The sequence below is a fragment of the Ruditapes philippinarum genome, unplaced genomic scaffold (assembly GCF_026571515.1).
Source record: "Ruditapes philippinarum isolate M1 unplaced genomic scaffold, ASM2657151v2 ctg486_1_1_1_1, whole genome shotgun sequence".
In the NCBI taxonomy this organism is placed as follows: domain Eukaryota; kingdom Metazoa; phylum Mollusca; class Bivalvia; order Venerida; family Veneridae; genus Ruditapes; species Ruditapes philippinarum.
This window is the reverse complement of record NW_026860123.1, coordinates 18,130-522,196: the sequence shown is the minus strand read 5'-3', so window position 1 is coordinate 522,196 and position 504,067 is coordinate 18,130. Positions and strand designations below refer to the sequence as shown.

Genomic DNA, 504,067 nt, shown 5'->3' with positions numbered 1-504,067 from the left:
TCGCAAATCAAGCTAACTGTAATCGATTACATCTTTTGGTCTTGTTCGCACCACTAAAAAGTATTAAATAATAATTTTACAATTAGTAATTCTCTTCTCTGTCCATGTTTTTTAAATATACATTTTAGTGTAGGTTTATTGCGTTCATTGAACGCACCTTTCCTTGTTGATCTTGTTTATCATATTTTATAATATTAACAGTAGGACGTCATTTATCTATATCACATGACTTTGTGAATAAAATTTATAAATGAGACATCCAGGTCCTTTATTATGTAAAAGTAAGAATAATGCGTTAATATACCAAAGGTTTTTGTATAATAAAACACCTTGAATTGAAAAGACCATGTGAGTTTCTTCAATCATTAAGTGTCAGACAAAAACATAACAAAAATAAAAAGTATAATTAATTTCTGTTTTATAAGGTATATTTGAGTGAGGGAAAGTATACGATTCTTATTTTTGATTTAAAGAACAGAACACTATAAGTAAACATGAGATATAGCATTAAAACAGAAACACTTTGTTTAATTAACCTTTTCAAATTCACAGAATTCGTCGTTTTTCCGCAACTTCTCTAGGTATGATAAAGCGTTTGTATAATTGAGACAATATGTGTGATAGACGCTGCCGTCCTTGGAATGTTTCGAAAACTGAAATAAAAATCATTGGCCTTTTTAAGTGTACAAAATCAACACAAGTTTGTCAATTGAGGTTTTCGAAGACAGAATGTTTTATTTACTCATATAACGAAGTTACTTGTTTTGTGAACTTAAGCAGGACATGTCAATTTTTAAAATTTGTAACATTAACTATTAAATACATGGTGTACATATGTTTGTCAAACTGATTACTCTAAAAAAGTTAGTTTGATCATATGAAAAATGTTTATTTCTATTGAATTTGTCATGTCTTACCCTTTGAAATGCCTTTATTAGCACCGCTGTAGAACCAAAATCTGTAGCACTCATGTCCTTAAGTAATGATGATATAAAGTCTTTGCAAAATGTATAGCTTACCTGAAATAATAAACACACTTAGGAAATCCCTAGTACAAAACAAAAATACCAAAATCTACAGTTTCATTTAGCATCATATTTATTTTTCGATCACACAGTCCGGTTTCAAATAATGAAGAGAGAAATAGGGCAAATAAATACAGTTGTTTTATTTTTTCTATAACAAACATTTCATTCTGTAAAATAACAAATATTAAAGGTAACTTATTTTAGTGGCATGGCGGATACCTTTATAAAGAATAAAGCAAAACGTGTGAAGTCTTGATAAATGAAAAACATTACTGTCAAATTTGTCATAAACAATATGAATAATAGAAAGAAAACCCAAAACTTTAAAAGAAAGGACTTACATAGCAAAGCTCATCAAGATTGCTGAATATTTCTGAGGGTTCAGCATACATAAGAAAGCCTTCCACTTGACATTTCTTCAAGGGTTCTAGGAAACACTGAAATCATGCAAATACAAACCTAACATCATTCCCTACAAGACATATACACACGAATTGAAATTGTCTTATAGGATCAAATAACATTCTCAGACTATCAAATATTGCATAAAATGCAATCATTTATCTATAAAACAAAGTTAAGTAATGAAAAAATAATAGAAACTTAAACGTTAATCAAAATTACCGAATTTATCAAAAAACTTTAAAAGCTGTCTGGAACATAAATTTCAAAGAACGTGATAAAATACATACATGTTTAAGCACCATCAAGTGATCGATGAGAAACACACATTCACTTTTAAATAATTCCCAGACAGATTCTCGCCGTTTTCTCTCCAATTCTGATATGTTGAGTGTCTCTGTGATTGACGTTTGTTTATCTGTACTAGCAATTAGGTCTGTCCAATGAATACTCTGAATGAAAAAATTGAAACAATTAAGTTGATAAATAATGAGTTTGAAATGTTCGCAACTTGTGCAGACTTAACATCAGTACCACATTTGATAATTCCTTAAAATGTCTTGCATAAAATGACGCCGTGGCAAAGTTGTGTACTAGGCCAGTCAATATAAAGATACACCTAGAACTAATTGCAAAAGAATTTTTATCAACACCTTACGAAAGAACTTAATCTTAAGTGCTTACCATAAAAAGTCCCGAATTTTTGCATTTGCAATTAAAAAGATGAAAGCGGTTTAATGTAGCGATTTTTTCCATTTTAAAACTTGCTCCAACTACGCTACCATACCAGTAGATTTCACGCACATTGTTTGTGACGTCACGGAAAATAAGTATGGCGGCGCCCTTATTGAATCTAAAACGGCTGTCAACAACCTTCGTTTTGGAACTTCTGAACCGTTTGGGGGTAAAGTACAAGGTTTTTAATTAAAATCTAGGAAGGTTTATATATAACCAATATTTTTCAGATGTTTATATCACAAATCTTTCGACGATAACGTTTAAACAATAAAGAAATCAGCGAATAGTTCATGCTTACGTCATTGTAAAAAAATAATTCTAAAAATAAAAATACTTTGAAATTGCATGCAAAAAAATCACCTACACGCGTATAATTTAATTTTCTTCATTTGCATTTTGTTATTTATTTATTATTTATACGAAACAAAAAGAATGAATAGATAATGGTACTTCAGTTTTTGACGACATTTTGTACTACGGAAGCAAATACGGAACATAAATCTAACATTTGGTTTATTATTTTTGTTACTCTATTTTGATTTATTTTTCGCGTTTAATAAAGTTTTATCATTGTAGGAACACAAGTAAAATTCAAGATGACTGTTTAGGAATTTCTATGTGTCATTGCCAAATATAATAATGGCAAGATCATACTGCTAGCTTTTCAAATTTGTTGTAAATTGCGAGATAATAAAATTAACAAACTCATAGTCATCAAACTTTGTCTTATTTTGAATCACGACCGTTTTTTAATTAAGTCAACAATCATTAACACTTTAATAAAATAGCAATGTAATAATATTGAATTTACCAGAACACAGTTTAGCCACCGCATCATTCCTGAGGAAACTTCAAGTATTTTACCAGTACTATTGCCTTCATTTACTCAATGAACTGTAACTTCTGTACCAGAACAGATGTACAGTGCGAATTACTCATGATCAATCACAACGTAGGTGACCTACACAGTCCTGGAAACCAACCCAGGTCTGTGTAGGTCACAGTCTAACGTTCTACCAACTGAGCTAACCGTATGGCTCTAAAGATTAGATCTTCTTATGTTTATTTGTAGATCTGACGATGACCAAAACAACGTCACGCTTATCTGACATTTTAATCAGCCAATCAGTGCTCGCTTTTGCGTTGACGAAAATGGAGGATTTCTATTTTTAATCGCTGGAAACCAGACACGTGTTAACAGTTATGCGATTGACACGATTTCGAGACATTACATTTGAACAAAAATGACGATACCCTTTGACACTTTTTAGTGTCATTTAGATAAATGGCCTGGATTTAACGCCCCGATACCAAAATTGATAGAATCTAATGTTTCGCAGAAATCATATTCTAAATCTATACTTAATTATTTTTCTAAGGCAAAATCAATTTATGGGTGACGTAAATAATCCCTGTAAGTTTGCTAAAATAACCTGATCAGAAAATCCAAATCGGCAAAAAGTTGAAAATGAGTTACTGGCAATAAGATCTACATGTAAACACAATAAGATAGAAAACATCAGTCAGATTGGCGTTGGACTGTAAACCGGCCGATTCAAGCAAGGTGAAGGTCACTTTTGTTGTGTTTGATCATGAAATCTTTCTACAGTCATTTGCATTATACCACTACTCTGGCATGTACGGAGGAAAGCAAAGGCATTTAGTACATATCCTGCACAGGAATGGCGCCGTGGCTGAGCTGTGCTCTGGTGAATTCAATTTGACTTGCATGGGTAAATAAGTTAGTATACTCTTTGTATGCCATTGTTACTCAACCAAATAGAAATGAATATTGACATGTGTAAATTTAAAACTGGTACTATTTAAATGAAATCAAACATAAATTATATCTTTATTTGCATTTTTGAAAAATTGTAATCTTTAATAATTTGTATTTTTGATATTTTGTAAAGGGGTGGGGAAAAAGTAACCCCCATTTTTATAGACAGTGAATATACTTGTTATACTATTAGTGTAAGTTTATTTGAGATTGCTGAGCTAATATATTTTAAGTTTAAACTTGGCAATTTTGTTAGTATAGCAAGGATAAGGTAATCGTTAATTTATATAAACTATATATAAACACAATTAATGAACAAATGTTTTTTTCTTTTTTTCTCAAGGAAACATGGTGCATTTAAGATTAATAATATAAACCTGACGCCTAACAGCTCAGGCTATATATGCAAACAACCACTAATAAAGGGTAAAACATCTTTAATTATAAAATTGAAACGTTTCATTAACTGATTTACTATCTTCTTGTGGGGCGGGGAGTGGATAAGGTCGTTGGCTTTAAACCATAAACCTCTCACCAATGTATGTTTTAACTTTGAGCCATATAAGGGCCATATTCTTTCATGTGAGGCGACTATTCAGCTAGCTTGTTCTACCCAGGCGTCCGTTTGTGCCTGAAATAATGCACGGCGAGGTCCCTGTAGTCATCATTTCCATGGTTATCTTAAAAGGCGCCATGTTACTTTTATAATGTTGGTGAGACGGTAACCACAAACAAAATATAATTCTCGATTCAATTAATTATTTTATCAATTACTTATTACACAATCCTGCAATGCAGCCACTGTTTATCTCTTCGTGATTGTAATGGACAACTAAATTAGTTCGAATTGCTGGAGTCTATGCACATCTCTATGCACAAGCAGGTGAGGTTATCTGGTGTTGCTTTAAGTTTTAACACCCGAGGTTAGCCAACTTATCTTTCCTATTTCGGCGCACATAGCCAAATTTGTGTTTATGCGCCATAAAACCAACCAACCAAACAAAATCGAAAAGCAGTCGAACATCATCAGAGGCTCTTACCTTATAATTACATTTTTTAGTGTTAAAAACGTTCCTTTGAACCATAAAATGGATTTAATATGTTTTGTTTGATGAAATGACTGTCAAAATCTTATTTACTTTAATGATGTTGTCGGGAACTATTTCTGGAATACATTTGTTATACTTTTGTAAAATGCATTAGTGGGTGGGGTAATATTATTTTGCAGTTTAAGTAAAAAGTTACTAATCATATGATAATTGTATTATTATTCGTTGACACTATGATTTTGTTATTTATTATTTGATATTGTAATGATAATTACTTAAAACAATTTTAAAATTTACAATAAATATTGATATGTAAACTGACATCCTGATTTTGTATATTTTTCATGAAATCCAAGGTACCAAGTAATTCACGCATCATTTTCTCAGCAATGGCAGCAGCAAAAGTTCGGGACTTTTTATTGATAATTGTACATATATAGTAGTTTCAGAAAAACAAACTTTTAAAACTTTTGCAATTAGTTCTAGGTTGACCCCTAAATTAGGGTATATTGACTAGACTATACGCATCGGATTACCAATCTTATAATATTAAAAGAACTGCTAGCTTCATGGGTCAAAATTTAGTTAAAGACAAATCGTTGTTTCTTTGAGAAAGATAATTGATATACAATACTTTATATACAATACTTTATATTTTGTTCAGTAAAAGGAAAGGATTGAGTGTTTTGTATGAATCAATAGCTTATTCTAGATCAAACTTCAATACATGTCAAATGTTTTTGCCTTATAAATAGAGCATTAAAACCTTCACCATTGCTTATAATAATTTAAGACTTTCGGGAATATTTGGTTTTGTAAAACTATACCCATATAAACTTTAAAGTGTCAATTTGATTTAGTCTGTCCATGCAAAAATTGTTTTTTTATATAAATTAAATACTTTACCTTGTATGCTGCAAGATAATTGTCTTTAAATTCGGAAGCTTTTAGTTCTTTCAATACATCACTTAAATGAAGAGATTCTTTACTTCTTGTTTTCATCTGAAACAGATAAAACATATTATAAGATTGACAGGAGTACAAAAAAAAACAATATAATATTTATCTTGCAATTTACATCGATTTTGACAATGCTTTTAAAGTGCACGCTGCCTTTATTGAATACCGCTTCGCCTTGTTGATATTTGTTCTCACATTGACGAATGTATGAAGGACCGAAGCTGGTAAAAATCTCAATTTTGTACCAAGGAACTTAACAAAGAATGAGGGAATTCGTAATCAAATTTAACTTCTTACAAAGGGCGATTCAAAAGGTGAAAGCCTATCGCAGAACATGATTACAATCTTCATACTCCAATAAACGGTTAGCCTAGATGAACACTTTAGAAAAAAATGTAAAAAAATCATATATGAACGGGCAACGTGTCAGTGTGACAGATGGATACGGGAAATTCTATATGCTCCCAAATACTTGAATACTAAATCAGCGTATAAAATCAATAGCAAATAAGATTCCATTTTAAACATCCTAATTTAAGAATAATTCCGAGAAATGACCAAATTGCAGTCAGAAACAGTAATCAGTATTGATTTGAATGACTGTTTACTTAACTTCTAGATAAGTATATTCACAATTGAAGATACCGCTGATTTTACGTCTGTTGATCATCTTATAGGTTAATGAAGTGTGAACTTTTAATCAATAAAATAGCAGAGAGCTTAGCAGGATATTTTCTGTATTACTTACCAATTTCAGTAAGGAAAATGGTTGGTGTTGTTTTTTGTTATCTGAAAAATACAATACACTTAAATAACCTTTTGTTTTATTTAAAAGGAATTTAAAATAAAAATAATATAGCACTATTGTGTTTGTCATTAATCAATTAATCACTGCCGCTTGATAATGTTAGACCAAAAAAGATACATGAATCCATCATTTGCTACGAATTAATCTGCTTACAATTTGCCAAATTTGTAACTATTTCATCAAGAAATATGGAGAAATATATATCATAAAAATTATATTTTTGTTATAACATTTAATTTTAATTATCATGATCATGTATTGTTTTGTACATACGAATATAATCACTCCTGAATTTAAGACATTTCCTATAAGCTTATCTAGTTATTGTCTTGTAAGTATAGTTCGATATTGTTTGGTTTTGTAAAAATTGAAATATATAACAATTTATTTATATGAAGCTGAAGTGCGATGAATTGTTAACTCATTTTGTTTTATTTTTCTTCATTGTTTACATTCAAAGGGTCACTTCAATATGCTTCAATATGTTCTACATGAAATGACAAATAACCATCCAACTTTCATAGTGCATTCCTGTAATCCTAAGACAAACTTCTTATGAATTTACAATTAAAGCTCTGAAAGAGAATTCCTGATTTCAAACATCATTTGGTTAATCAAGCAAATGTTTTGTTTACCTTCACCGAAAGGAGGAGTTGATCCATTTCTTCCAGCATAAAAATCAGATATGGTGTTACGTTTGATGAGCTTTTTATGGTGCTCCTGAACAAGAAGATCGCCAGGATAAACATTCATTGATACATCATGCGAGCTCCGCCGCCGTCGAAGTCTTTCAGCAATGTTACTATAAGAAAAAGAAATATTCCAACAAACTTTTCATTTGAAAATATGGAAGGCCTCTCATGAAACACACAATGGCCAAAATACTTTAAACATCATCTGATTCAATGCTTAAATTGTCCTATGTGGAATGACTTGGAATCGGTTGAATTATGAAAGTTAAAACCCGAAAGTAGATATTATGATTTCATGAATTTTGTGGAAATATATAGTTGACTACTATGGGTTTTCTGGAAATATAAACAGCTAACAGCGGTTCAGCTTTAAAATTCTATTTCTATTAATTTTATTTATCTATTATTTAATATTATTTATTTATATTTTATAGTTGTTGATGTTGACAACGTGTGATTTTTTTAGCCAGGAACTGTAAGATGTAAAAAAAATAAAATGTAAACAAGAGCGATCAGTGATCACATGTGTCGCCTCATGATGGCCTATTTCATGTTGGGACAAGTTTTGTGACAGACGGACAGACAGACAGACAGTGCACAACTAGACTTGGTACTGATCATTCCTGTAAAGTTTGGATGAAATTGCACCAGTAGTTTATGAGGAGTAGTCCGGACAAGCTTTTGTGTATCTGGCAACACACAGAAAAAAACACCTTTTTATCAAAGGGCCATAACTCGGCCAAAAATCATTCAACCAAAAACCCGTGCAATATGCGCAAGGACTTGAGCTACAGATCAAACCTGTAAAGTTTCATTGAAATTGCATTAGTGGTATAAGAGAAGTAGTCCGGACAAACTTTAAAAATAAAAATTATCAAAGGGCCATAACTCTGACAAAAATCATTGAACCGGAAAATGCTGACAATATGCACAACTAGACTTGGTATTGATTATTCCTGTAAAGTTTGGATGAAATTGCACTAGTAGTTTATGAGGAGTAGTCCGGACAATTTTTGTGACGGACGGACAGACGTACAGACAGACAGACAGACGACGGAGAAGTGATCCTTATATGTCGCCACTACTCCGTAGAGGCGACACAAAAATCTATAAAAAATTATAATTATATTAAAAATTAACATCGTTTACTATCTTTTTTTAGATATTTATAACAAAAAATATAGGTCACCTGCCAGATTCGCCTTCATCACATGAATTACTTGGTGAAATATCTGGGGAAAGCTGGGTGGGCGATACGTCACCAAAATTCTATAATGATAGAACATACCAACATCAAAGATGTGTTCAAGGCATTTGTTAGTCTGTGTGTGCGTGCGAGCACATCAACTTGTGTGTACAAGTGAATGTGAATTTAGCAGGACAAAATGAGAAAGTATTTCTGCAATATTCTCGTCAAAATTAACATAATATACGTACTTATTCTTTTTCTGATGGCATTGCTAAAGGCCAAATTTGCCCTCAGAATGGAAATTATTTTTTTTAAAAACATTTCCCTCAATTTTCATATATTTTTCATATGGATAAAGAAAATGTAAGATGATTATCATGATATAAAATTTGAATTGAATATAAAATAATATATCATAAAAATAGTAACACATATAGAGAGTGACAAAGAAATTCTTTCAGACACAAACCTATAACACTGAAAGGATTAGTTAGCAAACCTTATACATGCAATTTAGTCTGGATATTGAACAAAAATGCTTCAGTTATGTGCATATGAATTACTATTTTTTCACCATTATGTCATACGTAGCATGATTAAAGTGTTTATCTGTGTCGAACAAAAATGTTTATACTGTAAGTCTATGTCTGGAGTAGTGGCTACAACATCGCATTGGTCACTTTTAGGCATTATGCAATTTCGTTACATCATACCCTATACAACGGTAGAAGATCAGTTCAGTGGCATTTACATGGTATGTTTCCGCGGGGTTTTGAACGTGTCGTCTTTTTATATTGAATAACGCTCTATATGTCTTTACATTGCCTTTGTTAATTTCATTCATATATTTATTTAAAATATTGCTTTTATATGGCAGAAGTTTTGTCCATGAACTTAAAGAAAGTAGAACTGTAGCAAAAAATCTCTTCAAGGATGATAAGCAGTAGATCGGATGAAATTAAACGGATATCAATCGGTGGTCCCTAAGAATAAGCAATGAGCAGACTATCAACGTAAGAAAAGAGGTACGGACTAATGTACTAAACACTAAAAACCTTAGAAGCACGCTTTTTTAGATCTTTTAAATGGTTGTAAAAAAGGACAACAATTCCCAACATTCAGCCTAAATTACAAGAAACATAAGACGCCGATAACTGTGTTATTAAATGAAACGTGTTAAACTAAACGCATTTTATGGAAAAAGTAAAGAGGCTGATGCTTTAAAACTATATTGGATACACTCAAGAGAGTATGTATCAATAACACTGGAAAATCTACATAGCCATTACAAATATTGATTCTCTCGAACTAGATTTTTGTCATCATATGTCATCATATGTGAAATAATGAGAATCATCAATAGGATAGAGAAAAAAGCCTATCACTATTGTGTGACATTTTCCAGTCGTTGAAATCAACTTAGGATCGGGAAAGATTAATTTCACCATAATGTTCCTGACAAAACATTCAGTCATTCACACGAGTGTCGGGTAGATATTCTTTTTACACTTATATGCTGTGTTTTCTTTTGAAAACATCAAATCTATATAAATTAAAACATACAATAATGTTTGTGTTATTAAAAGGTAATGCTAGGTTTTTAAAACAATTATGTTTTTATTCGATTAGTGTGGTGAGAAAAAAAATCAGCATTTCGTAAAAACCTCAGTCTTGATATATGTGCATATCTAAATATATATTATGTAAAAGCAAAATAAAAATATATCGATGAATTCAATTTTTTGTAAACCAAAATTTCGCTTTCAAAAAAATTTGTATTGACATGTAAAGTTTTGAATTGCCAGACTTGGAATTTAGACATGTCTATAAAAAGTTGAAGGCATTCTAATATAAAAAATACAACATTTTGTGTACCAACAGTATAAATCATGGTCAGCATGGTCAGACTTTATGAATGTACACATTCGTCTAGCCTGTTAAGATCCTTCGGGTTAAAGGTATATTATATTTGAATTTCACTTCTCTAGTAACATTTCTTTTTTCTTTTTTTTTTTGCAAAAAGCTATCAGAAAACAAATTATATCATTCACAAAAGATACTTACAATTAATTTAATTGTTGTAAGTAATCGTTTTAAATTATCTTAACCTAAGATTATAACTAAGGCTAACGTTTCCTTATTTAAGGAGACATTTATGAATTAGCAGAAGACGATAACTGTTTGTTTTGATTTACCTTTGTGTCAACGATTGCTGCTCTACGACCTCTCCTAGCAACCGGTGGGGCAATTTCATTATCGCTTTCGTCTGAGCCACTGTGTAAACTTCCGGAACTCAAACGTCGTTGAGGCTGCAATTGAAGACATAATTCTTTATCAAATTGTCAAAAACGACTGACAGTGTCTTTCTTAGTCTTTCTTTATTAGTCTATGTTTCATGACAAATCTTGATTTAGAATTGTTTAATAAGATTCATTATTTGACATAATTACGAATTTACAACAATGCCATATCAACATTTTCAAGAGTTAATAATATGGTAGCAAAATGTTTACGAGGCTGCATATGAAGATAATATACTTAGTACCAAAACGTTTTGTTCCAGACTGTTGAGACTCTATTTGAAATTATAAAGATAATCCTTAACTTAATGGTAAGTTAATTGTCTTTTATTAATATGCAGCCATTTTTGTTTCATGACGTTTTTATTTACTTTATATCCGCCTACTGTAAAAACATTAAGTAATTATCTATTTTTTCGAATGTCATGTAATTTCTTTATTTGAAGAGAATTGATGGGTATTTGGCCGTGTATAAACACGTGTTTGCAATATAACCCTCGCTGGTACAAGCTTATACCTGACCGTATAACATAACAGAAGTCTTTAAAACATATAAACTATAAACCGGTAATGCTGATTAAATATTACCTTACAAACCACTGACAAATATAGTGCACTCCAATTAAGTTTGGAAGTGTTTGTATAGTATAAGTTTTTATGCTTTGAATCTTTTTCTATGAAAATGTTCCGAAAGAAATATTCAAAGTTTGAGTCAATAGGGTATTTTTGGCAACTGGAACGTATAGAAACATCATGACAGTTGCTTAACATGACATTAAATAAGTATATTTTTTCCAATTATTTCAAGTTAATATAATACATGTATCTATATTTATACTTTATAACTAATGGTTCACAATAAACTTTCAATTAGTTCATGTTTTTTATAAACATAGAACAAATAGGGAAATAAAGGGTCCAAATGATGATAACACGATTCACAATTATCTGTTTTTCAGACTTATCAATTTGGAAAAGAACATATTGTTACTTCAACCAAAAAGCATATCATATTTTAACAAATGCAGAACACTTTTTATTGTTATGTGATATAAAAACATTTATTCTAATGTTCCTATACATCACGTCGTGTGTAATATTCAAAGTGTCATTAATCATGCACATTTTATCGCCTTTCGTCTAATAAATGATCAAATATATCCATTATGCTATGACAACAAGCTATACTGGGAGCATTGAAAAACAAGAAAAGTATGGAGCCAGAAAATGCAGAACATACATCATACGAGTAGAAAAACGGAGCTTTCATTCATGAACAAATAGAGAAAATCAGATCCCCTATAACAAGATATTTTCTGATAAAAAAGATCACACTTGATCTTTCTGAATGAATTCTAGAATAATAGATGTCATAACAAAATTCAAAATCATTTGAGGAAATAATTTTCTTGTTCTTTAGCAAGAGAATATGGAACGCCTGGACTGTCTTATGTGTAGAATGACTGATATACATGGTTAAATGTCATTCTATTGTCTCCGAGATACAATATGCTGGGTCAAAATCCCAATATATTGGGTGGAAATACAAATGCGCTCAGTTATTGAAGTGTAATGTTGTGTGCTGATTTCATTTTATTCAGTCAAGTCAATGTATTGTCGGGTGCATTAGTCGTTCTGTTCAGTTCTTAAAACAAACAGGCATGTGGTAACACAATTATGTTGAGTTAAAAAGATATGTTGTAGGGTGTGACAGTTATAATGTTCGGTTAAAATAGCATCTCATCATGGTCAACCATGAAAATAAACAGTTGAGTGGTACTATCATTTTGTTTGGCTACGGCAGTGTATTATTGGGTGATACTTTAATAATTTTCAGTTGCAATGACATGCTGTTGGGTGCTTAATTCCTTCTGTTCAGTCGTGAAATAGAACTGTTGAATAGTACTATCATTATGTTCAGTTCAGATGATATACTGTTCGGTGCAGAGGTCATTCTGTTCAGTTCAGATGATGTACTGTTCGGTGCAGATGTCATTATGTTCAGTAGAGAACACAAAATGTTGTGTGATCCGTTATTATGTTCAGTTCAGATGATATACTGTTTGGTGCAGAAGTCATTATGTTCAGTAGTGAACACAAACTGTTGTGTGATACCGTCATTATGTTCAGTTCAGATGATATACTGTTCGGTGCAGAAGTCATTATGTTCAGTTCAGATGATGTACTGTTCGGTACAGATGTCATTATGTTCAGTAGTGAACACAAACTGTTGTGTGATACCGTCATTATGTTCAGTTCAGATGATATACTGTTTGGTGCAGAAGTCATTATGTTCAGTAGTGAACACAAACTGTTGTGTGATACCGTCATTATGTTCAGTTCAGATGATATACTGTTCGGTGCAGAAGTCATTATGTTCAGTTCAGATGATGTACTGTTCGGTGCAGATGTCATTATGTTCAGTAGAGAACACAAAATTTTGTGTGATACCGTTATTATGTTCAGTTCAGATGATATACTGTTTGGTGCAGATGTCATTATGTTCAGTAGTGAACACAAACTGTTGTGTGATACCGTCATTATGTTCAGTTCAGATGATATACTGTTCGGTGCAGAGGTCATTATGTTCAGTTCAGATGATATACTGTTCGGTGCAGAGGTCATTATGTTCAGTTCAGATGATATACTGTTTGGTGCAGAAGTCATTATGTTCAGTAGTGAACACAAACTGTTGTGTGATACCGTCATTATGTTCAGTTCATATTATATCCTGTTTGGTGCAAAGGTCATTATGTTCAGTAGTGAACACAAACTGTTGTGTGATACCGTCATTATGTTCAGTTCAGGTGATATACTGTTCGGTGCAGAAGTCATTATGTTCAGTAGTGAACACAAACCGTTGTGTGATACCGTCATTATGTTCAGTTCAGATGATATCCTGTTTGGTGCAGAGGTCATTATGTTCAGTAGTGAACACAAACTGTTGTGTGATACCGTCATTATGTTCAGTTCAGATGATATACTGTTCGGTGCAGAAGTCATTATGTTCAGTAGTGAACACAAACTGTGGTGTGATACCGCCATTATGTTCAGTTCAGATGATATACTGTTCGGTGCACAAGTCATTTGACAATGCGCTGAGTGGTCATACAATTATGTTGGGTTCATTCGGATATCTTCGCGTCAAACGAGATGGCGGGCGGGAGCAACTAATTTTCATAGGTCACGTCGAGGCTAATGACCACTAAATTGCCAAAACAATTTGCTTCCCCGTAAATACCATCGGGAGCTTAAGAACGTTATTTCAATAAATTGGACAGATCGTATGGCATATTTAATACCCAATGGGTATTTTATCAAGTTAATTTATGACTATACTATACTGTTACAGTCATAATGGGCACAGTATATAAAACTTAAAATATGGGTAAGGGTAGCCTGTTCAAGTCACACAAGACCATCGTAAATAAAACTTAAAATATATGTGTTGGTAACTTTTTAGACTCACAATTAAGTGGACACATCAAACGAAATTTAAAATATGAAACATAATATACAAGTAAGGCAAACCTATTTGAGTCACACATGGCCACAGTTTATGGAACGTTAAATATAAGTATGGAAACCCCATTTGAGACACACATGACCACAGTAAATGGAACATTATATATAAGTAAGTGTAGCCTAATAAAGTCAAGCATGGCCAAAGTATAAAGAAAATTCTATATAAGTAAGTGAAACCTATTTGAGTCACACATGGCCACAAGATATTAGACATACTGTTTAACTCAGGGAAATGTATTTGAGTCTAATTTTATTAGGCTACCCTTACTTATCTTACTTATATATAATGTTCCATATACTTTAGTCATGTGTGACTCAAATAGATTTCCCTTACTTAAACATAATGTTCCATATATTTTGGCCTAGTGTGACTCAATTAGGTTTCCCTAACTTATATAGAATGTTCTTCATAATGGGGGTATGTGTGACTTTATTGCGCTACCCTTACTTATATTTAATGTTCCATATACTGTGGCCATATGTGACTTTAATAGGCTACCCTTACTTATATGCTCCATATACTGTGGCCATGTGTGACTCAAATAGGGTTCCCTTACTTGTATATGATGTTTTATATTTTAAATTTCGTTTGCTGTGTCCATTTGTGACTCTTATAGGTTACCAAACAGATACATTTTAAGTTTTATTTACGGTGGTCATGTGTGACTTTAACAGGCTACCCTTACCCATATTTTAAGTTTTATATACTGTACCTATTATGACTGTAACAGTAAAGCATAGTCATGAATTAACTAAATAAAATACCCATTGGGTATTTAAAAGTCCAATTTATGAAAATAACGTTCTTAAGCCCCCCGATGATATTTACAGGGAAGAAAATTGTTTTGGCAATTTAGTGGTCATTAGCCTCGACGTGACCTATGGAAATTAGTCGCTCCCATCTTGTTGCCCGAAAATATCCGAATGAACCCACTATTGAACATAATGACCTCTGCACCGAACAGTAAATCATTTGAACTGAACATAATGATAGTACCAAAAAAACAACTGAACATAACGACCTTTGCACCGAACAATACATTGGCTTGACTGAAGAAGATGATATCAGCACACAAGATAATGATAGTACCATTTAAGATAATGATTGTATCATTTAACAGTTCTATTTCACGCCTGAACAGAAGGAATAAAGCACCCAACAGCATATCATTGCAACTGAAAATAATAAAAGTATCACCCAAAAATACACTGCCTAAGCCAAACAAAATGATAGTACCACTCAACTGTTTATTTTCATGGTTGAACATGATGAGAAGAGCACCAAACAGCATATTATTATAACCGAACACAATAACTGCAACACCCTACAACATATCTTTTTAACTCAACATAATTGTGTTACTACATGCCTGTTTGTTTTAAGAACTGAACATAACGACTTATGCACCCGACAATTCATTGACTTGACTGAATAAAATACAGTCAGCACACAACATAGCACTTCAATAACTGAGCACATTAGGATTTCCACCCAGCATTTTGTATCTCGGACTCAACAGAAAGACATTTAACCAGGTATATCATTCATTCTTAACATAAGACAGTCCAGGCGTTCCATAAGAGAATAATTGCTTTGTTGTCATATCCGATGTTGTAAATTGACGAAAAATTTATAAGGTGTAACGCACTACCGTTGTAATAAAAAATAAATTTAAGTACATTTTTTAATGAAAAGATTTTTATTAAAAAGTTTAGCTAGCATATCTTTGTTAATTCTTGATTTCATAAAAATGTGCTTGGTATTTATATATTCATGTGTTCATAAAGGGACATCCAATGCAAGATTAAATGATAGATATGACATACCATATTTGAAATGAAGAGCTCTTTTTGATAATTCAAAATATGTTGTAAAATATAGTAAAGTGTAATTTGATAATTCTGAAAAAAGATGTACCTATTACATCCTCAGAGAAAAATATTGAAAATTATATATTTCCAGATAATTGTTTTAATTGTTTCTTTTTAAAAAATATACAAATATCATATCAAACCCTTTACGTTTACTAAATATAAATCATTAATAACATTATTGATTTTCCTTGAACTAATGTATTTACATTTACCAACCGTCATTTCGTAAACTCTCCGAACAAACAACTGTATTTTGTTATGGAAATAGGAAGATATAACCTGTAATTAATCAAAGATTCGGCATCAATTTACTCGAGCCTTGAATATAAATTACATGCACTTGTATATATATTTGTTGTGCTGTGTGTTTTTTAATTGTGTTTCCTATCGCCAGTGTTTGCATTGACAAGTACTTATTTTGTCTTTCACTTGACTTCCCTAGTTATCTTTAAAATTTAGTTTTTTATTTGATTGTACAAAATATTAATCAATTTTTTTTGTTATTGATGAATTTAGACTCAACAACGTTCATTCCGTTATAATAAATCATAAATGACAGTTCAAGATTTGTTTGACTTTGTTTCAATTCCATACTACTTGTATGTTGTTTTGAACTTTATCGTTTATCGAAAATACTAAGAATATTTTTTATTAAAAAACATGGGTAATTAGAAATATTACTGGAAAATCCAACAACATTTGATTTGACTAAAGAATATCAGATTTTTATTGTTTTGATACATTATTTACTATGTCTTGTTATTTCATACGATTTAAAGATACTTTTAAAAATCACGCAGTGCTTGTTTGTTCAATGTAACCAAAAGTCATCAGCCAAATGCTTGTTTGGAAAGGTAACAAGTTTGAAAGCATTTTATGCTAGATCATGTGCTCTGCTTTGATGTGTATAATCATTATAATCAATTAGAACAGGTTAACATGCAGCTCGTTTAAGTTTATGTTATTTATATAATTAATAAACTAATTTCATATCAATAATTGCATTAACCAGAAAGGAGAACAAAATGCATACCAAATGATATATGTATATTTCCAGAAACACAACAGTGTCAAGGGAACTTCTTTGGAAATTGATATTCCGGAGTATTTGAGAGAATTAACATTACGCTTTGTCATATTTTACGAACAGTTATTACGGGGAAATATTTCGTAGTATCAAAAGCACAAATTATTGAACTGTTTGATATATCAATTGCAGAAAATCAACACATTCATGAGTATTAGTCGAAATAATTCTCATAATCATTACTAATTATTCTGATATAGTCATAGTTTTATTTCTAGAGTGTTGTCTCATAATACATTCTTAAGTTAATAAAGGTTGTGCATGCATCTACATGTATGTGTTTAAGAAAACGTCGGAGTCTGAATCCAGAATGCAACATACAGCACCTTAACTTACAGTTGCAAATGAAATTATCTTCTCTGTCAGCTTTTATTCTGGTTAGGATCATATTAATTTGTTCACTTTGGGTTAAATTGTTACACATTGCAAAAATCTATATAAAGTAGAAACACAATGATATTTGTTGATAGAAATAAACATAGTTTCTAAGCTAAAAGACGAATTGTACTGATCTAAATTCGAGACAAAATCACTTTTTATTGGGAAATAGGCAATACAAGTCCGTCAAAATTGATTTATTGACTCAATATATCAGCAATTGATATGAATTAGAGCAAAAAATACGCACATTGTACCTTTGTACACTTTCATTTTAGTGTTTGATTTTTCTACTCAGTATTCATTAATTAGGATTTTAAAACATATTCGATGGCATAATATTGTATATAATATAGTTCAATCTTACAACCTGCTGATAAAATCTTTCTTATCTTGCATAGTAATAAACAAAATGACAATAAAACAGATAATAATTTTTAAGAAAAAAAATCAGTTCGTTAAAATATGATAGGTTATTTTTTTACCAAAAGAGCCGTATATTGTTTCCAACGTTCTTAAGGTGCTATATACATACACATCTAATTTCAATTCGACGAGCATACTAGTTAAAAGAAAAAACATAGCAAAAGAACATGGTTTCAAAATTGTTGTAGATGGTTCTTACTTTGTTTAGATTAACACCATGCAAGATAATCAATTAGACAATGGAAATGAAATATACAGAGGTTGACAGGAATCATTGTCTGAAGTTTCATATCCGAGTATTCTTTTTATAGAATGGCAAATATATCAGCAGTTCTTTACGAACAGTACAGTAAAATTCTTTTCTAAACGGAAAGTGAGATTTATAGAAGCAAATGCATTTACTTGGTCGGGACAAAAAATGGCAATTCAATCCGAATATTTGTGCATTATAATTTAGATGCCTTTAGATTCCGATTCATTTTTATATTAAGCATTAACCGACCCAATGTCAAATGAGAATGATATGAACGTTGCAGTTATTCAGGAGACGTGCGTTTGTAATGGATGGTGATTTGTTAAAACATACAATAAACTATTTACCGAGAATGTGATTCCGTTTTAACTTTACATACGTTTTCAAAAATTAAAACCTTATCTTAAAACAATGAACTTTAATAAACGACGAAGACATTAAGGAGGTATTTATGTTGACTCTGATAAATAATTAATATATAAATTCACTCTGCTCTCAAGATAAATATTGCATATCTTTATCATATCACCAGAAATGTTTGCATTTCTAGTTACTTAACGTAAGAGCTTGTATTTTGTATATTTTTCCAAGATCTTTTATAATCCCGTGCATTATTTGCCATTCAACACCAAACTGATCCAAACATGTATAATAAGGAAATAATGACGAATCATATGTTTTACATTTTTTGTGATTACTTTTACATAACTGAAAATTATCTACAATTTACAGAACGGTCATTGATTGGATAAAACATGATAAAAATAATAAGAATTTTGATAAATATTTTTCAAATCACCACCTGATGAGTATCAATGGGCTACAATAGAATAAGAGATGTTGATCTTGATATTGAAATACTACAATAATATTCAATAGTCAAATCTCAGACATCTAGTTTGAGAAAATCAGATGCGTTATTACAGAGAAAACCTTTTAAGACAACAAAGAAAAAGGAGAATTCAGTTATTGTCATGCATTATATGCAAGCTGCTAGAGAAAGAGCGTATTAATTCAGGAAACAAGGTTATATACTGACCTAAGTTGACCTTGAGAGAACTGGTACAGACTGGAAATTGATAACAAGAGTATATACTTAAGCTGTATTGCACTAAACATAATTACAAGACGGAACAACACATTCGTAAAGAGATTTGTTCATTCGATGAAAATTTTTAGCTGTATAAAAAGCTTAAGTTAGAAATGATAGATAATGCCTAATATAAATATGAGCACCTCTTTATAAAATGTACGTATAGAAATAAGATATATTTTAATATATTATAAACAATTTACAATTATACATTATTTTATTTGTTATTTTCATGTTTAACGGATGTCAGAAGTCATCTAAGATACAGACAATGAATAAGAAGAAACGTTTTGGATAAAGTTACATAATAAGTGCCTTTGAAAACCATAATAAAAAGCCTTTGCTACATATTTTCACTAAATCCAAGCACTAATTATTGACTTACAAACACGTCTTTAAAGTGACATTAATCGTTTGATCAAATCTGTTCCTAACGGCTGCCTTCTAAACTCAGTGTAATTACTTTAAAAGATATGGCTGATCGACAATATAACTGGTACCAAACATCAAAAACAATCTTATATTCCTTCTAAGACAGTTTCATGTCAATCATTTCTTTTTTATAATGAGTATGTTTTTCAGCGGTCATTATTGTCACTTTTAACTTCTTTAACTAGTGCATTATACAATAAACAATTATAATCTGTGTCATTCTGTCATGAATTGACTTGCTAATATTCAGTGAACTAAGAGTAATAGCTTGCACTTGATACCAGGAAACAATATCTACTAGGATACCGACAACAAGTAAGAAGGATGGCTTAAAAGCGCTTTAATTAAATCACATAAAAATTTGCTTTTTATAATCAAATGTGTCGGCTTTTATTTTATTGATGCAATGCTAGTTTAATGCACATATGAAAATGAAATTAAGTACAGTTTGTAAGTTTAGTGGGCGTATTTTCCCCTTTTTCTAAAGCTTTGTTTTTACCAGAAATATGTAAAATTTAAATGCCAATCACTTGATTAGATTTCTATCGATATTCATCCCTGAATGTTTACCGTGTCTACCTCAATTGTTTCATAAGTTACATTCAGTTTAAATATTTTTATATCCTATTTTTGTGCTGCTTTTACATTCTTTTAACCACTTAAAATGATCTTGCTCGTTTGAATATATGAACATATTTCGCTCAAAATTGTACCTTTTTGCTTATACGTTTTGTAAGTTAAGTCCTTTAGTTAACTTTGATAACACGGAATTTAAATTAAATAATTTTTGCAGCCTCCTTTGTTTCACATTTTTCTTTTTGTGTAGTGCTATCTGCTAAATGTTAACTGCTAAACATTACAATGTTGCAGATACCAACTGATTATATAGAACTTACTTTTTATCACAATCACCGGTTCGGGTACACTTTTATGTAATACATCCTCGGTAACCAAGGCATACCCGTTCGTGTACCCTACATTTGCACGCGTTAAATTAGTGAAATTAGTACCAATGGTTACATGATGTCGTGACATCTGTTAATGTATAAAAGATGTATGGGCAAAAGATAAAAAACATTATAATCTTACAGATACCAACTGGATTTTAACCTTAATTACCGGTTCGAATACACATACCATCATGTGAGGCATCTTCGGTAACCCATAGGCATACTTGTTCGTGTTCCCATCATTTGCATGAGCTTAGTTAGATGAATGTGTATCAATGGTTTCCGACTATGGTGTGAGGAATATATTTAGTACACGTTAGAAGGGTCTATATTTTTGCTTGTGTGTTTGTTTGTGTCAAAGTTATTCCAGCAAATTGAACATGAAACAAGGTTTACTTATTGAGTATGAAATGTTTTAACCTTTTTGTGTTGAAAAATATTTTTTATATATGACTTTCTGGTAGTTTTGTTCGGACTCCTCTTGTAACATTAATTTTTAAGCTTTCCTACGGGTTTAAAATTATGTCAAATTCAAAATGATATATGGTCTAACCTAATGTAAGCAGAAAATTTATGACCTTCTTATTTCGGGAAAGTGCATAAATAAAGCTCGACATATGCAATTTAAGGTTGTAAAAACATAAAGTTGGAAACATCTTGAAAGTTTATCCTATTTGTATCTGATGTTTGACAAACGCAACAAAAACAGAATTAAAATATTACGGTAAAACAAAACAGGAACAATATTTCTGCCTCCCAACTAAGAAAATAAAATTGCTCTGAGCACGTTTTCTTGTCGGGCATATTCAGCTTTTGCCTTATAGTGATTAATTAGAAGTAAAGAATTGTGACTTGCATCAATTCTACATCTACTCGTATATGATAAATAACAATAGATAGACTTCCAAAAAAATCCGTTTACAACATAACATTTATTTTATATTCAAAACGTTATCGTTCTGTTATATCAACAATGATCGTAAAATATTGATTCAGCTATTGTTTGGGTTTCATAACATGTGATGTTGGGTCAAACGTTCTTCATGAACGTTTTTCATATTATGTTACATTTTTATGCATTTTTTTTCAGTTTTCTGTCCTTTAAATATGGTCTCATTTGTACAACTTCCATCTTCTTAGTTACAAAGTCTGCAGTCACGTAACTATTTAACCATTTATTCTTTTTTGTGATGAATTTTATTTCAGCAAATAGTTTTAATGCAGACCAGAAGATAGAAATGACAACAAACATACTTATAAAATATCAATTTAATTAACGTCTTTACAGAACATTCAATGGATAACATAAATAACGGATTTATCATTGTAAGAAAGAGACATTATAAAAAATGCTCCTGTGGTTTCATGCAAACAATTTATATGTCACAGGCACATGACTGTATAATTGACAACAAATCATGTTGCGTATCCTTACTTTTACTTGGAAGAGGGACAATCAGTGTAATAGTTCAGGGAATTTAAAGGGATAATATGAACATAAATAGCATTATTTAAATGAACATATACAATAATGAAAGATTAAAGTAATCGAATGCGCCGCTTGTTTCAGTATGAAAAGCAAATAACAGTATTGGAAATGTATAAATGAAATTTATATTCGTAATATTAAACATAATTTTAGTTTTCAAGTTGACAAGATCACATTATTTTCTCAAAAAAAAAAACTTTATAATAATACGTTTTTATTATTTTTCTTATATTTTACAAACGTTTGTATATACTTAATAGCTAAACATATTTAATTCTTATTAGTTAGCACTTAGCACATCACATAAGTAAGGATAGCAACATTTAAATAGAACAATGAACAATAAACAAACAAATAATCAAAAACACAGTTTATCACAGATATGGGAACGTAAGCATAGACAACATCCGAAATATCCAATAGTTTTTGTTCGTATGTTCAGGTGGAAATATTGAACTTGAGGAAGGAAACACCAAGTATCATTTCTTTTATTTCGTCTATAAACATTTATTTACATTTTTGTGCATTTTCTTATTGTATTGTATTCACTTATTGTAATAAATCCATTTATTACACCCTTTGTTAATATCCATTAACTAAATATAATGAATTAATCTATAATAACAAGTTGTTATTTACAACTGTTGTTATCCTTTTTTTAGTAAATATTATATTCAAATTTCTGAATAGACTTTCTACCGTTTGGTTATGAAAATAAACATCAAATCTTTGGAAAAATATGAACACATGTGATATCTCTACATTTTGGCGCCAAAACGTTTTACAAGCACTTTGTACTCCTGTTTGCAATAGGAATGCTTAGCACATCCATTTTATCTGTTTATCACAACCTATAAAATTCAATCTTACACTTGAAAGCACAATTTTATACATTTATCAATTATAGAAAACCAGCATCGATTGACAGCGATTTTCCATGTCTCCCCCTTTTGCTACAACCGGTGGGACTAGACTCTTCATTTTCCTTTGACGCGTTGCCTTTACTGTTATTTAATGCTCTACAACGACCCTTTGCTTCTAAAATTTGCGATATCCAGCTTGCCTGTATATAATTAAGAAAATGAAAATGATTTAAGATATTTCAGAAAAGAATTCTTCTAAAACAATTATTATAATAAAATCAAATAGTTCTAATCGGTATGCGAAAAAATGATGCTACTATATATCTATGAAAATGAAATTACTCTCTAGAGCACCTAAAAGGGACCTTATTTCAAGTTACTTATTTTCTGATCATGTGCTTTACGTTGAAGATTTCGAAAGTTGAGTCACATGTTTCTTTGAAATTAATTGCCATAAAATAAAAATATTCTAAATTAGTAATTTAACAATTCAAATTCAACTGATTTAGTAATATGAGAAGAAATTTTGCTTTTTTTATCTCATAAATCATGAAATGACGAACTATATCTGGAAAACCGCTTTAGAACTTACCTTGACAGCATCAGAGGGTGCTTGTAACGTAAATACATCTATAATTTGTTGAAATCTACTTATCTGTACTATCACAAAGGCGCTTTTCAAGCCATTAGCTGTAAAATACATTTATTATTATATTATGTATTCAGATATAGAGGTATTTTAGGAAAAGAAATTTTACTTCTAGTCACTCTTGTTTGTGATAAAGATTAGTTAGTCATATATTTTTGTTGTCATTTACATTTTAATCAAACATTTAAAATTGATTAAGAACATTAAGGATTATTTTGAATGGTACCTGTAGCTTCCGGTGGCATAACGTCATGAACGCCTAGGCGATCAAGTGCTATTGGTTGTCTGTGAACTGTGTACATTTGATTGTCCGGTTGACCCGTTGTTGAATGGATGTCGGATGAAGATTGTTTCTATAAAAGCAGAAAAAACATGTGTCTATGATAATAAATTAATGTTTTCAATGTATAAAAGAAGGCTTACTTGGGCTTAAAAGAACAGCACATATATACTTTATGATTTGCAAGTGATAACTTTTTTATTTTAATTAGGTATAGATATGATTTTATTTATTAGACTTTGATATTAATTGATTAATACATGTACTATTTAGCTATAAATTCAGAAGCTATCCTGAAACTAATATGTTGTAACGCTTTAACTATTGTAATTTGTTCTTTATAACACGATACTAAGTGTTGATGTTTAAAAGTAAATAAAATAACTTACTTTTCTATTTGGTTTCTTTATTTTAGTTATGAGCAAAATGTCATCAAACAAAAACATGTAAGCATCAAATGACTTTGTTGATTCTGCAATTTCAAGGAATAAAATATTAAAATTGCATACGACACTTTTCTAAATATATTCAGTCAATGAGATTACGGACTAGGATATCCATAACTATATGTGAACAGGCTTCATCAAACAGAGCATGAAACAGTGCTAATTTTGCAGATTTCGCCGAGCATTAATATTATCTCTGGTATATCGAAATTGAAATGGCAAAGGTGGCAACAGTGGCATATTAGAATGGGAAACCTTTTATCATTACATTTGTTATTTAAAAGTTTACTGCGGTGATAGAATATTCATAACAGTCACAAGGTAAACATAATGTTTAAAATGATGAAAATGGTCATTAAGTTGTGTTAACTGTGCTTTTATGTTCACTTAACGAAGTTGTTTATCTTAATCTAAAATAAGTAGAAGTTTCTTTATAAAGTATCAAATATAAGTATTTGCCTTTTTAGAGTGTTTTAGCAAAGGAAAATATCCAAATAATATATCAAAATATCTAGAACAAAAAGCCACAAAAGGTACAAAAGTAACGATATCCATCAAAATGAACAAGATAAGATCTTAGACTTTTCTTTCAAAACACTAAAACAACTTAAAGCAATCATTAGAAAAATCATACAAAATCGTAGCTACTGAATTTAAGATTTAAAGATTAACATTAACCATGTCAAATACATTAAAACAATTGTTTACAATTTTTTACAAAAAAACATATAATGATGATATCCATCATTAGGACAAAGAAGTCATACCAGTCAATGTAATTGCACCTTCATGGAGAAGTTGTCTGGAAGGACAAGCCAAGAGCCGTTCACATGGTTGTCTGGATAACTTTGGTTTCAAATACTGGAATGATAAGTATTTCTTGACTAATGTAACTATATTAATTCAATAGAGTGTTAAACATTATATTAAACAGATTTTTCAAAGTTCAATAATGTAGAAAATCATAAGCTTATTGATATACTTTCGAATATGTTGTCGGAGGTAACCAAGTACTAAACAATGAGTTTTTAGTTGTTTTCGCAAGGAACCCATAAGAACCTTAAACCCATGTGACTTAAAGCCGTTGGATTCCTTGTCTAACAGGTACAACACGAGACCACCTTTACACGTATGCTTATGTAAAACGATTGTGACGTGTCTGTCTTTCGTTAAAATGTGCAAACGTACAATTATCGTTTGAGTTAAATCACTTATAAAACAAAGCCATTATAATAAGGACTTCTATATATCACATATATATAGATAAGACAAAAATAGTATCTCACATCTGTTAGCGTGTTAAACTCGTTTGATTAAGAGATTTGCTTGCGATGATTGGTGAATTTATATATATGTGCGGACTGTTAATTCTACTTTTATACATGATGAATTTAAAATAATATTGTTAATTAATTATTAAATCAAAAATAGTTCACGCTCTTAAGTAACGATGTTATTTAATGCTACCTCTGGGATGAAAGCTCGAGAGTCGAGATCTGTAATTGATGGCCATATCAGGTGGCGCTGTATTTCCTGAACACGCTCAAAATTCTTTAGCCATTTCATTTTCTCCTCAAGTTGCCCTGATGAATAATTGACAAATGATTAAATCTGCAACAATCTTGTTATTTCTTAAGATTGCATTTCAAAACTTATAGCTACAAGGTGACTGATGTTCTATATGTAAGAGTTAATCCAACCAAACGGTAATATAATCACAACACTTTTGAGATGAAGTACATGCTTAACACTTGAACTGCTGTTTGGTTAACTACTTTTTCAGAAAAAAATCAAGTGTATAAAGCAATTAACTGATAGAACCAAAGCTTATATAAAAGACGAAAAAACACAACTACTACTCACGTAATGACATTTCGACTTTTTCGATAGATTCCACAATTTGAGTTTTTTCTACAGGATCTTCTGTATATTTCTGTATATTGTGAAGAAGTAAAGGCAATTTTGTACAATGCTGCATTGGTCCAATCAGCAAATCAGCTAACTGTAAACGATTACATCTTTGGTCTTGTTCGCACCACTAAAAGTATTAAATTTTAGTTATACAATAACTATTTCTTTTCTTTCCCTGTTTATTGAACATACATATTTTAATTTAGTGTATTAATAGCGGGATGTTAACTGTCTTTAAATTATATCTTTGTGAATTCAATTTATAAATGAAACATCCAGGTACTTTGACAGTATGTATAACAAGGAATTAAACATTAATATACCTTACTTTTGTGTAGGATAAAATACTCTGAATTGAAAAGGCGATATGATTTTCTTAAATCATTAAAAGAGTCAGACAAAAACATATCAAAACTAGAAAGTACCATTTCTTTCTGTATTTTACGGTATATTTGAGTGAGGGAAGGTTTTTGATTCTTATTTTTGATTAACAAAAAAGAACTCCATAGAAAGAAATGAGATATAGCATGAAAACAGAAACACTTTGTTAAATTAACCTTTTCAAATTCACAGAATTCGTCGTTTTTCCGCAACTTCTCTAGGTATGATAAAGCGTTTGTATAATTGAGACAATATGTGTGATAGACGCTGCCGTCCTTGGAATGTTTCGAAAACTGAAAAAAAAACGATTTGCATTTTTAAGTGTATTATATCAACGCAAGTTTGTCATCTGAGGTTTTGGAAGATGGAATGTATTTTTATGTTCCATGAAATAAAATTACTTGTTTTGTTAACTTCAATCAGGACAATTCAATCTTTAAAAATCTTAAAAATGACGTATTAAATGCATGTTGTATGTATGTTGTCAAACAGATTACTCTAAACTTGTTAGTTTTCGATCATATAAAAACGTTTATTTCTTTTGAATATGTTATGTCTTACCCTTTGAAATGCTTTTATTAGTACTGCTGTAGAACCAAAATCCGTAGCACTCATATCCTTTAGTAATGAGGATATAAAGTCTTTACAAAATGTATAGCTTACCTGAAATAATAAACAAACATAAGAAACCCCTGATACAAAACAATTATAACAAAATCTACAATTTTATTTAGCATCATATATATTTTTGGACCACACTGATCGGTTTCAAATAATGAACAAAAGAGAAATAGGGTAAATAAATACAGTTTTTTTTCACATTATGTAAAATAACAAAATTAATATAAAAAGGGACTTATTATAATGACATGACGGATACATTTACAAAGAATATAACAAAACGTATGTGAAGTCTTCTTAAATGAAATACATTAGTCAGATTTGTCATGAACAATATGAATAATATAAAGAAAAACCAAAAGCAAGGTCTTACATAGCAAAGCTCATCAAGGTTGCTGAATATTTCTGAGGGTTCAGCATACATCAGAAATCCTTCCACTTGACATTTCTTCAAGGGTTCTAGGAAACACTGAAACCATACAAAAATTCTAACATGATTCCGTACCATGATATACACACACATATTGAAAAAAATAAAATAAATCAAATACCGTTTTCAGCTTATCAAATGTTGCATCAAAAATGCAATCATTGATCTATAACATCAGGTTACGTTATGAAACACAATACAAACTTAAAGCTTAATCAAAATTACCGAATTTATCAAAACAAACTTTTAAAGCTGTCTGGAACATTATTTTTTTCAAAGAACGTGATAAAATACCTACATGTTTTAGCACCATCAAGTGATCGATGAGAAACACACATTCACTTTTAAATAATTCCCAGACGGATTCACGCCGTTTTCTCTCCAATTCTGATATGTTGAGTGTCTCTGTGATTGACGTTTGTTTATCTGTACTGGCAATTAGGTCTGTCCAATGAATACTCTGAATGAAAAAAATTGAACAATTAAGTTAAACTTTATAAATAATGAGTTGAAATGTTCGCAACTTGTGCAGGCAATACATCAGTATCACATTTGATAATTCCTTAAAATGTTTTGCATAAAATGACGCCGTTGCAAAGTTGTTAACGCATCGGACTACCAATCTTTATAATATTAAAACAACTGCTGGCTTCATGGGTCAAAATTTATTTAAAGACAAATCGTTGTTTTTTTTCTTGAGAAAGATGATTTATATAAAATGCTTTATTTTGTTCAGTATAAGGAAGAGATGTGACTGTTTAAGTATGAATCAATATCTAATTCAAGATCAAACTTCAATACATGTCAAATATTTTCTGTCTTATAAATAGAGCATTAAAACCTTTACCATTGCTGATAATATTTTAAGACTTTCGGGAATATTTGGTTTTATAAAACTATACCCATCTAAACTTAAAAAGTGTCATTTTGATTTCGTTTGTCAATGCAAAAATAGTTGTTTTTATATAAAACAAATACTTTACCTTGTATGCTGCAAGATGATTGTCTTTAAATTCGGAGGCTTTTAGTTCTTTCAATACATCACTTAAATGAAGAGATTCTTTACTTCTTGTTTTCATCTAAAACAGATAAAACATATCATAAGATTTATAGGAGTACAAGAACAAAAATATAATATTTATCTTGCAATTTACATCGATTTTGACAAAGATATTAAAGAGAATGCTGCCTTCGTTGAATACCGCTTCGCCTTGTTGATATTTGTTCTCACATTAACGAATGTATAAAGGAGTGAAGCAGGAAAATTCTCAATACTGTATTAACCATGGAACTAAACACGGATTTGGGAATTCGTTATCAATTCTAAATTATTATAAAGGGCGATTCAAAAGGTGAAAAGCCTATCGCAGAACATGATTTAATAAAATGAGCGGTTAATCCCACTGAAGACTTTAGAAAAAATTGTTAAAAAATCATTGAATCCTTCATATTGTATTGCTACGTTAGTGTACGGACGTTCAAGATGTCAGTCTGATAGACTGATAAGGGAAATTCCACATGATGCAAAATACTTAAATGCGTCAACAATACGACAAAATCAGTGTATAAAATCAATAGCGAATACGTTTCCAATTTTAAACATCCTAATTTGAGAAAAATTCCGAGAAATGACCAAATTCAGTCAGAAACAGTCCTCAGTATTGATTTGAATGACTGTTTACTTAACCTCTAGATAAGTATAAGCACCATTGAAGATACCGCTGATTTTACGTCTGTTGATCATCTAATAGGTTAATGAAGTGTGAACTTTTAATCAATAAAATAGCAGAGAGCTTAGCTGGAGATTTTCTGTATTACTTACCAATTTCAGTAATGAAAAAGGTTGGCGTTGTTTTTTGTTATCTGGAAAATACAATACACTAAGATAACCTTTTGTTCTTTTTTAAAGGAAATTAAAATTAAAATAATATAGCACTATTGTGTTTGCCATTAATCAATTAATCACTGCCGCTTGATATTGTCAGACCAAAAAAGATACATGAATCCATCATTTGCTACGAATTAATCTGCTTACAATTTGCCATATTATTCACAAAAGATTCAAGAACTTTGGAGAGATATGTATCATAAAAAGTAACATTTGTAGTTATAATATTTAATTTTAATAGTCAACAATATACAATACTTAGTACGTAAGAAATATTATATCTCCTGAATTTAAGCCATTTTCCTATTGGCTTGTCTAGTAATTGTCTTGTAAATATTGTTTGATATTATTTGGGTTGTTGACAATTGAAATATATAAGTTATTTATGTGAAGCTGTTGAGAGTGATGGAATGTTAATTCATTTTGTTGTATTTTTGTTCATTGTTTACATTCAAAAGGTCACATAAATATGTTCCTACATGAAGTGACAAATAACCTTCCGACTTATTTAGTGCATTCCTGTAAATCTTAGAAATAACCAAGACAAACTTCTTATAATTTTACAATTAAAGCTCTGACAGAGAATTACCCATTTAAAAATAAACTATAATTTGGTTAATCATGCAAATGTTTTGTTTACCTTCACCGAAAGGAGGAGTTGATCCATTTCTTCCAGCATAAAAATCAGATATAGTGTTACGTTTTATGAGCTTTTTATGGTGCTCCTGAACTAGAAGATCGCCAGGATACACATTCATTGATACGTCATGCGAGCTGCGCCGCCGCCGAAGTCTTTCAGCTATGTTACTATTAAAAAAAGAGATATTTTAACTCATTTGAAAATATAGAAGGCCTCTCATGAAACAAACAATAGGCCAAAATACTTAAATCATCAATCTGATGCAATAATTAAATCGTATTGTGTGGAATGACTTAGAATCGGTTGAAGTATAAAAGTTTAAACCCGAAAGTAGATATTATCATTTCATGAAATTTGTGAAAATATACAGTTGACTACTATGTGTTTTCTGGAAATATAGACAGCTAACAGCAGTTCAGCTTTAAAATGCTATTTTTTTTAATTAATTGTTGAGTACTATGGGTTTTCCGGAAATATAAACAGCTAACACCGGTTCAGCTTTAAAATGCTATTTCTATTAATTTTATTAATCTATTATTTGATATTATGTATATATTTTTTCATCGTTGTTGTTGTTGACAATATGGGACTTTTTATAGCCAGGAACTACAAGATGTCGGTAAAAATAAAATGTAAAAAAATCTATAAAAAAATTATAACCATATTACAAGATTAACATCGTTTACTCTTTTTTCAGATGTTTATTGAACAAAATTAAAATATAAGTCACCTGCCAGATTCGCCTTCATCACATGAATTACTTGGTGAAACATCTGGGGAAAGCTGGGTAGGCGATACGTCACCAAAATTCTACAATGATAGAACATACCAACATCAAACATGTGTGCAAGGCATTTGTTAGTATGTGTGTGCGTGCGAGCACATGAACTTGTGTGTACATGTGGACGTGAATTTAGCAGGACAAAATGAAAAAGTATTCCAATTTTCTCGTCGGAATGAACATATTATACGTACTTATTCTTTTTCTGATGGCATTGCTAGATTGCTGGATTTGCCCTCAGAATTGATATAATTTAAAAAATAAATTTCCCTCACTTTTCATATTATTTTCATATGATAAAGAGAATGTAAGATAATTATCATGAAATAAAATTTGAATTGAATAAAAAATAATGTTTCATAAAAATAGTAAAACATATAGAAAGTGACAAAGAAATTATTTCAGAAACAAACCTATAGCATTCAAAGGATAAGTTAGCAAACTTTATACATGTAATTTAGTCTAGGTGTTAAACAAAAATGTTTCAGTTATGTACTATAAATTACTATTTTATCCATCATTATGTCATTAGTGGCAGAATTCAAGTGTTTATCTGTGTTGAATAAAAATGTTTATACTGTAAGTCTAAGATTGGAGAAGTGGTAACAACATCGCATGGGTAACTTTTAGCCATCCATCATACTCTCTACAACGGTAGAAGATCAGTTCAGTTACATATACATGTAATGTTTCCGCGCGGAGTTTTGAACGTGTCGTCTATTTATATTGAATGAACGTTATATATGTCTTTACATTGCCTTTGTTAATTTCATTCATATATATTAAATGTTGCTTTTATATGGCAGAATTTTTGTCCATTAACTTTAAAAAACTACCTTAAAGTTTATTAATAAACAGAAATTTTTGTAAATTCTTTAAGAAATCGTGTTATCATTTAATTATAGTATGACGCTGTTTGAAGAAATACCTGAGACGTAACAAAAAAGAGAAATAAGTAAGATTAGTTATTATAGCGAAAAATTTCTTCAAGGCTCGGATATATTAAAACGGATATTAATCGGTGGTTCCTAAGAATAAGCAATGAGCAGACTATCAACGTAAGAACAGAGGTGCGGACTAAGTGAATTCTTAAAACACTTAAAACCTTAGAAGCACGCCTTTTTAGTTCTTTTGAATGGTTGTAAAAAAGGACAACAATTCCCAACATTCAACCTAAATCACAAGAACCATAAGACACCAGACAACTCTGTTATTAAATGAAACGTGTAAAACTAAACGCATTCATGGAAACAGTAAGTAAAGAGACTGATGCTTTAGATCTATATTGGATACACTCAAGAGAGTATATATCAATAACATGGGGAAATCTACATATCCATTACAAATATTGATTCTCTAGATTTTTGTCATCAAATGTGAAATCATTAGAATCATCAATGGGATAGAGAAAAAAGCCTATCGCTCTTGTGTGACATTTTCCAGTCGTTGAAATCAACTTAGGATCGGGAAAGATTAATTTCAGCATAATGTTCCTGACAAAACATTCAGTCATTCAGACGAGTGATAGAGTCGGGTAGAGAGGCTTTTTACACTTATATGGTGTGCTTTCTATAAAAAATATCAAATCTATATAAATTAAAACAAACAATGTTATTTGTGTTATTTTTAGGTAACGCTAGTTTTTTAAAACGACTGTTTTTATTCGATTAGTGTTGTGAGAAAACTAATCAGCATTTCGTAAAATTCCCAGTCTTGATATATGTGCATATCTAAATATATATTACGTAAAAAGGAAAATAGAAATATATCCATGAATTCATTTTTTGTAAACCCAATTAAATAATTTGTATTGACGTGTAAAGTTCTGAATTGCCAGACTTGGAATTTAGACATGTCCATAAGAAGTTGAAGGCATTCTAATATGAAAATACAATATTTTGTGTACCAACAGTATAAATCATGGCAGCATGGTCAGACTTTATGAATGTACACATTCGTCTAGCCTGTTAAGATCCTTCGGGTTAAAGGTCAATTTTATTTGAATTTCACTTATGGTACTCATAGAAAATTATGTTGGTACGTTTGCTAAAATAAATATTTTTTTTAAGCAAAACGCTATCAGAAAACAAATTATATTATTCACAAAAGATACTTACAATTAACTTAATCGTTTTAAATTATCGTTTAAAATTATCCTAACCTAAGATAATAACTAAGGCTAAAATTTCATTATTTAAGGAGACTTTTATGAATAAGCAGGAGACGATAATTAAGACAATAATTATTTGTTTTGATTTACCTTTGTGTCAACGATTGCTGCTCTACGACCTCTCCTAGCAACCGGTGGGGCAATTTCATTATCACTTTCGTCTGAGCCACTGTGTAAACTTCCGGAACTCAAACGTCGTTGAGGCTGCAATTGAAGACATAATTCTTTATCAAATTGTCAAAAACGACTGACAGTGTCTATAGTCTTTCTTTATCAGTCTATGTTTCATGACATAACATGAAGTAATTATCTATTTTTTCAAATGTCATGTCATTTCTTTATTTGAAAAGAATTGATGGGTATTTGGCGTGTATAAACATGTGTTTGCAATAAAACCCTCGCTGGTACAAGCTTATACCTGACCGTATAACATGACAGAAGTCTTTAAAATTGATAAACTATAAACTTGTAATACTGATTAAATATTACCTTACAAACCACTGACAAATAAAGTGCACTCCAATTAAGTTTGGAAGTGTTTGTATTAGATAAGTTTTTATGCTTTCAATCTCTTTCTATGAAAATATTCCAAAAGAAATATTCATAGTTTGATTCAATAGGGTATTTTTGGCAACAGGAACGTATTAAACATTTCGACAGTTGCTTAACATGACATTAAATAAGTATATTTTATCTAATTATTTTAAGTTCATATAATACATGTATCTATATTTATACTTTATAACTAATAGTTCACAATAAACTTTTAATTAGTTCATGTTTTTTTTATAAAAATAGAACAAATAGAAATAAAGGGTCAAAATGATGATAACACGATTCACAAATATCTGTTGTTTTTTTTTTTCAGACTTAGCAATAGAACAAATAGAAATAAAGGGTCCAAATGATGATAAAACGATTCACAAATATCTGTTTTTCAGACTTATCAATTTGAAAAAGAAAACATATTGTCGCTTCAAGTAAAAAGTATATCATATTTTAACAAATGCAGCACACTTTTACTTGTTATGTGATTTGAAAACATTTATTCTGAAGTTCCTATACATCACATCGTGTGTAATATTCCAAGAAGGGAATAAGATATCACTTTCGAAGTGTCATAAATCATGCTCATTTTATCGCCTTTCGTCTAATAAATGATCAAATATATCCATTATGCTATGACAACAAACCTTACTAGGAACATTGAAAACAAGAAAAGTATAGAGCGAGAAAATGTATAACATACATCATACGAGAAGAAAAACGAAGCTTTCATTCATGTACAAATAGAGAAAATAAGATCCCCTACAACGGATATTTAAATCACATTTGATCTTTCTGAATGAACTCTCAATGATAGATGTCATAAGAAAAATCTAGACAATTTTGAGGAATTGATTTTCTGGATATTTAAGCAATGCTATTTTGTAATATCCGATGTTGTAATGTGATGAAAAATGAATAAGGTGTAATTCGAGGAATACAGTTGTAACAAAAATGTAAATTTACGTACATTTCAATGAAAAGTTTTTGATTAAAAGTTAACTGGCATATTAGTTAATTCTTTATTCATAAAAATGTGCTTGGTATTTATATATTCGTGTGCTCATAAATGGACAACCAAGGCAAGATATATGATAGATATGACAGACCATAATTGAAATGAAGAGCGCTCTTTGATAATTTAAATATGTTGTTTTTTGAAGTCAAAGTGTTATTTGATCATTCTGAAAAAAGTCGTACCTATTATCATCATCAGAGGAAAATATTGAAAATGATATATTTTTCAGTTAATTGTACTAATTTACTAATTGTTTCTTTTCAAAAATATACAAATATCATATCAAACCCTTTACATTTACTAAATATATATCATTAATAACATTATTGATTTTCCTCTACTAATGCATTTCCATTTACCCACCGTAATTTCGTAACTCTCCGAACAAACAACTGTATTTTGTTATGGAAATAGGAAGATATAACCTGTAATGAGGGACAGTAGTGAATAACCTTCCCTGAATACTCCCTATAAATAGATAGGTCCTAAGCTATTGGATTACTCGGACTTTATCGCCTATTTCTTTGTAGCAAACTAAATTAATTAGGGCTAATTATGATCGTTTGTAATATTCAGATTAGATATTGCAATAAGATGTAGAATCTGTTGACATAAATGAAACATTTTTTCCTTAAGGTTTACATATTTGTTGATGCATGTGTAAATAATTGATTAAGACATATCAACCTGTCTTATATAAAACTCAACGATAAAACCAAATGATTCAAAATATTTGGACCTACTTATATTTTGTTAACCTCGGTTTTTATCAAGGGAAGATAATCCACTACTGTCCCCCATTAATCAAAGATTCGGCATCAATTTACTCGAGCCTTGAATATATACTACTTGTATATATCTTTATGTATTTTGTTTTCGGTCGCCAGTGCTTGCGTTGACAAGTACTTATTCTGTTTTTTATTTGACTTCCTTTGTTATCTAAAAAAAATGGTTTTTATTTGCTTATACGAAATATTGATCAATTTCATTTATATTTTTCTGAATTTAGACTCCAACACCATTAAATCTAAAATGACAGATCGAGATTTGTTTGACTTTGCTTCAATTTTCAATTTTCTAGAATAAAATAAAATTGCCCAGACTACTTGAGTAGTGTTTTGAACTTTAATGTTTAAAGCAAATACTACGATATTTTTTATTAAAAGTACGTGTTATTAAAAATATTATTGGAAAATCAAACGACATTTGATTTGACAAAAAGAATCCAGATTTTTATTGTTTTGCTAAATTATTTACATTGTCTTGTTCTAACATACGATTTAAAGATACTTTAAAAATCACACAGTGAGCATTTGTTTGCTTAATGTAAACAACAATGTCATCAGCTAAACGTTTATGTAGAAAGGTAACGTGTTTACAAGCATTTTATATGCTCGAAAATGCTTTGATGTGTATAATCAATATGATCAATTAGAACAGGTTTACATGCAGCTCGTTCAGGTTTATGTAAATTATATTAAACTGATCACATATCAATAATTGGATTAACCAGAAAGGAGTACAAAGTGCATACTAAATCATATATGTGTCTTCCAATTGGGTATTACCAGAGAGTTATTGCTTAAGCACGGCATTGTCAAGGGAACTTCTTTGGCAAATTGATATTCTGGAGAACCGTATTTGAGAGAATAAACAATGCGTTTCCACGCTTATTAAGGGAGGGTATTTGAAAATAAGTACAAGTATGTATAAAACATTGTCGAACTAGTTGATTTATCACTTGTATAAAATCAAAACATGAGTATTTAAAAATCATTCTCATATTCATTGCTTGGTATTTTGCTATAGTCATAGTTTTACTTGTCAGAGCTTTATCTCATAATTAACTTCTGAGTAGATTATGGCCTTGCAACAACATTATATAATTTAGGGACTAAGGAGCCTGAAACCAAAACACAACATATAGCATGTTGACTGAAAGTTATTATCGATTGTCACTAAATAAAATCACTAGTTATTGGTTTTTATAAATAATGTAAGAAATTGTACTTATATAACATAAGCATGCATGCCGTATCTTTCCTGTTATTATCCAAGTATTATTAATTCATTTCGTAAAGATTGCAAAACAAAACAGTGTTGAATAAAATAACCACACAGTTACCGATGTGATCATCCCCTCTCTCAGTTATTATCCTGGTTAGGATCAGATAAATTTGTACACTGTTGGACAAATTACAAGAACGTTTTAATTACTATAATCAGAAACAACACAATGTTATTCGTTGATAAAAAAAGTTTCTAGATTAAAAGATCAACAATATTGATATAAATTCCCGACAAAATCAACTTTTTGTTGAAAGAAATAGGCAATACAATCCGGTTTTTTTTCGTTATTGTTTTATTGACTCATCATATCAGCAATTGATCTGAATTAGACCTTTCGCCAAATATACCTTTGTATAATTTGAGTTTAGTAATCCGTACTCATCAATAGGGAAATTTACCATATTCGAAAGCATTATATTATATTTAATTTAACCTTACATTCTGTTGATGAACATTTACTGATTTTCCATAAGAGTAGTAATTATCATAAGATGGATTATCTATTATCCCAGAAAAGAATTTATTTCAAACGTTCTACTGATGCAATTCTCATATACTGATATTATTATTTCGAAGAGCATATTTTAAAATGGGGAACAAAACCGAAGAACATGATTGCAAAAAAATGTTGTTGTTAGTCCGTTTAATCTTCAAATAAACACAACACAAGACATGCAATTAGAGAAATGGAAGTGACATAAATGTATACTGTGCATGGGAACTCAATGAAACATCATGTTGATTAGGTTAATGAAGAGACATTTGACTAGCGTGCGGATGGTTTGGGTAAAACAATAGAAAGGCATCTCTCATTAGCTCAAATGGCTACACAATATATATACATGACTTAACTGTAGTTCATTCGAAATAAGAGTTATTCTTTCTGCGTCAATATTACGGTTTCATTTTAACTTTAAATTTTTATCAAGTTAATATGAATGAAAGTTGAGAAAATTGTGGTAAACTTGCAAAAATACACTTAAACGCAAACAAAAATTGTACTGGTTAAACAGATGTTTCATTGGCATCTGAAAACAATAGGAATTACCTTATAAATAACACTAATACTTATTAAAATTCTTTAATAAGAAAATAAGATGAGAAATTTGAAATTTTCAAGTTTGTATGTAAATAATAAAATACATCACCTTTCGTTCCTTTGATAAATTTAGGGAATCGAAATATGATTGATCTACGGTATATCCTCTCTTTAATTTAAATTGCTTACGTTTGTTTGATCTCGTCAATGACATTATCACTGTATTTACTATGTTAAATCCTATTACATGTAACTACCATTATAATATTTAACACAAATCTAATACTTATTTTACAAAAACACAAAAATAAACATTTTGCAGGTTTCCATCTATGTTGATTGAAACGGCAGCTCTAGTTAGATAAACGTCTGTTAATGCTATATATTTGTCCAATTAAATTATTTTACAATATGTAATTTTCTTCAAAGTATAACATATTTAAACATTCACTTAATACCACAAAACAGTGTATAAAAATAACACCATTTTTATACTCATAACGATGGAACATAATCCATTTTATTCAAAATATTGTACACATTATATCCACATTTTATTTATAATAAATTTCTGTTTAATTTGTAACATCCAAGATTGTTGAAACATATATTCATTGTTTGCTTTGTTTGTACCATAGGCATTCACTGTTTAAACAGTAAAGTACTAACTGAAGGCAATCATGTCCTTAATGCCTATTGAACACTAGCTTCCGAAGAGACACAAAATAATTTCAAACATCCCTTCACAGAGTCTTTTTATTGGTGATCAAAGAAATGTCACAGCCTAGCTTTTTATAGGCTTAGAAAAACTTACGGCAAGTATTGATATTTTGAACGGAAAGCAATCTTTCTTTATTACATCAAAAAGCTCTTTTGGTGGATATACAAAATCCTATTAGCATTATTCGTTAAAAACAACACTTAATTGTAATGTGCTACGTCTTAGCCTCACATTACTCATGCCTTAGTTTTTGAAGTATAAATCCAACTCGAGACCCTTCCGAGAAAACTATGTAACATTATACGACATGATTTATTTATTTATTTAGATTATTTCGAATAAATATTATTCTACAATGGTTGAATTTTCTAGATACAAATTATCAAATTGTTATGACAGAATATAAATACACTGGATTAATACTGATCACATTGATAAATGAATTTTGTACAAGCCAAAGTAATATAAACAGTAATTTCCAAATCCTATACCATGAAATCAACAAACATAAAACGCATAATGTGTTTACATAACACAACACCAGCATGCTGAGTGAAAAAGTGTTAGCTTTTGTGTGAAATCTCAATGCAGAATCATGTTAACAGACCAAACAGAACCAGCTTGATTGTCATGATCAATTAATTGTTAGCTAAAACATAACAGCCTTCTGTGCTATATTGACTTAATTCTTTTAGAATGTTATGCACTATGATTATTTTACATTACGCCTTCTGAATTCCTTTAAAGTATTGAAAAATGTGTTTTAAATAACAAAAACGGAATTGAAGTTTATTAACCTGTTAATAATGTAACAATGATAGTGAAATAAAATTGTTGCTCTTAATTGTACTAAATTGATATTTGCAAATGAAAATTCACCTACAAATGTGTGACAATCAGTTTGTAGATAGCAGACAACTTTTAAGTAAAAGTTGTTTTTTTACAGATACTCATGAGAGGGCACAGCACAAAGTAAATGCAATGGACACTTATTAAAGATAGAGTTACTCATAGACTTGGGATTTTGGGGAATTTACTTCTTATGAAAATCTTAGTTGAAAAGCTGCACAAATTGTATTTTTGTTGGTTTTTTTTGTTATTTTAATTATGGTTCCAATCTAGTGAATTATTTGCCTCCAGATAAGAAAAAATATTTCAAGAAAATTAAAGATAAAAATATAGAAACGTAAAGAAATAAAATAAATTTTAAGTACTTGTACATGTACGCAGTGTAAGGGTCTATGGCTATTTTTGCTTATTTTGATCTCTTTTTGGTAATTTATGTGGATTGCAAGCACTGTTTGCAATGTGTAAATTATTTCCTTTCTTCACTTCACAAACTTTCACTTTTAAGTACATTTTTTGAATTAAAAGAAATAGCTTGAATTTGGATGCATGCTGCTTTAAATGTCTTGTAATAGACGAAATTTATGGGGTTTTTTGTTTATTGATCGTACATTATGTTTAAACATGTCATTTTAAATAAAGAAATCATACGTAAATGCCAAAATACTTTTATTCGTATGTGTAGCAATGCATTTATTATTTGCCTCATTTTGTTTCTATTTGTTGTCCCAGACATTAATGCATGTTCTATTCTTAATCCTTCCTAGAATACTGAAGCACAAGGACGCAAGCACATAATTTGGTACTAATATTACAGAGACTGATAACCCAATTTATTTTAGTATAAACTAGTTGCACTGAACCTCGGGGGAAATCTTCTTCTAATGCAAATGCTACAAGAGAGAAGCATGTTTCACCAGGGCTTTATAATAAAAAACATCTTTTTCTTCGTTTTTCGTTATACTTCACCTAATTTCTGTACTACTTTTCTATATCTTATTTACGTCTTTTCGCTCTGTTATCCCTTCTTTATAAGGGAGCTAAATCTATCAAATTATTTTTTTCAATTATTAAAGGCAAGTTGTTTTACTTTAATATGATCGTTTGTATATAAATGATGTGGCTTCTTCTTCTCAGAAATGTGTGCCTTATATATACTGACAGCATCTGTATAATCTTGGATGTTATACAAATTGATATTTCCGTGACGTGAGAACACAAAGAAAAGCATTTTCTCAGACTAATGCATCTATATCAAATATATTCTGAGTTAATTTGATTTTGAAAATTTAATGCTTGAAACAAAACACTAAAAATGGTCTTATATAAATATTTTTTGCGAGAAAAACCTGTTGCTATTATGTATAAATTGAATAAATGGAAAGTTTATTTCCCGTTTTTAGAGACAAAGATATACTCTCACAAGTATATATTAATGTTTATGTTTATGAATAGTATTAAGGGAAAAAGTAAATTCAAATATTTGAAAAATACAATTATGCAACCCAATTCCAATAACTTGATGCTTAAAGTTTTAATATACATATTTTCACACTGCAAACCAAATAATTTTAGACAGTACATTACGTTGTATTTATAAGTCCTTCTATAAAATGAATATCATGCTTTAGATAATATCATTAACCTTAAAATTAAAATTAGTTTACTTCAGTCGCTTACACTAGATAACTTTATGAGAGAGAGAGAACGTAATATAATTATGCACTTTCGGTTAATCATTACATCTTCGAAACAGTAGCATTATATTGACAACCCCATTGCTTGTCCTTAAACCAATTTTCAAACATAATTTTAATATAAGGTGACAAGTAAGTCAGCTTACTGTACGGGTTTTCGTATAAATCGGGCAGGACAGATATTGATTTTATCGTTAAATTCGCTTTAAAAATTGGAGAACATGTTTATACATTTACGTATTACAGGTAAAGAACTTTTCTTTCAAAGACGATACACATACAACTGCAGTATTTTATTTCGTGATTTTCAGTTTATCGTACACTTCACTGAATCTTCTCGTATACCATAATTATTCTGAACGTTTGAAATCATATATCTCTCCTCATATTATCAAACAAAATTACATCAGATGTTTAAGCAATCGATTACCGCACCAATTAACTATAAATAAGCTTTCTTTGACTTAAGGGTAACTTGATTTCCATGAACAATAAAAAGCGACAACAGGACATCATTATCCGGAAACACAATGTTATCTTGCAGATTATATGTAACTCATTGCCCCATATATTGTCTTTATGGAGCCCGCCGGTTGTTTATGATATAAATGAACCACATGCAGCACGTAATCAAATATTGATACTTTATTTAACATGTCAAGTTCTGTTATCACTTATCAGACCATTTATGTACACGAAACCTATCTTTGAACGATGCAATTTCAGAAAAATGTTTCAGGATGTGTACAAGCAATTTTAGCCGATTGATAGAAACGCAATTTAAGTTGTTTAATCTTGATTTCAATCACTTTGTTGTGGCATATCCCACTTGAGACATCTTCTTCATTTCCGTGTGTGTTACAAAAGAGGGTCCGCATGATCACATGCCTTGTTTGTTTGTTTGTTTGTTGGTCTGTTTGTTTGTTTGTTTGATTGATTGTTTTTTTAAAGTCCATTTGAAACACATTTGTTAATATCTCAGCGTCCGGTACGTATCACTAGTTTTCCATGGTAACTTACCTGATAATTATTAATATCTACGCAATTGACCGGCGTATGATTACACAATCAAAAAAGTAATATTTTATTCATGTTGAAACATTTAAATAGTATGATACCATTATTCATGGATTGCAATTGTAAAATATAATAAGTCATTTCAACTAGTATCTGTTTCAAATATATTGTTGCAAATTTTCATTTCACAGTTGAAAGAATTCATTTTTCTTCATTTTTAGATACTTCTGCCAATCAAAACAAATATACAAAAGCAGCATTTGCTTTCTTAGATATTTATCAGATTACGCCAAACCCATTTTCCTGACACCATTGAGCGGATCATAGCCAATTCAATTGTCGGATAATTTTCCGAGCGCCTTTTTCGTAAAAGTGATTGACAAAATGCCACATATTTCTAATTTCGCTATTTACAAAACCATTAAGTATTGACAACTTTAGCGGAAAACAGATCTTTCTTATTTCTATTATTCTGATAGCTCTTAGAAGCCTATAAATGCGATTTTTCTGTCAACAAAAAAATAATTTCTTTATACTGTCTTACTTGGAACATATGTTGTATCATACCTTTATGTATACGGATACAATTACAATAAAGGAAACTGCATATCAAATACATTTATTTTTAAAATACATTTTATGCTTACTGTATTTTATGTATGTCGGTAATCATAAAAGGCAAACAATAAACGTATTTCATGTTCAACACCTGTTAGTTAACATGTTGATAAACAGTTTAAATGACAAAGCAATAGCTACTTCCGCCTAAATATTTTTCCAATATTGGAATAACGTTGACACCGTGGTCATTTTTACTCAATTTTGTACAATTACGCCCACTCTAAACGATTACAGCTTCTCATATTTCGAAATTTACACGAATTATTAGCTTCTGCTTATACATAATTGTGAAAAAGTAAACGATTAAATCGTGTAAGATATTGATAATATTCTTCCGAACATTTGTAATGCACTTTTTATTCTATTTAACCTATTTTGTTCCATACGTTTGTAATAAGGCAAAGATGTGAAAAAAAACCATAGATTATAAACATCAAAATGGCAGTCCTTCCTATATCTGAATAAACATATGATATGAACATTGTTTAATGACGAATTTATTACTTTAAAACAGAATAAATTGTAAAAATAAATTGTAATTAAACTAAAATATAGGATTGTTACAAACAAAATAATACTGATTAACATGTATATCAATCGTCGAATTAAAGATACACATTCTTTTTTCTTCAGTATTTCACTCTAGTAAAGTTTTTAAACATTTCCATGACAAAATGAAAAACCAATCCACCGGAGTATATATAATTAATCCTAACATGACTCATTGTTAATTGACAATGTTCTAACCAGCCTTAAATACTTTAGTAAATATGTAATAAAATCAGTGCTATTACATATATGTAAGTAACAAAAAACACAAATATCAAAGAGACATCAATAATTTCGACCATTTATAACATTCACCTTAAGGAACACTTACAAACCTTAACAAAATAAAAAGATAAATATTGACAAAAATGAAAGCATCATTACAAAGATTAAACATTAGATAAATTTTAAGCATAAAAATCCAGTTTTTGCATAATTATTCAAGTGCAATTTAAGTTTCATTAAGATATGTACATGTTAAATCACGAAGCCATGACAGTTGTCAAAGCAAAAATATCATTATGTAATACGTATGCCTCTCTTTCTCTGGCTATCTCTTCAGCAATATTTCAAAATTTTATTCTCATTAGCAATTCAGAGAATACTACCGAGGAAAAAAACTAAAATAAAAAAGAGATGAGCCTAAGTTACAGTAAAGCTGTGGGTAGAAATGCCTTCACATACCATTTTTTATCATCGTGTTACCTTAATATTTTTTTTTATTTTATCGATGAGGCTTTATTTACAAGACATTTAATGTACAATAAATGTTATGATGACGTGGGAATAAAAACAAATTTCCAGACGAATGTAAATATTATAGTAGTGTTTGTATAATTATCGAAATCTTTATCGACACATTATAGGGAAATAAATGTTATTAAAGAAATATTATGCGGACGAAATGCCTTTACATTTTAAAACCAGACAATTTATACCAGACAATTTTCTTTAAAATTATTACTGCTTGTTAGATTATTGACGTCGTATAGACGTGTATTTTATTATTGAGACTAATTATGTGCTAGAATAACGAAACCAATAATATTGGATATGAAGATGTCTTCAGAAATGTTGCTCTCGCATAGAAGTAAATATAAAATAGACTGTGTTATAAGCGGGACTTTTTCGCCTATAAAGACACTGGATATTATTGATGTACATTATAAAAAAGTACTTTTTTCAATTTTATTATATCATGTACGTTAGCATGTTCCTTGCCATGTTGGTTATCGTTTCGTTAGAAATAATTCGAAAACTGACTCCTATTTAAACAATACGATATGAAAAATAACAAAACGCAATGGTCGCCCTAAAATACCTTCAATATAAATAGTAATAAAACGAAATTATAAAATTCATGCATATGGAAATGTTCGTTTATATATTTAAACTGGTAAGTAAAAAGTTTATGTTTTAACATAATTGAAATTGTCATTTTACTTTTTCCAAACATCCTTCAAACGTGCGTTTTATAATGAAAAGGTGGCAAATATTGTTAATATGATAAACTAAAAATAAAATAATGATAACAGATGACAGAGGGGTATACAATCAGTGAGAAAGATGCTACATGCAAAAGATCATAATCTGATATTTTGTCCGGTACACCTGTAAGCTTATGATAATTATCAAATTATACAGTAGTATTGTGTAGCAGGAAGTTCTATCAGCCTTTTACAAAACCGAGAATATTAAGTAAAAAAAATAATATTTGAAGTATGAGGTATAAATTGTTATTGACACCCTACCTTGCAATGATTCTTAAAAATAGCAACGATCTTATTAATGAAGGGTTTATAGTAAGCAAAAATATGTCTAATGTTAGTTCAGCAAAGCATCAAATTAAAGACGAAAACCTTCACATTTTACTTTAACTATAAAATCGCAAACAGATGAAATGACAGTATTAAATAGACTGAAATAGCCTCAGCTCAGTTGTCACTTAAGTCAGCATCAAAAAGTTGATGAGACTAAAAGACTGATCTGGTGAAAGAGTAATCACTCGGGAGCATTTATAACAACAAAATACACGATTTGATAATTCGAAAGAAATATCTAAACTTTTAAGTTAATTAAAAGACATTTCTTTTATTAACACATCTTTGTTTAAACCATATTTGTTTCGATCATTGCATATATCATTTGTTAATCGTTGTCTGAAGTTTAAAGTACTTATTACTATTGTCCAGGAAGCTTATATCAAACATATTGCCACATATACTGTCTTTATGGACACCGCCTGTTGTTTGTGAATTTTCCTTATGTAACATATTACCCAATAATAATACTTTATATCACATGCTGATTCCCGTTGCTTGACCATTTAAGTGAACGTGAACGTTTTCAAATACTTAAGACAACTTAAGAAAGTGTGTGTAACTATCCAATGTCCAATTGTATTATTTTATAGATCACGAGCTTGACATCAACTAGTTCTGTTAAGTCGAATTTTCTGGGTTTAAATGTGCTTGTTAATTTAAATCGTGGCCATTTTGTCAGCTTGAGGCACTGCATTTAATGCTGTCCAAAATGGCTTTATTTTTTTATTTGGAACATTCTTCATCCATGCGATAACCATGAAATTATGTTATACTTCTAATACTCACTTACCAATACAACATCATTATTTTCCATTTTGTTTGTTGAAACCTTCTGTTTTTGAGTTTATTCACCGGAATTATAAAAGTGTTACCACAATTTCAAAACCAATAAACAAAAGCAGCAAATAATAATCGGATTCCATCAAAACAGTTTTACAAAAAAAAATCGTTGATCGGATCATAGCTTATACATGTACAATCGAGGGAGATTTTTTCGAGTGCCTTTTTGAGGAAGTGATTGACAAAATGCCATATATTCCAATTTCACGATTTACAGAGCCATTAGGTATTGACATCAGAGGCACAGTACCGATATTTCTTGATCAATATGAATAGCACATTTAGAGTAAACCCGTTAAGCTTATAAATGATATTTTTGTCAGCACAAATATAAAAGTGACTTCTATTTAATGTATATACCACTGTTTTTTATTACTCAGTGTTTGAAATATTCTTTCCATTATTGTTGCTTTTCTGTTTATCATTTATCATCAAAGACAAAATTAATACAAATCTCCAGTATAGGTAAACTGTTAATTGCAGTTTTTAGATTCAGGTCCGCTAAATAAGGATCAAAAGAGGCATTTGATATCGTTTTCAAAAATTTCTAAACACTTTTCTGCTAAATAATATGAAATCGTATTGCTATGCACAATTGTTAGGACAAAAACGTTACTATCAAGTCTTAAAATATCCAGCAAACGATGCTTGCGCTTAGATATTATCCTTAATTGAATTTAAGTATCCCTATTGTCATTATAATTCAATTATGTATTACTGTGCCCATCTCCAATTTCTTTATTTACGATGTACAGATTCAGATCTTCGAAGTTTTCAAATATTCCAGTCAATCATAATGATTCCGTTAGTTTAAATCTGTAAGATAAATGCTATTCTGTTAATTAATTATTTTTTGTTTGTTTGGGGGTATTGTTTTGAAGCACATAACGAGAAAGTCAGAAATTAAAACAATCACAATTCCAATTCCAATTTTAATTTCAAAACGACATACATCCGTCTATATAAAGAATATCAGACATGAAATTATTGTTAATTTGAGATTGAGAATGAGGCCTTATCTTCTGCAGTATTAATTTTTTCTCAAGTTTAAATGATGAAACGGAGAAACAGAACATTTAGTAAGATCTAAACTTCTTTTTGTAACAAACGTTCGTGGAACTCCGCTAAGACAAATATTTGTTTTTCTTCGCACTTTTCTCTCTAGTAATTTTTCAAGGGTTTACGTGACCAAATGAAATAAAACGGCTGCGAAAAATAATCTCCTAGATTGTATATACTCAATACAAGAACCATTGTAATTAATGGTATAGCCAGCCAATAGCCAATTTTCTAAAAAAAAAACAATGCTATTACATATATATTATTAATCAAAACACAAACGATATAGGAATAAAACCAATAAAGATCTATATGAATAACTATATATCAGTTAGTTTTAAAGTACACTTGGATCAGGTAAAAGTGTTAAATATGCGTTGTCAACAGATAATTTCCTACTCTTAACTGCGTATGATCTTGAGATAAATTATATGATATGATCAACTCGACGTAACAAAAAAACTCTACAGCCTTCATCATCAAGTATATACATAGCAAAACAAGACATACCAAAGACCAACGTATTTTTCCACCTGTGTGGTATTAAAATCTATAAAGTATGTTATCATCTCTGTTACTAATTTTGCAAAGTCGCTAAGGAACATTCCTGTTTGATGAAAACAAAATGTGGCCAAATACAGGTAAATATAAATGATTTTCAAAATAAATCTTGACCCAAATTCTGAAAAGGGGAAACATACATTTATTGAACTTTTTCTTCTTCAAAGAATCAATTAGATAGTTTTTGAGACACAAAGGTGAGAACAAAGACCACACGGGACACCAGTTGTTAGGAGGACGTGGGAATGAAAACAGATTTCCAGACAAATGTCAGAACTGCTATAAAGTTTGTATTTTACTTGATTCTTCATAGACATATAATATGAAAATAAATGATATTAAAGAAACAATTTGTAGGCAAGACCTGTAGATTGTTAAACCAGACACTTTTCTCTAACATTGTAAATGGTTTTCGGATTATAGATATCGTGTAGACGTATATTTAACCACTGAAACTAATATAATGCAGGCATAGGGAAAACAAAATCTTTCGCTTTTTAACAAATGTTTTGCTCTCGCATTAATTAGAGAACAAAAAGTATCAGACATATTCCAGAAATTTTAAATTTTCATAAGGCCATAAAATGATGTTTGACCCTAGATATCATTTCCTTATATTAATCAGTGGTAAATAAAGTTTCATAACGATTGAAATTGAAAACATATAAATTTTCAAAAATCTAAATCATCAGTTACTCAGCAAAGGTTGAGACTAAACATCATACATTTCTTCTGAAATAGTACATAGTCAATAAATGACTGGTAGTTTTCAGATACTAATGGTCTAATTTTATCATAGTGATTGATATTGTAGAAAAAAGTGCGATGAGAAAGAAAACAATAAATATTTAAAAGTTTGTGTAGCTATTTTCAACATTCATATGCTTTTTAACTAAATAAATAATAGATCAATGATTAAGAGCATTTAAAGTCAATTCTTAAAGCTATTTTAATACATTTTCTGATTCTTACGTACATTGTATGATACAAATTCGAAATTTGTATTTATATTAAATTATGGTCTATACATTCAAATGAATTACAAATACAAACCTCGCCAAAATCAGGTTGGCTGCATGATTCCCGTCTTTGCCGTTCAGTGTAAGTAGCCAATTAGTTTTGAAACCTAATATTACAGTTTGATCATTACATATTATGTCAATTTTGGCTTGAAATAATATTTGCATTGTTTACTTACATATATTTATAGATTAGTTTTTTTCAGATGTTTATTTCATATAGTCACGTAAATACAATTCCCGGTGTAACATGACTATCATAAAAATAGAAGAAAATAAACCACTATAGACAGAAATTCTCTGAGAGTTAAATAGTGCATGTACAGTTATTGTTACTCAAAATATGTTTCTTCTTCTACAGCAATATCATGTCTGTTTACCAACGTCATTTTGTATCTGATTAAAACTTCAGTGCAGACTAAATTTGTGATTGCAATCTGTTTATCAGAACATAAAATTCATTTGTCATAACAATACGAAATATCATTATTTGCAAAGTAGTCTATCGATAATTATAATGTTAAAGTAACAGAAAATGAAATTTAAGACTTATTTAAACAAAGCAAAATGATCGCTAAATATTGCAAAACTTAAATTCTTTTAAAATAATTATGAAAAAATACAATTAATTAATCAATGCAAAATTCTCCATTGTTATGTTAGTAAGAATTAACGTCGTTAGATTATGCTAAACGTTATTTTAAATGTTCATCATGACTTCTTTCAAAAACTTCAAACCTTCCTGTTGTTTAAAATGCATCGTTCGTCAAATGAAGATTGGAAGCTAGACACAGTAATACATATTTTCATCTTGATGAAAGTGGAGAAATGGAAATAGAATAAGAAAACAAAAGATCAGAGTCTGACATTTTGTGCGTCATTTAGCCGTCGGTAAACTTGTTAGCTTATGATAATTGAGTATTAAATTATACAGTCGTATACAGTCGTATTGTGTAGCAGGAAGTTCTATCAGGCTTTTGCAAAACCGAGAGAGACTGCACTTCACGCTTTCATTATTGCAGGTATTATCAGTCATTATTATGTTTTGATGCCAATACAAAATGTTTGAATAATGATTATAAAGCAAAATGCTATAAACGGCAAAAGTCTGTTCAGTTACAAAGAAAGGAGTCGACATCTGCAAATATCTGATATAGTTTTGTTGACAGTTAAGAACATTGCAAGGGCAAAACTATTCTTTCATAAGTTTAAGGACTTTTTTTCATATATATAAGTGATCAACTAAAGTCACCTGTTCAAAACTTAATTTAATACCATCAACAGTATTTTAAATTGCTTTGCGCAACATGTAAAATGTTGTCAAATACATAAAACATAAGTATTAATGCTGATATATTTTAATTATCTTCCATTTAGGTTTATTGATTTCAGTAATATGAGTAATGAAGACTGAATACTTCTTTGGTGTACTTTTAATTATTCCTTAATAAATTACTCATCAAAGAGTTTACCTTTTAGTTTTGTTTCAGCACATATTTTTGAAAATTTCGATTGCTGTTGTAAAACGTTGAAGATTCAGCTTGAGTTTTATCACTATTAGATTCTTATTTTCTACAGCTACAATTAGATGAACAATGCTATATTTAAGAAGAGAAAATAATGATTTGGAAATACTAACATTTGTTCAACCATTATACAACATAAAAATGGTTTGCTTAAACTATAAAATCGACGATTTTCCGGCGGGGGCAGTCTAAGAGTGACATTATTTAATATCTTGCTACGCTGGGAGCATTTATGAACAACATGTAGCGTCCATAGAGACAAGATATGGGAAAATAAGTTAATTATAAACCATATAACAATATTGTGTTGCTACAATAATGGTTTTCCACTTCACTATTGTTTCTGCTTATCAAGTTTCCTCTTTAGTAATAATAAGCCTATTAATTGTAAAATGGTACGGTAATCAATTTTACTTAGAGCATCTAATGTAATTTAGTTCTATAGTACGTTTTATGAGATTCTTATAAGGCTTGGAGGCTTGCAGGATCATTACCATGTCCTAGCAGTATTTGTAATCATTCATTTAACAGTACAGCATACTTTGAGACACAATTCTTCAGGTTACGTGACAAGATAAAAAAAATGGAACAGAAAATGTAAAAACAATCGATTTATTATCATTACTTTCGATTTTATTATAATACATGTTCATGTTGTACTATGAAACAAAACAAATCCAAACCATGACAGTCATTAGAAATGATCAAAATATGTCAGCTATTATTCATGTCAGTGAATGTATGTTATTGGCATCAAATAATTGTTTAACATTATTTAAAACTCGTATGTTCCAGAATAAAGTCTGTTGAGAAAATCAGAAACTTGAGAGATGATGGAACATTTTGTTATGGAAGACACATCTTGTATATATGCGATTGAGAGTTGGATTTTGGTAACTATGATCCATGAAAATATTCAACAAAAACGTTATGAATTGTTTATCATTCACAACATTTTGCTTGTGCATCATTCTAATTTTTTTTAAATTTTAGAGTGGTTTTCGTTGGTATCTTTTTTCAATAATATATTGACATATACGTTTTCCTCAACATCTACTAGAATATAAAAAGTCACTTTAGAAATTGAAAACACTAGAAAACAATCACCATGATAAATAGAAATTCCCCTTATATATTGACATATATGCTTTTCCTCAATATCTATTAGAATATAAAAGAAAATCATATTAGAAATAGCAAACACTAGAAACAGAAAAAATCATAATTAGAAATTTTCTTGTATCAGCAATGATATATAAAATTATTTTCAAAGCTCGGTTTATCTCCGAACATTTATCAGTGATCCTTAATATTATATATTAAAAGTTGAAACTTAACTCTTTAAAAGACTTAATTTTAAATATATCTTTAATATAAATGAAAGCAAAGATACATAGTAATATTCAGAACAAAATCTTGGAATCTTGGAGTTTAAAATTAAATCAAGACAGTTGAAATTTATCTTATGCCAACAAATTTAAAAAAATGTTTTAATTCAGTTCATTCCAAAAAGAAACCAATATATATTTTCTCATCAACTTGCAAAAAAAGTCACTACTTCTTATAAACTATTAGTGCAGCTGTCATTTAAGTGTTATAAATATTTAAAGAAACAGCGCAATCATGATTATTCTGGTGTCTGATTCAATTAAAGAGCACACTTTCTGGATACCATCATGTAAACACTGAACAAACAAAACACCAGTAAACAACTGCCAAGCGCTATCATTTGATACATGGTGAATTATATGTAACAGTTGTAAATCAATTGGCTCATTCAGTTTTCATCATTCCCTGTAAGCTATATAGCATACAAACTGTTGTGCAATGACAACACTTGATATCAAAAGGATGAAATTCCATTAAATTATATATAAAACAGCACTCTGGAAGATATCAAACATGCTAAAGTAATTCAATTATATATGACTGTCTGCATATATCTCGTTAAATCTTTTTTTTTCCTTTAAGGAATGCTTCATCATGTATTGCTGCAAAGTTTTTCTTTGTTTTTTTTCTGTATTAAGTATATTCAACTCAACCAATGCCAACGATCTGTATAGACAATTACATTTGGAATATTGGACTTTTGTACATCATGAAAACCTTGTCTATGCGACATCCCATAAGAAAACTAATTACAACCTAGTATTAAAGAGAAAAATAAATTAATGAAGTCTTATTGCAGATTTCACGGAACACGTGTAAAAAGTATGTGTTGTGTGATAAATATGATGTTCATCGTAATCATTCTTGTATACAAACACTTTTGATTCTAATGAAATATATATTTCCTTAAAACATAAGGCACAGGGATAAAACAAGGTATGCGATATAAAATATGTATTATGATGCTAAACATAACTAAAAATGGAAAACGCATAACTATAATGTTACCGATTCTATAACAAAAGTATTGTAAGGTTATGGACAGAAAAAAACCTTTCAGCGTTTCTTTACGTTCGTTACAACATATTTGTTAGTTCTTTGACTCTGGCAAATATAATACAAAAGTAAGGTTATACAACGAATGAGAAAGTGGTTTTACACATAAGGCAAGTGTCAAATGTCGTTTTGTATTTTTATGCACAAACAAAAAGACAAATTTATACTTTTTACAATATCCTACATCATCAATTTGATCACTTACAAGTATGTATTTTGAATGAACCTATGACAGTAACATATCCGTTCTGTGAAATCAAAACCAAACCGTTTAAATTCAAACAAAAACGTCCAAACATTTAATAGCAGTATAACAACTACATTTGATGATGAATTTCAAAATCAATTCAGCTGCATACTTCATTACTGCAAATATTATTCAAATATGCATGCATTTAATATCATATGATGTTTTCTAAAAAAGCAAAATGATAAAGTTGTTTTACAGTACGGCATAAATTAATGAAAATATAATGTCATAAACTGCCGGGTACGTATGCAATACGTGTTGTTATGATATATTCAATAGCAAACATTTTAATTTAACTGGATACACACCATGGATGATGGATACATAAGACAGTAGAAAAATATTATTATACCAGACTCCACATAGAAACTACTATAATTAATGTTGTAGTCTGCAGATGATCTGTTCAGGATCAAAATAACGTGAAAACCGTTCTGGGATGAAATTAATGATAATATGTTGAATGTAATTTTAACAATGATGAAAATTGAAATAGTCAGTGTAAATAACCGCTTCGAATGTGAATATCTAAGATAAGCTACTTTGTTAAAGAAATATTGTTCAGCCACTTTTCTTAAAGTACTTTGGTATATTTAGAATCATGTATTTAAGATAGATATGCTACTTTGCTAAAAAATTATTTTGCATCCATTTTTTTATTTTAGTTTTTTTCAATTGCCAATTGTCGGAAATTTGAATTATCTGAATGCATAATTTTCATTAGTGTATTATAAGTATTTTATTTCTTCTACATCTGGAACTTGAATGATAGGGTGTAATGTAATTTTACCAAAAAAATCTCGATATTTGTTTTCCTCGAAACGTTTTTTTTTCTTTAAACGTGATTCAAACATTTTCGGAATGATTTTCAATTGTTGAGCAGTTTTGATATCCTTCCCTTAATTAAGAACGAGAAGAAGTAACCTTTTTAGTTTAAAATCAGTTTAAAAATTGAAATAAAACAATCATAATGTATCTATTTAATAATTGAAAAAATATGAATAAATAACGTTTCATTCTTTTGCTTGGCCAATATATTCAATATTATCACTTTATGTTGTATTGTTTTTTTAAGTTCAAGAATTAAATAAATAAAAAGTTCTTAATAATAACACGGCTTCTCATCAGCCACAAAAATGATTCAAAAAATAGTTTACCTTACGCTCTTTTGCTGGGTCAAGATAATCAAGATACGAATGATCCACTGTATGTCCCCTTTTTAGTTTCATTTGTTTTCGTCGTGTTAACGACATAATTATCTACAGACACTTTAAAACTAATTCAATCATATCTTAAACTATTAATATCTATTAAATTCCGATATCAAGACCACTAATCTCACCATTATTAATCCTCTAAAAGTCTTCTTATTCTTTATCTCCATTGTCTCTTAACTGTTTAATTGTTGCTTTTTTTCACATTTGATTTATGTCTAAACAAAAAGGACTTTTTCAGATTTTTTTTTCTCAGAAATTTGTTATTCCAACTATTTTTCGCTCAAAGATTTGTGTTATTTCAAGAATTGTCTTACTCCATCTATTCAGCAGCTGCATGAAAACATATCATATCACTAATAGAAAGTAAAAATTTCCCATAACCACAGCTATTTAAACAGCAAAGAGCAAATAATTGAAATTAAAGACGCCCGCTATTATATTCCCCCAGCACTATAAACATTCACAGTGAAACATTCCCAGTAAATGTACCGCCGATACGTTCAATATCCATCATTCCTTCTACCTTATCAATGATCATCACGTCATTCAAATCACAAACTTTTAACATAAGAAACAAAATTATTCCTTATATTTTATACCTGAAACAATTTAAGTTGGTTTATTTCGCTACACTGTGCAACAGCTACCAATCAATCCGTTTATATAACGTCACAATTCTGTTGACACTCATTTTAACATTATTTACATTTGTTTTTTAATATCTGTCTTTAATTTGTGCATTTCACTGTGTCACTTCATCATTTGTCAAAATCATGTTTTCATGCAATTTGTATAACATATTTTAATCACGAAATGGTTATGTTATTTCGTGAGCAGCAAGTGCATCTCACTGACAGCGATATATAATTTACTCAGGTGCAAACTGGAGACATCAGTTATAGTTCAGCTGGTTGTTTCATATCACGAAATATTGGTTATGTCAATTTGAAATGACAATATACAATTGTATCTGGGACTTAAATCTGTTTTATGAACATGATGGAAGTTTGCCTTTTGGTCTGTTGATTAATATAATTTAAGACACAACACATAATTTAGAAACTTGTGAAATTCTTGTAAAACTTATGAAACTTCATTTTTTTCTATTTTTTTACAACATAATCGATGAATCTATGATAGAAATCATTCTCTGACAAAAAGATTTTAAAGGCCGATAACATATTCTAGTGCAGATAAAAACTGTGAAATTTCTAATACCTTGAGAGGTTAAACATGTCAAATAAATCAAACAGTTTTGTTCTTGCAGTGTTTTTTACTGTTCTATTTCTTGATGCATTAAAAGGGAAAGAAAAAACATCTGAATTTAACACAAAGGTGTTAATGACTTGACCTAATGAGCTCCCCAGGGCAGCAACATCGAAGAGAAATCGTGAAACACAAATGACACAGAAAGGCCTTGGGAGTGTTAGGTAGATTTAAACAAGAAAATCATTGATTTCCTAGAAAACTTGCAACGAAAAAGTAAAACACAGACTGACCATTTGTTGTGGAGACGATTCATAATGATCTTTTTTAGGAAGAGAGAAAACGAGTTATTAAGTTAGTATAGTACAATGCAATAAAATTTGTGAATTAATTGTATTTTTTCTTACGTTTTACGATAAATTCATTTGCTTTAATATCTTTAAAGGAAATGATTAAACATACAAACTTTATGCCACCGGACAATTACTTTTGAACATGACTTGTTCAGCTTATGTTATATAGCCAAACAAAATACTTTAACGACATAAACACAAAATTTCTATGGATTAAATGAATGAGTTGAAGTATTTCAATAATTAAAGACAATTATTTAAGTGAAGACGCAATAAAAAAGTAACGTTATATATCTTGAACAATTTAAATGGTTATAGAACATTTTTGAATGTCAACATTGCAAAACAAGTACATCAATATCATTTTATTTACAAACTTATTTCCTGTCCGAAAAGTACAAAAGGGAATAGAGGTGAATAAAAAAATCATCTATGTTTTCAGCTGAAATAAGAAACAGAAATAATCGTTGTTTATTGGAAACAATGACTTGCCTTAAATTACAAAAAGAATTGTCTTGTGGGATCTTTCCTGTCACTGTTGATACGGTATCACATATTTTCAGCTTTACAAAATGTCATCAAGTATTGATGAGTAAGACAAAATGTTAGATGTCATCATTACTGCTGCGGATACATAGACGTTTAGCTAGCATTATTTACAACGGGCAATTTATACAGAAAAATAAATTGTAAAACACAGATGTATAAAAGCATGGGATTGACAAAATGGTTAGTTTTGTAATAAGTCAGTTATTAAGATATTTTACCAATACCAATACGTGTGTATATACATATACACATATATAAGCATTGCTTTTATATTTGTTGCTATTTATAAAATGCAATTTTTAATTATTTTCCATTCAGAAATAATCTTATTTTTGACACATTTTCAATGGACTCTAAATAGTAGGATCATTACAATTAAATTGCACATTGTAATATTGATAGTCAACTATTTGCAAAAAGGTCAATTGCAACATGATTAATTGCCAGGGATTATGATTAAATATGTCGATATAATAGAATCACGTTAATGAAATGACATAATGAATTCCAATGGGATACTGAATGATGAAAATGTTTCTGATTAAAACGGTATGAGCATGGGAATTCTCTTTAGAATACCCTGATTGATTTCCTCGGAACGCCTTTCTACGTGTACTCTAACAAATTCTCATCGAGTTTTTTTTTTCATTTTTTAATCATTATTTTTTTTATAGGCAATATAACCAAAGCATTTACTATCAAGCAAGTTGAAATGCTTCTACTTGCAAAATGCTTAAAGCCCGTATATACTTAAACAAATACAATTTTTCGTTGAGTTTTCCTAGGAAAATTGCATTTCGTTACAATATATGGGTTATAATTGACGAGTTTTTAATGAAACAAGATATGTTTGTAAAACATGTATGCCCCCTATCGGCAGCCAATTTGTCATGTGATCAGGTTATTATGCATGACTTCTGACCCAGTGAACAAGCAATTAATAAGGGTTATCTAGTATCTACTGGTCATGACTAGTCACAAGGTAATAATTATTGTGACCCCATAGGTTGTGTGCAGCAATTAAAGTTATTAAAAATCTTACCAAATAATATATACATAAATTTTATGAATCACATAGGCCTCATTAATGACAGCCAAGTTGTAATATTACATAAGACCTTCAAATGTGTATACCAAAAGCACATAAAAATATCAACCAAGGCAACCTGAGTTGTTGAGTTATTGGTCAGAAACGGTCATTAAGTACAAGGTCACTATGACATTGACCCCTTGACCCCAAAATCAATAGGGGTCATCTACTGGTCATGACCAATCATCATACCAAGTTTGAAGTTCCTAGGCCTAAGGGTTCTTTAGTTATTGATCGGAAACCGTTTTTACCTACAAGGTCAATGTGACCTTGACCTTTGACCCCTTGACCCCAAAATCAATAGGGGTCATCTGCTGGTCATGACCAATCATCATACCAAGTTTGAAGTTCCTAGGCCTAAGGGTTCTTTAGTTATTGATCGGAAACCGTTTTAACCTACAAGGTCAATGTGACCTTGACCTTTGACCCCTTGACCCAAAAATCAATAGGGGTCATCTGCTGGTCATGACCAATCATCTTACCAAGTTTGAAGTCTCTAGGCCTAAGGGTTCTTTAGTTATTGATTGGAAACCGTTTTTACCTAAAAGGTCAATGTGACCTTGACCTTTGACCCCTTGACTCCAAAATAAATAGGGGTAATCTGCTGGTCATGACTAATCACCATACCAAGTTTGAAGTTCCTAGGCTTGAGGGTTCTTTAGTTATTGATCGGAAACCGTTTTTACCTACAAGGTCAATGTGACCTTGAACTTTGACCCATTGACCCCAAAATCAATAGGGGTCATCTACTGGTCATGACCAATCACTATAATAAGTTTGAAGTTCCTAGGCCTAAGGGTTCTTTAGTTATCACTCGGAAACCATTTGGTCTACGGACCGACGGACCGACAGACCGACGGACCGACAAGTGCAAAGCAATATACCCCCTCTTCTTCGAAGTGGGGGCATAATAATGTTATACATTGTACAATTTAAATATATATGTATTATCCCTGTGATTGAAGATACAATTATCATTAACAATTGTTATTTGAAATAACGTATGGGCAATCTTATCCAAACACTAATAAAAGGGTGAAAATGATGATTTGAGTATTCCCTGTTTTTGTTGTTGTTTTTGTTGTCGTTTTTTTATATACTGAATAAAAGAGTACCGATTGGTTAACATGTTATTTTGTTATTTCATTTATCGATTATTGGCACAAAAAACATAAAGATTCTTGCATTTTGCATGTCAAACAGAAAATTGTTATGCCTATGTAAGTACAGATGAAGATATATTTGCAAATGAAAATATGATAGTTAAGCTTTCCAAATTCTAGGACACCTACTTTCCAGCATTGTACTTATTGTTAAGGTGTTTGGTCACATCGACAATGTCAGTGCCATATGTCATATCGCAACATATCAGCTTAAATGGTAGAGGAGGACGAGGATACCACCCGATGCATTACTTCATACACAAGTGGGGAGAATAGAACAGTCTATCTTTAGAAGAAGAAAAAACCACCTCGGTAGCTTCCTTACATGAATGAAGTCTCAGGCGGGATTCAAAATTAAAGCCATGACGGACATGATATTTGAAGTCAGAAACCTCCATCACTTGGTCACGCAAGTACATGTAACTTACCCTTAGTATTTTTAAAGGCAACTTTGTAACAAGGTCTTTTAGATCGGCAGCATTTTGACAAGTTTGATGCTTCCGATAATCTAAATTAGAGAAACCTATTGTAAAAGCAAACGGTAAAACATAAGGGCAACATGCAATTGTATTGACATACATGCGCGCATTGAAACAAACATGTTTTTGTATTGTCATAGTAGATCAATCCGCATAATTCATTATAACCCCAAAAAAGATTAAATTTGATAAAGCAAAGACTGTAATAAAAATGTCAAATATACCTTCCAGTTCAATATGACTACCACTCGTAGATGTCTTAAATCAGGATTAAACACGATTATTTACTTTACTTTACGAGAATATATACTTATATAAGGGTTATCACCTTAGGAATCTTAAAGAATATTTATTTAATTGTCCGTTATTTTTTGTATAAACTTTAAATATATTATCATTTATTTAGATTGTTCTTGCATGACATATAACTTGAATACTTGGGGGGAAAAAAACGCAAAATATAAAATACTTTGTCTTAGTTTACCTAATTATTAGTTCTTATAAGCCAAAAGTTTCATTCGATTTTACTTATAAGTCAATTACAGCTTGTAAAGGAAAGTACTAACAAACAAATTCAATACAAAGTAACGACAGTTAACGTTTGATGCTTGTTATCTGCTTTTGCAGTCATCTTGAAATTTAACCGCGTGCAAAATACTCATAAGCTTAGATTAAATTCTAATAACTCAGAAATTAGAACCATATCGTCCAAATATTGATCTTAAAGGAAATCAGGTTGAAATAAAAGTGCTGCAAAGATATTTATTTCCAAAAATAATATATATTACGTAATTTCAAGCTTAAATTCGGATATCGAAACAATATGTTGTCAAATTAAAGAGTTTAATAACTAGAGACCTTCTTTAATATGACAAATTAGATGTTTTCCATTTTGATATGATATTGTTTGCATTAAAAAAGCATCATTTAATTAAGTGTATATCAAAAGCAATTTTGAAATAACAGTTGTTATTTACCAAATTGAATACTCTTATTGTTGAAGAAATTGATAAGTATAACTGTTTGACTTAAATTAATATGCATTTCATTTTCATAAAATATTTACTTGAATAGTTCAATCATTGCACAAATGATTACTGTAATTGGCATTAAATAGATAAGTATTTCTATAATGATATCCTAAAATCACACGGGTTGGTGAAAGAAGAAAATATTTTGACTGAAACTGTATACCTTGTGAAATCTTAAAAACTTATAATCATTGATTTTCTAAGAACTTTCTGTTAAGCCTAACATAAATTCAAGCATTGCTGTCTTGTAATCATATTATGCCTCAAATACGATTATACACGCGAATTCAATGACCTTGAAAATCGATGAAGTTTACTGTGTCCTCGTGAATGGAAGCTTAAACAAAATTAATGCCTAATAAAATAAATAATACTGATTTTGTTAGGAAATTTCATTTTATTTAAAGTATTGCTTAAAGAATCGCGTGCATATTTCTCTTTACATGTGACGGAAATCTATTTAAATGCAATAAACATGATCTCTTTCTAATCAAATCTTTAACTTAAAATTATTGGAAATAATGCATCAACAACTGTTCCACACATAGTTAAGAAAATGTAATGAATCAAATCATTCATATGAGTTAACATACATTAAAGCATAGTAAACATAATTTAAATTGTCGAATTTTGGCACAATGTATTTCGGGAGCAACAGATAATATTTTAATCTATATAGCGGTATAAATGATAATTTTATACAATAATTATATCAAGCGAGCTAGTCTACGGAATGTCGGTGGTTGTAGTCAGGACTGGTTCCCGTTCGAAACTGAGCCTGAGGTTTTTCTCCACCAGTAAAGCTGGAAAGTTGCCATATGACTTCCATTGCGTTTGGGTGCAACGTTAGCTCAAACAAAAATATCTTAATGCATTATGTTTTTGTTGTAATACATACAGGTAACAAACAATCAAGAGCAGACATTTGATATAAACATTATTGCAAAAAAAAAGCATGAAAAGTCAACAATTATTTCAACAATATTGACAATTAAATAAAGCCTAACATTTCTAAAATGATTGAATATTTCTAAAATATGGTCATAAAAGAATTAAATTACTTAATGAAGACTCAAAACGTTTTTTCTTTTGTAAAAACAATACAGAAGACCGATATCTTGTATTTCAGGGTTTACAAGCTGTTCTTCAAAGAAATATCAACTAATATTTGAAGTTTATTGCAATTTTATTATTTTAATCCTTTAAAAACTGATGCAACAGATAATTATAGCAATATTAGAAATTCAGGAATATTTTCGACTCCAACTATGGAAATTATACAGATTACATGAATAATTTCTAGATCTACTGGTTTTATTCTTTAAAAGCCATTTCAAACTATATATGGCGCCATTTTCTGTTGTTGTTTTTTTATTTGGGATATTTTGACATTTAGTAAATTTTTCGTAATTCTGTCATTAAGGTATGTAAGAAAATATTAGCATGAGCTGCCGCTTACATGACTATTGGATGGCCGATTAAAACAGGTTAGCATTTACAGCCGCGAAAACTTCTGTACCGTAATACTCTTTGCCTACAAATGTGACATAGAAACAAACAAAAAAGTATTTTATCTTATGAGGTACACTAGTATATTCGTATGTCGCATCGACACGTCATAAGTTACATGGCAACAAGCTTAAATAGTTAGGAAAAAGGTATTTGTGCATTTATTTAAACACACGCTATCACCACACTTTTTACAACCACTATCACCTGTATGTTAGAGTTTTAGCTTACGTACATTAAAGTATCAAGACTGGATGCGAAGTGTTGAGGCTGAACAAATAAGCCAAGGACCCACTATCATTTCTAAATACAAATCACGATTTTCTACATTGTTTATTGTTCATTCAATATATTTATCAACAAATGATCAATAAATATATTTATCAACAAATGATCAATCAATATGTTTATCAACAAATGATCAATACATATTTTTATCAACAAATGAAATGCAAAACCATACTCATGCATTCATTTCAATTAAAATTCGAAGATACATGTATGCAAAATGCTTCACTTAAAACATACCAGACAAATTATGAAACTTGACGATATTAAAAGGATATCTATAGCAGATAACTATAATTGTTATAATGCATTATATTATAGCTATACGCTAGCCAGGGGCAAACTGTATCTGTCTTTGACATACGCATGCGCACTTTAAACATATGTTAAATCAATGCGCACCTGAACCATCTGGAAATAGTCTTTGGTACAGGCAAAAGGACAACTTCAACAAAAGAGTGTTCAAATCAATCTGGTAAAAACTTCATGCCGAATACAATTTACTTTAAGTCAAAAATAAATATTAGATATTTGCATAACTCATTTCATGTTCTTACATTTCAATGAGTTTTATTTGGACTGTCTGTTATTGGCAGAAAAAAGAAAGCTTTTGCGACCGTTATACAAGATAACAATTTTAATTGCCAAAAAAAGTTAATTTTGTATTGCATTACAATTGCGGAGCAATATATTTTGTATTCAGAAAGAACGAAAGAAAGAGAAAGAGTATAAGAAAGCATATAACCCTTTTTTCAGTCTATTGGAAAAACTGACTCGCCTTAAATTACAAAAGAATTGTTTTGCCGGAGTTTCCCTGTCACTGTTGATACGGTATCACATATTTTCAGCTTAACAAAATGTCATTAAGTATTGATGCGAAAGACAAAATGGTATATGTCATCATTACCGCTGCGGATACATAAACGTTTAGCTAGCATTACTTACTACGGCAACATATACCTTAGGCGTACAAACGCATCATTATTTTAGTTTGTTTCTTTGTCATGAAAATCAAAACATTTAACTTGATTTAATTATACATGTATTATCATAACATTGTGCTTGTTTTGGTCGTTTAAAAATCTGGAAGAAGGGTGTTGCCTCGGAAGCATTAGTCAAACAAAATCAGATGAGATTTGACTCGATTTATGAAATAACTTTGTGGTTCCGTTAATGCTGTAAACAAATAACAACAATATCATGTTTAATTTTAATGCGGATCAATAATCTAAATGGTAACGAATTAGAAATTGGATAACATGGTAGTTAACGCTGGGTGTTTCTTTTTTCTTCACTTTTTAGAAATCGAAGTCAGAAAAGTTGCACCATTCATCAGGTCATATTAAATCGTAATATAGTGCCGAGATTTGATTCATATTGTATTGGTTTAAAGAATATTCTCGAGTATACATTTTCTAATCATTTTACGAAGATTAATTTATTATGCAATTTTGAACTTTAAATCGCATAAAGAAACATCTATTGTGTCAACAGTATTTTGCCAGTTCAGTTCTTAAGGAATTAATTCTATTTTGCAATTTTTTTTGAAGTAGATTTTAGTGGATTTTATATTCCAGCCTAACATAAGTACAATATATAAACACAACTGTTTCACAACCGATTTAATTAACACAAATATACATAAAGGTCTAATGAATTATGTATGAAACGATAAACAGAAGTTTATTGATGAAAAGCACGAAAGGCACGTGCAAAATTGTTACACAAGATACAATTAATTAGTGTATTAGATAGATATAAACAGCAAACATATACAACGGCCTCTTAATACAAATGATAATGATTTTTTTTATATTTGTATTTGTTCCAAATAAATTTCAAGTATTAGCGAATAGAGTTTAATTCATAGTTAACGCTTCCTTACCGGTTACATAGTTTTACTCTAAATTGTTGATTAGGTGAACGTGTGTTTAACCTTTTTGCAAAGTACTTAGACGATGTGTTTCTTCAAAAATCGGTTATACCCATGGTAAAAATAATACTCACTAGAAACCGTTTTTAATATGAGAAAAAATACATCTCTATTTTTCATGATAATATTTTCACATAACAACTGAATTAACATCTAACGAGATTCGTATCACAAATGAACTTGTTATCATTTTAAGGGAAATTTCGAATTATGTACTGACTAAACAGCAAACACTGCAAACCATGCATGATCTTGTCCTGACCTAGTCGCATAGATAGCATCTTGCCACTAGCAGACATGTAGGGCAGAATTTTTTAGTGATTTAGTTTTGAAGTCAAGTCAGTCTTTCAGTTCTTATATACTATAAAAGTAACAAAACTCTTTATGAAAAATTAAGACAATATGAAGACATCGAATTCTTTGAAATAATCAGAAGGAAAGACATATTTCAAATATATCATTATACTTTATACCTTTTATCGTGTTAAACATAATTAATGATCAAACTAAATATACGTTGAATAACAATATGTGCACACCTAAGCAAAGTTTTTAATAGATTTTACTAAATGACATTCTTTTTATTCACCAATAATCTCAATCTTGAAATAATTTTAATTGGTAACTTGTCATAAAGTTAAACTTGTTTGACTACAAATACGTTGCATTTCATGTTGTTGTTGTTGTTGTTAAACTGGTCTACTTGTTGCAATAGTTCATCATTCCACGAATGATAAATTGCCATGGATTATTAGAGTAAAATATGTCGATATAATAGAATCGCGTTAATGAAATGACATAATGAATTCCCATAGGCTGGTGAAAGAAGATAATCTTTCTGATTGAAACAGTATGGCCTTGGGAATTCTCAACAACTTATACTCATTGATTTCCTAAGAACTTACTTCTATAACAAATTCTAGTCTCGCTTCCTTCCCATCATAATTATTTATATAGACAATATAATCATTCAAAGATGCACGAGAAATTGCATGTTAGTCAAAGAACATAAAGCTTTTACTATCAAGAAGTTTTATTGTTTCTTCCTGCAGCTTAAAGCTCAAAGGAGGTTTACGCTTAATAAAACAAATCCTATCGATATTTTTCTGAAAGTATCGCGTGCATATGTATCAATGAATTATCTAGTTATATCTACTAATGTGATAAACTTTTACTTTTACATGACATAACGCTTTTAAAACGAGATATATATTTTTTCTCTCTATACTTGGAGCTGTCAATAGCAAATGCTACTGAACATAAAAATAGTGTAATGACCTGTTCAACACATGTAAAAGTGCATGTGATAAATCAATTAGGATTAGTATTCGGTTACTCCTGAGTCCAAAAAACAATATCGATTGATAATTCTAATCATCGATTCCGGAAAAAACGTTGTTGTGTTTTACACATGTTTCATGTCTTAGAAATAGAATCTAATCATCATAAGAAGCGTTAAAGGCACAATATGACTCAGAAATGAATAAATATGTACATTAAAAACATTTAAAAAGGGCAAACATGAGAATTATAATTTTAGAGTATGGTAGATACTTATCACCGGAAGAAAATAGTACTGAATGTGAAATTATTTGCCATAAAAGTAGCAAAATGTTACCAAAGTTGTGTTATGATAGACTTCCGTACAAATACTAATAATATCACTATGAATATACTAATTAACAAAAGTTACATGAGCAAATTATGTTTCAGTTACCTGACCAATGAGTAACGTTTTGGAAACTAAAGCACTAACACTAAAAAAGAAACCTTTTCAGAAGAAAATTAAGCATTTCTTGATCATAATGAACCTTTAGGCAGTAATGCAGTATATTCATTTTATGTACATACATACACGTTTAATAAGATTTAATTTAAAAGTCATAATTAAGGGCAATATTTCATTCAAAGCATTTCATTTTCAAATATTAAATTTCAAGTGAAAATTAAAAAGAGTTAGTATTAAAAATCAAGAACCAATAATCATCATCATATGAACATTTTAGATTTTACATGTATGTAATTTGTAATTTTGAACTTGCATTCTGAAATGTTAACTTCTCAAGCCAAATGTTATTTCATATGTATAAATCAGTATTGAAAATCACACAAACTACATCAATTTATGGAAACTTAAAAATCACTATGATAAAAAGTTATTATTTAATGAACAATCAATAACGATTTTTCTTTTAAATTGTGAAAACAATAGTGAAACCTGATATTTTGCAGTCTTTCTTGTTTTCTATTACAAAGGACTGTTTTATATTAACTAATCATTCTTTAAAAAAAGTATCAAATATGATTAAACATGCCGGTTTTGAAGTAAATTAACATTTGATTTATTTTTTATTTTTAACACTGAAGCAACAGATAATTACAGAAATGCTCCAGGAAAATTTCGTCTGCAACTTCAGAGGCTAGACAGGTCGCCCGAATAATATCTGGCTACGGGTTAAAAACATTTTAAGTATTTTAAAGCCAAATATGATTGATGTCTCCATTTTCTGATCACGCTAATATTTGCACATAACATAACGTTTTTTTAAGGGATGTGCTTTGACACTGCTGTCTTTTCGTGGTACTGCCATAAATCTCCTATTATGTGTAAATGCATTATTTCAGCGTGAGCTGCTAACAAACTGAACATCGGATATTTTCATTTAAAATGACATTTACGAGGGGTTTTTGTATTTGCTTTTACTTTAAAATGAGCTGACAAAACTTTATTTTTACAAAGATTATTCTCTTTTTTTTACTAATATAATTATAAACAATAATGTAAAGATAATTTTCATTATTCCTTCTTTGTCAGATAAAGCACTTCTCACAAGAATAACTATCCTAAAATAAGCTCGATAGCTTCCTACTTTTAACAAATCCAGATGTTTTGACAAAATTCAGGACAAGAGCCGTGCTGGATACTTGATGTGAAGTCAGCAGCCTTAACCAATCGGCCATTGACGATCCGGTCATTTTTAAAGACAATTTATGATTTATCTAACAATTTTATTGACCTATCAATAAGTGCATCAAGAAAATAAAAAGCAATACCTTAACCATGCTTTCAGTTCAAATAAATTTGAAAAAATTGGGCACTTATGCATGTTTTTTTACAATAAATACAAATCATTATGGAGATCAGAAAAAGGGTCAGACGGCGTTGAAAGGATATCTTCATTTTTGAACAGATTATCTTAATTCATCATAATGCATTACTTGCTATCAAATTTATGCGACAGTTTACACACAAGGTATCTCAGGAACTCCTACTATGCGGATAATTATTGTCAACTTACATTTAGTTTATGTAAGAACCGGTTGTTTGAAAGCATTTTGACAAGTATAAGACTTCCGATAATCCACTCTATAAGTAGAAACCCATTATGAAAGCATATAAACGGGAGTGCATCAGGGACAAACAACATCAGTCGTTGACACACGCATGCATATTGTAAAATATCAGCTTAAATATTATCTATATTAAATGGACTTGCCCATCTTACAATCTGGGCAAAACACTTCAACATTTTAAAAAGTATATTGCTTTATAACTGCTGCAAAAAACATATTTTTATTTAAAAAAAAATACGTTTGTATGGGAAAAAATTTTGGCAGTAAAAAAGTCGTAAAAATGCACCAAGAAATCCCTTGTTTGACAAAAAAAACCCCTTTATAAAATAGCCCCGAAGAATATTTTGGGCCCGGTTTTTTTTTTTCTGGGTTACGTACAAAATTACCCCCGTGTTTTTAAAAAAAAAGACCCTTCTATGTTTTCAACTATTTTTGAGAAAACGTCCACAAGATTTTTTGGGAAACAAAAAATGTTCGTTTTTAATTTTAAATTTTATAAAAAGTTTTCCATAAGAAAATAGCTTTATAACCTTTTAAGCGAAATTTTTTAAAAACAAGAAATGAGGGCAATGCAAACAGTGGGAGACCCAAAGATCTTTTTTTTTTCTTCTTGCTTCCCGGGGGATAAATCAGTTACCGCCAGCAGGTAACCCTTTATTTTTTTTTGAGAAAGAAGACTTTGGAAAAAAGACAAAAGGAAAACTGGAAACATATTGTTCAAATCAATCACACCAATAGTAATGCTTTATTGAAGTATATGTTGCAGTTTGCACAAAAGTTATTTCGTTACTTGTATCTCAATTCGGTTTCAACCTTTGTCTGGTTCTTAAAATAATAGCTGTTTTTACTAATAACTGTTTTTCGTGTACGTCAACAGTGGTTTGATTCAATGTTGTATTAAAAGTTTGAAAACCTCTCGTATTTTCATAATTTTCTGTAAGGACGTATTTCATTTAATGATAACGGGCATTTATTTGCTGTATATAATTAGTGTATTATTTTCTAAGACTATATGTTACAAACTATTCCCATCCACTGATATATAGAAAACTTTTTTAATAAAGGTCCCTCAATCGTTATATACTTCATATTTACTCAGTTGTAATAGAAAGGGTGCACAAGGTTACAGGAGAATTCTGTATACTTACTTGAGCAAACTGTCTGCTAATTTTGATATCAATATTTGCAGAAATATATTAACTATACGATGGTTTACTTTTTATTGAAATTTAATTACAATAAGAACTTTCTTTTCGTGACATAGGCGGATAAATTATGCATTTGTTAAGATGCTGCTTTATACCCTTTATTATGTGAAACGATAAAAAATAGAATAATTCTTCGTTAATTCTAGACTGGGTTCATTTATGTCTCCGAATATTATAAGAATGATAATAAAATTATAGAATGGTAATAGAATGGAAAAGCAGTTACTCTATATTAAGATTATAATAAACCAGGCACTTTCTGGTATAATGATAAAAGGCGCATCTGGAAATGTTTTTCTTATTTATTTAGTGATGCATGTGTTAATCAATATATATACAGTATGCATAAAACAAATGAATATCCGATTAATTTTACAACAGGTACGGTCTGGAATAAATCTTATCGAATTCTGTTTTTCAGTTAAGACCTAAATGCGATTATTATGCATTCTTTTTTTACCAATTGCCATTGAACACTTTTTCAATATCGTTTATCGTTTTTGAAGTTTCAATCATGTAAAACTCATAACAGAATTATTTTATATTACATTTGAAAACCTCAAAATGATGAATTTTATATACAAATTGATAAATAATACCTTTATATAATATATTACTAAGTTAAATAACCGTAAAAATGTTTTTATTATTAACTTTTAACTTTATTTGATATAAACAAACTTCCGAATGTCATACAAATAATCATATACTTTTATATACCTTTCTTTCTTTCAAAGTAGTACGAAATGCCTCAGTAACAGTATTTGTTTTCATTCTTTAGATAAGGCAATTCTGAGTTGATTTATGGTTTTAAAGCATGTAAGATACTTATGACCAAACGAAAGTAGCACTGAATCAGAAATTATTTGTCACAATAGTAGGAAAATGTTAACAAAATAGTATTTTGACTTCCATACAAACACTAAATTACTATAACTGTGCTTTTTGTTAAAAAGGCAAAAGAAACAAAAGATGCTTCAGAAAGTCGTCATTTGAGTAACTGTTTGGAAACTTACGAGAAATCAAAAATGAAAAGCTTTTGAGAAAGTAAAATAAAACCATATCTTGGGTATAATGGGTCTTCAATTTCTATTTCTATTTTATTCGGACAACTGCCAAAAATATTCAATGCTCTCAACAACCCATTCGTTTGGGTTTTTTTAATCTGGACTTGAGAACAAAAAATCTGGATACAAAGTGATCCCTCGGAAGCATTGAGGTCTACCAATTTATAACATACGTACTTTGATAAATATAAAACAACAACCAATTATGTAATATCTTTTAAATATATCAAATTTAATTTAATTTGAAAAAAGAAACATAAGACATTAGGTCTGCTAATTAAGTTACAATCATCACATGGCTTAAATAGCAGACGATGAACAATTTCAACAGATAAATTTTGTTGATGCAGAAACAGACACAAACGATACAGAGCGAATTTACAAGCTCCCTGGTAGAATACTAATAATTCATTTAGAAAACAATACGGGCGCCATTACATTTGAAAATCTTATTAACCTCCTGACTTAAACAACAAGCCGACTCATTATACAATAAAGATGGAAGCATGTGTTTTTTCCAAAACAAGGCGTGGGTAGAAAGTTCACTGCGTAAATTAAAGAAATTAGGAAGTCTTTCTTCTCACATAAGACAAGATTACTAGAAATGTGTCGGTATACAAGTATCAAAAAACCTTTCGTTTCATCAGTACGCCCAAGTCTAGTCAATATGTATCAGAAACCTAATTGATAATATTGAATGTAAAACTGTCAAAGTAGTCTGGAAGCCAGTACAAACAGACTTTATTCGAAACATTGTCAACAATTTCATCACCATGCTCAACATGTCTTGAGTCATCATCATTTACGGCTTATTGACTCAATTGCACTTTGTTTATAAAAGAGTGGAAAGGACCTTCAATAAAAGCTTAGTTTGAAACCGTCTTAAAATAATTAGATTGAATACATTTTTTTTCGCTCTCTCGCTCTCTTTTTCTCTAATTTCCTCAACAAAGACTGCTAAAGGATTGTCATTTACATGACATTTATTGCTTGTTGAAGGTTGCAAAGGCTTTAATTAAATAAAGGAGGATTAAATTAAAGAGGCTTTGCTAATTGCTCATTTTCCTAGAAATTTTGACGGCAATAAAGTTGAAATGCGTTTCCGTTTTCCTTGAAAACATATGGCACACTTGAACTTATTATACTACCATACTATCTCACAATGAGTATGTTGATACGTTATACAATTTTCTATTGAAAATGGACTCAATTATACTGAGATATTTAGGCTAGGGACGGCTTCAGTGATTTATTTCAATTTCCTTCTTCACCAATTTGACAATGGTGATATGTTAACCATTTGTAAAATAAAGTTTAATGATAGAAATATATAAACGAGTATAACAGAAATATATATATAACTAATATAGTGTAACGCTTCGTGGTTCTCTGGGCGATGATATATTAGAACTCAATAAATAATAACTCTTCTGTGTAAAATAAATGTATTATTCCACCAAATATCAAGTATTCCATACAATTACAACAAACCAAAATAACATCTTAACTGAATGAACTCAAACACACTACTCCTAACACTGATCACAACATCTCTTTATTTAGGTAAAAGCTATTCCTCTTAGTCCAAATAATCCTTTACTTCCTATAAATCTATACAGTCCTAAAAGGTATATATGTCCAATCAAAATTCGTCACAATAGTTATTACTTGTCAATGATATCTGAAAAGTGGTAATATTTTTCTTATAGGAAACTCTTTTTGACAAATTAAAACGATATGACGATATCGTATTATTTGAAAATAAAATTGTTGAAAGAATTTTATAGGTAACTAGTCATAAAGTTAAACCTCTTTGAATACAAATATGTTGCATTTCATGCAACTTGTCAACTGGTCTAATTGTTGCAATAGTTCATCATTCCACAAATGATAAAGTGCCGCCGATTATTAGAGTGAAATATGTCGATATAATAGAATCGCGTTAATGAAATGACACAAATGAATTCCCATAGGCTGGTGAATGAAGGTAATGTTTCTGATTGAAACAGTTTGGCCTTGGGAATTCTCAACAACTTATCGTCATTGATTTCCTAAGAACAAACTAACAAATTCTCGTCTCGTATCCTTCTCATCATAATTATTTATATACACAATATAATCATTCAAAGATGCACGAGAAATTGCATGTTAGTCATAGAACACAAAGCCTTTACTATTAAGAAGTTTTATTGTTTCTTTCTGCACGAAGCTTTAAGGAGGTTTACGCTTAATAAAACAAATTCTATCGATATTTTTCCTAGGAAAATTACATTTTTACTGAAAGTAACGCGTGCATACGTATCAATACATTATCTAGTACTATCTACCAATATGATATACATTTACATAACATCACGCTTTTAAAACGAGACATATATTTTGTTATCCCTATATACAAGGAGCTGTCAAGAGCAAATGTTATTGAACATGAAAATAGCATAATGACCTATTCAACACACTTATGTAAAAGTGGATGTGATAAATCAATTAGGATAAATTACACCTCCTGTATGCATAAAACATTAAATAAAAAAATTGATAATTCTGATCATCGATTCTAGACAAAAAGTTGTTGATGTTTTTAAGATTTACACATGTTTCATGTCTTAGAAATAGAATCTAATCATCGTAAGTAGCGTTAAAGGCACATTATGCCTCAGAAATGAATAAAATTGTACATCTTTTAAACGGGCTGAGTTTGAAAACGTCTAGATAATAGTTTAGTGTATGATAGATACTTATCACTAGACGAAAGTAGTACTGATTGTGAAATTATTTGCCATAAAAGTACCAAAATGTATAAATCATTTTTGACAATCACACAAAATACATCAAACTTTGAAACATTGAAATTTTAAAAATCACAATGATAAAAAGTTATTATTTAATGACGATTTTGGTTTACAATTGTGAAAACAATACTGAAAGCTGATATTTTGCTGCCTCTGTCTTGTATTCTATAACAAAGGGCGGTTTTATACTAGATAACCGTTCTTCAAAGAAGTATCAAATATGATCAAACAAGCCGGGTTTAAAGTTAATTACGATTTGATTTATTTAATATTTTTAAAACTGAAGCAACAGATAATTACAGAAACGCTCCAGGAAAATTTCTTCTGCAACTTCAGAGGCTATATAGGTCGCCTGAATTATATCTGGTTACGGGTTAAAAGCATTTTAAAGCCAAATATAATTGATATCTCCATTTTCTGATCACGCTAAGATTTGCACATAACATAACGTTTTAAGGGATGCTTTGACACTCTGTTGGCTTTTCGTGGTACTGCCATAAATCTCCTATTATGTGTAAATGCATTATTTCAGCGTGAGCTGCTAACAAACTGAACGTAGGATATTTTCATTTAAAATGGCATTTACGAGGGTTTTTTGTATTTGTTTTTACTTTAAAAAGAGCTGACAAAACTTAGCAAAGATTATTCTCTTTTTTACAAATATATAAAAAATAATGTAAAGATAATTTTAATCATTTCTTCTTTGTCTGATGTCAAAAGATGGTAAAGCACTTCTTACAAGAATTACTATCCTAAAATAAGCTCGATAGCTTACTACTTTGTCAAACCCAGATGTTTTAACGAAATTCGAGACAAAAGCGGTGATTGGTACGTGATGTCAGCAGCCTTAACCATTCGGCCATTGACGATTCAGTCATTTTAAAAGACAATTTATGATTTCTGTCACATCATTATTGACCATCAAGAAACTAAAAGCAATACCTTAACCATGCTTTCAGTTCAAATATATTTGAAAACATAAGCACTTATGCATGTTTTTATAGTAAATACAAATCATTATGGAGATCAGAAGAAAAGTCAGACGTCGTTGAAAGGATATCTTTTATTTTAACAGATTATCTTAATCTATCATAATGCATTACATGGTATCAAATTTATGCGACAGTTTACATACAAAGTATCTCAGGAACTCCTACTATGCGGATAATTATTGTCAACTTACATTTAGTTTATGTATGAACTGGTTGTTTGAAAGCATTTTGACAAGTATAAGACTTCCGATAATCCACTCTATGAGTAGAAACCCATTATGAAAGCATATAAACGGGAGTGCATCAGGGACAAACAACATCAGTCGTTGACACACGCATGCGTATTGTAAAATATAAGCGTAAATATTATCTATATTAAATGGACTTGTCCATCTTACAATCTGGACAAAACACTTCAACATTTTTAAGTGTATGTTGCTTTATAACTGATGCAAAAACATTTTGTTCCATTTAAACAAAAATATGTTTGTATAAAATAAATATGGCAGTAAAGTGTCGTAGAAGCGAATGGCGCATGCACGAAATCATTGTTAGACAAACAAAATCCTACATTTAATAGGAGAAGAATATTTTGTTCCGGTGTTTTTTTTTCTGTTTAGTAATACGTACAATACTCATGTGTATTAAATAACAGACATTATATGTTACAACTATTTTGATAATCGTCCACAAGATTATGGATTATAGAAAACTTTTTAATAAAGGTGGCTCAATCGTTATATCACTTCATATTTACTCAGTTGTAATAGGAAGGGTGCGCTTGGTTACTGGAGAGTTCTGTAAAAATGTTGGTTTATTTGATATCAAGATTTGCAGGAATGATTGACTATATGATGGTTTACTTTTTATTGAAATTTAATAATTATCAGAAATTTCTTTTTGTGACAATAGTACAAAAATTATGCATTTGTTAAGATGTTGCATATGAAACGATTCAAACGATAAGAAATATTCTTCGTTAATTCTAGCCTTGGTTCATTTATGTCTCCCAATTTTGTAGACTGGTAATGGAATTATAATATGGTAATAGAATAAAAAAGCAGTTTATCTATATTAAGGTTATGATAAACCAGACACTTTCTCTATAATGATAAAAGGCACATCTGAAAATGTTTTTCTTATTTATTTAGTGATGCAAATGTTGATCATTATACATACAGTATGCATAGAACAAATAAATATCCGATTAATTTTACAACAGGTACGTTCTAGAATAAATATTATCGAATGTTGTTTTTCAGTTAAGACCTAAATGCGATTATTATGCATTCTGTTTTTACCAATTGCCATTGAACACTTTGTTAATTATCGTTTATCAATATTTTGAAGTTTCAATCATGTAAAACTCATAACAGAATTATTTTATATTACATTTGAAAACATCAAAATGATGTATTTATATACAAATTGATACATGATACATTTAAATAATATCTTATTAAGTTAAAAAACCTTAAATTTGTTTTATTATTTACTTTTTAGTTTATATGATATAAGCAAACTTCCCAATGTCATTCAAACAATCATATACTTTTATATACTTTTCTTTCTTTTAAAGCAGTACGAAATACCTCAGAAACAGTATTTAATTTCTTTCTTTAGAAAAGGCAATTCTGAGTTTGAAATCGTTGAAATAATGGTTTTAAAGCATGTATGATACTTATCACCTAACGAAAGAAGCGCTGAATCAGAAATTATTTTTCATAAAAGTAGGAAAATGTAAATTAAATAGTACTTTGTCTTCCATACAAAACACTTAATCACTATAACTGTGCTTTTTATTAAAAAGGCAAAAGAAGCAAAATATAGATACATTTGGCTATTGGGTAACTTTTTGGACACTATAGAGGCATCAAAATGAAAAGGTTTTGAGAAATTTAAGTAAAAGCAATTCTTTGGCATAATGGGTCTTCAATATCTAGGACAAAAATACTCAATGTTCTCAACAACCCATTAGTTCGGGGTTTTTTAATCTGGACTTGAGAAAAAGTTGAGGTCTACCAATTTAACACATACGTACTTTGCTATATATTTTAACAACAACCAAGTATCTTATATATTTTAAACATATCAAATTTAATTGAATTTGAAAAAAGAAACATCAGGTCTGCTAATTAAGTTACAATCATCACATGGCTTAAGTAGCAGACGATAAACAATTTCAACAGATAATTGTGTTGATGCAGAAACAGACACAAACGATACTGAGCGAATTTACAAGCTCCCTGGTAGAATACTTATACATTTAGAAAACAATACGGGTGCCATTACATTTGAAAATCTTATTAGCCTCCAGACTTAAACAACAAGCCGACTCATTATACAATAAAGATAGAAGCATGTGTTTTTTTTCAAAACAAGGCGTGGGAAGAAGGTTCAGTGCGTAAATTAAAGAAATAATTCTTTCTTTCCACATAAGATAGTGTTAGTTGAATTATGTCGTTAAACAAGTATCAAAAAAACCTTTTCATCTGTACTTCCAAGTCTAATCAATATGTATCAGAAACCTTATTGATAACATTGTATGCTAAAACTGTCAAAGTAGTCTGAAAGCCAGTTCAAACAGATCTTGCTCGACACATACATTGTCAATTATTTCATCACCAGGCTCAACATGTCTTGAGTCATCATTATTTACGGGTTATTGAATCAATTGCAGTTTGTTTATAAAAGAGCGGAAAGGACCTTCAATAAAAGCTTAGTTTGAAACCGTCTTGAAATAATTAGATTGAATACATTTTTTTTCGCTCTCTCGCTTTCTTTCTCTCTAATTTCCTCAACAAAGACTGCTAAAGCATTGTCACTTACATGACATGTATTGCTTGTTGAAGCTTGCAAAGTCTTTAATTAAATAAAGGAGGATTAAAGAGGTATTTTCTAGTTGTTCATTTTTCTCACAAATTTTGACGGCAAAAAAATTGAAATGCGTTTCCGTTTTCCTTGAAAACATATGGCACACTTGAAATTATTATACTACCACGCTATCTTACAATGAGTATGTTGATACGTTATACAATGAACTCAATTATACTGAGATATTTAGGCTAGGGACGGCTTCAGTGATTTATTTCAATTTCCTTCGGAATGATATGTTAACCATTTGTAAAATAAAGGTTTTTGATAGAAATATATATACGAGTATAACAGAAATATATATAACTAATATAGTTATTAATTGTCAATGATATTTAAAAGTGGTAATATTTTTCTTATAGGAAACTCTTTATGAGAAATTAAAACGATATGACGACATCGTATTATTTGTTTGTTTTATTGGGTTTAAAGTCACACCGACACAGTATACAAAGGTCATATGGCGACGTTCCAGCGTTACTGGTGGAGGAAGACCTCAGGTGCCCTTCCGTGCATTTTTTTCAGGCACGAATGGGTACCTAAGTAGAACCACCGACGTTCCGTAAGCTAGCTGTATAGCTTCCTCACATGAAGAATTCAAAGTCCCTGTCGGGATTCGAACCCACAGTGGTGCGGGGCAAGTGGTTTGAAGTCAACGACCTTAACCACTCGGCCACGGACGCCCCGCTCGGATTATTTGAAACTATGAGAAGGAAAAACATTTTATTAATATATATACTTTTTATAGGGGTTAAACATAATTAATGATCAAATTAAATATACGTTGAATAACAATATTTGCACACCTAAGCAAAGTTTTTAATAGATTTTACTAAATGACATTCTTTTTATTCACCAATAATCTCAATCTTGAAATAATTTAATTGGTAACTTGTCATAAAGTTAAACTTGTTTGACTACAAATACGTTGCATTTCATGTTGTTGTTGTTGTTGTTAAACTGGTCTACTTGTTGCAATAGTTCATCATTCCACGAATGATAAATTGCCATGGATTATTAGAGTAAAATATGTCGATATAATAGAATCGCGTTAATGAAATGACATAATGAATTCCCATAGGCTGGTGAAAGAAGATAATGTTTCTGATTGAAACAGTATGGCCTTGGGAATTCTCAACAACTTATATTCATTGATTTTCTAAGAACTTACTTGTACGTTTTCTATAACAAAGTCTCGTCTCGCATCATTCTTATCATATTTATATAAGCAGGGTAATCATTTAAAGATGCACGAGAAATTGCATGCTAGTAAAAGAACACAAAGCATTTACTATCAAGAAGTTTTATTGTTTCTCCCTGCACGAAGCTTTAAAGAGGTTTACGCTAAATAAAATAAATTCGGTCGATATTTTTCTAAGAAAATAACATTTCTTTTTTACTTATCGCGTGCATATGTATGAATACATTATCTAGTACTATCTTCCAATATGATATACATTTACATAACATAACGTTTTTAAAACGAGACATATATTTTGTTATCCCTGTATACTAGGAGCTGTCAAGAGCAAATGTTATTGAACATGAAAATAGCATAATGACCTGTTCAACACACCTATGTAAAAGTGGATGAGATAAATCAATTAGGATTAGTATTCGGTTACTCTTCCTGTATGCATAAGACACTAAATAAAAAATTGATTGATAATTCTGATCATCGATTCTAGACAAAATGTTGTTGATGTTTTTAAGATTTACACATGTTTCATGTCTTAGAAATAGAATCTAACCATCGTTAGTAGCGTTAAGGGCACACTATGCCTCAGAAATGAATAAAAAATTGTACATCTTTTAAACGGGCTGAGTTTGAAAATGTTTAGATAATGGTTTAGTGTATGATAGATACTTATCACTAGACGAAAGTAATACTGATTGTGAAATTATTTGCCATAAAAGTACTAAAAGGTATAAATCATTTTTGACAATCACACAAAATACATCAAACTTTGAAACATTGAAACTTTAAAAATCACAATGATAAAAAGTTATTATTTAATGACGATTTTGGTTTAAAATTGTGAAAACAATACTGAAAGCTGATATTTTGCTGTCTCTGACTTGTATTCTATAACAAAGGGCGGTTTTATATTAACTAACCGTTCTTCAAAAGAAGTATCAAATATGATCAAACATTCCGGATTTAAAGTTAATTACGATTTGATTTATTCAATATTTTTAAAACGGAAGCAACAGATAATTACAGAAACGTTCCAGGAAAATTTCTTCTGCAACTTCAGAGGCTAGATGGGTCGCCAAAATTATATCTGGTTACGGGTTAAAAACATTTTAAAGCCAAATATGATTGATGTCTCCATTTTCTGATCACGCTTAGATTTGCACATAACATAACGTTTTTTAAGGGATGCTTTGACACTTTGTTGGCTTTTCGTGGTACCGCCATAAATCTCCTTTTATGTGTAAAGGCATTATTTCAGCGTGAGCTGCCACCAAACTGAACATGGGATAGTTTCATTCAAAATGGCATTTACGAGGGTTTTTTTTGGTATTTGTTTTTACTTTAAAATGAGCTGACAGAACTTAGTGAAGATTATTCTCTTTTTTACCAATATATAAAGATAATTTTAATCATTTCATCTTTGTCTGATGTCAAAAGATGGTAAAGCACTTCTAACAAGAATTACTATCCTAAAATAAGCTCGATAGCTTACTACTTTGTACAAATCCAGATGTTTTGACGACATTCGAGACAAAAGCGGTGATGGGTACGTGATGTAAGCAGCCTTAACCATTCGGCCATTGACGATTCGGTCATTTTTGAAGACAATTTATGATTTCTGTGAAATCATTATTGACCTATCAATAAGTGCATCAAGAAAATAAAAGAAATACATAAACCATGCTTTCAGTTCAAATAAATTTGAAAAAATAGGCACTTATGCATGTTTTTTTTTACAGTAAAAACAAATCATTATGGAGATCAGAAAAAGAGTCAGACGGCGTTGAAAGGATGTCTTTATCTTTGAACAGATTATCTTAATCTATCATAATGCATTACATGGTATCAAATTTATGCGACAGTTTACATACAAGGTATCTCAGGAACTCCTACTATGCGGATAATTATTGTCAACTTACATTTAGTTTATGTAAGAACCGGTTGTTTGAAAGCATTTTGACAAGTATAAGACTTCCGATAATCCTCTCTACGAGTAGAAACCCATAATGAAAGCATATATTAAACGGGAGTGCATCAGAGACAAACAACATCAGTCGTTGACACACGCATGCGTATTGTAAAATATAAGCGTAAATATTATCTACATTAAATGGACTTGTCCATCTTATAACATTTTAAAGTGTATGTTGCTTTATAACTGCTGCAAAACATTTTTATTAAAAAAAGAAGAATATATTTGTATAAAATAAATATGGAAGTAAATTGTCGTAAAAGCGACTGGCACATTTACGAAATCATTGTTTGTCAAATAAAAACCTACATTAAATAGCAGAAGAATATTTTGTTCCGGTGTATTTTTTTCTGCTTACGTACAATATTCATGTGTATTAAATAACAGACATTCTATGTTACAACTATTTTGAGAATCGTCCACAAGATTATGGAAGCAAAAAATTTTACCGTTAATAAATTTCATAAAAGTATTCCATAAGATATAGCTTTATAACCTTTAAACGAAATTTCAAAACAAGAAAGAGGTGCAAACCAATGAGCTTTGTTTTCTTACTGGTATCCTGTGTATACTCAGTTGCTGCAAGCAGGCTAACGTTACATTATCATTGAGATGAAGACTTTTGAAAAAAAGGCAATTTCGAAAATGAAAACCGGAAACTAAAAGTTCAAAACAATCTAACAAATAGTAATGCTTAATACAAATATTACAAATTAGTATATGTTGTAGTCTGCACAAAATGTATTTCGAGACATTATTAATTGTGGGTCTATGAACAACACTTGTGACAAAAGTTTCAAATTTAGTGTTACTTGTATCTCAATTCGGTGTCAAGCTTTTGTCTGGTTCTTAAAATAATAACTTTTGTAACTAATATCTGTGTTTCATGTTCGTCAACAGTGATTTGATTTAATGTTGTATTAACAGTTTACCTCTTGTATTTGCATAATTGCTGTATGTACGTATTTCATTATAATTCAGGATAACGGGCATTTATTTTTTGTATACAATAAGTGGAATATTTTCTAAGTTTCTTGATGAAAACTATTTGTTAAAAACTATTCCCAACCATTGATATATAGAAAACTTTTTTAATAAAGGTGGCTCAATCGTTATATCACTTCATATTTACTCAGTTGTAATAGGAAGGGTGCGCTTGGTTACTGGAGAGGTCTGTAAAAATGTTGGCTAATTTGATATCAAGATTTGCAGAAATGTATAGACTATACGATGGTTTACATTTTATTGAAATTTAATAATTATCAGAATTTTCTTTTTGTGACAATAGTAAATAAATTATGCATTTGTTAAGATGTTGCTTTCTACCCTTTGAATGTGAAACGATTCAAACGTTAAGAACTATTCTTCGTTAATTCAAGGCTGGTTCATTTATGATGTCTCCCAATATTGTAAGAATGGTAATAAAATTATAGAATGGTAATAGAATGAAAAAGCAGTTAATCTATATTAAGGTTATAATAAACCAGACACTTTCTCTATAATGATAAAAGGCGCATCTGGAAATGTTTTTTCTTATTTATTTAGTGATGCATGTGTTAATCATTATATATACAGTATGCATAGAACAAATGAATATCCGATTAGTTTTACAACAGGTACGTTCTAGAATAAATCTTATCGAATAAATTATTCTGTTTTCAGTTAAGACCTAAATGCAATTATTATGCATTCTTTTTTTCCCAATTGCCATTGAACACTTTTTCAATATCGTTTATCGTTTTTGAAGTTTCAATCATGTAAAACTCATAACAGAATTATTTTATATTACATTTGAAAACCTCAAAATGATGAATTTAATATATACAAATTGATAAATGATAATTTTAATAATATATTATTAAGTTAAATAACCTTAAAATGTTTTTATTATTAACTTTTAAGTTTGTTTAATATAAGCAAACTTCCTAATGTCATACATATAATCATATTCTTTTATATACCTTTCTTTCTTTTAAAGCAGTACGAAATGCCTCAGAAACAGTATTTGTTTTCATTGTTTAGAAAAGGCAATTCTAAGTTTAACATCGTTGAAATAATGGCTTTGAAGCATGTATAATACTTTTCACCTACAGAAACTAGCGCTAAATCAGAAATTATTTTTCATAAAAATAGGAAAATGTTAACAAAATAGTATTATGACTTCCATACAAAATAAATCACTTGTAACTATGGTTTTTTGTTAAAAAGGCAAAACAAGCAAAATATGGTTCAGACAATTGGCATTTGATAAACTGTTTATAAACTAACGAAACATCAAAAATGAACAGCTATCGAAAAAGAAAAATAAAACCATTTATTGGGTATAATGGGTCTTCAATTTCTATTTTCTATTTTATTCGGACAACTGCCAACATATTCAATGTTCTCAACAACCCATTCGTTTGGGGTTTTTTTAATCTGGACTTGAGGTCTATCAATTTTATATATACGTACTTTGATATATATAACACAACAACCAATTATGTAATATCTTTTAAATATATCAAATTAATTCAATTTGAAAACAGAAACTTCAGACATTAGATCTGCTAATTAAGTTACAATCACTCACATGGCTTAAGTACCAGACGATAAACAATTTCAACAGATAATTGTGTTGATGCAGAAACAGACACAAACGATACTGAGTGAATTTACAAACTCCCTGGTAAAATACTAATACATTTAGAAAACAATACGGGCGTCATTACGTTTGAAAATCTTATCAACCTCCAGACATAAACAACAAGCCGACTCATTATACAATAAAGATGGAAGCATGTGCTTTTTCCAAAACAAGGCGTGGGTAGAAGGTTCAGTTCAGTTTAAAGAAATCATTCTTTCTTCGACATAAGACAATGTTACTTGAAATGTGTTGGTATGCTAATATAATAAATTAACGTTTCATGAGTACAGCTAAGTTTAGTCAATATGTTTAAAACTTATTGATAACTTTGTATGCTAAAATTGTCAAAGTAGTCTAGAAGCCAGTACAAACAGACCTTGCTCGACACATTGTCAACAATTTCATGACCGTGTTCAACATGTCTTGAGTCATCATCATTTACAGGTTATTGACTCAATAGAAGACCGGAAAGGACCTTCAATAAAAGTTTAGTTTGAACCGTCTTAAAATAATTAGATTGAATACATTTTTTTCACTCTCTAGCTCTCTTTTTCTCTAATTTCCTCAACAAAGACTGCTAAAGGATTGTCATTTACATGACATTTATTGCTTGCTGAAGGTTGCAAAGGCTTTAATCAAATAAAGAAGGATTAAAGAGGCTTTGCTAGATGTTCTCATTCCTAGTTAGTCTGAGGGCAAAAAAGCTGAATTGCGTTTCATGAAAACATATGGCACACTTGAAATTATTATATTACCATACTATCTGTTGATACATTTTACAATTTTCTATTAAAAATGGGCTCAATTATACAAGGGACGGCTTCAGTGCTTTATTTCAATTTCCTTCTTCTTCAACTTGACAACCATTTGTATAATAAAGTTTTATGATAGAAATATATATACGAGTATAACAGAATATATATATATATATAACTAATATAGTTATTATTGTCAATTATATCTGAAACAAAGTAATAATTTTCTATAGAGAAAGTAAAACGATATGACGACACAAATATGAGAAGGAAAAACATTTTACAAATATATATACTTTTTATAGGGGTCAAACATAATTGATATCAAATTAGATATATGTTGATGCATGCCTAAGCAATGTTTTTAATAGATTGTACTTAATGACATCTTTTTATCCACAAATAATCTCATTGTTTAAAGAATTTAATTGGTAACTTGTCATAAAGTTAAACTTGTTTGACTACAAATACGTTGCATTTCATGCAACTTGTCAACTTGTCTAATTTTTGCAATAGTTAATGATAAATTACTAAGAATTATTAGAGTGAAATATGTCGATAGAATAGAATCACGTTAACTTAATGAAATGACATAATGAATTCCCATAGGCTAGTGAAAGAAGATACTGTTTCTGATTGAAACAGTAAAGCCTTGGGAATTCTCAACGATTTATAGTCATTGATTTCCTTGGAACATTCTTGTACGTTTTCTATAACAAATTTTCGTCTCGCATCCTTCTCATCATATTTATATCGGCAGTATAATCATTCAAAGATGCAGGAAACATTGCATGCTAGTAAAAAAACGCAAAGCCTTTACTATCAAGAAGTTTTATTGTTTATTCCTGCACGTTGATTTAAAGAGGTTTACGCTCAATAAAATAAATTCTATCGATATTTTGCTATGAAAAATACATTTCTTTTTACGTATCGCATGCATATGTATAAATACATTATCTAGTAATATCTACCAATGTGATTTACTTTTACTTTAACATGACATAACGCTTTTAAAACGAGATATAAACTTTGATATCCCTGTATACTAGGAATTGTCAATAGCAAATTTTAGTGAACAAGAAAATAACATAATGACCTGTTAAAAATACTTATGTAAAAGTGAATATGATATTAAATCAATTAGGATTAGTATTCGGTTACTCCTCCTGTATGCATAAAATATTTAATTAAAAATTGATAAATCTGATCATCGATTCCAGACAAAATGTTGTTAGTGTTTTAAGATTTACGAATGTTTCATGTCTTAAAAATAGAATCTAACCGTCTGAAGTACCGTTGAAGGCACATCGTGCCTCAGAAATGAATAAAATTGTACATATTTTAAACGGGCTGAGTTTGAAAATGTTAAGATAATGATTAAGAGTATGATAGATGGATAGAAAGTATTACTGAATGTGAAATTTTTTGCCATTTAAGTAATAAAAGTAGCAAAATGTAATGTTGTATTAAGACTTCCATACAAAATACTAATAAAATCACTATAATTTTACTAATTGATAAAAGCTACGGAAGAAAAAGATGTTTCAGGTACGTGACTAATGAGTAATGTTTTGGAAACTATAACAGAACACTTAAAAAAGAAACCTTTTTGAGAAATAAAATAAAAAGCATTTCTTGGACATAATGAGCCTTTGAGCAGTTATGTAGTATACAGTCGAATTTCGTTCGCTCGAACTCGGAGGGTCTGTGCAAATTTGTTCGAGCGATCCGAAGTTCGAGCCAACCGAGGTTGAACTATTATTACATAGAACATAGTTTTTAAGTGTTTTCCAGCTTATATCGGTCAAATGATAAATACGTCAATATAATTGTTTTTAGTATATGTTTGTCGAATACGTCATAGTAAGAATTATTACCCCTCACTTTTCTCGTAATGCTAATTTCCCATAGGCCTCTGGGAGTTATTTTTACTGTTAATGCAAGTGTACCACGTGACTAAAAATTTTGTACTGTTACATAGGTAACAGTATTTTTTATGCGGTCACGTGGTCTATTTCCTAAACAAGAGCCACCGCCGGGCGGGGGCAACGCTCGACTTTTTACTTTTTCTAAACGCAAACATAGAAAAGTTTGAACATATATTGATGTTTCCTTTTTATAAATTTAGTTGGTCTGTCTTGTCACATTAGTTTTGTTTATATATTTTGTATATATATGAATAGAAACATTAAGCATATTTCTAAAAATAGCAACAGTACGCAATTTCTAAAAATAGCAACAATGACGCAATTTCTAAAAATAGCAACAATGACGCAATTTCTAAAAATAGAAAAAATGACGCAATTTCCAAAAATAGAAAAAAAAATGACGCAATTTCCAAAAATAGAAAAAAAATGACGCAATTTCTAAAAATAGCAACAATGACGCAATTGCTAAAAATAGAAAAAAATGACGCAATTACTAAAAATAGCAACAATGACGCAATTTCTAAAAATGACGAAATTTCTAAAAATAGAAAAAATGACGCAATTACTAAAAATAGAACAAAAATGACGCAATTTCTAAAAATAGCAACAATGACACAATTTCTAAAAATAGAAAAAATGACGCAATTTTTTAAAAATAGGAAAAAATGACGCAAATTCTAAAAATAGCAACAATGACGCAATTTCTAAAAATAGAAAAACATGGCGCAATTTCTAAAAATAGAAAAAATGGCGCAATTTCTAAAAATAGAAAAAATGACGCAATTTCTAAAAATAGAAAAACATGACACAATTTCTAAAATTAGAAAAAAATGACGCAATTTTTAAAAATAGAAAAACATGACGCAATTTCTAAAAATAGAAAAAAAAATGACGCAATTTCTAAAAATAGAAAAACATGACGCATTTTCTAAAAATAGAAACAATGACGCAATTTCTTAAAATAGAAACAATGACGCAATTTCTAAAAATAGAACAAAAATGACGAAATTTCTAAAAATAGAAAAAAATGACGCAATTTCTAAAAATAGCATCAATGACGCAATTTCTAAAAATAGAAAAAAAAATGACGCAAATTCTAAAAATAGCAACAATGTCGCAATTTCTAAAAATAGAAAAAATGACGCAATTTCTAAAAATAGAAAAACATGACGCAATTATATACATGTTTATATATATATATATATATATATATATATATATATATATATATATATATATATATATATATATATATACCTGCATATATGTATATATATACACACACACATTTATATATATATTTATATATAATGCATATACTATACATACACACACACCGATAAATGCACAATCTGAGAAAATTCAGTAATATAACCTTCAAGGTCAAGGTCATTAAAGAGCCCAAGCAAATTTGGGTTTGATAAACAACAAGGTCTGGTCCTTAAGAATGTTCTGTTATAATATGAAGTTTATCCCTTCAAAAATAGCAAAGTTACAGTCAGTTACTGCCAAAACAATGAAAATTTCAATAATTTGACCTTCAAAGGCAATGTCATTAATGAGTAAAGGTCAAGGTCTTTCGGTATATTTTTAACAGTTATCTTTGAAGATTATTATGTTCAAGTTTGAAGACAATCCATTCAAAAATAACAAAGTTACAGCCAATAATAGCCAAAAAAATGAAAATTTCAATAATTTGACCTTCAAAGTCAAGGTCACTGATGAGTGAATGTCAAGGTCTGACTGGTTATTTTTAAGGGATATCCTTGAAGATTATTATGTTCAAGTTTGAAGACAATCCATTCAAAAATAACAAAGTAACAGCCAATAACAGCATGAACAAGCAAAAATTGGACTTTTAACCTTGAAGGTCAAGGTCATTTATGGATGAAGGTCAAGGTTAGTGTGGTCTACTGAAAGGTCTTGTCCCAAGGGTTGTTGTGGCCAAGTATGAAGACAATACACCAAGAAATAAAAAAGTTATGATCCAGGTACAAGTTTTCGGACGGCAACGGCAACGGCAACGGAGACGGCAACGCCGACCTGACTATAACAATACCTCTACTTTTTTTTTCAAAAAAAAAAAAGTCGAGCTAATAAAATGAAATAAAATGGCCGTCATTTTTTTCTCGATTCATTCTTATTTTCAACGTTTAACCCCGATAGGACATCAATTTCTCCTCTGGAGTCCCTATAACACTCATAAAATTTAGTTGTTTGCACCCTGGTGTGCTTTTCGCGTATAAAATATCTTTTTGCTCAATAGTCAAAAAGTGAACATCCGTTTTCAACGGAAGTGATTGCAATGTAAATAATTATGTGTCAAACTGGAACATGCAGAAGATTTAAGCATGCAACAAAGGATTATTTAACAAATTTAATCAGTAAAACGTTACAGATATGGTGGACATAGGATATCATCGTAATTTTGTCAAAAACCATGCTAAGAATATTCTGGAAACAGAAGGATCAGATTTCACAGATCATAACCGTGTAAATGGGTTAGTGTTTTGTTTCCTAAATAAAACCTAGCTTATTGTATGTTTATGGTTTGTAGATATCATCACATGCTTAAAGAATAAAAGAAAAAGAAAACTTCTCTAGTAGGCATACAGTAAAGTACACTTAAAACTTAAAAGGTAAGAACAGTTTAGTTATTGTTACTCTTGGTTTATTTTTGTAACAATTAGATTAAGTTGACAATTTCAGATCATCTCAGTATTTTTGTTCGGGGTACGCCTCGGTTAACAGTATTTTTCTCGGGATGATATTTTTACTGTTACCCACAAACCCATGTGTTATTTATATATTATTATCCTATTGAAAACAGTATTAACGATACACTGTGTTAATCTACATTCATGCAATTGTTTTATGTACAATACACATGTTTGATGAGCTTTTAATCTAAAAGTAATAATTCAGTAAAAATTTCATTAACAGCGTTTCCAAATATTAAGTGAAAATGAACAAGAGTTAGTATGAAATATCAGCAACCAATTATTACATTTGTATTATCATCATATTGACATTTTAGATTGTATATGTATTCAATATATAATTTTGAACTTGAAATTGCATAATGAAACGTTAACGTTTCAAGTCAAATATTATTTCATAAGTATAAATCATTATTGACAATCACACACAAAATTCATTGAAACTTTAAAATAATTAAGGTAAAAAGTTATTATGCAATGAACAATCAAGGACGAGTGTTTTTAAATTGTGAAAACAATACTTAAAGCTGATATTTTTCAGTCTATCTTGTTTTTTTATAACAAAGGGCGGTTTTATATTAACTAACCATTCTCAAAAGTATCAAATATGATTAAACATGCCGGTTTAGAAGTTAATTACGATTTGATTTTTTTTTATTTTTAAAGCTGAAGCAACAGATAGTTACAGAAACGCTCCAGGAAAGGAATATTTCGTCTGCAGCTTCAGATGTTAGATGGGTTGCCGGAATAATATCTGGTTAAGGCCTAAAAGCATTTAAAAGCCAACTTTAATTGATGTCTCCATTTTCTGTTCACGCTCATATTTGCACAAAACAGAACGTTTTTCTTTATGGGATGCTTTGACATTCCATTACCTTATTGTGGTGCTGTCATAAATCACATGTTACATGAAAATGCATTATTTCAGGAAGAGTTTACACAAAAATGAACATAAAACATTTTTCTTTTTTATTCAAAATGTTAGCATTTACGAGGTGTTTTTATATTTGTTTTACAAAACTTAGCAATAACTAGAACCCTGCGAGTGGGATGTGTCGTCTTGTGAACAATATAGTTTAGAAGTAATGGCCAGGACAAAAATGAAATTAACAAAGGGCAATAACTCAAAAAATAAGAAAAAGCAGAGTTCCGGTTCTCATGCACTGCACTTCTTCTTAATGAGATCTATTATCCCATGAAGCTTCATGTCCATAACTTTTATACTTTAGGAGGAATGGCACGGACAAAAATAAAGTATGAAATTTAACAAAGGGCAGTAGCTCAAAAACTAAGAAGTGCAGAGTAACGGTTCTTGTGCACTGCACTTCTTCTTAATGAGATCTTTTTTGTTTGTTTGTTTTGGGTTTTACGTCACATCGACACAGTATAGGTCACATCGCGACGTTCCAGCTTTACTGGCGGAGGAAGACCTCAGATTCCCTTCCGTGCATTATTTCAGGCACGAACGGGCACCTGAGTAGAACCACCGACGTTCCGTAAGCTAGCTGGATAGCTTCCTCACATGAAAGAATCCAAAGTCCCTGTCGGGATTCGAGGGGCAAGTGGTTTGAAGTCAACGACCTTAACCACTCGGCCACGGCACCCCTGATATTAATGAGATCTATCATCCTATAAAGTTTCAAGTCCATAGCTGTTATACATAAGGAGAAATGGCCCGGACAAAAAAGTATGAAAATTAACAAAGGGCAAAAACTCAAAAATTAATAGGTGCAGAATACCGGTTCTTGTGCACATTATAAGAAGCATGTATACCGAGTTTGAAGTCAATCCTACTTATAATGACTGACTTATGCTTCGGACAAGCTTAAGGGGAGGCCGACGCCAACACGGATGCCGACAATGACGCCGACACCGACAAAAGTAACCCCTATATGTCGTCTTTTTTTTCAAAGCGACACAAAAATTCTATTTTTACAAATAAACGAAAGATAATGTTAAAATAATTCTTATCATTTCTTTTTTTGTCTGCTGTCACAAGTTGGTAAAGCATTTCTAAGAAAAAATACTATGTAAACTCGATAGCTTTCTACTTTAAACACACCCAGATTATAAGCAGGAATTCGGAACAACAGAGGTGCTGTGTACGTGATGTGAAGAACGCAGCTTTAACAAATAGGCCATTGATGATCCGGTTTTTTTAAAAGACATGTAATATTTTCTCTACAATTATAATTTATCCGTTAATAATTTTATGAACAAACTAAATGATATGCCTTAACCTTGTTTTCAGTTCAAACAAATTTGAAAAAAGAGAGACTAATTCATGTTTTTACAGATAATATAAACCATTATGGAGATAGGGAGAAGAGTCAGACGGCGTTGAAAGGATGTCTTTATTTTTGAACAGATTATCTTAATCTATCATAATGCATTACATGGTATCAAATTTATGAGACAGTTTACATACGAGGTATCTCAGGAACTCCTACTATGCGGATAATTATTGTCAACTTACATTTAGTTTATGTAAGAACCGGTTGTTTGAAAGCATTTTGACAAGTATAAGACTTCCGATAATCTACTCTATGAGTAGAAACCCATTATGAAAGCATATAAACGGGAATGCATCAGGGACAAACCACATCAGTCGTCGACACACGCATGCGCATTGTAACATATATTGTTGAAACTTTTTATGTAAGTATTTTTTAAGATATTGCTTTATAACCTTAAAATAAAATTTCAAAATAAGAAATGAGTCAATAGCAAACAGTGCTGATCAATGATCTTTGTTTCCTTATTGGTACCATGGACCGCTAGCAGGCTAACGTTAAATTATCATAGAGATGAAGACTATGGAAAAAAGGCAAAATGAAAACTGGCAACATAATGTTCAAAACAATCTAACAAATAGTAATGCTACATGCACATATTAAAAATTAGTATATGTTGTAGTCTGCACAAATGTATTTTCATGTTGGTGTATGAACCACACTTGTTACAAAAAATAATTTTAGAGTTATCTATGTATCTATGTATTGGTATCAAACTTTTTCCTAGTTCTTAAAATAATAAGTGTTGTATTTTTGTGTACGTCAACAGTGATGTGAGGGATGATCAAAAATAAACCGGACTGTGACCGTCAATTGAAAAATTTTCAACCTATCAATTATTGTTATATATCACACTTACTCGGAAAACAATACCTGTAAACTGGTGCTTTATCTAATCTGATAACGCAAACAGGTTGTCCGTAACAGCGAATTCAAAAACCATAGTAACGCACACCCGGCGCAGTGCGTAAATTCGCCTTGACAGTAGGCGCTTTAAGCTGCGTATATTTAACAATATGAAACATTTAGATTTCAAAATACGCCAAAACATCATAAACCATATCTTTTACGTTGTCAGTAAAAATGACTTCATTTAAACCATACTTATATTTGCAATCACAATTCAAACGTCACTTGCTAATGAAATACTCCCGTTAAAACAGTGTCGTTGGAATGTCTCGAAAATCGATCAATAAGACAAAAATGTCAAAAGAAAGATGAGAAACTGTTTAAAACGTAGAAAAAGATTATAGTTAACAAGGGAAAAGTTCCAAAAGGCCACAGCATATTTCTTATTAGCATAAAGAATTAAGTAGGGGTAATAGAGAAATAGAAAACAAGCAAGGGAGGGACAGAAAAAAGAAATTTTCAAGGACGTTGGTGACGTCAATCGCCAAGACGTTGAAAAATGACAGCCGATTGACTGCGGACATTGTCAACGATTTTCGACAGTGGCTACGGTAAGGTGCAGTCAACTCTAAGGATTTTAAAATGATAAAAGTTAATGCATTAATAACATATATTGTATTCTTGGTTTACAATTGTACCAATTATTTTCTTATTTTACGCAGTAGTTTTATGGAGAAATCGTGTCAACAATTAGACAGTCACTGTTCAAAATCGGCTAGGTGTTTTATTTATTTATAATAATGACAATTTTGTTTTGTTTTATTCTTTTATTATTTTCTTATGTATGATACATTATCATTCAGCAACATTATTTAACATTTTTGTAATACATAATAAGGTTTATTGCATGTGTGTTAGTTACAGAAGGAAAGAACGGAAGTTTGCGTCATAACAGGAGCTCTTTATCATCATCCATTATTTTACAATACAATATGATACCCACTTGTACAGAAATATATATTTATATATATAGGCAGTGGATCCGCCGCATCAACAACATGACTGTACGACGTATTTGCCTACTCCGTGAATGAGTAAAATGCTGCTCCGTTAAGACAAATTCGCTTGTGACGTCGTTAACGTCAATTTCAAAGTTTAGAAAAACTGCAAAAATCTTATCGGAAAAGTTGATGTTTGTTTGTTTGTTTTTTTTCACTTTACGCCTTTTTCAACAGTATTTCAGTCATATAGGCGGGTAGTTTCCTAACCATCGTTCCTGGAGAGTTACACCAGTACTAGACAACCTTCCTCCGCGCTAAACTACCAAAGCATCTCCCGGGGATCGAACCCACGCCAGAGAGGTAACTGGATTAGAAGTCATCGACTCTAACCCATCGACCACGGAGGCGGTATCGGAAAAGTTGACACAATAGTATTGTGTGGCAGACAGAATATAGCATTAAGAGGCCACAACGACGATAACGGAAACATTTAGACATTATTAAAATTTCAAGATCAGAAGAATATTATTTTGAAGAAACACTTGCACTCTGGTGACCCTGTACGCTTTAGAAATCACATTCAAATGAGCTTATTGCTATCACAGGAGGGCAGATATAAAGTGCTGCCTAAAATAAAGCTGGGATGTTTGGGATCATTGCTGACGAAGCCACAGTATAATAATACCGTGCGCCGCATTGCTTTACATTTTCATGCCAATAACAGCATAACTTTTTTCTTTGTTTATATTTCTTGCTGGTATTTTTTGTATCATTCAGTGGATATATTCCGATTTATTTTCTGTGTATTTTTATGTAAATTCATTTAACAGGTAAAGAATCATTTACAAAGTCCGATTAATTTTTGATCATCCCTCGTATTAACAGTTTAAAAACCTCTTGTATTAACATAATTTGCTGTATGTACGTATTTCATTATAATTCAGTATAACAACATTTATTTGTTGTATATATAAGTGGAATATTTTTCTTATATAAGTTTCTTGATGAAAACTATTTGTTACAAACTATCCCATCCACTAATATATAGAACACTTTTAATAAAGGTCGCTCAATTGTTATATTACTTCATATTTACTCAGTTGTAATAGAAAGGGTGCACAAGGTTACAGGAGAATTATGTATACTTACTTGAGCAAACTGTCGGCTAATTTTGGTATTAAGATTTGTAAAAATGTATTGACAATACAATTGTTTACTTTTTATTGAAATTTAATTCTTATCGAACTTTCTTTTCGTGACTATAACGCACAAATTATGCGTTTTTTAAGATGTTGCTTTATACCCTTTATTATGTGAAACGATTGAAAACCTAAAAAAATATTGTTCGTTGATTCAAGGCTGGATTCATTTATGTCTCCCAATATTGTAAGAATGGTAATGGAGTTATAGAATGATAATAGAATGAAAAAGATGAAAAAGCAGTTAATCTATATTAAGGTTATAATAAACAAGACACTTTCTCTATAATGATAAAAGGCACATCTGGAAATGTTTTGCTTATTTATTTAGTGATGCATGTGTTATGTCGTTTAAATAATTATATATACAGTATGCATAGAGTAAATAAATATACGATTAATTTTACAACAGGTACGTTCTAGAATAAATCTTATCGAATGCTGTTTTTCAGTTTAGAACTAAATGCTATTATTATACATTCTTTTTTCACCCATTGCCATTGGACGATTTGTTCAATATCGTTTATCGTTTTTGTCACGTAATTCTAGTGAAGTTTCGACCCTGTAAAACTTCAGTATTATTTAATATTACAATTGAAAACCATACAATGACTTCCATACAAACACTAAATCGCTATACATGTAACTGTGATTTTTATTAAAAAGGGCAAAAAAAGCAAAAGATGCTTCAGAAAGTCGTCATTTGAGTAACTGTTTGGAAACTTACGAGACATCAAAAATGAAAAGCTTTTGAAAAAGTAAAATAAAACCATTTCTTGGACATAATGGGTCTTCAATTTTTATTTCTATTTTATACGGACAACTGCCAAAAATATGCAGTGTTCTCAACAACCGATTCGTTTGGGGTTTTTTAACCTGGAGTTGAGGTCTATCAATTTTAAACATACGTACTTTGATATATATAAAACAACAACCAATTATGTAATATCTTTTAAATATCTCAAATTAAATTCAATTTGACAAATGCTAATTGAGTTATAATCATTCACATGGCTTAAGTAGCAGATGATAAACAATTTCAACAGATAATTGTGTTGATGCAGAAACAGACACAAACGATACTGAGCGAATTAACAAGCTCCCTGGTAGAATACTTATACATTTAGAAAACAATACGGACGCCATTACATTTGCAAATCTTATTAACCTCCAGACTTAAACAACAAGCCGACTCATTATACAATAAAGATGGAAGCATGTGTTTTTTTTTCCAAAACAAGGCGTGGGTAGAAAGTTCATTGCGTAAATTAATGAAATTATTCTTTCTTCGCACATAAGACAACGTTACTTGAAATGTGTTGGTATTCTTATATAACAAACTTACGTTTCATAAGTACTTCCATGTCTTGTCAGTATTTATCAGAAACCTAATTGATAACATTGCAAGCTAAAACTGTCAAAGCAGTCTGGAAGCCAGTACAAACAGATCTTGCTCGACACATTGAAAATTATTTCATCACCATGCTCAACATGTCTTGAGTCATCATCATTTACGGGTCATTGCACTTTGTTTATAAAAGAGCGGAAAGGACCTTCAATAAAAGCTTAGTTTGAAACCGTCTTAAATTAATAAGATTGAATACAATTTTTTTGGCTCTCTCGCTCTTTTTTTCTCTAATTTCCCCAACAAAGACTGCTAAAGGATTGTCATTTACATGACATTTATTGCTTGTTTAAGGTTGCAAAGGTTTTAATTAAATAAAGGAGGATTAAAGAGGCTTTGCTACGTGTTCAATTTCCTAGAAAATTTGACGGCAAAAAAGTTGAAATGCGTTTCTGTTTTTCTTGAATACATATGGCACAATTGAAATTAGTATACAACCATTATCTCCCAATGTGTGTGTTGATACGTTGTACACTTGTATTCAATTATACTTTGATAGTTTGGCTAAGAACGGCTTCGGTGTTTTATTTCAATTTTCTTCTAACGCTTATTTAAGAAGGTATAGGAAAACATTTTGTTGTTGTTTTTTTCTTTACTTGTCAACTGTGACATGTTTACCATTTATCAAATAAAATCTATGACAAAATATTTAACTGACATAGCTTTTATTTGTCAATAATTAAAAACTGGTTATATTTTATCAGCATGACAAATCTGTAACATGTTATGAAACAAAAGTTATCATAATAATCTTACTTATATTCAGGAGAAATGTAAAACAAAAAACTTGAAACTTTAGAAATGTTACCTTTCTTGGGACGGAGAGATAGTTCGAATTCCAGTTAATGGACCGTAGCATGTCTCCAGGATCTGAAAATACAAACAATATCTGATGATGTCAACCATTTCAAGGCATTCATTTTAACTCATACTTTTGTCTCCTACATATGTTTATGCATGGGAAAATGGATTTTTTTATCGTGCAACAAAATGGACATTGAATAATGGCAGCCGTTCGTGATGAAAATAATTATAAAAAAAACTGGTATCTTTAGCAAGCAGAAGATTTGGAAAGTCAATATTTGTCCGCACAAGTTTTGATGTGATTTATGATTAACAAGAGACAACCAACAAATTTCTTCTGAATTAAAACCGATTGTAGGGACGGAATTTTGGATTAAGTATTACTTATATGCAATAAGTACGTATATGCTCGGCGTGGCCGAGTGGTTAACACGTCGGACTAGTAATCTAAAAATTGCTGACCGCGTGGGTTCAAACCCTGTCAGGGGCAAGCCGTTTGTTTCCTTGAGTAAGAAACTTTACATTCATTGCTTAGTACTAGGAACGGATTCGAGAGTGTTTCAATAAGCTTATAGCTTCCAACACAATCGAACTAAAATAAATTTGTATAAACTAATAAATTAATTTCACCATGTAGAGGAGTAAGTAAACATGGTTATTTAATACATGTTCCCCATGTTTCATTTCTAACTTTGTGAAATGGTTATTGTGTAAATACACGAAATTATTTCATATTGTTCCAAATGATTGTTTATTTTTATCAACAAAAAGAACTATAGCGAATACATCTGTAAACTAGAGGGTCATGATGGTCCTGAGTCGCTCACCAGAAACAACTGATTTTAAGTGTTGGAAATTATTTTTCAAATGTACTTGCTGAAAGGCAAGTCCAGCTCTTTCGTTAAGTTCATCTCAACTTTAACATGCCCTTCTAGTAATATACTTTCACAACACTACTTGATTTTTTTTTCTTTTTCTTCATATTAAACAATAGGTCCCAATAAGATGAAACTAGATCACTCATCTAACCCATCATTTCATTATTCACTATATAAATTGAAATACTTAGCCCTAATATTTTGGAAAGACTTTGTTAGAATAATTATGTTGCAAGTCTGTACCTACGAGAGAGAGTATGTCGAATAAATGAATGCAGAATAAGTGACCACTAGAGCAGGGTTAATTTTGATGGGACAATATTTATAACTTTTGTGAATGAACACACAAAATGTGACATGCAAAACATGTTAGGTGTAAATGTTGAAGTTTACAGTTTAGGACAACATTTTTTTTTATACATCCTATTATGGTAACATAACTGTACTTCGAAAAAAGACAATAGGTCAAACAATGTAAAAAAATATCAAAAATAGGCCAGCTAATATCAAAATTCAACTCATCATCATAAATCACACCCTTGGTCCAAATTTCATGTCTTACGGCAAAAAGCAAGAAAATAGGTCAAATGATATAAAAATATCATAAGTAAGTCAGCTACTATCAAAACTCAATTTGGCACACAAAATTACACCCCTTGTCCAAATGTAAAGTCACACAACAAAAAAGTAGGTCACGTGGAATCAAAAATATCGGAAGTAGATGAAAAACGTGATAAAACACTACCTAGGAATGCTACAGACAAAATTTGGTGATCATTCATCAAAAAGCTCTGTAGAAGGAGATGTCTAAACGTTTTACTATTTTTAGCTCTAAAGACCCCTAAAAGGGGCCAATCAAATTTAAATGAGCAAAATTGATACAAGACTACCTAAGATAGCTACAGATAAATTTTGGTGATCATCCATCATTTAATTGAGTAGTAGAATATGTTTAAAGGTTTTTCTATTTTTAGCTCTGTTGACCCCTTAAAGGGACCATTTAAATGGTTTTAGTAAGTGTTCGATTTTCATTAACACTTTTTGCTTTGTTTGTCGTATCCTTTAGAGTCATTCTGAATGTAATATGGTGTTTTGGCTTTTTTATACCAAAATCACTAGTAGAATAAATCACATCACCTGCTACACAAAGGGGAAAATGGAATCTTTTTGGCTCTCTCTCTCTTAGTTAGCCTGTTCATGGAAGGCGATTCATTATGCAAAATAAGGTTTCTTATATTGTTAGCCTGATTCAAACGGTCAAACTAACAACATGAAAAGGGAGAAAGGTCTGGCATATGAGGAGGAAAAATCCGTCATTGAGATGAACGAAGCAAACACAAATAAGGCGAGGAATTTCATTAATTTCATGCAGCAATTTCTTCTATACTGTATTAACTTAACTGGCGTTAAACCGTTTGTTAATTTTATGTTGTCATGTTTCTACGTGTTTTATTTTGTTGTTTTATTTGTGTGTTTTCTTTTTTTGTCATGTTGTAGTATAACCTTGTACTCTATAATGTTTTTGTATAGCTTTTTGTTTTTGTTGTTGTTTTTAATTCGGATATTAACTTAAAGATTACACACCAAAATAAACATGGATACCCACCATCATATTTTTTTTTGTTCTCTTAAATAATGACGTAACAGTGGGAAGCTTTGTTTTTTTCATGTGACAATAATAACCTCAAATAGGTATTACATAATCTGTCAAAAATAATGGTAGAGCATTTGGTGGTAAGTATGATTTTGACAGAATAAGGCCGATATTTTTCGATTAATTACGGTTTGCATTTCAAATATGTGTAAGATTGACAACGATTTTTGCAACTATCGACAACAATTATGTGTGTTTAGAGGATTTGATTAATTATTGCATTGCTACATCAAATATTTATGAATTCACGCAGGCAAAAAAGTCAAACTATAATTCGATGGAAATTATAAACTTGAGGAATTTCCCGTTAATTATTAATGATGAGTGGAACTATCTAATGCAATGCTTCATTCGGAATAATTAAATTTGAATATTTAAATGCATACTTTAACATTTTGTATTTGATCTAACATTTGATTATTTGGTTCAGAGCATGTTTCCGGAAAATTTATAAACACGCACCTGATACCCAGGTAGAAAAAAACATTAAATGTGTTGTCCGTAACTATGTTATCCATCTGAAATGTAAAGTTTGATGCTGGGTAGAAATAGGAAATATATTTATACATATGAACGGTTTATAGCACAAATGCAAAATAACATTATTCGAATGCAAAGTATTACGTCGCACCGACACGGTTAAGATCATACGCCGAAACAGGAAAGATGATATTAGATAACCTTGGGTTTAAGCAACACCAGGGGTCAAAATCGGCACACTTGCTGGACCTAAGAGATGCACAAACTACAACCAATTTAGTCGCCTCTTATGATCACCTAGTGTAAAACGGTAGCTGCAATTTTGATGCCTAAGCCCGTAAAAGCAACCCCTCTGTGACAATGGGTAACTGTTTGACATCAGAACAGCAAATTTAACATAAGTGCCCTCATTATTTTAAAAATTTATTTCAAATAGAGGTATGACGAATCAATAAAATGAATTTACATATTTTTAAGTACACTCAGAAGGTCATTGTGCAGTTGACGATATTCCGTACAATAAAATATAAGAGTCCGTACAAGAAAATAGTAAATAAGGTCCTATTCTATAGGCCTTAAACCCTACGAAAACTATATTTCCGTAGAGTTTATAAGGAATGCTTAAATACGTGATATGACGTCTTACGTGACGGTTCGTGATGTCAGGAAAATAACTTCTCCTCTCAATTTAGTTCAGCAGATTTTCTATCTATTCTTATTCTTTGCATGTTAGAATGGAAAACAGACATCAATGTTTCCTTTGTTGAAGATCTGTTATTATAATGCATGGTTTATCGTTTAAATGCTTTGTAATTAACCGTGGTTATATAACTGCGCAGCAACTCAACTCAAACAGTGCAACATTCCACAACAACGCTCTCGAAATTAATATCTATTTCCTAATTAATGTTTCGAGTTTCTTTTCCACAAAATGTGCTTAATTTACGAATTATGCCAGTTCGAGCATAAACATTGATACTGTTAATCAGGCGCATGCACAAATACTATAGAATAACCAGCAAATCTGATCTCATTGAAGGACAAATTGTTTATTGAACCTATAGACCTTTTTTCTTTACCATGCTTTAGCACTAGTCATTAATTTATAATGGCTCTGTTTATAGAAGGAATATCTTCTGACCATATGAGCGGACTCTTTTTTGGAAGCATACCTTAGTTAACATATCTGAAATTTGTACTGTTTTTTTTTAAAGAATGAACCCGGCACACTCAGTGTCTAGCCAGATTACATGACATTGGGCGCCTTCTTTGTAAATATCAATAAATGAGAACGGTAGCTACACAAGACTAGCAGTGTATTTGTGCATGCCAATAGATTTCGATAAATTTTCAACTACTTGTTTCTTGTACTTGTTTTTGTACTTTTGTTGTTGTTGTGGTTGCTGCTGCTGCTGCTGTTGTTGTTGTTGTTTATTTTGTTTTCTTTTGTTTGTTTGTTTGTTTGTTGTTTTTGTTGTTGTTTTTTGTGGGGGGGTTATGAGGGTTGTTCTTTATGATAATGACATATGACATAATATACCAACATGATATTTATAGATGGCATGATATATACAGCAAAGGAGAATTTTTAGATCTACATGACCAAAAGCAGAAAACATTATAATTATAAATTTGTGCAACAATATTGAAAATTATTTTGCAGTTTGGACAGGATAATATTTGTAAATCTTGCATTTAAACTTAGATATGAAATAAAAGATTACAAAAAATAACAGCAAATGAAACCTGAATTGCAAAAACCATTGCTTATGAATCCGGTTTCAAGTAAAATACAAGTTCATGCTTATATAATTGCAAAACTGCATAAATATTATTTTCCTTATATAGAATCTAGTTTAACGCATTTATTACTCGTGCCATATAAGATTCTTATTGTTATAAATTGCATTTACAAGCGGCCACCCGTTGTTAAAATTAATGAAATATGGTATATCAAGCCACAATGACATGTTAGTTTTCATTTGGTTAACCATGAAAATAATGTGGTATTATTTACACACAGACAGCGCAAGGTAACATATTAAAAGTGCACCATTAAAAGACTAATGAGGAAATGTAGGCTGTTATAGGAATTAAATACTTCGGAAAAGTTTTTTTTTATAGTATTATGTGTCAGCTATATATACTTTAAATGTGCAAAGTTAATAAATACATCTGAAATGTTTCTAAATTAAACACCAAATTTCATGTTCTGCTCAAGTCGGTGCTTGTATGCGTCGACGGTATCTAGCATATAGCAATGTTGTTCGTCAACAAGCTTAAAACCAAACCAACAGTGTTTTCAATTTTGCAGTTTTTGAAAGAATTTTTAATTTTCAAATGAGAACTGATGCCGTTTCGTTGTAATGAATTTGTTCTGATCAATAACTTTCAAATAGAATAAAGCATTTTAAGGGAGATTTCACTCTTATGGTTGATAATGAAAACGAAAATATCGATATCTCTGTTTTGAATGCCACCTTTTGATGAACTAATGGAAATTAAAGGATATTCATATTACATTTTTCTACCAGTACATAAACCAATGAATGACTTAAAGAAGAAAACTTTATCATGAATGATTTCTATGTTAAATTTTTATTTACCATAGTCGTCCCTTTCGGTATTTACAACTACTTCCGGTACTTCACTCCACATTTCCGGTGACACCCTCGGCGACGGTAGAACGTTACGAAGTTGTCCGCCCGATGACGAAGCTGTGTCGGAATTGTCACGTGATAAATCGGCCGAGCTACCTCGGATTTCTTCTAGTCGCCTAAGCTGTTCTGTCGATAAACTATCCCCACCTACACTATAATTCCTGTCCGGATTTCTACAAAGAACCAAAAGTTACCTTTTAAACGAAATGTTAAAATAATACACAATTTTTAACGTTGTGATCACAACTATTTATTCCCCCTTTCGCAATTTAGAAGAACTTGTCTGACTGTTTTTCGCGTTATTCACAATCTTGTCAGATATGATTGATATCAAACGGAAGTAATATCCCATTTATATTGAATGAATCTTAAACGGTTATATCACTCTAACACGAAAAAGATTCCATTGTCGGTGAATAATTACCTCCAGACATCTGAGATGTCTTTTCAATCAGTTTGATACGGTAAAAAAATAACTTGTTGCAAAATTAACATGTTAGGGTTTATACCTTACATTGTAAAAACTACAACTTATTCAAACGTCAAAAAAAAATTCATATTAGCAAATATTTTATATAGCTTTAAAGTTTTAAAAGTTTCACAGTTCACTTATTTCGATTTAAATTTGAACTGAATAGTTTCGAGTGTATTTATTAATACCATCAGTTTACGTAATCAGTGCATATCAGTAAATGAGTATGCACTCTTTTTTATTCCGCGTCGGTAATTTGAAACGATATAGTAGTAAATCCTTTCTAATGAACTACTTTCTACAAATTAATAAATACTGTTAGACTGTTCTGGTTATCATTTCATGTTGTAATTTGCCTGCGGGATTTCGATTATTATTGACTTTCATCAACAAACTTCATCTTTCGTTGCTATGTTGACAAATACATATATTTCTAAGCACATTTATAGAGATTCAATAGGATCTGTTTTGAGTTAGATTCATCATAAATGACAAAACCGTCTGATGTTTGATGCCATTCGTGTCAAAATCATATGTGGGTTCGATTATTTTTCGTTTCCTAACATTTAAATAATAGCCTGCTTTACTTGTTTTTGGGAGGAAATATTTCGGTTAAATAGACAAAAAAGATCATTTTTATATAAATGTTTACTGTAAATACGCACGTTCAATTAATTTTGACGATGATTTGTCTGAGAGAAATGTAACAAGTCAAGTCTTTGCGGTGTTTAACGGCTATTTAACACCGGTTTGGCGTTTTGATGCATATGAATTGATTACATAGACCTTTACTTCTTCGCATTAAAACGACAAGTTGTAATAAATTCGATGAACGCCACTCTAAAGCCGATATTATTTTGATTCTAAGACAAAAAGGGAGATCACTCGCTAATCTTTAAAATAATATATTTGGCTGTTTTATTTCACGCCCTAATTTCGCTCAAATAACGAAAAAAAAATTTCATTTTCAGATTGATAGCTTACATTACTATATTTTGTCAAGTATTTTCTTATCAATTTATCAATAGTTTAAATTCATATGAGGCTTGATGTTTTAGCGTTTAAACCCCTATAAAATTTTGCGTTTTTTAAGTTATAATGAATGATGTAATATTTTTATAATGCATAAGATATCGATTGAAGATGACAAATTAAGATATAATTTTAAATTTGCAGTATTATTGTTGATGTCATGCTATTTTAGAAAATGACAATCATGAAAAGAAAAAAGATGAAAGGAACAAAAAGTATCATTAAAGTTTCTGTGTTAATGGTGCCTCTTTTTATCGGAGGAAGAGCATAAAAAAGAACAGCCACAAACATTTTGTATATACATGGTAAACATTTTTTCTTGCAATTGGTTGTGTATAGTGACAAAACCAAGAGTCAATTTAGAATAAGATTGACGTTATACGTCAAGCAGTGCCCAGTTTGACTTTTAAGTCAATTATGTTAGATCTTTTTTGGGAAAAAAAGGCGTAAGCGCTAAAATACTTTTGACGACATTCCAAAATAATGTACGATTATTCTGGAAATGACATGTAACAAAATAAATTGTTGTCTTTGCAGAGATCAACAAAATAAATAAATGGCGTTTTATATATATGTATATACAACAGAAAAGATATGTCTGTTTGATTCTGACAAATAAATCAATATTAATACTTAAATCTACAAGCAAGATATAAAAAAAAACAATTTGTCCATTAATTCCAGCGTTGTGAAATATGTAATGCATGTAACACCTATTCCATTTCTATATATTGAATAAACTAATACCAAATATATTGTCCATTCAAATACCATTACATGTGTAAACATTTGTTTATTATTGTGCTATTTCCTTTTTCTTTCATATTTTAATTCTAAAATTAAATCTAATATCCGTTTCTCATTAACACCAGTTTGTACAATCTTCGCATTTTATTGACTATCAATATTCATACGTACTTAAAAAATATTTATATATTTATCGATCAATCACTTTATGAAAAATTGTATTCACAACATATTGATCTTTGAATTAATTTAACATCCATTTTTAATATACCAGTTCAGCTCATAATGCAATATGCAAACTGATCGTTTTTCACATGTATTGATCGAAACTCAAAACATTCACTTGCTTAAGATAATTTTACATATTTCCATTAACTGTTGTTCATATATATAGATTGACTCACAAAACAAGAAACCTCCATCTGACCATTGTATTAATTTGCTTAAATGTCACGTAAAAAAACTTGTATAAAATAATTAATACACCATATATATGTGTGTTGATATCCACGACTAAACTGCGTAGATGATTCTATTTTGGTGAATAAACAAGTATGTTTACCCTGCTAGAAGACACATTTATCCTGACTTGAATTCAACGCACTGGATTTATTTATTGTTCTGATTAAAGAATAATCCGACTGGAAAATTTTGATCAAAATAAATGTGCTTTATCTAGAATAGAACTGTTCGTTCAATCACACAAATTAGAAAAGTATGACTGGAAAATATCGGCGGTAAAATCATATCAAAGACGTTATTAATTTAGTGCTCTTAACTTACTGCACGTGTATCTATGTTTCACAGCGTGTTAATTAAACGGATACCATTTATTGATCATAACAGAATAATATGCAAAGAACATAACTATTCAAAAGAGCGGAAAATTAGTACTAAGAAACACGGAATGCCAAATTACTACGGAACTGTGAACATTTCCAGAAATAATGTATTACACGCGAAGGAATGTGATATCATTTTTTTTTTATTATTTTATTCATTTATTTATTTATTTATTTATTTATTTATTGAATTTCTTTACGGCGGGGGTGTTCGTTTTATTCTTCACGAAATATAATATTTATTTTGTATCCTTATTGTCTGAAAACACACTGGTGGAAAAATAACTTCATGAGTAAAGGACTTTACGCCATTACATTCAAAAGTTATTACAAGGCAATGACCGTTTATTATATATCACATTTCATTGATGTAAATACTTATTTAAAACTCGTTTATTTTGCCCTGATTGTGACAACAGCTTAAATCTAGACAGCTAGCTTCATGGAACTGAACGCAACAGAATTATATAAATATGAGGCAACCTGGTGGTGCCCTAGATAGAAACCAGGTTAATGTACCCAGCAAGATTTCGGTGTAGTGGATCAGATACTTTAGCCGTTTTGTCATCTCTCTCATATAGTAAATTGATGCTAAATCTGCTTGTTAGTGATACATATTCTCTTATAATTGTTACACAACTGCCTCTGTTAAAATCTAATAATTAAAGCGGTTTTGTTTTAAGAAGCTCCAGTGAGGTCAAAACCCCTTAAAAATTTAAAGTTCTAACATAAGTAAGACGATGCACTTAAACAAACGAAATATGGAAAATATACTCAGAATGAAATCGACAATACACTTTTGTGATATTTTTTGTTCAATCTGTCTGAAATAAAAAAAAACATCAATATATAAGTATAATGGTGATTTATAGTATTTTCTTGAGCTATACTTATTGATGGAAATTACCTTCAAAGCACTCACCTGAAAGTTGCTTTAATCTATCCAGTTCCATCAATTTTATTTTGCATTTCATATTTGAAATAAATTTTATTTTAAAGAAAAAACAAAACAAAAAAAATCCTCTCTACCAGCCATTCACTTTCAATATGAAATCATGAGATATTATACCATATAAGAACAATCGTGTAATTAACACAGAATTGGAACTACTTTTTTCCGCGCAGTGAGTCTGCAAATGACATAAATTGGTCATGGAAAAATGTTTAAGATATCTTTTGTTATTGATGTACGATGGCATTTGAGCTGATATTCATACATCTGTCTACTAATCAGTGATGACATTCTGTATGTTATATAAGGAAACAATGAATAATTTTAATTAACTTATTTCGGAAGGTTTCTGACGTTTGAATGCAAATGCAGAGTCTATTATATATTCCTTCATATTCATACGATAATGATCTAAAGTAGTCGGGTTCCAAGTCTGATCATTTTAAGACATTATTCTATACAAATTCTAATATCAGTTGATAATCAGCATAACAAAAGCAGCATGCCTCCAGATTCGCACTTATTTTCATGAAAATTTTGAAAATGTATTTAAAAGTAAAATATTGCACAGTGAACAAAGATAGTAATTTCCACAATGCAAACGGGACTTAAAATCTACGTAAACTTCTATAAAGAGGTAAAAATATGCAAAAATAACCCCTACTGCATTAGTAAAGCTATATAACTATGTGATACAGACTGCGAAATCAGTCATTATTCACAAATAACATGTAAATCTTTACTTCAACCTGAATCTTTTTACTTTCCTTAAGATATTATTTCAATTTTCTATAGTTTAATTTTATTGAAATATTTATGTTCATCTGGTGGCATACACCTTTAACTAGTTGTTTTTAATTTTATTTTGTAAATGATTTTAATGTTTAAAGGGACTCCACCGAGGGTTTTGAACATGATGAGACTGGAAATACTTTTTTCGAGATTGCATTTGATAAAGGTTTAGACAAATGACTTGGGGTGAATTTTCAGATCATTATCTCACTCCGTGTTTCAAGAATAATTATTCTAATTGTTAAAACAAAACCCAAAATTGAAAAGCGTTTAATCGGAAGGAGAATAGCACAATTTCTTTCTGAGCGTATTTCTTAGTTCATCTTTTGCATATCTTTCTGTTTTAAGAGCCCTAGTTAATAGTTACTATATGTAAGATTTTTTACGGCTTATAGAGGTCAGCGGCGAATAAATAATATATTCTTCATGAAATGCATTTTTAATGCTAATTTTAAAAAAAAACATAATTATTATATTTGGATCAGAAAATGAATCCCACACTAATTCGATTTTCAAATAAATTCTTTGTACATGTATATTTTTTAATATTATCTTTTGCATTTTTGTCCACAGTAGTTGCTCTGTGTGAGAATTTCAAATTGTTATGGTTTTAGGCTTTTAGACTTTGGCAATTTTCCTTGAAGTTCTTATACTTTCCTTACATTTAAATATTTGAAAGATTGTTTACTGCTCTGAAAGCTACTCGCTTTGAAGAAATTGGCCTTTTAAAATGGCACGGTGCACTTGTTTATTGATTTTGGCAATTGAGATCGTTTTTCATGATGTTTTCTTGTGTTTTTGCAGATTAGCTGAAACAAAATATTTATTCATTAAGGCTAAAAATCGTTGATTCGTAAAAACATAAAAGCCGTTTTTAACTCAGCAAAAAAAGAAAATTCGTGATATTAATCCATCGAATTTGATTTAAATAAAATCAAGTAATTTTCAATTCGATTTATGTCGATTTCCTGCTACGAACGAAACAAAACAACAACCCAAAACAAGATTTCAAGAGAAAAAAACATAAAACGAAGGAATTCTCATGACAACAAATATTAATGCTAATTAAGAAGGGTATTTTTTCCATCATTTTTTGTCTTGAATTTGTTTGATGCATGCAATACAATCACGATAACAAAAAATGGATTTCAAAGACATGATCATGCATACAAAATTGAAAACACTTCCGCTAAAGGATGTCAACTAGCAAATTTGGACAACATGGTTACAAAATTTCAATGATTTCTCTTTTTTTTCAGTAAACCATGTGACCAATGGACCTTTCTTTAAATATTGTTCATAATAAATCAGTATCGTTCAATTCTGAAAATAAGACTGAGGCTGTCTTTTAATAACATACTAGGTTGTTTTTTTCTATTGTATTTAAAACATTTTTCATTCTGAATGATTTGTCAATCACCATTAAAGGAATGTAATAATAATTAAACTCAACAATGAAAGCGAAAAAAAGAAGGAAGACACTTTAATATTTGTTGATGAAAATACAATTTTTTATAAGAACAATATCAAAAATATAACAGTTACAAACCTTACTTTTTAAACAATCTATATCTTTAGTTTTTAAATTTTACATAGCTCTCTTGAGTAAAAGGTCTTCTTTGAAAAAATTTTTTGAGAAGAAATTTTTATTAAGTATAATGATTAAACTTTGAAATGTCATTTCGTCGAAAATGTGTATATTTTATGACAATAGCGACCTCGAGATAATAATGCAAAATACCACTTTACCGAGTTTGTCCTTAATCGGTCTTTGACCGTATTTCCATGTAAATGTCCAGTCTCTCTTTCTCGTAGTCTTTCTTCTCTCTTTTTTTTTCTCAAACTTATTACAATATTTCAATAGCTAGGCTTGTTAAGGACTGCCTGTCGACGACATGTGTTGTACACAAAGTCCGGTAACATTTTAAATGTTCTGAAGCTATACTTTACCATATATAACTGTTCAAATCGTTTTTGTAATTTTTGAGAAATTAACAATATGATCTATTTGCGGCTGATTTTGAAGATTTGTGTTTTACTAATTTAAAAGACAATGTTTATTGATCATGTTTACTTAACTTGTACCTCCGTTTTTTCAAGTGGTTAGGTCACTGGCTTTTAACCAGAAGCTCTTCGTCGATAAAGGTTCGAATCCCGCCTGGAACTTTGGATTCTTTCATGCTAGCTAACGGAAGTTCAGTGGTGCTAATCGGGTGCCTATTCGAGGATGACATAATGCATGGAGATGCACCTGAGGTCTTCCTCCACAAGCAATGTTAGAAAAGCGTCATGTAACTTTAAAAGAGTCCACGTGACTGATTTAAAACCCAATCAAATATAATTTTATCAATATCGTTTGTTTTTGTTGTTCCGCTTTATAAACCTTAACGTAAATGCTCATTATATAAAATTAATTGGCATCCTCTATCTACTGAGTGTCTCTCAGAAATAAATACATAACAATAAAATAAATCAGGATACAAAAATAGCTACAAAGACCATTAACGACTGTGATCATGTTAACGATCGTTGACCTCTTGAAACAGATAAACACGGGTTCGTCTGGTGAAGCAAACAAAATGAGCCGCGTCATGACAAAACCAACATAATGCGTTTGCGACCAGCATGGATCAAGACCAGCCTGCGCATCCGCGCAGTCTGGTCAGGATCCATGCTGTTCGCTATCAGTTTCTCCACTTGTTATACGGTTTGTAAGCGAACAGCATGGATCCTGATCAGACTGCGCGGATGCGCAGGCTGGTCTGGATCCATGCTGGTCGCAAACGCATTATGTTGGTTTTGTCGTGACGCGGCTCAAATGTTTTCAATAGTAACGACACTGGTGACAAATATGGGCGGAAATTGCAGGATACTTCTGTATGTTTTCTCTGTCAAATTGATTTTTGTAACTAAAGTGAGAATCGAGGTGGAAAGAAAAATGTTGACATAAAAAAACTAATTAAGGTTGTTTCTTACATTTGCCAACAACATGTTTACGACGAGAAGATAACATTTGCTTTTGCAGTTTCCTTATCGTATTAAAGGCATCAAATTTACAAAAATGGTGCTAGTTTTAGCATGCACTTTTAAGATGGTAAGAGTCATTTATTTTACTTTTCCTTTACTTTGACCTTTGCCATTTGTCTCAATTCGTTTCATAACTGAAAAAGGTAACAAAATGGTTTATAGTATTGATGAAATCTTTTATTATGACCAGGAATAAAATTTAAAAAAAAAAAACTAAAATGTAAAATTAAGATTTTTAGGACATATTTATAAATGATCTGCCTTTAAAAAGACCTAAAATGAACAAGAAAAATCAAATTCATTGGCAGAAAACAAAATTACGAGATCGACGATCCAGCACCCCCCAAAGTCCATTTGAGCCGCGTCACGACAAAACCAACATTATGGGTTTGCGGCCAGCATGGATCCGCGCAGTCTGATCAGGATCCATGCTGTTCGCTTATAAACCGTATATCAAGTAGAGAAACTGATAACGAACAGCATGGATCCTGATCAGACTGCGCGGATGCGCAGGCTGGTCTGGATCCATGCTGGTCACAAACCCATTATGTTGGTTTTGTCGTGACGCGGCTCATTTCTTGTTTGCATATCTACAGATTCATGGTAATTTTTCAAAAAATTTGAAAATATGTTTGCAACAGTGAATAAAGAACGTAATTTACACATTGCAAACGGCACTTACAAATCTACGAAAATAACCAAAATAAGGTCAAAATATGCAAAAAAGCCCTTAATGCGCAAGTCACCAGTTGAAATGTGATGATAAGAACTGCACAATCGGTCATTTATCATTTATTGCAAATAGATTGTGAATTATTACTAGAACCTTTAATATTCCTTTACTTCTCTAGGCCTAAGTACATTTTTCTAAAGTTTGAGTTTCTTGAAATATTTTTGGCTCATCTAGAGGCATGCTGCTTTGTCCTTTCTCTGCAAAGTTTAAATCAATTCTACGGAACAGTTTACGTTTATTGAAGCTGTTGTATGTCTTTAGAAAAGCAAACGTTATGTTATAAATGCATGAATGTTTTATATCTCTCGTCTTGGAATAATATATGGAAGGAGAATTTCACTTGTACAGATCAAGTTTTGTTAATTTGACATGATAAGCTTCATTTGATGAACTCGATACATGTGGTTCGCGTTATATCGTAAACACGCTTTTCGCCAAATCAGTTGCCTTTCAAATTTCTCGAGTAATCGTTGTATTTCGTTCTAAGAAATCATAGTATTGTACGATAAAATATATACATTTTATAATTTACTCCAATGTACATTTCTACTTTAATTCTTTACACGTGACCGATATAGCTGATATATTTTACTCCATTTTTTATAACTATGATAATTGATTCATATTTTTCTACATGAATATCATATCAGTGAGTAAAATACGGACTAGTCATTCGGATTCATTTGTCTTTCGCGTATATATGAAAAATTTCAGGTGTTTCGCTCGCTCCGTTTTCCAGAATAATCACTTATATTGTGAACAAAAAAGAACAGTGTTCAAACGGTTTTCACTCGAATCAGACTAAGAATTGTCGCAATAGATATTGATTTTAGATTTAATACTGAATATTTTCTTTATAGTCTTTTTTCATTCATAATCATATTTTCAGTTTTAAGTGCTACAGTATGTGAAATGTAAACGTAATGTTAAAGACTTTTGGACACTTAGGATTTAAACTTTCAGAAGGTTTAACAAGAAATGTGCAAACTTTTTTTCCCTTTTTTTTTTGAAAAAAAGAAAGCTTTGCAAAATGAAATTCGTCTTACACAGCTTGGATATCTTTAACTTATAAGGGGAAGTAAATGCAACTTTTTTCTCGCCAATAATGTATCAACAGTTGTCGTCCATGCGTTATGAATAGTTATGACCGGAGAATAATTTCACTTTATGACAGAGTTATGTAAAAAAGAACGTAGGCATCTCCGGCCGTCTTCGAGTGAAATATCTAGTGACAAATTACATTGACTAATAAAATGCAATAAAGCGAGCCGCATGAGAAGAGAATTTAGTATATTATTTGATTTGATTATCCTAGCTGTGAGTACACTGAAATTGTCCTCTAAGGTTTCATTTATATAATTGGATTTTCTCAATATAAGGGCTTAGCTGAAGAATGTGGATATGTATATTGACAGAAGAAAAGTAACGAAGGAAATGCTCCATGCTGGCTGCATTATTGTAATTGGAATGTAAGAGAAAGTTTGTCGTTTTAAGAGGAAACACAACTGGTGACTGTTTCTCCTATGGCAGGTTTTGTTTGTTTGTTCCTGCCAGGATTTTTTTTCGTATCAAAGAATATGTAAAACAGACAGCTTGTATCAAAACAAATGTTTAATTTATAAAAGTTCACTTCTTATTTTGACACCCCCATATTCAGCTCAAAAGATTGATTTGTTTGAAAGTGCAGTAAATTTGATGTTAACTTTCAAGCAAAATCGAAATAACAGTCTTTAAGTTACAGGATTTTTTTGGTATTTGAGAAATTTCCAAATTCCGCAATTACAATATACATATTACCACAAATAATGTCTTACAGGAAAGATCATTTTGGCTTATCTCGGGTGTTACAAACTTAAAGCAACACCAGGGGTCACAAGAGTATAGAGATGCATACACTCCAATTATTCGAGCCCATTTAGCCGCCTCTATCTATCACGCAAGGTTAAACGGTTTCTACTGTTATAATGCCTCAACCAGAAAAGGCAACCCCTCGGCCACAACGAACTTGAAAGGAGGCACAACGGAAAATGCGAGAAGTACACATAATTAAAAAGCAGCAAGATGTGAAAAGGAGTTTGTACACATTATGCACACATTAAAATGCTTGATTTAAATTTATAGACATACCCACTGAAAGAATTTATTACAGGTTGTATTTTCCCTTACATGTGTATATGAACAGACAAAAATTATTGATACATTTTCGTTGGCTAGGTTAAGTTATTAATAGATACATATAGGGCACAGAAGTGTTCTATTAAACTAGGAAACAGTAAAAAAATACAATACTTAACAATTTTCCAAATTATTGGTTTTCCATTGAGGTCGAAAAAGCCTTAAACATCTTAAACATGTAATTATAAATTTCTTACATAGATCAGCCGGGCATTTAAAACAAAAAGATATGCAAAAGATATTAAAAAATATACTCGGAAATAAATTGAAAATTGGGTTTTTTGTGCTATTCTTACCACAACGATTTCAACGATATGGGTGAAAAGCGTTGCAAGTTGTACTGCTTCGTACATTGTAACGATAGGTATCATTCGGTCTCATCTATCTCTTTGGTAATTAATTAAGTTATGAACACGATGTCATCTAAAGATACTTGTATGAATTATTTATATCTCAACATAAAAGTTTACAATAAATATGTCTTTTTAAACCTCTACATGCGATACGATACAAAATAAGTTTTAAAAACATATAATTATCAGAAAAGTCGAATACATTACACATCGAACAATTCAGCAATCACAGAAGAGTTATCTGTAGTGGCATTAAAAGTATTATAAAGAAAGATAACTCTTACCCGTCATATGGATTTTCTAGTATTGATTCCAAATCTGACACTGACCCTGGATCGTCTGCTAGCAAAAGTGGCATCCGCTTCCGGCTGGGAGAATTTTGCACGAATGATTCCGACATTGTTCGTCCATGCCTATAATTCAAATTTGTATCCGAACGGTACATATCCGAAGAACTGTTATATATATTACTTGAGTCCAAGCATGTCATGGAGCGCGGCCTCCGTGTTTTGAAGACATGATGTCGTTTTCGAATGTTATCACTTGACTGTCTCCGAGCAGGGTTGCCATTTCTATTATCCATACAGTTTGAATTAATATAGTTACTGCAATTTTGATTATTCGCTGCTGTATAATTACTCAATTCACTTCCGCTGCTTACACTTCCGCTACTTATACTATGTCTACATTCAGACAGGTTACACTGTGTTGAAATATCACGTTGCCATGGATACCGGGCCTCGTAACTTTCTCCAACAATATCCATATGAACAAACGGATGTAGAGACTGGTCGTTCTCAGGATGAATATTTGACTGGTTCCCATTTACTGCAGAACTCTCCTTAATCTCGTTATCATTATGACCATTTGTTGGAACAGAGAAGTCGCCTCTAGAGTCCATTAGATGGTTTTTATTCATGTCGACTGGTGTAACTAAGGGCAACACGGACGTGGAATTATATCTACGCATCATGATGTCCCTTTTCCTAATAGAAGGTGACCGTGACGATGTTATTGTCTTTTCACTACCATTCTGATGGGAATCAGTGGCGATCTTTTCAGTATAATTTCTAGATGAGGATGGTTGATTACCATACTGACTCCGGGGCCTTCGGGAATGGTCTCTTATAGGACGTCTTGGAGGCGGTGAAGGCGGGTCCTCCTCGGACGGTGTCGGTGAGGGTATGTTCTCAGACGCCGGCAGTGTTTGTGTGTTCACAGGTTTCCCCAGGTAAGGCACTTGCGAAACGTTTTCTGAAAAATACAATCATTAATACATCAATAGCATTGTATTATACGCGCAACTGGATTTTAAGAAATATTTGAAAAAAATAAATTAAATTATACACATGAGGAAAATATCTCACAAATTATTTCACAATATTTCACAATACGAGGTTAATGTCTCTAGCTACGACCAGATATTCTTGTGTTTATTCAAACGAACTCCTGTTAAAAGGTGTTAATAATCCTTCCTTAACATATGTTCATTTAAAAGCTTTAACGCGTCAATGGCATTGGATATTTTAGCCATTTTAACTTTTCTCTTATTGCTTAGACCGATTTTAGGACTTTTAGTATTTAGATTTAGAACGCGTAGTTTAACAAATTGATTCAATTTCTAATAATTCTTAGACGCAAGATTTGGTTTTCATATAAAATTTGTCTTAATGATCTTAAATAATTTTCCATATGTTATATTATGCGTAAAACAGCCGACAAGATTTACATCAAAGTATTAAATTTGGAAAGCAATTTGATTGAAATTCAATTCTTTGAAAACCTGCTCTATGTTCTGGTAAACATAGTTTACCGAAAATATACGCTTAACTGATTAACCGAGTAATAACTGTTGATCATCTTTCCGCGCTTTGACTAACAAAGAAAAAAAAACACTCTATGTCACGTTAACTTAATGGACTAAATGCCTCCTTTTTCTGGACACGTGAAATGAATTCATCCTTTAATGTTGGACTACAGAGGTTTATTCCTTAATGTGTCTATAATTTAATGACTCCTTGCATATGTTTTTGAATAACAAAACCAGATCACAGATAAATTGTTCTCCCAACGGCGCCATCACTTCAGTGAACTATTTCCAGGCTATTTATCTTATAACTAGACAAACGTCTTGTGTTTCCTTCCCTAAATGCAAGATCATGACAAATAGAACGATGAGTTCTTACGCGTGATGTTAGAAGTCACATGGTCACGTGGTCAGACACAATGCGTTATTATCTGACAACAAACATCCGGGTTCAATTTGAATTTAAGAAACAATCATGGAAAAAAAAAGCATGCATGATACCGATTCTTGTAAGTCTTGTATGATAAGCATTTACTTGAACCAGATTTTAGTAAAAAAAAAACTGCATGCACCAAATTTTACTGCGACCTCAAAACACATTGACACAAGTGCGACTGATGTTTCCTAACCCACTATCATAAACATGTATTTTAAATAACTAAACGAGCTAAATTTTATTCCTGAAATGACATTTTTTTATATATCAAATAAAAATGTTCGTGAAGTTGGCAGCCTAGCAGCCTAGCAGCCCAGCAGCCTGAAGTTGGCAGCCTAGCAGCCTGGCAGCCTAGCAGCCTAGCAGCCTGGCAGCCTAGCAGCCTAAAGAAAACTAAGAATAGTACAAACATGAAATCGTCGGATATGAATCGGAAGCACATACTTAGACCATTGCACGTCTTATTTCAGTATCGCGATCTTTATTTTTTTAAATATTGAACTTTGTTTTTTTTTTTTTATTTTGACGCTTCGAAATTTGTGAAGTTAGCAGCCTAGCAGCCTAGCAGCCTAGCAGCCTGGCAGCCTAGCAGCCTAGCAGCCTAAAGAAAACTAAGGAAAATACAAACATGTAAACCGTCGGAAATGAGTCGGTAGCACATACTTAGACTATTCCACGTCTTTTTTCAGTATCGCGAACTTTATTTTTTTTAATATTGAACTTTGTTTGTTTTTTTGGGGTTTTTTTTACACTTCGAAATTTGTGAAGTAAGCAGCCTAGCACCCTGGCAGCCTAACAGCCTAAATAAAACTTAGGACAATACAAACATGTAAAAGTCGGAAATGAGTCGGTAGCACATTCTTAGACTATTCTACGTCTTTTTTCAGTATCGCAAACTTTATTTTTTTTTCAATATTGAACTTTGTTTTTTTACTCTTCGAAATTTGTGAAGTTAGCAGCATAGCAGCCTGGTAGCCTAGCAGCCTAGCAGCCTAAAGAAAACCAAAGGATAATACAAACATGGAAACCGTCGGAAATTAGTCGGTAGCACATACTTTGACTATTCCACGCCTTTTTTCAGTATCGCGGCTATTGATCAAATGGGTATTGTTCTTAAGTTCAGATAATCTTTATGTTCATTAATGTGTTCGTTTAAACATATGCATTGTATATCTCTTTAAATTTCAACCGATTTATCTTTACAGACCTAAAATAAATATGCGTTGAACATCGTCAACTTCATTATAAACATATACATACAAAATAGCATATCATAAATAAGTCACATGACGTCGCTTATTGTCCATAGACAGCGACATTATTAGCCGCGAAAATGTTAAGATTAAGACTACTTCCTACGTTATTCGGAAACATGTTTAATCCCAAATTTCGAAGCGTCAGAATGAAAAATAAAATAAAATTCAACATTTAAAAAAACAAAGATCGCGATACTGAAATAAAACGTGGAATGGTCTAAGTATGTGCTAGCGACTCATTTCGTTTGTAATATCCTTAGTTTTCTTTAGGCTGCTAGGCTACCAGGCTGCTAGGCTGCTAACTCCACAAATTTCGAAGAGTAAAAAAAAACAAAGTTCAATATTAAAAAAAAATAAAGTTCGCGATACTGAAAAAAGACGTGGAATAGTCTAAGTATGTGCTACCGACTCATTTCCGACGGTTTACATGTTTGTATTTTCCTTAGTTTTCTTTAGGCTGCTAGGCTGCCAGGCTGCTAGGCTGCTAACTTCACAAATTTCGAAGTGTCAAAAAAAAAAACCAAAAAAAAAACAAACAAAGTTCAATATTTAAAAAAATAAAGTTCGCGATACTGAAAAAAGACGTGGAATAGTCTAAGTATGTGCTATCGACTCATTTCCGACGGTTTACATGTTTGTATTTTCCTTAGTTTTCTTTAGGCTGCCAGGCTGCTAGGCTGCTAACTTCACAAATTTCGAAGCGTCAAAATAAAAAAAAACAAACAAAGTTCAATATTTAAAAAAATAAAGATCGCGATACTGAAATAAGACGTGCAATGGTCTAAGTATGATCTTCCGTTTCATATCCGACGATTTCATGTTTGTACTATTCGATCTTAGTTTTCTTTAGGCTGTTAGGCTGCCAGGCTGCTAGGCTGCTAGGCTGCTAGGCTGCCAACTTCAGGCTGCTGGGCTGCTAGGCTGCTAGGCTGCCAACTTCACGAACATCAAATAAAATTATTTTGTTAAACAATATTTCATTATCATATGAAAATATCACGCGCATTATCACTTGAAATAAAACACGTGCGAAACTGCATTGGCCCAACATAACCTAGACAATATCGCGTAAAAATATGACAAGAAATACCGAATTTTAAAGAAAGTTTTAAAAAATTGTTACAATCATCCAATTAAGATAATTTGCGAACATACTGTACATACGGTGTCTTTTAAATATGGTTTCCATAAATCTCAAAGTGTCCATATCGCGGTCCTGCAAGTTTCTAGGATGTATCAATTCCATACAAAAACCTTATATCAAGAATAACTTGTTTACTCTAAACATTTACCACTGAATAACAAAAATGGACACAAATAAATCCAACGCGTTATTATTATTCCCATTTCTTTAGAGAGAGAGACGGATTCATATTGACTGATGTTTTCCTCATTTTTTTATAACAATTTTCCAGTAAATACTGACAACAACTTCAAGTATAAAGAAATCTGACATCTGCCGACACAATTAAATCTTTAGCTGTCATCAGAGACCGTTTCTGCTTGAAGTACAAGATAAACAGATTCCATTGACTTTCTCTACATCGTTCACTCGAACTGGGACTTCAAAATGTAAATATTAAAGACGCACTCGAGGGTTTGTTTTTATGACACATTTAAGGCTTGCCCAGAGACTTCTTCAATCTATTAAAAACATATGTGACCACGTTACTGCTGAGAATAATAAACGTGATTTATGACACACCTAGACTTATGTTTACCTTGACTTAATTAAACTGTCATCGTGCACAGGGGTTTTCCGTGAATGGTTAAAATGCTTGACAATAAATTCCGGGAATTTCACAATAAACTATTTAATAATACAAATATCATAAAAGTGTGATGATAACATAAATATTCTATGTGACATAAAATAGGCGTTATCATTAGATGTTGTCCTTGAGGTTTACATAAGTTATTATTCGTAGAAAGTAACAACACAGAACATAGTTTTTCATTTAGGATTTGATCATTTTGCTTCTCTACCGTAAGAACATATTAAATGATAGTTAAATATACAAATCTGTTTTTATAACATCACTTAAGATCGCATTCACCTGTACAACTGTAATTAGACAGTAGTTAACCCGTAATTAAGCAGTAGTTAACCTGTAATTAAGCATGCAGTAAACTTGTAATTAAGCAGTTGTTTACCTGTAATTAAGCATGCAGTAAACTTGTAATTAAGCAGTAGTTAACATGTAATTAAGCAGTAGTTAACCTGTAATTAAGCATGCAGTAAACTTTTAATTAAGCAGTTGTTAACCTGTAATTATGCATGCAGTAAACTTGTAATTAAGCAGTAGTTAACTTGTAATTAAGCAGTAGTTAACTTGTAATTGAGCAGTAGTTAACCTGTAGTTAAGCAGTAGTTAACCTGTAATTAGGCAGTAGTCAACCTGTAATTAAGCAGTAGTTAACATGTAATTAAGCATGCAGTAAAGTTGTAATTAAGCAGTAGTTAACCTGTAATTAAGCAGTAGTTAACCTGTAATTAAGCAGTAATTAACTTGTAATCGAGCAGTAGTTAACCTGTAGTTAAGCAGTAAATAACATGTAGTTGAGCAGTAGGTAACCTGTAATTAAGCAGTAGTTAACCTGTAGTTAAGCAGTAGTTAACCTGTAATTGAGCAGTAGTTAACCTATAATTAAGCAGTAGTTAACTTGTTATTGAGCAGTAGTTAACCTGTAGTTAAGCAATTACTAAGGCTATAATAAATTCAGCAACCGATCAGAATAAGTATAAAAGCAACATAACTATGATTCTAAAGAAAAACTTACCGAGTCTGTATCATAACAAAGTATTTATCCCTCGAGAATTTAATTTAAATATAAACACATAAGAAAAATTTTGCTTATCTAGGTAAAAACCATAGTGGTACAATTCCATGAACTGATTCGTATGGGTGAAATCTGAAACACACTATATACTTCTTAAACAGTACTTTAAAATAACTCTTTCACCTCTACATTTTTACAAATACCGATAAAAGTAATTATTGTCAACGTGTCATTGTAACCTTTTTTCTTTTATGGTAATTTGAGAACTATTTAGCTCTAAAAACAATAATATCCAGGTAGATCGAAAAGATATCGGGTCACGTTACACTAAGCTAAGTAACTTAGGTACATGTATCACGTAATTAGTCAATTAACATATTTTCGTTGTTTTTTGCTATACTATTAAACTCTACATGATACTGTTAAAGTGATTTTCTTCTTTTTTTATCTTTTGGCTTTGGAAACATGACTTTAAGCTAACTATTCGATAATATTTTATGTACGTGCTGATGCGTACAGAAAACATCACGTATTTGATAGACAAACAGTGTTTAGTTATTAAGAGCGAATAATTCTAATGTATATACCATTCAAATAACATAGCTTTCTTTATTTCATTTAAAATGTATAGAATCAAGCACCCGAAGCAATAACGTACGTAACGCTTTCTACGTGCTCCAGGATGGTCACATATGGTGTTTGCAATTCATAGATGATGAATAATTCTGAAAAACTAAAATACACAAATGCATGGAGTTTTCACACTGTCGTTATCGGGCAATTTTCTTATATCAACAAAAAACAGATTGTCCTACTACAACATGACAATTATAGAAAACGTTAATGGTTCTTAGCACCTCGTCCAATATAGGTTTGAGGACTGTGTTCTTGTACAATAAATATCCGTATTGTACTCAACATTTATGATCACGTCATGCATATAATATCTACAAAAATCAGGTTTCCTTATTACAACGACAAAATGGAAAATGTTAACATTTCCTTGTGTATTTTAGTTGATGCATCAGTATCACGTGATCAACATGATATACATGTATAAACTTTTATTTTAATTTTGATCATTTTATGTTTTTATGTACAAGTTTTACGTATATCGATCACTACTCTCATATCAACATTTCTTGTAAATCAAATATCAACTACTTCTGCCTTATTTATCGTCTGCTTAAATTTGCTTAAATTTGCCATGGTTCAAAAGTTCGATGCATAAGAATTTAATAGCGGGGTGTTATAAAACTGCCAGAGTTGTGATACTATTTCAATATATATTAAACATTAAATTAACTAATTATTTATCTTAAAGCCAATTCACGAGCAGGTGTGTGTTTATTTATGTGGCATGTCGTCTGCAATTACATCAGTTTATGTGGTATTTTAGAATTAATGTTATACAACACCTTAAAAACTTCGCCAAATATACAATGGTACAACAAACTGTAATGTAATATTTGCTTCTTAAGTTTCAAATAAAGATTTTGATCAAACAGAATCTATTTTAATTCTAATGCAAGACAGATATTTCACCTTGGTCAACATTCCTCACTTACATTGATTTTTGGATTTATGGGGGAATATAGGGGGCTGGGGGATGATGATAAGTGCACGACAATTTTAAGGTCATGTGACCGATATTATATTGACTGAAGCCCCTGTTCAAGATTTAATATCTTTACCTTCAATGACATTATAAAGCGAGATTAGATGGGATTTCTACATAACATATCATGTGACAAAAAAAAACAGCGTATCTTGTTACAAATACAATTTTATATCAGTACAGTTTACATAACATGTAACATATCAGCATGCTCATTGACTTTCGATAACCTTTTTTCATAAAAACTTAAGATGCACATGCATTTGAACACTTATTCTGATAATTGCGTGCGTTCATATCTAAGCAGTAACGCGATTATCGCCGGGAGGTAACGATAATATCGATATATTTATAAGTCAAGAACGGAGGTATGTTTATTTTTAACCCTACTGATAAAGATGAAAGAGTAAATTATTCGTATACAAACGTACTTTGATGTTTTGTTAATTTTTAATCAAACTATAGTATACTTTCTGTATCAATATATCAAAATATTTTTTATATATAATTACTTCATGCGAACGTAGATACTTTAATGTCTATCTCTGCTTGACAATCTATAACTTCCGGCAGCTAACTACAGAATTAAAAGCTTTATATCATGCAATATGTTTGATTTTATAAGAGTATCAAAAACTGTGAAAGTAATACGACCCTTTTTACCTATTGTATTGTACTAAAATTTTCAAATGTACAATACATTTATCTGAATATACTGCTTGACTCTAGATAATTATTATAACCGAATTTAGATACTAGTATTCGAATGTGAGACAAGCTACAGAAGATACTTTTCACATTGACTTTTCACACGAATCTTTTAATTTCTCCCTTACTACAAATAAGATATCGTCATTTTGCTGATCCAAACCTTCAATAACATTAAAGTTTTCTCTTGAGAGTATAGTGAAATATTATTTCGTTTTAGTCTTGCTTTGCGTAATAAATCAAACACCCACATGCTCATATAAATAAGTTTTCACCTGCGTACGATCAGTATTAATTCCAGACAAATTAAATTTAAAAAGGACTGTATTTTATGTAGGCAAATCGACAATTTAATGCGAAGAATTCGCCCAACTTATGTTTCATACGATAGCCGTTAAAATTTGACAAATTGTAAGCAAATCGGCAACCTAATGCGAAGAATACGCTCAAGTAATGTTTCATATGATATCCGTTATAAATTGACAAAAAAGTGCTGCAGACAATTTTTCTGAACACCTTTACAAGTTCATCATAAACACATAACTACCTTATATGACGAATCATCTGCTGAATTATTTCCATTTTGTCATATCAACTGTCCATCATAGACACTTTTTTTAGATATCGAACGTGAGACAACTTAAGCTTTGTTTAAACGGTATTTCGGTATATCCAGGTAAGTTAATAGGCATATTCGACTTAACTTGAGTTGTCGTTATGTGGCGCCCTGATTATAGCTCTTTAACCCTACCTCCCGCTTGATATATTTAAAGAATATGACCAACTTGCCATTCATGATTAATTTTCATGATTCGTTAATGATGGGGAAATTTTCAAAAAATGTACTAACTCAATAACAAACAGTGCAGACGATGGTCAGGGGACGGTATGGTCGATTGTTTAATAAATTGTATTTTATAAGAAATTATTTACGACAGGTGCTTTGCAGTTGCACGGCGCTGTTTGCGTATCGTATTCATGGATACATTATAGATGCACGTTGTTTAACTGAATAATAAATTATCTCTTATCTGTTTTTTACAACAACAAAAAATAACATTAAAATTTACTTCCTCATTATAACTAAGGGAGGTAACCAAATTGCTGAAGAACTTAAGTAAGAAATATCATATTTTATTCGTTAAAGATAGATTTAATGCGCATATGAAACTCGAAGCTATATATGGACGTATTTTGTGGGTAATTTGCAATAAATTACACGTAAACATATCTTCAATATTAAAAAACATGCGGCGGCATGCTGCCTTTGAAATAAAGTATTTATCACGAAAAAAGGAAAGAATAAATAACTTTAAAGTACGCCAGTCGTACAAAAATCAACAAACAGAAGGATGTATGCATTTAATATCATATGATTAAAGCATGTTTTATTTTCATTGAATCGGATTTCAGTAAACAGCACGCGGGTGTCTAAATGATTAACGATAATCCTTTCATTAAGATTATCATGATCATGAAAGCTTTTAATAACTATGAAACATGTAGGCGCTTAACTAAAGTCTGTACTTTTATCCTCCAAGATGCATTTATCTAGTATGTTAAACTATTTATTTCCCTGTTTGTATGGTGGCTGATTGGCGACATGTAATATTTCGCAATAAATTCGAAAACACGAAGGGAAAGAGACAAAAAAGTTGTGTCTTTGTCGGGTTTCTTATTTTTCAAAATACGACAGGACGGTAATGTCCGTATATATATATCATTTATCGTGCCTTTGCTATATTTATGTAATGACGAGGAACTGTTATGTTCAATTCAGATTGTATAATAAGATATGTTTTGTTCTGTTCTATATCTTACTGATCAACATACAAATGTTTGGGGACATAGATGTATAACTAAGATGTTACTGATACGGTCTGGCTTTTTTAAAACGTTGTATAATTGTACATATCACATATCTGTTTTGATAGAGTAAAGATAATGTATTATAATAAATGCCACTACATAAATTAATACATGATAACCACCAACAATTATATATATGTACAAAATGCGTTACATTTGTACTGCAAACATGTATTAAAAGAATTTAATCTTTACTCAGTGCAACAAAAATGTGCACTTGGTTACTTGAAAATTCTGTAAGCAAATTAGTCGCAAATTTGATATTAAAATTTGCAGAAATGTATTGACCGCACAATAACTGAATTTGTATTGAACTTTTAAAGTTTAATTAAGTGTAAATAGCGGAAGGGTGAAAAGTAAAAAATGCACACGTGTTTTTTGTTTTTTTTTAATCGTAACGTGACCATTAATCAGTATCAACGAAAGTGTTTGAACGTGTTTTATACTGCACATGGTTCTGACGTATCGCAATATGGACTTTGGTTTTTAAAAATTCAAGTATCAAAATGCAAAAAGGCAAAATTCTTTATTTTTCATCCTTACGTGTTTACACGTTATCAAAATTCTGATAATAATCAAATTTCAGTCAAATGTAAACCATCGTCTAGTCAATATGTTTCCGCAAATTTTGATACCAAGTATGCCAATCTTAATTTAAAAGAAGTATACAAAATTTCCTTGTAAGCAAAAGCACACTGAGTTTTATTTTAAATTTTGATGGTATATTCTAGAAATTACACGTTACAATTGCAAATACATGTACCACCATGAAGGAAAATAAAACGACTTGTCTGAAACTTCAATTATAAATAAAAAAAGGAAATTAATAATTATAATAACAGATACAAAGGAAGAAATATGCTACTTTATTGATAATTAAAAAGAGGAAATAAATAATTTCTTTACAGATCATTTCTTATTGGTAACACATTTTCAAGGAAATAGAAACAAAACTTACATAATGTTCCCTTCTTGATCAAAAGTCAACATACACGACAAGTGTACATGTTCACTTAATTCCTAATTCCTTTATGTCACAATATCACACAATTAACTAAGTAAATAAACTGTTAAAGTTCTGAGACATATCTACTGAATTTTCAGTTATTTCTGCTGCTTTTATATAAAATTTATGAATGATAAGGAAAACATACCCTTATTTATTGTTGTCACTCGATTTGAATTTTAAAATTCCGTAATTTATCGAAATTTATTCCAAACTACATGTACACATCTTTAAATACGTTTTTACACCTCTACACGCTTAGTTATAAAATACAGTTGTGTAATACCAATAATTTAAAAACACATCAGCAAAATAGTGGTTAAACACCGCTTACGTTTTAAAAGTTTAATATCTTTAAAACAAACCCTTAAATGTGATATGATTCGCGTTGTACAACTATACATCGAGGTTATAATGTATTTTCAAACTACGCATCATTTGATACACCATACTGATATTAGATAACAGTCCGTGGTAAATTCATCTCAAATTAATAACAGACAGTTCTGTTTTGTATCTCTGTCCATTTTATAATTGGAATCACAGAAAACAAGTGTATGTATTTAACGGGTTTTTCGATGCGTTGAATTAACAGCGAAGCTTATCATGTCCAAACATTTCCATTAGGACAAGGAACAAAATTGAACTAGTTTTACGATTTAACCAGTGCTTGTAAATTATTTTATAACACGCGAAACAAATCATTTACTACGAAAAATAGACTGTAAACCTTAAACATTCAAATGAATTTTCTAGATGAAAGAACGGTTCATTTATTTTAATGTCGATTTAAAATGCAGCGTTGGTCCGGGTAGACGAATAATTCGTACTTTGAATCGAATCAACGTCACATAGGCGCTCTGACTGCATTACTTGCTGTTTACATATCAAAATGAAATGTTGATTTTCAGTGTTCCCCGTGTTAAGGAAAATGTCAGTAGCTATCCCACGTCGCAAAGACTGCTGTATGTTAAAATTGTCATGAAGTTACACAAATAGATAATTTAGTTAATCTCATATTTGTTTAAGAAATAATCCGGTACAATTGTATCATAAAGATGAGTTCAAATTACATTTTAATATTTAAAGCTCTAATAAAACGGAAGGGAAATATTAATTTGTGTTTTTATACCAGTTTGATAGCTTCGATATCATTTATTTGTAATATAGCTTATATCCATATTTGAATTGGTGCACTCTTTCAGGGCCATTAGTGTGACAATATGTTTTAATAATTAAATCTGATATAAATTATAGAAAGTCCATAATCCATTTCTAACAATGTTATGTCAAACTTATAGTCTGAGTAGGGTTTGTTTCTAAAGAAAAGGACTAACGCCTCATCTTTTAAATTGCTTTAAATCAACGAAACAACATGTAAAATAAATCAACAGGTGAAATATGAAGTTAACATAATCAAGTCCAATAGATTGCTGCCATTGACATTTTGAAAATAAACCCTCTGGAAACTGGTTAAATGAATAGTTTACCTGTTTACATTTTTATTTTCAATATTTGAAGAATAAATTACTGTTTATAAAAACAGCACTGTAAAAGTATTACTTAAGTAAACAATCTTAAACTATCAAGCCAGACATAGATTAAGCTAATATAAATTAAACTTGTGTAAATGTTTTTAAATGTTTTAAAAGCATGCAAACATGACATGCATTGTTTACAACATCATGTTGAATTATGATACACGATTTACTGTTATATCAGAACGGTTGTGACATAAAAAGATCATTTATTGGCTAAAGAAACAAGTGAATCTGCTAAAAAAAGAAAAAACATATGGTATGGTTTCGATATAGCTTCTTAGAATTAAAAAAGGATATAAAAAAGTTCAACCAGGCAAAGGCAACCGACAAAAACCAGCCACAACAACAGGGCACCCAGAAGGACACCGAACCAAAACCGGGAGAGGACATAATGGCGGCGAAAGGAAGAGAGGGGCATGCAACAAGCATAATGATATGAACTTAAAAGGACCAATATTAGATTTAACGGGACAAGTGGTGTAACAAAATTAAAATCAAGTCAAATTTAATAAGTGAATTATAACGATAAAATAAATGTTAAAGTTGTTATAACGTCTACATCTGCGACTTTCAAGCGAATAAATATATTTTAATGATAACTTAAATTTTAAAAAAAAGTTAATTCTATAATGAACCAACAGTAATTGCTAAAAATTACCACATAACACATTATTTGTAGAATTATGTCTTAATTAATGTTTCTTATTCGTGAAAATTTCCAATTAAGCTGTAACATAACAGGGATAAAATAAATAGATGACTCAAGACTTATTATCTCTGTTCAAAATAGTTTTATAATATGTGGAGCTGAATATAACAGTTTATATTTAATGCTTTCTTAATTTTTGGAATGTATCATGTTGACACTTTTTGTGAACTGAAATGAAAATATTTTGACTTGACTTGAGTTACATGTATAACTCGTACATTTACTGCAAACGAAATGAAGCAATATTGATTCTTCATCAACCTCCTGTATATAATTCTTACTTATTTTAATTTCGATACAATAATTTGACTATAAATGTAAACATTCTCCAACATATATGAACATCTACCCCAAAATCCAATTTCTTTTAATAATAAGATGTTCAAATAATGAAAATATTGATGGTACCTTTTTTCAGATGCTCAGTTACCATGTCACTTATTATATAATATATTGATATACCATGTATTGTACACTCTTATGTTGCTAGATGTAACTAGAGTTTATAGAGTTGTGTTCTGTTCTGTTCTGATACAAATCATTTTAACGATCTATCAAACGTCAATTGTTTAAAGTAGATTAGCCTTCAATGGGCACAATTTTCATTAAGTATTTCAAATATATTATAAAAACGTTATAAATATATCATTTGGACATTCTTATAAAATATTGTTTGAATAAATAAACGTTGATAAGTGATTTAGTATGAAAAGTTATATGACGACAAAGGTATTTTTGTTTTATTTAGAACATTTTATTATCTGCTATATAATATATGTGTAATACCGGACCATGTACAACAACAACCATAAATAATTATTGCATGATTTGTTGTTATGTTTGATACTTAATACTTTGAATATTATAATTTATCATATTACAGACCTTCGATACATGTAATAGACCATATAAAATATGATATCAGTCTTATTTTGTTTATTATTAAAAACTATGTACAAATAATTACCTTTATTCGTATGCGCTATTTCCTTTTACTAGCGTAATATATCATTTTCGTTTTACGATATATTCCAATTCTTGTTTGCTTAAATTGTACAAAAGAAAACCATCACATTGTGCGACTATAAAAGCTTATTTAAATATTTTCAAAATATTACTCGTATTACGCAACTTTATATTTATATCTTATATCAGATTATGTCATGTGTAACATTTGTTCTTAAATCATTGTAACACCGATTAGTCTTTCACACAACTTAAAAGTCATTATAAACAATCACATAAATGAATTTACATACAAGTGATAGTTGCGGATGTACGCGGTTACCACAACGATTCACGCTACAAATAAATTTTAAAAACACACGTTTTCAGTAACAGCCCGTGTGAATAAATTAGCAAAATATATAGCAAAAACTGATTTAAACATACAGTTTCATATAAGAAGTAATTATACAAATGCATACCCGAAATTGAAGTATAACTTGTAAATAAATGATGCATTGACATACCTCCATGGTGATAGGAATATTAAGTACGTATCAATACCTTAAGACGAAACATTGTGTATTCATAAAAATGAATTTTAAAATGTTTGCTAATTGTTCCTTATCATTTCTAATTACCTTCGAATCACGACCTGATTTGATATTCATAAGACAACATTTTGCTTGTTTGAGAAATCTCAAAAAATGATTTTTTTATAAGATAGGTTTACTATTGAATTGAATAGAAAGAAATCAGATAATGTCGCACGAAATTACCACAAGACATGAACACATATCTGATTAAACGTTGGTAATGATAGATTAAACGAACGTGAATTGCATTCAATGCAAATGACTTTGCAACCTTTTTATAGTCTAGAAAAAAGTCATATTTTGCGTTTTGAGTGCGTGTATGCGCACGCTTTTTGTTTCTTTTTACGCTTAGTAAAATGTTCATGAAAGAACGCTTTTGAAAATAAGTTGACAATAATTAGAAGATTATAAAATCAAACCTTGAATGGCATCCAGTCTGTGAAATATCATTACTCCTTCTTTAAAATATATTTCAAACATTTATATTTTTTGCAAATATGCTTCTTTTTTTTAAAAAATCTAGAAAGCATTGAACCGTAAGATCATAAAAATATTTTCTATGTATGCACAATGAGAAACTAACTTTTTGATACAACTTAAAGTGTCTGTCTAAAAGCAAAATTACAATTTTGTTTGTCATTAATGGTATAGATCTATTAGCAACGTCAACAAATACAAATTATTCTGAAGGAACTGTCAAAAAAACGAGTATTTATTACTTTCATTAAATTTATTAAAGATTAACATGGAGATAAAATATGACTTATTTTCAAAACAGAGAATTCTGCCATGAGTACAAACCAATAAGTCACATAAAGATCTCATAAAATGCGTATTTTAACTTTTAACTTATTAAAAATGAATTTTATGCTGCAAAAACAGTGCCTACAGAAGTAAGGAATTTAGAGAGGGAAAAACAGTTGCCCAAAGATAATAAATTCAATGATAAATAATTGATTTAAATTCATTAATCATGATTTGAAAACAATTCTACGTCATCATTAAAACAAATGACGTAGCTGTCACTTGATTCCTTCACAAAAATATGTAAAACGTTTTCTCTTTTCAAACATTTGTACGACAACTCATGCAAACTACTTATTCAGGTATTTTGAAGTACTTAACATATAGTTGTAAAAAGCTACTATAAATACTCTACAATTGTAGAAATGGAACATTAACTTTATCCACCTTTCTCAAATATTTTTATTATATATAAAAACTTTATTTAAGAGATTTTGTAATATTTTTAGTGTGAATTACACCGCCCAGTCAAGTAGGAGTCAAATGTAGGTCGCCTCTAGGTTAAATGTTTTCAACAATCTGTTAAGATTTTAAATGCATTACTTTCAAGATTTTTAGACAGTGCACTCAAACTTAGAGAGAGACTTAGTTATAAAGCATGAAACAAAATAATGTACAAAATAGTTCTTCTTGCAATAATCGGTTAGGTAATATACAAAATTATGGGAAGTTTTTGTTTTCCTTTGAATAAAAGCATGCACTTCATGATGATTATTTTCTGAAAACCAGTTAGAAAAATAATCAATTTAATACAACGTTTTTACATAATTATGAATTATTCAAACCTGAAAATAATTCAGGAATATTCCAAACATGTATACATTATATAAAGCATCACATTCATGTGACATTTTCCATGAGTATTTATGAACTCTTCTGGGAAAAGTTCTGGTAAATATTCCGTTAGTTTGAGCAATAAAAATAACAATTTGTTATCAGTAAAAACACGATCTTCAAATTTAGCCTATGTTTGAACAAGCGCATCATTACTAACGAATGATGAAATATATTCATATCTTCATCCCACTATTTTAAAAGGATACTTTTACAATATATCTATTTGAATTTTAAACAAATGTCTCCTGTAATACATTTTTTCAGCATTGTAATTAACATGCATATATAATACATAGAGGATATTCAAGTTTTTTCTATAAATACATGATTTATTTTCATCGAGTGGTATGAAAATAAATATTTCAAGAGTGGCGGTAGCCACGAGTGAAATATGGTAATTTTCATGCCACAAGATGAAAATAAAACATGTATTTATAGAAAAGAACGTGAATTTTCTGTTTATTATATACATTTTTCTCTTTTTTGCGATAAAATTTGAAAGACTTTCCCTTAAATTATGTGTACTTGCAGAATTTAAAAGAAAGTAGTCCGACAAGACACCAGTGAAAATACGGAAAATATGTTTCACTGCAGTGAAAAATAAATTTTTATAGTGAAAATACAGAAAATGAAAATACGCATTTTATTTCATCAATATTTCTCAATATTTCATTTATAAGTATATAATAAATTACTTTATCACATAAGCCGCGGCGCAAGAGTGTAATAAAGCAATTTATCACACACCCGTGCCGATTTTGCGACTCCGTAAATATGGTATTGCACGGCCGTGCATATATTTTGACGTGACGTCATTAGCGTTATACAAACATAGTGTATAGGCGCGTCAATGAAACATGACTCTTATTTCACTTTAAACGGTGTTTATTTTGGGTATGTGATAAATAGAATATAAAATTCGTGTAAGTTCATTACTGAATTTATTGCACTCGTTGAATAAAATAATATTATGCTCGCCAGAGGCTCGCATAATACAATTTTATTCAACTCGTGCAATAAATTCAGTATTGAACTTACACGAATTCAATATCCTCTATGTAATAAAAACGATATTACACTAGTGTAATAACACTTTGACGTGACGTCATTTGCGCTATATAGAAACATAGCGTTAAAGCGCGCTAATGTAAGCGTTACACTATAGACGCGTCATTGAAAAATTACTTATTTTAACGGTTTACTGTTCTTATTTTATATATGTGATAAATAGAATATTATATTCGTGTAGATTCAATACTAAATTTATTGAACTCGTTGTATAAAACAATATTATGCTCGCCAGAGGCTCGCATAAATAGAGGATATTGAATGAGTGTAAGTTCAATACTGAATTTATTGCACGAGTTGAATAAAATTATATTATGCGAGCCTCTGGCGAGCATAATATTATTTTATTCAACGAGTGCAATAAATTCAGTAATGAACTAACACGAATTTAATATTCTATTTATCACATACCCAAAATAAAGACCGTTTAAAGTGAAATAAGAGTCATTTTTCATCGACGCGCCTATAGTATAACGCTAACATTTAGCGCGTCTTTACACTATGTTTGTATAACGCTAATGACGTCACGTCAAAATATATGCACGGCCGTGCAATACCATATTTACGGAGTCGCAAAATCGGCACGGGTGTGTGATAATATGATTTTATTCAACTCGTTCAATAAATTTAGTATTAAACTACACTCATCCAATATCCTCTATATAGTCATGCACTTCATTGTCATATGTTTGATGCTTTATTGTTTGTATTTAGGGCCGGCGACTTTTCGTTGCAAATTAAACGATATTGTATTGTATTGTACAAATTTTAAACTTCCAAGTAGGGAGTGAAATACTTTTGTATTTTATTATTTTTTTTATAAATCTGTGTAAATGATAAAGTGTTAATATAAACATTATTTTTGAAGAATAACAAAATTGTTAATATAAACATTATTTTTGAAGAATAACAAAATGTCAATGCCATTTATATCGACAAGTGTGCGTAGTAAAAAAAAATGAAATTTGAACAATAAAATGACATAGGAGCCATTTGAACTTCACAATTCAATATATGACTTTGAACATCTAATTTAATCAGCGTTTTAAAACATTGTTTTAATCTCTGATAGAGCAGCTCAACATTTAATTTCACACTTTGACAAATGAGCCTCATCACGACAAAAGCAACATAGTGCGTTTGCGACCAGCATGTATACAGATCAGCCTGCGCATCCGCGCAGTCTGATCTGGATCCATGCTGTTCGCTATCAGTTTCTCTACTTGTAATAGAACAGAAATTTTTTATTTTCTTACATAGATCAGCTTTGGCATTTAAAAGGAAAAATATGCAAACTTTGATTACGAAATATACTGAGCAATAAATTGAAAATTGTACCTTTTGCTATCCTCAGCCCAAATTGAATGAAAAGTGTTGCAACGCTTTTGAATTTTAGGACGAATGATTAATTTATAAGAAACGTAGTGAGCGAATGATTTGAATTTTTGCGCACAATCTATTTATATAGACCTACATCAAATAGAACATTAGCGTCGGAAACTTATTTCCTGTCCTATCATGTCCATTAAACCTCAATGAAGTCAGGCATAGTAAGCACCAAAATGATATAATTTTTATTTCTCAAAACCTTATTCATTATTTGTGTCCTCTCACAGTTTCCAAAAGTTACCTATTTGGAAATATAGCTTAATCATTTTTAATATTTTGATATTTAGTACAGTTATAGTGATAACTTATTTTGTATGAAAGTCAAAATATCACTTTGGTTACATATGTTTATTTTTATGACATATTTTACCACATTCAGTACTACTGTTAGAGGTGATAGTCATTAAATTCATTATAAAATGTATAAAACACACGATTGCTCTTTCAAAGAAAACAGATTAACTCATTTCTAAGGGTTAATGTGCTTGATTTAAAAATTTATCAAATAAGACAAAACATTTGAATATATTTTACTAGATGCAAAATACCTGCATTAAAAGGAAACTTAAAAACAAAGACATTCTCTATTAAAATAAGAAACATTTTGTTAGATTTTTTTAGTGTTTGGTTTATCAAAATCTCACTGAATATATGATAAGAAAATTATTATAATTTATGAATGTAATAAATTTTGATATCATTTTTTTTTGCTACAGAACTGCTTTAAGTGAAAAGAAGTAATCTATAAATTTTAATTAAAAATTCTTTTATTTTATGGTCATCACTCAAAAGTTTCACTTTTGAAAAGTTAAACAGGAACACATAAATAAAAAGTAACACATTGCATTTAACCCATTTACGAGAACCGACTTCAGCGACAGTTAATCAAACTTGAACATGAAAAAGTGTTTGATTCTAAGAATGATAATTTATCTAAAATGTTTAAACTTTATTATTAGCAAAGTTTGTCATTTTGTAATGCAATTATCGCATAATTCATTCTGAATGTATCATAAATAAAGCTGTACATGCATGTATGTAATGAAAGTGCTGTTAAGGATTAAGTAGGTAAAATTTATTAATATGTGAGCATTAAACATTGTTATCATTTAAATGTGATCGTCAAGAAATGTTATCATTGTAATACAACCATCAAGAATTTTGATAATTGTAATGTGATCATCAATAATTGTAATCATTCTAACGTGATCATCAAGAAATGTAATCAATCTAATGTGATTATCAGAATTGTTATCATTTTAATGTGGTTATTAAGAATTGTTTTTATCATTGTAACTCGACCATAAAGAACTGTTATCATTGAAATTCGACCATCAAGAATTGTTATCATTGTAATTCGATCATCAAGAATTGTTATCATTCAAATGTGATCGTCAAGAAATGTTATCATTGTAATGCGACCATTATAAATTGTTATCATTGTAATGCGACCATCAAGAATTTTTATAATTGTAATGCGACCATCATAAATTGTTATCATTGTAATGCGACCATCATAAATTGTTATCATTGTAATGCGACCATCATAAATTGTTATCATTGTAATGTGACCATCAAGAATTTTTATAATTGTAATGTGATCATCAAGAATTGTTATCATGATAATTTCATCCCCATGCTTTATTATCGTTTTAATGTTGTTGTTTTTTTCATATTGGGTAACAATTTTGTAAATATAAGTATCTGTTCATTTCAATAGTAAAGCTAGTAAGTTTCTCTAAATCATCAATAAAGCACGATTTAGTGAGCAAATAATCAAAGAACATTGACTTCCTATCACAAAATCATGATAAATATACGTATGAAAAGGAAGTATAAAATACATACGTTTATAGTATCTCATTGAAACTATTGTGTATTTTAATGATACATTTAAATCCATTGGCCTTTCAGTCATTTCCATTAACATAGTCTCAAATATGTTTTAGATAAACACAAAATAAATCGTCCATTTAGTACTATCATCCCATACACAAATGTTGACATTTTTGTCATTTATTTATATATTCCTTCCTTAATTAATACTGTTTTAAAACATCTACAATTTGCGTTGCAAAACGAATAATTTAGGATTTCAAAGAATAGACATAGAAATACAGGAATGGAGAATTAAAGCTTTGACTTTTAACGTATTTCATAATATGTCATCATATAGAACTAAATGCAACATGAGATATTTCTTCTAGATAAGAACAAATAATTATACTTGCCATTAGCGAAACAATATCCATAAGAGGGTAACATAATGTTGCGTGTAGAAAATCTCCGATTTATCATGTTAACGCACATAAATAAACATGGCTTTCCCTTTCTACGTGTGCGTCAACTAAAAGCTCAACATAATAGTTCTCCCCGTAATCATCCGTTATATTCTACACTGATTTATGTGGATATTTTTTCCCATTCATTGTGATCATCGTTATTTCTTTCTATCTTATACAAGCAGCAGCAATGTAATAAAATATCTTTTCTAGAATACAAGTAAATACAAATACTGATAATTTCTAGAAATTATGTAAGAATTTATATTTTCCTTTTGTCTTTATTGTCGATTTAAGTCATTTATCATTTATCTTTTAAAAACAAAACACGAAAACATTTAATTTAGATTCGTTTGAGATTTCTAAAAACGTATGGTAACAATGCACCTCCCTGAGAGGTTCCAATGACTCTAGTAAATATTCCATCAGTTGTAGCAATACAATGACACTTTGTTATCCGTAAATGCGCGATCTTCAACTTTAGCTATGTTAAAACATGCGTATGATAACTATTGATAATATATATATATATGTATTTATGTATAAAACATCTCACATTTACTTTGTTCAAAGTCTTAAAGGCGTATTTATGAATATTAAATTTTAAAGGCGTATTTATAAATATTTAATTTTATAATGTACTTGAAGGAGTATAATCTTAAAGTGAAGTATTTAATCGAAACTGATACATATTTTGATGTGCTGTTTAATATTGTAAAATGTAAAGACACCAGAAATACTATATATAAATATTTTATTAATTTCTTGTATCTGTTTATAGTAGTAGTAGACAGTATTTACGGCTAATTTAAACGCTTGTCACGGATCACTATACAGTAACAATGTTACCGCATTCATTTTTTGCTTTGTTATAATTTTATCGTAAAATATTTAATATCTTTAATAAGCAATAATATAAATATTTTACTTTGTCACAAACTTATCTGAGTTACATCTACATTTTATATAATACGACTATGCAATTCATGCATGCAACAATGTGAATCTTTTGAAATCATATGTAGGTCGGACAAAACCGCAAAGAAGCAGTCCGTAAAAATTAATTTGCTTTTTAATTCTTATTATGCCGTTTATAAATATTTATTATGTGCACTCAATGTAAGGTCAGTATGTCCATTTTCCTTTTCTTTCAGATCTGTCATTGCCAAAGGACAATTACATGGTAAATAGAGATTTTAGCAAGGTCACAAAATTGCTTCGTAAAGTTGAAGTTGATGGTTTTAATTACTATGTATATACGTAGTGTTTAGACCTACACATATAATAATAATAATAATATACAATATATTAAATGAGAAGGTATCGACTTCTGCAAATGCTAAAGCCAGTTTAAATGATATGTTATTGCCACAATATAACATTAAACCCACGTTAGTCAATAAAGTACCATACGATATTAAAAAGAAGTAACATGAGCTACTACAGTAAAACAGAAAACAGAAAAAGTAAGAAACAGCTATGTATTCTTTTCAAATAAAATGAAAGCATATAATTCATAACCTTTTGTTTTAAAATTAAAATACAATATATGAATTTATTTTCTGTAGAAAATGAGATCCATTTGTTCTGTTATTAGGATCATTTTTTTCATTTGAAAAGAAGTCATCCTTTCGGATTTTGCAATGCTTGGTCATGACCCATTTAACTACAGATGCGACGTTTATTAACTTGATCTTCTGTTTCAGCAGACTGTCCTTACTCTATCATTGTGACCAAAACTAATCACATCCTGTTTAAGCAGGTTAAGCGTTAACGCGAATTAGATGATGAATATCTTTTCTACTTTTCGGACCTAATAAAGGACCATATCCTAAAATCTAACAGTTGTCAAAATTATGGTCATTCATGGTGTAGTTTTTCATTTGTTTCGTTTATAATCTCTTACTGGTGAAACCTCTACATTTTCGGTTATGAATAAAGAGTGGTCATTTGTTATCAGATAGCATGACAGCAGGCTTTGATTTCACAGACACGTTGTCATTTATGTAAATACATGTTCATTACTGGCAGACGACAAATATATTGTATGTAGCATTCGTATTGAAATATACAAATGAGGAAGTAATATTTGTTGTTTTCGGGAACTAGGTCAAATATGTGTGAGAAAAAAGGTCATATTGTTTTATGTCGGAAGTATCACTCCTCGCGGAAATTGTTTATGAAAATGTCTAGCATTTTTCTAAAGGAGCCCGTTTTATTTGATTATCAATTATACTTAATATTACGCTCCCTTCGCAGCTTACTGAATGCACTCACGCTACTTAAGAAGTGAGCGTTGGTGAAACATTCGGCCGATGCGCAGGAGAGTAAGCAGAGGTAAGAAGTGAGCGTTAGTGAAACATTCGGCCGATGCGCAGGAGAATAACTTAATATATGTTTTCGATCAAATGGGTCCATGAACAGGCACAATCAAACCGAGTCTGCAACATTTTACAATTTTGCCGTGTTGGGCTTTCTTTAGGGATTCTGTTTTTCTCTATTTTATCCATGTAATTAATTTCTATCTTTGACATTTGTAATTTTATTAGCATTGTGCATATATACTGCATTATAATATCATGAAATATGTTTAAACAAATTACTGACTTTATTGACCACCCTTATTTAATACAAAAGATACATTCTACTTATTTTACTTTCACTTATTATCAACATGTACATATTTCGTTTTCAATGGTTTTCATTACAGTCGTTATATCGTTTTATTTCTGATTTGTGTTTGGTAAATGACTTTCAAATCGTTCATATAATAGCATCACAAAACAAACAGGAGTTTACACGTTTGACAAATATTGCGGGCTTTCAGTAGCTGTCTCTTTTGGTGAGACATTTACAAACAGCTCCTTAGTCTTGCAAATGTTTGTACATTTGGAAAAAAGTCATAGACACAAATGTTTTTGGAACAAAAGCTGTTCTGTAACTGTTAACGCAATATTTGACAAGTATTTAAGTTTATCCGTTATAGTCTTCTCCTTTTGTAAGACATGAGCAAGCTCCTATCACTTGCAAATGTTAATACATTTGGAAAAGGTCATCATATACACAGACGTTTTGGGAACTAAAGCTGTAACTCTACACGTAATAGTTGGCATAAACTATCATCACATTAACTTAATGCAATAAAATATATTTCTTTGTTGATAAGAGCAAATAATTGTACTTGCCATTAGAGTTATAATATCCGTAAGAGTGTAACATAATGTGGCGTGTAGAATGTCTCCGCTTAATCATGTCAACACACTTAAATACTGTTTTCTCTTTCTTTATATCCGTCAGCTAAAGGCTCAACAAAATAGTTCTTCTACCAATAATCAGTTAGGTAATATACAGAAGTGACAATGATAAAATCGTCATTTTTGTTTTCCTTTTATTAAATCATGAGCTTTACGATGATTTTTCTTCAGAAAAGCAATTAATTTGAAATATAGTTAACTCAATACCGTATTCACCATTATGAATTTCCTAAAAGGGTTAATCCAAATATTTATAAATTTGACTTTTCTAGCAGATAAAACATCACATTCATATGACATTTTCTATGACTATTTATAACTCTTCCGGGAGAAGTTCTAGTAAATATTCCGTCAATCTGAGTAATAAATGTGACAATTTGTTATCGGTAAAAACACGATCTTCAAATGTAGCTATGTTTTAACAAGCGCATCACAACTAACGATTGATGAAATATATTTATATCTTCATATTGTGTTCTTCTAATATCCTATCATTGTCAAACGTCTTCAAGGTGTATTCACAATTATTCACAAAATTTCAATATATACTTGAAAAAGATTAATTTTAAAATGAAGTTTTTCATCGAAACCGATACAAATATTGATGTGCTTTTAATAGTGTAAATGTAAAATGAAACCAGCAATACTATTTATAAATATTTTATTAATTTCTTCTATCTGTTTATAGTAGACGTAGACAGTATTCACGGCTAATTTAAACGCTGACCACGGATCACTTTACGTTACAAAATTACCAAATTCTTTCCTGCTTTATTGTTTTATTGTATTTGTATTGTAAAAATATTTATATCTTTAGTAAGCAAACTATACTGTGTATTATAACAAACTTATCTGAGTAACATCTACATTTTGTATAATATACGACTATGTAATCCATGCATGTTAAACTTGGAATCTTTTGAAATCATATATAATTTCGACTATAGAGTGTTTTGGGGTATGCGTTCATTGAATGCCTCCTTTCCTTGTTGATTATATACTAATTTGTATTATGAACTATTTGAATATTTATTATGTGCACTCACTGTGAGGTCAGTATGTCAATTTTCCGGTTCTTTCAAATCTGACATTGCTTAAGGACAATTTCAAATGTAATTTTAGCAAGGTCACAAAATTGCTTCGTGAAGTTTTAGATGTTAGTATTAATTATGGTGTAATTACGAAGTGTTAACACTTACGAAACGTAAAATGTATGACAATGATAGTTCTCAACTTCTTGAAATGATATAATATTGGCACAATTTGACATTAAAACCTACGCGTGTTAATAAAAATCCCTGAAATATTGAAGAAATATGAGATACTAATGTAACATTAAAAATTCATTAACTTTTTCAGTCATTTTTCAAATTAAAACGAAATATCTTATTAATGACCTTTGTCTTCAATAAAAATATAACATATGAAGTTATTTTATAAGCAACACAATAGACACTTGTTAGATAATGTTTGCTTGTTTTGCTAACAAATATGATCTCTCAAGGTATTGCAATGCTCGAAGTTTCCACAACTACGAGGGTTGGTCAATATTATATGCAATGTGGTCAATAATAAATTTACAAAAAAACAAACAAAGGAAGCCCTATTTCACCACATCAAACTGAGCGTTTACCAGCCATATTTCATATTTATAGTTACTCGTGTTAGGTATTTTAAAATGTGAATACAATTCTTTATCGGTTGACTACACGCATGATTTTGGTATCATTTGAAAGCAGATGGCATAGTAAAGTGTACACAAACACAAGAATCACGGGCTTAATTAAAAAGTATATTTCATAATGCTTTACATATTGACCCACCCTCGTCACTACAGGTGCTTAATAACATGATATTTGACAGAAAGTTATAAATCTATCAACGATAATTTAGAAGCGAATGATATTCACATTCTTTCGCATTAAATAGTTAATGGATGGTAATAAACCCGGGTGACGCTTAAACCTAGTCTAAATAGTGTGGCGGCGCGGCCGAGTGGTTTAAGCGTCGGACTAGTAATCTAAGGATTGCTGACCGCGGGGTTCAAACCCTGTCAGAGGCAAGCTGTTGTTTCCTTAAGCAAGAAACTTTACATTCATTACTTAGAACCGGTTGGTTCCAGGAACGGATTCAAGGGTGTTTCACTAAGATTACAGCTTCCAACACAATCGAACTAAAATAAATTTGTATAAGCTAACTATACCTAATAGTAAAAATCATTACTAACATGTAAATCCTATCCTGCTAATTTTTTTTAATTGATTTGTCCAGCTTTGAGTCTAGGATAAACCTATGATTATTTTTTTTTGGGATACCGATACGATAAGGATTACAAACCTAATATAGAATTATTTGGTTTACTTCTGACTTTTTCTTATAACAATACTGGAAGCCCTTGGGCCTGGGGTTACATGCTCGCTTAGCTTGTGAGGGTGCTGAATGCGAATCTGGGTCAAGGCAAGTGAATTTTATTGCATTTTAAAATGTTTTAACATTTTATTTTTTCTCAACGAATTAGTCAAGATGTGCAATGAAAAAGTATTGTTATGTTAGAAATAGACAGTAATTATAAATATGTTATTCTAATGCAAGTTAGAAACACCGTACGTATCAAACACAAACTGTTTTTTAGCACAGAAATCTTTATGTGAGACATAAACAAGCATTTCCTAGCACCAATTCCAAATCATGTATGAACATTTGAAAACATATCACATTCACAGACGTTTTCCAGGAACTATAGCTGTATTTCTAAGCATTATACCCAGCGCAATATATTTCATCATTTAAATATAAACCAAATCTTGCAAGAGGTATTTATCTTGATATTAAGAGCAAATAATTGTACTTGCCATTAGAGTAGCAGTATCTGTAAGAGTGTAACATAATGTGGCGTGTAGAATGTCTCCGCTTTATCATGTCAACACACTTAAATAATGTTTCCGCTTTCTTAATATCCGTCAGCTAAAGGCTCAACAAAATAGTTCTTCTTGCAATAATCGGTTAGGTAATATACAGAAGTATGTAAAGTATCGTGTTATTTGTGAAATCATCATTTAATTTATCTTTTACCTTTTCATAAAAGCTTGAACTTAAAGTAGATTTTTTCCTCTATAAAATGTCAATTTAATGCCACTTTACTTTAATATTATGATGAATCATTAAAACCTGTTGTAATATTAGTAGTATTAATTAAAATGTCTATATATTTCACTTTCCCATGAGATAGAATATCACGTTCATAGAGAAAAACAGAATTCCTAAAGAGTTTCATGTCGAGTTTCTATGATTTTCAGTTTCCATGATTTTTATAAGCTATTTCGTGACAAGTTGTAGTATATATTTTGTTATTTGAAGCAATAAAACGGATAAAAACACAATCTTCAAACCCAGCTATGTTATAACACGCATGACAACTATTGATTTATGAAGCATTAGATTTCACAAATATTTAATTTTAAAATATACTTGAAAGAGTCTCATTTTAAACTGAAGTATTTAATTGAAATCGATGCAAATTTTGATGTGCTTTTTAATATTGTAAAATGTAAAGAGACACCAGAAATACTAAATATAAATATTTTATTAATTTCTTGTATCTGTTTATAGTAGTAGTAGACAGTATTTACGGCTAATTTAAACGCTTGTCACGGATCACTATACAGTAACAATGTTACCAAATTCATTTTTAACTTTGTTATAATTCTATCGTAAAATATTTAATATCTTTAATAAGCAATAATATAAATATTTTGCATTATAACAAACTTATCTGAGTTACATCTACATTTTATATAATAAGACTATGCAATTCATGCATGCAACAATGTGAACCATATGTAGGTCTGCCAAAGTCACAAAGGACTAGACCGTAAAAAGAATTAGTTGGTTGTTAATTCTAATGGCATTTAAAATATTTTACTGTGAGGTCAATATGTCAATTGAGTAAACTTTTATCAGTGACATTGTAAAAGAACAAATACAAAGGTTGCTTTATACCTTAAGTCAGGTCATAAAATTGCTAAGGTAACGAAGAAGCTTTTATAGTGTAGTTATGAAACCTATAACTATACTGATGATATAACCAAAAAGCACGAGCAATCATATAATGATGATAAAATAGAACATTCAACCCACACGTGTCAATAAAGTATCATACAATATGACAATAAAGTAATATGAGACATTTAAAAAAAGGATAAAGTTGAAAATATGAGCCCTGGGAATTGTCTTTTTCTAAATGAAAACAAATATTTTATGAAGGACCTCTCAAAGGAACAAGCCATGTTACTTTTTACGGAGCGGAGAAACATTTTTGTTTGTCTTGTTAATTTGTAGTAATTCATATGAAAATGTATTTTCTGTCGCAATATCACAGTCAATATAACTGACAACTAACTACATACGCTTATTTACATTTTATTCTTTTATTTTGCAGACGTTCTTTAAAGCAGTATGCCTCCAGATTCATGTTAATTGTCATGACAAAATTGAAAATGTATATAAAAATGAAACATTGTGGGATAAAAAATGAAAATAGTTTACACATTACAAACTGCACTTACTGTCCACGATATCTACCAAAAAGATTACCGAATATGTAAAAAAAACCTGACTGCGTTCGTCACACAAAGGAATTATGGTGATAAATACTCCAAAATCAGTCAGCAATTGTACATAACATGTATATTTTTACTTTAATATTTTTACTTTTATTAAAATTTTACATTTTTTCTCAAGAATAATTTTCCTGAAATAATTTGGCTCATCTGGAGGTATGCAGTGGTAAGATCAACAGAGAAATCATTTCATGTGAAGGATGGCTTATAAATAAATAAATATAACCGCATTGTTTCGTATTTTTCATAGCGTTCTTTAAAGAAATAGATTATATCTAAAGTTTAAAAACATGTCATTGGTCATATATTTTACTGAAATAATAGCTGGCTAATTTATGGTCACGTTTGACAAAAGCCAGTTCTTCATATGAAGTCACAAAAAAACGATGCTAATACATCAAATACAACCATTCCTTATTTCTTCTACATTCTGTTTATTTATAAAGACTGGTCATTTGTAACCAGATAACATAACAGCAGGCTTTGGTTTTCACAAAAACCTTGTCATTTTTGTAGATAAGTGTTCATTACTAGCAGACGACAAATATTTTGTATCTTTCCTATCATTATATACAAATGAGTATGCGATGTATATATTTTCTTCAGAAACTAGGTCATGTATATCTGAGAAGAAACCATCACAATTGTGGCTTGACAAATAAGTATGACATACAATATTTCAGTTTTTTTAGGCTTTATGGTGTTACAAAGTAAACTCTGTTTCCTTTAGAGAAGGTTTTTATGACAAAAATCAATAAAGTAGCATTTTATTTCTTTTTATCAACTACTCGTATATACCAGTGTGATAAGTAATTAGATTATTATATTGAACACACAAAAGATTTAAACATATACTTATATTGAATTCAGCAAAAATATGACTAAAAATCATCTTATATTGTTACTTTGAATACCCATCCTTCAAATTTTAATATATTCATCATACACAAACTTTTAAATGTTTATGGGATTGTTGTAAAATTCTATTTGTACTTGGTGATCATTATTTCAATATTTCAACGTTGATGATTGTATAGTGCTCAAGCCGGTGCTAGCTGGTGTGCAAGAAATTAGATTGTCCATTTTCTCTCAAGAGCAGACTAATATTAACCGAGTTTGCAATTTTTAACTGTTTGTTTTTGTTTCAATTGCTCTCCAGAGAGTTCCTGTTCCAAAACATCATGGAACGGCATAAATATGTCTTAGAATATGTTCCATCATTATGGTTGAATAAACACATTTGTGGATGTTCCTTAATTGTAAATTACTTTATTCTTTACATATACACGTTGTATTCTGACAAGAACCAACTTCATTCAAACCATTCCTGCAACATTTTCAATTTGAACGATCTGTGTGACCTTTAGAGTTTCCTATTTTGCCTAGTTTTATGGATAAAAAATGCAATGTTTACCCAAAAATACCAAAAAGCTTTTCTAATTACCTTTGGCATCATCCTTTGATTGAATCAATTTCAAATGACACACATCTATAATAAATTGAGTTATGTTATTTGCTTGGAAATTGTCCAGCACTTCATAGCATATCATCTTTTAACAATACAATTTCATTAACAGAAAATCCTATAATGTTCCTAAAATGTCTTAATATTTAACAATACTCAATTCCTATTGAAGTAAACTTAATATTTGCATGAAGAGATATAAAAAAAATAGGATACTAGACAGAAAATTTGTTTAATCATCAACAAATTCTGCAAAGTCTTCTTGAATAAATATTTAAATAATTTTTGTGGAACAGCAAGTTTAAGTACCTTTTGGACCTTCAAACATATTGAAAGAAAAGAACGAATACGAAAGTCCTTGAAAAAGCATTATGCTTCAGAAATCCATTTTTTGTTCTAAAGAAATGTCAAACATGTGCTTGATAATGTTCTAATAAAATATTAAGAGGCATATTAGAGGTTTAATTAATAACTGAAGAAAGTTGCGCAAATGTGCAGTTATATGTCGTATAATCTAAAGTTAGCAAAATGCAAACAAATTAGTATGTTGACTTCCATTCACTATGATTATACTAACTAACTACAGAGCAAAAGAAGCAACAGATAGTTTATGTGTATGGCAAATGAGAATTTGTTTGGAAACTGTAACAAGATAGCAAAAATAAAAAGTTTTTGAGAAATAAATAGGTTGGCCTAAATGCGGCAAAATGGGTATTTTTAAGACAATTTCTATAATCATTAGCATAGAACCTCAATCTACAATTTAGGCTTTTCTTTGTGCAATTTTTAGATTGTGGCACAAAAAAGATCTATAGATGTCAAAAGCTTAAAGAATACTTGTACTTTTATGTTGACAAAATATCAATTAATACCACAGTAGACACAAATCATTATAATTGCAATTATGGGTTATTTTATATCTTTATCATATTGGTATTTAAAACATTAGTCGTTGTAAGTATACTATTTAACACGATGATGATGAACATCGAATAATGTAAGTGGAAATGTCCCCAAAGACTAACAAAACATTTTAAGCGTGGACAGTACTTCATTTAGCTTCTAGTTACTTTATATGGATATTTTAAGTCCGACATCTATAACAGTTTCAGTTTAAGTTTAACAAACCTCTCTTGTGGGTGTTCTCATTTCTGTTTATTTATCTATTTATTTATTTATATTTATTTATTTATTTATTTTTGCTTGTTGTTGTAGTTGTTTTTGTTTTTGAGGCTGCATGCATAAATTGCATTGATTAAAGTTGTATAAGTAGTCTGATAATTAAATGTACACATTTCTATATATTTTGTTGATGTTGTTCATTGACATACATATGTTTCATGAGAAAAAAGTATATTATTGCAAAATGTAATCACCGTTAATACAATGCACTTACAAAAAAGCTGCGTTTCTGTTATTATTTTTTACAAGTTCAAGTGAAATTGGCTTTCTATATGTCATCAAATGTACATCATATCCATTACAATCATAATAAAACTAACAAACGTACGTTAACCATCCAAAACAGAATTCTATCCGACAAGTAAGCAAAGCTTATAGAGGTAGTTGTATTAAAAAAATAGTTACACAAATACAATTTACACATTGCAATTTGTGAGCCTCTCATTGTCATATTCAAAAAGAAGACGACAATCAGATAAGCGCAGCATCTAAAGAAAGGACAACAACATTAAGTAGTTCAAATGTAAATATATATGTGTAGACAAAGAGGTACGTAAACAATCTAATAAACAAGATCTTATGTGATTCTAGCTGATTTATAACCATGTTTGCCTGTGTTTAAGCGTGTATACGGCGTCCGCCTCGTTGTAAGACAGTTTAACAGTCTGTATACATTGACCGCCAAGCTTTGTAACATTACAGAAGAAAATGAAACAAATTTCTTTATATATGTTTGTATTCGTAACCTTTACCACGCTAAATATCTTAACTGGACAAAATTATTTGTCAGTTTAAGAGGAAAAAAATTCGCAAACTGGCCGAATAGCGAACTGTGCAGAAACCGATAAGACGACACGGCACGATCTTGAACTGCACCAGTCGCAAAGTCAGTTGCCGCCAGTATGCAAAAGGCATTTTTTGGTTTTAAGACTTATGAATACTAAAATTTTCAAACACAAAAAACACAATTAACTTGATTATTGTAATTGCAAAACAGAAAGCAAGAAGAATATGACAAAGCTTAAGTTTAAATATTAAATTCAAAGAAGCATTGTCTTTATACACAGAAACAACAGATATACTCTTTTTTCTGGAGTCATTTAGCCTTTTAAAATGTAACACGGATGTATGTTAGCAGTTAATCGTTCAGAACCAAATCAAACATATACAAAAACAGTCCAATCAATTCCTTTTGAATTGAAGAATTTCTCGTGAACAGTCTGCTATTGATGAATGCTCTCAGGTTGGATTTAAATGATCGTCTTTTCCTTTAATAAAATAAATCAGGCGATTAGTTGCCATTGTTAGATTTTGAGATCACACAGCTTGTTTTACCGTGAGGATGGGCAATATTGACGTAACTTCTACTCTTCAGTCTTTAAATGTCTGATTTACAGGCTCATAAATAAACTTTACAGATTGTCTAATAATACAATATTAAGATTGTAGTTTACAGCTTTTGTATGTGTACAGGAAATATATATTTAATTTGAAAGGACTTGCTGGTCTGGGAAATGGATAAATGTATTGAAGTTTGAAAAGAACATAACAATAAATCTGGTGCTCATAGCATTGGACATAAATAACCAAAAAGGCATGATTGCAAAACGTATATGTAATCTTTTGCCTTGTAAAACTACTCTCACATAACTCTATGAGAACACTTGACCATACACTGTTGGCTATGTGATGTTTTATCATATCTAATCAACACATGCTTTCGGTAATAGGGATATTAAAAATGGTTATACATCAGTATCTGGCTACAATATCTACTATTCTAATGGACAGAAACTATTTAAGTAAGATTTAAGGAAAATTGTAAACAAATTAAAAGTCTTCACAGTTAATATCATAACAATGGTACATTTGACACATCATTGCTCTTACTAAAAAGCACTAAAATGATAAAAATACCTTTACATTTTCTTTAGAAATATATTTTTTGATCTAATGTTTTGTTTTCTGGAACAAACGATGGTGTAATTGAAGTGCTTAATGTAGCTGAACAAGTATTATTTATTAAAAATAGAACACTTGATTATTAGAATCGAAAGCTACATGGTGAGTGTATGAACTTACAAATTAAAGGGATACATGTGTATTGAATCCGCTCATATTTTAAAGGTAAAGGTTACTATCAGGAATTTAGTATAAATCAACAGAAAAATTAATTTGATTATGACTTGCTTTCTATTGTATAAGTTACTAATTCATATTTATTACACTAATCAATAACCGTTTAAAATATGGAGAAAGTTTAATCCCTCAGAAGCATTAATGAAAACAAAATTACATGAGAGATAATGAAAAAGTGCAACATCCCTCACCCCCCCCCCCCCCCAATCACCATATTGTGAGGTAATCAATTTTCAACACTTCAAAGTGCTAGAATCAATGATTCCGCAAGACCAGAAGAATATAACAACACTGATCTGTATATAACTGATCATCAAATTTATATATTAACGGAATCACAAACATTTAAACGTACAAAAAATGTAATGAGTTGGCCAAAGCATTATCAGTCACAGCGTAATAGATATACATAGAGTGATGCGGATTTTGTTACGAGATAAAACCCCAGAATTTCACTGGTTAGCATAAAATAATCCGCAATTGTGAAATTATTGCAAGTAAAGCATATTGACACGAAACAAACGGATTTACGCGATACAAGTGACTAACTCTGCCCTAGAATGTATGTCATTCAAGTAAATGAATATGACGATGATTTAAGTGACCCGCGTGCACTAATATCAGAGATGTGGGATGTCTGTTTCGTGAAGAGTAAGCGGTAATGTCCCAGACTGGTTTGATAGGTTTTTTTGTCATCACATTATACTCTCAAATCATGAAATGTGTTACTCTTGTCCTACATTATCAATTTTTGAGAAAGAAATATGATGTTACGTACAATTTCTCGACAGATTATTTTCTTCAGCAACAAAAAGTGGACAAATGCCACGATAACAAGTATAATAAACAACGATGTATGAAAAAGCCTTATAACAATTGCGCAAGGTGTTAAGAGTAAACAAGGGCAACATTGTCGCATAAAACGTCCATAGATGTGGGCATTATAGATATGTATATTGGAAGACAATATTCGGAAAATATCTGGATATTAAATCATCTCTAGTGGCCTTGACCTTGCAAATATTTACCTAAATTACGTGTGACACTTGTAGTCATGACAATTATCATTTGTGTCACAATTCATCGATCAATAATGAGTAAATGGTCCCCGTACACAAATTTTGACTTCTCTATGTGACATTGACTTTGGTAGCAGGGACCTAGAGTATGTGCTTAATAAGCCTCACATTAATGAACATTTGTGCCAAGTTTCATTAAAATCCCTTTATGCATGTAGAAGTTTTGCGCCGGACAAGCGTTTTACAATGACCTCTAAGTGTGACCTTGACCTTTGACCTAGATACCTGGTTCATGCACACGTCACGACTTCTCATAGTTGTTGACATTTCAATGAAGTTTCATTAAAATTCCTCCCTATATGTAGGAGATATGCTCCGGAAAAAAATGGACACCGCCCGCCCAGCCGCCCGCCCGTCCGCCCACAATTGGGGAAGCTATAATACGACCCGTTTTTATACTTTTTCATTGACAATCGTATGTATTGTTATTAAGTTTAATATGTATTTTATTCTACTCAACCACTGCTTCAAAATGCGTTTTACATAAAGTTATGGTGTTTTAGCATTTTACTCACGTTGCTTTTCTGATTTGATTTTTCATGTTAAAGTCAATATTATGCGACAATGACATTTTCAGACATTCCAAGAAAGCATCGCATGCCTTGTCAAACATTATTCGAAATGAAACGAGAATTGCTCTGCTCTAAATGTCAGAAATCTGATTACATGTCGTCAGTTTTATACATGACAAACTACAATTATATTTGTATCATTTTTTGTGTGTCTCTTAATGAATAAGACCAAACATTGGCATGTGAAAGATATTACACATGCTTCAATAAAACCGAGTTTACAGTATCCAACTTTTGTTTTTATATCATTGCGAACGATGAATTTCCTTTTTCAAGAACCTAGACAATAGTTTGTTTGACTGCTTTTTTTCAAAATTTGTGATTATATTCAAATGTCATTGTGACGATGCCAATATACTTTTTTATAGAAGGCATGTAGTTTTTCTTGTCGTTTCTATTCATTATTTTTAAAAAAAACAACATTATTTCCCGACCACGACCTCTAAAAGGATATAACTAAATAATGTGTTAAAATGTCAATAAAAACTATTTAATGCTCCGTGTTCATGTTAATACGTCGGTCACATTTTCTATGTTTTATTTTTTTTAAGGTAAAATAATCGCAATAACATTAGCCAAAACTACTACTCTGTAAGGGAATCTATGCGTTCATTAACCTTCCTTACAAACAATACCATTTCATGTTCAGTACAAAAATAATCAGTATCTTATCTAATGAGTCTCCAAACTTTAGTATAACATAAGTGACAGTTACAGATTCCCACGAGACATCATATAATTACAAACCACAGAAAATCAAAAACACTAGATCATTTCCTCCGGAAAAATATTTTCAACGTAAGACCTCAGTATTTGTTATACCTTTAGCTAGATAACTAACATTTCATCTTTATCTAGACACAGGTTGTTATATTAACATTTTATTAGCAGTGATAACCCTGCAACAAGTTTAATTTTTTATAATGAATTAATGCAATGTATCACTGACAAAGCACTTTTTTAAATAAAATTCAAATAGATAAAAATGGAAGCCCTTAAGAACGCCAAAAACGGCAAAATTGAAAATATTGCAGGCTCGGTTTCATTATGGCCAATAAAAGTTACCGTCTATGCACAAAAGCACCGGATTAAGTATAATTCAACTTTTAAACATTAAAATGGTGCAATTTTGAGTTCAGAAACATCCGAGGATGTGTTTATACGGCTTTTATCATAGAATCAATGTAACACGTTTGTGTCATTACATAAAAATTATTATGGTACCCAAGTAAAAGTATGTGTGAAACGAGAAAACAATCGGCCACAAAAGTACATTGTTTTTTGTGAGGTTTTTTAATGATGTTTCTTTATCATGAACTGTTCAAAACATGTTTAGATTAGCAAGAACTATTACACTGTAACGTCTTTAGAAACGTTTATTAAATACACTTGCAAACACTAATATTCGTACTTTTTAAACACGTGCAGTATACATCTGTATTGCTATCATATAAAAATGTACTTGTTTATATATTGCTGTCCATGACATTGTTACAATCATTGCATTTTAAAAGGCATTCCGTGACAAACAGACATTTCACATAACATTTTCTTCTTGCTTTTTCCCTTAACATCTACATAAGTGGCAAATACAGACAGTTTATTTCAATTCCTATGCATAAGTCTGCCTATAAGAGAGTACTAGTTAATTAAAGGACAGAAAGCGGCGTTTAAATCATGACAGCTGAGTACTTTTCATTGTTCATCCTACTTAGGAATTCTAGCATACTGTCGCAAGGATAAATCGTGTTCAATATAAATTTTCCTCAGATTTTAATAAGTAATACATTCTTTTACATATATGTGTATAGCAATGCACCGCAAATAAAGCACACTTGAACACGAAAAATGAAAACGTGAAAATATTACATTACGTTCTCGGTTTTTTTTATATATACAAAAGCTTAGGTTTGTAAAATGTGGAATTTTCAACATTACAAATATCGAAAAGCATTCCAATGAACCGATAGCTATATCAAATGCGAATAAATTGAAAGTAGTGAACAAATTCTACTATCATTACATAATAGTTTTACAAATTGTATCTGTTTCAAAATGAAAACAAACTCTATAACTAGGTATATTCTTTTTGCCTTTCAAATATTTTACTTCTAAAATCCAAATATTAATCAATAGAGTAAAAAACTCAGATAATAAATCAATGTATAAGTATACTTTTCTGTATCAGTTCATTTACAGTATTGATGTACTTGAAAATGGTACATTCATGTTAGTAGTATCACGTTCTCTCTTTTACGATCTGTGAACACTCATGAAGAAAGAGATACAAAAGGATGTAGCATGGGGTAAAATGGTTGTCCCATTGTTTCTAGGCACGGCATGTCTTTGTTTAAAAGTTTAATGTTTCCAATAATAAAAGAAAACAAAGAGACAGTATTGTTTTAAGTGTTGTCTATGACAACACGCAATGTCAATAATCATGTACGAATATGTATCTGTTTTTTTAATATGTTTTCTGATTTAAAACTTCCCATAGATGTAAGCAAAAAGACTAAACAAGTGAGAACAAAGATTCACATTGTAAGGCGACGTTTATAACGCAGACTCGACATAACAAAATAGAAATAAATGGAATCCGCCCACGCCTCCTGGCACCGACTGAAGTAGAGAATTCAACATTAAAACACAAAAAGGTAATTTGAATTTAGAAAATATCTGCAGATGTGTTAATACGGCGGTAATCATGGAACCTTTGTGACACTTTCGAGCCATTTCACGAAAAGCGGCGTATGATCCTAAAGTAAAAGAAAGCATGTGCCCTAAACGAGAAAACAATTGGCCACACCGGCAAGGCACCCGGTAGGGCACCTGAGGAGGGGCACATGGGTGGAAAAAAGGAGGTGAGGGATGTACCAAAAACTGTTTTAATTAACAAATCAATAAAGAAAACACGATAGGTTTGTAATAATAAATACACGTTTTAATATCTCAAAATAAATCGTGCCTGAATCTAATCACTGTATCACTTTTGATGACGGATACAAATATACGTTCATTTATGTCTCCAAATCACGTGCTTGCGGAATACAAATGTATGGGCGAATTCGTGATAAATTACACTTTATCTCGTTATAATTGTCTAAGAGCAGACTGTCTGGTCTGGCTTATAAACTAAAATGATGCACAAAATGACAAGAGAACAATTAATTATCCGAGTTCCTTTTACATCAAAAACATTCTATACACATAGTCTGTTATTATTTCTTTAAAGTTGCACAATACTAAACCATTCTATTGTTTATTGTTTTTTAAAATATAATAATTTCCTGCTTAACAATATTAAGTATATCGTTTGTCTTCCACCAAATATAGTTAAACAGATTAGCATTTTACCAGCCGGAATTCGTGTAATGGTTTGTCCAGCTTTCAAAATGGAACGGTCTATTAAAAACATAAGAGCCGCGTCATAACAAAACCAACATAATGGGTTTGCGACCAGCATGGATCCAGACCAGCCTGCGCATCCGCGCAGTCTTATCAGGATCCATGCTGTTCGCTTACAAACCCTATAACAAGTAGAGAAACTGATAGCGAACAACATGGATGCTGATCAGACTGCGCAGATGCGCAGGCTGGTCTGGATCCATGCTGGTCGCAAACGCACTTTATTGGTTTTGTCATGACACGGCTCATAAGGGTTTTCAGTATGAAATTACAAACATTGAGTTATCATTGAGCTATCAACAGTATAGTTTGACTGTATACTGGTGGGCAAGGTGTAACAATATTCCACTTTATAAAAAAAGGGCGGCAAAATAATTTAATAATTAACATAGTATTTTCTATTTGTTTACAGATTTTCATCAAATTCATAATTGTGGGACTTTGTTATTGTTTTGTTATAGAAATACAAATTTGAACCGGATGTCTAATGTTGTTGTTTTTTTTTTCTCAAATTAACGGACTCATCGTTCAAACATTGATAAAATAAAAAATTTGCAAAGCTTTCCGTTTAAGAATCATTGATAGTGTATGAACGATACGTGATCATTTTGTTACACCAACAACTCAAAATGAATAATTCATTCTGCTATTATTAAGATTAAAACATTTGATTTAATAACATTTAGTTTTAAACAAATAAACATCTTATAATGTGTTTCAAATATTTGGCAATGTTTAAATAGTTATGTAAAACGTTGACATTTGCTTTTAAAGAAACATTATGCCGCACATTATGTCTAAGAAAAGAATAAATCTGTCTTTAACATGAGTCTTATAACGGTAAAATAAAAGTCTTAGTGCTTTTAAGTTGCTTATCACTCAAAGGAAGTAGAGCTGAATGTGAAATTATTCATTGTAAAAGTAGCAAAACATAGACAAATTAGTATTTTGATTTCGATACAAAATACTGTAACATTATATTTTACTACTTGTCCAAAAGTAAAAGAGAAAAATGTGGTTCAGGTGTTCGGTCAATGGGTAACTTTTTGAAAAATATAACAATTTACCTAAAATAAAAAAAGTTTATGAGAAATAAAATGAAAGCATTTATGGGGTGGAAGAATAATGGGGTTTATCATATAATGCATGTTTGAAGTCATCAAACTAGGTCGTACAGTTAAACAAAATTAGATCTCATAACATCTTGACTTTTCGTATAATTTTGAGAACAAATTGTATCCGCATCTGGCATTTTTATCCTATAATTTTGTTGCTTTTGCTTTTAAGCGAATTCCTCTTTTCAATGGTTGATGTGCAGACATTGAGGTCAAAGCGTACGTGAACCGTCTAAATGAAAAACGTGAAGAGAGTAAACAAATTGTTTTTCTCAATATTCACGCGACAATAATGCACTCGTTTCAATTATTCTAGAGCTTTGTGCCATTTTTAATCGTCATTGTGCAACTTCAATATTTTCTGACTATTATATCCTAAAATAGAAAAAAATAAACCGACAAAATGGAATTTGCTGCAGGCTGTTTGAGTCTGTTCATTGACGGTACTGGAATGTGCAATTTACCGTCCACACCCCCTTGCACCGGCTAAAACATTTGGGGGGAAAAAGAGAGAGAAAGATGCACCGCTGCTGTATCACTAACACTGTCTTAGCGTATATACTTGGCATGCCTTAGTTTTGAAATAATAATCTGATATTTTTCATTAAAAAATTGTACTAAATTTAATTAATTAATTTTAAAACCAGTAATAATTTCGATTATTTTTGAAACTACTTTTTGATAAACAGAACAATAAAAGATGATTATAACGAAGTGCTAAGTGCAAATTGGCGTCATGAATGTGAATTAAGAGTAAACCTAACATATGCAAAGATATCAGAAATGTTAACGCTAAAGAAATACTTCAATTCACAATTTTAGTCACTAAAATTCATAAAAAAATGGAGAGTTATAGGAGTTTTTGATAAAAATAAACAACATTATAAGTTAAGAGATGTACGGAATCTTTTGCAAACAATTAAATAATTTATTTACTAATATAATACTGTTTTGTAATTGTCGTTTACTGTTCGTATTTAAATAACAGAATGAAATAAATAACATTTCAATCCCAATAATAGCACCAAAAGCAATAAAATTTTACCGCAGGTGACTGAGGTTAGATTATATTAAATCTATATCTAAAATTTTGTAAGCATTTAATAATTAAAACTGGAAAAAGGAACGTTACAAAACATAATAAGATATTAAAGTATACTCTCGGTTTAATGGAGTCTGTTCATGAGCAATGATGAAAGATGCAAAATCTCTTAAGCCCACTAGCACCGGTTGATCTCAGTAAAATAAAATATTTTGGAACAATTTTAACAGCTGCTGTCACACTGCACTTAACACATTCAGTTGGAAGTGTAAATATATGAGTAGTAGAGGTCCTTTGAGAGCGTTGCAACAGAAGCGAAAAGATAAATATATTGCTAGACTTATGTCAGATAATAAAAGGTTAAACATATCTCGTGTCCCCTTAGCACCGATTTAAGATGTATTCAATTTTCAACACTAGAAAATTTTAAAATCAAAGATCCTGGAGGACAAGAAAAACTAAGTAGCGGCATTACAAAGTAAAATGAACAATACAGTCTTTTTAAACATTCTTACGTTTCAGTTAACATCTCGTTTAAATTATAAAAAACATTACCTATGTTTAATTTTGTTTCAGTCGGTGGTACGGTCCATGAAAAGTTATATGTGATTAAACATTATTTTCCACGCACAAGTCAACATGTTCTTTTTTTATCTCCCAGCTGGGGGGGACTATACAGTTTCATTTTAGTATTCCTATTTCTACATAATTTTCAACATTTCGTATTTGAAGATCAATATACAAATGCAGCCAGTAAACATTTATCAAATCCTTAAGACAGCTAGTTATCAAAACATGTACACCAATCTGTTACGTCCTATCGGATTTGTCAAGATGATTTATTTCAATATAATATATTGGACAGGATTGATATTTTTCAATAAGGCACAAATTCACGGATGTACTTTTCTTCAAAGATATTGATTTGTTTTTTTTTTATCTCGATGTTTACGTCAATACTTAGCGAGAGACGGAGTCGTCAGATGGTGAGCAATGTGACAATAGAAATGTGTGTGTGTCAATTCCCGTATAGTACATACTGCACATTTGTAAATTGTTTGTATTTTAATGTACTCTATAGATCGCAGTATTAGATAGAACAAACGTACTAGTTATGTTTGAAAAGTACAAAAAAATACAGTACTTTAATATAAACAAACAATAATAATTCAAACATTTTATTTCACAGGGAACTGCTAAGGATGCTTAGCAAAGTTTTAAAAAGGGCTTATTAAGTCTATAAGCAAACAGATTATTTTAAAATGACCAGTTATAATTCTTTACTATCAATGATTAAATGAAATGCAAATGTTTACTCATTACATTCCCATAACTGGGTAGGGTGCATTGCCATAAAAATTTTGTTAACCGGTAACATAAACAAAAATGCACAAATGAAAATGTTGCAGACGCGGTGTGATTGCACTTGTTCATGAATGATACAGGAAAGCGCAAGCTATCGTCAACGCTCTCTGGGACCTACTAAAACAGAATTTAATATGAAACATAAGAACATTTGTTTACGTTCTTTAAAAGCAAGAAAGTAAAGCACTATAACAGAAGTATTAAGTTTATACAATATCAATTATGTACACTCGCTGCACCTGCTCTATATTAATAATGAATTTATTTAATATATAATATATTTTAATATCGTCCAAGATTCTTATTAAATATAGACAAATGGATATTTTTTTGTGATTTATGATGAAAAAGAAACATGAAGATCGCATATGACACGCTGATATAAAATTTATTTAATGTCATTTAAGCTGCAACACCAGACAGATTAAAACGGAACCTTCGCAAACAAATTAACTTTTTTGTCACATTGGTTTTTACTCCTGTCATATAAGTTAGAAACATATGGGCGTTAAAAGTTATTGATATTGCTTTGCATTTATTGCACTTTTTATGAATTTTAAGGAAAGTAAATTTTTTAATCGGACAAATCGGGAAAAATTCAATTGTATCAATCTACTGATTTTTGTCACCATTCTGAAAAGCTCTGCCACTCTATATCGAAATCTTAGCAAGTAACATAATGCCCTAGCTGTCAGAAATTTAATTATTTTCTTTTTTTAGATTACATTTTAATAAGTGACGTGCAAACTCTACAGTTAATCATTTTGTTATGGCTTAATAAATCTTATGGCCTTGGAAAAATATTCTTTAATTTATATATACAGAATTTACCATCATGTATTAAGTAGAACCGATTCCCTGTTGCTCTTGGAATTAATATCTCTAGTTTGTAAACAACTATGGTAATTATTTCACCCCATTAATTACATGGTCGTCAAAGGGAACGATATATTAACACAGGTTACCGTGACATACTTTAATACATCAGATGTTTTGCGCTTCAACATAGTAACATTACGTTACTTTAAATCGTGATAAACTTATGAAAGAAGCCTTTTTAGCTCACCTGTCACAAAGTGACAGGGTGAGCTTTTGTGATCGCTTTTCGTCCGGCGTCCGTCCGTCCGTCCGTAAACTTTTACTTTAAATGACATCTCCTCATAAACCACTAGGCCAATTTCATCCAAACTTCACAGGAATGTTCCTTTGGTGGTCACCTTTAAAAATTGTTCAAAGAATTTAATTCCATGCAGAACTCTGGTTGCCATGGCAACCGAAAGAAAAAACTTAAAATATCTTTTTTTTAAAAACCCAAAGAGCTAGAGCTTAGATATTTGGCATGAAACATCATCTAGTCAGTGTCTACCAAGTTTGTTCAAATAAAAGCCCTGGGGTCAAAATTGGCCCCGCCCCAGGGGGTCATTGATTTTCCCTATATGCATATAGTAAAACCTTAAAAAATCTTCTTTTAAAGAACCCAAAGAGCTAGAGTTAAGATATTTAGCATGAAACCTCTTCTAGTGGGTGTCTAACAAGTTTGTTCAAATTAAAGCCCTGGGGTCAAAATTGGCCCCGCCCCAGGGGGTCATTGTTTTTCCTTTTATGTATATAGTTAAAACATAAAAAATCTTCTTTTAAAAAATCTTAAAAGCTAGAGCTAAGATATTTAGCATGAAACATCTTCTAATGGGTGTCTACCATTTTTGTCAAATTAAGGGCCCTGGGGACAAAATTGGCCCGCACAGAGGATGTGGGTCATTGTTTTTCACTATATGTGTTTAGTAAAAACTTAAAGATTTTCTTAGAGCTAGAGCTTAGATATTTATCATGAAACATGCAAATGGGGATCTACCAAGTTTGTTCAAATAAAAGCCCCTGGGTTAAAATTAGCTCCGCCCGGGGGCCTATATACAGGTGAGCGATTTCAGGACCATCATGGCCCTCTTGTTTAAGAAAGTGTGTGTTTTCGTCTCAAAGAAATAGTGTAATTGTCAATAATTTAAGAATATATTCATCATAATTAGGCAGAAAAAAGGAAGAACGTTGAAGCGCAAATAATTTATCATTTTAATTTCAACAACAGTATTATTCAATGTTAATAAAAAATCATAAAGAAACTATTGAAACGGCCCAAAGGGGAAGGCAGAGCTGATGGACGCGTTATTTTTCTATTTTTATTTTTCACTTCTTGTTGATGTTTTTTTATTACCTGAATACCGACTGGTTGAGTATTTGTTTACCACTTTTCGGGGTCAATCTGAAAACACGATAATGGTAAAAAACGAATTTAAGCCTTCTCATTTGAGTAAAAATTGGACAAAGACCATATCAACTTCAAGTCTGAAAAGATTACTCAAATAATCTTTAACTTAATTGTAGTACATGTATATAGTTTTTCGGTCCCATTTGAGTGTCACCGAAATGACAACATTGTTCAATTTACTTAACAAATAGAATTATATGAAAGAAAAGAAGTTTTAAATGAAACTAATGATTCATTTTTGTTAGATATCAATGACAAAACTATAATTGTAATAATTTGATATAAAGATAAAAAAATGTACAAAATTGACTGCGTCTCAAACAGTTAAACACTTAAAATGTCCATGCCTATACCAGTTTCTTGCAGGAGGCAACAGATTCTACCCATGCGACAAGTGCAGACAAGCCGGCTCGCTTTTCAGTCAGGACAGACATTATTTATATTTTGAAATTAACTTGACCATACGCCGCTTTTCATGGAATGGCACGAAAGTGTCACATTGAAGGGTCCTTGATAACCGCCGTATGTACACATCTCCGTATGTACACATCTCCGTATGTTTATAAATTCAAAATTCCACCATTACCATGATTAAGTGTTAGATTCTACTAAAGCCGGTGCTAGGTGGCGTAAACGGTAACTTGCACTTTCTATTACCGTTCATGAACAGGCTCAATCAAACCAAAACTGCAACCTTTTAAACTTTGATGTCTTGAACTTTCTTTTTTGATTATTACCCGTTCGATACGAAACTACTGCAATAATGTATAATTTGTGAGAACACTAGTTTGTATTGCCAAGCTGTTGTAGCTAACACCTTGTTTACAATTAGTAAATAAATGGTTTGAAAAATGCTCAACAAAATCTATAATTGTTTAGGCAATTTTGATTTGAAATTTTATGAACTTTGTGTTATAAAATTAAGTTAAAGATTAACAGTAAATTGACAATTTGCACTCCATCGTTATAACAAAATAACTTTTGTTCATTTTCATAATCCTTAAATCACATGGACCCTGCTAATCAAAACTATCTTCCTGTTTGACAAGATTCTTTATAGCCATCTGTCCTCAAGCTACAAGCAATCAAATGTAGGCCAAATATCTAAGAAAATGTGATCCCTTGGAAGCATTTAACACATGAAAATTTCATGAACATTGCAGTCTTGGTTTGATTTAGTGTGTACATGAGGGAAAATAAAAATGCATCATCCCTCACGCAAAACCTGCAAGTCAAACAATACGGCTGCTATATAACCTCTTCATTTTTGGCCATTGCTTTCAATTATATTCTCATTTTAATTTTAAATTTATTTGTAGAATAAGTTGTTCATAACCGGAAAATGTACTTTCAATATTAACTCCATTTCAAATTAACGTGACATATGAATAGCTGAAATTGCCTAAGGTCATTTAATTACAAATGAAAGATTTTACCAATTACCTTCTTCATTCTGAACTTCAGGAATAGTTGGATAGCCTGATTTTTTTCTCATTTTCGCGACCATCCATTTTTGAAATATTTTTCTTCTTGCTTTGGTCATTATACTGTTACTCGTTCCATTTCTACATGTCACAGTACAACACTTTTCTTCAAAATCTGCGGTATATCCATCCACATACCGCTCTGTTTGATTTGTACAGGCTTTTGATTTTAATATACACGTTGGACAATGTTGAGAACATATGTTGTTAGAAAAATCTTTATGTTTTATAAAAGTTTTAAATAAGATACGCTTTCTGTCACTGCTTACACAACTTTTATATCGCCGACTGACACTTAAAAATGAGCTATATCCATTTCTAAAATCATTTTCATTTCTACCGACAGGTGTCCCTGTACGAGCATCATATACATTATCACCCTCTGCTGACATTTTTCTGATAAAGCAAAAAGTAAGCCAAACTTCAATTCATGACTGAGTTTTCAACTTAAATATAAAATATTTTTTCTATACTCGGTCAGTACCTGCACACTTCAACACTGTTATCAATTTTCTGTGGATAAAACAAAATAGTGATCAAAAATTTGTAATTTTCTATTTTTCCTTCACATGTTTTCTTTTTATTTTTAAGACAGAACTTACTTTTTAATTTACAAATGACACATTCATTAAATGGATTCATTAAATATCATAATTTTTAGCAACATCTAACTGCTTAAAATGCTGCTTTAACAAAAAAAATAAGACATTCCTGCGAGTATAGATTTCCATAAAAACACTTTAATTCAAGCGAGATTTTCATTTTGACAGTTCAACAACATTTTAAGATATCTTTCAACTTCTGATATCCAACACAATTATCTGAAGTACTTATTCGACAAGTGTATTGTTAAAAGCACAATATCTTTAAATCTATCTTTTATTCACAAATCTGTTTAACTCGAAACTCCGGCTTTTATAAAAGTGTCATTTTAAGATGTTAAAGTAATTTCACTATCTTATGAAATCAGTCCTGATTTGAATGGAAACGTTTTATCTATCATTGGTATGCATCAACAGTGACGTAGATGTATTATTGGCTGTATATAGATAGCAAGAAGTGGCTGCAGCAATCATTTGCAAGCCTATAATTTTTCACATGTCGTGTAGCTATTAAATAACAATCCATGTCTTCCAAATAGCTTATTTTTCCGGTATTAAATTTATATAATTATCGATGCCATTGTTTAAATTACAATCAAATGTGTGCCAATTGTTATAGTATATCAACGGAAAGAAAGAAAGAAATATACTGTGCTTTGTTTTCTTTAGTATATATTTTGATAGGGAGTGAATGCTAGGCATTGAGTAAACTGCTTCAATAAATCACTCACTTTCACATTATTTCAGTAATGAGGTCAGGCTTTTGTCATCTGAATGCTAGCACTGGTCATTTTTCATGACAGTTTTACATAAAAATTTACGTTCATTATCGTAATCAGTTCTGGATAGTTTTGTCTTTCATTTGTTTCATTTGTACGCTTTCAGATTTAGATTTTGTCTGTTTCTTTCTCCGCTATGTTATATGCAAATATCATATCAATGAAATTATGTACACGATTTATCTTGTATATATGTAGTTAATACTATTGAAAACTTTATGTAAATAAAAATCAAAAATGAAAATCTGAAATATTGTAATTTAATATTCCAACTGTTGAAGCTACCTGCCTCCAGCTTAAGCGCGGACACAGTTATATAATATCTGATTTCATATATGAAGAATTATAAAACATGTTAAACACAGGACTGAATTTTCTTTTTTATAGTCCTTTTTGTGGGTTTGTTGATGCCTTTATTCAGCTTGAATTACATTATTTGCAAACCTTTTGAAATATTTACCATATAAAACTATTTATATGTTTTCATAAAAGGTAGAAGGGATCTGCGGGTCAGTTGTTTTAGAATTCGAGTTATGTATAGAAAAGGCAATTGAATGTGCTTAAACATTAAGACATAATATGTCGCCTTGGTCGTTTTGTGTCTGTTTCTCAACATTATATTCATGAACTTAATCCAATCAAAATTCAAAGCAGTATAATGACCAATTCAACACATTTACAATAGCAAGTCCGCTGATGCTGATACAGGCTGTTAAAATATTCAAAACGTAAAGGAATCAGAAATTTTAATGCCAAAGTGTAATATGTATCAATACTGATATGAAGAACTAGCTTCGACAGGCAGATTTGAACACTATGAAATTTAAAATAAACGTCTCTCAATTGATTCCAACTTTGGCATTTCTACAAATGTACGCTATTGATTAATTTTAACAAGTGACTGTTTTTAATTCTTAAACTGGCTTTCGCCTTGCGTTTTATTTCTTATACAACCATTACATACTCAACATGTTTCCATTACGTTTATATGAAATCAGAAAAGATATCTTGTGGCTCCATTGGGGTTTATGTATATTGTTACTTATTCAGAGTAGACATCACAAAGACACGTGTTCTGAACACGTCTTTATTATGTACGCAAATCGCCACAGTCAGCTATGTCTAAAAAAACATGTGAAACTTCTTGTTTATCCCATATACAACTAAAGCACACATAATAGTTCTGATCTTAGCTTTTATATAGACTTAATTTGGTCCTTCTATACAAAATGTTTATCTTAAAACGTGAACGTGCTTAGAAAGGTAAGGAAACAGAAAGTACTCAAAAGTACATTTTTAAGTTTAAAGTGTATGAAGCAGTATATCAGCTGTATATCAGCAAATATTATTGCTTAATTTTCAAATAGGAATACTTCCAAAATGCTTGTATGAAATAAATATGTTAGTAAATTGCCTTAAAAGCGAGTGGCACATGTACGTAATCATTGCTAAACGGTTAAAACCCTACTAAAACAGCAGAATGGTCTTTTATTCCAAACATTTTATTCTGTTAACGACAATATTCATATGTATTAAATTAGAGAGACATTCTTTGTAACAAATCTTCCGAAAATCAATCATAAGATAATGGAACCAATATAAATTTACTGTAAAGTAATTCAATAAAAATATTTCATAAGATATAGCTTTATATCCTTTAAGCAAGTCTTTTCATCGGAGGCCAAATCTCCTATCATAAATTGCATGTTTTCAGCTATTTATTTAATGTTGGAAATATGTAAATATGTTTTATCGATACAATTCTTTTCAGTGTACAACTGCCTTGTGGAATTATTTTTGCTTCATTAAATGAACGACACGGCTCAGCAAAATTAAGAAGTGATCTCGTTTATGATGAAATGTATGTCATAGATTGCATGTTTCTAGCTATGTATTTAACGTTAGAAATATGTAAATATATTTCATCGGAATAATTCTTTTTAGTGTGCAACTGCCTTGTGGAACTATTTTTGCTTCTTTAAATGAACGACACGGCTCAGCAAAATTAAGATGAAATCTCGTTTATGATACAATAATAGCAAATGACAATGAATAGAAAATAACCAGATATTCAGAAAAAAACACTCGTAAATCATTTATGATATCTATTTTTATAGTGGTAAATCTGCGTCACCTGTATAGAGAACTGGAAACACATGATATTTTTGAAATTTTTGCTTTTTGACGACAGTGGATTAGTTTCTCTACTTGTAATAGAGTTGGTAAGCGAACAGCATGGATCCTGATCAGACTGCGCGGATGCGCAGCCTGGTCTGGATCCATGCTGGTCGCAAACGCACTATGTTGGTTTTGTCGTGACGCGGCTCATTTATAAATAATCAAAGATGTGACAGTGATTTCTAGTCCAATATGAAAATCGCTAATACAAATTGGAAAGTTCATGACTTCAAACGAAAGGAGTCCGATCAGAAAGGCTTAATGTCAACAGCTTGATCTTCCTAATTGAGAAAGTGGCAGAAAATATGTGTATGTCTATATCTTATCACAGTCTATGGAAATTCTTTTCAGATATATCTCTTGCTACAAAAGTCTTTGTTCTATGGTGTGAGGAGGGCAGTATTTTATAAGTGGTATAATTTTCCCTCGCCGTCTTTAAAGACAGTGATATGTCCACGATTGGATCTAGTAATTTCATTACTTAAGCTTTTAGGAAATGAATCACGGACAATATTGTCTGTTTTATAAGACATTGGATATACATTAGTATATAAATTTATATAATTAGTATTCCTATATTTATGGATAGAATTGTTTTCTTCATGCGCATGTGACACTTGTCTTGATACCCATTTTACAACACCTTTAAATGAAAATATATGACTTAAAAATTATATATATGGTCACATTGTTTAAAAAAAGCAAATGATTTTATCATTATAACAAGAAAAGACAAAACAAAACACCTGCATAAACAAGGAAGTAATCCTACATATCTACATGTTTTGCAAACATTCTTGGCTTACAACTGAATATTCGTTTTACCCGAAAGCGGTACTTTTAATTAAAACTTTTAATGTTTAAACCATACATATACACATACAATGTGGATGAAAACTACTAAGTGTGATAATTGTCAAGAAAGAAGAAAACGTGGTGCCATTTTCTTGTCAAAGTTTGGACTCTATTCAATGTAAAGTTTTGAGGGTAGAGGACAATTACCTTTAATGCATACCAAAAAAGAGACAAATTTTATACACTAAGGTGTTCGAGGCTCATAACGTGTTCCTAAACACAAGGGAAAACAGAATTAACTTCATTCCAAATTGTTAAAACTATTGATCACACGGTACGACTTTCCCAAAGACATCTTGAGAACCATGTTAATGTGTGTGTAAAACAAACAGATTGTCAATAAAATCCAATCGAGTTTCCTTTCCTTGTAATTATTTCTAAGTTTCTAAGTAAGTAAGTTTCTCAGCTTTTGAAACCGTTTTCTTGGAACAAAAGATACGATTCTAATACGAACAGTTATATTCATGGCGTTTATGATTGAACGTTGGACAACATAAAACGAACTCAATGTTTCGTCAGATAAATGCATTATTATTATTATTTACTACTATTAAGACCTAAAAATAGAAAATTTAATTTCAACTAACGGCGGGCGCACATGGTTTTATTGCTGTAAACATTTATACAAAACCGTACAGATTCAGTTAAAACCAGTTTAGATAACCAGATAACGTTTGTTGGAAATCGCATCAAAACAATAACAAGCAAAGATTCGAATCTAAAACTCGTGACATTTAAATTTAAATTATCAAACTTGTATTTTATATAACACAAAAGGTGTTTCCATTACTGTTGTCTTCACATCATATTTCTTTACATGTATTGTCACACAATGGTTTCACAAATTAATTACAATATTTGTTTTTGTATTCTTATTCTCAAAGGGTCTTTAAAAATGATGTCCAAATATGAGGATAGTTTTTATCTCATCAGGAAAGAAACAAACATATAATTTAGCGCTCGAAATATCCAATTTTATGTTTCATTAAATGCTCTGACCAGGTTACAATCAAACAAATAGATAATTAATTGTCTAGCTTAGATTGGGTAAATATTACCCCCAAACTATCTGCATATATATTGTCTCGCACAAAATTATATCGCTTATAAATCTGATTCCATTATAAAAGCAAATATATTGTGTATTGACTTGTTTTTTGTCTGTCTTTTAATATTATGAAGACATCATGATCGAATAGTAATGAAAAGGCGGCTGGAATAAAATCTTGCTGATATATGTTGAATATATAACATTAAAAAATTCGGTAAAACACTGATCGATAAAAAATAACAAAAAAATCAACTAGGAAAGGCGACGTTTACAGAACGCAGGTCCGACACAACCCAGTCACACCAGCTGGGCACCCAGAAAGAACCGAACCAAGCCGTAAGAATGTACAAGGGTGATGAAAGGAAGGGAGGGACATGCCTTTAAAGCAAATATCAATTAGATTCAATTTAACATGTCTTTATTAGTTTATAATGCTTCCGAAATGTTTGTATAAAATAAATGTTAATTAACTGCATTTATAGCGAATGGTTCATGCGCGAACCCTGCTTACAATAGTAAAATTATATTTTGTTCCGGAACATTTTATTCTATTTACGCACAATAATTATGTGTGTTGAATATCAGAGACATTCTAAGTTACAACTCTTTCGAGAAGTATGACCATAAGATTCTGGAACTATTCTGGAACTAGTATCACTTTACTATTGGTAAAATTTATAAAAAATAGTTCATAATTACAGGGAATTGCAAATTCGTTATGATAAGGCGAACTTGTAAGAAACTAAAAAACTCATCTTCTGTTATGTTATTTCAAGTCGCCATTTATACAATATTATTTTCATTTTCCCTCAGTTATTTCTCGAAATTTCTACAAGAAGCATAACTGAACGTTGCTGTAAATTTTATTTAAAATTGTCTTCGTCTTAGATTGTCTTAAATTCCAAATTATGTAAAATTACATCTTATATTCATGACTTTCCGAAAACAGTTTCGTAATTAAATACAATTATTGAAAGCTCTCCATATGTCCAGATCTATCTGAAACCAAAAATTTGTAAAAAAGGGGAAGATCCTTAAGAAGTACTGCAAACATAAAAATAGCATGAAAATTGTAGATTCGGTTTGGTTGAGTCTGTTCCTGAATGCAACATCCCTAGCACCGGGATATACGTTATACAGTATTCAACAAATCAATGTGATCTAAGTTATGCAAAAATAATTTGCTATGTGTTGGCGTTTAATGAGATTTTGCAATATAATAGGTATAGTTATAGTCTTAAGTTGCTTGTAAGTATATACATTAAATACAATAAAATTCATCGCATTTAGAAATGTTCTTAGTTGTCATCTCATCTTCTATTGAAATAACGTTATTACAAATATGTAACGGCAAAATCATGATTTCATTTCAATCCTTGAACATTGCAATTATTTCATACAAATAAAATTATTTTGTAAATAATATTCAGTTCTATAACGTCATCAACGTATATAACGAGTTCATAATAATGCTAATTGTTATTGACGACAAGTTCATAAGAAAACGCAGCAACTTTAGACATACAGAGTAAATCTTTTATGTTATTTATGCATGCCTCGGTTCTTAACGGTATGTATAAACGGCAGTGTAGTTTATAAAGTGTTTAAGACAATCAGAATTCGAGATTATTTTTTTGCATTATTATAACAAATTGAATATGTATATGCAACTAATATGTATATTGAAAACTCTTTTTTAAATGGGAGGTAAAATTGTTAATTTCGTAACAAATTCATGTTAATGAAACGTAATGCATACAAATACCAAAGGTGGTGTTTAAATTCCACTTATTACATGTAACACAATTTTATTTATGAAGAAGTTCGTCTGTGTTATTCATGTGAGTTTCACATCCGATTTTATAATCAAATAATACTTTACGCAATTTATTCTTTGGATCGGTTTGTAAAAGCATATCGGAAGAAAAATATCGTACTAGTATAAGACGAATTAATAAATGTTCATGTATAAGATTAAGTTAGAAACGTCTCTGGCACAGTGCAATACTGATTTAACTTATTCACCTCAAATATTATTAGATAAAATAACGTCATACTTTCTCATGAGGATTGATTATCGTTATTTATATACTCTTAATACTTAATTATGAGGTGATACTAATGCTTTCTTGTTGTAATGGATACAAGGCCGTGTCTTCCAGACAGACGTTTAATGATGTATCATAGCTTGCAAAAGATCGTCTGACATTTTCGTCTTTTTAAACTTTTCAAGAAGTAAAAGAGTACATTATGGGCAATGGAATTTTTCTAAAATGGAAACCAGATAGCAAATTGAATTGAAAACAAAAAGATTTGTAATATAGAAATGATAGATAAATAGTTGAACGGAAGCCATACAAATGTAAGATACTTTTTATCAGGTAATGGAATATGACGTTACATTCGAGTGTCTTTTTAGAGTAAATCGATGGTAACCAATGCTGTCCATGAACAAGCTCAACCAAACTGAACCCGCAATTTTCTTTCTTATCGCCGTTTTCAGCGCTATTCAATAGGTGGTGTTAAAATTTGAATACCGCGTGAGTCGGTGCTACGGGGCACGGGAGATATTGTACTTTTACATAATCTCTCATGGACAGACTCAATTACACAGAGTCTGCAATTCTTAAATAAAATTGCTGCTTTCATTACTTCCAAGGATCACCTTTTCCCTGGTTTCTTTCCCTTCTCACTATTGCACTGGTTACAGTTCGAATATACAATGATAAAAGGTGTGATACAATGCCTTATTGTAATTCAATTTACTGAAATTAAGCTGCTCTAGTTCTTGGCATAAAATCCTTTGCACATTTTTGTCTCACAGACAATCATTAGGAAACTTGATTAAAATGTAAATTTAAAAAGAATGAAGAAATATAATGAAATTTATAGCTTATTCCTACTTTTACAGTCACATCCGAACCGTCTTTATTAGTTTATATTTATAAAATAATTATCTCTCTGCTATTAACCCAGTTGAGTTTAAACTGAAAGAACGAATATGGAGACATGGCCGAATTTTTATGTTTTAAAGTAATCATTTATTGATCAATGAATGAAAGTAAATTTTGATACTAAAATAGCCAACCAAAATGTATTACCTTCCACTTCATGAATTGTAAGATATTGTGGGTTTCCTTTTAGTTTTCCTGCCATCCATTTCTGCAAGACTTTACGCCGAGCTTTTGTCATTAAATTATTATTACTTCCACTAGATTTATTACATCCAGTAAAACTTTCTTTAATTTTCGAAACGTTCTCATTAATAAACGGCATTGTTTTATCGGCGTCGTCTGTTCCAATTTTATGATTTTGATTATTTTTATTATAAAACGAGATATTAGTTTGTTTTATAAAATTATCAAATTTTAAATCAACATTCTGGTTGTGTACTGAACTCGATGTACGTCTTCGTTCCACACTTAATGGTGAACTATAGTCTAATATACTATCACTTTCATTTCTTTTAACACGAGCACTTGCTGTTTCATTATTCACATTTTCATTGATATCTTTAGACATTTTGAATGACATTCTCCCTGAATCATATTATTGTGTATTATACAAAAAAATAAATATTTTCATTTTGTTTTCTTATGTCATTTTCTTAGCATGAAATTAAACCAACCGCTATATTTGCTTACTTAATTATTTAAGAAAAAACACACACTTTTCATATCTAATAATCCGTATCCAATGGATTTAATATGAAACACATTAATAAAGTAATCAACAAATCCCGTGCGCCGTCAATATTGAAAGCGTGTGGCATTTTTGTATATTTTTTGTCTCTCACATTTAATTTTACCGTTATATTGGAAGAGCGACGCTCTGTGTATCCGAAAAATCAAAACCTTGCTTAGATGTAAATGAAGGTCCTGTACACTTTCCAATATTTCATAAAATATTACGGCTTGAATTGATATTGAACAGAATAAAAGTGTTGACTTTAAGCAAACAGTGGCAATAACATTTTGAGTTTTCAGTTTTATTACGTTTACATTTAGTTTTTTTATTTCCAGTTACAATCAAAATTTACCAGTGGAAACAGAACCGATGGAAATATCTCAATATTTGCATATGCATAAGACACAGTTTGCAATGATAATACAATAATTATTTTTCAACAAGCATGCGTAGCAAAAGTTCCTTAAGAAAAAACCCACTAGCTCCATAAAAAGCTTTTTCAAATAGCATCTCGGAACTGTAACATATGTAATTATTTCTCCATAAGAGGTCTTTATCATATATATCACCATGAAGAAACCAGAGGAAACCGTACTCGTGATGGAAATGGTTTTTAAGACGGGAAAATACTTTTTTACATCTGTTTCTCTAGCTAACCATATATTGAATTATATTGATTTCTTCCGCTACTAATACGTCTTTTATTATTGTCGGATACAGAACATGTATCTATATCTATATCTGGTTGTATTTTCACGGGTCTATAACTATGATATATCTACATATAAAAGAACCATTTTTCGTCATATATTGTGTGACTTTAAAGCGAACGCAAAGTGTCAAAGATCTACACACTGTTGTGGATTACGAGACAATCAGAAGATACTTGTCTATACATGCTGAAGATCTTACATACATACTTAATCTGCTGAAGAAGACATTTTTTCAAAAACATAACAAACTTTTGCAAAAGGGTGTGTTCAGAAATATGCACATCTGATTAAATCGAGGTATACATGAAATAGGTAAAATACTTTAAAAAGCGAAATAAATATAAAATTGAAATTTTGTAACATTTTTTTTACATTTAACAAAAGAACGCAAAATGCACGGATAACAGAATATTTTAACCATCTTTTATCTAAACGATTGTGTAGTATGAAACAGGAAATAGTATTTTATTATTCCCGGCAACAAACAAGAGCACTGAGACACTTATCCAAATAAAGTTGATTAATTGACAAATATAATCCTTTGTTTACATGGTTTAGTGTGTTATATTTCCGCATAGCTTAAATACAATTGAACTCTATGTATTGATAAACAAAATAAATGACATCAAGGAATCAATAATCATAACAAAATAAAGGAACTGGACAAGGACTATATCTATATAAGAAGAAAAAAGAGAAATGTCCTGGTTATTTAAATGAGTGAGACAATCGTTACAGTTATACAAAACTAAGGTTATAAATTGAAATTCAATTGTAGAAGGCAATGAAAGTTAAGAAGAAACGAATTGTTCTTACATATAATACGCTCCATCAAGACGTCTGCTATTCTGATATGTCCTAATTTGGAAATTGGATACATATATGCGTATATATAACGATGAATTCTAGAAAGACACTCGGCTATTTATCATTTTCTCTCAAATGCAGCCCTCTATCAGGAGTTGATGACAGAATTCCATGAGGACAACTTGTGATAATGATAAGTTTCTGATTCCGTACTGAATGGACCTAATTTGTCAGCAAAATAGGGCTTCTGATTTTAAAGTGCCTTCAATGCTGGAAACAAGCTGGAAGCAACACATTTCGGAAATAAATCTGAAAGGGCCTTTGATGTCATGAATTCGATTTACAGTTTGACGTTTTGCAAGTAAACAAATTGATGGCACACGTTCAAATGGCATATAGCACGTAGAAGAAATGCGACGTTTGCTTAAATTTAATTTTCATTTCATTTCATTCATTGGCAAATCGGCATAATAATGCCTTTGACCATTTACACATACTAATACACATGGTCAAGACATACAGTATACATAAAAGATACACAAATAAATACACATTTAATCTTTACATAATAAATAATCACTATAATCACTAAATATCAAACATTAACACATTTTTAACTCACAAAGATAATAAGTCTACGAAGCAGCATTATTTTCAAGGGTTAAATTTCTCAACTTATAAGCTTCCGTTAAAAACTTTGCATTTTTTACAATACTGGTGACATAATATTAATGAACTTTTGGACTGAAGGCCAAGCATTATTTGCAAAATGTCAAAATGTTTATTACAGCATTAAAAAAAATGGTACTCAGATTCAACTGATTTTGATAAACAAAGTTTACATATACGATTTTTTCTTTCAATGCCAGTATATGCAAGTATATCTACCTACTTCAATTTCGAGATTATGTGGTGATATTCTAAATATAGTATATAGCTCTCTATGCTTACTATTAGTTAAAATGTCTAAATATTTTTCATAGCAAAAATCAACTTTAAATTGTTTAAAGTATTCAAATTTAGCTACATTATGAATCTCAATTTTCCAGTTTTGGATAAACTGATCTCGTATTCTTTTTTTCAAAATACAAAAATAGTTACAGGAAGAGTCCAAATTTAACCATATATCACTGAAACCCAGAATATCAAGTAACGTTTTAATTTTATTTAACCAAGAATTTGCGTTCTGGGAATTACATTGCTCTCTAAAAAGTGTATACATAGGCATGTGTTGATTACTCATTATTTTTATCAAGTATTTCAATGCCCTCTCTTTCATTAAAACTGATAAAGGGAAACGACCCAATTCACCTAAAACTGCTAAATTTGAAGATTGTGTTCGAACCCCAAGAATATGTTTACAAAATTTTATGTGAAGTTTATCTATTTCCTTAAATTCATAAATGCCCCAAATCTCCGAGGCGTACAATAAAATAGGTAGAACCATAGAGTCAAATGAAAATTAAATGATAAGCCGCAAGATAACTATATTCGAATACTTTTGTTTTAAAATCTCATTTTAACGGGCATTGTTTACGAAGGGTAACCTGTTCATTAAAAGCGGTTTTATCAGCAACAAAGTTTTTGAAATGTTGTTTTGCTTTATTTCAGACCCAATATTTGACAAAGATATGGAAATCAAATTTGGGTACAAAAAGTATTAAACGAAGTTTTCTATGAATGCCGCGCTGTTCATGAGAAAATTGGACAGAACAAAGCCTATCAATAAATCCAATTATGAGTTCTGTCCAAGCTGTTATAGAAAAGGCCACTTATCGTTAACCTTGCCTCCAAAGTCCAATTCATTCTGTTATTGGAAAACAAAATTTCATGGCCTTGGTAGATGATCCAACAATATAAGATATTATCAAACACAAAAAATACACTATGAATTATGTGATCAAATTGTTGATAAAAATCGTCATACTTTTGTAACAGGTATATGAAAAGTAGCCCATGTCATCCCATGCTTTACAAAGGACTGATAATGCGTTTTAGTGAGTCACAAAATGAACAGAAGGGTGTACAAGGCAGGAATTATATATGCAACTGTTTGACAAAGAATAAAACATTCCAAGGTGCATCATACACTAACTAATGAGCATTCGCATGGACATAATGATGAAGAAATTCATCTGTGTGTTGAATGGTTTGTTTTTACTATTTTATTTTTTAAGGGGGGAGAGAGGAATGTTTTTATCCATATCAAATATATACAGACATGTTTTTCTTCCGCTTAAGCGAGATTTACAACACGGACGTCATGCTTATTCAATATAAAGGAAAGAATTTTTTTTTAATTTCGACTTGATTACATTTTTAATCAAATTTGCTCCACTTAACTTCCACTATTCTAGGCATATTCTTAGCAATTCCAGCAAATTACACCACATTTAATTACGCAGCCATGACTGTTTGAAACGCGATCTTCTTACTGGAAAATTCCTGGGGATTATATTTTTGTGTTTTATGTCATTGAACCAATATACAGCTCAGCTTTAAAAGCGGTTAAATTTCTTCCTTGTAAAGTTCTATAAAAGGAATTCGTACTTTGACCTTACTTATTGTCGTAAGTTTGTAACCATCGTGATAGCTTTGTTTTGGAATATTGAGGGAAATAAAAATGAGAAAAGAATGTGAAACCAGTGCAAACATGTATATGTATTTTCTATAGCACCTCGATGTTTTGTTTATGAAATAAGACCAATTAAGAGAGACATTTTTCTTACACATGACGATGGTTTTATTTGTCATAGAATGTAATTACCATAATTATGTGTAAAACGTTATTACCCTAAGGCAAAGAAGTCTTTTAAAAACATTATTGATAATATTGTATATTTGTACAGTCGACAAAGTTCCGACACAACCAAGCCGCACCAGGAAGATATCCAGTAGCTAGGGCATCAAAGCTAAAACGGGAGAAGGCAACAGGGCTGTGAAATGTGAAAGTGATGTATCAATATTTGTTACAATTAACCATCATAATAAAAAAAATAAAGGAAATACCAAAATCATAATCAACAGGCCTGATACGGTGATTTGATTGACAAGGAGGTGATGCAGATTTGGGAAGGGCTATATAAACCTAGCTTGTTGGTTATATAATCTGTCCAAGTATGTTTAACAAATGTTGTAGTCTAAATGATTTTAACCACTCAATTTAATCATATGCTTAACATTTCGATTAGATTTCTTGGTTGCGTTTTGCTAAGTGTTAAAGTGGAAGTTACATTGAACGTTCCATATAAATGTTGCCTTGAATAATTCCATTTTCAACACCTATTGTGCATGTTTCTGTTTCAAATATAAACAATTTACATAATAGACAATCTTGCACCATCATGTCTAGATGTTCTGAAAGTAATTATTGTATTACTTCCTGAACAAAACAAAGCAGAAAATCATTTAACATTTCATATCTTTACTCTTATTCTTATAGTGGTGTGAATGTCTAATTATGACAGATGGATACTTCGATGGTATAACTGAAAGTGCATTGCGTCCAAAGAGCTATATTATAAAGGATCTGGAGAAAATGTTTCGGATCTGTTTTAAATTGAAGCTTACATTCTGATAACGATTGAAGAAAACGGCAGCTCTACAATTATGATTTTATATCGGTTTGTTTTGTTTTCTTTATTCGTTATATGGGAGCATTGAAATGATTCATTTGGCAATATGTTTTTGAAACAAACGTTTAGATGAAACTAATCTAAATATGATACGGAAGTTCCAAGCCTTCTGGGTGCCCTACTTTGGTGTGTCGGGGGTGCGTCCTGTGAACGTTGCCTTTGCCTTGTTGATCTTTGTTGTCTTTTTGACATATCGAATGACAGGAACATCAGGTATCGTGTGTTTAATTTGTCATTCATTAATTCAATGTGTTAATTTTTATCATTTAAAATTACTGAATTAATAGTGTTTTTTTTAAAGTTTCCTCTATACCAAATATTTATACTAAATTAACAAGCAAGTTAATTATATTTGATTCTTATGAGAGACAAAAACCAAGTTTGCAAGAATTTTATTTCACCACATTTAAAAGCTAATGCATTATTATACGAAATTCACAAGCATATGTGTTATACAATATTCAGAAGCAACTGTAATATACTTAATTCATAAGCGAGTGTATTTAATCAAGTTCACAAAAGAATGTATTACATCAAATTCACAAACAAAAAATATACCAAAATTAACAAGTGAGTGTAGTATTTCGAGTTAACAAAGAAAAATGTTATAAATTAATTTAAACAAACTTCACTATTGGATTCATGACATCAACATCACATGCGAATATATTGCGCAAAATTAACAAACAATTTGTATACCAAATCTAAATGAACACGTAAATGTTTCAAACGAACACTACCAAATTCATACACAAATGTATCAAAGGGTGCATATACGCTCTTGTAAAGTTGAATGAATATAATGTACACTATAAACCTGCTATAATTTTTGTGTGTTTTTAATAATGAATGCAATTATTTACTTATTCGTGTATTCGTTTGTCGTATCCTTTAATCTATATACGAATAACCGGTCATATCAATCTGTTTAAATATATATTCCTTTGATCACGTTAAAGATTTAACAACTTAATGTTAAAATCTTAAATTAAATATCAAATAAAACCGCAGATAATTTTTGCCCCGGGTGGTGGTAGTAAAAATTGTATTGAACTTTTTCAAAAACATTTACCATATCGAACGTAATGTAAATTAATAATTAATTATTATAAATGTAATATATCTGAACATATAAGGGCATTCACCGTGAGTTTTATTACTTTTCATTGATTGAATTCAAACATATGTATTTTTATTTTAGCTTGTCACGATTTCGCTTTTTACAGCTTTCAGTGAAATAATGCGGAAAAAAAATTGTTTAACCAAAAGATTTTACATGTGATTTGAAGATTACAATTTTACTTAAAGCTTTACACTTATTTACATTATTGTTTCTTATATGAGATACCTTAAGTATTCTTTTTCAAGTGTACACTATTATTCAACTGTTAACGGCTGTTCATTTCAAAAGCGATAACGTGTTTTTTTTGTGTTTTTTTTCCCAAATATGAATATTACGTCTTTAAAAAAGTCTTGACAAGTGCTATTGGACTTTCATCATTTTTCAATACTATAGGATATACGTAAATAACTATGGTGTATGAGGTGTTAAAATAACTGATTAAATCTTTTTCATATTGACGATCCGTATAATTTAATGTGTACGATATATGAGTTACGTATTCTACATCGGTATTAAAATCGAATAAAAATGGTTCTGTGTACGCATGTACCAGGATCGAAAATATTGCCATGTTAATCAGTTTTGCACGATAGTCACGGGTTTTACTTCTACGTCGTACATGATAATTAGAGAGCAAGCAAAGAATATTCACTGTGAGTTCATGCAATCGTCATATAAAACGTGTAAAGACCTTTGCCTCCCTATGTTTCAATTATTTTTAACTTTCAAAAGATACAAAAAATTAAATGAATAACCAGTTGCAACAAACACAATTCGTCGGTTAAAAATACCCCCAAAAGATAACAAAAAGAAGAATCGTATCAAATAAACAATTTGTGAATCTTAAAACTATACAAGGAAATTTTAATGTGTAATTAACGAATCTAAGGCATATGAGTAACAAGACCACTTCGAAATCTAACGAGCACAATTGATATTTTACGGCTTGAAGTGTGTCTTAATCAAAGCAACTAAATTATTCCAAAATCGTTCCGGGTATTTTACCTTCATTCTGCATGTTCTGTTGATCAAATGACGTTGGTTTTTCACCTAGACTTATCGATGAAATGTCATAAAATACTTCGTCCACATCATTCCTTGCGGCGGCTTTGTCATCTATTGCTTCCCGGTTAACTTCATTTGAATCTTTACTTAGTTCCGCAGATTCTTTATTGGTGTTCACAATATCGTCATTTATTACTTGTTTGCTTTCTTCCACTATTTCTTCATCATTGCTTTTATCGGTTTTATCAGATTTTGTATCATCAGTCATTCGTATCAATTCTTTCTTCGTACGCTCATTTAGTTCGCCATCACTCAGAGAATCTTGGTCGCTAGATTCTTGACCGTGTTTTGCATCTCCCGACTCTCCCTGGATATTCTGCCGGTACCGATTTTGGCAAAAGATCTTGCTTCTAACTCTTATTGCTTTAACATTATCAAGATGTGACCTGCTACGTCTTAACAGTCTTGCTTCAAAAATTTCAAGCTTCTCATCAGTCCGACTTCGCCTTCGACCAACGTTCAACACGCTACTATACATAGCCATTTCAGATATAATCACACAGATACGTCTTCTTTTTCTGATATGTTTCTAAATTTCTTGGACTCCAAACAAGAATATCTCAATGATAATATTCACAGGTCATTATATGACTCTAAACACTTGTTTAAACAGTTTGTATCAATTTCAAAATGGATAAGTGATGAATTTCAATTGAATTTATTTCTCAATAGTCTATTTTTTCCGATCTTTTTCGCTTTTACATATTATTATGTTTATATGGCAAAATGTTTTATTACCTAGCAAAATCTCCGACTATTGTAGATAAATGACAAACCAAGGTGCACGAAATGCTCATTTATAAGTTAGCTAGTCCTCAATATTGTTTCACACTATTTTACAAACTATATACATATGAATATACTTTGTTTTGTATAACAGTTATTTTGTTATAACACAAGATTAAGTTCCTCGTACTCTTACAAATTTATAACACTATTTCCATGTGTAAACAGTTTTTACCTAATTATTTACGCATTTTACTAATCTTTCAATCGTATCTAAATAATTATCAATCCAACCATTAAACGTTTACTAAAATTAAACGTTCATATGATAATGAAAATAACAAAAATAAATCTTCTTTATTACTGAACCATTCCTTTAAACTGACTTTAAACGTAATACAAAAGCTATAAACGACAGTCGCTCACATGAAATAAACTATGATGTTTACGACTGTAAACTATCTTTATATCATGTTGCGGAAGTTATTAACAGTGCAACTGAAACTACAGGTATCTATATGGATCTGCAACATGACAAAATACAGTAAATAAGCATAAATAAGGAAAGGAAATAACTTATTCACACGTGTATGGGTTTGCACGAAAGATGAATATCAAATAAATTATTGTCCATGTCATGTCAGATACCATTGTATTCTGACAATAAGAGATGTTTTCGCTTCCCTCTAAAATACAAACGTTCAATGTACTTTCAGTTCATAAATAAATCTTCAAATGTTCCTATATTTCAACACATAGGGACATTAAAGCAAAACTTTACTTATTTTGATAATTCTACAATTAAAAGAAAACTGTAAAGAGTCGTATAAAATTGTATTTTTTATAAAAAAAATAAAAGAAATATTTTTAAATGTGGACAAAAGAAGCTGGTAATATAAGAGGAATTCAGATGTATGAAGTTGGGCCGCTTTGCCGCCAGGCCGCCAACTTCACACATCTGATGAATTCCTTATAGCAATAAAAGTTACGATCGGATATGAAGAGAAAAAAAAATGAAAGTGTTCGGTTGCAAGTTTGGTTGTGTATACATGTACAAACAACCGTAAACCACCCTTGCCTCCGGTCCCTCACCCCATCCCCATCCAACATTGAAACCAAGTCAGTGTCAGTCTCAGTTTCATGTAATGTATAAATGCATAATATATTTTTCAAAGAAGTTTATTGCTTTGTATTGAGCTTTTCCTTATATAAAATATACAAATACCTTTTAGTCTACCATCATACGCATGCTCACCAACGGCGGTGTCTGATTCAAAAACGTCATCTATTTCCGGTACGTCATCAAGCACGTCAACATATTTAACGTCACGTGCTGTAATTCTCCAATTGCACTTTTGCACACAGTTTTGACTTTTAAGAAGTTGAACAGTATCGCCTTTCTTTTCATATTTAACAGTGTTAAATCGAAAACCTTTTTTCACACAATGCCATTTCTTACAAATATGACATTTCACTATAAAATTATCATTCAACGCACTTTTGTGGCAGTCTGGGATATCTGACGTTTCAGAAATTTTCTGAAAGTATGCAGCATTTTCACGTTTTGCAAACTTCCGTCTTCTAAATCTATCTTGACGATGATCAATGTCCAAAGGAGCACTGTAGCTGCCCCACTTCATAAACATTTTCAAAATTGCATTTGTAGAATTATATTATGTTATTATGTGAATAAGCAATACTAAAACAAATGAACTGGTCACAAAAACCAAAGTACATCCATAATCAATTTGACACTTTCAGTGTTATTTCACTAACTTGTTTTCTCTAGTAAATGAATCCATATAAACAGCCTTGTTTATACAGGTTGTATTATATACAAACCTACCTCCATGACTATCACACAGCAATTATCTTATAATGGTTCATATAAATCCAATATTTTCTTGATTAATTGATTGATCTGGTGTGTACTTTGAGTGTTCCGCAGCTAATGAGTTCTTAATTAGTCCTTTCGACGCTTGTTATTAAGAATTTTGGCGCTTAATGTCATTCTCAACAACACGTGGTAGTCATCTACAACATTGAGTGTACGTATAATCACCTTTCCGTAAAAATGTGATTTAAATGATAACCATTAAACAGAACAAGCATAGCAATGTTTTTGTACTCCCGCAAAAATGTTGTTTGTTACAACTACAAAAATATTGACATACAGAGGTATAAGGTTTACAGATTCATTTTATACAAAAATATACAATGAACTTAGGTTTAAATCGAAACATTTCAGCCATTTGCTGATTGTATCTTGCATACTGCACAGATTGTTGTATTGTCACACTAGCAATTAGATAAGCTATGTTATGTCTTAATTTCATTTAAACGGCTTCCTCTTAAAAGGAATGTGTATTACATAACGGATATATTTTCCTTTATTGCCACAAATAACAATAAAAAGAAAATCTGATATTTTTACTAATCCCTTGACAATAATAGACTAGCTCGAGAATTACATGTGTCATGCAAGTTTTTTTTCTGAAACAAGGTTAACAAAAAATGAATACACTTGACGAAAATTGCAAATTTTCTTCTTATTTTTTTCAATTAAAAACAAGGTGGTCTGTTATTGTAGCGATCATATTATTCCAGCATGAAAGATTGAATATGATCATAATTTATAAATGGATTCACCTGCTGAGGTTTGAGGTTCATTAACCTGCCAATCAAAATAAATATGTTCATACAATATTTTTCCCATATGTACTCTATAGTAATCATATCGTCCTTATATTTAGGAAGATCGCAAGCACTATTTTGTTAAACGCTAAAGAAATTTAGATAAAACTTTTATTTTATATGATTCGCTCTTAAAAAATTAACACAAATACAAAACTTATTTTACATTCATAAAAGCATTGGCCATTTGATATTTTTAGAACTAAAAGACATAAAAAACAGAATTACGAGTGCATTTTGCCTTAAAAGTTACGTTAACACATATTTGAATTATCAAATGTTTAACTGGCGCATTTTGCTTAAGCCGATGCATGGGGGCGGGGGTAAACGAAGATGTACGCATTCATAGCATAGTCCTGAAATTGCCTCATAAAAGCCAAGCCTACAACTATGTCTGCGGTTTCTCAGATGTAGTGCAACTTAAATAATTGCAGATATCCTTATTATTGCAAATATTCTTAGTACTTTTCTTCATTGCAGAATATTTGCTCCTGTAATTGAGCTTGGCATCTCATGTCTTATACATTCAATACAGAGTATTTCATTATCTCGGACAAAATCAAATAGCCTTATACTCGGAACATTGTTATTCTGAAGATACTTTAGACCACGTCTAATCATTTATGTAAAACACTTATTTCTTTAAATCAATTAATAGTCTCTCATTCATTCAATTAATTGATGCACATGTAAAACGAAAATGGCAGCTCGTTCTTAATTCGCTAAAACGTTTGCTTCATTGTTCTCTTCCACAGAAAATCAATGGCAGACAAAACAATAGTTATATAAACGGCCTCTTTGTACGGATTTTCACAATTTGGTTTATTCTATGGTATTATATAAGTGTCAGACAAATGTAGTTAAGCCGTATTAGAAGCAACTAAATTGTGTTCAATTAATGAATTTCTAATAGAATTCGGTATTTACAGACTCCATCTACTACCAGTTTGACAGTTAATGTGTCTGTGATGCCAATGAATTGCAGACAGGGTTTTATATCATTGTATTGTAACACAGGCAAAGAAAGTGGTTCAAACTAAGATTGCGACAAGAATTCAAATTAACAAATTGCGATTTCCATACAAAGACACTTTTGTAATCGTTATCATTTTCTTTACTATCTTCGGAACTCTGTATATGTCTTGTAAGAAATTCCCTGGCGGGTAATTAGTGATCGACCTAAACAAAGGAACTTACGGACGCCGTGCCCTCATTGACTTTACATAAAAGAAAGAAGCAATACAATGCGGGATATCAATAAACAGCAATAAACACTTTGGAAATACCATTACCATTTGTTCTTAGTACAAGAACAACATACAAGGGAAAATAATTGGAAATAACCATATTCTTCAAATGTTTAGATATGTTTATTTGCATAAACGATTTTAACGAGTAAAAGTGGTACGGTACATACAAATATCAATTTATCAATATATCCATTTACTTTCATAAGATCTCCATGACACTGATGAGCGAATATGATAAAGTTGTTATTACAAAATTTCCAAAATACATGTATTTTATAATTAGTTTAATGTTCAGTCATTTCGACAGGATGAAAAGAGATATTTTTGTTCAATAGCAAGTAAAGATTGGATGTTTGCATCAATACATTTTTTAAATCTTTACTGAATTATCACATAATGACCTTTTCAAGATTGTAGATATTCAGCACGTACCGTGCATTAAAAAAATCAAATATTACACAAAAAAAATCACAATTCAATATCAAACTTCTGTTTCATTCACATATGTTCGGCAACACATAAACTTTCGGATAACAATCTAATTTCCTACACATGTAAGAAAAAAGCCTTATCAATAATCCGACTAGTTTCTACTTAACTTTTCCTTAAATTGCTGCTTGGCTATAATTTCTATCGATCCTAACAGAGATTAGTTATTAACAAACAAGTTTGTTAATGTATCCATGCTTTTTTAAAGTGTCCGGATATAAATCGAAATGTACTAATATGTTGAACAATCCTTAAAGCAGTATAAATATATTTATTTGACCAGTCCATCTTTGATTATATATTTGATGTTGCAATCTAAGGAGGAACACAAAATTCACAAAAAACTGTTTAATTTCAACTAGAGAATCATTTAAAAGATCATTTAAAGGAAAATTCCTTGAGAACAGTGCAGAGAAATTAAAATAGAAGAAAATCGTACGCTCTGTTTTGTTAGGTCTACTCAAACCAGATAATTATAAGTCCAAACTCTCTCACGCTCCCTAGCACCGTTTATTTTATACCAACGTTAATTTAATTAAATTGTTAAAGAATGCTTTATCTTTAACACACTACGCAATAAATGATTTTTGACCAATGAACCCACGGCTTGCCTCTAACGGGGTATGAACCCAAGAGGCCAGCAATTCTTCGATTTGTAGTCTGAAACGTTAATTAGTCGACCCGGCAACGTCGCAAATACTGGTGACGATATGTGTGTATTTGTCTGTGCGCGCGTGTATGCGTGTGCGTATTTAATTGACAAATTTAAACAAATATTTAACACCACAGAGTTGAAGCTAACTATAAAAATTTGCCTCACAGAAAATTTACATTACGTGTTGTTGTTGTTGTTGTTGTTGTTGTTTTTGTTTTACCACGCAAAGACTGTTTTTTTAATGAACGGAACCTGTAGGAAACCAGTCCAGCTGGATAGACTTTAGCTAATCAACTTTATTAAGTGAAATAATTTGTTGGGCTGAGTAGTCCATTAACTTATTAGACAAATATTTGTATTGTTCTGGTATTAACTCTGTATTTACCATCAGTGATTCAGAGATTTATATCCTGCAGTTGTCAAACTATTTTAGCATTTTTAAAACATTATACTGTTTTTCTTATCTAAATAAAAAGATCCCTATATAGCTTTTGTTACAATTGGTTGCTCAAGGGGGTCATTAAAAATATAAACCATTTTGATTAGAATTAAAATGATTGTAGATTTTATACATTAAAACGATGCAAATATTGCCTTATTAGTTAGAAATAAACATTAAATATATTAAAGTTATATTTCATTTCATGATTTCGTTTGAGATAAATTGACTTATCGCGTGTAAATGTATTTATTCATTCGTTTTTTCCTTTATTCCTTCCATCCGTCATTAATTACATTTGTTTTTTTCATTCTATCACTCGTCCGATCGATCTTCCGTTCGTCCGTCCCTTCGTTTGTTCCTCCATTCATTCATTCATTCATTCATTCATTCATTCATTCATTCATTCATTCATTCATTCATTCATTCATACATTTATTCATTTATTCATTCATTCTTGTGACGGATCAAGGTTCAAACGTCAACTTGACGACTATTTACTCCATGCATTCTTACATACATAAGACTCGGTATAATTATTACAATATTATAATACTTATATTGTAATAGAATGATGTAATAGAATACGAAAGGTGACATCACATTCAATGTCATTCTTATATATAACGTATCACATACATCACATAATCTGTCATGTTTTTCCTTTCGTTAACATAAAAATATTGTTAACAAACATAATACACCTTAAAGCTGATATATATAAGAAACATTAAATCCGTTTAAAAAAAACATTAATGTTTTATTTTTATTTACTCTTCCTAATACTTTTGCAATTGTTGTTCACTTAAGTACAAAGCCATAACTTCAGTCCAATGTTTGTTTGATGCGTGCGAAAAATGTTGAACAAACGTTATTAAACATTTTCACAAGTCATAAAATAAAGAAATTATGGATATTTTAGGTATCAAATTATTCATAATTTTCCCATGGGTCAGTTATTTGTTAAAGATGCAATTATTCCGTTGATTTCATCGAAAAATATTATGGTTGTAAAATTGTAGACGATTAAAAAAAGTCTTTGACCACAGCAGTTCGTGAACCTTTCGCTTAAAACGTAATAAAATACACAAATATTTTAACAAATAAGAGTTTTACGAAACGCCTGAGCCAGTGATACGTGAATACGTGGCCTCAAATGATCTCATTTAAATCCGAAATGCAATATTATCAGTTTGCATTTTGTATGTTTTGAGTGACTTTCATAATTAGAGCTTTCGCATTTCATAAGTCAAAGAGATCTGCTTCAAATCGAGCTTGTTCCAATGTATGAAACGATAAAAAGAGCTACAGTTCCTCTGAATGGTTGGTTACTTTAGGCGAAACTTCAAAAAGTACCCCTGTTACTTTTATGCAGCATAACTTTGAAATGTAGTCTTTATTATAATAGTTAATGTTTCACTTTGCCTCAAGTGCAACTGATATTTGTAGACTACAGTTCCAACTAGTTTGTGTAATGTTTTATATATTTATTCAGAATGGAATTAAAGAAAACACATCAAATTGTGTAACAGAAAAAAATCAAAACCTGAGCAGGTCATATTGAAAATAATATCAATAATCGAAAAAAAATGTTTCACTTTGCCTATGTCACCCCTAAACAAACTTTCACGTGTCTTTTGCTTGTGTTTTTTCTTTTTTTTGCTTTTCAAATTTTCCATAGGTGTAATGTTAACTTATAAGGTTGTTATATTTCATTGATGTAATTGTAAAAGTAAACGGCATTTCGCATTCTTTATACGATTCAATAATACGTTTATCCAGCAGAAAATCAATCTCAGTCTAAACAATGGTGATATCAACGACCTCTTTGTACACAATTATTCAATTCTAGTCTATGGTATTATATAAGTGTCAGACAAATGAAGTTTCAGCTATATTATAAGACTGTAAATTGTACTCAATTAATGAATTTCTAATAGAATTCAGTATTTACAGACTCCATCTACAACCAATGTGGACAGTCAATTAGTCTGTGAAGGCACAGAATTCTGTATTCTATACTTCATGTAATGCACTGATGCAATTGCGATAAATCTATATTTAATGAGTTTTTGCCTTATAGCAACATCATGGATAGGTTCAATGTGTTAAGATTTTCTGCGACAAAGCGCGTATGAATTTACATCAGCAACTGTAGAATTGTAATACATGAAAGACCTGAACAGCAACCTTTGCGACAACATTACCTCGGACATTGTATCTTGCATAGAAACAAGTTTCTTTATGGCATAAAATCGCAAGGAAATCTAGAACAAAGGATACGCACTACAATAACAATAGAAAAAATTGTTGTTTGTTCCATTCCTCAAGCAAGTACTTGCCCTAGCAGTCATCTGATTGTATGACAAAATATTTGTCAGAAAATAATATCCAAAATTGAGAGTATGCGTTTATTCCTCGTGTTAACTACACACATTTAAATATGCATTATTAATGAAATCGGCATCAGAAAATGAATACGTTTCATTTCGGATAATTTGAAAATAAAAAAAGGAATTTAAATATCCCAACCGTGTTTAATCAATCAAATTTTACACATACAACTCTTCCATATCAAGGTTCTCTCTTATTCGGCGATGTTCGGACTGACATGTTTGACAGAAAACACTTGTAATATTGGGATAACAATCTAATTTACTAGATAAGTGAGGGAAAACGATTTAATTATCCGACCAGTCTTTACTTAACTTCATCACGTTATTTGTTACATTGTCGTTTGGCTACATTTCCTATTGATCCGTTTGGGAAATTTGCGTTTTAAAATATTTCCTATCATTTAACTTGTGCGCTCAGCTTTTACCGATGCTATCATTGTTTTAATGTAACAAGTTCATGACAATATATTCATAAAAAAAAGAAAATATCTTATTTATTTGTCGCGATAATAGATTGCAACAGACGACAATGAACGAAAACAGTAAAGGAGAACGCATACTACATAATCATTTCTACAATACATTGAACACACCGTTCATCTCAATTATCACACAAGTTATCATTTCTGCGTAAACTTTATTTCTATGATATCTGCGAAAGGCAGCAAAACCACAGATTTAGATTTAATCCATGATACATTCAAGTTCTGAGCTCATATGTCTCTTGAAGATGAAAAAAGTAAAACATATTTCAAATGTCATACCAAGGTATGTCATTAAATTCTTAGCTTCATAATCATAAACATATAATTGAATAGTTTGAAAATTATGTCTCTAGTGATAATTCTACCGTTTGGCTTTGGAAGCATAACATGATTCTGAACCTTACTGAAGATTTACAATACCATCTTCTCAGTAAATGCAGTAAAGCGGATGTGGTTGATCTAAGAGTGTATTTCAATTACGTCTTTGAATTGAATACTTGCACTTTCAACAGATACTGAACACGTTTACCAAATACATCATTACATTATGGAGCAAAGATCACATACAATAAAGTCAATGTTTAGCTACACATACAATAAAGTCAATGTTTAGCTACATCTAAGTACAAAAAGAAGATAATAAACAATCCGGAATCCATTCTTCAACTCCGTACCAGCAAAAGTAACATTTTTCTACTACAATTGCAGTCTTACCTTTAACATCGACGTCATCAAACGGATCCTCGAGCTCACTTACATCATCTAAACTACTTGTATGCCTTAACTTCTCATTCATCCATTTATCTAACAAACGTCTGTGCGATTTATGTAGTAAATGTTTATACAATCGTTGATTATTTTCTTCATGACTTTTTATTCTGTGTAATATAGGGTTATTACGTTCAAAGCGTGCATCTTCTTTTGTCTTTTCAATGTTTTTACTTTCACCAATTGTACTAGGGTCCATTTGATCATTTTTATTGTTGTTGAACTGTTCTGATATTGTATTATCTGCGACGCTTTTATCTTTTCCATGATGTTTACTACGTTTAACAATACGTCTTGAAGGTAATACATTAAGTGGTGTGCTGTACTGACTCATATTTCTTTCTGCATTACCCACAGCAGACATACTTGCACGTCGTTCATAAACGTTAATTATTAAATCTGATTGCATTGTCTTAGGTGGAAAAGTCACGCGTCGCTTCTCCCTTTGAAACTTCCTTCCGTTATCCTTAATAAGAATTAAATCCGACATTTTTACACAGTGTTTATTATGTGCTACACTTAAAATGAATTCGCTACAATATTCACACAAACGTTTTGTACTAATCCATAATCAACTTGTATTTTTGATGCTATTTAATCCGCGATAATTACGTTACATACGTCCGCTATTCATAATGTCAAAATAACCCTCTGCTGTGTAAATGAACTAAACTCGTCAAAAACAAGGATGATTATTATCAAATAGAATGATAGTATACAAGATTAATTGTCCTTGTACAGCATAGTAATCAGATAAGTTTTGGTTTGAAATAAAATAATTTTAGAAAAGTATGTTAAAGGTGTTATCAATTGTGTCAAATGCTATCATTGAAGACACAGAAAAGCGTCGTATTTGCCTAGTCTCTTTGTACATTTTATCGCAAGATAAACTATACTATCTGCGTGTAATATTCATAATTTGAAGTAAATTCATTTGCTAAGTAAGCAAATTATCAAATACTAAGTAAGCAAATTATCAAATGTGTATACATGCAACTAAATGTGCATTTATTTTCCCATTCTAGTTTTGTAACTATTTGAAAAATGTAAAAATGTCATGTTAGTCATGAATCTATTTATTTCTCAAATAATCCAATTAATAGCATGAAAAGTCGATATTTTTTGTTGTTGTTGTTGTTGTTGTTTTTGGTATTTTTGTATAGTTGAAATTGAAAACTTTTATTTTCAATCGCAGTTTATACTCTCGAATACTCGCATGAATCACGCATTCATGAATGTATAAGTTTTGTTCGCCTTTCACTAATACACGTCACACTATGATTGCCCAATAATTGAAAAATAGTTAAGATTTTAATTTTTAACTAACACGCAATTTTGTTACGAATATTGTCAATAAAAGTCGGTTCATACGTACTTTTCAACCTACAAATTATTCCTTGACATATTTAATTATAATTATATTCAAAAATCAGTTATCATCAAAAAAAATACATTATTTTTACGATGTAAATAAATCAACATTTCACACATTTATATACTTGTAACAGAAAAAAGACAAATTAATTCATACATATCTTAAACATCTCCCGATCCGTGAACGTTAATAAAAAAAAGACGCATTTGACGGTTATTTCATATTAATCACACATTTTAACGCTGAACATAGAACGATGTTTTAATTATTTATCGTGCTATTAACGCCAAGATTGCCACAAATGTTTCAACCATTTGTCAATGATTTTATCCCTCAATTGTCACAAAATCTCACAGTCTGAAACAATACTCTTTTCTAAAAGTGACAAGTAAAACCGCTTCCAGTAAAATGCAAATATTAGCAAAAAAACAGAACTTTATTCAAAAATCACATTTGATATCACTTATTTCTATCCTTTATTTGTATCATACATATCACTCAGTTTCTCGAAGTTCAAAAAATAATATGTAAACAGCGCAATCAGTCCGTCTGTAACTTTAAAATGAAAGACTGTGTAAATTTGAAATGCGAAAGGAGGACTTAAAGCCGAAAAGTGACTTATTGGTAAATCGGTGTTCTTTACTAATTGAAGGGGAGATTAGTTAAGTCAACAGCTTAGTATTATGGAACAAAAAGTAAGGAGGATTATTGTGAATTATAATGTTTGTATTTCAGATGTTATTAATAGATATAGGTATAAATATCTTTCATATTCAGATTAACGTTAGCTGATTATAACTTGACGTGTATTTTGCATGCTCCTACAGATCTGACAGTACTGAACACTCACATTTTAGACAAAAAAATGTAACCTCTGATAATTCATAAAAAAAAATTCATATCAACAGTTGTCGAATCTCTAGCAATATCAAATATACAAACCGGCCAAGGAGATTTTATTAAATACTAGACAGTAAGAAGTATCAAATTATCTAACACTTCTCTTAGTGTTGCTAAGGAACCATTGAAAGGTAAATTTTAACATGTTGCCTATAAAATTTCATTTGCTATTATAATACATAAATGACAAAATTTTCTAAATTTCTAGACTTTTAAATCTTCAATCACATTTATTCCGTTTTGTCAATCATTTTACATAACCTACACTCTATATATAATCTAAAAACCAGCCATCAGTATTGCATTTATTTCTTTTATTTTGCATCTGATTTTTAGATTCTTTCCGGCGAATTTGATGCGATATTGTAAATTCATTTATTCATTAAATTAATGATTTTCCGAGCTCTTTTCACTCGTTAGCTTTTGATTGACTTGCAATGCCTGTTTATCGTAAAGCTAGTTTATGGTTTGATTTTGAGTGTCTCTTCTTTTCTGAGAGGATACACATAAGTCTTTAGAAACTGTTGATATGTTGATCTCATTGTGTGTGTCAATTTTTTATCTGGCAACTCTAATGACACTTGCAATTTGTTATAGAGTATCACATACAGAAAACCTTAAATATAAAATCTATTCGGGATGATTAATTTCTAATTAAAGGAATAACTACTGATTAATTGGCGGAAAACTACCGTAAAATGTCGCAAGAATGCACGTCAAAGTCAACGTGGAATTTTATTCTTTATCAAAGATAGAATGTATTATTAAAATTGTTATTATCGTAGTTGTTGTTGTTGTTGTTGTCATTGTTCCTGTTGATGTTGTTATTGTTGTTGATATTGTTGTTGCTGCTGCTGCCGCCGCAAACGTCGTCTTTGTCGTTGTTGTATAATTTACAATTTACAAGCACTTTTATTTGTCAACGTAACACCTTTGAAGATGCTACCTTTTTACATCTTTAGACGATAAAGATTTCAATAGAAAAACTGACAATCATATAAATATATATATATGATGAGATTGGAAAGATGAAATACTGCACTTTAAAATTATACAGTTAACCGGTTGCATTATGTATACTTTTTCGAAGAACAAACAAGACATGCAGTACTTTTTCATAAAAATGCCCGGTTTTCAATTTCTTAGCCTACTGCAGATAGGAAGTGATTCTTCCCAGTGCAGTGCAGACCAAAATCAGCCGCCGCATCCGTGCCACTCTGTTCGCTATTTAGACAGTACATATTTTGAAATGTTGCCTATAATATTGAATGGTTTTTGTTCAGATTAAAAGATAGACAGGTCTATTTAAGCAATGAAACATCGTTTGCCATTTCTTATTTAGACGAGGAAAACAAATAAACCGCACATGACCGAAAGTTCTCTAAACCTCAAAGTTGAATAGACATAACTCAGTCTCGTTGTATTGTATCACCCATTGAAAAGGAAAAGGTAAACGACAGTAGCTGCAAAATGATGGTAAATATTAATGAAATTTACTTTCTGTTTGCAAAGAAAATGTTAAACCGAGAGACACGTAGTATCAGACGATAAAAATGTCATAGGGGTACTGAAATATCTTTTTCTCTTTTTTAAATTATTCAACCGATAGGCAGACAAAATCTATGTAGTATCAGACGACAAACTATCTCATATGGGGTATTGAAATAGTCTGATAATTATAAGATTTGCAACAAATGCCAAAAAATGCCAGGAATTTTACGCAGAAAATACTGTTGTTGCATGAGAGTAGATACGTATACCCAATTCCTTGATAAATGTTAATCAACAAACAAATATAAAGTTTATGTACTTTACCGCGACTGATATATTTTAGAAGAATTAAAAGGCTAAGGACAGTAGTAATTAGAGCTGTTAACTTGAGAGGTTTATTATAATATTAAGGAGCTTAGACTGTATTAAAACACAGACAACATTGTCCTTATAAAGGCAACATTAGTGTATTGACGTCCATAAATCAGCGATTTAATCAGCACCTAAGTTTTACCCTTCTGCAATAAAAGACATTGCCAATGAAATTCGCTAAGAAAATAAACTTTGTTCTTAGTCTCGGTAGTTGACCGTTTGTAACTTCTGACTGGATAGTATTTGCATAACTTAGTTTACAAAAAATCCACAGACAGACAAAAACCACGCAGCTAATTTTATCCTATTTTATTTTAATCAATCACCTAATTTATTCCCGACTTTAACATTGTTTACTGATACACTTTATTAGAGTAATAAAAAAACCGCAGATAACGTTAACTAAGTCCTATACAACAGTATGTGCGTATTGGCGACCAAATTTCTAACCCATTTGAAATTAAATAGAGAGACCAAATGAATAGAAATCTTTAACTGCAAAAACATTACTAAGGAAATTATATTAAACATAATAATACATCATTCTATAGGATGCATGTATATCTTAGACAAAACATTTTATATTAAGAGAAATCGGGTCCCATCAAGGTTTCTTGCGAAACTATTTTAACAAGTAGGTCGGGCTTAACCCTCAAGTTTTGTAAGAAAAAAAATTCACCTTATACTGTAGTAAAACTAACAATGGACCACTATTAAATGTCATTTATATTATAATAAGTTTGTCTCTGTAACATGCATACGCAGAGATCTAGAGATTGCACTGTCTAATTTATCTCGTCTTTAATTGAAAATGAAAACATTTCATTATAAAATGACTTCCTAATTTTTTGTTATGAATCGACTTTTCTCAAATTTGATTGATTACGTTTACGTTTCCAACTTATTAATTATAAAATTGTGACAGGGGAACACCTTACGGTTTTACTCCTTTAAATACAAAGTTAAACGATATAAAAGGGGCAAAAGTGTTCAAATAAGATGAGCAAATTAATTCCTCTTTTTCTTTATTCTAATTATATTCTCTCAGAAAAAAAACTAGTTAATTTTAGAGACATGCCATATCAAAGAGACTTATATTAAACAAGTCTAAGAAATTTTCTAAATGTTAAAAACACATTTCGAGGACGCGTTTTTCTGTCATTAGGAATGAAAACAAATCTCCGAGATAAAAATGTATAACCAGGATACCTCTTAACAAAACAACTTTATCAGGCAAGTTTGTACGATCGCCCAAATCGAATACAATAGTATAAACAAAACAGTAATTATCTGGCCATGAGCATTTAAATTAAATATTTCCTCAATGCATAAATATCCCTGGACCGCCCACTTAGATGCCTCCAAACCTCTCATGAATCTATTTATACGCAATTAACGTATTTATTAAGATTTTATGTTTACATCTTTTCCTACGAAATATAAACATGTTTTCTCAATATGCCGTTTATAACGTCATTCTCCGTTTGATCATTCCGTTTAACATATTTAATTTAATTTTACGATTGTTTCTTCAAAGTGAAGCATGCCAATAACTGAAAGAAAAATCAAATTATGTCATAATGCTTTACGGAACGTTTGAACCGTTGTATCATGTAACGTAGAAATTACAATAAATTGAAACTGTAAATCATTTATAGAATTAATAGCGGTCGTTCGAAAGAAGTTTATTGCTTTAAGTTAATTCAAACATGCGAGAAGGTTAGTTTTGAATGCATCTTAAGAAGTCGTTTTAGCGCCTTTATTCGCAATACTATCGTTATGTTGGCAAATATTGACTTTTGTGTAAAACTTTTATGAGATGTTCCTTAATTTTTCATAATGAACATGTCTTTCTTTAGATTTGTAGCTCTCAGTTGTAACTTAAAGAGTTGTGTTCGAAGGAGCTAAAACATGCCAAGCTAACAACAATCAGTCGGGTCTGACAGCATGAATGTTCAACCTGGCTTGACTTAATACTGGTGCCCAATGTTTGCCTGTGCCGCTTGTAGCGCTCAACTATTTTAATAAGTAATAAAAACTGTAAAACACTTCATCATTCATATTGCTTCCTTTTCCCTGGGACTAACAAACCAATGTGTTTATTTTCAGAATTGTATCTAGAAATAGGAAGTTTAGAGGGAATTCAGAGAGTCGCAAGTTGGAAGAGACTGAACCTCCATTGTCATAACATTTCTTACACTGCCCTAGATCTTTATGTGACATATAGCATGTTTTGTTATGAATTACAACATAATACAACATTTATATCATACAATAGCATTTATAATAGCTCTAATCTTTCAATCTACCACACCTTTGTATTCATTACTATTGTGCAACATTAAAGCACAAAATATACAATATTTCATTCAATATTATTTGTTCACGATTAAAATATACAATTTGTACTGTGTACTATGATTTTACTAACACGCATGATTCATCTATATGCAATAAATATTTTTCTAATTAAAATAACGTCCAGACAACACGATTCATTTAATCAGAATGTGGCTAAGACATAATTAATTGACCGGTCAGTAGTATTTATTTACTACGTGATATGAAATCATGCCAAATAACACATGTCTTTGTGGTTGTCTTTCATTAACACCGTGTTAATTGAATGTATATCAATTATATGATAACTTTCATTTTGTTTCATCAACAGTGAAATACAAAAATTCGTGTATAATTCCAACTAAAGTCACAATTATCATTACATCATTCGACAGTACAATAAGGATTTAATCCAGTCCGATATAAAGAGCAATCCCTATGGTTTTTAATTCAAAACTCTAAATTTAAAATCGTATTCAAATATTGTGTAATTTTTATTATGGTTAAGTTTTCTTTAAATCCACACGCAATGTAATCAAATGCTTAGACTCATGTAAGGTATTTCCGAAAATGTTAAAGAATATGTCCGCAAGGTTATCTTTTATTAACAATATACTATTTGATTTTGTTGATAAATAAGATTATAAGTAATTTTAAAGATGGATTGAAAGAGATATCTTCCATCTCCGAGTTTGTAAACATTAAACAAATGTACATCCAATGTTAGTTTATTTAGTATAATTATTAGCATCATACAGATATTTTTCTGCCAATTACATACTATCTTTAACAGCTTCATATCCTTAAAAGTAAATCCTATACTTGAATTATAAATTACAATAACAGGATGGATGTTATTTGGATATAGGTTTTGCAAAATAAATGTCCGGAAAATGGAACCTATTAAAACACTAATACATAAGCGTCGTGTCCGAATGTTCTACAAATGTACGTTTCCCGATATTTGACCATTTCAACGTTTTAATACATATTCTATCGTTTCGAAAAGAATCACTGTTTACAATAGTACCGTTAAAGAAATCTTACCTTTTAGTTCCTTATCCTCAAATGAATTTTCGTTTGTATTAATGTCATCTAAGCTATTTCCTAATTGTTTAGTCATCCATTCGTTAAGTAACTGCATTTGTGATTTATGCAAAACATTTTTATACAATTGAGAGCAATTTCCTTTATGTGTAAACAATCCTTTTTGAACATGAGCCTTGAAATCCAGTGGGTCTTTGTGATTTACATTTTTAGCATCGCGTTTACCTACATTATGAGCACATTCTGTTTTTCTTACGTTTTCAGTTTGTTGAGATTTGTCTAACTGTTTGTATTTATTGACAACTGTTGTTTTTGTATTGTGTTTTCTGTTGTTTCTCGTGTTGTTTGTTATCATTCCGTTCGGTAATACATTAAGGGGGTCACTGTATCCACGTGGAACATTTGAATAGTCACCTAGCACGGACATGCTTGCACGACGCTCGTAAACGTTCACAATCATTTCGGATGGCACCGCCCTCGGTTGAAATGTTACAGGTACTTTTAACCGATGACAATGTCTTTTGTTAGTTCCATTATTAAATTCCCGAGACATTTTGAGTCTCAATTATGCAGAATTGAATTTATTTCCAAGTAAACATTTTATTTCAATGTAAACTAAAGTGTCACTATACAAATATTCATGTGAATACTCTGTTCGTAATTTGGATAATTTTCCATATATCACTTTCCCGGAGGAATAAGTTGGAATGAATGTTTCCTTATTACATATGTCGGTAAATAATGAACTGAAATATTCCGTGATAATTAGTGAATCGGACGTCTTCATGTAACATCGATCAATAATATGTAAGGCTGATAAAACCAATCAAAGATTGTGAGTTTAAGATTGGATTTTTATATTTCCATTCAAGCACAGCTGTTAATGGCACCATGTGGGTTAAAGAAATATCACTTTCGTAAGATAATCTTCGCCACGATATGTCAACTTTTATCAAATAGATTGCGTGAGTATAATCGCCTCTTACTTGTTGGATACAGTTAACTGTGATAATGCACTAAGAAATAATTAAACACGTCCTTAATTTCTGAATAGAGTCAGGTATTACATATTTATCTCAGGTCAATTCTTTAAGTTAATGTCCATAAAATATCATTCAATGTTAAACAGTCGTTTTACTTTTGATGTAAGCAAACGAGGGGTTGAAATTCATCCAAGATTATTGTATCCGTATCTTTATCATTGTAAAATCATTTCTTTAAATTTATATAAGAATATGCACTTAACATACTTGATAAATTTGTCATTGATAACTTTAAGACACACATAAATAATACATAAATTGTGTTCCAAACTGGCATGTCCAATTTCAGAATGCCAACATGTCAATATTTAAAGCGACAATTATTCGTTAAATGTCCAAATTATCACAGTTTATTTCAATAGCGAGAGTTCATGTCCATATATCTATATTCATTTGACAGCCAATTTTCTTTAAACAATTTTATGCTTTTGCTATTTTCATATTCTACATAGGTAATATAATAGACTAATTTTCTATCATAAATTACTTGTTTAACAATTGGGGCAAATTTGTGTAATGTGAAATTGTCAATGGAAGAATTAAAGATAATGTTAAAACTATGCGAGTGTTTACTTTGTAATTTTATAATTTGATCATTTACCACAGTAACACTAGACAATATGACGTAACTTACAATGTTATAATAAAATCAGATATAAGTAATTTATACCACTGACAACAAAACATACATTTAACAGCTGGCTTTGTACATGTATTTCTACATCATAATTTATTTCAGACGCGTATTATCTACTCATCAATGAAACGGTCTTGGAAAACAAGAACTTCTTAACACATATTGTTATCAAATATCGCCAGCTCAACAAAAGAAAAGGTTAACAAGAGCTGTCACTGAAAAGTGACTTATGCCCCCGTTAGGAAGCTTTAACATGGTGTAAAAAAATCCAAGCGGAAAAATCAAGATACTATGCACAACTAGCCAAAATAAATCCTCCCAGCGGTTTTGTTGATAAAAAACTTATTTTACTCAAAAATTTACCGTTACCGGGCCATAACTGTGCCAAAAAAAATCAAACGGAAAATCATCAGAGTATGCACAACTAGGCTTGGTGACAAACAATCCTGGAAAATTTCACTGAAATCCCCTCATCGGTTTTGGTGATGAAGCGCGGACAAGATTATCGGACGGACGGGTGGACAGTGCGATTACTATATGCCACCCTTCGGGGGGGGGGGGGGGGCATAAAAACATGTTTTAATGAAGAAGTGTCCAATTTGGACGTTGGGCTCAAGCTGTAATCAAATAACTGAAAATACATCATATATTTCAAAGTCGTATAATTATTATTCTTACAGTTAAATTATATTTGCTTTATTTCTTTTAAAATCGAGTTAACTTTTTTTCCATCAGGATTGGCAACAAAATATTTAACAAAATGTGCATACACAATGTATCAAGCTACAAAATGAGATTATTACAGATATGTCGAACAGATTCGTAAAAGTACAATATGTATATCATATCAGGTCAGTTTGCTCTCAAGTGTACCAATGTGTGTAAATAAGTATTACAATTACAATGTCTTCTAGCGGCAAATTTGATTTCCTTAATTGAGAAACTGTAACATAAGAAGAATAACATCTAGAGCAGAGCGGGTTAGGAAAAGTCAGATCTTGATTTACAGAAACTACATGACAGATCTTGTTAATTCTTCAAGACCTTGAACCAATAATATATTTCGCTTTGCTCCGTAAGCGACCGTAAATCATACACCAGCAAACCCAAAAGTAATTGAGACATTAGAAAAAGAGTAAATAGTCTTGCAGACACACACACAAAGTAATGTATGGTTTTTAACAATTCCTGGAATAAAGAAATGTTACAATTTACACGCCCCCAGCGTCGCCTGAGCAGTATTTAATAGTAATTGAAATTGGAATATAGACATATAGACAAGAAAGGTATGATAGCAATGAGGATAAGTACGGGGTTTCTGACTGTTGCTGCTATGTCGCAATTGTAATCCACTCTAGTGATTAATATATATACTAAGTAGTTAAGCAATCGCGAAATGACTAGTGGCCTAATGACCTTAAAACCGATGTCAATGCAGGAAATATCTTATAAAGAAAGTCAATCTTCCACTATCGATACTGTACCAAATGAACATATCATAACATAATCTATAAGTCGGCAATTTCTAACTACTTCAAAAGCGATTAAATAAGTCAACAGATTATATTAATCTCTTTGAATTATTATGGAATGTTTTGAAAATTTAATTTTAACATTGAGTGACAGGCTTGATTATGTCATATTCGTTCAGACCATTGGTTTTTTACATGTTTCATCCGTGAATTGTATTATCAAACTGCGAGAGAAAACGGATTCTATGATTATTATGTTATACGATAATCGTACAAATAGATATGATGAGTTGACTTTTATACAGTATGTATATAAATATAAGCTAATTGCTTAGTTGTCTATCATAACGGACAGTGTGTCTTATATTTGGACTGTTGTTAAAGAGGTGTTGTTTCTGCGAAATAGAAAAAATTTCGAACAAAAAATAAACATTAGTCTTCCCATGGTATTAATTATGTAAACATGAAATACTGTTATGATTTAATAAAGATTGTGATTATTATGATAATGATGATGATGATTATTATTATTATTATTATTATTATTATTATTATTATTATTTCAAATGTGTGTTCTTTGCATATATTTTAGTATATGACCAATTTTATTTTAATATAAGTCATTATTTACGTAGATTGAGAATGAATCTAAATAATTTTACTATTAAAAACTATAAAAATGTATGAATATAAAACAAGTGAACAGAAGAGCCGCAGTCCATGAACCGTTTGAAAATACTTCGTACATGAAAATATTTTGTACGCATTATATGATTGGCAGTGAAAGATATCCTTTAAACCACAAACGCTTTATATTGTTTTGAAAAAAAAAATCATACCTCTTGTTTTCTTCTTTCCAATTGATTTCCTTGTGTCATTTAATCGTGTTTGTAGTTTTTCATTCATCCAGTCATTAAGAACTTGTAATTTACTGTCACGTGATACATGTTTGGAATGATTTTGTTCTCTACTCCTTATACACTTTTCAAATTCTGTTGATTGGTCATGATGATTAGACAGAATTTTCAAATCAAAACCGTTAGCATTAGTATCTCCCGTTTTACTTATGTGGTTATTAAAACTTTTGTTTAAATTATACTTTCTGCATTTATTAGCCACTACACCAGACGATTTGATATTTAGCGCCGAGCTGTATTTGCACGTGTATTTTGAGGCATCGCCATAAGAAGATAGACTTGCACGACGTCCATATACCTTCATAATTATATTAGAAGGTGCAGTCTTGGGCACGGACTCGACACATCTTTGAACACACTTGCAATGTTTATCGTTCATTTTACCGACATAGAATCGTGATTTATAACACAACGTACACTTATACCCGTAATCCTAATAAGACTTTCTCTTTTTAGACTTAAACACAACGATTTATACGTTAACCCGTATTTCTAATACATTTTTGAACTTTTGACTGAAACGCAACGACGTAAGACGTATACATGTCGACATCATAGTTCTAAGCAAACAACTTCTTTGAAAACTCCACACCATTTGGATTGATTTTAAAATTCGATTTATCGTTTCTGACTTTAAAACTTTTACAATAAACATATCCATTGTAGCAGTGAAATAAATTGACTGGTTCAAAATCTTAAGATGATTAGTCCGTCTGTCGTCTGCGTAAATTTCAATCAAGCGCCAAATTAAATTTCCGAAACGTGGAATGAGGGGTGTATTTGGAACACTTCTATATAAGAATGAATGCAAAGACACGAGCATTCACACCACTTTTTTAAATGTGTTAGTAAAGTAATACCAATAGAAAACAATTGTATAATAAATAAAATATTCATTGTTTTTCCATATTATAATCATCTTAAAAATAATGAGTGAAGTACTCGAATACTTTATTATTTTCTCAATCTCTCGCATACTAGTAGACTCCTTTGGAAGTTTCACTTTCTAAGAAATTTTTGGTTGAATTCTTTTACTCACACTTAATAAGGAGGGAAAAAGGACAGGGCCGTGTTTTGGCCTTTCAACCAAGAGATGAATAGATTTACTTTCTGTTAATCGTGTTAATTGATACGTCATAATTTTTGTGTGTTATTGTTTGATTGTTCGTGTAGTTACCTTTATAATTTGTATGACCAAGATTCTTTAGCACGGCTGTTGACATTGAGTTGATCGGTAAATAAACACTTTTGTCATGTGGCACGCCGTGTGATGATTTATTTTGTATGTGTGAGCACGTGTAATAATACGATTTTGTATGTGGTTGCACCACCGTAAGCCTGTGTGGGTTTAGAATAACCTTACAATAGAACCATCGCGCGCAATAGGGAACTTATTAAGTTTTGTTATTCTGATATTATCATGGTGACGGATTTAATATGTTTCAAGCAGGCAACCTTAGCATCCTTTAGAATTATAAAGAACTTAAGCGTCACAGTGGTCATTGCTAAACGTTTGATGTCTTCTTCGTATCCCACACGATATTAGAAATTCTAAAATTTAATTTACAGCTATAAGCAACAATACCCAAGTCAAATTATATATTCTTTGTAGTGACTGGTATCGGTTCGCTGTGAATTTTTCCCACATGGCAATGAATTGAGTATGATTTGGCTTTACAAATATTAAATTATACGGGGTGCACGTATGATAGGTATAATGATACCCTCACAACGATATGAGTTCGAGCAAGTTTAATCATCCATATAACGATTGGAATTTTTGCAATACCTACTATAGATTACTGAGGAATGAGATGCGTTGACCGGCCCATCAAGTTAATCTACTGTCTCAGTTTAATTATTTTCGCGACAGAGTGTCGGAACAGGTAGAAGTCCTCAGTAATACCCAAAAGCGACAATTCAACAGAAGTGAAAATGCAACAGTGGCACAAAGCTAAAAGAAAACTACGCAAAGCAGATAGCACCACAAAGCGAAAATAGAACAGTGCAAAATCAATAGTGTGAATTGCAAGGACAGGAGATAAGGTTGAAAAGTGCAAAGGTTGCGTAATAGAGAGACTAATCAGAAACACAAACACAATCAAATCTCGCAATGCGAATGTGCATAAAATTAGTAAAGCACAACTCAACGAAAATTGGCGAGAGAACGACAATACATCAAGTGCGAACTAATTGTAGACATTAAAGTAATTTAGTCAAGACACAGATTATAAAATACACAGAGTTTTTCCATTTGAACATTTCTGTCGGGAACGGGCCGCAACTCGACAATCGGTAGGTATTCTAGGATTTTATTGAGTCTTATTCTCTCATAGGCAATAATAACAAAATGACGGCCAGCACGGGATTAAAATCGGGTACCTTCAAAACAGCAAGCACTGTTTGTGAATTATGTTGTTTTGTAACCATTGTCTCTGATTACAGCTGACTAACTAACAGTTTTTGGATACCTGTAAAGCGCACTTCGTACACGGTCAGTATCTTGGTTCAAAACCAATGAATCTTTCTAGTTGGCTTAACTTGTCATACAATACGTTTGGTGGTAGACTCGATATAATTTTAGTCTTGCCCAACAAAAAATGTTCACTTATTGTATTTTACCCCATCCGATTAATTAACCCAATTCATACATAATCTAGTAGACTTGTCACGATTATCAAACGATTTACGATTCCTACACCAAAGAAGTTCGCATGACTCAACCGGGATTTAAAAAAAGAAAAAATCACGAGAAAACCTAAAACAGTTCATGGTAGATCAAAAGTTTTGGGTGAAAGGTGAAAAGAAGTAAATTGAAAAACTTGTAATTTATAATGAAATAGATTATTGATTTATCACTATTTATATAGGTAGACAGATAGAATGCATGAAACAAGCTGTGACAAAATAACTTGTAGATCGCGCAACGAATAACTTCAAGTCGAGAGTAACGCAAATAATGATTTCAGTAATTTTGAAGATGGCCAAGTTCTTGTGTGTGCACCGCGGACATGGTGTTAATCATAAATAATTGCAATTACATCCTTATATTAGAGTTAAATATTATTTTAGGGGAAATATCAGTGTCTCAAGTGCAATCGGCATTGTACTGAAGTCATCGGTGTGATGGACGAGGGAACTCAATTTATGGTTTAATTGTGTACATTGAAACAAAATTACAGCTATTTTAATCCCTCGTTAGAGTATAATGACACTTGTCCTTCTTTTCATATTTTTGAGGCGATGTGTACTCCCATTGTTAATAATAATAGAACTGTTTGTTATCAGAAGGGCTAATGGACTAATTATAGCTACCGCACGCAGTAGGAGGACGATTTGAAATAGACCCTAAAAGGCCTGAAAACATTAACATACGCATTCGATCCCCACATAGTTCCCGACTTTTTGCAGACACTGATAGTTAATCTTGCTACCGATTCAACGTCAAATTCTTTGTTTTTTTATATGAACTATTCTCACGAATGCTTATATGACATGAGTAGACTCACTTCTTTGTTGCTTGCGATCGATAATATAGCTTCGCAGATTTTTTATTTTCATTAATACTGATATGAATTTTCAGTCGCGACGTGGTCGCAGATGAGGGAAATTTCTTTTGATAATTGACTGACAACTGTTACCGCGTCATGATAGGAGAATTCCCTATGGTTCTTAATAAGCGACCTTAGCATGGATCCGCAGCATTCTGTTCAGCAGAACCTCTAAGAATCAGGAATCCATGACTGTTACTGCTACATCATTGTTAGGGTTCATACTTTGTATATAGGGCTCTCCTTGTAGGGTAAGAACGAGCATGGATCCTCGATAATCAAAAGACTGCGCGGATGTCGTCAGGATGTGTCTGGATTCCATGCCTGGTGCGCATTTATTCAAAATCATTTTTATATCATGGTTGATCTTGTTTAATCAGATAATGTTAAGCAGATAAGATCATTAAGAGGGAAATTTTTAATTAAACCAATTGATATCTAGTTCTCATTTTTTTTTCACTAAAGACTACTTAAATTATCTGGAAGGGCTTATTACAACTAGACATGGTTTATAAACTGGACGTTTTACTATATTTTGATAAGTTATTTTGTCAATGGTCACTGGTCAGTTTTATGACCTCATCTTTGTCTTTTACACTGTCAAAGTTTGTTAAATTGTTCTTTAAAATACTACTTACATGTATTATTTTACAGTATCTTTACTAACTTACTTTCTTTACATATACATAATCAAAAGTTGCAATATTGTTAGTCACATTTTTGATAAATGTATGTCATATTTGTAATTTTGTAAGAGAACAAATTGTGTTAACTTATTGCTAGTATATTTTGATAATAATTGTGTGATGTAAATGTAACACAGGTATGAATATGTGCACTATTTATTTGATTGTAATATATTCGTTGATGCAAGTTGTTCAAAATTGGCAAAAATATCATTTTTCTAACTTTTCTTACATAGATTTTTGTGACAATTATTTTCTTCTGTTTTCACACAAAAATAGGAAAGGAAACACAATGTACCTGAATTATGTAGAGCAACTGTGATCTCTATGCTAAATCATTATGTCTTCCATACATGATCTATGTAAATTTGTTGTCAATAAAATACTGTTAGTATGTAGTATAGGAGGATTGAAATCCAGATGTTCTATATAGCTTTACTATTTTACACTACTTTACTAAAGTCAGGTATATAGCTTCGTTTACATTCATGTGAAGGCCAAATTTTGAGGTGGTAACTTAAACAATTACAGGCAGATATCATTTGTATTCTTTAATACCTTTTGTATACCCCATTTTTTCCAATTACACAAAAAACATCATTTTTGTAAATTACCGCATACACTAACCTGCATTTTCAAATTGAATCTTATGTGGCATTTTTTTTTTACCCTCCTTAAAGAATGTGTAGGCCAAGGCCTATATAACGCTACACCTTGGTACTGTTACTGGCCTAATAATATATATAGGACATTGAATGAATGCAGATTTAATGCTAAATTTATTGAACAAGTTGAATAATATTGTTTTATTCAACAAGTAAATTTAGTATTGAATCTACACATATATAATATTCTATTTAACACTTATCCAAAATAAGAAAGGTTTACAAATAATAAAAACAAGAGCACCGCTAGGCGGAACATTATATGCCCGAAAGTGTTTTTTTTTATATTAAGGATGAAGCATTTGTAAGTCATTACATAAATTAAATAAAGTATTACCTCCTTCCAATAGCAATCCTCCTATAAAGTTTGAATATTGTGGGCCAAATAGAAATTAAGTTATGCTCCGGAAACTGTTTTCAGTTTTAAAGTAATAGTGACCTTGACCTTTAACCTTGTGACCCCAAAATCAATAGGGGTATTCTACCAAATATGGACAATCATCCTATGAAGTTTGAACACTATGCTCCGGAAACCAAATTGCTATCAGACAGACGGACGGATAGACAGACAGACGGACGCCAGGGGGTATAACATAATATGCCTGAAATTCTTTCGTATGTAACGTAAATTTTGTCACATCAAAGTGTAATATTAGTGTAATATTGTAATGACTATTACACTCCTGCAGCATGGTTTGTGATAAAATATATTGCTAATAATATAGTTTATCAGAAACCCTTGCCGCTTTTACGACTCCGTAAAAATGGTATTGCACCGCCATGCATATAATTTGACGTGACATCATTTGTATTGTACAAATAGTGTTTAGAAGCGCAAAATGTTAGCGTTTTACTATAGGCATGTCAATGAAAAATGGTCCTTTTTCACATCAAACAGTCTTTATTTTTGGTATGTGATAATTCATGAAAGTTCATTACTGAATTTATTGAACTCATTAAATAAAGTAATATTATGCTCCCCAGAGCTCACATAATATAATTTCATCCAACTTGTTCAATAAATTCAGTATTAAACTTATCCTCTTTATAGTGTTAATATAATTGTTATAAATTTGTACTAATGGCATTGTTTAATTGAGCTCTTGATTCATTATACAATTATTTTGTCTTAATATGTAACAAATACATTATTTCACAGTGTTCATTGCCGAAGTGAAATTGATTTTCTCATTGTGTTCTAAAATGTATGTTTTACACAATATTAATATACATGTATGTCTTATATTGTCAATGTTGTTGATTTTTCATGTTTGGTCGGAATCCTTGACACTTTTTAGCTCACCTGTCACAAAGTGACAGGGTGAGCTTTTGTGATCGCTTTTCGTCTGGCGTCCGTCCGTCCGTAAACTTTTACTTTAAATGACATCTCCTCATAAACCACTAAGCCAATTTCATCCAAACTTAACATGAATGTTCCTTTGGTGGTCACCTTTAAAAATTGTTCAAAGAATTTAATTCCATGCAGAACTCTGGTTGCCATGGCAACCGAAAGAAAAAACTTTAAATATCTTCTTTTAAAAAACCATAAGAGCTAGAGCTAAGATATTTGGCATGAAACATCTTCTAGTGAGTGTCTACCAAGTTTGTTCAAATAAAAGCCCTGGGGTCAAAATTAGCCCCGCCCCAGGGGGTCATTGATTTTCCCTATATGCATATAGTAAAAACTTAAAAAATTCTCTTTTAAAGAACCCAAAGAGCTAGAGCTAAGATATTTAGCATGAAACATGTTCTAATGGGTGTCTACCAAGTTTGTTCAAATAAAAGCCCTGGGGTCAAAATTGGCCCCAACCCGGGGGGTCATTGATTTTCCCTATATGCATATAGTAAAAACTTAAAAAATTCTCTTTTAAAGAACTCAAAGAGCTATGGCTAAGATATTGAGCATCAAACATGTTCTAATGGGTGTCTACCAAGTTTGTTCAAATAAAAGCCCTGGGGTCAAAATTGGCCCCGTCCCAGGGGGTCATTGATTTTCCCTATATGCATATAGTAAAAACTTAAAAAATCTTCTTTTAAAGAACTCAAAGAGCTATGGCTAAGATATTGAGCATCAAACATGTTCTAATAAGTGTCTACCAAGTTTTGTTCAAATAAAAGCCCTGGGGTCAAAATTGGCCCCGCCCCGGGGGGTCATTGATTTTCCCTATATGCATATAGTAAAAACTTAAAAAATCTTCTAAAAAAGAACCCAAAGAGCTAGAGCTAAGATATTTAGCATGAAACATGTTCTAATGGGTGTCTACCAAGTTTGTTCAAATAAAAGCCCTGGGGTCAAAATTGGCCCCGCCCCGGGGGGTCATTGATTTTCCCTATATGCATATAGTAAAAACTTAAAAAATCTTCTTTTAAAGAACTCAAAGAGCTATGGCTAAGATATTGAGCATCAAACATGTTCTAATAGGTGTCTACCAAGTTTGTTCAAATAAAAGCCCTGGGGTCAAAATTGGCCCCACCCCAGGGGTTCATTTATTTTCCCTATATGCATATAGTAAAAGTTAAAAAATCTTCTTTTAAAGAACCAAAAGAGTTAGAGCTAAGATATTTAGCATAAAACATGTTCTAATAAGTGTCTACCAAGTTTGTTCAAATAAAAGCCCTGGGGTCAAAATTGGCCCCGCCCCGGGGGGTCATTGATTTTCCCTTTATGCTTATTGTAAAAACTTAAAAAATCTTCTTTTAAAGAACTCAAAGAGCTATGGCTAAGATATTTAGCATCAAACATGTTCTAATAGGTGTCTACCAAGTTTGTTCAAATAAAAGCCCTGGGGTCAAAATTGGCACCGCCCCGGGGGTCATTGATTTTCCTTATATGTGTAAAGCAAAAACTTAAAAATCTTCTTTGAAAAAACCCAAATAGCTAGAGTTAAGATATTAAGCATGAAACATCTTTTAGTGAGTGTCTACAAAGTTTGTTCAAAATAAAAGACCTGGGGTCAAAAATGGCCCTGCCCCGGGGTCATTGATTTTCTTTATATGTGTATTGCAAAAACTTAAAATCTTCTTTGAAAAAACCCAAATAGCTAGAGTTTAGATATTAAGCAAGAAACATCTTCTAGTAAGTGTCTACAATGTTTGTTCAAATAAAAGCCCTGGGGTCAAAACTGGCCCGGCCCCAGGGGTGTCATTGTTTTTAACTTTATGTGTATAGTAAAAACTTATTAGTAAAAAATCTTCTTTTAAAAAGCCCAATGAGCTAGAGCTTAGATGTTTAGCATGAAACATCTTCTTATGGGTGTCTACCAAGTTTGTGCAAATAAAAGCCCTTGGGTTAAATTGGCCCTGCAACGTTGGGGGGGTGGGGGTTTGGGGGGGGGGGTATATACAGGTGAGCGACCTCAGGGGCCATCATGGCCCTCTTGTTTTATATTTTATTGTTTATAGAAGATTCTTACATTTGTCAAGACATACACTTGGTGCTTATTACTAGAAAGTTACTAGATCTAAGTACTTCTGTGGAAAATGCATCACATTTAATATTATAACTGGCCTTTTATCTATTAGCGGCACTTTCAAGTTTTATACGATCAATGTTATTGTGATGAAGAACTTCACTTTGTTTATGCTCTTTTATGTTTAGAGAAATTTTTGATAAAATAATTTATGATTAGACTACTTATAATAATTGTAAAAAATATGAAATCCGCATTTTAATATTTATGATATATTTTGAATAATGCTTGTAGTAAACAATGTTTTTACCTGAGTAAGATCTCAAGTACATGTTCTGTACATCAGGAAATGTGATTCTGTAGTTTTGTTGTACTTAACCAATCATTGGCTCATCTAAGTCATTCATGAATATGAAATATATCTAAATACTTTAAGATATTATATTTAAAATTTTAATATTTGATGCAGTCACCATTCTTTATACTAAAATGTAAATGTAATTAAATATTTAATATTTGATGCAGTCACCTTTCTTTATACTTATATTTTAAATTTTATCCACCGATTATTGTATGAGAGGTGATCATTGAAGTAACAACTTTATATTAAATGAGACTTACATAATTGGTTTCCAGATCTTTCATCTGAGCCTAAGCAGTTCTTCTTGCTATTGAAACTCGTGTTTACGCATACCCCATGTCAATAATTTGAAGTGGCCGTCGAGATATTCCCTATTCCGTTACCTGCAGGAATGAACCTTTATCATCAGTGTAGAACCATGACAGCCTGCACCTGCATGCAGTCTTACCAGGCTCTATACTGTTAGTAGCTTATTTTTTTTTTTTTTTGAATTCTGAATACCCTGTAAACTTAAAATGGACTGTTCCAGATGCAAAGCAGTACAGTTGTAATCAACAAATATTTGTTAAAAACCTTGTATATAAAGATATAACAGAAAACTATCAAGTACTTATAAGCCAAGGACCATTAGCAGTAATCTAATGTTATTGTTAACATATGTCTCCTGATCACATATTTTGTCATAGTCAAGTGATTTGGCAGAATATTAAATCAAATAATGAGGAATGTTAGATATTTTTTTTGTTTGTTCATTTTTATAAGGGAAAAAATCCATTTTCATGCTTTAAAGCTGCATACAGATGACCCAAAATATTTCAAGAAAATCAACTTTATGAAAATTGTAAGATTTTCAGATGAATATTTTTTTTTACAGTTCAAAACTTGTTTTACATGTTTTATGGTATGACTAACAAAGTAGGGGCTATTTTTGCATATTCTGACCTAATTTTGATAACATTCATAGATTTTAAGTACAGTTTGTAATCTGTAAATTACTTTCTGATTTTATCCAAAAAAAAAATGTTTCATTAAATGTTAACATTCTTACATTTGTGTAAACCATAATATTTTTGTACAGTTTATATGTTTGTTCTATATTTATGATAATGCATATATACATATATCTTTTTATCAATAAATGTTATCAATTTAAATATATAAATGTTGTTTTTTTATGCCACTGCAGCATCTGTGATGCTGTGGCAGATAGCGATTCCCCGTTGTGTGTGTGTGTGTGTGTTTGTACGTTTGTCTGTTATATAGTGAACTTAAAAAATCTTCTTGTGAAAAACCACTAGTCCAATTTCTACCAAACTTTTGGTTCCTTGGGTAAAGGGCTTCCAAAGTTGTTCAAAGAATTCTATTCCATGCAGAAATCTTTAAGTAATTATAAGAATAAATTTCAAAAATCTTCTTGTAAAGACCCACACAGCCTAGAACTTAGATATTTTACATAAGGCTTTGTCTGGTAGACCTCTACAAAGATTTTTAAAAATTGGCCCTGCCCCAGGGGTCATTGATTTTCTCTATGTACATTTAGTAAAAACTTAAAAAGTCTTCTTGTCTGAAGGTACAAGGCTTAGAGCTTTGATATTTTGTATATATCATCTATAGGTCCTCTACCAAAGTTGTTCAAGTTTCGCCTCTAGTGTCAAAATTGGCCCTGCCCCAGCGGTGATAGGTTTTCCTTACACATATTTAGTAAAAACTTGAAAAGTCTTCTTCTCTGAATATAGTAACAAGAGGGCAATGATGGCCCTGAAGTCGCTCACCCGTATATAGGCCCCCAGAGCGGGGCCAGGGCTTTTATTTGAACAAACTTGGTAGACACCCATTAGAAGATGTTTCATGCCAAACATTTAAGGTCTAACTGGTTGAGTTTAAAAAAAAAAAAAAAAATTAAGTTTTAACTATACACATATAGTTAAAAGCAATGACACCCCTAGGGTGGGGCCAGTTTTGACCCCAGGGCTTTTATTTGAACAAACTTTGAAGACACTCACTAGAAGATGTTTCATGCTTAATATCTAAACTCTAGCTATTTGGGTTTTTTTCAAAGAAGATTTTTTTTAAAGTTTTTGCTTCACACATATAAGGAAAATCAATGACCCCCGGGGCACGGCCAATTTTGACCCCAGGGCTCTTATTTAAACAAATCTGGTAGACACCCATTAGAATGTTTCATGCTAAATATCTTAGCTCTAGCCCTTTGGGTTCTTTAAAAGAAGATTTTATAAGTTTTTACTATATGCATATAGGGAAAATCAATGACCCCCTCGGGCGGGGCCAATTTTGACCCTAGGGCTTTTATTTGAACAAACTTGGTAGACACCCATTAGAAAATGTTTCATACTAAATATCTTAGCTCTAGCTCTTTGGGTTCTTTAAAAGAAGATTTTTTAAGTTTTTACTATATGCATATAGGGGAAATCAATAACCCCCGGGGCGGGACCAATTTTGACCCCAGGGCTTTTATTTGAACGACTTGATAGACACTCACTAGAAGATGTTTCATGCCAAATATCTAAGCTCTAACTCTTTGGATGTTTTAAAAGAAGATATTTTAAGTTTTTTCTATCGGTTGCCATGGCAACCAGAGTTCTGCATTGAATTAAATTCTTTGAACAATTTTTAAAGGTGACCACTAAAGGAACATTCATGTGAAGTTTGGATGAAATTGGCTTAGTGGTTTATGAGGAGATGTCATTTAAAGTAAAAGTTTACGGACGCCGGACGAAAAGCGATCACAAAAGCTCACCCTGTCACTTTGTGACAGGTGAGCTAAAAACAGAAACTAAAAATGTTTTCTGAATAGTACAACGCTACAACTTAGATTTTTGACATAAAACTATGTCTGGTGGACTTGTTGTATCAAGATTGTATGAATTAAAAACCCTTGTCAAAATTTTGCCTAGCCCAAGGGGGACAGTGACCTACTTTCTTTGTCCTTTGATGTGCAGCTATGTAATTTGGATCACGTGCACAGTTTGAGATTTAGAATTGAATATTAATATCAGTCAACCTACACTACTATTTATGGTGGCATAGCATTTTTTTACAAATGAATCTTGCTTTTCACTTTTTATAATTGTAACCAACTGGGAGCTGTGGACTAGTAAATACGATGCCAGCACATCAACCTAGAAGTTAAGAGGTCAAGTCTTGTAGGAGACACTGCCATGTTTTTTAAACAAAACCTCTATACTGGTTAATCCAGAAGTGCCAGCCAATAATGCTTTTCACACAAATCAGACTAAAGATAACACATATATACAACTTAAATTGTTTTGGATATATTTCTTCATTATCTTTTGCACATCTTTCTGTTTTAAAGTGTCCATGCTGATATTAATTTTGTAAGAAATTCAAACTTTATCTTTTTAGGCTTTTGGACCCCAGTGGAGTTACTTTAAAATTAACTAGCCAACCAGGTACATTTTATCCATATTCACTAAAAAGAAACTGCCTGATGAGTGGCAGGGCAATTTGTTTTGGTTGGTGATTTAGTTGATACCAAATGGTATGTTCATATGTCAACATTCTTCAAACCTCTGAGCACTTGCCTATGAAAGAATGAACACCTTGGTGGAGCAACTATCCTTCTGCAACGCTGCATGATAGCTCCACAATTATCCAATACCTTATAGAATTTGAACAGACAACAACAAGGGGAAAGTTATGTGAGGATAGCTATGTAAGCCACTCTGCTACGACAAACTTGCAATTCAGACTAGTGTCGGCGGCCCAATAACAAACCATTAAATACACAACCAAGGTACATTAATTCATGTTTATTTATTGATTTTTATATATTCATAATAAAAACCCCTATCTAGTCACTTATCAGTAATTAAGTTATTTTGGCAAAAGTCATAGCTGGCTGAATTTTTCCATTTTCTTCTCTACCAGGCAATATAACAACAAACAAACTGTTACTAGGAAGTCCCATCAGGATTTTCCAGAATCGGCGATCCAGCTTCCACAAACAACTCTGAAAGAAAAATTAATATGATTATACATGTAAAACAAAACTGTTGTTAAATATATAATAATGTATAGTGAATTTGTTTTCATTTGATCTAAACGATTAACATAAACAAGGTGAAGGGATTCCAAAAATGGCAATTCATATCAAAAGACACAACAACCTTTCTATACCAAGATAAAAATTAAACAAATCAACAAAATACATGTACGATTAGTAGACCAAGAAAATAAAATTAATGCAACCTGATTAAGTCGTTATATATCTTGAAATTTTCCTTAAAAATGATGCGGTCCATTTCAGATATTTAGGTTGGTACGGGTTAATTAGAAGTTCATACTGTAATTTTTCAATGCCTAAAGTAATAACTTCTTAACCATATTGTCGTAAAACTGCATGGTCATTTTAATGGGATCTATTGAAAGCATGACGATTCAATAACAAGATTACCCTCTGGCAAACCAAACTCTTTTGAATGATTAGATCCACTTTTCAATATATATTAGATAACTAAGTAAAGAAACAAAATCTTTGAATGTTAAAAAAGAAATTTCAAATCCTTTATTTCAGATTACCAACAACAATGTCAACATTGAAGCCATCAAATAATTTATGAGCTTTATATGTATACTAATAGACCCTATCTTTGTATACTCACTTTTATCTCTTCTTCATCATCTGATTGGTCAGCACTCCTCTCTTTTGAATTGCTTGCATCTGATTGGTCATCACTCAACTGAGAAGATTCTGATTGATCATTACCTTCATTCCTTATTGTTTTGGGGGATTGTGATTTGTCAGGTTCCTGCTTTCCATTCAAATTGCTTATTTCCGATTGGTCAAGCTTTCTTTTTTCTTTCAAATAATTTTTGAAACCATATAAATGTGTAAAGCAAAATCCAACATCTCTAATTTTGTCTATTGTTTGTTTTTCACTCTCCTTATCTTTCATGCAAGTAATAATTGGTAGGTCTTTAGGATACAAATCCAAACTGCTTGGCTCATCAATTATTGCTCCTGAAATTTGAATTTACATGTCTGTATTCACAAAGGGTGAAAAACAATCATACAGGAATTAACAGTTTTGTAGTATTTCCAATTGCATAATATATTGATTACTTCACAGATAAATTTTAGTTTATTGCAGAAGTTCTTTCTACATTATTATTGTAAGTCACATACAAGCATCCTAGAAGTCTTAAATTTTTTCTTATAGAGGCTTCCATCTTCTTCATTACGTAATTTGAAAGTTTAATACTGGCATATTTTATGGTTTCTTTTTTTTACAGAAATAGAGTACATTAAATCTTAGAATAATTCTTTATCTTACCGTCTCGTCTTTGAAGTCTATTATTCCGTATTCTTATGATAAAATTCTCAATGAATTTACTGCCTTCATTTTGAAAGAACAGGCGTCTTTTCCATGTATCGGATTTGTTTTCACTTGGTGTTGTTATGGTTTTAGTCAAATTTGAACACTCGCCAGAGTCTGTTGTAGAATTACCACTTTCATTCATGTCTTTATCTTCTTGTACAGTTTCAACTGTGATATCCTTCAACTTTTTATCAGTATCTGTATCATTCAACTTTTTATTAGTATCTGTACTTTCTTCACATTTAGAATTACTATTATCATTAGTCACTTCTGTGTTTTCACTAGGTTTATCAGTGATCATTTCTACAAGTTCAGCTTTATCATCATCAACATTATCTGATGTTATTGGAGATTCAGCTACACTGTCACTTACAGAATTAGATAAATCTGGTTCAAGCATTGATATATCACCAAACTCAATATCTGAAATGTAAAGATGTGTTGAAAAATAAACAACCACCATTTTAAGAGCTTGAAACATTTATAATTAGTTATGAAGTCAGTTTCAAAATTAGTCAGTTAAGCTTTCAAGAATGGCAAAAGAAATAATGTAAATGTTGACTACAGAGCTTTATAAGTTAAATTATATTATTGAAGTCCAATGACATTTGTATTTACTTTAATGGTCATAAACCTGCTGTGACTTGTGAATTATTTCAATTATGCACATGATGCATAATGTCATATAATGAATCACATTCTTCTATTCTAACAAGGTTTTACTAGTCAAAGGTAGCAAACAACAACAAGTTTATATTAAGGAAAGTGAAGAGAGTCATTATGTCCTAAAGTTGACAATGATGACTTTTCTACAACAGCTGTCTATAAGACAGCACACTTTACAATAAGGAAAGAGGCACAACTCTGTAAGAAAGTAACTCTCTATATTCTTCGATAAGTCAAGTGAACAATGGTTTTACTATTTCTAAGCTTGAGGAGAACTAGCTCCATGGTAGCCTGAGCATCTTCTACTGAACTGTGACCTCCTGAACCTTCTTGAATCCCCTTTCTGTAAATATCACAAATTCATACAAGAGCCATGTCAACATGGCCATCCCCCGCCGAATGTGTTTGCTCATTGGAAGAATGTATATGTAGTAGAGCAGAATAATTCCATTTTAAGAGGTCTTTTGGTAATGAAAACTGATGGCTATTGTGATTACAGATTTGAAACCTATGTGAATACTGATGGCTGAAAATAACAAAGGGCAATAACTGAAAAATAATGCAGGGTAGGTTATCATTTTTGTGTGCTGCATCCCTCCTCAGTAAAATCTATCCACCTATGAAGTTTCAAGTTGATACCTCAAATACTTTTTGAGAAAAAAATTGAATTGAAAAATTAAGTATGAAAAATAACAAAGGGCAATAACTCAAAAATTATAAAAGGTACAGTTATCATTCTTGTGCAGTGCACACCTCCTGAGTGAGATCTATGCACCTATGAAGTTTCATTTTGATATCTCAAAGGCTTTTTTGAGTTATGCTCTGGACAAAAATTAATTTTGAAAAATAACAAAGGGCAATAACTCAAAAATAATGCAGGGCAGAGTTATCATTCTTTAGCACTGCACTCCTCCTCAATGAGATCCATCCACCTATGAAGTTTCAAGTTGATACCTCAAATACTTTTTGAGATAAGCTCTGGACAAAATAGCATGAAAAAAACAACAAAGGGCAATAACTCAAAAATAGTATAGGGAAGAGTTATCATTCTTGCGCACAACATTCCTCCTCAATAAGATCTATCCTTCTATGACATTTCATGTTGATATCTCAAACACTTTTTGAGTTATGCTCCACTCAGGTGAAAAATTAGGTATGAAAAATAACAAAGGGCAATAACTCAAAAATTATGAAAGGAAGAGTTATCATTCTTGTGCACTGCACACCTCCTGAGTGAGATCTATGCACCTATGAAGTTTCATGTTAATATCTCATAGGCTTTTGGAGTTATGCTCTGGACAAAAATCAATTTTGAAAAATAACAAAGGGCAATAACTCAAAAATCATGCAAGGTAGAGTTATCATTCTTGTGCACTGCACTCCTCCTCAATGAGGTCTATCCACCTATGAAGTTTCAAGTTGATAACTCAAATACTTTTAGAGATATGCTCCGGACAAAAATTTCGGACGGAAGGTCGGACGGACGGAGACTATTTCTATATCCTCCGCCGAAAATTTTCGGCGGGGGATAATAACTACAGGTACAGAATATCAAAAATGAGTGAGACAATAGAGCACTTATACATGAAATGTTTCGATATTTTCTGCTTTATATTTTACCTCCTGTATTTGTCCATAAAAAAAGAGCAAAAAGATTATTTGACTGACTTCTGTTTATTGGAGTCATGTTTTCTTCTGAATAGTTATTATTGTAATGTCATGATAGTGACATAGTAAAATATGAAATATATAGCATAATGTAAAATTGGCCTTTATACACAATGACTTATACATTATAGGCCATGAATCTGTTTCCTATAGGAAAAAACAACTCAAATGAAGAACAGGTAATTCTTTTCATGTATTCCATCATTTAAATCTATCACATTTGTTTCAAAAATAGAAAATAAAAACTTTGGAAAGCTTACTCACTGATCAGAAAACAAGAATTTATCAACAGCCTTCTCTCTTTACTAATCTTTTGAAAACATGTAGTTACATCATAGAAAATTTGAAATATATACCTGAGAAATATAGAGGAAAGTCTTTTCAATCCAGCTTTCATATTCCTGTTTCCTGTAAGGTTGTATATGACACTTGTGTCTATAATGTATGGATGAAATATCTGAAATATAAAAAGTGTTTGCCTAATGCTCTTAACAAAAAATACTACACTTACTATCATTTTCACAATGTCAACATTTAAACTATTGGACAAGTTAAATGTTCTCAAATAAGGTTTTATTTCAAAATTGAAGATGAGGGCCAAGAGCAAATTTGTACATAATTCATAACATAGAATTTGATAATGAAGAAAAATAGACTACTTTCTAAATGCAATTTCAAATTTAAAATAGAAAAAAAATCAACAAAGACAAAAATTTGCCTGAAATTTTTGATCTGAAAATAAGCTGCAATGCCTGGCCACCAACCCCTTCCATACCTTACATGACCTGAGAACTCCATAAATTTTTCTTGTAAATAATTACAAGTGTTTTGTTATTATAACATACCTTCATACTAGAGAGATCACTACAGATGGACTGTCCACACAAGATGGCGTCAGGAGGGAGAAATGCCTGTATGACTCGCTGTACATCTTGTATCCTAGTTCTTACAGGATCTAATATCTTCTTTGTTATACCACTGAATCTGTATAAACAAACAGAGGAATGATAACAATTCTTCTTGCAACCCTCTTAGATCCCTTCTGAATCAAACAAAAGCTGTCACAAAACATGCTTAATTTTTCTACTAGCTCAACAATAATATAAGATCTATGCAGGAATTTTCTTAGTTCCCATAAAGAAATAATTCAATAAAAATCCTGGCTAGATTTTTGATATTTCAGCCAGTTACCTACAATCATGATCCTGATGAATCTGCAAGCAAAGTTTATAACCTAGCATAATTATACTCACAAAGGGGAATAACTGATCAAAAACTATGTTAGTATCAGATCTATAATTTTTACAGGTGAAATTTTTAGTGAATAACCTCGAAAGAAATTACATGCGAAACATTAACTAAAACTTTTATATTCTTACAAAGGGATATAATTCATTAAAGATGTACGACAGTGTTATCAGTCATGGACAATGACCTAACATTACAATTATTATATACAATAATGTTTGAATTTTCAGAATACCTGCAATGGTTAATGGGAATTGGTATTGCATACAAAACTATATCGAAGTATTATGCCATCATTATGATGAGCAGCATAGCTTAATAATTCCTAGATAAAAATTTATTCAACAATACATTCATAAATACATTGAATTTTCTTATTATAAAATACCAGGTTCTTAAGTAAATGATAAGTACACTAAACAAGACTTAGAACTTACTGTGTAACATAATTAGTAACAGGTGCCCATGGTTTAACAAGCGTGTCATAGACAACCTGTAAGTTCTCATCTACAAATGACACTCTAGCTAGGTCCATACTGGAAGCTTTTGTTTGTACCTACAGAATAAAGAAAATCTTGTATACATTTAAAAGGAAGTAAACTTCATTTATATATACGAACCTAAATCTAAGCTTTAAATGGTAATAAAAGAAAACATACATGTAAACAAATATAAGTCATGTTTTGATAAACATTTTTGTCACAGACAAAGTTATAAACTTTCAATAAAAACATGTGCAGGAGTTTATTCATATAAAGAGGATACTAAATGAGTGTAGATTCAATACTACATTTATTTAACGAGTTTTATAAAATTATATTCTGCGAGCCTCTAGTGAGCATAATGTTTTACTCAATGAGTTCAATAAATTAAGTAATGGATCTACACAAATATAATATTCTTTTTATCACATAATCAACATAAAAACTGTATTAAGTAAATATGATTTTTTGTTATGACATGCCTATAGTGTAAAGCCAACATTTATCGTGTCTTACGCTATGTTTGTATAACGCAAATAATGTCACATTATTGCCCCCAAATTCAAAATAGTGTTTCACATATTATAACATACCATTTCACAATCCACTGCAAACAAAGGACTCTTCTCTGTAACTTGCTTGTACTCTCTTTTTGAAAACACGAAACTTTTGTACCTGTCTTAATAAAGGAACAGATATTACAATGTTTTTAAACAATAAGATTATACTAGAAATGTGTCCATAGGACACGGGTGCCCCCACCGCGCCACTGTTCTGTCAATCTTTTTACTATGTCAAGGGAAATAACTCTACAAATACTGAATAAATCCACAAGCGAAACCCCAGGTGCAAATCTCAATATGCTGAGCAACCTGCCCATAAGGTTTAATGACTATGTCAAATCCTTTTTGAGTAACTTGCGTCACAAGTTGAAAATTGCAAAAAATTTCTAAGTGAAGGGCAATAACTCTAAAAATACTAAATAAATCCAGACAAAAATAACTGTCGCACAACTGCACATGCTGATCAATATTCCTGTAAAGTTACATGACTCTAGGTCAAATACTTTTTGAGTTACGTGCGACACATGTTGAAAATTGCAAAATTTTACTAAGTCAAGGGCAATAACTCTGAAAATACTAAAAATATCCAGACGAAAATACCCAGGTGCACAACTACACATGCCGATCAACATTCCTGTAAAGTTTCATGACTCTAGGTCAAATACTTTTTGAGTTACGTGCGACACAAGTTGAAAATTGCAAAATTTTACTAAGTCAAGGGCAATAACTCTGAAAATACTAAAAATATCCAGACGAAAATACCCAGGTGCACAACTACACATGTTGATCAACATTCCTGTAAAGTTTCATGACTCTAGGTCAAATACTTTTTGAGTAACATGCGACACAAGTTGAAAATTGCAAAATTTTACTAAGTCAAGGGCAATAACTCTGAAAATACTAAAAATATCCAGACGAAAATACCCAGGTGCACAACTACACATGTTGATCAACATTCCTGTAAAGTTTCATGATTCTAGGTCAAATACTTTTTGAGTAACATGCGACACAAGTTGAAAATTGCAAAATTTTACTAAGTCAAGGGCAATAACTCTGAAAATACTAAAAATATCCAGATGAAAATACCCAGGTGCACAACTACACATGCTGATCAATATTCCTGTAAAGTTTCATGACTCTAGGTCAAATACTTTTTGAGTTACGTGCGACACAAAAGTGAACGGACGGACAGACGGAAGGACGGACGGACAAGGGTAAATCTAAATGCCCGCCACTAACGTGGGGGCACAATAAATCTAAATGTCCGACACTAACGTGGGGGCACAAAAATATCATCTTATATGTTTAACTTTTCATATCATTTTTATTTAATTAATAATTGAATCAACATATAAGGTAAATAAAAAACACTTAGAGCCTCACTTCCAATACTGTCTTTTTTAAGCTTCTCTGTGAGGATTTAAGTGTCTGTCACATATAAATATAATTACCATATAATATTGATTTTGTTTGTTTGTTTGTTTGTTTGATTGGGTTTTACGTCACACCGACACAGTATAGGTCATTTGGCAACGTTCCAGCTTTACTGGTGGAGGAAGACCTCAGGTGCCCTTCCTTGCATTATTTCAGGCATGAATCGGCACCTGAGTAGAACCAACAATGTTCCATAAGCTAGCTGGATAGCTTCCTCACATGATAGAATTCAAAGTCCCAGTTCGGATTCAAAGCCACAGCGGTGAGTGGCAAATGGTTTGAAGTCAACAACCTTAACCACTCGCCCACAGACACCCCTTCTAATATTGATATTGCCACAATAAATTAATAACTGTACGCAACAATGAAGCACACAGAGGTGTAAACCAGCAGTCCATAAATTAAAATGCTTAAAAGCACAAATAAAACCTTGGCATCTTCATAGTCCTTCAAAATATCCAAAACATCAATGTCTTCTTTAAATGACAGACTTGGGACATTTTTTCAAACCAATTATAACATTTTTAGATAAAGTGTATGAACCTATTTTCTAAAATCTAATAAATTCAATACATATACTTACTGTTTCCAGTATTGACAGGTGTAGGGATACCCTCACATATCATCTGTGCTGCGTTCAACATTAACCATCTCCGATCATAGTTATCCATCTCGTATGTAGACTCAGATTTATAGACTATCCCACAATCCTCTGTTTTTAATCTCTTATTATCAACATCAGTCTCATCATTTGATCTCTTCCTTTTCTGCCCGGGTGTTTCACTATCAAAGAATTCTAAAGGATTCTCTGCTAAAGAGTTTACAGCCTTTGCCAGATCCCATGCCTGTATACTCTCATTGGAATCTGGATTCTTAGGAATCTTTTTTTCATCATTTTTGAATGTTTTCTTCTTTTCTACAGAATAAAAAGAACCATGACTTTGAATTGTATTTGTACATAATTATGTTTTAACTACTTTAAAAGAAATATGATTGCAGGATACTGCTTTTCATATACATTACTGTTTACATAATGTTTAAAGATCATATTACTTCATGCACCATTCCCCCCTAAAAAAGGAAAATTTTTTTAGAATATTTCAATGTCAAGGTCATTTTTTGAGTGAATGTCAAGATATGTGTTGTTAAATTGAAAGTTCATCCTAAAAGATTACCATGTTCAAGTTTGAAGACAATCCATTCAAAAATAACAAAGTTAAAACCACAAAAAGCAAAAATCAGGAAAAAAGCAAAATTTAGACACTTGACTTTGAAATTCAAGGTCATTTATGAATGAAGATCAAGGTTAGTCTGGTCTACTTAAACAGCTTGTCCCAAAGATTGTTTTGGCCAAGTATGAGGGCAATATACAAAGAACTTAAAAAGTAATGATCAAGGTTAAAGTTTTTGAACAACAATGCCAAGGTGATTGTAACAATACCTCTATTTTTTTTATTTTTTAAAAGTTGAGCTTAAAATCAAAGGTAATGCATAATGTTTACCTAACAATCCTTTTTTCTTCAGCTGTGTAATACTGATAGGAACATTCATAATGTCCTCCCTAGCTGAACTTCCATATTGTAGAGGAGATATCATCTCTACATGCTGAAATAATAATACAGTAAAAACCTGGGTGCTAGAGACAACAATAACAGGTTTATGCATTATGTATACATACTATAATGTATACTAGCAGAGAAGAGCCAGGCCAGTCAGCATATCTGTGACAAGACTCAATATTATTGGCTTCCAAAAATTAATATATTTTCATTGAAATCTATTCAAGTATCAAAAATTAAGTACATATCAAAAATTAAAGCATGAGAAAGTTTATTACACAAATTTAATTAACAATTTAATATCATGGCCTGCCGGCATGGCCAAGTGGTTAATTCATCAGACTAGTAATCTAATGGTTGCTGGCCACTTGGGTTCAAACCCTGTCAGGGCAAGTTGTATCCATGAGCAAGAAACTTTACACTCTTTGCTAAGTACTGGTTAGTTCCAGGAACAGATTCCAGAGTGTTTCAATAAGCTTATAGCTTCCAACACAATCAAACTAAAATAAATTCATATAATTCAATATCATAATGAGGTCTTCAATAACAAGTTTTGTACAAATTCACAAGCATCATTTAAATTTCAAAAAGCTAAGTGTAGTTCTCAATTTTGTTCAAGTATGAAAACCCAATAACCTCATGAAGATTGTACCAGCAACCCTTCAAGTACTAAAACGATGCTCACCCTATTGGGCTAAAAGGGCGGACTAAATTACATGTTATACCCATGTTAATGCAAAATAAGTGGATGATTTTTGTGTAAATTATTATCATTATCTAATATTTACAAACCATATCAAATGCCTGAGCCAGTGTGGGTAATGACTCTGGATACTTTTTGAATTCCTCACTGCTTAATGAATCTAACACAACTGCTACAACTTTACATACTTTACCAACTCTAAGCAGACGACACCATCTGTGAATGACAAACACAAGATAATCTATATACATAATACCTAATTTGTATCACTTTACAGAATTTGATACATTTTAAAAAAACAAATTTAATGTTGTCTGCCATATACTGATATAAATTCAAGTTTTCTTATGGTTGAAACACATGAACTTGCAAAGATATAACTATACTAAGAATAAGGTAAACACCAAACTGGAACTTATAGTGCTCAGCAAAAAGATTGAAGTTCTAGGAATGTTCGTCTATTAGCAGTATAATAAGACTGGATAAGGTATTTAAGATATAAGATATTGCTTTTTCTAAGAAAAAATTTATCAGTGAAGCTGCATTACAAAGTTGTGAATAGTGACTTCAAGAAAACTCTGTTGTTTATTAAACTGAGATTATGTAGGAACAGAACAAAAGGACAGAACAAACATTTTAGGTAAACCTTAAGGCCTATGTCCTAAGTGATAATAGTTTAACCTCAGTTGGCTAGAACTACCGATCTCTCGAAAAAATTTGCACAGACCCTCCAAGTTTGAGCGTCCGAAGTTCGACTGTATATATCAATAAATATATGGTGCGAGTGTATAAATTGTGGAGAGTGTAGAACTCACTTTATATATACATTGTACAATCATTATGTAAATTAAATGCTATTTTCTATGGCAAAACATTATGAGAAAGACATAAAGCAACAATAGTTGAGCTGACTGTGGCAGAAATTGGCAAGGAAAGTATTTAGCATTGAGGATGATAAAAGTTTTTTTTTGGTTGGGTTTTACATCGCACCAACACTGTAAATGTCGTATTGCGACTTTCCAGCATTAGTGGTGAAAAAAGACCTTGCCCCTGTGTATATAATATTTCAAACACAAATGGGTACCCAAGTAGAACCACCAACATTTCATAAGGAAGCTGGATAGCTTCCTCACATGAGAGAATCCTAGGTCCTGACAGGAATCGAACCCACAGCTGTGAGGGGCAAGTAGGTTTAAGTCAACAACCTTTATGATGTTCAGAACTCAGCCATTGACGACACCCCCCCCCCCCCCCAAAGAGACTCATAAAACAAGAGCCCGGTTTGAGCCGGGTGATGCTCCCCGAATAGGTTTTGGACACAGGAAAGTACACTTCTTGTAGTTATGGAAAAAGTTCAAAATGCAAAAATCCAAAGTTAGGCAAGGAAGAGTTACTGTTCTTTGCACTGCACTTCTAATCAAAGTCATCTATCAACCTACAAAGTTTCTTGTTGATATCTCTTATGGCTTCTGAGTTATGTCTCGGACAACTTCAAAAAGTAAAAATAAACAAAGGGCAATTGCTCCAGAATTAGGCAATGCAGAGTTATGATCCTTGTGCACTGCATATCTACCCATTGAGATATATCTACCTACAAAGTTTCATGTTGATATCTCTTATAGTTTTACAGATATGTCCTGGACATGATTTTTCTAAAAGGGGAGATAATTCAAAAATGAGGCTTAACAGAGTAATGGTTCTTTTGCACTGCACTTCTACTCAATGAGATCTATCTACCTACAATGTTTCATTTTGATATCTCTTTTAGTTTTAGAGTTATGTTCTGGACAAAGTTCAAAGTGTTAAAATTAACAAAGGGCAATAACTCCAAAATTAGGACAAAAAGAGTTATTGTTCTTATGCACTGCACATCTACCCATTGAGATCTATTCACATACAAAGTTTCATGTTGATATCTCTTATAGTTTTAGAGTTATGTCCCGGACAAGATTTTTCTATCAGGGGAGATAATTCAAAAAAACAGGCAAAATAGAGTTATGGTTCTTTGACACTGCACCCCCCCCCCCTCAATGCCCTCTACCACTGTATGAAGTTTAAACAAATTATCTCCAAGGTTTTTCAAGTTATACTCCGGACAAGACAACGGACGGACGGATAGACGGATGGACAGACGGACAAGGCGCCCACTATATGCTCCCCCGAAATTTTTCAGGGAGCATAAAAATCCTAGACTTCCATACCTAGGTTTGATACTAGCATCTTTCCCTTGGAGGGCATACAAGAGGAGGTGTTGTACATCAGCCATAAAGAGTGGTGGAGGCACCTTGACCTCTCCCACTTCTGTCTGTACTGGATCATCCCGTATCAGCTCATCTAGAGTCAGGAATACCTTTGGCTTCATCTACATAGATAAACACATCTACTGAGTAAACTATGTAAAACAAAAAATGCATTTACTACAATAATACAATGTCATATTATTTTTAAAACAGCAATTACCATATAAACAAGTAATACAATTTTTGGACAAATATGATTTGCATCTCAATTACACATTATGTCATAAATGTATTTCCAGCTATAAAGCATCTATTTAGGTAGACCCAAGTTGCACCTAACTGCATTATCAAATACATAAACAAGAAGGCACTGAGGTAGTAATAATAACACCAACCTTCTGTAAGCTAGCTCAAAAGCTTCTTCACATTGGTTAAAAATAATTTTTTTTAATCATTATGACATGGAATACTGTCCCTTCATTCTATCATATATAACAAAATTACGTAATTAAAAGTTACTTCATTACATTAATTTATAACGCTGGATTATTCAATTTACAGACAAAAAGTTACCCTACAACAACTTAGTACGTACAAATTATCTAAATCAAGGGTTAATATCCATAGTGAATCATTTTACTGAATTAAACATAACTTATTCTAAATTACCATGGCTGCCTTCTGCCTTTCCCTCATCATCTTCTTATACTCAGCAAACATTTCATCAGCTAAACTTTTCTCCCCACCAGTAGATGAACTCTGTTTAACACTGTTTTGAGTATCTGATGTTGAACCTTGGTCTGGCATATCTGGTTTTTCCAGCTACAAAAATAGAGAATATTTATCATACTTATGGCTTATATTTAAACATTAGCCTACTTATTGAAGTCACAGAAATACATTGATAAATGTATTCAAATGTAATAAAATCATTAAAAATGATTTGTTGAGAACTTGTCAGATTCAATTAAATAAACTTTGAAACATCAATCTTGTATCCAGAAATATATACATGTATCTGGAATTATGCCGCAAATTCAATACTATTACATGCTCAAATAAAAACATTTTAACAATCGTACAAAGTACATGTAGCAATGATATATAGGGATCACTCCTCCATCCGGTCGGTAATTCGGCCGATTCCGTTAAGTCGTGTAACTCTCTGATTGGATTAATTTTGAATTTGATTGGTTGTTTAGCTACCTATATTTAGGTTATTTTTCTCTTGTTTGCCATTCTGTTACTTATTTTGTAGTCGTGATCATGTTTCAAGTCTTTTTTTGCCTACCCACCCTGGCCCATGTGGTTTTGCAATAAGTTTTATTGCATATTAGTACTGCATTTTGGCACGGATTTATATTACAAGGATCTAACACTCCCAGTTAACCCTATATAAATGCTTAAATAACTTGCCGCGCACCCGATATAGGTACATCGATCGATAATGTACCAGCGCAAAGTGTAAATGCCGGTTCGCAACGGATACCTATGAAAGGGTATTAACGTCAAAATTACATCTTGCTTTCTTACGTTACATCATGCTTTCTAACTTGTACATCTTGCATTCTGACTTGTACATGTATATCTTGCATTCTGACTTGTTCATCTTGAATTCTGACTTGTACATCTTGCATTTTGACTTTTACATGTTGCTTTCTTACATGCACATTATGCTTTCTGTTGTGTGCATCTTGCTTAATTGTATGTTGATGTCATTATTTAAGGATCAATTATTATTCATTGTTGATCTAGTATATTAATTCAATAACTTAAACTATTTGGGTCTATTTACTCTTCTTGAATGAAGAATGTCATAAGGTAGAATGACGCATAGCAGAAAGCCGAATGCAGCAAGCATAATACAACGCGACATCTGGTGTAATAATGTGTGACACCCAAATTATGCTAACAGGTGACGCTACAGTTATATTCTCGGTAAACTTTCGTCCGAAGTACCAAACTGACACATCGCAATTTTTCGAATTACAAGAAAGCGATACAGGTCGAGGTATTCTGGTTGAAAACGGGCAAACAGGACGTTTCGGCCCCAAACCAAATCGGCCCCATTTGAAAAATCGGCCCCTGGACGTTTCGGCCCTTTTCCGCGAGACGTTTCGGCCCCACTATAGCATATTGCTTGATTGATTAACAACAATTAATTTAATTACAATTATTTAATTAAACAATTATGACACTTTAATTCTTTAAATAATTATTGATTATCTTTTGATCTCTTGAACCATTTAAATATACGTTAATGTTTTCAAAGCTGTAACAAACAATAAAGGCAGGTTACTTACTTTATAAAACAAACCACTAAAACTTCTGGATTAAGAAAGTTACTTACAATTATTCCTTAGAAAACGTTATCTTTTGATCTTAATTAAAGTATACGTAATTTTTTTCAAGGTGTAACTAATTAACTGTTTATAGCTTTGTGCAGTAAGTAATATCAGAGAAAACTTCAAAAGATTTGAAAAATTGTAAAATTGTAAAAATGTTATTTATAAAAAGTGTCTGTTCACATTTGTTTTGTTTCAAGTAAAACTGTTCTGTACTTGTATTTTCGTATCCATCAAACTCGTCACTGTTAAATGGTTGTTGATGATAATTTAATGTCTGTCTCGTGTATTGTTTTGTGTCTTGCTTCTTAACCATTCAAATAAAATATTATCTATATATGGTGTAAATAATTGTTTATTTGTGAATTATATTTTTTCAAATAAAGTTTATGTTCTGTTCTGTTTGTATTGATTACTTTCCCTCTACTACTATTATAATCTAGTTTTTATACAAAATGATTAAATATAGATATTAATTGATTCATTTATTTATTTATTGAAATGCTATTAATATATCGGTTTAAAATACATTACTTATTCTGGGGCCGATTTGGTAAAGGGCCGAAACGTCCGGGGCCGAAACGTCTTGGGTAGTCTGGGGCCGATACGTCTTGGGGCCGAAACGTCTCGAAATCCATTATGAAAACGGAAGCCTAGACTGGTATCCTGCGCACTTATATGGGAACCATAATAGGACTGGGAGCCAGAATAAACGGAAGCTGTGAATAAAATACCAATTCACAATTTTAAAACGGAAAATGCAAAATAAAAATGAATGATTATTTTCTATTTCATGGTTAAAGTTATTCGCTTCAAGCTTTGCCTTTTTCATACTATACTGCTTTAAAAGTCATCTCGCGACTGAAAGACAATGCTGACAGTAAATTTTTTATCATGTTACATGATGTATAAATGTAACAGGTCTTTTATCATGATCATACGGGGAAGTCAAAGACCGGGCCCGCGAAGCGGGTCCGGGCTTTGGCTTGCCCGGCTATAGACTACACGTGTATATGTAAAAGAAAATCAAATAAAAAACAATTAAAAAATATATAGAATTCTATACCTATCAACGAAATTTTCAGTGTCAGTTCTAGTCGGGCACCGCCATTTACAATGTAACTCAATGATAATAGGCGGGGTATTCCGATAACGTACCAAATCTCAACTTTTCGGATGAATAATAATCGTCGAGTGTTCCGAGTGAAAACGGAAGCAGTGCGTGTAATACCGAATGACACCTTCAAAACGGAAGGAATGAAAGGAATATTTTAAATAACGACTTCCCCGTTCATAGGCTTTGCCTAATTTCATATTATATATTATTAGTTCTGGCTTCCATAACTTTATATGTCGCTTTTATTTTGACGTTGCGACAGGTCTAGCAATTCTATAAAACCTGTTCGCTGAAGTATCTTTAGCTAATATATTATTCAGTTGTGGGAATTAAATTGTGGATTGGGAAATTATTGCCTTACCTTAGTTTTCATGTAATTTTCATCTGTTTTTACTAACTGTATAAAAGCTGCTGCTTTCTTTTTCTTGGATTCTATCCTATCAAAACTTTTCTTTGACATGTTGTAAGTGAAAAGTGCAATTTTTTATTTTAATTGAGGTTTCTCACATGGTAGCTGACATGTTTGTGAGTGGACGCTTGCAACGCAATGAAATATCAGCGCGAAGTTCAATAATATCGTTTAGATGACTCAGATGAAAACAGTGTGCCAGCCGGAAACCAATAATAGAGGAACCAGCATAAATCGGCTTCGGATTACTTCTCCATTGTTCATAGAATGAAAGCGGTAGTTTTAAGGTAGCACACCACAGTAATGTAAGCCACAGCTTCGAATGGCCAGGGAGGATTTCTTGGATATAGTGAATATTCTGGATTTAAATGACTGGTTGTCTTTAAAATGCATTTTCAGCATAAAATTTGTTTTTGTGACATCTAATATGATCACTGGCAAATTCGAAAACATGGCCAGAAATCACATGCTGTTGATTATGAATGTCAAGGCCGCCATTTTTTGTAAACATTGCTTTTATACAGCATGCACGGTAAAAAGAAGTCATTTTACAGGGGGGTACAAACTTTTAGCAGTAGCAAAAAATCTACCTGGTTGAGGACTAGTTTCTTTGTGATATTTGCATGTATAGGGAGTTGCTAAAGCAGAGACGGTGTTCCTTTAGCTGTTATATTTGCAGATATTTTTTGCCAGAGGGTCGAAATGTGTTGTTTTGGGTCTCGGGCCACTGTAGACTTTGGGCTTCAACGGAATGAATTGCAAATTTTTTGACTGCCTGCCTATTGCAGATGGGATAATTTCTTTGTAGATTTGCAATCTTATGTCATATATGTTCTCAACAAAATGTGTTTTCTTTTTCCAGGTTGTGTAGTTTGGTATCAGAATTATTAGACGTATTGCTTGTAGGACATTGACGGCAGGAACTTGAAATTAACTGTGGAGTGCTACCTAAAGATTTTATTTTTTAATAATTCTTTACAGCTCAATGCGATATGAAAACAACAAAAGAACTAGCAAGGTTTGATTATTTGTTTTCACGCAAAATTTTTTAGTCACATGAAAGTAATGAACCAGTTTCATAATTATTTTATCAAATCTAATTAAGTTTTACTTTATCTACTTTTACAAGTGTTGTATAATTTTCGGACCAAGAATATTTCGGGACAGATTTATAATTATATCTTCCCTTTCTGTCAAACCCCTCGCAAGCACGTAGACAGGATTCTTTTGACCATTGTATATTTTTTAGCTCGACTATTCGATAAGAATAAGTAGAGCTATTGCAGTCACCCGAGCGTCGGCGTAACCACTTATGTTAAAGTTTTTGTAATAGTTCAAATATTTTCAAAGTCCATTGACATATGGCTTTGAAACTTTGCACACTTGTTCACCATCATGACCCCAACCTGTAGACAGGAGGAGGTAACTCTATCAAGCATCATGACTTAATACCAAATATGAGTGATATCCGCGGATATTACTATAAATACCGAATATGACCTATATTTTTCAAAGTAATTATTTTTTATAAATTTTTCTTGATACTATGTTTTATAATAATAAAATGAGTTTACATGCAAAATTTCGTTAAATTTGGTCCATAAATAAAAAAGTTATAAGTTATATTCGAATTACGTTCTATAAAAGTCATGTCCGTGGCGGACAGGAGATACCGAATATGACTTATTTTTTATAAATTGATTGTTTTTTTATGATTATTTCTCGATAAAATGTTTTATAATAATATAATTATTTTACATGCAAAATATCGTTAAATTTGGTCCATAAATAAAAAAGTTATAAGTTATATTCGTTGCGTTTTCTATAACAGTCATATCCATGAAGGACAGAAGATACCGAATATGACCTATATTTTACAAAGTAATTATTCTTTTATTTTTTTCTTAATACGATGTATTAAAATAATAAAATAAATTTACATGCAAAATTTCGTTAAATTTGGTCCATAAATAAAAAAGTTATAAGTTATATTCATTGCGTTTTCTATAAAAGGCATATCCGTTGCGGACAGAAGATACCGAATACGACTTATTTTTTATAAATTGATTATTTTATTATTTATTTTTCTTGATACGATGTTTAATAATAATAAAATGATTTTACATGCAAAATATCGTTAAATTTGGCCAATAAATAAAAAAGTTATAAGTTATATTCGAATTACGTTCTATAAAAGTCATAACCGTTGCGGACAGAAGATACCGAATACGACTTATTTTTTATAAATTGATTTTTTTCTCTCGATACTATGGTTAATAATAATATGTTGTTTTTACATGCAAAATATCGTTAAATTTGGCCAATAAATAAAAAAGTTATAAGTTATATTCGAATTACGTTCTATAAAAGTCATTTCCGTTGCGGACAGAAGATACCGAATACGACTTATTTTTTATAAATTGATTATTTTATTATTTATTTTTCTTGATACGATGTTTAATAATAATAAAATGATTTTACATGCAAAATATCGTTAAATTTGGTCAATAAATAAACAAGAGCTGTCGGTAGGACAGCAACGCTCGACTATTCTTAGTGCTTGATAGTAAAAAAATGCTTGATACAGTTACCTCCTCCTGTTTACAGGTTGGGGTCATGATGGTGAACAAGTGTGCAAAGTTTCAAAGCCATATGTCAATGGACTTTGAAAATATTTGAACTATTACAAAAACTTTAACGTAAATTCTAAGTCGAAAAAGGGGCATAATTCTGTCAAAATGCTTGATAGAGTTACCTCCTCCTGTTTACAGGTTGGGGTCATGATGTTGAACAAGTGTGCAAAGTTTCAAAGCCATATGTCAATGGACTTTGAAAATATTTGAACTATTACAAAAACTTTAACGTAAATTCTAAGTCGAAAAAGGGGCATAATTCTGTCAAAATACTTGATAGAGTTACCTCCTCCTGTCTACAGGTTGGGGTCATGATGGTGAACAAGTGTGCAAAGTTTCAAAGCCATATGTCTATGGACTTTGAAAACATTTGAACTATTACAAAAACTTTAACGTAAATTCTAAGTCGAAAAAGGGGCATAATTCTGTCAAAATGCTTGATAGAGTTACCTCCTCCTGTCTACAGGTTGGGGCCATGATGGTGAACAAGTGTGCAAAGTTTCAAAGCCATATGTCAATGGACTTTGAAAATATTTGAACTATTACAAAAACTTTAACATAAGTGGTTACGCCGACGCCGACGCTCGGGTGACTGCAATAGCTCTACTTATTCTTATCGAATAGTCGAGCTAAAAAGTTATAAGTTATATTCGTTGCGTTTTCTATAAAAGGCATATCCGTTGCGGACAGAAGATACCGAATATGACTTACATTTTATAAATTGATTGTTTTATTATTTATTTTTCTCGATATGATGGTTTTTAATAATAAAATGTTAAATGCAAAATATCGTTAATTTTTGTCAATAAATAAAAAAGTGTTATGTTATATTCGTTGCATTTTCTATGAAAGGCATATCTGTTGCGGACAGAAGATACCGAATATGACTTACATTTTATAAATTGATTGTTTTATTATTTATTTTTCTCGATATGATGGTTTTTAATAATAAAATGTTAAATGCAAAATATCGTTAATTTTTGTCAATAAATAAAAAAGTGTTATGTTATATTCGTTGCATTTTCTATGAAAGGCATATCTGTTGCGGACAGAAGATACCGAATATGACTTATATTTTATAAATTGATTGTTTTATTATTTATTTTTCTCGATATGATGGTTTATAATAATAAAATGTTAAATGCAAAATATCGTTAATTTTTGTCAATGAATAAAAAAGTGTTATGTTATATTCGTTGCGTTTTCTATGAAAGGCATATCTGTTGCGGACAGATACATATATATTTTACAAAGTAATATTTTTTTTATAACTTTTTCTTGATACGATGTTTTATAATAATAGTTTTGTATAAATAAATAATTTGGTTTGATTCAGATTGCGAAATGTAATATCCAGGCCACACCACGGGGAGGGACTCTCTCGTGGCCCAACCTAGTTTCAAAAAAAAAGAAGAGAGAGAAAGATTTTTTATATAAAAAATGATTAACCAAATTAAGGAACTCAATCATTATTCTTTAAAAAAATGAAATGAAATTTTGTCGGATCAGAATAGAAAAATCTAAGAACAATCAATTTAAAAAAATAAATAAATAAGTAGGCGTATTTAATTACTAAAGAAAATACTATCTTAATGTAAATCCCAAAAAATCATAAAACAAAATAAAAAAAAGAAGACAAACAATAAAACATACAACTAGGGTATGAACAATATAACATAAAACAAAAACTTAAAAGAATGTAAAGTTAAACATATATATCTAAACGTATTGGCACCCTTCATCAGACAGGTACAATAAAGGGACTCCACTGAGGTTTAAAAGCCTAAAAACATAGCATTTGAATTTCTTACATAAATAGCCGGGGTACTTTAAACAGAAATATGTGCAAAGATAGTTAAGAAACAAACTTTAAAATATATTGAAAATTGTATTTTATGTTTTTCTTAGCCCGATTTAAGTGAAACGATTTTAAAACCTTTTCATTTTGAGTCATTTGTTTACAGTTTGAGTAATTATTCTGGAAAAACGAATTGCAAATGAGCTGAAAGTTTGCACAAAAGATTAGTGGTCTGAACCTACATCTAATGATACATTTATGTGAAAAAATTATTTTATGTCCCATAATGTAAAAAACCGCAATGGAGTCCCTTTAAAACATACATAAACGTTGAAAACAGACATTAATAAACGATCTTGATAATATTTACAGTGACATATATCACTACAAATATATTGAAACATATACAAACAATAAATATTGACAACAGATTAATATATAAAACAATGCGCATAAGATTTAAAGGTACACATATCAATACATCTAACATTACATAAACTTGAAAACATGCATAGTTTTTACACTGGATACGGACTGGCACCGCTATTCGGACACGTGGAAATAATGTGGTTCGATCCCCGGGCAGATATAATTAAACATATACAAACAATAAATAGTGACAACAAGTTCATATATAAAACAATGGTCATAAGATTTAAAGGTACACATATAAATACATCTAACATTACATAAACTAGAAAACATGCATAGTTTTTTACACTGGAATACGGACTGGCATTGCTATTCGGACACGTGGTAATAAGGTGGTTCGATCCCCGGGCAGATATAATTAAACATATACAAACAATAAATAGTGACAACAAGTTCATAATTATATAAAACAATGGTCATAAGATGTAAAGGTACACATATCAATACATCTAACAGTACATAAACTTGAAAACATGCATAGTTTTTACACTGGATACGGACTGGCACCGCTATTCGGACACGTGGAAATAATGTGGTTCGATCCCCGGGCAGATATAATTAAACATATACAAACAATGAATAGTGACAACAAATTCATATATAAAACAATGGTCATAAGATTTAAAGGTACACATATAAATGCATCTAACATTACATAAACTTGAAAACATGCATAGTTTTTTCACTGGAATACGGACTGGCATTGCTATTCGGACACGTGGAAATAAGGTGGTTCGATCCCCGGGCAGATATAATTAAACATATACAAACAATGAATAGTCACAACAAATTCATATATAAAACAATGGTCATAAGATGTAAAGGTACACATATCAATACATCTAACAGTACATAAACTTGAAAACATGCATAGTTTTTACACTGGATACGGACTGAATTTATAAAATATAAGTCATATTTGGTATCTCCTGTCCGCCACGGATATCACTGTCTTAACCTTATTTAGCACAAAACACAAACACAGTTTTGCAATGGGCAAGGCTTACGATTGTTTATTATTTGAGCAGTGTGTACAAGTACATGTTATTGTAAAACTTCGTTTTCATACATACAAATATAATTATGATACGACAAACCGTATACATATAAAAAGATAAAAAATTTCACTTGTATATTATCGTTTTGTGAATATCCTTACAAACTATATGAACCAAGATATTTAAGTCAGGTTAAAAACCAGAGATTAAACAATCAGCCCATTATAAGGAATGTTAAAAGACTCTGGAAAACTGTTCCTATCATACCAGGGTTAGTTACAGTATATCTATATAGCTTGTTACAAATATTTTATCAACATAAATGATTGTATGACTGTTACATATATTTTTATATAAAATCTGTTTAATGTCTTATGTTTCCGAATTATCACAAATATTTACTACAAAGCCATATGCAACAACTGGCTGAAATACAATATTCGAATTTGAATAAAATTGTCCTTCACAATCGAAACCGAGCGTAGAACTGATTTCCACGAGCATTTTACCGCCTAAAACCACATGACCAATCACTGATCACGTGATATACGCATCAGTGATCCGCGCACTAGTTTATGTGCGACATAACGTTGTTACTACGTAACGCGCAGAACTTAAAATTCATACAGAGCGTGCGATATATGTCACTTACAAAGTCATATTCGGTATCTTCTTTCCGCTACGGATATGACTTTAATTTGGAATGCAACGAATATAACATGTAACATTTTTATTTATGTATCAAATTTAACCATTTTTGGCATATTATTTCATTTTATTATGAAAAAAATATCGTATGGAGATAAAAAACTTTATGATCTATAAGTCATATTCAGTATCTTCTGTCCGCAACGGATATGCCTTTCATAGAAAACGCAACGAATATAACATATAACTTTTTTATTTATTGACAAAAATTAACGATATTTTGCATTTAACATTTTATTATTATAAACCATTGTATCGAGAAAAATAAATAATAAAATAATCAATTTATTAAATATAAGTCATATTCGGTATCTTCTGTCCGCAACAGATATGCTTTCATAGAAAACGCAACGAATATAACATATAACTTTTTTATTTATTGACAAAAATTAATGATATTTTGCATTGAACATTTTATTATTATAAACCATCATATCGAGAAAAATAAATAATAAAATAATCAATTTATAAAATATAAGTCATATTCGGTATCTTCTGTCCGCAACGGATATGACTTTGATAGAAAACGCAACGAATATAACTTATAATTTTTTTATTTATTGACAAAAATTAATGATATTTTGCATTTAACATTTTATTATTATAAACCATCATATCGAGAAAAATAAATAATAAAATAATCAATTTATAAAATATAAGTCATATTCGGTATCTTCTGTCCGCAACGGTTATGACTTTTATAGAACGTTATTCGAATATAACTTATAACTTTTTTATTTATTGGCCAAATTTAACGATATTTTGCATGTAAAAACATGATATTATTATAAACCATAGTATCGAGAAAAAAAATTCAAAAAAAAAAAAATCAATTTATAAAAAATAAGTCGTATTCGGTATCTTCTGTCCGCAACGGATATGCCTTTTATAGAAAACGCAATGAATATAACTTATAACTGTTTTATTTATGGACCAAATTTAACGAAATTTTGCATGTAAATTTATTTTATTATTTTAATACATTGTATTAAGAAAAAAATATAAAAAATAATTACTTTGTAAAATATAGGTCATATTCGGTATCTTCTGTCCTTCACGGATATGACTGTTATAGAAAACGCAACGAATATAACTTATAACTTTTTTATTTATGGACCAAATTTAACGATATTTTGCATGTAAAATAATTATATTATTATAAAACATCGTATCGAGAAATAATCATAAAAAAATAATCAATTCATAAAAAATTAGTCATATTCGGTATCTCCTGTCCGCCACGGACATGACTTTTATAGAACGTAATTCGAATATAACTTATAACTTTTTCATTTATGGACCAAATTTAACGAAATTTTGCATGTAAATTCATTTTAATATTATAAAACATCGTATCAAGAAAAATTTATAAAACAATAATTACTTTGTAAAATACAGGTCATATTCGGTATTTATAGTGATATCCGCGGATATCACTCATATTTGGTATTAAGACATTTCGTTTTGACAGAATTATGCCCCTTTTTTGACTTAGAATTTATGTTAAAGTTTTTGTAATAGTTCAAATATTTTCTAAGTCCATTGACATATGGCTTTGAAACTTTGCACACTTGTTCAACATCATGACCCCAACCTGTAAACAGGAGGAGGTAACTCTATCAAGCATTTTGACAGAATTATGCCCCTTTTTTGACTTAGAATTTACGTTAAAGTTTTTGTAATAGTTCAAATATTTTCAAAGTCCATTGACATATGGCTTTGAAACTTTGCACACTTGTTCAACATCATGACCCCAACCTGTAAACAGGAGGAGGTAACTCTATCAAGCATTTTGACAGAATTATGCCCCTTTTTCGACTTAAAATTTATGTTAAAGTTTTTGTAATAGTTCAAATATTTTCAAAGTCCATTGACATATGGCTTTGAAACTTTGCACACTTGTTCACCATCATGACCCCAACCTGTAAACAGGAGGAGGTAACTGTATCAAGCATTTTTTTTACTATCAAGCACTAAGAATAGTCGAGCGTTGCTGTCCTACTGACAGCTCTTGTTTAATGTTTAGAATGCTTTATGAACACAATTGAACACGATAAAATTCGCTAATCCAGGTAATGGCCAATAATGCTTAAAGTTTAAACAGGCGGGTCAAGAACGATCAGAATGCCCGATCGGTCTTATGACATAAATTGATAAAAAATCATATTTCTAGAAAAATAAAGATAATAAAGATATTTCTTTTAAACTTTGTTTGTTTATTGAGAATAATACTTGACATGAACTGAAAGAAAAATATATTTGGCTACTGTCACTTGTGAGTATTATCTGGGACATAAGATTTAAAGGGGACATGCAACTCCCGCTTTCTTATCAGTGCCAATGTTGGTGTCCAATTGGAATCGATCGATCGATAAGCGCCGTGTTTAAATGCCATAATCACGGTACATGCCGGATTAATCGGATACATTCCGTACATGAATTTTCCGGTGATTTCGGGAGGTGGGTATTGAATGAATCAGAGACATAGATAACTATGTCTCTGAATGAATAGACCATTTTTTTTTTAAAGGTTATGGGTAAATTTACCGTTTTTTAAATACTTTTTCATTTGATCAATTTTGAAAATATGAATAATTATTTAATTTTACCTATGAAATATGGTGCTATATCAGTCAAATATATTTCATATTTTTTAAAAATAAATATGAAATATAAATATGAAAGTGGGCGGAGTCAAAACTCATATTTATTTTAAGGGACTTCTTTCGCCATTTTGTTTGAAAAATCTGATAAATACAAACAACTTTTTTGTTGAATTTTGTTTTAAAAAATATCTAGAATAAAAGAAAATGGTCTAACTAAGAAAATAAATCCGAACACCAATATCTTTAATTCAGTCATTAACGCTGTACAGACGTTTAAAAAGTTGTTTACGTGACGTCACAATCTAGCGCTAAATATCGCGTGCACAACAAGACGATACTTATATTACTGCGCGCTGTATAATTGCAGTGGCGTAGCAGGCAAGGGGGTTCAAAACCATTTTTCTTTGATAATGAAATTAAATAAAAAGGTTATTTTTTCGTTTTTCTTGAAATATGGTATATATTTCCACGAAACATGATAAAATGCCTCATATTTTCACTCGCCGTCCCGGCTCGTGAAAATATGTGGCATTTTATCATGTTTCGTGAAAATATATTCCATATTTCACTCAAACGAAAAAATATCCTCTTAATATTAAACAAATACAGAAAAGTATTGGCATGATACTATATATATATACTATTATGATAGAAAATTTACATTTTGTTATTAAAATACATTCAGAAATAACTTCAATTATATTATGTTTTTTTCTGACTTTAATTTATATTAATTATATGATATAATTATGTCAAATTTGTCAATAAACATATAAATTATTTTGTATTGGGACGGCTTATTAATTATATAATTAAAGTGTACAGCTGCTATAAACATGATATAACATTTTATAATTTCTGGTTCAATGAAATATCTGACCATTGTTTTATTAATGTTTGTTTGTATAATGGCCTTAGAAAACCTTTTGATGTTTAACATATTTTTCACATATATTTGTAATTATGTTCTTATTCAAATACAAATACAAATACAAATATCTTTATTTCTCTCAGGTCAAGACATTGACAACATGAGGTAAATAAATATTAACAAAGTTTCGAGGCTCAATAGAATGCATACAAAAAATATAAGCATATATAATACATGAAAAGGGAGAGTACCTTGGGTACTTTTAACATACAAAGCATGTGCATGTAATAAATTTACACTTGTTATATGCATTTAATTTTCATTATATAAATTTTTCAACTATATCCCTAATAAACATACATATTTTTTTATATTCAAAATTACTATGGTTGTTTATATTCATAAGTTTATCAAAAGAATAAATGTTTCGTCTAATGTAATAATTGGGTCCTAAGTATTTTTTTCTTTGACGATCAAAATATTTACATTCTAGAAGGTAGTGAAATTCATCTCCAACTGAGGAATTACATAATGTACATTTTCTCATATTAAGTTCTATCCCATGCCAAGATCCAGTTTCTACTGGTAATCTATGGTTTCTTGTTCTAAATTTAATCAGATATCTAAGTAAATTAGGATGTGTATTTGTGATATACTTTTCAAATTCGAATTTGTGTTTAAATAACTTGTAATTTTTACACTTTCCATCTTTCATCTTCATTTTTGAATAGATTGTTTTCTTACTAAACACAACAATGCCCTTTTCAAAAATGCTGTTGAATGACAGTTTTAATTATACATTATAACTCAAAAAGATAGCAACTAAGATGCAATGTTCATATATGAAATGAATACACAGGGTTGTCATTAAGAGGCGGCAGGAGGCCAAAATGCCTGTCTCAAATACATTATGGGCCGCCTCAAAATTAAGAAAACACTCTTTGTTTTGCATGATAAAGACAGAAATGACTGCCTCAAGTTCAAAACAAACCTTCTGCAAAAAATGTTAATGACAACCCTGAATACACAGATTCATATTTGCAAAGGCCACTGTGGTGAAGTTGTAAGCATACTGGTCATTAACCTACAAACCCATGGTTAGAGTTCCAGCTTCGACCCATTTGTCATTTGACATTTTTGTATGGATATATATGCATCAGACCAGTGGACAATATCTGTGATTTTTTATACTGAACCACTGACTTATTAAAATTCTTTTACTCGTTTATTAAAAGGCTAGGCAGCATGAAGGACTACCTAGTTGATAAAAAAACACTCTATCAATATATTACACATTACAATTTTTTTTTAAATATTTATTTCATCTTATGAATATTAGCTGTACAAATGTAAACATAATTGGAATACAAAATATTTCACTAACACTCGTTGCATACCAACTTTTCATTTCACGGTATAAAGCTATATAGTTGATATCTTGAAATGCAAAAACAATATTGATGATATATATCATTATTCAATAGTTACAAAATCCATTTTTTCAAAATGAGATGATATGCGCCACAAAAAAACCCACTTAATTAAATAGTAATAGAAGTGTATATTTTGTCACAGAATGTTGTTTTGTGAATTTTCATACAAATTCATGTGTGTTTAATAATTATAATGGAGAATTCTTTGTTATAACTTGAAATACCAAAACGCTATGAAAACATTGTAATTTTACTAAAAGCCTCCAGATTCATCCTAATTTTTTAGAAAATTTTGAAGTGTAAAATATTGTGAAATGAACAAAGAAATACTTGACACATTGAAATCGGCACTTATAATCTACATAAATTACCAAAAAGAAGTCAAAATGTGCATGAATGGCCCCTACTGCGTTAGTAACGCAGTATAAATACGAGGGGTGTCCCACAATTACGTGGACTTTTGCTGTAACTCAAAAACTACTGAAAATAAAAACAAACAAAATTAACATGAACAAAATGCAACTTTATTGCATAAGTACAAAACATTTCAAAGTTGTCCGGCAACTGGATCAGTGTCTGTGGGCAAGGTACACCGCCCTGTATAATAATAATAAAGCATACTATTAACTTTTGTTACGATAATAGTGTTAAAGACGACGGTGATAATGCTGACGCCGTATTATTACTATTATTATTATTATTATTATTATTTTTATTATTATGATTATCATTATTATTTTTATTATTATTATTATTATTATTTTTATTATTATTATTATTATTATTATTATTATTATTTTGGAGTTTATTTTGTACGCAAAGACAATGTGCATTCACAAGGGAAATAACCTATCATGCGCACTGCTTACTATAATAGCAGTTTGAGTTCACTTTCTTAAAAGCTGAAGCGGATAAATTGCGTTTAAAATAATAAATTGTGATTAGCTTAATTTTTAAAAATCATTTTTTTAGACACAAAATTATTGCTTACTCTTGAATAGTACTCAGCATTGCAACGCCTGTCCCGATCTATGACGTCCTTGACTTCCTAATATTGACGCCGCAGTCAACGTTGACTTTCTCCCACGACCCTTGTCGTCTTCAATATCCTCCCGGCCGTCTCGAAAACGCTTATGCCACTTGAAAACGAGTGATCGACAAACAGGAGGTCTCATTTTTGCAGTCTCCAACATTTCCTGCGTCTGTGTTGGCGTCTTCCCAAGATTAACACAAAACTTGATGATAGTCCGATGTTCCGCGTAGTCCGTGGACGTCATTTTTTGTTAAATATCCAAGAGCAACGGTTGTTAGTTGTCCGCTGGTAAACAATAATGGAAACAGCTATGACGTCAAAATTTCAATCGAACGTTCATATGACGTCACTGCATATTCTTACAACGTCGCGCCATTTTTTACGTATAAATACGCAAGATATACGAAAGTAAAGACAACTTATTAATACAAAATATTGGACTGCCCCGCCCTGCGCATACTGCGTTACTATAGCGACGTAAAATATAGAGAAGCAATGTTAGAAATTTAGAAATAATGGACATATTCATTAAGGATATGTTAAAGGTATTGTGTACAAATTTGCTAAAAAATGCATTGAAAAATAAAAAAGTTATAGCAAAAGTCCACGTTATTCTGGGACACCCCTCGTATGGTGATAAATACTGCAATATACAGTCATTAATTGCACATAAGATATAAATTATCACTTGAATCTTTGATCTGTTTACTTTTTCTTAAAGTTTTAGTATGTTTTTTTCCAAGTGTAATTTCTTTGAAATATTTTGGGTAATCTGGAGGCATGCGGCTTTGAAAAAATGTTTCATCAGATATATGAATGCACAAGTAGGTCCAACTTCATTTTCTCTGTGACACGAATACATATTTTAATCCTTCAATCTGAATCGACAAATTCATGGTATCTTTTGTGACCTTACACTCAGTATCTTGTTCATCATTACTGGTATTCTCAAGCAAAAAGAAATTTGTGAAGAAAGCATCTGATGGAAAGTTTTCAATCTTCGATAAACCTGCAATTGAGATTGAAATAATATTATACAAAAAATAAGGAAATAAAAGACTTTAAAAGTGCAAATAACAATTGACACCATGACAGGATATCCTTCATGATATCCAATGACACAGCTAAGGAATCTATAATTTTTAATAAAGATGTTGTTTTTTTTCCATTCAGATAACAAATTATGGTTTTCAAAAATTAAAAGAAACCCTACCTATTTCTAAAACATTATTTTTTCTACTTTTTAAATATCAAACGACTTAACTGCAAATTCGTCAATTTATGGTTTGGTCTCAGATTTCACCAAAAAATTGTTGAAATTTGACACAGCGTAATGAAAAATCCTACAAGATAATTGATCCAATTTTATTTTCTTGCTATAGATATGTTTATGTTTTACTAAAAAATACTAACATGGGACAAATTTAATTAACATATAACGTTCATTTACGGGACAAAAAAATGTACATCACGCTTGCATTCCGCCATTTTATTTTTCGGATTTTTGTCACAGTTAATAAAATTTGAACCTGTAAAATTTCATTTTATCTCACTAAAATTCCATAATCTTAATGTTTAACCAAAGATATTTAAAGGATCTATCAAAATATTCTGTCAGTTTTCTTGTAATTTACTTATTTAAACGAAGTTTTGCAGACAAAAATTACCCTTTCACGGCGATCAACACAAAACATCAGTTCGATTGAAATTTTTATTTTTTCAACAGACACAGTTTTACACATTAGATACTTTATACACCATGTTAAAAATACATCGGATCAATGTCATGATACTTACAGAATTATTTCATTTACTTTCTGGGGACTTCAACCCCATAAAGTAAACATACCGATCAATTTTCTTGACGAACATTTCCTCCGCCTTGAACTAAATTTGTAAAATGGCGGCGCTGATTCCCGATTGGAGGAAAACACAAAGGAGCGCTAATCGCTGTGTTTCCCGTCCCCTTATCTTATGTCCCAGGTATTATTTCCCTTTTAACACCAGGGCTTTTTTTCACAGACTGGGGAAGCAGCCCTGCCCTTAATTTTGGGGAAAATTACACAGTATATTTGCAAAAGGGGATGAAAAAACTTGATTTAAATTCAATTTTTGGGGAAAACTGCATGATTTTAAAGAATTTTTCTTTGGGGAAGCAGCCCTATAACAGATAATTTTATAAGTCCTTAACAAATATGTTACATATGCAAAGTGTAAAACAAAACAGGTTAAAAAACTTCTTTATGCTCAGATTCATTGTCCCCGGCAACACCTGTCAGCATACATTTCATTCAGTTTTCAGAGAAAAATTTAAAGTATAATGTTCAGTGTCAAAGAATTCAATGTCAAGATACAATGTACATGTATAAATGCCAGTTCTAAACAATATTTAATCCAAATTTATAGAATAAAGGTAATGGGGCAATGATCTTGAGCAAATAAGGTTGTTGGACACATTTCTATTTAATAAGAATTTAAGATTGCAGCATAATTTTTATGAACTTTAAATATTTTATTTCCAGAAAATGGGAAAAGGGGAAATAATGCTAAGAAAATAAAAGATATTAACCAAATTTATTTCATTTTGATTTGTGTCATAATTATAAAAATCAAAACAAGTTAGAAAGAAATATATTGATTATTTTATTAGAAATATGATATTTTGTCTTAAGCCCCATCAGGCATTTTCACCAGCCTGTTAAATAAATGTATCCATTATGTTTGAATTTTATAGTTTTAGTTTACAACTGGGTTTTTCAAATATTGTATTTTACAGGGCTCTTAATTGGCACAGGTATCCAAGTCTTGAATCATGAGCAAGAATTTGACTTCACAAATTATGTGTTATATAAACATGAAAAAGGGGAAAAAATTCTCACAAAAGTAACAGTAACCAAACATTATCCTTTCTGTTTATGTCATATCTTATGCTTAATAAACAAACAAAGTTTAAAAGAAGAAAAAAATATATTTTTCTTAAAATATGATTTTATATGTCATAAGCCCGATCAGGCATTTTCACCAGCCTGAAATCTGCCCACAAGTCAAGTTGGCATGCAGGACTTTTCTGTTAATCTAAATGCAAATAATGGCATGATGCATCATTCCTTTTTCTCAAACTACCACATTCATAATAAAATAATTTTGACATCCGCTGCTCTTGTAATTAATTTCAATTTCTCAAACAAAAAATATTTCAACAAAGTTGTAAGGGGGGTATACTGAAATCAGCTTGTCTGTCCGGCTGTCTGTCGGTTTTTCCTTGTCTGCCCAACAACTTAAGATTCCTTTGACCCACAGCCTTCATATTTGGCATGGAGGATGGATAGTCATGATGAGATAACCCCTATTGATTTAGAGGTCACTGGGACAAAGGTCAAGTTTACAGGGGGCCGGGCCTTGACTGAAAAAAGTTTGTCTGCCCAACAACTTAAGATTCCTTTGACCCACAGTCTTCATATTTGGCATAGAGGTTAGTCGTGATGAGTAGATGACCCCTTTTGATTTTGAGGTTGCTGGGTCAAAGCTCAAGATCACAGGGGCCTTGACTGAAAAAAGCTTGTCAGCCTTATTACTTAAGATTCCTTTGACCCACAGTCTTCATATTTGGCATTGAGGTTAGTCATGATTAGTAGTTGACACCTAATGATTTTAAGATTGCTAGGTCAAAGGTCAAGGTCACAGGGGCCTTGACTAAGAAAAGCTTGTCTGCCCAATAATTTTAGAATCCTTTGACCCAAAGTCATTAGAAGATTACTCCCATTGATTTTTGTGGTCACTGGGTCAAAGGTCAAGGTCACAAGGGCCTTGACTAAGAAAAGCTTGTTTGCCCAATAACTTACGAATCATTTGACCCACAGTCTTCATATTTGACATGGAGGTTAGTCATTATGAGAAGATGACCCCTATAGCTTTTGAGGTCACTGGGTCAAAGGTCAAGTTCACAGGGGCCAATAATTTAAGATTTATGTGACCCACAGTCTTCATATTTGGCATGGAGGTGAGTCATAATAAGTAGATGACCCCTATTAATTTTGAGGTAACTGGGTCAAAGGTTAAGGTCACAGATGCCTTAAGCTCAAACATCTTGTCTGCTCAATTGCGTAACAATGCTTTGGTCAACAGTCATATTTAGCATTGAGGTTGGTTATGACTGGTAGATGTACCCTATAGATTTTGAAGTCACTAGGTCAAAGGTCAGAAGGGCCTTGACTAAAAAAAAGCTGGTCTGCCCAATAACTTACGAATCCTTTGACCCACAGTCTTTATATTTGGCATACAGATTAGTTATAACCATTACATGACCAGTAGTGATTTTGAGGTCACTGAGTCAAAGGTCAAGGTCACAGGGGCCTTAAATAAAAAAAGTTTGTCTGCCCAATATCTTAAGAATCATTTGAGCCACAGTCTTTATATTTGGCATGGAGATTAGTCATAACCATTACATGACCAGTAGTGATTTTGAGGTCACTGGGTCAAAGGTCAAGGTCACAAGGGCCTAAAGTTCAAAAAGCTTGTCCGTTTAATTGCTTAAGAGTGCTTTAGGTAACAGTATTTATATTTGGTATTGTGGTTGGTTTTGACTAGTAGATGACCCCTATTGATTTTTAATGACTGTGTCGAAGGTCAAGGTCACAGAGGCTTTACTACAATAAGCTTGTCTACTCAAATGATTAAGAATGCCTGTCTAACGTGTTATTGATTTTGACATTTTTCACATCTAAAGCATATACATGTAATTATGTTCTCATGTATTCATCATAAAACACCCACAGGCAAAGCTGCATAAATGGGGGTATTCAAGTCATGCAGTGGCAGTTTCGGTTTTGAGGTCAGTAGGTCTAAGGTAAAGATCACTTTGATTTTTGTCACAAAAAACATGTAGAATACATAATTTAGCAATGCACTGGCTTACTATCCTCAGATTTGGCAGGGAGCTCGAGATCTAAATGACCACTGTAGATTCTGACAAAGTGGTATGCGGGGGTATTCACGCCATGACAGTGGCAGTTCTAGTTTTAAAAAGCCAAGATCAAATGACAAGACCTGGATTGGGATATACTGGTTATTATTATGGAATATTTAAGGGTAAAATAGCATAATTTGGAAATTTAAATCAGTATCTTTTACACAAAATGAATTCAATATTGTAAAAGGTGTCATTCTGGCACAAGTTCAAAATTTGCCTCATATACATAATGATGTATCAAAACCAAATATACCTTATAACCAAAGCGCATTTATTGGTCCATAATTATACACATTTTCCCCCATGTTAAGACTTTACTACTTTACAAAAATTGAGGGAAAGTTTTTAAAAAACTTATCTGTTTGTTGATACACCCTTGCATCACTTGCAATTCATCAGTTATCTTTGATTATTTGAGCCGCGTCATGACAAAACTAACATAATGGGTTTGCGACCAGCATGGATCCAGACCAGCCTGCGCATCCGCGCAGTCTGATCAGGATCCATGCTGTTCAATTACCGAGCCTATAGCAAGTAAAGAAATTGATAGCGAACAGCATGGATCCTGATCAGACTGCGCGGAAGCGCAGGCTGGTCTGGATCCATGCTGGTCGCAAACCCATTATGTTCGTTTTGTCGTGACGCGGCTCATTTGATTATTTGTACATCTAGCCAGAAGGAGGTGAGGTCAGTATGTGCCTTCTTAAGTTCTTGTTGACCAAATTTTAAAACATGTTTTTCAAAACTGGTCCTTTTAAACAACTTTGATATAATTTCAGAGAACTTGGGTTAATAAGAAAGAGGACTCTGTCAAGTTCAAGTACATCTAGACGAGGATTTAACAGTGGTTCTTTAGGTATTACATTTCTATTGGCCACTTTTATCACAATTGACCAATAAAAAGTCATATTCTTTAAACAGAATAATATTTTATGATGCAATTATGCCATTGAAATATGCATGTATAATAAATATTTATTTAACCCCTTCATTTGATCAGTGCTGGTGCCTGCAGATTCTACCCATGAGACCTGTGCTAAACCATCTTGTTTGCTATTCAGTCAGAAATCGTTATAAAATTTCCCCTAAATATCATGATGAAATTTTTTTATAGAAAAAATTTAAATGGACAAGGCCAAGGGAAACTATATGAAGTGTCTTAGGACTATTACAACAAGCTCTGTTTATGTTAGCAAATTGTCTTTTCATAAATTTGTGACAGAATGTCAGACTCAGTGGTTCTGCTCAGATGAAATAATGTATGGAGGGCACCTGTGCTCTTCATCCACCAGTCTGAGAAAAGATGGAAAGTCGCCATATGACCTATACTGTGTCAGTTTAATGTAAAACCCAACAAAAAAAGAATTTATATACAACTTAAATATTTCTTGATCCTTGTCTAAAGGTTGAATCACATACATGTAGTTATATTTGTATTGTCAATTTTAATGCATTTACCTGTTCTTTACTATTGCAGCACAGGCCTTCAAGTACCTGATTGTTATTGATTTTGAGTCAACTTGCTGGCAAGATGCAAAATTTAGAACTCAAGAAATTAGTGAGTCAATTTTATTGCTGTTATTTGCTGTATGTGGCTAGTTTTGTAAGGAAAGTGATAGATAATTTTGAAAAATGGCCTAATAAACTTACAAAATTTCAGAGGGAGTTAATTGTAATGCTCTTTTGAAATGGCGAAGATCAACATTTCTGTTGACTTTTTTAACTGTTAAACAAATTCACACATAGTTATTGAAATAATCAGTTACAGTAAGTCATGTGACTCAAGAGGCATCGCCTACTATCAAACTCCCACCTATCATCTAAAATGTTCAACTAAGCACTGTTAATGGGCATTAAATTTAGAAATTTGATAAGGCTTGAAATCATTAATTGATTAAATGTATTCAACGGAGCTATAATTCATAATGTTAAATAAATTCACTAATATAAATCAAAGCATTTTAATTGATAAAGGTTTGTTCATTTCATGATTGTTTTACTGGCTCGAAACTTATAGAAGCCCATTTATATGTTGTATTAATAGCATTTCTGCTTTCATCATTATAGAACTACAAAATCAATTGAATATTTTGTGTTTCTTTTGTTTAGTTGAGTTTCCAGCTGTGTTATTGAACACTTTTTCTGGTGAGGTTGAGAGCGAATTTCATCATTATGTTCAGCCACAGGAGCAACCAACACTCAGTGCATTCTGTACTGAACTAACTGGAATCACTCAGGTTAGGCTCAGGTTATATTTTCTTTTCTCATTTATAGGAGCTAAATTCATTGGAATTATAATTTTTACCTGACATTTTGTTGATGTTTTTAGCTCACCTGTCACAAAGTGACAGGGTGAGCTTTTGTGATCGCTTTTCGTCCGTCCTCCGTCCGTCCGTCGTCCGTAAACTTTTACTTTAAATGACATGTCCTTATAAACCACTTAGCCAATTTCATCCAAACTTCACAGGATTGTTCCTTTGGTGGTCACCTTTGAAAATTGTTCAAAGAATTTAATTCCATGCAGAACTCTGGTTGCCATGGCAACCAAAAGAAAAAACTTTAAATTTCTTCTTCTAAAAAACCCAAAGAGCTAGAGCTTAGATATTTGGCATGAAACATCTTATAGTGAGTGTCTACCAAGTTTGTTCAAATAAAAGCCCTAGGGTCAAAATTGGCCCCGCCCCAGGGGGTCATTGATTTTCCCTATATGCATATAGTAAAAACTTAAAAATCTTCTTTTAAAGAACCCAAAGAGCTAGAGCTAAGATATTTAGCATGAAACATGTTCTAATGGATGTCTACCAAGTTTGTTCAAATAAGAGCCTTTGGGTCAAAATTGGCCCCGCCCCAGGGAGGTCATTGATTTTCCCTATATGAATATAGCAAAAAACTTAAAAATCTTCTTTTAAAGAACCCAAAGAGCTAAGATATTTAGGATGAAACATGTTCTAATGGATGTCTACCAAGTTTGTTCAAATAAGAGCCCTTGGGTCAAAATTGGCCCCGCCCTAAGGGACATTGATTTTCCTTATATGTGTATAGCAAAAACTTAAAAATCTTCTTTGAAAAAAACTTGAATAGCTAGAGTTTAGATATTAAGCATGAAACATCTTCTAGTAAGTGTCTACAAAGATTGTTCAAATAAAAGCCCTGGGGTCAAAATTGGCCCTGCCCCAGGGGTGTAATTGTTTTTAAATATATGTGTAAAGAAAAAACTTAAAAAATCTTCTTTTAAAAAACCCAACGAGCTAGACCTTAGATGTTTAGCATGAAACATCTTCTAATGGGTGTCTACCAAGTTTGTTCAAATAAAAGCCCTGGAGTTTAAACTGGCCCCGCTCCGTGGGGCATATATACAGGTGAGCGACTTCAGGGCCATCATGGCCCTCTTGTTTAAATTAAAGTTTTGAACACTATATGAATTATGCTAGATCAGACCCTCAGATTATTTAAAATTTATTGTCCTAAGGAACAAATACAACCAAAAGTAGTAATTAAACCATTAGACTGTTTAAATTTGTAATTTATCTGGTATTGACAGTATTATATGTTTACTTTTGTATTTAGCTTAGTATTGCTGAGCCTCACATGTTGGTAAATCTTTGATGAAGAAATGATTTGTCATGTTACGGTTCAACAACTTTATTTCAGGAATATGATAAGCATCAACTTTTTACTTAAAATTTGAATGGAATCCAACTACTTTGTGTTAAACGATATTTCCAATGCACAAAAATATGGAATTTTCATTTAATGTCAGACTTCAAAATAGATGCAGAGCTATTATACCATTCTGTATATTCCATATACATGTACAACAGTTATGTTCTTTGATCACTCAACAAAATTATAATTAACCAGTTTTAAATATTTATTTCAGTCTCAAATTGATGAAGGAATCCCCATTAATTTGTGTTTAAAGAAGTTTGGTTACTGGCTTGACAAATTGTACAGAGAGAAGGGTGTGGTATGCCAGGGAACCAGAACAGATACAAATTCACCAATTAACACTACATGTGTGACATGGTCAGGTAGGTGATCAGTAACTTTCATTTCATCATTGCTGAGAAATGTTCACATGTTAAAAACATGCTTATTTTTCTCAATTTTCTCAAGTCTTACATAAAAGTTAATAATGATTAGAATTAAATCTGAATAGATAAATTGTCTCTCTTATATCTACAAATGACTATTTACTTAAAATAAGACAAGGTGCCTCATGCATATTTATATTCAGTACTTTAAGTGAATTTTAACATGTATAAGTTATAACATGTGACTAATGGACCATATTGCCACATACATGTACTTAACATTACAAGCTACAAAAGTTATTTCAATATTTTTATTTATCATTCACACTACTTTGTCATGAGCAAGTCCTATTATGCTATTTGAACTTTTACAAATGCACACTGTTATTTTTTTATATGTGGTGTTAAGCCCTATTATATAGTGGGAGATCATTTGTTGCAAATATTAATGATAGACAAAAAATGGCGTGTACTTAGTGAAAATATGCTATCAACCATTAAACTGCTCAATTACTTAAATGGACTTGTCCACTTTACATTTTTGGAACTGTCCAGTTATAAATTTTTAGGATATTAAGATAAAAGTTGGTAAGCCAATGTTATAAATGTACAGTCTGGCCAAGCTGGTACTTAGTGGCAAAGGCTAATCTATTTTAGTTCTATGAGGTGAAGTGTTTTAAGGTAATATATTTTGGATGTTCGGAGTTGATGATAATTCAATCATGTTTGAGTCACAAGTTTGGCATGCATGTTGGAAATAATTTTGGTATAATTTGTACTTTGAAATCATGTCATTTGTATTGTTTCACATTTTAGATTGGGATTTAGGCGTGTGTCTGCAATATGAATGCAAGAGAAAACAGCTACTTAAACCCCCTCAGCTCACGTCATGGATAGATCTGAGGGCTACATACAGGGTATATTCCTTTTGACTTTGTTTACAAAATGTACAGAGCTGTAGGAGAAAGTTATTACCCATCTATGCTATAGATTAAAACTCTGCCTGCAAGGGCCATTCATGAATTCATACATGTGTGTAACCTATCCAGCTAACTTGACCGAAAGTCTACTAGGGTGCCTACCTGTGCTTCATATTATGAATGCATAAAGGACCTCATGAGGGTTTGTGCTTAACTATAGCAGGAAAGTTTGTATTAAGGTGACAACGGAGTCAATTATCACTGAAAATACCTAAAATGAGATTTTTTGCTTAGTAGATTTATCAACCTTTTCTGAACACAATCGTGATTTAATTTTGGAAGCAGTTAGTCCAAAAAATGTGTTTTTAAACGTTTTAAAACTGTACCTGTACCATTTTTATCTGCTATTCGCGTAACCTGTCAATTATCTATAACGATCCGCCCCCTGTTGAGGCATCAATGAGGGAAATCGGTAGTTCCATATATCCGTGAATTACCGGTCCATACTGGTCCATACCACTCGTAATTCATGTATCGTACAAATACCGTACATGTTTTATTAATATCGTCTACCTTTTATTTGGCATTTTTTTATAAAATAAGAAATTGTCGGCCAATGTACGTAACATAATGTATGAAACATAAATAATTAAGCATAGCGGCAAATCGCATGACCACAGGGTTGATTAAAAATATAGTTGCTAAAATATCCATAATGTGTGAAAATAATTTGTCTGTCCCGTTAATCTGATAGATATTACATTGAGTTTATGGACTATTGTACGGATTCAAGGGCTTGCTTTACATTCAACCTCGTTTTCTAACAATGTCAAGTAAAACAACAACAAAAACAGACAACATTTTTTATGTGAACGCCTATAAGGTGTCCCTGACCAATTTCTAAACCATTTTAGATTGTTTAAGGATGATTATTTCTCTATGAATCAATAAAAAAAGATATTAATATATATTATCAGTGAATGCTTTGAATAAATTGTTTGCCAGTAAATCGAACAAAGTTCTAATAAACCTGGGACAAAGTATGGAATTTATTGTATATCCCAGTAGAAACTGGATATCTATGCCGTGCATAGATGATTTTCATGATAATAGAAGTCAAGAAGGTCAGATCATAATGATCGAGTGATACCTTTTATTTCTATTAAAATATGTGAAGCATTTATATCAATTTGGAGGAAAAAATATATAATATCCCGTTCTTATTTGTACATCTACCATGGCCTTTAAAATACCGTCAGAAGCTCAGTTTTTTGTTATTTTAATTTATATTTTAACGAAATTTCATACACGAATACACAGGCAGAGTGACACTGGTATAATATAATAATAATGCTGATGATAATAATAATAAACTTCAAAAGTGAAACAATTAAATACCCCGCTAGCGGTGCGCAAATACGTTCCATTCCCCCCCCCCACCCACCCACTGAGTGCCTCAAATTTTACCAAAAGTCACGTGACATGTGCGACCGATACCAGACGAACAGTAAATCATGTTAAGATTTGAAGAAATTTCTGTTATAAACTGATATTGATCAGCAACTTTTTAATTGGTCAGAAGTCACTGGGTCATAAAATGTTGTTAGAGTATGTAACCGCAACCTGTGACCCTCTCTGGTGCGATATTTGTGTATTATGCAATTATTTAGCGTGAAACGTAGGGGTCAGAGAGAGAACAGCCGATTTATGACACTTCCTTTGATGCGGGTCGGACTAACTTTGAATCAGCATAACTTTTTTAATAATCAAGCAATTAACATGCGGTTTAAAGCACATGAAAGGGAATTCATTTACGGAGGGAACCGTGTCAGGGATTTTTGTTTGCTCAATCAGCGACTTAATTATCTTTAATTACGTAATATGTATGGTGAAAAATGTCGCATAAATTGTTTGACGTTACGTAATATTTTTTGAGAAAAGATAGAAAAAAATTATGAGACACGGTTCCCCAGATATTATAAGTATGTTTATTTTCCAAAAGTTTGATAACAAAAAAATAAAAAATGACTTTGATATGACGATTTAAAATTTTAGGATTTTTATTAAAAATCAATCATTTACAAAGGCATTTTTTTCAAATATGTTATTTTTAGCTCGACTTTTCTATGAAAAGGGGAGCTATCCTACTCGCCCCGGCGTCGGCGTTAGCGTTGGCGTCACACCTTGGTTAAGTTTTTCGTACCACCCCACTTTATTTCAGAAGTATTACAAGTATGGCTTTGAAACTTACCATACTTGTTCACCATCATAACCTCCATCTACAGACAAGAGTACATAACTCTGTCAAGGTTTTTGACAGAATTATGGCCCTTTTTTGACTTAGAAAGTGTATTGAGCTTGGTTAAGTTTTTTGTACCACCTCACTTTATTTCAAAACCATTGGAGGTTTTGCTTTGAAACTGACCATACTTGTTTACCATCACGACCTTCATCAACAGACAAGAGGACATAACTCTGTCAAGGTTTTTGACAGAATTATGCCCCTTTTTGACTTAGAAAATACATTGAATATGGGTAAAATCCACTTATTGCCTTAACCCTTTGAGATATTGCTTTGAAACTTTTAATGCTATTTCACATCATTACCCCCATCTGTACGCAAGAGAAGGTAACTCTGTCAAGGATTTGTTTTTAAAAATTAAGGCCTTTTATCGACTTAGAATCTTGGTTAAGTTTTTTGTACCACCTCACTTTATTTCAAAACCATTGGAGGTATTGCTTTGAAACTGACCATACTTGTTTACCATCACGACCTTCATCAACAGACAAGAGGACATAACTCTGTCAAGGTTTTTGACAGAATTATGCCCCTTTTTGACTTAGAAAATACATTGAATATGGGTAAAATCCACTTATTGCCTTAACCCTTTGAGATATTGCTTTGAAACTTTTAATGCTATTTCACATCATTACCCCCATCTGTACGCAAGAGAAGGTAACTCTGTCAAGGATTTGTTTTAAAAATTAAGGCCTTTTATCGACTTAGAATCTTGGTTAAGTTTTTAGTACCAGTCCACTTTTTGACTGAACTGTTTGAGATATTAATTTGAAAGTTGGAATACTTGTTTACAATCATGATTCCCAAACATGTCCAGGAGAAGGTAATTCTGTCAAAGATTTTATTTGAATTATGGCCCTTAACTGTCAATGTTTTGTATTATAGGCAAGCACTAAAAAAGTCGAGCGCGCTGTCTTACGGACAGCTCTTGTTTATGATGATCAGCGACATTTAATGCACAAAGATTAAATAAATAACAATTATTACTAAAATAAGTTGGTTTAAATGACATTTATGTGAGTACCACGGAAAGTGTCTGTTGTCACCTTAAACAGATTTGATATGACTCTGAACCAACCAGAATTAATGTATGAATAGAATGAAATTAAGTCTTAATACATGTAAGAAAATAGTTACAAATAGTTCTAATAGCCGTAGAAAGGGACAGCTTGAGTTTCATATCAGCTAAAGAGTCCATGAATAGCAAGTTTTTAATAAGCAAGTACTGCCAAAAAAATGAAATTTTATGTGCTATATATTGTATTTGATGGAACATTTGCCAGTTTCTCCTTCCTTCTATCTGTCTTTCAGTAACACTTGATGTGTTTATACCTTTCATAGACTTTCACTTTGAGTAGGGTTTCAGGTCAAATGGTTAAAGTTGCTAAGGTCAAAAATAGATATGCCTTCATAGTCATCATAGCAAGGTCAAGTTTTTATTTTTGTAAAAAAAAGTATCATCGTTCGAGTATCCTTAGGTGTTGTGTTTGATATTGTTTTTAGTTCTATTTCTCTTTTACATTACAATTCTATTATTTGTATATTTCAGAAATTTTATGACAGGAAGCCAAATGGTTTGAACGGTGCTTTACAAGATCTTGGTATAGAGTTCCAAGGTCGAGAACATTCAGGTGAGATTATGTTTTCTGTTCTAAGCATAGCATATTTTCCTGCACCTTTTTCAGCTTTTTTAGCTCCACTTTTTGAAGAAAAAAAGTAGAGCTATTGTCATGACCCTTTTGTCAGTATTGGCATTGGTTAACCTTTTCATTAAGGTTTATTTTATATTTACCTATAAAAGCTATTTATTTCAAACTTTATATTCACATTTATTGTCATAAAAGGACGCCTTGCAACTATGCCCCCCTTTTTAGCTCGACTATTCGATAAGAATAAGTAGAGCTATTGCAGTCACCCGAGCGTCGGCGTCCGCGTAACCACTTATGTTAAAGTTTTTGTAATAGTTCAAATATTTTCAAAGTCCATTGACATATGGCTTTGAAACTTTGCACACTTGTTCAACCTCATGACCCCAACCTGTAAACAGGAGGAGGTAACTCTATCAAGCATTTTGACATAATTATGCCCCTTTTTCGACTTAGAATTTACGTTAAAGTTTTTGTAATAGTTCAAATATTTTCAAAGTCCATTGACATATGGCTTTGAAACTTTGCACACTTGTTCACCATCATTACCCCAACCTGTAAACAGGAGGAGGTAACTCTATGAAGCATTTTGACAGAATTATGCCCCTTTTTCGACTTAGAATTTACGTTAAAGTTTTTGTAATAGTTCAAATATTTTCAAAGTCCATTGACATATGGCTTTGAAACTTTGCACACTTGTTCACCATCATGACCCCAACCTGTAAACAGGAGGAGGTAACTGTAACAAGCATTTTTTTTACTATCAAGCACTAAGAATAGTCGAGCGTTGCTGTCCTACCGACAGCTCTTGTTGTGTCTGTCCATCAGTGAGAAAAGTGAACTGTGCTTTCTGCGGACAGATCTTATTATTAAAAGACTGTCTTTATTTATATCTTTATTTTGCTGTGACTTAAAACCAAAAGTTTTCTTTGTGTTTTTCCAGGTGTTGATGATGCAAGAAATACAGCAAAACTCGCGTTTAGAATGATCAAAGATGGCTGCCAGATGAAAGTTACAAAGACACTTAAGGTCAAAGTTTGACCATTATATACAATGTAGTTTGTTTAAAATGTCTAGTTAACAATATCCATCTGAAAGCTTTTGGAATGATTTTGTACAAGATAAAAGAGTACACACTCTGATGTGTTGAATGTATCAATGTTGTGCTGTTAAGGACCTGATACAAAAGTTTCCTTTTGTATTTTGTGCAGAGAAAAACATGGGGTTAATTTATTGATAAAACTACATTACTATTGTGTACATGTATGTGTTATTGAAAGATTTATGGTTCAGAGTTCAAAATAATTCAATAATTTTAGGACCATAGGGTTCAGAGGTCAAATATAAGACAAATAAACTAAAATTATACAATATTATATATACATGTACCAAATATCAAGGTGTGATATCAGGTCTATGATGTACATGTACTTCTGATGAAAATAAGTTCATATACATTTTTGTCAATAGAATTAGAAGTTACATTTTGCAGACAATGTTGAGGTTTGATATATATGATCAGTCTCTCATAAATAATATTTTTGTATAAAAAAAATCACAACCCTGCTAAGTCCAGATAAATGCAATTTAACCTTTAGATTTTTCCTTGTTAGATGTTTAAATGAATCCTGTATCTTTACTTGTGATATTTTTAAATAATGCATATTTTAAGTTTTTAGTAGCAAAAGATCTGTTAATTTTATATTTATGTGAAATATTTTAATTTTTGTTATTTTTTTTTTGTATCTACATGTATGAAATAAAATATGAAATTAATTGTAGTTCTTGTTGTTTTTTCAGACCCATGAAAGATCAGTTAGCTGTAATCCCACAATGCTACAATATGTTTCCAAGGCAACAAGAACAACTCCACCTAGAAACGCAAAAGAAAAATCAAATGGTTTAGGATCAAATACCACCACAGCTTTGGGTAAATCACCAAAAGAATCTCTTAAAACTTCAACAAATCTACCAAAAGACTCTCCCTATAAAATACCAGTAAGAACGAAGACACCAGAAAAATCTAGTTGTTTGAAAAAACAAGGTCCTGTTACATCAATAGGTAGTTGTTATGACTCAACATGTAGTGATAAGGGTAAAGCACCAAAAGAATCTCTGAAAAGTACCTCAAGTGCAAGAAATCTACCAAAAACCTCTCCCTCTAAAATACCTGTATTCAGGAAGACTCCAGAAAAGTCTAGTTGTTTTAATGAACAAGGTTCTGTTACATCAATTTGTAATTGTTATGACTTAACACATGACAAAGGTCTAGAGGATGTGAAAGCTTCTGTTCATAAGAAGAGAAAACAGTTTACACCTGTGAAAGACAAGAGTAAACTGAATACTAATTCACCAAGAAGAAAAATTCCTAGAAAATTTTCTCCCAAGAAATTTACATCTGCTGATATTTATGTTGATCCAGATGATTTTAATGATATGGAAATTAATACTCCTGGCATAGTAAAGTCTATGGAAGCAAAGAAGGGTCTCTCAGCACAGGATACTAACATTCAGATCATTAATAATGATAATACTGGGAATTTAAAGAAGGTGCCGGTAAAAGACAGTACAAAATGTTTTAAATTACCAAACCCTGTTGATAAATCTTGTGTTCAGTCTACATTTAAAACTCCTCAGTCATTCATAAAACCAAAGCCATTGATTGATTCTGTTGTATCAAAGTCAAGATCATTTGTCACTTCTACACCTGCTGGTGGAACAAATTGTAAAAGTGGATTTAACCAGTCTAAAATCATCAGCCCATTAACAAACCAGTCTGCAAGTGTGGCTGGTTTCTCAGACTGTGTTACGCCAAACACTTCCTGTCAAAGTGGGACTGGTTTCAAAACTCCTTATCAAACTGCAAGTTTTACTGGAAGCAATCACCAGTCTGGGTTTTCTATAAATAACTCAAATATGAAAGTGACTCCACCTCTTTGTAAATGTGGCCGTCGATCAAAGAGAAGAATGGTCCAATCACCTGGCCAGAACATGGGCAGATTTTTCTTTAGTTGTGCAGTAAGGAAAAGAGTGGGGTCAAAAGAAGGCTGTGATTTTTTCAAGTGGGAAACTAGTCTGAATACTCAGTCAATGTCACACAGTAGTTCCGTGATTTCAAAGCAGTTCACACCAGTTATAAGAGGTTTTCAACAAATGTCTGGGTTACCTCAGAGAAAAAGTCTTGGAGTAAGATCAATGACTACCCAGAAAGTGTACATGAGATAACTACATGTAGTATAGTTTATGTTTATTCATAGTGTGTACAATGCAGTTTTCAACATTTCCTTCAAAGTATTTTATGAAGATTAATTTACAATTTTTTAGATTTTAAATCAAATATGGGCTAGAGGCTTGTGAATAATTCTTATTAAACTTTATTCTGACTGAATAATTTAACATATGAATTTTAAGATATCTGATATCTCAAAATAATAGCATATATATTCCTGGCAAAAGGAAGTATTTATGTTTTATGTTCTGGCTTAAGTAGGTGCAACAATATATGAGTATATTTTGATTTATAAACTGCTGATATACTGGCATGCGAGCAGTTCCCGTACAAAAATCGTAGTAACTTAAAAATTATTTTTTATTATGCTCACTCACCAAAAAATTGAATGTTACACATCAATATTCGGCTCGTCACACAAATCATGGAAATTCCATTATGATCTAAACCAGAGACATAGATAACAGAGATAAGCAGCTCCTATATACTCCATTGAAATATCACTCATGCCTATAAAAAAGTGGAAAATTAGGCATTTTGTAGCAAATAAAACTTAATGGATGTACATATGATCCTTTAATATTATATACCATTTGAAAGGTAAATCTTTAATCTATGGCTGCATGTTAAAATATTGGTAACTTTCCATGCCTTTCACTTAGAAAAACATGGCAGAACATACCCACTGAGCCAGTTTTTTGTCATATGAATAGTTTTTTAACTTTCAGAAAATGTATTATTTTACTGATTTTGATATCTGGTTAATAAGTTTTACTTGCTACAAGTTTAAAGTTTAGTAGGCACGCGTGATATTTTAACTGGCTAGGAAGTAGCCTATCTCTGTTATCTATGTCTCTGTCTAAACATAGAATAACCCTTAGTTATGAGGTCTCATATGGGGTACCGAAATTATCCATTATTTTGTAGGAAGAGAAGTAGTTCCCGTACATAAAATATAACCCATTATAATTATACAATGTTGTTATATCAGACCAAGTTTTCATTTATAATTGTTGAACAGACCTTTTTCCCAGAGGTAAAATAGATGTAATTCAGGGAATAGAGAGTAGACTTAACGCTGGTATCTATTACCCGATGCCATTACCCCAAGGTATTCTCATTCAATGGCGTGCTTGTATGCATAATATTTTACGCATTAAAACCATAAAATTATTTAATATAGCAATGTAGGTCAAAATTCTGATAATTAAACAAGTTTTCATCGCATTTCCTACTTATCTGTACACATGTGGTATTAGTGGAGAACCCTTTAACACGCCTCATATGTTAGTATTTTTGCGCATGCGCGCAGGAACGGAATCCCCCAAAGTAAACAAGGTCACATTCAGACAACCCACAGGTGAAAGTGATTTAAAATGAAACTTTTTATAAGTACTGCGGAACTGACACGTAGAGTTTTTCTCGTTTATGCATCTGCTTGATTTGATATTATTTTTTGAACAATGCAAGTAAAAATCAAGCGTTTTAACGAAAAATACGGGTACTGCTTCTTTACAGGAACTGCTCGCATGCCATTATACTGCATAATTTTTTTTCAAAATAAATGTATACAATGATTATAGTGTGTTTCAAATCAGATGGGTTCAAGCACTGCAACGGCCAACCTATAAATGTACAAACCTCTATATCTTTTATAGTATGATTAGGAATTGGATAACAATTTTGAGAGCATAGTGCATTTTAATAGAATAATGCATTTTGATTACGAATGTAAACATGTGTGATTCATTGCAAAGCATTTGAATGATAAATTGTGCATTATTATACTACAATGCAAGAAAATGTCTATTCCCATTGTAACATGCTAACAAAAAAATAGAATTGATGAAAATATGCGGAACTACAGTGATCAGAGAAGTAATTTTCCTGGCATCATTTGGTTTATTGACATCATATGCGATATCATATGACATATGAGCCGCACCACGATAAAACCAACATAATGGGTTTGCGACCAGCATGGTCCATGATGGATCCAGACCAGCCTGCGCATCCACGCAGTCTGATCAGGATCCATGCTGTTTGCTATCAGTTTCTCTATTTGTTATAGGGTTTGTAAGCGAACAGCATAGATCCTCATATATGCATTCTGTTCTTATGCTGCACATATATTGTGTAATAATGCACTTGACTACCTTATCTGTTTATAAGGGGAAGGATGTGAAGAAAGGGGCATGTGAAGCGTGTTTGAATAAAGACTTAAGTGTATACACATAAACCTTCCAATCATTTTATAATAATATGTGTTATTAAATTTTAATGTTTGTAGTTTTTTCAACATTTCACATATAAACAAAAGCTTGCAAGTTGTATGTTCTATTTTCATAACAATGTTTTGCTATATGGGTTGGCTGTATTGCAATATATCACAGTACACATTTGAATGTATTGTTGCACCCCTAGTTATGTCACTAAAGTGTATCATTGTTGTAATGTTCCATGACAAAATTGATGTTGAAAGTTTTTTTTCCACAGCTTTGATATGGTACAAATTTTTCTATTATCCGAGACATGTAAATACAGGCAAATGAAAATTTCTATAAGATTTGTGGGAACTAATGCACCATGGCTAAGTAATTTTTGTATTGTATTATCTTCTATTTTAATATGTCACAAAAGTGATAGATTTTTGTTGAGGATTTCCTCTAAAATAGGTAAGAATATTTGTGTTGAGGAAGCTTTTTACAAACTATGAGGCTTACATAGCCAAGTGATATTTCCATATATGAGCCATGCCATGAAAACCAACATAGTGTGTTTGCGACCAGCATGGATCTAGACTAGCCTGCGCATCCGCTCAGTCTGATCAGGATCCATACTGTTCGCTTACAAACCCATTACAAGTAGAGAAACTGATAGCAAACAGTATGGATCCTGATCAGACTGCCCGGATGCGCAGGCTGGTCTGGATCCATGCTGGTCGCAAACCCATTATGTTGGTTTTGTCGTGACGCGGCTCATATGTCATTGATGACCATCAATCTTTTGTTTGATGCACAGCAATGATAAGATTTCTCCAGTATATAATGTAATTTAGTATATTCATTATAAATAATAGGCCACTATATAACAAAATTATGAACAGCCATTATCCTACTTCACTAGTGATCGAGAATTGTGGAGCATAAGTTAGCATGCTCTCTAGTAGCAAAATATGTGTTAAAACAGGAAACAACAATAAACTATATATTTTTCGAGGAAAAGTGGGTTATTTGAAGGCATGTTTAGGAGATTTCAGTCCCCGGCATTGTAAGAACCCACAAGTACCTATGAGTAACAGTGATCATCCAATAGTGTACAATTGTGTTAGAATGCATAGTTCTTGTGTCATACAGAAACTGGTATTTGCTAGAGTTAAGATCTTAAACAGCTGTTTTATACTTATACTACAGTAGATTTACAGAGGTCATGTCTGGTCAATAATTACATGTATGTTGCAAATGTATGTATTTTACATATTATTGCTTTATATTTATTATTAAATGTGTTCAATGATTTTTTTTGTATGTTTTGTATTGATTTAACTTGGTTGTAGCAATGCAAACAAATTGGCTCAATGAAAGCCATATGTCTTTCCAGCTTTTAACATGTGAATTCTTTACTCACTGACATTGAAATTCATATAATTGCCATTTTGTATTTAATCAAATGATTATAGTATTTTAATGTGAAATTTTGAAATAAATTTGTGCATTCAGTCTTGCTTCAAAATTATTTGCCTAACAAATTACCACAGAAAAGAAAACTGCAAATGTACAAAGCACTACAAGATTTTTATTGTAAAATGTTACAAATATCACATTTATAAAACAATGACATTATAAATATGTGCTTAAAACAACAACATTAAATCCACAAAAAAGGGAGTGTTAAAATACAACATTGTAAGATTTAACATAAATAAAAATAAAACTAAAATTGAAGAAAGACACTATTTATATCTGCATAATATTAAACAAAATTTTAAGGGACAACAACACTGGCCTTCAAATAACATTCTCTCAAACACAATACTGTATGAAAACAATTAAAATATATCAAAAGCTGTCGAACTCACTTTCATTTCTCTCTTTTTTTTCACATATAAAACAATTTACAACTGAAAGGGGAGCGGTGGTCTAGTGGTTACGGTGTCTGCCTTTCAACCCAGAGATCATGGGTTCGAGCCCTACTCTGGTCACGACCATGTTTCTTCATATGACACCAGTACTGGTTGGTTCCAGGAAGCAGACTCCAAAGTGATTAATATAAGTTGCAAGAACTCGTTTCGCAATCGAGCTTAAATAAATATGTTTAAACCAATTTAAAACTGACATTAAGATACTTTCTTTCAGAGACTTCATGTGTTTCATTATTTCTAGCTTGTCTGTTTCGAAGAAAAAAAAAGTCCAGCTGTTGTAATCGCTGTGTCATCATTGTCATACAATAACTTTAATGTAGCAAATTATTCAAATATTTTTATTTAAAGTTATCAACATGAAACTTGGAATACTTACTTATGACAAGGTGCAGTTAAGTGTCAAAAAACATAATTCTAAAAGCTATATTTCTGGAGCTATGCCCCTTTTTAACATAGAATGTTTGGTCAAAATAGGTTGCACTTAAAAGACGAGTGTCAAAACTGCATGTTGAACTCTGGTTAAATTCAAAAGACGTGTTTGCAAAAAGCTGATGGTTTAAATTGTGATAACACTCTGATATTCAAAAATAAAAGTATCTTTTATTGAAGTTTTTAAAACAAATTTTCAATAATTTGTATATATGATATTTGTACATGTAGTTGTATACAGTGAATATAGAAAACATCTTTTAATGGAATTAGAAAGTCCATATTTATCAGCACTTATTGCAAGTGAAGAAAACCTATAACAATATCACTCGAAATAAAATCTAGCCAGGAGGGTCTAACAATTTTTTCTATTCTATAATATCTGGTGACAATGTAATATATTAAATAATTAAGATATAAAAATCATTGAGTGAGATACTTCATTCAGTGGTGTACATTACAGATATTTAAGCAGTGTTGCATCTAGGTTGCGCTTTTTGTGCATATTTTTTGCAGCTTGCGCATTTTAATGAAGTCAATGCGTGCCAAGTCGCGCATCTGACTATCTTTTCAACTTAATTTAGTTAATCTTCATTGTATCTTGAAGGCTTCTGCCATGTTTGTTTTCACTCGAGGTAATGATTAAAATACGTATCATATTGTTAGGTAAAAGCATATTTTATTGTCCCCTACATTTTTTCAAATCCCCCACATTTTTCAGTTGAGTGGGGGACAATCCCCCATAATTTTGAAATTCTAGATGCAACACTGATTTAAGTTAGAAATAAAAAATCAATTTATTTTAATAAACAAAGAAATATTCATAATATTAAAACTATCTTCATAAAAATCTAAAATACATGTGATAGTTTTTTGCAACAGGAGCTGTCACTTGACCATTCTCAGTGCTTGATGGTGAAAAAAGGGCCTTAACTCTGTAAAAAAAGGTTACACAGAGATATGGGACCTCTGCCCTTCATGCAAGAATCCAAATTTAGATAATCAGAGAGAACAAGTGTGTGAAGTTTCAACCCATTCCTTGGAGATACCAATTTGCACACAAAAACTTTACTAAAGTGTGACGCCAATGTTGATGCTGACACCAACACTTGGATGAGTACAATAGGTCTCCCTTTCTTCAAAAAGTCAATATAAAAATGACCAGTTTACTTTTAGATTTTGTAGCTGTATTTTTTTCTTCTATATTTACCGGTTTCCCGCTAATGGTGCCTAAATTCTGCTTTAAAATTGGTACATGTATCTTCATAATAAGGAACTGAATAAAATAAGTTAAAGCTGCACACCTCAAGACAGGTAAAAAAACAAAACTTATATTCTAAATCATCAAATTAAAATGATTTCAACAGTAACCAGTGTCAGCACAAAATCAATACCTCAACAGCTGATAGTTTAAAATGCATCTCAACTGTATAGAAGATATACAAATTTAATCAAATATAAAACAAAAATAAACAGAAATAACAGCATTATATGCAAATATCACTAAAAAAAATAATCAGAGCTGTCACTAAGTCAGCACAAAATTTATTGAGAATATATCCATATTGGATGGCAACTATCAACGATACACCAATATACATGTAGTTATAAAAACTTATTACTTGTCTATAATTCACTTTCATATCTAAGAATCTGTTATAATGATTTCAGTAAAATACACATTCTGTTCATACAATTATGATGTACCTTGTTTATGAATGTTCATTGCATGATTTTTGTCCCACCACAATTTGTAATCGCTACTATGAAAAATGTCAAATATGTAATAATAGCATAGTTTTAGACATCCCCTTCTGGATACGTTTTGCATGAATTTCAGACAACTAATAAGTCAAACAAATGTATATCAATTACAGTAAACTTCACTTATAACGAACACGGTTATAGCGAACTTCCGGTTATAAGGAACAATTTATTTTGGCCCGAATTTTGCCCTTCTTTATTTAATAGAAATATATACGGTTATAGCGAACACGGTTATAAGGAATTATCGCTTATAAGGAACTATTTTCTTTGTCCCGATTTAGTTAAAAGTGCAGGAAATTACACCTTTATAACGAACTCCAAATATCAGCTATTCGTAAATATATCCCGCATTTTCAACATTCGTTTTCATTGGCACGGATTAAAACTCGCGGAATATTGTTGTATTTAATTCAATATATCTATAAAAATGAATTTGTATAGAAGTATGTAATAGTTTTCTATTTAGGATATTTTTAGCATGAGTTCTTGTCACAAAGATAAAACTGTATTTCCTTTTATTCTATTATTTCTTTTCTTTAATAGTTTTGCTCGAGTAAAATAATTATGATCATTTATAATCAGATTTCACAAACAAAATCAATAGAAAACTACAAAGTATGCTTGATTGAAAAGAAAAGAAATCTATATATTTTATAAGTAAAAGTCAACCTTAAAATATAATAGAAGATATTCAATATAAAAGGAAGAAAATATGGAAAATCTTGTTTATTTTTATTCATGGAAAGAAAACGAAAAGCACTGACTTAAGAAACAAAATATGATATTTTATCAGAAATTGAGAAAGGGAGTAGATCTAAAACTAAAATAACAAAGGATTTTTAAATTCCAAAATGTACGCTCTCAGGTATTGTGTCTAAAAAAGAAATAAATGACAAATTATTCCTAATCAAATGCTCTTCAAAATGGCGGACGATGTTTAACAATTAGTTCGTTATATGTAAATCTGTTCGCTATAAAAACTACTGATACAAGGAACTAATTCGCTATATGCTTACAAGGAACTCCGGATATAAGGAACAGATTTTGAATGTCCCAATGAGTTCGTTATAAGCGGAGTTTACTGTAATCATTCATGTTAGATCAGTTTCAGCTCTATTTAATACTAATAGTAGTACGACTTTAAACAAAAAATTAAAAAATCATAAAACAATAACTCTAAAAAAATTCATAAAGCAACAGTTATATTTCATTTACATAATTATAACAGCAATAAAATTACACAAAAATTCAAAAGTTTTAGGAAGAAAAGTTCCAAAGCAAGGAAGACTGCACTAAAAAAAACTCCTGTAAGTATTGCAACAGTTTTGTGAATATCCCACTTCAGATAAGCCAATCAAGATCTAAACTTCCATTTTGTGAATGGTAGGTTATCAATGAAAGAAGGTAAATGCACCTTTTTCATACATAATAATTACATCTGCAGAAGCACAAGACAAATTAATAATCTGAACCTGCAAGGCAAAGAAATTTAAGTAAGTTGGAGGGCTTTTACAAATGTTAATGCACATAAAATGTACATTAGCACTATTTTTGTTCTGAAGCGTATTTTTGATTTGGTTGTTCTGTGTTTTGTTACTTGGTTGTTTTTTGTGTTTTCTATGCATAAAGCAGTTTCCTCCTGCTTTTTGCCTCCGAGTGTTATGTCATTGATAATGAAATTGCCCAAAAGTTTTTGCAAGTCTTGTTGTCCCAATGTCCATTGACTCTAACCCTGAGGTTACGATTAGTAGTCTCCAACAAATACTTTCTACTTTTGTCAAACAAATACTTTCTACTTTTGTCAATGAAAATCTATTGTACATAAAATATTTTTAAAAAAAAGTAATTAAGAAAAGCAACTTCAGACTGAGTGACAAGCAAAAACATTCATTAGAGTGGATAAAAACATACAAATGTCACAAAATAGAGCACCACAAAAATAAGGTTGTTAAATATATATTATTAACAAGTTCCAAATCAAGCAGTTTTTTGGCCATTCTGTTAACCAAATGTACTGATATGATCCATAGCAACTATTCTGTTTTCAAATGCATAATATGTCCTTATATTAATATAATGAATTTAATTAAACAATTATTCCATAGGTGAGTAATGTGAGCATTACTCCACAACAAGTTCATAAATTCAAATCACTCCTCTCATTTTAAGTTGATATTAAACTTAGTCTTACATTTCCAAGGCAACAAAATTTACCGGAATTAGGTTTTACGACACAACAAGACAAAAATGCAACCATTTCTGTTTGACATTAAAACTGTAGACCTGGAATTCTCCCCAATAAATACAATGTGATATGGTCAAACACAAGCATACTGTCACAGAAGCAACATCACAAATTTGTTCACACGGGATCCCCATATTGCGGAATCGGTGCTGCTGCAATGGAATATTTAGGTGGAGACATTAAGACCGGATGTAAGGTGCATCTTGTGCCATCACTGTATTCTATACTACCGGCAACATTGCTATCATCAGATGAACGCAGTTGATTTTGTGGAAATATCACCATTTCATAGGCAGGAGGTGGGTCTTGGAATATTGGTCCGTTGAGCTGATCTTGAGATGGGGTATATATAACTGGAATAGAATATGATTATTTATTTACATAATTATTTGATTCATACTCGGACAAAACAACACTTGGGACAAAACAACAGTTGAATAATTCTAATATGACCATGACCTAAAAATTATCTTGACTCTAGATCAAATTACTGAATTTAGCTTAAATTGTGATAACGCAGTAATATATGAATTGTCTCTCAAAATTTTGGGAGACATACTGTTTTTGGCTTTCCTGTCAGCCCATGGAAACATAATTATGGGTACTTAATGGCTACAGGAACAAGAAGAAACTTCTTTTTCTTTGATGACATTCATTCTGTAAGCTCTTATATGGCTATGTTTTCTCTTATAGGGCTAAAAGAACAATAGGAAAAACAATAATGTAACCACATAAGTATCCAAATGTTAGTGCGGACAAACTTCTGTCGTCAGCATTTATTTTTTCCAGCTTTCACAAGTCAAACTGTTAGCGGGATTTCGATTTTGATTGCTGAGGCCCTCGGGGCTATTTTTCATGTTGCAGACTGATTATTACCGTCCGTCCCTACTCTGCCATGTATTAATCTCTTATTACTAGTAATTAACTATTTCTTAGTAAGTGATTGACTACTAATCTCACATGATTCCTGAAACAGCTGTTGGAGACAAATGACCATTGGACTCTTGAAATATCCCTAGATCAATCATCATTACAATATACGCCTCATACGAAAATGGAACATTTAGTGAAACCCTAGATTACTAATTCCATGCTCTCCCTATTCAGCTAAGGAAGCAGACTTGAATTCTTAGTCAATATGTCATTTAGAATAATAAAACAAAAGAATTAAGCATACTAACTTGAACAAGCATATGGACAAGAATTAGGTGGATGATGCCTATTCAGCTGATCTTCACCAGTTCTCATTTTCCTCGACAGTAACATCTTACCAAGGATTCCGGTACCAACCAGTATAATCAAACCACAGACTGAAACATATAATTAATTAACAATGATTGTCACTGCTTATCAGTAGATGGTGAAATTATAGTTTGATAATTTAACTGTGTTATTATGAAATATATATTTTTACAGTAGCTTGACTATATTTGAATGGAGATGAAAATGATGTACGATAAGTATAGGGAAATATTGTAGGGAATATATTCTTAACACGTTTAAAATGTAACACAATTCATGAATTTTACAGAACTATTTTCAACAAGAACCATGCAACATCATAATTTGACAAGTCATGAATGACAGCATGTTGTTAAGCAGAAGAAATGAACTGAAAATAAATCAAAAGCAGGAAATAAGTACAAAATATGTTTCTTTCGTAAATTAAATTAAAACATTTTTCACTCGTGAACATGGGTTCAGATCAATGTGTCGAAATTACTTCCTTACTTCAACTTACATTCAATAAGACCTTGAATATTATAACCCTATTTGACCTTTAACATCAAAGTGTGACCTTAACTGTATTTGACCCAAATAATATGTCCTTGAAGCTACTGATAAGAACTGTTGTAGAGAAAGATATATATTCGAATTCACAATTGTTTCTCCTAATGGAATTCATAACTTGTAATATATATCAAATATATTGTACCATACTATAAACAATCAATGAATATTGCATAATAAAATTAAACAGTCACATGTATCTAAATGATTAATTTGGTTTCATTTAAATTCTTTGTACCAATTAATATAAGCCAGAGCTTACCCATTCCCAACACACACAACATCACTGTTATAGATGTATCTCCTTTCACAGCATTCCCAATGAACACACTGCCAAGTATCAACAAAATCACACCAAGACTAGCTGCACAAACAAACCCAATCAACATCTGTCTCCATAGACGTCGCCCTCCCGGAACATTCATTTTCCCCTCATTTCTAAGTCTCTGAGCATGCTCTCTGCATGATTGAGAGTGAGCTCTTTCGGACAAGTTTGGTGAAGCCATTTCAAGTATTTTACTTTAACTTCTCTATTGGTTATTTATTTGTCCTACACATTGTGATTACCTCCTGAAATATAGAAAATATACATTCTAAAAGAAATGGAAACAATTCTGAATAGAAGAATATAATAGAAAATTATGAGATAGAGGACAGCCATGACCAATCACTTCAATGGGGGGGGGGGGGGGGGTGAAATTTTGCACTTGTGAACAGACTCGATCAAACAGTCTTCAATTTTCCTATAAGTTTATGTTGTATTCAATGCTTCCAATGGATCAGACCTTTTGGATTTTTCTTAACTGTTCATTCCAGAACAACTGCATTTTTTTTAATTTTTAAAATTTTTACCATGTACATATAAGTAAAACACATTATCGCTGGGGAGGGGGCCAATTTTGACTCCAGGGCTATAATTTGAACTATCTTAGTAGAGGTCCACAGACAATGCCTTGTGTAAAATATCTATGCTCTAGAGGCATTTTGATTCTAGAGATGAAAGTTGTTGGGGTTTTATTATTATTTTTTTTCAATTTCTATTATCCCTTTTGGTTGCCATAGCAAACAGATTTCTGCATGGAATCAAATTCTTTAAACAACTTTTGAAGCCCTTCACCCAAGGAGCAACCTATAGCTGAATCGCTATATGCGTAAAAATATATGTCCCCCATCCCATAAATAGTAGCCAATTAATACTAAATAGCCATGCAACATTATGCTCAAATATGAAACAGTGGTTGGGTCAGTCTCTAAAACACACCAAATATTTGTAATCACTTGACTATTTAACAAGTATGTCATAAGTCCTTGCTTGCCAAAATTTAAGTGTTTAAATTCAATGTAGCCACTTTTCTCCCATTGGTAATATTTTTGGTTTACATAGATTTTTTTTAATTTCAAGTTAAATTATTAGTTTTCCTTAGGTACATAATTTTGGCATTGTATATACAGAATTAATCATTGATTTTACCTTCGTAAAGTTTACCAATAAAATACAGTTGACTCTCGATAACTCGAAATCCAAGGGACTGGGCATTTTACTTCGAGAGAAACGGAATTCGAGTAACGTGGATCTGCCGCCATTACGTTGACATTCGTACATGTATATACATGTACCTGATTGAATGTGCAAAGAAGTAGGTTTGTTATTGTTGATAGCGGCAATGCTGCACTATTTAACCGTTGAAATGACTGTAAATCAATTAAATATACAAATTATAAATGAACAAAAATATATTATTCAAAATTTGATACATGGAAATTAATAGTGAAATATAAACACAAGCATTCGTGGCAATGACATAAATGCAAGTTTGTCAGTATTCATCAGTAATGCACATGCTTTTAATACGCATTCATGATAATTCATTACAATAAAAGCACAATAACATATCTATAATATATCTAACAACAATTAATCTAATGTATGAAGTAAATTGATCATCGGACGAAAACGAAAGTAGCATCTATCGTGAACCGGAAGTACATATTAATGTATGCAATATGACGGAAAATTAATTATAAAAATGTCAATTACGTTGAAAACACACATCAATACCTAGGCTGGTACAATAAAATTAATTAAATCTTAATTTACTTAACTAACTGTTAAAACCAATTAAGTCCTGAAACCGATTAAAGCCACTTTCACGACGTGCTAATTATACATGATGACCGGCAATTAAAATTACTATGAAACGTGTGAATCACGAGTGACAACATCTCAACTTGATGTCGCCGACCTTTGATCAGTCGGCTGTTTTCACACTTCGACTAATTGAGATGAAAATATGTTGGACTTTAATTGACGGGACCAAATTTTCTTTTCGACTAAACAGGGGTCTCGGTAAGTCAAAATTTGACCTAAGAGGAGTTAAAATACAAAGATAAAGTAGGAAATTTGACGGGACTTTAGAAATTCTTCGACTAACGCGGAATTTTGAGTAAAGCGATTTTGACTTATTGAGAGTCAACTGTAGTTGTTTTGATGCAGATGTATAAAATGTTAATATCTACAACTAGTCTAAAATTGGCTGGTATAATAATTTTCATCCTATCTCATCACCTCAATATGTGCATGCCTTTGAGAGGCCTGGGATATCAGCAGAAGACTTGAAGAGGTTAGTGTTGTAATAAGACTCTATTTGTAACCTTGTATTATACACATAGAGGTCAAGCTAAAGATTTCACATACGGCAAGACAGAACTAAGGCTGTCTCATATTCAGCAAACCAGCTACCAAACCTACTGCCTGAGCCACTAGTATGCAGTGACTTTATCAGGGCTAGCTTCTTTATTAAGGATACAGGTTTAATTAACTTTACATTTAGGTGCTCATTGATTGTCTCAGTGACTTACTTTCAGCTTAAAATTTATCTCTAATACTCTGGAAAATTGCATAGTGGTAAACTGTCCCCACTTTTTGCTTCATAACTTACACTTTCAGAATTTGATTAGAGCAAGTCCTGGGTTTGTACTCAATAGGGAAGCTACTTTTAGTGCTTCAACATGTGTTTGGACCCCCTTTAAGCATAGACTACAAAACACTCCATGCATATGTGATCGTTTCGATTCCGTGTAATGCACTGGTTCTCATGCGGCGGCACGAAATACCCAAATCTACCCAAATGCACCCAAATATAGCAATATTTATTTTTGTTTGTATAAAACATAGATTATAATGAGAAATAAATAAATATTTATTAAAAATAATATGATATAATATGACTTAGCCTGCTATAATTTTCATTCATTCCGTTGAAATGGACAGTTACGATGTTGTAAGAAAATAACGTTGTGACATTTGCTTATCTTAGTACTACCTGGGACATACTTATCTTATGTCCCAGGTACTACATATAGGTTCTTTATGAATGTACTTGCAATTTTAAATCAAGATATGATATTTGTTGTCTACACTTACATTTTTAAGGTGTAATTTTGTTGAAATTTCATATCATATACAAGTGTCCATGTTATTTAAAAAAAAAAGCTTTAATGGTGTACATATAGACTGTATTTTGGTTCAAAACACAATGATAGGGAAATGTATATTTGGGTATGGTTGATTATATCTTAGTGAAAATGTATATTGTATTCATGATAAAAACAGCACTTTTTTAGGATAAAACATTTATTTTTAGTATAATTGGGCAATATTTGGGTATATTTAGGCAATATTTGAGTATATTTAGGCAATATTTGGGTATATTTGGGTGTATTTGGGTATATTTGGGTATTTCGTGCTGCCCTTCTCATGCAAGTTTATTAACTGATTAATGGAAACTTTTACTGATCACGACCTTATACCCCAATGCAAGATTAAATAGAAGAAAAGTCTTTACTGTGGCTTTGACAAATCATTTTAAGGACTCAGACTAAATATCAATAATGATTCTACTCGCATGCAACTAAATTTAGAAAATTTGGCAAAAATTCGGATAATAAGCACTATCCGATTACTACCCCAATGTTACGTAAAAGTAACCTTAATTCGCAAAATTGGATATTTATAAATCAATGCTTACTTTAATCTCGTACAGTTCAAGATTATTTTCACTACAAATACATCAAGTTACCTCTAATTTATATCAGTCATGAGTAATCAACCACTAGAAAACCTACTAATTAATCGATGTTGACATTTTGGCGGGGTCAATTGGACTGGTTCTCTACAGGGTATGACTAAAATGCATAACGGAGATTTATTTGGCGCAAGGGACAATATTTTTTTAGCAAAACATGCACAACGTTTGTTCATTTGTGAAAAAAAATATCATTTAAGTAATAAAAAAGATTAATTGCGTGAAAAAAGTAAGTTTGTTTAAAATTCATCACAAATAGTTGCAATTGGATGTTCTCAACAAATGGCCGTGAAATGGACATTTTCTTACCGCAATGTATATAATTTTTCTATAAATGGAACAATGTATATGCTTACAAATACAATTTTAAATCTAAAATTAATTAAAGATATTAAATGTTGTACCATCATAAAAATTTGTTCTAAAATCCAATTAGAAAATTTTGAGCTTTAAATAATGTTTTGATAGATACATGACTTGGAAATGGACATATTCTCAGCGCAACTGAAATATTTCTGTACACAATGAATGTTTATAAATTACAATTATCAAACTAAAATTTATTATATATATTGAACATAGCATCATAATGAAAGTTTGTTTTTAAATTTAATAATGTTTTGAAGGATAATATATGCCGGCGAAATACTAGCTAGTGGACATATTCTTTGCGCAGATGAGTTTGTTTCAATTCTAATATATTTTTTAATGTTTTCAAGGATAATATATGTAGATAAGGTCAATTTACTGCCTATCTATTTACTCATCCTACATTTACAAACACAGTTGTAATCACTGTAGTGAATAACTAACTGTACATTTTCATTCATCCAGGCATAATCACATGACATCATTTTCATTCATCATTATAAGGATTATGGGTAATGTCTTGTTCTTGTTGTGAGTTACTTTGCTCAGTGAACTGTCTCTTGTTATGTTCTTGTTATGTCCTGTGTTGTTAAGTGATGTCCAATAAATATCTTGTATATTTGTTAAGTAAGAATGTGATTGGATGAGAGTGATTTCATATCATTTTATGCATGGGCAATCTACATTCCTTTTCTAAGAAAAGATTGTCAAACTTTGCATTGTAGAGTTAACTGCAGAACATTTTGAATATAATATTTGTATAAGTCAACTTTACGTTTGTTCTTTATAGAACGGATTTGATATATTATTTTATATAATAGAGGTCAGCCAGTTGCACCTGGTTTTCATATTCACATCATCAAAATAAATATTGAACACCCAGTCAGAGTTGGTCATGAATTTCACCCAAACCATACTCTACATATATACCAGCGTAATAGGCATATTCTGGGCGCAACGGAGAAATTTGGCGCAAAAGGACAGTTGCTGTTGTTGTGTGTGTGTGCGTGCGTGCGTATGTGCTCCGGCGATATCAGTGTAAACTTAATCAACGCAAAGTGATGTTTCACCTACATTGTAAGGTAGACCGCGGAACCTTTCCTCCTAGAGTCATATCAGTTTTAGGAGCCTAAGATTTAAGAAATTAGATTTTGTTTAGGTTTAAGAACGCATCAGGATAAGTTTCGGGTTATGGTTAGGGTTAGAGTTAAAAGTCAGTTGAACAAAGAACAAAATATACCTCACAGTGTTAGAAAACAAGTTTGTATGCGTGTTGCTTTTGTTGTTGTTGTTGTTGCTGTTGTATAAAGGACACAATGTATGATTATAAATCACAATTATTAAACTGAAATTAAATATAGTTATCAAAAGTAGTATCATTATAAAATTTTGTCTTAAAGTTCAATAAGTAATTTTCCGATTTTTATGTTTCTAAAGGCTTATGCCAGGGAAATGGACATATTCTCAGCACAACGGAAAATATTTTGTGTAAATAACACAATGTATATTGAAAATTACAATAATCAAACACACTTGCATTACATATATTGATTATAGTATCATTATAAAAGTTTGTTTTAAAATTCAATTAGAAAATGTAGCGGCGCTTTGTCACACTGTCGTCTTGTCGTCCTGTCGCTAGCGAAACCCGTCAAATAGCCAATCCCTCGAGCGTCAATGTGACGCCGCACGACAACGCGCCGTTTGGCGTGCATCGTTAGCGACAGGACGACAAGACGAAAGTCCAACAATGCCCCGTTTGGCGCTTTGTCGTGCTGTCGGTAGCGACAACACGACACACAAAATTGTTCCAAATCAGCAATCATAGAATGGTGGCTAATTTGGTACACAATAGCGACAACACAACCAATATCGCTATCGTCTTTCGCATTGACGTCATGTCGCTAGTGAAGCACGCCACGTCGTGCGGCTCGTTGTCGCCATGTCGCTTTTCTTAAATAATATTATACAAATAGCCAATCCTTCGATCTGAACCGAGCGACAATGTGACATCGCGGCAGCACGCCGCGCGACAACGCACCGTTTGGTGTGCTTCGTTAGCGACGGGACGACATGAGCACAGTGCGACAAAGTTTGACGCTTTATAATGCTGTCGACAGCGACAACACGACTCACAAATGTGTTCCAAGGGTTGGCAGAGGTTTAATAACAAAATACAGACAGATAATATTAGCCATATTCAACACTCCATTCAATGAGTACAAGAATTCGTAAGAGAGTTACCAACGTCCCCCGCCTTAGGGAAGATTATATGAAGCATAAAAATGTGCTATTTCAAAAGATTGAGGTATAGATCAGGACTTTTAGTCCAAAAGTTTGATCAATGATAGATCTGCAAATGCAACAATATATTTATTTAATAATAAAATAAAATAACTCCTAAGTGCCGTATGTGTCAATAAAAAGAATACACGTATAATGCAGATAATGCTTAGTACTGCGACATCAAAATTAAGCATGCTCGAAGAGGTTGGCTATGCAACATTGCAGTAAGCTACAAAATATTTCCACCAAATATTCTTTTATCTTTTTGAATAAACTGATATAACACAGGATCAAAACTAACTGCATTGTTGACAGAAACAACCACAAGTAAATAATGCACACATTATTAACCAGGTTTTCAACGAAAACCGGGTTATTGTAATGCCGGAGTCGGCCGGCGGGCGTCAACTTTTGGTTTCTGCTCAATAACTTTATGTTGCTTTGGCCCATTTACACCAAACTTGGTGTTTAGGTAGCATATATCAAGAGGCAGCTTGGTATTGCTACCCAGGTGTCTTTGATCAAGGTCAATGTCACTGTTACTAAAAAATAGAAATTCAGTTTCCGCTCAATAACTTGAGTTTGCTTTGACTTATTGACACCAAACTTGGTGTATAGATAGCTTATGTCAAGAGGCAGCTTGGGATTGCTACCCAGGTGTCTGTGATTAAGGTCAGGGTCACTGTTACTAACAATAGAAATTCAGTTTCCGCTCAATGACTTGAATTTGCTTTGGCCTATTGACACCAAACTTTGTGTATAGAAATCTTATATCAAGAGGCAGCTCAGCTCGAAAACTGGATAGTTATCATTCTTGTTTGCGGTATTTTACTTTACTGTGATATATCCTCCAGTGAAGTTTCAAATAGATTGCATTAATTATCTTATCCTTTCTGACATATTGTCCAAAAATGAACGCAAAAACTGAACAAAAGACAATTACTTCAAAGAGCTATTATTCTTGTGTTTTTTTGAGCATTCCTCCTCAATGAGATATATAGAACATATTTGTTCCAGCTATGCCGTGCCAAGATGTCCGGCCATGTGCTTCATTACGTTGCAATGTGGTTTATACCTTATCCAATACCGTTCGCAAGCACAAATAATTTCTGCAAAACAAAACAAAAATATTATATTTTCTAAATGTATAATCAATTTGTTTCTTATTTTAACGACTCGATTAAACGCGGAATTGTTTCAACAGAACCTATTTTTGTTCTTATTCTTAGGCCGATAACTGATCCTCTAAGAAGACATATTTATGACCTTGTTATGGTATAGTATGTCATAAATATTAGTATCGTATTTTAAAAATGCTGTTTCATTTCATTCTAACTGATTATATGAATATATGAACTTGAATATAAAGATACATTAAAAGAAAAAGTAATATCTTAATACAGCAATGTGTTTTCAAAATCTGTATATATTTAGGTCCGAGTGGGAGCATCTCTGAAATCGAGTCCGAGTGGGAGCATTTTCCATTTTTATCAAAAGAATTAAGAAAAACTGACTTTTAAATAGAAATATTTGAAAACAATCTAGAAAAATGTGTAAACATGACTCGGTTTATGTTCCGGTACGCAAAAAATAATTTTCAAGAAGGTTTTCATCCTTATTACAATTATCTTCCATAAAAAAATAAGGGCTCTTATTATTGAAACAATATTTCAAGTTCTTTGCTCACTTATGATTGCTTTCACAACTTTTCATTGAAATACTAATCATAATGCCTAAGGGTGATCCGAATGTTGATAATAAAGAAGAATACCAACACATTATAAATGTGCTGATTGGACTCTTGTTAATTCCCGGTGATTAGTTAACACCTTATTGACAGGTGAAATTACGTGTGAAACAACTTGACCGTGATGACAGTGTGTGCTAACATATACGGTAATCATAATATAACACATTTGAAATGCATTTGCTTTCATTGATATCATCGTGAACATTGCCATATATTGGACCAGCAGTCAAGTAAGAATTACTTTTATTCAATTAACTTGTTTTGTAAAGATCACAGGCTGCAAATACATGTACGTAGTTTAAAGCATTTTTTTTATAATTCATAAAAGATATATTTATGTACATAAAATGAACTGTGATATAGTTTTAGTCAGTCTTGATTGCACGGGAGTATACTGAAGATGTAGATACTCAAGGATAACTTGTATCACATGTCCTTCCGGCCATCCCTAACTGAATAGTCACATTCAACGTGAGGCAGTCAAAGTTTAAGCACTCTAAAGTTATCTTTTAACGTTTCAGAATTTTAGAAGAAAACTGAATAATTCACTACTATAATACAGTACCGCGGATAAAAACAGACATGCCATATGAAATTATTCAAAGTTATATACAAAAAGTTATATGTAAAATTTTGAATATAATATGATTTAAAAGTTCAACGCATACCTTTTTAACTAATTGCTAGCAATACACTAAACGAGCAATTTTAATTTGTAGCTTGTCAGAGAAATGGCATCTAACAGCACGCACAGTCGGACAGATGCACTTGGATATGAAGCTGTATTTGTCGACGAACCAGAGCGAAAATATATGTGTCCAGTTTGTCTAGTTGTGATGAAAGATGCAGTGCAAACATCGTGTGGACATAGGTTCTGTGAAATATGTATTAAGAAAGTTGCCAAGTAAGTAACGCTGGCTGAACATTTTCAATCTAATGCTTAATTAACTTTGTACAGGATTTTGTGAAAACACCACCAAATTTAGAAAGTGGACAAATGCCCTCTTATTTCGCACTAAGGTATATCTTTTCTGATATTGAAATATTTTAAAGTTTGAATCGACCAATCACTCCTTTTTTACCGACTTAGTAACGCGTAACCACGGCATAGTATCTCGTGTGCACTACTTAGTAACTCGTTGTCACGACATTGTATCTCGTGCGCACGATAAATAAAAACACTCACATGCCACCTTATATGTCTAGTTATAAGGACTGTTTCATTTTCAGACGATCTGGAATATGCAAATGTCCCGTGGATAACACCTGGTTTGACACGCAATTTGAGGTAAATATGTCTATATTAATTTTAACGCCTATATTTTAAATAATTTTTAAAAGCACATTATGAAAATAATTTACATTTATTAACTGCCCTTTTTCTTCATCGCAAATTTACGATTGTTTCAACTTCTGTCATTATGACATCATGCTACAATTTTATCATGTTTCTTTTCATTTTCATAATTCACTCTGCATGAACCATAAATAACTCACGTGCCTAAGAAAATTTTTGTAAATGCCAATCGAAATTTACCTGTAACATTTAATTTATAAAAAAGAATAGGGCAGTCTTTTTATATTTTAGGCAAATTTATATTCATTCTTAACATTTTCCAATATCAACTGTTGGTAATAGTCAATCTTTTGAAATATAGTGACAATTCACGAAAATATGTGCATAATTTCACTTTAACACTTAAATTTATATTTCCAGATGTTTCCCGACGTAGCCATTCGCAGAGAAATACTTTCTCTAAAAGTGAAATGTGATCAACATCATAAAGGCTGCAACTGGACGGGTGAATTGAGATGTCTTGATGTACGTATAATTTATCATTGTACTGGAATAACTACTATCGGTATATAGAGAGAGTGGTGGGCATGTGGATATACTTATGATAAAGAAAAAATGTTTACTTCGCGGCACGGCCGAGTTTATAACGCATCGGAGTAGAAATGGTGGCTGATTTGGTATGTTTTGTGCGCCTAGTTGGCGCTAGCGACAACACGACAAAGCGCCAAACGGCGCGTTGTCGCACTGTCGTCTTGTCATCCTGTCGCTAGCGACAACGCGTCAAAGCGCCAAACGGCGCACTGTCGTCTTGTAGTCCTGTCTCTAGCGCAGCACACCAAACGGTGCGTTTCCGTGCGTCGCGATGTCGCCCTGTCGCTTGGCTTATATGCCAATCATTCAGTTTGAACCGAGCGACAATGTGACATCGCGACAACACGCCGCACGACAACGCGCCGTTTGGCGTGCCGCGCTAGAGACGGAACCACAAGACGACAGCGCGACAACGCATCGTTTGGCGCATTTTCGTGTTGTAGCTAGCGCCAACGAGACGCACAAAACATACCAAATCAGCCACCAAAAAGTAGTAATATAATGATCACTAGCCGCATGGGTTCAAACTTTGTCAGAGGCATGTCATTGTTTCCTTGAGCAAAGAACTTTTCACTCATTGCTCAGTAAAGTGTGTCTATAAGCTTATAGCGTCCTCCACAATCGAACTTACATTGCAATTTTATCTTCAACCTATCAATGACAGATAATACATTGAAATTTAGCTTTTTGCGAAAGTTCATTTTGTTTTTATTTTCAGCTTCATGTAACTATCTGCGATTATATAGAAGTCACCTGCGAGTATGGCTGCCCCGAGGGCCAGATACGTAGAAAGGATCTGACCCACCACCTCGAGACTTGTGACCTCCGACCTGTGTGCTGCGAACACTGTAACTCTTCTACAAGTTCGGTCTATCTAACAGTAAGTTTAAATGCCATTGTAACTGTTTTTAATGAGATAACAAAAAACTTGAAGTAAGTCTGTTAAGATTTTTACATTCTCAACTTCACACGTCCAAGATAACTTTGTCAGTTTTATTATACAGTTGGCTAATTCAATGGTTTTACTATTAAAACTAATATATTAAAGTGAACACACTTTTGTTAAACTTTTTTTATAAATATTTTCAGAAACATCAACTATTGGACTGCCGAAAATTTCCAGTAACTTGTTCATTGTGTGGGAAGAGCCGAATTAATCGGGAGGACATCTCGGGTCACTTGAACGAGAAAACGGGAGACTGTCCCCGAGTCATTATACCTTGCCCATACCAGAAATATGGATGCCAGTTTGCTGTAAGTATATTTCCAAGCAATCCCATCACCAAAACGTACACACGTTTCCTACGATAATTATATATACAATTATTATTTTCCATGTGAATATGGAGTTGATTATTCCATGCACTGTCATGAATCATTAACTATCAAATGTAGTAAATGCGGCGGCTGCAACATGATTAACAGCCCAACTTGATTTGTATCCAATATTTCGTTTAAAGCTCGTCTATACGAAGTATATGGAGAGCGTCCTATTCACCCTGGCGTCTGTGTTCGCGTCTGCGTCCAGATGTCTGATTCAAGTTTTTGTTCACTAAAATATTTGTTTGCTTTTGTTTGCATTTCCAGAATAATTCTGCCCTTCAACTAAGACTTATCTAAAAAGATTTAACTATTATTTTACTCTAACTCCTTTATTTCTTTTACTTCTTTTAACTTCGAGGTGGCGTTTAAAAATTAAACTAGGTGTAAAAAACAATATTTCCAAAATTATCTCCCCCACCTCCTTGAACTTAGAACTTTCCTTTTCTTCTTTGGCTTTTTTATTTCTTCAGGAGTTTACTTCAAACTTCAAATATATGTTCCTTACCATGCAACACCTACACCATATATGATCAGCATCTATATATCCATAATAATATACATGTATCTCCATTTTAACTTGGAATTGATTTGCAAATTGTTATTTATCATTTTAACTTTTCTGTTTTTTCAATAACTTGTATTACTGTAGACTTTAGTCGAGCGCATTGTAGCCTCTGAGAGCTCTTGTTAGTAGGTGGATTTTTTTCAACCGTTTTACTTGTTTCGAATGTTTAATTTCTGCAAGGGAAGTACATGTAGTTGCATATCCACAAAAACTGTGTCTGTAACATCACTGTGATAATGAACAAATTGTTATTTTCTAAGGATTTAACTCATTACAGGACTGGAGAAGTACCTCTAGACGCTTGCAGAAATCATGATCACAAAATAGAGTGATATCAATTTTACATTTTTTATAATCATATATAAATCGGTGTTAAAAGATGAATTGGATCTTTTAAAGTTAATGCCATTGGATAGAAAGGCAATATTTTAGCATTCAATCATTCAAGCGCCTTGTCCGGTATATACCGTACGGTATTTAGGCCGTGCTCCAATCTTTTTTTTTAAAGTCTCACTCATTTTCTAAATCAACAGGGACGTAGGGAGGTTATGTCAAGCCATGGAAAAGAGGCTGCACATGTTCACATGACTTTCATGGAGCAGAAGATTGAATCTCAAGACAAACGTATTTGTAGTTTGGACAACACAGTAAAAGAATTGACTAAGTATGTACTTTAATTTATAGGTACTTCACCGTACACATCTTATCCATATCCATAATTTTATTCTTAAAAGTAAGTTGGATTTAGATGTTCAAAATATAAAGTGAATGTTAGACGTCAATGTCGGTATCATTCAATGCTTTAAACTTGTCGCAAAAATCTGTTGATACAAAAATCTGTTTATACGGACACGTCATTTGATATAAACAACTAACTTTTAAAAGTTTGATCTTTATGAGAAACTTTTCGTCAGCCGCATTTTGCCTAACATTGATATGAATTTACTATGTTATTGAATTCAATGTTGTTCATGTATTTACAGAACACTGGCAGAATTTGATTCAGTGATGGAAAAATTGAAAGAATCCCAAATGATGAGCTACAACGGTAAACAGTCGTGGAAAGTGGAGATACTGCCCGGACAAAACAAGTACCGAAGTCGTTCCTTCTACACCGGTTGCCCTGGTTACAAGCTTCATGTTTCCCTCGAGCTCAATGGACACACAGAAGCCGGTCATAGTTATGCCTCTTTATTTGTTATTCACGAGAAAGGTCAATTTGACGAGGAACTATTTTTTCCATTTTCGGCGTCGTGCGGAGTAACATTGGTTTCAACTCTCCGGACGAGAATTTACGAAACAGAAGTCACATGCACTTCCGTGCCAAAGTGCAGAACAGACGCTGAGCAGTTTCAATGCCAGCGAGGTCGTCTGCGGTTTATCAGAATGGACCAATTACTCAGTGACACATTCTGTGTAGATAATTGTCTCTATATGGAATTCAAAGCACAGGTCTTCCAGCACGGCTCATTCATTAAGTGGGGTTCGAACATGCAAACTTGAACCTGGAAGATCAAAATGATTCAGCACTTATTAATTTATTTACTTTGTTTCCTTTTTCAGTTGATCTCATATGTGTATAGTGCAATGATAAGTTGTAGGTGAAATCTCTGGTAAAATATGCTGTTTAATGTAGAGATCAAAGTATGTTTTCAAATCAATTACGCATTCAATCGGATGAATATTTATGCATAAAAAATAATTATCTTTATTATATAATTATAAATGAAATATTGAGAAATATTGATGAAACAAACGGCGTATTTTCATTTTCCGTATTTTCACTGTAAAATTTTTATTTTTCACTGCAATGACATATTTTCCGCATTTTTACAGGTAATTTGCCGGACTACTTTCTTCTTAATTCAGCCAATACACAAAATTATAGAAGTCTTAAGAATTGTAAGGTCAAAAAAGAAAAAAAAAATAATAAACAGAAAATTCAAGTTCTTTTCTATAAATGCAGGAATTATTTTAATCTTGTGATATGCAAATGACCATATTTCGCCACTCGTGAAAAATTTATTCTCACACCACTGGATGAAAATACTGTATTTATTGGGGAAAAAACTGGAATATCCTCTATTTATTTATAAATTGACAGAAAAATAACATAGAAAGAACGCACAGCAAAAGCGCTGTGTAAATGATATACCTGTGATGTGTTTCCTCACTATATTTTATGTGCATAAGAAATACCCACTGTATCCAATGTCTTATTGTACGATTGTGTTATTTACCAGGTATTTTTTATACATACATGTAGTTTTAAAAGATATAACTGAGCCGCGTCACGACAAAACCAACATAGTGCGTTTGCGATCAGCATGGATCCAGACCAGCCTGCGCGTCCGCGCAGTCTGATCAGCATCCATGCTGTTCGCTTACAAACCCTATAAAGAAGTAGAGAAACTGATAGCGAACAGCATGGATCCTGATCAGACTGCGCAGGCTGGTCTGGATCCATGCTTGTCGCAAACGCATTACGTTGGTTTTGTCGTGACGCGGCTCAAATTTGTGTTACTACTCCTCATTAACCCCCGTTACATTTGATTTGTCTATAGTGTAAATATTGTCTGGATAATCGATAGATTTTCACATTTATAATACCGTTTCGTCTTTCGTTATTTTTCTTTTCATTTGACAAAATATTTAATTGGACAGTTATTTTATAAGTATGTACTTTAGCAACTGATTGTGACTATATTGCAAAAGGAAACAACGACAGGAGCAGCAGTAACAACAGCAGCAGTAGCAATCAAGCACTGTGTTATATTAACTGTAATAATCAAATCGAATAAAATTTCGATCAGCCGAAATCTTTCAAGAAAATTAAATTTTGAAAAGAATGTACTAAGATTTTACGAAAAGTAAAAGAATTTAAGTAATAATTAACATATATGAGTGATTAATGACTGATTTTGTCAACTTATTACCATAGTTCTACTGCGTTACTAACACATTAAGGGCTATTTCTGCATATTTTAGTCTCTTTTTGGTAATTTACATGGATTGTTAGTGCCGTTTTCCAATGTGTAAATTATTTTTTTTTGTTCACGTCTGTAATACATTTTCGAAATTTTCATGAAAATTAACATTAAATTGGAGACATGCTGCTTTAAGTTGTTGTTATAATTTATAACAACAGTAATGATTTATTATCGTAACACTATTGATAGAAATAAGATAAACATTGACCTCTCGTTTTTCTTTGAAACTTACATATTGGAAAACGAGGACGACAACAAAAACAACATAATATATGCTTACATGAAACAAACAGAAGAAAATCCAAATAAACAAATATTGATAACTAAATCTGTGTAAATATGTGTGCGTGCGTCTGTGTTGAAAATAAGTGGAAGTATATAAGTAGTGTAGATGATGAATTAAACATAATGTGCATGTGTTATAATTATATGAAATAAATAGAAACAAATTACATTGTGTTTTGTCGTTTTTCTACTTAATGCTTTGTTGTATGTTTGCATCGAAAACTGTTTAGGACATCCATTGCAGAGATATATAGGTCGCTTTCATTGAAACACTTGCCATAAATATTCTATGTGTTAAAATATGTCTTTTACTCATTCTATATTAGCTCAAAGGATTTTTTAACTCGAATTTTATATTTATATAATAAGAGGGCTATGCTACTCACCACCCGGGCGAAGGCGTCAGCGTCACACAATTTGAGCCAACCGCACTATTATGTTTTAACTTCTGCGATATTGCTTTGTAACTAGTGACCATCATCTTAACATCAAGGCAAGGGTCATAACTCTGTCATGGATCAAATTTTTACACTTTTTTCAACATAGAATTACGTTAAAGTTTTTCGTGCAACCACACTTATTTAAAATACCATTAAAAGGCATTGCTTTGAAACTTTAAATACTTGTAAGTGAACATCATAACGGCTTTTCCAGGCTAGAGGACATAACTCTGTAAGGGCTTTTGACAAAATTATGCCATTTTTCGACATAGAATTTCGATTAAGTTGTTTGCAACACCCCGCTTATTTCCTAAATCCTTTCTAAGTATTGCTTTGAAACTTTAAATACCATTTAGTGACCATCAATTTCACTTCTAAAGAAGAGGAAATAAGTCTGTCATTGATTTTAACAAAATTATGCCCCTTTTCCGACCCAAATATTTTGGTTAATTACCACCCCACTTATTTCCTATATCATTTGAGGTATTGAGGTATTTACATATTTGTAAGTGACTATCTCCTTCACTTCCAGACAAGGAGACATAACTCTGTCATATATTTTTTGACAGAATTATGTCCATTTTTCGACTTAAAGTTTCGATTAAGATTTTGTAACAACCCATTAATCAATTTCCTATACCCTTTGAAGTATCGCTTTAAAAACTTTAAATACTTGTTAGTGACTGTCTTTAACTCTATCAGGCAATAGGATATCACTCTGTCATACATTGTGACCAAATAATTCCCCGACCAAGAAGTTTGATTAATTTTTTCGTACCACCCTATTTATTTCCTATACCTTTTGAGGTATTGCTTAAAATTTTACATACTTGTTAGTGACCATTATCCCCACTTAAAGGCAAGTATTATACTTAAGCATAGTGTCTCACGGTCATTCTTTCTTGGTGCTGTTTAATCTTAACAGTCACGTCTACACTGTTTTCAAACCAGTATTTTGAAAGTTTCCCCTGTAAACGGTAAATGGTTTTATCCAGATTCAATGATGAACAAGTCCATTTAAGATATTTAGTGTGGTAAGCATTATATTTGCATGCTTTAAATGAACATCACAATATCATCTTCTTTTTCAAAACATACATTGAAACTGAAATAATTTATTTAGATAATTTTTTGATAGTTATGTAAATAGCTAAACAAGATAAACTTGATATATCCTTCTATCAGATATGAATTAAAATGTTAAAAGGCTCTTTCATAATGCCTTTGATGCATTTTGTATTGTCTATAATGGTGTAATATCAGGAGTTAGTGTTTGAAACTGTCAGAATTAATTGACATTTTGTTAATTACTTATATTATGACAATATTTCTTGAAACTATCGCATAAGCTTAAATATGTGCTGTATGAAAGTCTTGATAAGGACATGTTATTTTAGATTAAAATTATTTAAATACTAGCATCGCAGAGGTTTTGACGGTACATATCGCATTGAGATAAAAATAATCTTGTGCCTCATCGACTTGTTGTAAAATGCTTAACGAATGTTTCCTCAATAGACATGATACAATATATATAAAAAAAGAAATATTTATGCAACTGGCCTGAAAAAATCGACTGTTTGATAGGGAGCATAATTGAGGTAATTTTAAAATTTATGAATAGAAATAAAACATTGTTGTAAATAAGTATATGCGCTCAGTACTGTCAATCTGATCTACACTTTGATGATAATCTTGAGAATAAGGTCAACATGTCAATCAGAACACGAATTTAAGACAGAGAAAATATTGCAACATCCTTCAAGCCAGAGAATAAGCCTTTTGTATGCATTCACTCTTAAGGATAAGGAACCGTAGTTAGCTTTACAGACAAATAAAGTTTAGAGTTTTCTCTCTTGATTTGTATTTTCTATATTCCGAAGTTTAGTATTATTTTTTGGAAAAAGTCCCATATTTCTGATTCCTATTATGTTTCCATATGTTCTTGAATTAAAATAAAATTATATATTACAAGTCAGATAATCATATATACAAAGCCGACCATTATTTGTTATATTTGCTAGTATTTATACCTTAGAAGGAACTATACTCTCAAAATGTAAATACTTATCATTCTCTGATAACAATAAGTGAATGCATACTTTTATTTAATTCCCATTTGTCTTTTTACTCTAAATTGTAACAATTTCGGACATAATAAATAAAAGAACTCATATTTTTTAGGATAACCTCTGTGTATCATTCCTATATTGATACACTGCTAAAAGACTTTTGTTAATGGCATGTCAATATTCTAAAACAAAAGTTGATGTAGATTCCATCACGAAAAATAGACATTTTAATCCATCTAAAGTATCAGACGGTGTCGACAGTGATATGTTTTGTTAAGATGTGGATTAATTCTGTAAATTGTCTCGACATTTCATTATATAACTCTTATTATAATATGAAAGAGTTAAAAAAAGACATATGAGCCGCGTCATGACAAAACCAACATAATGGGTTTGCGACCAGCATGGATCCAGACCAGACTGCGCATCCGCGCAGTCTGATCAGGATCCATGCTGTTCGCTTACAAACCCTACTACAAGTAAAGAAACTGATAGCAAACAGCATGGATCCTGATCAGACTGCGCAGATGCGCAGGCTGGTCTGAATCCATGCTGGTCGCAAACGCACTATGTTGATTTTGTCATGACATGGCTCATATATGTACAGGGGCGTAACTGAGTTATTTTGATATGTACTTCTTAACAAGGGGGGTTCGGGGGCATGCTCCTCCGAGAAAATTTTTGAGAGGAAGCGATATCCTGACATTTCGTGACTATCTAGAGGCTATATTGACAACAAAGTGATGATGATTTCAAACTCCTTTTTATTAATTTTAAAATATGTAAAATGAAAATTCTAACACTATCGGAAATTTTTCTATATAAACAAAGAAGGCCCGAAGCGTGCATTATTCTACAACAATGCACTCGCCGTTCTTTTTATCTCCCTGTGTATTTTCACATTGAGGGCGCCATTTTGTTTGAAAAATCTGATAAATAAAGACAATTTTTTGTCGAATTTTGTTGTGAAAACTATCTAGAATGAAAGAAAACGGTCTAACTAAGAAAATGAATCCGAACACCAATATCTTTAATTGAGTCGTTAACGCTGTACAGACGTTTAAAGTATTTTTTACCTGACGTCACAATGTAGCGCCAAACAGCACGTGCAAAACAATCAAATCAAGTACGCTATTTTAATGTCGCAAACGAGTTAAGTTTTACATTTATTTCACTTTTAATAATCTTTATTTCACTTGAAAAATTATAGAGTGAAATAAAATAAACAAACAAAGTTTTATCAACGTTTCCAAAATGCGTTATTCTCAAAATGTTTCTACACACGGAAGATTAAACGACAGTTTTTTTCATACCACTGTAACAGCCTTTAAAGAACGTTTCTATTGGAAACTCTGAAGCGAAAACAAATTTAACCACCAAACATAAAGTCCAACATTAGAATAATAATTATATTTTTTCTTGACGTGTTAGAATGGAAATAGATATTAATTCTTTGTGCATTATTGTATAATAATGCACGTTTTTCGTTCAAATGCTATCGGCCTTCGTGATTATATTACTACGCATTTGAACTCAAACCGTGCATTATTCTACAACAATGCACTCAGAATTGATATCTATTTCCTAAATAACGTTATATATACATAAAACTTTTTAAAGTCATAATTGATTTTTTGCAGCAAAAATTGTTATTTTGCGACCTTCAAACTGATGTTATAGCAACAAATCTCCCGTATTCAGTAAATTTTAAACTATTAACTATTAATTTTAAACGATAGACGTCTGTTTTGTTGGTATGCTCGGCTTTTACTACACTATCTTTATAAAAATTTATGAGGCCTAGACCAGACATACGCTCAGTCTCCACCGTACATACTGCTGAGATTTTAGTTCAGCTGTTGCCGTTGACACTGGCTTGACCATTAAAAGGGTCAAACAATGCCTCTAGTTTGGGTACAGAGCCTTACTTCCTTCAGAAAAGCCGTGGCCGCTGGACGGCAATTGTACAATAGTCCATCACATACATCACAACTCACACTGAGAATCTCCGACAAAGATGGATTAATTCACATTTAAATGCGAGGTTCAATGCCCAATGCTCTCTCAGGAAAACCCGTTTCTCTGCACCTTCAGAAGTAGCAACAATATACATGTATTAATATTTAATAATGATAATAGTGTGAAAATTGTGTTTTGGCTTGTTAAATACATGTTTTTCATTACATTTTATTCTCTCAAAAATACCGCGTTATATTAAACGCAAAGATATTTTAAAATCTCCGTAAATTAATTATAAATCGTTGCGTTTAACATAGATAATGTGGTGTAATATGTTACATGTATCTACATCTCTGTTTAAGTGGTAAAACGCATATTTCCTAAAGAGACAATAAATTATGATACAGTATTTCAAAAGGAAATCTGTATACAAACTGCCGCCGACGAAAAAATTCGACGAAAAATATCGTCTGTTCGTTAGGGAGCATATTTGTAATAATTTAGGAATTTATGAAATAAGATAAAACATGGTTGTAAATAGGTATATGCGTTAAGTACTAACAATCTGACCTACACTGTGATAAAAATCTGAGAAAAGGGGTAATGTGAACATGTCAATCCGAACAGCAGTCAAAGACATCTTTCTAGCGAAAAGCCTCTAATCACTACAAAGGGTAAGAAACCGTAGTTAGCTTTACAGATAAATAAGTGTAGGGATGTCTTCCTTTTCTATGTATGTATGTAATGCATACGATCTGTGAACTATTACTTTTTGAAAAAGTCCTGTATTTTCGATTTTTATTATGTTTCCACGTTTTCTTGAATTAAAGTAAAGTTACGTATTACAAGTCAGATAATTATGTATTAAGTTCTGTAACACTGCCGACTTAATATTTTATACACAAATAGACCTTCATTTTAGCTGCTTTGATCAACTATATTTGCTAGTATTTATTTATTAAAAGAACTCACATATTCACAACTTTTTTTTGTTATTCCTTTATTTCTACACTGCTAAAGAGACTTTTAATAACGGCCTGTCAATATTCTAAAGCAAAAGCTGGTGTAGTTTCTATCTCGGTAAATCCATTTAAAGTATCAGACGCAGTCGACATTGATATGTTTTGTAGAACGTGGATTAATTTTGAAAATTGTTCCGACATTTCATTATATTATTCTTATATAGAACCAGACGCAAGTGGAAGACAAATTTCAAAACTGATCCGAACAAACTGTAACGGTCTATGCAGATAGAACAATGTTGATATTAGGGCATTTTGACCATTTATTTTTGTGAAACGTTCTGTTTACGTTTATTTAAAGCCTTTTAAATTTGTATCGTCTTTCGATTATATATTTTTTAACATTAAGTAAATCACTAGGTATATGATAAATTATCAATGAATAAACAATATGTTTATAATAGGGATTGTAAAAGAAATCTTTTTTTTAACAAGTATTCTCCTTTAAAATTTACATATGTATATCATATAAATTACGCATTGAATCAAATAATCATTAATCAGTAACAGTTTGAAGATAAAAATGATAAGGTTTTGTTTGAGTTTGTAAATTTCCAATGACCTTAACTAATTTATATGTAAAGTTACACCATGTGTTATTTCCCAAGATCCATAAAAAGTATTCATTTTATCTAATCAAACCTAAAGACATGACTATTTTTGTCAAAACAAGTTTAAAAGGAAATAGAAAAAATGATTGCATTTGTTTTCTTAGTATTTTTGTTACCTTCCTGTAAAAGTGATACAGATGTATCAAAGGATTCGCTAATTGAGAGACAGACTGCAATCATTAATGAGCTATTAGGAGAGATGAAAGCCCAACAATTAAAGGATCGCAAAGACATTGTGAGAAATCGAGAAGACATCGAAAAGGAAATTCTCGAACTGAAAAAGGAAAACGAAAACCTGAAAGCTATGGTTGTTGGTAAAAACAATGACCAGCATTTGAAGGATGCAGAACGTGTAAAAGATGACAATACATCAGTAATAGGTGTTTTACACACTACCAGCAATCGAGTCAACAAAACCTGACTTCTTGGTAATCCGTAGTTCTAATTAGGTTCTGTTCGCGCCTGAGTACTCAAAACAAGAGATGTAGATAACATGCATGTTATCTATGTCTCTGAGAAAACAAATGAACGGTCATGAAGTCTTAAACAATTTTGCTGTGACTAAAACAAATCATTCAAAATAAAACCGGATCATGTAAGCATGCATTATGAAATGCGATTGGTGTATTTGCCGTATTGGTTTGTGGTTGTAGTTGAAAATGCTCTCGCTTTTATATAAGGATTAAGTCATCGACAAGCCCTTTTACCTGATGTTTTTATTACCTGTAAATATGGAAACGTATTTGCGGTATGAAGTACATATTTTGTCCCGGATTATTGATTGCGACAATATCCCAAATGATACTTACAAGGGTTGTCTCAAAAGTCTGACAAACCTTAAACACGGTTCAGTTTTTACGCTAGTACATAATAATTTACATATATAGCCTGTAAATTTACCATTTTACATAATATCAAATCATTTACAAAACTCTACTCTTGTAACATAAAGATTCTTAAAGTTAATAACATAGGTGTGAGTTCAAGGCGCATGTAAAATACATGTTATCTACATTTTGTTATGGATAGGCTTTAATAAGAAACGTATATTTTAATAAATTAATGATATGTTTGTACAACATCATGTTGACTTCTTCTGTTAATATGATTATGCCATATCCCGAGCATTTGTTTACATATAGCATGAAGGGAAACCAGTTTTTGCACCACAGAATGCGAAAATAAGAAGAAAAAGAATAGAAAAACCGATCTTCGTCTCTTATTTATGGTGGCTGATTTGGTACATTGCGCGTTGCGTTACATCGTTACCGTCTTTTCGTCTTGTCGCTAGCGACAACAGGACAAAGATCCAAACGGCAAGCTGTCGTCTTGCAGTCCTGTTTCTAGCGAAGCACGCAAACGGCGAGTTGTCGCCTTGTCGATTTGGCTTATAAGCCAATCCTTCGATTTGTACCGAGCGACAATGTGACATCGCAACAACACGTCGCACGACAACGCGCCGTTTGGCGTACATCGTTAGCGACAGGAAGACAAATCGAAAGTCTGACGATGCGCCGTTTGGCACCAACACGACGCACAAAAGCGTTCCAAATCAGCCACCATACTTAGCTTAACTTTGTTAACTTTTTTTTTTTTTAAACTTTTTTAGTTTTAAATGTTGTCTAGGCATGTAGACTTATACTTTTAATTGTAAATATGTATATTACATAGTCTTAATATTTATATATTATATTATATATATTATCTGGCATATTTATATGCCAGATATTGTTTTAAAAATGTAAATCAATAGGTCGAACAAAATTGGGAAGGAAGGCTACTGTTACCCTTAATGTTAAAAAGACTCCATATTGTAAATATCCTTACTCCCCCGCCCTGTGTTTATTTTTACTTCTTCTTTTTGTCCTGTATATAAAGCATAAAAGTGTATGTGTCCCCCCATATGGAGCATAAGCTATACGCATACACTCAAGAATGAAGTGGCCTTATATTTGTTAAAAAAGGTCACTTCATCACATTATGGGTAACAAAGATATTTCTTATAGCCATATTTTGGGAAATTTCTAATCTAGATTAGACCATTGATTTAAAATAATTGTTATTTTACAAGTTGTGTGTGTGTGTGTGTGTGTGTGTGTGTGTGTGTGTGTGTGTGTGTGTGTTTGGTTTGTTTACCCTCGCCACCGGAATGAACCATATGGGCGAGCACATACTTTTAATGACTAGCCACATTGAATTGGGGAAATGCGTTCCTGACATTGCTTTAAAAAGACTTTCTTTCTCTCATTTTAATCATAGTATATTATAATAGTTGACCTGTTATAAGAGACGGTGCTTTTTATAAACGTCTCGGCCCTTTTAACCTTAAGTAATTTAAATATGCTGTTCATTTCTTAAATACACGTCATTTTAACTTAGTATGGGAGCAATCCCATCTTATTCCTATCATGGGTTACGTACTTTTATACGAACTTGTGGTAGGAATTATGGCACACACGTAAACACATGTACCGATAAAACTATAGATAAATTAAATTAGTTCCCATATAAATAAAGCAAGTTTTAAATGAAGTATGTGCTCGCCCATATGGTTCATTCCGGTGGCGAGGGTAAACAAACCAAACACACACACACACACACACCATACTTATTTCTCACAGCTGAAGCAGTTGAAACAAAACCGGAATTTCGATTCTAGTGAGGAATTAATGTCTGCTACCCCAATTAACAGATACCAGTAACCACATGATTTATGTTTGTTATTGACTATTCATGGTTAATGGATTAATAGCCGCAGAGAGTACTTTGAGAAAGGGGCATAATGTAGGTTTAACGCTGTCTTTGACGTGAGCCATGATATTCAAAGTTGCTTTGCTATTTATTTTATCATTTTTGTCCATATGTTTCATGTAAATTTGTGACAACGTTTCAATTGTATGAGTTTAACATAATATCTTATTCGTTCCTATCTAATTTAGATTTTAAACAATCTTGACAAACAGCAATTTTATTGTGGCAAATTGTATAGACTGTGTATTAATTACTACATTATCACTAGCAAATTTATGTAAGCTCTATTCAATACAGCTTTGCAGAGAAATTGTCTTTCTTGTCAATGAACATGTCTGATTTCTTATTAATAAATATTTCTAATTTCTACGTTATCAGCTTTCACACAAGCGCCATTTCCAACTCAGAATCCAAGAAAACCTGCTTTCTCCGCTAAACTGTCTGCATATGACCACCAACTTACCGATTCCGAAACGATAAAATTCGACGTCGTGATGACAAATATTGGAGGTCACTATTCCAGCGCAACAGGTCAATTCATAGCCCCTACAGACGGAACCTACTTCTTTTTAGCTACTACTTTTTCATGTTACAACCAATATATGAAGACATTCCTCTATCGTAACGGTGAGTACCTGCTGTCAATGCAGGCTGATGGTGATGACGGACACGAAACTGGGTCAATTGGCATTGTTCTAGAGCTCAGTCAAGGAGACTACGTGTATATCATCCATAATGGAGATAACGGCAATTGCATCTATGGAGAATTTTCCAACTTTTCAGGATTTCAAATTTAGAATGAATTTAAAGAATTGTAATTATATGAAGCATTAAAAAGATAGAATTTATGTGTTTTCAAAATTCTGTGCTTTAACGTTATTACTGTCTCTTAGACGCTGTACCCTGGAACGCATTTTATGCTTGTAGCAATATGTTTTACAAAATATACCAATAATGGCAAAAGTCCATTCACTTTAAACTAAATTTTCTTGGAACTGGTTAAAAATTACCTATTTTTCACTATGCCAACTTTGGTGAATATTCGGAAAAAAACGGAAAAGAGATGACCCCTCTGTGGCAATGAAAACAAAATTATATCAAAGTTTGCAGACTTGGTTTGTTCAAGTCTATTCATAAAAGATAATGTTAAAGTGAAGCATCTCTCACCTCCCTAGCACCGGCACAGGCGGTATTCAATCTTAAACACGAAAAAAGTGATAACTTTAAAAAAAAAACATTTTTCAAACTAAAACAAGTGTTTTGGACCTAAATAGGACATTTGGTCAATATTTGAGGCCTCAAAAGGGGTGAAAAGGCGTGCAAACAGATCTATGTGAGGTAAAGGGTTAATTTATATACTATGAACGTTCATATAATATTTTGTTCCAGAACGTCTTATTATCCGCTATATTGATATATGTTATATCGAAACATGTATCTCACACTAGCCAGCAATATCCATTGTATATAATTTTTTGATTCTACTCAGCCATTAAGTTTTCCAAAACAAATGAAATTTGCCTCCTCAAAATCTTCAAATTGTGGAATTGAAAATGTTTTACAAATGCTTAAAAGTGACGAGCCCATTCCGACATCATTTGATAAAAAATACATTTCGTATGTAAAAAAACATAATTATTATTTAATTACGTAATGAATAAGTACCACATTTTGACGCAATTGATAAATGCCATCAACGATTAAACTTGAGGGATGTCGCACGTATTCATTATCCCTCATGTACAGACTCAATCATACCGAGTCTGCAATTCTCTTGTTATTTTGTTGTGATAAATGCTCTTTGTTGCAAGGTTTTTATTTTAAAAGATACACTGCAATACATTTTGTGCGTAGAATAAACAAACGTCTGCACATTTTACCTAGGTGAATGGAATGTATTTAAGATATATTTTAAGGCATTAAGTCCACTTGACACATACAAAAGAAAAAAATAAAATAAAATAGACGAATACATTTACGTAGTTCAAAACAGCATATGTGAATTATAACTCATCGAATATGTAGAATTTAACAAATAAGTACAATGCAGACAAGTAAGAACACAATTGAAGTGTATGTAAAACATAACATAAATGTTATACACCGACACAGACCAGGAATATAACTAACACACATATTTTATTTATCTATATATCATATGTTACACAAATTAATTGTGAATTTTTTCTTTAATAATAGTAAATCAGTATATGTTTAGCGTAAATTAGACTGACCGAAATAACATTTGCAATCATTTCTGTTAATATGATATGAAAGAGTAATTGATACAGGGGTTTACCTAAGGTCAGCACAATATTTTCCCTCATATTCTTATGTATATCTGTATCTACACTGACACTCACTGGCCATTTTCCATTCTAACCTGGCTTAACAGAAACACATTTTAAGAGAGTATACATGTTTGTTATAAGTTTGATTGTTCTGAATGTTTAATGCGATCAATGCGCGTTTGTTGTTTCTGGCGCTGTTGTTTCTGGCGCTGTTACTAGTATAAAGATGTCTGACAGGTTATATTCAATAAACACGGCTGTTAGATTATATATCTTTAATACAGCATAATTAATTGTTTTAGAAAAAAGAAGAAAAAAAAAATAAATAACAAAAACGAATCTATAGTCGTGTACATAGATTACATAAACGCCATTATATCATAAAACCGGCTATTTTCCCTTCTTCTGTCAATGTTTTAACGGGACCAAAACCGTTCCTCGGGACTCTGCAGACGTTTAAACACGGAAAAAAACGTGCATTAACCCTATAATATCATCCAATGAAAAGCAATGTTACAAACGTGAAATTTAAAATTCGGTAATATTTTTTTTATAAATAATGCTTTTTGGAACTTACAAAATTGATAAATCTTAAAGATCCTGTGACACAATATTTTTTTATAGTTTTGTATCATAAATATAATCAATATTATCAATTTTATAAGTGCCAAAAAGCATTATTTATAAACATATTACCGAATTTAACAGTTCATGTAAATAAGGGAGGTAATAAAAATATTTCCTAAAATGTCTAAGTCAAATTTTTCAATAAGAAATGAATGCATATATTTTAATGACTACATATAATATGGACAAATATTTGCAGTACATATTTTACATATTCTTCGATGTTATAAGCATAATTATATACATATACATAATTTCACTTAAATGTGGTTTACATGCGGTGGTTGAACCGTGCTCTGGTGAATTCAATGCGGCTTCCTGTCGTAATCCGAAGTGAAAACTACCAACACAACCACAATCTGGTTTACAACCTCAATCAAACAGGATTTACACTAAGTTTAAGTTAGCTTGTATAAAGTGAACATTTTAACAATTTAGAACTCAGGGTCACTCCCTACGGGTCACTTCGGCTTGGGTTCTTGTTTGTAATAAACACTAACATATACAAGGGAGAAAAAAATCATGAAAAAAAAATGAATGGCAGTTCATCACCCTGACGATTCACCCATTAACTGTTTCTCCCCTGACAGTTTTCCCTTAATTTAAAATATAATCAGCTATCTCTCCAAAAAGATATTTATCATTTATTTATTTTCACTTTTTTAGGTATCTTATTGTTTTTTCCCTACATGATAAGATGTGTTGGAAGTGAAGGCAACTTTTTCCCCATTGATTTACTACATTTACAAATTGTACATATATGGATGAACCAAAAATCTTTAAAGAATTTATGTACAATCATGTAGAATCAAATTAAGACTGTTGAAAGTGTAAATCTTGCAGAATGTATGATCATAAATTTATCATATGAAAAACACATGACAATTCACATGTATTTATGAAAAAACACGTGATAACCTTGAGTTTTAGATATGTTTGTTGACACTTGTTTTTCATTTGGTCCTCTTTAACATATGTTATTTTACATATGAAAAAATATGTTCTTAAACACATGTTTTTCAAAACATATGAAACACATATAGTTTACACATGGAAAACATATGGTGTACCAAACATACAACAAACATGTGGTGCATTTTTACGTGTGTATATTACCACTATTGTTTTGCATATATCTACTGTATTGAGCCGCGTCACGACAAAACCAACATAAGTGCGTTTGCGACCAGCATGGATCCAGACCAGCCTGCGCATCCGCGCAGTCTGATCAGGATCCATGCTGTTCGCTTACCGATTCTATTACAAGTAGAGAAACTGATAGCGAACAGCATGGATCCTGATCAGACTGCGCGGATGCGCAGGCTGGTCTGGATCCATGCTTGTAGCAAACGCACTCTGTTGGTTTTGTCATGGCGCGGCTCATATGTCTATTCCTTCATCACTTAAAAGGCAAATGCAATATTCATTACATATACAACAGTTGTTGCAAGAATCTACATATATATTTTTTTACATCTTGTTTGTTTAAAAAAAATAAATAAAAAGCCCAACTCTGATAATATAGTTCAATATAATTGGAAATAAAAGAAAGTAAAAGAACGAATGTCACAAACATAGACAATTTTTTATGTTTCATTTCATGACATGTACAATTTGAATTTATAAGAAGATAGTTTTGAGATTGGTATATATAGACAACAGTATGTAAGTTCTACTTCAGTATCAATAAAGAAGAGGGCCATGATGATGATATATATTTACAGCTGAATGTCAGCACGTATATGTAAATGAAAATTTATGCTATACTGATACAGTTTGACAGTTATGGCTGAATATATGGTGGTGTTCCAAACATAACATTTCACCGTGGAGAACGTGTTACTTACACATTGAATGAAAAACTTATTTGTTTCGTGGATGTTATAGTTTTTATAACTGTTTTAACACAGTGATATGTGTACAATATATTCTTTAAAAAGATTGTGATGGAAATTATATGACAATTATAATTATTTAGTGTGTATGGACATAAATGATAATTTTGGAGATATTTGACAAATATTTTATATCATCGGATCCTAAAGGTAATTCTATGTCGCATGAACTTCCTTTGTATAATGTGTTTTTATGTTTATTTTTGTATTTATTTTAGGGAACTATCTTTGAATGTAATAATACAACTTTTGATACGATACTTGAAATCACTACATTGAAATCTGCATTTCATTTATGGCATTAAACGTTCTCATTAAACAGTTTTTGATATTGTTTGAATATACTAACTTTAATCTTGATGTCATCTTAAAAATAAAATCAGAAAAATACAATAATGTTCAATTAAAAAAAGAAAGAAAAAAACCCCCCACAAAACTTAGTATTTTAGTGTTGTTTCTTTGTGACTCAAAGCCTCTTTAAATATTGCGTCTTCAATTAAGTATGGAGTGTCTACATGTTTTTAGGAAGACGAAAACGGTTTTAGATGATATCTGTTTATCTATTCGTAGATGGTTGATGTAGTGATTAAAATGTTTCAGTTTATATTAACGTACCATAAAAAATTCCAATACATAACAATAAATTACTCCGGTTATCTCTTTTATCAAAGAGACCAATTTTCACACACCATAGGAAACATCCTCATTGAATTATCGGAAACAATTTCAGCAAACAGGCGGAAACAATTTGACCGAACGTTTAACCGTGCCATTTTTAATTGACATGTCAATCAAATATCGATCATATACTTTTATATTTGACATGAAATTAGTTTTACTAAAGGTAAGAATTTAGTTTGAAATTTGAATATTTATTTTTCTATCTGTTAGAGATCAAAGTATTTGGAACTATTCATAAAGATTGCATTGTCTATATCAAGTTAATTTTGAAAACATACAATAATGTTTTAGGACTTTTCTTCTTTTTTCTAAAGGTGATAAAGTCAATCATAGAAATTAAGGAAACTGAAATGAAGGAAACTGATAATACTTAGCTACTATACCTTCGGTTTTTAGTCGGTTACGCTTCCTTCGCAGCTTACTGAATGCACTCACGCTACTTCAGAAGTGAGCGTTAGTGAAACATTCGACCGATGCGCATGAGAGTATTAGTCGGTATGAGCCAAGTCATGTACACTTTGATTGTCTTCTATGCTTTATGTTTCAATGACTATTTAAATAATCTCAAACAAATAATTATGAATGTTTTACGTACAAGTACATTGTGTGTTTCAAGGCGATTCTGTTTGACAAAAATCAACGTCGAAACACAAATTAAACAATGATCATGACAATGGTATGAGTTGTAAATAAAATAAAGGGTATAAAACTATATCTAATGTATTTGCTTTATAGAATAAAACAGCTGTGAAAATTATGATGTTTCAATTATTTTATGGTTGATTACCAAAACAATTTTCTTTTATTTTTCTATCATGGATATTGTACATGAATAGTGAAATATGTCCCGGAACAAAATATCATGCTGCTGTTTTAAGCGTTTTGCAATGTTTTAATAATGTGACATTCAGTCTTAGTGACAAATATCAATGTCTTTCTTTCATACAGGTATTGACGAATTATTTCTTTACAAAAATAGATACTTTCAGTATTGTATTCAATAACAATAAAGGCCTAAAATGCAATTGTTGCCAAAACAAAATATTTTGCATTGCAGGGTAAAGTGTGTTACATTGATTTTTAATTTATTTAGTTTCCTTTTTTACTCTTAAGTGAGCGATTTCATCCGTTTGCACTGTGTAAATCACTTTCTTTGTTCCTTTCACAATATTTTACATCTAATACATTAAATTTTTCCCGGGAAACATTTAGCATGAATAAAAAGGGCATGATGTTTAAAAAAAAAGGCTTTCAATCGCCTTTTAAAATTTTAAAACAATTTTGTAAATGAGTAAAAATATTAAAAAAGAAAATGCATGATGTTTTTTGCAATAAAAAAATCGAAAAACAAACTAAAAAATACAATATTTAAACTTTAATTTTAGCAGTATTTTTTGGGGTTTAAGGTTTTGCCCCATCTTTTTTATTGAAAATATGTCTTTAAAAAAATCCTTTTAAATTTTTTACAATCACAATTTTCCCGCCCAAATTTGGGGGATAAAAAACGGGAAAAACAAAATTTGGGGAAATACAATAATATTGGATAAGGGTTTTTTTGGGTTTTCTTAACAAATCTAAGTAGACAAATGGTATGCCGGGAGTTGTGTTTATCGTTTAAAAAAGTCCATCTGAATTATTATAAGTAAATTAATAGATACAATAAACAGTACAATATTCATTTACTCATTATTACGTTTGTAGAAAGAGAAAGTAGAAGACATTATTTCGGATTTGGTTTTAATTGTATTTCTGTGTGGATATTGATATTGATCGTGATTGTCTGACATATTTTTTCATCAGTATATTACCGAAACGGACTTTCGGCAGATATCAAACAAATACATTCGTTAGTCAATAAAAAAAAAAAAAAAAAAAAAAAAAAAAAAAAAAAAAAAAAAAAAAACAACACCCCCAAATCTAAAAAAAACAACACCCCCTCTGTTTGTTTGTATTTGTTCCCCTAAAGGTCACGGGGTTTAACTTTTTTTCAATTCGTTTTAATTTCCGAGTTTTTATTATTTTTTTTAGGGCGAAGGGGGGTTTCCGCGAAAATTTTGAAAATGCAAAATTTTTGATGTAAAAATTTTTTCCCTTTTCCTCTGTTTAAATTTTTTCCCGGGGAAAACAATATTTTGTACGTCTCTTTTCGAAAATAAAAAATTTTAAAACCGTCCACTCAAAAGAAAAATTTCATCAGAGGGATAAAAAAAATTTTTGGGAAAATTTGGGAAAAACCTTTTTGAAACGGGTAAAAAAACGGACGGGGGTTAAATATTTTTGGGTTTTGATTTTTACAGGGGTATACCCAAAAACGTTTTCCCGGGTCTATATATTTTGTATTCCCAATAATTCTTTTCAGAAAAGGGTTAAGCGTCAGAAAGGGGCCCGGTTTTAGAATGATTATTTGGAAAGATGTAAAAAAATACACGAAGAACCGGGGAAAGGGAATGCCCAACAGGTGATAAATGTTTGTATAAAAATAAAATTTTTGGGGGCTTTAAATTTAAACAAATTTTAGAAAAGTTTTTTTTTTTAAATGAATTAAAATTGAGTTTTAAGTAAGTGTTTTAACTCAGATCATATTAAAAATAAAGGCCTACATTTTTTTCCCCCCTATACCCATTTAGAATGTTTTTTAAAAACAATCGCAAAAAAAAAAAAAAAACGAAACATCAACAAACCAAAAACCCCCCAAAAAACAAAAAACTTTTATTAAATTAAGCATAACAATGCTTTTTTAAGAAAAATTTACAATTGACTTTGAAGTGAAAAATTATCAAACGTTTTAAAGGGCGGGTTTTAAAAAATTTTTGGATAAAAGCCATTAAAATTAAATTTAATATTAGAAATATGAATAATTTTGAAAAATTCAATATTTTATTTACTGTCCACATACATACACATTATCTAAGGGTCATATTTTAGGTTCGTTTCTGATTTTGTTTTAAGTTTATTTCTATCGTCTGAAATACAATATGAAATATAATTTTAAACAGTTTTTGCAAACATTTATAGGAAGAAAGTATTTGTCAAATTAATTTACATACAGTATAATTATGTCTATAACTAGGATTTTGAGCATCAGAATTTTCAACCAACTGCATCACAAATATCTACATGCATACACAATTGACATGCAGCTGTAATTTCGATTACAATTTTAGCAGACCATATGTGAGCAGCGATTTGTTGCCGGAAGTACATTAATTTGTAATAAGTTGATACGGAGCTCTACTCACTGAGACTATTGCGCGATGTATGAGCAATGAACGAGCAATGTAAGGTCAAAATAGGAATTGTCTTGACTATTTTTATGATAGACTTTGTTTGATTAACCCTTCATACTTATATCATTTATTAGCTTACTCACTAGCTCAACAATTTCGAGTTGATCCAGCTGATATTTAATATTGCACAGTAGCCTTAAGCATCTTAATACAGCTTTGAACCCAGCATCTCTTATAAATTCTCAATCCTATGAGAGTATTACTATACATTCCTAATATTAAAAGAAAATCAGTTTCCAGACGAATCAAAGTACTTCTCTAGCTCCATCATAACATCACCGGGATATCCAACGGGATAAAGTCTGGACTTTTACGCAACAAATGAATGATAATCATTATATCAGATTTGATTGGTATTTTATTTTTGCAGCTAAAGATGATGTGTGTATGGTAATTTACCTATTTGAGACAAACTATTGAAACAGTGGAACATGGCCTGGTATTCTTATACGTATATCTACTCACTCTAAGTAATAATACCTTAAAGTCAGAACAGTTTCATTTCATTTTTGTTTTTTAAGTTTATTTTTCCGTCCGGGTTTCAAATTGTATTTTAGAATAAAACTATGTACAATATAGGTTAGGAACAGTGGCACCTGACCGAGTGACAAAGGTCGGCGCACCTCACCGCTATGGGTTACATTTTCACACTTAAAAGTGAGCAAGGAAATAGTCATAAGATGTATGTATACAAAAACCCACTCAATCCTACACGGATGAAAAAAAAAACAACATATTTATAGATATGACGAAGAGCTTTAAAATAAATTTCATTTACAAATCAGAGCCACGGAGACTTTGTGCCTTATATATCTATTTACTTCTACTAATGTCCTATATTTTTCGTAATTGTTAAGAAAATGTTTGCCTATAGATCCAAATATGTTAAATATTGTTTCATAGCTTTTTTGTCGGCATCTTCAAAGGACTTATATTGATCCTGTCGCAATTTATTACCGGGACCAAAAAAAAAAAAAAAAAAAAAGAAGAAAACTTTGAATACATGTATATAATCAGAATGTATTTGTAAATGAATCTAAATGGTGATGTAATCCAGTTCGCAGTATGATATATGAAACTATGTCAATCAGGATTCACTGCAAACAAATATAAATTTGAACCTACTTCCTCAATATGAATATCTATAGTTATTGTTATCTTTAAGTTATAGGTTATACGATAAGTGGCGACAAAAGGCGAGGGTAGCTTCGGGCCTTCTACGACGTTTCACGATTTTACCCGATATTTACCGATTTGTTAGGGTCCGTAATCCTTAAGCACACCTACGGATCACGTTTTGGGACACTCCCAGGATCGTTATCATGTTCCTCAAGAACAATTTCACTGAACAAGTATCATATAAATAAAACATATCTTTATGGCATACAAACCCGACAAGTAGGCACATTATAGTTTTGTATAGGTAAACACATACATTTGCCAAATAGAAAACAAATGTTGTGAATGAGATGCCTGTCTCATTACCTGGTTGGAAATAATTCATAATTAGTCATATTTCTTTACAATATTACGAGAGAATGAATAGTTTTGTAAAATATATTAAAAATTTATTTTCTATTATATAAAGGAAATTGAGTTTTCTATACAACAAAAATGATAATTGCATTCTCTACATATCTAAGTCAAATTTTTCAATAAGAAATGAATGTATATATTTTAATGATTGTATATGATGTGTACTAATATTTGCAGTACATATTTTACACATTCTTCAAGGTTTGAAAATTGTTTTATAAGCATAATTATACACATATAAATATAATTTCATTATCTAGAACAAACAATTTGCTGTTCAAACTATATAATCTAGACTTAAAAGACATCTTAATTCAGTTTATGTCCTGGTATGGCAGTATTATTCAATCATATGACAGATTGGTAACAATCGCCTCAAAGAAAACAAAGTTTCCAGACGATTCAGGTTATTTCTCCCACTCATCAATTCTTTTTATCATCAGACCAAGGGAAATGCAATCTCACTTTATGGCATTGAATGATGTTTTCTTGATAAAGTCCTTGACCGGCATTTGTTCGTCAGTTTATAGAATTACATCTATGTACATGTTGAGATTGTGAAAATTGTCGTGCAGGACTAACTTCTCTCATGAATTAAACATTTGATTTTGAAACAATCTTTATGGATTATCCTGATGATTGTTTAAACAAACAGGCAATCAAACTTGTATCAACTTAAATGTTATAAGAATATCTAGTAAACTATTAATTAATTAATCTCTATGGTCTTCAACAACTTGAACTTGATCATGTTTGTGAAAATGAATTTAGCCTTGAATGTTTTACTGTATATTTTCCTATCACTGTCGTTTTTATAGAGTTGAAAATGAAGTTTAAAATGTTATGAACTTGGATAATGCATCACGTTGACTGGTTCGAAAAATTAGAACGTTCCGCACGGTACGACTTCTGTTTCAATAATGAACATCTTCTTTTGAAACGAAAATAAGAGAAGAAAGTGATAAACAGCTGTTATTTGGCGGAATTGTATTATTCATTACCTAGCTAATACCCTTTTTAGGGACGCAATCTTTATCACCTGAATAGTGACCATTGATTAAGGAATTGAGTTTGGAACTCTTCCACCATTGATTTATGAGATTTCAGTATGAATGTACTGAGTTTGGGGAAAAAGCGGTTAAATGTCCTGTCTGTGTTCTGGTGCCTTAACAATTCAGTATCACTGTTTGTTTACAATCTGTTGATATAATAATATCCATCGAGGTCAATAATAACAAAAGTTAACAAGTGAAAGTCCAACGCCCGGTACTATTCAGTTTGTTCATGTATGATATTTGTAACACTCCTCCAGCATCATCAGATTGGTCAGTACAATAACTATATTGTAACCAACTAGCCGCTTTTTAGAGGGAAGATTGGGGAACCAAATGTATAGTCTCGATAAACTCTTTACTTACTTACCTACTTACTCACTTACTTACTTACTTTTAAAAGTTATATCTATTTACGTATTCATCGTGGTTGTTCAAATGTCAAATTACTACTTCCTCAGTTCTATGTTTATCTTAATAGTCTATAAAATGATGACCTAAAACATTCCTAATCTGTTTCGGATCATTCCATGACATTGTTATATAACACTCTTCATAGGATAGTAGTTCAGCTTTACATTGTTAATGACAGATATATAATATATTGCAAACTCAAAAGTGCGAATAGAGAAATGAAATTCCAAATTTAGTGATAATTTGGTTGTGATAGAAATCAGCCGAAAATAGTCTAGAATCACGTGGCTGATTAAAACAGATATATTTTGCGTATAAATTACTTAAAATTCCAAAATAAAGACATTTAACTCTTGACAAAAATTTGAATAAGCATGAAAAGCTTCGTTTTCTTATACTTCAGAATCCAGAAATCCTTTGTAAAATACACATAAACAAATAAATATATTGTCTATGATATTGTCATTATGTAGGTCTAATGCTTGTAAGACACAGCATTTTGATGAGTGTCAATCCGAGGATAATTCCGCTTCTGTCAAGAAGTACTCTTGATGCAAATTCAGTTTACATATAAATCAACCTATTCTGCATTATTGAAGCATAGAAAAGTTAATGTAATACAATAAATATTTGGTATTTTATTCATAATTATATTGTCAATGAAATGTTGTTTGTATGACGCCTGCAATTGTCACAATCCTTGTTATGTCACAGACATTATGAACAAGCCAACGTTTATTAAATTTCAATCACAATAAATACAGTTTTGATTTTAAAGACTTTAATTGTCAACAAACGACTTTGTAGCAGATACAAATAATGACGTACAAAATCATACAGTATCGACATAGTAAATAAGTATTAGACATTTCAAAACATGAGGGGAGACTCTAGAAACATATTCATGGAAATTAAAGACATGGTAACATGCACCGCGTTTATGCTATAATATAGATATTAATATTCAGACAATGTGCGCAGTAATGGAAAACTGACATATTGCCTAAATAATTGACTTTTATCTTTACTGTCTGAGAAATTTCCAGTTTTAAAGACATCTTAATTCGTTTTGTGTCGTGTGATGAAGAGATATGCGAAATCAATGCTTTTAAAGAAATGCTATGTTTTGACAAAGGGACTCATCTAAGTTGCTTTTCAAATCAATTGTCTGTCTTTTATAAACAATATCTACCAGCAGAAAATAGTGGTTTCTATCTTTAAGTTTTAGTGAAGAAAAACCCGCAACTGAATGGTAATGAAGTTTTATCATTGTCGGGGTTATTTTCACATTTTTAGAAAGGAAAACATTTAAAAAGGCGTTTGTTTTTATTTGTTAATATACATAATCATGAAGTACAATAACCTCAATATGCGAAGACACTTTTAATTCACCGAGTTCTTGTTACACTTTTTACACTTACCTGAACGTATTTTCTTATCTAGTTTAATTTGCAGACACTATAAAATGGCACATCTATTTCACATTGCTAACTTTTCTTTTGTTTAAAACTTTATTAGCGCTAGAAATTATACAAATTTTGATACAGTTCATTCGAAAGTTGTTTGTTTTCTATGTGATTTTTTGTTACTCAGAATCTCCTGGCACTCTTTATAAGTAAAAGTATATTGCATTTGTCATCTTCATATTTGTCTTTATTTTCTTTAATATAATTTTACCGGCAAAAACAGAAACAAAAACAGCAAAAACAACAACAACAAAACACATTTATAAAACGTTTCTTGTTTGAGGTTCAAATAAAAACTTTTAATGGTGTTTACACTGCCTGATTGCCAGGTATGGTGTAAATAATCATAGTGTAAGATTAAATTGCCCTTTTTTATTATTAATTTGTTTTGTGCAATGGCCTTGCAGAAAATATGCAGACGACGAAAGAAGCACCAATTACCCTTAGCATTTAATCTCATGGTTCAAGACACCCTTGTGTTCAAGACATCTTTACAAATTTCAACGTATGTCGTCAAAAAGATTTGATGTACTTATGGAAATAATAAATAATTATGATATTTAACAAAATAAAACCCATGATTTTTCTTGTTTTAAAACTCATGACAAAATAAACCATGAATGAGTTACAAAGTGCAAACAAATCAAATTCTGCCAGAATTTATTCAATGAATATTCTAATTTAATATTTTATCTCTATCAAATTTTTTCTTGCTAGAATATTTAGTACACTAATTTACACAATTTGTATCTATTTCAATATTTTAACCACCCCATACACGACTTTTGAGAAAGAACATATATTTTGTATATACATGTATATTTTTATACCAGGCATGCATATATCACTACCTCATATTAATGTTTGTAATGGCAGAAACAAATAAGAATAAGGCTTAATGCTTTTTATGATAGTCACAAACATTTTGCAAAGGTACTCGTTCACATCACCTGGTTTCAAAGATATACAATCATGCAAGATCCTTTTGGCATTTTACTATGCCCAATGACATTTTATAGCTCAAATTTATAACAATATCATATTGTAATATACATGGTAGAGAAAACATTATTTTCTGTTTATTCTTGCCTTTTAAGCCCTTTACTGTATAAGAAATATTTCAACAATACCATCTTCAATATATATAAAACTGGAATATGTAAAACAATTTTTTCCAGTTGATACAGTTCGTTTAATATACAATTAAAATTTGTCATGTTTGTATCATAGTTTGGAGACTCTATTTTTGAACACGTATCAGAGTTAAATCGTACACCAATACATACATGCATAGTTCGTTAAATGGAGTTACTATTATTAGTTACCTGCACTCACAGACTGTCTAGAGCATGCTCGTTGATTGACTATTTTTTTTCTAGGATGTATTTCTTGTGATGACCAGGAAAGAGGTAACGAAAGAAAAGTTATATTTAGATGCTCGTACATTGGTTACATTTTTCTGCCTTTTGATATTGTGAAGATAGGGACCGTGTTTTTATTTTTGCCTATAATACAAAAGAGAAAGAACGTCAAAACACTCGGCAATCTGATTTATACTCGGGTGCTGCGCCCCCTCGTACAAATCAGATAGCCTCGAGTTTCGATGCTCTTTCTATTACTTAATATACAAGGTTATAATTATTTGCTTAGCAAAACATAATGTTTTACGGCTATTTGATAAAATATTGTTATTAAAAAACGTATCAGTAAAATATAATAAGTAGTGTAGTGTCTTACTTAAGGTATAATTGATACTGTGTTTGGTCTTTTTTTTTAAATAAAGAAAAACAGAATACCTTTAGAACGTCCAAAACGGCATAATTGAAAATGTAACAGGTTCGGTTTGATTGAACCTGTTCATGAACGGTACTGGAAAATGCCAGTTACCGCCCACGCCCCCTAGCACCGACTTAAGCGGAATTCAAGAATTAAACAAGAAAACGGTGAAAGTTTTTATTAAGAAACATTTCCAGATGTATGCATGAGGCTTGTAATTTACCTCTGGATATTCTTCCCATTATACAATAATTAAAAAAAGGTTTAGAATTAAAGATTAGTTTATATTTAAATGTGATGTCGCAATGTGTTTGTTGTTTGACTGAACGGCACAAGCGGCGTATCTTTTACAAGTTGTTACAACTTCAAATTACTTACAGACTAATATATCAGAGGGCTGTATAATTCTTGGCATAAAACCTCGTGTTTGTATAGACTTGGACGATATAGTATTATCTTTTCATTGGGATACCAGAACTTACACATCTATATATTAATATTATATTGATTCCTTTTGACAAGTATAGCGCCAGATAAGACAATCTTACATAGAAAGCATTTCAGGAGTACCTACATAATTGTGTGCTGTTTTATCTAGAAAAAATACATGATATAAAATATATGTCGCAAGTATTCTTTTTTAATATAATACATTGTACTAGAATATATACATTTGGGTCTGTTTGAATTAGAGAAGGATGATTTAAAGAAAAATTTTATTCGTACTGCAGTAGTTGTAATATTTTCACGGATAAGATACTTTTACACGACAGTAGTGACTTATGTTATGTAAGTCATTAGAGATAGTGATCAAGGAATTACAAAACAATGGTAAGTGCATATACATCAGTACAACTTATAGTTTGTAAGAATTCAACTAAATATTTCTGTCTTACAATACTTTAGGTTATGTGAATTTTCAACATTTGGTATTTGGGGATTGAAATTTTGAATTTATATCAATTTATGACATAATCGGACTTTAAAATAGAAGTGTTATTTAATTTAGTAATGTCTATATAATGGATCATTTCAAATTTGTTTCCACTTGTCACATAATGGAGAAGCTATAAAGCAGTTTTTTTTAATTATATCGGCTCCTTAAAATGTTATATGGATTGTTTTAACAAATTTTAGAAAATTAAAAATTATGTTTTATGCGCTATGAAGCTATCCGATTATGTGGTTCCCAAACTTAAAAGCGCTGCGCATTTTGCACACGGCAAAGCTGGGGCCACATAATCGGATAGCTTCGTTCATAGCCGTCTGGTCCATTGAATTTATCGAAAGTTTTTGTCGTTGAAAAAAAACGGCGAGAATATTGATGTTTATTTCGGCTGTTGCGTTGTTTATATTACCGTTGAAGTTTAAAATTGACCATCATCGTGAAGAATTATATCTTCTGTGTCGATGGACCAAAGGATTATGTGAAAATATTGGAAATGGATTAAAATACATGGTGATTATGACGGTAGGGGTGCGGATTTTTTCCGGCGAACATTTTTATCTTGTGTATTATTATAGATGTTGAAATATGATTTTTTTTCAAAACGGCTTATATTAAGATTTTTTGATATATATGATCAGTACATGTCCTGGGATTGACAAATATGCATTTTATTTGGATTTTAAAGGCGTTTTGAGCTCCAAACCCAAAGCGTCTGTGTCTACAAGTTATTGAGGAAAGAATGAAATCAAACAAAAATAGCTTAATAACGGTTGACATTTGAAAGATATAAACTAATGCATGAAGGTCCATCATGTAATTAATAATTACATGTACTGGCATGCGAGCAGTTCCCGTACAAAAATCGTAGTTACTTAAACATTATTTTTTATTACGCTCACTCACCAAAATTTGAATTTTACACATCAATATTCGGCTCGTCACACAAATCATGGAAATTCCATCATGTTCTAAACATAGAATAACCCTTACTTATGAGGCCTCATATGGGGTACCGAAATTATTGATTATTTTGTATGAAGAGTAGTTCCCGTACATAAAATCTAACCCATTGTAATTATACAATTTTATTATATCGGACCTATTTTTCATTTACAATTGTTGAACAGACCATTATCTAAGAAATAAATAGATGTTATTCAGGAAATAGACCGTAGACTAAACGCGGGTATCTATTACCCGGTACCGTTACCCCAACGCATTCACATGCAATAGCATGCTTGTACACATGATATTTTACGCATCAAAACCATAAAATTATTTTAAATAGTAATATTGGTCAAAATTCTGATAATTAAACAAGTTTTAATCACATTGCCTACTTATCTGTAAACAGTTGGTATTAGTGGAAAACCCTTTAACAAGCCTCACGTGTAAATATTTTTGCGCATGCGCGCAAGGACGGAATCCCCCAGAGAAAACAAGGTCACGTTTTGACGACGCACAGGTGAAAGTGATTTAAAATGAGACTTTTAATGCGTATTGCCGAACTGACACTTAGATTTTGTCTCGTTTATGTATCTGCTTGATTTGAAATGAATTTTTAAAGAATGCAAGTAAAAATCAAGCGTTTAAATGAAAAATACGGGTACTGCTTCTGTACGGGAACTGCTCGCATGCCAGTATATTGTATCGACATATAAAAAGTTTTGTTGGTACTTTACAATATATTTGAAAACAACCAATTTGCTGTTCAAACTATTCAATCTAGACTTAAAAGACATCTTAATTCAGTTTATGTCCTGGTATGGCAGTATTATTCAATCATATGACAGATTGGTATCAATCGCCTCAAAGAAAACAAAGTTTCCAGACGATTCAGGTTATTTCTCCCACTCATCAATTCTTTTTATCATCAGACCAAGGGAAATAAAGTCTAGGTTTATGACGTTGAATGATATTATTTCATATAGCTCTTGACCGGAATTTTGTTCCGTCAATTTAATGTAATGAAATGCAGGATATTTCAGAAAAATAGATCTTAACAGACAAAAACATTATGTAGTCATCGTAAATGTTTTTCATTTATAAATCACAATTTTAAGGAAACGAAAAGAAAAAGAAAAGAAAGAGGTCAACATAGATAAAACAGAAGTGTAAGATTTTTAATTATCTACATACTCAATAAAGAGAGGGTTATCAAGTTAAACACTCCGGTCATTGTTAACCCGTTGTTAAATTTGTCGGAGACCTTTCATGTTTTTGCATTACGGAGACTCCAAATTATATTTCAGAGTTTAAATACCGATATTTAACGAATTTAAATAAACAATTTTATCAAAGTGCATTTCGTAATTAAAGTTATAAGGGCTCTTCTTCGTCGTCTAATTATTTACCACGCTTAATGTCTTTAAAGTAGCATGCCAAACTTTCATTCTAGACATTACCATTCATAACAAAAAGGACCGAATCGCGAAACAGTGCAAACTCTGATTCGTGGCGACTGATCTTCGCATGCTTAGTACAAGTAATCACAAACATGCCGAAGGTTGTTAAAGACAAAATACACCTGGACTTCATAGGAGCATGATATCCCACCAGTACTGTTATTGTTAACAGTATGTAACACAAGTTTCATAGTAAATTATTTGATCTTTGTTCAGATGGTTATTATAATTTACTTTAAACGATTGCACGATTTAAAATGAAATGTACATGCATCATGAGTCCATGTAATATAATTATATTTTTTCGTGAATTCGTGGAAAACTTATCATTGTAAACTAAATCACAATATAACAAAACTCAATCATCATTTTTAGCTAGTGACATAGTTTGCATATCTTTTTTTGTTCTGTTTTACTTCTTATAAACAGGTATCTTATTTTGCAATAGAAAATGGGATTTGCTTCTATCTACATATCATATCGAACAAATCATTATACCTGCACAGAAGGCTGTATTGCAAAAATTATGTTTGCAATTTCTAACCGGAATTTACTTTCGGGAGCCTAACCGAAATAATTATAATAGATCTAAATCATGTTTTTTAAGTTAAACCTATTTTTTAAAACACATTTTGTTGGTGCCTTCTTAGCTATTTTATCACTTCTTCTGCAGTTTTATACATGTCTTTATTGTTTAGAACGTGATGGTATTTAAACGTTTCAAATCTGTCTGATACTCTTTCATGGCTTTATCATCCAACTCTTTTAGGGAATTCGATTTAGTTTGACATCATATATTTATGGAAGCTACACACAAGAAGCAAAGATAACTTTCAAGTGCATGATAAAATTTGTATTTTAATGATTTCATTGTCAAAGAAACGAAACGTTTGACTACAAACACACTGAACGCTATATGTATTACAACAATTGTTCTTAGTTGTATAAAGAGAGTGTTTGCTCAATAGCGAGCACAAATTATGCGCCACTCAGTTGTAAACTTCTTTCTCTAGAAAAGCGGCGTTTTGACTTAATGACGGAAGATTCCGCCTTGCGTTGTCACCCCGGAAACAAAGTCCTTGACCCATCCGCATTGCAAGCTGGAATGTTTCCTGAAATCATGACACTAAACGCAAATCCATTGCATTGATACAACAGTGCTTAAGACATACGGTAGGCTACCTCGCCACCACAAAAAAACTAGTAGTCCTATCGGGTAGTCCTATTACTCGGAGCAGTCATTGAGAACATAAATATCAGAACTCATATATAAGAACGTTAGCCAGAATTGAAAAGTTAACATATTGCCTCTTTAATTGACTTTTATCTTTATGGTCTAAGAAATCTCGACTTTTAAAGACATCGTAATTCGTTTTGTGTCATAGGTGATATCAATGCTTTTAAAGAAATGATATGAGCCGCGTCATGACAAAACCAACATAGTGTGTTTGCGACCAGCATTGATCCAGACCAGCCTGCGCATCCGCGCAGTCTGATCAGGATCCATGCTGTTCGCTTACAAACCATATAGAAAGTAGAGAAACTGATAGCGAACAGCATGGATCCTGATCAGACTGCGCGGATGCGCAGGCTGGTCTGGATCCATGCTGGTCGCAAACGCAATATGTTGGTTTTGTCATGACGCGGCTCATATATTTTGAAAATGAGGCCCATCTTATGTATTGTAGGTCTTTTATAATTCATATATATAAAATATATACATGTAATACAAACTGAAAACACATTTTATATATTCAAATGTTTATGGCATAATACAAAAGGTTTAATAAGTTTAAACGTTATCAAACAATGTTATAATTTAAATAAAATTTAATTTATATGATTAGATTGCGTTGGTATATGCGATTTAATATTATCCATTAAGAAAATGGGGTTTTCTGATTTTATTTGTATCCCATTAAAATCTTTGTTTAATATTAAAATCTGGACGAATACATCTACAAACAATGCACATGTACAATCAAACGAACGAACTATTATCGAACATACGACAGTGTGTGTTTTAAAATGTCATTAAAAACAACATTATAATTTCTTACTTGAAAGAGAGAATTTTCAGAAGTACAAAGACGTAGACACAGATATTATACTTCCATTTCAACTGACAATTTAGAAATTTAAAAAAAAAGAAAAAAAAAAGAAAAAAAAAACGAAGAAAAGTTGCTTATTTGTCAAGATAAAACGAAATATTTTATACTGAATATTTAAGGATGTGTTTTGTTCCTTATAAAAGGGAATAAAATATCAAGCAACTTTTCTTTTTCCGTCTTAAAACATTCATGACAACAAAACCGACGCTGCGTTGTGCAGATTCCCGGAGCCATGTTGTCTATTTATCAAATTATTGTCTCAATCATTGACATTTATCTTCATGATGTAGCCTATCTCAACGTAAAAGACATCATAATTCGTTTTGTGTCATTGCACGGCACTACTATCAAATCACATGAGAAATATGATATTGATCCTGAAAAATCATCCATTCCAATGTAATATAAACTGGAGAAAAATACCAAAGTTGTCTTACGTAATAGGTTCTAAATCAGTTGTATTAGAAACAAGCAAAGGCTGTTTTATCACATACCCCGTGCCGTTTCTACAACTCCGTTTATATGGTATAAACGGCCGTATTTTAACGTTACATTTGCCGTCTTTTGCGTTATATAAACATAGCGTTAACACGCGCAATATGTTAGCGCGTATCAATAATAAAAAAGGGTTATTTTTCACTTCAAACAGTCTTAATTTTTGGAATATGATAAACAGAATAATAAATTCGTGTAAGTTTATTACTGAATTTTCCGATGTTACCGGACACGATAAACTTGAAGATGGGACATGTTCTGTTTATTTTAAACTGTAAATGGTCGACGGACAGCAATTTCATTCACAATAAACGTTAAATCTTAATATGAATGTGAAGAGACAAAATTAAAGTTGATTGAACAAACGAAAAAATACATAAATTCTAAAGTATAATCATCAAAATGAATTTCGTATCGTAACGTCAGACGCTTTACCTCATGACGTCATCACAACACGACGTCACAATATATTTATGATGAAAAAATTATTTTAAAAGATATGTACATTGTTTACAAAGAGTTATGTCCTAGCAGTTATCATGCATATTTATAATTACAAAGGAGAGTATTTCTACTAGATATTAATTCATTTTTATCAAATATTTCCAATTTCAATCAAATTCATATACAATGATGTTTTATTTCGATGATTTATATTCCTACGCATTTGAACCCTAACCGTGCATTTATTTACAACGATGCACTCAATATTGGTATCTTTTTTCTAAACAAAAGCTTTTGAGTCAGCCATTATCTATCATATAAACCTTATTAAAACAAGAAATGCTATCGATACTTGTTTAGAAAGTTCTGCACACAACCTAGTTATCTCCCTTTTACCAACAAAAATAATATAAAAATAGCAACCAAACGACTGTTACATAGAGTGAAAATAGTCAATATACAAATATTTATCATTAAATGTTTAATGAATTCTCAATACCTTCTGATACGTTACGTTTTTAAATGTCTATTAAGAACATTTCAAAGTCGGTTTATGTTATGTTTCATGCGAAGTCACTTTCAATAAAACATATCACAAGAGTGTGGTAAATACTACGTGATATATTTAAGAGACGTATAGTGGTACTTCGTTTGTGTCATTGTTTACAATTTTGCATGGTGGTCAGGTCCTCAGGATCATTTATTGGGTGAATTTTGAAAGGAACATCAGCCCATTTTGTAATTGGCCTGGTCGTCAGAGATGTTTTGTCTTTGATGAGCAGGAATTTATACGATAGAAATGGTAGTCTGGCTCCCCTAAAAGTACCAACTACACCTATTTCATGAGGACAACCGTCATTTCCACCACCGCCAAACAATCTTCCTTCGCAAATGATTTCCTCGGCAAATCGTGGCGGGTTTCTTGGAAAGGATCTTACTCTGACCTTTGTCCAGATATCAGGCTGAATAACAACATGATGTTGGTCTTGAATTGATCGCAGATCATTGCAGTTTACCTCGAATTTACCGCACTTCTTGCATATCAATTTATAAAGGCTTGTATCGAGTTTTGGAACTTTTGCAACATTTTGTTGTTTTGCTAGCTCAGTCTGGACAATTCTTCTTTGTTCTGTGGTGATAATATCCTTGATATCTTTTTCAGACATAGAAACAATTGAATTTAATGCTTCATCCATCAACCGTCCTCGCTGAACGTTAATACTTCCTCTTATCATATCCTTTTGTTTTGACAAGACAACATGTTGACCTTCCTTTTTGCGAATTCGACCTAAAACATAAAGGATTTATATCAAATATACATATTTATTTAATTTTACCCATGAAATATGGTGCTATATCAGTCAAATATATTTCATATTTTTAAAAAATAAATATGAAATATAAATATGAAAGTGGGCGGAGTCAAAACTCATATTTATTTTATGGGACTTCTTTCGCCGTTTTGTTTGAAAAATCTGATAAATACAAAACAACTCTTTCTTGAATTTTGTTTTGAAAACTATCTAGCATGATAGAAAATGGTCTAACTAAGAAAATTAATCCGAACACCAATATCTTTAATTCAGTAATTAACGCTGTACAGACGTTTAAAGAGTTGTTTACATGACGTCACAATGTAGCGCCAAACAGCGCGTACTTACGTATAAATTATGCACGCTGTACAATTGCAGTTGGTAGCAAGCAAGGGGATTCGTTACCATTTTCTTTGATAATAAAATTAAATAAAAAGGTTAGTTTTTCGTTTTTCGTGAAATATGGTATATATTTTCACTCAACATGATAAAATGCCACATATTTTCACGAGCCGGGACGGCGAGTGAAAATATGTGGCATTTTATCATGTTTGTGAAAATATATTCCATATTTCACAAAAAACGAAAAAATATCCTCTTAATATTTCGAAAATGTTTTACAGAAAAATATATTTTTCTATTGAACCCAGATTACCAATATCAAAAGTTATTTACCTGCACTTTGACGCATCGAGATTTCGTTTCCAACATAATTGTAACCAAATACCATATCGCAATCAGGTATATCAAAACCCTCCTCTAAAATAGTTGTTGCAATTATTCCATTTATCATCCCTTTTTTGAAATCTTCAACAATCTTTTCTTGCTCATTTCTGCTTGTGCCTGAGGATACAAAATCAGAATATAATTTGCAAAATGTATTCCATTAGGTTTCGTTCACAGTAACAATGTATGCAACATCATTTTAACTCTATTTGACTGTGTATGCACAAGAAAATTTGCTGATGTTATTTTCTTTAAAAATTACAACAGATTTAAATATGTCACGTTTACACGAGGGAGGGGGAGGGGGTAATTTACATTATATGTGTGCTTAACTCCGGTTGTTTCTGGGATTTACTGGAGCAGAAATTATAACAGTTAACTACATTTGTATATAACAAGAGCTCATACCTCCAACTTCTGAAGCTGCACTTGATCCAGTAAAGCAGGAACATTTAAAATGTTTTGTTTTCAGCAGGTCTGCCAGCATTTCTGATATCTCACGTGTACCAACAAACACAATATATCTGGCATTCTCTTTCATTTCATTGCAATATTCTTGAAGTTTCTTCAGCAGCTTGTTGATAGATTTTCCTTCTAGACTTTGGTCTGTGCTCATATTGGACATGTCAGACATCAAACCTACCAGTATGTGACAAGAAACGAGCAATATAAAACTGTTATACAAAACAGTACTTGATTTCACCGATAATACATACTGTATGTGTCTCACACTTTTCATTACAAACTCAGTTGAGATTCAGCTCTTTGTAATTAAGAATATGAGTTGTTATGTTAGTCTAGTCTGATGAAAACATATTAAAAGGGGCACAAATGAAGTCACCCCCACCCCCCAAAAAAAATAAAATAAAGAAATAACATTTGAAATTCTTACATGAATCAATTTGAACTTTTATAACAGAAAACTATACAACAAATATTAAACAATACACTCAGCATCAAATCTAAAATCGATTATTTTTTCCCATTCTAGTAAAACGACTAAACGCTCTTCATTTTTTGTGGGGTTAAAGAAAATGATTATTCTAGAAAACAAACGGAAAGCGTGAATGATCTTAAACGAAAGGTAAAAAATAAACAAATTAAATGCATAATTGCTTTTAACAACAAACCATATAAAAAATAATTGTATCACAGGTCAAAACAAACAAACTTTATTCGTACCTTCCGCAAGTACACTGTATTCTATTTCTGAGGAGCTCTTTGAGCTAGCATATTTTCCCAGATTCTCGTTTTTAAACTTCCTATCCAGAGAGGTCACTGCATACTGCCCTGTCAGCTGATCGTTTATATTCAAAGCCTCCCAATATATCTGTAAAACATATCATTTAATAAACATAAACTTCCACCGTTTCTATTGTGCGTCACATGATTTAATGTGTAAAATTAAAGTTTTGTTTGTTAAGTCATTACTTAAGTGACTCAACTGTAAAACGTATCACGACAAGATATGCATTTGTTTTCAGTGTGTGTACATAAAAGTTAAGTAATGAAATACCTTTAGATAGTTTGCCCCAATCCTCACACTATGAGCTAAGTCACGTTCCCTTCCCATTAAAAGATCTGCAGCATTTGAAAGTTCCGCTATCCACGTTAAATACTGTTGGTCATTCGTATTCACTAAGTCTCTCTTTCGTAAAGCAGCTTTAAGGTTTTCATAATCGACATCTCCAGAATACTTCGTTGTATCTGTATCATTAAACATTAATAGTATAATTATAGACATATACAAATTTACAGTAATAAAAGATCACTGACTATACTAAACTTGAAATTCTACAATACACGCCGCACTGATTATAGAGCAAGCAAAGTCAAAATGAACAAAAACTAGTATAATACAAACAATTGAATGATTTCAGGAGATTTCAGGTGAATATGACTTACATCTATTAATAGACTGGATAATTTCGCTTTACGACTTATAAGCGTATGCTAACATGGGATTATATGTCAGGGTTAAATCAAAATATATTAAATATTGTACTGAACAGTGATACCCTTTTTAATTTTAACTACAGTACCTTTAATCTAAACAAAAGTAGCCAGGTTAGGATGCACTTCCGTGCAGTCTGACCAAGCTCGATACAGTTTGCTGCTTAACATTATATCCCTAAAATTGTATTATTCATTAATGCATTTCTTTGAAAACAAACATACAAACCTGTGTTGGAACAAAGAATATCCGTTGTTTTTCTCATGCATTCTGTAATACAACAATGGACTTTGTCGTGCCCTGCATCATCCGAGAGAACTATCTTATCTAGTAAATTGAAGTTAAAATTAAGTTAAAACATTAACTTTTTATTATACCTATAAGAGTTGTATTTTATATATGACTCTAAGTAAGCTTTTTATGACTTTAAAGTGAACACATTTATACCAAATCATCTTACATAATTTCCCAATTTCATGGGTATACACAGTAAAACAGAAAATTACTACATATATCTCTTTTTGTGTGTTGAATTATAGCGGTATGTACTTAAAATTCATAATATTTTATTTTTCAACTTGCCAATAACAACGTCTTTCCGAAATTTATTGTATTCTTCTTGATTCTTTACAACGGTTGATATCTTAGAGACATCTAAATTTGCCATAACTGTGAGAGCGTGTTCTTTAGCTTTTTCTACGCTGTTTGCTTTATTGGTCCCTAACGTAGCCGTGAGACCAAGAATCTACAATGAATAACAATATGAGCCGCGTCACGACAAAACCAATATAAAGGGTTTGCGACCAGCATGGATCCAGACCAGCCTGCGCATCCGCGCAGTCTGATCAGGATCCATGCTGTTCGCTTACAAACCCTATAACAAGTAGAGAAACCGATAGCGAACAACATGGATCCTGATCAGACTGCGCAGGCTGGTCTGGATCCATGCTGGTCGCAAACCAATTATGTTGGTTTTGTCGTGACGCGGCTCAAATTCCTTTTTAAATGCAATTTGTTCTGTTCTGTATTCAAGACATTATCCAAAATAAATGATTTAATGATATAAGGAAACCTTTTGCTAGATTTGCGTATGAAATCTTTACTAAAGGGAATTAAAATACGAAAACTTTAGATAACTTTTAATATTATTGCTAACTTTGAAGCTTATTCATGTTGGATACATTTCATTTTATGAGAAATGAATTTGAATAAGCTAACCAAGATATAAAGAAACACAATTATATTGCATGACACGAAGTACATTGAAAAAAGAATATAAAATTATTCGTGCTAAGAATGTAATCAGTACATCAATTCAACAATTCATTGCAAGATTAGAAGACGTTTTGGAAATAAATATAAAAACCGGGTTGCTATTATTAAAACATAAGTATGTTTTCACTCTAAATCAAATATATCAATTTGCAAAAACATGTGAACAAGAATAAGTTGTGGCCTAATTTTCACATCGTTAATAAGCTTAGCTGGCAAAACGAAAACCATGTATAAACATTCTTATATCAACTTGATGTTATGCTAAAAATTTCCAAACAAAGATTACAAGATCGACAAGGAAAGGCAGCGTTCATTGAACGCATCCCCCACAGACCCAGCAACAAGAACCAGTGGTAAGGAGCCCAGGAGGATCCCAAACAAAAACAGGACAGGGCACAAGACAGAGCACGGTCAGACTAATATCTAAAATGATACATAAGAAGAAATAATTTGTAACTGATTAGGAATTCAAAGAAAACAAATAAATGATTGAATAATGAGACATGGATAGTACCTGTGGTAGTGGTGTCTTGCCTTGACTTTTCAGTACATGATACCTCGTCATCAAACGGTTGTAATTTGTCTTTTTCTGTGTATGATGACATTCATCGAATATCAGCAGTGTGAATTTCGACATAAAGTTAGCGTCATGACGTCGGATGGTGTTTTCTATCAGAGCTGGTGTCAGAATTATAATACTATGCCCTTCAACCAACATATGTAACTGTCCGCTTTTCTCTTTCTGGCCACTCATACACAATGTTTTTTCCTGTAATTAACATACTTTGTTGTGTGCATTAAAGTTAAATTCAGCCCATTAAGTGGATTCTTTATTATTGCTTGGCTTTTTCTTGTGTTTCCGATCAAATTAATAACATTCGTGACTTACAACAATTGAGTACATACACCTACGTCAAAGCATTTGAAATCTAAATATGAAACTATAAATTGTCTTCTGGTTTCTTATGTGCTAGGTGCATGTATAAAGTCTGTTTTATTGTCGCATATAATACTAAAAATAATAATATAGTTTCTACATACAAATATCCTTTATCGATAGATGTCAGTATATGTAGAATTATATTTTAAAATTTCGGCTTTATGTTCCTTTACGTATGCTAACTGATCAATAATAATTATCGATTACATGTGTTAAGAGACAAGCTGACATAACAATTCTTCTGTTTATTAATGGTATATTTTACCTTATACTCTGGCATTACTTTATTTAAAGCTGCAAAATGTTGATTTACAAGAAATGTCTTGTCCGCCATTAAAGCAACTCTCCCTGAAATATAGTAGGTATCCTATTGATAAAAGAAAGAACATGTTACGTAGAACGCAGTTTTTTAGTATTTACTAAATGACTTGTAGTAACTGCAGTTTTTTGTTTATTTTAAATCAGATAGAAATTATATACAGTTACTAAACTGTGTTAATCTGTGAAAATCTATTTATTCATAACATAATTGTCTTTTTACTAAAATGTTATGATGATTTCTTTTTTTAAGTGCGTGGCATGATTTTACCACCTCTTTCACATACCAGTTTAGATAGTCATAAATCAATTAAAAAAGTATAACTTGAACTACTCAGTGATATATGATATACCACTTACATTAATACAACACAACACATATTTTAGCAAATATTTGTATGCGCCTATAAAATATAACAAAATATGTATGCATTTCTTTTATTAATCACTTATCAATACAAAAGACCAATAAAAGCTAGAATAGTTAAAACGGAAAACTTAAAAAATCCGGGAAAAGTGATGAAATTTTGCAGTGAGGCTCTTTATACGTTAGCAACAAAAGCAACTAGCACCGGCTAATGTAGAACACCTGTTTAATGATACCATTAAGAAAATTTTGAGCCGCGTCACGACAAAACCAACATAGTGCGTTTGCGACCAGCATGGATCCAGATCAGCCTGCGCATCCGCGCAGTCTAATCAGGATCCATGCTGTTCGCTCACCAACTATATTACAAGTAGAGAAACTGACAGCGAACAGCATGGATCCTGATCAGACTGCGCGGAAGCGCAGGCTGGTCTGGATCCATGCTGGTCGCAAACCCATTATGTTGGTTTTGTCGTGACACGGCTCAAATATACATACCTTGTGGGTTTTTATCAAGATGATTCTTAACAATGTAAAACGCAATTCTTGTTTTACCAGCTCCAGTTGCAGCATGGATGATTGTATTCTGTCCTAGAATGGCGGTTTCAGCTAGTTCTTTTTGGTATTCTCTAAGATTTAGACCTCTCTCCACAGGCACATTTCCTGTATTAAATATAATGCTTTAGCTACCAAAAGAAGTACAAATAATAAGAAAACATATTACTTAATGTGCTTCTAGAAACACATTCCATTGACTAATATCACGAATCGTTTTATTTCTTCTTTTTTTTTGATAATTATTCACATTTTTTTCTTGAATGGAAAAAGTAAACGAAGTAAAAGTAGTGCTAAATAGATAGTAATACAAATGGGGCCGGGTTGACCACAGATTAGATTGACTTGGGCCGGGTTGACTAATTTTGGGCCGGATTGACTTTGGGCCGGGTTGACTTGCACCTATTATGAATAGACAGATTTAGATAAACCTATTAAATCAAATGATACTAGTTCAGACGGTAATGTGATATGTTAGAATGTGTTTAAACTTTGATAGGTATTTTTTGTTTGTTTAAATACTGCTGTTTTAAACCAGTTTGTGTTAAACTACTTCTATCACTTTAAAGATGATCAATTACCAAATAGAGCTTGATCATAGAATGTGCTTACACTTTGATAATTTTTTTTAAATGACCTAGTTTAAATACTGCTATTTTAAACCAGTTTGTGTCAAACAACTTCTATCACCATAACGATTTTAGATTTTTAATTAAAGCTAGATCGATGGGTTATTGATCAAACTTGCTTCAAAATTAAAATCAAATATAGATCTAGTAGATAACAATATAGATGTGTGTTCTGTAACTATAAATATCTTTTTTTATTATTCATAGCAACAGCTACCGTTTTCCGAAAATACAACTCGATATTTCAATTAAATTAAATTAAAACCTGTTTTCACTATAGACTCATCATCATCTTCTTCTTCATCTGAGAGTGATGCTTTTTGGAAAACATCGGCTAGGTCATCGTCATTTTCATCCTCAGCAAGCAATGCGTCTTCATCTAAATCAGATTCACCACTTTCGGTTTCGTTGGGATAAGATCGTTTTTGTCCTTTGAAAATAAAAACTGTAATAATCAATTCTTATACTTTGTAAAAAATAAATGTTAATTGTCATCATTGTTTGAATACATTATTTACGTAAACATTGCAATATTATAAGGTTAACATATCGCTTAATGTTTAAACGGTCTTACCCTGTGTCGCCATATTTGTTAGATAAACTAGTTTCGATTTCAATTTTCCTAAAATCTATTTATAAACACTTACATATCTATTTATAGACTCTTGATTTATATTAAGAAGCGAGTATGACCTATTTATCATTATACGTTAAATCTATTAACAGTTCATCGTCGGATACCCACGATTGATAAACATGTTACATAACATGCAATCAATGTTAATGGTTCGGCCGTGGGTATCCGACGATGTTAACAGTTATGCATTAAAATATAATTTATTCTGAAATAATATAATTTATTCTGAAATGATCTTGTAACTTTCACATTTCTTTTGTTATAAACTATAAATTTTGTTATTTGCTTACATATAAATCGCGCATATAATAATATGCAGTTTTTAAGATAAAAGCATGATATCTTATTTGAGAAAGAATCGTCTATGAAGATAATTTAGTTGTTTACTTTATAAAACCACGCGCCATCAAGAAGAAAGAATAACACATACATGTGAATGAATTCAATTACCACACAACATATATTTTACCATGTTACGTTGATATTGATAGTAATATTTGTTAAAAATACTGTCATGAATTGTATGTAATGCACAGCCAATGAATCCCCACCCTTGATACATGCTGTTCGCATTTACATAATTCCTTTTGAACTTTCGTAAATGTTTAAATGTGCTGTATTCTAAGACGCATCGGATCGGTTTTTCTTCTTTTTTTTTTTAAGAAAAGATGCACATAACGCATCGTATATTTACAATTCGTTCACAAACAAGACGCGTTATCTAGAATAAAATTTATTTTGAATTGAACCAAAAACTGCCAAGCCCAGATTTAAAATTGCCTTTTTGAAACGTGACGATTGTTTTATAATCTAATTCCGTTTCTAAGGAAGTGTTCGTAGCAGACGACAAAAATAAGAAAGAACAGGGGCTGCTTCAACAATTTTATGGAATCTACTTTTCGGTAGATCATGATATAGGCTGCTTTAGAATGTTACGAGTTCATTTTTGTTTAAAAAAATAAAATAAAAAATAGTGCCGTTGTATTAAATCATCTGCAAGATAAAAGAAATGTATTTGCAGCTGTGTACGAGCGAGAACCCTTATACCAACACTTCTTAAGAAATTACACATGAAATTGGAGAAAAAATACCCTGACAAATCAACATTTATTTTTGTATTATATTAAAGATTCGTTGTATGTGGACTCTGAAAAAAAAACACACGAAAAAGTACAATATCGTTTTGATATTGATGTTTTTGAACTCAGAAAAAAACGAGGCTAGATATAATACAGTTTGCATTGGATGTTTTGGATTCGGGAAATGAAAACGAAGCTAAATTCCAAGTAATGATTTGTATTGGAACATCACGTGGTGCAAATGCTGGAAATTTATTGGTTTCTTTGTATAGGATGTGAGATAATGACAGAAATGGGTTTTCGTACAGTTTTATTTCCGTTTCGTTGATATTTTCTTTTCATTTTATCATTTTGTTTTATTACCCCTCACTTTTTTCGTAATGCTAATTTCCCATAAGCCTCTGGGAGTTTTTTTTACTGTTAATGCAAGTGTACCACGTGACTAAGAATTTTGTACTGTTACATAGGTAACAGTATTTTTTAACAGTATAAAATTTGGTCACGTGTTCTATTTTCTAAATAAAATGAAATAAAATGGCCGCAATTGTTTTCTCGATTCATTCTTATTTTCAACGTTAAACCCCGATAGGACATCAATTTCTTCTCTGGAGTAACTATGACACTGATAAAAACTTAGTTGTTTGCAACCTGGTGTGCTTTTCGTGTATAAAATATCTTTTTTTTGAATAGTCAAAAAGTGAACATCCGTTTTCAACGGAAGTAATTGCTATGTAAATAATTGTGTGTCAAAATGGAACATGCAGACGATTTAAGCATGCAACAAAGAATTATTTTACAATTTTAATCAGTGAAACGTTACATATATGGTGGACAGACATAGGATATCATCGTTATTTTGTCAAAAACCATGCTAAGAATATTCTGGAAACAGAAGGATCAGATTTCACAGATCACAACCGTGTAAATGGGTTAGTGTTTTGTTTCTAAATAAAATCTAGCTTATTGTATGTTTATGATTTGTAGATATCATCACTTGCTTAAAGAATAAAAGAAAAAGAAAACTTCTCAAGTAGGCCTAAAGTACACTTAAAACTTAAAAGGTTAGTTATTGTTACTCTTGGTTTATTTTTGTTACATAATAAGAGTTAATTGTCAATTTCAGATCATCACAGTATTTTTGTTCGGGGTAATAAAATAAATAACACATGGGTTTGTGAGTAACAGTAAAAATATCATCCCTCGTAAAAATACTGTTACCCTCTGCTACGCCTCGGGTAAGGAAGACGGACAAAACCCCACCAGTTAAAACCCCACCACTCAAAATTTTATAGAGTGGACAAAACCCCACCACTATATTTTATAGAGTGGACAAAACCCCACCACTAAATTTCACAGAGTGGACAAAACCCCACCACTTATTGGGCAATATTTGATGAATTATAATATATATAATATACACATTTTTTCACATTTTATTTTCTAATTTCAATATAACATTTGTGTAATATAAGAATGAACAATTTTATTAAAAATGCATGACATTTTTTTGTACATCTTGCATGTGCAATATGCAAAAAAGGTGTTACAAACTGTACACAAAAAACTTAATCCTAATCCCTAAAGAACAAAACAGATTATTTATTGATGTTTTGATTGCAAAAAAGGTGTTACAAACTGTAACTCCTTATTGATGAGTTGTTCACACATTATTTTGAATTTCTGATGATGCACAATTGTTTGTTTTTAACATGTTTACAAGAAAGTTTGGTCCACTCTATAAAACTGAAGTGGTGGGGTTTTGTCCACTCTGTAAAATTTAGTGGTGGGGTTTTGTCCACTCTATGAAATGTAGTGGTGGGGTTTTGTCCACTCTATAAAATTTTGAGTGGTGGGGTTTTAACTGGTGGGGTTTTGTCCTACATTCCTCGGGTAACAGTATTTTCCTCGGGATGATATTTTTACTGTTACCCACAAACCCATGTGTTATTTATGTAATGACATATCAATAGTTTATATATAAAATCCTATACATTATTTTTGAAAACGTTCAAATAATGCATGCTTTATTTGTTTCCGGATCAGATCAGTACTATATATTCGTAGAATTTGGAAGAGCATATCAATTCTAATAGTTAAATTATATAATTTTGCTCCTTTTCAAAATCAACTGAACAATAAAAATTAAGCGTAAAAAATATACAAGTAATGCTGATAAAGGTAATAAAGTTAAAAGTTTGCGTTCAATTGAACGACAACTGTATCAAAATTTCAAATTTCAAACAATACTTCAAGGATCTCCTCAATCAAATATTGAAAAAAAAAGAAGTAAATTTCAGGACATTGTTATATTGCAAGTAGTTTGTATGTGACAACATGAGTTATGTATCTGTAACAAATTAATTTTGTCCTACCATAGAAATAACTTAAGCATCGTTAAGAAGTGCACCATGAGTTAAAATTTGCATCTATTTTCAACGAAAGAAAATAGCAACTTGTTAGTGTTTGTGTCATAATTTGGTAAAGCTAACATTTATTCTTTTATCTACATTTGTTGTCATTGACTTCATATAACCTCTAATCCGATCTCAAAGTTACATTATTTAGCATGGCAGGCATACATGTACTACGCATCTTTTGATGGAGTGAATGTTGATATTGTAAACTGTTTGAGCAAATGCTAGGGACTGGGGTGTGGGGGAAAGGGTGGAGTATGGGATGAGTAAAAGCTTTTATATATCACGACTGCACATGAACAGACGTAAGCAAACTGAACGAAAGTCAGTTTGCCGTGTTTAGGGGTCCATATTTGCTGTCTTCATCTCATCTTATGCCTATCTTAGCTAGAGCAACATTGTTTATTTTTGCAGGAACCTTGACATTTTGAGCTAACAAATGTTAATTTATCACCTGCAAACTAAAGTGTAAAAAGCACTTTGATACTGACATGTCTGATTATAGAACGTCTAGACAGAGTAATTTTACTATCTGCCACTGGTAATTATTAGCTAAAACAGACAACAGAGGTGAACTTTGGCAAATTTGCGCGTTTTAACACCTCCGGTATACATCTGCCAGTTTGTGTCCGACCTATGTAGTCATACAATAACAATAAAGAATATCACGTTTTAATTATAACTTTGCATTGCTTAGATAGGATCAGAAAATAATTTTAAAAAAGCAACAACATTAAGAAAGAAATAAAAAACACAGAAAAAAAACCCAAAACAAAACATCACTAAAAAACAACAACAACAACACAAAACAAACACCCCCCTAAAGAACCACTCCCTTCCCCCCAAAAAAGAAAAAAACAAACAACAAAAAACACCGACACATGTAAGAAGTATAGATGTAAAACTGATTTTTGGTACCTTCATACAGTATAATTTAGATATATACAAGTGTAAATAGAAGTAATTGTTACATTAGGAAAATTATGTTTAATGAAAGTCATGAAGTGATATAACTCCTTTTTACGTCTATCAAATGTTTTAAGGCAAGTAGAACATGCCTGAGGAGAGAGGACTTGTATTAAATGCATTCTGACATTTATCTGAATTAATAGGAACTATGACCAAAACGTCTAGACTGTCGTCAATTATGTACTGGGGTCATGAGGTGCATGCAGATCTTGGGTTCTTTAAAAAGGATATATTCTAATGACCGGACATTGGCAATATCTATGGACAGCATTGTAACATTGCGTTTTCTCCATCGTACTATCGCGCCATAGCGACTTCATCATCGTACCATCGAGTGTTTATCATCGTGTTTTCAATATCATAACATCGTGTCATTGCGTCTACGCTACAGACTAAATAAAAATTCACGATTGTCCTAAAGGAACACCGTAGAATTTCGAAACTTTCATAGGCCATCTACAAATGAAGGTATGCTGTTCTACTCATGTGTCTGCTTGTGTGTTGAAATTAAGCACAAAGGGGCACATTGGGTCGTCCTTCACCAGTAAAATAGAGAAAACGGAATCCCTCATGAACGCCCCCCCCCCAAAAAAAAAAAACACAATAAAATAAAAACAAACAAAAAACGAAATAATTGAAAATGTTGCAGGCCCGGTTTGATTGACCAGTCGCCTTATGATCTTTTTTTGAAAAACAATCAACAACAACAACACCCCCACAAAGCAACAAAAAACAAACAAACTCATGAAACAGCAATACAACCGAGCTTGTTATTTTTAGCTGTTTGTTTGTTTCTTTTTTTTCTGTTGTAGATTTTTCTTTCATGAATTTTATTGTAAACTGAACGCCCCCTAACCTTGTTGATCTTTTTTATCATATTTCATAGATTATAGTATAGCAGCAAGGTCATAAAACAGGTTAGAAGTTATTGCTTTTTACTCGTTTGCTGTGCACACAATGATAAAAAATATATTTTCCAAATGTGATATCCCTTTGTTCAATCAAAATAATTTCTACATTACACCGCATTTCTCACAAGTTCGTATTTTTTGCTTAATCAAAGGAACAAATCTAACGGTATAAAATGTGAATTTCAAACAATTTTTTCCTGACAGATTGACAAGCAAGTATAAAAACCAATGAGGGACGCGAAATTTAATTTTCATTTAGTTTTCATTTGATTTCCATGTATTTTCCATTAATGGAATGTTTCTTAAGTATTGAACTGCGGAAGAAGTACAGAAAGGTAATTTGATTTGCATTTGATGGCATTTCCAAAATGCAAATAAGTTTGTTAAATTCACAAAACATAGAATTTATGCTACAGTACTATTAATACAGAATATACCAAGCAGATGCATCGCTAAGAATTATGTAATTATTATTAATTTATAGCAAATTTCTACATTAACAGCTAGTTTTTGAAACCATGTAATGTTACGTACCATGAAATACTTAATAAGTACGTGCTTGTCTTATACCGGTACATTTATCAGGCTAAAACGAATGTATATCAAAATCCCCTTGATCATAATCCCCTTGGTTGAAAAATGACATAGTGATCGAAATCCCCTCAACAGAAATGACCGGGTGTTCATAATCCCCTTGATGGATAGTCAAAATCCCCTTGGCAAAAATGATGGGGTGGTCAAAATCCCCTCAACTTGTGAAAAACAACCCCCTTTACTCAATATTCTTTTTCCTTTGATCTTTTGTCACTCCAGCTAAACTATTGTGTTACATAAAGAAATGTTGCAAACAGCAGTTACATTGAGTAGAGGAAAGAGTATGGAGTATACTTTAGCAATATAATACAGGTTATTTTTAAATACTCCAATGTTTTTTTCATGTTAATATAAAATATAAAACCAGACATAAAATTTCACTCTTATTTATTTTCTGACAGCACATTTTACATATGTTAGCACATTCACAGAATTTACATAGCACCGACATTATTTTATTCTGATAATCTGTCCCAGAGCACCCAAGAAGTCTTCAAGGGATTTAATGCCACTTGCGTACTGTGAGCACAAAACTTTCAGTCTCTGCTGGTGAGCTTTAGTGGCCTTCTTCACTCGTTTCTGTAGAAGTTCACCACGATTACATCTCAGAATTTCAGCTGCCACCATTTTTGCATCCTTTTCAACACATTGCACAACTGTCCAAAGTGAAGGATTTGAATGTCCAACAAGGTGCTTAAACCCATTGTTCCAAGATTCACACTGGTTATTTGTTCTATCCTGGTCAGTCATTGTGGCACTGTGCACATTCCAAATTGGTGGAGGAAATCTTGGAGAGGAGCGTCGGAACCTCATATTTCCATTAGCAGTGATAACTGCGCGAAAGGATCCATTTACATAGTTGGAGTCAAAATACTCAACCAGACACTGTAGATGATCTGGGGCCTGTTCACGTAGTAACGTCAAGCCTTCTTGCACATCGCTGCATGGAAGAAACGCCAGACCGTCAAGCTTTCCGCAGAAGGATTTCACATCATCATCATTGTTGTAGTCAGACTGAAGACCCTCTGCTTGCACTCTTCTCCAAGTAGATTGGGTTAGATGGTAAAAACATCCCTAGATGGTGTAAAAAAAAAGGTTTTAATATGCTGTTTAAATAGTCTTTTACATATTATAATACAATTAAACAAGAATATGAATGATATATATATATACATACAAAGCCTGATCATGTGTTGTATTGAATGATTCATTTTCAGCAACTTTTATCCTGATTCAACGTCAGACATGTTAAAGGCTTGTATAATTATTAACAGAAATTTAGCCTCATTTTAAGTTATTATCTGGAAAGATCTAAAGCTAGTGTGCAACAAATTTGCCTTTAAAGGTGTTTATCATTGCAAAGATTAATTGATTGTTTGTTACATATAACTATAATTGCAATGATTAATTATAATCAACTATCATTTATTTGTTTGTATTTTACAATTTTCTCAGCAATAATAACATCAATAAAGGGTGTCATTATTAACTGGCTGTGACAAACATACACCTTTTAATTGTTTGTATGCTTTTCTCTTTTTTTTCAGCAATTCTTGAAGCAGTTGGTTCTTAAATTCATTGAACTAAAAAGAAAAATAAGAAAAGAAATTTCCCAACCATTTCACATTATTTGAGGGGATTTTGACTACCCACTGAGGGGATTATGACCACCCCTTTATTTTTGACAAGGGGATTATGATAACCCTGTCATTTCTGTTGAGGGGATTTCGATCACTATGTCGTTTATCAACCAAGGGGATTATGATCAAGGGGATTTTGAGCGTCTCCCGGCTAAAACATATACATATGTAGTGGTAGTTTTTTTATAACACCTATTTGTAATTCTGTTACGAAAATAACAATGCAGGCCGACACACTTCCGCATAAAAGCTGCAAAACGGTGATAAGTAGCCGACAAACACCACTCAGACCAATATATTTCCAAATTATTTTTCCTCCTGAGAATCGCTATATTAACTATGGTTACGGTACAAATGAACTTATATCTCGATGGATTTGCAATTAAAGTGATGGTACATGTAGATTTTCAGTCTAATTTTGACAACAAGTAAAAAAAAATATGTCAATATGAATTTCACTTAAAACCCATTTCCTTAAAACAATTGAATGTCCATAAAGATCTTGTTTTCGTATGTAACCAACTGAGTATATGCTATCTAAAAGTTTAGTGATCAAAATATAGCTCAACTTTACAAATTACATTAAACATACCTTTCTTTAAACATACTATATAAACGTTTTACTGTCATACGGAAAAAATATATCCCAGAATATTATTATAAACATCCAAATGTAATCAAGTATAATGAATTGTTAAATAGTACCGACTATGCTACCTTGAAATCTTTAAGTATGTTTGTTTCATATATTTTGAAACAATAAGTTGCTTTCTTCCTATAAATAAAATTCGATAAGTATCGATAAGCTCGTAATAATCTCAAATAACTGTATATTACGAGCTTATCGATACTGTTTAGCTTTATTCTAATGTCTCCAATTTTTATAGTATGAAAACTGCTAGATATAAAGTACTAGTTGGGAGAAATTGACTTGTATAATTATTCTAAATATAACTTATTTGTGTGCATGCAAAAATGCCCGGTTTTTACACTGTTCCCCTGGTAAAAGCTATTTAGTCAAAACTTTCATAACATTAGACACGTTGTTCTTATAAACTGCTGTTTTCGAAATATTTTTTGCATGTCTAGTTCTATATAAATTGTTAAATACACCCACATATGTTATAATAATGATATTATTTGTAAATTGTCTGTTGTTACATTATATGTAATCTTGACTAAATAAAAAAAATATTGTATTGTATTGTATTGTATTGTATATTAAATTAATATTGGTTTTCTTTTTTGAATGAATTTGTATAAAAAAGTTTTAGCCCGCAACGTAGCGTCACGTTGTCCAAACTGCAATGTCTTCATTTTTAACGTTTGCATTTCATTTGTTTTATTGATAATACACTGATACAAGTATTTAAAGATCAATATAAGAATTTAATATAATGCAATGCCAATAGACATTATTATTTGAGACATTACAAGTGTTAGATTGATATATATTTAAATAGTTTAAATTATACAAAGAAAAACTTCAAAGAGAACATCAACATTTTATTGATTCAAACTCATCTTAGAGATAGAGATAAATGAAAGAAATAAAGTGCAAGTAAAATCTGAAGCAATGAAGCAATCCTGAAACACTTTAATCGTTTTGATAATGTTTGATGGGGGAAATAAACATGTACACTTGATCAGTACGACGAAAAAAACATTGATATAGTTCAAATTGAACTCATTATTAAAATACTAAGAAATATCTTTGAATATAGCAGAGTATGGTACCATTTCATCCTTAGTACTTAATAGTATCATTTCATCATTAATGAGATACGTCCGCCATGAATACCTTCAAATAGTGCAATACGTTTTCGTTAAATGAAACCCAATCCGAACATCTAAAATGGTAACCATTTTCCTGAAAAATACCCCAGAAACGTGTTAATACATGATAGAACGAACGTTTTGCTCTGTTCCCAAAAGGAAATACTATGAATGGCATTGATAATAGATTTGTAGTGATAGAAAGTGCAAGAAAGTTAGTAAGCTGGCTACAATAAATAACTACTAGTGTCTGTCTTCAGCAAGAAATGTATAACCTTTACAGGAGAACAATCTATGTCAAGGATAGTCTGTGTTCAATTGTCACATAGTCTTTAAAGCAAAAAGTTCTTCCAGAGGTGATGATAGATTGTTCAAGAGGACAACTAATAATATAAGCATTATATTTATATAACAGAACTTTTCCGGCGATTTCCTCTAAATTTCTAAGCATAATTTACATTTCAACACGAGCAACACACATTGCAAAGAATTAAATAGCTCCTATATTGGTATTAAACTAGTCATGTGATAGATACAAGAACTTATACAAAGAGGTATCTTACTTGCATTTTAAAAAATATCATTTTTATAATTTTTACTAACTAGGGTTATTTTGCAAAGAATACTGTTTAGACACGTCATGTTTACTGCATATAAGAATCAATAGTCAATTAGATAATCAAGTTTATTTATTCAGTTTTCTCTTGAACATTAACTTTTAAATATATTCGGCGAATTATTTGGATTTCATATCCAAAATAGTTAGCTAAGATAAAGATAATTTGGGATAAATATATTTCATATTAGCGCTTACTTGTATAAACTAGAAGAGAAAGAATTGTCTTTGCAATGACTTAGATAAGTCTAGAGTACAAAGTTCATTTTCCATTCCGGAAATATAGTGTTAAAGGAGAGGTGTAAAAAGCACTTTGATACTGACACATCATGATTATTGAATGTCTAGACAGAATAATCTTACTATCTGCCTGAGGTAAGTATTAGTCAAAAGAGACAAGCAATTGGCAGGAAGCTTGGCAAATTCAACGCCTTTTAACACCTTTAGGAATATAGCTGTCTATATGTGTCCGATTTATATATACATTCATAAAGGATAAATAAGCAAGTTTATTGATAATAACTTAGTTATGATTTAATTATTAGTTAATAGTTAATTATTTTCTATATCAAAATTATCTTGCTTATGAAACGTGCTTTTAAAGTATTAGCTTTTATGTCAAAACATTTCTGTGTCTGAATCTGATATTTTCTAAATTTGTTGATTATTGAATTGTTTGATGTTATCAAAATAGATTTAAAAAATTGTGCACGCTCGTTTTCATTGAGCCTGTTCATGTATGGAATTTGTTAGTGCAAGTTACCGCTAGCGTTCACGCCAAGCACCTGCCTAAGATGTAACGATCATTAATGTCTTCGTGAAAAAGGCGATCGAAAAGTGTTTTTCACATTGGAATATATTAGGATGTTTCAAATACATGTAATTTAAAATATTAAATTTAAGATTAGTATTCTGAATAAGATCGGATAATTAAAGATTTAACACTTAAAATCTGATAAATTGGATTATTTGGCTCATTGTGTCACAGAATCAATCTAACAGATTGAGATATCAAAATAGTAATGTGATTTTCCAGAATTTTTATTTTCATTTTTAAAGAGTGCCCTTGAAGGTTTAAAAATAGATTACTTACCAAGTGTTTTGGTGCAAACATATATGGCTATTGTAGCAAATGCGTACATTGATACTGCATTGCTTTTTCACCTTCTTATATATCCCCTTAGTATGTTTCGACATTATTAAGCATCCTGTGAATGTTTATACATAAATTTGATGATGGTGTTGCTTTATTTGCAAGAACAAATATGTAGTAAATGAGGTAAACCTTTTTCAAATGTTTTCCTACATTTTGCAAACGTTTTATTTCATTCATTACTGTCCATTATGCCAGATATAGTTTATTTTATACCCTGATATTTATGTTCATTTGCCATAATTATAATAAAAGAAGTCTAGACTGGCGCTATTGATTTACTACATGTACTATTGTCAACGGGTCAAAACGTTTTTCTGAGAACCAAACCAGGTTAAACCAGCCGAAATAATATTGATGCAGGCAGCAATCATTCAAACAATTGGCACCACGTTGATAAACCAAATACATTTAATATATTTTGCATTTTTAAAGTTTCATACAAATTTGTCTCTAAAACGAATCAAATAGATATTATAGTTTATAACCGATTCGATGTGTGCACAATATAAATATATTTTACTTATATATTAATATTTTGAAATGTAATCAAAATATGATTTGATTATTAACATAAATAAACTAATTTTTGAAGACGGATTTCTCTAATGCCCAAAAAATGTATTTCATTTATTTCAGCAACTTAGTAACATATTATTATACTTATATTTTTAGATTATTAATTACATTAATTTAATTTGGAAATCTCCGTACTGAAACTTTACAGACCAATCTTGATATTTCAAGTCGTTAAAGAGGACCACAAATATCTCCTTCACATCTAAATCAACCTTATCGTAGTGTGACTTTGTCATCTTGTCAGTTTCATTAAATAATATAATTGGAGAGTCATAAATAATTGCTCTTTTACTTGGTTTCTAAGAGTTCTGTACATTTTACGACAACTTATGAAACGAAAATGCTTTGACGCAGATATTATTTTACGACTTGATCTCACATTACAGGTGGACATAATTTTGGATGACTAATAAAGGGTATAAAGATATATCTGATAAAAAATTTCCAAATACTGGAAGCAAAAAAAGGTGAATTATGTTTTATCCATGTTTATGGTTGATTCTCAAAAGAATTTTAATGTAGACATTTTCTATAATTTCACACGCACGAAAACGTTGCGAAAACAGAATAAAATGTTCCGGAACAAAACATTATAACGCTAGTTTAAAACGGCAAAATTGAAATATTGCGCATGTTCATGGTCGGTACTGTCAGGTGCAAACTTCTCATAACATTTAACAAGAAACTATCGACTAACTACTTGAAAGGCTTGCGTTCTTATACTCATTTATTGAAACCATTCAAGATCCGAATGGCTTTTAAAACCCTCTTTCAACGTAAGATTATAAATAATATGGTTTTGTCTGGTTATTTTCTTTAACGAGACGTATTTATCCTGCATTAGCGTGTTATAGTCTTATTTCAGCTTTCAGATAAACACCATGCTATTAAAATATATATATTAAAGATGTCTGAAATTTAAATCTAAAAAATAACTATGTAATATTGGGTCTTATTTGTTGTTGTTGTTGTTTTGTTGTTGTTTTTGTTGCTGTATTTTGGGGGTCGATTTGTTGTTATTGTTGTTGCTTTCTTGAACATCTTTTATTATTTACTCAACCATAAGTTATTACTTGAACAAAACAGTCTAAAGGAAAGTCTAAATCCCCTTGCGCAGCAGACATGAATGTGTAATTCTTGACCTTTAACAGACAATGAACTTGATGTTATGCCTTGTACATTAAGCACATAGTCTCATGAAAGTTATTATTTGGGTCAATTTTTTTTTAAAATCTTCCATATAGTCAAAAAATTATGGAGAATATTTGACCTTGACCTTGGGGTAGCAACTTGGATGTTGGGTTCTGCACATCATGTCATAATGGTGATCATTTCTGCAAAGTTACCAACATTTTTTTTCGACGGTTTAAAAGTTATGGAGCGGACACAAATTGTACAGTTTTAATACTTGACCTTTAAGTGTGACCTTGACCTTGGGGGTAGCAACCAAATCATTGCACCGGTAAAAGTTCATAATTAAACGAACATTAAATAGACACATACAGATTAAGCATTGAACAAGTTTATTAAATTCTCAAGTTTTTATTTAGTAATTCCATTTCATACGCTTTCATCTTTATTCAATTTTGAGTTTTTCTAATTAAATTTCTTGATGCAAAACCGTTATATGCACATTTACAAAGTAATAAATAATTTTAACAATAAACTTTGGCATTGTTTTTTAAAAAAAATCTTTGAATATTGAAACCTTCTGAATGTTTTTTATTAAAACAATTCCATTAAATTGAAAAACATCGTAGAATTTAATTCTTGAATTATTGTTTAAATGTTTTAATATTATAATCTTGAATCTTTCATATCATTGTATGAGCATTTACACATTGTATGATAATATAAGTATAATATTCAACAAAGCTTGTTTATGTTTTTTAATAAAATTATAAAATGACTAATTACTTAACAATTTTGGGTGGAAAACTACTCAAACTTTAATTGCAGAACCATCGAAATTTCACACCCTCTAAGTTTATTATATATTGCTGATATAAAAAGAAGAAACTGTTTTCACCTTTATTTGTGAAAACAAATACAACTATTTCAAATTATAGGTATTGACATAGAGCTATTTATACATCTAAAACAGTTTTGATTGTTAATTCTTTAATGTAAATGCCTTATCTGTTAATGAAAAAAGAAAATAATTCCATGATAAGATTTTGATTTAACTGAGTACAAATGTTGGTTGTGACATAATGTTTGGTGTATGAAATAATTTTCTGACACATTTTAGTGTTTGGGGCTGAGACGTTACATTTATTTGTATATGAACTACTTCCTGACACAAATCAGGGTTTGGATATATTTTGATTCCTCAATTGGAGTCTCAATGTTAAGAAACTACATGTTAAAGTCGGTTAAATTCAAATAAAAATACTAGGATTGACACGTTGATCTTTAAATAAACAGCATATTTAATGGATATTGCGGCAAACATGTTGGAGTTATTTTTATTCGTGTCTAAAAATGCCGTAAAATATCGAATGATGTAAATATATATCTTGGAAGACAGCAACTTTTTTTATTATTTTGCGAAATTCAAAAATGTTACATTTGACAGGAAACACATTAACAATACATTTATTTATTTGATCAAAAATAACTGTTACTCAATCACGATAAAAGCTTGTAAGACGTCATATTTTTTAACTTTAAATAGATCGAACAGTGTCATTTCAAGAGATCATGCTTTAATGGTGAACCAACTTTGCCAAAAATTGTAATGATTTGTTTTATTTACATCTCTCGATGAATATTTGCAATAAACATATATAATCTACAATACATTCAGAAATGTTTTTAATCTAGCTTGCAGAAATGTTTTGTGGGAATAAATGCATTAAACAATGAGAGTCAATATTATGCATGTTTCCCGACGAAAAAGGTGTAACACAGATACAGACAATAGGGGAAGATTCTAATTTCTTACACTTTTACTGTCAGCTAGCAACATTCAAGTTTCACAATTTTGCTCTCAGATTTATTTTAAATCTAAAGCTGTTTCCTTTTATGAGAAATCATGAGGGGTGATTTAAAAGAATAACATTCAATCTGTCATATTCTAGTATCAATATGAAAATAGTACACATAAATCGAAATTGAGGTTTTTTTTTAACAACTTTTCCCTTCAAAAAGAATAGAATGTTCGCGCGCTTCTTCTTCTAGATATTTTAACATATATTTTGCCACAAAGTTAGTCGATCTATGCTATGTAACAATCATTAGTTATATCATTTACTCATTAAATATGTAATATAATTTAATTACGTATCAGTCTTTAAAGTATTGAGCGACATATAGAATGTTAGTACATACTAAGACAATAAAAAACAACATCTTCAACATTATTAGCGTATTTTAAGTCAAAGTCAAGTCCATAATGAAACCTTTTATCATGTAAGAAGTGTAATCCCTTAACATGTATAGGGGTTAATATGATGTATAATTAAATAAAAACGAATAAGTTATTGTTTATTAATTTTTGTAATGATTCATGAATATCTCTGAGCTCAATTCCTAAGAAGTGCAATGTATGTTTCCATGATTCTGCTAAGCGTTCTATTAAACCGCAATGATTTAATAACTGATTATAAATGAGCGTAGGGAATTACAAAACAATCAAAGAAATATTATTTTGACGTTTCAAAAAGTTTTATTCTTATTTTATTGCATCTTTATTAACGAATGTACTTTTATAACTTTTATTGACTTTTAAATTATGTTTTAAAGTGCAAAAATACCCTGTATTTTCTTTGATTATATCTTTCATGTAACGTATATCAAAGCTCTAAGATAAGCTGAGCACGCTAACATATTCACAGTTTCTTTGAAACGTTCCTATCAAAGTTTAGGATAGTGAATGGTTCATTAAAATAATATGTATTTTTTACCTTGCAAATGATTGCACTTAAGCTTGCTAAATTGTTTTATAACTTCAGAACCGATCCGCATTATTACGTTCTACAAAGTCATTTTCAAGATAACGTAGGTTTTGTATATCTATGATCTTATTAATTTAGGTTATCTGGCTCATATTAAATAATAGAATAATAATTCCCATTTGTTCTGGCGTAACTTTTGACAATAACATTACTACAAGCAAAGAACAAACACGAGAGTTTATTATGATGTTGTGGAATATAACAACGTACTTCTTAACTATCTCAAAGGTTAAGATTAAGTAATAATTTCTTATACTTAAGGTTCAAGTGTCAATGATCCTAAAAGACCGGAAACATATACCAACACTGAAATTATGAAGGAGCAAAGTTTCATATACAAGGGTGTATCTACTATCTAAAGCATTTTAAATTGTCGGTTTGAGTAGCTTAAGATATGTTGGTTTTTATGTATGTCTAACTCTTCATCTTTGTAGTTTTATGTAAAAACGCTCGATCGATTGCGTTTTAGAAATTCAAAAAAAAGTACATATAACGGACAATTTTTTAATCATAGATCGTAATATGAAGATCATTTAGGAATAGCAATTATCTTTTTGGTGTCTTTCTAATAGTATGTCAACTCTATAAACTTGCACATAACATAAATGTTTACAAGGTTTAATTTTGCAATTATACCATTGCTATAAAGTGACTAATTATATAACAACTTCGACTCAAAGTCTCTCTCGTACTCAAACTTTAATTAAAGAACTTTCGAAAATTCACACACGCGTATGCCCCAACATAATTAGCTTAATATTTCAAGAAGTTCTAAACAGGAATATTCTGTCTTTACAACCTTCATTTTGTCAAAACACAAACTTTTGGAATTATAAGGATTTACAAAAGAAATGCATATTTTTAGCAAGGTCTTGCCTATAAATCTCTCTCATAAAATGGTCTGCATTTACTCTAAGGAATTTCACTCATTGTAATATTATATTGTACCTTAATTTGTGTAACATATTTCCTTTCTTTGCCCATATATGCGTCATTATGCCTCAAATACCTCAGATTTTTGCATTCCACAAACAATATATTGTTATTCTGCGATACATTTACATAGGTCACATTGTACGAACAAATTAAAAGTTCTTAGTGAATAAAGTTTTTAGCACTCTACACACAATAATAAATCAATATATTTTTCTCGACGTAATACTTCTGAAGGTCCTAGAATTAAAAGGACATTCCCATCAACCCATAGCAATGAACAATAAGATATATGTGGGCTGAGGCCCTAATCTTTGTGTACTTTTTCTGAATAAGCGATAGTAAGATTTTAGCAGCATGAATACACAATATTTTACTAAATAGTGTCCGCCTTCTCTTCTTTCCATTGTATTATATTTTAATGCTGAAAATATGAAATTATTATAATTAAAGTAGAGCAACAAGAAGCTTTCTACAAAATAGATAAAAAAATATTCAAAAAGTCACAATTCACAATGTTGGATGAACTTTTTACTGTTTAAATATTTTACCGTTATATTTACAATGATTCGGAAATCAAATATTTAATTATTGCCAGAAAACCCTCTATTATAAAATTAGACTTAACTTGAATCTTCCTTGTTGAATTGTTACAAACAGCCTTTGCCTGTAGTTAAATTCAATTAAATTATAAAATCAAATTGTTCTGCTACTGACGACGATGTGCAATGATAAAGAAGCAACTCTTTATAATTAATCAAAAAGAAAAACAAGATAAAATTCAAATGTTTTAATTTTTACATTTCTTTTGTGCCTGTATACCAGGAAAAACTTGTTTTAAATTTGTAAACAGACGTATTTGTTTAATTTATTAAACTTACAATTGAAGGATCTAATTTAAATTTAATTATATCTGATTCATTTTTATTGCATATAATTATGAATATCGAATAAAACCATGTTTTCAAATTAAACAGTGATTAAGAATAATTGAAATTCTGTATGTAGAACAAAAAATTTATTCAATCAAACAAATGCATTACTTCACTGGATAATCCTGATATTCATAGAATATGTTAACCGTGCAATAAAATTTTAAAAACGTTCTAGATATGCACTGAAATTGCTATGTTCTACTGCTATTAAAATTTTATGGGTCACTCTATCGATATTTTTATCATTTAACGTACAGAAGGCGTAATAGCCATGATAACAACAAAAGATGTTTAGTCTGTTACACAATCAGTTTAATCTTTTATTACTTTTATTTTTTATTACTTCAGATAAGAATTATGAGAAACTGGGTAAATATTTGCCAACAAAAAAATCCATCAATATCTCTTTCTGCTTTTCTGAATATAGCAAATTCACCCGATTTAATTGAAATATAATTATAATTGAGGTTTTTGAAAATACGTATTAGATATCCTATCTTTCTCCCCCAAACAAAACAAAAACCAACTACAAAAAAAAAACAAAAAAAAAAACAAAAAACAAAAACAAACAACAAGCACATTAACTTTCAAAATAGAAAAAAAAAAGTTTTTTCAGTTATTAGATATACATGCTTTTACGTTTATAAAGGGACTGTGATCATGATAGACAAAATTATAAATCAATTTATATTAATATTCTTGATGATAGTGTGATGCATAATTTGTATGTTACTTATTGCTCAAAATCATTCAAAATCTTACTGGTAGTAGGTTTTAAAGTTTCATGCTAATGTACACTAATAAATAAACCAGAAACGTAATTTTGTCCAAGTCATTTAGAAATTATTTGATTGAAACCATAATTAAAGTTACGAAAAAAGCAGTTAGGGAAATTGTTTAAATGATTCTTACATCCAAGTCCATAAATATCTCTTTCTATGATTAGGTGCTCATACAAATCTATATTTGCACCACCTTATGATTCACTAAAATAGTTTTAAAAATGCATTAGAGAAGAACGGAATTTCTAGAAAATGCACCAAAAACAACAAAACTGAAAATGTTGCAGGCTCGATTTGATTGAGCCTGTTCATGGACGGTACTGGAAAGTGCAAATTATCGTACACGGCCCCTAGCACCGGCTTCAGCAGAATTCAACATTTAAACACGAAAATGGTGACATTTTCAGTTAAGAAACATCCGCAGATTTGTTCATATGGCGGTTATCATGAGGCTTCCAATGTGACATTTTCGTGCCATTCCATGAAAAGCAGCGTATGGTCCCCAAGTAAAAGAATGCGTGTGCCCTAAACGAGAAAACAATGGGCAGAACTAAATTAAATGGAATTTTGAAAGGGGACCAGAGGTTCTAAAGTCTGCATATCACAGATAATACGTCATCATACAAATTAAAGAGACCAGTAGAACATATATCAAATGATATTTAGGTACGAATGTGATACAAAATTTAAATTTATGCTAGTTGTTTGTACCAGCACATGACTATATCATTGTTTGTTTATCTGAAAGATTATTTATCATCAATATTTTAAAAAGAATATTAAGTAAAAAACAAACCGGTGTGTAAAATTGTGTTTGTTTCTATCCCTTATATGACATTTTTATATAAATAAAAAACAAATTGGTACCTTCAAATATCATTTTCTATAACTCCATTACCTTTTCTATTTTATGTATCTTGCAATACACACAAAAGGAACACACTGTGACAAAAAAAAACACTTTAAATATTAATTCCGCGTTCATTCAATTCTTGAATATTGTCGTCATGGGATATGGAAACCTGTTTGTACAAGGCACCAAAATAAGGTGGCAGCTGTAATAGTAAAACAATTATATATCATTATATAGGCCAAAATAAGAAACAGACTGTTTCTTGTATTCTTATAAATAGCGTTATTTCATCAATTATATTAAATACGTTTCAGGGGTTTGGTGAAGATGATTGGATGATTTTGTGAACAGAGGGATATAAGCTACCCAAAATGAGATGATGATGTTGTTTATTTTTGAACAAATAATAGTATATTACTTCTATTTCAAGTAAATGTCGGCATTATTTTCCGGATAGAGTAAAACAAAAATTGTCTATATTTTTATCTTTCCTCTCTAAAAATCAAATGAAACTGCTTTCCGATGGCAATGATGAAATAACAAAATGTAGTTTGCAAACATTAAGAAATATTGTACAGATTATTGTTTGTATTCTGTTATGTCTGCTATTTCAATTATAACAGTGTTATGTTAGTAAAATTATTTGTTCTCATTTGCCAGAGTCCCTGAAAGCTGGCGTCCAATTTATCTCATTTAACAATTTAGGACCGTAGCAATTTATTTTAATGGCATTTGCATTCAAAAATAGTGGCATGGTCTTTCTTTTTAACATTTTGAGAAATGAAGTGTTATAACGACCTGTTTCAAACAAATATTTCAGAGGTTTGGGGTAATACACTGACTCATTAAATGAATTTGCAACATTCATACTAGTCTTAAATTGAATACTTTTCTCCTTTGTGATTTTGACACAATTTGAAATTGTTATTACTACATAAACACATTTTCAACTATAATTATTAATAAAGAACAACTGAACAGAAAGTATGACTTTTACACAATTCAATGAAATATATCATTTGTATGCTATGCATCAATAAAATCACATTACTACAAGCGCCATTCCAAATATTCAAAACATTTGTTCTGCATAAGATTAGATTACTTTTAGCACTTCGTAAATTGCATTACTTTCTTCAATGCACAAAACTATGTATAAATATTCGTCTACAGTACTTGAGTGTAATTGTAGCAATTCGAAACCTTTTATGTAGAAAAAAAACTATTGTAGAACAATTTTTAATTGGGATAATGTCCGAACAAAAAATCATGTTAAAACTACTTCGATTTGTTATAACTTAAAAAAAACAGAGCGATAAAAATGAATTTAAAATATTTCATTATATATTTTAAACACTGCATGCTATGATTATAAGATATGGAAAGTTATGGATATACATTTCATTTAAAAACCATAAAATGAGATAAAACATTTATTATTGCTATTTAAGAAGTATTTTATATCTCATGAAAATGTAATTATTTGATACTGAAACAGGTGGAAAATTACCTGGCTGATATTATTTTGATGACAACTGGTCGAATGAGATTACAGAGTAATAAAGTTTAATTTTCTAAAGAATAAGAAAGTTATGTGTTGCTAACTATACTTGTTGTATATTTCACCACAATTAAAAAGTTATCATGAAGAATCAAAATTAGAAAATGAGTCAGGTTTTGACGTACCTAGATAGATATAATAAAACCAAAGGGTCTTACTTTGTATTATAATTGTCTAATGTTTTGTTGCTGGAACCTTATCCCTTTAACATATTTCTAAGCTGGGAGCTCGCAACTTGCTATGTAAATGCTTATAATGTGTTTTAATCACCAAATATATCGAACATTTTTATAATCTTGCTCTTAAAACAATAATTTGTGAAGTGAAGTGAATTTGTGAATGCGCTTTCCTACCATTGTATGCCACGCATGAAAAAAAAAACATGCTCGAGATTACATTTTGTATAATACAAACGCATTACACAGACTGTGCATGGAAATTATTAGTCACAAGCATACAGAATATATTCTGATACATTTTACTAAAATCTATTAAGTTGATTACATAGCAGTAAAACGTATAAAATATAAAAGTATATACATTTATATTCTGTACCAACAATATATGCCAGTTCAAAATTGTTGCAGATAGAAAAAAATCAACAAAAAACAACGTTTTTTTCCCATTAAATCTAGTTCTAATATCTAACAAAACTGTGCAAATTTTGACACTTCCATTGCATTCTATTCATTTGTCAACATTGTAATCAGTTTCAGAATTAAATGCGTTCTGAAGATTCAAAAATATATGGCATTGTAAAATCATATAGCCACCACAGCAATGTAGATCGAAACTGTCCGTTCTAGTATTTGTTCCTACCCAATGAGTTTGCCAATCAACAGAAACCAGACATTGTTTATTGTAGAAGAAACGTACGTTCTGTACAGATCAATAGAAATAAATAAATATTTAGTGAAATATAAATTCGATTTTCAATTGAATCACATCGTAGGGCAATTATTTTGCTTTGATGCCTCTGTTTTATTTATACATTTTAATTCAATTTGGTAAAGACGAAATAGCGTAAAAACTGATTATTCCAACAATTTACATTTAAACTAAAATAAATCGTTATCTGGATAAACACAATCAAATGAATTTTCTTCCTTCATAAGAACAACTTTGTATTATTTTCACATTGAAGTTCGGTTCCGTTTACAATTTTGTAATCAATGGTTGAGGGTTTATTTCACATCGTACAAACATAGTATAGGTCATATGGCGATTTACCAGCCCCACTGTGCGTTATTGTCAGGCATAAACGGTCACCTAAATAGAGCCACCGACGTTCCGATTGCGCGGCTCGAACCTACATCGGAAAGAGACAAGGGGTTTGAAGTCATCGACCTTAACAACTCGGCCACGGAACCGTCGGGTTTATATTTCATTGTAGCAGAGCGTAGTTATAACAATAAAGAAAATAATTCTATCTATCTAATACATAACGTGAATTTCAACAAATGAAATTTACAAACAAAAGGAATAAAGACTCCATTATTTTAGCTTCACATGTAGTCTACAGACATGTATATAATTTACAAACAAATAACCCATTTCTTTGTTATGTTGACGGTAATCATCTTTTAGTATTTTCCTTAAAGATTGTTGACATAATCTTATGAAAATACATGTATTTTTTCACAATATCAGCAACATTACACACATGTTTTTTATGTTTTTTTATATACACTCTTTTCTGAGTTGTATAATCATCTGTTTATTCAATGACTTTTCATTGCACATTGTTATGGCAATATGTGTTTCCTGCCTATTCAAATTTAGTAATTTACAAGGAAAATGAAATATTTGTTTTAAATTGACAAATTGAAAATCTAAATTCGACATACATTTCAAAACTTCTCAATTATTTTCTATAGAATTTATGATATAACAATATCTGTAAATCGGCTGTTATTTAGGTCTAAACATTAATGGATATATTTTGATATACACTGTTTGATATTGAACGCGACATCATTTCGATTTTTTTACATCATTGATATTGTGTTTTATTTCTACAACGAAAATAAATTGAAAACTTGTCTTTCATGTTCCCTGAAAATTCCATCAAAAGAACATTCAAACAACCGGCATTGTTATATCAGTTTATTGGGTTGCTTATTCGGAATACTCGGGCATTAATTTGTACAAATATTACAGAATTTCGTGTTTTCTGTATATTAAAAGGAACATCTCATGTTATTTATTTGTGCTTTTGTTGCATATATCAGACACGGTATATAAGTTGTTATTGACATAAATGATCAAACCAATGATTCCACCGCTTTTATAGTACGACACATTTGTGACATGTACGAAGATTAATAATTTTGAGAAATGACAATATAACATTGCCAAACAGTTATGAAATATGAGAATAATATTATAACAGAAACCTGAGTCAACATAATCATACAATGAAATTGAAGTTACATGTTGGGACATATAAAATAATCCGTTGATTTAACAAGACTTACGAAATATGGTAAACAAGATCAAAAAGGAAAGGCGGAGTTCAATGAACGCAACCCCAAAAAATTGAAAACACGAAATTCAATGTAAAATATCAGGGTTCAAATCAATAAAATAGAGAAAAAATGAATCCTTAAAGAAAGACCAAAACGGCAAAACTGAAAATGTTGCAGGCTGGGTTTGATTGAGCATGTTCATGGACGGTGCTGTCATGTGAAAACTACTTTTAACATTTAACAAGAAACAAGAAACTATCGACTAAATACTTGCGTACTTATTATACCCATTTAATGAAACCATTCAAGATCCGAATGGCTTTTAGAAACCTCTTTCAACCCAAACCCTGAATGTAAGATTATCAATAATATGGTTTTGACTGGTTATTTTTTTAATGAGACGTACGTATTTATCCTGCATTTTATGAAACCTTTTAGTGTGTTATAGCATTATTTCAGCTTTCATTCAAAGGTATCGATTAACAACATCCTATTAAAATAGATATATTTAAGATGTCTTTAAAGATTAAGAAATTGAAATTTAAAAAATAACTATGGCTATATTGGGATTATTTTTGTTGTTGTATTTTTGGGATAGATTTGTTGTTGTATTTTTGGGATAGATTTGTTGTATTTTTGGGATAGATTTGTTGTTGTTGTTGTTTTTGTTGTTGTTGTTCTTTTTAGAAATAAGATATCGTTTACTATCGTTTACTCAACCATACATTATTGCTGAAAAAAGAAATGTGAATATAGGTAAGATAATCTGTTAGGTTTTATTTTTTGGAATTAATCTAATGGAATTTAACAATTAGCAAAAATGATTTGTTAATATTGATGACATTATTTTTGTTTGTGTGTGTGTGTGTGTGTACGCACGTGCGTGTGGATGTGTGTGTGGTAATGATATTTGATAAAATAAAAAGATGCGTAGATGTACATTTTTTCAATTTCATGTTACAGTTTGAAATATATTGAAATATATCACCGTTACAAAAACATTTCCATGTATTACAAATTGAGCAGAGTCAAAAAGTTTTGTTTATGACAGTAAATTATTTTTGTCACATACAATGATATTGTTAAATCATAAAATGGCACTATATTAACGATTGGCCATTCGTTTCATGTATGTTACTTAGATTTGCAATAAAATGATCTAATAAATTGAAATGTGCAAATGTATAAGCTCAAATTATTAAATTTGTCCTATCTAATGTGATTAGAAATAGATATTTTTTTCATTGCTATCAATATCACTCTAATTTATTTCATAGTGCTACGTCAGATTAACGTGTATTTATAAACAAAAGAAAGAATGTATGCGTTTATTTTCAAAATCCTCCTTTGCTGCGCGCTGAAACAGATAATTTAAACTCACTTTGCTAATTTAATAACTGCTCACTACTGAACTGAGACAATACATATTACAATACAACATAAATATATATTAATAGCAAAAAGTAGTACTAGTTACAAACAACTAAATTCTTTGGAGCTCATACTCACTCTGGGTACGCCCCTTTGGACAATCAGGCGTTGTAAGCATTCAGAATAGTTCAATTAAAGGGAAATGATTAATTTTCAAAGAACTAAGAATTTAATTTTGTTTCTTAAAACTTATAACAATAAGACAATAACATTACCAATCCTTCACTTGATACATGTATTATTTGTGCATTGAGAAATAATGAATATCTTTTCACAAATCGTTGAACCACTCGTTGCAGTTTAGAAAATTTCATTTAGACTATAAAACAAATTACTTTTCGCAGCTTCAAGTGTTCTTCAATAATGGAAAGACGAATTGGAATTACATGAATTCAAATAAAATTACAGTTTGAATTTTTCATTTGATGTTTTTTATTTGATTTGCACATGTAATTCTGTCAAGACGAATTATTCAACATGGTGACTTGTGTATTTGTAAAATGAAGCATAAAAGAGAAATATAAAGGCCTTATAATTGTAATGACTTGATGAATATTTTCCAACTTTGTTGCTTTTTTTGTAGGTTATGCACATAATTACACCATTTCCCAATCTTATGCAATTGCAGTGAGTGCTTCTCCTGTTTATGATTCACGCATTTGCTAACTAACGATTATTCTTTAAATCTAAATTTTCTGAACGCTGGCTGGCGCCAAATATAACCCATTTATGAGATAAAGACAGGCAGTTATTTATTTCCTTGGCATTCAAATTAGTTTTTGAACTCGATGTTATAAACGAAACCACTACCATTTATCGTTATTCTGGTATATAAATTTACAAACGTTAAAAGTTATACGGGATAATCCCAATACGCAGCCTTATATCTAAATTTTGCAATAAAATGAATTGTTAAACATCACCATCTCATTTCCAGAGGCTAGTAAACTACTGTTTACTAAAGGCTTAGCCTAAAACATTTTATATGTCAGTATGTGTCAGATAATGACCAGAGAAGTAAGACATGTATATCAACACACATATTTTTTAAATAATTTAAATATAAAATTTCCAAAAGTGTAGAAAAATGGCATATATATTTTATTATTATTTTAAAACCATTTATTGTAAGATTTTGTTTCCTGTCATTTTAAAGTCTATTTATTAAGAACGTGTGTTAAACTTATCACGGTTTACATTACAAATAGAAATGAAATGAGATATGGCATACAAAGTGACTATGTCAAGAAATATGATACACTCAAATTATCCTTACTACTGTTTCTCTCTGCAAATTCTAATTAGCATCAGTTTTAAAATCTGGAAACAAAGTGATCAATTGGAAGCATTTATCACAACAAAATTACAAACAAATTGCAGACTCGGTTTGATTGAGTCTGTACATGAGGGATAATGAATACGTGCAACATCCCTCACGCCCCCCTAGCACCGGCTTGAGCGGTAAAAGACTGGTTTAACTCTCAGCTTTCATTTTTCCAACATCAAATAAGACATAAAACTCAAGCCTTGAACAAGTAGTTCAAAGTGATTTTGTTTAATTAATAATTTCCAAATATTGGATCAATCTATATCAAATAGTTTTAGAAACAGTCTATATAGATTAGGTTATATTAAAAGGTTCTGTCATTCATTTAATTGTGCTTTCAATGCCCAAAATACTATAACCTTGCAAGGTTTTTGTGAAATTTAAGTTAAGTTTAACACATTAAATATAAAATTTATCAAGACATGTTTTATCTTTTAATTATAAGCTGGCGCATAATGACTGATAACTTGACAACTTTGGCTGTAAAACTACTCAAACTTTAATAACAGAACCAATGATTTTGCTAGGAAATAAATGTTAATGAGAACACTTAAAAATAAATACACAGTTATTTCAAATTATAGGGGTTGACATTAAAAGATTTCTACATCTAAAACATTTTATTGCTTCTTATTTTCTGGGTGTTGTCTGAGAAAGACTCGCGCAATGATACCTGTCAGAATAGTACTATTTGTACAAGAATCCATTGCTGTAGAACAACTCTGAAAAACAAGGCTGTCAATTTATTCTTTGCAAAGTTAGTAAATTTGACTTGGAGACATAATACTGAAAAGATAATACTCATATTCCTAGTCTTTTTAACCTGATTTTACCCTTCGTCTTTACACACAAACACACATATAGCATTAAACACTCCGCCACGATATCTTCTCGACGAATCTTTCGAAACAACACTTTTATCATATAAATGACATTAAGAATTCAAAACAAATTATATTGTTCTGATTCAAACGATGTTTCATCAAGAAAGAACGACAAAGTAATCAGGAATACATGGAATTGAAATAAATTAAATTCAGCATTCACTTCTTTATGTTTTTGTCAATTTGCATGAGAAACTAGTCTGTGGAATATAGCAAAACGAGATTTCTGTGAAATGTAATGCTATCTTGAATAATAGTCGTGGGACCTTATATTGTGCATGTGGTCTAGATAAACAGTTTTAAATTTTCCATTGATGCAAATAGCGTTAACCGGAGTACTGGTAGTAGTTACCTGTATTCAAATTACTGCACTCTCTGTAGAAGACAGTTCATTTGTTTGATTCAAAGGCATTTAGGATAAAAATAGTTCTATTCTAAAATCAATCTGACTAAAAATCGGATCTTCTTATCTCTTCCATGTAGATCTGATGACGACCGTACATGTTTCGCCTTCTTTATAATTCGGATTTCCCGATATAGCTATCTTTAGCCATGCAATCAAACCGGTTTTCACAGATAAGAAGAAGAATCAAAGTACCGTTACCCATGGAAGTTTAACAAATTGTTGATTTGTGTAAGAGAAAAATGTTAGTAAGTAATTTTTAACAATTGAACTTGAAATTATAGAGTTAGTTTTTAATGGGCAAGATTGTCTGCCAGTTTATCTGTCGGGTATGTGGACAAGGTCATATTTATTCCCGAAATTGTGAAATTTACCTACTCAGTATTGGTGTTTCCAAGGGAAAAAATTAGAAACCGAATCGCTTTCAAAATAATAAAAGCTCGCCAATGATTGGTGGTTTGAAAGACCACGAGAAGGTGACTGCCTATGTGTGAATGTTAGATCCTAATGAGTATCGTAATTTAGGAGCTGATTTAATAAGATTGATTCTAAAATTAGCTTGGTTTTAAAGAATTACTTTCTTTATTTACATACATTATATGTTAAGGGGAGTGGAGTTTCTATGGTACAAACGAGTAAAACATAAGTTTACGAAGCTATTTGGTTTTTACTCGTTCGCTTTTTCCCTCTTTAAAATCAGATATCCGAATATTTTGATGCCCTTTCTAGTTAATATATTTATTGTTAGTATATAATGCTAACAATTTTTAGAGATTTATCGAGAATCTTTTATTCTATATAAATATTTGAAGTGTAAATGTTTAATGTTGAATTGTTAAGTAACAGTTAAGTTGTAAGAGGTACATAACTTAATGTTTGGATATACATCATCAGGATGATATTTCATTTTGAAATGATTTAGTTTACATGTCTTTGTAAAGATTGTTGTTGTGGTAAAAAAAATTTTTAAATTTTATTTTGTCTACAAAAACCGTTGTAAATAAATCATAATGATACATTTCGTAGCAATTATATCTTTATCGTAATGAGAACGTGTAATAGACAGTTCTGTTCCTAATTCAAAGATTTTGGTGTCTGTTTGAAAAATCCCTTTTACGATTTTTTTTATAAAAACAATGCTTTGGAATTTGAATAAAAACTTTTAAGTGACAATTTCTTCTTTTTCACATTATATTTAAAATAAAATTATTTGACTACGTATATTAATGTGTTAAACGCCTTACTTGAATATATTATCAAATTAAAGTCATTTTGTTGACAAAAATAGGTCGACATTTAACCTTCCTTTTGTTCTTTGAACCAGATTAGTATCCCAAATATTATTAAAATGAGAATGAGGAGCATGAGCAAATAGTGGCATAATATTCCTTTGAATCGAAAAATAGAATAATAGAAATTGCCAAATTGCCATAAAATAAGGAAAAACTATTTACTGTCAAATAATTTATATAGATCTTATTACTTCAGGAAATCACCACGTGAGGTTCTGTGGTAAGCCTTGCGTTGTTTTTGGAAAATTGTTATCAGCAATCTAATGTCAATACATTTTACGAAGGTGTTAGATAAGTGTCTGGAATATTTTCATAACCCTTTTTTATTAAATAATTTATTTATCTAACATTGTTTTATCTATCTACTTATTTATCTATCTATAATACGATTTCACATTAACTGTGGATTATGCATGAGTGACCTAATTGTAAGACAAGGGCCTGCTCTAAATGTCATATGGCATGTGTAGTAGGCAAGGCGTGCTAGGACAAAAACCAACAAAAAGCAATAACAGTATTACATACCATACAATAGCTTTTATTATCTGAAAAGACACATTTAATATCAATAATATCACAGTATTTCATAAACCTATGCTGTGTGTCAACACAAGTTCTGTTTATTTTATAAAGATACCTAACATTGCTGATTATCTGGTGAGAGCTGAACACAATTCAATTTTCAAATCATATCTATGACTAACTTAATCCATACAGATGATTAAACTGTTCTGAATAAAATTTTAATAATATTTTGGCTATTTTGATGTTCTTTCTCAATTGTACCATATCAAATATTGTTTGGTATAAAGCACGTTTTAACGTATTGCAGCTCTCAATACTAAATGGCATCTTTGAGTAGTGTCCACATTCTAAACTTTTATCAGACAAGTAGCTTAATCACTAAATGGTCATAAACGATAGATATTTTAACCAGATTGCATAATACATTATATTGTAAAAATTATAAAATGCCGAAAATGACACATGGTTGACAAGTATTTAAAAAAGTATTATCCAGAAAGAAATATAAATGCATGACAAATAAATGCTTAACAAGAATTTTATATTTTGTCGAGATTGTATCATTTTACCTGTCTCTAGAAATTCAAACAAAATGTCACTATATTTGATTTACAGACTAAGCATTTCTAAATTGTATATGAATGTATGTGAAATAAAATTACAGTTTGAATTTTTCATTTGTTGTTTTTTATTTGATTTGCACAAGTAATTCTGTCAAGACGAATTATTCAACATGGTGACTTGTGTATTTGTAAAATGCAGCATAAAAGAGAAATATAAAGGCTTAAATAACAATTTTAATATTATATGAACTTGCTATTCAGTGATATTTTTATTTTTAATTTCTTTTCTTTTTTATTATTTTCTTCTTTTTTAAGGGGAATTTTTTTTTTGTAATTGCTAGTAACTTTTGCACAATATAAAGAATGAAAAAGGTTCTTCAATATTTGAAATACAGGGCACTTAATCATTTTAAAACGAGTGCATAACGCATTAAATAAAACCAAAACGAAATTCACACTATTCGCACTATTTCATATCATTGTATAATTGTAATGACTTGATAAATATTTTCCAACTTTGTTGCTTTTTTTGTAGGTTATGCACATAATTACACCATTTCCCAATCTTATGCAATTGCAGTGAGCGCTTTCCCTGTTTATGATTCACGCATTTGCTAACTAACGATTATTCTTTAAATCTAAATTTTCTGAACGCTGGCGCCAAATATAACCCATTTATGAGATAAAGGCAGGCAGTTATTTATTTCCTTGGCATTCAAATTAGTTTTTGAACTCGATGTTTTAAACGAAATCACTACCATTTACAGTTATTCTGGAATATAAATTTACAAACGTTAAAAGTTTTACGGAATACTCCCAATACGCAACCTTATATCTAAATTTTGCCATAAAAGATATTGTTAAAACATCTCCATCTCATTTCCAGAAGCTAGTAAACTATTGTTTACTAAAGGCTAAGCCTAAAGCATTTTATATTTCAGTATATGTCAGATAATGATCAGAGAAGTAAGACACCAGAGAAGTAAGACAGGTATATGAACATACCTATTTATTAAATCATTTAAATAAAGAATTATCAAAAATGTAGAAAAATGGCATATATATTTTATTATTATTATAAAATCATTTAATATAAGATTTTTTCCCTTGTCGTTTTAACGCCTATTTATTAATAACGTGTCTTAAAATTATCACGGTTTACGTTATAAATAGAAATGAAATGACATATGGCATACAAGGTGACTGTGTTAAGAAATATGATACACTCAAATTATCCTTACTACTGTTTCTCTCTGCTTAGTAGTAAAACAAATTCTAATGAGCATCAGTTTAAAAGACTGGTAAAACTCTCGGGTTTCATTTTTTGAACATCAAATAAGACATAAAACTCAAGAGTGCAAAGTGATTTTGAATAATTATAAATTTCCAAATATTGGATCAATCTATTTAAAATAATATTAGAAACAGACTATATAGATTAGGTTATTAATAGGTTCTGTCATTCATTTAATTGTGCTTTAATTGTGCCAAAAATACTATAACCTTGCCAGTTTTTGTGTAATTTAAGTATAGTTTAACACATTAAGTATAACATTTACCAAGACATGTTTGATCTTTAATTATAAGTTTGCGTAAAATGACTGATTACTTGACACTTTTGGCTGTAAAACTTGTCAAACTTTAATTACAGAACCATCGACGTTTCACACCCTCTGGGCTTAATATATAATTAGTCCAATGATTTTGCGAGGAAAATTGTTTATGAGAACACTTAAAAGATAAAAACACAGTTATTTCAAATTATAGGGGTTGACATTAAAAGATTTCTACATCTAAAACTTTTCTGCTTCTTATTTTCTGGATGTTGTCTGAGAACAACTCGTGCAATAATACCTGTCAGAGTAGTACTATTTGTACAAGAATCCATAGTTGTAGAACAACTCTTAAAAATAAGGTTATAAATTTATCCTTTGCAAAGTTAGAAAATTTGACTTGGAGAAATAATCTTGATATGATTATATTCTTAGACGTGTTTTAACCTGATTTAACACTTCGTCTTTACACAAAAACAAACATTTAGCATTAAACACTCCGCCACGATATATTCTCGACGAATCTTTAGAAACAACACGTTTATCATATAAATGACATTAACAATTCTAAACAAATTATATTGTTCTGGTTCAAACGATGTACCATCCAGAAGGAACGACAAAATAATCAGGAATACATGGAATTCAAATAAAAAAATCAGCATTCACTTCTTTATGTTTTTGTCAATTTGCATGAGGAACTAGTCTGTGCAATATGAAAAAAAAACAACAAGATTTCTGTGAAATGTATTGTTATCTTGTATAATAGCCGTGGGGCCTTATATTGTGCATGTGGTCTTGATAAATTGTTTTAAATTTCACATAGATGCAAATATTTTAACCGGAGTACTAGTAGTAGTTTCCTGTGTTCAAATTACTGCATTCTCTCTGTAGAAGGCAGTTCATTTGTTTGATTCGAAAGCATTTGGATAAAAATAGTCCTATTTCAAAATTAATCTGACTAAAATTCGGATCTTCTTATCTCTTCCATGTAGATCTGATGACGACCGTATATGTTAAGCCTTCTTTATAATTCGGATTTCCCCAGATAGCTATCTTTAGCCATGCAATCAAACCGGTTTTTACAGATTAGAAGAAGTATCAAAGTACCGTTACCCATGTAAGTTTGTTTAACAAGTTGTGGATTGATGTAAGAGAAAAATGTTTGAAGTAATTTTTAACAATTGAACTTGAAATAATAGTTAGTTTTTAATGGGCAAGATTGTTTGCCAGTTTATCTGTCGGGTATATGGACAACGTTATATTTGTTCTCGTGAAAATTACCTACTCAGTATTGGTGTTTCCAAGGGATAAAATTAGAAACCGAATCGCTTTCAAAATAATAAAAGCTCGCCAATGATTGGTGGCTTGAAAGACCACGAGAAGGTGACTGCCTATGTTTGAATGTTAGATCCTAATTAGCTGATTTAATTAGATTGATTCTAAAATTAGCTTGATTTTAAAGAATTACTTTCTTTATTTACATACATTATATGTTAAGGGGAGTGGAGTTTCTATGGTACAAACGAGTAAAGCATAAGTATATGCGGCTATTTTATTTTTACTTGCTCGTTTTTTCCCTCTTTAAAATCAGATATCCGAATATTTTGACGTTCTTTCTATTAAGTATATTGATTGTTAGTACAAAATGCTAACAATTTTAGAGATTTATCGAGAATCTTTTATTCTATATAAATATTTGAAGTGTAAATGTTTAATGTTGGCTCTGGTTAAGTAACAGTGAAATTTAAAGAGGTACAGAACTTTATTTGGATATACATCATCAGGATGATATTTCATTTTGAAATGATTTAGTTTACATGTCTTTGTAAAGATTGTTGTTGTGGTACATTTCTTTTTTAATTTTATTTTGTCTACAAAAATCGTTGAAAATAAATCTTAATGATACATTTCGTAGCAATTATATCTTTATCGTAATGAGAAAGTGTAATAGACAGTTCTGTTCCTAATTCAAAGATTTTGGTGTCTGTTTGAAAAAATCCCTTTTACGATTTTTTATAAAAACAATGCTTTGGAATTTTCAAAAGCTTTTTAGTGACAATTTCTTCTTTTTCACATTCTATTTTAAATAAAAATTTTTGACTACGTATATTAATGTGTTAAACGCCTTACTTGAATATATTATTAAATTAAAGTCATTTTGTTGACAAAAATAGGTCGACATTTAACCTTCCTTTTGTTCTTTGAACCAGATTAGTATCCCAAATATTACTAAAATGAGAATGAGGAGCATGAGCATATAGTGGCAAAATATTCCTTTGAATCGAAAAATAAAGAATAATAGAAATTGCCAAATTGCCATAAAATAAGGAAAAACTATTTACTTTCAAATAATTTACTTATTACTTCAGGAAATCACCACATGAGGTTCTGTGGTTAGCCTTGCGTTGTTTTTGGAAAATTGTTATCAGCAATCTAATGTCAATACATTTTACGAAGGTGTTAGATAAGTGTCTGGAATATTTTCATAATCCTTTTTTATTAATTAATTAATTTATCTAACATTTGTTTATATATCTACTTATTTATCTATCTATTATACGATTTCACATTAACTGTGGATTATGCATGAGTGACCTAATTGTAAGACAAGGGCCTGCTCTAAATGTCATATGGCATGTGTAGTAGGCAAGACGTGCTAGGACAAAAAACAACAAAAAGCAATAACAGTATTACATACCATACAATAGCTTTTATTATCTGAAAAGACACATTTAATATCAATAATATCACAGTATTTCATAAACCTATGCTGTGTGTCAACACAAGTTCTGTTTATTTTATAAAGATACCTAACATTGCTGATTATCTGGTGAGAGCTGAACACATTTCAATTTTCAAAACATATCTATGACTAACTTAATCCATACAGATGATAAAACTGTTCTGAATAAAATTTCAATAATATTTTGGCTATTTTGATGTTCTTTCTCAGTTGTACCATATCAAATATTGTTTGGTATAAAGCACGTTTTAACGTATTGTAATGGCATCTTTGAGTAGTGTCCACATTCTAAACTTTTATCAGACAAGTAGCTAAATCACTAAATGGTCATAAACGATAGATATTTTAACCAGATTGCATAATACATATTGTAAAAATTATATAATGCCGAAAATAACACATGGTTGACAAGCATTTAATAAAAGTATTATCCAGAAAGAAATATAAATGCATGACAAATAAATGCTTAACAAGAATTTTATATTTTGTCCAGATTGTATCATTCTACCTGTCTCTAGAAATTCAAACAAAATGTCACTGTATTTGATTTACAGACTAAGCATTTCTAAATTGTATATGAATGTATGTGAAATAGACTTAAATAATTATTCGATATATAATAGATATGTGACAAAAAACAAACAAACAAAAACACACTTACAAAAAAGCAAAATAAAGATGTTTAATCTGTGCACATTAATATGTCTAAAAAAGAAGTGCAATATATGCTTTTATGGGTTTCTAAGAGTACTATAAAACCACAATGGTTTCATTTTTCCTTTCATTATGAGTCTGTGGAATTACCAAACATTATTCCAAGATATCACTTTAATCGGTCGCTTTGAAATTCTTTTGACATTACACGTTTCCAAATCTTTATTCCTCCTTAACTATCGTTTGTACTTATGTAACTTTATGGACTCTTCAATTAAATATGTTTATAATGTGCAAACTTGAGCAAATGTTCTTTGTGTTTCTTTGATTAAATGTTATTTAAAGCTCTAAGATGAGTTGAATACAATAAAACTTGTCTTTGGAACGTTCCTTTATAATTTAGTATATTGCGTGAGTAATGAAAATTACATCTTCTATCTCGCAAGATATTACCGTGCAGGAATTTCAGTATTTTATGTTACCGGATATTTCCGCATTACTACGAATAACATTTTAAACATAATATTGATTAACGTCGCTTGTCATAGGCCGGCCTTTATTCACATATTACTACAATACTTTTTAGTATAAACAATAAATCAACTATGAATTAAAAAATCGTACTTTTAGACTGTCTTATTGGTTTACAAAATGTTACTTGAAAATTTCGATAAGAAATATTTTACAATAAATGTCATTCAAAATCATACTTGTCCTTCAGTTGTGTATTCATTTTTTTATTAAAATATTTTCAAAGATCTTTTAATAAGAAAAAAAATATAAATATATTTTTATAATTGCACTAAGTCTTGTGTATATAAAATATGAACCCAATTGTTGAAATAGATAGGCGGAACAATTTTGCTCATTTTGCTAATGAATATACGAAACAAATTTTCAACATGTTTGTAGGTACATAAGGAATGCGTTTTTTTACACGTGTAAGATACATCATTGACCTGACATTACACAGTTGTTATTAACGCTAACGTGTTACACAGACTGTGAATAGAACAATTCAGCCGCAAGTATACAGAAAAAGTCTGATACATTATTCTAACACTAAGTGACATTATTCATATATTTTCATTGTCAAGTTGAGCTGAATTGATTTTATATTTCAAACGATTGACTGTTTAAATGATGTTTGACCAATAGATTATATTGGAGAATGTTTAGGATAAAATTTAAAACCTGCCTAAAATATAAAAGGACTGCACCACTCTTTTTATAAATTGAACGTTACAGGTAAATTCTATCCGGTGGTTATTTATTTGTTGATGCAGACTAAATTTAATTTATTAAATTAAAATGAATTATGTCAAAATGAATAAGTCTAAAAAAATTCAATTTAATTTATTACTTTCCGGTTAATATATTTAGGATTTGTAATATAACAATATCTGTACATCAGCTGTTATATAGGTCTTTACGGAAATGAATAGATTTTTATATACACTGTTTGATAATGAACGCGGCATCATTTCGATTGTTTACATCATTCATATTTCTACAACGGAAATAAATTGAAAACCTGTCTTTCATGTTTCATGACAATTTCCATCAAAAGAACATTCAAACAACCGGCATCGTTATATCAGTTTATTGGGTTGCTTATTCGGAATACTCGGGCAATAATTTGTACAAATATTACAGAACAAGTCATGTTATTTATTTGTGCTTTTGTTGCATATATCAGACACGGTAGATAAGTTGTTATTGTGATGAATGATCAAACCAATGATTCAACCGCTTTTATAGTACGAAACATTTGTGACATGTATGAAGAATATTTATTTAAATTTGAGAAATGACAATATAACATTGACAAACAGAAATGAAATATGAGAATAATATAATAACAGAAACCTGAGTCAACATAATCATACAATGAAATTGAAGTTACATATTGGGACATGTAAAATAATCTGATGATTTAACAAGACTTACGAAATATGGTAAACAAGATCAACAAGGAAAGGTGGTGTTCAATGAACGCAACCCCAAAACTTGAAAACACGAACGTAAAATATCAGGGTTCAAATCAATAAGATAGAGAAAAAATGAACCCTTAAAGAAAGACCAAAACGGCAAAACTGAAAATGTTGCAGGCTGAGTTTGATTGAGTGTGTTCATGGACCGTGCTGTCAAGTGAAAACTACTTATAGCATTTAACAAGAAACAAGAAACTATCGACTAAGTACTTGAAAGACTTGCGTTCTTATACCCATTAAATGGAACCTACCAAGATCCGAATGGCTTTTAGAAACCTCTTTCAACCCAAACCCTGAATGTAAGATTATAAATAATATGGTTTTGTCTGGTTACTTTCTTTAACGAGACGTATTTATCCTTCATTTTATGAAACCTGTTAGTGTGTTATTATATAATAGTATTATTTTAGCTTTCATTCAAAGGTATCGATTAACAACATGCTATTAAAGATGTCTTCAAAGATTAAGAAATTGAAATGGAATTATGGTAAAATGAAAATTTATTTTGACTTTCACCTGTTTATTGACTATAATATACTATATACCCTTTTATGGATATAATGTCATATAAATACTCGGACGCATATAATGTCTAATCTTTGATATATCACCGTTTGGTTGGTTGTATTACGAAATTTAGTCCAAAGAGTTTTGTTTTGGGTTAACTTATCAAAAAGTATAACCAGAAATCAAAATGAAGAATCCTTAACGTTTATGGTAACACTATTGTTTATCTATGAGAGTAAATCAATAAAAAGGTAACTACACAAAACAGCATTTTGTTATATAAAACAATATTAATTGATTCCCCTTATGCTAAATCTAATATTGTCTTTTACTGAATTTTTACACTTCACACCTGGTCATAGATTGTAAATAACACTATATTGTGATCCTACAAAGTTTCCTACATTCTTTAGCATCACAAACCAATTGTTTGATAGATGCTCCATTCCTTTATATAGAATATTTGTTGAATATACCCATGTACAAAGCGCTCTATCAAATTAATTCAAAAAATATTTTGCTCGTAAAACAATCTAAAAGCTTGTTTGTCAGTTGTATTTCTTGTTCCCGCTTAGCCGACCTTTCAGAGGGTGAAGGATTACTCACTTTATTTTACGTTGCAAGAACAATGTTGTGTACGCTACAAAGAAAACTAATCTCAGTCAATTTGACAACTGACGTCATAAATAGCCGTTTAAATAAATTCCTTATGATATATATTTGAAATGTAACATTTTAAACGTAAAGTTCAAACTCTCATATGTGTACTTTAAACAACGCCCAAGACGGAATGTTTAAGTGTTACTGGCATGTTCATGCGCGGTAGTGAAAAGTGCTAACTACTATCAACGTATGCCCACAATTGTTAAGTTGTTAACTGTGGTCAAAAAAATATTTGAGACTCAGAGAATAGAAGAACATGTATTAGGTCTTTTAATGAGTGGTAATTGAATGTGGAATATCTCTCACGTTCGATTGTAACGACATTATGTATTATCTCATCTTTAGCGGTCACATTTTTGCCTCAATTTTCATCAAACTTTTTCAGGATGCTTGTCTAGGTAATTGCTCGGATGAATTCGAACGAATGGGTCATCTCGGATGAAAAAAAAACAAGATTACAGGAGCTAAAAATACAAAAATCTTGTTAACACTCTAGTGGCTACTTTTTTGGTCCAAATATCCTGGAAATTGGTGTAAAAGTTTGTTTTGATGATAACTGCTCACTACTTAACCGAGACATTTACTTTACAACACAATAAAAACAGATTTTAAATGCAAAAGGTAGTATTGGTTACAAACAACTAAATTCTTTAGAGCTCATACTCACTCTATGGGTATGGTCCTTTGGAAAAGCAAGCGTTGTCTGCATTCAGAATCGTTCCATGAAAAGGGAAATGATTATTTTTCAAAGTACTAAGGATTGTGTTTTTGAAACTTAACACAATAACATGACCAATCCTTCCACTTGATACATGTATTATTTGTGCACTATGAAACAATAAATATCTCTTCACAAACCGTTGAACCACTCGTTGCATTCTAGGAAATTTCATTTAGAATATAAAACAAATTACTTTTCGCAGCTCCAAGCGTTCTTCAATAATGGAGGGATGAAGCTTTTATCAAAATTACATGAATTCAAATAAAATTAGAGTTTGAATTTTTCATTTGTTGTTGTTTTTTTTATTTGATTTCATGCGTCATTCTGTCAAGACGAATTTGTTTAAAATTCACATGGCGACAAGTGCATTCCTAAAATTCAGGACAGCAGGGAGATATAAAGGTTAAATTAACAATTCAATTTCCTATTGTACGAAACTTGCTTTTGATGCATAATCGCACTATTTCTTTTCATCGGAATAATTGTACAATGACTTTTAACTAATGATGAAGATTTCAAATAATATACTTCTTTACACATATCTAGAAATTATCCATTTTTGTTTGTCTTTTTTTTGCTCAGGTTATGCACATAGTTACAGCATTGGCCAATCTTATGCAATTGTTGTTAGAGCAAACCCTGTTTGTGATATAGACATTCTCGAACGATTATTCTTTAAATCGAAATTTCTGAACGCTGGGGCCAAAAATAACCCATTGATGAGATAAAGGCTCTATTTTTTCATTTTACATTGGAACGAACATTAAATAAGACAAAGATTGAACTATGAAAACAAGGAAGGATTGCATTTAATGACTGCACCCCCTAGTACGACCCAGGAACTACCGGCAAAGCAAAGAGCCCAGCAGGGCGCCAAATAAAGCCTCGAACAAGTAGTTTAATCTGTTGATTTTGTATAATTACCAATTTCGAAATATTTATTTCAGCCAGAAACTAAATTGAAACTAATAATATAAGAAATAGTCTATAGTGTCAGTCATTTGAGTTGTTCTTTCAAAACCCATGATATTATAACCTTGTCAGTTTTTGTGTAATTAAAGTATAATTTTACACATTAAATATCACATTTACTAAGACATGTTTGTTCTTTTAATTATAAGTTTGCACAAAATGACTGATTACTTGACAACTTTGGCTGTGAAACTACTCAAACTTTAATTACAGAACCATCGAATGTTCACACCCTCTCGGCTTAATATATTATTAGTCCAATGTTTCTGCTAGGAAAAAATTGTTTATGACCTTAATTCAAGAACACTTTAAAGACAAATGCACAGTAATTTCAAATTATAGGGGTTGACATAAAAAAAAAATCAACGTCTAAAACTGTTCTGCTTTTTATTTCCTAAGAGTTTTCTGCGAACAACTCGTGCAATAACACCTGTCATAATAGCACATTCTTGTAATATTCCATGTTGCAGAACAACTTGAAAACCAAGGCTATCTATTTGTCCTATGTAAAGTTAGTAAAATTGTGCTACCTTTCAACAAGGATAGATATTACACATATTATTATACTCTTAGACGTGCTTTAACATGACACAATTCTTCGTCTTTACACACATATATTTAACATTTAACACTCCGCCACGATATTTTCTCGACGAACTTTTAGAAACAACCACTTTAATCATATAAATGACCTTTAGAATTCAAAACAAATAATATTGTGCTGATTTTAACGATGTTCCATCACGCAGGAACGACAAAGTAATCAGAAATACATGGAATTCAAATGAAATTAAATTCAGCATTCACTTTTTAATGTTTTTGTCAACTTGCATGAGGAACTAGACTGCGCAATATTACAAAACGAAATTTCTGTGAAATGTAATGTATAAAAGCCGTGAGACCATAAATTGAAAATGTGGTCAATATAGATTTTATACCCATGATACATAGAGCATTTATCGAACTGCTGCATTAGTGTTGAAAAGATAGCTTATGTTTTTATCAAAGGCTTTTATATGTTCACTATTAATATCTAGCTTGTTAATTAAATAACCAAATTCTTTTTTAATTGTTTTTAATTTTTGTTATTTTGTCCCTTTTTGGGGTATGAGGGATGTGGCTATGGTGCAAAAGGGAAAGAGCATCAACACACTTGGCTTTTTTTAATTATACTCGGCTGCTATGTCCTATGTCCCTCATTAAATCAGATATTGTAACGTAATTATCGATTATACATGTATTTATAGCAACTATATAAAGCTAACAATTTTAGAAATTTCTCGAAAATCTTTGAATTCATATAAATGTTCAATGTTTGAATGTTAAATGTCGGCTTTTGGTAAGTAATAGTTAGGTTTAAAAGGTATTAAAATATATTTATATTAATATGATCAATATTATATTTCTTTGCATACATGTTTTGTTAAGATTATTTATGTTGTAAGTTTTTTTATTCTAGTATTTCTATAAAAACCGTTATAAAATAAAAATGATACATTCCGTATCTAAATTGTAATGAGAACACGTAATATACAGTTTTGTTCCTAATTCAAAGTTTGTTGATGTCGGTTTCACAAATCCCATTTTACATGCTTTGGACTTTGCAAACAGTATTTGAGTGAGAAATTCTTCTTGCTGATTTTATCAGTTACCCGAAAATAGTGCTTAGCCTATAATAAATACATGTACATACATTTTTCCATTTAATGAATGTCAATAATTAATACGGGAGAGGGGGGTCGATTAATGTCCTGAAAATCTTCATAACCCTTTACTACATCAATGCTTGAATTTTTTTTTGCACAGTAATTGCCCCTTAATGGTCAAGTTTTGAATGAATTATGCTTGTTCGCGCTTCATCTCCAAACAGCTTGGGGATTTCAGTGAAACTTTACAGGATTGTTTGTCACCACGCCTAGTTGTGCATAGTATCTTGATTGTCGGCTTGAATTGTTTTTGGCACAGTTATTGCCCACTAATGGTCAATGTTTTAGTAAAATGAGCTTTTCCGCGCTTCATCTCCAAAACCGCTGGGGGATTCATCGAAACTTCACATGATTTTCATTGTTAGCTTGAATTGTTTTGGCATAGTTATGACCCCTTAATTGTTGTTTTTTAGTATAATAAGCTTGTCCGCGCTTCATCATCGAAAGCGTTGGGGGATTCACAGGATTGTTAGTCACAAAGCCTAGTTGTGCATAGTATCTTGATTTTTAGTAAATTAACTTTGTCCATCTTTAATCTTCAAAACCACTTGTCTAGTTGTGCATTGTGCCATGACTTTGTGCATGATTATTTCGCACATTTATGGGCCCTTAATGATTTTAGTAAAATATGTTCAGACTATTGCTCCTACATTTCAGTTAAATTTTAGGAATAATATTTATCAAAGGCGGTCGGGGTAATATATTACCTGTATTTTGGCATATATTTTGGATTTTATGTCAAGGCTTCCTGTCAGGGGCATAAGTCACTTTTCAGTGACAGCTTTTTTATTTATTTATTTATTTATCTATTATATGATGTCACATGAACTGTGGATTATGCACGAGTGGACCTGCTCTAAATGTCATATGGCATGTGTAGCAGTCAAGACGTGATAGGACAAACAAACCAATAACAATATGACATACCACACAATAGTCTTTGTATCATAGTTTGGGGACCTTTCTGTTGAAAATGTGTAGAGTTAAATCGTATACATATACATGCACAGTGCGTTAACTGGAGTGCAGGTATTAGTTACCAGAGCTGCATCAGTACTAAGGGTGTAGTACTTAAGTACCAGTCCCCAGTACTTGCCAAGTTATGTAGTACCATTACCAGTACAAGTACTAGATTTTAACTTGGTACTGCAGTACCAGTACTTTTTTGGGGGAAGTTATTAAGTATCATTTTCAATAAATATATAGTGTCAAACAAAATAATTGCAAACATTATTCAACAAAGAAATAAAATAATTTACTTTCAGGTTAATATTACATTTTTACAACTTTAATGATTGAACATACTTAATACAAAAAATATTTACATCATATATTCATGTCATATCTTATGTTTAGTAACCAGTCAACTGTAATACCATGCAATCATCTTTCATTAAAAAACACAAAAGTCTTTTGTCGCCTTTCACACCTTCACACCTTTGTTCAATTAATCCCAAGGGAAGTAACAACTGTTCATGGTGTTAACAATATCACTTGAAATAGGATTATTTAGAATAGAAACAATTGATTAGTGTTTATTTTGCTCTTTTTTACTAGTAAATACAAAGTAATAGAAGATTGTTATAAAGTTATTTTAAGGTAAAGAGTTATTAAGTCTGTTTATCTCAATTTAATTTTTACTTCAAATGTTACTCTTTGGTACTTCTTTTTATGATGAATACCATGTTACCATTTGAAGGAACATTGCAGCAAATTATCTATAGATTCGATAACTACTTTTTCACAAAAATAAAATAATACATGGAATTTACAGCTTTATTTTATGAGAAAAATTGAGGACATTTTTATCAAAATCAAAGTACTGCCTAGTAATGCAGTAGCAGTACCACTTTTTAAGACAGTAATGCAGTACCAGTACCAGTAGTAGCAACATTTTGTAAGAGTAATTCAGTATCAGTACCAGTACTTGCAACATTGTTGCAGTACGTACTGCAGTACCAGTACCAGTAATGCAGCTCTGTTAGTTACCCGCACTCCAGAGCATGCCATTTTTGCTGGGGTTTACTAATTGTGACGGCAGAGAAAGGGAAAGCGACAAAGATATCATATTTAGATGCTCGTTCATTGGTTACTCACTTCCGGGGTTTTCATATTGTTACAACAGGGAACGTGCTTTTATGTTTGACTATCTTGAATTAAATTAGAAAAAAACATGCTTTTGTTCTATAAAAATGTCACTTGGAACCTTTTCGCTTTGAACATAAAAATCAAAATATAAGAAATCTTAAGTGCGAAACAGTTCAAAGTTACATTTGATTAAATATCTTGTTTGTCAAGTCTATCCTAGAATTTTTATTATCATTGACATGTTTCTTATACATTTCTATGTGTAAAATCAAAATGTTGTGGAATTTTGCTATTTTACAAACATTTGAGACAGTTTTTTGCTTCTCCTGTTAAATTTTGGAAAATGCATTTAAACCTTTTCGCTTTCACCCCTCGATATATATGTCTGAATGGAAGTGCAATATATGCTTTAATGGGTTTTCCAAGAGAACTATAAAACCACAATGGTTTTATTTTTACCATCATAATGAGTCTCGGGAATTGCGACGCAGCATTGCATGATATCACTTAAATCGGTAGTTTTGAATTTCTTTTGAAATTACACGTTTCCAAAACTTTATGCCTTCTGAATTATCTATTGTACTTATGTAACTTTATTGACTCTTCAATTATACTTTTATAATGTGCAAACTTGAGCTAATGTTCTTGTATTTCTTTGATTTCATCTTTACGTAATGATTTAAAGCTATTTGATGAGTTGAATACAATGAAGTTTTAAAATTGTCTTTGAATCGATCATATATAATTTAGGATTTTGTATTACTTACGAAAATCATAGATATAACCGTGCAGGATATTCAGCATTTTATAAATACATTGTGTATTATAAAATTGTACTTCTAGACTGCCTAAATACAAAATATATTTTACAATAAATTTCAGTCAAATTATGTTTGTCCTTCTATTATAATTTCAGTTATTTATCTATTTACTTTTTTGATTCAAATATTTAATTTAAATTAAAAGATTTTTAACTGGTAACAAAATATTTCCAAACAATGACAGACCAATTGCACGTGTGTATCTAAAATGTGGACAGCATTGTGTGTTTAAAATAGATAGTTTTAGATATGTTGGATAAACAATTTTTTGTTTGTTTTACTTACATAGTTGTATCTACAATCTGAATACTATAAATATACACAAAAAATATATCGAATATACGAAAACGAAAAGGCATTCAGCATATTGTTACAATATGTAAACTTTAAGCATAAGATATGCACAGTGGAAAAAAGTACAAAACATAAATGTCACAAGAGATTTGTTTTACAAACATGTTTTATAAGCTTAAATAATCCTTATCACCGTGCATATCCACTGATATACTTCATACCCTATACAATTTTTATAAACATGTATAATTTGATATACTATAACAAATGATAATCGTTTTCGATCCTTGACATATGTACATATTACAATATTTACGAAGTCTTCGTTCCCTTGGAATAATATACCAAACTAGAAATTTTGAGAGGACACGCAATACTTAGAAAAAATAAATGCTATTCTTCTTAAATCATTGTAAGGAATGCAATATTTGAAACTCAATACTTTAGATTGTACGATTTCCCATCTACTTCTGTTCTTATCTTTAAGTGTTTTAATTAATAGAAATTTGATATAATAAGCTCCAGGAATAAGTGAATCCCACCTTAATTAATTTGAAATGCGGAATTTGGATGTTTTTTTTAAAAAATACAATATTGGTAGCAACGCATTAAAAGTTATATATCTCGTTACTATGTTGGACATACATTTGCTTTCTATTATTTTCTTTCTAGGTATTACCTTTGTATAATCCTTGAATCAAAATATAGAAACACATTTGCATTATTGTTTAGTTTAAGGAAACAAACGAAGATTTGAGAAGAATTTGTTTTCGTAGAATAATTTCAGTACATGCATTTCGTTAAGTTTGTAAAATTAATTACTGCGTTCTACTTCACATAACAATGCACAAGGACAACTCTTTAATCAGAAAAAGTAAAGTACAGAGATTATTAATTTTCGCATATATCTTTAATTTTACGCCTGAATGTCAGAACAATACTTCCTCTTCCAAACAGACGCGTTTGTTTAATTAATCTAAATAGAGAAAATCAAAATCTCTAAAGAACGTCCAGAGGGGCAAAAATGAAAATGTTGCAGACTCGGTTTGATTGAGCCTATGGACCGTTGTGGTAACTGCAAGCTACCGTCAACTCCTCCTAGCACCGTTTAGCAGAAATCAACATTTAAACATGAAAATGGTGAAATTTTGAATATAAGGATGTAATAATACGGCGGTTTTCATGGTATATGACACTTTCGTGCCATATCATAAAATGCGTCGTATGGTCCTAAGGTAAAGGAAAGCGTATTCACTAAACGAAAAACCACCAAACCAAAAACTGAAGAATCTAAGAAAAGTGTATTTTTTTTAATTCATGTATATTACATATGTTTTACAAATTGAAGAAATGAAAAATAACGCGATACAATAGCTTTAAATATAAGGTAAAATTATTTTCATTCTCTTAAGTAACTTTAATTATTTGTTACTAGCTATAAACATATATAAAATGATGCTAAGGAAAAGTACTTTTACAAAAAACACCAACAAAATAAGTCAACTATTTTTATATTAGAATATATGAAAAAAATATCATCGCGATCGTCTTTCCTTTTACACAAGAACAAAAAGATATAGACCTTGCAATACAAAATGCCATGAATATATTTTAAAACAATAAATTCATTGAATATATAGATATCTCCATCAGTTAAATATGATACTCTTAGGTACACTGAAATATAAATCATTGATATTTGAAATAGTATCATGGAATTGTGTTCCGTTTAAAGTGTGTATTTAAGAATTACAATTACTCGTACTATTCGAGAGAACAATTCTAGGATTTCAATGAGACCAGGAATTAACGTAATTATAAATTTAATGTTTATTCATTTGACAAAGGACATTTTGTGTCTTACAATAAAATAGAGAAAAGAACGCCTAACACGGCAAAATTGAAAATGTTGCAAATGAAGGTCAATTTGATTGAGCCTGTTCATGGACGGTACTGTCAAGAGCAAACTACCGTCCACGCCCTCTAGCACCGGCTTAAGCAGAATTCAACATTTAAAATGAACTGGTAAAATTTTGAATTTTGAAACATCCGCACATGTGTTCATACGGCGGTTATCATGGAACCTTCAATGTGATGTAGATTCATCTTATTTATAATGTCCTCGTCAATATACAGTTATGGGAGCTTTGACTGTATACTAACAAATCAGTTCAATATATATCTAGACTCTTGATGACAAAATTGATATCTCCTTACAATAATGTGTCATAATTTAAATATAAAAAGACATTTAAATTCACTTATATTACCTTCTTTCGATAAGGTGTTAATCTAGATTATATATAACATTTATCCAAATAGCATTTAGACTATTTTATGAATCGATTAAGACAGTACCTAACTAATTTAATTAAAATTATATAAAAACTGTTTTAAAATTATACCTGATATATGATTTTAAACTTCGAAATTTGAGGAAATTTGATTTATAATTATTTCTGAACTCAATTACTGCATTGCTTTCTTGAATTGTTTTTGACCTCAAAATTCTCTGAGGGCAAGTGACAAATTTAATTCATGGATAAATTTCAGTCAGGACAACAACAATGTGTGGTGTGTTGTTTTTAGTTGTTATTTTTATTGCTATTGTTATTATCTTTTGTTAGTTTGATGTTGTTATTTCGTTTTGTTTCGATTTTTTTAAGATTGCAATTCTGTGAGATTAACTTTTCCGTATTGCACAACAAAAAATTAAAATGTGTATGTTTGTATTTGTTTGCCAAACCCTCTGAACTTTAAAATACAGTATATTCTCATTTCCTTATACCGGAGATAGATGTAGACACAGGACTGTCGCATACAGGTTCAATTAAGCCGAGAACGTGTTACATAATTCATGGTTACGACGCATTGTCGCGTCCATAAGACTACTTTATATATTCAAATACGAGACATGATTATTTCAACATAAGATATACACTGTTCAAACATTTATTCAGTACAAAGTTTAGAGAATTGCAAAGACAGTTGCTTGTCGTTTCTTAATTACTCCTTTCTCTTGATTTATCAAAAGCTTTTGCTTTGCCGTATTCTTTTTTTCCAAGTACAATTTCCATACAGAAAATTGTAATTGTTCAATTTGTAACCACACTGATATTATTTTATTGATTTAAGAACTGAGTCAAAACCTCTTTTTTAAGAAAGGAAATTTAAATTTTTAATTTCTTCTCCTAGGTACTTGAATTTCCTTCATTAAAGCAAGAAATAAAATTTAAAGAAAACGGATACTACATAGTGTACATCTAACAAAAACTTTAAACCATGTGATTGAGGCAAAGGCATTTAAAAGACAATATTTCATATCTTATTTATATAGTTTATTACATAAAGTGCAATAGAACTATAGCAATTAATCTACAAAGAAATATCAGCATAATATAAAACTGTAAACATAACCTCAAAAGTATGACTGTATGTAGGACATTTGTTGAAACATTTATATGTCCTTTTGAGGGTATGTACAGTATCATTGATAAAATGTTAAGACGGTTTAGCCTTACTTTAGGGATTCATATTTTCTCTATTTTATTGATTTGAATTTTCTGCTTTTCTACAATCGTGTTTTCAATTTCTCGTAAGTCAACGTGTTTTCAATTTCTCGTAAGTCTTGTTAAATCATCGGCTTATTTTAGTCTCGACATGTAATTTCAATTTCATTGTATGAGTATGTTTACTCAGGTTTCTGCCATAATATTATTCTCATATCTCATATCTGTTTGACAATGTTATATTGTCATTTCTCAAAATTAATATTCTTCATACATGTCACAAATGTTTCGTACTTTAAAAGCGGTTGAATCATTTGTTTGATCATTTATTTTATCACAATAACAACTTATATACCTTGTCTGATATATGCAACAAAAGCACAAATAAATAACATGAGATGTTCCTTTTAATATACAGAAAACACGGAATTCTGTAATATTTGTACAAATTATTGCCCGAGTATTCCGAATAAGCAACCCAATAAACTGATATCACGATGCCGTTCTTTTGATGGAATTTGTCAGGACACATGAAAGAAAAGTTTTCAATTTATTTCCGTTGTAGAAATAAAAAAAATATCAATGATGTAAATAATCAAAATGATGCCACGTTAAATATCAAACAGTGCATATAAAAATCTATACATTTCTATTAAGACCTTGAAAGCAGCTGATGTACATATATTGTTATATTACAACTCCTTTATGTATTTACTGGGGAATCATTATAATAGTGACGAATTGGATAAGTCATGTTTAGGATTATATAGTAAGAAACAATCAAATAGTAAAATATATTCAAACGACAGATTACAAATTTTCTATAGAAGATAAATGAGTTAAGCTTGAAAAGTATGTCGAATTAAAATTGTCAACATGTCAATTTAAAACAAATGTTTCATTAGAAATTTGATATAATAAGCTCCAGGAATAAGTGAATCTCACCTTAATTAATTTGAAATGCGGCATTTGGATGTTTTTTTTAAAAATACAATATTGGTAGCAACGCATTAAAAGTTATATATCTCGTTACTATGTTGGACATACATTTGCTTTCTATTATTTTCTTTCTAGGTATTACCTTTGTATAATCCTTGAATCAAAATATAGAAACACATTTGCATTATTGTTTAGTTTAAGGGAACAAACGAAGATTTGAGAAGAATTTGTTTTCGTAGAATAATTTCAGTACATGCATTTCGTTAAGTTTGTAAAATTAATTACTGCGTTCTACTTCACATAACAATGCACAAGGACAACTCTTTAATCAGAAAAAGTAAAGAACAGAGGTTATTAATTTTCGCATATATCTTTAATTTTACGCCTGAATGTCAGAAAAATACTTCCTCTTCCAAAAAGACGCGTTTGTTTAATTAATCTAAATAGAGAAAATCAAAATCTCTAAAGAACGTCCAGAGGGGCAAAATTGAAAATGTTGCAGACTCGGTTTGATTGAGCCTGTTTATGGACCGTTGTGGTAACTGCAAGCTACCGTCAACGCCTCCTAGCACCGTTTAGCAGAAATCAACATTTAAACATGAAAATGGTGAAATTTTGAATATAAGGATGTAATAATACGGCGGTTTTCATGGTATATGACACTTTCGTGCCATATCATAAAATGCGTCGTATGGTCCTAAGGTAAAGGAAAGCGTATTCACTAAACGAAAAACCACCAAACCAAAAACTGAAGAATCTAAGAAAAGTGTATTTTTTTTAATTCATGTCTATTACATATGTTTTACAAATTGAAGAAATGAAAAATAACGCGATACAATAGCTTTAAATATAAGGTAAAATTATTTTCATTCTCTTAAGTAACTTTAATTATGTGTTACTAGCTATAAACATATATAAAATGATGCTTAGGAAAAGTACTTTTACAAAAAACACCAACAAAATAAGTCAACTATTTTTATATAAGAATATATGAAAAAAATATCATCGCGATCGTCATTCTTTTTACACAAGAACAAAAAGATATAGACCTTGCAATACAAAATGCCATGATTATATTTTAAAACAACAAATTCATTGAATGTATAGATATCTCCATCAGTAAAATATGATAATCTTAGGTACACTGAAATATATATCATTGATATTTGAAATAGTATCATGGAATTGTGTTCCGTTTAAAGTGTGTATTTAAGAATTACAATTACTCGTACTATTCGAGAGAACAATTCTAGGATTTCAATGAGACCAGGAATTAACGTAATTATAAACTTAATGTTTTTTCATTTGACAAAGGACATTTTGTGTCTTACAATAAAATAGAGAAAAGAACGCCTAACACGGCAAAATTGAAAATGTTGCAAATGAAGCTCAATTTGATTGAGCCTGTTCATGGACGGTACTGTCAAGAGCAAACTACCGTCCACGCCCTCTAGCACCGGCTTAAGCAGAATTCAACATTTAAAATGAACTGGTAAAATTTTGAATTTTGAAACATCCGCACATGTGTTCATACGGCGGTTATCATGGAACCTTCAATGTGATGTAGATTTATCTTATTTATAATGCCCTCGTCAATATACAGTTATGGCAGCTTTGACTGTATACTAACAAATCAGTTCAATATATATCTAGACTCTTGATGACAAAATTGATATTTCCTTTCAATAATGTGTCATAATTTAAATATAAAAAGACATTTAAATTCACTTATATTACCTTCTTTCGATAAGGTGTTAATCTAGATTATATATAACATTTATCCAAATAGCATTAAGACTATTTTATGAATCGATTAAGACAGTACCTAACTAATTTAATTAAAATTATATAAAAACTGTTTTAAAATTATACCTGATATATGATTTTAAACTTCGAAATTTGAGGAAATTTGATTTATAATTATTTCTGAACTCAATTACTGCATTGCTTTCTTGAATTGTTTTTTGACCTCAAAATTCTCTGAGGGCAAGTGACAAATTTAATTCATGGATAAATTTCAGTCAGGACAACAACAATGTGTGGTGTGTTGTTTTTTAGTTGTTATTTTTATTGCTATTGTATTATCTTTTGTTAGTTTGATGTTGTTTATTTCGTTTTGTTTCGAATTTTTAAGATTGCAATTCTGTGAGATTAACTTTTCCGTATTGCACAACAAAAAATTAAAATGTGTATGTTTGTATTTGTTTGCCAAACCCTCTGAATTTTAAAATACAGTGTATTCTCATTTCCTTATACCGGAGATAGATGTAGACACAGGACTGTCGCATACAGGTTCAATTAAGCCGAGAACGTGTTACATAATTCATGGTTACGACGCATTGTCGCGTCCATAAGACTACTTTATATATTCAAATACGAGACATGATTATTTCAACATAAGATATACACTGTTCAAACATTTATTCAGTACAATTTTTAGAGAATTGCAAAGACAGTTGCTTGTCGTTTCTTAATTACTCCTTCTCTTTATTTATCAAAAGCTCTTGCTTTGCCGTATTCTTTTTTCAAGTACAACTTTCAGACACTAAATTGTAAGACACAAGAACGATAGATTCTTTGACTTGATGTTCAATTTTAAGCCACACACTGATATTATTTTATTGATTTAAGAAATGAGTCAACACTTCTTTAAGGATAGAAATTGAAATATTTAATTTATTCTCCGAGATATTAGAATTTCCTTCATTAAGGCAAGGTATAAAATTTAAAGAAAATGGATACTTCATATTGTACATCTAAAAAAACTTTAAACCATGTGATTGAGGCAAAGGCATTATAAAGACAATATTTCTTATCTTATTTATATAGTTTATTACCTAAAGTGCAATAGAACTATAGCAATTAATCTATAAGAAATATCAGCACAATATATAAAACTGTAAACATAACCTCGTAAATTATATAAAGCTATGTCTCTGCAGTCTGCAGTTTCTAAAATTTTATTTGAAAATTTATAAAGAATAAGTCCGAAATGACTGTATGTAGGACATTTGTTGAAACACTTATATGTCCTTTTGAGGGTATGTAAAGTATCATTGATAAACTGTTAAAACGGCTTGGCCTTCCTTTAGGGATTCATATATTCTCTATTTTATTGATTTGAATTCTGCTATTCCACATTCGTGTTTTCAATTTCTCGTTAGTCACCATGTTTTCAATTTCTCGTAAGTCTTGTTACATCATCGGATTATTTTACATGTCTCAACAAGTAATTTCAATTTCATAATAGTATTCTCATATTTCTTATCTGTTTGGTAATGTTATATTGTCATTTCTCAAAGTTAATATCTTCATAAATGTCACAAATGTGTCGTACTATAAAAGCGGTTGAATCATTTGTTTGATCATTTATTTTATCACAATAACAACTTATATACCTTGTCTGATATATGCAACAAAAGCACAAATAAATAACATGAGATGTTCCTTTTAATAAACAGAAAACACGGAATTCTGTAATATTTGTACAAATTATTGCCCGAGTATTCCGAATAAGCAACCCAATAAACTGATATCACGATGCCGTTCTTTTGATGGAATTTGTCAGGACACATGAAAGAAAAGTTTTCAATTTATTTCCGTTGTAGAAATAAACCAAAATATCAATGATGTAAATAATCGAAATGATGCCACGTTAAATATCAAACAGTGCATATAAAAATCTATACATTTTTGTAAAGACCATGAAAACAACTGATGTACATATATTATTATATATCATAAATCCTTAATGTATTTACTGGGGAATCATTATAATTGTAACGAATTGGATAAGTTATGTTTAGTTTTATATTTTAAGAAACAATCAAATAGTGAAATATATTCGGACGACAGATTATAGATTTTCTATAGAAATGAGTTCAGCTTGAAAAGCATGTCGAATTAAAATTGTCAACATGTCAACTTAAAACAAATGTTTCATTTTCCTTGTAAAAAAAACTAAATTTGGACAGGCAGGAAAATACATTTTAACATAACAATGTGCAATGAAAAGTTATTGAAAAAACAGATGATAATACAATCTCAGAAAAGAGCATATGTAAAAAACAACATCTTTTAAAAAAATAATAAAACAATGAAAATAAATAAATAAAAAAGGATTACGTCAACATAAAAAAGAAAGGAGATATTTGTTTGTAACTAAAATACAAGTACAGGTATGTCAAGAATGAAAGAAGTACAGTACAGGTGAAGCTAAAATAATGCAGTCTTTATTCCTTTTGTTTATAAATTTCATTTGTTGAAATACCCAGATATAAGTATTTACTTTATTTTTATAATTCCGCTCTGAAACAAACAATGAAGTATTAACCGGGGGGTCCGTGGCCGAGTTGTTAAGGTCGATCACTTCAAACCCCTTGTCTCTTTCCGATGTAGGTTGGAGCCGCGCAATCGGAACGTCGGTGGCTGTACTCAGGTGCCCGTTTATGCCTTAAAATGACGCACAAAGAGGCACTTTAAGTAAAGCTAGAAATCGCCATATGACTTATACCATATTGGTGCGATGTAAAAAACATTTATAAATGAATAAGAATAAAATAAACCCACAACCATTGATAAAAAAAATTGTAAACGAAACCGAAATTAAATGTGAGAAGAATACAAAGCAGTTCTTATGAAGGTAGAAAATTCATTTGATTGTGTTAATCCAGATAATGATTTATTTTAGTTCAACAGGAAATTGTTGTAGTAATCGGTTATTTCCGCTGTTTTGTTATTACCAAATTGATTTTAAAATGCATAAATAAAACAGACGCATCAAAGGAAAATAAGTGCCCTACGATGTAATCTAATTGAGAATCGAATTTATATTTCACTAAATATTTATTTATTTCCATTGATCTGTACAGAACGTGCGTTTCTTCTACAATAAACAATGTCTGGTTTCTGTTTATTAACTCATTGAGTAGGAGCCAATTGATACAAAATATAAAACGAACACTAGTACGAACCGTTTCGATCTACATTGCTGTGATGACTATTTGATTTTACAATGCCATATATTTTTGAATCTTTAGAACGCATTTTATTCTGAAACAGATTACAATATAGACAAATGAATAGAATGCAAAGGAAACGTCAAAATTCACACAGTGTTTTGGAGATTCTAGAACTTTGGATTTAATGGGGGAAAAAACATTTGCCGTTTTTTTTGTTGTTTTTTTTTTGTTGTTTTTGGTTTCTTTGCCACATAATGTTGATACAGAATATGAATGTAGACTGTAATATATTTTAAAGGCTTCACTGCTAAGTGATCAACTTAATAAAATGTATCTGACGTTGTTCTGTATGCTTATGGCTGATTTGTGTTATATGCACAGACTGTATAATGTTAATAAGAACTGTGCAATCTCGAGCCTAGGGTGTATTTTACGCATGACATAAAATTATAAGAAGCACATTCCTTATGTATATATACAAACTGGTCTGAGATTATTTCAGAATTACATTCTATGCGTCTAAAAGTCATTACACAAATTAGAATTGTTAGAGCAAGATAAAAATATTGTATTTAATGCAGTAATTAAGTTATTAAGATATTTGTTCCTTTGTTTTCTCTATAAACTCGTTTGTATATATTTTAATTTTATTATGTTTTAAATGAAACAAATAAGAACTCATCTCTAAACATGATCTGCTTTGTTCACATTGAAAACAGTAACTTATCTTGACAAGTCACATGACATTAATGGTAATAATGAAAGAACACCACTTACTGCTTTTTATTGAACGTGTCCTTATTGTTGTCTTCTAAAAAGTGCGTATATTTATTACATTCAAATGTTCATCGTTAGAGACAATTTCAAAAGCAAACATGTTGTTTCTGTATGTATATTCCTAAAATCTGCATGATAAGAATAAGGCAATAACATTATATCAGATATGTAAAAAACTGTAATTGCTCATTTCAATTAAATCCTTCAGACAAACACTTTCCGTACAATCTAAGATATTCGATTACTTTTTTTTGCTTTCAAAGTTGTTGCATCTATAAAAGGAAAGTGTACAATAGCAATAAAATTTACATAAAAAAACGTAGGATTCAAAGGATTTGAATATAAAAAAGAATACTCATAGATAACAGATTTTATGCTAGACATCATTATTAGATATAAGATATTTGGTATTGAAATAAAACCGATATGAAACGTCTATATAAATCATTATGCCAGACGTTAAAACCTTGAGAAGCGACTTATTATCTATCTGATTTAAAAGCAATTAACCTATTAGAAATGTTTACATATTTGCAGGGTAATACTATAATTTTTGTTTCTTTTGTTCAAAATGAATCAATTGTTGTAGGTAAATGTTATTTTTAAAACTAATTAATCATACCGAACAGTAGGTTAGGAAACTACCTGCCTATATGACTGAAATACTGTTGGGTAAAGGCGTAAAATGAAACAAAGAAACAAAACAAAGCAATTTACTTAAAGTAGACATAAAGAGTGTTAGGCCTAGAATAGTTTGCCGCTGATGCTAGACATATCACGATGGAATTTAATGTCCTCAGTCGATAGGCGTTTCTGTAAAGAGGTCAATGTCACAAGAAAAAAATAACGTAATGCCAACAACTTTATCAGATGATAAAAACACATTATAAGAATTAACATAGCAAGTTGCGAGCTCCCACCTAAGAAATATGTTTCGAGAAAAGTAGACATGTAAAAGTGAAGGGGTTACGTTACAGAAACACAACATTAATGCAAAGGTTTATTATTATCTATCTAGGTACGTCAATACGTGACTCATTTTCTAATTTTGTTTCATCATGATAACATTTCAGTTGTGGTGAAAAATACAAAGAGGATATTTGTTTAGTTCAGTGTAAGATCTGAATATATTTCACCGAGTGAGCACAAAAAGGTATATTTCACGAGTGGCGCAGCCACGAGTGAAATATGAACTTTTGGTGTTCACAAGGTGAAATATATTTCGATCTTACACTAAACTAAACAAATTTTCTTTTTATTATATGCAAAGAAACGTTTTAAAAAGACATTTAACCTAATACTGAATGAAAAGCGCGCCAAATAATAATACAACGTGACGTCATTTACGACGTCACGTCATTAAGTTGGTACCTAGTTCTGTGCACGCTGGTATTTCACTGAAACAACGTAAGGGGCTTAAATTCAAAACTGTGAAATTATCAAAGTGGTAATTTCACTGTTTCAAACAGTGAAATTACCAGTTTTATATCACTGATATATTTCTATAAACCAACGAAAAGCATGTAATAAAAAAGTATAATTAGCAACACATGACTTTCTTTTTCTTTAGAAAATTAAACTTTATTACTCTGTTATCTCTTTCGACCAGTTGTCATCAAAATAATATCAGCCAGGTATTTCCCCACCTGTTCCAGTATCAAATAATTACATTTACATGAGATATAAAATACCACTTAAATGTTTTATCTCATTTAATGGTTTTGAAATGAAATGTATATCCATAAAATTGTATCTTTGAATCATAGAATTCATATAATATAAAATTAGATATTGTATATGCATCTGGATTGGTCTGGGTTTTTTAAGTTATAACAAATCGAAGTAGTTTTACGTTGCTATTCTTTATTGACATAACTCAATTAGAAGTGTTATATTATACATGTAGTTTTTTTACATAAACTGTTTTGAATCGCTACAATTACACTGAAGTATTGTAAACGAATGTTCACATATAATTTTCCGCATTGAAGAAAGTAATGCAATTATTGAAGTGCCAAAAGTATTTTAATCTTATGGAGAACAACCGCAATGGCGTTTGTAGTAATATGGTTTTATTGATGCAAAGCATACAAATATATTATGTTTCATTGAATTTTGCAAAAGCCATAATTTCTGTGTAGTTGTGCCAAAAGTTTAAGATAATGTTTTAACATGGAGCATCTTTAAGCGTCATATGTTCAATATTCATTCTTTGTATTCGATGTCTTGAAAAGGTTTTTTCCAGCCTTTACATGTTGAATTATACTTTTCACACTGTCACTGGTGAAGCTATTAAATATAAATATGCCATTCATTTCATTAGTCAGTGTATTACCCCAAACCTTAGAAATGTTTTATTAAAACGAGTCTAAAGTAAAAACACATCATTTCTCAAAATAATAAAAAGAAACATCCTGCCACTACAGCAAAATATAAAATCACGTTGTATAAGATGAATTCAATATTGAAATAGATCTACTTTAACAGACGTTCAGTAAAATGCAACTGACAAAACAGAGCTGAATGAAATGCATACACGTTAAAATCTGTAATCATGAAAATATTCGATCTCACGAAAATGTTATGCAGAAGCCAATGAAATAAATTGCTACGGTCCTAAATTTTTAAATGAGATAAATTGGACGCCATCTTTCAGGGACTCTGGCAAATGAGAACAAACAATTTAACTAACATAACACTGTTATAATTTAATGCAGAAATGACAAATTGCAAACATTAATCTGTAAAACATTTCTTAATTTATGCGTATTCTACATACTACATTTCGTTATTTCATCATTGTTATTGTAAAACAGTTTCTAGGAAAAAAGAAAAATAATGACAATAATTTAGGTATAATTGATTTACTCTTTTCGGAAATAAATGTGGACACGTACTTGATATAAAAGTAATATACTATTATTATACATTTTGTTAAAAAAATAAACAACATCATCATCTCATTTTGAGTAGCTTATATCCCTCTGTTTACAAAATCAACCAATTATCTTCACCAAGCCTTTGAAATGTATTTAACATAATTGATGAAATAATGTTATTTATAAAATAACAAGAAACTACAAAACTAAATTATAAGTAGTCTTTTCTTATTTGGCCTATATATCATTATTGGTTGTAAGATAAATGTGAAATATAATGGTTTTACTATTACAAGTGCCATCTGGTTTTGTGTCTTGTACAAACAGGTTTCCATATCTCATGACGAACATATCTATAAATTTCATGCGTTAACAAAATGAAAGCGGAATATACTTTTGAAAGTCATAGTGCGTTCCCTTTGTCTGTATTGCAAGAAACATATAACAATAAAAGGAATAATGACAAAATGATATTTGAAGGTAGAAATTTGCTTTTTATTTATATAAAAAATTCATATAAGGAAAAGAAATAACACAATTTTACACACCGGTTTATTTTTCACTTAATACTCTAATCGATTTAATTACCTGTACAATTTTAATAATAGTACAACCAAGTGTATAGCAATTTCAATGCATATCTAGAACGTTTTTAAAATTTGCATAGCACGGTTAACATGTTCTGTGAATTTCAGGATTATTCAATGTAGTAATGCATTTGTTTGATTGAATAAATTTGTGTTCTACATATAAAATTTGAATTATTCTTCTTACTGTTTAATTTGAAAACATAGATTAGATCCTTCAATTGTAAGTTTAAAACGTCTGTTTAAAAATGTCAAAAGAAGTGCTTCCTGACAAACAGGCACAAAAGAAATGTTAAAATTTATACATTTGAATTTTATCTTGTTTTTCTTTCTGATTAAAGAGTTGCTCCTTTATCATTGCACATCGTCGTCTGTAGCAGAACAATTTGATTTTATAATTAAATTGAATTTAACTGCAGGCAAAGGCTGCTTGTAACAATTCAACAAGGAAGATTCAAGTCAAATCTATTTTTTGAAATAGAGGGTTTTCAGGCAATAATTAGACGCCGCGTGCAGCGGGGCGTCTAGTAGATATGCATTCGCCTAATCAGCAATGGGGAAAAGTGTAGACTTGATTTTGTGTATTTTTTGTTTGTTTTAACAAAATCACACTGTTGTCAAATTTTCTAATAAAAAAAGCTTTTCTGATGTACAACATGTCACATTAAAATTAACGTTTAACTGAAGTGATAGTGCCTTGTTTGAATATCATATTCTTTTCATCATTACCTAATTTTATTTACCTAATGAATAACGTACCAATGATCCAGTCTATAGTCGATTGTTCTAAAACTTAACAGTTGAGGGAGGTAACGACTGAGGCAGTGTCACTCACTTTATTTGCTCCGCCTTTGTTGAAGTACGACTCCGCCTTAAATTGTCACCAAATTTAATATGATGCTTATTCTATATGCTAGCATTTAGTCTTCGTTGACGGAGATAAGGAAACCAGAACAACTATGCCCAATGTCACTTCCCTGCAACATTAGGACGAATCATTAAATTGCAAGTTACAAAGCCTAAACCACGCCTACTATTAGAGAGGCGGTTCTCTCTTTAGCTCAATCAGACCCGTGAGGCAAATATGCAAACTTGTGTTTAATCAAGTAGTTTAATATTTAAGAAATAAGAAACATAACGTAACTAAGAATTTATTATATTTAACAATTTATTCATAACTATTATTTGATATTATAGACATATTTTGTTATTTGTTAAATAACAGAACAGTTCGTCCTCAAAATCATTCGAACATTTTGCAATTCGCACCAATATTTAAGTGGACAAATTCTCGGGGCAACGAAGATATTTTTATCCCTGTCTTTGTCTTGAATTTATTTTAAGTATACCAATCATTTCAATTTTACTCGTTATCCAATTTATTTTGCTTACAAGACCTTTCATTTTTTGTCGCAACAGACAAACATTTCAGAATTTCAGACAAGGCATTGCTTTGGGAATTTATGCATTCGGTTATACTTTTTCACAAAAATATGCAACGTAATTATTAAACAACGAGCACATACCAAGAACATGGAGGAAAAATTGACTAGTGCTTCGGATATTTAACTGTAATAGAGAACGATTTTCAAGGCTGATTTTGTACATTACCTGTGACTGTTCACATCATTTGGCGGCGTCTTTGATGTGCAGCATCAACATTTAACTTGTTCAATATCTGATTTCTGAATCATTTATAATATAACGTAAAATATTAAAATATTAATTCAGTAAAGGTTCATCCAACATTATGAATTGTGTGTTGTTTTTTTCAAATATTCTTGATCTATTTTGTAGAAAGCGTATTGTTGGTCAACTTTTAATACAATTATTTCATATTTTAGCATATAATTATTATATAATACACAGTAGAGAAAGTGGACACTATTTCGTATAATATTGTGTATTTATAGTGCCAAAATCTTACTATCGCTTATTAAGAAAAGAAATACAAGGCCCTCACAGTCTCAGCCAACATATATTTTATTGTTAATTGCTATGTGTTGATAGGGAGGTCCTTTCCATGTTAGGACCTTAAGTAGTATTGCGTCGAGAAAAATGTATTGATTTAACAATAAGAGTTTTTGTGTAGTGTGCTTAATACTTCATCCATTGAGAACTTCAAATTTGTTCGTAAAATATGACCTATGTAAATGTAGTAAGCTGTCACGCATTGCAGAAACACAATACATTGTTTATGGAAACATTGATATCATGCAGAAATCTGAGGTATTTTAGGGCTTACTGACACGTACATAGACGTAGAAAGTATACATAATATACAATGTAAAGTACAATTTTACAATAACTACAACTGAGCATGTGAAAATCCTTATGGTAAATACAGTGGGTCGTTTATGGATTTATTTGCAAGACCTTACTAAAAAAAGGCATTTTCCTTTGTAAATCCTTATAGTTCGAAGAGTTTGTGTTTTGACAAAATAAAGGTTATAAAGACAGAAATTTCCTGTTTAGAACTTCCTGAAATATTAAGCTTATTATGTTGGGACATACGCGTGTGCGAATTTTCGAAAGTTCTTAATTAAAGTTTGAGTACAAGAGAGACTTTCAGTCGAAGTTGTTATATAATTAGTCACTTTACAGCAATAGTATAATTGCAAAATTAAACCTTGTAAAATTTATATTATGTGCAAGTTTATAGAGTTGGTTTACAATAAGAAAGACGGCAACAAGATAATTGCTATGCCTAAATGATCTTCATATTACGCGCTATGATTTTAATATTTGTCCTTTATATGTACTTTATTTTTGAATGTCTAAAATCCTATTGATCGAGCGTGATAAAACTACGTAAATAAAGAGTTAGACATACATAAAACCAACATATCTTAAACTATTTATTTCTAAACAACAATTTAAAATGCTTTAAGATAGTAGATACACCCTTGTTTATGAAACATTGCTCCGTACTTCATTTAAGTGTTGGTATATGTTTCCATTGACAATTATACCTTAAGTGCTAAAAATTAATACCGCTTCAGCTTAACTTTTGAGATAGTTAAGGAGTGCGTTGTTACATTGCATACCATCAGTTTGAACTCTCGTTTTTGTTTTTTTGTTTGTAGTAATAATGTTATTGTTAAAAGTTACGTCGGAACAAATGGGTATTATTATACTATTTAATTTAATATGAACCTGATAACCTAAATTAAAAAGATCATAAATATACAAAATCTTCCTAATCTTGAAAATAGCTTTGTAGAACGTGGTAATGCAAATTGGTTCGGAAGTTATTAAACTATTAAACAGGCTGGAGTGCTATCATTTGCAAGGTAGAAAAATATATATCATTTTGATAAAACACTCACTATCCTAAAATTTTATAGGAACGTGCCAAAGAAACTGTGAAAATGTTAGCGTGCTCAGCTCATCTTAGAGCTTTGATATACGTAACATGAAAGATAAAATCAAAGGAAACAGGATATTTTTGCACTTTAAAACATACTATTTAAAAGTCAATGAAAGTTATAAAAGTGCATACTGTAATTAAGATGCAATAAAATAAGAATAACATTTTTGGAAACGTCAAAATAATTTCTTTGAATGTTTTGTAATTCACCACGCTCATTTCTAATAAGTATTTAAATCATTGCGGTTTAATAGAACGCTTAGAAGAACTATGAAAACATACATTGCACTTCTTAGGAATTGAGCTAAGAGATACTCATTAATCATTACAAAGATTAATCAACAATAATTTGCATGTTTTTATTTTAATTAGACATCATTTTAAGCGCCTTTTACATGCCAAGGGATTACACTTATTACCAGATGAAAGGTCATAAAAGGGGCTAGACTTAATATACGCAAATAATGTTAAATATGTTCTTTAATTGACGCAGTATGTACTAACATGCTATATGTCGCTCAATACCTTAACATTAATACATATATTACATATGTAATGAGTAAATGATCCCAATAATGATTGCTACATAGCATAGATCGACTAACTTTGTGGCAAAATATATGTTAAAATATCTAAAAGAAGAAGCGCGAACTATCTATTTTTTTGAAAAGTTGTTTAGCAAAACCCCACACATTTTACTTTATACCTGTTATATGTACTACCTTTATTTTAATATTGAAACCAAAATATGACAGATTGAATGAATGTTATTGTTTCAAATCATCCATCATCATTTCTCATAAAAGGAAACAGCTTCAGAATAAGAATAAATCTAAGATCAAAATTGTGAAACTTGAATATGACTAGCTATGAAATTATGTTTTCTAAAGATGTAAATGATAATTTGTAAGCGATATTTTTGTACATATTAATAGTTTCTTATGGAATCTTCAGTTATTGTCTGTAACTGTGTTACACCTGTTTCGGTGCAGTTTTCTTAATATCCAGGCTATCACTGTTGCAAAATATGCGGATTATTGACTGCCATTTTTAAATGCATTTATTCCCACAAAACATTTCTGCAAGCTTAAAAACATTTCTGAATGTATTGTATCTTATATATGTTCATCGAGTGATGTAAAGAATAATCAAAGCAGTACAATTTATGGCGAAGTTGCTTCACCGTTAAAGCATGGTCTTTTGATATGACACTGTTCGATCTATTTAAAGTTTAAAAAGTATGACGACTTGTAAACAAGCTTTTTTCGTAATTTAGTAGCAGTTATTTGGATCAAATAATGTATTATGCGTTTCTTGTCAAATGTTTCTTGTCATTGTGTTTCGCAAAGTAATAAAAGGTTGCTGTCTTCCAAGATATATATTTTACATCTTTCTATATTTTACTGCATATTTAGAATCAAATTAAAATAATTCCCACATGTTTGCCTCAATATCTATTGAATATGTTGTTTACTTACAGATCAACGTGTCTTTTGTGGTATTTCTATTTGAATTTAACCGACTTTAACGTGTAGTTTCTCAACGTTCAGACACCAACTGAGAAATCAAAATATATCCAAACACTGACTGGTGTCAAGAATTAGTTCATACACCAAAACTCGTAATGTCACATCCAACATTTGTACTCAATTAAATGAATATTTTAACAAGGAAATATTTTCTGTATTAACAGATTAAGCACCGTCTAGTTGATATGTTGTTATTTTCAGGGTGATATTATCACGTCATTACACATTTGTGAAGTAATGATACAATGTGAAATTTCTATGCTTTATATCCTGATCTGTGTATTTCTTTAGTTTAAACAACTTAAATGTATATGTTTAGTTTAATTAATTAGGATATTGTAATCATTTTATTTACGTCTTAAAGGGATATCTAGGACCAACATAGAAAATATATTAGGTATTGTCGATTCATGTGAAAACAAGGTTATGTGACTGATTTAAAATATCTGTATCATGAATTATTAATAGTTATTTACCTTGTATTGCTATAAGCCAAAATATCATTATATAAGTTAATAAGTAATTCATAATGTTTGTTATAGGATGTAGCCCCATAGGATAACTTTGGAATTAACAACCAAAACTGTTTAAGATGCAGAAATAGTTCTATGTCAGCACCTATAATTTGAAATAGCTGTATTTGTTTTCACAAATAAAGGTAATTAAAAGTTTCTTCTCTAATAAAAACAGTGTATATCATAAACTTAGAGGGTGTGAAATTTTGATTGTTCTGCAATTAAAGTTCGAGTAGTTTTCCACCCAAAATTGTTAAGTAATTAGTCATGAAAACATAAACAGGCTTTGGTGAATAGTAATGTATCATCATACAATGTGTAAATGTTGATACAATAATATGAAGGATCCAAGATTATAATATTAAAGCATTAAAACGATAATTCATTTTCAATTTAATTGAGTTGTTACAGTGAAATAAATCATTCAGAAGGTATCCATATTCAACGAAGAATTTTAAAAACAATATCAAGTTTAATTGTTAAAAAAATGTTTTTAAATTTGTGAATGTGCAAATAACGGTTTTGCATCAATATATAATTTTTATATCATAAGATGAAGGCGTGTATAAATTAAATTACTAAAGAAAACAAACTAAAGACTTTAATAAACTTGTTAAAGGCTTAATCTGTATGTCTCTATTTAATGTTCGTTATATATAAACTAATACCGGCGAATGATATATCACGCCCTTTGTAATTAAAGTCAAACTCATAATGTTCCTATTTTAAAACCATAATTATCATATTAATACAAAAAATCATAACTTCGTTAAATTTAATTTGAAATCGAGAGGATATTCTAAGAAAGCATAGCAAAATGGCAACAAACATTAGCTAACAATATTCTTGATAATCATGTAAATGAAGACCTTTGAAACATATGAGAGGTATCATGCAATATGTTTCCAGTATGTGATCCGTGATTCGTGTAGCTTTCTACGATATCACTCATCTGGTAGGATGGCGACGATCTTCTTCGATGAATTCTTAACTGACGTCATTTATGCCGGAGTAATTATTTCTTTCATCATTGAAATATTTAAACCATCTAATTAATCTTATTTCTCCATTATCTCGTTACAGGCATTTTTGACAAAATTGCAGAATCACCTAAACAGATGCAAGACCTTATCGCTGCTCGAGTTTCTTACTGTTCCGCTAGGCCCATGTCTTGCACAAGAATTGTAGTTAATAACGAATTTGCTTTCCTAAAATTAAGTTAGTTATTTATGGAACAAAACAACATGAATACGTCAAACTATTTTTGTTGGTGATGGTATTACATCATAAGCAGGCGATATTTCGCTGGTATATTTTACAATTGTGATTGTTTGTTCTAACAAAACAACCCTGGTATCTAGATGATGAGTTTAGACTCGAGTTTGTATTGTTGGATAATGTCCAAAATAAAACTTATATTTGTAGATATATGTGTGAAGGTAAATGTTAATTGTGTCATCTTGCTTATGTACAAGCCAAAATATTTATTTCAATAGTTTAGAAATCAATGTTGCAATGTTGCAACTAAAATCGCTCAGCGGAATGTTTTTTCTGTTTTCTTTTAGAAAAAATAACTAATTCAAAAGAAACGAATAACTGCATTCCTTGATCTAATAAATGGGTTATATTTGGCGCCAGCATTCAGGAAGTTTAGATTAAAAGAAATAATCATGTGCTGGTAAACGCGTGAACCACAAACACGACAATTGTGTATGAGGCAATGATATAACTATACACATAATGTACGAATTTTAAAATAAACGGACACGATATTTTTATTAGCTCGGATCACCCTTTTTTCCGTTCAAATGTCATGTGTATTTATTCCGATGTCTAAGACATTGGTTGATTATGACAAAGCATTGAGGTAAAACATTAAAAGTAGCTTTTGATTTTATGCAATTAATTATGTACCTATTTCAAAAAAAATCAAATTTAAGTTGTTAAGACAACTTTTTCTACTTTGTTTGGTGGAAAAAAGAGAGAAACATAATTCTTAAAGACAGTCCAAAGTGGCAAAATTGAAAATATTGAAGGCTCGATTCAATTGAGCATGATCATTGACAGTACTCAAAAGTGCAAGCACACTCGGCAAGAAATGTGGTTGATAAAATTTACAGTGATATTTCTTTTGACAAGAAGTAAGTAATACATTCCGTATATAAATAAAATGCTCTTTTAACACTTTTTATATAATTATATGCTTTATTTAATGAATACAGAAGTCACCATGGGAATGCCAAACAAATTCTTCCTGGCAGAAATGTCTCTTGTGGGAAAAAATGAATGAAAAATGCAAACTGTAATTTAATTTGAATTCCTCGTAATTCTAATTAATCGTTGTTCCGTAATTATTGAAGAATGTTTGAAGTAGCACAATATTATTTGTTTTGCATTCTACATGAAATTTGCTAAAGTGCATTTAAAGTTATTAAAGTGCATTGAAAGACCCTAACAATTCTTAAGAACCAATAATATTTATAAATGCAAACAAAAAAACCCCGTCAAAATTAATGAAAGGATTGATCATATGATGTAGTAAGAGGATTCTAAGCATTTTCTCAATATAATGGCCTTTAAATTTTATCTTGTTTAATTGATCAATCTTAAACGCTGAAAGTTTCATACGTTATATAACATACATGTACAAATGTAATTTGAGTCTTAATTCAGAACATGTCAGTGTTTTTTCTTTATAATAACAGGCATTGACCCTACAAATGGAAAACCAAACAGGAGCATTTAAAAAGAGGTTATTGCATTTGGGGTTATTGTTTATGTTCCTGTTTCATAAATATGCAGGAAATAAAAAGTAATCTTTAGTCTTTAAAACTCACACATAGCTATTTTGGCGGCTGGTACAAAAACAATTCTTAATCATTACACTTCCAACTTTTAGACGTAACACCTTAAATCTCTAGACCACCATATCTTTCTGACAGATTGCCCACCTGTTATCTTATGTTTACACACAATACTTGTCAAACATATCACTGGTTGAAAGTCCCTTTAGGTACAGTATTATTGCGAATACGTACCTGAATTGAAAATATAACAAAATCACATACAGACTATATTAAACAGTCATTCTAAATCACACCAGTTTCACACAATTATTTGTAGATTAATTATGTCTACGTAAGTATAAGCACATAATTTACAAATCCGCCTTCATTTGTTCCAGACCACTAAATTCAAAAACAAATTTTAAATCTGAATAAATCAAATACTCTTATTTATTCAAAACGACTTAGAAACTTCCGAAATAACAGTGATATTGAATGTTAAAAAAGAATGCATTTTCTCGATGACATGTAAAGAAAATTTGAGCCGTGTCATGACAAAACCAACATAGTGGGTTTGCAACCAGCATGGATCCAGACCAGCCTGCGCATCCGCGCAGTCTGATCAGGATCCATGCTGTTCGCTATCAGTTTCTCTATTTGTTATAGGGTTTGTGAGCGAACAGCATGTATCCTGATCAGACTGCGCGATGCACTATGTTGGTTTTGTCGTGACGAGGCTCAAAATTGTTCTATTTATAGACATTGTAACAGATATCGGGAGTATCTAGATTATTGTCAAGCATGTTAAATAAGTAAAAACTGACGTGATTTATTCAACAAGAAGCAATGAAGGGTCTTGCTTTATGATTTCCCAGAAGACTATTTTAAGTTTAACTTATGGAAAAGAGACAGTTTTCAAATTTTTGCCTTGCTATAAAACTATCTATATCTGTCATTTTATAAGACTTAGTGTTGATTTAGTAAAATTGGGTTCATTGACGATTTTGCTCAGTCTAAAACTGTTTGTATTCCTTGAATCCTAGCTTTAAAGAGCTAATCACTTTGACGAGAATATTTGTGCTTAATTTAACGTCAATGTTACTTTTTATGCTCCGTGAATAATTGCATGATTACTTTTGTTCACATCTAAAGACTTATCATTAAAAGTCGCAGAGGCGAATATTCATGTTATAAAAATAACAATTAAAAACTAGCTGAAACATTAATCTGGCTTTCTGAACACACAACGTATTTCAATATACCTTCTCCCGATTGAAAATACAATTTAAAAACCAAGTAAGTTACATGACATATTTTTTCCTTAATGGGTATTTCACTGTTTTGTTGTTAATGTTCTTCACCATGAATATATTGACATTGAACCGAATTTCAACGTTTTTATTTAACATGTATTTATATATTTAACATCATCAAAATTTTAGAACGCTCATTTAAAGCATACCAAATCACGGTTTTCAAAGATAGATTATGTATATACTTAGGCATTTGGTAATTTAAATTTTATAATTACACAAAATAATCTTATCATTCAATATCTTCTATATATAACACTTTAAACTTCAAGCAATAATGTAAAAATATGTTTAAGTTTGTATAAATCTATTTAATAGCTTTCAAATATAACGTTAGAAAAATAATCGATTGCATCAAATCCGTGTATAAAATGTTGACTGTTGTACGATATCATCTATAATGATTTTTCAACTAAGGTTTCAAAATAGGATAGAAAATATGATTTCTTAAAGGGATATTCAGGCAAAATAATGACAAAAATATTAAAATGATCTTATGTATTCAAATCACGCTAAAATGACATTTCTTGAAGTTTCAGCATGAATTTCCGTTCAAATTCTATATATTTTGGGTTTGAAGCGTAAATATATCTTTATATGTTGAACAATATTTAGGCCCCAATAGAATCACCAAATAGTTTTAAAACAAGTCAGGTGACTTGAACAAACCCTTGAAGTTACAATAACAGATATTGTGGATATTGCATGATTGAAACAAGTCTAAGTCATTCATTTGACATGTTCTTTAACGTTTCCAGAGTTCACTTTGACAACTATTGTGAAATCCTAGCGCTCTAACCTGACCCACGCGGGTCAAGTTAGGAAACCACCATTTTATTCTTTATATGGAGAAAAGTTTTGTTCCTTTGACTGTCTAATATATTCATTTTGAGGGCATTTACAGAATAATGCATGAAAACTTCAAAACTAAGAAATGAAAATTTTGCCTGTGTCTCCCTTTAAAGGAAATAACTAGACAAAAACCTTATAATTGCAAACCTCAAAACCAATGTTAGGTTTTAAAGTGATATTTAAAAGCCATTCATATTTTATATGGTTTTATTTAATGGGAATTAGTTGGATTGATACTCAAGTAATCAGTCAATATGTAAAGTTGTTTTGAAATACATTGATATTTTCCAAAAAATAAAACATGTTCTATAATTCTACATCCATGTGTGTTCAGGCAATATGAATTATTCATATTTTTAGTTAAAAGCACACTATTCGCCAAAATGATTATTTTAATTTCTCAAAAGTTTATGAAATTAATATTATTATTATTATTTGTTGTGTTAGTTTCAAAATATTTCGCGCTAGACCAATACATAAACCATATTTTGCTTCTGTTACTTTCTTTCAATTAGTATAGTTAAAGTGATTTAGTATTTTTATTTATATATTCTACTTTGAATAAAAAGTCTCCCCATACATTAAAGCAAAGATGTTATATTTCTGATCCTTGAAGATCGTTCAGCACGACATTTTTGTTTCGTATACGTGTTATGTGGTATTCTTAGTTTCTTCTATTTGGCATTTTAATACTTGGGTGGTTCCAGTATTCCTACTTGAATACTGTATAATCACCCGTAGGATATTTTGCCTGCTATTTAAATTTGTCTTTTAACGCCTTTTCTTTGATATGGAGGCTTCATAACCTCAGATCTACTTTCGAAATTCCATTTTATTTAGTTCCGCACACTGTTTTCTCGTTTAGGGCATTACTTTACTTGGGAACCATACGCCGCTTTTTATGGTATGGCACTACTGTGCTACATTGAAGGTTCCATGATATCCGCCGTATGAACACACCTGCGGATGTTTCCAAAATCTAAATTTCACCATTTTCGTGTTTAAATGTTGAATTCTGCTTAAGCCGATGTAAGGGGGCATGGACGGTTACTTCCACTTCCCAGTACCGTCCATGAACATGCTCAATCAAACCAAGCCTGCAACATTTTCAATTTTGCCGTGTTGGACTTTCTTTAGGGATTTTGCTTCTCTCTATTTTGTCTACTACATTTTTACAATTTGCTTTTTATAACAAATAGCGCAATGATTTTTATGTAATAGCCTTTCTAAAGAAAGAAAAGAAAAAAAATATTCGTTTCAGAAACATAATTTGCCTTAAGTGTTATAACATATCTGAACATGAAACTTCATTTCTATCAAATCATTATTTTTATTCTACTTTAATATATGATTTCAGATTTTTTTTGTCTAACAAATGTTACATTGTCATTTTTATGCAAATAAATATTCCCCATACATATCACAAGTGTTTCGTACCATAAATATGGTTGAATCATGGCTTTGTATATTTATCACCATTATAACTTACCTATCATGCCTGATATATGTAATAAAAGCACACATAAATAACATGAAACTCCTTTTTAATGTATCTGCGACACGAAATTTTGTAATATTAATATAGATTAATGTGCGAGTATGCGGGATAAAATACGGGATAAATAGATATCACGATGCCGGATATTTGAATGTTTATTTGATGGACTTTGTCATGAAACATGTATTATTGAGAAAGTGGACCTTCGTGCATTTCTGTTTCAAATATCCATGGGCAAACATATATTGATAATCATATTGCAAAAAAAACGGTAAATAAAAAGTGTGTAGATGATTTCACAAGTAAAGTTACTTGATCAATGCTGGATGTTTTTGTAATTCTTCTCTCGAAAATGCCTTCATCAGAAGTAAGTCGCACAGTACGTTAAGAAATAAAGAATCATTTGTCAAAGCATCATTAAAGTGATGCATTGGACGATTAATATTCAGTTTTATCAAATAAAAAGTTACTGTTTGAAGTTTTTTTTTCGTCCAAACAAATGCATAATAAATCAGAAGAATATTTTCTTTTCTCTCGATCAATGATTTGGTAAAGAATCGCTAATTAGAGTCATTCATTTTACATTGCACAGTATTAAATTATTTTAGGACATCAAGAAAACAACACTGACATCATTCGGTGATATATGATTTAGAATATTGAAATGTGAACTTTCAAAAGATTTGATCAATTTCAAAACAAAACTATAATAAACATTGAAAGTACAAGTATGCTGGTTATAAATCCAGTCAGGTCAATGATTATTTGCAAAATGCGTCAAAGTTGTATTAATCGTAGAAGAACATGAACAGCAGTCATTCAAAAGTATTTTCACAGAATTGATTTCCTGAAAATTATAGATGTTTGAAAAATGCATGTATCAATAACATATCGCTTTTTTCATGCAACTTAAAGTGATGTCGTGCCTACCCAAGAGTAAAAAGTCAGAGTTCATGTTAAATTAATATGAATATAAATTTTATTCACCTGAATTGTATACAAACCTATGGCCCACATAAATATCTATAAGTATCTTGCTGAAATTATCGATCATGTTCAATTTATAAACAGAGTGCGCAGTCTTTTTATATCTTAGATTTTTTTTATTTTATCCTAAACGTTTGTAGTTATCAATTATTTTTCAATCGCCACAAAAATAGTCAATATTTTGAAATAAACAACTACTTTATTTTAGCTTGACAGTGGAATATTGAGCATAATGTGACTTTAACAATGTATGTAACGTGTTTCTTATATTTTGTGTAGCAAGTTTATTCTTATTCTATAATGCTATCTAAAAATTGCATCATAAAATTGGGCCTTTTAAGTATTGACGCTCGTTCGCTTCTATTGTTCATTTAACGGCTGCAGTAAAACACTGTTATTACAAATTCAACGATTCTATTTATTTCATTGCATTTTAAGTGCTTGTAGTTAAAATAATCTATTTATAAACAGAAAGTGATAAAATTGCGCATTGTTGATGCTAGAGTTAAAAAACAAACAAAAAAAAAAAACCTTCGGAAATGAGATATTTACATGTTATAAAATAGAACATTGTACGTTTTAGTTTTGTTGAAATATTAAACAGATATAGGTAAAATAATTTGTAAACACTTTGAGCTATAGTATAACATTGTATCGTTCGTTTATATATTTATGTATAATATTTTTTTGCTATTTATATAAAAAAAAAATATGCATGCCGACCTATAAGAAACTTATTTAACAATTCAAGACAAAATGTGCAGTGCTGTGATGGCATATACAAAGTCTAAATAAGCATGTCATTGATGCCAGACATATTAGATATGACAAATACAGTTGATATTCTAACTGCAACAATGCCAAGAATGCAAAACTTTGATTAGACATTATTTACGCATTATAGGTTATATCTATAATTGCATTGGCGGTTCACAACTATGCTTTACAGAACGGAAATGTCCATTCAGGAACATACTTATGTCAGGATGATTAGACAAGGTGTGTCCTTAAATCTATGTAAGAAAACGCAAACATATGTATGTATTTTAGGGATATGTATACAGGAGATTTAGAGAAATACATCTCTACTAAAACAAATTGATTTAAAACAAGTCCGTATAGGTTTATAATATTACGAACCAAGAATACAGTTAAAACAATAAAAAATATAATAAGGATTATAATATGTTGGTTTTGTTAAAACTGTTTTGGAAAGTCAATGCATGACACATTTTCTGTTTTTGTTTCTCTAGATTTATCGAAATGAAGTCTTGTTTTGACAGAATATCTATAAAACTGGGTAAGATTACATATTAGTGGTGTTCAAGGTACAATATTGTGTAATAGTATGATATCGGAGAAAAATACCATTTTATTCTTGAGGTTCCTGTTACAATGACAATCGTTAGATGTATCAATGACTTTTGTGTAAATGTACTCTTCAAACAAAGCTTTCATTATAAGATCAGCGAAGTACGAGTGTGTTAAAGAAAGCTTGACAATTAAAAACACACTATTATAAATATAAAATAACTTATTTAACTATCCTCGAGGAAGACAGGTGTATTTTCTTCTATCTGATACATTATACTTTGTATTTTTGTGTAATAAAAGCAACATGACATTTAAAACAATTTTTAGTAGACCTAAATTTGGGAATAAGAGAATAAACACTTTTTATAACGATTATGTACACAAATCTTGGAAACTGGATATCCCTAGAAAGCATTGAAAAAATATACTACAAATGACGTCTCAGTTTGATGAAGTCTGTCTATGAGATATAATGTAAAAATGCAGCGTCTTTAGTTTTGCTGGAATATTTATGTTTCTACAAGACCAAATAAAATATAAACCTATAATAAAATTTATATTCTGTTGTAATGATCTGATGTAATTATTTTCAATATTCAATATCTTACATCAGCAGTATTTTAATTTTAATGCTTTGTAATCAAAAACATTCATGACCGTTCTATCTATTGTTCCAACTGACTTTAGTTCAAAAATGTTTTTATTTATATGCAGTTTCCCATCTGTTTCCATCATCAATCTCGTGTTTCAAATAATGACAGTTTTATGAGGCATGAAATAACAATTAAACAGACTAAAAAAATGTTTAATCTAATTTGATGATTTTGAAATGAATTTTATTTCCATACATTCGTTATCGTATAGTAATAGCAGAGCAGTGTTTTAAAGCGATATCAAGTACATGAAATCCGAACAAGTCTTTAAATAAGAAAAAGCTTTACATATAACAATAAATTTAAGTATTATCATTGCTATGTTAACATGGGCTTTATTTCAGTTTAAACTGTTATACAATACATTTTGTACAGCTACTTTCATAACACTTAAGTATGGCAGCCTTAAGTTCACGGATTAAAGTTATACATTTTGAAAAGTAAATTGTAGCTGCAGTGCAAGAAGTAAAGACAACTAATGAAGCCGTGTCTTTTTTATTGCAAAACTAGAAGTACAAAAAACTGCTTTGTTTACGCATTTGTCGCAATATCATTGACTTTTGAAATCGTAACACATTTACTTTGGTAAATCGGCAAACTGTTAATCAGTCTGGTAAATTGACTGTTTATAAAAATAATTTAAAACATTTAGCTGCTTGACATTCATAAGTAGTATTTACAAAATTAAATTTTGTGCGCGGCTAAGCCGCGCTTGGCCAATTTAATTTTGTAAATACGTTCTAATAAACTTTACCCTATACGAGAGAAAAACAAAATACATTGTATCAAAATTCGTCATGTAAATGTTCATTCTTTATCACTTAAAACTTATAACTATGCTTTTCAAAGCTACATTTCTATTGTTTCTATAAATATTTGAAATACTTGAAAATGTACCCATTACAGACCAATTCACTTTAATTTTCATATCAATTTTTAAAAGGATAACTAAATAAATGGTTTACCAGGTGGGGAACAGGTGGAAACAGAGATATTTGTAAGAAACTAGCTTAGTACGAAAGAACTATGATATTATATAGCTATTTTGAAATTAAAGGAACTCTATTGAATTAATTTTTGACAACATTTTAAATACTATAGCGGCGTTGTTGACTTTGTATAATTTTCCTTTTTATGGATATATCTCTCTTTTTTGGATTCGAACCAATTACTTACGTAAGTTTACAAAGACAAGTTTACACTCTTTATGAAAATGCTACTGGTTGATTTTCTACTAAGTCTTTTATCAAATCTAGTTTATAAGTGCTTGGAGCGCTCATTAGATATACCTGCAATGCATTTAAACTAAATAAACTATTTACAATTTAGAGGATTCAGGCGGACAAAGGGATACAAAACAAAGTTGTAGTTATGTCTTTGCACAGAAAATCAATAACCTCAGCTGATACAAATAACTTCAATTTTAGCAGCACTTCTAATATCTTAACTGACACATTAATAAAGATAAGTTTTCACTTGAAACAAGTAAATTAATCTAATTCCTTCATAAATTTCAAAGCGAAAATAAATGTTTACTTTGATTTTTGAAAAAAACTAATGTTATTTCATCAGTTAAAGAAATGAAATTGAATAAGATATTTTCAAGAATCCATGATAATATCTTTTATTTTAAACATTTACACCGGAATATCTAAAACATCGCAAAGAGCATTATTCAAGAGGAAATGCGAGGTTTAAGGAAATTCCTCAACGTATATATCTTCCTTTCCGATATGGACCAGTTACAGGTTTTTTCTCTCTTCGATCGAAACTCTTGATAATACTATTTATCGTTCCCCACGATATATGGGAAAAAGAAACTAACAAATACAAAACAAAACAATAACAATAAAACAACAATAGAAGACACAACACAACACATTCCGCTACATTTCTCAATTCTAGTAAATATAACATCAAATCTCTGATACTTTGATTTGACATACATCGAGTGTTTGTGGGTAAGATTAATGGATGTAACATCAACAAATGCCTAGGTCCAACCAGACATATGGCTTTATAAGATACATTCAACATTCATCAAATATTTAACGCCATGCATTTAATCATGGAAATGATCTTTGATATGACCAGACTTTACACGCAATATTAACATATTAATTGTAATTAAGATATTTTAAATAGATGACCTTGAACTTCTCATATCGATTTCATAATTTTAGAATCCAACTAAATCTTTTTTAGAAATTTTGATTAACAAAAAAATTGCTAGCTTATAGAGTATAAATTGTTAAATACCGTTCGCGTCAGAATGGCTCCACGTTGCGAAGACGTTAAGACATATAGACATATTTATGTAAAGTCTCATTTTGCTGCTGGTCAGATTTACATGTTCAAAAATTTGTATGTCATATCGAATTAATTATGGAAATAATTCATCAAAAGGAAACTAACAAAGTTTCGTGAGACTTATGCTATAATAAATAAACTTTACTTACCTTTCACAATTATAATAGAGAAAAACAAAATCCTTAAAGGAATCTCATTAAACATGATGCAGACTCGGTTTAATTGAGCCTGGAATCTACCTTCGACGCCCCCTCCCCCTAGCAACGGCTTAAGCAAAATTAAACATTTAACATTGCCTTTAAAATAAGTTCTTATTGGGAAACCAGAAGAGATTAAAATTAGGATTTATACAAGACTGTATGAAAATGAATAATTGAGAATAATTCTCTTTTCAGTAATAATTAGATAGTTATTAAACACAGTAAATATAGTAAAAACAAATATATATAAAATGATATGATTTTAAATATGTATGCTATAAAACTACGTTACTATGTTTACTTGTTTATCATTCTTATTAAAAATAACTTATGAAAAATTATTTTAGCAGCATTTTTCTAATTCGTTTTATTTTTATACATGATTTTCAAAAAGTATATCATTTATGTTAGTTTCAAATTTATACACAATGTGAAATTGCTGATTATTGACAACTTTCCTTTCACAAAACGTATAACGACATACAAATTTGAGCTTTTTTACATTTTGATCTAACATCCCATAAAGTACTACATAACATTGATTAGCAATAATCTCATCGCTTGACATAACATATTCTATCATGACATTTTCAAATAAAAAGCACATTAAACTTGTTCGTACAAAACATCAATCAGGCGACTATCTGACGCATGCAGTCTGTGATGCAAAACTTTCAAAAAGTAGAGGTTATCTAAAGCAAAAACACAAACAAACATAACCTTAAAAACCAAGCAAACAAAGAAAAACAATATCCGATATTATGAAATAAAATAGAGTAAAGCAGAATCCCTAAAGAAAGCCCAACACAACAAAATTGAAAATGTTGCAGGCTCGGTTTGATTGAGCCTGTTCATGGACGGTACTGGAAAGTGCAAGTTACCGTCCATACCCCCTAGCACAAGCAGAATTCAACATTTAACACGAAATGGTGAAATTTTGAATTTAGAGACATCCGCAGATGTGTTCATACGGCGGTTGTCATGGAACCTTCAATGTGACACAGTAGTGCAATTCCATGAAAAGCCTAATCAATATAAGTGGTGTTTATTATGCGATTATCAATTTTATTTTATTATAAAATACTTTGTGTATATCAAATCTTGTTTTGTTGACAAGAATGCATGTGAAATTCTATTTTGACATCAACAATTGGATGTTCATTAACACAACTTACGGTATAATTAGATTGTAAAGCTGTCATTTTCTCAATTGTGATTACATGTAATCATGCCTGTAGAAAGTATAAAAAGTAAGAGAAGATTGTAGCAAATATTTATCAACAGTGCTCTGATTCAATTCATCTTATGAGATTAAAACAAAACACTTTGCCATAAACGATACTTTTAAAAGCAGTAAAGCTGATAACCACATGCTTGTTGCCAACCATCTAGTTTGTTCACTGGATATTGTCCAGCAACAGTTGAGATTTGTTTGATGTCGGCACAAATGTGCACGATCCTTCAAAGCGTGGAATACATTTAAAGCAATTTATTAGCGCTCCTCTTTGATCTGTCCAGGAAGATACGTCATATTATCAGTCGATTCCTTAATGCGTTTGTTAAATAACATTGACTTCCATGACGCTTGGAATTGTGTTCTCTCTTGATCAACTTCACCATCAAACATTCAAACATCCAATGTCGTTAGCATCTTTGTTTATATAAGATAGATATAGTCATATTTCGATATAAAATTCTTAAAGGTTCTACGCGAAAAGAAACGGCATATAAATCGTGTCAGTCAAACAAACAGTCAACTAATTTTTTTTCTCAGTCAATCTAAAATGTACTTTATTATTTTGATACACCGTTCGAATATCATAACTGATACACTATCAATTAGTAACAATTCTTCCGTTATTTCAAAAAAGAAAGAAAATATGAGACGTGTTTATTCTAAGACTGTGTCGTGTGCAATGGAAATACTTGAGGCTGAAGTCCTTGACGGAAGACTTTTAACAGCATTACATTAGCGCTTATGTATGTAGCCTTATATAACCATATAATTTGAATAATGACAGAATTGCAAAATTGTTTTTATCATCATCGCAAGCGTATTACAATCTTCATTATGAATCATGATACTTGAAACTTAGCATTCTATGTGTACATATAAAAACAGCGCGAGATAAAATAGAAATGCGCATATATGCATTAATAAATTGAAATCGTGCCTGGGTAAGCTTAACGACGTGTCAAATATATTAACGAGGGATTTGATAAAGCCTGTCCATAGGCCGTTCCGCCACAATGTCGATCTGATAAATGTTGCTCAAACAAAGAGATTGCTACAGCCTAGATATAATCTACTGACAAATGCTTTCAGATCAATAGAATGTAAAAATGGAAGTATGTTATCATCATTGTAGCGAAGTGTTACATTATTTGCACATTTTCCATGAGCATTGCGCATTGTGTGATTTATGTGAACGTATTTGCACATCAATGTTAACAGATTAAAAAAATGAAAGATTATAAAAAAAAAAATCTTGCTCAAAACTGATCAATCCAATTCATGAAAATTGCGAGTTAAGTTAACAGTTCTTTTAAAATTCACAATTGCATCACTCCATTATATATTGGCTGTCGTAAGTGGTATTTTATATAAAAAAACATCTTATTTTAAATCTTTTTTATTTTCATGATTTTCTTCCAATTTGCATAATGCGGTGTATGTTTCAAGTACAATTGCATTTCGGATCTCACATTTCGTTCTAAGATATATCAATTATAATATGATACCAGCATAAACATTTTGATAATCTAAACGGAAAGGAATAGATCGACAGTTTCAGTTCAGTTAATGAGAGATTTTGATACTTACATGTATATTAGATGTGTTGGGGAAATGTAGCTATGCAACTTAAAAGTTTGCGTCTGTATATTAAAATGATATCATTGGCATATCACATAAGTTCAAATGTTTGTTCATGAATGAATGTATTTCAAGTGATGCGATATACCGTGAGATATACTGATTTATTTGATCCTGTAATGTTTCATTCAGCACGAATTGGAGAGATAAAAGTGTGTACTTCAGGAATAAAGCTTTTAGATTCTTCCGACACGCATTAAGCTCATTTTGTAATATTTATTATGATAAAATATTATCTACCTGAGTGTATTAATCTACATCTGACTGTATTCTTTTGTTGTTTTATAAATGCTATTTCCCGAAAACACAAAAGCACAAAGACAAAAACATGAATGTACGATGACAGAAACGCTAAAAGAACCATGGAATACCTTTTTATTCTTATCATTTTTTATCATGTAACAATGAAAATTTTTAAAGCAGACCTCAATAAACAAAACTTTATAGTTAGAGAAAATATATTCAGAATAATAATAATAAAATTTATAAATATATATATTATGCTGTTGGCTATCGTAACACAAATCACTGTCCAGTGATATGTATTTTTGTTTAAGGGTTTAAACAAGAGTTGAACAAATGATATGAATTTCCTTATAAAAGCTGTGTCATACTAGGGTGTCCCGTGTAGAGTAAATATAGGATTGTATTCAATACTGAATTTGTTGAACGAGATGTATAGTATAAAATGATATAATGCAGGCCTTGTGAACATGATATTATTTTATGAAACGAGTTTAATAAATTAGGTTATACATCTACAAGAATAGAATATTCTATTTATCACATACCTCAGAAAATAATTATTTACAGTGGAAATAATCATTTTTGCAAATGAAGCGTCTATAGGTTAACGCTACTATACGCTATGTTTGTTTTACACTAATAACGTCACGTCCAAATATATGCAAAAAAATTATTTGGGGTTGGGGTGGGGGTCGGGGTCGCAAAAGCGGCACGGGTATGTGATAAACATTGCTCTCCAGTGTTAATATCAATACAAGTTTCAAGTTCATTAGCATCATCAGCAAATCAATTGCCTTTGCCCATTTACAAAAAAAAAAAAAAAACACATGAAGTATGGAAAAGACATACAATAAAAATAGTAATAACAATACAAATTCATACAAACAAAGACTTTCATGAAACAGTTACAGTTTCAAGGGTATTTTTACGCAATTCTAAAGCTATTTTAATAAATTTCGATAATTAAATCATTTTCTTTTTGCTGTTACAAGACATAATACTATTAAATTTATTCAAGGAAGGCAATGATATGTTACTAAGGTATTTCTGGCGAATTTGAGTGTATTTTGTACAACACATTAATATGCATCTGATATAAGTTTGCGCATTTGATCTTATGTACTGATTCAACACACTTGTCCGGTATCGGTTCCATATTAATATTTTTATAAGGGCGAATGTTTCGATACTATCCCAAACAACATACTGATTATGACGCAAACTTCAACCGTTTATTGTACCATACGGGAGCTGTTAACATGAATAATATATCATTCTCATTTCGTGCACTTTTTGTGTTCAAAGTTTGCATGCGTCGGAGTGTCTGCTGATAGGTTTATTTGGTGGGAACGAGTTTAATAGTCTTTTTATTCAACATTATCATAAAATATATATAAAAGAACAGATACGTTTTTTTCTCAGCAGCATCATAGAAACGCATGTATGTCTCTACACTGTTCTACAAATGTATCAAACAACAAAGTGATGAAATTAGAAAATTGGATGAAAACAGGATGATTTGCATCGTGTAATTTTATAACCTTTATACACATTTGAGCTGGAATATTAAAATGCTATACATAGTTGTAAATAAATGAAAAGCAATTAAAAGTTTGCTTAAAATGAATTCTTTACTTTTTATCTTTCCATCAAATATTCAGAAAATCTAAAACTCATGTTGATTTATCTCTGATATTTTAATCATAATCGTATTCCCTGTTAAAATACAATATTATTTTATAACAAACCAGATTGCAAACAGGTGGCTTTAGAGATATTGAAAACGATTAAGCCAACAAAGATTTAATACGTCAATAAAAATAAACTATATGATATGTAGACATACAGGTCTTATGTATATAATCGTTTTTATGAAATATAAATGTTTTATATTTTGACAAAAATGTGTATTTATTTTAAGTTTCTGGTTTTTCCATTTTGTCATGATAGTTTTGCTATCAAGCACTCTTCCCTTTCTCTTACCACTTCCTCAGCAATTCACGCTAACAATAAGATGTTTTATATCTAAATCAAAATATGTCATCTGAATAATTAATATAAATGTTTTCTTCTTCCAATGTCACACAATGAATAAAATATATACATTCATTCATTTTATCTTCTTTTATAGAAACAAATCATGTTCACATCCTAGTTCTGGTGAAAATCATAGATTGATGAATTGGGTCTTCATTTAGGCTCACAGAGGCAGGGTTTACAATACATTGTATTACAATGCATTTAATTCTGCAATAACTGATATTATGAAAAAAATGATAAAAATAAAAAAAATCTATTTCTGTATCTCCTACATGCACATTAGACAAAATGTAATTTAAAAAAGCAATTCCATTTCATATATCATTTGTGATGCCTATGCATATTAAATAGTTTTTTTTGTATCAATAACGACTATGTTCTATGTACTATAGCCCTTTTTGTGCATCGGGCAAAAAGGTTGGGTTGATCGGTCATCAGAATGTTGTCTTCTCGTAATCTTACATGGAGTAAATGCTGTCATTTAATCAATACATTGACCTTTGAATATTCATTTTTACATTTCCTATCATATTCCTTCAAATAAAAAATTCCGTGTTGTCAGTTTTACTTGAAATATATATATAAAAAAAAATATTTCTATTTAAGTATTTTAACTGTGTTTAATAGCAGCTCTTAAATGATAGATTATTATCAATATCATAAAATAGAAATTTAATAATAATACTAGTATCATTATGCAACGAAGTAACATTCATCAATCCATTATTCTGTCCTTTTTGTAGCAGTGCTTTAAATGTTTCTTTTTATTTACAGATAAATTGTTTTGTTATATCGTTATTTAAACATGTCATATATTTTATTTCAGCAAATTTTATGTTTATGCATAGTAGTAAATAAAACGTATCTCAATTAAAACTTTGTGCGTAACATTGTGTTAACGCATTGGAAAATATTTGCCATAAATAATCTTAAGATTAAAATTTGTATTGATAAACATTATTGTGCCACATCGGCATCACTTTGCCACATGAACTTTTAGTTGTTATATTTTTTATGCAAGGGAGCATACAAACAATAAAGCATTATCATGAAACACTTTCATTTATTTTCTGATTTTTATGTTTTTGATATTTTCAATTTTCTCGCTTAAATATTTACTATAAAAGGCGTTCATTTTTTTCTATTGCGTGGTTGAGTTGAGATTTACTGTGCTGTGATGTATAAACAGTTAGAGCCATTGTGAACTTAAAGTTAAAAAGTATTTGGGAATATTATTTATAAAGAAAATAAAAGGTATATTACAAATGTTTTTAAATTAATTATTCACCAATAAACATCGCTGTAATGAAGATAAAAGTTAAAAGAATCTAAAGGTTTAAAAGTTGTTATATATATTCATTACAAAGGCAAGGTGCAATGTATAGCTCAATAACATTTTAAGTAACATTTATAAGATAGATATACGAATTAAATTTAAAACCCAGGTCGTTTGTTGTTGTAGGTGTTGTATCTAATACAATTATTAAAATAAATGTTTGTATAGTATGATTGTGCATTGTAGATGTTACAGATGAATCTAGGTTTATATACTCAGGCTGATATGGCTGAGCCGAATACTCAGCGTTAATTTTTACCTAATATTATTATAGCCCTGTAGCATTTGATGTTTTAAAATTGAACAATTTTACTAATTATTTCTGTGTTCCTGCCTACAGAGAATACAACAAAAATGAACCATTTCCGTATAATGTTTACAACAGAAAAACTTATATTGTCTTGGGCCTAATGAGTGCAAATAATATGTTCTGTTAATTTAATCGCACATCGTTTCCGTTAAAAGTAAGCAGCATTTAATAATAAAAAAAGAACTGAACGATGTGTTTAAATGTATAATCGTCAGATAAACAAAGACATATTATTTGTGCATGTGTATATAACTAAAAATATGAATTCATTGTATTATCAAAAGACAAAACAAAAGACATATACGTACCTTCGCAGCTCACTGAATACACTTACCTTACTTCAGATAGTGAGCAATAGTGGAACATTCGACCGATGCGCAGGGAGTTATAAATATACTGCCCTTTTAAGTATATTCTACCTTTGATATATCTAAAGTTCTTTTTGTCCACCTTGTCTGACTCTACCTTTATTAGCCATACTACGTTAGCACTTTTCAATATAATATAGGAGTTACAAAGTATTGTATGTTTTCACCTGCCATGTGACTATATTTCATAAAATCTTTGTTTGTAAACAAGACGATGTACATATGTATAAGCTTGTAAATATAATTATCTTCTGTTCTGTTCTTATTTCCTTTCATAGACTACACTCTACTACACTATTATTGGTTCACTACATTATTATATTTTGGTTTTGTTGATGATGACAAATGAAAAATATGATCGAGCATCTCATTTCCGGAATGCCTTTGAATGATAGATGTAATTTATAACAGACAATTTACATCCATGCCTAGAGAAATATTAATAAAATATACATATTTTGAACGAACAGATTAATTAAAATAGTGTTTAACTAAACATTACAGCAATTATGCATTGCCGGAATGGTGAATTTATAGTTTACATGTGTTTCATCTTTGGAACTGTTATACATGTATCTTGTTACATATTTGACGAATTCGAAACGTAAAATGAAAAACTAATAATGAAATTATAAAACCCACAATTCATTTTGTTACAATTTAACTTTAACAGAAAACTAGTATACCGAATTTTGCGAGAGGAATACTGTATAAATACTCATTTGCTTTTTACGTTTATGATATGAGAGCGAAACATAAAACCTCAACAAACAATTAAAATAATAATAAAAAAAAGAAAAACAAAGTGTTACCTAACTGACTTTGACAATCGAAACTTTTGCAACTGTATTTACTGATTAAGTCACAAATTGAAATGGAGTATCTACTGAGACTGTTTAACAGTATACTTTGCCAGCCCGCCTAATATCGTGTACCATCAGAAAGTTCTGTAGAAAACTAATTTATTGATTGTACTTTTCTTACCTCTTGTAAGATAAATTGGATAATGTTCAATTAAAAATGTTAAGCGTTTAACATTTTGAAAGCTGCTGTTGTTAGACATTGTTTACATTAACAGTACAAGAATAAATGTCGGAAACGAAGAAAACAAGGTGAAAATATTAGAAATGTTCCCATTTATTATATGCTTAATGAAAGCAATTGTATTCTACTCCTTGATGTAAATATCAGTTTATTTCTTTTTGTAAGTCTCTTTCCTTCCAGTACATGAACATTCTTTTTTAAATTTTAAATGTTGTACATGCTTATTAGCATAAATAGTTGAAAGTACGATAGTGATAGAACGAAATAACGAAACCAGGACGGTGAAAACCCGATATAATTTCGTGTTTCTTGCAGAACATCAAATAATTTATTCTTATAAATGTTTAAATCATAGCGAAAAACAAGAAATTATATCGAGCTTGTTCAGTTAAAGCTAAAGAAGATTGGATGAGACTTTGTCGATTATGTGATGCCAACAATCATGATAGTAATTAGATGATTAATTCTTTAATTCGCCTTAAATTTTAATGCTTTATAAAGTTAACAGGCAATTACACTCAATTGGTGTAAAAAAATTATCTTACAATTGTATAAAAGCTTTGTAAATTGTCCATTTAGCAAATAACAAAAGGTGTAAGGTATTTATAGATGGCACGGTATGCATAAAAACAGATACTGCACTAGTAACTATCGACCGATCACACTGCTGAGTTGTTTCGGAAAAGTATTTACCTCTGTTTTAAATATAGGATTACAAAATTTTGCTGATAAACATGATCTAAAAAATCAATATCAAGCTGGTTTTCGAAAAGGGTTTGCAACTGTAGATAACATGTTTGTTTTGAAAATATTAATTGATCTACTTCACAATTCTAAGAAAAAATTATTTTGTGCTTTTATAGACCTAAAAAGTGCATTTGATACCATTAGTAGGTCAAGACTGTGGATAAAGCTGAATAAGAATAATATAAGTGGTAAATTTTTAAATGTTGTCAAAAGTATTTACAATAATGCGAAAACTTGCGTATGTGCAAATGGTGAAAAGTCTGATTTCTTTCCATGTAACATTGGTGTTAGACAAGGCGAAAATCTATCGCCGTTGCTCTTTTCTTTTTATTTGAATGATTTGCATGTTTATTTTTCAAATAGTAATAGTATAGAAGGTGTAACATTTAATGATGAAGTACTTGGCCTTGTAAAATTGTTTATTATTCTATATGCTGACGACACTGTTATTTTATCTGAGTCAGCAAACGATTTACAAATTGCTATTAACCTATATAAATGATATTGTGACAAATGGAAATTAACAGTTAATACATCTAAAACAAAAGTTCTTATATTTTCAAAAGGTAGGCGAACGCAGTACAGTTTTACATATGGTAATGAAAATCTAGAAGTTGTCGAGGAATTCAAATATCTAGGAGTATTATTTAGTAGAAGTGGTAGTTTCTTAAAAGCAAATACCTATATAGGTAACCAAGCAATAAAAGCCATGTACTGTTTAAGGTATTAGGATCCTAATGGGCACTATCAGAAACTAAAAAATTGACATCATAAGTCAGATGTATACCTTAAAGTACACCTGTATGCAAAATTTAAACAAAGTTTACCGTACGGAAATCAAGTTATGGCCACTTTTCTGAACTCAAGCTAGGATGTTATGAGGGCCCTTTTTTTTTAGAAAGTAGGAACCTTAAAATAATCTGCAATAACATTCTAATGAAAAATGTTTTCCCATTAATTTTTGGTAAGAATCAAATAGTACCATTCAGCTAACAATCCAAATAAGCAAAATTATGGTTTCTACTTAAAATTTATGAAAACTGTATAAAAATGTTACCCTACCCCACCCATTTTTACCACGTGTCTGACCATTTTTCTACTTAGGGAGCCTAATTTAAAAAATTCTTAAAATTTACCCAAATGAGTGCCTGTTTTCAAAGTTTCCCTAAATTTTTAAAAAAAGTATATTGGTTGATCTTGTAAAATATGAAATACTTTTACCGTCTAGTTTTGATTATATTACACTTTGAAAATATCAGGTACCATATTTATTACTAGATTTAGCATAATTTAGCCAATAAATACCTATATAAATTAAAAAATCAAAATTAAACACTTTTTCTTTCCAAATGGGACATGAGAGATACATAAATAATGTTAAAAGAAAAAAAGAAAGAAAAAAAAAGTTGACCCTTCTGGGGATTGAACCTATGGCCCTCATTTTCATTGTAGTTAACAGTAGTTCTAGCCTATTTGAATGCTCTTCAAAGCGGAGGTAATGCATTAGGGTGCTAATACCTTAATTAAAAAATCAAAATTAAACACTTTTTTCTTTCCAAATGGGACATGAGAGATACATAAATAATGTTAAAAGAAAAAAAGAAAGAAAAAAAAAGTTGACCCTTCTGGGGATTGAACCCATGGCCCTCATTTTCAATGTAGTTAACAGTAGTACTAGCCTATTTGAATGCTCTTCAAAGCGGAGGTAATGCATAAGGGTGCTAATACCTTAATTAAAAAATCAAAAAACCTTCAATTACCTTTAGATATGCAAATAGATTTGTTTGACAAACTTGTAAAACCAATTTAATTTATTATATGGTTGTGAATGTTGGGGATATGGGAATAACAGTATACTTGAAAAAGTACAATTGAAATATCTTAAACATATATTAGGCCTAAAATCTAGTACACCAAATTGTATTGTGTACGGCGAATGTGGTGTCAATTTCTATTGATATTGATTGTAGAATGATTAATATTTGGTCTAATCTACTTGTACCTAATGAATTACAACTATCTAGCACATTTTATCAAATTGCTCTTAAAACTTATAATACAAGTAGTAATGTTAATAGACAGACATTTCTGTGGTTTAAGCATATAAAAATATACTTGTTAAATGTGGAAACCCTAATGTATGGACCTATCAGATGTTTCCTAATCACAAATGGTTAGTTGCTAATGTGAAGCAAAAATTGTCAGATATATTTCTAAATGACTGGTATTGTACAGTTAACAAACCAAGTAAATATAAAGATTATGGATTATTTAAAGAAACATTCCATTTTGAACCCTATTTAATAAATACACCAAACACTTACTAAGATATGTAATTAAGTTTAGAACAAGAAACATCAGACTTCCTGTAGAAACCGGCAGTTTGAATGATATAGATTTAAATTTACGTAAATGTACTCTTTGTAACAGCTCCGGAAGTATTGGAGATGAATTTCGTTATCTCTTTGAATGACATGAATTATCTGTACCAAGAAAAAGGATATTAGATCGCAATTATGTAAGACATCCAAATATATTAACTTTTAAATCTATTAAGAACATTGTAATGACTTCAGAAATTTTTATTTATTTGACAAAATTTGAGAATAGTTAACATTTCTACATATTTGTTCATCATGTCCTTGAAAATGCGTGTTTCTCTCCATTTTGTTAAGATGAATTGTATTAATATTATTATTTTCATGTGTATGTTATGCCTCTTTATGCAATGTATATTTATATGCTATAGCTCATATTGTCATGTGTGTACATGAAATGAGTTCTGAAAATAAACTTTGAAACTATAAGGTATATTGGGTTAGACACATAATTTTAATTACCCTCCGTTTTGTGAGGTTCAATCTGGTAAATCAGTGTATGGAATTGTTTTAAATACAGTGTACCCTATTTGAATGGTTTAAAATACCAATCCCCTCAACACTTGAATACAATTTAAATGAAATCATCATCGGGGTTTGCTTTAAAATTGAAAGAGCATATCAAGGAGAAAGGAAAGTAGTATATATATATTGATAAAATCAAAGTTCTTTTGATCCTACATTTACTTGCTTGATTGACGCATTATTTATCTATGAACCATCGAACTCGAGTAGGCATGTAATCTTTCAATTATTTTCATAACTATATTTATCTTTTTGATTAATAACCTATGAAATACAATACAAATGTATTGGTTTTTTATAAGAAGGAATATTTATATAGTCGCTGATTTAAAAGCAGTAAAAAACTTCACAAAAGAATTTGAATTACTCATAGCGAGTATCCCTACAAAAGTATTAAGTACTCGGATCATCCATTCCTTGTAAGGTAGAAAATGACAAATAAAGCTAGTACATCAAAAATAAACCTCAAAAGACAGTTTTAATTTTGAATAACTATAAAAAACGAAACAGACATTCGACTATGCATTGCAAACTAGAACAATACTATAATACCGACCATCTTACGAAAATAGATTATTTTTATAATAGAAAAAACAAGTCATATTCTTCTTTGAATCTCATATGTATCTATTTTTTCCAAAGCTCGACACCAAAAATCAGCAAGACAAAGGTCACGTTCACAGGACACTAACCAGCCATAAGCTACAAATTGAAAGTAATAAGAATCCTAAGAAAGCCCAACACGGCAAAACTGAAAATGTTGCAGGCTCGGTTTGATTGAGCCTGTTCATGTTTTACATTCACATTTGTTGCGTTATATAAACTGAAACATTTAGTTCTAGGTTATAATATATTCCCTAAAATTTCGATCCAATCATGCAAAGGATAACACATAACATCATACTTGTATAGCCAGTTCTTATAAAGTTTCAATTTATTTGCTAGAACATAAAGCAAACTCTTACAATATTTTTATTATTAATAATTAATTGAATGACATTCTTACAATGGTTACAGTAGCACGTTCATTATTTAGATAATTTGATGGTTTGATTGGTAGTTTGCACTTGACAGTACCGTCCATGAACAGGCTTAATCAAACCGAGCCTGCAACATTTTCAATTCTGTCGTGTTTTGCTTTCTTTAGGGATTCTGTTTTTCTCTTTTTTATGACCAAAATCAAAACAATAATGATTCAAATGATGTTTATTATATTTCTTAGCAACAAGCATATAAAACACTAATAAAAGTTTTAACATAATTTAATTGTTGCTATAAAATAGAAAACTTAAACTATTTTACTACTGAAATGTGGTACTTATATCCTTTTGATAAAATACTTGTTCAACGATCTCACACGTCTGACTTAACTAGTAACAGTTTCAAATATAAAAATGAAAGTGCAATGTATAACGTCAACGTTTGATAACCAATTGGTATTGTTATTAAACGTTTCCTCGCCACATGGTGTAGTCGAGAACAGTATATAAATAACACATGGGTTTGTGGGTAACAGTAAAAATATCATCCCGAGGAAAATACTGTTACCCGAGGCGTAGCCGAGGGTAACAGTATTTTTACGAGGGATGATATTTTTACTGTTACTCACAAACCCATGTGTTATTTATTTTATTACCCCGAACAAAAATACTGAGATGATCTGAAATTGTCAACTAAATCTAACTGTAACAAAAATAAACCAAGAGTAACAATAACTAAACTGTCCTTACCTTTTAAGTTTTAAGTGTACTTTACTGTAGGCCTACTTGAGAAGTTTTCTTTTTCTTTTATTCTTTAAGCAAGTGATGATATTTACAAATCATAAACATACAATAAGCTAGGTTTTATTTAGGAAACAAAACACTAACCCATTTACACGGTTATGATCTGTGAAATCTGTTCCTTCTGTTTCCAGAATATTCTTAGCACGGTTTTTGACAAAATAACGATGATATCCTTAGTCCACCATATCTGTAACGTTTCACTGATTAAATTTGTTAAATAATCCTTTGTTGCATGTTTAAATCGTCTGCATGTTCCAGTTTGACACATAATTATTTACATTGCAATTGCTTCCGTTGAAAACGGATGTTCACTTTTTGACTATTCAACCAAAAGGTATTTTATACGCGAAAAGCACACCAGGGTGCACACAACTAAATTTTATGAGTGTCATAGTGACTCCCGAGGAGAAATTGATGTCCTATCGGGGTTTAACGTTGAAAATAAGAATGAATCGAGAAAAAATGGCGGCCATTTTATTTCATTTTATTTAGGAAATAGACCACGTGACCCGTTAAAAAATACTGTTACCTATGTAACAGTACAAAATTCTTAGTCACGTGGTACACTTGCATTAACAGTAAAAATAACTCCCAGAGGGCTATGGGAAATTAGCATTACGAAAAAAGTGAGGGGTAATAATATACCATACCATAAATAATCTCAACATCTGGAGTGCTGATTTTCATGAGAATTTTCAAAGTGATCTTTACACGGAAATATCAAAGTAGAACGTTGTCCCGTAATAGAGAATTGAATTACACTAGCTGCGTAGAATAAATGTATTTGACTTTTCTTTATTTTCTGAGGAATATCCATTAAAAATTAAAAAAAAATTCCCCGTTTAGGACAACCTAATTGGATTTAGTTAAAACAAGGGAAAGATACAAATGTTTTACGCAAATAATAACAATACTGATTAAAACTAACAAAAAACCAAAACAGTTTACATTCCTTTTTGGTAATGAAGTGATGTAACGAATGCATCTATATAATTAAAAACAGAACATATAGATCTACGGTATGTAAATGGGTAAAAGTCGGACTCTATATAACAATTAAAAGGGAAGAATTGAAAATGTTGCAAGCTCGGTTTGTTTGAGTCTGTTCATGGACGAAAGTGTGCATACATTTTATATTAAGGTTTTTGCTTTGTTAGACTAGAAAGTACAATAATGCCAGTTTACACTAAGAACAAAATATCTGCCGGCTTTTTGCAGTCAATAATATTTGTTTGTCTTAAATGAATTAATATCAGTGTTTACATAAACTTTATATAATTTTATATTTATATATTTAATCTGAATTGTTGCTAGAATATTGATCGTATTTCAAAATTAACCATGATTGTCAAATATTTATACTTTAAGAAGAAATACAATTAATATCAAATGAGCGGGAAATGAGCATTGACATATGAAAAGGCGCATTTAATGATAACATATCCATCCCGTGCCAACGTACGGAAATGCCAATTATATCACAATGGGATTTGATAACATTAGTTTAAACTGACACAATGACTATCTCACTGGTGTTGATCAATTAATTTGAATGCTTTACCATAGATATAATCTACAAAATTGTATTTTAACAACGATGCTTTCAGTACAATTAAATGTAACACATGAAAGTCAATTGTCAACTACCATACATAATGTAGTCTTAACTTGAAATGTTTTGGCGTGTTAGTGAAAGTATATATCAATCCTTTCAATAGTTTCAATTTCTTTTTTTAGAATGAAAACATGTTTACTTACAAACTTGAAACTATTTGTTTATTCTAATGTAAAATATTTCCCAAACCATGAATAAAATGTAATAAAATCATTTCATGAATTCCCGTCAAGAGTTGTTTTGGAATGAAAAAAAAAATTAAACATAAAAACGTGTACATGGAAAGAAATGAAAACACGGGTGAAAATTGCAGACTTCATTTTGTAAATGGAATAATATTGCGCACGAAGCTTTTCAGAAGCCCATACACCCCGAGGAGTGACTTGACACAGGAAATTATCTTTTGCTTTTCAATATATCTGATAGTTTTGTAACAATTTACCATATATCAAATTGATTTTTATTGAAGCTGAATTGCACGTCAAGATTTAATGGCTTTTATTCTTTACATGTCAATCAATATTGTTTAATCATGAATGAATGTAGTTTCTAATATTGCGATATACTAGCAATTTAAATCCTCTAGATGTATGTTTCATACAGCACGAATGTTTGACATATAATATATAGAGGTTTTTTTAACACGTATCAATTACCTGAAAAGACCTGAGACAGATATGGATAACTCATTGAATAGTAATTCACTCCTGTAGAATTCGTTTAATTACTATACTTTAAAATACAAACGTTTAATGTAATACTGGTTACGATATTTTATTATGAAAATTAATTATTCAAGCACTTGTTTGAGCTTAGAAAAGCACGAAAATTGAAATAAAAACTGTAACAGTTTTTATTATTCCTTTTACCAACAACATATAGCGTTATTTATTTAATACCTATCAAATGTTTAAATTCTATTGTTACTGCCGTTAAATGGCCATGGTAATGGTAAAGTGTGATGACTAATTCGGCGAAAAACATGTTAAATTAAATAAAGGCTCAGCATTACAGCAAAGCAATGGCAAATTAAATCCCCTCTATAGTGGGGACACAAAAACAGTTTAAAATAGTATAGCAAGAAACAAAACAATTCCAACTATGTAGTCATATATTTAACTGCAATGCATGTTTTTATTTTGTAATAAACAACATTGGTATTGAAAAGCTAGAAGGTGCGTCTAAAAATAGTTCATTGCTCTCCCTTGGTGATCTTTATTAACATATGCTAGACTATTGATAGTATTTGTTGCAATGCGATCCAAACTTCGATGTGTCAGAAAACTAAAATGAATAATTTATATAAAAGTATCCCTTTAATTGTTTACTTATCAATGTGATATAACGCACACCCAATATCGCATTAGACTTGTGTCTGTTTATGGATTACACTGTAAGTAATGCTGTTGGTCTGGTAGACAACGTGGCGGAATTAAATGCATTCATCAAATATTCAACAACAAGGCATTTAATGATGGCATAAGGATTGAAACGACAACTTCATATTGCATGCCATATTAGTATACTAGTTGTAGGTAAATAAATATTTTCCCTGTAAGGCTTTGTTAATATGTATCATGGCATCAACTTGGGAGTGATATTAAGCACAGCTGAAATTGGGGGCAATTTATTGAATTGCCTGGCTTTTGCTACAAGCATAACACCAAGTACCATAATGTATTGTTGTAAAAGTAATGAAAACTATTTACGAATATTTGTGTCCCTTTCCACTGTAGATTAGAATTTCGTCATTAACTTTGGGTTCTTTTACGAGAGAAAGCTATCCTTCTCGTAATAGAAAGTCAATTGTTCTACTCAGTTTCCATAAAAATGCACAAAAGATCCTTTGATTTTTTATTTTACCAGTAACCTGATGGTTGCCATATGACCTTTACAAAGAATACATTAAACCAAGATACATTCGTTTGATATGTTTCTTGTTGATGAGCTTCATGAATGTGTAAGTTTGAATACGATTTAAGACACAAAAACACAAACAAAATTATTCTTTTTTCTTCTTAACAGATATATTTAATAAACAGTATTGGTATATCAATGAAGTGATCAGGATCGCAAAATCGAGAACGAAAACGGGAATGCACGATGACGAAAACTTAAATTTGGTTTATTCAATTTAAATATTATAATATTATCTTTTTATTTTATCGTTTTTGTTTTGTTTGTTTTTGTTGTTTTTGTTTACAAAAAGAAATATTCAGTATTGTTTTAATATAATTAAATGAATATGAATGAATGCATAGTTTTGTCGTATTGTCTTCTACCTAAGCACTACTTCAAGTATAAAAAGACGCTAGTAGATATGTTACGGTCAAGTGTGAGCTCTACTTCAATGGTGACTAATCAATTAATTGAGTACTTGTCTATTTACGTTTTTTCTCTACGTGTCCTAACTCATAAACACACTGCTAGCATGAAGATGGGCAATATCAAGCATGTTAATTATTCTAAGACATATGACCAAGCCTCTGTAAATGATGACAAAAGGAAGGTGATATTTATATAATCAAACATCACTCCCAAGAACGATATATAAATGAAAAGTAATACTCATAGGATTATTTTAATACACACAGTGATTGAATCTGTTTAATTAAACTATGTGCAGATAATGGTTGTGAATTCTGTACAATCCTTGTTGGAAAGTTTTTTTAAATATATATTATATAATCGCTGCAACAAGCACTCGTATTTTAGACTTCACGAATATGATTTTATTTCAAAAACGAGTAAAGATAATTCCATTGCATATAACTTGAACACTGTCATTTAATTGTCTAGTTTCATCACAATATTCAGCAACGAAAATGTGTGAATGAAATATTTATATTGAACATATGTTTTTTACTTCATTTAATATACTTAAAGTTTTCTTTTTTACTCTGTTTTGCATTTTGTCCTATAAATCATACAGCGATGAAAATATAATAATCAGAAAAATATTCAAGAGAAATAATTCAAGAAAACTAATATTTGTGTCATTCATTGCACAGTCATCTATAATTGTATTTTTAAAACAAATATAATAATTAATAGTAGAGATATTCGAACATGAAAATATGCTAAATATGATGGTGTAAATAATTAATCTTATGTATCCATCACAGTCTTATTTCAACAACCATGTCACTTTTAAATGCAGATTTTGGTCTCACTGTCAAACCCTCATGCTATTGACAGACTGGCCAACGTTGTTTAAAAGTTTTAAATTTTTATCTATATAATAGAGAAAATAATGATAATCCCACAAGACAGTCTAAAACAACAAAATTGAAAATATTGCAGGCTCAGTTTGATTGTACCTGTTCATCGACGGTACTGTCAAGTGCAAACTACCGTCCACACCCCTTGGCACAGGCTTAAGCAGAATTTAACATTTAACATGAAAACAGTGAAACTTTGAATTTAGAAACATCCGCCGATGTAAACACAATTATAGAAAGGATTTATACATAGTATAAATATTTGCATGTCTATCTGTTGCTTTCATAACTCAACAATTTGGTAATTATAGCTTTACTAGAAAAAGAAATACAAAGTCAAAACGTAAAGCCTTACAGGCGACTAAATGTCGGCTGTATATTTGTTAATGCAAATTAACCTAACACTGATATGAAAGGTTGATGCCGTTGTTTCTTACTAATTCATTACTGTAACAAATGATTATCAAATGTTATAGATAGCCCAGGAGCAATAATTGCAGTTTCTTTTTGCTGTTACAAGACATAATACTATTAAATTTATTCAAGGAAGGCAATGATATGTTACCAAGGTATTTCTGGCGAATTTGAGAGTATTTTGTACAACACATTAATATGCATCTGATATAAGTTTGCTCATTTGACCTTATGTACTGATTCAATACATTTGTCCGGTATCGGTTCCATATTAATATTTTAAGTGCGAATGTTTCGACACTATCCAAAACAACACGCTGATTATGACGCAAACTTCAACCGTTTATTGTACATACGGGAGCTGTTAACATGAATAATATATCATTCTCATTTCGTGCACTTTTTGTGTTCAAAGTTTGCATACGTCGGAGTGTCGGCTGATAGGTTTATTTGGTAGGAACGAGGTTAATAGTATTTTCATTCAACATAATCATGAAATATAATAATAGAACAGATACGTTTTTCTCAGCAGCAACATAGGATTGCATGTATGTACAGTGTTCTACGAATGTATCAAACAACAAAGTGATAAAATTAAAAAGTCGGACGAAAACAGAATTGTTTTCATCGTGTAATTGTATAACCTTTATACAAATATAAGCTGGAATATTAAAATGCTTTACAAAGTTGTGAATAAATGAAAAGCAATTAAAAGTTTGCTTAAAATGAATAGTTTCAATTTTTTATCTTTCCATAAATAATCATAATCGTATCCCCTGTTAAAATACCATATAATTTTGTAACAAACCAGATTGCAAACATATGGTTTTAGAGATATTGAAAACGATTAAGCCAACAAAGATTTAATACGTCAATAAAAATAAACTATATGATATGTAGACATACAGGTCTTATGTATATAAACGTTTTTATAAAATATAAATGTTTTATATTTTGACAAAACTGTGTATTGATTTTTAGTTTCAAGTTTATTCCATTTTGTCATGATAGTTTTGCTATCAAGCACTCTTCCCTTTCTCTTATCCACTTCCTCAGCAATTCACGCTAACAATAAGATGTTTTATATCTAAATCAAAATATGTCATCTGAATAATTAATATAAATGTTTTTTTTTTTCTACCAATGTCACACAATGAATTTAATTTATACATTCATTCATTTTCTTCTTTTATAGAAATAAATCATGTTCACATCCTAGTTCTAGTGAGAATCATACATTTATTGTGTAATTGAGTCTTCATTTAGGCTCACAGAGGCGGGGTTTGCAATACATTGTATTACAATGTATTTAATTCTTCAATAATTGATATTATGAAATACATAATAAAACTAAAATTGTTCTATTTCTGTACCCCTGTTCCCTGCAAATGAGATAAAATGTAATTCATCAAAACAAATCCATTTTATATATCATTTGTGAATATTTCCGCTTACCAAAAGAAAGATCTATCGTTAGATACAGTAATTGACCGACCTTTCAGGAGTAACCCGTTGACATTTTGTTTTTATCACGTTGCTATCATGTTACTATATGAACTTTAAGCAACATTTATTAAGTTTAAATGCGTATGCATATTGAATAACTTTTGTATCAATAACGACTATGTACTATAGCCATTTTCGTGCATCTTGCAAAAAGGTTTGGTTAAATGATCATCAGAATGATGTATTTTCGTTATCATACATGGAGTAAATACTGACATGTAATTAATAAATTGACCTTTGAATATCTATTTCTACATTTTCTATCATGTTCTTTCAAATAGAAAATTCCGTGTTGTCAGTTTTACTTGAAAAATTAATCATTTGTTGCCTCAAATAAAATACAAATTATTTCTATTAAAGTGTTTTAACTGTGTTTAATCGCAGCTTCTATATAATAAACGATTATCAATATCACAAAATATTTGCTAATAATTTTTCAATCATTATAACTTTTCTCATTTATGTCAAGAATATATAAATTGCGAGGTTTTTAAGTGGTATATTTAGTACAAAATGAAATCCTTAAAAAAGTGACATTTACATATACTATTACCACACCGTTGAGTGATAACTTGTAATCGATAAGATTCTAAATATTAAATTTCTTTAGAACTGATTATCTTTAACATTCATCAATCCGTTATTCTGTCCATTTTGTAACAGTGCTTCAACTGTTCCTTTTTATTTACAGATAAATTGTTTGGTCATATCATTTTTTTTAAAAATGTCATTCATTTTATTTAAGCAAATATTATGTTTATGCATAGTCGTAAATTAAACACGTCTCAATTAAAACGTTGAGCGTAACATTGCGTTAACGCTTTGGAAAATATTTGCCATAAATAATCGTAAGATTAAAATTTGAATATATAAGCCAATAAATAAAATTAAGTTCTGTTCTTATTTCCTCTCAGACACCGCGATTCACTATGTTACCTTCTTGTTTTGTTGATGATGACAAAGAAAAATATGATCGAGCAGCTCATTTCCGGAATGTCTTTGAATGATAGATGTTATTTATAAGTGACAATTTACATTCATGTCTAGAGAAATATTAATAAAATAAATACACTTTGAATGAACAGTTTAATTAAAAATGAATTGGTATTTAATTAATCATTACGGCAATTATGCATTGCCTGAAAGATAAATTTATTGTTTACACGTGTTTCATCTTTGAAACCATTATACATGCATATATATATATATATATATATATATCTTTTTTGCATTTTTGACGAATTCGAAACCTAAAATGAAAAATTCAAAGTCTTCATAATAAAATGATAAAAAATCAAAATTAAAATTTTGCTACAATTTGACTTTAGCAGAAAACTAGTATTCTGCATTTTGCAGAAACGAATATGAATGCTCATTTGTCACCTATTCTGCTTTTTACGTTTATGATACATGTATATGAGAGCGAAACACAAAACTTCAAAAAGCAAAAAAAAACAAAAAACAATTAAATAATAATAAAAGAATACGAAAACAAAGTGTTACCTAACTGACTTTGACAATCGAAACTTTTGCAACTGTATTTACTGATTAAGTCACAAATTGAAATGGAGTATCTACTGAGACTGTTTTACAGTATACTTTGCCAGCCCGCCTAATATCGTGTACCATCAGAAAGTTTTGTAGGAAACTAATTTATTGACTGTACGTTTCTTACTTCTTTTAAGATAAATTGGATAATGTTCAATTAAAAATGTTAAGCGTTTAACGTTTTGAAAGCCGTTGTTAACGGTACAACAAGAATAAAAGTCGAAATGTTCCCATTTATTATAAGCTAAATGAAAGCAAAGTATTCTACTCCTTGATGTAAATATCAAATAATTTATTCTTATAAATGTTTAAATCATAGCGAAAAACAAGAACTTATATCGAGATTGTTCAGGTAAAGCTGAAGAAGCTTGCATGAGACTTTGTCAATTATGTGATGCCAATAATCATGATAGTAGTTAGATGATTAATTCTTTAATTGACCTTAAATATTAATGCTTTATAAAGTTTACAGGCAATTACACCCAACTAGTGTAAAAATTTAACTTACAAAATGTATAAAATCTTTGTAAAATGTCCATTTAGCAAATTACAAGAGGTGTAAAGGTATTGATGGCAATGTATGCACAAAAACAAATACTGCACTATAAGGTATATTGGGTTAGACAAATAATTTATTTTTTCTCCGTTTTGTGAGGTTCAATCTGATAAATCAGTGTATGGAATTGTTTTAAATACAGTATTTAAATGGTTTAAAATACCAGTCCCCTTAACACTTGAAAACAATTTAAATGAAATCATCATTGGGTTTGCTTTAAAATTGAAAGAGCATATCAAGGAGAAAGGAAAGTAGTATATATATATTGATAAAATCAAAGTTCTTTTGATCCTACATTTACTTGCTTGATTTCTATGAATCATCGAACTGGAGTAGGCATGTAATCTTTCAATTATTTTCATATCTGTATTTATCTTTTCGATTGATAACCTTTGAAATACAATACCAATGTATTGGGTTTTTTTTAAGATAGGAATATTGATATAGTCGTTGATTTAAAAGCAATAAAAAAAAACTTCACAAAAGAATTTGGATTACTTATAGTGGGTATCCCTACAAAAGTATAAAGTACTCGGATCGTCCATTCCTTGTAAGGTAGAAAATGAAAATTAAAGCTAGAACATCAAGAATCGCATTTATTTACTTAGATTAGGGTTGCAGAATAGTATAGTCGAATTAAACCTCAAAACACAGTTTTAATTTTGAATAACTATAGAAAACGAGACAGACATTCAACTGTTTCTATGCATTGCAAACTAGAACAATACTATAATACCGACCATCTTACGAAAATATGTTATTTTTATAATAGAAAAAAACAATTCATATTCTTCTTATCTATCTATTTTTTCCAAATCTCAAAGCCAAATATATGAGAACAAAGATCAACAAGACAAAGGCCACGTTCACATGACACGAACCAGCCGTAAGCTACATAATTAACATTCACATTTGTTGCGTTATATAAACCGAAACATTTAGTTCTAGGTAGAATATTCCCTAAAATTTCGATCCAATTATGCAAAGGATAACACATAACATCATACATCTAAAGCCAGTTCTTACAGAGTTTAAATTTATTTGCTCGACAATAAAGCAAACTCTTACAATATTTTTATTATTAATTATCATTTGAATGACATTCTTACAATGCTTACAGTGGAACGTTCATAATTTAGATAATTTGATGGTTTGGGTGGTAGTATGCCCTTGATAGTACCGTCCATGAACAGGCTTAATCAAACGAGCCTGCAACATTTTGAAATATGCCGTGTTAAGCTTGCTTAAGGGATTCTGTTTTTCTCTATTTCCTGATAAAAATAAAACAATAATGACTCAAATGATGTATATTATATTTCTTAGCAACAAGCAAAGAATACACTAATAAAAGTTTTATCGTAATTAAATTGTTGCTATAAAATAGAAAACTTAAACTGTTTTTAGTACAGAAATGTGGTACTTTTATCCTTTTAATAAAATACTTGTTAAAACAATCTCACACGTGTGACTTAACTAGTAACAGTTTCAAGTATAAAAAAAGAAAGTGCAATGTATAACGTCAACGTTTGATTATCAATTAGTATTGTTATTGAACGTGTCCTCGTCACATGGTGTAGTCGAGAACAATATACCATAAATAATCTTAACATCTGGAGTGCTTGCTGATTTACAGGAGAATTTTCAAAGTGATCTATACACGGAAATATCAAAGTAGAACGTTGTCCCGTAATAGAGAATTGAATTATCTAGCTGCGTAGAATAAATGTATTTCCCTTTTCTTTATTTTCTGAGGAATATCCATTAAAATCATTTCCCCGTTTAGGAAAACCTTGCTGGATTTAGTAAAACAAGGGAAAGAGACAAATATTTTACGCAAATAATAACAATAATGGGTAACTGTTTAAAACTAACAAAAACAAAACAGTTTACATTCCTTTTTGATAGGCGTTGGTAATGAAGTGATGTAACGAATGCATGTATATAATTAAAAAACAACATATAGATCTACGGTATGTAAATGGGTAAAAGTCGGACTCTATATTACAACAAATAGGGAAGAATTGAAAATGTTGCATGCTCGGTTTGTTTGAGTCTGTCTATCTCACTGGTGTTGATCAATTAATTTGAATGCTTCACCATAGATATAATCTACAGAATTGTATTTTAACAACGATGCTTTCGGTATAATTAAATGTAACACATGAAAGTCAATTGTCAACTATTATGCATAATGTGGTCTGAACTTGAAATGTGTTGTGTTTGTGAAAGTATATATCAATCCTTTCCATAGTTTTTTTTTCAGAATGAAAACATGTTTACTTACAAATTTGAAACTATTTGTTTATTCTAATGCAAACTATTTCCCAAACCATGAATAAAAGCCAATGAAATAATTTCATGCATTCCCGTCAAGTATGAAAAAAAAGAGATTTAAACGCAAAAAAAGTGTACATGGAAAGAAATAAAAACACGAGTGAAAATTGCAGATTTCATTTAATAAATGGAATAATATTACGTACGAAGCTTTACATAAGCCCATACACCCCATGGAGTGAATTGACACAGGAAATTATGTTTTGCTTTCCCATATATCTGATAGTTTTGAAACAACCATATATCAAATTGATTTTCATTGATTCAAGATTTTAATGGATTTTATTCTTTACATGTCAATCAATATTGTTTAAAACATAGAAAACTATTTTCGACAAAATTCATTGTTGATTTTTTGACTAGCAAGAATTCCTGTGTTTCAATCATGGACCATGTGAGTGAAATATTGACAGTTTTACGAGATAAAAAAATGACAATTAAACCATTGAGGTGGACATACAATATCACAATTTAATTTGATAATTGAATTTTGCAATTGCTATAATGTACGTGAAAATGTGTATGTGTAGCAAAATGAAAATGTTTTTTGATGCACACGCACTGCTATGAGGTGAGAAATAATTTAACTTGTTTTAAAAATAAGTTTAAATTATCGGAATCTTTGCACAAGTTTTATTACTGCTTAAATTTATCAATATTGCTTACCGCAGTAATGACTATTATTAATATCATATAATTGTCATGACAAATCATTAGAGTTTTTTATGTTTTATCATGAATGAATGTAGTTTCTAATTTTGCGATATACTAGCAAATTCAATCCTCTAAATGTCTGTTTCATAAAGCACGAATGTGTGACATATAATTTATAAAGAGGTTTTTAACACATACATGCGTTGTGTATCAATTATCTAAAAGACCAGAGACAGATATGGATAACTCATTGAATAGCGATTCACTCCTGTAGAATTCGTTTAATTACTATACTTTAAAATACAAACGTTTAATGTAATACTGGTTACGATATTTCATTATGAAAATTATGAAAATGTCGTTAAACGGCCATAGAAATGGTAAAGTGTGGTGACTAATCCGGCGAAAAACATGTAAAAATAAATAAAGCTCTTCATTACAGCAAATCAATGGCAAATTAAATCCCCTCTATAGTGGGGGCACAAAAACAGTTTAAAATAGTATAGCAAGAAACAAAACAATTCCAACTATGTAGCTATATGAAATTAACTGCAATGCATGTTTTTATTTTGTAATAATCAACAATGGTATTGAAAAGCTAGAAGGTGAGTCTGAAAATAAGTCATTGCTCTCCCTTGGTGATCTTTATTAACATATGCTAGACTATTGATAGTATTTGTTGCAATGCGATCCAAACTTTGATGTGTCAGAAATCTAAATGAATAATTTATATAAAAGTATTCCTTTAATTGTTTACTTATCAATGTGATATAACGCACACCCAATATCGCATTAGACTTGTGTCTGTTTATGGATTACACTGTAAGTAATATTGGTCTGGTAGACAACGTGGCGGAATTAAATGCATTCATCAAATATTCAACAACAAGGCATTTAATGATGGCATAAGGATTGAAACGACAACTTCATATCGCATGCCATATTAGTATACTAGTTGTAGGTAAAATATACTCTCTGTTCAACCTTGTTTATATGTAACATGGCATCAACTTGGGAGTGATATTTCGTAAAGCTGAAACTGGGGGCAATTTATTGGATTACCTGTCTTATGTTACAAGCGAAACTTCAAGTTACATTATGTATTGTTGTTATAGAAGTAAGTTACGAATATGTTTGTACCTTTCCGCTGTGGGTTAGAATTCAATCCGTAACTTTGGGTTCTTTTATGAGAGAAAGTTGTCCTTCTCGTGATAGAAAGTCGGTGTATCTACTCAGTTTCCCGCTTGTACCTAGGTAAAAATGCACGAAGGGTCCTTTGACGTTTTCCTTTACCAGTAACCTTAAAGTTGCCATATGACTTTTACAAAGAATACATTAAACCTAGATATATTATACATTCGTTTGCTATGTTTCTTGTTTTGTAACCTGCAGTGATGAGCTTTATGAATGTGTAGGTTTGACACAAAAACACTAATACATGTACTGTCAAATACAATTATGCTTATTTCTTCCTTTCAGATATATTTAATAAACAGTATTGGTATATGAATGAAATGATCAGATACGCAAAAACGAGAACGAAAACGCAAATGCACGATGACGAAAACTTAAATTCGGTTCATTTAATTTCAATAATATCTTTTTATTTTATCGTTTTATTTTTGTTTCTTTTTGTTTTACAAAAATGTTATTCAGCATATTTGTTAATGTCGTGTTAGCTAGTACGTACGTTGAACAAATCTAGATTGCACGCCATGATTAAATGAATATAAATTAATGCATATTTTCGTCGTATTGTCTTCTACCTAAGCGCTACTTCAAGTATAAAAAAACACCAGTACAAATACAATTATCCAGCTGTACTTCAATGGCTACTAATCAATTAATTGAGTACTTGTCTATTAACGTTTTTTCTCTATGTATCCTAACTCATAAACACACTGCTGGCATGAAGATGGACAATATCAAGCATGTTATTTATTCTAAGACATATTACCAAGCCTCTGTAAGTGATGAAAGAGGGAAGTTGATATTCATATAATTAATCATCACTACTTAACAAAAACTCCCAAGAACGATCTATAAATGAAACGTGATACTCATAGGGTTATTTTAATACACACAGTAATTTCATGTGTTGATTGAAACTATGTGTAGATAATGGTTGGGAATTCTGTACAATTCTTGTTGGAAAGTTCTTATAAATTGATATGATATAATCGCTGCACCAAGCACTCGAACCCTAGGTACAACCAGAGGTTAGATTATATTTCAACTTAATTACTCCCAGATTTGAAAGCTTTTAACAGATTAATAATTTATATGTTAAAATGATTGCAAAATTGCAATACTAAACCAGTCACATAGAAACACGTACTTCAGGTTTCTTAATTTATATTGAAAAATATATATACTATATTATGACTATATACTATCAATTCTGACATTTTTTTCTACAACCGATTTATTTATTAGAATTCAAGAATAGAATTACATTTAAAAAAAGGTAAAATAATTCCAATGCATGTTACATGTACTTTAACACAGACATTTCATTGCCTAGTTTCATCACAAAATTTAGCAACAGAACGTGTGAATAATATATATTTATATTGAACATTTGTTTATTTACTTCGTTTGATATACTTAAAGTTTTATTTTTCACTCGGTTTGCATTTTGCCCTATAAAGCCATTAAAATAAAGTGATTAGAGGAATATGCAACAGGATATATAAATTAAAAAGATGAATATTTTCAATGTCTATCTGTTGTTTTCATAATTCAACTATTTGGCAATTATAGCTTTACAAGAATAAGAAATTACAAAGTCAAAACGAAAAGCCTAACAGGCGACTAAATGTCGGCTGTATATTTTTTAATGCAAATTAACTTAATACTGATATGTCTATCTAAAGGAAAGGTTTATACCGTTAATTCGTATTAAGTCATTACTGTAACAAATGATTATCAAATGCTATAAATAGCCTAGAAGCAATAATTGTCATGTATAAATCTCTTTGCCCGATGAACTAGGAAACAATTTGTATCATTTCTATATCATTAAAAGACATATTATATTTGCGCCTGAATAAAATAATATCACTGACATATCACATAATCATGGATAAGCGTATTTCAAGTGATGCGATATACTGAGACAAACTGATTCATTTGATCCTGTTATGTTTCATTCAGCACGAATTTGAGAGATAAAAGTGTGTACTTCAGGAATAAAGCTTTTGAGATTCTTCAGGCACACATAAAGCTTATTTTGTAATATAAATTATGATCTACCGGAGTGTTTAAATCTACATCTGAATGTATAGTTTTGTTGTTTTACAAAATTAATGTCTTTTTTCTAAATATTCATCAAAAATATTTTGCATCAGGGTAAAATTAATGTACAGTGAAGTTTCAATCAAACTACGCAATTTCTACGAATGAAGAAATCGTAACACAAAAGAACAAAGAAAAAAACCGTAAACGTATGATGACGGAAACACTAAAATACAGAACCATGGAAGAATTTTTAATATTTATCATCTTTTTTTATTATATAACAAAGAAAATAATAAAAGCAGACCTGAAAACTAACCTTTATAGTTAGAGAAAATAGATGCAGAATAATAATGGTATTGATAAAAATATATTATGCTGTAGGCTATCGTAACACAGAACACTGTCCAATAATATTTTTTTTTGTATACGGTTTTATAAAAAAAATGAACAAAAGATGTGAATTTACTAAATCAAACTGTGCCATACAAGGCTGTCCTGTGTAGAGGATCACGTTTTATAAATAGAGGATATTGTTTAATACTAATTTGTTGATCGAGTTGGATAAAATTATATTATACAAGTCTCTAGCGAACATAATATTATTTTATTAAACGAGGTAATATATCTACAAGAATAGAATATTCCATTTATCACATACCTAAGAAAATAATTATTTACAGTGGAATTAATCATTTTTGCAACTGAAGCACCTATAGTTAAACACTAAAATTTGCGCTTCTACGAATACGCTATGTCTATTTAAGAAAATTACGTCACGTCAAAATATACGCAAAACATTTTTGGGGGGTTGGGGGTGAGAGTCGCAAAAGCGGCACGGGTATGTGATAAACATCGCTCTCCCGTGTTAATGTTAATATGCATCGGATATCAAAGTTGCGAATTTGATCTTATGTACTGATTAAATACATTTATCCGGTATCGGTTCCATATTAATATTTTTATATGTGCGAATGTTTCGACTCTATCCAAAACAACATGTTGATTATGACGCAAAGGTCAACCGTTTATTGTACCATACGGGAGCTGTTAACATGAATAATATATCATTCTCATTTCGTGCACTTTTTGTGTTCAAAGTTTGCATGCGTCGGAGTGTCTGCTGATAGGTTTATTTGGTGAGAACGAGTTTAATAGTCTTTTTATTCATCATTATCATGAAATATATATAAAAGAGCAGATACGTTTTTCTCAGCAGCATCATAGGAATGCATGACTAGTATGTTTCCACACTGTTCTACGAATATATCAAACATCAAAATGTTAAAATAAAATAAAATCGGACGAAAACAGAATTGTTTTCATCGTGTTATTGTATAACCTTTTTACAAATGTAATTGTAATATTAAAATGCTTTACAAAGTTGTAAATAAATTTAAAAGCAATTAACTATTTTCTTGAAACGAATACTTTACATTCAGTCTTACAATTAAATACTCAGAAAATCCAAAACTCATGTTATTTTTTCTCTCCGATAGTTTAATCATAATCGTATCCCCTGTTAAAATACCATATAATTTTTATAACAAACCAGATTGAAAACAGGTGGTTTGAGAGATATTAAAAACGATTAAGCCTAGTATAAAGAAAACAAAGATTTAATACGTCAATAAAAATAAACTATATGATATGTAGACATACAAGTCTTATGTATATAATCGTATTTATAAAACATAAATATTTGATATTTTGACAAAAATATGTGTTCTTTAAGTTCTGGTTTATTCCATTTTATCATTATATTTTTGCTATCAAGCACTCTTCCCTTTTTCCTATCCAGTTCCTCAGCAGTTCACGCTAACAATTACATGTTGAATATCTAAATCAAAATATGTCTTCTGAGTAATTAATGTTTTTCCAGGAATTAAATATATGTACAATCAATCATTTTTTCTTCTTTTATAGAAATAAATCATGTTCACATCCTGGTACTTGTGAGAATCAAAGATTAATGGTGTAATTGAGTCTTCAATTAGGCTCACAGAGGCAGATTTTACTATATTACAATGTATATAATTCTGCAAAAATTGATATAATAAATTACATGATAAAACTAAAATTGTTTTATTTCTGTATCTCCTGTCTGCATATTAGACTTAATGTAATTTATAAAAGCAATTCCATTTTATATATTATTTGTGATAAAGATCTATCGTTAGATACAGTAATTGTCCGACGTTTCAGGAGTAACCCGTTCACATTCACGTTTTTTTATCACATTGTTATATTGTTATTCTATGAACTTTTAGCAGTATTTATTAAGTTGTAATGTCTTTGAATATTGAATAGTGTTTTGTTTCAATAACGACAATTTACTATGTACTGTAGCCATTTTCGTACATCTTGAAAATAGGTTTAGTTGATCGATCATCTGAATGATGTAGATTTGTTATCTTACATGGAGTAAATGCTGACATTTACGTAATACATTGACCTTTGAATATTTATTTGTACATTTTCTATCATGCTCCTTCACAATGAAAATTCCGTGTTGCAGGTTTACTTGAAAAACAAATCATTTGTTGCCTCAAATAAAATACAAATTATTGCTGTTAAAGTGTTTTAACTGTGTTTAATCACAACTTCTAAATAATAAATGATTATCAATATCATAAAATATGAGCTTATTATTTTTCAATCATTATGCTACTCAAAAGTTTTCTCATTTATTTAAAAAATATTTAATTGTGATGTTTTTAACCGGTAGATTTAGTACAAAATGAAATCTATGCATATTATTCTTGAAATAAAAAATGACTTTTACATATTGTATAACCACACCGTTAAGTGTCCATTACATCGATTGCACATCTTGTCCGTTTCAATTAAGCAGCATTTCAGCTTATAAAACCATATCTGCATTTGTATATAACTACAAATATAAATAATTGTATAATTAAAAGGCAAAACAAAAGACATATACGTACTCAATGTACACTAATAAATATATACTGCCCTTTTAAGTATATTTTACCTTTGATACATCTAAAGTTCTTTTTGTCCACCTTGTCTGACTCTTACTTTATTAGCCATCCTACGTTAGCACTTTTCAATATAATATAGAAGTGTTACATTGTATTGTATGTTTTCACCTGCCATGTGATTATATTTCATAAAATCTTTGTTTGTAAACAAGACGATGTACATATACTGTATAAGTCTGTAAATTAAATTATCTTCTTTTCTGTACTTATTTACTTTCATATACTACACTACTACACTACTCTTGGTTCACTACATTAGTTTTTGGTTTTGTTGATCATGACAAATGAAAAATATGATCGAGCATCTCATTTCCGGAATGCCTTTGAATGATAGATGTAATTTATAACTGACAATTTACATCCATGCCTATAGAAATATTAATAAAATATATACACTTTGAACGAACAGTTTAATTAAAATAGATTGGTGTTTAATTAAACATTACGGCAATTATGCATTGCCGGAATGATGAATTTATAGTTTACATGTGTTTCATCTTTGGAACCATTATACATGTATCTTGTTACATATTTGACGAATTCGAAACCTAAAATGAAAAACTCATAATGAAATTATTAAACCACAATAAAGATTGTGTTACAATTTAATTTTAACAGAAAACTAGTATACCGAATTTTGCGAGAAGTATATTCGTAAAAATGCTCATTTTGTCTTCTTTTCTGCTTTTTACGTTTATGATATGAGAGCGAAACACAAAACTTCAACAAACAATTAAAATAATAATAAAAAATTGAAACACAAAGTGTTACCTAACTGGCTTTGACAATCGAAACTTTTGCAACTGTATTTACTGATTAAGTCACAAATTGAAATAGAGTATCTACTGAGACTGTTTTACAGTATACTTTGCCAGCCCGCCTAATATCGTGTACCATCAGAAAGTTCTGTAGAAATCTTATTTATTGACTGTACCTTTCTTACTTCTTGAAAGATCAATTAGATAATGTTCAATTAAAAATGTTGAGCGTTAAACATTTTGAAAACCTGCTGTTGTAACACATTGTTTACCTTAACGGTACAACAAGAACAAAAGTAGGAAACGAAGAAAACAAGTTGAAAATATTAGAAATGTTCCCCTTTTATTATATGCTTAATGAAAGCAAATGCATTCTACTTCTTGATGTAAATATCAGTTTATTTCTTTTTGTCATTCTATTAGCTCGCAATACATAAAATTTATAAACATTCTGTTTTTTAAATTTAACATGTTGGACATGCTTATTCTTGCATGTCAGACAAGATTATCTACCGTTTACACCGGTGCTAGAAAATCCTGTTTGACATCCACGCGTAAGACAAGTCGCGTACTTCAAATGGCGTCATTGCCACGCCCCTTTTATGAATGAATTACGTTCTTTACGGTTATGAATTATGTTGTAAGTCATACACTACTATAAGAAGAAAGTGCGTAATGAGAATATCAGTCTTCGTTGTTTTTTATCTGAAAAAAGTTGATATGTAATATGCAAGACAAAGAATCAAACACCGGCGGGAATATCTAGCTCTCGAGGAAACTATTTAGCGGAAACTCGGCAGAGCCCCGTTACCGTTTCATGATTTGATAGTTCATTATAAAAAAAAAACTTTACGGACTTAAACGCTGAAGATATATTGCTTAACAACAAACAACAACAAACACATGTTTTACTGGAATTGAATTGTTGTTAAAAAGAAAAATATTTGCACTACTGAAGTGGTCAAATATTTATTAAAACGTTCTCGCTTGTTTGGCCTAACGAGTAACAGTTTCAACAAAAATGAAAGTGCAATTTATAAGGTCAACGTTTGATTACCAATTAGTATTGTAATAGAATGCTTCTTCTTAACATGGTGTATTCGAGAACAGTACACCATAAATAATCTCAACATCTGGAGTGCCTGCTCATTTATAAGAGAATTTTCAAAGTGATATATACACGGAAATATCAAAGTAGAACGTTGTCCCGTAATAGAGAACTGAATTATTTAGCTGTGTAGAATAAATACATTTCACTTGTCTTTATTTTCTGAGGAATACTCATTGAAATAGTTTCCCCGTTTAGGACAACCTAATTGGATTTAGTAAAACAAGGGAAAGAGACAAATATTTTACGCAAATAATCTGTTTTTTTTTATTATTTTTCATTGATTAAAACTACCCCCCCCCAAAAAAAAAAAAAAACAAAAAAAAACCTTTTACACATTTTTTGACAAGTATTTGTGATGAAGTGATGTAACGAATGCAATTTCAAAAAAGAAAGCATAAAGATTTTATATTTAGGTTTTTGCTTTGTTGGACTAGAAAGTACAATGAAGATAAAGAGACTTTGGATAGTTCCTGAACTGTCAGTTGACACCAAGAACATAATATCTACCGGCCGTTTGCAGTCAATAATAGTCAATGATATATATCTTCAATAAAAGAATATCAGTGTTCACATATGTTTTTATAATTTTATATTTATACAGTTAATCTGAATTGTTGCTAGAATATTTATCGTATTTTAAAATTAACCACCATTGTCAAATCTTTACTTTTAGGAGAAATACAATTAATATCAAATGAGCGGGAAATGAGCATTGATATATGAAAAGGCGTATTTAAAGATAACATATCCATCCTGTGCAAACGTACGGAAATGCCAAATATATCACTATTGGATTTGATAAAATCAGTTTAATCTGACACAATGACTATCTCACTGGTGTTGATCAATTAATTGGAATGCTTCACCATAAATATAATCTACAGAATTGTATTTTAACAACGATTCTTTCAGTATAATTAAATGTAACACATGAAATGCAATTGTCAACTACTATGAATAATGTGGTCTGAACTTGAAATGTTTTGGTGTGTTTGTGAACGTATATATCAATCCTTTCCATAGTTTCAATTTTTTTTTCAGAATGAAAACATGTTTACGTACAAATTTGAAACTATTTGTTTATTCTAATGCAAAATATTTCCCATACCATGAATAAAATCTAATGAAATCATTTCATGCATTTCCGTCAAGAGTTGTTTGGGAATGAAAAAAAGAAGATTTAAACGCAAAAACCTGAACATTGAAAGAAATAAAAACACGGGTAAAAATTGCAGACTTCATTTTGTAAATGGAATAATATTGCTTACGAAGCTTTACATAAGCCCATACACCGAGAGGAGTGACTTTACACAGGAAATTATGTTTTGCTTTTCAATATATATAATAGTTTTGTAATACTTTACCATATATCAAATTGATTTTCATTGAAGCTGAATTGCACGTCAAGATAAAATGGATTTTATTCTTTACATGTCAATCAATATTGTTTAAAACATAGAAAACTATTTTCAACAAATTTCATTGTTGATGTTTTGAATATCAAGAATGCCTGTATTTCAAACATGAATCATGAGAGAGAAATATTGACATTTTTACGAGATAAAAAATGACAATTAAACCATTGAGGTGGACATTCAATATCACAATTTAATTTGATAATTGAATTTTGCAATTGTTATAATGTACGTGAAAATGTGCATGTGTAGCATAATGATAAGGATTTTGAATGCACACGCACTGCTATGAGGTTGAGAAATAATTTAACTTGTTTAAAATTATGAATGAATTTAGTTTCTAATATTGTGATATACTAGCAAATTAAATCCTCTAAATGTCTATTTCACACAGAACGAATGTGTGACATATAGTAAATAGAGTTTTTTAACACATACATGCGTAGTGTATCAATTACTTGAAAAGACCAGAGACAGATATGTATAACTCATTGAATAGTGACACACTCCTGTAGAATTCGTTTAATTACTATACTTATTAAACACAGTTTAATGTTATACTGGTTACGATATTTCATTACGAAAATTAATTATTCAAGTAGAAAAGAACGAACATTGAAATAAAAACTGTAACAGTTTTTATTATTCCTTTTAACAACAACATACAGCGTTATTTATTTAGTAACTATCAGAAAGATAAGATTTCTTGTTTATAATTAGAATTTTTCTTATCATTCTTTCCAAATGTTTAAATTCTATTGGTAAATGGTAAAGTGTTATGACTAATTCGGCGAAAAACAGGTTAAATTAAATAAAGCTCAGCATTACAGCAAAGCAATGGCAAATTAATCCCCTCTATAGTGGGGGCACAAAACAGTTTAAAATAGTATAATAGCAAGAAACAAAACAATTCCAACTATGTAGCTATATAAAATTAACTGCAATGCATGTTTTTATTTTGTAATAATCAACAATGGTATTGAAAAGCTAGAAGGTGAGTCTGAAAATAAGTCATTGCTCTCCCTTGATGATCTTTATTAACATGTGCTAGACTATTGATAGTATTTGTTGCAATGCGATCCAAACTTTGATGTGTCAGAAAACTAAATGAATAATTTATATAAAAGTATCCCTTTAATTGTTTACTTATCAATGTGATATTACGCACACCCAATATCGCATTAGACTTGTGTCTGTTTATGGATTACACTGTAAGTAATGCTATTGGTCTGGTAGACAACGTGGCGGAATTAAATGCATTCATCAAATATTCAACAACAAGGCATTTAATGATGGCATAAGGATTGAAACGACAACTTCATATTGCATGCCATATTAGTATACTAGTTGTAAGTAAAATATACTCTATGTTCAACCTTGTTTATATGTAACATGGCATCAACTTGGGAGTGATATTTCGTAAAGCTAAAACTGGAGGCAATTTTTTGGATTACCTGGCTTATGTTACAAGCGAAACTTCAAGTTACATTATGTATTGTTGTAATAGAAGTAAGTTACGAATATGTTTGTACCTTTTCGCTGTGGGTTAGAATTCAATCCGTAACTTTGGGTTCTTTTATGAGAGAAAGTTGTCCTTCTCGTGATAGAAAGTCGGTGTTTCTACTTAGTTTCCCGCTTGTACCTGGGTAACAATGCACGAAGGCTCCTTTGACGTTTTCCTTTACCAGTAACCTTAAAGTTGCCATATGACTTTTACAAAGAATACATTAAACCTGTCGTGTTAGCTAGTACGTATGTTGAACAAATCTAGATTGCACGCCATGATTAAATGAATATAAATTAATGCATATTTTCGTCGTATTGTCTTCTACCTAATCGCTACTTCAAGTATAAAAAGACACTGTCCAGTACAAATGCAATTATCCAGCTCTACTTCAATGGCTACTAATCAGTTAATTGAGTACTTGTCTATTAACGTTTTTTCTCTACGTGTCCTAACTCATAAACACACTGCTGGCATGAAGATGGACAATATCAAGCATGTTATTTATTCGTGATGAAAGAGGGAAGTTGATATTTATTAATTAATCATCACTACATAACAAAAACTCCCAAAAACGATATATAAATGAAACGTGATACTCATAGGGTTATTTTAATACACACAGTAATTGAAAGTGTTGATTGAAACTATATGTAGTAGATAATGGTTGTGAATTCTGTACAATTCTTGTTGGAAAGTTCTTATAAATTAATATGATATAATCCCTGCATCAAGCACTCGTATTTTAAAATTTAAGAATATGATTTTATTTTAAAAAAGAGTAAAAATAATTCCAATGCATATAACTTGAACTAATATTTGTGTAATTCATTGCACAGGCATCTATTGTATTCTTTAAAACAAATATAATATTTAATAGGAGAGATATTCGAGTATGAAAATATAATATATTTGATGGTGTAAATAATTATCTTGTGTATCCAACAAAGTCATGTCACTTTTAAATGCAGATTTTGGTCCCACTTTCAAACCCTCATGCTATTGACAAACTGGCAAACTTACAGAGTATGTATCTATATAATAGAGAAAATTGTAATCCCACAAGAAAGTCTAAAACAACAAAATTGAAAATATTGCAGGCTAGGTTTGATTGAGCCTGTTAATGGACGGTACTGTCAAGTGTAAACTCCGTCCACGCCCCTTGGCACAGGCTTAAGCAGAATTTAACATTTAAACATAAAAGTGGCGAAATTTAGAAACATCCGCCGATGTAAACACAATTATAGAAAGGATTCATATATAGTATGAATAATTTTCATGTCTATTTGCTGCTTTCATAACTCAACAATCAATTTGGCAATTATAGCTTTACAAGAAAAATAAATTACAAAGTCAAAACGTAAAGCCTAACAGGCGACTTAATGTCGGCTGTATATTTGTTAATGCAAATTAACCTAATACTGATATATCCATTTTAATGAAAGGTTCTTACTAACTCATTACTGTAACAAATGATTATCAAATGCTATAAATAGCCCTAAAGCTATAATTGTGATATATAAATCTATTTTCCCGATGAACTAAGAAACAATAAGTACAATTTCTATATTTAAGTTATTAAAAGAAATAATATGAAAGATATTATATTTCTTAGAGAAATCATTGGTATTTTCATTTGTCTAATAATTTGCTGCATTGTTAACTCAATGTTTCAGACAATACAATATCGTTTCATCCTGAACGAAACAGAACAGACATGATGTCTAAAGCTATTATGAAAAAAGTTTGAAAGTATTTGATAGCATCGGATTTATTACTTCAACATACATGTTGCTGTTTAATTAAAATTAAAACGTCAATATAAGTGGAAGCTTTCAATTCATATAAACAATGGAAACTGAGACTTGTTTCCTATTTATAAATTGCTTATCATATTAAAGTATCTCATACGTGCAACAAATAAGTAAATATATCAAAATTAAAAAAGAATGAAAACGCAAATGGGAAATAATGTTCGATTTGATACGTCTGTTGTTCATAAGTTGAATGACAATACAACATAACAATTAGTCTAAACATCGAGAGAACTTGTGATTTAGAGGATATTTTGTAATGTTATATTAAAAAATAAAGCATAGCCACGTATTATACAGACAATATATCTCCTAAAGTGGATTGAACATAAAATGCAAGATGTATTTCGCAATTTTCTCATTTTATTGATTAATTCATATTGACAAACAAAGTTATTAAAGTAACATCAGTTAATATCATTGACAATCTAAAATTACTATCATTGACAATCTAAATACATAAAAAAATGAATGAAATTTTCCACAATTGTACGCCAACCTTTCCTTATGCCTAACAAAATTTATACATGTCCGTGATTTTGCCAATAAGAAATTGCAGACATTTTTCCATGAAACAAAAAACGTCAATTACAGAATGCAGCCTACATCAAAATCCAGTCACACAGGATCACCCAAGGATCACCGAAAAGTTAAACACTTGGATACGGAACTAGAACGAGGTAACAAATGGGACATAGAAATATAAAGCGGAGCAACGGAGGGCGACTAAAATAACTTCTGCATTAAAAAAAATCACTTAAACTAATAAGATGTCATGTTTGTGTTTTGACTGTAAAATTGTTGAACTTTGGGTTTGATGCCAGCACTATTAAGTGTTGAGAATTGAGTACCGCTCAAGCCGGTGCTAGGGGACGTGAGGGATGTTGCACGTATTCATTATCCCTCATGTACTGACTTAATCAAACCGAGTCTGCAATTCTCTTGTAATTTTGTTGTGATTTATGCTTCCGAAGGATCACTTTGTTCCATATATCGTTATAAATGACAACGTAAGAAATCGTACGGATATAGATGGAATTGAAACGGGTGGATAAACTTACGCATATGCAAGACATATCTTCATGGGATTTAAATAAAAAAATGTACAGGCATTTCTGTTATATTGTATATCTGATAAATTGTGTTCAATGAATGTGAATGCTACATTGTAGATATAATCTACTGCGTTGTCTTTTCACAATGATGCTTTCTGATAAATAGAATATATTATATTGAAGTTGACTTGATTGGTAAACGTGTCATAGTGTAAAAGTGTTGCTATATTATCATATTTTTCATTTGATATGATTTAAAATGTATTAAGCACGTATTACAGTCATAATATTCAGCACTTGAAATGTGTTTGTTTTGACTTCTTTTATGATGAATAGAATCTAAATTTATTTCAGAGATTAAATGCTTTCTTGTACTTATAAACAACAGTTATAATATAATGTGATGTTATAATTAATGTGGTTGTACTTTTGAAGTAAAGAATCACATTAAAAATATTTTTAAATTCTAGGTAATCCTTAGCTTTAACATTTGAATGTCATTTCTTTATATAAATCCAAAAAATGGGTCAATGACAGAAAAGGCCGGGTTGCATTTGTATACCAAATATCACGAGGCTCTGATGTTACAAAAAAATGTTTATCATTAACCATTAATGTCGAAAATTTAACTGTGATAAGTAATTGCTGAGAAAACTGTTACGAAAATTTCCTACCATTCACGATTTACGTTCAAAATTTAACTAAGTCGGTAAACAGGAAGTGGATGAGTGACATACCTAAAATCGAATCCCACGGATGGGACCATGGCCAATGCTGTATGCTAAATATCAAGAGACTGTTATAAGGAGTTGCTGAGAAAACTGTTACGAAAATCATTCACCATACTATAACCCGGGTTTGCACATGTGCAACCCGGCCAATGATTACGACCATATATACATGTATTTAAGCAGCTTCAAAGTCCAAACGTTTTTTTTGTTTGTTTCTTTCATGACTAAACGTTCAAATGCAAGTGAAAATAAGCCGAGTACTCGATCATGCTTTTGAACTTATTAGACTAAGTAATGATTTTAAGAGAGAAATAAAATATTATTCTAATAAATAATTTTGAGAAAGACTTAAAATTTTATTCAAATAGTTACGTTAAAATATATAACATGACAATAAAAGCAGGAAATGAATCCTGCAGAGTCCATTAAGCGATTGGCAATAAATTGCGCGGCTATTCATGAGAGTAATTTAACACAGGCGATGTTGTCTTTTATTTGAAAATGTCTGCTCATTATTCTGCTCAAATTACTACTATATAAAGTTGTTTTTCAATCAAGCTGACTTTAATGGCAACATTAATTAAATTTTATGGTTTGATAGGCATTGAAAATTGTTATGTTACAATGTTACCAATTTTGCCGATAAACTTCATTGATAACATTAATTTATAGGCCAGTATCCCTTTGTTTGCTTCATGGATCACTAGAGCTTAACATAAAAAAGTTTCACGACAAATAAAATAATAAACCTAAGTGCAAACCATAAGAAAAATATTCTAATATATCACCAAATGGATTTTTTAATAGTGCAATCCCACAATTGTTTAAGGAGGTCTGTTATAAATAACAAAAATGGCTTCTTTACTGGATAGAAATGTTTAATCTTGTTTATGATATTTATACATATGTTGCAAAACCAAATTAGATAATAATTCTGAAACAGCGTACTTTTTTATATATGATTATTATTGATAAAGTTCATGATGTGTACTCTATTGAATAGTATTTGCAATAAATAACATTAATTAATTTTCCTGAATTCCTTATATGGTAAACGAAGTTTAAGCAAAATGATTCATTAAAGTGTTTTTTCAAAATGTCTAATATGCTCTTCTCATTGCTTTAAAATAGCTTATTTATATGTCTGCTCGTGAATGACATATAACATGAAGACGAATCAAAGGCTTTATATACCATAAGGAACAATAATTCTTAAAAAAAACTTGTATCTGAAGTATGGTTTGCTTAAAACTATCACTTTTCACGTAGCATTGTCAGCATGACAATATTAGACATTGTACGTATGTTAAATATACAGTGTTACAAACATTTCACTTGATCAAGGACAATATCCTTTTAATATATTGTTGGCACGCTATGTTTTCATTACAAATTTATTAATTCTTTGCATAATGAAAGCATATATATATTTTGTCATGATACTTTTAACATTTTCTTTGGTCGTCATTACATATAAGGATGACAAATAACATCAGTCAGCAGACAATATGACGCATGCAGTGTGTGATGTCAAAATGTGCATAAAATTATATAGTAAATTATTGATGAAAAGCGTATTTGCACAGAACCACATACGTGCAGATTGCATCAAGTCCTTCATGTTTTAATAAGTAAATGATTTCAACTATAGTCAAGTCCGGATGTTGTGATGATGATGAACGAGATAAGTTTTTAGTGTTCTACTTTATGCATCATTATTTGATCACGTGTCCCGTGACATATAACATATATTTTTATAGCTTGAAGTATTTAAATATACTGTTTTCTATATTTTATTGTTGCTTTATGAGCATGAGACATGATTGTTGAAACATACAAAGACGCTACTTAAAAAAATAAAGTACTTCAATTTGTATTATATTTAATAATATTAAAGGAAATTCTGCCCTTTTAGCAATCTACAACTTCATGCATTTGATTTTGGTTGCTTTGAACAGGCGGTTGTTATCCAAACATGCACTAATTATATAGAGTGGCACTTACACTACTTGGACATTTAAATCAAACTAAATTGTTTTGCGTTTTATATTATTAAAATTAAAGCATGTAAGCTCATGAACGAACGGTCATAATCGCAGATTTCAGGACTATGTTTGACATATAAATTAGATTTTCCATCGCGGATAAGGTACAACTAGTAAGACAGACTGATAGATTTATTCCTCATTTATTTTACGAAGCAAGAATAAACTGTTAGATCTTACATGTTTTACAAACCGCTCAAGTGATTGGTCCGCCTGGGCTCCTTGCCATTGGTTCTTGTTGCTGGGTCATATGGGGGTTACGTTCATTGAACGCCGCCTTTCCTTGTTGATCTTGTTTATCATATTTTATGCTGTTTTGATGCTATCTAATCTTACATTATACCTGCTAAAGAGATAATGTTTCATTTTCTGAAATTTACAATACAATTATTCAAATAAACACATTCAAAAAAAAGATACACGATTGTGGAATCAAATTCGGATAATCGAATAAAAAGGTATATAACACTATATATGTATTTTGATCCATCTACAAGATTTTTCCATTACACTTATATGTATCTATCATGATTCTGTTGTTCATTTTTTACATAAATAAAGACTATATAATCAGGAAATTTTGTAGACATAGTCGCACCACATAACACCATGTCTTTCATTCTGCCTTTTTACCAACTGATGTGTCGTTGTTCGGTGCAAGGGGGCGTAAACAGGTATGACTCCTTTTTAGTATCCGAGTTTGACCGCCTAGTGTTAGTACCAAATTATTTTCTTTATATTTGTATACTAGATTCTGGTTCATGTTATTCCATTCCACAGTTCAAATTCAAATTATTTTCTTTCAATTAAAGACAAATGATTAAATATTTACAAATCATCGTGCTATAACGCATACCCAAGCATTATAATTGAGATCGTGTAGTTTTTAAGAATTCAAATGCCTGTAATTGTATTTGTCTAGAAACCAATGTGGCGGAATGGAATGCGTTCATCAAATATTTAACACTAAGTCATTTACTTAAGGCCTGATATCACAACCTAACATTGCATACTATATTAATATACTAGTTGTAAATTGAATAAATTCAAAATAATATACACAAATATCATGTTATCAAAATGATAAAAGCACATATGGGCACAATTTGTCTAAACACTTGGCATTTGTTACAAACGTAACAACGGAAAACATTTATGTATCGCTGTGAGACAGAAATGGTACTAATTTTAAATATCGTACCATGCATTGAACATACCTCAATTACAACAAGAATGTTCCAATGACAAGGAAGGCTTGGATAATCAATCTGATCGTTAGAATTAATCATTTTAAATAGTTGGAAAATGTACCATTTCCGCAACATTGTCTTTCTTTAGGGATTCTGTTTTTCTCTGTTTCTATGCCTTATAATTTAACCGTATGATTCATAAAAAGCCTACAGATATACGATTCTTGAATATGCACTATATATCAGATATAATTAATCAATTAATGGTATACTTTTATGCAAATATAAACAATACTATCTGATTCTCTGACGTAAAGTTTGCATGAGGAAGGATAGTATCAAAACTATAAAATCCTTTAAGAGATATAGTCACGTGTCTGTGAGTAGTCAGATAGGTGAAAAATATAGAGAAAAAGTGAATCCCTAAAGAACGACCAAAACGACAAAATTGTAAATACTGCAGGCTAGGTTTAATCGAGCTTGTTCATGCACGGTACTGGTACGTGCAAGTTATTGTCTTTTTATCCAAGTTTTAAGAAGTTATTAATGAATGAATTCAATATATTGACCTTTATTTACCCGAACTTTTCTGTATCGTGAAATTAAAAGATTTTCAGTTATTGGCTTCTGCTTGTTTGTTAAATTTAGTATATGATCGCAAAACTTAATTCTACAAATAAATAGTTCTCTTATTGACTTTAAAGATTGAAAATTTTGTCTCTTTGTAATTGATTACGTAACAAATAAAAAGGGAGATGCACCTGCTCTAAAACTTCTTAAAATGAATCATTAAGTATTATCTACCGAGACAGTTTACTGTAAAATTTGCTAGCCTGCCTTATATTGAGGATCTTAGAAGCGTTCTCAAATAATAAAAATAATAATGATGATGATGATAATAATAGTAATAATAATAATGATAATAATAACAATAATAATTTAGGGTATGTACATGTTTCATTCTTGTTATGAGGTATATTTGGCACAACTGAATATGATAAGCAAGCTGAAAATGCCAATGGTTGTTGTTGCCATTGTATTTATGGCAATAATCTTTGTAAATCCGGTATTTTAAAGAATGTTTTCAATTCGTTGACGGTTTGGGTAACGATTCGTCTTGATGCCATAGTACTTGTCTGACATTGGTACTGTTTGCTTGGTTTTAAAGTTTGATTTATTACATGTTATATTTCAGTGGTCTGTCCACCTTACCTGCATTTCCTGAATAACAAATAAGTAATGACCAATTTCTCGGCAAGTTACCGACTATTTATCCCTACTTGATTTCCAACTCACCTGTGAGAGATGACTATTAGACTTAATGGCAGGGAGAATTTTTTCTCCTTTCTATGATCGAACCATCGACCCCTACCCCGTTTAAGCTTAGCGGGTGGACACTTACCAAACTTACCTTATATCGTTATATGTTTATATATTATCTCAAAATCATAAATAGATGAAGTAATCTTGTTCTATATTTTCATGTAACAAAAACAAAATCAATGATACGATTTTAAAACAAGAGGGCCATGATGGCCCTAGATCGCTCACCTGACCCATCCGATGACCTACTTTTTCATCCGAGATGACCCATGTTCGAACTCATCTAAGCTTTCACCTAGACAAGCATCCTGACCAAGTTTGATGATGATTGAGGCAAAAATGTGACCGCTGGAGTGTAAACAAGGTTTTTCTATTTTTAGCTCCGGTGACCTAGTTTTTCATCCGAGATGACCCATATTCGAACTCATCTGAGCTATCACCTAGACAAGCATCCTGACCAAGTTTGATGATGATTGAGGCAAAAATGTGACCGCTAGAGTGTTAACAAGGTTTTTCTATTTTTAGCTCCTGTGACCTAGTTTTTCATCCGAGATGAGCCATGTTCGCACGCATTCTAGCTATCACACACACATAGACAAGCATCCTGACCAAGTTTGATGATGATCGATGCAAAAATGTGACCGCTAGAGTGTTAACAAGGTTTTTCTATTTTTAGCTCCGGTGACCTACTTTTTCATTCGAGGTGACCCATGTTCGAGCTCATCCAAGCTATCACCTAGACAAGCATCCTGACCAAGTTTGATGATGACTGAGGCAAAAATGTAAACGCTGGAGTGTTAACAAGGTTTTTCTATTTTAAGCTCCAGTGACCTAGTTTTTCATCCGAGATGACCCATATTCAAACTCATCTGAGCTATCACCTAGACAAGAATCCTGACCAAGTTTGATGATGATTGATGCAAACATGTGACCGCTAGAGTGTTAACAAGGTTTTTCTATTTTTTGCTCCGGTGACCTAGTTTTTCATCCGAGATAAGCCATGTTCGAACGCATTCTAGCTATCACCTAGACAAACATCCTGACCAAGTTTGATGATGATTGATGCACAAATGTGCACAAATCCTAAAAGCTCACCCTGAGCTAAAAAGTCAGATCACAGAATTGTTTTATAAAACGTTTTCTGAGCATTGCTCATGTGCTAATTATATCAAACGCTTTGTATTTCCAAAGGCTATTCAGTCAAGGACACAAAATGTCAGGGGGATTAAACAAAAGCGAATAAATGCTGTCATTGTTTTTTTTATTATTAAAATTTCTGGTGCATCTGCATGTTTGTATGATGCAATAAAATACCAGAATACATACATTTCTGGAAGTAAAAAATAGGAGGTAAATTCCAGAAATTGTTTGTACCTCTGGTCAGAGGATTCCGAAATGAGATTTGAAATTTAGGAAGCGTTTTAAATTGTCATCCGAAGACTTATGGCCACCTTTGTTAGAAAATGTCATATTGTTACATAGGCAATGAAAATATTCATTACTGAGTAAACTTATGTACAAAATGGTTAACAAAAATATTTTTTTTTTATTGGGCCATTAACATTTTTCTAGGACAAAAAAGAGAAATATAGTAAGTGCTGTGTTTATCCATGAAGGATCAAACACTATTTCATCGCTTATAAATGCAGATTTATATCAACCCTTTCAAGAACTATAATGCTTCAAAAACAATTTGTTCACTGTTGTGTAAATACTTCAAAACAAAAAGTACAAAAATAGTATGCTTGTTTTTTTCAAAATGACTTTATTCATCTTAGTTTTATGAGTTACTTCTTGTAAACGTTGTGACTATAGACAGTGTTAAATATATTTAAAAGAAATAGCTGTATTGGTGGTCGACTATCTATTTGAATGGAGAACGTTTCTAACGAGATGGTGCATTCGAAAACAGATGTCAATAAATAGTCTGACTACGGTGACAGCAAGCTGAAAATTGGGACGAATTTCAATATAGATGGAAGATATTTAATGAAATATATACATTACAGTATTGAATAAAACAAAGTGGAATTATAGTGATGGAATAAATCCTACCGGGTTAAAATCTGTCGATACACAGCTAAATTATTACAATTTCTATACAAAACTCTAACCTAATATTTTACAGATACTCAGATTTTATTAAAATAATAAAAGCACCGAATTATACTTTTTTGTTATAGGAGATTATCGCACGGACAAGCTCGTTATTTAGATAATTTGATGCCGACATGAGGACTTAAAAAGGTGTTAAATGCGGTACATATTTGATAACATCGTACACCTGCAGGTGTTTCGTTGTTATAAAATTATTATCATATTGGGAATCTCAATAACTTCCTGTCTATATAGTGCTTGTTATCACATGTTTGATATAACGAGTGGTTTCTTTAAATTTTCTAAACGAAAGCATAGTTTTAATTTTATCATCAACGATTTATTATTATTTGATTACAGACTATTTCTAGATAAAGGAATATTACTTGAATGTGTTCTTCCCAAAGATTGTATCACTCGAGTTGAATGTGTAAAGTTAAATTCCCACAATACCACAGTGGCACACAGTCACATACCACAGCCGAACATAATACCCACCAGACGTTTGTCATTATGTTTGACATACAGAACAGGCTTGCTGATAAGTACACAGTTTGTAGGTACGAAAACGTATTATCGTATTGTACTCTTCAATCGTAAATGACTGTATTTACTCACGAAAACGTTAAGGTATATAGTAATATCAAATAATCAATAAATAGCCTAACATTTCTGATAAATACAAATATAATGGCAGGTGCTTTATAGTATATGAAATAATGTGAAACAACGGGAAATATCATTTTGTTATAAACAACCTAAACTGATTTTTGAATTATATATTATATTATAATGTGTGTTCTTATTTCGATCATAAGACGCAAATATACTTTTATGATAACAACGATAATATTGTTCTATATTTGTTATTTTCTTTCATTATAAATATCATAACGTGGTCTCCAACTCTATATCAGTTTTATTATAAGCTGAAACATATAATATTTAGTTTCTTGAGTAAATGGTGAATCGATGTTATGGTCAATAAAAAAACACAAGTACATAACAAACATTCACAAACATCATCTTTACACTTCATGACCAATTTAAAATTTCTGGCTTTGTTGCAAAACATTTAAATATTTGTTGCATTATAGTTAAGATAAGATAATACGGAAAAAATAAAGGAAACAAAACAAACCGTTTACTTTAAAAAATAAAACAAAGTATTTTCTAAACTTGAAAATATTAGAAAATAACGCTAATGAATACATTCAGTTTTATATTTAGAATGAGAAAAACTCTTTTATTTACTTTTTTACAACAGTTTACTTTTTAATGACACTGTATAGAACAAACGTGGCCAGCATCATCTCAAGTTTCTTTTCTGTATCAATTCTAGTAAAGGGTAGATCACGTCGAAGCAACGAATGCAACAGACAAGTTTTTGAAAACTTCACACTTGGGTTGAGTCTGTTCGTAACCCATAGCCATTCCTTTTAAAATTTTACGGTACAAATGAGTCCCAATTACTATGACTAAAATAGGTAAATACAGAATCCCTAAAGAAAGCCCAAACTTCCAATTTGAAGCTGCATATCTCAACATTAGCGTATGTATATATAAGTAACAAGGCAAATGAAATAACGACTTCGTTTTGGACCACATGCTTAGACGCGTAAATGTACATTGTATATTGATATCTCCATCGTTATTCAAACCCTAACAGATTGTTATCTTATTAACTTTGACAGCTCAAAATTTCATCATTGTATATATTGATTAAGTTACGGACTAAAATGAAGATGCACCTGCCTTATAGAACATAGAACATCTTCAAATTAATTAGCAAGCATTTCTTACGGATACTTTTATGGCATAATTTTCAAGCCCACAATATTGCTTATTTTCAGAACGGTCTACATAAAAAGTAATTAAGAGTCTGCTTGCTGCTAGACTTATTGGTAAGACGTAGGCATTCGGAACTTTAATAACTAAATGTTTAGTTCGGTATTGTGTAACTAAATTGGGCATAGCATAGGAGAAACAAACATGGTATTAAAGATCAACTAAACGAGCGACATGCACATATCGCAACCTCGACATCATCAAACCACACCGATCAGGGACCCGAGGGGGCACCGAGCCAAAGTTCAAGTAATGGGTGATGACAAGGTTGTTGATTTGAGCATTTTGTTTTTGTCGAAACTCTAAATAAGCCATTATTAAAGATCAAGCTTTGCTATAAAAAGAAGTAGCAGCTGATTTCTTTCCAATATTTCTAATAGAGGACAATTTAGTCAAATTAAAGCTGCATGCCTCCATATGAGTCAAAATATTTCAATAAAATCAAACTTGAAAAATATGTACTACGATTTTAGGAAAAGTAAAATGATTCAAGGTTCAAGTAATATTTTACATGTTATTTGCGGTTAATGACTGATTTTTCAATATTTACAACTATATTTCTACTGCGTTACTAACGCAGTAAGGGCTATTTATGCATATTTTGACTATTTTTTGGTAATTTACGTGGGTTGTAAGTGCCATTGATAATGTGCAAATTGCTTCCTTTTGGTTATTTCACAATATTATACATTTAAATACATTTTCAAAATTTTCATGAAAATTAGCGTGAATCTGGAGGCGTGCTGCTTTAATGCATGAAAGGACAATATAGGTATAAACAAAAATAACCCAGTTCTGGAAATACAATGCTGCTTCAATAGGGACAAACTAATAATAACTAATAAGGTTAGAAGATATTGAAATAGTAAACATATAACGAACAAATAAAAATTGAATTCGAAGGCACATCTGAACTCTGAAAGTCATGTGATGTAAACAAATATATTAGCAATGCACCATGTAGGTATTCACTTCTACAGGCAATGAGAGTTGTCCTAGGATAATTAATATAAACCAGTACTATCTAGGCTCGGATTTTATAATTATTATAAGCGTGTGAGTACCTGCGGTAAAACCTTTTGATGACTCCTAGTTGTTAAACTCCACCTTGAATATAGATGTTGGTCATACCGACGATTGGGGGCTAAAGGAAGTAATGAAAATGTACCCACAGTTATAACTTGTAATACTTCAGCACATTTTTCTTTTCAATGTCTCTATATCCTACATAGTACATCTGGTATATAAATTTGCTTAATGTCACATTTTAACTTATTATTTATGTTATAAACGTTGGTAAATTTATTAATAACAATAAATTGATACAATAGTTTATAAAAAATAATTTGTCTGACAACGCAAAATACTATTCTTTAAATATAATTTCACATACATAGGCATTTTTTGAAGTCATTACTTTAAGTTACAAAAAAACTGATACTTGATGTAACAAAGTCAGTTCAGCGACATTTTGAAAACAAAATAATGTGCATATAGATGCACATTGTATAAGGAAAGGTTGACTCAATGTATTGCTATTTGGACATTTCAACGTTTAGGTTTATAATTATAAGACAGACAAGGCTATCCAGAGTATACACCCATGAAATTGTTCTAAACTATGACAAAGACAACCTCGGAGAAACAAAATATGAAAGGGTCAAACCAAAAGATCAAGCAAAAAAAGATAAATTATATTGTTTATTTTTTCTTATGCCATAACATTTGAAATGACATATTTAAGAAAAATCAACATGTTTTGTAGCGATGTTGAGATCTACGGAATTAATATCTATGTTTTGATTTATTCAAAAGGGGCACTCGATGGGATACTTTTAGACAATAATTGTTATTAAGGTTTAAAGAACTACTTATATCTCACATCTATATTTAATGCAACAATAAAATTTTGATTGAAGTAAAACCAATATTCCTGATGAAAATTGTTAAAAGTTTGAGCATCATCATTTTTGGCTTTGGCAATGATATATGCTTTTCTTTAATATACTTTAACCAAATATTTAGTGATATCAATGTACGTATAATTCTATTTAAGTATATCAAAGAATGCACCAAATGGTATTGAAGTATAAATTATGACCTTTTTGAATATGTACAAATATGGATAACGAAGTTTTATTGATAAACTCCAGTACTTGATAAACCATCAGTGACGCATGCCTTTTTGCATCACGAATAAAAACATGTCGTTTGTGGTTGTATAACTGGTAGGACATTTGCAATAAATACAGGATGTAAAAGTAATCTCCTGAGTGCATGTCAGCAGTTATTTTCTTTTTATATTTGTATTTTGCTTTTTATATTTCATTAAATGATTTCTACAAAAATGTTCAAAGAGCAATAAACCCGTATTGATCTCATGCAAATGTATTTTATTACAATATAACTTGGTACAATTTACAGATTTATGTCTATCGTCAAATTATGTTATGGTTTTCACAGACAATTTTTGTCAATGTTACATCAATTTAAGCATTGAAACAAAATAGCAATAAATACTGTACTTGATTTAAAAACTGTTTTATTGACAAATGGTTTAATTTAATTCAGATTGACGAGGTTCATTCTAGTGAATTTTCTAAACCAGGAAATCGTATTGAAAAGATGAACAAATGTTTTGTGTTCAAATTACATATTAGACTTTGCAGAGCTTATATGTGTGAATACTGGTCTGTGTACAATCTTTGTCGTCTTAAAAGTTTCAATGATACTGTTAGTAACCAGTTTAATCAAAGCATTAAGAAACCTTCTGTAATCTGTCACCGGTCTTATTCAAATCTGGAGAAAAAGTGATCCCTCGGAAGTATAAGTCACAGAATAATGGCACGAATATTGCAGACTCTGTTTGATTGAGTCTCTACATGAGGTATGATAAAAGGTGCAACATCTTTCACGCCCTCTAGAACCGTCTTGAGCGGTACTTAATTTCCAACAATTGAAAGTCCTGGATTCAATGATCCAGATAGATCAGAAAAATATAACAACACTGAGTAAACTAAGCTAAAATATCCTTATGGAATAATGATTATTATAAAACAAATCTATTTGCTTAAAATATTTGAGTTATTTTCTAACCATAATTCTAAATATTTAAACCCCATACAATTATTTGTTAAAATGTTATAGAACAATATTAAATGTAGACAAAAAATAAGTGCGTCAGGTTTCATTGGATTGAGAACGTTTCTGTACAAGTGGTACACGCCATAGATATAATAAAAATTGAATTTGCAAGTTTCATTATTGTAAATTTTAAACATAAATAGAAAACTGAAATAGAAAATTCAAAAGTTTTCAGACAATGCAGTGCAGAACACAGTGCTTAGACTGATTTACCAGAACAAACTGAATTATATAAGAGTATAGAAAATATATATATGTTAATTTATACAGTGTATTTTACTGAATGTTATAAGCAGCAGATGCTTACAAAGTTTAAGTATAAACAGTTACTTTAAAAGCTCAAATTTTCACAATTTTCTATAAAATTGTTAATGAAGATACTTTATATGATCGAAATAAAAGAATCATGATTATCATGACTATCTAAAATAAAACGTTCTTGAGAGTCGGCATTTTCGTAAAGTAGATATAAAAACAGTAAAACTAAGGATAAACGGACATGAAGTCTAAAAATGTGTTAAGTGCGGTAGATATTGGATATTTAACTGCAACAAGCCCGCAGGTGTTGCGCTGTTATATAAATGGTGTAATATAATAAGAAAACTTCAATATCCTCATTCATGAAAGTAGACTAATTTCCTGTTGAAAGATTGCTAATTATATTGTTATTATTCGTTTGACATAAAGGTTATTTTTAGATTTTTCAAAAAGGGAAAGACAATTGGTTATCAATTACTAACAGTCAATTATTTTTTGTTACAGAGAGTTTCTTGGCCATATAATGTTATGAATAACAGTATGCCATAAATAGTCTCAAAGTCAAGAGTGCTTGCTGATTTACAAGACAACTTTCAACAAGATTTTTACGCGGCAACATACATTTAAATCAGCAATACAGCACTGTTACGTTTTATAAAGAGAGATAAACTATCTATCCGTAGGACTTCATATAAAATTTCAAAGAAATAGTTACATTTTTATTCATATTTTGTACAAATATTCAATGATTTTCACTCTATAAAACATTACTTGTGGAAATTTTAAAACAAATGCTAAAATACTCAACAGGAACAGAAGTCAATACAAAACGGAATAAGTAAAATATAATTGTAGTAATAAGCACAACGCTCACTTTCTCTCGTGCATGTTGAAAAAATCTAATACATGCAAGTTTCAAATTGAATGTAATTATCATATATATACCTGTATTGAATGAGTTTTCAAATAACGATATGAGACAATTTTAGACATTTTTATTTTAAACTGAGACACCACGATTATTGAAATGTTATGAAATGCTTAAATTGAATAAAATCTAGATATTTATGACAGGTGGTTAATGTAATACAAATAATGCAAAACAACGGGATACATTGCTTCATTACAAAATGTCTAGACTGGTTTCTTATTGATATATTAAACAATATCTAGATATATTAACGGTTTCCAATGTTTCTTTGTACTATCTCAAAAGCACAAAAGTACATGTAATTTCTTGAACACAAAACTGTTATTTTTAACAATGGTAGTTAAAAAATAGATGTTGTTTCTTGTAAATATGTATAAAAAAATGAACGAATATTGCAATATTTAAATATTTTAACACACCCTTATATTGTGCTAATATCATTACTTTATAAATGTCGTAAAACTGTTAGTATATTCAAATTTTTGCTGTCGATATGTTATTTATGCATAAGCTTGAATAAACCTACTGTTTTGTACGGAAAAGTATACTGGTCTTAGTTATGGTGTTGTATGTTCGTCCTAGAATTGTCTTCGAATGAATGCTGTTTTTTTTTTTGTTGTTTTTTTTGTTTCTGTTTTTTAATGTGTGCTTTGTTTTTATTATATTTTTTTTAGTTTGGTTTAACGTCACAGCAACAATTGTTATCAAGGTTACTATATCAAGCTTAAATATAAAAGATTTGTGTCTGTAAATGTTTTGCAAATTATTTGCTTTAGCATTAAATTGTAAAATTATAGATTAAAATTCGACAAAATTGACATTAGGAACAGTAATTCTTTATCATTAGTTGAACTGTAATTTAAAAGTGCAACTGTTTTCCTTTTTAAGCAACCAATATAAAAAAAACATTGTTAAAGTTTAATGTTCATATATACAGCATATTTTACACTTAATGTTTAAGTTAACAATTTAAAATGCTTTGTTTTTTTGTTCACATTTTCAGATATTCCAAATTGAATTGTTCAAGAATATTCTGACGGATATTTTCCTAAACGTGGTTGAGTGACATTTTCATCGTAACATGTAAGTTAACAGTTTAACAATATACATGATTAGTTCCTTTTAAAATCAAACAGCACGTTTAAATTTTGGCAATTGTTAACTCAATATAAGGTACGTGCATCTCAAGAATAGTACAAAGAGAACACATGACAGTGGGCAGGCACATGATTTATACAGTCTTAAAGGCGGGCACCTTAGCTGATCTTCCATATTTTACAATGTCCGTTTTGTTTTCCTTTTTGTAATGATTTAATTTTTATTAGGTCTATTTTCTTATTAAGATTGTTGAAAATTTTATAATGTTTGGAATTCTCCGTCTTTGTTCCACCCCTTGTGACTTGTATCTGGTATTCTTGGTATTCTGATCTCTTACGCTGCTGAATTTTAATGGGGGCTACGTTCATAGAACGATGCCTTTCCTTTTAAACGTTGTTCTCATATAACATCAATTATCATTTGAAATGGTAAATCCTTATCTTAAATCTGCTTTATCCATTAAGATATGCTGCATGGTTTTTAAACGTTGCTTTAGATGTCAGTATCGATATTCAGGCTTTCATATATGTTTTACATTAAAATTTCCATTATTACTAAACGTGCATACCTTTATGTTTTAAGTGTCCCGGCCAAATGATCTATGTGAGAAATTTACATTTTACGTTTTTAGGCTTTTGGACCTCAATAAAGTCCTCTTAAATGTTTCATTCTGCTTAAACTGTTGTTAGGGGGTGGCTCGAAGGATAGCTTACATTTACATGTTCCGCCCAAGAACTGGCGCAATAATACTATCATTTTCAATGTTTCCATTTTGAACGTTCTGTCAAAACTTGATGTTGCAGTAGATTAGCTAGAAGACATTTCTATATATTAATTCAGTATAGAAATTGTTGCACTTTTAAATCTTGTAACACAATAAAGAAGAAATTAGTATATTTGTTTCATCATTTTTATAGTTCTATTCAAAAAAGAGCAATATCATTTGCAGTATCCTATGAACATTTAATCATTTTGATTCAATTTAGATCGTTAGTCAGGTATTAAATTTAAAAATAGAAAAATCTTACTGTTTTTAAAGTATTATATACTGAAATCAAATAATATATATTAGTTTAAGATGAGCACAATGTTTAACTAATAAGATAGATAAACAATAAAATGGCGAGTAAATTCCTATTAATCATTATGAGGATTTAATTATATATTTTAACTAGAACAGGGTTGTTTTTAGTCAAAATAGAGGGAAAAACTGAATTCCTGAAAAACGGCAAGAGAAGGGAAAGCGAAGATGACACATGGCTGTATATGACAAAATAATGTGTCTTTTTAATGGTTCAAAAACCAATATATAGTGATAGCATCATTTTTTTTCATTATTGTCATCAAATTTCAGGTTATGTTTTATTTTGTGTAGTATACATGCATAAGTTTCAACAATAAATGAATGCTTTCAATTGCAATCCCTATAAATACAAACATACATTTGATGTTAAACCTAGCAATAATTAAGTGGTTTTATACTGTCAATTAACATGCAAACATATCATTAATGAGTCAGACCAGAGAGTGAATTATTTATACAGGGATATCTCCTTAATTGTTTGCTAATTATTGTGATAAGAAACATACCCAAGCTTTGTGTCATGTCTGGTGATTTTATAATTGATTGGATGACTGTAAGTTATGCTCCTGGACTAGTAAACAGTGGGGTATCATTAAATATTTCATAACAGACCTTTTATCATAGCAGCTTGGTTGAAACTTTGAAGATTTTGAAGCAGCCTTATGAGTTCACACACTGCACACATACTCTGTTCAATAAATCACTTGCTTAGATAATTAACTATGCTTTGTCGACAATGTACGTTGCCAGAGGGTATATCATTAATATTTTGAATGAGTTTCTATTGAAACAGAAACAACCTAAGGCTTGTAATCGAACAGAGTGTTAACACCTGCTATATAAAATTATGTTGCTATGTTATCTTGCAATCCTGTAAATATATGAGTGGGTCTTTTAAATCTACACTACAAGACCTATAAGCGTTTCAAGTGACTCGTTTAAGTTTGGAACTGAGCATAACATACCCTAAATATCACCTCATGTTTTATTTAACTGAATCAAACATTAAAGATTATTCTGAACCATAATTTCTTATGCTATTATAATTTACGTAATCCCGTTTTTGACATGCGCAATCTTTACTATTAATTTATAACTTTTTGTTGAATAGAGTGAATAATTTATTTTGTGAATGCTTATGATGAAATTTTGCTCTTTAAGTGCAACATTTCATGAAATGTTAAATAATAAATTAAGATGTTTTCAAGGAATGGAAAACAATTTTAATCCATTTTTTTTTTGTTGAATTGTAACAGTCGAAACAATATAAAATGATTTTGAATGGTAATGGTCAATTTTACGAATTAAGACTAGACATAAAAGGACCAAGCAAAAATGTAGGGAATTTCAGTCGAAATTGTCTGATCAAATTACTTTAAACACCATAATGTGTTTCTTAGTTGATTCCTTTATTTAATTGCTTTTATTTGTTTTAGAATGGTGATATAAAATCTTGATAATAATTGTTATTTTCTGCAGTTTTAAAAGATATATTAAACTTTATGACATATTAATATCTTTAAAGACGTGCAACAAATTACAAAGAGAGTTATGTCTTAAGACTATTTTGACATATTAGGAATTTAATAATAATTGTTAAAATTTATTAATAATGTTTGTAGAAAATGGTTATCGCAACCTTCAATTGACTAAAGAAAACTAAAAACAATATTAATAAAGAATGTAAATTTCTTCATTTAATATAATTACAAAATGATACAATGGTGTGAAATTTACAAGATTTACTGCAAGAGGAATATAGAAAGTATTTCTTCAAATAAATAACATATTTCCAATAATAAAGTAATTAGAAAAAAGTGGATAATCTCTCCAATCATTTGCAGTGATCTTGTTTATCAAAATCAATTTTTTTCATGAGAATTGCTCATTGCAAAATGAACTTTTCGTTAAAATATTAACAATGTAAGTTCAAACAATTTTGCCAAGAATACATAATTTATATTAAACATACAATGATTGACGAGACTCAGAGGGGAATGCTGTTGCACTTTTTCATTATTCCTCATGTACAGACTCAACCAAACCGAGTCAACAATTTTTATGTAATTTTGTTATGATTTATGCTTCCAGGGGATCACCCTTTTACACTAGGTCATGCTGTTGTTATATTAAACTGCATCTTCAAAACGTTTTTGAAGGATAAAGTGAAACAATCAGATTTATTTGTCTCCGTATGATTGTTATCCCAACAAACATCTCTTGAAGTAGGACAGAAAGCAATGATAAATGGTATACAATGATGTACAAACAAACTTAGAGTGTATTACTAGATCGTTAGATGTATAGGCAATTACATGTAAATATAATTTCGAAAACCAAATACACAGTGTCAAACACAATGTTTGATCACAGAAGACAATCATCTTAGATACAAACCTATTTGTCACATATATTGATCATTTCTGCCAACGTGTCTGCAATTCATTATTTCAACTATACCATTATCATTGGTACAAACATACAGTTTATTTACGCAATAGTTTTTTTTCTCTTTTTCTCTGACCCTATTTGAGATGTTTAAAACCTATTTCTGTGAAATATTAATTTGATCTTATAAATCATAAACATGTAACATTTGACAAGTCAAGAACATGAGATACTTGCCTATTTTAATGGTCTACCTAAGATATATTTTAAACGAACGGAACGAAAACCTCATGTAAATTACACAACATTGTTTTACAAATATGCGAGTGCAAGGATACTCTTGAAAAGAGTTTAACTGTTGGAAACACAGACTAGGTTCATAAGGGATAATAAAAATGTGCAACATCCCTCCCTCACGCTCACTAGTACCGGTTTAAGCTTTATTCAATTTTAACACTCAATGTGCTGAAAACAACGATCCAGAAGGACAAAGACAACATTGCAGTGAAGTATGGCCAACTTTTTATAGCTTCCACACGGTGTTTGACACAAGCTGTTGTAAGAACAGTTGGTATGCCGCCAACATGTACATTTTATATACTTAAATTTAAAGCATATATTAGACAAAATGGTTAAGTGAAAACACTTAACCATAATATCAGTATAACAGGCTCCGGTTATAAAGTTTTCATTTAAAGTGTTTCCAAATGTTTTCAATATAAAACCTGAAAAAGGAGAATGATGAAAATCTTGAGTGTTATAGCAATGTCTTCTCCTTATTAAGTTATAAACATATTATTTCTTCTTTCTCATGTTTTAACCGTTTATTAAATTATAAAGACGTGATTTTATTTAATTAGATATAAATCATGATTTTATTTGTAAAATAACCGCCCGTATAAACTCATCCGCGAATATTTCTCAATTCAATATTTCATCATTTTTAATTGTTTAAATGATTAATTTTGCTTAAAATAGAGATAATAAGAATCCCTAAAGAATGTCCAAAACTGTTGCAGGCCCGGTTTGATAAAGCCTGTTCAGGTAGCCGCTGCTACGGGGCGTGGACGGGCAGCTTGCATTTTACAGTACCGTCCGTTAACTTGCTCAGTCAAACCAACTAGGTTTGCAACATTTACAATGCCTTTTGGGGTGTATTTTCATGCTTCCGCTCTCTCTATGTTATACAAAATAAAATTATTAGACTTTGGTATTTTTAAATGATACATGTATGACTTGGTAGGGAAACAAAAGAAATAATAAAACGGCCCTACGATCCCATGGTTATATATACTATAAAAGATCAACAAAAAGATAAACTACAACCATCAAGTTAAGAAAGCAATTTGAATTTCTCGTAGTAAAACAGGAATACGAGGCAACGATAAAAATTGTCGTTATGCTTTTTAAAAAAAAAAAAAAAAAAACATTTCATTAAATGCTGATGAAACTATAATTTTAATGAATTTATTTTGTATCACAATTTTAAAACACGGCCAAATTTGCAAATGATTGCCTATACATTTTTTTTAACAAAACTATTTCAACATGTAAAAATTTATTCAGTAAACGACCTGTAAGTGACTATTATATTAGAGACGATGTGCATCTAGAAATTATTTTTTGTCATTCTTGTAAAAAGCAAGAGCGTGCATTTATTTTATGCCAAATTTTTAAAAATGCTTCATTCAATTTTAATCGTAGAGATAATCCTAAAAAAGATCAACATTAAGGATATCAAACTAGCTAATTCACACATGTATGACATCTGATAACTGTGAATACAATCCATTTTAATCACTAAAACAAGCGTGATGTTTCGTCCAGGACTGTGATAAAGTGATTTGAAATCGTCTCCAAACATGCTAGCTAAACATCAATGGCTCAGATAACAGTCACTGCGTAAATTAATGGTACAGGATTATCTATTGATTGCTAACTATTGTATTATTGCACATATCAGAGTGCATATCTAAATGACATTGTTATCGCGCCGTCCTGAATGTTCATAGCCTTTATCTAATATCTATTCGGAATATTTGAAGCTTAGTTCAATTTTGAATTACCTTATTTCATTGGCCCGCATCAATGCTGATAATTGTATGTATACTCTTCTTCTGCAGAATATGATTCAAAGAAATGGTTAAATTTTCTTAGGAAATTTAATCACACATCAATAGGATAATTTTGTAAGATATGAACATTTCAGGATGTGCAAACATACAGCAAATGCCACAAATACACGTTATCAGTTACTAAGCTCTTAGACTGTAAACTATTATATTTCATAGTATGTTTAATAGTGTCTGTTCTACAAATAATTTATCTTGCGTGTATGTCTAGGTTGAAATGAGATAGAAAAACATTAAATATATGTTAAGCAAAATTTAAACAAACACATTTCGAAATAGAATGTCTACACAATACATCAATATTTTAAATACGGCACTGGTGGAAGAAATGTCAAAATATTTCGCCAAACAAAACTTCCTCTACTGCTCGTCAATGACATCATTTTGTTGTCGCAGAGCAAACATTTAAAAAAGAATTGTCATCATACTTAAAAGAAAATGTCTTATTTTGTAAGATTATATGTTAGCAACACTTCGTCTTACCAACTAGCCCCCACTTTGTTTAAACAACAACAACATTTTAACATGTATTATTCAAAGTCAAAACTTTCAGTAACTGTATTGTTTCTGTTTGAATCGCGCTGGGCCGAATGTTGTTTCTCAATATTTTGAATTATAAATAATGCTAGTAAATGAACTTTATTTTACTTAAAAGTTATGAATTAAACATTTTCCGAAACTGTAATCATTGTTTTTGAAGCCAGCATTTTATAAATTCTAACTGCGGAGGAAGTAATAAACAGCACTATCTGAGCATTTTAACTAGAAAGTTAAAAAAGGTCCTGTACATTTTATTTTAGAACTATCCTTTACATTTTATTTCATAACGGCAAGAACTATCTTTTACATTTTAGTTTAGACCTATCTAAGAATGACAAGAACCATCCTCTACATTTTATTTTAGAATGGCCAATGAGATTCCCAGATTTTATTTTGTGATATTAAAATGAAAACTATTCTGATATTCAATTATTCCTTGTAAAATTTGCAGGAAGTCAAACTGATTTTTAGACCGGCCTTTGGCCGGAAAATATATTATGTAATTGGCATATATAAATCAATAGAAACACCATCGGCTCTGCCTGGTAAAAAAACAACATACCAGTATTTCAGTAAGAAATTATTATTGTTTACTTTATATGTTTTAGGACAATGTTCTGTTCAGAAACTTTCTGCACTACAATGAAAAATATCCATCAAGTCTGCTGCACTAACTGTACATTACACGAGTAAGAAATTTATTTTTTAAATCAATTTACCCGCGTAAGAAGATGTTGTTATTTCTCTTGGTAGTTCCAAACACCAGCACATCATAGCAAGTAAAGGCGAAGCTAACATTTTTCCGTTGAATAAAATAGGATAAAAACATTAATTATTGAAACAATTTCACCTGAATCTATGACGGCTCAAATCCCGTTAGTAATATGAGTTATTTCATATCAGGAAGTTACCCAGCTGTTACAGAGGGCCTTGACAAAAGCCTGCAATTACCACATTGTCTTTGAAACGGACATTCAACCATTTCAATTTTGCCATTTTCGGCGTTCTTGATTGATAATGTTTTCTTTTATTGTATTCCTTGGCAGGATTTTATTTATTTCCATTCACGAAAAAACAAAATATTTAAGCTTGTAAATAATATTTGAATTTTGGTCAAAGAGGAAATTTGCAATTTTCTGTTTTTGCAGTATAACAATACATTTCTGAGTTGCACAACACTTCTTCTTCGTTATTAATCTAAAGTTTTTCTAATTGATTGAATGGAGAATCAAAGTTTATTTCAAATTTTCCATTTACACAATAGTACACTTACATATCTATACTTACTGATTTGTATAAGTAATATGGTGTTTTTCCAATTTAATTTCAAGTTATTGATGTACCTTCAGAATATCACTATTTTTAGCTAAGCAAATTGGAATAGTAATAACAGAGGCAAATAAAATTGTTAATTTGTAAATATAAGAACGCCGAAATAGGAAACAGAAAAGAAATTAATTTGAAGCTAAGTTTTTGAACAAATTGAAACAGGCACATTAAAATAATCACAGATTTAATTGGAATTCTAGAGCAGACTTCATAATGTTTTGTGATTTGTTGCTTTCTTGTACCTATGTAATAAACATATTAATATTTATCAATAAGTGCTTTCAAATTACTTAAATTTAAAAATCAAACACAATACAATTTTCCATTATTATGTTGATTTAAGACAAAACAAGGAATAGGGTAACTAAATTATAAGACTTCACATATAAACACATAAAAATGTCTAGTAAGAAGCAATTTACTAATCGGAAAATTATATCAAACATCCTTATAAAGACTTACTTAGTTTAGATAGTGCAAAAATACCAACAACAGATACAACAAGCTGTTGTACTTTCCTTCCTATCAGCACAGAATTTTTACATGCATTGCATCAAATTCATTTTACACTTGTCCCGAAGAATATATTCAGGCCTTTATTTCAATTTGTTTGGATTCTAAGTTAGTTAAATCTCATATTCAAAGAAGGTGACGTATGGTTCTGATGAAGCTGATTTTTTAGGGTTGTTGTTGGCCGTCGAAACATCTTATGAGTACAACAAAAATGCGTAACCTGTTGTTTTTTGGGGTTTTTTTTCGTCAGTTAAAAAAAATGATGTGTTTTATACTTTTATTTTTAAAATAGAAAAAAAACGGAATCTCTAAATAACGTATAAAACGACAGAATTACGCATTAGGTTTTGATTAAATATATAATTTGAAAATCATTTATGCATGAATGAATGCTTATACTAAAAAAAGGATCCATAATATGCCCCCACAAGATATACGTTATGGAAATTAAAATAAAATGACTGAATTAGTTAATACATTGAATTGTTATTGGTTCATAATTTATATAACATTTGAAGTTCTAATATTTGAATAAATATAAATTGATTGTAATGAAAAGTTTTCAGTCAAATTTTTAATTGACACAGACAAACAGTAGTTTTTAAGTGACAGATATCGTGTTACAATTTTTTACAATTTGCCTTTATTATATGTAATAATTAATATATAGAGGATATTGAATGAGTGTAGTTTAATACTAAATTTATTGAACGAGTTGAATAAAAACATATTATGCGAGCCTGTGGCGAGCATAATATTGTTTTATTGAACGAGTTCAATAAATTTAGTATTGAAACTACACGAATATAATATTCTATTTATCACATATATAAAATAAGAACAGTAAACTGTAAAAATGAGTAAATTTTTCAATGACGCGCACATAGTGTAACTCTAACATTGGCGCGCTTTAACGCTATGTTTCTATATAGCGCAAATGACGTCACGTCAAAGTGTTATTACACTAGTGTAATATCGTTGTTATTAAATGGCTTTATTACACTCCTGCGCCGCGATTTATATGATAAATAATTCTATGACATAACATTGTCAAGATGTTTCTCAATTCAAAATTTCACCATTTTCTTGTTTCAATGTTGAATTCTGCTTAAACCGGTGCAAGGCTCAGTCAAACATACCCTGCAGCATTTTTAATAAATAATTCCATAAATTCTTTAAAGTATCATGATAACTTTATAATTTATTGATGGTGGTTATTTTTGTCGAAATGAAATTTAAATTGTTTTTCAGTATCATAATTTTTATTAAGGTTTTCTTTTCGAAATAACGAAATATGTAAAGAATTCTTATGGAATAATTCGGGAGTCCAAATGATTAAAAATGTTTATACTCTCTCATATAATTCATATTTTATTTGATGGGTAAGTGTCATAGGTTATTTTTAGTTTTTGAAAAATTCTGTTGAAGCAAACAAGAATCACGTTTCTCGTGTATATTGCCAAACAATTACTAGGACCCGTAGTAAATAATATAAAAATTGAGTATTTAAGATTGGAGTATTGATTTCATAATAAATGGAAAAAAAATATAATTAAAGAAAGATATACCCTTTCTTTATTCATTTGGTTAATATTTGTGTTCCTGTTGCCTATGCATTAGGAGTACAGATCATGATACACGTAAGAGCAGATAATTCTCCCAGACTGTTGGATATATTTATGTATTTACCAAATAGTAACTGCTACTGGAAAATAAGTTGATTACCCAGCTCAGGGTTGGTAATCTATGTCATTCTTACGTTTTTCTGAGTTTTATCATCTGTACCTCAATACCAGACAACAAATTATACCTTGTCGTTATCATAATATAAATTTCGTTTCCTTTTTCTTTGATACGTGTTAAATTATCTAATCTAGTAAAATTGGCAAAAAGTCTGTTATGACTGGTATACAAATTACTCCGCTGTATACGGTAAAAAAGGTTATTGTAAAACAATATAATGCACTCATTTATTTATGGTTAAATTTTATCCATGGTTCATGTTTTTTGTTTAATTTAACTAAATAAGGTTACGCAACAGATGAACATTTAATTTTTAAGTTCGGTCAATGAATTAAAATTGCACATTGCACAAACACGAACAAATATCATTGATAAAAATGCATCTGACATGAAACAAATACGAGCTTTGTGTATACTGACATAAACATAATTGTACATCCTTTATAAACATAATTGTACATCCTTTCTTTCTTTCTCTCTTTCTTTCTTTTTTTTTCTTTCCTTCTTTCTTTCTTTCTTTCTTTCTGTCTTTCTTTCTTTCTGTCTTTCTTTCTTTCTTTCTTTCTTCTTTCTTTTTTTCTTTTTTCTTTACAAAATTTAAGAATAGGTTAATTACTTATGTAACTATATATGATGACGTACAAACAAGCATGTAACATAGTAACACTATTATCAAGATAGCCATAATGATTAACAATTTCTCATTGATGTGCCACAGATAGACTTAATTATTATTAATTAAGCCTCATTTATGTAGTTTACTTCACTTAATGTATCATAATGCACTTAATGTACAAAAGCATAGCGCTTAATAAGATAAAAAAAAGTCATTTTAAAACTGTTGTACTAAAAGCTATATCGCAGAAACCCGTTTGCAAATCATCGTTTATTTGAGGTGGTGTTAAGAGCTTACATATTTCAGTGCACAGAACAATTCCATATACCACAATTACCATTTTATTTTCTTAAATTGATGACACAATGCTTAAAAATCTAAAAACATGTTTAATAAATTAATCGCATTCCAGTAAATTTAGTACATTTCCCTCAATGAAGCACAGATATTTTGCAATTAAAGCTGCGAATAAGTTCAGTTATTTTAGGCATATTATATAATGATTTTAAGGAAACAAACCACATAAAATGAGTTAAAATCGTCGTTTTTTGTGTTCTCTTTATCATGGTTCAGCCGAAACTTTTCTTTTCAGATCAAATGTTTACATTTTTTATCTTAATATCGCATTTTAGATATATGTTTTTATTAAGTAAAGCAATTTGTTTAAATTTGTTGACGAGTTATATTAAATAGATATAATTGTTAGTGTAGTCATTTATTGTTTAAAAATTGTTGATCATTTCTTAGGCAACTGTTCTAAAGCATGACATCTTCAAAAGTTTTCATATTTGCTAAATTCATTTAGTTAACATGTAACAATTAAGTAAAACCTGTTTTCATTTCCTTTTTTGTAACGTTATGTTTTACATCATTAATGATAAAAGATTACCCACAGATAATACCGATAATGCACTAAATAAACAATTTTAGTGATACCCTAGTCGTCTATAGACAGTCTGTCTGTGGTTTTCTTATTTTTCAATTTAGTTTGCCAGACAAATAAAAAAATGTAACCTTCCAGCGTTCAATAGCAGACATTGTTTAGAATTTTTATTGTCTCTACATGTAAATAACATATGAGATAATTTTATGTTAAGTTTATGAGATAAGTTTACCGGCTTAAGCCGGTGCTAGGGGGCGTGGACGGTAGTTTGCACTTGACAGTACTGTCCATGAACAGGCTCAATCAAACCGAGCTCGCAACATTTTCAATTGTGCCGTGTTGGGCTTTCTTTAGGGATTCTTATTTTCTCTATTTTGTCAAAAACGAATGATATAATGTAAATATATAGGTAAATAATACTTATCATTATATAACTCATAAATCATTTATTTACTTTTATAAAAAAAGACTTCAATTTGTTTCTAAAATAAAACGGTTTTTTTTTCTATTTGTCTTTTATGTTTACTTGACTTATTATTTTTTAAGCTAGATCAATCTATTCAAAGCATGCAATGTTTTGCATAATCGTGCTTAATTTAAATTCTTTATAAATAAATAGTTTGGTTTAAATCATAATTTAATAAATGTCAGAAACCACAAATATTTTACAAAAAAAAATATTTTTAACATTAAATTTTGAACTGATAACCCGTTTAAAATGAAGCAAATCCAGATTTATATTTTTTCAGTGCAATTTGAAAATTGTTGTTCGTATCCAAACATTAGTCAAATGTATAAAATATAATGATTTAGGCAAGACTTGTGTTGTAAATATCCATAAATTTTTACCAGACAATGTCAGACAATGAGACTACAATTGTTTTGTTAAAAAAGATATAAAGATTATTAATATTATGATTTCTATAATTTGCTTTAATGTTCTTAAGTTACATAAGTTGACATTTCAACGTGGTAGAGCGTATAAGAATTTACTGTAATTATGAAAAATACTATGCAATTGCCAACGGTAAACACTTCATTTAGTTTTTTAATATTGCACATGTTGAATAAGTGAAATATGGTCTACTTAAATGTTGTTATATATCCACTTTACCTAATATATTATATATTTATCAACATAAAGAAATGTTTGTTTGAGCTAGTTATGACTCATTGTTTAGATAGTTTTTATTTGGTCGTCAGTATCTTCCTATCATTCTTGAGTGCAAAAGCAATCATGTGCCAGAATTGTCTTAAAGTCCACTTAATGTTTTAAACCGGTTAATGCATATGTAAGAAACAATAATGAGTTCTTTTTAGCAGCATAGATCTGTCTTATTTTAACCCCATTTCTTTAACCACTTATTGTGTTAACGTTCAGGAATTTACATAAAATTATACTATTGTGAACAGAAAAATGTTGATACGAAAAAATAGATACGAAATTATTCCTTTGCAAATGAAGGTTTAAAGAGCTAAGTGCAAAAGAACTTTTACATCATTTAAGACATTAAAATATATTTTATTAAATATATCGTGCAATCGGATGTTGTTTGTTGTTTTTTCGTTTCAGACTTATTCCATTGCACTTGTAATGATTTTTTAAAAACGTGTTTTGAAAGAAGGAATGATGTGTCAAGAAACAAATATTTTGCTTCTAACCAAGGCCAGGTTATCAAGATATAACAAACAATAAGGAATTTTAATATGTCTATCAATATATCTCGGCAAATGTCTGGTGTTTTAATTTTTTATACAATGTTTTTATTGTCTCTTGCACGCATGCTTTTCGCAATGAATTATCTGTTTCAGTATGACATATTATAAATTCGCACAAAAATGATACTCTAAATTACTCTGTATCGGTTAAAATGCATTGTAAGTGGCATACATCTTACTTTTATAGACGGAAACCTTTCAATTGTGACATGTATAATAGAAAATGGGCTTCTATTTCGATTAAGCTGTCACATAAGTTAGATGGACTTCGTAACAATAGGCAAAACACAATAACCGTCAGATATAAATATTCAAAATATGCATACAATTAATGTCATGTGTAAATGTTGGATTTATATGTTGTATGCACGTGTAAAAAGTCTTCGCCATGAAAGCAGTCATGAATGAAATAGATTGTTTTTAGCACGTGAGTTAATTCATATATATTATTTATTCTTTCTATCTCTTGATTGTATTATTAGAATATATACCTAACAGATTTTTGTTTGGTGCCTTCTGGGTGTCCTACTTGGGTGTGTCCGAGTGCAGCATCCTGTGAACGTTGCCTTTGCCTTGTTGATCTTTATTCTTCTTATTCTAAGACAGTATTTACCTTTGAAATATGAAAGACGGAGGTATCGGGATTATTTAAATTTAAACACCTTGAAAAGCAAGGGCGTGAAGCTGGTAAAATATTGGTAGTGAATGACCTTAAAATAATGCTTGTTATCCCTTTTAATAACATCAATGTGACTAGATTATTGTACTGTGTTATACTAAATGTATGTCAGCATTGAACCATTTTAAGCTGTTTTTTCTCATCCATTGCTCTCGTTTTTTGTTGTTGTCTTTTTTAATTGTGTTGCGTAACGCATAGGCATTATAATTAACCTGTCAAACAATGTCGTAAATAAGCCGAACAATAAGTTTCACCAGCTGTAAACTAGAAGTTAGCTAGGACAAAAACAAGTGAAAGCGGGTTAGCACATACAATTTGAAACAGTCTGCAAGGTGAGCAAGCCCGCAGATTTTACAAGTTTAAACACTTTCTTTTCTGTTTCCTACCTTCATTATGTAAGGACTGATAACGAGATCATTCGAGGTACAATTTTCTTTCTTTGTCGTTCATAGATATTTTGATATACATGTTTTTACATTGTTCTGTAAAGAAACTGTTACACATTTTAATCTTGTGAAATTTAAAATTACTTTTCTTTCAATCATTAAAAATAAAATGTGATAAATTTATACTGTGATTAAGGTCACCGTGCTTGGAAAGTTGACTTTTAGACAAATTAGGGTATTCTGGAATGGTATTTTAGACTAATAGGTGAAAAATTCGGAACTTACAATTCTGCTGTAACTGAAATGTATCACGCGGATTACGTGCATGTAATTAGGGACCTCATAACTAAGTACTTTCAAACCTATTCTTATCTGAATATGCTGTGCCGCATTTTTAATTTCAATACCAATGAGTGCATCGAACAATTTAAGGCTAATAATAATTTTATTATGATTGCTAATATTAAAGGCTAATATGATTGCCGATATTAAATATGATGATATGAACTACTTTGGAGGAAACAGCGATTTCATGAAAATTGATATTGAACAAAAATTATGTTCTAAAGAATTATTTGATTTTACCAAATATGGTTGTCCAATTAAAGAAATGGTAACAAAGTGATCCCTCGGAAGCATTTATCACAACAAAATTACAAGAGAATTGCATACTCGGTTTGATTGAGTCTGTACATGAGGGATAATGAATACGTGCAACTTCCCTCACGCCCCCTCGCACCGGCTTTGAGCGGTACTCAATTCTCAACACTTAATAGTAATGGCATCAATGATCACATTTATATTACATTCATGTTACGATGCTTGCTACAAACGAATAAATAATTCAAATCATACGATTGATTTTCTTTAAACACATAAATCGCAATTCAATTATAAAACTTCCGCTGAACAACTCTCGCGCCTCCTTCTTGTAACCAACCAGTATTGTTGTCATTGAGGAAACACGCCCTAGAACGATCCCTGAGTCAAGAGGCACCTTAACCACGCCTCCTAATACCAGGTATAACATTTAAACATTTCCTTAAGCATTTTTTATAAATGAAGGTTAACATCACTTGACATTAATGCCATTCTATCATCAAAATCTTAACTTGAGCACTTTTTTATTGGAATCTTAACAGAATTTGGACAAGTGAAACGGCATACAAAGAAATAATAACTGGTAGCTGCACCTTTGTTTCTTCAAAACAGTATTTCCTTTTTAAATTAATGGTAACGCATAACTTTGAAGTTTGACAAAAGATATGTTCTAGCCATTACATGAATATGCCATTGCGGTCTCTTATGGCTTACCTTTGGTATTAAGTTGATATGCCTATATTTAGCGTTTTAGATTCATAATGCTTATTCTGAAATTGATAAAAACGTGCAAACAACTATTAAAACAAACATAATTTACGCAATAAGTAGATCTATTTGTAACACATTACTTGACATTCAAGCATAGAATGAATTGTAACTACATGTAATTACAATATAACATTTTAAAACAAGACAAAACTTATATGTCCTTTTCATTTGTTACATGTAATATAATGACATTACAGTGGAAGCTAATCACTTAACCCCAGTGACCGAAGATAATTATCTATAAATATTGATAGTAACAATAATATACTTACATTAAAACCCATGACTTCATGAGCATTTTGTGAAAAATGGCTGTTTTCATTGAAAAGTCTCCCGTTACAAGTTCAAATTGCTATAAAACTATAAAAAGTGCTTCAATACTAATCAAACTCTGCACAAATGTTGACTGGACCATTGCCTTTGCAACAACATGCTCAGGCTTAAATTTTCTGTAACCATGCCAACGAGGGGACATCTCAAAATGGCCAAAAATCACTTTTTTGCTTGATTTTTTCCATCAAAATTGATTTAGTATTTACTGCAACTTCTCAATGGATTGAGATAGAGTCAAATGCTTTTCAGCGTTGGTTACACGTTACCTTATGATCGTTCTGGGGTCATTTTTAGCCTCTCACAAGTCCAAAATTTTCTTTTCGATGAGGGGGACTGCCGCCCTCATTCAAAACCCCCAAACAGAAGGGGGCACATCCCCCTTCTGGCAACCCCCTGATGTATCTTTTGGTTGGGGGCCGAGCCGAAAAAGTGGTCACTTTTTTTAACAACATTTCTCAAACAAGAACAAGTGTTGGGGGCCTAAATAAGGCATTTTTTCACCATTTTGAGACAACAAAAAGGTGGGGGTGAAAAAGGCGTTAAAAGGCGTGTATATCGCGTAATGGGTTAACTTTAATTTCTTTATTCATTAACGGAAAAAAGTCCACGTTATATTTTTGATCATCCCTTGAATATAACTACATGTTAATTAAAAAATTAAAAATGTTATATTCGTTGCAAAAGTTTGGGCAGTGAAAGAAAAAAATATTAGAATATATACCTAACAGATTTTTTATTTGGTACCTTCTGGGTGTCCTACTTGGGTGTGTCCGAGTGCAGCGTCCTGCGACCGTTGCCTTTGCCTTGTTGATCTTAATTCTTGTTATTCTAAGACAGTATTTACCTTTGAAATATGAAAGACGGAGGTATCGGGATTATTTAAATTTAAACACCTTGAAAAACAAGGACGTGAAGCTGGTAAAATATTGGTAGTGAATGACCTTAAAATAATGCTTGTTATCCATTTTTAATAACATCAATGTGACTAGATTATTGTACTGTGTTATACTAAATGTATGTCAGCATTGAACCATTTTAAGCTGTTTTTTCTCATCCATTGCTCTCGTTTTTTGTTGTCTTTTTTAATTGTGTTGCGTAACGCATAGGCATTATAATTAACCTGTCAAACAATGTCGTTTACATTGTTCTGTAAAGAAAACGATACACGTTTTAATCTTGTGAAATTTAAAATTACTTTTCTTTCAATCATTAAAAATAAAATGTGATCAATTTATACTGTGATTAAGGTCACCGTGCTTGGAAAATTGACTTTTAGACAAATTAGGGTATTCTGGAATGGTATTTTAGACTAATAGGTGAAAAATTCGGAACTTACAATTCTGCTGTAACTTAAATGTATCACGCGGATTACGTGCATGTAATTAGGGACCTCATAACTAAGTACTTTCAAACATATTCTTATCTGAATATGCTGTGCCGCATTTTTAATTTCAATACCAATGAGTGCATCGAACAATTTAAGGCTAATAATAATTTTATTATGATTGCTAATATTAAAGGCTAATATGATTGCCGATATTAAATATGATGATATAAACTACTTTGGAGGAAACAGCGATTTCATGAAAATTGATATTGAACAAAAATTATGTTCTAAAGAATTATTTGATTTTACCAAATATGGTTGTCCAATTAAAGAAATGGTAACAAAGTGATCCCTCGGAAGCATTTATCACAACAAAATTACAAGAGAATTGCATACTCGGTTTGATTGAGTCTGTACATGAGGGATAATGAATACGTGCAACTTCCCTCACGCCCCCTAGCACCGGCTTTGAGCGGTACTCAATTCTCAACACTTAATAGTAATGGCATCAATGATCACATCTATATTACATTCATGTAACGATGCTTGCTACAAACGAATGAATAATTCAAATCATACGATTGATTTTCTTTAAACACATAAATCGCAATTCAATTATAAAACTTCCGCTGAACAACTCTCGCGCCTCCTTCTTGTAACCAACCAGTAGTGGTGTCATTGAGGAAACACGCCCTAGAACGATCCCTGAGTCAAGAGGCACCTTAACCACGCCTCCTAATACCAGGTATAACATTTAAACATTTCCTTAAGCATTTTTTATAAATGAAGGTTAACATCACTTGACATTAATGCCATTCTATCATCAAAATCTTAACTTGAGCACTTTTTTATTGGAATCTTAACAAAATTTAGACAAGTGAAACGGCATACAAAGAAATAATAACTGGTAGCTGCACCTTTGTTTCTTCAAAACAGTATTTCCTTTTTAAAGTAATGGTTACGCATAACTTTGAAGTTTGACAAAAGATATGTTCTAGCCATTACATGAATTTGCCATTGCGGTCTCTTATGGCTTACCTTTGGTATTAAGTTGATATGCATATATTTAGCGTTTTAGATTCATAATGCTTATTCTGAAATTGATAAAAACGTGCAAACAACTATTAAAACAAACATAATTTAAGCAATAAGTAGATCTATTTGTAACACATTACTTGACATTCAAGCATAGAATGAATTGTAACTACATGTAATTAAAATATAACATTTTAAAACAAGACAAAACTTATATGTCCTTTCATTTGTGACATGTAATATAATGACATTACAGTGGAAGCTAATCACTTAACCCCAGTGACCGAAGATAATTATCTATAAATATTGATATTAACAATAATATACTTAAAACCCATTACTTCATGAGCATTTTGTGAAAAATGGCTGTTTTCATTGAAAAGTCTCCCGTTACAAGTTCAAATTGCTATAAAACTATAAAAAGTGCTTCAATACTAATCAAACTTTGCACAAATGTTGACTGGACCATTGCCTTTGCAACAACATGCTCAGGCTTAAATTTTCTGTAACCATGGCAACGAGGGGACATCTCAAAATGGCCAAAAATCACTATTTTGCTTGATTTTTTCCATCAAAATTGATTTAGTATGTACTGAAACTTCTCAATGGATTGAGATAGAGTCAAATGCTTTTCAGCGTTGGTTACACGTTACCTTATGATCGTTCTGGGGTCATTTTTAGCCTCTCACAAGTCCAAAATTTTCTTGGCGATGAGGGGGAGTGCCGCCCTGCTTCAAACCCTCCAAACAGAAGGGGGCACATCCCCCTTCTGGCAACCCCCTGATGTATCTTTGGTTGAGGGATGAGCCGAAAAAGTGGTCACTTTTTTTAACAACATTTCTCAAACAAGAATAAGTGTTGGGGGCCTAAATAAGGCATTTTTTCACCATTTTGAGACAACAAAAAGGTGGGGGGTGAAAAGGAGTTAAAAGGCGTGTATATCGCGTAATGGGTTAACTTTAATTTCTTTATTCATTAACGGAAAAAAGTCCACGTTATATTTTTGATCATCCCTTGAATATAACTACATGTTAATTAAAAAATTAAAAATGTTATTTTCGTTACAAACGTTTGGGCAGTGAATGAAAAACAATAATTATTGTTGTTTTTTAAAAATGCAATAAGAAGTCAGGTGTTTAATTATGTGTATTATACAATTTTAATGTTTAAAGTTCAACAACATTTTTAGAGTGATAACCAACATACTTGACATATAACAATAAAAGATGAGTTTAATTTCTATATAATTACCTATTCCAACCGGAATATTTTCTAACTTGTTTTCTAATCATTTTGATAAAAACATTACCCAGCATCGTGTCTGCTCACGTAATATACGACGACATGGTAACCTTGTAAACACGTGTAATAATGAAATATTTCATACCAGACATTAAAATTTAATAGATTGATTTACAGTTTCAAGTTTGTCATCCTTCGTGAACTTACTTTAGCTTAAATATCTGATATAAGCTGAATTCTTAAATGATATATAAGCTGTATCAAAACTGTTAAAGTTTTGGAGTCTAATGTAATTTGTCTACCCTATTTGACTATTTAATGTTGTTTTGTTTAGTTTGTGTCTGGTTTTTAGTTAGTTGAGACTTGCATTCATATGATGTACATATATTATCTTCAATAAGGACACATGCATAGACAATTTACTACCCTCTGTTTACCGACAATGTACGTTGCCAGAGGGTATATCGTTAAAGTTTTGTTTTGAATCGGTTTCTAATAGAACAGAAACAATCTTGTAATCGAATAGAGTGTTAACACCTGCCAGATAAAATTATGTTGCTATGTTATCATGCCGCCCTGGAAATTTATAAGTGGGTCTTTTTCATCATTCAAGCCCCGCTAGCAATACAAGTGCGTACTTCCCATTATATAACGGAAAAATCTTTTCAACTTTATTTGATTGAATCAGAATTTAAAGATTATGCTGAAACAAAACAATATCGCGAAACTATAATTAATTGATACTAGAGCAATTTATACGTTTATTCATACACTTTATCTGTTGTTGAATAGCAAGAACAATTTGTTAATATGCATGATGATATTTGACGTGAAAAAAATTCTTAAATGGAAAATAACAAGCCAAGCGTTTCGGGAAAAAATAGAATTAGTTTTAAAAATAATATATTGACAAAGTACATGAAAAAGAGAAAAACAGAATCCGTGAAGAAGGCTCAACACGGCAAAATTAAAAATGTTGCAGGCTCGGTTTGATTGAGCCTTTTCGTGAACAGAAGAGATAATTGTAAGGTACACTCCATGCACCCAATCACCTGCTTTAGCAGAAATAAATATTTGACTTAAACTGGTAACATTTTGAATTTTGAAACATCCGCAGGTGTGTTCACACGACAGTTATCATGGAAAATTCAATATGACACGTTATAGCCATGAAACGCTGCGTATGGTCCCAAAGTTACAAAATGCCTGTGCCCTAAACCGAAATTTAAAAAATAATGAAATTTTGAAATAAGATTAAGGGTTATGAAGCCTGCATATCACAGGTAAGCTGCCAAGGACATTATAATATGACATTATTAAATAACAATAAAAAGCTGCAACATATCTTAGGGGTGAATAAACAGTTTTCAAGTTGAACCATCCTTTGCCTTTTTGAAATAGTAAATTTGATTTAATTAATTACAAAATTATATTAACAAAACTATTTTCAATGTCTTGCATTAATGATATGGTATAACCATTATTCAATTATGATATATTTGCTACGTAAGAAACATACTACGAATATATGTAAAACCTTATATCTGTGCAAAAAAGTTCTTTGTCTTTATAAAATAAAACGTTTAAAAGATATGCGATTACAATAAAAGAATTTATATTGAGCATATCTCAAATAGTCAAGAGTATAATACAACTTAAATGTTTTAAAAGTCAGTTTAAACATATTTTATTCCGATAGTAAAAAAAAATGTGTAAAAGAAAAGCGACATGTGTAAACTTAAGATACAATTCGGACATATTTAAATTTCAACGAAAAATAATAAAATGGTTATATTAAATTATGCCTTTATCAGCTATTTGCATTACATTTCAATAATACAAATCATAAATATTTATACAATAAGTGTATGATGAAAATCTGAATATCACAGTATATGAACTATTGGCCTCGATATTAACTGAGGGCGATTTTTATTATTTACTATTTTATTCGTCAATGTTACTTTTTGTTTGATCATTTGGTACCCTATATTATCGTTAAAGTATTGATGGAATTTGGGTATTTGTGTACGAGTAAAGCTGGTAAGGTAAAAGTGTTGGCGTGACTTAAAACCCCAGAACGACACATTTTGTTTCATGATAATTTGTTACTTTTTTCTAACTAATCCAGTAAAGATATTTATTTTAGGTATTCACATGTTTAAAAACTTTATTTGTAAACAAGTACAGTATCGATTCTTTAAAAGTAATAAATGAATGTTTTCTTACATTTCAAAGAATAGTTATTTGTTGTTTTTCAAAAGACAAAAGATAATCAAAAATCAATTTGCCATGGTTATATCACTACAACTATTACATTGTTATCGTAAAAGTTGTGTAATAAATCATCACGAAAATTGTGGTGATAGTTTTCACGTACTGAAACGAACAATGTCAATTTATTAAATTCATACATTCATCACATTTATCATCATAAACGGTTTTATGTTAAACGCATTTGTCAGTAGGTTTGTAATTGGTATAACTGCAAATATTGTTTTAAGAAAGAAATACTTTTATTTTTCTAAGACTGATTATAATTATGTGAAATAAGTAAGTATGTCGGAATTTTAGTGCAGTAATGATTTGTATATATTCAATATATGTGTCTATCTCATGTTTTGTACAGGCATTGTTCATTGCAAGGGGAAACTGTGTATCTGTTTATAAACATAACAACAAGCCTTTCAGGATTAAAATTCCTAGAATGTTTTGTCTAACTAACGTATCAACATTTTTCAATAATTTTAGTTCAGACAATTCTTCCCGGGAAGAAAACCTAATTTCATCTACGAATGATTGATGAATCTTACATCATATGTAAAGCTCATGCAAAGCTCATAAGTCTGGTGTGCTAAATTTAAACCGCATCCCTAATATTTTTTAGAAGAATAATGTGAAATAGAGAAATTTCTTTTTCTCGATATTATTTTTCAACGAATGTATATTGACACAGGACGAAGAAATCAATGGTAAATTGAACAATGCTAAAGAGATACTCACACATTTAATGATGTGCGAATTATCTAGGAATCGATTACTACATTGTAAGACTGATTTTCTTTTAAACAAAAATATATGTCAATTTTGCCAACATTGTCTTCAATTTGTAATAATTACTCTTTGACTCACATCGGCATACATCGTCTATTTATTTCTGCAATAATTTTTCTTTATTCTTTACCCTTTTTAAGTAAGTTACAAAAATGTTAAACAGGTGACAAAGTTATAGAAAAATTTAGAACGTTAGATTCTATAAAAGTTCGTCCTCCACTTTTATAATACTGCACGTTTGTAAAGTCGTTTTTCATTGGATACTCGTGACGACATTGATGTAATTTTAATATAATGTTTTGTATTAATTTCATTTTTTACTTTAAAGTTTGCAGTATTATAAATTTTGTTATTTAGATTCCTGACAGGTTATATGTGTGTATATAAACGGTTATTTGCAATGAATATATACAAACCACCGTTTGTATAAGACCATGAAACCTGTCGAAAATCTTTTTAATTAATAGTATACTATAAGTTTTTTTGTTTGTTTGTTGTTTTTTCGCATATTTTTGTTCTTTTATCGCATTATTAGTTTAGCATAGTGAACGGCTTAGAAAATGCTTGACACTTGTAGAATATTCAGTTTTAGTATAATTATTATTATGTTATCTATACTTTTAAAGTCTTTAAGAAAACATCGGAATTTTTAAAGTATAATATAAACAAAAAAAAGACTCTTTTCAACTTTATGTTCTATCAGTTTACATTGTAAGATAAATCAAGAAAAGGTTATGTAAATAACTTCTAAAGTAAAACTCAATACATAGCAAATAACGGATACACACGTACATGTTAACAAACGAACGGTAGTTCATTAGTATATATGCCACTGTTGAAATGTTATCTGTCGAAATAAGATGATAAAAATATGTGTTTTTAAAGATTTTATTAGAAATATACTTAAGCTATCCTTTAGAATATATTAAACAAATCGTAACGAAAACCTGTAAAGTTGTTATTATTTCAAGTGTTTTCAAAAAGTTGTTTTGGGAATGAAGGAGGTTCAATCGAGCAGATGGTACAAAGCAATGGAAGAAAAGATGATAGTCTAGTATTCTTGAAATATGAGACCACCATAATTGCAAATTGTAAAGATATTACTCTTATAATTGGATCGTTTTGCGCTTTTTATCATTACAGTTTTCATTCATTACATTATCAAAAACTGATGTTTTGGTGTTTTTGTCAGGTAGGTATGTTGAATTTCAATGTCACTCTATTTATAGCAATTGGCCACTCGTCCATGACAACAATATTAACAATATAATTAATATAATACTTTAAGGTATTGGGTGACTAAACCACAAAAAAAACAACTGAACAAAAAAGTTTGATAATACCATACTGGGACTTGTCTTATCGTTCAAATTACGATTTATACTATTTCAATGCAATTTTGATCTTTAACAATAGCGTAAACAGAATGCTATGTGGTACTTTTTGATGTAGTTTTACAAAATAAGAAATGTTATGGTCTTAAATTTGTTGATAGTATGATAGTATATAAAGAGCAAGTTTTAAGATTTGACACTAATTTGTAAATAATGCTTCATTAGTAGTCTATTTAGTATATAAATGCAAAGAATGAATCTGCTTTTTGATAAGTATCTCTATTTTCACATTTCTGAAAGTTCATTTCTTATTTCCTTTTCTTTTTGTAATATTTTTTTCTCTCCACAGTGTGATTCGGTCTTGTATTCTCAATATGTCTTTGTTTGTTTTTAGTTTTACTTAAGATAGAAACAATTATAACTTGAATTACTTAAATATGTACAATAAAATATATATATTTCAAGCAATTCTCGTATACTGTCATGCCATATTTAATGATTATTAACAAGGAGATGGCCTTTATAACACAAGCTTATTACAATAATGCATGCATGTATCGTAAATGAGATCTGATGGTATCTGACAGCGGTGTGTTAAGTACACTTTTTTCATGTACATTTTTATCACTCACACTTGCATGATGATGAGTCTACGAATAATAAAGAGGTTTGATATCGTCCACCAACATGCTAACATATCATCAATGACTAAGATAACTGCGTTAATTATTAATACAAAAACAACGCATTGTTTACTTGTTTACTATTGCATTTCTAATATTATACACATTTCAGTTTCGTAACGAATCTTTATTGAAACAGATAAAATCTTGATATCAATTAGAAAGCTTACACTAGTCAAAAAGTATTGATAATGTAGGCATGTCGTTTTGGTAGTACTCTTTTTCTAAAGATCCTTTCTTAATTGCTTAGCTCCATAATTATTTTCTTCCAGTCTATTTGTTATGGTGTAAAACTAATATCAGAATATGATAAAAAAATAGTAAATAAAATTCAGCAATACAAAATATAGTTATGTATATCTCAGTAATCTTAAAACCACATAAATCGTTAGGATCCTTATTCATTCCGCTTTTTAAATTCATAATTGGCTTTGACAATGTACTGAATTAAAGCCTATAAAATTTAGTTTAAGATATATTTTTGTTCTTTCATTTTCCGTGATTTGATGCAACGTTTGGCCATTCAAAGCCTTTTTGGAATTAAGATTGAAAGTTAACATATATTGTAAAGAAAACATTTAAGTAGCACAAAATGATTAATAAAATGTTATATAGCATATTCTTGTACAGGAATTGTCACAAAACATATGTTTAACACATGGAAATGCCAAAATGTTTTGCTTAACAAATATATGTTTCTCCAGATGAAACTGTTATCAAGGAATTATAGCCAGAAAATGGAGAACATTATTTTGAAAATTGAGACAAAGTTTTTTAACAAATACTTTTTCTCAGTATGCTGCTGTCGATTATTGACAACAGTTTATCATATATGTTCTTGGGAGCAATAACATTGGATTAATGCATCAGATTACATCTTGAATTGTTCTGGCTTTATTTTGTTTAGGGTTATGTCGTTATTGTCAAAGCGTTTCATTTGAATCAATCATTTATAAACTTAATTTTGATAAATATTACCACGTATTAATTTAGCAGATTTTCTTATATCTTAGTGCCGACATTGAATATTATTTATTCATGTTTGGCAGGTTTTTTTGTCACATAAACTCAGTAAAGGTCGCGAGGCAAATTTTTCAGCGTTTCTCGTGTAAGGAGGTCTGTGATGCCACTCCAAATAAAAATAATTATATCTGACTTGAGAACATGGAGTGGTATATTTTGTTTATTTTTCTTTGCATATCAAAAAATGCAATTCATTTGAATGTATCAAAATTCAAAATACTATTTTACTACCTTGGATATGTGCACATTTTGTCAGAAACAACCACCTACTCCATTAAAACGTGACCTGATAGCGTAAAAGACAAATTTATCGTTAAATCATATTTATCTGCTGTTACTCAAATACCAAATTCTAGATCGAAATTGATAATGCAATTAATATTATAAGTCATTTTGTTTTTCAAGATGAGACGATGATAACCATTTTTCATGTTTATTTGGTTTAAATTTTGTTCAATGATAAATTGTTCTTTCTACCTAATAATTGTTTGATAGTAAAGAGCTGATTTTTGAAGAGCTGTCGCGTTGCAAAAGAATTTTTTCAATCTTAAACCTTGATTTAAAAGCATATGCAAAATCATTGAAGAATTGAGTGAAGTGTATCAGCTTTTAAAGATTACATAGCTCTTTCCTTCAATGTAGTTATATTTTCCTAGCCTTTATGGATCATTGATTCCAGTGCGTTAAAATTGAAATAAGCCCGGTTTCAATATTTTGCTTCTGCACCAAACTGGTGCAAACTTCAGTAATTTTCTGATCATATGGGGGCAATAGATTTCTGCCGAGAAAGGAAAACGCTACCTACAGCTGTGTCTACAAAAATGCGATAACGTTATGCAATTATACATACAAGGCAAATTGTACAAATAGTGTAAAGCAATAGCTGTCACTTGAAAAAAATCAGTGTGTCTGTGCCAATAAAAACTTTGATAACTTGGTAGAAAAATGCAAATATAAATATCAAAATATTCTTCATAATAATCTTATCAGAACCGTGTCAGCATTTTTGACAAATAATGTCTTTCAGTGTGCCTCTTTCTTTGTTGCACTTTCATAGAATGTACATGTGCCTAGTGTGTGTCATCAATTTGGTCAAGTGTTGTGAAGGCCTCTGCTCAAATCTGTAAATTATTTTTAAGTATGTCCGTCTTGACATTGCATCGTTCCAATCCAGTTGGTAGGCGTTTAATTTTAATTACCTCATATCGGAAGCAATAACAACAGAACTAGGTGTTTCATAAAATTCTATTCTCTGCACTTTCACTCATTATATTTTGTCTTTAGTTCTAACAAAGCATAGCATTTGCGCTCAGCAAATTCGATTTCTTAACAGACTCAAATAAAACTACTTTCAATAGTAAATGTGATCGCACAGAATGGAAGATAATGTTCCAAACTGTAAAACTTTCGTTTTGTTTAACACAATTACGTTGTCTTATATACACAAAATTACTCGCGCGATGTGCTGCAGCTGAAATAAGTTGCTCGGTACTTCAATTCAGTGTTTATAATTCTTTTTCTAGTCCCAAACGGAAATTGATATTTTCACCATTTTAATTTTGTTTTTTATTCTTCTTTAGGGATCACAAGTTGTTAATATATAACACATCTTGAAATTAGTTGTTCACCAAAGACGCGAGCTGACAACACCTGATGTAACAAAATAAAGGGGTTTATTATATTTTTTTAGTATTGATGATAATAATAATCTTTTATTTTATCTTTTTGACTTACTTACTTGTTGATTTTGAAATAAGTGTGCAAATATGTTACATGTAATGTTAAATAAGTGTGAATTTTGTTAACAAGTGACCTACAATCAGAACTGTTTTGGTGATGATTGTTCAAATAAAATAAGAGTATTTATTCTTATCATAAAAACGATACTGACGCAATCTATCAATGAATTATTTTTGTTTATTTTCACTTAAGCTTATATTTTTACAGTGCTATGTAAGTATGATATGACAATATATTGATATTGACAGATACATTTATAGAACGTTACTTAGAGGTTTTATATTCTTTCATATCTATTCAAACAACGATAACATTTAACTCTGACTTTGAATGATACTGGCTTTTATTTGATGCCTTATAAATTCACAACTTCAAGACCCTCTGCTGTATCTATTAATGGCAACCATATTATTGCAAGAGTCTCAGAGCAAACATTTTACAGATTAATATACTTTCAATTGCAGACATAGATATGCAAGAATTATTACTTAAACAAATCAAATAAACGGTGTGTACATGTTTACTTACATTAGTAATTCAAAGCGCTTATTTATTTTGTCTTATTATATAAATGAGTACATTTACATTACCTTGAAGATTTTTTTTTGGATTGATTTGCAGTTATAGAACACTGTATAAAGAAAGATCCATATTTGTCTGTTGTTTACAATTTACAGATGTATTTCTGTTATTAAAAAATTACCAACAAACTTTATGTTTTACCACGTTTGCTGTTTAAACATTCGATATTGTATTAATCGAAAGTGCCTATAGAGATCAAATAAATTAAAGCGGTAAATTGTCAAAACCATCACGCTTTACGTTATCATATATCTAAAATAGTAATTATTAATTGGCAACTAAAAATAAAATGTTTTAGTTTATAGAAAATATAAACAAAACAATTGTCGTATTTTAAACATTTGAACATTTTTACAATTTTTGATGTATGATCACCAGTTGATAATTGTTGTGAATGGTTCGTCTGAATTACGAAACTTGAAATGTTTGATAGGATTGTTTTAAATTATTTAAATTCACATAAATCAGATTGTTTTGTTTGAAAAAAAAGATATTATTTTGAAATACCCTTTGAAATTTTACAATTATTATAAATCATGCAAGTGAACAGGAAATATGAAAAATAGCCATGAAGCTGAATCATTTATTTTCCGAGCATTGAACTTTATGCTGTAAATTAAAAAATAATGCACTTAAATGTTGAGAAGTAATGAGAGGCTGGTACGTATTTAATAGAACAATTTAAATGTTGATGCTGCACATCAAAGACGCCGCCAAATGATGTGAACAGCCACAGGTAAGGTACAAAATCAGCCTAAATATTTGATTTAAATATAGATTTGTTTGTCGTGAAATGAACATTTCATATGATTTACTTAAGATTCAAAGTTCTAGTGATATCTATAATATATCAATTCATATATGCATTTAATTTGGGAGTTTGTCGCTATTCTTTTAAAAGTATGTTTAATCGTAAATAGTGTGTCTTAATTACGAAATTGGTGATGATTTCTGTGTAATATAGCAAAATCTAGAGCTGTTAGATCAAACACTTTTTAATTTTAATAAACTTCAAGCTAAACTAACAGTTACAGATTTCATGATAATAACATATCCGTTGTCAAAGCTGGTCTTGAACCTAGGATTCAGAAGTGTAAGACCACAGCTACCCTCAATAATCACCATGTTATCACAAGAGATGGTCTGTCAAATTATGTCTGCCTAGAAATTCTGTTTTTTTCCCCATATTTTACCTATGTCTGTTATGAAAATTAACTACTGCATTGAAATAGTTGTTTATTTTATAACATACTTAGTCAACATGTATATTACGAACTTAGTCTACATGTATGTTTTGATACTATATAAGCCGTGCCATTCTTTGTTGTTGTTTCTTTTTTAATTATTCGCCTGAAATAAAGATAAAGACAATCAGTCTAATTGTCTTTCCGTTATCTTTTGACTTCATTGTTTGATTGCAAGTATAAAACCCATCTCTCTACACAAAAACTAATCCAATGTTTACCCAATCTATCATATACATATTCTTATACTCTTAGAAAACTGTTATGATATACTGCAATCGATTACATTTAAAAGAGAACATAAATTGTTCTTCAGTTACGGAGTCGTCAATGCGTTTCATTTTAATGAAACATTCAAATTGAACGGATACAGTGGAATATGTTGTGTAGCAGGTCTGTTAAACGTCAGTTATTTTAAGTACGGTTCGTTTGTCTAATTATCATAACCTAGGTAAATTATCGTGGTGTTTTATTCATTTTGAGCATATTTCATTGTAATTTACCGTGTAATAAAATGTTCTTAGTTGGCAGACAATCTTAGATACAAATGTTCGAGAATTTCGAAAAAATAATATGACATAATTTTTGTCTGGAAAGAAAAGCTTACCTATAACACACAAAATAGACGGAACAAAGAAAAAGAGGCACTTATTTTCATTATCATTGATGAAATTATTTTTTCTCTGTAGTAAAACGGTTTCTTTATTGCGAATCTTGAAAACTAAATTGATGTATGACCTTTTTGCAGCAAAGAAATGTTTTACTTGATAAACAATAGTAAGTTTAAACGCTAAATAATTAATTTTGAGTGCAAATACTTACATAATAACTAGCCGTATAATCTAAGATTGTTATGACCTGACTACATGTACATGAAGCTCCTGCATTCCAGAACAGAGTCAATGTTTAATAAATTTAACAGGGTCGTAGGTTATTTCTTTAAATGAGTTTTGGTTTATTGTTAATATTGATCCTACAATTTTACAAATTAATATGGCAGATATAATATTCTGTTTTCCACACATTGCCGTTTTTGGTGTTTTCTTTTCTATTTACATTTATGTACTCACTATATATAAATATTGTTGAAGAAGTCAAATTTTAATATGATTTAATTTAAATCTGTAATGAAAGAATAATTGCATGATTAGTTTCGATAAGAGAATTGCAATGTTACGTTCAGAGAGTTGTCAAATACCAAACGGACAACTTTTAATTTATTAGATATTAAATTGTTACAGCCAGACTCTCAAAATATTCAAGAAAATACTCACATGGTATTGATATTTACACATTTGATACTTCTGTCGTATTTGATACATTACTTTAAAGACATTCTTGATAAAAGAGCTCTTAAGGCAATTAATTCTAACCTTAATGAATTTATATCTGATTTATTCGATGGTTCGTAGTGATTTTTCAATTATTTCTAGTGCCTTTGTAACCAGTTAAATAATCAAAACAACGTCATTCTCAAAAATTTGATGCGAAAGCATTGCCTGTTTGTATATCGATGAAATTCCATACATTTTTTATTTAATAGTCCGAAAAGTTACATAAACACAATGAACCATGTGATACAAGCGAAACAAATAAAAGTTTTGGTACATAGGACTCGTTCATGAGTATCTTGTTAAGCATTAAGTCTTTAGTAAGTAACGTATTAGTGTGGATCCTAAATATAACACTTTATATGAAAGAAAGACTGAATTTACTGTTGTTATCACCATATATCTAGACAGTTACTAACGCAGTAATGAATATTATCGAATATTTTCTAGAGGATTACTATTATTCGTAATATAATTGCCTTTACCTTTCTTTGGTTAACCCAATTTGTACACAAGGCAAAATAAGGACTTTGGTCAATAATTAAAAGTTCAAAACATAAATCTACACGCATCCAAACTTATTTAGCTTTCTTTACATAAATCTGATAAAAAAACTTTAAATTAGATCATGAATTCATACTAGACTTTTTGAATATTCATTATGTATCATTATGATTATTTCTCTTGACAACATTTTTACATTGTAATCAAATGATAACGACGTTAAAGGAATCCATTTCAAATTATAAAAAGGCTATTATGTTTACAAATACGTGTTATACAAATAGATTAAAGGTATGGCATCTTACTTTATAATAGTAGTGAAGTAGATTTTAACCCGTGTGTTTAAGATCTCGCGTACAACCCATTAAACATAATTAAACTATTATCAATATCGCCATTATAATTATCAATTTCGAGCCGTAGTGATTAATTGAGCCTTTATTATATAGCTTATTTCAATAAAAGTAGTACATTATTCACTTAAAGCCGTTGCACCCAAAATGATAATGTTTTCTTTTGATGTCAATGTTGTAGTTAAAGCTAGTATAAGTTTGCTGCAAATCCATGTGTGTCTGAAGTTGTTTTAACAATTGAAGTATTAAAGCTGCGTGTCCTTTTTCGTCGGAAATATACATGTATTTCGGATGAATTATTTTTTCATTGCAGTACATTTCGTTAACATTGTGTTTATTGGGGAGATCGGGTATTAGATATATTTACTGCAGTTATAGTGTTGTAAGTGAAGAGTTAATAAAGGAAGGGAATGAAAAAGCAATACAAATAAATCTGATTGTAGCATTAATGATGTTTTGTGAAAAAGGAAGGTAACCGTATATCAGTCAGATCAATTGCTTAATGTGTTGTTTCGTTTTAATTTGTTGCCATCTTGGCTTCATCGGAACGTGATACTTAAAATCAATATTTTTGAATAAAACGTATTTCAATGTAAAGAATTGTAAATATTGAAACATATTATAACGCATTAAGTAAAGGAAAAATTACTAGCGTAAGCAGTTATTCATTGGTTTAGCAATTGTATCTCATCGTTAATTCTATACCACATAATGTAAAATAGTACCAATAATGCTTTAGTAATGTGTACAATATATATAAATACGTGTTAGATACTACAATTTATGTTGGCTTTACCGAGTAATTTACAATTATGCACCAAGTGCACTTTATTGGTACCTTTACCGTGTCTGGGATCTCTGTTGACGTTTTTATTACTCAATTTGTATAGTTTGCCAGCACAATGTTACTGTAATACCATTTCAGCGTGCTGCCAGAATGTCCTAATTGCCTCTACACACAATAAACTTACACAGTAAAATTATTGATAAATATGTCAAAACAAAACGTGATTATGTCCATGTTAATTATAGAAATGATAAAATGCAACCTTAAGAAATACATTTTTTTTCTCTTTTTTTTTCAAGCAAAAAGTGTCTCTCTCTTTTCACACAAACATTTTTTTTCTAATTTCTAAATTATAAGCATCCAAGTGTAGGTCTCTGTGTTGTAGCAACCTTTTTTTCTAAACTAATTTACATTATCTTTGAGATGCAGAAACAAAGGCAATGAAATTGACATTAATTCAAACTATACATAAAATAAATTTTTTAAATTGAGTAGATATTCACAAAAACTGAAGATTGACAACATCCAAACTATTTCGACAAAGTATTATTATTTATCATTATTATTACTACTACATGTATTTTTTTTATTTGGTTTGCTTTAAAAAGAAAACGTCAGTTTAGGCTTAAAAGATAAAAAAAATATTAGCTGTTGTTGTTTTTCGTTCTGAGAGTCTAGAGTAGTTAAATAATTTCAGCGTAAATTGTCCGTAATAAGCAACAACATGTCTCTAAAACTAAACGCATTAAAAACAAACTTGTAGTTTATCGGAATTATTGCACTTCCTTGTTCAAAATGATATTTAATGTCTCACAAAAGACTGTTTACACTGCAATATGTCTGGTACAGTGTTGTGAATTATTCTTTGAATATTTATTATAACTTACACGCAAATCATTGGTAATAAAATATCTGTTTAGAGAATTACATAACATAAAATTCCTTCGGGAATATTCTTTTTTATTTTTCCGTATATCCTTTAAGTTTTTCGTACGTGATATGAAATCGTATGGATTGAAAATAAACTTTTATGCTGTGACAAATATTAATCATGAACACATATTTTCTTTAAAATGAATTGCTCCTTCAAAGCGTTACCACAATATCAAGTTGCCCTAAAACAACATCATGTGGGAATATTACAAGGAAAATTTATTTATAAAACGAACTGAGGTGAACTAATTAGAATGATACAGTTTTAATTGTAAATTATATAATTGATAAGATATGTGTCAACGATATTTCATTTACAAGTTTAGAAAAAATTATTGTACGTGAAAATTGCCATTTAAATTTTTATTTAATGCATTTTTTCAAAAAATAATTTTACAATATGAACAAAAATCAAACAGGCTTGAGGTGGAACTTTATTAGGTATGTATATGTTGTTCCATTGTCAAGGGACGAAAAAGGTATTATAGCTTAAAACTCTATGTTAATATCACGTACCTTAGAATATCAAATTTTAACATCGAGGTTGATAATTATCATTAAATAAGACTCCATATACCAGCCCGATGCACTTATATGAGTGACGTTCTTACTGTCGTATAGTTTCATTATTCACAGCTAAATAGTTTTTTTGTAATTGATATGGCATTCAAAGAAAAGCAGAATTCTATTCCTTTCCGTGATTCGCTAATATATACATTACTTTAATTAGTCAAGTAATAGTATCGCAGTGTAAGCTTGTACTTGTAGCTTGATTATTTGTCTGCATTCCAATCAAAATTGCATGCCTCCAGATGAGCTAAAATATTACAATAAAATCAAAGTTAAGAAAAATCTATAAAGATTTTAAGAAAAATTAAGATTCAAATAATAGTTTACATGTTGTGTGCGATAAATGACTGACTTTACCACCATAATTCTACTACGTGACTAATACAGTAAGAACTATGTTTGCAAATGTCGACGTCTTGCTTTTTGTTGGTAGTTAAAGTGGATTATAAATGCAATTGCAATGAGTAACTTGCTATCCTTGTTCACTTGACAATATTTCACATTTTAATATATTTTCAAAATTATCATGAAAATCGGCATGAATCTTGAGGCATGCTGCTATAAGCGTTTGCATATACACTACATGTCCTTTATGTAATTTTAAAAATAACAGAGATACGTTAAATTTTTTCGTGTAGGAAATTAGTGTAATCATGTTTAAAAAAATCTGGAAACAAAGTGATCCCTCTGCAGCATTAATCACAACAAAACCTGATTTGAATAAAACCTGATTTGATCAAATCTATAAGGATTTATAATTTGATAAATAAGTTGTCATGGAGAAAACTGTATATAAATATCATATATAGAAATCCGTCAATTTAATAATATCAAAAATGAAGAATTGATAATAAAATCGTTGTGATTTAATGAAGAATTCATAAAAAAAGGGTTTGTGATATTTGAACATACAAACTGACAAGTTTGAACGGGTGAGAATTCATATTTTATTTAGATGTACAATTGAATCATGTCTCATCATACACCAAACTGATACATATATCTACTGTACACTTAAAATGTCGGTAACATATTTATCTGGGCTACTTATGTTTGAGTTATTCTATTAACCTAAAGATGATTTTAAGTTGTATGCCAAAACAATGTCAATTTATTATCTTTTTGAGCATAAAAAACAAATAAACTTGTATTACTTTGTTGAATATGTCAGAAACTTTTGTCTATAGTAACCTTTGTTTTACTTTTGTATGTTTATTTTTATTTATACACTCATTTAATATCTTTCAAAAATACAATCACCTGAAAATTTACATTCTGGTTTACGTTTGACACAAAAACCCATGTATCATATTTCTTCATGACAAAGACTCTGAGTTAGGCATACAGTAATTTAAATTCAAGAAAGGTACTCCAAATTACCTTAAATGATTTGATATGAAATTACTGTAAGTGACATACATCATAAGACTAACAGACAAAAGCCTTTTCACTTCGAACATATACTACGGTATACGCAATTGGACTGTTATTTTGATAACGCTTTCATTTCAGTAAGATACAATTTGCATGGATAAATATAAAATTATAACCATCAAGTACCCATATTAATGCATAAAAATGTAAATCAATATATGTCATACAAATGTCTCAAAATTATTCGCAAATAGATTAACGTCGCTCCCAACGAGACATTCATGTACAGAATACTTTCTGCATTTACTTGAAATGCTTATAAATAATATAATTTAAAAAAGACTACTATAGTTATTTTACCATTAGCGTAGTGTGTCATTACATTCATATAGATGATACACCAGTTCATTTTAGACAATAACTAAAAGTAGCAAGAAAAGTATACCAAATATATTACTTGTTGCAAGGTAATTGTTTTAGCTGCATTTTATAATTTTAATAAAATTGAAATAGTCACATTAAATATAATGGATTTACCATCGATTTTTACATTATTTTGCCCAGATTACTAAAATGAGTGTTGAACGCGTAAAAGTCTCAAACCTCCTTGTGAATATCGAAATTTTGCAGGAAAAACTCCACCTTTGGGTCATTCGAGCATAAACAGAAAGTCAACACGCATAGGAAGATATTTCGTAATTTTATGGTATAATTCCGCATTACATCTTCTTTTATTCATTGATTTCTCCATTTTGAATGGGAGGCCTAAAATGCAGCTTTAAATATCGTTCATAACTGATTTATGTTGATATATGATCTGCCATTGTACTGCAGAGATTAAAGATTAATGCCCTTAACATTCAGCAATTTTAGAAGATTTTAAAAGTAACAGTTAATGCAGACCATCAAAAATAGTTTAACTGAAAGTTGTTTTGATAATATCTTAAACATGATCTTAATATTCAGCAATTTTAGAAGATTTTAAAAGTAACAGTTAATGCCGACTATCAAAAATAATTATACTGAAAGTTGTTTTCATAATATCCTTAACATGATCTGAATTAAAGTATTCTTATTCACTTTGCACTGTTCAGTAATCAAAAAAAGTTAGCATTGTACCCCACTCTCAGTTCCAATGAAACTGCCCTTTAAGACAAGTAGAAAATTTGATGCTCAAGCATCAAGTCGCCGGATAGAAAATGACTGTATTATCATAAATATAAGAAAATATCAGTTAAATTAATGGTTCAAGTATAAAGGAAAGAGGAACAATATGTTGTGTAATTGTTTATTTCACAATAAAACATCATATGTAAAGCAAACTTGCTTAGCAATATTGTCAAGGAACTGCTATGATTATTAAGTCTTGCAATATTGACATGAGACTCATTAATTTTCGGGAGGTTTTTCGTTAGTTTACGTAACTTTTTATTATTTATGCTTAAGATTTTATTGATAGTATACATCTCAATATTAAATCAATTTATATTGCTCGATGGCCTACAGGCGGTAAGTAGGACGAAGTTGTGACCTTGTAGGCCAAGTTCGAATCTTTGAAAATTCCTTTTGCAGTTTTCATAAAGCTATCCTTTTTTATTATTTCTGTTAACTATATGAAACATAAGTTGATAAATCCAGTTTCATTTCTAGCATTTTCTTTATTTCATAATTTTGATTAATTTTGTAAGGCGAGTGATATTCTTGTAATTCTACTTGTAATTCTATCTTATACATATACCGTTATACCAGACATCGAAATCCGTTTTGTATAGTAATAATTAACGGTCATCGAATATTTGAAAATATATATGTTTTAATTATTGCATGAAACAATGCAATTCTACCGTAAAAGTGGTATCTGCGTATTTTTTTTTTTTTTTGCGCTATCGAAAAAATAAATTTAGTTGAAATCAATATTCTTGTCGTTACATACGATATAGTAAACGTTTAATTGCCTTTCAGTTCGATAAAATATTAACAAAAAGATATTTTATTAGTTTTCTTTATTGTGTATCTAATTCATCCGTCATACCGTTTTGGTAACCTGCGCGACGGAAATCGACGGAATATAACGAAGACGACGATTACCACTATTTATTTCAATAAATGTGCATCTTTCGCATAAATCTATTTTGTGATGTTCAACCTAAACTAAACTATTGAACGTTGACAGAAAGGGCCAAGTTTAACCCTTTTCCAAGAAAAAATGAAAAGGTTTTGAAAACTTATTTAATTCTTTGATGTGCAAATTATGAGTACATTGTATAATGATATAAAATATGAAACTGATTAATGGAAGATAACTTTGTAATTATTTATACATATGCATCTAATCAGACGCCATACCGTTTTCCAACTAATCACAAGTTACTTGTATATCTTATCAGCAATCTGTTACTATTAATAGATTCTATAACACTAACATACAACGTGTAGTCACGTGATTCTTACAATAGAACAGGGAGAATCTGTTTATAATTAGATAAAATAATGAAATATAATAGGTCTCATAAGATATATACAACCAAATAATTTAAATGTGTCATTTCAAATATCATTCATGATTTATCAATCATAAAATAGCAACGCTTGACACTAAGGAAAAAAAGTAAGTATCCCTATATTTAATGACTGGTCCATAGGGATACGTTATTAATTCATTTTAAGAAAATTGTAATGTTGCTTTTTAAGATGTCATTATTTGTATATTTCATTTCATTTAGCAACGGTACTTTATTTTTGAATTTTTAAGATTATGAAACATAATTGTGGTCCATAATTGTTCAGTAATTGATTTGCTTTTATATTCAGATTTTAAGGCCTTCTCCTACCATAGATATAATATTAAACTGTTACAAATATAGTCGCCGGTTTCTACCGGCGACTAATAAGGGCGGACATGTTCAAGGTCGTGTATCTCATCTCATGATTTCAGACAGCTGTCCACTCTCCATCTGTCTCTACAAATATATTACATATAAACATTTAAGTTCTTAATCAGGAATTAATTGTTCCAGCTGCATTCAGTTACATCTATATGACGTCAGTTAAATAATGCCAATGTATTGCTTTTTAATATTTTTCAATGAGAAAGTCTAACGGATCCAAATCTTAAATAAATTGCCGTTTAGTTTGCTAGTAAGATATTGTTAATTAACCATTGACAAATTCCTTTTAGACATTCATATGTTTTATATCAAGTAATCGTATAAAGAAAAATTCCGTCTGAAGCTACTGTTCCACTTTAAGTTGAAATCTAAAAATTGTATTATAATATTTTGTAATTATACTTTTATATCCTGCAAATGTATTATTCCATCCAACTTTTGTCATTGAAATTGCAAAACATACGGCGTAGAAACATTACTTCTAGACTTGTTTCCTAGCAAAACATTATACAACGAGTTTATAAGAAGACTGTAGATGTAATTGTACAATTGGGGATAATAAATCTTCTCGTGGATAACATTGTTCCTTGCTTGCACTTCTTGTTATGTGTGTGACCAAGGAACCTTTTCAGTTCTGCATGTAATGTTATTGTTATTTTATAGTCCTGTAAAAATCTAATCTGTTCAAGGACATGCAAAAATTAAAAAAAATGGTTCTGACAAAAACACAAGGCCGCTTTAAAAAATATTGCACATTCAGTTTGAGCCTACTCATGGACGATAATGGTTAGTGCAAGCTACCATCCACTGCCCTTAGAACTGGCTTAACTTAAAGAAGAAAATTGTGTTATTATAAATTTGGAAACTAGTAATGTTTAAGTATATTGGTTGTCTATCGTTAGATTGCAGACGAGACATACTAACGGAATCATCAGGAAATTATTAAACAACAGTTGCAGAACTTTTTTCCCTACGGTACTTTGTCTGAGATTTTAGACGAAATTTAGTTAATATTCATAGCAGATAATAGCGCATTGAATGTTTGTTGATAAAAAGGCCCGATATATAGTTTTCTCGACATTTCAGATTATTAAGCTAAAGCGTTTTATATCGGCGCAAGTGTTTTAATATAATTTCTTTTTGTCAATATGCACATTCTTTTTGCCCCTTTTTCTTGACACAATTTGTGTTTGAAACAACGCTCTACTTTTACAAGTACACTCAAAAATTGGAAAGATTGAAAGCATAAAATATTTTTTCCCCCAAATATCTGATAAGCACCCGGAAATGGCATGAGCCTCTATGAATGTGCATAAATTATATTACAATAAATTCAAAAATCATCGGGAAGTATGAATATGAAATGTAATGTGGAACTGATAATTGGAAAGAAAAAAAACACATGGCTAAAAACTCATTCACAGAATATTACTGTTTGAAACATTGTTCTATTGATTCTTATTGGTGTGCCTTTTTCTTTCTTTGGTTTGTACGATATTTTAATACTTTAATATTCAATTGCTTATATGTTCACATTTAAATATTGACAGCCATTGAAATTATTTTATGCATCTTCAATAAAATAAAATGTAAACTAGCTTTCTGATTGCCTAAAGGTTGAATTAAAACTTGCAGACAATCAGTTTCTTATTTCTTCATTCACGCTTGATATATTTTGAAAGACATTGTCTTTTTTGTAATCTTAAGTATATAAAAATCATAACTATATGTTTTCTTAATTCAGCGCACTTTATATGCAGGTACGTCAATAAAAATCATCTTTTATTTTATATACAATTATGCATATTAATGTAAATATTGTTAAATGTCTAATTCTTGTATCATCAAAATAGTTATTGATAAAATGAGACCAAAAATGATGGCAACAAAAATAGAATTTTTTTACTAGCAAGTTAAGTGTATAAATTATTCTTGTTTTCTTTGATATACAGAGAGAGGATCTTAATGTTAAATAAACCACGGTCACGCGCCAATAACATTTACTTTTATAATGACAAAGATTGCTATGTATCTCAATTGTACGTGAGATATTGTTCCCGTGACACTAACAAAACCAAAATATGATAAATAAAGCGTTTGCGTGTATATTGTAATTGAAATGTCAATATGTTTGTATTTTACTTACGTTAGGAATACCAAACGTCTACATTGTTGTCCCATAAAAATCACAAATTAAATTCGTGGAACAGGATAGATTAGTTTCAAGACAGTCATTATTGCCGAGAGGATATCGAGTTGATGTTCTGACCTACATAGGAAGTTTGTTCTAACTGAAGTATCATACAATACATACATTGTATCTTTAAGAAAGCCAATCAATCAGAGTATTCAATGATATCTGACTATTGTTGACTGATGATTGAATGCTGATTCCACCCCGCACAATGTATAATATTAAGTTTGTGCATGTTTTATTTTAAAACTTTTTTGCACAAACAGAATTTACGTACTGTTACAATAATGAATAACACAATATTACTGTATAATAGAAATATTTGGACAATTTCTAATGTTTCCATTCAAACGATACTTGAAAGAAGATACTGTAGGGGCATTTTGTAGATCAGCTTGTGGTTCTTTCCATTCTCTGAAAGCTAAATAAAAGAAAGCATTATAGTATTGTCGAAGAAATTGTTAAATGGATCCTCAGTGAGGTACGTAACTTTATATGTTCAATACTTTGTACAGGAGCTACCGGGAACAGATATGATTAGACTAAAAACGATAAACGAAATATTTATCTTAATATTAAAATGAAATGGGAAAAAGCAATATGCAATTCCGTTCATACTTTCTCGTCCTTCCGCTTTTGAAATCTGCACTGTACATTATTTTAAAATAATGATAATGTATAACTTAGTTACATAATTATATAACACTAAGCTGTTCATAGTTGTAAAAAGCAAAAAAAAGTTTATGTTTACATCTTGATAGAGATCAAGCAGTAATCATTTATCCGCCAATAAGATGTCAACGCCCATTTATTAACCTGCTAACTAAGTAATATAATTAATTACAACGTAGTCGTTTTCATCTTTTTCGCATTATTCTGTTTACAAATCCAGTGCAAAGACTCCGAGGCAAAATGTGAACATTATATTTAATTAGGAAGAGCATTAACATGGGCATATAAAATATAATTTTCTTCAAATAAGCTAAATGGAAAAAAATAATATATATCTTGCCTGTATATAAAAATGTAAATTTTCTGTAGGTACATGAACAGAAACTTTTATATGTTTTTTATAGTAAAATACGGCAACTTTAACATTAGAAAATCAACCATAAATATGTAGTGACAACGTTAAATATCTGAAAAAGTGATCCCTTGAAAGCATTAAAAACAGCAAAATTGAATGAAAATTACAGATTTTTTTTTATTATGTCTGCACATGAAGGATATTAAAAAAAAGTGCAACATCCCTCACGAAGTTGTGTAAATGAATTTTATTTTAGCATATCATTACCAGAATGATTATCACTATTTAACCGGAAACTGGTATAATCATTTACATCTGTACCGGAAAGAGATACTATATGATAAAACTAAAACAGATAAACGCAATATATATCTAACTAATTAAACGTTATGGAAAACGTTATGGAAAATAAATGTTTTGTTATAAAATAAACTCTCTCTCCTCTCTTAAAATATGCACCATGTTTTTTCTATATCATGCTGGGCTCCTTGGGGATGCGCATTTTGAATACCACCCTTCCTTGTTGATCTTTGTTGTCATGTTTTATCACAACTATCAAATATGCAATACACTTTTGTGGTCATTAGGGAGACCTTGAATCTTTAACATTTTTCGCACTCTTTTTTCCTTCCTTTGATAAAATGTTGTGCCTTATGTCATAAAAACTTATATAATCTACAAAAATTGCATATCAAAATGTCATCTTTGTAACACTATGAAGGTGCAGGGTTCGTTTCTTTTTGGTTATTTTTTAAATCAGCTAGACTGTGTACTGTTGATAAATTTCTTAATTACATTATGGCTTCACACATTACATGTCCCTCTCCTTTTGGCGCCGTGATGTCCACTCTAGGTTTTGGTTTGGTGCCTTCTGGGTGCCCTACTTGGGTGTGTCGGAGGCTGCGTCCTATGAACATTGCCTTTGCCTTGTTAATCTTTATTCTTGTTTTTTATACTTCATTTAAGGCTGGTCCGTAGAACTTTATAGTTGGACACAATTCCTCATTAATGTATTATGTAAAAAACAAGTACCATCAATATTGCAATTGCATTCATAATGTCAACAGTGTGGTTATGTCCCTTAGGTATTTTTCTTTCAGTGAAAATGTCTATCTAACTTGTTTGAATGTTACGTCAAGAAAATTAATTTGATATGACTGATAAACATTCATATCATAGATGTATAAACATGAAATGATAACGTTATTGTTAAAGGTAAAGGTATATGTTGGTTTCATAATGTTTATGTAATTTGCCATTTTCCTATTCCCGAAACAGTATCATTGCATATTTAGTATTCCTATATGTTACATTAGAAAATATGCAGCTTGTCAAGAGTCGATTATCTTGGTCAGGCAAATATGCAATACATCTATAAAAGAAACAAAACATGCTTTACTTACCGTATGCAAATCAATTATGTAAATATTGTCTAGTTTTGTTTAAAATGATATAATAGTTATGATATTTCTCACAATCGCTTTAAGAGAAATATTCGGATAACATATCACTTTGTTATTGTCTGCAACTAAGTATTTACGAAAGTTCTCTTATGTAAAGATTGTGTCTAAAGGCACACAAGGGTGATTAAAAATGGATGAGTGTGTGCATGAAGATTTGAATTACAGACTAAAACTCAATTTATTCCGCAACGAATATAAACGACCTATAAATTTAGAATTGTAACACTTTTAGAAATTATCTTTTTTAGGATAAACAGTTCTAACAATGAAATATCAATTCTTACGCAGGTAAAAGCATTGTGTGAATATTTAGTTTCGTTTGGTGGTAAAATTTCCTAAACACTCTGCAATTTGAGTCCGGTAAGTGACATTTTCTTCATACTTATCTTGTGTTTTGAACACATCAGAACCCACGATGGAAAGAAATGCTCGACAAAAGACTGCATAAATATCCGATACAGAAATGGGTGAATATTGAGAAAAGTCTGGATTGCCACATTTTTAAGGCCTTGAATACTTTATAAAGGTTGAAAAAGTTGAAAACTTTCCCTGTGATTTCTGCCTTTACATTTGATGTTGTACGACACATATCGATTAGCGTAAATTAACGTTTATTTCTTTACTAGGAAATCGGTTAAAACTAAGCCCGAGAAGGCATTATGATTGAATATTCGTATAAAAAGCTTATGAACATATAACATAAATTTTGTTTCAGTACATACTGAGTTGAGTTTTTTTTTTGATAATCATAAATAAGCTGTTAATTTGACCTTCCTGTTAAACAGATTCCTTCTTTTACATAATAAATATACTTTTTTACACATAAATGTGATGACCGAATGGTTTTTTAAAGAATAAATACGAGTTTTTAAAATAGTTCATTCATAAATAATCTCAATTCAAATTGGAAAAGCCAAACATGGGAGTTAGATCGTAGACACATTATTTCTTGACCACTTTTTTCTGTTAAAACTATGAAATCAATAACTGTTGCGACTTAGCTTTTATAAGAAAACTATAGATATTGTACAATTTGTGATAATACATTTCTCTTGAATAACATTGTTTCTTTTTTGCACTTGCTGTTAATGCTTGTGACAAAGGGACAATTTCAGTTTTGTCTGTAATTTTATTGTCATTTAATAGTATTGCCAAAATATATATTACAGAGAAAATGCTTATTTAAATGAAAGCAGGAAAGCAAGATCAAAGTTATATTTTACATGTAAGGTGCGGTTTAAGATTGATTTTGCAGTATTTTATCACCATATTTCTATTGCGTTACTAACGCAGTAAGGGCTGCTTTTGCATATGATAACCACATTTTGGTAATTTTCTTGGATTGTTATTGCCGATTGCAACCAGTAAATTGCTTTATTTGGTCTTCATCTTACAATATTTTACTTTTAAATATATTTCCAAACTTTTTATGAAAATAAACATGAATCTGGAGGGCGTGCTGCTTTAAGAACATACACACACACATCAAGTAATCTGTTTTGACTTTTAACTGTCTTATTTGCCGGAAACCAAAGATGAAATGGACCACCTCTTTGGGGAAAAAACCGTTTGCTATCAAGCAACTTTTTCGGCTGTATTTTGTTACTTATGAGCATTATCAATACATTGGTAAGCAAACAAAGGTTTATGGTATGGTCATACAATACGTGATCACTCATAAAGAAAACACTTAAGACATCATATCTAAAATCAACTTGACCGTGATAACCGCCGTATGACTACATCTGCGGATGTTTCTAAATTCAAAATTTTACCATTTCATGTTTAAATGTTGAATTCTGCTTAAGCCGGTGCTAGGGGGCGTGGACGGTAACTTGCATTTTCCAATACCGTCCATGAACAGGCTCAATCAAACCGAGCCTGCAACATTTTCAATTTTGCCGTGTTGGGCTTTCTTTAGGGATTCTATTTTTATCTATTTTTTGACATCTAACATTTAAAAAGGTTATGGGTCCTCCTGGGCTCCTTGCCGCTGGTTTTGTTGCTGGATCGTGTAGGGGTTGCGTTCATTGAACGCCGCCTTTCCTTGTTGATCTTGTTTATCATATTGTGCCCTACTCATTAATTGTCATGATTCCCGGCAATCCATCCCTTGCCCGTGCTAATTCCATTCATTATCTTGTACGTAATAAAGCTTTTCATAAATGCCGTTTTCTTATTGATGTTCCGCCATTAGATTTATAACAGATTAAATTGTATTAATACAATACTTCCTTTCAATTTAGTTATTAGCAAACGCCCTAATGAACACCCATTGCACTCAAAATAGCACAACAAAGCATATACTCAACTTTATACCAAAGTCCTAAGTTTCATTTTCTTTTAAAATGAGTAATAGTTGACAAGACCTGTATAATTGTTTGGTTAATTTATAAAAAAACAGTATTTTGTTTTTAAGGATTATTAAAGTCAGTGCAATATGACTTTCTTTAAAGCAAAAGGTTTATTTCTAATGAACTCTGCAATGTTTAATTAAAGAGTGATTACAGTGCATCCGGATATAAAATTATTTTACCTAAGATTCATGCATGCGATGGCTGATTTTGTATTGTTCGACAGATATTTTTTTAAATAGTATTAAAGTTTTTCTCAGGGATTTAAAAGAATGCTTATCAATGTCTTGCTAATCTTTTTGGGTAACATTAAACCAACACCTGAACAAACATACGTTTTGTTTTATGTTTAAAAAATGCCACACTTAAACCAAACATATTACGAGAAGGTATTAAAATGTTTTTTACCTGGAAGATTTCTTATTCTGATTTGTTTTCATCTTGTTTTATGAGAGCAGTTGATACACTTTGCACAGAAAATGAAGTGTTACCGGAATTTATACTTGACATATTATAGCTACTTGATGAACTTACAGTAATATATTGTTTTGTGGTTGAAAGAAAAGTTGTTTGTTTTATTATCTAACTATTTAGATTTTAATTGGTTATCCTAATGTTAGCCGTTTCATATTTGCTTTTGTCCGTCTGTGCGTCCGTGTAATGTCACATATTTAAGTGCCTTAGCTACAATATGTCAACAATATGTTAGCCACGTGAGTTTTTTATCGTTCATGTAAAGTAAATTATCAAATTGAAACTAAATAATTGCAAAATGTTAAAATATTTAGAATTCCACCTGGTCACTCACTATATACCCGTTGGTGGGCATAATGTCACTTTAAATCAGAAAACGGAAGTGAAAACGTTAAAAGACCTGTTTAAGACAAGTTGTGTATTTGATATGATATAATGAAACAAATGTCCAAATCATTTCTAAAACCAAAAGCATTTATTGTTGTTTATTATTTTCAGAATTATTACTTAATTGTGTATTTAACAATTTTATATAATGTTATAATGTTTCAATGGAATCTACAAACAATTAACGAATAAACATTACACATTTTGTGTTGAATTGTATTCCTTTGTATTACATTGAATTTCCTTTTTGTTGAAATGTTGATGTTTACGTTTCGCTCTTTTCATTTACACTTATAATGTCTACACGATTGCTCATCAAAAGTCCTTTATGGTGAAGTTCAGGGCTAGTTTTAAATAATCAGCGAGAATTTGTACTGATGATGATTTTTCATGAATACATTTTGCCTTCAAACTTAAGTTTAAGCTTGATTCTATGGTTGACTATAACAAAGAAATCTGTATGACTCATTGATGCATATTTATAATTGGCAGTATTACAATAATATTAATGATGTCAGCATCGGGGTTACGTCCCAATGGTGTTTTTAAGCAGAAATATTTATTTAAGTTGCTGTCATAGTTATGTCGAGAAAATTAGTTTAATATGCTTTAATTCATATCATGGATATGATAGCCTGAACTGATATCATTATAGTTAAAGACAGGTGAAGATGTTTATCTCATAATGTTAAATATGTAACTTGCCATTTTCCTATTCCGGTATAATTTATGTGTGAGAAATTTTGCAACTTGCCATACAAATTTAAGTAATGGTCAAATAAATATGAAGTATAATTATTTGTTAACATACTGTATCCAATCATTTGTGTTAACATTAAAACAATTTGTAGATTCAAAGGAAACAATGAAACAGTTCTCACATACTTCTCACAAGTGGGAAGTAAACAAATATTCTAGACCTGTTTTCTCTGGCAAAAACTTTACAATTGAAAACTGTTGCAACTTAGATTTTGTAAAGCTGTAAATATAATTGTACAATTTGGGATAATAAATTTTCTTATAAACATCATAACTCCTTGTTTGTACTTGATGTAATGCGCGTGACGAAAGAATCTCTCCAGTTTTATTAATTTCATTTTATTGTCATTTTATGGTCTTGACAAATTCTAAAATGAAAACTTCTTTCATCAAGGGCATGTAAACATTGCCAAAAAGACTTTTTGACGAAAGAAATGGAAAATGTTGCTCTCTCGATTTGATTGAGCAAATTTATTGTTGATAGTGGAATGTAAGCGCAAGCATGCATCAACGTCCACGAACTTGTTTTAAAGAAAACAAGTGTGTAATTATAAAGTTTGGAAATTAATGTGTAGGTATATTGATTTCTAACACTAGCTGTAGAATGTAAACGAGACATGTGAGTCATACATTGTATCATCAATAAAATAATTGAAATAATAAAACAAGCAGAACATTTCCCCTAACTTTAACAAAAACAATTAGTAAATGCTCATTTGCAAACATTATCATCTTATATGTTTGTGGATAAAAACTGTCCACTATATTGTTTGTCGGCATTTCAAATTGTTAAGCTAAACCTTTTTATTGCGACGCAAGTGTTGCAATATCATTTCTTGTTATGGATAATAAAACACGCAAAAAAATAAGGAAACAATCCACTATTGAATTTTACTTAACACGTAGGTTACAGATTTATCGTGCTTTTGTCCTTGTTGCCATGTCATACGACAATCTTGTTTTGCGGTTTTATCTGTTTTGTTATGTTTTAACCATGCCACAAGAATACGACATATTTTTTCATCTTATTAGGACATGTGAAAAGTAGTAAGCGCAATTGTTTTCTATTTTTATTGAACTATTTTCCCAGAAACACTCTTAATATGGCTTGAGTGTCCATGAATGTGTAAATAACATACAATACAACAAAGGCAGAACGAGTTTAAAAATGAAATGAAATAAAATATGGTTTAAATGAATGTAAATGGATTTAAATAAGGCTCATAATGGTTTAAGCTTAGTTTATATTGCTAGATCTAACTTACTGATGTACTATTTACTTACTTGTTGGTAACAAAAGTTGAATGAATGTTTACGTTCCATTGCTTATAAGTGCCAATATAAATTTTAGAAATTGTATATTGACCGTCGTTTATGGATTGAACAAGAAAAGGGACATTACATTTCTCATTGCTAAAAGTGATAAAACAATTTACGTAACAAATTACTGCAAGATATTTTTGTTGTTTATAATTTTCAACAAAGAACAAATACGGTTAAAAAATCTTGAGGATTAGTTTACATTCTTCTTTTAGCGCACATTATATATATATTTGCAAAAACGTCAATGTAAAGATAATAAGGCACTTTATTTAATTTTCAACTGTGCATATCTATGCATATAGTGTTGAAATTCTTCTAACTTAACTCTTACTGATAAACAGATTATTGATAAATAGAGCCCGAACTGAGACCAAACTTGTGACAATAAAACTACTTTTACTCGTAATTTATAAATGAATTATTGTTTTCATTGTTGTACCAATTAGAGATTCGTGTTACATAAAAAGACGATCATACGACAATAACTTGTACTTTTAAAATGACAAAGATTGCTGTGTTTCTCATTTGTACCTAAACTTTTGCTTCCTTGACATTTTACAAAACAAAAATATAATAAATGAAGCATTTGCGTGCATGCTGTAATTGGAATGTCAATATGTTTGTATTTTGATCATATTAGAATTATCAAAATGAAATTCATGGTACGGAATAGGTTATTTTAAAAATAGTCATTATGGTTATATCGAATTGATGTACAAACTTACATAAGAAATTTGGTCTGATTCTAGTGATATAAAAAGCAATCATTGTATCAAAAAGGAGGCCTCTTTTCTTAAAAATTTTCAATGATTTCTAACGATTGTTGACTGATGGTTGAATGCTGATTTTACCCTGTAAATATATAATATTTAATAAATATCCACGTAATAGATACTAGTTGTCTTAACCCTTGCCACGCTAAATATCTTACGTGGACTTGTTAATCAAAACCCGTCATTATTTCAGAAAATATTTCAAATATGTGCTTACTGAATATCAAATTTTGCAGACCATGATCAGTTGGTACTGGCCGCAAGGGTGGATTTATTTACCACCGTCAGCTAAAGTTCAAAGCTTAGTAAATTATGTTTTGCATTACAATCACGCAGTTAAATACATGATCTCTCTCTCTCTCTATATATATATATATTAGTTAAGTTTGTGTCATCAAAGAATAAATAGCAAAGTCTTTCTTCACAACGAATTCTGATTTTATACCGCAAACGGTGATTTTTGCAACAATTATGTCTACGATATTTCTAGCTTTTCCTTTTGTGATTTTGTTTCATTGATTGCCATGCTGAATTTGTTCATGATATTGTAAATACTTAATCCATTGTACATGTAACAGTGTAACAGATGTTTCTTTTTTTTTTGCTGTATTTCATTAATTATGAACATTTTGTAATATCAATTCATAGTTTCAAGTTATGATTTTGATTTCCGGCTATTTAAATAAGAGAAATATCTCGTATATTGGATAAAATGTACATTTTTTTTGTTTTTTTATTGTTATTCTTTTTCCCAAAGATGCAAGCATTGACTTATTGTTTTTCAAATAACCTTAATTCATATGTGAAAAAAACCCTAATGAATGGCTTGTCTTGCCTGGCTTTTTTCTAATATAAAACCATCATTTGAAAAAATAAATGTTTTGTTTTTATATTAAAAAAATCACAACATTATTGCACGAACCGAAGATATTACATAGAGGATATTTGTTTAGTTCAGTGTAAGATCGGAATATATTTCACCGAGTGAGCACCAAAAGGTATATTTCACGAGTGGCGCAGCCACGAGTGAAATATGAACTTTTGGTGTTCACAAGGTGAAATATATTTCAATCTTACACTAAACTAAACAAATTTTCTTTTTATTATATGCAAAGAAACGTTTTAAAAAGACATTTAACCTAATACTGAATGAAAAGCGCGCCAAATAATAATATAACGTGACGTCATTTACGACGTCACGTCATTATGTTGGTTCCCAGTACTGTGCACGCTGGTATTTTACTGAAATAACTAAAGGAGCTTAAATTCAAAACAGTGAAATTATCAAAGTGGTAATTTCACTGTTTCAAACAGTGAAATTACCATTTTTATATCACTGATATATTTCTATAAAACACCGAAAAGCATGTAATAAAAGGAGGTATCATTTTCTCACCTGGAAGATATGCTCTGATTTTTTTCTTGCTGTCTTTATGAGATAACCGATGCACTTTGCACATAATAACAGAGTGTTGATAAATGCTCTCTTCCAAAATTTATTCTTGCAATGATTTAGCGTCCTGATGAACACAGAGTAATACATTGTTTTTTTGTGGTTGAAAAAAGTGGTAATCGTTTTATGATTTTTTTTAATTTAAACTTAGACAGATTTAATATCTCTTTTCAATAATGAAATACTGTAAAAAAAAAAACAATTTTTGTAATGGATTTGGATAATCATATTTTCTTAACTGATGTCTATATATTAAGATTTTTATAAATATTTATTTATTTATTTATTTATTACTTTTTGCAAAAAAGTAAGAAAACTGAAAGCTCAGCGCTATTTTATATTAGCAATTATTTGCTTTTACTTGAAACCAAGTATAGGTTTTAGACAAGAGTTCTATATGTTAATGGTTGGATAGTAATAATAAATGAATAAATGGTGAAGAACACAAATTTCTATTTTCGGTCAGGCGATTTAATAAAATTAGAGGCCAAATATACTGTATCATTGCGTACAATTATAAGGTAGATCTTAAATGGGGTTTATAATTTTACAGGAGCGGGACTTTGTATTACATCTATAGCGAAAAGAGATACGACTACAGTACCTATCTTAATACTGATATGTAATAGACAATAACTATTTCCATAATATACTATTTTCTCTTTACAAGCTCGTTTTTGTAAAATATTGAAGATGTTTAAACGTAGTTACATGATTATCAGATTCAAAGCTGTTCTAAGCTGCAAGGAAATTAATGTTCATGCATTGATAGAGATCAAGCAGTAATCATTTATCTGTCAGTATGATGTCAACGCCCATGTATTAACCCGCTAACTTAAGTAATTAGAACGTAGTCTTTTTTCATCTTTTTCGCATTATTCTGTTTAAACATCTTGTTCAAAGACTCTGATGAAAAAGGGAAAAGTTTATTTTCAAAAAGTATTACATACACATGAGCATGTAAAATAATTTTCTTTAATAAAAACTAAAAGGAACTACTATAATATGTATCTTGATGTCTAGATACTTCGATTAACATGTATCATCATTATGAAGCATGATATTTTGTCAAAAAAGAAGACAAATGGGAATTTAACACTTATTGTCTGATAAACTTAAGTAAATCTTATTTTAGTGTAGCATTATGTCAAAGAGCGGTCGGGTGGTTATTAATAATATATAGAATTTCATACGTTGGCCATAAAGTGTTGCAATTATTAATAAGATAAGTATGCACTATAAGTTTTATCACTCCACAAGCGCATTTCAATTTTATTATGTTGCATAACATAACATATATAACTAAACCCTCATAATGACGTAAATGTCCTTTCTTGATAAAGATCAAGCAGAGAATATTCAACCTTTTCTTATAATTCTATTTAAACATCCAGTAGAAAGTGGTTAAGAGACCAGTTTCTTTTAAACATGAGTATGTTAAAATGCAAAATTTTTCTTATTATAAACTAAAGGAAATGAAATGCACATAAAATGTATCAAGAATGAAGGGAGGTGTTAGAAAGATTATGGTATTTTGGTATGTTTGTTATGCTCCCGGGCATATAGTAATTGAACCGTCCGACAGTCTGTCCGTCCGTCCGTCCGTACGAGGTTAACCTAAAACGGCAAATTGGATTTTTCTCAAGTTTTACCAATACCAATGGCTTCATTTTTTACACACTTAGGGATCATTTTGGTCAAGGTCAAGGTCACTTATGTCAAAAGTAGATTTATATTTTTTACAGGTGTATTTACCTTATTATTATATTGACAGGTGTCTTTCATATTTGGTAGTAATATAAAATTGGGGTCTTTTTCTTCGGATGGAGTAAGGGGTCAGTTGCGTCAAGGTCACCAGTGCTAAAATAGATTTTTGCACTTTGCTCATACAACTTTTATTGTTACACAGATGTCTTTCATATTTGGTAGGAAAATATCTTGCATGGTATTCTTCCTTCTAATAGAATTTTTCACTTTTGCCCATATAGCCTTTGTTAAAGGTTATTTATCAACAAATGTATTTCATATCTGGTAGGAAGATAACTTGCATGGATTCCTTTGGATATAGTTAGGGGTCAGTTGGGTTAAGGTAACTAAGGTAACCAGTACTAAAAATATATTTTTACACCTTTGCTTGTATAGCCTTTATTTATTGAGAAATGTTTTTCTTTCGGTATTTGATAGGAAAATAAAGTGCAACTTCCTTTGGATGGACTTAAGAGTCAGCTAGGTCAAGGTCACCAGTGCTAATAATAGATTTGTTTTCACTTTTGCACATATGGCCTTCATTTGTGGACAGATGTCTTTCATATTTGGTTTGAAAATAACTTGCGTCAAGATCAAGGGTGCCAAAATAGATTTTTATACATTGGCTTATGCAGCCTTTATTTATAGCCTGAGGTTATTTATATTTGAAAGAATCATACTTTGGATAGTCCAGTGATGGATGTACAAAATCAATGTCATTTGTAATGACAATAGATTGTTTTACACTTTTTTATACAACCTTGGTATTTTTACCACGGTGTCATATTTGTAAGGAACATGCCTAAGGTGGTCCTCTAAGTTCGCAATGAGTTTGGGGTTGCATGGCTTCAGGGTAAAGTCATGCATGTACATGTAAAGATACCAGTATGTAATGAAGTTGAGCATTTTTCAACTTCATCACAAGTCATAGCAATGACTTGCCAACTTATATCATTGTGAAAAATATCATAATTTATATTTTTCACAATTACAAAACGCCATTACTCTGTCAAGTTATATGACTGTGTTTAGAATTGTTTTGGCCATTAACCGTCCTTAACTGAGTGAATAGGTTAACATGTTTTGAAATATTTTAATATTCTTAGCCGGGGTTATTTGTGTTTAACAAACACGTTCTTGTTATAGTTAAATGAGATAACTTAAACGTAAGAAAATTAACCAGAAAACAAAATTGACAACGGCAAGTAGTTTTAAGCATAAGATGTCTTTATATTATCAATATACAGTTAAAATAGAGAAAATAAGAATCCCTTAAGAAAGCCAAACACAGCAAAATTGAAAATGTTGCAGGCTCTTTTTGATTGAGCCTGTTCGTGGACGGTACTGTCAAGTGCAAACAACGACCGTCCTCGCCCCTTAGCAAAGGCTTAAGCAGAATTCAACAATGTAACTCTTATCATTTAATGATTCATTTAACAAGTGACTGATATAATATTATGATCTCATCCATACAACAATTACAAAATTCACACGATAAACACTATTAGTTTTTATCGTAATCTGGGTGCTAATCCTTTTCTGTCAAAACTGTGTTGCTTATGTATGCCTTATTTCATTGACAAGTAAATTATCTACTAGCTTTTCTATAAAAATGTAAACTCAAATGTCGTTTTTCTTGATATTATGAAAGTTCTAGGTAAGTTTGTTATGGATCATATTAGATTGATATAGTCAGCCTCTCACTGTTGATCATTGTCCTTAAAAGATTTAACTTGATTTTTTTAGTTCAGCATTACAATTCTATGTTTAGCAATACGATGAAAGAAGAATGACTCATTTATGCACATCTCAAACAACAATTGTTAATATAACAAGTATGTTATAATGTCAACATCAGGGTAACGTCCCAAAGGTGTATTTGAACAGAACTATTTATCTAAGTTGCTTAAATGTTACGTCGAGAAAATTAATTTGATATGGCTGATAAACATTCATATCATAGATATGTTAACATGACATAATAAAGTTATTATTTTAGATAAGGGAATATGTGTGTCTCAAAATGTTTATGTAATTTGCCATTTTCCTATTCCCTTAACAGTATTATTGCATATTTGTATTCCTGTTCGTTGCGTGAGAAATTTTGCAACTTGTCATAAAAGTCTAGGTCATGGTCAGTCAATTATGCATCCATAATAGAAGCAAAACATGTTTTACTTACTGTATGCAAATCAATTATGTAAACATTATCTTGTTTTGGATAATAACAATAGTTATTATACTTCCTACATTTGAATATGCTTTAAATGAAATATTTGGATGACAAATTACTTTGTTATTGTCTGCAACTACGTATTTACGAACGTTGTCTTATGTAAAGATCATGTCTAAAGACACACAAGGGGATAAAAAAAGATAGTGAAGTGTTTGCATGAAGAGTACAGCAACCGATTAAAACCCATATTTGTTCAGCAACGAATTTAAATGACATACAAATTTCGAATTGCATTGTAACATTGTAATAAATATGTTTCAAAAGAAAAGCATTTTAAACGGTGAATTACTAATTTCAACATCGATTAATCGATAAGAATAAAAATAATTTGTTTCAGAATTTTTTTTATTTGTTTTATGATATAATGGTTACCTTTACTTTTTGCATTTTGCAAAATTGGTAATATTTTACATATGGGTATATTATAAACCATATTAAATTGCAACTGAGTAGTTTTATGTAGAAACATTCGTATAAAGGAATTATGTGTGACCTTTAAACATATTTGCAACATTTATTGCAATTAAGCTTTGTTTTTGTAACTAAAGCAATTTGATGTAAATTATTTGTATACAGGCAATGATATTTGGTAAGCCTTTCTTTGGGAGATTTATCGTTTGTCAATATTTTATATCTTTCTTGCTAGAGATCTTTTTAGTGCATAGCTTCTCAAAAAATGAAATGTAGGAATTAAGCATAACACTCTATGAAATATACGTTTTCTTATTTTTTTTATAAGTATATGACCAAGGTTGTTCATTGTATATTTTTGTTTCCTAGAAGTTATAAATGTGTATTTAAGCAAATAAAGGTACAATGTATATGAAAATCAGCTCAGCCTTTTAATCTGAAATATGGACAAGTCTTAATATCGGATGGCGTTTTATCAACACATGCAATATGCTATTGTCTGCAACTAAACATTAACGAAATAGGTTTTTATTGTCTAGATTGTTGTTAAAGGCACTCTAGGGGGAAGAGTTCTGAAATTAATGTTTAGGTATTTCCTTGATAATGATATACATCTTCCGTTTTGTTGAACAAGCTATACATTTAGAGATTTTAGATCAGACGAGATGTCTTATTTAAAATTTGAAAAGACTAAAGTTAAAAATAATCGCAAAATTATAAAGCTTTTTAGTCACACAATATATCAAGGACAAACAAATAACAATTTCATCTAAAAAAGTAACAGAAAAATCAGAAAATTACAAAAAGCATTAAAAAGTACTGCTGGCTTTTTTACTATGAAAGTCACAGAATTAACTTCAACAAGGCTGCATGTCTTTTAAGTTATGTAACGAAATTTGACAATATAA

At 30.6% G+C, this 504,067-nt stretch overlaps 7 protein-coding genes across 17 annotated transcripts; 3 read left to right on the top strand and 4 right to left on the bottom strand.

Annotated features, from left to right (window-relative positions):
- Nucleotides 1–22,219: 22,219 nt before the first annotated feature.
- Nucleotides 22,220–197,140, bottom strand: LOC132758973 (uncharacterized). Of its 7 annotated transcripts, none has more exons than XM_060750685.1 (20): nucleotides 196,364–197,140; nucleotides 112,099–113,068; nucleotides 100,636–100,862; nucleotides 95,022–95,083; nucleotides 33,605–33,718; nucleotides 31,294–31,373; nucleotides 30,564–30,730; nucleotides 29,858–29,898; nucleotides 29,019–29,114; nucleotides 28,334–28,495; nucleotides 27,979–28,074; nucleotides 27,546–27,647; nucleotides 27,161–27,277; nucleotides 26,556–26,730; nucleotides 26,160–26,275; nucleotides 25,460–25,553; nucleotides 24,636–24,718; nucleotides 24,193–24,319; nucleotides 23,910–24,007; nucleotides 22,220–23,517 (listed from the first exon to the last, which is right to left on the bottom strand). In XM_060750685.1, exons 1-20 carry the CDS (start codon nucleotides 196,818–196,820, stop codon nucleotides 23,356–23,358), a joined length of 3,546 nt encoding a protein of 1,181 aa, XP_060606668.1. In that variant the 5' UTR covers nucleotides 196,821–197,140; the 3' UTR covers nucleotides 22,220–23,355. The 7 variants fall into 7 exon arrangements, with proteins under 7 accessions (XP_060606668.1, XP_060606667.1, XP_060606670.1 ...); XM_060750684.1 differs by lacking the exon at nucleotides 196,364–197,140 and adding an exon at nucleotides 184,794–185,487; XM_060750687.1 differs by lacking the exon at nucleotides 196,364–197,140 and adding an exon at nucleotides 176,897–177,332.
- An 11,752-nt stretch (nucleotides 197,141–208,892) lies between these two features.
- Nucleotides 208,893–225,043, bottom strand: LOC132758972 (uncharacterized). Its single transcript, XM_060750682.1, has 14 exons — nucleotides 224,861–225,043; nucleotides 221,707–221,859; nucleotides 220,999–221,159; nucleotides 218,887–219,013; nucleotides 218,038–218,140; nucleotides 217,119–217,451; nucleotides 215,132–215,217; nucleotides 214,494–214,612; nucleotides 213,654–213,792; nucleotides 213,165–213,265; nucleotides 211,395–211,483; nucleotides 210,430–210,897; nucleotides 209,758–210,116; nucleotides 208,893–209,105 (listed from the first exon to the last, which is right to left on the bottom strand). Exons 1-14 carry the CDS (start codon nucleotides 224,957–224,959, stop codon nucleotides 208,965–208,967), a joined length of 2,478 nt encoding a protein of 825 aa, XP_060606665.1. The 5' UTR covers nucleotides 224,960–225,043; the 3' UTR covers nucleotides 208,893–208,964.
- A 140-nt stretch (nucleotides 225,044–225,183) lies between these two features.
- Nucleotides 225,184–254,781, top strand: LOC132758971 (ERI1 exoribonuclease 2-like). The gene is made up of 10 exons (XM_060750680.1): nucleotides 225,184–225,440; nucleotides 225,771–225,926; nucleotides 243,169–243,245; nucleotides 243,867–243,947; nucleotides 244,499–244,626; nucleotides 246,270–246,420; nucleotides 247,240–247,340; nucleotides 251,192–251,273; nucleotides 252,232–252,317; nucleotides 253,089–254,781. The coding sequence occupies exons 2-10, from the start codon at nucleotides 225,901–225,903 to the stop codon at nucleotides 254,511–254,513; spliced, it is 2,157 nt and encodes a 718-aa protein (XP_060606663.1). The 5' UTR covers nucleotides 225,184–225,440; nucleotides 225,771–225,900; the 3' UTR covers nucleotides 254,514–254,781.
- Nucleotides 254,782–258,292: 3,511 nt separating this feature from the next.
- LOC132758970 (uncharacterized) lies at nucleotides 258,293–269,088 on the bottom strand. Of its 3 annotated transcripts, none has more exons than XM_060750677.1 (4): nucleotides 268,970–269,088; nucleotides 265,153–265,460; nucleotides 264,281–264,409; nucleotides 258,293–263,452 (listed from the first exon to the last, which is right to left on the bottom strand). In XM_060750677.1, the coding sequence occupies exons 2-4, from the start codon at nucleotides 265,394–265,396 to the stop codon at nucleotides 263,217–263,219; spliced, it is 609 nt and encodes a 202-aa protein (XP_060606660.1). In that variant the 5' UTR covers nucleotides 265,397–265,460; nucleotides 268,970–269,088; the 3' UTR covers nucleotides 258,293–263,216. The 3 variants fall into 3 exon arrangements, with proteins under 3 accessions (XP_060606660.1, XP_060606662.1, XP_060606661.1); XM_060750679.1 differs by having other exon boundaries at nucleotides 269,016–269,053; XM_060750678.1 differs by having other exon boundaries at nucleotides 268,919–269,025.
- A 4,292-nt stretch (nucleotides 269,089–273,380) lies between these two features.
- On the top strand, nucleotides 273,381–280,330 carry LOC132758968 (TNF receptor-associated factor 5-like). Of its 2 annotated transcripts, none has more exons than XM_060750676.1 (8): nucleotides 273,381–273,526; nucleotides 274,100–274,284; nucleotides 274,611–274,668; nucleotides 275,098–275,202; nucleotides 275,987–276,148; nucleotides 276,358–276,522; nucleotides 277,690–277,820; nucleotides 278,140–280,330. In XM_060750676.1, exons 2-8 carry the CDS (start codon nucleotides 274,112–274,114, stop codon nucleotides 278,657–278,659), a joined length of 1,314 nt encoding a protein of 437 aa, XP_060606659.1. In that variant the 5' UTR covers nucleotides 273,381–273,526; nucleotides 274,100–274,111; the 3' UTR covers nucleotides 278,660–280,330. The 2 variants fall into 2 exon arrangements, with proteins under 2 accessions (XP_060606659.1, XP_060606658.1); XM_060750675.1 differs by having other exon boundaries at nucleotides 273,399–273,610.
- Nucleotides 280,331–286,734: 6,404 nt separating this feature from the next.
- On the top strand, nucleotides 286,735–290,083 carry LOC132758974 (cerebellin-1-like). Its single transcript, XM_060750690.1, has 2 exons — nucleotides 286,735–286,915; nucleotides 289,665–290,083. The coding sequence occupies exons 1-2, from the start codon at nucleotides 286,735–286,737 to the stop codon at nucleotides 290,081–290,083; spliced, it is 600 nt and encodes a 199-aa protein (XP_060606673.1).
- Nucleotides 290,084–309,915: 19,832 nt separating this feature from the next.
- On the bottom strand, nucleotides 309,916–319,441 carry LOC132758967 (interferon-induced helicase C domain-containing protein 1-like). 2 transcript variants are annotated; one of them, XM_060750674.1, is made up of 12 exons: nucleotides 319,367–319,441; nucleotides 319,058–319,222; nucleotides 318,107–318,271; nucleotides 317,189–317,271; nucleotides 316,498–316,752; nucleotides 315,291–315,453; nucleotides 314,937–315,035; nucleotides 314,271–314,461; nucleotides 313,937–314,084; nucleotides 313,163–313,393; nucleotides 312,704–312,871; nucleotides 309,916–312,003 (listed from the first exon to the last, which is right to left on the bottom strand). In XM_060750674.1, exons 1-12 carry the CDS (start codon nucleotides 319,377–319,379, stop codon nucleotides 311,372–311,374), a joined length of 2,313 nt encoding a protein of 770 aa, XP_060606657.1. In that variant the 5' UTR covers nucleotides 319,380–319,441; the 3' UTR covers nucleotides 309,916–311,371. The 2 variants fall into 2 exon arrangements, with proteins under 2 accessions (XP_060606657.1, XP_060606656.1); XM_060750673.1 differs by having other exon boundaries at nucleotides 314,271–314,468; nucleotides 314,938–315,035.
- Nucleotides 319,442–504,067: the final 184,626 nt, after the last annotated feature.

What these genes read in the sequence shown, in the direction of transcription:
- LOC132758973 (XM_060750684.1), bottom strand. Translation starts at nt 185,337, where the DNA reads ATGTCGGATTTAATTCTTATTAAGGATAACGGAAGGAAGTTTCAAAGG. An exon ending in CAGCAATCGTTGACACAAAG is followed by an intron (nt 31,374 to 33,604) that starts GTAAATCAAAAC and finishes CTATCATTGTAG; the next exon opens with AATTTTGGTGACGTATCGCC. An exon ending in GATGAAGGCGAATCTGGCAG is followed by an intron (nt 30,731 to 31,293) that starts GTGACTTATATT and finishes TTTTTTTAATAG; the next exon opens with TAACATAGCTGAAAGACTTC.
- LOC132758972 (XM_060750682.1), bottom strand. Translation starts at nt 224,959, where the DNA reads ATGTCAAAGAAAAGTTTTGATAGGATAGAATCCAAGAAAAAGAAAGCA. An exon ending in GATGCTAGTATCAAACCTAG is followed by an intron (nt 219,014 to 220,998) that starts GTATGGAAGTCT and finishes TGTCATTCACAG; the next exon opens with ATGGTGTCGTCTGCTTAGAG. An exon ending in CTTTCCTCTATATTTCTCAG is followed by an intron (nt 211,484 to 213,164) that starts GTATATATTTCA and finishes TGATATTTACAG; the next exon opens with AAAGGGGATTCAAGAAGGTT.
- LOC132758971 (XM_060750680.1), top strand. Translation starts at nt 225,901, where the DNA reads ATGAAAACAACAAAAGAACTAGCAAG. An exon ending in ATTTAACAGTGGTTCTTTAG is followed by an intron (nt 243,246 to 243,866) that starts GTATTACATTTC and finishes TTACTATTGCAG; the next exon opens with CACAGGCCTTCAAGTACCTG. An exon ending in AACTAACTGGAATCACTCAG is followed by an intron (nt 244,627 to 246,269) that starts GTTAGGCTCAGG and finishes TATTTATTTCAG; the next exon opens with TCTCAAATTGATGAAGGAAT.
- LOC132758970 (XM_060750677.1), bottom strand. Translation starts at nt 265,396, where the DNA reads ATGGCTTCACCAAACTTGTCCGAAAGAGCTCACTCTCAATCATGCAGA. An exon ending in GTTGTGTGTGTTGGGAATGG is followed by an intron (nt 264,410 to 265,152) that starts GTAAGCTCTGGC and finishes TATATGTTTCAG; the next exon opens with TCTGTGGTTTGATTATACTG. An exon ending in TTGTCCATATGCTTGTTCAA is followed by an intron (nt 263,453 to 264,280) that starts GTTAGTATGCTT and finishes ATTCTATTCCAG; the next exon opens with TTATATATACCCCATCTCAA.
- LOC132758968 (XM_060750676.1), top strand. Translation starts at nt 274,112, where the DNA reads ATGGCATCTAACAGCACGCACAGTCGGACAGATGCACTTGGATATGAA. An exon ending in CAAGTTCGGTCTATCTAACA is followed by an intron (nt 276,149 to 276,357) that starts GTAAGTTTAAAT and finishes AAATATTTTCAG; the next exon opens with AAACATCAACTATTGGACTG. An exon ending in ACAGTAAAAGAATTGACTAA is followed by an intron (nt 277,821 to 278,139) that starts GTATGTACTTTA and finishes ATGTATTTACAG; the next exon opens with AACACTGGCAGAATTTGATT.
- LOC132758974 (XM_060750690.1), top strand. Translation starts at nt 286,735, where the DNA reads ATGAAAGCCCAACAATTAAAGGATCGCAAAGACATTGTGAGAAATCGA. An exon ending in TGACAATACATCAGTAATAG is followed by an intron (nt 286,916 to 289,664) that starts GTGTTTTACACA and finishes CTACGTTATCAG; the next exon opens with CTTTCACACAAGCGCCATTT.
- LOC132758967 (XM_060750673.1), bottom strand. An exon ending in AAGTAATGCCAGAGTATAAG is followed by an intron (nt 316,753 to 317,188) that starts GTAAAATATACC and finishes TGTTAATTACAG; the next exon opens with GAAAAAACATTGTGTATGAG. An exon ending in CTCGATGCGTCAAAGTGCAG is followed by an intron (nt 312,004 to 312,703) that starts GTAAATAACTTT and finishes TTTATGTTTTAG; the next exon opens with GTCGAATTCGCAAAAAGGAA.